General features: G+C 42.3%; 1 protein-coding gene across 4 annotated transcripts; it reads right to left on the reverse strand.

Moving 5' to 3' along the window:
* Positions 1 to 28021: 28021 nt before the first annotated feature.
* cadm1a (cell adhesion molecule 1a) lies at positions 28022 to 459744 on the reverse strand. Of its 4 annotated transcripts, XM_035782002.2 has the most exons (12): positions 459617 to 459744; positions 142932 to 142949; positions 120996 to 121142; positions 103987 to 104139; positions 99579 to 99716; positions 88065 to 88223; positions 81372 to 81468; positions 78215 to 78387; positions 68128 to 68214; positions 55329 to 55361; positions 33080 to 33208; positions 28022 to 32209 (listed from the first exon to the last, which is right to left on the reverse strand). In XM_035782002.2, the coding sequence occupies exons 1-12, from the start codon at positions 459687 to 459689 to the stop codon at positions 32091 to 32093; spliced, it is 1326 nt and encodes a 441-aa protein (XP_035637895.1). In that variant the 5' UTR covers positions 459690 to 459744; the 3' UTR covers positions 28022 to 32090. The 4 variants fall into 4 exon arrangements, with proteins under 4 accessions (XP_035637895.1, XP_035637897.1, XP_035637896.1 ...); XM_035782004.2 differs by lacking the exon at positions 55329 to 55361; XM_035782003.2 differs by lacking the exon at positions 142932 to 142949 and having other exon boundaries at positions 459617 to 459736.
* Between the last annotated feature and the right edge of the window lie 116972 nt (positions 459745 to 576716).

The following is a 576716-nucleotide window of genomic DNA, read 5'->3' on the forward strand; positions in this document are numbered from 1 at the left end:
TACTCTCTGGCTACCCAGAGAAAGCACTAAATAAACTTCAGTAAGTGCTAAACATGGCTGCTATAATTTTAACTAGAACCAAAAAATGTGATCATATAACACCATTGCTAGCCTCTCTTCACTGGCTTCCTGTTAAGGAAAGGGTTGATTTCAAGGTTTTACTGCCAACCTACAAAGAATTACATGGGCTTGCTCCTACCTATCTATCCGATTTGGTCCTGCCGTACATACCTACACGTACGCTACAGTCACAAAACGTAGGCCTCCTAATTGTCCCTAGAATTTCTACACAAACAGCTGGAGACAGGGCTTTAGAGTGACTTCCGGCGCCAACAGAGATGGCCACCTCGCTTCGCGTTCCTAGGAAACTATGCAGCTTTTTGTTTTTTTACGTGTTATCTCTTACATTAGTACCCCAGGTCATCTTAAGTTTCATTACATACAGTCGAGAAGAACTACTGAATATAAGATCAGCGTCAACTCACCATCAGTACGACCAAGAATATGTTTTTCGCGACGCGGATCCTGTGTTCTGCCTTACAAACAGGACAACGGAATGGATCGCATGCAGCGACCCAAAAAAACGTCTCCGAAAAAGAGGGAAACGAGGCGGTCTTCTGGTCAGACTCCGGAGACGGGCACACCGTGCACCACTCCCTAGCATTCTTCTTGCCAATGTCCAGTCTCTAGACAAGAAGGTTGATGAAATCCGAGCAAGGGTAGCATTCCAGAGGGACATCAGAGACTGTAACGTTCTGTGCTTCACGGAAACATGGCTCACTGGAGAGACGCTATCCGAAGCGGTGCAGCCAACGGGTTTCTCCACGCATCGGACCGACAGAAATAAACACCTTTCTGGTAAGAAGAGGGGCGGGGGCGTATGCCTTATGGCTAACGAGACATGGTGTGATGAAAGAAACATACAGGAACTCAAATCCTTCTGTTCACCTGATTTAGAATTCCTCAAAATCAAATGTAGACCGCATTATCTACTAAGAGAATTCTCTTCGATTATAATCACAGCCGTATATATCCCCCCCCAAGCAGACACATCGATGGCTCTGAACAAACTTTATTTAACTCTTTGCAAACTGGAAACCATTTATCCGGAGGCTGCATTCATTGTAGCTGGGGATTTTAACAAGGCTAATCTGAAAACAAGACTTCCTAAATTTTATCAGCATATCGATTGCGCAACCAGGGGTGGAAAAACCTTGGATCATTGTTACTCTAACTTCCGCGACGCATATAAGGCCCAGCCCCGCCCCCCTTTCGGACAAGCTGACCACGACTCCATTTTGCTGATCCCTGCCTACAGACAGAAACTAAAACTAGAGGCTCCCACGCTGAGGTCTGTCCAACGCTGGTCCGACCAAGCTGACTCCACACTCCAAGACTGCTTCCATCACGTGGACTGGGATATGTTTCGTATTGCGTCAGATAACAACATTGACGAATACGCTGATTCGGTGTGCGAGTTCATTAGAACGTGCGTTGAAGATGTCGTTCCCATAGCAACGATTAAAACATTCCCTAACCAGAAACCGTGGATTGATGGCAGCATTCGCGTGAAACTGAAAGCGCGAACCACTGCTTTTAATCAGGGCAAGGTGTCTGGTAACATGACCGAATACAAACAGTGCAGCTATTCCCTCCGCAAGGCTATCAAACAAGCTAAGCGTCAGTACAGAGACGAAGTAGAATCTCAATTCAACGGCTCAGACACAAGAGGCATGTGGCAGGGTCTACAGTCAATCACGGACTACAGGAAGAAATCCAGCCCAGTCACGGACCAGGATGTCTTGCTCCCAGGCAGACTAAATAACTTTTTTGCCCGCTTTGAGGACAATACAGTGCCACTGACACGTCCTGCAACAAAAACATGCGGTCTCTCCTTCACTGCAGCCGAGGTGAGTAAGACATTTAAATGTGTTAACCCTTGCAAGGCTGCAGGCCCAGACGGCATCCCCAGCCGCGCCCTCAGAGCATGCGCAGACCAGCTGGCCGGTGTGTTTACGGACATATTCAATCAATCCCTACACCAGTCTGCTGTTCCCACATGCTTCAAGAGGGCCACCATTGTTCCTGTTCCCAAGAAAGCTAAGGTAACTGAGCTAAACGACTACCGGCCCGTAGCACTCACTTCCGTCATCATGAAGTGCTTTGAGAGACTAGTCAAGGACCATATCACCTCCACCCTACCTGACACCCTAGACCCACTCCAATTTGCTTACCGCCCAAATAGGTCCACCGACGATGCAATCTCAACCACACTGCACACTGCCCTAACCCATCTGGACAAGAGGAATACCTATGTGAGAATGCTGTTCATCGACTACAGCTCGGCATTCAACACCATAGTACCCTCCAAGCTCGTCATCAAGCTCGAGACCCTGGGTCTCGACCCCGCCCTGTGCAACTGGGTACTGGACTTCCTGACGGGCTGCCCCCAGGTGGTGAGGGTAGGTAACAACATCTCCTCCCCTCTGATCCTCAACACTGGGGCCCCACAAGGGTGCGTTCTGAGCCCTCTCCTGTACTCCCTGTTCACCCACGACTGCGTGGCCACGCACGCCTCCAACTCAATCATCAAGTTTGCGGACGACACAACAGTGGTAGGCTTGATTACCAACAACGACGAGACGACCTACAGGGAGGAGGTGAGGGCCCTCGGAGTGTGGTGTCAGGAAAATAACCTCACACTCAACGTCAACAAAACTAAGGAGATGATTGTGGACTTCAGGAAACAGCAGAGGGAACACCCCCTATCCACATCGATGGAACAGTAGTGGAGAGGGTAGCAAGTTTTAAGTTCCTCGGCATACACATCACAGACAAACTGAATTGGTCCACTCACACAGACAGCATCGTGAAGAAGGCGCAGCAGCGCCTCTTCAACCTCAGGAGGCTGAAGAAATTTGGCTTGTCACCAAAAGCACTCACAAACTTCTACAGATGCACAATCGAGAGCATCCTGGCGGGCTGTATCACCGCCTGGTACGGCAACTGCTCCGCCCTCAACCGTAAGGCTCTCCAGAGGGTAGTGAGGTCTGCACAACGCATCACCGGGGGCAAACTACCTGCCCTCCAGGACACCTACACCACCCGATGTTACAGGAAGGCCATAAAGAGCATCAAGGACATCAACCACCCGAGCCACTGCCTGTTCACCCCGCTATCATCCAGAAGGCGAGGTCAGTACAGGTGCATCAAAGCTGGGACCGAGAGACTGAAAAACAGCTTCTATCTCAAGGCCATCAGACTGTTAAACAACCACCACTAACATTGAGTGGCCGCTGCCAACACCCTGACACTGACTCAACTCCAGCCACTTTAATAATGGGAATTGATGGGAATGATGTAAATATATCACTAGCCACTTTAAACAATGCTACCTTATATAATGTTACTTACCCTACATTATTCATCTCATATGCATACGTATATACTGTACTCTATATCATCGACTGCATCCGTATGTAATACATGTATCACTAGCCACTTTAACTATGCCACTTTGTTTACACTCATCTTATATGTATATACTGTACTCGATACCATCTACTGTATCTTGCCTATGCTGCTCTGTACTATCACTCATTCATATATCCTTATGTACATATTCTTTATCCCCTTACACTGTGTATAAGACAGTCGTTTAGGAATTGTTAGTTAGATTACTTGTTGGTTATTACTGCATTGTCGGAACTAGAAGCACAAGCATTTCGCTACACTCGCATTAACATCTGCTAACCATGTGTATGTGACAAATACAATTTGATTTGATTTGATTTGATTATCCTATAGATCTCCATTTTTTTCATGGAATGGTCCATGTAAGAGACCCAGACGCAGTTGTTGTAACTAATTACTTGTTCTCAACTGGCCTACCTGGTTAAATAAAGGTGAAATGAAACTTTAAAAAAAAATACTTGGTCTTGACCTTTAAGTCTTTATTGAAGACTCCTCTCCTCAGTAGGTCCTATGATTGAGTGTAGTCTGGCCCAGGGGTGTGAAGGTGAATGGAAAGGCAATGGAGCGACGAACTTCCCTTGCTGTCTCTGCCTGGCCGGTTTCCCTCTCTCCACTGGGAGGGGTGCATCACTTTGGTGGGTTGAGTCACTGACGTGATGTTTCTGTCCGGGTTGGCGCCCCCCTCGGGTTCGTGCCGTGGGGGAGATCTTCGTGGGCTATACTCGGCCTTGTCTCAGGGTAGTAAGTTGGTGGTTTGAAGATATCCCTCTAGTGGTGTGGGGGCTGTGCTTTGGCAAAGTGGGTGGGGTTATATCCTGCCTGGTTGGCCCTGGGTATCGTTGGACGGGGCCACAGTTTCTCTCAACCCCTCCTGTCTCAGCCTCCAGTATTTATGCTGCAATAGATTATATGTTGGGGGGCTCAGATCAGTCTGTTATAGCTGGAGTATGTCTCCTGTCTTATCTGGTGTCCTTTGTGAATTTAAGTATGCTCCCTCTTTCTCTCTCTCTCAGAGGACCTGAGCCATTGGAACATGTCTCAGGATTATCTGGCCTGATGACTCCTTGCTATCCCCAGTCCACCTGGTCGTGTTGCTGCTCCAGTTTCAACTGTTCTGCCTACGGCTATGGAACCCTGACCTGTTCACCGGACGTGGTACCTTGTCCCGGTCCTGCTGTTTTCAAATCTTTCTCTCTACCGTGCCTTTTGTCTCAAACTCTGAATGATCGGCTATGAAAATCCAACTGACATTTTCTCCTGAGGTGCTGACCTGTTGCACCCTCTACAACCACTTGTGATTATTATTATTTGACCCTGCTGGTCATCTACGTATGAACATTTGAAAATCTTGGCCATGTACTGTTATAAACTCCACCCGGCACAGCCAGAAGAGGACTGGCCACCCCCCAGACCCTCGTTGCTCTCTAGGTTTCTTCCCAGGTTCTGGCCTTTCTAGGGAGTTTTTCCTAGCCACTGTGCTTCTACATCTGCATTGCTTGCTGTTTGGGGTTTTAGGCTGGGTTTCTGTATAGCTCTTTGTGACATCGGCTGATGTAAAAAGGGAATTATAAATACATTTCATTGATTGATTATGAATATGGTGAAAATAATTATTGTAACCCTCTGTGTGTCTGGTGTAGTAGCAAAATACTGGTCATGGTGAAATTGCCATTCAAACTATCCCCACCTCAGCCACAAACGTTTTGGTCCATACTGAGGTAGGCTACCCCCACCTCTGCAAAGAGATATTTACACCTCTCTTGCCAGGAGAAACTCCCTTGCTGACCACATTTTGGTCAAAAGAAAGTTGCCCCTAGCAAAATAGGTGTGAATGTCCCTTTGCAGAGGTGGGAGTATCATACCTCAGTAAGGACCTAAAAGTACGTGTCTGTGAGGGCTTGAGTGACCAGATATATAAACATGTCCTGTGTCCCAGGTGCAGTAAGTAGCAGAACTGGTCATTAAAAAAAACTGGTCATTAGAAAAAATGCATTACGGTCAATGTTGTACAGTTCAGGGAATACTTGTAGGCTGACAGCTGTGTGACTTTGCAGCAGCTGCTGCATTGTCTGTTAGTGTGTCTGAGGTGTAAGGTGCAAACATCTGTTGATTATCAGTGGGAAAGGAGTTGTCTTAACCAAACTGACATTCCAATCAAATCAAAGTTTATTGTTCACATGTACAGGATGTAAAATTTGCAGTGAAAGCTTACCCATGTGCAGTAAACATATAAAAAAAGATTAAAGGAAGCAACAGGAATGGAAACAAGAAAATACGTAACTGGAATATACAGATCATACTATGAATATTAAATAACATACTGGGATGTGCACTAAAGTAAATTGTACCAACTATAACCATGTAAAGTTTGTGTGTATGTGCGCGTGGTGTTTGGGGCTGTATGTGAGAGCTGTGTGAGAGTGTGGTGTGTGTGTGGAAATAGTCTTTAAAGGTGATGGTGTGCAAAGAGTCACTCAAGGTGCAGGCGAGCAGTTGACGGACGGTAAAGGCCTATGCCCAAGAAAGCGAAGGTAACCTGCCTAAATGATTACCGCCCCATAGCACTCACGTCAGTAGCCATGAAGTGATTTGAAAGGCTGGTCATGGCTCACATCAACACAATCATCCTGGAAACCCTAGACCCACTCCAATTCGCATACCGCCCCAAGAGATCCACAGATGACGCAATCTAAATCGCACTCCACACTGCCCTTTTCCACCTGGACTAAGGGAACACCTATGTCAGAATGCTGTTCAACACCGTAGTGCCCACAAAGCTCATCACTAAGCTAAGGACCCTGGGCTTAAACACCTCCCTCTGCAAATGGATCCTGGACTTCCTGACTGGCCGCCTCCAGGTGGTAAGGGTAGGCAACAACACATCTGCCACGCTAATTCTCAACACTGGGGCCCCTCAGGAGTGCGTGCTTAGTCCCCTCCTGTACTCCCTGTTTACCCACGACTGCGTTTGCTGACAGTGATAGGCCTGATCACCGACAACGACGAGACAGCCTATAGGGAGAAGGTCAGAGACACACTGCCAGGACAACAACCTCTTCCTCAGTGTGAGCAAGACAAAGGAGCTGATCGGGGACTACAGGAAAAGGCGGGCCAAACAGGCCCCCATTAACATCGACAGGGCTGTAGTGGAGCGAGTCAAGAGTTTCAAGTTCCTTAGTGTCCACATCACCAACCTACTATCATGATCCAAAAACACCAAGACAGTAGTGAATAGGGCACGACAATACATTTTCTCCCTCGAGAGACTGAAAAGATTTGGCATGGGTCCCCAGATCCTCAAAAAGTTCTACAGCTGCACCATCGATAGCATACTGACCGGTTGCATCACCGCCTGGTATGGCAACTGCTCGGAATCTGACCGTAAGGCGCTACAGAGGGTAGTGGGTATGGCCTAATACATCACTGGGGCCAAGCTTCCTGCCATCCAGGACCTCTATACAAGGCAGTGTCAGAGGAAGGTTCAAAAAACTACCGCATGGCAAGTGGTACCAGAGCGCCAAGTCTAGGACCAAATGGCTCCTTAACAGATTCTACCCTCAAGCTATAAGACTGCTGAACAATTAATCAAATGGCCACCAGGACTATTTACATTGACCCTCTTTGTTTTTACACTGCTGCAACGTCCTGTTTATTATCTACGCATAGTCACTTTGCCCAAATTACCTACTAAACTGTACCCTGCACATTGACTTCATACCCCCTTTATATAACCTCATTATTGTTATTGTATTGTGTAACTTTAGTTAGTAAATATTTTCTTAACTCTATTTCTTGAACTGCATTGCTGGTTATTGGCTTGTAACTAAGCATTTCACAGTAAGAATACCTGTTTTATTCGGCTCAACTTTTTCCTCCAAACATAACAATGGTCATTATGGCCAAACAGTTCTATTGTTGTTTCATCAGACCAGAGGACATTTCTCCACAAAATACAATCTTTGTCCCCATGTGCAGTTGCAAACTGTAGTCTGTCTTTTTTATGGTGGTTTTGGAGCAGTGGCTTCTTCCTTGCTAAGCGGCCTTTCAGGTTATGTCCATATTGGACTTGTTTTACTGTGGATATAAATCATTTTGTACCGTTTTCCTGCAGCATCTTCACAAGCTTCTCTGCTGTTGTTCTGGTATTGATTTGCACTCTTCGCACCAAAGTACGTTCATCTCTAGGAGACAGAACGCGTCTCCTTCCTGAGCGGTGTGAGGGCTGCGTGGTCCCATGGTGTTTATACTTGTGTACTATTGTTTGTACAGATAAACGTGGTACCTTCAGGCATTTGGAAATTGCTCCCAAGGATGAACCAGGAGGTCTACAATATATTTTCTGATGTCTTGGCTGATTTCTTTTGATTTTCCCATGATGTCAAGCAAAGAGGCACTGAGTTTGAAGGTAGGCCTTGAAATACATCCACAGGTACACCTCCAATTGACTCAAATGATGTCAATTAGCCTATCAGAAGCTTCTAAAGCCATGACATCATTTTATGGAATTTTCCAAGCTGTTTAAAGGCACAGTCAACTTAGTGTGCGTAAACTTCTGACCCACTGGAATTGTGAAACAGTGAATTATAAGTGAAATAATCTGTCTGAAACAATTGTTGGAAAATTACTTGTGTTTTGCACACAGTAGATGTCCTAACCCACTTGCCAAAACTATAGTTTTTTAACAAGACATTTGTGAAGTGGTTGAAAAACAAGTTTTAATGACTTCAACCTAAGTTTATGTAAACTTCCGACTTCAACTGTATAATGAATTCTAATAATAGTGGATAGGTTATTGCGATAGATGATCATAATTGATATCTAAACATGGGTATTACTTATCGCAGGATACAACTGCAATGAACTGAAGTTGTGGGCAGGAAACGTCTCTGTTATTCCGAAATGTGTATTTTCCTTATGGATTGACTGATGTGTTTTATAAATTTGGTGCATTACATGTTACTTTTAAAGTCTAGGACATTTCTTTAGTGGGAAGCCGAAATAGATGAGACAGTTGTCAAGTTTGTTTTCAACTTTACAATAGAGGTAAGCGCAGAATGTTGTTGGGAATAGGTTATATATATTTTTCCTACTGGTAAGAATAGAAGAGTTTCCATGTTTTAGTCTGCTGGTGAAAGCGAGTAGTGCTCACTAGGCTATATCGGGCTGTAAGGGATGTAGTGGAACATTTGCAGTAGAGGTCTGAAAAGATTAATCGGAAACGTTCTTTGATAATTTCTGATGACTGTTTCTGGGTTTTATAGTTTAGGTAACACCAGTGAATTTGACCAGGAAGTTAAGGTATTCTAATGATATAATCCGTTTCCATTACGTGGAACAGTGTCCGATCATTGAAGTGGATTGCAGTTTGAGTTTATTTTTATGTTTACAGGGACAATGCACATTAATCAACGTTTCAGTAAAGTGCCGGTTTTAGCCAGCCGGTTAATTTTCAAACGCAATCCCTGGGCAGGTTATTAAAAACAATTACAATAACAATTCAGACAATCACAGAGAAGTAGCACAAAAAGCAACAAGACAAAATACATAAAAGCAACAAAGTGCTTCAACACCTCACAAGCTACAAACAACATGGAAAGTGACAATACACAGCTAGGGATTATGTTCACAAGTCTGTTTGGCCTTTAGCCATGTCTTCATGTTTTTTGTGGAGATGTGATAGGTGGTACAGTTGTGTGTATCTGATGGCAGGGTATTCCAGACATGGGAAGCTCTCACAGAGAAAGTAGATTGACCGAAGTTGCTTTTCCTTAAGGGAACTATACAGTCCCCTCTCATGGCATACCTTGTGGATCTGCTGCCATAGGTTTGGGTTTTCTGTTTAACAAAAGTACTGAGTGGAGGGGGAGCCAGGCCATTTAGGACCTTGATTACAAGACATGCGGTGGTGTATTGCACAATCTTTTTTTCAAATCAGGAGCTCATGCTTTCTGAGGATGTAACAGTGGATATGTCTATTGGGCTTCCTATCAAGCACATCGAGAGCCTGTTTGTAGACATTCTGAATGAGCTTTAATATTGTACATCAAGCTCGGGCCCAACTAGTCAAGCAGTATGTTAAGTGGGGAAGTATCATAGATTTGAAGTACAGTTTTTCTACCTCTGTAGTCAAACAATTTCGTAATAAATCAATAATTAGCTAGGTTGAATTTGGTTTATTTGAGTTACCCTTTTCACCTGTTTTTTAAATGAATGTTTGGAATCAAGTATGATGCCAAAGTACTCAAAATCGGTTACCACCTGGAGCTTCTCCCCTGACACATAGACACCTGGCTCAGTGGCATCAATTGTCCTCTTGTGAAGAACATTTAGACTGCTTTTTTCACATTGAGATGCAAACATGAGTCACTGAGCCACTTTGCAACCTGAACCATTACAGTAGTGAGTTCTTGTGCAGCTTGTTGTTTGCTCTTTGCATGCACATATATCACTGTATCATCTGCATACATTTGAACTTCAGACCCAGTACAGACAGAAGGCAGATCGTTAATGTACAGGCTGAACAGTATAGACCCTTGGGGCACGCCCACATCATAGCTAAGACTGGGCAACAGTTAGTTTGACTATTACGCTGATGAGACAGCACTAACTTTTTGAAGGTTCTAGGTTTGTTAAATAACAGGTTTATATTTTTACTAAATTAATGCAACAGGTTGAATTGATTAGATCACTGGAAATAGGTTACGGGTTTGTTTATTGTTTATTTCAGGTGTCGAAACACTATTATCTGATGTGTTTTGAGTAGGATTCTTCCTTCCATGACTATTGAAAGTCCCCTACAGTATGTATGTTAATGGAGATGTAGGAGACCACGTCTCAAGCAACTTTTACATAGATGCCTGGGATCAAATATCACTGATTCCTTACGCTGAGAAATTGACTACATTTGCGACAGAAAATAAAAGTATTATATTTAGAAACAATATCAGGATAATGGTATATGGTTATGGAGAAGCGAGACCAGTCATATAATATAAAATGGGAGTGACTCAGTTGCGAGATACATTTAGCTGAGTCTAAGGGTAGCACATGCTATATTAAGCGCACATAAACGTTAGGGTACATTAAAACAAATGATTCATGATTTGAGGGAGTACAATGGGACCTTTAGGTTATTGATTATGATACTAGTATAGTGAATCCTAATGAAATTGTTTGCAAATACCCACACACACACAACACACTTGTTTTGACGATTTGTTGGTGTTTTTAAAACACTGTTTGATTTATTGTGAGTGTTCTATTTCATTTGGGTTTCGTGAGTTTTCCATTTGTCTTCATGCCAAGATATCTTAAAGGGGCACACATTTTCTATGTTTTAATTGAACACGTGAATTGTTTTGATAAGACATGTACTGGAAACATATATATATATATATATATATATATATATATATATATATATATATATATATATATATATATATATATATATATATATATATATATATATATATGAGAAACACTTATTTGAAGGGTTTGTATGACCTCTGACCTCTCCTGACTTTCCAGTGTGGTTTGATCACTCTCACTGGAAATCCATTTGGATAATGAATTTAAGGTCATTTGTAATACTGATTTGAAGGTAATTTGTAATATTGATAATTATGATGAAGTTTATAGTTCTTAGCCATATTTGTAATTTGGACCAATGGGAAGAAGGAGAGGGCATTACCTTTGACTAAGGGTAGGCTGTCTTAAGTTTATTGGAATACGCACTGGAGGCTTAGTGCGTGGAGCCGGCACAGGTGGAACGAGTGCGATGTGCGATGAGGAGACACAGGATTGCGATGAGGAGACACAGGATGCACTGGACTGGGCAGGCGTACTGGAGGCCCAGTGCGTGGAGCTGGCACAGGATGTACTGGGCTGTGGAGGCGCACTGGAGACCTGGTACGTATAGCCGGCATCAATTGTACCGGAACGATGACACACTTCGCACAGTGAGTGCGGGGAGCTGGCACAGGACGTACTGGGCTGTGGAGGCGCACTGGAGACCTGATGCGTAGAGCCGGCACAAATGATACCGGACCAATGACACGCTCCTCAAGGCGAGTTTGGAGAGCTGGCACAGGACGTACAGGGCTGAGAAGGCGTACTGGAGACCTAGTGCGTGGAGCCGGTGCAGATTTTACCAGACTGATAGCACGCTCCTCAGGACGAATACAGAGAGCTGACTCAGGTGGCATTAAATTGATAACACGCTCAACAACTCTGTTCTGATCTGTCCTCTCTTGAGGTTTTCGTGAAAAGTGACGTAAGTTGGTATCTTAATGCATGGAAGAGATAATTGGACCGAACAGTGTGTGTACATCAAAACCCCCTCTAACTGGCTGAAGAATAGCAACAAACGCGTTCAATATGGCCCTTTCTGCACCACTTCTACCGAGGGACCTGAGTCCGAGCCGGCAACCAGTGTACAGCATCCCATCTAAGCTATCAACTGCTTTTCTCTCATGTATTTTCTCACAGGAGTGTTAGAAGAGTCCACGTGGAGTGAGCATGGGGAGAGATCTGTTCCAAACATCTCTTATTTTGCTGATATACTGGCTGACGATTGGACAAGACATAATGGGTGGGAAAGGTGGTGGCGGCTCAGGTGAGACATTGAAATTGGGACATTATCATGGGACATCCACTTTGAACTGTAAAGCTATCTGAAGACATTGAAGAAGATCTGTAAATATAATCGTGATAAGAAAGTTAATATTAGAATTATAGGATAACTATACTGTATGTTAATATAAATGTACAGTGACAAGAAAAAGTATGTGATCTGAACTTCATCTAGGTCACAACAATAGATAAACACAATCTGCATAAACTAATAGCACACAAACAATTATATGTTTTCATGTCTTTATTTAATTAACTCACCATGTAAACATTCACAGTGCCGGGTGAAAAAAGTATGTGTACCCTTGGATTTGGTCGACCCTCCTTTGGCAGCAATAACCTCAACCAAATGTTTTCTGTAGTTCTGGATTAGACCTGCACAACAATCAGGAGGAACTGTTTCAGTTCAGCAATATTCTTGCGATGTCTGGTGTGAACGTATCTCTTGAGGTCATGCCACAGCATCTCAATCGGGTTGAGGTCAGGACTCTGACCGGGACACTCCAGAAGGCGTATTTTCTTCTGTTGAAGCCATTCTGTTGTTGATTTACTTCTGTGCTTTGGGTCGTTGTCCTGGTGCACCACCCAACTTCTGTTAAGCTTCAATTTTTCTCCATACGTAGTGTTGTGTTCCTTCCAAACAACTCAACTGTAGTTTCATCTGTCCACAGAATATTTTTCCAGTAGCGCTGTGGAACATCCAGGTGCATTTTTGCAAACTTCAGACATGCAGCAATGATTGTTTTGGACAGCAGTGGCTTCTGCCGTGGTGTCCTCCAATGAACACCATTCTTGTTTAGTGTTTTACATATTGTAGACTTGTCAACAGAGATGTTAGCATGTTCCAGAGATTTCTGTAAGTCTTTAGCTGACACTCTAGGATTCTTCTTAACCTCATTGAGCATTCTGCGCTGTGCTCTTGCAGTCATCTTTGCAGGACGGCCACTCCTAGGGAGAGTAGCAACAATGCTGAACTTTCTCCATTAATAGACCATTTGTCTTGCCGTGGACTGATGAGCATCAAGGCTTTTAGAGATACTTTTGTAACCATTTCAACCTTTATGCAAGTCATCAATTCTTAATATTAGGTCTTCTGGGATCTCTTTTGTTCAATGGTTCACATCAGGAAATGCCTCTTGTGAATAGCAAACTCAAATTTTGTGAGTGTTTTCTATAGGGCAAGGCTGCTCTAACAAACATCTCCAATCTTGTCTCATTGATTGGACTCAAGGTAAGCTGACTCCTGACTCCAATTAGGTTTTGGAGAAGTCATTAGCCTAGGGGTTCACATACTTTTCCCAACCTTCACTGTGAATGTTTACATGATGCATTCAATAAAGTCAAGAAAAATTATATAATTTGTGTGTTATTAGTTTAAGCACACTATGTTTGTCTATTGTTGTGACTTAGGTGAAGATCAGATCACATTTGATGACCAATTTACGCAGAAATCCAGGTAATTCCACAGGGTTCACACTTTTTCTTGCCACTGTACAACCTGCCAATGTCGGTGTGTGTTAAATTTATGGGTTTTGCCTTTGAGTGATAGGACCAATGCGAATCACTGAGCAATATCACTCTACATTTGGGTTTGATAATTAATTGGGGTTTGATTATGATGTGGAAACTGAATGATTTTTAAAACTGAAGGATTGATTTGAGTTTAGTATGTTGATAACTATATGAGTGAAGCAATTCATGTATTATGGATTGATTGTTTTGATTGCTGTTTTGAACTGAAGATGTTGACACTATTCTCAGCATGCCCTGGTGAATGGAGAAGGTGAACTCTGATCCGGAAAGTGAAACTGATCCCAATCTATTTGATCTATAAGCTTTGCCTTATACATAGTGGAATCATGATTGTCCTGGGTCATGTTCATTAGGTACCAAAACAATACATTTTACTTAAACCAGGAGTCACTCCCTGGATTTGACCAACAAGGTATGCCAATTTTAGTTTCTGGGATGGAAATAGTTATTTCCACCATGCTGATCCATTGGAGTGTGCTAAATGACTAAATGTTATTTTATTAAACTCCATTGTGACATGAACAGCATTGAGCATGAAATATTTCCTTTTCACTGGCTATGAAGATATAGCCTTGAATCATGTAAACTCTATGCTTCTTTTCATTTTCTTCGTGGGTTTGTGCAGGTGACTGTGTATCATGACCTCCCCAGACAAATTGGTAGAATGCTTAGAATATGTGTTAGAGGTTGAAATGGGAGACAGTGCTATATTTCCTGGGAGGAGGCTGAGACCATGCTATAGCAGCCGGTCACATGCAGGAAACCATGCAATGAATTATTGCTTTTATGCTTCTTGTTTTATGAAGAATGTATGCATTTCCTACATGTGAATTAATGTTCATAAATCTTGTAATTTTATTTTAAGTTGAGTGGACTCTCAAAATGCGGGAATGTTTTAGAAATTACACGATTATGTTATAATACTGTTATTGCATCAAATGGTTATTTTGAGCAACAGAATAGAGGGTTCTTATAACTCTACTGTGTTTGTGTGAACTGAAAGTGGGCCTGGGGGGGGCTTAAGATGTATGATGCTTTGGGGGATAAACCTAACAAGACCGTGTTCCATAGCATGCGTTGGTGTTTCTGTTCTATAGGGTACCAGGGGGAGATGACTCCAGGGTCTCTACACAATGACAACAGTTTTTACAGCAGATACTGTCTGCTGTGAATTAAAAGTATCTTTCATACAAATCTTAACCGTGAGACCCATTCCATACATCTGTTGTTTGTCATGTAGACTGAAGGGAGTGTATCATGGCTATAAAATACCTGTGTACCTTTGTCTCGGAGCTCTCAACGAATCACCTAAGAGTGAATTGTTGACCAGCCATCATTATCGTAGAGCACTCAATCAATTCACTTTATGTGTGTGTGTTGTATTGACCTGCTCCCTTATTATTAAGTGAATAAAGATTTAGTTTAAGTATGACTCTGACTTGTGTGATAAGTTTGTCTCTCCTCGTTTGAAAAGAAATTAACCACCACGCTCTATCGCACAAAAACAACCATATCTGCACGCACAAAAATGTAGAGTGCGATCAGTATAACATAGAGCCTTCGTAAGATGCCACAAGTCAAGACTACATTTATTTTCAGATCTCGTCCCTCATCAATATACCAGAAGCCATCATAGGGTGTATCATTCAGCGGGTGAAGCACAGACCTGCCTTCCTCTTCGGCAATTATGTGTGAAACACATCTCACTGACCTAGAAATGCCTAGGACATGATGAAAACAAGCCCAGATTCTCCCAGGGTGAAATTCCTCTTTAATAAAGGACGTGGGCAGAGAAGAGAAGAGGCTGAGTGGAGACAAATCTTGCACACAAACACAACAGCATAGAACAAAGAAGTGAGACATAATGAAAGGAAAGAGAGAAGGGAACTAGATGCCATAGTCTGGTAAAGCCCATAGATTATAATGAACATAAAGTTTTCCGTCCTCTGGACACAGTGCGTCTGTTAGAGATACATTTTAAAGAGAAAAAATATGGTGGAAAGAAAAAGTTAAGGGATATAAGATTCCTCTTGTAGAACAGTGATTTATGTCAGCAGAATAACAAACGGCCAGTGACAGGTTGCCGGTGACTGAAAGCAAGGAGACACGGTGTGAGCAGTAGTCGAGAGAAGCTGTAGCCAGTTATACTCCTGAATAATACACTCCAATAGAACATGCAAGGAACCATAGGGAGGGTAAAGAGCTGGAGACTGTTCAAGTGTTTGAGCTTGATTGTTGAAGAGAGCTTGGAAGTGTTGGAAGCCTAGCAGATATAGAAGGTGTTTGCTTATGTGATTGCAAAAACTCAGGTAGACCCCTTGGTTTGTGGGAGACCCACAGAGTAGGAGAGCGTGAGGTTGAGCCCAGAGAAAGGGGTTGAAGTGGGGCTATAGGTGGGTGTGCCTTCTGAGGGGCCTGCAGCAAGTTTAGGTTGGACAGGTTGCTTGTGCTGTCTGTGATGCCAGCGTTGACTGTGCTGTTGCCAATGTCTCTATGGCTCACAGCACACTGGCTCTCTGTCACTGGCCACCACATGCATGCTGCCTAGAGACCTGGCTAGTCTGGAGTGGCACAGGGAGCTGGCAGAGAGGAGGGAAGGGGTTAATTGAGTCAACATGGAACCATGAATGGCAGCATCCTGACATCCTGAGCATCTGAGGCTACTATTGAATATGATCAGCCTGGCAGGAATAGCGCACACCAAATGGATCATATGCATCAGCCTATAAGGTACTTTGACTGCTGATATGCCTGCAAGGAGCATTGCTCATGAAACAGCCTACACGGGAGCATCCTGACTTATCAGACTCTGAGGCTGCTATTGAATCTGATCAAGCTCTGAGGCTGAAAGCTAATCTGATCAGCCTGTCGGGAATGGAGCTCTAAATGTAAATATTACCCACAAAACATGAAGTGTCCCTTATAATTCTACACATATCAGGTATGAAAGCTAACAACCAACACAGATAACTAGCTAGCTAACAAGACAACCTAGCTTACTAGCTAGCTAGCGCACAAGACTAGCTAGCCAAATTAGCTTGCTGCCATCCCGGATAGCAAGCTAGCTAACGAACATAAAAATATTGCTTATCTACAACAATCAGTCTGATATAATATCAGTGATATGTCAGTATAAAGTTGCCTTATTTATGGATGCTAACTTTATTACCTTTTTTTCCTCTAGGCTGCAGCTTTCTGCCTCTGTTTGAATGTGTCTCAATGGCTCGATGTTCCTGTGATTGGCTCTGGTCTTGGGGGCGTCACGTAGCCTGGGAGACAGTGCTGCCTCTCAGGGTTGCCTGTCAGATGGTGTTCAGGGCTTAAATGCCCCACGAGTGAGCAGCTCAAAGCAAGATTCCATCAGGAAACTCTAGTCAGTCTTTATCTCAGCTGATCAGTGTGCAGCATGCTACCAAATATTAACAAATTCTCCTACCTAATGTACGTTGACCAGTCCAGCAAACATAAATAATAATATATGCCATTTAGCAGACGCTTTTATCCAAAGCGACTTACAGTCATGTGTGCATACATTCTATGTATGGGTGGTCCCGGGAATCGAACCCACTACCCTGGCGTTACATAATTGCAGTGCAATATTGCTAGTGTTTTTGCCCACCACCTGCTTTTGGTTCTGCTTTTCTGTGTGTCAGGAGGGAATGGCAGATACTCGGCTCCCTGCTCGTAGCTTGACTTTAATACACATACTAAACAAAAATATAAACCGAACATGCAACAATTACAAAGATTTTCGCAACATATCATACGGAGTGGATGATGGACATCCACAAATTAATACATACCACATGAAACGTCATGTATCATACTAAATGGAGTGTCTCGGATTTACATACAGAATAATATGAAATGCTCTGAGACCAGGTTGGATGGCACTCTAATAAATGCAGAAAATCGGCAATCAAAATAAACGTGCCACAGCGACCATGTTATTTTTGGGAAGCATAGTTCAGACATATAAAGTTTGTATGTGAAAACTACTTCTAAGATGCAAATATTCCGTTTTTCCAAACTTACGAAAAAGAGTCAGAGTGCCGTATAATTGCAGTACACTGCAGTATAACAGTAGTTAGAGTGCAGTATAACTGCAGGAAGCTGCAAATACTGTGTCTAAATACTACGTTTTTTTACTGCAGTAATTATGCAGTGTAACTGCAACCAACCATGCCGTGTTTTTTTTTTGCGTTGTTCGTAACTTGTTTTGAACATAATTTTGCTGCTACAGTCTCTTATGACCGAAAAGAGCTTCTGAACATCAGAACTGCGATTACTCACCTCAGATTAGACAAAGAGTTTTTCTTCAATAAGTCAGAGAGGAGGTATATAAATACAGACACCCGACTAGGCCCAGATCCCCGTCATTCGCTGGAGAAGGAAACTGAGATTCCGTGGAAAAAGAACAGGATGCCTTGTGAGGATCAGGCGATGAGTGGCTAATCTGCCTTTGCCTTCCATCCTGCTAGCTAACGTTCAATCGCTGGAAAATAAATGGGACGAACTGAAAGCGTGTAATATCTTATGTTTCACCGAGTCGTGGCTGAATGACGACATTAAGAACATACAGCTGGCGAGTTATACACTCGATCAGCAGGATAGAACAGCAGCCTCTGGTAAGACAAGGGCGGGGACTTTGCATATATGAAAACAACAGCTGGTGCACAATATCTAAAGAAGTCTCAAGGTTTTGCTCGCCTGAGGTAGAGTATCTCATGATAAGCTGTAGACCACACTAACTACCTAGAGAGTTTTCATCTGTATTTTTTTGTAGCTGTCTACATACCACCACAGACTGATGCTGGTACTAAAACTGCACTCAATGAGCTGTATACCTCCATAATCAAACAGGAAACTGCTCATCCAGCGGCGGCGCTCCTAGTGGCCGAGGACATTAATCCAGGGAAACTTAAATCAGTTTTACCTCATTTCCATCAGCATGTTAAATGTGCAACCAGAGGGAAAACAATTCTAGACCACCTTTACTACACACAGAGAGATGCATACAAAGCTCTCCATCGCCCACCATTTGGCAAATCTGACCGTAATTCTATCCTCCTGATTCCTGCGTACAAGCAAAAATTAAAGCAGGAAGCACCAGTGACTCGGTCTCTAAAAAAGTTGTTAGATGAAGCAGATGCTAAACTACAGGACTGTTTTGATAGCACAGACTGGAATATGTTCTGGGATTCTACCGATGGCATTGAGGAGTACACCACATCCCCACAGTGACTGTACGTACATACCCCAACCAGAAGCCATGGATTACAGGCAACATTCGCACTGAGCTAAAGGGTAGAGCTGCCGCTTTCAAGGAGCGGGACTCTAACCCAGAAGCTTATAAGAAATCCCGCTATGCCCACCGATGAACCATCAAACAGGCAAAGCGTCAATACAGGACTAAGATCGAATCGTACTACACCGGCTCCGACGCAAGTCGGATGTGGCAGAGCTTATAAACTATTACAGACTACAAAGGGAAGCACAGACGAGAGCTGCCCAGTGACACGAGCCTACCAGACAAGCTAAAGAACTTCTATGCTTACTTCGAGGCAAGGAACACTGAAACATGCATGAGAGCATCAGCTGTTCTGGATGACCGCGTGTTCATGCTCTCCGCTGCCGATGTGAGTTAGACCTTTAAATAGGTCTTACTCACATCTTTGAGAGCTTCAAGTTCTTTAGCGTCCACATCACCAACAAACTAACATGGGCCAAGCACAGCAAGACAGTCGTGAAGAGGGCATGACAAAACCTATTCCCCCTCAGGAGACTGAAAAGATTTGGCATGGGTCCTCAGATCCTCAAAAGGTTTGACAGCTGCACTGTCGAGAGCATCCTGACTGGTTGCATCACTGCCTGGTATGGCAACTGCTTGGCTTCTGAACACAAGGCACTACAGAGGGTAGTGCATACAGCTCAGTACATCACAGGGGCCAAGCTTCCTGCCATCCAGGTCCTATATACCAGGCGGTGTCAGTGGAAGGACACCAGCCACCCTAGTCATAGACTGTTCTCTCTGCTACCACATGACAAGGTGTACCGGAGCGCCAAGTCTTGGTCCAAGAGGCTTCTAAACAGCTTCTTCCCCAAGCCATAAGACTCCTGAACATCTAATCAAATGGTTACCCAGACTATTTGCATTTCCCCCCCTTCTACGCTGCTGCGACTATCTGTTATTTTCTATGCATAGTCACTTTAATAACTCTACCTACATTTACATATTACCTCATTTACCTTGACACCAGTGCCCCCGCACATTGACTCTGTACCGGTACCCCCCTGTATATAGCCCCGCTATTGTTATTTACAGCTGCTCTTTATTATTTCATACTTTTTACTTTTTTATTTTCTTAAAACTGCATTGTTGGTAAAGGGCTTGTAAGTAAGCATTGTATGGTCTACACCTGTTGTATTCGGAGCATGTGACAAATACAATTTGATTTGATTTGACATGTCCTAAAAATGTGAAAGATTGCTCAGAAAACCAGGTGTTTTAATCGGCGTATGCTTACTTTGATTTTGACCTTATGGCAATTCCAATAAGCAGAGTAAAGTGTTAACATGACTATTCCATAATCTGCCTACTGCCATAATCAGTTAAATATCGTATAATTACTGTGGATATAAACATACTCACGACCACCCCTCATCACTGTCAAACTGTCAAACGCTCCCTAAAACACTTCTGCGAGCAGGCCTTTCTAATCGACCTGGCCGGGGTATCCTGGAACGACATTGACCTCATCCCGTCAGTAGAGGATGCCTGGTTATTCTTTAAAAGTGCCTTCCTCACCATCTTAAATAAGCATGCCCCATTCAATAAAATAAAAACTAGGAATAGATATACTCCCTGGTTCACTCCAGACCTGTCTGCCCTTGACCAGCACAAAAACATCCTGTGGCGTTCTGCATTAGCATCAAATAGCCCCCATGATATGCAACTTTTCAGGGAAGTTAAGAACAAATATCCGCAGGCAGTTAGGAAAGCTAAGGCCAGCTTTCAGAAATTTGAATCCTGTAGTACAAACTCAGTTCTGAGACACTGTAAAGTCCATGGAGAATAAGAGCACCTCCTCCCAGCTGCCCACTGCTCTGAGGCTAGGAAACACTGTTACCACCGATAAATACTATAATTGAGAATTTCAATAAGCATTTCTCTACGGCTGGCCATGCTGTCCACCTGGTTACCCCTACCCCGGTCAACTGCCCAGCACCCTCCAAAGCCCCCACCATTTCTTCTTCACCAAAATCCAGATAGCTGATGTTCTGAAAGAGCTGCAAAATCTGGACCCCTACAAATCAGCCGGGCTAGACAATCTGGACCCTCTCTTTCTAAAATTATCTGCCCAAATTGTTGCAACCCCTATTACTAGCCTGTTCAACCTCTCTTTCGTATAGTCTGAGATTCCCAAATATTGGAAAGCTGCCTCGGTCATGCCGCTCTTCAAAGGGGGTGACACTCTAGACCCAAACTGCTACAGACCTAAATCTATCCTACCCTGTCTTTCTAAGGTCTTTGAAAGCCAAGTTAACAAACAGATTACCGATAATTTCGAATCCCACTTTACCTTCTCCGCTATGCAATCTGGTTTCAGAGCTGGTCATGGGTGCACCTCAGCCACGCTCAAGGTCCTAAACAACATCATAACCGCCATCGATAAGAGACATTACTGTGCAGCCGTATTCATCGACCTGGCCAATGCTTTCGACTCTGTCAATCACCACATTCTTATTGGCAGATTCGACAGCCTTGGTTTCTCAAATGATTGCCTTGCCTGGTTTACCAACCAACTACTTCTCTGATAGAGTTCAGTGTGTCAAATCGGAGGGCCTGTTGTCCGAACCTCTCGCTGTCTCTATGGGGGTGGCACAGGATTAAATTCTCGGGCCGACTCTCTTCTCTATATACATCAATGATGTCGCTCTTGCTGCTGGTGAGTCTCTGATCCACCTCTATGCAGACGACACCGTTCTGTATACTTCTGGCCCCTCTTTGGACACTGTGTTAACTAACCTCCAGACAAGCTTCAATGCCATGCAACTCTCCTTCCGTGGCCTCCAACTGCTCTCAAATGCAAGTAAAACTAAATGCATCCTATTCAATCGATCACTGCCCACACCTGACTTAGAATACATGGACAACTACAAATACCTAAGTGCCTGGTTAGACTGTAAACTCTCCATCCAGACTCACATTAAGCATCTCCAATCCAAAATTAAATTTAGAATTGGCTTCCTATATCGCAACAAAGCATCCTTCACTCATGCTGCCAAACATACCCTTGTAAAACTGACCATCCTACCGATCCTCGACTTCGGCGATGTCATCTATAAAATAGCCTCCAACACTCTACTCAACAAATTGGATGCAGTCTATCACAGTGCCATCTGTTTTGTCACCAAAGTCCCATACACTACCCACCACTGCGACCTGTACGCTCTCGTTGGTTGGCCCTCGCTTCATACTCTTCGCCAAACCCACTGGCTCCAGGTTATCTACAGTCGCTGTTAGGTAAAACCCCGCCTTCTCTCAGCTCACTGGTCACCATAGCAGCACCCACTCGTAGTACACACTCCAGCAGGTATATCTCACTGGTCACCCCCAAAGCCAATTCCTACTTTAGTTGACTTTCCTTCCAGTTTTCTTCTGCCAATGACTGGAACGAACTGCAAAAATCACTGAAGCTGGAGACTCATACAGTGGGGCAAAAAAGTATTTAGTCAGCCACCAATTATGAAAGTTCTCCTACTTAAAAAGATGAGAGAGGCCTGTAATTTTCATCATAGGTACACTGCAACAATGACAGACATAATGAGAAAGACAAATCCAGAAAATCACACTGTAGGATTTTTTATGAATTTATTTGCAAATTATGGTGGAAAATAAGTATTTGGTCAATAACAAATGTTTATCTCAATACTTATGTTATATATGTTATATACCCTTTGTTGGCAATGACAGAGGTCAAACGTTTTCTGTAAGTCTTCACAAGGTTTTCACACACTGTTGCTGGTATTTTGGCCCATTCCTCCATGCAGATCTCCTCTAGAGCAGTGATGTTTTGGGGCTGTTGCTGGGCAACACGGACTTTCAACTCCCTCCAAAGATTTTCTATGGGGTTGAGCTCTGGAGACTGGCTAGGCCACTCAAGGACCTTGAAATGCTTCTTACGAAGCCACTCCTTCGTTGCCCGGGCGGTGTGTTTAGGATCATTGTCATGCTGAAAGACCCAGCCATGTTTCATCTTCAATGCCCTTGCTGATGGAAGGAGGTTTTCACGCAAAATCTCACGATACATCACCTCATTCATTCTTTCCTTTACACGGATCAGTCGTCCTGGTCCCTTTGCGGAAAAACAGCCCCAAAGCATGATGTTTCCACCCCCATGCTTCACAGTAGGTATGGTGTTCATTGGATGCAACTCAGCATTCTTTGTCTTCCAAACACGACAAGTTGAGTTTTTACCAAAAAGTTATATTTTGGTTTCATCTGACCATATGACATTCTCCCAATCTTCTTCTGGAACATCCAAATGCTCTCTAGCAAACTTCAGACGGGCCTGGACATGTACTGGCTTAAGCAGGGGGACACGTCTGGCACTGCAGGATTTGAGTCCCTGGCGGCATAGTGTGTTACTGATGGTAGGCTTTGTTACTTTGGTCCCAGCTCTCTGCAGGTCATTCACGAGGTCCCCCCATGTGGTTCTGGGATTGTGATCAATCAATCAAATTTTATTTATATAGCCCTTCGTACATCAGCTGATATCTCAAAGTGCTGTACAGAAACCCAGCCTAAAACCCCAAGCAGCAAGCAATGCAGGTGTAGAAGCACGGTGGCTAGGAAAAACTCCATAGAAAGGCCAAAACCTAGGAAGAAACCTAGAGAGGAACCAGGCTATGTGGGGTGGCCAGTCCTCTTCTGGCTGTGCCGGGTGGAGATTATAACAGAACATGGCCAAGATGTTCAAATGTTCATAAATGACCAGCATGGTCGAATAATAACAAGGCAGAACAGTTGAAACTGGAGCAGCAGCACAGTCAGGTGGACTGGGGACAACAAGGAGTCATCATGTCAGGTCGTCCTGGGGCACGGTCCTTGGGCTCAGGTCCTCCGAGAGAGAGAGAGAAAGAAAGAGAGAATTAGAGAGAGCATATGTGGGGTGGCCAGTCCTCTTCTGGCTGTGCCGGGTGGAGATTATAACAGAACATGGCCAAGATGTTCAAATGTTCATAAATTACCAGCATGGTCAAATAATAGTAAGGCAGAACAGTTGAAACTGGAGCAGCAGCATGGCCAGGTGGACTGGGGACAGCAAGGAGTCATCATGTCAGGTAGTCCTGGGACATGGTCCTAGGGCTCAGGTCAGTTGAAACTGGAGCAGCAGCATGGCCAGGTGGACTGGGGACAGCAAGGAGTCATCATGTCAGGTAGTCCTGGGGCATGGTCCTAGGGCTCAGGTCCTTCGAGAGAGAGAAAGAAAGAAGGAGAGAATTAGAGAACGCACACTTAGATTCACACAGGACACCGAATAGGACAGGAGAAGTACTCCAGATATAACAAACTGACCCTAGCCCCCCGACACAAACTACTGCAGCCTAAATACTGGAGGCTGAGACAGGAGGGGTCAGGAGACACTGTGGCCCCATCCGAGGACACCCCGGACAGGGCCAAACAGGAAGGATATAACCCCACCCACTTTGCCAAAGCACAGCCCCCACACCACTAGAGGGATATCTTCAACCACCAACTTACCATCCTGAGACAAGGCTGAGTATAGCCCACAAAGATCTCCGCCACGGCACAACCCAAGGGGGGCGCCAACCCAGACAGGATGACCACAACAGTGAATCAACCCACTCAGGTGACGCACCCCCTGCAGGGACGGCATGAGAGAGCCCCAGTAAGCCAGTGACTCAGCCCCTGTAATAGGGTTAGAGGCAGAGAATCCCAGTGGAAAGAGGGGAACTGGCCAGGCAGAGACAGCAAGGGCGGTTCGTTGCTCCAGAGCCTTTCCGTTCACCTTCCCACTCCTGGGCCAGACTACACTCAATCATATGACCCACTGAAGAGATAAGTCTTCAGTAAAGACTTAAAGGTTGAGACCGAGTTTGCATCTCTGACATGGGTAGGCAGACCGTTCCATAAAAATGGAGCTCTATAGGAGAAAGCCCTGCCTCCAGCTGTTTGCTTAGAAATTCTAGGGACAATTAGGAGGCCTGCGTCTTGTGACCGTAGCGTACGTGTAGGTATGTACGGCAGGACCAAATCAGAGAGATAGGTAGGAGCAAGCCCATGTAATGCTTTGTAGGTTAGCAGTAAAACCTTGAAATCAACCCTTGCTTTGACAGGAAGCCAGTGTAGAAAGGCTAGCACTGGAGTAATATGATCCAATTTTTTGGTTCTAGTCAGGATTCTAGCAGCCGTATTTAGCACTAACTGAAGTTTATTTAGTGCTTTATCCGGGTAGCCGGAAAGTAGAGCATTGCAGTAGTCTAACCTAGAAGTGACAAAAGCATGGATTAATTTTTCTGCATCATTTTTGGACAGAAAGTTTCTGATTTTTGCAATATTACGTAGATGGAAAAAAGCTGTCCTCAAAATGGTCTTGATATGTTCTTCAAAAGAGAGATCAGGGTCCAGAGTAACGCCAAGGTCCTTCACGGTTTTATTTGAGACGACTGTACAACCATTAAGATTAATTGTCAGATTCAACAGAACATCTCTTTGTTTCTTGGGACCTAGAACAAGCATCTCTGTTTTATCCGAGTTTAATAGTAGAACCATCCACTTCCTTATGTCTGAAACACATGCTTCTAGCGAGGGCAATTTTGGGGCTTCACCATGTTTCATTGAAATGTACAGCTGTGTGTCATCCGCATAGCAGTGAAAGTTAACATTATGTTTTCGAATAACATCCCCAAGAGGTAAAATGTATAGTGAAAACAATAGTGGCCCTAAAACGGAACCTTGAGGAACACCGAAATGTACAGTTGATTTGTCAGAGGACAAACCATTCACAGAGACAAACTGATATCTTTCCGACAGATAAGATCTAAACCAGGCCAGAACATTTTGACCCCACGGGGTGAGATCTTGCGTGGAGCCCCAGATCGAGAGAGATTATCAGTGTTCTTGTATGTCTTCCATTTCCTAATAATTGCTCCCACAGTTGATTGCAGATTCAGTCTTCCCAGCCTGGTGCAGGTCTACAATTTTGTTTCTGGTGTCCTTTGACAGCTCTTTGGTCTTGGCCATAGTGGAGTTTGGAGTGTGACTTTTTGAGGTTATGGACAGGTGTCTTTTATACTGATAACAAGTTCAAACAGGTGCCATTAATACAGGTAACGAGTGGAGGACAGAGGAGCCTCTTAAAGAAGAAGTTACAGGTCTGTGAGAGCCAGAAATCTTGCTTGTTTGTAGGTGTCCAAATACTTATTTTCCACCATAATTTGCAAATAAATTCATTAAAAATCCTACAATGTGATTTTCTGGATTGTTTTTCTCATTTTGTCTGTCCTAGTTGAAGTGTACCTATGATGAAAAGTACAGGCCTCTCTCATCAACAATCCCCTGTTTCAGGTCAGTTAGGATCACCACTTTATTTTAAGAATGTGAAATGTCAGAATAATTGTAGAGAGACTGATTTATTTCAGCTTTTATTTCTTCCTGGCCCACATTCCCAGTGGGCCAGAAGTTTAGATACACTCAATTATTTGGTAGCATTGCCTTAAAATTGTTAAACTTGGGTCAAACATTTCGGGTAGCCTTCCACAAGCTTCCCACAATAAGTTGGGTGAAATTTGGCCCATTCCTCCTGACAGAGCTGGTGTAACTGAGTCAGGTTTGAAGGCCTCCTTGTTCGCAGACTTTTTCAGTCTGCCCATACATTTTCTATGGGATTGAGGTCATGGCTTTGTGGCCAATCCAATACCTTGACTTTGTTGTTCTTAAGCCATTTTGCCACAATTTTGGAAGTATGCTTGGGGTCATTGTCCATTTGGAAGACCCATTTGCTACCAAGCTTTAAGATGTCTTGAGATGTTGCTTCAATATATCCACATGATTTTCCTACGTCATGATGCCATCTATTTTGTGAAGTGCACCAGTCCCTCCTGCAGCAAAGCACCCGCACAACATGATGCTGTCACCCTCGTCCTTCACAGTTGGGATGGTGTTCTTCGGTTTGCAAGCGTCCCCCTTTTTCCTCCAAACATAACGATGGTCATTATGGCCAAACAGTTCTATTTTTGTTTCATCAGACCACAGGACATTTCTCCAAAAAGTACGATCTTTGTCCCCATGTGCAGTTGCAAACTGTAGTCTGGCTTTTTTATGGCGGTTTTGGAGCAGTGGCTTCTTCCTTGCTGAGCGGCCTTTCAGGTTATGTCAATATAGGACTCGTTTTACTGTGGATATAGATACTTTTGTACCTGTTTCCTCCAGCATCTTCACAAAGTCCTTTGCTGTTGTTCTGAGATTGATTTGCACTTTTTGCACCAAAGTACGTTCATCTCTAGGAGACAGAACGCGTCTCCTTCCTGAGCGGTAGGATAGTGCTTATACTTGCGTACTATTTTTTGTACAGATGAACATGGTACCTTCAGATATGTGGAAATCGCTCCCAAGGATGAACCAGATTTGTGGAGGCTGACAATTTTTTCCAGATGTCTTGGCTGATTTCTTTTGATTTTCCCATGATGTCCAGCAAATAGGCACTGGGTTTGAAGGTAGGCCTTGAAATACATCCACAGGTACACCTCCAATTGACTCAAATTATGTCAATTAGCCTATCAGAAGCTTCTAAAGCCATGACATAATTTTCTGGAATTTTTCAAGCTGTTTAAAGGCACAGTCAACTTAGTGTATGTAAACTTCTGACCCACTGGAATTGTGATACAGTGATTTATAAGGGAAATAATCTGTCTGTAAACAATTGTTGGAAAAATTACTTGTGTCATGCACAAAGTAGATGCCCTAACCGACTTGCCAAAACTATAGTTTGTTAACAAGAAATTTGTGGAGTGTTTGAAAAACGAGTTTTAATGACTCCAACCTAAGTTTATGTAAACTTCCGACTTCAACTGTATGTGCCTGCATAAGGTACTTCTGAATACCAACTACTGAGAAGTGCATAGAAAAGGCATACATTTCCTAAATCTGAATCGGCCCCGTAGTTTGGAGACAGAGCTTGCTCTTGATATGCTCCTCAAACCACAAAATGTGCTTAATGGACTGTGTAATGGCTCGAAAAACCTGAGGCCTTTCAATGTTAAGGATCACAATTTATGTCTCTTTATACATGTCTCTTCATGCATGAAAAATACAAATAAAATAAGGAAGAATGAAAAACAACACATACACCAGTTACTTTGAACATTAATATATTTTCTTTTTTATTAAGACAAGAACTTGTTTTTTTTTTGTAAAAATGTCTATTAATGAACCAATACAAAATGTGTATGGGAATGTGAATATCTTTTTTCTTCATTAATACACATTAACATTGCCCAAGTAGACCTACAGCAGAAAGACAAAAAATAATCAATGAAGACAATGAATTGATAAACAACCAAATGTCCTGGGAGGAAAACCAAACATGAGAGACGTGTTTAAATTGATAGTTGCACAGCCACAGCTGAGTGTGTTCTGTTCCTGTGTCATTTTAACAAACTGATACATTATGAACTATGTCTATACAAAGTCATACTTAAACACATATTATACAGTTCACTGGATATTTAAGAAAATACATAAAACATGTACAGCTTAAATGCAAAAAAAAACAAAAAACACCAGTTGTCTCTTGATCTAAAATCATTAGCGTTTTTTTTCATTAATTTGTGGTGGGGCCTAGACTTTGCATTCTACCTGAGATGCAATCACACCATTCAATGCACATGAACCTGAGACCAGTGGTGTAAAGTACTTTATTAAAATTACTTTAAAGTACTACCAAGTCGTTTTTTGGGTAACTATCATTTACTTTGTTATTTATATTTTACTTTTTACTCCATACATTTTCTCTGACACCCAAAAGTACTAGTTACATTTTGAATGCTTAGCAGGACAGGAAGATGGTCCAATTCACGCACTTATCAAGAGAACATCCCTGGTATCTCTACTGCCTCTGATCTGACGGACTCACTAAACACAAATGCTTCGTTTGTAAATTATGTGTTGGAGTATGCCCCTGGCTATCAGCAAACAAAAAAAAAAATAGAAAATGGTTCCGCCTGGTTTACTTAATTTAAGGAATTTGAAATTATTTATACTTTTACTTTTGATACTTAAGTATAGGTAAAACCAAATACTTTTAGACTTTTACTCAAGTTGTATTTTACTGGATGACTTTCACTTTTACTTGAGTCATTTTCTAATAAGGTATCTTAGATTTTTACTAAAGTATGACAATTGGGTACTTTTTCCACCACCGCCTGAGACAGGAATTAACAAAAGAATGTAAAAAGTAATTTGATAAAATAACACGGTCAGACTACCAAGTTAACAGTACCTTGAGTCACAACGAGGCATTTCATGAGAAAAATAAAACAGATAACACCTAGGAAAAAGAAATGACAAAAAAACATTTTATACCTTTCTGGACTTTTCAAATCCATCCAAATAGTTGTCCATCATCTAATTATATTTCAGTCTTCATATCACCGGTGTTAAGTAGGTGCTCATACAAATTAACATTTATTTCATGTCAACTATGCTCGAGATGCATACTTTCCACAATATACTCCTGTTTCCTATTGGTTCTGAAAGTGGTCCCCATTCCAAACCACAACACACATAAGTAAAAGGTTAAAAAGCATAAACAAACATATATATCGACCCAGTCCACACAGCGGTGAGTACATTTAATAAAATCTCCACCTACAGAGAGAGTGAATAGATGTGTTCACTTGGTAAGAACATACGTTTTTTAGGTCCAGGTTTGAATGGAAGCCACCACACTTTTTACCGAAGCGAAATAATGCTCAATGTTAAATACAAGCCACACAACCTCAATCTAAACGACGGTAACATTCTCTCTGTTGTTTGTTCCGTTTAAACAACAGAGGGAATCCAAAATGTTTCATATGATGTCACAGTCTAAAATGAAGCATTTAAACGAGTCAGGAAGCCACCGCTGTCCTGATAAACAAACAGCATTGTCGTCGTGGTACAGTGTTAAATCAGTGATAGCTCCTTTTCCAAGATATCATATTTGGAATATATGTCAAATCAAACATGAAAGCAACTTCACCTCTTCAACCTCATTGTCATATCAACCACCTCAGCAGGACAGTAACTACATTGAACAGCAATGCTGACTGTGGTGATGTAGAAATTAAATTAAAAGTAATAGATAACAAAAAATGACTTTTGGCATTCCCCAATTCTCCCCCACTGGCCCTTTCAACATGGTCTCATCTTAAAGCTTAGGCAGGTCATTCACAAAGAAAGAAAAGAGAAATGGTGCACACTCACATACATGCAATGTGGTGTTGACTGACTGTTTTGGCAAATGAAAATTGTTGCATCATGACAAGACCATGTACAGTCCAGAGGCTGAGGTGTGATGGTAGTGGCATAAGGCCGTCTCCAGTGGTAATTCCTAGTGACCCACACGCTCCTCAACTGTCATCACCCATTCAGGAGTGTTGTACAGTATGAAGTGACAAAACTCACAACAAACAGCTTGTGATAATCATAAAAACCACAAAATGATTCTGTCATGAAATTCCACTTGGATGTAAAAAATATTTCCTGGCACGTGTTTATGTATAATACATTGGTGTAAATTTATTGGCTGGACATAGTTTGTATATTGTTGGAACTACTGAACTTGTCTTGAAATCATATCCCTTGTAAAAATGTCTTAGATACAATGATTGTATGTTCTTTGCTCAGAAGCTATGTATCCCCTATTTTTCACCATCTCCTTCAAAATCCTATACCCCTTTTACAGCTCTAGTTCTAATTTTACACACAAAGCTGGAAAAATACAACTAAATGTGTGATTTACCTGTTCAGTATATACCAAGATGAAGGTAGTATCACTTTATTAATGCAGTAAGTACCTCACAACCTAGATTGATATCTCTCTTATAATGAGAATATTCATCTTTGATAATCAACATTATAGTTTGGAGATGTCTTCCGGTCATTTCGCATTGAAATGAATCCTATCTGTGTTACATAGTTTGTTTTCCCCCCTTACTATATTACAGCTTGGCTAAACTGAGGCATCTTGATTTAGAGACAAAGGGTGAGTACAACACCAAAGAAATCATTAAAAACAAATTATTTTTGTCAGATTCAAAAATCTGAATGAGAGAGGATGTAAAACCCAAAAATGTCATCACAAAAAAAGAAACAAATGCCTGCCGGGGGATTGCGGTTCCATTCAGTGGAACAGAACAAAAACATCATTGTACAGAGAATAAAAGGTGAAAATAATGAATTGAAAATGCCTCTAAATTCAGCATAGCGAGGGTGAAATAATGTGCCTTCTACTTTCCTTATTCCAAATTGTGGCAATCTTTTAAATGCGCTGGCATATCTAATTTGAAAAACAAATTGAAGAGACAGAGGAAGGAATACAAGTGATCCACGGTGATGAGGAATTGGCCCCGATACAAAGAAAACAAGGACAGTTTTCGAGACCAATTGTCCTCTACTGTCTTCCTTTAGATTATATTTCTGTGTGTTTGTGTTTTGAAGAGGGGGGAGGGGGCACAATGTTATTTATGGGTAATAATATTTTCCTTATATTCATTTTTCGAATATGATACGTAAAGCGTTGGATGTGTTTTGGAGCTTTCAAAAGGTTTGGAAAAAAAGAAAGGTGGTGGTTGAGACCTGGCCTGCTCACAGTATAGTGGAAATAGGGTTCTTATGAGCTTTTGGTATGCAGGAGAGGACGTGTGTGCGAACACAGTGGGAGAGATGAACAGAGCCGCTGTGTAATTTTACCCTCATAGGAAAGCCAACAGCACAATGATAATGAAGAGAGTGGAAGAGGGAGGGTGGGGAGCAACAGGGCATGTTGATGGGGGGGGGGGAAATAAAGAATGAATAGAAAATAAATTCAGAACAAGGCACAGAATTTTCTGCAAATGGTTGAACTAAACAAAATTCGTACCAGCAGTTTTGGGAGGTGTCGCATGGTGACGCTCTCTTCTACAGTGATTTCTGGCAACCCCCGAACCCCCCACCCTTACCAAAAACCTCCCCTCCCCATATTTTCACCTTATACACACAAAACCTTTCCTCCTCAGCTGCAGAGACTGGACAATACATTGTTCAATCCCGGGCAATCACCCCTAAAATCAACCTACCCAACCTAATCCAACCAATTCTCAAACCCCAAGCAACCCCCCCTCCCCCCAACCCAAAGACAGCGTGGTGTTCCACAGAAGACAGTATTGGGGCCCTGTGATTTCTATATGTAGTACTCCTTCTTCTCGTCCGAGTTGTTGTGGCCCCCCTCTGCGTTGATAATGGCTGTGTCTGCATCTGCTGCATCGTCGGCTCCTTTAGCTTCATGCGTGAAGTAGGTACCTGAAGGGGGGGGTGATAAAAATGGACACTTCATTGCTAAGCTCCTGAATTCCTACTCAAGTTTCCTTGACATTAAGAAGCAAATCATTGAACCAAAACAAACCATGAGGTTAATTGTCGAATATTTGATCTCATAAAATACATTATTAAAATATAATCATATTAAACTCATAATCATGTCCGTTGGCACACCAACACAAACTCTAATGGAAACTGTAACTTAAAAGTTATATATCAGCTGCTAAGTTTTTAATTCTTGTAGGTCAATTATTTATTTGCCACTGTAAACCATTAAACAAGTATTATTTTAGTCATTTTTTGTTAATCCTTGCCTAGTTAAATAAAGGTTAAAAACCTCTCTGTTGGCATTCTTTGATTGGCATTCAAGATTCGCACATGGATATACAGATTCTGCTTCAGCTCGACTCACAACTTCAAATTAACCTTGCCAAGTTCACCGAACGAGTAGGAATGAGCAATCCACTTCAAACTTCATTTCTGACAGGGATTATTCACATCCCAACAGTGTTGGGCCTGATAATGAAGGCGATAGCCCAGATCAAATGGAGAAGGGCAGGGAGTAATTTAGAATCAAAACCAAAAGCATGGGCTGCACTCCAAAGACCACCCCTTCAAAAGTACAGTTGCCATAAAATAGAAAAAATCTGATTGGGCTCAGGCGGTATGGTAGAATTCCTAAAACAGTGTTCAGTGGGGAGAGGGAAGTGGATTTTTTGATAGCCCAGGACAATATTAGTATGATACTGAGTAAACAAAAACATGAAATTATAGTGTGTCTGTGTACTTTTTATCCTTGTGATTCCACAGAGGTGCTTCTATAGATAGAAAACAAAAGGGTTTGTCACACACCTTTGTGTCTTGCAAAGTACCGTCCCAAAATGATGAGTAGACAGAGCATGGCAAAGACAACCACAGCCACCACTCCTCCAATGACTGCATGGTCGACCGCTCTCGGTGCTCCCTCTCCAGCTCTGGAATCTGTAAGTACAGTAACAGAAACAGCTTTTAGAGAATCCACAAACAGTGCATGGTAATGGAGGACATCACACCCACTTTGGTGGATTAAAGATCTCCAAAGAAATAATGATAACATGAATCCTTAAAAGTATATTGTCAACTACTCCAGCCTAAAATACACAAATGCTGTTTGCAGTTGGAAAAAAGGGCAAAATGAGAATTGTGAAAAATTTATGAAATCACAGCAATAAAGGCCATGAAGATTCTTTCTAAAACACACAATATTATTCAAGTAAAATGTATATTTTATATTCCAGCTTCCACCATAATGAAACTAAATATATAATGAACTGAATTATATAAAATGTCCGGAATGTGGTAAGAGTTTGGTTTATTAGGCAAAATTACTGCTTTTGGAGAACTGCTATACAAAAAATAATTTACATAACACATAGTGTCACACTCTGACCATTATTTGCGTTGTTTGTTTCTATGTTTTGTTTGGTCAGGGTGTGATATGAGTGGGCATTCTATGTTGCATGTCTAGTTAGTCTGTTTCTATGTGTTTTGGCCTGATATGGTTCTCAATCAGTGGCAGGTGTTTGTCGTTGTCTCTGATTGGGAACCATATTTAGGTAGCCTGTTTTGTATTGTGGTTCGTGGGTTATTGTCTATGTGATGTTGTATGTTAGCACTCACTTTCTATAGCAGTCACGGTCGTCTGGTTAGTTTGTTTTGTTTGTTTAGTGTACTTCGTGTGTTTTCGTCTATAATTAAAAGTGTATTCACACCACGCTGCGCTTTGGTCTCCTCAATACGACGATCGTGACACATAGCATGTTATCCAATTTACAGTAAGAGCATGCATAACTCTACTGTGGTTGGCCATTTAACTGAATGGCAGAAGAAGATAGTGGAACATTTAAACATGATTTATGAAGTGATACGGGTGGTTCTCAACTTCAATCTATCAGAGCAAGCACCGCTGTTCAAATAAATCTGGACCCTGCCCTGTCTCCAGTCAGAGCTATTGAAATACTAAAAGTGCAGTTTCTAGGCAATTTTTTTGAAAGATTTATACCAGTTTGGCCTGAAGAACAAGGCAGGCCTCAGAGGCTCCAAACCGTAATGATATGTGAAGGTTATTGATCATGTGTAGGGATCCATGACAACCAAAAGTTAATGGCGGTTTGTGGACTTGATTGGTTCTTCACGGCGCAAAGGAGGAAAATCTTTCATCAATAGCTCACACTCTGCTAGGAAATGATTTTGGGTGAGAGAATAGATAGGAGACCGGGGGCTTTCGACAAGACCTTACGTCATTGAGAGAGGGAAAAGTTTCAGATTCAATGAGGGATTATATATTTGTGAAAGTGAGGCTTTGGTAATAGCCTATGCCATATCGCAGCTACATTCCTGTATACTGTATATCAAAGACTAACCGATTCGATTTTGTCATTTCGGGTGTTTAATTCCAGAGCTATGTATGTTTACAGGTGCATCATCTTCAAAGAGCTATCCCGAAAAGATAGGAAGGCTAGAGGGAATGGAGAACGAAGGAAAACTGAACACCCATCCTCTTTCCAATCGACTCACATCCACCGCACTCATCGCTAGCCTGAATCCCAGCTTAAGGAATTACTTGTTGGACTTGCCACAATTTATTAAAGGTTAACGAAGAGAGAGAGAGAAGCCCATGCTGTTGGGCAACATGGCCACCCTCTTCCTTACCCAACTCACCTCATAAACAACTCACTGGTAATACTGGGGGGAGAGAACGCCACATTCACAGTGCTACCTGCCAAACTCAGCCAAACATTACTTGATAACCCTAATAGGTTATTTTGACTTCAGATTTCCCTTTTCCGCGCTGGGCAGATTCAATTAAAGTCTGCAGAAATCCTTCTGACACTTAATTCGCTCTTGTCAGGGAGGGAGGTAAAGACGTGCGCTAACACTCTTTCCTATTAAGATGTTAATGTGGACTTGGGCTACGCCAGTCCGTCAGGCTGGGGGATAAACAGAGGCCTATGGAAATGTCAGGGAATTTTGCTCTCTCCTCTCCCCCTGAATAAAATTACTTCCTTTTTCTGTACTGGATGAGGGAATGGTGGATGAGGGAGGAGAGGAGGTACTGGGTCCATGGTGGGTTTGACATCCCACTCAGTACTTGACTCTAATTAACATAAACTGACAAATGAACGGGGCTCGGGGAACCGACTGTCGTATCCCATCCTACATCGGGAGTGATCTGACCCCCAGTTGACCCCCACCCCTTCTTCGCCATCTCTGTCGGCCCACCCTGCCTTGTCAGCCTCAGTGCAGCGACTGTAGACAAATGACGGGGCGCTAGGGAACACAGGCAACAAAAATCTGACTGTAGATTGGAGTTTATGATGGATTGCAGCGAGGGGCGTCACTCAGGTCATAACGCAATCAGAAGAGGGGGAAATTGTAATTTGATAAAAAAGTCCACTGTGAACCAACATTGTTGCATTGTGTAATTTTAGAGAGGGCCAGATGGTTTGGAAATGAGTTGCTTCACTCTCATAACACAAACCAATGAACGCCTAATCTCATCCAGCCCATTCTGCCCCAGGAATATTCAATAATTCACAGAGAATTGGCATGGTAATGGAAACCCCTGAAATGTCCCTCCATCCAAATTGACTGCAATGAGTCACTTAATTATACATATTGCATGGTGCTTATAGATGAGTCATTACCACCAACAACAATCCTTGTTAAACACTTAGGATTTAATGGTATAAAACTGGAGCAACGGAGCATCCGTACTTTTCTATACTTCAAACAGATATTGGCGTCAACAAAAATATAACAAGGTGTATATTTTCAGTTGATTGACCCCAAAATCTTTAGGCAGATTAACCCTCCATCATGTGGATTAAGACCAAGACTTTATTCAATCAAAAACGGGTATAAGATAGTTTTCAGGGTGAGGCAACACAACAATTCTTCATGTGTTGCATGCTGGAAATTATATCCCGTTAACTTTTTTTGTCTCACACAGTGTACCTGGTTTAAAATGAATCCGACTGTGCATTCTCGCAGCACAACAAAGTGTTGTTATGTCTAACCTAGAAACACCTGGTTCATGTTTTGTCTGAATAGGGCCCGAGTGTAAATGTCAGTAAAACAAAATGCTTTTGAGGCCGAAGTGCCAGCACCCAGTGAGAACAGCTAGGTACTCAGATCTCTTTATCCTCCATCACCCATCTTCTCCACAGGTGGCCCCCCCGTGGAGAAGGGAGATTGTTACAGACATGGCGAGATGGCACATTGGTCCTTCTGTAGCACAGTTGGTAGAGCATGGCGCTTGTAACGCCAGGGTAGTGGGTTTGATTCCCGGGACCACCCATACGTAGAATGTATGCACACATGACTGTAAGTCGCTTTGGATAAAAGCGTCTGCTAAATGGCATATATTATTATTATTATACATTGGTGCTACCAGACGGCAGGTAATCAGGGGCGGACGTATTTCTCCATCCCCGGGCCTGGGGTGTTCACCAGAGTACTACCCAGATGCTGGAGCCCCCCAAGGCAACACACTAGGCCTTTTCACTCTGCATTGTTCTTATCCTCAGGCTATCTTAACCCTGGGCTAAGCTTTAGACCTGGGCTAAGGATTCACACTTCTATTCCAAAGCACTGGGCTTACGGACAAACACACATTCTATCTCTGCCACGTGACCAATGTTAAGCAATTTATTTACACATTATTTCCTCTTGCTTCTAGCCTTTTATTTTCAACAGTGATGGTTTGAATAAACCTTGCTGTCTGCCTGTCTGACCACGGAAACAACGTTTCACTTTTGACATATGATATTGCCCCTGTACAGCGAATGCTGTGCATGGACGAGACAAACTTCTCTGATCCAGCCGAAATCATGCAACAATAATATTATCATGGATTGCTATATCCAATTAAATGTCAATAGAAAAGCTATGAAAACAGATGAAAATGAAGCATTTGCTGCCCTTCTAGCTGGAGAGTTTGTGGCTTTCAGTTGGCTAGGCTAAGTGAGATGGTAGCCAGCCTGCAGAGCTATCATTTTTGTTAGCCATAGGTTTTTGCATGGATAAAAGTATTTGGTTTCCTTGTCAATGATTTGTCCTCAGATGGGACTACTATAAATGTACTTATTAAAATACCATGCAGAACGCATCACATGCATCACAAGCATATGCAAATTAGGTTAAAGTATAGCTTTTGTGATTGGGCATTGAAAATGATATGCGTTGTTCTTGACCCCATTTCACACGGGCTATTTTGGCACCATGTTTCTGCGGCTGCAGTACACTGCAGTATAACTGTATAACGGCAGTATGTGGCAAATACTAAAGCCAAAACAACACTGTTTTTTTTACAGTGGTAATTTTGCAGTGTAACTGCAGTTAGAGTGCAGTATAAATCAAACTTTATTTGTCACATGCGCCGAATACAACAAGTGTAGACTTTACTGTGAAATGCTTACTTACAAGCCCTTAATACAGTTCAAGAAGAGTTAAGAAAATATTTACCAAATAAAAAGTAATCATAAAAAGTAACACAATAAGAATAACTAGGCTATATACAGGGGGCACCGATACTCAGTAAGTGTGCGGGGGTACAGGTTAGTTGATGTAATCTGAACATGTAGGTGGGGGTGAAGTGACTATGCATAGATAATAAACAGCGAGGAGCAGCCCGGTGGCGATTTGATTAATTGTTCAGGAGTCTTATGGCTTGAGGGTAGAAGCTGTTGAGGAGCCTTTTGGTCCTAGACTTGGCGCTACGGTACCGCTTGCCGTGCGGTAACAGAGAAAACAGTCTATAACTTGGGTGACTGGTGTCTCTGACAATTTTATGGGCTTTTCTCTGAAACCGCCTATTTTATAGGTCCTGGATGGCAGGAAGCTTGACCCCAGTAATGTACTGGGCCGTTCGCACTACCCTCTATATCGCCTTACGGTCAGATGCCGAGCAGTTGCCATACCAGGCGGTGATGCAACCGGTCAGGATGCCCTCGATGGAGCAGCTGGAGAAATCTTTGAGGATCTGAGGACTCATGCCAAATCTTTTACTTCTCCTGAAGGGGAAAAGGTTTTGTCGTGTCCTCTACACAACTGTCTTGGTATGTTTGGACCATGATAGTTCTTTGGTGACATGGACACCAAGGAACTTGAAACTCTCGACCCGCTCCACTACAGCCTCGTTGATGTTAAATGGGGGCTTGTTCGGCCTGCCTTTTCCTGTAGTCCACGATCAGCTCCTTCATCTTGCTCACATTGAGGGAGAGGTTGTTGTCCTGGTACCAGACTGCCAGTTGGCCGTCTCATCGTTGTCGGTGATCAGTTTGTCGTCAGCAAACTTAATGATGGTGTTGGAATCGTGTTTGGCACGCAGTCGTGGGTGAACAGGGAATACAGGAGGGGACTAAGTCCACACCCCTGAGGGGCCCCAGTGTTAACGATCAGTGTTGCCTACTCTTACCACTCGGGGGCTGCCCGTCAGGAAGTCCAGGATCCAGTTGCAGAGGGAGGTGTTAATTCCCAGAGCCCTTAGCTTAGGGATGAGATTCGTGGGCACTATGGTGTTGAACACTGAGCTGTAGTCAATGAACAGCATAGGTGATCCTTTTGTCCAGGTGAGAAAGGGCAGTGTGGAGTTATTCTGCAATTACTGTGTCCAAAATACCAGTTACTCCACTTTTACTACAGTTTCAAAACTGTATTATTTTTTTTGTAAGGGTGGGCTAAGGTGCAGTGTAAACGTGCCTACTATGGGCCAACCTGGTGGGCCAGCCTGGTTACGCCACTTCGATACAGCTACGACTGGAAGTGACTTTTTGGAGCAGGTTAGGAGAGCATTTTGGCTAACCATAAGACTTTTCCTAACCTTAATCTAATTATTTTAACCTGCTACATTAATTATCCTAACCTACTGCCTAAGTTCTCCTAAGCTGCTACCAAAGACACGTCCAGTTGTAGCTGAATCGAAGTGTGTGAGTGAGCGTTGTGAGTGTTTTTAGGGAATCTCGGAAGGCCTGTCTCAAGCTCAACTATGCATGTGTAACCGATGTGAAATGGCTGGCTAGTTTGTGGGGTGTGCGCTAATAGCGTTTCAATTGGTGACATCACTCGCGCTGAGACCTTGAAGTAGTTGTTCCCCTTGCTCTGTAAGGGCTGCGGCTTTTGTGGAGCGATGGGTAACGATGCTTCATGGGAGGCAGTTGTAGATATGTGCAGAGGGTCCCTGGTTCAAGCCCAGGTAGGGGCGAGGAGAGGGACCGAAGCTATACTGTTACACATGACGAGGGAAAGTGTCTGAGGTGGAAAGTTAGAATTGCATGCACATATACAGGAAAGGTTAAAAACAGGCCTCAAAAGCAGAATGATTTCATTTAATACTGTTTACCATTATGTCCAGAAAGGTGATATCTTATTGTGAACTGTACAAAGAAAGTGTTGAATAGATGGGAGCAAAATGAGTGAAAGTGAAGAATGAAAATTTACAACCACCAACTTTTGTTTTTAGAAACATCTATGTAAATATAAAGACAAGGATTATTTTCAGCTGCCAGAATACAACACTCAACCCAAGGAAAGGTGATGTATTGAATTCAGAGAACCGTTCTCTCCTTTGTATGGAGAAAATGGTAGACAGAATGCCAATAGGGTAGTCTCCAGATCTCCATCAGACAACAACTGAAACTATAAACTTGAGTACAAACACCCAAGTGACATTTCATTCTGGGTTTTCAAAGTCCAAGACAAAGACCTAAAGAGAAAGAAGAATAGGTCCCTACAAAGCACTGTGTGGATACAGGACCTTGGGGTTGAAGTGAAATACCAGTGTGAACACAGTCTTGATGAGGGGAAGGAAAGGATGACTCTCAGGGGGTGTCCATCTACAGACCACAGTGGGAGTGCTGTCATGCGGGGTTACTCTCAAACACGCTTTCCTGATAGAGTTGGTGACCGGCCCCTATAGGAAGTCACCCGCGGACAATGGAGTCACGTTTACACTCGCTGAGGGCTGGTTAGCTTGAGAGGGTCGAGGCACTCTGCCGTCCACACCTTTTGTAACCCGAGACACATCCCCCAACACTCAGAGAGGAAAACACAGACGTGATGGAGTCTCAAGCGTTTTGCTGCTGTGATGTGGCGACGTGTCGTGTGTGAGTAGCAGCACCTTCCTGAGGTGTTCAACAACTTGGGATTATTTTGGACCAAAAACACCGCCAAAGAAGGAGCGTTCTTTTGAGATTGGTCCCCTCACGCTTTTTCCAGCGGGACACCGTGGGGTAATTTCCCTCCCTCTCTCTCTCTTGATCTATCCATCTATCTTGTCAGTGGGAAAGAAGAGAAAACAGAAGAGTCTATGTCTATAATGTTTGCTGAGAATGTATTGTACCCAGTCACCCACACATCCCTGTGGTTTCTTTACAGTCTAGGTTCTGATCTAGCCCAACACACTCCAATTTACCACCAAACAACTTGAATGACAAACGCCCAAGCTATATACTAGAGTCCCACAGGGATCTGACTCTGTCCTCCCTGCTCTCCTTTCCCCCCGCATTCTCTTTCTCTCCATGACTATTTTGCTAAGCGTCGCCAGAGGATAGAGAGGGTGAGTGTTTCCAGCCCTCTCCCAGTTGTTTGCTGTTTATGTGGAGAGATAGTGTTGGTTTTCTCTCCACCACCCCCATCCATCCCCGCTCTTGTGAGTGGAGCCTGTAGCCACACTTGATCTTGCTCTCAGAGTCAATTACTTCGCTTCCTTGGGATAAGGCTGCTGTTGTTTTTCAGCATCCGGGATTGGGGCGCTCATTGTCAAGTTCTAATAACTTTCTCAAATGAAGCACACGATAGCAATAGGCCTCGATGCTATCCTCTGGTGGACAATTAAAATGGTATTCAGTCTGGCTTATCGCCATCTCTCCTTGTTTTGTTGCCTTTTGACATTTAGGACGCACACACAAACACACTGATATGAACTCTTTCAGTATCTCCACCAGGTATTTCAAACACATTAGCCGAGCCAATTTAATGAGCATCGCTCACTGAAACCAAGGATACTTTAAGTGTTTCCTTGAAAATATCCTCTGTTTCAATATGCAAAACTTGTGAATTACCGAGCCAATATCTAGAAAGGCCCTCCAATAGTTTTTCAGCCTGCTTTATTTTTCAATGCTTATAGTAAACTGTTGCAACATAAATAAATCCCAATCTGAGGTCACTAACTCTCTTGGTCCATAGACTACTCTAAAGTCTATAGTGATCCATACAATGAGGTAGCCTATATTTGCCATTTGTGTGAACTATTCTAGAAAGGCTAGAGGCTAGCTTAAAGAGACATAGGCCTAGATTAAATCTGGGCTGTGGAAGATTCACGTTATAGCGTGATTGACATTTAAAGGTAATTTCCCGATTGAGGAGCTGACATATGCAGCGTTTGCTGTGCGTGAGAGTGAATTTCTGTGAATTTGTCTCTCTTATGAATGGTAAGTGTATGTGAATGTACCCAAGCTTGTGTTTTCCTAAGTCTCTGACTGAGTCTGTAAATATATGATTACATGTGTTGCTTTCTGTGGTATGGAAACTGTGTGCCCAATCATGGTGGTGTGTCGCTCTGGACTGTCATCCTCTGAGGTCTGTATGTGTGAATAATGAGAAGAAATAAGGAGGACATGCCATTTTCAGCTTTAATATCTCATGATTAAGCCCTAATTAGACGTCTCCACAAGGAGGCAAAGCACGGCAACAGGCCATCTTGGGCTCTGCTGGAGTGTGTGGCTGTGGTAGTGTCCACAGGGCAAAACACGTGTACAAGTGAGTGTATGTTGTACTACTAGATCATAACTCTGAAGTATGTTGTGTCAATCTTGTATATCACATAGGCGCAATGGTAATACTACATGGCAGCATGTTGATATATGTGTGCTATCCTTCTCAACGTCACACTTAAGGAGGTCCTATACGTTGAAGGTATAAGGTATGAAGGTCAGTGTTTTTACCAAACATCAATGTGCCGATAGAGGTTGAGGACTTGTGAAAAAACTAACTCACCGAGAAAATGTTTTGTTTCAATTTTAACATTACTTCCACTCGCATGGTGGTTGTCTTGGCATTAAAAAGAGTGCATCACAAGTCCAGTGTAATTTTATTAATTGTTTTCTCTCAGGTGCCACTTTTAAGATGGATGTGAATTTCCATCCTTCCCATACATATTAAATGAAAAAATGTGATTACTTTTATCCTTAAACACATAACGTTTGTGCATTGTAATTTCAGAAAATGTCCATAACGCAGTGCCTTCAGAAAGTATTCATACTCCTTGACTTATTCCACATTTTGTTGTGTTACAGCATAAATTCAAAATGCATTATACATTTTTTTTTTTTAATCGCCCATCTACATGTTTTTAGAAATGTTTGCAAATTAAACTCTTCAAGCTAATTGGTTGTCTTGTCATAGATTTTCAAGCCGATTTAAGGAAAAACCGTAAATAGGTCACTCAGGAACATTCAAGTTGTCTTGGTGAGCAACTCTAGTGTATATTTGGCCTTATGTTTATTGTTATTGTCCTGCTGAAAGGTGAATATGTCTCCTAGTGTCTGTTGGAAACCAGACTGAACCAGGTTTTCCTCTAGGATTTTAGTATTGTGGAGTAACTACAATGTTGTTGAGCCATCCTCAGTTTTCTCCTATCACAGCCATTAAACTTGGTAACTGTTTTAAAGTCATCATTGGCCTCATGGTGAAATCCCTTTACGGTTTTATTCCACTCGGGCAACAGAGTGAACTCTACTTTGACATTGTGGGGTATTGTGTGTAGGCCAGTAACTCAATCTCAATTTGATCATTTTCAGGCTGTAACAAAATGTGGAAAAAGTCAGGGGATGTGAATACTTTCTGAAGGCCCTGTATGTCTGCAGTAATTGTAGAATAATAGTGTTTCACAATATTTTTTCCAATCCAAATTATTTTTGGCCCGACACAAAATTGCATCTGATGGTGCAGTCTTCCTATTTGTCAATAATAGTATTTTCTTGTCGAATAGGAAGGCTGGATCCTCTCTGTCTTCATTCAGCGTAATTTAGAGGCATGGCCATCTCTTCACGAGCACAACCTATAATGGTTTTATCGTGAAGGTGTAGGCTACATTACATGGATTCATTCAACTTTTAAAGTGTATATGTTTCAAAGGTTTGCATCAGCGGCTTGTATAGAAGCCAGGAGATGCAAATGTGTTTATGTTAATTACCAGTCAAATTACTGTGAGACCGGCAGTTATTTGCTTGACAGCCACAGCCCTAGTTGAGACCTCACGCTGTTAAGATTTGAAAATCCAACAGTTGTATTGGAAGGGGTTGGCGCTGGGGGGTTGTGTGTGGTGTTCTTCTAGGTTCCTGGAGGGGCTTAATTTTATATGTAGCTCCTTTAAGTACCACCATTTGAGTAAGTGTACGGTAAAGTCAGAGGCAGTTCAACAAAGAACAGTGAATTAAATGACAGAGAGGAAATGGCTTAAAAAAAAACAAATTAACAAGAGGATTTGTCTCCGTGCGCAACTTGCCAGCGACACATTTACCCAAAGCACCAGCCGGGAAGATGTGTCTCTTTCCGCATTCTCTGAAATATAAATCATAACCTCCGAGAGCATGCGGAAACAAGGTGTCCACGTGCCAAACAAAGCACGTCGCCGTTTCGCGAGTGCGATCCATTTTTAGGGGAGGAATGCCAACCCCTGGGGGGGAGGGGGGGACACACACGAAAGTATCTCATTCAGATCAGGCAGTGGGCTGATCTGAATGACAGGAGATCTGCTAATTGGATCTTCTAATCTGGTAATTAAGCATTAGTGATTGCAGTGGTGCAGCTGTGCTGCCTGCGGATAGGAAGACAACCAAAAGACAGCAGCATCAAGCAGGTGGGTGCCATACAAAGCTTCATACATATAGTACATGTGTTACTGCATAGCCTCAGTAGATATAACTGCATCACAACTGCACCGTCTCTGCTGTTAAAAAGCCCATTGAGACAATTTAATGATGCCAGTTTAATATTTTGCCTCCTAGATAATGCACTTGTAAATAAAGGAGCCCAGCTTAATACAAGTCGGGAAGCCTTTTGAGATAGAATGTGTGTGACTCAGACATTGGTTACTGCTTGTTTAACTTGTAAGAAAGAACTTGTATACAAGTTGACAGACAGTCAGATGAGTGTGTGCCAAAAACTTAATTAGTTGGATGGTTTGATTCTTTGGAGTGAATTTATTTCAATTCTCATTTCCCAACAAAATGTAAAAAGAGGTCAAACTGTTCTGTTTCTACCTCCTTTACAGAAGAGAAAGCAATAACAGTGTATTCTCCTTTTATTATAAATATAGTGTCAATAACAATTAGCTATTTGAGATGTGTGTTCCAGATAGAGGAATCCCACTGGGCAAAAAGTGGTTGAATCAACGTTGTTTCCATTTCATTTCAACCCAAACATCTAAATGATGATGCATCAATGTGGAAAACTGAATGGACTTCCAAAAAAATCAACATACGGGCATTTTGTAATTTTGTCACCCAACATTTAACCTAAATCCAATGACATGGTGACATTTTTTGTTGAATTCACGTTAATCGACAAATCAACAAAATGTAATTCAAAACTAGATGTTGAACTGACTTCTGTTCACAGTGGGGTGTCTCCTTTTATAAAATGGCAAACCGTGATTCTAATTAGCGATTACACTGAAGGATGGCCTATTGAAGGCAACAACCCGGATCTATTCACTAAATGTCCTTGGCAGACAACCTCTGGGGTTGCTTTGAAAGGGTTTACAGTTAAACCTATTAACAATCTAATTACTTCAAAAACACAAAACTCAGGTGAGGCTGAATAGATTTCATTTCCAAAATCATGATCTGGGATAGCTTTGCCATTTTGATCTAAATTGTTTAGTAATACATTTAATCTGGGTGCCATGGTAACAGTAGACGGATAGGTGGAAGGCATGACGTCTCTCAAAAAGCTGTTTCAAACCATGGAAGAGTATTATTAGTGCGTGACTAAGGCTTCTCTATTATGAGATATGGGGATAGTGGGGAAAGGTGAAAGTAATGTCAATTAATACCAAGTCTTTTATGGTTTTCCCTACACTTGTACAGCCATTATGTACATAATGAATGAGAAATTGGGTTCTGTGCTTTTCTATGAAGTCCCCTCTCCATTCACGGAGTTTGGGGTCGGGATTTTACTGAAAGAAAAAAGTATTTCACTCATTGTGAAAATGAACCAAGTTTTATGAGTTGCATGCATCTTCTGTCTCTTAGGAAAGACCTACATTAATTTGGACGTTTTCAATAGAGCTCTCGGTATCTTGGCAACCATTTGAAATCCTCATTGAGACTGATATAATCATGGACAATGAAAAATATAGACCCAACAAACATAACTGACAAATAAAACCTATGATTTTTATTTAATGTCACCTTTATTTAACCATGTAGGCTAGTTGAGAACAAGTTCTCATTTGCATGACCTCTAAACTAAGAAAGTTTGAATAAGAACTAGTTCATGGTTCCCTCCATAACCACGTCCTAATGTATTCCAGCGGCCTACTATGTTTGTCAGGATGTTCAGAGGACTCGACAGGCCCAGAGACTCTGCAGCTCATCTCATAGATACACCGCCAGCCCTGTTAATGGGAGGCAGAGAAAAAAAACCTGAACAGCGGAGCAATAACTGCTTTTGCTTCACCGTTTGCCCTTTTCTTCTCCTCTACCGTCTGTTTATCGTCCCCTCTCCAATTCCCCACCCCTCTCTGTCACCAAGCTGCCTGGAGCCTTGTCATTACCGTATTGGCCGACAAACTCCCCAAGATTTATATTTACAGTAGCGAGGGTCGGACAGGAGTGGGCCGCCGGTGTGGCGCGGAGGCAGGGGAAGGAGAGGAGGGCAACCTTTACAAGCTGGTTAAACCAAATGGATTTTTAGCTTGACAGAGAGTGCCTGAGGAGTCTTTGTATCAGACAAACAAACCACCCCATTAAATTCCAGCTGCTTTAATGTAGTTGTGGGCAAAGAAAAAAAGGAAAAGTAGAATATCCTGTGGCAAGTAAAGAATTAGGGACAGATGTTGTGGCAGGGCTCGGTTAAAATTGGACTCTGATGTTGCTTATTTTCTTAGTGAGTCAACATCTAGATCCCCCCCACTGTGTGTGTTGGGGTGCCACGTGTATATAACATGACAAAAAAATTATTATGTAAATATGTGTAAACAACACAAGACAACACTGGGGACCATTTGTCCTTTGTGCGAGAGCCAGGGGAAGTGAGTTTTGTCAGGGCTAATCCAGGATAAGATGTCCCTTCCAGGGAACGGTGCAAAGCCTGGGGCGAGCAGGTCCTGTTTCTCAAAAGCTTCCCTCATTTCCTGAGAAAAGACGGATAAAGGCTAAGTCTTGTCCTTGGCTGCCATGGAGCAGTCGACCCACACCAGCGAGCATACACAGATTCGCATTGACAGCCATCACCTTTGGCTCACTGCGGTGGTGGCCATGTAGAAGAAATCTCCTGTGAAAGGGTTCTACATGGAACCCAATAGGGTTCTGCCTGGAACCAAAAGGGGTTGGTTCTTCAAAGGGTTCTTCTATGGGGACAGCCAAAGAACCCTTTTAGGTTCTAGATAGCATATTTTCCCCCAAGAGTTTACAGCTGGTTGGTGGCTTTGAGTTGGACAATGAAAACACCACAAAAAACAGGCAAAAAAGTGGAAGGAATAAAATGTGTCAATGCATGAATGTCAGCCTAGCAGGGTGTTTTGATTTCCTAGCTGTAGACCACTGTGAGCTGTCATTATCAGGTTTTCGGGTGATTTTTGGTCCCTTTCTGAGGACATACAGCACAATCCTGTAGTGCTTTCTCGGTGAGGCCATTGTTCACAAAGCACGCAGTGATAATGGAGTCCAGAGTGTCGAGAAGAGGTGATCTGTAATCCAAAACCTCACCTCAAAGGGGTCTCTGCTCTCATGAATATGAATTATGGGAACATTTTTACATCAAAGAGCGTCTATTATCCCTCTATTCCACAGATCGGCTAATTTTTCAGCCAGTCATTGTACCGGTGCTTTAAAAGGCTTGTGACATTCAGAATGTACATTTTTTCTTTGCGGTGTAGAGCTTAAGAGCAAACCAAACCAACAAATTAAGGCAGATTTGGAAACACATTTCCTTCAAAAGGCCAAAACAAATCTTTACACCATGTAGAGAACAGAAACCCCCAAAACAACTGGCTAAGAAGCCTTGCCAGAGAATTACAAACTGTACCTCTGTTTACCCAACATTTCAAACAGGGCCATAGAAGGGAAAAGGGGAGAATAATTGAAGAAAATGGCTTAAATGAAGGGCCAGAGCCTTGGAAGATAGCATTTGGCGTGGGCTGCGAGCGATGGAGAGGAACGGCAGGTGACTGAGGAACTGTTGATTCAGTAGACGAAGCTAATTTCCACACTCGTCTGCCCCGCTGCTAGAAACCACCCCCACAGATTCTCGCTTCCCGCCAACCACCAGGGCGTCTAGGCCCCAGACGGCCCCTCGGTGGTCCATTTAATGTCAGCCGAGGATGAGTTAGAGAGGGAGAAGAAGGAGGGGAAGAGGGTCCCTTTTTGGTTGTCTGCCTTAATAGTTTGCGAGTCTCCTGGCTAATTACGGCAGCATATGCGCCTCACCTGAGAGAGCCCCACAAGTGGCAGGCTCACAGACACAACACGTGCTACAAACACACACAGAGCGTGCTCAAAATTACAAACGCATTTCACATGAAACCCACACATACATACCATCAACATGCTACACTTATGCCATACATATTCAGCTCACGTACACACAGACACAAACACAGATACAGCTCTCACGAGATACTTGCCATTTAAATGCATGGTGTGTCCACACAGTCTCTCCCACCTAATTTCCCACCCGTTTAGCATGACTTCGAAAGCCAGTGGACTAAAGCAGTAATGAAGGAGTCAATGAAAACCCTGACAACTCCAAGAGACCTGAGAAATAAACATACCGGGGGAAACAATAGGATGCGGCATGTCTTGTGACGAATCCTCTCGGTAACTCAAAGTCGTGTTCCTGTAATTTACTGACCAGGTCTGAATATTAATGGCATACAAAGCCTCGTTGATAACTGATTGTGGCCACATTTTCAGATATGCATCTGCAGATGGTATTAAAATGTGTCTCTTATCTGTCCACTGTGTCCGCATTGTGACCAGATTCTCTGGTCCTTCCTTTATCTTTATTTATTTAAGACACATATTGATGCCATAAGTCAATGGTGCCACCTGTCAATGATTTTAGAAGGCGGGATAATGATGATTTAAATCAGGGTTGGGCAACTCCAGTCCTTGGGGGCCGGAGTGGTGTCACACTTTCCCCCCATCCCTAGCAAACACAGCTGATTAAACTAATTGCATTCCAAACTGCAGATCATGATTCGTTGAGTCAGGTGTGTTAGCTGGGGCTGGTGCAAATGCGTAACACCAATCAGGCCCCCCGTGGACTGAAGTTGCACATCCCTGATTTTATCGGTTTCACTGTCCAGATCACTTGTAAGATATACAGACACAATGCATACTTCAATACCTCCTGAGATGGTCAGGAAGATCTGATCACAATCAGATCACAATGCATCTTTTAATCATCTACACCTGCCTGAAAATGTGAGCACAATCAGTATGTGGAAAAGATCAGGAACAAGGATGCATGTTAGAACCAGGTATAAACGGGGCTCAAATGTGGCAAACTCTGTTCCCTATTAAATGGAAGAGATAAGTCTTCCGCTTCACCTGCTGCAGTTCCAGCTGGGAGCAAAGTGGCCCTTATTCCGCCGTCTTCCCGCTCCACCATCGCTTTCCCAGTGGCTTCCTGTTCCTAGCTCAATTATCCCCTCCTTCTCTCGCACACCGCCCTGACAGGCACGTTGGCAGGAGTGTCTTTTCCAGCGTGCTCACCTCTCCAGATAGAAGATTAGCAGGCAGAGCTCGTTATCAACTAATGGAATAGACTTTAGACCTGTTCCATCCTCTGACCATGCCCTTTTTCAAAAAGAAAGTGTGGATAAGAGCAGAAGATTCTGTTGAAGATATAGAGATGTCGTCCCCATGCCAACCCAAACAGGGGCTCTCAAGTGTAGCATTATGCAGAGCAAAATGTCTGTTTCTTGAAACAAGAAGTTCAATAATGCTGGCTTCTCTCTGCCACAACAAGCAGGGGCATCACCATGGTGACAGCTTCCAGGGGAGAGGTAGTTAGTTAGTGCTGGCACTCTTCGGCATGTAAAACAGGCGCGCATCAGCAGAGGCTCAGCTCATGTCAAACAGAGGCTTAAGTTACTTTGCGCTGAGACAGAGAGAGAGAGATACATAAATAAGCTGTTGCTCAATGTTCCCAAGCAGCAAATGTCACTATTCCTGAGGATTGCAGGGAGTTTACTTCAGATGTTTTGTTCTATTGGGGGTGACTTTGTGATTGCTTCAGGAATATGAATGAAATATTCTGAGTAACATTCAGAAAAGGAGAGGGCCCTCAGCTACACATTGGGCAATGGTGAGATGGTATTTCCTGGCCTCGAGGTAATTCAAGCATGAAGAACAAGGTAGGACAACAGCCAAAATCATGTACTCTAAAATGTCATGCATGAAATGGACACACACAATCACCCCCAAAAAAACAAAACAAACAAGCGCACCAGTCCTTGAAATTCAATTGCATTACTTCGACCAAGAGGTGAAATAGTATTACCTTGCCACCACCACACCTTCTGCCTTAATCTGTGTGGGGATCTGAAATAATACCGACGCTGGCTTTACGGCGGGCTTCTTGCAGATATATTTTTTGCAATCAAGTTACTTAAGGGACATCATCAAACAACTGGCCTGGACATGTTAGCCTCATGCTTGTAAAGGCCAGAGTGAAACATGTTGGCTTTGGAAATTAACAGAGAGAACGAGGGACCAATCCTGAATACATTCACACAGCACGAGAGAGGACAGCCTCTGAAGAATGCATTCTTTGAGGAAAAACACCAACATCATTTATCGTAAAATAAAACACACAAGATGACACATTATTGATAAATCAGATTGAAAAAGTCAGCACCCCAGGCAGTTTGAAACTAAACACACTGTGGGTCAGGTAAAGGAAAGGCTATGAATACCGCCGGTGCCAGTGTGTGGCGATAGAAGTGCTGTCTGACAGCGAGGCTGACGTGCTGATAAGGGTTTGATCTATATGACCAGGACAGCAATGCGTCTCCCGGCCCTGCACTGTAATTCATATTCCTGAGGCAACCCCACTTCAGCTCTACGCCGCAAAGGAGTAACAACAACTTGGCCTTGTAGTATCCATCTCCAAAGCAACTGAATAGACCTTCAGCTTCAGAGTGAAGCACTTCTGACAAAGGGGACAATGCAAAAAATGTAGCATAAATACACAAATGGGACTGCTTTACTTTGGTGGTAGTGTACTGGTTACACTTCACTGTAGTATCTTTCTACCCCCTTCAGTCAAACCCCACCCCCCTCTTATTTATGTAACATCTTGTTTCTAGGCTATACCGAGGGTAAAATAGATTTATCAGAGAGCGGAAACATTGAAAAACAGTGAAAGGGCACCAAAACAACAAGAACACATTTTGTAACGATAGAATGCAAATGTGTAATCCTTCTGCGACAGCTTAATATTTCACAGAGACCTGTGTGAAACTTGTTTTGTTGGCATCTTTGTATTCCATGCACCTTGAATGACTCAAATATTTTTTAAGGCCACTGAATAGCTTTCTGAACAGAATGCAAAGGTACAGTTGAATCAATATGTCTATCTTGCCGATAAAGAAAAACTATAACGCGATACTCAGAAGCTAGCTTAACCTTAAGAGAGAGTTGCATGCATCTTACTGATCACAAACATTGATTTAGCAGTTGGTGTGAGATAAAGCTGCTTGAAATTTTTGCATAAAACACATTTCACACCAGAGTTGGCATTATGTTAAAGGTTACTTCAGGATTTTGACAATGAGGCCATTTATCTACTTCGCCAGAGTCAGGTGAACTCATGGATACCATTTTTATGTATCTGCATCCAGTATGGAGGAAGTTAGAGGTAAACTCAGCCAAAAAGAAACGTTCCCTCACTGTCAACTGCGTTTATATTTAGCAAACTTAACATTTGTAAATATTTGTAAGAACATAAGATTCAACACCTGAGGCATAAACTGAACAAGTTCCACCGACATGTGACTAACAGAAATTGAATAATGTGTACCTGAACAAAGGGGGGTCAAAATCAAAAGTAACAATCAGTATCTGGTGTGGCCACCAGCTGCCTTAAGTACTGCAGTGCATCTCCTCCTCATGGACTGCACCAGATTTGCCAGTTCTTGCTGTGAGATGTTACCCCACTTCCACCAAGACACCTTGGTGTTCCCGGACATTTCTAGGGGGAATGGCCCTAGCCCTCACCCTCCAATCCAACAGGTCCCAGACATGGTCATTGGGATTGAGATCCGGGCTCTTCGCTGGCCATGGCAGAACACTGTCTTGCAGGAAATCACACACAGAACGAGCAGTATCGGTGGTGGCATTGTCATGCTGGAGGGTCATGTCAGGATGGCCCTGCAGGAAGGGTACCACGTGAGGGAGGAGGATGTCTTCCCTGTAACGCACAGCATTGAGCTTGTACAATGACAACAAGCTCAGTCTGATGATTCTGTGACACACCACCTTCAAATGATCCCACTCCAGAGTACAGGCCTCGGTGTAACGCTCATTCCTGCGACAATAAACACGAATCCGACCATCACCCCTGGTGAGACAAACCGTGACTCGTCAGTGAAGAGCACTTTTTGCCAGCCCTGTCTGGTCCAGCGACGTGCCCATAGGCGATGTTGTTGCCGTTGATGTCTGGTGAGCACCTGCCTTACAACAGGCCTACAAGCCCTCAGTCCAGCCTCTCTCAGCCTATTGCGGACAGTCTGAGCACTGATGGAGGGATTGTGCGTTCCTGGTGTAACTCGGGCATTTGTTGTTGCCATCCTGTACCTGTCCCGCTTCTATCTCTGACAGGTTAGTGTGAGGAGGTAGGGAGGGGGCCCTCTAGTAGGACCCCTCCGGTCCCTTCTTGTATGACACGTGGCAGGGGTGGGTCAATCTGTCTTTGGCAGGCTAGTGCGAGGAGGTAAGGGAGGAGCCCTCTAATAGGGCCTCTTCAGCCTATCCAGGTAGGACGCTGCCTGTGTGATGTTAGGATGTACCGATCCTGTGCAGGTGTTGTTACACGTGGTCTGCCACTGTGAGGATGATCAGCAGTCCGTCCGGTCTTCCTGTAGCGCTGTCTTAGGCGTCTCACAGTATGGACATTGCAATTTATTGCCCTGGCGACATCTGCAGTCCTCATGCCTCCTTGCAGCATGCCTATGGTATGTTCACGCAGATAACCAGGGACCCTGGGCATCTTTCTTTGTGTTTTTCAGAATCAGTAGAAAGACCTCTTTAGTGTCCTAAGTTTTCCTAACTGTGACCTTAATTGCCTACTGTCTGTAAGCTGTTAATGTCTTAATTAACCTGTTCCACAGGTGCATGTTCATTAATTGTTTATAGTTCATTGAACAAGCATGGGAAACAGTGTTTTTAAAGCCTTTACAATGAAGATCTGTGAAGTTATTTGGATTTTTACGATTTATCTTTGAAAGACAGCGTCCTGAAAAAGGGCTGTTTCTTTTTTTGCTGAGTTCAGTTTCGCGAGCCAATACTAACTAGCGATAGCACAATGACTGGAAGTCTATGGTATCTTCTAGCACTTACCACAGACTTTCAGTCATTTCACTAATGCTAGTTAGCAATTAAAATAACGCTAGTTAGCAACTTCCTTCATTCTGCACACAGAGACATAAAAATGGTATCCATGAGTTCATCTGACTCTGGGGAAGTAGATAAAGGGCTTCATTGCCAAAATCTTGATGTATCCCTTTCAAGGTAAGGAGTTAGATAAATTGTGTGTATACAATACCATACCTCCCTCCCCATCTCCATGCCCCAAATACCTTTACATGTCTGCATATGTAAAATCATATCTGCAAATCTGTTCATCGGGTTTCACCAATGTCCTATTTGAATAGTGGAAATTACAATAACTTATTCTGGGGCTTATAGCAATTATAAGTGATACATCATAGGCCATGAAGACATTACTCCACAAGGTTAACATTACCCTTGTGACATGGTATTTAGAATGGCAGTTAACTGCGAGAAGGCAAAATTTTAACCTGGCTACATGTATCACGTAGCATATGTAGACAAACCTCAGTGCCTTTCCCCCTCAGAAAACACCACTTACCACACTGCACACCCAGGCTGGTGCTGCTACTCATAGAACAAGTAATAGGGCACTTCCTATGCCCGAAAAGCCAAGTAGAAGGGCACTTCCTATGCCTGAAAAGCCAAGTAGAAGGGCACTTCCTATGCCTGAAAAGCCAAGTAGAAGGGCACTTCCTATGCCTGAAAAGCCAAGTAGAAGGGCACTTCCTATGCCTGAAAAGCCAAGTAGAAGGGCACTTCCTATGCCTGAAAAGCCAAGTAGAAGGGCACTTCCTATGCCTGAAAAGCCAAGTAGAAGGGCACTTCCTATGCCTGAAAAGCCAAGTAGAAGGGCACTTCCTATGCCTGAAAAGCCAAGTAGAAGGGCACTTCCTATGCCTGAAAAGCCAAGTAGAAGGGCACTTCCTATGCCTGAAAAGCCAAGTAGAAGGGCACTTCCTATGCCTGAAAAGCCAAGTAGAAGGGCACTTCCTATGCCTGAAAAGCCAAGTAGAAGGGCACTTCCTATGCCTGAAAAGCCAAGTAGAAGGGCACTTCCTATGCCTGAAAAGCCAAGTAGAAGGGCACTTCCTATGCCTGAAAAGCCAAGTAGAAGGGCACTTCCTATGCCTGAAAAGCCAAGTAGAAGGGCACTTCCTATGCCTGAAAAGCCAAGTAGAAGGGCACTTCCTATGCCTGAAAAGCCAAGTAGAAGGGCACTCCATGTCTCAAAACACTAGCTGCATACAAAAATGTCTTGTCCTCTGAGCTCTATGAATAGTCTGCTGTTTGTGGCCCATGTGGACAGAAACCAAGCGGTAATTATCTGGCAAATTGAACTACGATGTCTGAGTACCAGGTAATCCATCACCTTACAAAACCAGCCATTTAGACATCATTTAAATCCATTAAAAAATTATTTGAGGCAGGTCAATATTTATTACTTTTGGGCGCAAAATGAGAACACTGGAGGCAAATGTCAACAAGTACTTATGCACACTCATGCGATGTTATGGAGATATTATCTGGTGTTCAATTAAGAGTGGCCATTTTGATTAAACCCAAAAGGGGTGGGGGTTTTTAAAATGAAAATGTACTGGCAAGGATTTCTAACGCAAAAACACTAACAGACAGAAAGACAGGTGGACAGACAGACAGACATAGACACATGAAGGATGAATAGTTATACAATAGACTGGACCCATTCTGTATGTGCTGTAGCCAACTCCTCTCCTGTTGTCATGGTATACATGTATATCATGAAAAGGAAAAAACACAGAGAGGAGTTAGTTAAAAGGACAAACTGGCTAAAAGGACCAGCAGGTTAGTCATACAAATGCCAATTCCAAATCGACCCTTAATTCCTTTCTTATAGGGGAATTGAGCCTACACAGTAAGGTGTAAGCAATGCTGGCAAAATTCCACCTAGCCTATCAGAAGGCAAAGTGGAGCTATTAGCATATTGGCTATACCCTTCTGATTCTTTCGGATCTACACAAGTGTGTAGAGGCTAGGAGGAAGTATTGGGGTTAAGCAATAGATGTACAAACAGACAGAAATATGCAGATGCAGACACAAACAAGCAGAGACAGACGGACACAGTAACAAATTAAACCACAGCAAATCATTGTTTCATGTACAGGAGGCATTCATCCACAGTGTGGCAGACAGTACAGTAGGGTAATCAAAGGAGAGCGAGAACCTTAAAACAGAGCTGGTTATCAGGTGTCATGCTGTGGCGGGCAGACGAAAAAGAAGAGGAGGGAAGAGATACCAACCGTGTGCTGTGGGTTCAGTGCTGGGCGTAGTGTCTGAGCACACAAGGACGGAGGGACAGTAGTGGTGGAGGGAGGGAACAGGAGGAACGTGGCATGCAAAAAAAAGGAGAAATGGGGACGGGAGGGAGAAAACAAATGGAACCCATAAGCAAGCATTCAGAGACCATTACATGACAAAGACTAAGACACAAGGCTTAAGGGAAATCAAAGGGAACCAAAGCAGTGCAAAGATAAAACACAACACACACACGTTGGACATCAAACTGTGAGGGGAGCGCCATTGCCGCTTATGGGAGGACAGCAGCAATCGTGGCGGCGTAGACAGCGTTCACATGGTACACAGACAGCTCATCAATAAAATACAACTGCACACACTCCTGCATTATGTTGAAGGCCAATGTGTGACTGTGGGGAGCTGGGGAAAACATTTTACATTTCATTTACAAAGGGCAGATTTTGGTATGGCTGTGCATATTTTGATCAATATGACATGACTTTGGGAATCTCAATAAAAACCACTGAAATAACCTTTGTCAAATGCAATCATACTAACCTTGATGTGACAAACCGCAATGGTACAGGGCACGCATATTACCCATAGGACCTTTGAGTTGTGAAATATATATATTTTTTGGTGGCTTGGAAGAGGAAGCAGTATAAAAGCACTGCATATGAAAACCTTTATTCGTTGTTTATACTTCAGTATTTGTTTTTATGATAAAATGACATCAAGAGTATTTCAATAAAATAAATGTGGTTTGCAGAGGACATTGGAGGATAAAACAGGCACTTTGAATTTGCTGTTTATTTAACTTATTCTTTCTGCCTTAACTATAAGTATCCATGATGGATCAATGTAAAAAAAAAAGCCCATTTGTTTTTCTGTTGTAAATCCAAAATGTACTATCGCAGATTAGTCCAATTAACAAAGCATCATTGTCATTGTCCCCATGCAGTGCCATTGTGGGGACACAAGCAAAGGTTGTTTTCCCTTTACCACACTTCAGCTTTATCAGACGTCGAGATCCAGGAACCTGTAGGGCTTGTTATGCGGTAACCCCATTTGCAATGTCAATTTCTGCAAGAGTGGGGCGTAACTCCACATCCCGCTCCCTCTCCAGGGAGATTAAATCGAAATCTTGATATAAGCCGATTGTGGTCTTTTGATGATTTTGGGCACAGTTTACCAGTTTCCTTTGCGTTTATCCGAAATCTTAGGAAACGAAGGAGATATGTGTTGACTGTGCTCCACTGTGTCGGAGTAGAGGGAGATGGGAGCAGGGGGACGAATCTGAGTCCAAAATGGCATTATATACTGCAGTAGTGCACTATATAGTGAATAGGGTGCCATTCGGGATGTAGCCTGTGTCTTCTTGAGATGAAACACCTGCCTCGGAGGACTCGGCTGGTTTTAGAAATGCAGGGAGATGTCTGCTTGCCAATCAAAGCAGCCTGTCAGGTAACATGGTTTCTCACTGTTTTATCAAAGTAGGCCTGTACCCAACCAAAGCTAGATTGTTGTTGAGAAACCTGTCAACGAACACAAATACTAGCTAGCGCATCGGAAATCACGTGAACACCTTGCATAATGCAATGTTTCAATTCCAGACAACACAACGACAACATAGGTATCAGACATATTTTATTCTGAAAGTGGTTAGACACCTCCATCTCAGTCACGGTTAAGTTGGGGCTAGATGCATTTCCAGAGCTGTATGTAAACAGACTTCCCATGTTTCCCCTTCTTATCTACTGTAGACATGAGAGGATGAGTGGAGGGAGGTGTTCCCTCGCTTTCCACACCTCTCTTCTCACTACCTCTCATGTAGACCTTCTATAAGTCCATCAATTCACCTTATTAATGTAAAATACATATGCTACAGGCCAAGGGTCTCCAACACTGTTCCTGGAGTGCTAACATCCTGTAGGTTTTCACTCAAATCCCAGTTGTAACTAACCTGATTCAGGTTATCAACAGCTAATTATTAGAATCAGGTGCGCTAGATTGGGGTTGGATCAAAAACCTACAGGAAGGTAGCTCCCCAGGAACAGGGTGGGAGAGCCCTGCTATAGGCTATGTAGAGTCGTAGTCGGGTCCATTCGTGTCCACTCGGGTCTATCAGCTGTAGTTACGTAAGTCCGAGACCCAATGACAATCAAACAGAACCCGACCCGGACCCAAGGCAAAAGTTTGGGTTAGGGAAGACCCGTGAAAACCTCTACCAGGGTGTGCAGGCCTCTCAACACTTCTACACATCAAACCACCAGAGACATGAGAGTTAACGCTTCACCTCATATTGCCAAAGGACCAGGGAACGGGGAGAGATCTCAAACAGCGAGCCTAGATCATGTCCCTTTCAGCAGGGAGAGCCAGGCCTCGGAGGGCCTGCTTTTCCTATGGAGCTCCAGAAGAAACGCACTGTAGTCCTGTTAAGTAATGCCACAGGGCTCCAGCTAGGATGACAGTTCTTTAGCATAATCGCTTGAGCACCTCGGCTTGCTCTTTAAAATAGATTCCAACCTTGTAAAAGGGAAAAGGGGCCACTTCACTGTTCACTTTTTAACTACCGCTTCTTTGCAGCTGCTACTTCTACACGGACGGCTCCTAGAGCTTCCTCTATCGGGCTGCTTGTAGGCCAGATCACCACTGGTACAACTGAAAGCAGGAGTTATCAAAGAGGAGTACACTGCATGTCCTCAGGAAGGAGGGAAGAGAAAGACGCAGTGGTTCAAGGGTTTTTACCTTCTTTCTCAATCTACATTTGAAGACATAATACAACATCACAGCCTCTATTTGAGGCCTAGTAAAATGTCTTCGGGAGGGACGGGCCATAAGCGGTCCTCCTAAGACAGCTGGAGGGGCTGCTCAAGGGGCTCCGCTAGGGATGTGTCACTATACAGCAGTAATATACCGCTGCTCATTCAAATCAAGCAGTACAATAAAGCACCCGTCTCTGCAACCCTCAATCATCGGTGGCCCCTGGATGTCTGCTAACCCCATTACTTGGCTGTGGCAGCTGCGCCGGCTGGTCAATATGTTTACTGATGAGCTATTGCCAGATCCCGGTGCGGCCCTCCTTCCTTTTCTCCTTCTCTCTCGCCTCGTGTCGCAGGTCACCTGAGACACTCGCGTCCTTATTGACATCAGCAGACGTGACAATGGGCACGGAGCTTCCCAGCTAATTGCTTTGGTTCACCACAAGCCCCTAGTGGCAAAATGTGACATACTGTAGCTTCAGTAGTCATCTTGTCATGAAGAACACCTGTTAAAGTTTTACTGATAATGCCACAGCACCATCTCTGCAAAGTCTGTTCTGGTTGACAGAACATAGAAGATAATCCCCACTGGAACCACAGTGGTTGTACTGTAGAAGTACAATGTCACAGTTAGATCATGCAACAGCGCGCTTGAAATGTAAAGGTCATTTCCGATTGAGCCGACATATGCAGCGTTTACCATGAATGCAGTCCCTGTGAACGCGGGAACATTGCCTTTAAATTTAAATTGCGCTATAGCGCTGGACTTTGGCGATACAGATTGAATCGAGCCCTAGATCTGCATGGGAAACCGGACCCAAGAGTCAGAATCAGTGGTGTAGTTGAGGGTAAATGCCGTTTATGCACCTATTTTATTTTGCTCCACTGTTTACCTACCCTTTGCGGTAATCTGTTTATAAAAGTATAGGGAGTATTATTTTACTCACTGTGAACAGCAATCAGCGTTCTCCCATCTAGCTATTTTTTTTACATAATCTAAATGAGGATACTATGATATATTCTGTCAGTGGGTGGCAGGTACAGTAATCACTACAGAATTACATTGCTTAGGCCACAGATTATATTTATCATCAACGTACCAATAGTTTGTATTTAAATAAACTTGAAAATCAAGGCGTAAACACAACAGAAATATACCAATGCTTTTGCACACACACACACACACACACACACACACACACACACACACACACACACACACACACACACACACACACACACACACACACACACACACACACACACACACACACACACACACACACACACACACACACACACACACACACACACTAGATTCGCTGTCGTAGGTGATTCAGGGCTAGCTAGCTGATTACCTTTCCCAGCCTACTTTATGAGTCCCATCTTCTTGGAGCCATCATGGAGCGCAATCATGGCCTCCAATAACAATATACCTCTACATAAAGAAGACGTATTTGCCGCATTTCTGTGTTTGCATGATGCTAAGCCTAATAAATTCCACGGGATGCTCTCTCTGAGCGGTGTATCACACGACTGCAGTTGTTGTTTTCCCCCGTGGGAATACAATTGACCTTTAGTGAATTAGCCTATCCTCTCCCGGTGAGCCATCCCTCTCTGTCCCTGCTTTATGCCGCTGGAAGGAATCAAGACAGGCAGAGAAATTGACTACTCTATCTCGCAAGAGCTTGTGCAGGCGAGGGCCTCATTTGTTCAATTCCAAAATCAGTTTACCAGATGGTGTTTTGCAATTTAAGCCTTGACGAACAAAAGTATATTTGGGGGGAGGGGTAAAATGAATTGGTTGCCATCTCTGTTTATGTATTTTCATCAATTAACAGGCGGTGGCGGCTAGGGCTCCTGACACACAATTGTTTTTATTAGCGCGGGTACATTTTATTAATGGCCTTTTCTGTTGTACGTCTCCCAAACGTTGCTTTACGAGCGTCTATTTCCATTTCTGGGTTGGGGTATAATTCTGTGACGTCTCATTCTGGTACATCATTAGTCATATACTGTATTCAATCTGAGAGAGAGAAAGGGAGGGAGTAAGGGTGAGAGGTAGAGAAATGGAGGGAAGAAGGGAGAGAAAGAGAGAGGGATCCAGAGAGAGAGAGAGCGAGAGAGGTACATGGAGAGAAAGAGGGGAAGATAGACATAGTGAGTGTGCTAGAGATGACTCTGTGTCTTGGTATCTGTGGACCAAACAGATAGATTCAACCTTCTTCCGCTCTGCAGGAGTGGGTCCGCATTAGAGATGACAATAACTACTGTTGCCCCTGACTACCAAAAGGACAACAGCCTGCCCTGAGGACAGGGCCAGCACAAACACTGCATGTCAAGAGGAAAATCTATTTCTTTGCCTCTCTGACAGAGAGATAGAGAAAGAGATAGCGGGAAAGAATAAGGGATCTGGAGAAATGGAGGGAAACAGTACAAAGAGGGAGGAAAAGAATAAGGGAAGCAGAAATACACATTTGGTAGAAAGAATGACAGGGGAGGGATGCGGGTATAAATGGAGACATACAGAGAAAATGGGAGCAAGATTTAGCCTTGGATAAAATTTGCACAAAAAAAAGCACAAAAAAATAGATATCGATAAACATACATTTCAGAGCTGTTTTTATAGGGCAAAAAAAAGGCACAAGAAATAGAAATGAATGACATCTGTCCCCACTATGGATGGTACACTCTTAGAAAAAGGGTTCCAAAAGGGTTCTTCGGCTGTCCCCATAGGAGAACCCTATTTGGTTTCAGGTATAACCCTTTTGGGTTCCATGTAGAACCCTCTGTGGAAATAAGGGTTATACCTGGAACCAAAAAGGGTTATTCAAGGGTTCTCTTATGGGGACAGCCAAATAACAATTTTAGGTTCTAGATAGCACCTTTTTTTTCTAAGAGTGTAATGAGCAAGGTCATTCCATTTAGCCATTTATTTTGCAGTGTAAATGGCAATTTAGTAATCTCTAAATGCCACCTCCTGAAGCCAGCGAGTACTTTATTCTGGCATTGGGGCTTTAATAGTTCAATAAAATTGCAGTATACCACCATTCCAGTCCCCCTATAGACAGAAATAGAATATACTTTTGATAAACTAAGTGGCCTCTACCCCGCGTACCCTCTGCTAGATTGTTTCCCGCTACTGCCTATGATATACAGTTTAAGTCGGAAGTTTACATACACCTTAGCAAAATACATTTAAACTCAGTTTTCACAATTCCTGACATTTAATCCTAGTAAAAATTCCCTGTCTTAGGTCAGTTAGGATCACCATTTTTTAAGAATGTGAAATGTCAGAATAATAGTAGAAAGAATGATTTATTTCAGGTTGTATTTCTTTCATCACATTCCCAGTGGGTCAGAAGTTTGCATACACTAAATTAGTATTTGGTAGCATTGCCTTTACATTGTTTAACTTGGGTCAAACGTTTCCGGTAGCCTTCCACAAGCTTCCCACAATAAGTTGGGTGAATTTTGGCCCATTCCTCCTGACAGAGCTGGTGTAACTGAGTCAGGTTTGTAGGCCTCCTTGCTCGCACACACTTTTTCAGTTCTGCCCACATATTTTCTATAGGATTGAGGTCTTTGTGATGGCCACTGAAGTGCACCAGTCCCTTCTGCAGCAAAGCATGATGCTGCCACCCCCGTGCTTCATGGTTGGGATGGTGTTCTTCGTCTTGCAAGCATCCCCCTTTTTCCTCCAAACATAACGATGGTCATTATGGCCAAACAGTTCTATTTTTGTTTCATCAGACCAGAGGATATTTCTCCAAAACAAGTACGATCTTTGTCCACATGTGCAGTAGTCTGCATATTTTATGGCGCTTTTGGAGCAGTGGCTTCTTCCTTGCTGAGCGGCCTTTCAGGTTATGTCGATATAGGACTCGTTTTACTGTGGATGTAGATACTTTTGTACCTGTTTCCTCCATTATCTTCACAAAGTCCTTTGCTGTTGTTCTGGGATGGATTTGCACTTTTCGCACCAAAGTACATCCATCTCTAGGAGACAGAACGCGCCTGAACGTGGTACCTTCAGGCATGTGGAAATTGGTCCCAAGGATGAACCAGACTTGAGGTCTACAATCTTGGTTGAATTATTTTGATTTGCCCATGATGTTAAGCAAAGAGGCACTGATTTTGAAGGTAGGCCTTGAAATACATCCACAGGTACACCTCCAATTGACTCATATTATGTCAATTAGCCTATCAGAAGCTTCTAAAGCCATGATGTCATTTTCTGGAATTTTCCAAACTGTTTAAAGGCACAGTTAACTTAGTGAATGTAAACTTCTGACCCAATAGAATTGTGATACAGTAAATTACAAGTGAAATAATCTGTCTGTAAACAATTCCTGGAAAAATGACTTGTGTCATGCACAAAGTAGATGTCCTAACCGACTTGCCAAAACTATAGTTTGTTAACAAGAAATTTGTGGAGTGGTTGAGAAACAAGTTTTAATTACACCAACCTAAGTATATGTAAACTTCCGACTTCAACTGTATATGCACCTGCGCCAGTGGAGAAATGAAATCAGCCGGCACAGCGGATTATGACCATAACAGACCCTCACATCTAAATACACAGTAATAATGGAACGCCCCAGAGAGTTAAAGGAAAAATCCTCTCAAAATTATATTTTGCTATTTTTAGTAGTCCACTGTTGATACAGTCCCAAAATGTTAGCAGTCAAGTTTTCAAGATATTGGACATTCAAGAAGCAAAGTATCACACTCTTCTTCTTGAAATGTGTGTGATGTCACTGTACTCCTGCGTAAATAAACTTGATTCTCATTATGTGTTTAGTGCATTAACCTCTATAATTGCTCCAGGGGTGCTGCACTGCACCTGACCCAATGCATCAAGCCCTTCGTTGTGTGTCCGTGTCTTGGGGGGTTGGGTTGTGAGCAGAAATACACATTTCTCTTCTATGTAAGTTAATGGAAAATATAGTACATCTTATCTTATCTAATTGCGATACTAGATTACATGAGTCTGTCAAAGCAGGTAACAGCTTACTAAGACACACTCACTTGTTTGATGTGAGTAGAAGGTGTATCCAATCAGCAATGTCATTAGGTCTTTGGTTTTTCATTTAATCCAATCAGATAGCATAATCGAGCACAATGCCTAAGATTTCCCGGCCTCAGTAGATTTGTTCCAATTGTGCTGAGAATGGTCTGTCAGATACTTTCATAGCATTTCTAGCTCAGGGCTGCTCAGTTCAAACGCCATCCTTAAGTGTTGTTTTGTTTATGCACATTTAAAAGATTTGGAATTGCAATGCTGAAAATGGCCTTCAGCAAATAGTTTCTGACAATGAGAGTTGTTATGAACAAAGAGAGAGAATTGCAATTGCAAGTTAATTTACTAGCCGTCGCAAATGGCTTTATGTGGCACTAAGTTGAAAACCTAATACAATCGAATGGTTATAGTTAGGGCTCTATTCAATCTGTATTGCTGAAGTGTTACAGAATGAGTGATAGAAATGTAAATATCATTTCCTATTGAGCCGTCATCTGCAGCATTTACCGTGAATGCAGTCTCCACTAACGCAAAAACATTACTGTAACACTGAATTTCCACAATACAGATTGAATAGAGCTCTTAGTCCACAGTAGTATGGCAACCAAGATGTCGTATTGACCTGATAATTGACTTTAAATGTAATTGAATAATGATGATTTGTGGTATCATCGTGTTGTGTTGTCATGCTCATTTGACCCTTTTCAGGAAGCTACGGGTATGTCGCACATCACTACTTCACAGAGAGGTATTTGAACTTAAAAGTTCGATCAAAATCAGTTTTTTTTTTGTCAGGCAGAAATGCCCTCCGGAACATGTGAACTTTCATGTACCTTAATAACAAACTTGTATTCCATCTGTAAATACGAATACAATTATGAGCCCAGTTGGTTTAGCTATGGATAAAGGGGGGTACCTTCCCGATGGCCAGGATTGGCTAAGATAATAGATGGGCTGGACATGCTGGGAGATGAGTTTGGATTGGTCTGCCATGTAGCGTGCTTCTGTCTATAAAGTGACCTGATCAGTATGTGTTGATTATCCTTTCTACCGTGGCTTTTTTGAAGGGTTTAACGTTAGCTATCAAGAACTAGAAAAGTTGTGCTACTTTTCTCAACAACATTGATACCCTGAATTTAGCAGGTGCTATCGACAGATCATTTTGAGAAAAAAATCTGCACACGCCACCGTCAGTGTGAACCGGAGTGACTTGACACAATGTTGGCAAAACAAAATGGAGTTAAATGGTTCCAGTCTGCCGTCGTTTTCATTGCAAGTTAAAGCATACTGTTCGCCAGCTAGCGAACGTTAGTTTGCTGTCTCCCTATCTAACGTTACGTGTATGATCTGTGTAGTAATGTTATTCGAAGTCAGAAAATAATTTGCATTGCTAGTTATAGCCTAATGTTAGTTGGCTAGTTAACATTGAACCTAGTTTGTTAGCTTTAGCTACCTGCATAGTCATACTACAGTTATGACAATCAGTTTGTATTCGTAGTAGTACGAGTTGAGATTATGCTGGTTCATTGTTTAGCTAGCTAGCTAGCTACATGTCCAAACAAAATACTCTACTTTGCCAGATGATTACACAACCTATCAAGTCAGTTAGGTTTGTCTGGGGGTGATTACGGACATTTATTGTATTTCATGTGTACATGTCTAAACAATAGTGACCCATCCACATAGCTAGATGGTGGTTATAGCATGTATTTCACATGAACCATCAATTTAGACAAGTGTGTCTGGGTAAGCATCATCTAATAATTATCTGGAAACTTTCTGTTTTTGATATTGCACTGTACCGCTCACACCTTCTGTATCCTGTGCATGTGACAAATAAACTTAGATATTATTTGATAGTGTGTGTTTACCAGAGACAGTAATGTGAAGAACAACATGACCTGCACCTAAATCAGATTAGGATATAGGCCAAGGACTAGATAAAGAGTATTTTTTACCTGGAGTCTTTCCTTATTGTAGACTACTTCTTGAAGTCTTAAGTTGTTTACTATGGCCTCATGGCCTCACATGTATCCTCGAAGAGATGGGTGGGGCTAAGGCTTAAAAGGGTGTGAACGATGCGTAACAAAGAAGAGCTCTCCAGTAGGTGTATCAAAACATTCAAGGGCCATTTTCTCAAAAGTGGGGTTTGTCAACTTTCAAAGCAGTATTTAATTCCAATTGTTTCTTAACTGAAGTGTATGATATACAATTTTCTAGCTCTGAGTCTCTACTTTTATCCAATGTAAAAAAACACAATTGTTTCAACATCAATTATAGATCAACTGGTTGACTCACAGCCTACAAATACCAGGGCCCATTGTCCATGTAGTCGTATTCATTCATTCTGATCTAGAAGGCAAAACTGATCCTAGAATAGCACTCTTGCTCTGAGATGCTCGGTACTTAGGGCCTCAGATCTAGAGGACTCATTGGTACCTTGTCAGTGTTTCTCCTAGACAGAAACCAATTCAAGTTTGGGGGGAATTAAAGTAAGACAAAGCAATAGTAAGGACAGACATTGAATCTGCAGCAACTGGTTTTGAGGAGGTGAGCCAAGATTACAGGAGTTGTAACAAAAAAAGGAAATATATTGCCTGTTCATTGCAACAGGTACACGATAAAACAAGAAAGGCAGGGGAGAGATCAGAGCTAAATGTATCACCGTACCTGCATTCTGTACAACAGGAAATAGGATCAAACAAGGGATTCCATGAACGATCCGAACATCAGTGCCGACATTCACATCATGAATGTATTCTGATGACGACGCCAGGGACGGTTAACTTTTCGCATATATCGCTTTTGCGACTAAGTTGATTGCGAATGTATTTTGAGGAGTGGCAAGGGACATGAACTTTTCCAGTCACTAAGGCTGCGATTACACAGGCAGTCCAATTCAGATTTTTTCCTTCTCACTAATTGGTCTTTTGACCAAATAGATTAGCTCTGAAAAAGTGCTGATGTGAAAGATCTGATGTGATTGATCAAAACATCAATTCATGGAAAAAAGATAAGAATTGGGCTGCCTGTGTGAATGCTGCCTAAAAGTGATATGCACCTCATTTGGGGAAAGACGAGTCTATTTGTCTACAGGACATGAATGTGAATAGCTGGATGGGAAGAGAAGGGAGTCGTCTGCCTGTCCCCGTCTCCGCTCTTTTGTTTGAGCGTATGAAAATATGCCGGTATAGTCAACCCGCAGGAAACACAAAGGAGATATGTAATCCCTGGCTCAGACAGGGCAGGATACAGCCCAGATCGTGATAAGCTTGTGAGAGCAACAGGAGAGGGAGAGAGAGAGAGAAAGAGAGGGGCGATTCAAGGCCAGGACAGGCCAAAAATATTTTTGGTATCTCAGATTGTTCTGTCAATGTTCACATATAAACTTCACTGGGAGGAATGATATTTGTCATGCTTTTTACATCTGTATCACATTTTTTGAACATAATGATGAGCTTGGCAATGTTAGGTACTTTAGGTCCTATATATGCTTCCTGTAAGATCTTACGATCCGTGAATTGTACATGATACATCTTGGTGTCATGATACTCCTAATCTCAAAAGCACACTTTTCATTTTAAGACATATTGTTTGGAACAATATACTGTTCAAGTACATACAATTTCCAGAGTGGGCTCTCTGCTAATTCTAAATTATAATCTATTTTATGAGCAACACCAACACAGTAAATGGGAAAACAGATTCAAATGGAACTCCCTCTGCTGCTGATTTTCTGAAAGTGCAATCCTAAAGGAGGGCTGTGATTGGTTAATGGCCTATTATGTCAATTTCTATGTATAATATGGGTCATATCATTAAAAGTACCAGAGAGTCCACTCTGGAAATTTGACATGTTTGAAGAGTATATTATTCCAAACAAGTAGCTTAGTGGTTAGAGCATTGGGCCAGTAACTAGAAAGGTTGCTGGATCGAATTCCGCAGTTGACAACGTATAAATCTGTCGTTCTGCCCCTGAACAAGGCAGTTAACCCACTGTTCCCTAGTAGGCTGTCATTGTAAATAATAATTTGTTCTTAACTGACTTGCCTAGTTAAATAAAGGTTGCATTTGAAAATAAAAATAATAAAAATAAAAAGGGTACTTTTTAGGTATTCATATTTTTATGTTGAATAAATTAATGCGAACGTTTGTTTTTCTGAATCTAGATATACCTCCATATTTGAGCGCACACATAAGATGTTGTCTGTATCATGTATGGTTCACAGATCACAGGGTCTTACAGGAGTCACATATAGGTCTAAATAGGGCCTAAAATGTCCACTTTCATCTTTTAAAAAATATAAATAATTGTTATACAAATGTAAAAAGCATGTCAAACATCCTTCCCTCTAATTAACTTTCTATGTGAGAATTGCCAGAACAATCTGAGACACCTAGAATATTTTTTTTGGGGCGTAGATGGGGGGAGGGAATAGATGGAGGAGGGGGGGAATACAGAGGGAGGGCGAGAGGGAGGGAGAGAAAGGGGAGAGAGAGGGGGAGAAGAAGAAAGGGATAGAGAGAGAGAGAGAGAGAGAGAGAGAGAGAGAGAGAGAGAGAGAGAGAGAGCGGCTGAACATTTTAGTGAGAGAAATGTGATGGGTGCGAGCGGGCGGATGATGAGTGCCATTGACAGCCCGCGCTGCAGTGGGAGGAGGGAGCCGAGGCCTGGCCCCTCCAGTGCGACTCTGTTATTATTATCGTTTCTCAGAATCTTATCAGGACTGGCTGACGGCAAATATTTATCTCTTTTCCTCACACTCTCTTTCTTGTTTGCTCACAAACACACACACAGGCATGCACAAGGGGGTGTCAGGTCACACATTACAGTGGGTAATGGTAACAATAGAATGAGAACACATAAATACGCATGCACTCACACAGTGTGGGTGGTGGAAGTGGTGGTGTTTGTGGTGAGGGTCGGGTTTGGTGGGTATGAGGGTATCGCATATGCACACAAACAACGCACACACAACCACAAAACACACAGGGAGGTGGTGGGAGGTGATACTGTACCTGCAGTGGCTTCAGGGAGGGAGATGGTTGTGGTGGTGGGAGTGGTGGTAGTAGCTGTAGTGGGTATAGGGGTAGTGGTGGGGGCATCTGGATGAAGAAAACAAATACATGACAGACAAGGAAACTAATGAGTAAACCATGAAAACAAAAGACACAATGAAACAGACCTTGGTCCAAGTACTATTTGAAACCTTTTAAATACTTGTAGTGTTCGCTTTACCCCTCTAGATTTCTAGTTGGGCAGGATTTGCATTTCTGAGACTATTGTATTGGTCCATGAAGCCAGCCAGCTTAATCGAGCACAGATAAAATATCTGAAATTATTTCGAATAGTATTTGAACCCAGGTCTGCAATAATATGAAACAATTCTGATGGGGAAATTATTAATTCATACCAGTGGCAGTGCATTTGTTTGCCTTTAAGCCAGTCATAAACAAAGCTATATCATTTTTTAAAGACTAAATTAAGGGATTAATTCCGGGTGGTTAAGGTTCAGGTTAGGGTGTCCAAATGTGTCAATGAATCTCTCCTACGCATGCTGTTGGCATGATAATAATAACAACAAGCCCATCACAGAAAAAAACTGCAGTTCATTCGTAAAGTATTCAGACCCCTTCCCTCTTCCACATTTTGTTCTGTTACAGCCTCATTACAAAATTGATTAAATATATATATTTTTATCAATCTACACACAATATTCCAAAATGACAAAGAGGAAACAGGTGAGTGTAACGGATGTGAAACGGCTAGCTAGTTAGCAGTGGTGCGAGCTAAATAGCGTTTCAATCGGTAACGTCACTTGCTCTGAGACCTTGAAGTAGTGGTTCACCTTGCTCCGCAAAGGCTGTGGCTCTTGTGTAGCGATGGGTAACGATGCTTCGAGGGTGACTTTTGATGTGTGCAGAGGGTCCCTGGTTCGCGCCCGGGTTGGGGCGAGGGGACGGACTAAAGTTATACTGTTACACTCAGGTGTATCCTGTTTCCATTGATCATCCTTGAGATGTTTCTATAACTTGATTAAAGTCCACCTGTGGTAAATTCAATTGATTGAACATGATTTGGAAAGTCACACACCCATCTATATAAGGTCCCACAGTTGACAGTGCGTTCCAGAGAAAAAACCAAGCTATGAGGTCGAAGGAATTGTCTGTAGAACTCTGAGACAGGATTATGTCGAGGCACTGATTGGCGGAAGGGTACCAAAATGTTTCTGCAGCATTGAATGTCCCCAAGAACACAGTGGCCTCCATCATTTTTAAATGGAAGAAGTTTGGAACCACCAAGTCTCTTCCTAGAGCTGGCCGCCCGGCCAAACTGAGCAATTGGGAGAAAAGGGCCTTTGTCAGGGAAGTGACCATGAGCCCGATGGTTACTCTGACAGAGCTCCAGAGTTCGTCTATGGAGATGGGAGAACCTTCCAGAAGGACAACCATCTCCGCAGCACTCCACCAATCAGGCCTTTATGGTAGAGTGGCCAGACGAAAGCCACTCCTCAGTAAAAGGCACATGACAGCCCACTTGGAGTTTGCGAAAAGGCACCTAAAGGGCTCTCAGACCATGAAAAACAAGATTCTCTGGTCTGATGAAACCAAGATTGAACTATTTGGCCTGAATGCCATTCCTACGGTGCAGCATGGTGGCAGCAACCTCATCCTGTGGGGATGTTTGTCAGCGGCAGGGACCTGGAGACTTGTCAGGATCGATGGAAAGATGAACGGAGCAAAGTATAGAGAGATCCTTGATAAAAACCTGCTCCAGAGTGCTCAGGACTGGGGTGAAGGTTCAACTTCCAACAGGAAAACAACCCTAAGCACACAGCGAAGACAGCACAGACGTGGTTTCAGGACAAGTCTCTGAATGTCCTTGAGTAGTCCAGCCAAAACCCGGACCGATCGAACATCTCTGGAGAGACCTGAAAATAGCTGTGCAGCGACCATCCCCATCCAACCTGACAGAGCTTGAGAGGATCTGCAGAGAAGAATGGGTGAAACTCCCCAAATACAGGTGTGCTAAGCTTGTAGCGTCATACTCAAGAAGACTTGAGGTTGTAATCTCTACCAAAGGATCTTCGTCACAGTACTGAGTAAAGGGTCTGAATACTTATGTAAATGTGATATTTCATATTATAAAAAAAAATATATTTTTTACACAAACATCTATAAAACAATTTTTGCTTTGTCATTATGGGGTATTGTTTATAGATTGATGAGGGGAAAAACGACTTAATCAATTTTAGAATAAGGCTGTAACGTAACAAAATGTGGAATAAGTGAAGGGGTGTGAATACTTTCCAAATGCACTGTATAAAACCAAAACTCAATAATTAAAAAAAACATGATGGACATGATAAGTGATGAAAATGCACTGTCCAAGTCTCAAAACATCAACACACATACAAATTGGCGCAATGTGAGGTCCGATGGAGGAAGGGACGTTCAGCACACATACTTTCAACTCGAGGACTACCCCCCAGTTGCATTTTCCATTTACTTCATTAGTCGACTCGACCCCCCACCAATAACTGTAGGGGGAAATCAAAAGTGACATTCTCTCAGTTGGACTGGTGGTGCTGCATTGATAAGAACTTGGGGCTGAGGCTTGTGGTGAGGAGAGAGCCTCGTCACTTGTCATGCTGCTCAGTTGCCTGAGAGTGTAGCGAAAAACAGGGGGAAGTGTTAAAGGAGTGCAGAGAGCGAGTGATTGCAGCATTTTTCCCCCGAGGATGAGAGAGACACAACCAAACAGGTAAATGAAACGAGGGGAAATAAAGAGAGAGAAAGAGAGAGAGAGGGAGATGGAGAGAAGGAGAGAGAGGGAGAGGGGGATGGAGAGAAGGAGAGAGAGAGGGGGATGGAGAGAAGGAGAGAGAGAGGGGGATGGAGAGAAGGAGAGAGAGGGGATGGAGAGAAAGAGAGAGAGAGCGGGATGGAGAGAAGGAGAGAGAGGGAGAGGGGGACGGAGAGAAGGAGAGAGGGAGAGGGGGATGGAGAGAAGGAGAGAGAGGGGGGTGGAGAGAAGGAGAGAGAGGGGATGGAGAGAAAGAGAGAGAGAGCGGGATGGAGAGAAGGAGAGAGAGGGAGAGGGGGACGGAGAGAAGGAGAGAGAGGGAGAGGGGGACGGAGAGAAGGAGAGAGGGAGAGGGGGATGGAGAGAAGGAGAGAGAGGGGGGGGTGGAGAGAAGGAAAGAGAGAGGGGGATGGAGAGAAAGAGAGGGGGATGGAGAGAAAGAGGGGGATGGAGAGAAAGAGAGAAAGAGGGGGATGGAGAGAAGGAGAGAGAGAGGGGGATGGAGAGAAGGAGAGAGAGGGAGTGAAATAGAGTTAGAGAGTATTTTCTGTTGTGCTAACAGGCGTGAATGGTGACGTGCGCCCACGGCCGCACAACTGTTTTGCCTGTCTGTCCTCGTCCAGCCAGACAGATACCACTGTGTTAACATCTGTGGAGGTGGGTGGAAATTGGCCGACAGCTTCCCTTCCTCACTCCCTCTCTGCTTTCCTTGTTGTCTGAGTTCTATCAGAACATCACGGCAGGAGGGCCCAGAGACACTTTCCAACTGACGAGGAGGACTTGGAGGACTGGGAGGCTGGCAGGGACACATCAGAGAGACGGTGACGGCAAAAACGTGGTCTTCAAACATGCTGTGTTTACCAAGCCTTTCAAATATCACTGACAGGATACACACAAATATTTCAAATACCTCATTCCAAATGCATGTCAATTAAATTGAATGAATACTACCCATCCCTGCAGGAAAATGCAACTTGAAAGTAAAGAAATTGAGAAATAGTGTTTGTATCTGCTGAAATAGAGGGTTTTTTATTGCTTTCGGTTGTTCTGACTGACAGTTTGTAATACCAGCTGCAACTTGTGTGTCTGAAATTAGCATATGCTGGTGGACTGTTTTCATAGGTTTGGTTTGGCAATGACTTCATGTCAACTTTCAGAATTTTCCCATAGGGTTCTGGTCAAAAGTAGTGCACTATATGGAAATATGGTGCCATTTGGGACGCATCCCAAGGCTATTGAACTACAGCTGTAGGATCTTAATTATATCACCCTGTTGCAGGAGAAATTCCCTGCAATGCAGGAAATGTAAAACGTTTAGTGTATTTGAGGTCTGTAATTTCCAGACTTGATTTTCCCAAACTAAAAATATGTCAATCCCTACAAAAATGTCCATTCATTAAAATCCACATAATACTTCACATTTCCTGTTGCTGAAAATGGTCTCAAATTAAGATCATATATCTTGCAACACTTTCATTTACTCTCGTGCAAACACATAACTCTAATCCTGACCCTAACCTAATCATAACCAATAGATTTGCTGGTGCCATTTCCCTTCTAGTTTTCCTGATTGAAACACATTCTTTCATTTGACTAAGATCCATCAAATCACAGTGGGCATCAATCGATCTTTCCAAACGTTCCTTCACGTCAACAACACTCAAAGGTGGTGGCCATCTTGTGATCCAAGGGTCACCTTCCCTCTACTACAGCCCACCTAGGCTACCGTTGGTATATCTGTAGCACATTCCCTCTTACCTACTTGGTGTGTAACAACAAGTGGCGCAGCGTTCTAAGCCACTGTATCTCAGTGCAAGAGGCGTCACTACAGACCCTGGTTGAATTCCAGACTGTATCGCAACTGGCAGTGATTGGGAGTCCCATAGGGAGGCGCATAATTGGCCCAGCGCTGTCCGGGTTAGGGTTTGGCCGGGGTAGGCTGTCATTGTAAATAAGAATTTGTTCTTAACTGACTTGCCTAGTTAAATAAATAAATGTCCTGACATGTATGTGATAGATGCAAATACACACACTAGATATTAATGTATGTAAAGTATTTAGTCTGTAATGTCTTTTTCATTATGTGTCAGACCCCAGTAAGACTAGCTGTAGCCATTGGCGTCAGCTAATGTGGATACTAATAAAAATTGAATAAAGGGTGGTCGAGTTCGGTGGCATATTTCTCCAAGGGAGAGGTACTTGAAGAGATTTGTTTGTTTGGCATGTCAATAAAGTACTTTTATGGATCATGGGTTGTCAGAACTAAGTTGTTACCTGTCCCAAACTCCCTGTGATTAACAAGGCATGCCTCGACAGGGCAGTTGCTTTCACGCTGTTTCTCGGAACAGTGCACCCATGTTGATTACCTTTGCCAAAGGGGAGACAGAAGGTGGCTTGGGGAGTAGTGGCGTGATACGTTTCTACACTAACGGAGGAATTCAGCTTGGCATTAAGAAATGGAAAATATATTGGTGAAGTGCTTGATTATGGTTGATCACCTTGTCAGTGAAAAGGAGTATATTTAAACTGCAGTATATTTAGGTACATTCGACAAAGAGGAACAGTTGTAATATATTTTATTGAAATATATTATGTTTGGCTCCCAGAGTCCTTTATGGTTGTTCAGCCTATATTTTGTTAATGACCAGTTAATCGTTTGGACATTCCCCCCCAAAAGTACATTCATCTTCACCCAACACATTATAAAATAGATACATGTGTAAAGAAGTGAGTAATTCAATGTGAGAGAAAGCTAGGGAGATGTGCAACGTCCCCATGAATCCAGCCAGGAGCGGTTTCAGAAGCAAACCAAGCCGGCCTTGAGGTGATCTGAATTTGTATTCGAACACACTCTCTAATATTCATTTTTAATTACTAACAAAGAACATATTCCATTCCTGTAAACAGAGGTTTGAAAAAATAATGGCTGAACGGACAAATAGGGAAGCCTATCTTGCGGCGGGAGCCGGCTAACTGGGCTTGCGCCACTTGATGAGTTTCACACGTGTCAGGAGCTGACAAACTTGAGCTCAGAAGTGACGCTACTTAATTGCTTTTTTATCCCGTAATAAACTGTGAGGCCCAGCAGATGTTTGGGATCATCGGTGTCAATAGCTCATTAAAAACTTGGCAGCGATAATAAGATCTATACTTTCCCTGCTTCCAACCCTCCAAACAAGCTCAACGAGAGTGAATGTTCACCAAGGTGTCCCTTAAAAAAGCAGCACTCCATGCTACCCGCTTTTCCAATGATGTTGTATCAAATGCAGTGGAAGCGTTTTAAATATGGGGAGCTGCGTGTGAGTTTTCCTGTTAAATCACTGTGGATTGTTTACCAGGGCAGATTATGAATCAGCATCCCGGGCCCAGAGAGCTTGGAGCGGAGGCTGCATTAAAATACTGGGACTGCCTGACAGAGAATATCCCTCCACAGTCACGCTAAATGCTAAGAAACTCAAGAAATTGAGAGTTTCTCACTTCCTGTGTCTCTTGGTTTTATGCCCTTAGACAGCTGAGTACAAACAGACCTCTGGAAATTAGCTGAGGTGATACAGCCGAGACACACAGATGTAGGGAGAGAGGCAAGCAGGCAACGTCTCAATTAATACATTTTAAAAATGTATCCTTTATTTAACGAGGCAAGTCACTTAAGAACAAATTCTTATTTACAATGACGGCCTCGGAACAGTGGAACAATCTGCCTTGGCCAGGACGACAGATTTTTACCTTGTCAGCTCGGGGATTCAATCTAGCAACCTTTCGGTTATCGGCCCAACGCTCTAACCACTAGGCTACCTGCCACCCCTTTAACCAAGGGATTGATGTGGGAGTGGCAAACTGGCACATGTGGGGGTAGTATAAGAATCTCACTCAATAAGGGGCAGAGTAAAAGTCAATGAAGAAAACACAGAACAATCTGGCTAATAGAGCACTTAAAGTAAAGTGTACTTTGGGCTGTTGATTTCCCTACCAGACACCTGCTGGAGTCACACAACTTTATATATTGGAGAGAAGCAGGAAGAGTGGAAAGAAATCTGGTCAAATCTCCTAAATGTCTACCAAACATTCTCTTCCTGAGCTCATTAAAAGTGTATCGCCTTTGGTTTCCAATGTCCAAAGGTGAAAGCAGATTGAAGTGGTAAACGAAAGAGCCACACGATATGTGAAGGACAAAACCCAGGTACAGCTTTCGTTCAGACAGAAATCACTCCTTTTCTTACTCAATCATTCCAGAGAGTTATGAAGAAGTGTGGAGATGCCCAGAGAGCTTGGAGCGGAGGCTGCATTAAAATACTGGGACTGCCTGAAAGAGAATATCATTCCAGAGAGTTATGAAGTGTGGAGATGGGTGAATAACGTTACACTCCAGCAGAATAACACTAACTAAAACACTAACTAACTAATAACACTCTCCCACTCCCAAAAGAGCGCCATAGGGGTAGTTGACTCCAATTTAAAAGCTTATGAACAGCACGTGGGACTGACCCCCCCCCCCCCATTCGCCCTGGCAGATAGCAGGCGACTCTTACCGAGGCCCTTCTGTCGCCTGCACAGCAATGGGACGGTGCCTGGCATTCGCCACGCAAAGGACCTCTCCCAAATCTGCCAGCTGCACGATATGACAAACAAGAGTGATGGGGCCTCTCTTCTCCTAACTAGGAAGAGTGGAGGAGAAAAGAATAGGGGAGGAAAATAACTAGAGTCTCCGGCAACGGCACCACGCTAACAATGGTCATTGGAAGCCAACGGCACACCTGCAGCGAATGCTTGTCTCACGCAATCAACGGGTGGACAATTACGCGTTAATAAAGACGGTGTGGAGGTTTACAAGGGGGAAAGTCCCTCGTCGAGACAACTCATCTGTTTTGAATGGCATCCTTTTGTATGTTTACTTAATTGTGTTCATTTTCGTTGCAGGGAGAGACTGACACTGGGATCCCTCTGCAAATTAGCCACCTTTGCTGGACTAAATCAATGCCATCTTGCATCGTGAGAAGCAGTACACTGCACTAATTATGCAATTGATAGTTATTCAACCAGAAAGATGAAGAGGAGCTCTATCTTACATATGGAAGGCTGATATTTCTATACATTTGCGTGTCTGCAGATGGGCTTGATTATGGGTGTCACAGTAGCCAATAGCCACCTCTGACATGATCTAATAGTCTACAATTGATCTCAGGTTATCTGCCTTGTAAAGTGAAGCTCCAGCCGACCCCTAACCAGGAGGAAATATTGGCCCCCAGAATCTAATGAAAGAGCACAAGACCCTGGTTAAGAATGGGGGTTGGAGGAGGGTGTCAAGATGAGATAATTTATGGCTTCATTATAATGGCTGGCTGATGATATTGGTTCTGGCTGTGGCAGGACTGCACATGTTGTTTCCCTACAGCTGCTGTGCTGTAGATTGTCTCCAGTTAGGCTTCCTGATCGTGAGTTACATCTGATGCTGCTTTACCTTGCTTGGCTGCCTCTAGAGAGTAAACAACTGTAAAACACGTGTTGTTGCCTGGTCGGGAATAAAGATATGTTTCCTTATACTAGGTTAGGGTGTGCGGCGAAAGGTTGCTGGTTTGAATCCCAGTGCCGGCAAGGTGGACAAATCTGCCATTCTGCACTTGTGCAGGGCAGTTAACCCCGAACAACTGCTCCCTATGAGCCGTGGACATCGATTTAGGCAGCCCCTCGCAACTCTCTGATTAAATGCGGAAGACACATTTCGGTTGAATGCAATCAGTTGTGCAACTGACTAGTAATCCCCCTTTCCCTTAATAGGAAACGGTGTCTCTTTATTTGCGACAATATTTTCCGTTATGTTGTTCATTTGTCAAGCCAGTGTGTAGATAGGTTGTAAAGGGTCCGATACAGTTCAGCTCTGGCTGTGTGTCTCCTTACAAGGGGAATTCATGTATTGGCCACACAACAATATGACTTCCAACTTGACTCAGGTCGGGTGTTGGCGGTTGAAATAAACACAGAAAAGCACATACTCCAGACCAGTTTAGGGGAGTGTCTCGTCCATAGTAGTAATCAATCTTCAGCGCCGATGTTGACGCCAGGGGCAGGAAGAGGAAACCCCCGGAAGCATCGCAGGAGGAAGGGGAGGAAGTGTAGAGAGCTGAGAGAAGAACTAGAGCGACATGCCGCCGGGCACGGCGCAATAAAAGCCAGAGCTAGTAAAGGAAGGAGGTCCTCTTTATTGGGTTAGGGGCGCCTCTGTAAACTGGTTGCTAAATCTCATTCGACTGCAGGGCCCCACCAATTTTCCTTTACCGACGGGCCGCTTGAAGAAATGGGTACCGGGGAATGCATTCTTTCTCCCGGTAACCAAGTTAGTGTCAACTGCCCTGCCGTTGCTCTCCATCACTTAGCTTCACAATAGTCGGGGAAACAAACGTATTGAAGGGATGGGGGCCGGGGTTATATCAGTTCTGCCTGTCAACTAAGGGGAGACAGGGTGGGATGGGGCGGGATGCTGAGGCTTCTTGACTTACTGTACGTGAGCTTGATGATGGAAGGGGGGAAAAGTGTATTACACATTTCCAGACCACTCCAACCTAGAGGATTTTGAGGCCCCCACTGAGCATACTGGGACGGTAATAACCTAAATGGATTTCCTATTGTAATTTCCCCTGACAGGAAAGTGTGATTATAGTGAAAATGTGTAGTATCAGTGTGGTTAATACTGGAAATAAAAACTGTTTACTACAAAGGCCCTGAATGTCACACATGCATTTTTCAATGCTGGCCACTGTTGAGATGAAACGCAGGTATTGTCGTACACCAAATTTTTCAAAATACAATACATGTTTAACAAGTGCGATAAAAAGGTGGAGACAAGTCGACGCATAATCTTTCACAAGCCCTGTTGTTTTACCGTGTTCGTCATTAACACCACCTCCTGCTCTTCCATTGTAAATAACGTCCATTCAGCGATTTGTTCCTATGTCAGTCAACAAATCCTTTTTTCAGTCCATTAATGCCCTCAAAATAGCAGCCAAATAATTTATCCTGCAAGCTTAGTAAGATTTGGTAAGCGATATCTGCCGAGTCAATTTGCCGGATGGAAAATGACCAGATTAGATGGGAATGTCCTGCAAGAGAGGAATGTCATTGGAATCAATGGTATTGAACCGTGTTCAGATAATGCTGTCAGGAGAGAGGGGGATAGAGAGAGAGAGAGATGAATAGAGAGAGAGAGGGTGCTGGGAGGTAGGTACCATACACACGTAGAGTATGTAGTCATAAGAGAGGGGGAGAGATAAAGACAGAGAGAGCACTGAATCGAGAGGTATGTACCATAGACATAGAGGATGTAGTCGTCATACGACTCGCCCACTGAGTTGGCAGCGAAGCAGCGGTAGGTGCCGTTGTAGGTCTTGTTGAGGTTCTCGATGTACAGGTCCGGGCCGGTGATGAGGGCGTGTGAGGGAAGGTCGTCGTCCACCTTCACCCAGTTGATCTGCTGGGGACTAGAGAGAGAGACACAGAGCGAGAGAGCGAGAGCGAGAGCAAAAGAGACAGAGAGAGAGACAGAGAGAGAGACAGAGAGAGAGAGACAGAGAGAGAGACAGAGAGAGAGACAGAGAGAGAGACAGAGAGAGAGACAGAGAGAGAGAGACAGAGAGAGACACAGAGCGAGAGAGCGAGAGCGAGAGCAAAAGAGACAGAGAGAGAGACAGAGAGAGAGACAGAGAGAGAGACAGAGAGAGACACAGACAGACAGACAGACAGACAGACAGACAGACAGACAGACAGACAGACAGACAGACAGACAGACAGACAGACAGACAGACAGACAGACAGACAGACAGACAGACAGGCAGAGAGAGACAGAGAGAGAGAGACAGACAGAGAGAGGACAGCAATATCACTCAGTGATTAAATAATATGCATTTGGACTTTTGGGACTGGTCTATTGGCTACACGGGAAAAAGAGGAGACAGTAGTGTCACTAGTCACGTGCATTGTTTTCCCCTAGACCTGGATGTCGAATACATATTATGTCCAATTTTCTTTTTTAAATAATGGGATTATTTAATTGGTTCCTTTGTACTTCTTTTTTTTATGGCACATCTGATAGGGTGTATCCTTTAGGATAAACATAAACACACCCAATGAGATTCTTTCACCGTGCCAAACGATACTGAACAAAAATATAAACGCAACATGTAAAGTATTTGTCCCATGTTAGATTGGGTTGAAAAAAAAAGATCCCAGAAATGTTCCATATGCACAAAAAGCTTATTTCTCTCAAATTATGTGCACAAATGTGTTTACATCCCTGTTAGTGAGCATTTTCCTTTGCCAAGATAATCCATCCACATGACAAGTGTGGCATATCAAGAAGCTGGTTAAACAGCACGATCATTACACAGGTGCTGGGGACAATAAACTGCCACAAAAATGTGCAGTTTTGTCACACAACACAATGCTATCGATGTCTCATGTTTTAAGGGAGTGAGCAATTGACATGCTGACTGCAGGAATGTCCACCAGAGCTGTTGCCAGATATTGTAATATTAATGTCTCTCCCATAAGCTGCCTCCAATTTCATTTTAGATAATATGGCAGTTTGTCCAACCGGCCTCACAACCGCAGACCACGTGTAACCATGCCAGCCTAGGACATCCACATCTGACTTCTTCACCTGAGGGATCGTCTGAGACCAGCCAACTGGACATCTGATGAAACTGAGAAGTATTTCTGTCTGTAATAGAGCCCTTTTGTGGGAAAAAAAAAAATTCTGATTGGTTGGGCCTAGCTCCCCAGTGGGTGGACCTGGCTCCCAAGTGGGAGGGCCTATGCCCTCCCAGGTCCACCCATTGCTGTGCCCCTGTCCAGTCATGTGAAATCCATAGATCAGGGCTTAATGACTTTATTTAAATTAACAGATTTCCTTATACAAACTTGAAATTGTTGCATTTATATTTTTGTTCAGTATATTTGTGTGTGTGTGTGTTCATAGCTGTGTGTGTGTGTGTGTTGAACTGTGTGAGCTATTAGTTGGGTAGCCTTTTATCTTCCTGGCCTCTCGACGTGGTTAACTACATTACCCAGCCATATTTGTTCCCTAGCTACCTTGGCAGGAAGCTTACATGAAGTGCTGGATCTGGATCCCATTTCTTTGACGATGAGTTATGTGAGAAGAACCAGACGGCACAGAGGGGAAAAAAAACAAAGCACCTCTTAGCTCTGTTCTGCTCTCACAACCTTCAATTGCTGGTTTGCTAGCTAGCTAGCGCACCGTTATTTCCCTTGAGTGGGCACTGAGGCCTCTCCCTTGTTGTTCTGTTTTTGTGTTGCCGTTTAAACTTGTTCCCTTCTTTTGAAAAAACTTTTTAGGGGGAGAATGAGGGAGGGAGGGAGAGAGAGAAAAGGGAGGAAGAGAGAGAGTAAGGGAGAGAAATATAAAAAAAAAGCACTAAGGCACGAAACAAAAGAGCAGTTTGAGCTCAATAACAGTTGATCTCCCGCCTTTGTGGCTTGGTGAAAAAACAACATTTGATGGCGAAGGCGGCGGGCGGCTCGAGAAAGCAAATCAGAATCCCTCGTCAGGGCGAGAATCTTAGGTAGCCGGAATCAGAGGTTAAATATACACACACAGCGTCGGCCGCTTCTGCTGCACTCCCGATACGGAGTAAGGAGAAATGACCTAGAAGAAGTGGTTTACTGAGGAAGTGGGGATGACACAAGAGAGATAGAGACTGTGGGGGAATGGAGAGAGGGAGGATGGGCGGCTAGAATACAAATGGACACACACGGCCAGAGCACGCCACTATCTGGCCGCAGTAATGAGTGCAGAGAACTCTCACGGGCTCTAATGAAAATGACTTCCAATTCTCTGGCCCACTGTATTGATTGTATTTTCATCTTTATTAAATGAATACGGGTGAGAGTCGCCTTGTCTCTCCCTGCTGAGTGCAAAACTTGAAGGGGGAAAGGGAGGGAGGTGTGCATGTGTGTGTGTGAGTAGTCTGTATCTGTCGAAATGTGGAAATGTTAGAGGTCTCCTCCTTCACAATTATTGTGCCTCAGGACTAGAGGATGGGTAATGATGTAATGTCTTCGCAGGGATCATACGTCTGACAGCATCATGTAATGACCGTTTGTGTTCCACAGCGAACCGCTGCTGCCGGCATCACGTTTCCACTACGACCGGCCACCGCTTGCTCCCTGAGCTACCGGCGGGCGTTTCAGTCTCTGCATGTGTCCGTCTTCAACGCATTTACAAGCCCACAACCACACTGTGCTACACCTGGAACATGTGTAGTATGCTAATAACAGAGGTTGTGAGCTAACAGGAAGAGGGGAGGGGGAGCAGTTTCCCCTTTGGAGGCATATGAAAAGTACATTCAACCTACTCCGTACCAGCCATAAATATTCATACACGTACATTAGTAAGCCCGTGGGGGTGTGTGAAGGTGTCGATGTGTAAAACGTGTGTGCGTCTTACTGGGGTTTGCCTTTGGCCTGGCACGACAGCTCCATGTTCTGTCCTTCCCTTGGCAGCCCATCAGGAAACTCCACCACGATCTTCACCTCTGGTTTATCTGTGGAAGGAGAGGAAGGGGAAGAGAGAGAGAGAGGTAGGGAGAGACAGTGAGTCAAATATGCAAGTCATTAGTGCCATTACAAGTTTATCAAGTAGGTAGGCTCTAGTCTACTTAATGTTTCTTCATTCCAAGTTGATGCAGACTACGCAATGTGAAATGTAAGGACGTGTGGTTGGGAGGTTCACGAAACAAATGTTTAAAAATTTGGAGCAAAATATATGAATATTGTATAAAAAAGACCGTTCTAAAGCTTCAGGTACAAACTCAGCGTTTGTATTGTAGTTTGGTAAATCTTTGTTTGAAACCATATTTTTATCTATCAACACGTTGCTATTATTTGGGCTCCCGAGTGGCACAGTGGTCTAAGGCGCTGTATCTCAGTGCAAGAGGTGTCACTACAGCCATCCTGTTTCGAATCCAGGCTGAATCGCAACCGGCTGTGATTGGGAGTCCCATAGGGCGGCACATAATTGTCCCAGCGTCGTCCGGGTTAGGGTTTGGCCGGTGTAGGCCGTCATTGTAATTAAGAATTTGTTCCGAACTGACTTTCCTAGTTAAATAAAGTGAAATAAAAATGATCTATGCAATGCTAAGTTTGGGCCTCACTAAGTACCAGTGGAGGCTGGTGGATGGGAAAATCGGAGGATCGGCTCCTTTCTATCCATTACAATGACCTCATCCAATGATTTCTCCCTCCAGTAGTCTACACTGGTAAGTAGCCTACACACAACCCCCTCAAAAACGGCCACATTCTCCTACTGTATCCTCCTATCTTCACAGCAGCACACTGTCCACTTCCAACCGATGCTCCAAGCCTTTCCTCTCTCCTCTGCGGTGTGCAGTTTGTCAACAGTCCATGGGACCGACAGCAGGCTACAGCTACACCATTGACCTTTCTGGTCTATCAGTAACAACCTTTAGCTCGTCCATTAACATGACTGGCCGTCATACGCAGACTGCAGAATGGACAGGTTTGGCCAGGTTCTACTCCCCACCACCCGGTGATAGACAACGGGTAAAGGGATGGCTTTGATGCAGATGTGTCGTCCATAGCTGTTTTTACAACATTTGCTGTGAAATTAAACAGGCTTGTGGCATGTTGCCTACGGGGGAGTTGGAGGGATTGTGAAGGGACTGTTTGAGAAGAGGTTGTCATTATTGTACGCAACCTAGACGATTTGACAGATTCTGGCCTTCAGGTTGCGGTAGTGTGTGAAGGAGTGTCCCACAGCGAACCTATACTGTTTATTTTTAACTGTTGGTTAGTCGTCCAGTCGATATCGATTGGTTTATTTAGAGATGTTCTTTTGCAGGGTGAAATTGGTTGAAATTAAATAAGTCCCTCCGGGACTTTAGCCACAGTTGCCGTAATGTTTATGAACTTCCAACACTATCTGCTGTCCTTGCAGTATCCGGGGAAGGCAACGAGATGAAAGAGAAAATAAAGCTGCCTCGCTAACAAGACGTCTGGACCTCAAAGACGCTTTGGACGCTTTATGTAAGAAAGCCATAAATGTCCTCTCAACAACATTTAAGACAGAAACAGGGTTATAAAAGTGGGTAAATCAGTCGGGGCTGCCTTTTAATGTTGCCTTACAGTAAGTTAACACTAATAAGGCCCCCCTTTGCTCCCTTTGGCAGAACTCCAACACGCCTGCCGTGTTCAGAAGAAAGAGCAGCCTCTGTATTATGTACAGAGCTAATGAGAGCAAGGGGAAGAACAGAGCGATAGAGGGAGAGAAGAGGAAGGGAGAGAAGGAAAAGAAAGAGAGACAGACAGGGAGAGAGCGAGTGAGAGAGAGACAGAGAGCGACACTGAGAGGGGGAAGAAAGAGAGAGAGGTGGAAGTGAAAGAGAAAAAGGGAAGAGAGAGAGAGAGACGAAAGGGAATAGAAAGAGGCAAGCGAGAGCGGTGGGTGGCGGGGTGATAGAGAAAGAGAGAAAAGAGAGGCATTTTGAATTTGAGGCATTTTGAATGGAAAAGATGGGAGAGAAGGAAGAGAGAAAGAAAGAGAAGGAAGAGAGAGAAAGTCAAAGAAAGCACACCATTACCTCCCTTTCATTAACAGTGCCCTGGCAACAACGGCTGGCGTGGACCACGAGAATAAAACACACACTGTATGGCTAATGCACTCCTGTTGGGTGTTGTGTTAATACGACCATCATTATCATCACATTCATCATCATCATCATCATCAGGTTGTAATGCAACAAAATAGGAAAAAACGCCAAGGGGGATGAATACTTTTGCAAGGCACTGTACCCATAAGAGCGGCAGTTTGGGGCATGTTATTAGGGCTAAACGAAGCATAGTTTGCAAATGTATCCAAAACACCAGTCTCAACAATGACCTGTCCTGACTCTCTGAGGTCATTAAAGATCCCATGGCACTTATCGTAAGAGTAGGGGTGTCCTGACTAAATTCCCAATCTGGCCCTCAAACCATCACGATCACCTAATAATCCCCAGTTTACAATTGGCTCATTCATCCCCCTCCTCTCTCCTGTAACTATTACCCAGGTCATTGCTGTAAATAAGAATGTGTTCTCAGTCAACTTACCCCAATAAAATAACGGATAAAAAAATTAAATAAATTAAAAATAAATGAAGAGGCGACTCTGGGATGCTGGCCTCTGTCCAGTGTTCTTTTGCCTATTTGAATATTTTCTTTTTATTGGCCAGTCTGAGATATAGCTTTTTCGTTGCAACTGCCTAGAAGGCCAGCATCCCGGAATCGACTCTTCACTGTTGACGTTGAGACTGGTGTTTTGTGACTATTTAATGAAGCTGCCAGTTGAGGTCTTGAGAGGCGTCTGTTTCTCAAACTAGACACTCTAATGTACCTCGACTAACTGGTGCCCCCGCACATTGACTCTGTACCGGAACCCCCTGTATATAGCCTTGCTACTGTTATTTTATTGTTGTGCCTAAATTATTTGTTATATTTCTCTTTTTTTTTCTTCTTAAAACTGCATTGTTGGTTAAGGGCTTGTAAGTAAGCATTTCACTGTTGTATTCGACGCATGTGACAAATAAAGTTTGATTTGTGTCCAAACATTTGACTGGAATTATATGTAAATGAGATATTTCTGTATTTCATTATCAATATATTTGCAATAATTTGATTTGATTTGCACAAAGCGAGGTCCATACAGAAATGGTTTGTCAAGGTCGCTGTGGAAGAACCTGACTGGCCTGCACAGAGTCTGACCTCAACCACCTTTGGGATGAATTGGAACGCCGACTGCGAGCCAGGCCTAATCGCCCAACATCAGTGTCTGACCTTACTAATGCTCATGGCTGAATGAAAGGGGGGACCAACTCCATATTAATGCCCATTATTTTGGAATTAGATATTCGACAAGCAGGTGTCAACATACTTTTGGTCATGTAGTGGATACTTGCCTATTCTGCTCAGTGTTTGACCTGTTGATGGGTTCATTTCCCGAGGAGTATTCAGGTACTTTCACTAAGACTGATGTTGTTGTCCCCAGGGCTCCTGTAGTTGAAGTTGCTGTACTTGCAGATCTCTAAATATGTTAACAGTGGAGATCCACTGTCCGGTCAACACACAGCAATCTGCAGGCCATCCATCTGTCCAAATTACAGCCCTGGCAGAGGCTGTGCCACTGTCTGGCACCATTTACATTTTACTCATTTAGCAGACGCTCTTCTTCAGAGCGACTTACAGGCTCAATTAGGATTAAGTACCTTGTTCAAGGGCACATCAACAGATTGTTCATCTAGTCGGCTAGGGGATTTGAACCAACAGCCCTTTCGGGTTACTGGCCCAACATTCTTAACCACTAGGATACCTGCCGGCTACCTGCCACTATGTTGGTTGGACAGGCATGTACTGTTTTTAATAGAAATAACTTTTTTTAGGCTTGTTTGCTTCTACACTGCAGTCTCCCAAAGGTTCTTGAAACCACGTTGCTCTCTTGTGCTGTGTGGATTAAAATGAAACCATTACATGCAATGCAGAGGGTTGGTACTGATAAAAGACACTACAGTACATCCCTCAATTGTCCTCTCACTGCAGTGTCTCCTGTCCTTGTCATCTTCAAAATGTCATCATGAAACTAGAGGTTTAGTGTTTTGATGGCTACAGTACCAGTGTCTGTCTCAGAGTTGTACCATCTTAAACTCACTAGACACACACACGCTCCGGTGACTTCCTGGTATTACCACATGGGGAAAATGAGAGCGTCTGTATCGTCCAGGGAGACGACCATTATCATTATGCTAATATAATTATTTGCTTTATTATCTGCGTCCCCCAGCAGCACTCAGGCCTCGGACATCCATCTGCCATGGAAAGCTGAACTAGTGACCCCGTGGGGGGGGGCAACAGAGCAGTAGGTTAACCCTGCTTACCTTGCCCAGCAAGACATCAATATTATTACTGGACTTATTTAATATCCCTGGCCATGTTTTTTATATTTTCTATGTGCACTCAATGATTTTAACATTGATTGCTTTTGCCTGCCCCGACAGCCAGGCAAGGCGAAGTGTCTGGTGAGAGCGCACAAGTCGGACCGTGAAATGAGAACGTGTAGAATTTGGGCTGCTGGCTGGCTCACCTTGGAGGAGAATTTCAAGAATTTGGAATGATAGTTCATTATCACATTATTTTGTAGTAGTCACTAAAATGTAAAATCCAATTGCCGCCATATTGGTGGGACCATGTGAAATCGTGTAACATCGAACCGTATCCGCTCTTCCCTTTCCATATTTATCCAGCGCAATATGAATAAGTACTTGTGCGAGCGTGACAGTAGGGGCAGCCCAACCAGGCTCTGCAGAAGCAGTTGGAGTAGGGCTCACGCAGTGGAATTTGCTGTACTTGCAGACCACTAAATATTACAACAGCGGAGCTCAACCAGGCTGCTCCACTGCCCAGCCTTTTCGGTCAACACACAGCAATCTGCAGGCCGTCCAGGAGTCCAAATTACAGCCCTGGCAGAGGCTGTGCCACTCTGACTGGGTGATGGGTGTGGCGCAACATTGGTCGGACAGGCATGTACCCGTTTTACGAGAGAGAACTTTGTTTCAGGCTTGGGATGTGTTAGTTTCTACACTGCACTCTCACAAAAGTTATTGAAACTACTTTGCTCGAATCTTATGGTGTGGATTAAAATGAAACCATTACATGCAATGCAGAGGGTTGGTACTGATAAAATACACTACAGTACATCCCTCAATTGTCCTCTCACTGCAGTGTAATATCTCCTGTCCTTATCATCTTCAAAATGTCATCATGAAACTAGAGGTTTAGTGTTTTGATGGCTACAGTACCAGTGTCTGTCTCAGAGTTGTACCATCTTAAACTCACTAGACACACACACGCTCCGGTGACTTCCTGGTATTACCACATGGGGAAAATGAGAGCGTCTGTATCGTCCAGGGAGACGACCATTATCATTATGCTAATATAATTATTTGCTTTATTATCTGCGTCCCCCAGCAGCACTCAGGCCTCGGACATCCATCTGCCATGGAAAGCTGAACTAGTGAGCCCGTGGGGGGGGGCAACAGAGCAGTAGGGTAACCCTGCTTACCTTGCCCAGCAAGCCATCAATATTATTACTGGACTTATTTAATATCCCTGGCCATGTTTTTTCTATTTTTTATGGCAGAAAGAAGTCTATTAGGCCAGCCTGTGCACTCAATGACTTCAACATTGATTGCTTTTGCCTGCCCCAACAGCATGGCGAGGCGATGTTTCTGATGAGAGCGCGCAAGGCGGACTGTGGAATGAGAACGGGTAGAATTTGGGCTGCTGGCTGGCTCACCTTGGAGGAGAATCTTAAGAATTTGGAATGATAGTTCATTATCACACAATTCTTTTTGTATTTGCTAAAATTTCAAATCCAATTGCCACCATATTGGTAGTTCAATGTGAAACATTGAACCGTATCCTCTCTTCCCCTTCCATATCTATCCAGCGCAATGTGAAAGAAGTACTTGTGCGAACGTGACAGCAGGGGCAGCCCAACCAAGCTCTGCAGAAGCAGTTGAGAGGGGCAGCCTAGAGAACCAGTCTGCTACTGTAATGGGAGAGCGGCCAAATGTCACGACGAGGCACATGAGCCCGTCTCTTCCCAGGAAGAGTCAGATGGAGCATCCTTGTTTATTTTGTATGTCAAGTTTTGGAAGGAAAGGCAAGAGAAAATACCGTTACCCTTTTATGTAGATAATGGTATCTGAAGCCTAGGTCTTCAGCCCAAAGGTCAAGTCAAGCACTTCAGGGCCTTACCCATTGTATCATAATGCCACTACTGCATATTAAACATAGGCCAAACATTAAGTTGGTTGATTTTAGTTCGTGAAATGCAGTCTGAAGGCCTTTGTCTGTCATCTCAGGTTGGACAAAGGCCTCTGAGAAAAAGGGGCAAACTTGTGTTGGGTGCAAAAAATGATGGATAGACAAAGTTCAGTCAACATATGTGGAACAACAAAATCTAAAACAATTTCCCTCAATCAGTAGAAAACATGTATCTCACCCTTGCTCTCCATACGTTTCTGTATCATATGTGCAAGGAATATTTCTGTAAAAATAGACAGGGTTTGAGTGTCGGGCCCATACTCACAATGAACCACAAGGTACGTCTGGGCCTGGACGTCTTTGACGGCTGGGTGATCCACAATGCACACCACGGGCACACCGTCATCCTCTTTGGTGACGGTGAACGTCAGCTGGCTGGTCACGGTGAACATGGTGTCGTACATCTCCTCTACCTTCGACTTACCTGGGAGGGAAAATGAAGACAGACATATTTAAAAGGTCCATTGTGTGTTATTTACAACCATTTTCTAAAATAATTTTGTTGTTTTTGGAATTAAGTAGTGGGTTGTTTAACACAGACCACAGTATTTTATGGCACCTGGTGAAGACCTGAGTGGTTGAAACGTTGTCACCAATAAACCACATGTGAGCATAGATTGCAGTGTCCAGAGTTTCTTTACATTGTTTTATCGTATGACGATATACGGCACCTGGCTTTAGAAGCTTCTGATAGGCTAATTGACATCATTTGAGTCAATTGGAGGTGTACCTGTGGATGTACATCAAGGCCTACCTTCAAACTCAGTGCCTATTTGCTTGACATCATGGGAAAATCAAAAGAAATCAGCCAAGACATCAGCAAAAAAATGATAGACCACAAGTCTGGTTCATCCTTGGGAGCAATTTACAAATGCCTGAAGGTACCACATTCATCTGTACAAACAATAGTACACAAGTATAAACACCATGGGACCACGCAGCCATCATACCACTCAGGAAGGAGATGCATTCTGTCTCTAGAGATGAAGGTACTTTGGTACGAAAAGTACAAATAAATCCCAGAACAGCAGCAAAGGACCCTGTGAAGATGCTGGAGGAAACAGGTACAAAGTATCTATATCCACAGTAAAATGAATCCTATATCGACATAACCGGAAAGGCCGCTCAGCAAGGAAGAAGCCACTGCTCCAAAACCGCCATAGAAAAGCCAGACTATGGTTTGCAAACTCCACATGGGGACAAAGATCGTACTTTTTGGAGAAATGTCCTCTGGTCTGATGAAACAAAAATAGAACTGTTTGGACATAATGACCATCGTTATGTTTGGAGGAAAAAGGCGGGAGGCCATCCCAACCGTGAAGCACGGGGGTGGCAGCGTCATGTTGTGGGGTTGATTTGTTGCAGGGGGACTGGTGTACTTCACAAAATAGATGTGGATATATTGAAGCAACATCTCAAGACATCAGTCAGGAAGTTAAAGCTTGGTCACAAATGGGTCTTCCAAATGGACAATGACCCCAAGCATACTTCCAAAGTTGTATTTGGCTAAGGTGTATGTAAACTTCTGACTTCAACTGTACCTGCGACATATTTTCCTATAGGGAAGAAAAATGCCATACAAGACTGTAAGGACCTACTATAACGCAATCTTCTTAATCTTTAGACCATTAATGTAACTGGCCTAGCTATATACGTTTTCTCTTCATAAGGACACCACATGGTATTTGGTACTTTTTGTGGAAGTACACATCTCTGAACGTACCTGAAAACAAAACATATTTTTTTCCCCCTATGAAAAGCTTGTATTATGTAACCAACCACATGAAATTGGGAGTGGAATATGTTTCATTTGTAACGAAATGGTAACAAAGGGATACTGTTGTACTCAAGGCTACGTGGGAAGATGAGTAATAACTTAGCGTAAGGGAGAGGCGTCCATTGTGGGTCTCTGAATGGAGTGGCTCTGTGAAAGTGACCTTGTACAGTACAAGTAGTGGAGAGAGGGATACGTCCTTGAGAATGGTCAATGGAAGGAGAATCAGCTGGAAATGTCTTGCTGTTGAGGGCTTTTGTGAGTCACTCAATGGCTGCTGTGTTGGATGGGACAGTTTATTTGTGTTGTATTTATGGATTTTGACCCAAAGTAACCCCTGCCAACAGTACACAGCGAGGTGTGAAGCAGGCCTACACACATACCTTGTTCTGATGAGTAACTGTGGTGCTACACAATACAGACAAACACACTATCCACACACTGAATAGGCTAACTGCGCCCCACAACTGCACAAAGAGCGGAGAGGTAGGGAGAGTGGGCAGGGATGTGTACCTTTCCCCATTGTCCCATTTTGTAACAATATTTGGAAGCATGAGTGTATTTTGGTCTTGTCAATAAATGAAATAGATTTAAATTGGATTGAGAGATGGGGAGGTTGACGAGGGAGAGAGAGAGGGATAGAGAATGAGTGTGAATGAACAAGGGACAGGAGAGAAAGGGGGGTTGAGAGAGAGATGGGCCCATGAGGGGTGTGTGCTTCGTCTTGTCCTGTACTCAATGTTCTCCCATGACTGCGTGGCCACCTACAACAGCCTACAAGGAGGAGGTCAGAAACTGGCAGTGTGGTACTAGGACAACAACTTCAACATCAGTAAGACCAAGGAGCTGATTGTGGACTGCACGAAAGGGGGGGTGGTGAGCACGCCCCCACCCACATCGACTGGGCTGTAGTGGAGCGGGTAGAGAGCTTTATGTTTCTCAGTGTCCAAATCACTAAGGACTTCAAATGGTCCATACACAAGCACACAGTTGTGAAGAAGAATCTTGTAAAGATTTGGAATGGGCCTTCAAATCCACAAAAAGTTATACAGATGCACTATTGAGAGCATCTTGACAGGCTGCATCACTGCTTGGTATGGCAACAGCACCGCCTACAGAGGGTGGTGTGGACAGCCCAGTATATCACTGGGGCCGAGCTCCCTGCCATCCAGGACCTCTACACTCAGTGGCAAGTTTATTAGGTACCGCGTCGGACCTTTGCCTCCAGAACAGCCTGAATTCTTTGGGCATGGATTCTACAAAGTAAACCATTGACACCAGGCACGATGGGACCATGGACTCATGCTGCTTAATCTATCAGCATGACGCAACAGGAACCGTGATTTGTCAGACCAGGTGATGTTTTTCCACTCCTCAACTGTCCAGTGTTAGTGATCGCGTGCCCTCTGGAGTTGCATAGTTCTTTTAGCTGATAGGAGTGTAACAGGCTGTGGTCGTCTGCTACAATAGCCCATCTGTCACAAGGCCCGACGAGTTGTGCATTCCGAGATACCGTTCTTCACAGCACTGTTGAACTGCATCGTTATTTGCCTGTTTGTGGCTGGCCTGTTAGCTTGCACAATTCTTGCAATTCTCCTTCGACTTCTCTCATTAACGAGCTGTTTTCAGCCACAGGACTGTTGCTGACTGAACATTTTTTATTTGTGCACCATTCTCTGTAAACCCTGGACACTGTTGTTCATGAAAAGCACAGAAGGCCAGACATTTCTGATACTGGAACAAGCACCCCTGGCACCAATGATGACCATGCTCAAAGTTGCTTAGGTCACTCGTTTTGCCCATTCAAACGATCAACTGAACAGTAACTGAATGCCTCGATGCCTGTCTGCCTGCTTTATATAGCAAGCGATGGCTAAGTGAATTACTGTCTGTAGGAGCTAACCATTTTCGTGAATGGAGTGGTGTACCTAATAAACTGGCTTACTGAATGTATACTGAACAAAAATATAAACGCAACATGCAAAGTGTTTCATGAGCTGAAATTAAAGATCCCTTAAATGTTCCATACGCACAAAAATATTATTTCTCTAAAACGTTGTGCACAAATGTGTTTACATCCCTGTTAGTGAGCATTTCTCCTTTGCCAAGATAATCCATCCACCTGACTGGTGTGGCATATTAAACCTCTTGAAGCTATGGGGCACTATTTGTATTTTTGGAAAAATAACGTTTCCAAAGTAAACTGCCTATTTCTCAGGACCAGATGCTAGAATATGCATATAATTGACAGCTTATGATTGAAAACACTCTAAAGTTTCCAAAACTGTAAAAATATTCTCTGTGAGTATAACAGAACTGATATTGCAGGTGAAATCCTGAGAAAAATCCAATCAGGAAGTGACTCTTATTTTGAAACCCCTGTCTTTCTATGCATCCCTATTGCCCATTGAAAGGGATATCAACCAGATTCCTTTTTCTGTCTGTGGCTTCCCTAAGGTGTCTACAGCCTTTAGACGTAGTTTCAGGCCTTTATTTTGAAGAATGAGCGTAAACGTCCACATTGCGTAAGTGGTCTGTTGTTGGCTCTCAGTGTGATTTTTGCGCAAAACAGAGAGGTAGCCATTTTTCCTCCCGGTCCTAGTGAAAAGCCAACTGTCCCGGTTGATATATTATCAAATAGATATTTGAAAAACACCTTGAGGATTGATTATAAAAAACATTTGCCATGTTTCTGTCGATATTATGGATATAATTTGGAATTTTCGTCTGCGTTGTCGTGACCACTATTTCCGGTGGATTCGTAAGCATAATGCATCAAACTAACGTATTTGGATATAAAAAATATCAAAAGGAACATTTGCTGGCTAACTGGGAGTCTTGTGAGTGAAAACATCCGAAGCTCAAGGGTAAACGATTAATTTGATTGCTTTTCTGATTTTCGTAACCAAGTTACCTGCCACTAGGTCTACATAATGTTTTGCTAGTATATAGATAAACTTACAAAAACGCTTGTATTGTTTTCGCTGTAAAGCATCATTTCAAAATCTGAGACGACAGGGTAATTAACAAAAGGCTAAGCTGTGTTTTGCTATATTTCACTTGTGATTTCATGAATATTTTCTAGTAAGATTATTTGACCGTTGCGCTATGCTATTTAGCGTAGTTGATGACAATTATCCCGGATCCGGGATGGGTGGTTCCAAGTTAAGAATCTGATTAAACAGCATGATGATTACAAAGATGCACCTTGTGCTGAGGATAATAAAAGGCCCCAAACATGTGCAGTTTTGTCACACAATATAATGCCAGTGATGTCTCAGGTTTTGAGGGAACTTGCAATTGGCATGCTTACTGCAGGATTATCCACCAGAGCTGTTGCCAGAGAATTTAATGTTGACATAAGTCGCCTCCAACATCGTTTTAGAGAATTTGGTAGTACGTGCAACCGGCCTCACAACCGCAGACCATTATTAACCACTCCAGCAAAGGACCTCCACATCCTGCTTCCTCAGCTGCGGGATCATCTGAGACCAGCCACCTGAACAACTGATGAAACTGTGGATTTGCACAACCGAAGAATTTCTCCACAAACTGTCAGAAAGTGTCTCAGCAAAGCTCATCTGCGTGCTCGTCATCCTCAATAGGGTCTTGACCTGACAGCAGTTTGGCGTTGTAACCGACTTCAGTGGCCAAATTCTCACCTTCAATGGCCACTGGCACGCTGGAGATGTGTGCTCTTCACGGATGGATCCTGGTTTCAACTGTTCCGGGCAGATGGCAGACAGGGTCATATTGGCGAGTGGTTTGCTGTTGTCAACGTTGTGAACAGCGTGCCCCATGGTGACAGTGGGATTATGGTATGGGCAGGAATAAGCTACAGACAATGAACACAATTGCATTTTATCGATGGCAATTTGCACAGAGATACCGTGATGAGATCCTGAGGCCCATTGTTGTGTCATTCATCCGCCATTGAGCATGTTTGGAATGCTCTGGAAGATCATGTATGACAGTGTGTTCCAGTTCCTGACAATATCCAGCAACTTCACACAGACATGGAAGATGAGCAGGACAACAGTCCAAAGGCCACAATCAACAGCCTGATCAACTCAATGCCAAGGAGATGTGTCGCGCTGCATGAGGCAAATGGTTGTCACACCATTAGGACCTAATAAATTAATTGAAATTTACTGATTTCCTTATATCAACTGTAACTCAGTAAAATCTTAAGGATTGTTGCATGTTAAGTTTATATTTTTGTTCAGTGTATATCAGGCAGTGTGAAAGGAAAACCTAGAACATTGGTAAAGAGTTCTGCCACCCAATCCATAGACTGTTCTATCTGCTTCCGCATGGCTGCAGCAACAAGTCTGAGACCAGCAGGCTCCTGACTAGCTTCTACCCCCAAGCCATAAGCCTGCTAAATAGCTAACACTTCTTACCGAACCACATTACCATTGTTTTGGAGGTGTTCAGAACAAGGTTAAGGGCAGAGAAAGCTTGTTGACACTAAGAAAGCTTTGTTGTAGAGCGTTTAACACAAAATCCGGGGAGGGGCCAGATGAGTATAAGATTGTATCCTCTGCATATAAATGGATGAGAGAGCTTCCTACTGTCTGAGCTATGTTGTTGATGTAAATAGAAAAGAGCGTTGGGCCTCGGATCGAGCCTTGGGGAACTCCTTGGGGACAGGCAGTGGTTGAGACAGCAGATGTTCTGACTTTACACATTGCACTCTTTGAGAAAGGTAGTTAACAAACCAGGCCAAAGACCCATCAGAGCAACCAATATTCCTTAGCCGACCCACAAGAATGGAATGGTCTACCGTATAAAAAGTTCTGGCCAAGTCAATTTTACCATGTAAGTTGACTGAGAACACATTCTCATTTACAGAAACAACCTGGGGGATAGTTACAGAGGAGCCTATTGTCAGCTGGAAATGATTAGGTGACCGTGATGGTATGAGGGACAGCTTGGGAATTTAGCCAGGACACCTACTCTTAAAATAAGTGCCAATGGCTCTTTAGTGAAGAAAGAGAATCAGGAAACTTGTTTAATGTCCCATCTGAAAGACAGCACCCTACACAGGGAACCATCCCCAATCACTGCCCTGGGAAAGAGTGCCTCCTACTGGCCCTCCAACACCACTTCCAGCAGCATCTGGTCTCCTATCTAGGGACGGACCAGGACCAACCCTGCTTACCTTCAGAAGCAAGCCAGCAGTGGGATGCAGTGTGGTATGCTGCTGGCATCAATAAAGATAGCAGCACATGCCGAGCACTGTAAAAAACGAATTTGGCGCTAATAAAGCATCGTGGAGATGGAGCACCGAGGTGTGTCTTATATCAAACACAGTCAGTTATTTTTCTGAACTGAGAAACCAGCTGAGGTAACTGCCTGACCAATGAGATCAAGTGAACAATTTACTACCAGGGGAAAAGACAGTCAGCAGACACTGGCTCTATCACATCGAGAATGTGCAATGTATATCTTGACCTAAGGAGTTAATTTGATTCTCCCTACATTTTATGTTATTATTACACAGTAGATAATTGCTGGTATGTTGCATATCACTGCACTGCGCTGTCAACATTATACTATAGTAAACCTGTGCTGGGCACTTCCTCAAAAGATGGAGATGCAAATACCTTTTGAATTGGATGATGCAAACTGAATCTTATTTACTTAGATAAGATATCATCTTCCCACGGTGATAGCATCTCCGTTTGATAGCCACAATCTCAGATGTGGCGCTTGAGATTATTCCAACACTATTTTTGAGTGCTAGCATACAAATTAACGTTAATGAAAAGCAAATTGCTTTGGTAGTTAAAGAGTGAAGCTCGGGGTTCAACATCAATGCAGACAGAGTCAAGCTACTTTTAATTGCTTAGCTATTCCTTCACATGCAGCGCCATTAACAGTCCCCGTTACTTTACATTCGAAAATCGATCATTGTAATTTAAGCGCCATTTAGGAGCACGGGGAGGTGGGGTACGCTGGTGGCCTGCATTTGGGGAGAATGAACTCAGATCCGTCGAAACGCCTCAGACATTTCTTGACTACTTGCCGACTGCAAGTTCAATTATGCTTTTATCAATTTGCCAGTCATTCTGGCACAGTGTGGCAGGATAATTGAAATCACCCTGGTGGTTCTCTTTGAAGACTTAAGGCTAATGGCCATGTTCGCCCTTGTCCGTCACTTCTCCGTCCACCCACCGCCTCTCTCTCACTCATCTAGTCTTGTCCAGACAAAAACCTGCTGGAACTCCCATTGTTCCTTGACTTTCATTTCACTCGTACGCTTAAGTGCTGGAGATATCCGTGGAAGTCAGGAAATAAAAGAGGGGGAAATATTAACCACAGAACAAAACAAGCAGGATAAGAAAGAGGACAAAGAGGGAGAGGGGTGAAATGAGAAGGGAGACCAAGAGAGGGCAAGGGTGAGGGGAGAAAGAGAGCGGGAGAGACCGAGAGAGGGCAAGAGAAGAGCTATAATGGTAGTTGGATAACTGAGGCTTTGCTTCAGAGGCCGACATCTTGGTTTACATTCAGGACAGGTATGTAACCTTTAAATGATATTTAAAACACGCCCGATTATCCCTTAAGGTAATTAGGTTAAATCATGAGGATGTTTAATTAGAAATAAATCTGCAAGGTGCCGAAAGCAATTTGGAGCAGGCGGCGAGTGGCATGGACCGTGGTGACACGTTCTTCCCTCTTGTGTCCTACATCCTGGCTCTATCTCAATTAGTCATTCCATGATTCCTCAATTCCTATCTCCTTGCGTCCTTCTCAACCATATTAGAGGTCTAAGGTCCTTCCCCTCAGACCATCTATAAATGATTTTGCAAGGAACCCAGGAAAGATGACTTTATAAAGAGCCCTGGTCTCATCTGACCTCAAGCCTCCTCCTTCTCAACCTCCACATTCCGTCCATGAAGTTATTACAACTCCCACATATCTACCTCAATTACCTCGTACCCCTGCACATTGACTCGGTACTTGTACCCCTTGTATATAGTGGAGTTATCGTTACTCATTGTGTATCTACAGTGCTTTCAGAAAGAATTCACATACACACCATATCCCACAATGTCAAAGTGGAACTATGTCTTGAGCCAATAAGTATTCAACCCCTTTGTTATGGCAAGCCTTAATAAGTTCAGGAGTAAAAATATACTTAACAAATCACATAATACGTTGCAATAGGGTCTAACATGATTTTTGAATGAGTACTTCATGTCTGTATCCCACACATACAATTATCTGTCAGGTCCCTCAGCCGAGACGTGAATTTCAAACACAGATTCAACCACAAAGACCAGGGAGGTTTTCCAATGCCTCGCAAAGAAGGGCACCTATTGGTAGATGTGTAAAACAACAAAACCGACATTGAATATCCCTTTGAGCAATGTGAAGTTATATTACACTTTGGATGGCGTATCAATACACTGAGTTACTACAAAGATACCCTCCTAACTTTACTAAAGAAAAACCCTGGAATGAGTAGGTGCATCACTGCCTGGTATGGCAACTGCTCGGCATCTGACCATAAGGCTACAGAGGGTAGTGCGTATGGCCCAGTACATCACTGGAGCCAAGCTTCCTGCCATCCAGGACCTATATACTAGGTGGTGTCAGAGGAAGGCCCCCAAAATTGTCAAAGACTCCAGTCACCCAAGTCATAGACAGTTCTCTGTGTTACCGTACGGCAAGCAGTACTGGAGCGCCAAGTCTAGAACCAGAAGGCTCCTTAACTGCTTCTACCCCAAGCCATAAGACTGCTGAACAAATAATCAAATGGCCACCCGGACTATTGACATTGACCCCCCTTGTTTTTACACTGCTGCAACTCGCTGTATATTATCTACACATAGTCACTTTACCCCTACCTACATTAACAAATTATCTCAACTAACCTGTACCCCTACACATTGACATGGTACCGGTAACCCCTGTATATAGCCTCGTTATTGTTATTTTATTGTGTTACTTTTTATTATTTTTTAAACTTTAGTTTATTTGGTAAATATTTTCTTAACTCTTTCTTGAACTGCATTGTTGGTTAAGGGCTTGTAACTAAGCATTTCACGGTAAGGTGACACCTGTTGCATTCGGCGCATGTGACAAATAAAGTTTGATTTGATTTGTGTCCAAACATTTGACTGGTACTGTATGTAAATTAAATATATTATATAATTATCAATACATTTGCAAACATTTTTAAAAACATGTTGTCATTATGGGGTATTCTGTGTAGATGGGTGAGACAAAATAATATATTTAATCCATTTTGAATTTGGGCTGAATACCTAAATGGGTATGAATACATTCTGAAGGGACTGTATTATTAATATAACTTTTAGATTATTTCTCTATTTTCTTTCTTTCGGCTGGGAAGAGGCCCGTAAGTAAGCATTTCACTGTTAGTCCACACCTGTTGTTTACGTGTGACAAATAACATGTGATTTGAAATCTGATTTGAACAATGAGGCATGCCATATTCATCATGTTGATGTGGCAATTAAAAGCAAAAACATGGCCTCCACTCCACATCGTTCAAGACGAAGCAAGTCTACATTCAGTGGTGGTTGGCAATAGAAAGCACTGGAACTGTTGTCTAGCAACATCGCAAAACATTTTACACGGCTTGCAGTAAAGTTCAGATGTTGGAACTCTCCGTCATCCTCTGTTTGTTGTCAGGTAACTTCTCTTGTCAACCCAGAGAGTGAAGAAAGATATCGTCCACACAGCTAGGCCTTGCCAGCGCTATTCAACAAGACTGGAGTAGTTACGCTAATGGTTAACGCATGGAACTGTCCAACTGTCCTGGAGTGCCACAGACTTAGGCACTAAAACACCGGATTCCTCTAAACCTGGTCTATATTGAAGACCATGATTAGTTGATTACGTGAATCAGGTGTTAGCGCTTGGCAGAAAGTTCAAGGAAAAATCCATTCAAAAATTTTAAAAAAAAAATTACAATATTAGTCCACGCATCATCATGATGTGGCAAGTGGCAAGTGACACTTTGCTTCTTGAAAGTCAAATATCTTGAAAACTTGACCGCTGACATGCAAAACATTTTGGGTCTGTATTAACAGTGGAACAAAATATAGTTTTTGAGTGGAGTTTTCCTTTAAGCCTACATACACTGCACACAGTCCTGCAGGACCAGAGTCAGCTGACCGTCTCATGAGTTAAAGTGGTCATTGAGTAGATGAAACCAAGTTGAAAGGCTTTGACTCCTCATTAGGGCTTTGCACCATTAGTGATTGGTATGAGGTTGTGGTTATGACATGAGTGAAGAGCTTTGGACTATGCTGAGTAGGAACTGGAACAGCAGGGGGTCATTCCATTGGCCCAATCCTGGGCCCCCCTAATCCCAGCTCCCTTTGAAGAGAGGCTTGAAAGCTGCCACTGTGCCAAGAGGCTCGTCGACCACTGAGCCAGCCCATCACTCTAATGGAACTCATTCAGAGCCACGGGAGTGACCCAATTAGGCGGAAGTGTCATTGACGTGGGGCTAATTATAAAGGAATGAGGGAAGGAAGGAAGTAGAAAATAAATCAAGAGAGAGGAAAGTTAGAAAGAGACCGTAGAGGTGCCAAGAGATGGGCTAAAGGAAACATCTATGGAGATGATGAGGGGAGAGGTTTTGGTGTTGACTTTGTGATGAGTCATCACCCACTGAGTCTCTGTCTGGTTTTATTGACACACTATGTGAAGGTCTTTGAATAAAGATATGGTCATGAATGTGTCACTATATCACTGAGGCAATTAATTTGAACCTAATCAATGTAGGGAATGGAAAATGATGCATTTACAACAATAGACAACTTTACAATTCATACTGAGTAATTCACTACAATGACTTTAACCGTCGCCTTCTTATCTGTCTTCGAAAGAAACAACTAGTTTAAGACTTTGGTCTTTCAGTCGGAGACTCCGCTGAGTTGTAGAAGACCACTCAAGTATTTTGTGAGTGACAGGGTTGACAAAGTGTTTTGGGCGTGACAGTGTTAACGGGCAGTAACCTACCTTGGAGCTCTTTGTCTCCCTTCATCCATCTGATGGTGGCGGCGGGCTTGCTGCCCATGGCGGTGCAAGTCATCTCTGTCTCATTGCCCTCGATTACCTGCCCCTCCCGGGACTCGATGATTGGGTTGCCTGGAGGGACTGGCAGGGGGGACAAATAGACACAGTGTTTAAGGAACTTGGGGCATCAATCACCCTAAAAACCAGGGGGTTTAAACCACCATCTTAGATGTCTTAACCATTTTTGGAAATACTTTGAGATAAATCAGATTGACTACAGTCGTTTTGTTGTAAACAAAACAAAGTCAGAATGCGTGCAGAAAAGAAAGTGTGAAAAAGGACTAAGTTATATAACTAAGTTATATTTAAGTGCGCGTATCCAAGTCAGAATCGGCACCTATCAGCTTTTGGCGAAAGGCTCTACACAAAATAAAATAATAATCACCCACTTCATAATAAAGCCCATACGCTGACAATACGCAGGACACTTTAGATGTTATAGGATATTTTGTCCCACTTCTCTAAACTAGACTGTTCCCATAAACATGTGAGTTGAGACCACTCACCGATTTTGGGTTACTTAATTCCAGCTCTTGCTGGCTACCTACTGCCACTTGAAACAGCTTGATACCATTTGCACTGTTCTACCCCTGCCTTGGCCCAGACACACAGATCCAAGCCAGAGCCAGCCTCCCCATTTTCTCCTTGTGAACACTTTCAGATCACAATCATTCCCCGCATCCCGCTGTCAAACTTCATTGCCAAAATGCCATCATTATGTCTAAGTGCGTGCTCTTGTTTCAAGCACATTTTGAATGTCGCATTGTACAGTATAATACGCACACAATGTAATTTCCCCTCAAAAACCCTGTGAAGATGCACAGTGGAGAACTGGATGGGTGCTGGGTTTTGATTGGCGTGGCTCTTGAAGTGTTTCTGCTTTGACGGCAAATTTCGGCTGTGAGCTGAAGACAATGTTCGTCAACTAGCTTGACAAGGTTTAGATTGAAGCCATTCTGTTGGCTTTGGATTGTTTTGTATGTATGCTTACAAAACATGACATCATGAAAGTGACATATAAAACATATTTTTCAATGAAATGGCCTCATCCCTAAAAGTGAGACTTTTACTCCTGTTAATTGTTTTTCAAGGAAATTATTATTCAATTCATGCTTTGCACATTGGCTTGACACCTTGATGACTGTATTTATTTGTCCTTTATTATCATTATTGAAACCCTGCACTTATCTTCTGTCACAAAAACGGTGTGAAGAGAAAGGGTTAAAGTTTGTCTCAGTGCAAAAGTGAGTGAGAGAAGGCTACTTTAAGATACAGCTGTGGGATCAACCACTCCATCGGTCTTTGACGTGCCAGTGATAGCTGTGTGTGTGTGTGTGTGTGTGTGTGTGTGTGTGTGTGTGTGTGTGTGTGTGTGTGTGTGTGTGTACATATTTTACTATACTTGCGAGTATCAGAGGTCTTCACAAGAATAGAAAAACAACTACAATTCTGAATAGTGAAGACATTTTGCCAGTTCTCACTTGTAAAAAGGCTATTTTAGGCTTAGGGATTAGATTTAAGGTTAGGTTTAGAATTAGGGGTTAGTGGTTAGGTTTAGGAGTTAGGTTTAGGGTTAAGGTTAGGCTTAAGTTTAGGGTAAGGGTTAGATTTAGGGAAAATAGTATTTGGAATGGGAATCAATTGTTGGTCTCCAAAAAGTCCTCACAAGTATAGTAAGACATAGCTTTGTGTGTGTGTGTGTGTGTATGTGTTTTCAATCATACTCTCATAACTAATGAAGAACAGGGCTCCGGGCAGCCGAGCGGAAATGGAGGAAAACTCGCCTCCCTGCGGACCTGGCATCCTTTCACTCCCTCCTCTCTACATTTTCCTCCTCTGTCTCTGCTGCTAAAGCCACTTTCTACCATTCTAAATTCCAAGCATCTGCCTCTAACCCTAGGAAGCTCTTTGCCACCTTCTCCTCCCTCCTGAATCCCCCCTCCCTCCTCCTCTCTGCAGATGACTTGTCAACCATTTTGAAAAGAAGGTCGATGACATCCGATCCTCGTTTGCTAAGTCAAACGACACCGCTGGTTCTGCTCACACTGCCCTACCCTATGCTCTGACCTCTTTCTCCCTCTCTCTCCAGATGAAATCTCGCGTCTTGTGACGGCCGGCCGCCCAACAACCTGCCCGCTTGACCCTATCCCCTCCTCTCTTCTCCAGACCATTTCCGGAGACCTTCTCCCTTACCTTACCTCGCTCATACTCATCCCTGACCGCTGGCTACGTCCCTCCCGTCTTCAAGAGAGCGAGAGTTGCACCCCTTCTGAAAAAACCTACACTCGATCCCTCCGATGTCAACAACTACAGACCAGTATCCCTTCTCTCTTTTCTCTCCAAAACTCTTGAGCGTGCCGTCCTTGGCCAGCTCTACCGCTATCTCTCTCAGAATGACCTTCTTGATCCAAATCAGTCAGGTTTCAAGACTAGTCATTCAACTTGCTCTTCTCTGTATCACGGAGGCGCTTGCTAAAGCTAACTCTCTCTCCTCTTCATCCTTCTAGACCTATCGGGTTCGATACTGTGAACCATCAGATCCTCCTCTCCACCCTCTCCGAGTTATTGCGTCCTACCTGACAGGTCGGTTACCAGGTGGCGTGGCGAGAATCTGTCTCCTCACCACGCGCTCTCACCACTGGTGTCCCCCAGGGCTCTGTTCTAGGCCCTCTCTTATTCTCGCTATACACCAAGTCACTTGGCTCTGTCATAACCTCACATGGTCTCTCCTATCATTGCTTGCAGAGACACACAATTAATCTTCCTTTCCCCCTTCTGATGACCAGGTGGCGAATCGCATCTCTGCATGTCTGGCAGACATATCAGTGTGGATGACGGATCACCACCTCAAGCTGAACCTCAGCAAGACGGAGCTCCTCTTCCTCCCGGGAAGGACTGCCCGTTCCATGATCTCGCCATCACGGTTGACAACTCCATTGTGTCCTCCTCCCAGAGCGCTAAGAACCTTGGCGTGATCCTGGACAACACCCTGGACGTTCTCAACTAACATCAAGGCGGTGTCCCGTAGGTTCATGCTCTACAACATCCGCAGAGTACGACCCTGCCTCACACAGGAAGCGGCGCAGGTCCTAATCCAGGCACTTGTCATCTCCCGTCTTGATTACTGCAACTCGCTGTTGGCTGGGCTCCCTGCCTGTGCCATTAAACCCCTACAACTCATGCCGCAGCCCGTCTGGTGTTCAACCTTCCCAAGTTCTCTCACGTCACCCCGCTCCTCCGCTCTCTCCACTGGCTTCCAGTTGAAGCTCGCATCCGCTACAAGACCATGGTGCTCGCCACGGAGCTGTGAGGGGAACGGCACCTCAGTACCTCCAGGCTCTGATCAGGCCCTACACCCAAACAAGGGCACTGCGTTCATCCACCTCTGGCCTGCTCGCCTCCCTACCACTGAGGAAGTACAGTTCTCAGCCCAGTCAAAACTGTTCGCTGCTCTGGCCCCCAATGGTGGAACAAACTCCCTCACGACGCCAGGACAGCGGAGTCAATCACCACCTTCCGGAGACACCTGAAACCCCACCTCTTCAAGGAATACCTAGGATAGGGTAAGTAAGGGTAAGTAATCCTTCTCACCCCCCTTCTCCCCCAACAAGAGTTAGATGCAAGTGGCTGTTCCACTGGTTGTCATAAGGTGTATGCACCAATTTGTAAGTCGCTCTGGATAAGAGCGTCTGCTAAATGACTTAAATGTAAATGTAATGTCAACGTAGATGGTCTGAGACATATTTCCCTTCTATAAACATTGTGTGTTGGCTTTGGTCATCCCCAAAGCCAACACTTCCTTTGGCCGCCTTTCCTTCCAGTTCTCTGCTGCCAATGACTGGAAGAAATTGCAAAAATCACTGAAGCTGGAGACTTAGATCTCCCTCTCTAACTTTAAGCATCAGTTGTCAGAGCAACTTACCGATCACTGTACCTGTACACAGCCCATTTGTCAATAGCACATTCAACTACCTCATCCCCATAATGTTTTTTGTTGTTGTCGTTGCTCTTTTGCACACCAGTATCTCTACTTGAACATCATCATCTGCACATCTATCACTCCAGTGTTAATGCTAAATTGTAAATGTTTTGCCTCTATGGCCTATTTATTGCCTCACCTCCCTAATCTTACTACATTTGCACTCACTGTACATATATTTTTCTATTGTGTTATTGACTGTACGTTTGTTTATCCCATGTGTAACTCTGTGTTGTTGTTTTTGTCTCACTGCTTTGCTTTACCTTGGCCAGATCGCAGTTGTTAATGAGAACTTGTTCTCAACTGGCCTACCTGGTTAAATAAATGTGAAATATAAAAAATAAATACAAATAAAAGTGTGTGTAGTCATACTCAGCACAGTGATGTCAGCGTAGGCCTCCTGTGGAGGGTCTGTGTACAACTGGCACACGTATCTCCCCTCGTCAGACAGGGTCACGTTGGACAGAGACACCCGCAGCTCATTGTCCGAGAAGTTCACCAGCTGGAAGCGGGCATCTTTCAGGGCTGAACGGTCAAAGAAAGAGAGACAGGGAGAGAGAGAAAAGGAGCTTTAGAAGGGGGGGGTCAAAAGAGTGTCATTGTTATGCACCGACTATGAAAATGACTGTCGACCTACTAGGTGAGAGTATATTTGAGTGGAGTTCCAGGTGGAGTTTCAAGAGTTAAAGTATGAGGTAAAGTCTACAGGCACGTGGTCGTCATATGCTCACTCCCACACTTCCGACTCTAGTCCATCACATCCAGCAAACCTTGCTTGCCCCCTATGGAGAGAGCCCACATAGAGGGATGGTAACCAAACCAAACAACAAACGCCAGTCTTAACTTTGAGGTCTTCGTATCCAGCTCAGGGTCCCTCACCTAATTAGAACAGCAGTGTGTGCTGAATGACACACACACACACACACACACACACACACACACACACACACACACACACACACACACACACACACACACACACACACACACACACACACACACACACACACACACACACACACACACACAAGCTCGCAGACTAATGAGCAGTCCATTAGTGGTTTGTTTTGCCTTGGATCACGCGATGGAGAATTCCAACGGAGAATGCCAACGTCTGGTTAAGATGAAACCTTCCCCCCACCAACCCCAACAGATTGACAGTGGCCATTTATTGCTCTCTGTGTCTTCTTCCCCTCCCCAAGCCACGTTTATTCTCACCCACAGCAGACCAGTTCAAAAGAGCGAAACCAACAACATAAAAAGAGGTAGCGTGAATAAATACATAAATAAATGGAAACAAATAGCAAAATGATCTGGCATCATTACAGTTTGCAGCGGCGGGCACATGAAAGCCAGGGTTGTGATGGCGATGGGGGATGGGGTGAAGCTGAATGTTCTTGGTTCCAGCTGGTTAGCCGTGCTCTTTTGCTTTTATTCCAAAAGCATGGGAAAAAGAGGAAAAGAGGAGGAGGAGAGCAAGAGAGGCTGTCAGTCCAACGTGAGGACTTATACTGAACAAACGCAACATGCAAGAATTTCAACGATTTTACTGAGTTACAGCTCTTATAAGGACATCAGTCAAATTAAATAAATTCATTAATTCATAATTGATGGCTTTCACATGACTGGGGATACAGATATGTATCTGTTGGTCACAGATACCTTAAAAAAAAGGTAGGGGCGTAGTTCAGAAAACCAGTCACTATCTGGTGTGAACACCATTTGCCTCATGCAGCGCAACATCTCTTTTGCATAGAGTTTATCAGGCTGTTGATTGTGGCCTGTGGAATGTTGTACCACTCCTCTTCAATGGCTGTGCGAAGTTGGTGAATATTGGCGGGAACTGGAACACACTGCCGTACACATCGATCCAGAGCATTCCAAACATGCTCAATGGGTGACGTGTCTGGTGGGTATGCAGGCCATGGAAGAACTGGGACATTGTCAGCTTCCATGAATTGTGTACAGATTCTTGTGACATGGGGCCTTGCAATATCATGCTGAAACATGAGGTGGTGGTGGTGGATGAATGGCACGACAATGGGCCTCAGGATCTCGTCACGGTATCTCTGTGCATTCAAATTGCCAACGATAAAATGCAATTGTGTTCGTTGTCCATAGCTTATGCCTGCCCATAACATAACCCCACCGCCACCACGGGGCACTCTGTTCACAACGTCAACATCAGCAAACCGCTAGCCCACACAACACCATACACGCTGTCTGCCATCTGCCCAGTATAGATAAACCGTGATTTATCTGTGAAGAACACACTTCTCCAGCAAGCAAGAGGCCATCGAAGGTGAGCATTTGCCCACTGAAGTCTGTTATGACACCTAACTGCAGTCAGGTTAAGACCCTGGTGAGAATGACGAGCACAAATATGAGGTTTCTGACATTTTGTGCAGAAATTCTTTGGTTGTGCAAACCCACAGTTTCATCAGCTGTCTGGGTGGCTGGTCTCAGAGGATCCTGTAGGTGAAAAATCCGGATGTGGAGGTCCTGGGCTGGCGTGGTTACACGTGGTCTGCAGTTGTGTATGGTTGGATGTACTGCCAAATTATCTACAACGACTTTGGAGGAGGCTTATGGTAGAGAACATTTAGCTCTGTGGCAACAGCTCTGGTGGACAGCAAGCATGCCCATTGCATGCTAAATTGTAGTCTCAACATCAACGGTGAAGAGGCGACTCCGGGATGCTGGCCTTATTTATTTCTGGATATTTTGAGCCTGTAATCGAACCCACACATGCTGATGATCCAGAGACTCAAGTAGTCTAAAGGCCAGTTGTATTGCTTCTTTCATCAGGACAACAGTTTTCAGCTGTGCTAACATAATTGCAAAATGGTTTTCTAATTATCAATTAGCCTTTTAAAATCATAAACTTGGATTAGCTAAAACAACGTGCCACTGGAACACATGAGTGATGGTTGCTGATAATGGGCCTCTGTACGCCTATGTAGATTTTCCATTTCCAGCTACAATAGTCATTTACAATATTAACAATGTCTACACTGTATTTCTGATCAATTTGATGTTATTTTAATGGACAAAAAAATGTGCTTTTCTTTCAAAAACAAGAACACTTCAAAGTGACCCCAAACTTTTGAAAGGTAGTGCATATCAACAACACAGATGTGGCTTTGGCCAAAAAAACGGAGAGAATTGGAGGTGGTGAGAAACTGAACACTGATACATTTTTTGGATGGTACAACAGTGTTAGGGCTTGACAACACAAAAGCTCTGTGTTCAACAGGGAACATAGCCTTTCACTAGTGCAGTGATGTTGTTCCTGGACACAAGCGTCGCCATGTTGTGAGGGTTCAGTGGCCCGCCATGTCCCCATTACGGCACAACAACGGCGCCCGCCCTCGAAATCCAGCTCACCACGGGGGAGCCCGGGAATGGACACGCAGCTTGTCCCCACTAGCTCCTGCCGAAGCAGTGCTGTCCAATGGGGTGAGTTCAAGGAAAACAAAGGTACTAGAAGTGGAAATCAATTCCACTAAAGAAAACTAACTGAAAAAGAAAGTATTTCGATGTTGATTCGTTCTTTCATTTCCTTTAGTTTGACAGAGGGTTTCTCAGATAATGTACTTCTTGGAAGGTACAAACACAGGGGCAGACAGAAGTGGGCAAAAAAAGGCAATGACAACACAGTAAAAACAAGTGTGGAGAGACACTGGTGAAGCAACAAACACTTGATCAAAACAATATGTGGGAATATGATTCATAGTGGCAAGGAACAGGGAGAAAACAGACGCAAAGAAGAACAAGGACAAGGAAACAATGGGAAATAGCCCAGTCACACAGCAGGGTTGGAAACTGCAGTACATTTCAGACGGAATAATAGATGTGGGCGGTAAAGAAAAGGCTTCGCAAACAAATGAATTCCAGGAATGTCAAAGCATGCCTGGCGAGGTATTTCTGAGGTATTTCTCCCGATCCCCTTCTTCTTTGGGTTCAGAGATGCTACAACATGGAGGATGACCCCTCTCCTTTTCTTCTCTTTTTCCACCCCTTTCTCCCTCATCATGAGTTTGGGCTGAGGAGAGACGGAGCAATTCGGACAATCCTAATTAGAATTGAAGCATGCCTTCCGGGAGGATTTTGGTAACAATAATGAAAACAAAGTATTTGGATTAAGTGTGGGGGGGAGGGGTGTGTTGTCGCTGTGGAAGTCTCAAAACACAGCAGTAGACTATTCCTGCTGATTCAAACTTGAATACAGCAGCTATAGGAGTTTCAAAACTAGCACATTTATTTTATGTAACACCCACCCACACAAGGCAGAGACATGGAGGAACGTTTGTACAGTATACATTTTATTTTAGGGAATGTATATGTTTAATTTCTATGGTGGTCTTGAATTAGATTGTGAAAACCAAAGTCAATGTTCTTCATGCAGCCTCTCTACAACCAAACAAACAGCCCTCTATGAAAATGAATAAACAGCTTTCTTCAAAATAAAACTGATTCACTGTTCACATTGCAAGAGTATTCAAAAAACATAATTGGTTTTGGAGGGTATTGCATCACTCAATTCGTCTCTTTTGTTATTTACCTCGTATCAGAAGACCCCAAGCCATCTCATGAATAAAGTGATCCTACTTAGGTATGAAATAGTATGAAATAATAAAACAGAGGACTTTCTGTCCAAGATTTCAAATTCATTTGCCTGGGTCAGATCAACGTGGACAATGCCATTTTTTTATATTTTTAAATGCCACTCATTTCCATTCGCGAGGGGTGGACAGTCGCCTAAAGTGGTGTTGAATATACATTGCTTATTTTCGTGTTATCACAAATAGCCAAAGGTCCGTTCGGCACCGTCGAGGAAACGGATGATGGGGCTCAAAAGGCTGCACAAACATACCCAGCCACATCCATTGAGTCCTGGCAATCTCTGCATTGAAATGAAGCTGACTGTAAACACAAAAGGGGGAAAATAAACTCCAATTCATAGCAGAGCAAAAAAATATATATAAAGATGAGATAGACTCAACTTTGATGGCTGCAATGGGTTATTCCTTTCTTCTTTCTTTCTCTCTTTTCTCCCTCACTCTCTCATTGTATATCATTTGCTTCGTTTCTCCCTGGTTTCATCGAGGAGGGCTGGCTCCAGCTTCTTGGAGACAAGCTTCTGGGTTCTTCCTAAGTGGCGGCAATCAATTCTGATTAGTGGACCCGGCTACTTTTTGAGAGGAGCCCATTAAAGTTTTATTAAGGAGCGAGAGAGGGCGAAGGTAGGTGGGGGAGGGTAATTTGGCTCCTCTGACAGACCCCCACCACACACATGCACGCACATATGCAGACACGATACACTCGCACACACACACTTCAAGTGTTGTAGAAAAGGGAATCGTGGCGCCCAACCCTCTTCTTCTCCCATGGCCCTTTAGCTGATTCTATGCGGTTTTCTCACCTTTTGAACGGTGCCGGAGAGAGACACCTTTAAATGATAAAGAGGGGCGGAAAGATCAGAGAGGGTGAACTTTTGGCTTGGCTGCTGCCGTCCTCTTAATGGCCGGGTCAGTGCCTTGAAAAACCAGAGGAGATGGAGGTGAGGTCTTCTTTAAGAGATTGGGAGCTGTAGTGGTCAAGGTAAGGTAAAGGTGTCCTTTGGTAATGCAGAGGCTGCTTTCAGACAGGTACCATCCGGGGCCCAGGGGACCCCGCACACACCCTGGCCTTCAAAAGTATTGCTGTCCATCCACTGTACAGGTATCAAGTGTCTGTCTCTTCACTGTGAATGCCAGTCCAAAAGAGTGTGTGTGTCTCTTAACTCGTTAAGTGTGCCTACAGTATACCATTGTGTGTATGTGTGTGTGCTCACTTTGTGTGCAGAGGGCTAAGCCTGGGAGGAGGTGAGGCCCCCTCACCACACAGGGCTATGACCGCTCCCTTGAAGTGGGGTCACAGGATGTCAATGTCAAAGCTCTCTCCTCTCTTTCTCCCCCAATATGGATTTTAGTTGGAGGGGCCCAATATGATATTCCAGGGGAGGCTGGTAGCAGAGCCAAGCTATAATTAAACAGTGCAGCTGCAGTGAAATGCCAGAGTGTTCTTGGGAAAAGATCACAAGAGATCAAGGCGCCCCGTCAAAAGATGAGATGCCCTTGACAGCCAGCTGTGGGCTTGGTATTTGGTGCCCCAGCGAAACAGAAAAACACGAGGCGCGATTTATGCATGCGATGGGGATCTTGAGGACATGGCTGAGTGGCTGTGTAGTTGTGTGAGGAAGAAGTTTGTGTTGGTGCAAAAGGAGGGAGGGACACAACGTTGGATGCGTCAGAGATAGATGGGAGACCTTCCGAGGACGTGGCTGCTTCTCCGTGTGTGTGTGTCCGTGTGTGTGTCCATGTGTGTGTGTGTGTGTGTGTGAGTGTGTGTGTGAGTGAGTGTGTGTACACTCATGCCTGAAGACTAGTAGACAGGACTTGGGAACTTGTTGCAAAAGTGTTATACTGTATGTATAACTATACTGTATGTTTGTGTGTATGTTTGTGTGTGTGGGTGTATATCCAACCTCTTCAAATTAATGTGTGGGCGAGTGGAGAGTACCACACTGAACAAAAAAATAAAACGCAACAAGCAAACATTTCAAATATTTGGATGATTTACAGTTAATATAAATCAAATCAAATTTGATTTGTCACATACACATGGTTAGCAGATGTTAATGCGAGTGTAGCGAAATGCTTGTGCTTCTAGTTCCGACAATGCAGTGATAACCAACAAGTAATCTAACTAACAATTCCAAAACTACTGTCTTATACACAGTGTAAGGGGATAAAGAATATGTACATAAGGATATATGAATGAGTGATGGTACAGGGCAGCATACAGTAGATGATATCGAGTACAGTATATACATATGAGATGAGTATGTAGACAAAGTAAACAAAGTGGCATAGTTAAAGTGGCTAGTGATACATGTATTACATAAGGATGCAGTCGATGATGTAGAGTACAGTATATACGTATGCATATGAGATGAATAATGTAGGGTAAGTAACATTATATAAGGTAGCATTGTTTAAAGTGGCTAGTGATATATTTACATCATTTCCCATCAATTCCCATTATTAAAGTGGCTGGAGTTGGGTCAGTGTCAATGACAGTGTGTTGGCAGCAGCCACTCAATGTTAGTGGTGGCTGTTTAACAGTCTGATGGCCTTGAGATAGAAGCTGTTTTTCAGTCTCTCGGTCCCAGCTTTGATGCACCTGTACTGACCTCGCCTTCTGGATGATAGCGGGGTGAACAGGCAGTGGTTCGGGTGGTTGATGTCCTTGATGATCTTTATGGCCTTCCTGTAACATCGGGTGGTGTAGGTGTCCTGGAGGGCAGGTAGTTTGCCCCCGGTGATGCGTTGTGCAGACCTCACTACCTTCTGGAGAGCCTTACGGTTGAGGGCGGAGCAGTTGCCGTACCAGGCGGTGATACAGCCCGCCAGGATGCTCTCGATTGTGCATCTGTAGAAGTTTGTGAGTGCTTTTGGTGACAAGCCGAATTTCTTCAGCCTCCTGAGGTTGAAGAGGCGCTGCTGCGCCTTCTTCACGACGCTGTCAGTGTGAGTGGACCAATTCAGTTTGTCTGTGATGTGTATGCCGAGGAACTTAAAACTTGCTACCCTCTCCACTACTGTTCCATCGATGTGGATAGGGGGTGTTCCCTCTGCTGTTTCCTGAAGTCCACAATCATCTCCTTAGTTTTGTTGACGTTGAGTGTGAGGTTATTTTCCTGACACCACACTCCGAGGGCCCTCACCTCCTCCCTGTAGGCCGTCTCGTCGTTGTTGGTAATCAAGCCTACCACTGTTGTGTCGTCCGCAAACTTGATGATTGAGTTGGAGGCGTGCGTGGCCACGCAGTCGTGGGTGAACAGGGAGTACAGGAGAGGGCTCAGAACGCACCCTTGTGGGGCCCCCGTGTTGAGGATCAGCGGGGAGGAGATGTTGTTGCCTACCCTCACCAGATGTTGTTGCCTACCCTATAAGGAAATCAGTCAATTGAAATCAATTAATTAGGAGTTTGTGTTAATTAGGCCCTTATCTATGGATTTCAAATGACTGGGGAAACAGATATGCAATTTGAGGAAAACGCTACTGATGTTCTAGTACACGCGCTTCAAAAACTCTCGACCACTGGTACACTCCATTCTGGGTTGAATACAAGGTCTTTTCCCCGCCCTCCGTTTGTCAAATCTGATCACAACTCTAATCTGCTCCTCCTTTCCTATAGGCAGAAACTCAAACAGGAAGTACCCATGCTAAGGTCAATTCAACACTAGTCTGACCAATCGGAATCCACGCTTCAAGATTGTTTTGATCACCCGGACCCACCCGGACCGAGATATGTTCCCGGTTGCCTCTGAGAATAACATTGACGTATACACTGACAAGGTGACTGAGTTCATCAGGAAGTGTTTAGGGGATGCTGTTCCCACTGACAATTAAAATCTACCCAAACAAAAAAACGTGGCTAGATCGTAGCAGTCGCGCAAAACTGAAAGCCCGAAACCACCGCATTTAACCATGACAAGGTGACTGGGAATATGGTCGAATACAAACAGTGCAGTTATGCCTTCCGTAAGGCAATCAAACAGCAAAACATTAGTAAAGAGACAAACCGGAGTCGCAATTCAATGGCTCAGACACGTACAGTTGAAATCGGAGATTTACATACACTTAGGTTGGAGGATGAACCAGAGTTGTGGAGATCTACAATTTTTTTCTGAGGTCTTGGCTGATTTCTTTTGATTTCCCCATGATGTCAAGCAAAGAGGCACTGAGTTTGAAGGTCGGCCTTGAGATACATCCACAGGTACACCTCCAATTGACTCAAATTAAGTCAATTAGCCTATCAGAAGCCTCTAAAGCCATGACATACTTTTCTGGAGTTCTCCAAGCTGTTTAAAGGCACAGTCAACTTAGTGTATGTACACTTCTGACCCACTGGAATGATGAGACAAATAAGTGAAATAATCTGTCTGTAAACAATTGTTGGAAAAATTACTTGTCATGCACAAAGTAGATGTCCTAACCAAAACTATAGTTTGTTCACAAGAAATGTGTGGAGTGGTTGAAAAATTGTAGATCTCCACAACTCTGGTTCATCCTTGGGAGCAATTTCCAAAGCCTGAAGGTACCACGTTCATCTGTACAAACAATCGTATGCAAGTAAAAACACCATGGGATCATGCAGAAGTCATACCGCTCAGGAAGGGTATGCGTTCTGTCTCCTAGAGATGAACGTACTTTGGTGCCGAAAAGTGCAACTCAATCCCAGAACAACAGCAAAGGACCTTGTAAAGATGCTGGAGGAAACAGGTACAAAAGTATCTATATACACAGTAAAATAATTCCTATATTGACAGAACCTGAAAGGGCGCTCAGCAAGGAAGAAGCCACTGCTCCAAAATCGCCATAAAAAAGACAGTCTATGGTTTGCAACTGCGCATGGGGACAAAGATCATACTTTTTAGAGAAATTTCCTCTGGTCTGATGAAACAAAAAGAGAACTGTTTGGCCATAATGACCATCGTTATGTTTGGAGGAAAAAGGGGATGCTTGCAAGCCGAAGAACACCATCCCAACCGTGAAGCACGGGGGTGACAGCATCATGTTGTGGGGGTGCTTTGCTGCAGGAGGGACTGGTGCACTTCGCAAAATAGATGGCATCATGACGGAGGAAAATTATGCAGACATATTAAAGCAACATCTCAAGACATCAGTCAGGAAGTTAAAGCTTGGTTGCAAATGGGTTTTCCAAATGGACAATGACCCCAAGGATACTTCCAAAGTTGTGGCAAAATGGCTGAAGGACAACAAAGTCAAGGTATTGGAGTGGCCATCACAAAGCCCTGACCTCAATCCTATAGAAAATGTGTGGGCAGAACTGAAAAAGCATGTGTGAGCAAGGAGGCCTACAAGCCTGACTCAGTTACACCAGCTCTGTCAGGAGGAATGAGCCAACATTCACCCAACTTATTGTGGGAAGCTTGTGGAAGGCAACCTGAAAAGTTTGACCCAAGTTAAACAATTTAAAGGCAATGCTACTAAATATTAATTGAGTGTATGTCAACTTCTGATGCACTGGAAATGTGATGAAAGAAATAAAAGCTGAAATAAATCATTCTCTCTACTATTATTCTGGCATTTCACATTCTTTTTTTTTCAATTTAAAGTTTTATTAAGTTTTCTTGTTTTTCAATCAACCAACAAAACACATTCCACATTCACAGATGTAATAATACATTTAAAAAAATAAAAATACAATTAAAATGAATGGTAAAGTCAAATAAAAGCATTATTTATATCTTGGCACATCGAATTCACTGCAGAGCTCTTGAAAGGATTTCAGTGTAGTGGTTTTCTGATGAAATAGGTCTGAAAAGGTCCTGATTCCTAGAGTATGCCAAATATTAAAGTTGGCATCCCTCAGGGCTTTTGGCAAGTCTGGGTTGCCTACTATAGGCGAATGAGAACATATTTGGGAGGAAATGCCCAGGTATTTCTTACAGTCCCTCCACGCTAGTAGGGTGCTGTAAATCGCAAAGGTTTTGGCTATGTTGCCCACTTCACTAAAGTTATTAATGAATATAATTGAGCTTAAGGGCAATGAACCACAGGATTGGGCTTCTATCTGAATCCACATTGACTCTTGTCTGTTTGTGATCCATGTTAGCATGTTGCGGATTTGGGCAGACCAGTAGTACAATTGAAGGGAGGGAAGGGCAAGACCACCTTTAGATTCAGGTTTGATAAAGTGGAAAACTTGATCCTAGGTTTTTTATTGCCCCATATAAATTTGGTGATGCTTTGGTTAGTTGTTTTGAAGAAGGAAACTGGGAGATAGCATGGGAGCATCTGAAATAAGTAGTTCAGTCTAGGGAGGATGTTCATACGGATTACATTAATTCTTCCTACTAAGCTAATTGGGAGGGATATCCAGGTTTGGAGATCGTTCTTGATTCGATCCAGGAGTGGAAGATAATTTTCCTTAAAAAGGCTATTCAGATCTGGTGTTATGAAGATCCCGAGGTATTGAAACCCCTGTGTTTTCCATTGGAAAGGACAAAGTGTCTTCATAGAGCTGGTGAGTGTAATATTGAGAGGGCAGACAGTGGAATTGTTAAAATTGATCTCATAACCTGAAAACTTGCCATACTGAGCAATTTAGTGTCTAAAATGAGAGGGAGGGATTTCTCAGGCTTGGATATGTAGAGCAAGACATCATCTGCGTAAAGCGAAATCTTGTGCTGCAGGCCACCTGCAGAAACACCCATAATACTTGGATTGCTCCTTATCAGCTCTGCCAGAGGCTCCGCCCCCAACAAGTAGAGCAGCGGGGACAGCGAGCACCCTTGTCTTGTGCCCCGTTCCAGAGGGAATCTGTCAGAGTTCAGTCCATTAGTAGTCACCATGGCATTTGGATGAGAGTATAGTGATTTGATCCATTTAATAAAATTTGGGCCCATATTGAACATTTCTAAGACTGAAAACAGAAAGCTCCACTCCATCCTGTCAAACGCCTTCTCAGCATCCAGTGAAGCCAGCAGGACTTTTGTGCGTTTACTTGATCAATAATATAAAAAAGACGGCGAATGTTATCAGAAGAGTATCTGTCTCTAATAAATCAAGTTTGGTCCGCTTTTATTATTTTGGGAAGAAGAGTGTTTAGTCTTTTGGCGAGCAATTTGGTAATTATTTTATAGTCGAAATCCAACAAGCTTATGGGCCGGGAGGACGAGCAGGATAGGGCGTCCTTGTCCTTTTTTAGCAACACTGTAATGCGAGCTGTGTGCATTGAGTCTGGGAGAACTCAGTTTTTGCAAAAATCCTCCAGCATTGGCATGAAGATAGGGCTGAGCTGAGGCCAAAAAGCTTTGTAGAACTCTCTGGGCCTGGGGACTTATTAGGTGGCATGGAGGTAATTGCCTCCAGGATCTCCTCAGGAGTGAAGGGGGAGTTGAGATCTTCCTGGTCGGTCTCTGATAGTTTAGGTAGTGAGATTCCCTCTAGGAAAGAGTGGAGTTCTGCCTCCGTGTGTTTTCTCTCAGAGGTATATAGTTTGCAGTAAAAATCATGAAAAGTTAAATTGATCTTTTTTGGGTCATATGTGATCTCGTCCTCTGCTGTTCGGATAGCCATGATTGTACGCTCTGACTGCTCCTTTTTTAATTGGTAAGCAAGCAATCTACTGGGCCTATTGCTATACTCATGGTATTTCTGTTTAGTAAAGAAAACTTTTTTTTTTATCTCCCGAGTGTAGTCCAAATTCAGTTTGGCTTTGGCTGCTTTAAGATGACTCCAGGAGGTGCTGTCTAGGGATTGTTTATGTATTTTTTCACAGCATTCCAGCTCCCTCTCAAGATCTAGCCTGTGTGCTTCCATTGCTTTTTTCTTAGAAATAGCATATGCAATTAGAAGACCTCTTAGTGTGGCTTTAGCAGCGTCCCACATTGTGGCCGGAGAAACAGGAGAATCTTTATTGTCTTGTGTGTAGTTGTCTATCCATGTAGTTACCAATGTATGGAACTCGTCATTTGATAGCATGGAGGTGTTGAATTTCCAGCTCTTTGACCTCGGGATGTTTTTGCAGAGGTCAAAGCGGAGGTGGACAAAGGCGTGATCTGAAAGTGCTATGGGTCCGATTGTACAAGTGGCTGAATTTATGAAACTCTTTGGGATAAAAATGTAATCTATACGGGAGTAGGTGTTATGGACATTAGAGTAGTATGTATAGTCCATAGATGAGCTATTATTCTCTCTCCAGATATCTATCAGTCCCATCTCTTCAACATCTTTGCAGATCTAGGATTTGTGGTGGGGACTTGAGATGATTTGTCTAGGGTTGGGTTAAGGGTACAATTAAAATCTCCGGCCACCACACCAAAGGAGACACAATGCTCATTGAACAGGGTTATAATTTTTGACATGAAGGCAGGAGTATCTGTGTTAGGGGCGTATATGTTTAATATAGTAATTGGTTAAACATATAGTGACCCAGTTATCAAAATAAATCTCCCCTCCGGATCAGATATGTTTTTGTCTATTATGAATGGAACATTTTTATGGATAAGTATGGCTGTGCCTCTACTGTTTGATTTGAAAGATGAGAAATACACCTGTCCCACCCAAGCTCTGCAGAGTTTGGCATGTTCAGCATCACAGAGGTGTGTCTCTTGTAATAGCGCGATGTCTGCTTTTTCCTTTTTTAGAGCACATAGTATCTTTTTTCGTTTTATTGCATGCCCTAGACCATGGCAGTTCCATGTCAATAGATTTAAGGTACTAGTCATCGTCATCGTCAGTAATCAAACTTTAGTGCAAGTCATCGCTGGGTAAAAGTGGATAGTAATTACAGCTGCGTTCACATAAAAGGAAAATAAATGGTGTACATAAAATAATAATCTCTGAACACCCCAGCCGAGTTCCCAAACAACTCGACACATCCCGTTGGATCTATTACCCCCCCGCTCAGTCTCAATTCTGTGTTCCGAATAAAACAAAAACCGGGAACAGTTAGCAACGCACAACGTCTCCCTCTCCCCACCAAAGAAATGCCTCATCCTCTCCACCCCGCATTGAGTAAATAACACCGTTGCCCTCGTCCAGACCACAGTAAAAGAGGGGAGAAAAATAAAATCAATAGCCCAGCCTACATATACCTCCCCCAAGGGACATAGGGAACCCCAGGTAATAATAGCAACAACAAAAAAAACAGGGAAATAAAAGTAGGCTGAAACATTAGTAGGCCTAGGTTAGGCTATACAGCCCATCCCTCTCAGTTAAAGGAAAATAAATATAAATTGGACGGCTATAATGACATTTAGGGGGTGGGTCTCTGGATATCGGTTATATGTCGTCTTATCTCCTTTAGTAATGGCATTAATCGCATTTAGTATTTGGTCTGTTTCTCATTGGCCAGGATTGTCTTTCAAAAAACGTTTTGCCTCTTCGGGAGTTTTGAAGTGTCGCAAGGCTCCTTGGTGAAGAATCCTGAGCTCGTTTGGGTATTTGAATCCCCTGAAGATGCCTCGGTCAATGGAGTATTTCTTTACTTCGTCAAATTCTCGGCGCTTTCGGCGTATTCCAGCTGACAGGTCCTGGTGTAAAGCGAGTTTGGCGTTTCCCACTTGTCCTTGTCGGTGAATCTCAGGAAACGTATGGTGATTGGGCACGGTGGTTTTCTGGCTGCTGGTGGGGGCCTCAGTGCTCGGTGAGCTCTCTCGAGTTCTATGGGCCTGTCGGTGGGCAGGTGGAGCCACTCGGGAAGTTTGTCTTGCAGGTAGCGGATCAGTGGCATGTTTCCCTCTTCTTTTTCGCCCAGATTGAATAGAACACAATTATTCCTTCGCCCCCTGTTTTCCAGGTCCTCTGTTTTCTCTTCCAGATGCTCGATTTTCTTTTTAGCATATGCTATTGTTTCCATGGCATCTGTCAATAAGTTTTCCATGGATAGGATTCGCCCCTCTGCCTCATCCAGGCGCCCCGCGTTTATGGTTATCTTGTTGTTGATGTCAGGCAAAGCGTTTTCCAGGATTGTCACCTTGCCCCCTATCGCACTGAGCTGAGAGTTAATGGCATCTAATTTGGTGTTTAGTTCTGTACGTTGGGATCTCAACTCAGAAAGGATGTCCTCGACAGAGTGCGAGGTTGGCATTCGTTGTGCCTCGTGGGGGAGCGGGTTCTCTTGCTCCTGGCTAATGGCGCTATTTTTTTCTGAAGCTAGCTTCTTCTTGGAGGCTTTTTCCGTCGCTAATACTCGAGTCCGGGTAAAAATGTCACCTGTAGTGTCGCCTTTTGTAGCCGCCATGACTTTTTCTTACTAAAGCTAAATGAGTGTGAACTTGGAGTGGAGGTAAGATTAGGAATTGAAAACTACTTGTGCGGAGCTCTTAGTTCATGCGGCCATCTCGTTCAAGGGTCACGTGATCCCCCCCCATTTCACATTCTTAAAATAAAGTGGTGATACTAACTGACCTAAGACAGGGAATTTTTACTAGGATTAAATGTCAGGAATGGTGAAAAACTGAGTTTAAATGTATTTGGATAAGGTGTATGTAAACTTCAACTGTATGTGGCAGGGACTCCAGACAATCAAAGGGAAAACCAGCCACGTCGCGGACACTGACGTCTTGCTCACGGACAAGCAAAACACCTTCTTCACCTGCTTTTGAGGATACCACAGTGCCATCTACGCGGCCTACTCCCGAGCACTGTGGGCTCTTGTTCTCCGTGGCGGACGTGAGTAAGACATTCAAGCGTGTTAACCCTCGCAAGGCTGCTGGCCCAGAAGGCATTCCTAGCTGTGTTCTCAGAGCATGTGCAGACCAGCTGGCTGGAGTGTTTACGGACATATTCAATCTCTCCCTATCCCAGTCTGCTGTCCCCACTTGATTCAAGATGTCCACCATTGTTCCTGTACCCAAGCAAAGGCAGCTGAACTAAATGACTATCGCCCTGTAGCACTCACTTCTGTCATCATGAAGTGCTTTGAGAGGCTGGTTCAGGATCATATCACCTGCACTTTACCTGACACCCTAGACCAACTCTAATGTGCATAACGCCCCAATATATCCACAGACAATGCAATCGCCATCGTACTGCACACTGCCCTATCCCATCTGGACAAGAGGAATATCTATGTAAGAATGCTGTTCATTGACTACAGCTCCGCCTTCAACGCCATAGTACCCTCCAAGCTCATTAAGTTCGCGCCCTGGGTCTGAACCCCGCCCTGTGCAACTGGATCCTGGACTTCCTGACGGGCCGCCACCAGGTGGTGAAGGCAGGAAACAACACCTCCACTATACTGATCCTCCTCCTGTTCACCCATGACTGCGTGGCCACGCACGAACTCCAATGCAATCATCAAGTTTGTAGTAGCAGCAGTAGTAGGCCTGATTACCAACAATGACGAGGCAGCCTACAGGGAGGAGGTGAGGGCCCTGGCGGAGTGGTGCCAGGAAAATAACCTCTCCCTCAACGTCAACAAGACAAAGGACCTAATCGAGGACTTCAGGAGACAGAAGAGGGAGCACACCCCCATCCACATCGATGGGACCGCAGTGGAGAAGGTCAAAAGCCTCAAGTTCCTTGGCGTACACATCACTGACAATCTGAAGTTGTCCACCCACACAGACAGTGTGGTGAAGATGGCGCAACAGTACCTTTTCAACCTCAGGAGGCTGAAGAAATTTGAGAGCATCTTGTCTGGCTGTATCACCGCCTGGTACAGAAACTTCACCGCCCGCAACTGCATGGCTCTAAAGAGAGTGGTGCGGTCTGCCCAACGCATCACCGGGGGCACACTGCCTGCCCTCCAGGACAGCTACAGCACCCGATGTCACAGGAAGGCCAAAAAGATCATCAAGGATATCCACCCAAGCCACGGCCTGTTCACCCTGCTATCATCCAGAAGGCGAGGTCAGTACAGGTGCATCAAAGCCTGGACCGAGAAACTGAAAAACAGCTTCTATCTCAAGGCCATCAGACTGCCATCACTAGCTGGCTACCACAACGGTTACTCAACCGTTCAACTTAGAGGCTGCTGCCCTATGTGCTGTACATAGACATGGAATCACTAGTCACTTTAATAATGGAACACTGGTCACCTTAGTAATGTTAACATACTGTTTTTTTTTCATTTCATATGTATACACTGTATTCTACTGTATTCTAGTCAATGTCACACCGACAATGCTCGTCTTAATATTTATATTTCTTCATTCCATTCGTTTACTTAGAGATCTGTGTGTATTGTTGTGAATTGCTCAATGCTACTGCACTGTTGGAGCTAGGAACACAAGCATTTTGCTCCACTCGCATTAACATCTGCTAAATATGTGACAAATAAAAATTTGATCTGATTTGATTTTGAAGTGGACCGAAAGATTATTGTAGACTTGATGACTGTATGTGTATGTGTGTCAATGTAGAACTACACTGAGTATACCAAACATTAGGAACTTTGATTTGCACTGCATGCTTTTGCCATCAGAACAGACTCAATTCGTCTGAGCATGGACTCTACAAGGTGTCCATGCCCAGATGGGCCAGCATTCCACAGAGAGATGCTGGCCCATGTTGACTCCAATGCTTCCCACAGTTGTGTTAAGTTGGATGGATGTCCTTTGTGTGGACCATGCTTGATACACACAGGAGTGTATTTAAGTGTATTTAACAAGGGACATCAACAAGGGATCATAGCTTTCACCTGGTCAGTCTATGCCATGGAAAGAGCAGGTGTTCTTAATGTTTTGTACACTCAGTGTAACAGGCCTATCTATTTCCAAGGTGTGTGTGTGTATGCTTGTCTCTGTGTGTGTGTGAGTGAATGTATGCTTGTCTGTGTGTATGTGTGGTACTCACGTCGGACGTCTCTGAAATAGATTGTCTGTCTGTTGGGGTTGAGGAGCTGGATGACCGAGTCGTCGTTGTTCTTCACCCGGCAGCTGATGACGGCCACCTCTCCCTCCACCACTGCCACATTGTCCGTCACCAGGTTCTGACTCTGGACTGCAGGGCACAGACAGAGACAAACACTCATCATTACAAATGGCAGGCTGTGTGCAGTCTAGTTTTTCAAACCAACGAGCCAAGCCATCCACCATAGTTGCTGGAACTGTGCTAAAAAGGTGTGAAAATATAATATCTGAGTGAGCACAATTTGGTTTGTATGGAATGAATTCAAGCATTACTACCTTTTGATATGATTCCCCTACGTGTTGGAGATCAACACCAACATGTTATGTATACCCACTTTAATCGTAATAAGCCCTGAAGTGCTCTCTAAAATGCCAAAGCAACTGCAAAGAAGACTGGGGAGAAACGGCAGCAGAGTTAGGTGACAAATGATGTACTTGCTTCTTCAAGTCAGCGTGTATTAGGGATTAAAACGGGTAACCAGTATTCCGGGACTGTCTAGGGACCACTCTTCACATTTCCCGAAAAAATCAAATGACAAGACCTGGGAAATTACAACATTTTACACCAAGGTCGCACTAATGCAATTCCACAACATGTGCAGCACATTATTCAAACAGGTTGAGCTTTGCGTATTTACTTCACACAAAGTTGCCATAAATTCAAAGAACACGCATAATTGACACTGACGTACTGCAGATAAGACCCGAATACAGTTTAGAGTTCTCATCATCTCCCAAGTGGCGCAACAGTCTAAGGCACTGGAAGCATCACTACAGACGCAGGTTTGGCACAGCTGGCCGCGACCGCGTGTGTGTGTGTGGGGGGGTGGCAGGACAGGACCGAGTTTGGGAAACCCTGAACTATATGATCATTTCAGGCACCATTTTGATTTGGACAGCATCATCGAGATGCTTTGAGACAAGCGTGGGGAATCTCCATTTGAATATTTGATAACAATTTGGCTGGGGAAATGTTAGATAAGTTGAGTGCTAATGATCAACTTTATTCTAATTTGCTCATGTACAGTGCCTTTGAAAGGATTCAGACCAATTCACTCTTTCCACATTTTGTTACGTTACAACCTTATTCTAAAATGGATTACATAAAAATAAGAAAGTTCATCAATCTACACACAATACCCCATAATGACAATACTTTTCCCCTCATCTATCTACACACAATACCCCATAATGACAAAGCAAAAACACATTTTTGCAAAAATACCGAATTCAAACCCTTTGCTATGAGACTCGAAATTGAGCTCAGGTGCATCCTGTTTCCATTGATCATCCTTGAGATGTTTCTACAACTTGGAGTCCATCTGTGGTAAATTCAATTGATTGGAAATTATTTGGAAAGGCACACACCTGTCTATATAAAGTTCCACAGTTGACAGTGAATGTCAGAGCAAAAACAAAGTCGTGAGGTCGAACCAAATTGTCCGCAGAGCGCAGAGACAGGATTGTGTTAACTTACAGATCTGTGGAAGGGCACCAACAAATGTGTGCAGCATTGAAAGTCCCAAACAAATGTCTGCAGTATTGAAGGTCCCCAAGAACACTGTGGCTTCCAGCTTTCATAAATGGAAGAAGTTTGGAACAATCAAGACTCTTCCTAATGCTGGCCACCGGGCTAAACTGTGCAATCGGGGGAGAAGGGCATTGGTCAGGGAGGTGAACAAGAACCCCATGGGCAGCCTGACAGAGCTCTAGAGTTCCTCTTTGGAGATGGGAGAACCTTCTAGAAGGACAACCATCTCTACAGCACCCCAACAATCAGGCCTTTATGGTAGAGTGGCCACTCCTCAGTAAAAAGCACATCACAGCCTGCTTGGTATTTGCCAAACTGCAACAAAAGACTTTCAGAAAAGAGATTCTCTGGTCTGATGAAACCAAGATTGAACTCTTTGGCCTGAATGCCAAGCGTCACTTCTAGAGGAAACCTGTCACCATCCCTATAGTGAAGCATGGTGGTGGCAGTATCATGCTAAGGGGATGTTTTTCAGTGGCAGGGGCTTGGAGACTAGTCAGGTTTGAGGGTAAATGAATCAAATCAAATCAAATTTTATTTGTCACATACACATGGTTAGCAGATGTTAATGCGAGAGTAGCGAAATGCTTGTGCTTCTAGTTCCGACAATGCAGTGATAACCAACAAGTAATCTAACTAACAATTCCAAAACTACTGTCTTATACACAGTGTAAGGGGATAAAGAATATGTACATAAGGATATATATTATTATATTATTATTATTATTATTATTATTTATTATTATTATTATATATGAATGAGTGATGGTACAGGGCAGCATACAGTAGATGATATCGAGTACAGTATATACATATGAGATGAGTATGTAGACAAAGTAAACAAAGTGGCATAGTTAAAGTGGCTAGTGATACATGTATTACATAAGGATGCAGTCGATGATGTAGAGTACAGTATATACGTATGCATATGAGATTAATAATGTAGGGTAAGTAACATTATATAAGGTAGCATTGTTTAAAGTGGCTAGTGATATATTTACATCATTTCCCATCAATTTCCATTATTAAAGTGGCTGGAGTTGGGTCAGTGTCAATGACAGTGTGTTGGCAGCAGCCACTCAATGTTAGTGGTGGCTGTTTAACAGTTTGATGGCCTTGAGATAGAAGCTGTTTTTCAGTCTCTCGGCCCAGCTTTGATGCACCTGTACTGACCTCGCCTTCTGGATGATAGCGGGGTGAACAGGCAGTGGTTCGGGTGGTTGATGTCCTTGATGATCTTTATGGCCTTCCTGTAACATCGGGTGGTGTAGGTGTCCTGGAGGGCAAGTAGTTTGCCCCCGGTGATGCGTTGTGCAGACCTCACTACCCTCTGGAGAGCCTTACGGTTGAGGGCGGAGCAGTTGCCGTACCAGGCGGATACAGCCCGCCAGGATGCTCTCGATTGTGCATCTGTAGAAGTTTGTGAGTGCTTTTGGTGACAAGCCGAATTTCTTCAGCCTCCTGAGGTTGAAGAGGCGCTGCTGCGCCTTCTTCACGACGCTGTCAGTGTGAGTGGACCAATTTAGTTTGTCTGTGATGTGTATGCCGAGAAACTTAAAACTTGCTACCCTCTCCACTACTGTTCCATCGATGTGGATAGGGGGGTGTTCCCTCTGCTGTTTCCTGAAGTCCACAATCATCTCCTTAGTTTTGTTGACGTTGAGTGTGAGGTTATTTTCCTGACACCACACTCCAAGGGCCCTCACCTCCTCTCTGTAGGCCGTCTCGTCGTTGTTGGTAATCAAGCCTACCACTGTTGTGTCGTCCGCAAACTTGATGATTGAGTTGGAGGCGTGCGTGGCCACGCAGTCGTGGGTGAACAGGGAGTACAGGAGAGGGCTCAAAACGCACCCTTGTGGGGCCCCCGTGTTGAGGATCAGCGGGGAGGAGATGTTGTTGCCTACCCTCACCACCTGGGGGCGGCCTGTCAGGAAGTCCAGTACCCAGTTGCACAGGGCGGGGTCGAGACCCAGGGTCTCGAGCTTGATGAGGGTACTATGGTGTTGAATGCCGAGCTGTAGTCGATGAACAGCATTCTCACATAGGTATTCCTCTTGTCCAGGTGGGTTAGGGCAGTGTGCAGTGTGGTTGAGATTGCGTCGTCTGTGGACCTATTTGGGCGGTAAGCAAATTGGAGTGGGTCTAGGGTGTCAGGTAGGGTGGAGGTGATATGGTCCTTGACTAGTCTCTCAAAGCACTTCATGATGACGGAAGTGAGTGCTACGGGGCGGTAGTCGTTTAGCTCAGTTACCTTAGCTTTCTTGGGAACAGGAACAATGGTGGCCCTCTTGAAGCATGTGGGAACAGCAGACTGGTATAGGGATTGATTGAATATGTCCGTAAACACACCGGCCAGCTGGTATGCGCATGCTCTGAGGGCGCGGCTGGGGATGCCGTCTGGGCCTGCAGCCCTGCGAGGGTTAACACGTTTAAATGTCTTACTCACCTCGGCTGCAGTGAAGGAGAGACCGCATGTTTTCGTTGCAGGCCGTGTCAGTGGCACTGTATTGTCCTCAAAGCGGGCAAAAAGTTATTTAGTCTGCCTGGGAGCAAGACATCCTGGTCCGTGACTGGGCTGGGTTTCTTCTTGTAGTCCGTGATTGACTGTAGACCCTGCCACATGCCTCTTGTGTCTGAGCCGTTGAATTGAGATTCTACTTTGTCTCTGTACTGACGCTTAGCTTGTTTAATAGCCTTGCGGAGGGAATAGCTGCATTGTTTATATTCGGTCATGTTACCAGACACCTTGCCCTGATTAAAAGCAGTGGTTCGCGCTTTCAGTTTCACGCGAATGCTGCCATCAATCCACGGTTTCTGGTCAGGGAATGTTTTTATCGTTGCTATGGGAACGACATCTTCAACGCACGTTCTAATGAACTCGCACACCGAATCAGCGTATTCGTCAATATTTTTATCTGACGCAATACGAAACATGTCCCAGTCCACGTGATGGAAGCAGTCTTGGAGTGTGGAATCAGCTTGGTCGAACCAGCGTTGGACAGACCTCAGCGTGGGAGCCTCTTTTTTAAGTTTCTGTCTGTAGGCAGGGATCAACAAAATGGAGTCGTGGTCAGCTTTTCAGAAAGGGGGGCGGGGCAGGGCCTTATATGCGTCGCGGAAGTTAGAGTAACAATGATCCAAGGTTTTACCACCCCTGGTTGCGCAATCGATATGCTGATAAAATTTAGGGAGTCTTGTTTTCAGATTAGCTTTGTTAAAATCCCCAGCTACAATGAATGCAGCCTAAGGATAAATGGTTTCCAGTTTGCAAAGAGTTAAATAAAGTTCGTTCAGAGCCATCGATGTGTCTGCTTGGGGGGGATATATACGGCTGTGATTATAATCGAAGAGAATTATCTTGGTAGATAATGCGGTCTACATTTGATTGTGAGGAATTCTAAATCAGGTGAACAGAAGGATTTGAGTTCCTGTATGTTTCTTTCATCACACCATGTCTCGTTAGTCATGAGGCATACGCCCCCGCCACTCTTCTTACCAGAAAGATGTTTGTTTCTGTCGGCGCGATGCGTGGAGAAACCCGTTGGCTGCACCGCCCCGGATAGCGTCTTCCCAGTGAGCCATGTTTCGGTGAAGCAGAGGACGTTACAGTCTCTGATGTCCCTCTGGAATGCTACCCTTGCTCGGATTTCATCAACCTTGTTGTCAAGAGACTGGACATTGGCAAGAAGAATGCTAGGTAGTGGTGCGCGATGTGCCCTTGTCCTGAGTCTGACCAGAAGAACGCTACGTTTCCCTCTTTTACGAAGTCGTTTTTTGGGGGTCGCTGCATGCGATCCATCCGTTGACCTGTTTGTAAGGCAGAACACAGGATCCGCGTCGCGGAAAACATATTCTTGGTCGTACTGATGGTGAGTTGACGCTGATCTTATATTCAGTAGTTCTTCTCGACTGTATGTAATGAAACCTAAGATGACCTGGGGTACTAATGTAAGAAATAACACGTAAAAAAACTAAAAACTGCATAGTTTCCTAGGAACGCGAAGCGAGGCGGCCATCTCTGTCGGCGCCGGATGTCCTCGATGCGATCCTTGATGAAACCTGCTCCAGAGCGCCCAGGACCTCAGACTGGGCGACGGGTTCACCTTCCAACAGGACAACAACCCTAAGCACACAGCCACAACAATGAAGGTGTGGCTTTGGGACAAGTCTCTGAATGTCCTTGAGTGGCCCAGCCAGAGCCCGGACGTGAACCCGATCGAACATCTCTGGAGAGACCTGAAAATAGCAATGCAGCAACTCTCCCCATCCAACCTGACAGAGCTTGAGAGGATCTGCAGAGAAGAATGGGAGAAACTCCCCAAATACAGGTGTGCCAAGCCTGTAGCGTTATACTCAAGAAGACTTGAGGCTGTAATCGCTGCCAAAGGTGCTTTAACAAAGTACTGAGTAAAGGGTCTGAATAGTTAAGTAAATGTGATATAGTTTTTTGTTTTGAATAAATTAGCAATAATTTCTAAAATCCTGTTTTTGCTTTGTCATTATGGGGTATTGTGTGTAGATTAATGAGGAAAAAAAATATTTAATACATTTCAGAATAAGGCTGTAATATAACAAAATGTGGAAAAAGTCAAGGGGTCAGAATGCTTTCCCTAGGGCACTTATTCTGATCAGAAACATTTAGCATACACTGGATTTAGGCTACAAATGTGCATTATTGATCTATTGACTCACATAGCAGCCTTAAATCAGTCCCACTGAAACCCAACATCCTGACTCACATGAAAATTCCTAATTTTATTCTGTGATCCATAGGTAGCATTATCAAAGCACGTCTCCGTATGCACGTCAAAATACCACTATAACATTTCCCCCGCTTTTCTGCATTGTTTCATATTGCTGCCCATTGAGAGCTTCGGTATTGGATTTGTGATCAACAAACGGTAAGAGAGTAGATATGGATTTAATTTAATTAATTTTTTTACAGAGTTGGTCCCTGTTAAGACACCTTGCTATTTAAACAATTTCCTCTCTTTATCGCCGTTATTCATGAGCTGATCTGCTATCTGCATAATCATCAACTACATTTTGCCAAATAGGAGATATTGGAAGTTGGAAGTTATTTGGAAGTCATCTAGCAAGCTTAGCAACTTTGGTTTACTTTTGTTTGACTGCCGTTACAAAGTGTTTATGATTCGACAACGCTATGGCCTGAACTCTGTGTGTCCTGAGCACGCTCTGTATCGACATGGCCTACTGCTGAAATGCACTGAATTAATTGAGGAACATGATAACGCTCTGAATTTATCAACGGCCTGTTTCAAAATTCACAACAATGTAATTGGCGATGAAAGTTACGCTATCACTCCTAAATATCAGTTTCACTTGCTGTGAAATCTTCACATACCGGTGCAGCCAAGACGGCAATGTGGCGCAGTGGCAATCTTCTTTTGGGAGAACCCTGAGTGACCATATCTTGGTTTTAAATGGGCACCTCCAATTTTTGCAGTATTTCCTGGATGTCTGGGGATAAATATGAATTATTCCTGTATTGAAAATTGGTAGTTTCAGGACTCCCTGGTGTGTGTGTATGTGTTTTATGAGCAAACTGGTAAAGGTTGCTCCTGTTGGCTGACCTCGTGTTTGTGTGCGTGCGTGCGTGCGTGTGTGTGTGTGTGTGTGTGTGTGTGTGTGTGTGTGTGTGTGTGTGTGTGATCCCAGACCGTATCACAAGCCAATAGAAAACTTCATAAATCAACCGTGGACATGCACCTGAAAATCTCCCCGTAAATCTACTTCGAAACCAAAAACACGCACATGTACACACTTTAAATGGATTTGAGCTACTTCATTAAAGTCAAGAGAGCGAGAGAGAGTGTCTTTGATTTTCATCATCTCCAAGATTCATCTCTTGCCTCCTGGATGCGTATCTCAAATATATAGAATAAAAAAAATAAAAAACCCCATTCAATATTTATTGTTCCCTCCCCTGGGAGATAATAAGGGGAACCTGAATGGACCTGCAACACATCAAATGCTAATTTGCATGTCTTGTTGTCAGGGGAAGAAAGCAATCGCCAGGATAGACAAACAGGATTTAAATCTGCCTGTCAAACAACATCCCAAACAGCCCTGAAAATGAACCTCGCCAGAAAAAGGCCCACTCCCCACTTGTACGAAGCGAATTCAGCCTACTTTTCAATAAGGACCACCATTATTGGATATATGCTAATATGCTATGGTAACATGCTAGGGTAATATGATATGCTAATATCCTACACTAACACTGTTTCTTCAGGATAAAGGTTATCCTGCAGAAGGTTAAGCATGGAAGGTAACTAGTGCAGCGGATGTCGCCGTGGCAATGCTGCTAAATTTAGTCTCCTACTACAGTGGGCTAGTGGGAGGTGTTCATTCGGTTATTTGTTCTTCCTCTGGTGAACAAACACTTGAACATGAGTCGTGAGGGGAATAATTACAAGGGAACATGCTCATTAATGACAACATCAAACGTACACAGACGTCACCCAGAAAATGTAAACGTTATCGAGTCACTACCAACAGCTATAGTAGCCTAATCTGGATTGCAAATTAACTTTTAAATCATATGCGTAAGTCTAATAAATCACTGCGTTTATTTCATGAAAATAACTCCAAATATACACAAGTATGTGGAAACCACTTCAAATTCGTGAATTCAGCTATTTCAGCCACATCCTTTATTTTTTATTTTATTTAACTAGGCAAGTCAGTTAAGAACAAATTCTTATTTACAATGACGGCCTACCTCGGCCAAATCCGGACGATGCTGGGCCAATTGTGCGCAGCCCTATGGGACCCCCAATCACAGCCGGATGTGATATAGCCTGGAAATGAAACAGGGCCTGCAGTGATGACACTTGCACCGAGATGCAGTTCTTTAGACCGCTGCGCCACTCGGGAGCCCATTGCTGACAGGTTCATAAAGTAGAGCACACAGCCATGTGACAAACATTAGCAGTAGAATGGCCTTGTGACGTGGCACCGTCAGAAGAAGGCTGCCACCTCTCCAACAAGTAACATTTCTGCCCCGCTGGAGCTGCACCTGCACCTGTAAGTGCTGCTATTGTGCCACCGAGTGCTGACGTGTGTAACGTGTAAACATTTTATTTCCTCGATTGCAACACTCACTAATGAGTTCCAAACTGCCTCTGGAAGCAACGTCAGCACAATAACTGTTCGTCGGGCGCTCCATGAAATGGGTTTCATTGGCCGAGCAGCCGCACACAAGCCTAAGATCACCATACGCATATGCAAGCGTTGGCTGGAGTGGTGTAAAGATGCAGCCATTGGACTTGGGATCAGTGGAAACACGTTCTCCGGAGTGATGAATCACGCTTCACCATCTGGCAGTCCGACAGACGAATCTGGGTTTGGCAGATACCAGGAGAACGCTACCTGCCACAATGCATAGTGTTGACTGTAAAGTTTAGTGGAGGAGGAATAAATAGTCTGGGGCTGTTTTTCATGGTTTGGGCTAGGCCCCTTAGTTCCAGTGAAGGGAAATATTAATGCTACAGCATACAATGATATTCTAGACGATTCTGTGCTACCAACTTTGTTGCGACAGTTTGGAGAAGACCCTTTCCTGTTTCAGCATGACAATGCCCCTGTGCACGAAGCGAAGTACAAACAGAAATGGTTTGTTGAGATTGGTGTGGAAGAACTTGACTGGCCTGCACAGAGCCCTGACCTCAAACCCATCAAACACCTATGTGATGAATTGGAATGCCGACTGCGAGCCAGGCCTAATGGCCCATCATCAGTGCCCGACCTCACTAATGGTCTTGTGGCTGAATGAAAGCAAGTCCCCGCAGCAATGTTCCCACATCTAGAGGAAAGCCTTCCTTTTCTAGCAACAAAGGGGGACCAACTCCATTTTAATGCCCAAGATTTTGGAATGAGATGTTCGAGTAGCAGGTGTCCACATACTTTTGGTCATGTAATGTATGTTTACTCATTTATTTCCCTGAGCCTCCTTTTGCCATTGAAAGGCTCAGTCTGCCGTGTTGATATACATTTTTATATACACAGTCTACATTCTAGAGCCCTCAAACTCAATTCTGGACCTCGAAGCCAGTTTCACTGCATTTCTTTATGGTTCCCCTCTAATCAGGGATCGTTTTAGACCTGTGACACAAGGTGTGAGCAATTACAAATTACATTGCCGTGTGAAAGTATTCGGCCCCCTTGAACTTTGCAACCTTTTGCCACATTTCAGGCTTCAAACATAAAGATATAAAACTGCATTGTTTTGTGAAGAATCAACAACAAGTGGGACACAATCATGAACGACATTTATTGGATATTTCAAACTTTTTTAACAAATCAAAAACTGAAAAATTGGGCGTGCAAAATTATTCAGCCCCTTCACTTTCAGTGCAGCAAACTCTCTTCAGAAGTTCAGTGAGGATCTCTGAATGATCCAATGTTGACCTAAATGACTAATGATGATAAATACAATCCACCTGTGTGTAATCAAGTCTCCGTATAAATGCACCTGCACTGTGATAGTCTCAGAGGTCCGTTAAAAGCGCAGAGAGCATCATGAAGAACAAGGAACACACCAGGCAGGTCCGAGATACTGTTGTGAAGAAGTTTAAAGCCGGATTTGGATACAAAAAGATTTCCCAAGCTTTAAACATCCCAATGAGCACTGTGCAAGCGATAATATTGAAATGGAAGGAGTATCAGACCACTGCAAATCTACCAAGACCTGGCCGTCCCTCTAAACTTTCAGCTCATACAAGGAGAAGACTGATCAGAGATGCAGCCAAGAGGCCCATGATCACTCTGGATGAACTGCAGAGATCTACAGCTGAGGTGGGAGATTCTGTCCATAGGACAACAATCAGTCGTATATTGCACAAATCTGGCCTTTATGGAAGAGTGGCAAGAAGAAAGCCATTTCTTAAAGATATCCATAAAAAGTGTTGTTTAAAGTTTGCCACAAGCCACCTGGGAGACACACCAAACATGTGGAAGAAGGTGCTCTGGTCAGATGAAACTAAAATTGAACTTTTTGGCAACAATGCAAAACGTTATGTTTGGCGTAAAAGCAACACAGTCCATCACCCTGAAGACACCATCCCCACTGTCAAACATGGTGGTGGCAGCATCATGGTTTGGGCCTGCTTTTCTTCAGCAGGGACAGGGAAGATGGATGGAGGCAAATACAGGACCATTCTGAAAGAAAACCTGATGGAGTCTGCAAAAGACCTGAGACTGGGATGGAGATTTGTCTTCCAACAAGACAATGATCCAAAACATAAAGCAAAATCTACAATGGAATGGTTCAAAAATAAACATATCCAGGTGTTAGAATGGCCAAGTCCAGACCTGAATCCAATCGAGAATCTGTGGAAAGAACTGAAAACTGCTGTTCACAAATGCTCTCCATCCAACCTCACTGAGCTCGAGCTGTTTTGCAAGGAGGAATGGGAAAGAATTTCAGTCTCTCGATGTGCAAAACTGATAGAGACATACCCCAAGCGACTTACAGCTGTAATCGCAGCAAAAGGTGGCGCTACAAAGTATTAACTTAAGGGGGCTGAATAATTTTGCACGCCCAATTTTTCAGTTTTTGATTTGTTAAAAAGGTTTGAAATATTCTAAAAATGTCGTTCCACTTCATGATTGTGTCCCACTTGTTGTTGATTCTTAACAAAAAAATACAGTTTTATATCTTTATGTTTGAAGCCTGAAATGTGGCAAAAGGTCACAAAGTTCAAGGGGGCCGAATACTTTCGCAAGGCACTGTAGTTAGAACAGAAAACCAGCAGGCTATGGACCTCGTAGGGTAAGAGTTGAGTAACCCTGCTCTAAAGCCTACCCATAGAATAAGTAATGTAATAGGATCTCTATGAGCCTACCCTGCTTACCCCCTTCAAATTTGGAGGATACATATGCAAATAAAAGATGACTGGTTATTAGTCAGAATAATAAGAACAGCTTGTGATGTCATGATCTGGGTTACAAACTCCCACCTGAACAGGCTAAAATTCCAGGCATTTAAAAACTTAAAAAAAAAACAGCTCTTACACAAAAAGGGCATTATCATAATTTAGTAATTAAACCAAATGAAATGAGTAGGTAAAATGATGAGAATATGTTTTAGCAGGTGTTTACCAAAAGAAGAGATGGCACTGCATGTGCAACACAAATAGTTCTGATAATACCGAATGTGTCACGTCAGAAACCGCATCCAAAAACTTGCCCACTTCAGAGCACGTCAGAGCACGTCAGAGCACGTCAGAGCACGTCAGAGCACGTCAGACCACTTCAGAGCACGTCAGAGCACGTCAGAGCACGTCAGACCACGTCAGAGCACGTCAGAGCACGTCAGACCACGTCAGAGCACGTCAGACCACGTCAGACCACGTCAGAGCACGTCAGAGCACGTCAGAGCACGTCAGACCACGTCAGACCACGTCAGAGCACGTCAGACCACGTCAGACCACGTCAGACCACGTCAGAGCACGTCAGACCACGTCAGACCACGTCAGACCACGTCAGAGCACGTCAGACCACGTCAGACCACGTCAGACCACGTCAGAGCACGTCAGACCACGTCAGAGCACGTCAGACCACGTCAGAGCACGTCAGAGCATGTCAGAGCACGTCAGAGCATGTCAGACCATGTCAGAGCACGTCAGAGCGGAACCATATCACATGGCTTCAGTGACCAGACTATCAGATCGATCATTCTCAATACAACTCTAGATCTGTACCTTGGCAAATCCTCTAACTATCCATGTGTGCATCTACCGCCATACATGTTTGGAATAACAACAAAGGAATGCATCAGAGAGAGATGGATAAATCACGGTAGACTCGCCTACAGATGGGACCGAGCTACAGCTCAACATACATACACGTATAGATGTGCATGTGTTTGAGCAAGGAGGAGGAGGAGCCACCTTGGCAAATTCAATGAGAGAGACGTGTGTGCGTATTGGATGAGTCTTCAGCAAAAATCTATCTCTACTCACCAAGAGTTGGGGGAAAAGTCTCTCAACTCACCCAGCATGCACCTGACCAGAAAGCAGAGGATAAACAAAAGCAAAGATATGGTCTAACAGCACCAGAATGGACACAGGGACATGTGCATATTAGAGGACGGCTATTGTATCTATGCTTCAATGAATTGACTGAGCAATAAAATAAATGAATTCCTTACTGACAGGAATCAAATTAATTATTTGCAAATGGAATCTTGTAAACACAGAACCAAACTAGCATGTGCAATGTAACATTAGTTTCTCCCTTTAAAGGCTCTCTAAGCTTTGCTGTGCATTTGCTTTCTGTGCATGTGTCAACAATCAACAAGGCTTGCCGTCATGCAAGAAAGGATTCATATCGGTTCCATTTGCATAACTTATTCAAACAGATCTGTGACATTATCGTTGTATGTAATTAGTGACGTTCAAAAGCGCTAGCACAGAGCATTGATCATTCTGGCCTAGATTAAACTTGTCAGATGAGGATGCTCTGTACGTTCAGCAGCACTAGCCTACACTGTGTGTGTGTGTGTGCTCGACTGAACTTGTGTGAGTGTATTTGTGCACACATTTGAGTGTGTATGTGAGAGAAAGAAGAGACCCGAGTGTGTCTTTGCTAGTGTGTGGTACATTTCCACGCTCGCTCACATGAGAGAGAGCACCACCGGTTGGGAGAAGCCCACATACGGTGCAAGTCAGAGACAGCTGGCTGATGGCTGCAGCACACCGCTGGATTGGAAAGGTCATTGGGCCCTCGTCATTGGTCCTGTTCTCTATGTAGAGGGGAACGTAGAGTGTCCGGCAACCAGGGCTGGTACTAGCCCCCCCCCAGTACACACACTGCCAGTTCGATCAGAGAAAATAGCACCGGTGTCAAATTAGCATTGACCATGGGAGTTGCGTACAGAAGTGGCTCTTCAGCTGGCTAGCACACAGCAGGCTATTGAACAGACGCAGTGAGGAGCTCTTACTGTGCCACGCCCTTTGTTGAACTGTACTCTGCTAATGCTAACTGCCAATAAGTAAGTAATGTTGCTGGAACGTTATTGGAATGTTAATGGGGTGCTTGTAGAGCTTTTTACCCTATTAATATGCACAAGGCTGGTGTCCTACCTTGAGATGAACACTGAACTAACAGAATTGATTGGGTGAAAAGCAAGGTTGCCACTGTAATGGTTACAGCTAACCAGTTCTGTCAGATTAGTGTTGAAGGGTCTATTTTCCAAGCATTTAACTAGGTCTGTAGCTTGTGTCATACCACAGCTAAGGGGACATTTTAGAACAAACAAGCAATGCTGTATTTTGACATGGTGAATTTGAGAGGTCATCTAGTCATTTCTCACTGAGAGTGTGTTTGACAGTCAATGTGTATCTAAGCACCCAAGATGATTTGATTCTCATCCGATGGCATTCTGTGTATGTGTCTGTCTCTCTCACTGTGTGTGTGTGTGTGTGTGTGTGTGTGTGTGTGTGTGTGTGTGTGTGTGTGTGTGTGTGTGTGTGTGTGTGTGTGTGTGTGTGTGTGTGTGTGTGTGCATGTGTCTGCATGTGTCTGTGTGAGTTTTGTTGGTGTTCCTGCAAAAACAAGAGGCTCTTTTTTTTCCTCTCCCTGCGATTTTTCACAATCCAATTCTGCTGTGGACCAGATGAGTGGCAGTGGCCATTGACCCCTCCATCTGTGAGTGGGAGACCCTGTTCAACAGAAATGCACAGTGATGCAGCCCTGCCAAAGTCCCTAACCAACCAGTCACAGTCTCATATTCACACATACTGCTTTGAAGCAAAGAACCCTAGCCTGGTCCCAATCTGTTTGTGCCGTCTTGCAAACTCCTATGTTCCATGTCACGCTAAATCGTAGTTGGCTGTACAGCACACACATATCTGGGACCAGGCTAAAATAACCCTGCGTCTACTCAATAAAAGCAAATGTATTAAGCCTGATTTACACCATTTAGAAATGTCCTGCTTTTAAGATGAAACATATCTCATTAAATGGAGGAAAGAGGACGTTATAGAGATATTTTATTGCACAGTAGTAAAATACAAAGGTTTGTTAGTGATGATGCTGAATCATTCAACGACGTCAAGTGGCTTAATTTTCCTCAGAAACGTTAATGGTTTCTTAAATACCGAGGATGTTTTAGTATTTGAGATAGCTCGCTCATTCAAAGGGAATGACTAAGAATGATTCCACATCATCGTTGACTTTTACTAAGTCCTTTCACTAAGTGGTAATTGTTTGAATAAAAATAATTGTCTCAAGAACAAACACTTATGAAACACACTGGCAAACAACTCTGTACTACTTATCATGTTAACAGTGAACTGATGTCACCCAGAATCATGAAGCATATTCCAAAAGGGCCTAGCGCTTACGTTGTGATTACTCGCCTCGAAGAAGAGTTTGAAGAAGCTTTTGTAGTGGCTAATTAGCAACGACGGCATGCCGTTTTTACATGCAGATTATGAGACAGTGTTTATAAACTGACCTCCTACGCCTCCATGCTTTGGAGGAGAAAACACCCGGAAAAATCCCTCAAAGGCTATTCTGTAATGGTCTTCCCTCTCTCTCTCATTCACTCATCACCATCCTCCTCTCCACTCAGAGAGGAGAGAGTGGGGAGACATTTGCAGTGCATTCAAATAAAAAGAGGGAGAAGAGAGGTAAACAAGGAGGGGGAAGCCTGGCCTGTGTGGTGCTAATGACCAGGAAAATAGAGTTCACGTGGGAGCTGTCCATGGATGGATGGATGGAGAGAAGTGGTGCAGAACAGCATCTGAATCAGGGGAGGGATGGGAGGATGTGTGTGTGTGTGTGTGGGGGGATGTGTGTGTGTGTGTGGGGGGATGTGTGTGTGTGGGGGGGATGTGTGTGTGTGGGGGGATGGGAGGATGTGTGTGTTTGTGGGGGGATGGGAGGATGTGTGTGTGTGCCTGTGGTGTGTGTGGGGGAGGGATGGGAGGATGTGGGTGTGTCTGTTGTTGTGTATGGGGGGAGGATGTGTGTGTGTGTCTGTGGGTGGGGGAGGGATGGGAGGATGTGTGTGTGTGTCTGTGGGTGTGTGGAAGGGGAGGGTGTGTTGGTGGGTATGTATGGGGGAGGGAGGGGAGTGTGTGTCTGGGTGTGTATGGGGGAGGGTGTGTGTGTGTCTGTGGGTGTGTATGGGGGAGGGATGTGAGGATGTGTGTGTGTCTGTGGGTGTGTGTGGGGGAGGGATGGGAGGATGTGTGTGTGTATGGGGGAGGGAGGGGAGGGTGTGTGTGTCTGTGGGTGTGTATGCGGGAGGGATGTGAGGATGTGTGTGTGTCTGTGCGTGTGTGTGGGGGAGGGATGGGAGGATGTGTGTGTGTCTGTGGGGGAGGGATGGGAGGATGTGTGTGTGTCTGTGGGTGTGTATGCGGGAGGGATGTGAGGATGTGTTGGTGTCTGTGGGTGTGTGTGGGGGAGGGATGGGAGGATGTGTGTGTGTCTGTGGGTGTGTGTGGGGGAGGGATGGGAGGATGTGTGTGTGTCTGTGGGTGTGTATGGGGGAGGGAGGGGAGGGTGTGTGTGTGTTTGTGGGTGTGTATGCGGGAGGGATGTGAGGATGTGTGTGTGTTTGTGGGTGTGTGTGGGGGAGGGATGGGAGGGTGTGTGTGTCTGTGGGTCTGTGTGGGGGAGGGATGGGAGGATGTGTGTGTGTCTGTGGGTGTGTGTGGGGGAGGGATGGGAGGATGTGTGTGTGTGTCTGTGGGTGTGTGTGGGGGAAGGATGGGAGGATGTGTGTGTGTCTGTGGGTGTGTGTGGGGGAGGGATGGGAGGATGTGTGTGTGTCTGTGGGTGTGTGTGGGGGAGGGATGGGAGGATGTGTGTGTGTCTGTGGGTGTGTGTGGGGGAGGGATGGGAGGATGTGTGTGTGTCTGTGGGTGTGTGTGGGGGAGGGATGGGAGGATGTGTGTGTGTCTGTGGGTGTGTGTGGGGGAGGGATGGGAGGATGTGTGTGTGTCTGTGGGTGTGTGTGGGGGAGGGATGAGAGGATGTGTGTGTGTCTGTGGGTGTGTGTGGGGGAGGGATGGGAGGATGTGTGTGTGTCTGTGGGTGTGTGTGGGGGAGGGATGGGAGGATGTGTGTGTGTCTGTGGGTGTGTGTGGGGGAGGGATGGGAGGATGTGTGTGTGTCTGTGGGTGTGTGTGGGGGAGGGATGGGAGGATGTGTAGGACAGGAGGGTGTCAGAGAGGCAGTGGTGGACTGAGCGCGCTACCAGACGGCCTGCCATTATGCTCTCTCATTTGGAAATCTCTTTCAGGAAGGAGAGAGAGGGAGGGAGGGAGGCAGGGAGAGAGAAGGACGGATGGAGGGGTCTCCTCTCCTCCACCCCCAGCCAGATAAACAAAAGCAAGCTGAGACCCTGCAGAAGGGCTGAAGGAGGAGAGAGAGAGAGGTGGTGAGAGAGAACAAGAGGGAGATACAGAGAGAGAAAGAGAGAGGTGGGGAGGTAGAGGGCACTGCAGCAGAACACAGGCTATCAGCATCCCTCTTTCCCCCCCTCCTCTCCACAGTCACTGTTTCTCCTCTTGGTTAGTGGTGTGTGTGTGTTAGTGTGTGTGAGAGGGAGTGCCTGTGTATGTGCTACATGGCTCTAGCACCTGGCTGTCTCTCCACAGCCATCTTGTACACGAACACAAAACAAAGCATTTACAAACCTGCTGCTCTCTACTATCTAGTCTGGTATGTCTGTCCTTTACTGGTGTCTCCATGCCCTCGCAAAGCTTACTTACAATCCACTTGTATTTGAATTGCTTCATGAAGATCATCATCATCAAACAGTCTGCTCTACAACACCTGCAAACCAATCAATTCAGAGGAAAATATAGTGGTTGCATTGGTGTTTTCAACAGGCTTTGGAGGAGATCTAGAGTAAAGGAATGCAAAGGGCACACAAGTAAACATTGACTAGAACCACTCAACGACAATGTTGCAGGCATAGCTCTGTGTCGTAGTGTGTGCGTTTGTAGTTGTATTAGTGGTATGTACAGGATACGCATGGTGTACGCCGTCTAACGAAATTGCTTACTCTCTGGTTCCTTATCTACAATGCCACAACAATAACACATAATAAAGATGAGAATGCGAACAAAGTAAATAGCTCAGTGGAATAGAATATCTTTTTTTGCATCAGTATAATACAGGAAGGCACAATTTATAGTCCAATATTTACACATCAGAGAAAGGTGGAATGTGAGGGCAAGTGTTTAAATTGTGCAGTATTTGCAGGCTTTTGTGTGTGTGTGTGCACGTGCAGAGCGAGAGCGAGAGCGAGAGCGAGAGAGAGAGCGAGAAAGAGTCTGTGATTTGTGAGAAAGAAGAGCGTGTATGTGATCTCAAGGACCCATCTGAACACAGATATGAATCCCTGTACTGTGGCCTGCAGATTAACTGCCATGCGGAAGCCCCTGTCCTCTGCTCCCCTCACATCTCCCTCTATTGATTGCCCCGAAATAACCCCCTCTCTCACACACACATAAACACACTTGCATGCACACACTCATAACCACTAATGTCATCAGTGCGTTGGGAGAGGGGGGGCACACGCTTGTCCTTAAGGTCAGAGCCAGGAGGCAGACACTGTTCAACAAGACATATTTAGGAGGTCCTGTTGTTGTAAAATCTCAGCGCAGCTAATTTCATGTATTTCATGTATTCCAGGACTTGGACATCTGATTCAACTGAGAGGTTCAGTAAACATGATTATAGTGCATTAAATAATTTGTTGGTCGTTTCTGTTAGATTGGGTAATTTTCATAGGACTTTATTGACCTTATCTCACCTAAATGAAATTCCAGTCAGTTATACTAAAACGGGATCAGTCTAGACAATTGATCTAGACTGAAACACAAAGGTCTCAGGCTGAAACATTAATGTATAATAGAGGTGGTGGATTTACCGGGCGCAGTGTTGCATTACTAAGTATTTCTTCTAATCAAGTGTCTGGAGAATGTATCTACTCCTCTACTCCTGCGAAACATCATTAGGACAGCCTCTGTTTATCGTCTGTTCAGGAAAGGAAATAGAATTCAAATCACAAATTGGGAAAATGCCCATATAATGTCAGCTGAATAATTTTATTTCAATTCCCGACATCAAAGGGACTGGAATTGATCCTGATCCTACGCTATGCTAGGTCTAGATTCCAGCACGAGTGCTGTCCTTCCTGTTGGCTCAGTGGGTAAAGCACAACGCCAGGGTTATGAAAATGTATGCACTCACTACTGTCAGTCACTCTGGATAAAAGTATATGCTAAATGACTAAAACGTCAACAGCTCTCCCCTCAACAGCTCTCCCCATCAACAGCTCTCCCCTCAACAGCTCTCCCCTCAACAGCTCTGCCCTCAACAGCTCTCCCCATCAACAGCTCTCCCCTCAACAGCTCTCCCCATCAACAGCTCTCCTCATCAACAGCTCTCCCCTCAACAGCACTCCCCATCAACAGCTCTCCTCATCAACAGCTCTCCCCATCAACAGCTCTCCCTCAACAGCTCTCCCCTCAACAGCTCTCCCCTCAACAGCTCTCCCCTCAACAGCTCTTCCCTCAACAGCTCTCCTCATCAACAGCTCTCCCCTCAACAGCTCTCCTCATCAACAGCTCTCCCCATCAACAGCTCTCCATATCAACAGCTCTCCCTTCAACAGCTCTCCTCATCAACAGCTCTCCCCATCAACAGCTCTCCCCTCAACAGCTCTCCCCATCAACAGCTCTCCCCTCAACAGCTCTCCTCATCATCAGCTCTCCCCTCAACAGCTCTGCCCTCAACAGCTCTCCCCATCAACAGCTCTCCCCTCAACAGCTCTCCTCATCATCAGCTCTCCCTCAACAGCTCTGCCCTCAACAGCTCTCCCCTCAACAGCTCTCCCCATCAACAGCTCTCCCATCAACAGCTCTCCTCATCATCAGCTCTCCCCTCAACAGCTCTGCCCTCAACAGCTCTCCCCTCAACAGCTCTCCTCATCATCAGCTCTCCCCTCAACAGTTCTCCCCTCAACAGTTCTCCCCTTAACAGCTCTCCCCTCAACAGCTCTCCCCTCATCAGCTCTCCCCTCAACAGCTCTCCCCTCAACAGTTCTCCCCTCAACAGCTCTCCCCATCAACAGCTCTCCCCTCAACAGCTCTCCTCATCATCAGCTCTCCCCATCAACAGCTCTCCCCTCAACAGCTCTCCTCATCATCAGCTCTCCCCTCAACAGCTCTGCCCTCAACAGCTCTCCCAATCAACAGCTCTCCCCTCAACAGCACTCCTCATCATCAGCTCTCCCCATCAACAGCTCTCCTCATCATCAGCTCTCCCCTCAACAGCTCTGCCCTCAACAGCTCTCCCCTCAACAGCTCTCCCCATCAACAGCTCTCCTCATCATCAGCTCTCCCCTCAACAGCTCTGCCCTCAACAGCTCTCCCCTCAACAGCTCTCCCCTCAACAGCTCTCCCCATCAACAGCTCTCCCCTCTACAGCTCTCCTCATCAACAGCTCTCCGCTCAACAGCTCTCGCCATCAACATCTGTCCCCATCAAGTCCTTTAGGGATTTACTGGAAGTTTACAGCCAGCAACTTTTACCAGTCCTCCAGCCATAAAGCACTTTATAGTTTTTGTATTTTACTTAATATATAGATGGTGACTGTACAGTACATTATGTTTTTGGCAAAGGGGAAGGAGAGCAGAGCAGTGATGCTCAGTTGGCAATCTGTTGTAGAAGACCACAGCATAACATCGGGTGGGGTAGGATAGGACAGGATATCACTGAGCATAGAGCCGTGAAGGACTGTCCTCCTCTTAGCAAGGGCTGGGCCCTATCCAATCCCCCTCGGGAAGAATCTTTCGCAGCTCAATTCTAATTTATATACGTATAAATAACGGAGGGTGACATTAATAATTGGATCGAAGGCAGGGGCTAAACACACACACACCAGGCCCTCTGCCAAGCGAGGCAGTGTTTTTGCGAACGCTAGTTCAATACTGGCTCAGCATCTTTGGTGTGATTGAATGTGGATGGGGGGGTGGGTGGGAGCATTAATCGCCCGTGCCGCAGTGAGGGGCGTTGTCGGGCCGTCTCGTTTCAACGTCTGACTGTCCTCAACCTCTTGTCTACAGTAGTCTACAGCTAATGTGCTAAAAGCCAACGGTCTGGTTCGGATATGAGGCTATGGTGTTGGACAATTCTGGTCCCAGAGACCCACAGAGTGTGCAGGCTTTGGTTCCACCCCTGCACCAACACACCTGATTCAGTGACTTAACTGATAGTGGTCTTCAATTTAGACCATGATTAGATGAGCTAGGATGGAAGAAAAGACATCCACACACTGTAGCTCTCCAGGACTGGAGATGTACTAGAGTTGTTGAGAGAGTAGTGACTGTATGCTAACTGCTAAAGTGCTATTTCATTGTGGCTGACTGTTTGAAAGACAGTCAAGTTGAAGACAACAAAATAGACCTTACTTTGTAGCTTGTGTCATTTCTTTTAGTTCCAACCACAAATTCAGACCAGTTTGCCATAGTACCATGGTGTAACACAAACAGACTGAAACAGGTGTTGTTAGCAGGCAAATGAGGAACGGTGTTGTTTTGAAGCAGGTACGTCCTGGTTTGCCATCCATTTAAAAATAACTAAGTATGAATGAAGTGGCATCCTTCAAATAACCTCTTAAGTTTTGCTAAGGAGTATCAAAATGAGTTCATTATGAATAACTTGTGATATATTCTAGTGAGGCATGTGAGATGATAAGCTTTGAAACGGGTTCATCGAAGTCCTTCCAATGTCATAATTCATTCACAGAAATACTTTGTTTTATGGACAATGCAAACAATGTCACATACCACAGACCATCAACATCTAAACACCTAACACAAAACAACACTGACAAGAAAAAGAGAGTCTAGTGACCTTCTGCTCATACAAACTGGTTTTAAGATCAGCTCTCCCTGCCTCCATGTCTAACATCATCCATTATGCAGTACTCAACAAAACTGACCCTAGACCAGCTATAGAGAGCAAAAGGTTTTGCAAGAACATGAGACGAAAAGACGTGAAGAAGAAACAAAAGCAGGTGCAGAAGCAAGAGATAGTCTATCAGCAGCTATGGAGCGGCGACGACGACGAGGGAAGATGTATGGAAACAGAGAAGGAAAGGCAGCGAGAGAAAAAGTGTGATAAAAGAAAATTGATATGGAAAGACCACTGCGATAGTTAGTATGCAGCACACAAACACTAGACGCTGAGAGGCGACCATTCTGTAAAAACTAAGAGAGAAGAGAAGGGCACGAGTGAGAGAGAGAGAGAGAAATCAATGAAAAGAGAGAAGAAGGCGGTAGGAGGGGTTTACCTGGGTACTGAGCAGCTCCTGTGTCAGGGGAAAGGGGGAAGGAAAAGAGAGAGAGAGTAGCGTTAGCATTAGCGATAAGCCCCTTTCACCACAGATTAACAGCCCCAAACATCACCAGTGCAGAGGAGAGGTAGCTCACTAGCATAGCGTGAGGCCAACATATGAAGGCAGAGAGAGAGGATTTCTAGGGTGCTTGATTTCTTGATTTCTCAGGGAAAGGGTGAATAGTTTCCTTCATTCAATAGCACACATGGCATTTCAATTCAGTCAATTCGCCAGTAGAAGATTTGACTTTTCAGTTCAGTCACATTCAATATAGCTTGACATAATCATAGTATAATAAACATAGCTTAATATTGAACACCTCAGAATTGGTCTGAATAGCAAGCACAAGCTTATCGGTGGTTCAATTCATATGACAGTAAATGCAAATTACACCATTTCAGAGATGTTAGGTACCAGATTTGTCCATCTGTGTTTTCTGCCATCGCTATCTGCTATCCCCCTGAAAATGAGCATCTTCACCGATAATGCAATTCATTTGTCACCCGTTACATCTTTAAAAACCGCTCTATGCCAACCGAGCATCAGGATTCTGCTCTGAGGCTGGTTCTGATTAGACAACCCATATCCTTTCAACATTTGCCAAATTTCAATCACGGTGACATACTAATTATCAATTCTCCAAGAGACAAGTGGGAGTCTGTTGATTCCTCCTAGTAGCCGAGAAATCAGTTGACATTTTCAGAGTGGAGACTGAAAAGAAAATATATCCTATTTGGTTTCCGTTTATATCCTGAGAGACATTTCAACTTGTATTTGTGGCACAGATGTATTTAATGGATGTCTCAAATGGTCTAAAATGTATCATCGGCTGACATTGTCTAGATTTTATTTCATTGAACTTTGCTGAGCAATCAGCCTGAATCTCTCCAACCATCTACTGATACAAAACAAACCAACATGTAAAAACACAAGTGGTACATCGTTAGAAAAAGGTGTTCCAAAAGGAGTGTCCGGCTGTCCCCATAAGAGAGAGGGTACAAGTAAAACCCTCTGTGGAAAGGGTTCTATATGGAACCTAAAATAGTTCTATCTGGAACCAAAAGGGTTCTACCTAGAACCAAAAAGGGTCCTTCAAAGGGTTCTCCTATGGGGACAGCTGAAGAACCATTTTAGGTTTGAGATAGCACCTTGTTTCTCAGAGTATAGCCTAGTACTAGTAGCCTAATTATGCATATAGAAATGAAGTGTTCAGATTGTCAGCAGGTTAACTACACCAAAGCCCTCCAGGCCTCCATGAACACAGTAATAGATTCATCAACACTGATACATAAAACCAGGTTTCCATCCAACCTTTTTATGCGAATAAAGTCGGATAAAACACTTCACGGCAGAACTGATGGAATGTAAACTTTCCTAATATGTAAATGTTCCAAAATACTCTAGACAAGGTGGGATCTTTTTGTGTCTGTAAAATGTATTATGTGACAAATGGGGGTGGAAACGCCTTTATGCGCAAATATTGATATAATAACCATACTATTAAAGTAAACTTGGAGTCACGCGATGATACATGTATGTTGTGTGGTCCTCCCACTATGACTCGGAGAAAGCATGCAGTTTATTAGGCTTACAGATGGAATAAGTTACGACAAACTTCACAGGGTGGTGAAAGTGCACGGCGATTGATACTCCTTCCCAATAAATATAGAGGGTCTTATTCTGGTGACATGATTAATCTCACTCTTTTGTCCATAATAATCTCATAATGTCGCTCATAATGTCGCTCTAGCTGCGCTCTAGCTAAACATTATTTTTTACTAAACCATCAGTAGAATTGAAAATGCGATGGAAACTAATTTGTAACTTACATGGGAATTTAACCGTAAAAGTCATTTTTATGTGCCCTACGTCATCACGCACATCCTTTTATCAGCAACAAGTTCACTTCTGGTGGGGAAATTTGCATATTGTTTATAATGCAGATATTAGAATATTCACATTACAATCTGTCGCCAATTGGATGGAAACCTGGCTACTGATATGAATTGCCTGACATTGAATATCTTTCTGTTTTTCTCTCTGCACTGTTTGGAAGGGCTCATAAGTAAAGCATTTCACTGTTAGTCTAAACCTGTTGTTTACGAAGCATGTGCTAAATAAAATGTGATTTGATTTTTATTTGAATCACTCATACATGTTTCTTACTCACTCTGCACACACACACACACACACACACACACACACACACACACACACACACACACACACACACACACACACACACACACACACACACACACACACACACACACACACACACACACACACACACACACACACACACACACACACACACCATCACCCATGCTCTCACCATCACCCATTCTGTCGTGATAACAGCCTGTAGGTCTGATATCTAGTTGGAAGTTCACTTTTACACTATTCTATTGGTCAACACATTTTAGCCTTTGATATTAAATTCTCAGACCTTTCTTGATAGTCTATTCCTGTAACTCAACAACAGTCCTGCTCAACAATAGTCCACATTGCTATTTATCTTATGGAGTCAAATGATATGATATGCATTTGATAGACTTTTTGAATATAAATGGCATAGTCTCATTACGGGTTGCAGGTAAGTTATACAGTATATCAAATTATTACCCATTACACACACACACACACACACACACACACACACACACACACACACACACACACACACACACACACACACACACACACACACACACACACACACACACACACACACACACACACACACACACACACAGAGCAAGTACAAAACAAACACAAACACACACGCATACCCAAAACCCCAGCACCACCGCAAGCCAGTCTCCTCTGCTTAAGGATTCCAGTCATGGCCCAGGCCATGGCAACTAAGTGGTTCAGAGAGCCACGGGGGGACCCAGGCCGCCCTGGAGATCAGGTTCCTGGAACACAGGCCAGGGGGAAGGGGCTTGCAATGTTAAGTAAATGCCAGACGGGTGTGAATAACTCTGCATGGCCATTTCAACCCCACTGGTCCTGAGGGGGGCTGCCTGGCTAACCCGCCAACCCCTCTTGCCCGGCATGGCCATGTCGCCGGTATGCAACCATCCAACCCTCCAGCAACCCTGGAGGTGAGGTTAAATGCTGGAACCAGAGAGATGCATTAAACATGAGTCATTTCAAATGAAAGGTAGCTACACCCTACTCTAAAAATGATAGGAACATTAACCAGGGGTCAGACAGGCTGGGCTGCATTAATGAAGGCTTGATGCCTCTCTTTAAAATCACCTCTACAGTCCGCAAGAACACTTCACTTCATAAAATGGCTACAGAACAGCTCAAAGACAGGCCGGCCTTCTCTCTCGCACACACACATCCCCATCCCTATGCATGGACACACACAAACATTTCTGGGTGTGAGAGACCTGCAAGAATCTCTATAGCAGCAGCAAAATATGACCAAGTTCATATTCAAAGCCCCAATAGAAATATGGGCCTTATTGCATATGTAATATGGTTTGTATTGCAGACCTACAGTAGGTTAATAATCCAGACATAGCAATCTGCTACTGTCAGCAAAATCCTATCATGTTAAGGAGCTTCTGACAGCATTAACCCTCTGCTGAACTCTCTACATTAACATTAGTTCAACCCTTTCCTCCACTGACCTAAGGTCTTACTGGAGGAACCATACCACTAACCTTGTCATCCTTGTCAACCTTTTATGTAGTAGTCCCAAAAGTGCAAAGCTCGCCCACCCTGTGCGCCAGCCCCAAATAAAGTGTACCGAAGGTATTTGAAAGAAAATAATAGGCAATCTATTTTTGACCCAGGTCTGAATGGCACAGATCCAGACATGGGGAAGTTGGCGGTAGTTGGGTCCTCCTCTTCCACCCCCACCCCATTCAAAAGGTGGAGTGTAACCGCATTACGTCGTGATTAAATCGGAAATCTGCAGCTGGAGGGCCATGAAATTGGACATGATGAGTGTGCCACATTAAAAAGTAATTATCGATACCGCTCTCCCATTGTCTCCCTTACAAGCCGCTGAAGTGAATCAAAGTCTGAATGAAAATGGATTCAACCTTGTTCCAGTCAACACTGTAACAATTTGTTTTGTTTTCAAAGCCCCAGTGACCCAATTGTGACTACATTACTGTGAGAGCATTCTTCTCGTGATTGAGATCATACTGTATTGTGTGTGTGCCACTGTGACTCTGTGTGTGTGTAAGTGACACAGACTGCAAGAAAGACATCTACATGTCTGAAATATCACTTACTCACACACACACGCAACCACACACACACACACCAGGGGATGAGACGAAGGCCACTGTTGAGCAGGGACACAGTGGAGCTCTATGAAACCAGCCTCTCTCGCTCGTTCTCTCTCTCTCCCCCCTACACTGGAAGCATCGGCTCGCTCATCCACGCTCGGCATCTGAGTCAGTATGGAGAGGGACTTAACAGCTGTCTGCGGCGCCGCGATTAAACGCCTGCGCTGTCATACTGATAAGCTGGCGGTGATGGGAAAATTCCCCCGCCATGTCCCAGCGTGACCTGGGAGAGGAAGGCGAGGTCACCACCACAATCATGGGTGGCGCCGAGAGATTGGGAAAATATCAAACCCGGAGATCTTGGATTAATGTAGGTTTCTTAGTGTTTCAAGAGGGGGGAAAACTATGTGCACTGCAGAGCAGACACAGTGTAGCACTCATTTGGAATATTAAGTTATTTTTGTGTGAGTTTTCCTGTTGCACCGCTGAGACAGGAGAAGTCACAGATGAGGTCTGTTGTTACTAAGCGCTGTGATGCACTGTGCTGATTGTGCACGACGCCTGTAAGGTTAAGATGCACTGAAGTACCATAAGTGGCAAAGAGTCATCATAAAAAAACATGACTCTCGTCATGGCTCTAATGTAAGTCAGGGGTAAACCGCAAACACAACGTGACTCACTCATCTGTAATGGGCCAACTCATTCAGCACTATCTAGGCTAAATAGGCTATACAAAGCATACAGACTGGTTACATAAATGATGAACCATACACGATGTTGGATCTTAATTGGAGCCAGTTCGCTACTTTTGTAAGGGTTGTAAAAATGGAAAGGAAAATCAAGTCTGACATTTCAAAGTGGGAATTACAAACTTCAGAAGCCCTTTTAAACATTAAATACACTTTTTAAAATTCCTACATTGCAGGAAAGTTCTCCTTCAACAGGGTGATCAAGATCCTACACCTGCATGTTAACTTTGCACTTTGCATGTGAATGTACAGTATGTAACCAATGCTGTGTAAGTGCAACTCAAAATAAACATTCCAGGGCCAAGGCAGTTCCAGAGCATTAGGAAAGTATTCAGACCCCTTACATTACAGCCTTATTCTAAAATTGATGACATTTTTCCCATCATCAATCTACCACAAAACCCCACAATGACAACGTGAAAACAGTTTTTTAACAAATGTATGAAACATTAACAAAATTAACAATAAATATTCAGACCCTTTGATATGAGACTCAACATTGAGCTCAAGTGCATCCTGTTTCCATTGATTATCCTTGAGATGTTTCTAAAACGTAATTGGTGTCTACCTGTCTATATAAGGTCTCACAGTTGACAGTGCATGTCAGAGCAAAAACCAATGCATGAGGTAGAAAGGATTGTCCATAGAGCTCCGAGACAGGATTGTGTTGAGGCACAGATCTGGGGAAGGGTAACAAAACATCTCTACAGCATTGAAGGTTCTCAAGAACACAGTGGCCTCCATCATTCTTAAATGGAAGAAGTTTGGAACCATCAAGACTCTTCCTAGAGCTGGCCGCCTGGCCAAACTGAGCAAACTGGGGAGAACCATCTTTGCGGCACACCACCAATCAGGCCTTTATGGTAGAGGCACATGACAGGACGCTTGGAGTTTGTCAAAAGGCACCTAAAGACTCTCAGACCATGAGAAACAAGATTCTCTGGTCTGATGGAACCAAGATTGAACTCTTTGGCCTGAATGACAAACATCACGTCTGGAGGAATCCTGGTATGGTGGAGACAGCATCATGCTTTGGAGATGTTTTTCAGCGTCAGGGACTGGAAGACTAGTCAGGATCGAAGGAAAAATGAAGGGAGCAAAGTACAGAGAGATCCTTGATTAAAACCTGCTCCAGAGCATTAAGGACATTAAGGACCTCAGACTGAGGCAAAAGTTTACCTTCCAACAAGACAACGACCCTAAGCACACAGCCAAGACAACACAGGAGTGAATTCACTGAATGTCCTTGAGTGGCCCAGCCAGAGCCTAGACTTGAACCCGATCTAACATCTCTGAAGAGACTTGAAAATAGCTGTGCAGTGACGCTCCCCATCTAACCTGACAGAGCTTGAGAGGATCTGCAGAAAAGAATGGGAGAAACTCCACAAACAGAGGTGTGCCAAGCTTGTAGCGACTCAAGGTTGTAAACGCAAAGGTTCTTCAACAAAGTACTGAGTAAAGGGTCTGAATACTCATGTACATTTTATATTTAAATATATATATACACACACATTTGCAAAAATGTCTGAAAAACTGTTTTTGGTTTGTCATTATGGGGTATTGTGTGTATACTGATAGAGATAAAAAAAAAAACAATTTAATACATTTTAGAATAAGGCTGTAATGTCACAAAATGTGGAAAAAGTCAAGGGGTCTGAATATTTTCTGAATGCACTGTACATATGGTTGACTACTACTTAGTATTGCAGCAAATAATGTTGTCCATGTAGACAAAAACATGTGCGCAAAAGTGGTAGCCACCATTGTACATAGCTACAAAGCAACTAATCTGTTTTGAGGTTGTATAATTATTCCACTAGTAGTTGCTGTGGTATATAAGGCCATTGGTAATTGTGACATATGGCCCTGATAGTATCACTTGTACAGTACATACAGCCCTACACCAATATTGCGTCTTTTATTGTAGCACTGATGTCCCTATCTGTACCTCCCTCCAACCAAATGTTGCGTTGTGCTTTGGCCAGGAATGTTATCTTATTACAGGTCCCAGTGTTTCCATTTTGGGGAATTAGGCTATCGCGTGCAGGGCTCCGTATTGCTAGCGGGATGGTTGGGGTACAGGGAAAGCACAGATGGACACCACTGACTGGACTGGGGGGGGCTGGAGCGTGACCCGCCACGCTGTCGTGTAATTAAGAGGTTAGGAGGGCCGACCGTGTTCTCATATCAGAGGGGGATTGGTTGGATAGGCCATGGCGTGCGACATAGACACCACGGCAACAAGATTCGCTCGCTCAGTTATTATCTTACAAAACAACCAGGCACCAATACCTGTTTAGATGGCGTGACAAAATAATGGTTCAGATGTGCGCCTGTATTCTTTTTCTCAGTAGGACTAAAGCTGTTTTCGGAATAGCAGTTTACAGAGTGATAGAGGTATGATTTAGGACAAATCCACAGAACAGAATGATGTACCAGCCAAAAGTTTGGACACACCCACTCATTCAAGGGTTTTTCCTTATTAAAAAAAAAGTATTTTACACATTGTAGAATAATAGTGAAGACATCAAAACAATTAAATATTATGTAGTAACCAAAAAAAGAAACTTCAAGACTGTTGTAAAAATTATTCCAGGTGAAGCTGGTTGAGAGAATGCCAAGAGTGTGCAAAGCTGTCATCAAGGCAACGGGTGGCTGCTTTGAAGAATCTCAAATATAAAATATATGTTGATTTGTTTAACACTTTATTGGTTACTACATGATTCCATATGAATTATTTCATAGCTTTGATGTCTTCAGTATTGTTCTACAATGTAGAAAATAGTAAAAATAAAGAAAAACCCTGGAATGAGAAGGTGTGTCCAAACTTTTGACTGGTACTGTATGTCAAACAAAAACCAATGATTGCAAAGTTAAACAAACCATACAACTCTATGCAAAAGGACTACAACTTCCACAAAACAAGTTTTCTTGAAAAACTGTGCAGGTGCAAAGTTTTGTAACAGAATGACAGTTTGTGCCGTTCATGCTGTCATTCTGAATAGAGTTGTTTGGTTTGTTTAACTTCGCAATCATTGTTGTTGTTTGGAATACATTTTAAAATAAACATATTTTGGGATGTAATTTTTATTTGTCGCGAAAGATGTGTCAGTGTTTCTATGTTACAGAAGTGTTCCAAAACATGATTCAAATGACAACTTACCCTACATTTACCATAATGTTGTCATCTAGGCTTTAGAAGAGCAAATCTCAATTCTGGACTTTGAGGTTTATCAACTGAAAGCCTGGATGAAACCATAAGTCAGTGAATATAGGAGCCAGGTTGAACCAAACCAAAGGCACGTCTAGTCTGGGTTGAACCAAACCAAAGGCACGTCTAGTCTGGGTTGAACCAAACCAAAAGGCACGTCTAGTCTGGGTTGAACCAAACCAAAGGCACGTCTAGTCTGGGTTGAACCAAACCAAAAGGCACGTCTAGTCTGGGTTGAACCAAACCAAAGGCACGTCTAGTCTGGGTTGAACCAAACCAAAGGCACGTCTAGTCTGGGTTGAACCAAACCAAAGGCACGTCTAGTCTGGGTTGAACCAAACCAAAGGCACGTCTAGTCTGGGTTGAACCAAACCAAAGGCACGTCTAGTCTGGGCTGAACCAAACCAAAGGCACGTCTAGTCTGGGTTGAACCAAACCAAAGGCACGTCTAGTCTGGGTTGAACCAAACCAAAGGCACGTCTAGTCTGGGTTGAACCAAACTAAAGGCACGTCTAGTCTGGGTTGAACCAAACCAAAGGCACGTCTAGTCTGGGTTGAACCAAACCAAAGGCACGTCTAGTCTGGGTTGAACCAAACCAAAGGCACGTCTAGTCTGGGTTGAACCAAACCAAAGACACGTCTAGTCTGGGTTGAACCAAACCAAAGGCACGTCTAGTCTGGGTTGAACCAAACCAAAGGCACGTCTAGTCTGGGTTGAACCAAACCAAAGGCACGTCTAGTCTGGGTTGAACCAAACCAAAGGCACGTCTAGTCTGGGTTGAACCAAACCAAAGGCACGTCTAGTCTGGGTTGAACCAAACCAAAGGCACGTCTAGTCTGAGTTGAACCAAACCAAAGGCACGTCTAGTCTGGGTTGAACCAAACCAAAGGCACGTCTAGTCTGGGTTGAACCAAACCAAAGGCACGTCTAGTCTGGGTTGAACCAAACCAAAGGCACGTCTAGTCTGGGTTGAACCAAACCAAAAGGCACATCTAGTGTCTTCTCGGACGAGACTTAGCCCAGTTTGAGTCTGGGGTCGTGGCAGGGCCTCAGTCATTATTATTAAATGAGCAGAATGGATTTGTGGTAATGGAAACCCAATGGCTCCAGACAGACATGGAACCGGGGTTACGAGCCCAGCGAATGACACTGATAACCGGACCGCTCAACTGTACCTAGAATGATGGGCCATTCAACGAGCTCCATTCAGGTTGATGCATCGTGCCTGCCGCCACCACACCACTTCCGGGGACAACAAACAAACAGATCTATTTGATGAGTTCGGATTTGAGTTTTCAGGGTCACTTTTTAGAAAACACTTTATACTTTATGGTTGCACTAATGCACTTACACTTTTATGAGCGGATTAGGATCAATTCTAGCCTACTTGTGCATAGGCATACTGATGAATGTATTTAGGCTACAGTCGTTTGTAAGGCTCATACAAGGGGCTATGACTCAAAGGATAATCAAATCAAATTGTCTTGGTCACATACACATATTTTAGCAGATGTTATTGCGGGTGTAGCGAAATTCTTGAGGGTGTGTTCGACAACACAATGCCCAATGTTGGGGCAAAAACGCTTTTCTGAATCTGAAATGTAATACCTAGGACATTAGCCTCTACATTGGTAGATCATAGATAGTGTTATTCAAGGCTTTTCTGCCATTGAAATCCTTGGGTGGGCCGCCTAAGTGTTTTATCAGGTCGCTTTAGTCCGGAAAGTGTCCATTGGAATGGAAAAACACTTTATACAGAACAATATAAAGTATCTGGAAAAGATAATGGAAACTATATGTTTTTTAAAATTGTAGAATCTTTGAGATCTAACAATCACCAAAATAAAAGATACAGTCAGCGAGAATAAAACATTATTATTTATTTATTTTTGCAGTATATTTTGTTATTATGTTTAAGCTAAAGAACACAGTATTAGCCATGGCAAAATGCATAGAATTTCAGGAAATCTGTTTTAAAACTGCCCCCCCAAAAAAGGATAAATATTACTGTAGAACCCTGGACTGAAAAGATACAGAAACCCTGTATTACCGTATACAATACAAGGAATGTAACGAAAGTAATTGAATTACTACTCAATAACAAATATTACATCATGCCAAGAGCAAGACATAGGACAATAAAACACAATGTAGCCTATTTCAGACCAGAATCTGGTCTGGTTTCTTTTTCACATACTGGCAATATATTGCTAATCAAATTGCAATGCTAGGCTATGTGGAGAGATATCAATATCAGAGAGCAATTTATTGAAGAGCGTACTATCACTTTTGTATTCAGAATTTACCAATAGTATTGGGGCCTACAAGATGTATGTTGACGTGCAGAAAAACATTTGGCTATCTACTTTCCATCTGAGATAAACACATATATTTTTCAGAAACCTTCACAATTTAGCCTACATGCCACATATTCAACACATATCCCATCCTGCAGTGAAAATGGGCTTTAGAGGTAGGATAAAAAGTGCTCCAATACAAAGATTTGCTCCAAACCCTTTAGAAACCATGAGTCGGAATGCTGCTGAGACGACAATGCCCTGCCTTTCCATTTCCTCTCTCTCTTAGCCCTGTTTTTGTCTCTTTACTAAATTGAATCATCTTGGTCGGGTCTACATATCATATATTCCTTCGCTGAAATACTAAAACATATCCCATTCTACAAGCTAATACCAGGAGAAGCAGAAATACGGATGCTTTAATCAGCCTGATCAGAGCACACAAAAGAGAGCGTTGCCCGCAGTCAACCATTAGCCACATATTCACTCCTAAGCCCTGTGTTCAAACCTGGAGGCTGCCCTGATGCTGCCTGACAGAAATGGCAACAAGCCCCCACCACCCGCTCATTCTCCTTCACAGGCACTCTCATCTGTGGTGCCGTGGTGAGGGCGATATTCACCGCGGCACAACTCTTCACATACACTAGGCTACATTTTTAGATGGTTGTACTATTTCCGGTCATGGAGGTTCACTCCAATTGTGTTAGTAATTGTCAGCACATCGGTAAAATGACCACCGACCAGGGTAATATGTGTCCATTTGTCATTGAACCTCCAGGTCATTCCCCAACCGGTCCCTATCAAAAGACTGAGAAGGTCAGCATTTGTGAGCATCTGTTTGCTTATACCTAGCAAACGCACCTCATATCGTCTGGTTGTCTGACTTGGGTCGGTGTCTGTGCAATGGAGCTGTGACAATGGACCACTGATGTGCTGGTGATAAAAATTGTGATGCACATGACCCATAGATCTCTGCTGTCTGTCTGGTCACTGATGTAACAGGAGAGCAGGGGGCCTCTCATGATATATGACAACAACATGCTACCGTGACAGTGAGTGCATGTTGGTGGCAGTGGTGGGATACAACAGCATCTCCCCCATTAGTTTTTTTTGTTGCTATGTCAAGCAAAGGCTAGACCCCCACTGAGCCCGGGGCCCATTATTTCTGCACAGCTCAGGCCTCTTGGACTAATCCTCTCATTTAGGAGGTCACTGCTGATCATTATACAGTAGGGTACCATTACATCATCCACTCCAGCATAACATCATCCCACAGCATAAATACATGCCTCCAGGGAATGCTCTGCATTAGCCTCCCTCTTTCCCTCACTCCCTTTCTCTCTCTTTCCCTTTCCCTCTAGCATGCTTCTCTCTCCCTTACTCTATTTCTCTCCCACCTTTTATCCATAGCTCCCTCTCTTTCTCATCCTCTCATATTTCTCAGTGTGTCCAGAGCAGCGTATAATTGAATCTGCAGAGATTGTATGAGCAGGAACAAGTGATGCAGCCGGCTAGTATTCCTGTAGAGGATAACCAGTCAAATAATGTAGGGGGGGGATCACTATGCACGGTCTCTGACAAGGCAAAAGAGAAACACAGGGGATGCAGAATACACAGCCGTTGCTTTTCCCACTGCACTTTGACAAAGACAGGGTCCACTCTTTTCCCACTGCACGTTGACAAAGACAGGGTCCACTATTTTCCCACTGCACTTTGACAAAGACAGGGTCCACTCTTTTCCCACTGCACTTTGACAAAGACAGGGTCCACTCCTTTCCCACTGCACTTTGACAAAGACAGGGTCCACTCTTTTCCCACTGCACTTTGACAAAGACAGGGTCCACTCTTTTCCCACTGCACTTTGACAAAGACAGGGTCCACTCTTTTCCCACTGCAATTTGACAAAGACAGGGTCCACTCTTTTCCCACTGCACTTTGACAAAGACAGGGTCCACTCTTTTCCACTGCACTTTGACAAAGACAGGGTCCACTGCACTTTGACAAAGACAGGGTCCACTCTTTTCCCACTGCACTTTGACAAAGACAGGGTCCACTCTTTTCCCACTGCACTTTGACAAAGACAGGGTCCACTCTTTTTCCACTGCACTTTGACAAAGACAGGGTCCACTCTTTTCCCACTGCACTTTGACAAAGACAGGGTCCACTCTTTTCCCACTGCTCTTTGACAAAGACAGGGTCCACTCTTTTCCGCTGCACTTTGACAAAGACAGGGTCCACTCTTTTCCCACTGCACTTTGACAAAGACAGGGTCCACTCTTTTCCCACTGCACTTTGACAAAGACAGGGTCCACTCTTTTCCCACTGCACTTTGACAAAGACAGGGTCCACTCTTTTCCCACTGCACTTTGACAAAGACAGGGTCCACTCTTTTTCCACTGCACTTTTTCCACTGCACTTTGACAAAGACAGGGTCCACTCTTTTCCACTGCACTTTGACAAAGACAGGGTCCACTCTTTTCCCACTGCACTTTGACAAAGACAGGGTCCACTCTTTTCCCACTGCACTTTGACAAAGACAGGGTCCACTCTTTTCCCACTGCACTTTGACAAAGACAGGGTCCCACTGCACTTTCAGGGTCCACTTTTCCACTGCACTTTGACAAAGACAGGGTCCACTCTTTTCCCACTGCACTTTGACAAAGACAGGGTCCCACTGCACTTTGACAAAGACTCTCTTTTCCCACTGCACTTTGACAAAGACAGGGTCCACTCTTTTCCCACTGCACTTTGACAAAGACAGGGTCCACTCTTTTCCCACTGCACTTTGACAAAGACAGGGTCCACTCTTTTCCCACTGCACTTTGACAAAGACAGGGTCCACTCTTTTTCCACTGCACTTTGACAAAGACAGGGTCCACTCTTTTTCCACTGCACTTTGACAAAGACAGGGTCCACTCTTTTCCCACTGCACTTTGGCAAAGACAGGGTCCACTCTTTTCCCACTGCACTTTGACAAAGACAGGGTCCACTCTTTTTCCACTGCACTTTGACAAAGACAGGGTCCACTCTTTTCCCACTGCACTTTGACAAAGACAGGGTTCACTCTTTTTCCACTGCACTTTGACAAAGACAGGGTCCACTCTTTTCCCACTGCACTTTGGCAAAGACAGGGTCCACTCTTTTCCCACTGCACTTTGACAAAGACAGGGTCCACTCTTTTTCCACTGCACTGATTGTTGTTTTCCCCCCTAAAGCTCCCATTCTGCCTACATTGAGTTGTGGTAAAAAAATAAATCCTTGAATGTCTGGTGTCAAGCCCATGTTGACGGCCCCATCACGTATTTCCCATTGCCTTGGGAAGTACCCATTCCCCTTTTAATCGCACTTATCTGGCGACGGAGGAAAAGCTTGGTTCACAGGCGAACCGCGGGATCCTCGCTTGATTGATCTGTAAACAATTGTGACTATATTTTCACAGACTGTGGTTTAATTTCCAGATAAAACCTGCTCATTAGAAGGGAGTGGCAAGGGGCATCCCTTCCATTCCTCAAATCACTGTCGCAGATGGGACGGCAGACAGCAGACTAATTCAATCGCATCAAAATAACCGCCTCTTGTTGCTTCTAACGCTTATAGTACAACAATTCATCACTCTGCTGAATTCATGAATGTGTAAACCAGAGTCCACTAAAAAAGGCTATATTATTATATCTTACTCCATTGAGTTGACATATATTGGCCATAATACTTAATAAACACCAATTACCTCCAGAAATGGAAAGGGGAAAGAGCAGATGTTTCAACCAATGACAGAGCCCCTTACTCAAAGGGTGGCGGGGAATGATATTTCCTTTTTATGCCACTCTCTAAAAGAGAAGGAATTGTGATGTCACAGGCCCAACAACGTCCCTTCTATCTTCATGTCAGGGAAGAAAGCCCCACCGTCCTTTGAGTAAATCCCAGAAGACATAACATGTATCAGTAACATGTCTATCCTTGAGGACGTCTGAGGGGACTACACAAAATACTCCCGTAGGCTTTGAGTCTCTCTCTTTCTGTGTATCTCTTTTCCCTTCTCAAAGGTCCTTCCTTGCCAGTTAGATAACACAGAGAGAGAGAGAGAGAGAGAGAGAGAGAGAGAGAGAGAGAGAGAGAGAGAGAGAGAGAGAGAGGAAAGTGAGGGAGAGGGTCGCCGCAGTGCGCGTCATTGTCGATGGGCTGAAAATGGGGCAGCTGCTGTTGAATGAGTTGTCATTCATCACACGCCCAGGCTGTCTTCACCTCCCCCCTCCGCGCGGCACACAGGGCTAAACACATTTACCTCAGAGGATTGGCTGCACTTGGTGGTGGCAGTAATTGTCCCGACCCAGGGAATGAGGGAGGGGTAAAAACAACAACCATTCAGGTTCTGCAGAAGATAGCCGCAAACTCTTCCCTTTTACTTGGTGCAAACCTCAGGACCAAAACTTCTACTGTAGTTGTTTGCGGTTGCAGCAGCCATAGAACTCAAATTAGATTGATTCTAATTCGATGGCGGCAGCTACTACGCTGTCATAACACATACTTTGAGAGGAACAAAGAGCGGAGAACAGCGAACAAATGAATTGTCAGCTGTTATTCTAGGTTTAAATGAAGCTATTGACATTCAGGTACAAACCGTCGGTTACGGGGAAAAGGTTACCCGGCGTATTGCAGATATTCCATCACAGAGGCCATCAAATGACATTCTAAATCTCTCCTCACCCAATGAGCAGTGAATCGGTGGTACTATGCGGATATAGCCTGGCCTACCATCATATTAGAAGTGTAGGACAGTAAAATAAGTGGGACATTGCACACTCTCCTGACTCTTAGAAGTTCTAGTAATTTTGCAGAGGTGTTAACCAACAGTCCTTAGCCCTTTGCGCTACACTGTGATGAAGCGTTTGTGTGTGGGTGCGTGTGTGTGTGTGTGTGGGTGCGTGTGCCATTACTGGCAAAATAGCTTATTTTCTGCATACTGATCAGTGCTTCCCCGCATGCCATTACACAGTGCAGATTCTCCCCCCCCAAAAAAAACACAACAATCCCCAGGACATTTTGGCCTGAAATGAAACTAAGGGAGCACTCCATTTTCAAATGGGCATGGGGAAGAAGAACGGCATGACTTCGCTTCAAAATGGTCAACCGGCAACTGGGAGAGAACTCAGAGGAGAGGCAACAAGTGCAATTCTTTGGACCTCTCTTGAGACAAAATAAGACACGAGACAGTAGTGGCTCCTTGACGATGGGCCAAAGCTTTGTCCCCTCTTTGGCTTAATTATTCATCCTTAATGTTGACATTTTGCTGCCCAAAACCCCAAAGCGAGTAAAAATAGCAGTTTGTTTTGAACCACTGAACTTGATGTATAATGTAACTAGATCAGAAAACATCAAATCAGAGAGTATGAAGGAAGTACCTAGGAAATATCCATGCTGAATATGACCAATGGCATAGCTACAAATTACTTGGTCATGCATTATTACCACAACACAGAGTCCACAAAACTAGCCGAACCAACAGAATAAGGTTAGCTTTGGAGCTTGAGGAGAACAACTAGAGTGTAATGGACAACATTCTATTATATTTTGAAGTGGAGCTGCCAACTATAGGCTAGTGGAAACAAGAGAAGATGTGTTCATCACGACAGCTCTGGAACACGATGCGGAACCCTCGATGCCGAGCAATATTGTGAGGCAAACTACCGTGAGAGGATTCGTCTCCTGCCACCCATTTCGTGGCCAAATGTGGTTCTTGTTCCCCAACACAATGACACGGACTGTCGCTACTCCATTTAGACGTCATCCAAAAGACAAGACTAGCTTTCACAGCTGCCACCAATCAAGGCTGTCCACACTGCCACCACTGTACACCTGCCATTCTGGCATATTATGCTCTGGCATAATTCAATTTATCACTCAATCCCATTTTCAGCATCTGTCAGACTTCCACCAGTGGAAGGCAGTGACTTCAAAAAGATTAGGGAATTGTGGTAGATGCGAGGTAGGGAGGGGTGGGAGTAAATAAAATAACGAAGGAAAGACCGAATACGGGAGAAAAAAGGAAGAAAATACATACCATTATGATGTGATGTCTCAATTGAAAGGAGTCATCGGTATCATTTGAAAATGGATTAGAGGGTAAAGTCAGTATCAAACAAATAGCTTTAGATTCAATGCCCTATTTACAAAGGTATTAAGATTTGAGGGAGTGATAAAACTGCATGGGGATGGGGGAGGCTCTTAGAAATGGGTTCTAGCGCTGGAGTTGAGCGCCAAAATCAGAAGAGGGACTTTGAGGATTTCTGTGGCCATTGCAATGAGCCGTATGGATTTTTCTTTCTTTCCCTCTCTCCTCCAGTTAAGAAGAAAAGAGAGTTATTTGGATTTCTGAAGGAAGCTTTGAGAGTAGTACAATGTAGCCCACTGAAGGACGAGAGCGAGGAGTGTTTGGTGTTTGACAAGGCTAGCCTAAGTCTAGATTGTTTAGCCTAAGATCATATGAACCACTCTGAAGAGTGGTTTCCTCTGTTCTTTGTCTGGTCTGTATGCTTCCAATATGAAGTGAAACTCCACCACCACACACCTGCTTTTTCCCTAGTATCATAGTTACACAGGTCAATTAAACTCCTGGACACTTGTCCTGGAAAGGTCATCTCAATATGATGGACATATATGTTCTGCTCAGACACAGAGCCAGATGACTGTACATGATAGTAGGTAAAATGAAATCTACAGGGAATTCCATCATTCTCCAAGCTTCAGTCACACTACAAATCAGGAATACACATTGCCATGAGGCAGTTGACATATTACAACTAAATACACTACACTACAAAAGTATGTGGACACCTGTTCATCAAACATCTTATTCCAAAATCATAGGCAGTAATATGGAGTTGGTCCCCCCTTTGCTGCTATAACAGCCTCTGCACTTCTGGGTAGGCTTTCCACTAGATCTTGTAATATTGCTGCAGCTCCCATTCAGCCACAAGAGCATTAATGAGGTTGGGCACTGATGTTGGGTGAATAGGCCTGGCTCACAGTCGGCGTTCCAATTCAGCCCAAAGGTGTTCGATGGGTTTGAAGTCAGGGCTTTGTGCAGGTCAGTCAAGTTTTTCCACACCGTTTTTGCATGGACCTCGCTTTGTGCACAGGGGCATTGTCATGCTGAAACAGGAAAGGGCCTTCCCCAAACTGCTGCCACAATGTTGGAAGCACAAAATCATCTAGAATGTCATCTTATGCTGTAGTGTTAAGATTTCTCTTCACTGGAACTAAGTGGTTTAGCCCCAGACCATTATTCCTTCTCCACCAAACTTTACAGTTGGCACTATGCATTGGGGCAGGTAGCGTTCTACTGGCATCTGCCAAACCCAGATTCGTCCGACGAACTACCAGATGGTGAAGCGTGATTCATCACTCCAGAGAACGCGTTTCCACTCCACCAGAGTCCAATGGAGGCGGGCTTTACACCACACTTGACATTGCGTAGAGTGATCTTAGGCTTTACGCATTTCATGCTTCAGCACCTGATGTTCCCGTTCTGTGAGAATGTGTGGCCTACCACTTCGCAGCTGAGCAGTTGTTGCTCATAGATGTTTCCACTTCACAATAACAGCACTTACAGTTGACAGGGGCAGCTCTAGCAGGGCGGAAATTTGATGTTACAGGAAGGCCATAAAGATCATCAAGGACATCAACCACCCGAACCACTGCCTGTTCACCCCGCTATCATCCAGAAGGCGAGGTCAGTACAGGTGCATCAAAGCTGGGACCGAGAGACTGAAAAACAGCTTCTATCTCAAGGCCATCAGACTGTTAAACAGCCACCACTAACATTGAGTGGCTGCTGCCAACACACTGTCATTGACACTGACCCAACTCCAGACACTTTAATAATGGGAATTGATGGGAAATGATGTAAATATATCACTAGCCACTTTAAACAATGCTACCTTATATAATGTTACTTACCCTACATTATTCATCTCATATGCATACGTATATACTGTACTCTACATCATCGACTGCATCCTTATGTAATACATGTATCACTAGCCACTTTAACTATGCCACTTTGTTTACTTTGTCTACACACTCATCTCATATGTATATACTGTACTCGATACCATCTACTGTATGCTGCTCTGTACCATCACTCATTCATATATCCTTATGTACATATTCCTTATCCCCTTACACTGTGTATAAGACAGTAGTTTTGGAATTGTTAGTTAGATTACTTGTTGGTTATCACTGCATTGTCGGAACTAGAAGCACAAGCATTTCGCTACACTCGCATTAACATCTGCTAACCATGTGTATGTGACAAATAAAATTTGATTTGATTTGATGAACTGACTTATTGGCAAGGTGGCATCCTATGTCACAGAGCTCTTCAGTACGACCATTCTCCTGCCAATGTGTGTCTATGGAGATTGCATGGCGGTGTGCTCGATTTTATATTTATTATTTACATTTTATGTAACTGGGAGAGATTCCTGAGTTAGCTAATGTTCATTTAACTAAAACTACCCACCTGACAAAACTGGTTGAAACTGGTTGAAATGGTTGAAATGATTATTATTATTCCTTGCATTGGGTAGGAAAGAAAATGATCAATATCTTGTATTTTTACTCTAAAATCACACCATATAAGCTACCTTTTAATCGAGTAATCAACACTGCGGTGAAGTATGTGTATGTGTGCACGTGTAAGTGTATGTGTGTAAGTGTATGTGTGTATATGCCATTTCTCACAAAATGGCAGATTTACTGCATACTGCTAGGTCGGCCTAAGTGTTTCCCCGCATGCCATTACACAGTGCAGATTCCTCCCGAAAAACTACAAGCCCCGGGATATTTTGGCCTGAAATTAAACTCTAAGGGAGCAGTCCATTTTTTAACGGGCATGGAGAAGCAGCACGGCAGTGATGTGCTAATCCACACCGATACAGTGGGATTAGGATAGGTTTAGCAGTGGAAATCAGTGCTCAGACAAGCCAATCAATGACTTTGATTACTATCAAACTGGTGGCACTAGGGCACTTGGTCATTGACAGCAAATCGACTCCTAAATTATTTAATCGTACATTGTGATTCATCACAAAGATGTAGTATGGAGTCCTTCACAAAACAGGTCACTCAATGTGAATGGGTCAAGAAATAATTCCACATCCAATAGAAAACTAATTGTGTCAACATCAGACACACTTACTGTCTTTTGAGTATTCCCCTTATCGCCTAGCGATTTTCCACCTATGAAATTGGCATTATCAAAGCACCATTCTGGTATTGAGACAGGCTGTGACCCCGGTCTGTCATTCACAAAGAGCTCTGAGGGGTTTATTTTTCTGGTTCTTTCCGTGTACTTCCAATTTTTGATCCTCTGCTGACACCTTTGTTTCCCCAGCCAGCCAATCGGATGACAGCCTCCCTGGGTAGTACCATCCATCAGCCTTGACACCAATCACAGAAAAGCACAGCAAACACCGCTTCCTCCAATTTGGATATTATTTCAATGTATTTTTGTGGGGCTCAATCAGACCTGTCACAAACACCTGCTTCCTACTGTCCCGAGCGTGTAAAAAGGAACAGGGGTATATAAACGGTGCTCAAATTTCTAATCTTCACCCACTTTTTTCATCTTTATCCTCCCCACCCTTCCACCTCTTCTTGAAATAGACATGATGCACGCACGAGCACACACACAACCCTCTAACCCCCCACATACACACACACAGCAATCCCTTTCCACGGATATCACAGCTATCAATCAGCCATGGCTTGAGGCTAGAGAAAGAGAGGCTCTTGTGAAGGATACATCTGCTCCATCCCCAGCTCAATTTGTTTGGCATCCCAGGAAATATATGTGGTGCATGGAGCACAAACACGATGTTACCAATCACTCTGTTAAACTGGTGAAGGATGAGAGATCACGGTCCAGGGGAGCAGGATCCTTCTATTTGACACACATGACAAGTCCGTAAGGGCTGGCAGCATGCTGGATGCAAACAAAGTCTTATTTGGTTTCAATATGAATGAACCTATATGCCCTGATGCCCACACAGTTATCCATTACTAACATTACAGTGCATTCGGAAAGAATTCAGACCCCTTAACTTTTCCCACATTTTGTTACGTTACATCCTTATTCTAAAATGGATTAAATTGTGTTTTTTCCCTCATCAATCTACACAAAGCAAAAACAGGCTTAAAAACTGTAATATCACATTTACATAAGTATTCAGACCCTTTACTAGGTACTTTGTTATATATATATATATATATATATATACAGGACAAAACACACATCACGACAAGAGAGACAACAGAACACTATATGAAGAAAGACCTAAGACAACAACATAGCAAGGCAGTTACACATGACAAAGCAGCATGGTAGCAACACAACATGACAATAACAACTGTGGGACTTTATATAGACAGGTGTGTGCCTTACCAAATCATGTTCAATCAATTGAATTTACCACAGGTGGACTCCAATCAAGTTGTAGAAACATCTCAAGGGCGATCAATGGAAACAGGATGCACCTGAGCTCAATTTCGAGTCTCATAGCAAAGGGTCTGAATACTTACGTAAATAAAGCATTTCTGTTTTTGTTTTTTTAGAATACATTTGCAAACGTGTTTTCGCTTTGTCATTATGGGGTATTGTGTGTAGATTGATGAGGAAAAAATACAATTTTAGAATAAGGCTGTAACGTAATAAAAGGTGTAAAAAGTGAATGGGTCTGAATACTTTCCGAATGCATTGTACAATGACCTCAAAAAACTATTGATCTGCCCTCATCCATTGACATGATAAAATAAACGAATCACTGCCAAAAAGGTGCAGGGTGTCATAAAACATCCTAACATAGCCTAGTCTAAAGAATCAGGGGAATCGCCTAATTGACTCCATGTTTAGATCTCATGGCGTTAACACTCAACTCTGATGTTGATAAAACACCTCGCTCCAGCTAATATGTCAGCCTACATCCCTCACGACAGCTGACTTGGAATCCACCGCCTGAGGCTACTAGAACAAAATAATGATGACAAAATACCTTTCTAGGAATCATGTGCAACAGCCTACCTCTCTCTGTTCAACCCCTATTTGCTAACGGCAACCCTTGGTCTGGACAGCTAATAAACCCACAAGGCCAGGGAGGGTGATGACATTTCAGAAGTGGTGTTGTCAAATATGATAATTAGCGCTCCCCTCCCTCTCTATGAAGGTGCCTATTTGGCTGAGTCTCACATACATGTCCACTGAAAGCTGCAAGAAGCCTGACACTCTACTGTAGCGCTCTCCCCTGCTAGCTATCCACTATCGCCCGGGCTCTGTCCATGAAACTGAGTCAAAACAAAAGCAGAACACCACACACACACACACACACACACACACACACACACACACACACACACACACACACACACACACACACACACACACACACACACACACACACACACACACACACACACACACACACACACACACACACACCCCTCCTATCCCGTCGTCTGAGAATGCTGTCTGTGACAAGACGGGAGAGCGGCGGCTACATGGTGGAAACAGACAGACACGGAGAAGGTTTTTCTGAAACCCCGTGTGTATTACACCAAGAGGTGTCTGAGAGCCGGGCCTGCGAATAGGGGAAAATAACAAGTCTTCCCTCTAATAATATCAGACACTCAGTCTGACAGGCCCTGGCGGGGCCGTGTTGTTGGCTCTCTGTCGGGCAAGGCGGTGTAGTGAAGACTGTAAGCTTCCTGAGCCTGGAGAAAGGAAGAATTGATCAGCGAGGATGTTGTGCCTATGGGGCGAGCCAGGTAAACTTCATTTTTTGTTTATACTTCGTTGGTCGAGGGGTCTTTGCTGAGACATGGTGAGATAGTGAGAGAACACAATAGACAACAGCACAATGTAGCAGCAGCAACCCTACGGGCAGTGTCAATACTAAACTCTGCAAACACAAATGGACTCGGATCTGTTACATCCTATGATGCCTATTGATCACATTCAACCAAAGGCAACTGGCTAGCATAAACAACCCGCTCTAATAAAACCGTAATGCTGCACTTTTAATCCCTTACTGGACCCAAGAGAAAATCAACTGTAGCTAAGGATAAACAACTAATTGTGGTTTAGGGCAAGGCTTTAACACTAGGAGAGCTGAGAACGCCATGTGGACTCCTCCCTCCCTTATCAAATTCTCCGACTGAGTCACAAGCAAGTAAGACGTTTTGATGTCTTTATAGTATCGCTTCACGATAATAATAATGAATGATCTTTGTGATGGCTTTAATTCATTGGATTTTAACACTTAAATTGTGGCGTTTTAGTGCTTTTTCATTTGTACATATAGCCTACAGTTACATAAACTAATGAAAATGCTACTGTATTCTTTGAAATAAATGTTCTTTCATATTCTAACCCTCTACTGCACATCGTTGCCTTCAGGCAACAGAAAACCTTTTTGCCCCTCACACCTCCCAAAGTATTATTCTTTCATTCCGACACATGACAATATCATAACATCATCATAATAGAAATATTTTGAATTCCAGTTGTTCTTATGGTGAATGTCTCCATCAAGAGAGAAATGAAGGACCGGTGCATGTCCAAGCATGAAACCAAGCCCACAGGTGACAAAAACCAAGGAACTCCTAAATCCTCGGATCCTTTGCCATTCCATCCGATGACACAAAACAAAAGGGAAAAGTGACAACACAAAGGGACCTCATCCGATATCCACAAAGTACCTTCACTAAAGAAGGAAAAGGGGAAAATTCCATCGCTTTCTCTCCAACTGCACCTTCACCGAACCATAGGTGCAGCAGTGTCGACGTGAGATGCTCCCACGCCCATCAGGTTCTAGCCAGCCTAATTAGGGGAATAAACCCTGCAGTGTCCTCTTCCACTTCCACTGTGCATGACCACTAAGGGGAGGAGCAGCTGCAGCCGCCGCAAACAAACGTATTAAACCAAACAGACCCATGTTGCTGCTGCTGGAGAGGTAAAAAGAGAGAGGGAAAAAGCATTTTGATGCAGACAGGGATGGGGTGGAGGAGAAAGATAGATGTGTGCACATTCTCCATCAGCAAAACACTGTGGATTGGTGTAATTGGCTTATTAGTGATTCAAATTGTGAGGCCTATATCTCCATTCAGAAACATCCCCAGATGGAGGGGGATGTTTGCACTCTGGGGGTAGACTTACCTGAAGAGGATGTATTTATCCAAGTTGAAGTGAGTTGGCGCCGAGCCAATATAGCAATTTGTGACTAAAGAGAGCATGTGCCATCCATCTAGCTTCCGTTTCTTTTCATCTCAGCTTTTCCAAAATAATCACATTCTCAATATGAAATAAATTGGTAAGCTGCCATGTACGTGTCTGTAAGTATGTTTGGAAAAGGATTATGCCCCCCCGACAATACCCTTTAACTGTATTCCAAATGTCTCCAGGACAAGTATCCAAGTATCCAGGTAAATCATTTAAATGACACCATCATGACAAGCCGAAGAAAACAACATGGCAACACATCAATGGTAAACATCTACCCTATATTTTACACAAGCAGCCAGTAAGATATATTGTCAAAACCTTATACAAAAAAGGTGGGGAAGTGTTTACATGGTGACGGAGACTTATCAATCAAAGAGGACAGAAAAATGGCAGCGTCACACTATGTGTCACTATTTGTAGAGGGGAAGATGGAGCGCTTCTCCTGCCACGACGGTTTGACAGTCAGGTCTCGGCGGTGACGGAGAAACCTCACGTCGAGCGCCAACTCAATCTCAACTTCCGAGCATCTCCAGTGCTCCTCCCTTTCTTCCGCATTCTTCCTGGGAACTGGGATCACAGGCTCACTCCTTCTCCGTGATCCCTACCTGCGTGGGAATATTACATGCGCCATTATTGTACATGACATATTGCACGGAGGAAGGAAAATAATGAAACTTCATTTATATCACAAGCGCTTCCCCCACATACCTGCCACCACCACCTCCTCTCCCTGTTTACAACTCGGGAAGCCTGCGCCTCTTATCTTCAAAGCATTACTTTGAAGACAAATGCAAAGGGTGCTTAAATATCACAGGGTTGAGAGGATGTGAATGTCAGTGAGCCGCCAATAATAAATAGCAGAGAGGAGAGCACCTAGAGTCTTGGTGAATATGAGCTGCTAGGTCCCAGAGGTAGAGACCCTGGGCCCATGCATTCTCATTCTAAACCCAAGCTGAGCATCGCTCACCGGGTGTCACACTACTCAGCTAATAGTGCCTTCACTTATTACTCAATACTGTGACTGATTAGGCACTACCGCTGGGTGAGAAGGAAAACTACTATGGATAGTAAGAGATGGGTGAAAATGACAAGTAATGAATGTAAGTCTAGATAAACAAGTAATACAATTTGCGTCTATTATTTTGTTGCAGGCTAAACATTGCCTTTTTTCAAAATTAGTAATCTTAGCGTAGCTAAGAAATATTAAACTCCTTTCAACAAGCCAGAAGTTACTCAGTGATTTGGAAGTTAATGCCCGCGACTGTGATCTGAAAGTTTCAAGTGTTGCCAGTAATGCCAAGTACTGTCTGAAATTTGACCTGCCTAATTCTGATCAAGAGGCGATGGGAAGTACATTAAGCACTGCTCCTAAGGGTCACATTGAAGGCCGATTGTAGACCCTGTGGTTGTGTGCCACATCATCGACTTCCCTGCCGGCCATCACATTGCTATATATTGCAGTTAGCTGATATGTCAAACATCTATACAGGCGTTGTGAGATCTGGCAGGCGACTGCAGGGTAGTCACCCTGGAATCCGATCAGTATATTTATCATTGGGTCGACGAAACAATGTCAAAACATGAATAGTTATTAAGTAACGGTAATACAATGCTTTTTCCCTCGATAAGTAAGTGCAATTCTATTGCACCATATACAGTTAACTGCCAAAATAAAGGAAACACTCGAGTAAATTAGGGATACAAAGTATATTGAAGGCAGGTGCTTCCATACAGGTGTGGTTCCTGAGTTAATTAAGCAATTAATATCCCATCATGCTTAGGGTCATGTATAAAAATGCCCAATTGCCCATTGTTTAGCCATGGATACCATGTCTAGAAGAGATCTCAGTGACTTTCAAAGAGGTTTCTCAAAGAAGCATAGGGGGTTTAAATTGTGTGTGTCAGTCGTCAGACCTCAACCCAATCAAACATTTCAATTCTGGAGCGGTGCTGAGACAGCGTTTTCCACCACCATCAACAAAACACCAAATGATGGAATTTCTTGTTGAAGAATGGTGTTGCATCCCTCCAATAGAGTTCCAGACACTTGTAGAATCTATGTCAAGGCACATTGAAGCTGTTCTAATGGCCCAACACCCTATTTTGACACTATGTTGGTGTTTGCTTTATTTAGTCAGTTTCGTAGCTACCCTTTGAGAGAAACATTCATCTACATACATTTCTACAGATTGTACAAGCGTCAAGACAAACCACATTGCTCATTTTCTGGGGTTACTTTTCGGTCAAAAACATGAAGAATCTAATTTGGTGAAGAACTAGGCCATGTTCTCCCATCTCTTCCTCTCGTTGTTTGACTGGGAAATGTCAAATTAAACAGAGTGCACATGCATAAAGAATTAAGCTGGTGAGATCATGAATATAAATAAACCTCTGGGATAAAAAAAACCTCCATCATTATGCGCGGGAAACATCCTAAAGTAAACACAGCAATTACATTGCGAACAATGACGGTAGTTGTTTTTTCTGCTGTGGCAGTAATGTAATATACGTCCATCCCAGGGGAAGAGTCAAATTAATGAGGAACAGATGGGCAGTACTTTAGGGTTACCGGTTTTGCTTCAAAACGCAGAATCATTAAGCGGCATTGCAAAGCTGTGTTATGTAACACACAGACAACACATGACTAGGAGAACCAGGCTTAAGAGCCTAGTACGATAAAGCCTTGCTACATAATCAGAACAAGCCAATTTTTTTGCTTGTTGCTGAAGTGGTATTTTTATTGGACGTTGCAGAGACACAGTAAAGTACCTCCATATACAAACCCATGTCCTTAAAGAGTCAGTGGACGGTTGGCCAGTTACAGGCTTCATTATATAGTTGAGCGGGGGTGAAACAACGACAATGCAGAGTGGTAAAAGAGGGAGAAGCTTCCATAGTGGAATGGCTGGATGAACTGTTTGAACGTCTCGCTACGGTGTTAATGACTATGTGAAAAGAAGAGGGGAACGCTATGTAGTGGGGAGCCCTCCAGGATGAGCCGCTCTGGGCAACGTGGCACTACCGTGTCCAGTGGCCAGAGAGAGAGAAAAGGAAAGGAGAAGGATAGAGGGAGTGAGCGTGGGAGGGAAATAAAGAAGAGGAAAGGGGAGTGTGGAACTGTGGCAAGTCTGAGGTCAGTTCAGGAGAAGAGGAGATAAAGACAGAAGCGAACGGGGAAAACAGGGGAGGAAGGAGAGGTGAAGGAAATGGATGGAAGAAAATAAAGGAAATCAGGTTGAAAAGGAGGGATAATGGGAAAGCAGGCGACAGAGAGAGCTAGCCAAGATATCGCAGAGTGAAGAAAGTGTCTGACCATCTAACCGCTACAGTGACACAGTGCTCACCACAGTTCGCAGACCAGGCTGTGGTCGGTGAGGAGTGTCTGCCATGCAGATGCCTCTCTCAGGCCAGGGTTAGTGGAGCGTGCAGAACAACCACACCCACAGCACAGGGACGGAGACGGGCCCTCCCACAGGGGACACACAGGAAGGATTTCAGCTGGCTGTGCAGGTTTAGATGTGGGGATGTGTGCTTGTATGCATGTATGTGTGTGTGTGTCTGGCTATTTGCACAAAATGCATGTGTGCGTGCACAGAAGTAAATGTACAGTCAAGCGTTTTTCTTTATTTTTACTATTTTCTAAATTGTAGAATAATAGTGAAGACATCAGATCTATGCAATAACAAATATGGAATCATGTATTAACCTTTTCATATGTGAGTTCCAAACATCTCTAACGGTAGCTGCAGCGTGACTTGTTTAATGCACATGATGTCAGAATGCACAGTTAACAAGAGCTGCCTCCTAATTATCTATAGGTTATGTTTAAACTTGCCAATTTCTAATTATTTTCTAAGAAGTTGTATTTTCGAACAACGGTTTGAATTGAGGTGTGTTCCGCCTCCCCATTTCAGTGTTGAGGACAATTTATGTTTGAGGCTTTACTGAGCCGGACAAACTTCCCTCTTCGAGGAGAACCCTTTTTTGTACATCAAGTATGCAGACATTTGCGCAGTCTTGCACGAACTGGAACATTTTCTGGCTGGCGGTCGCATTGCCACCATTCATGTTTTCCTTACAAATAATAACTTTGGACATGTGTGCGTTCCTATCAAAGTAAGTTCCTTATTTTCTGTATATCATGTTGTCGTTTCTACTACTGTGGCATGAAGTATGTATGTCAAATCAAATCAAATCTTATTGGTCACATACACATGGTTAGCAGATGTTATTGCAAGAGTATCGAAATGCTTGTGCTTCTAGTACCGACAGTGCAGCGATATCTAACAAGTAATCAAACAATTCCACAACAACTACCTAATACACACAAATCTAAGTAAAGGAATGGAATAAGAATATATACACTACAGTTCAAAAGTTTGGGGTCACTTAGAAATGTCCTTGTTTTTGAAAGAAAGGCACATTGAAGGGAGTAGTACACAGCGTCATTTCTCAGAACAGAAATAGACTGACGAGTTTCAGAAGAAAGTTCTTTGTTTCTGGACATTTTGAGCCTATAATCGAACCCACAAATGCTGATGCTCCAGATACTCAACTAGTCTAAAGAAGCCCAGTTATATTACTTATTTAATTAGAACAACAGTTTTCAGCTGTCCTAACATAATTGCAAAAGGGTTTTCTAATTATCAATTAGCCATTTTAAAATGATAAACTTGGATTAGCGAACACAACATGCCATTGGAACACAGGAGTGATGGTTGCTGATAATGGGCCTCTGTATGCCTGTGTAGATATGCCATAAAAATCAGCCATTTCCAGCTACAATAGTCATTTATAACATAAACAATGTCTACACTGTATTTCCGATCAATTTGACGTTATTTTAATAGACAAAATATGAGCTTTTCTTTCAAAAACAAGGACATTTCTAAGTGACCCCAAACATTTCTAACGGTAGTGTACATATGGATGAGCAATGACCAAGCGGCAAAGGCAAGATGCAATAGATGGTATAAAATACAGTGTATACATATGAGATGAGTAATGCAAGATATGTAAACATTATTAAAGTGGCATTATTAAAGTGACTATCCATGTTTTAAAGTGGCCAAGGATTTCAAGTCTGTATGTAGGCAGCAGCCTCTCTGTGCTAGTGATGCCTGTCTAAGACGTCATGTTGGAGATGTTGTTTGTACGTGTGAAAAGGTTAAAAAAATCAAAATATATTTTATATTCTTCTACGTAGTCACCCTTTGCCTTGATGACAGATTTACACACTCTTGGCATTCTCTCAACCAACTTCACCTGGAATGGTTTTCCAACAGTCTTGCCGGAGTTTCCACATATTCTGAGCACTTGCTGGCTACTTCGCCACTCTGCGGTCCAACTCATCCAAAACCATTTCAATTGGGTTGAGGTCGGGTGATTGTTGTAACGTCTGCTTCCAACTCACACCCTCAAACACTTAGATCCTCTGAACGCAGTTCGCTTTCCAGTCCACTTTCCAGCTCACACTCTCATAACACCTAGATCCCCTGAATGCAGCTCACCCTCCAGATCCCAATCACCTGTTCACACACCTGTATGTCATTATCATACTATTTAGTTCAGTTCTTTGCACCCCATCACTGTGAGGTATTGTTTGTTTTGTGACACGTCTTTCGGAGCTCTGTTTCTCCCGTGATTGACTCCTTCCGTCTTATGATAGTTTTTGCCTGCCTGACTAACGATACCTTTTGCCTATTCCCTGCCTGTACATTAGTACTTTAGCCAATCAAATTTTCTGTTATCTACCTATTGCCTGATCTCCCAGACTACATTACTAGCCTTTTCCCTGCCTGTACTGTTGCCCTTTTGGACCGCCTGTATATGACCTTCTGCCTGCCCCTGGACCCAGCTACCTGCCTCCTCCTGTGGTCCTTTGTAATAAACCCCAGCTGCGCCCTGCACTTGAAACCAGCTCTCTGTCTCCCCTCATGTTCATTACAATTGTGGAGGCCAGGTAATCTGATGCAGCACTCCAGCCTTCCTTTCCTGTGGCTGTCCTCATGAGAGACAGTTTCATCATAGCGCTTGATTGTTTTTGCGAATGCACTTGAAGAAACTTTCAAAGTTCTTGAAATTTTCCGGATTGACTGATCATGTCTTAAAAGTAATGATGGACTGTCGTTTTTCTTTGCTTATTTGAGCTGTTCTTGCCACAATATGGACTTTGTCTTTTACCAAATAGGGCTATTTTCTGTCTACCCTGTCACAACACAACGCAGTAAGAAGGAAAGACATGCCACAATTGAACTTTTAACAAGGCACACGTTAATTGAACTTTTAACAAGGCACACGTTAATTGAACTTTTAACAAGGCACACGTTAATTGAAATGCATTCAAAGTGACGACCTCATGAAGCTGGTTGAGATGCAAAGAGTGTGCAAAGCTGTCATCAAGGCAAAGGGTTGCTACTTTGAAGAATCTCAAATATTTGTTTAACACTTTTTTGATTACTAAATGATTCCATAGTTGTTATTTCATAGTTCTGATGTCTTCACTATTATTCTACAATGCAGAAAATAGTACAAATAAATAAAAACACTAGAATGAGTAGGTGTGTCCAAACTTTTGACTGGTCCTGTATATGACAGGTTCTCTATTCCATTACTCTTCATGGATGCGAGCGCAGTCTACTCTAGTAAAATGGCACTTGTCAAAACATAAAAGTAAGATAAGGCTGAGATGATTATAGTCAAGGTGGCACTCACGACTACCTCCTAGAGGGGGAGGTTGTTTGCCTTGGTCTCTTCTTTATTCATCCACTATATTCTTGCAAGACGAGTTGATTAAAATACACATATATTACAACTGTCTATATTTACTGACAGCTATACTTGCAACGCCGGAGAAATATACAACCGCCCCTCTCATTTATTGACTAGCTGGAGTAGGCTATTTCTAACAGAATGGAAATGAATATTTAATATTAGCGTGGTAGGACTCCTAGGGTTCGGAGATAATTAATGATTTTGTGTATGCTTTAGCCGAGACAGGCCAGATCTGCTTTAATAGTTTTGATGAATAGCTGAATAGTTTTATATTAAAAGGGCAGTGATTTTTGGGCCCTGCCGCAACACAGACTAATGGATAAGAGCTCTGTTGGCTGCCAAGATGGATTATATCAAGGCCCATTGTAGCTTTGCCTCCATTGCGTCTACTGTATTTGACCAGGAGATAGGACTGTGTTCATGTTCTGTTATAATCTCCACCCGGCACAGCCAGAAGAGGACTGACCACCCCTCATAGCCTGGTTCCTCTCTAGGTTTCTTCCTAGGTTTTGGCCTTTCTAGGGAGTTTTTCCTAGCCACTGTGCTTCTACACCTGCATTGCTTGCTGTTTGGGGTTTTAGGCTGGGTTTCTGTACAGCACTTTGATATATCAGCTGATGTAAGAAGGGCTATATAAATTCATTTGATTTGATTTGACTCATGTTGCTATTACAGTCAATGATGTTCCCTCAATATTTTTGTCACTGAGCAAATTTCAGTTCTTGTGATAGGAAACTTGTAACATTTTTAAATTACCGTATTAGACTGTAGCCAATAGGCTATTGTGGCTATTTGAGCATAATGTAGGCCTATCAGAGTGGCCTACCAACAAAACCAATGGCGCAAATCCCTTAACATTTTCACATGGAAATAGCTTTGGATTTCTGTGATATAGGCTATTGTAGCCTATGTGTTGTTCAATACAGGCCTATATTCCATCATGAGACTTTTAAAAACATTTTTTTTGATTATGCAGGGATTGACATTATTTTTACTTGGTCTATAACACCATGGGCCAAATAAGTGACTGTAAATTGCATTGTATTGTGTTGTATGATAAAAGAAACCAATTTACAAAATACAATGAATTATTACCATACAGAACTAGATAATGTAGGCTACCCTCTGTCTATTGGTTTATTTGGATATTTAAATGTGTCTTAAAATACAACAATGCCCCTTAAACATAAACAAGGTTTTTACCTGACTCGCTTTTTGAAGACAGCTTGAAATGTACATGCTTACTAATACTTACCTATAACTGGGCAGATAACTCACTAACTAGCAAAGAATGTCATCAAATGTGCACACGCGTGGCTCTGATCAACAAAAATAAAAAGTGCATTCACAGGTAGGTGATTGAAAGACTGCCCAAGGGCAACAGACACAATCTTGGCAAAGTTTAGATTTGTTTTGCTTTGTTGCATTGAAAAGGGGATGATATAATTTTGATTCGATCAAGTTAAGAGAATTTTTTTGGGATTATTGTGCAAACTAATGGAGCAAACTGTGAAATTCAATCTCGTGTGTCTCTGCGGGGACTGGCATTTCTTCTGGGTGGCAGTCCTGGAGGACTTAGAAGGAACATTGATTACAGGTACATATTGATAGAGCATTATCATCACTTTCTGCATGATCCACAGACTTGATGTCTGAGAGAAAATAATGGATAACATATGAACACTGTAATAGCATGAGCCAAGCATCCAGGCCAATGTTACATATTTAAGGGCAAAGGTGGCTAGATAAGAGTAGATGCAGTAGTAGTTGCAGGCCAGATGTGACTATAGCAACAAAGCATAGGCCTACCTATCCTCAGCGTGTCATTCAAATTGCATTTGTCATGCTTTGTAATCAACAGGTGTAGACTAACAGTGTACTAACTAACAGTGTACGGAGACTAGCTGGCCTCACACACCTAAATACACACGATCATGGTGAAGTTGCAAAGAATTCTGCCAGTCCACCTACACACCCCTACCGACACACATCTCTAGCTCTACATTCATCTATCTGCAAGGCCAACTCTCTTTTGTCTACTTACTTTCAGGGTTTGTGGATGTACGTCCTTCTCCAAGAAATGGCCTTGTTAAACTTTTTTTGTGAACAGTCTTTCTGATGATGACAGTCAGTCCGACACAGTCCTTGTAATACACAGTGTATTTTTAATAGACATGTACAGCAATGGTACAACGCCAAAGCCCCAACTGTGATGAAAGCGAGTTTCAAGGCACCCCTGCGTTCCTTTCAACGGAGGATAATGAAGGACGGTGGGTCTCTAGGCTACGACTGAATGCTTTGTGAGCGCTTCGTGCCGTTTCTGCTGTGGTCAACACAGAGGGAGAGGTCCAGCCATGATAATTACGCCGCTTGACTAGGGCTGAGGGCGATATGTGGGCGCAGTGGGCGCTGACAATAGGATGCGCTAACTAATGGAACTCCATTCAACTGCAAAAGGCACTGTTGTTGTCAGGCTCAGGTAAAACAGTGGGGGTTGATTCGATTTTTTTATTAGGGATTTGGCGCTTAAAGAGCCACTGAATACACCGGTTGGCACGTGTGTTTGTCTGTTGCTCATCAGAAAAATTAGATTTTAGTCTTGGAGCTGACCGATTCTGCTTTGGTTAAAGATTTTTGACCCTCATGAGACACTATAGGCGAGGAAGCCTACCTCACTTCAAGATAACTCAAGAAATATGTAATAAATGTTGACGTTTTTGCCGCGCATATTTACATTAAGGTGTTTGGTGCAGAATTTCTCAAGTTAAAAAATGCCTATTGGATAGAGAGCAATCACTGTAGCTGTTTACCCATGTTAGTGGGCAAATGTACATCATAAAATCAAAACCCAACCTTCATTTACACGTTGTGGCACACAGACGTTCCAAACTCTGTTTTATACGAGACTGACTTTATGACAAAAAGTATCCTATTTACTACACTTTGTAGGAAATTTTGACACTAGAATAATGGTTTCTCACTCATATAAGGTGCATTCGGAGAGTATTCAGACCCTTTGACATTTTGTTATGTTACAGCCTTATTCTAAAATTCATTCAATAAATGTTTGTCCTTATCAATCTACACACAATACCCCATAATGACGAAGTGAAAACAGGTTTAAACACATTTCTGCAAAACAGAAATGCCTTATTTACATAACTATTCAGACCCTTTGCTATGAGACTCGAAATTGAGCTCAGATGCATCCTGTTTCCATTGATCCCCCTTGAGATGTTTCTACAAGTTGATTGGAGTTCAATTGTGGTGAATTCAATTGATTGAACATGATTTGGTAAGGCACACATATGTCTATATAAAGTCCCACAGTTGACACTGCATGTCAGAACAAAAACCAAGCCAAGAGGTCGAAGGAATTGTCCATAGAGCCCCGAAACAGGATGGTATCAAGGAACAGATCTGGGGAAGGCTACCAAAAAATGTCTGCAGAATTGAATGTTCCCAAGAACACAGTCACCTCCATAATTCTTAAATGGAAGAAGTTTGGAACCACCAAGACTCTTCCTAGAGCTGGCCATCTGGCTAAACTGAGCAATCAGGGGAGAAGGGCCTTGGTCAGGGAAGTGACCAAGAACCCGATGGTCACTCTGACAGAGCTCCAGAGTTCCTCTGTGGAGATGGGAGAAACTTCCAGAAGGACAACCATCTCTTCAGCACTCCACCAATCAGGCCATTATGGTAGAGTAGCCAGACAGAAGCCACTCTTCAGTAATATTATCATGACAGTTTGCCAAATGGCAACTAAAGGACTCTCAGACCATGAGAAACAAGATTCTCTGGTCTGATGAAAGCAATATTAAACTCTTTGGCCTGAATGCCAAGCGTCACATCTGAGGAAACCTGGCACCATCCCTACGGTGAAGCATGGTGGTGGCAGCATCATGCTGTGTGGATGTTTTCAGTGGCAGGGACTGGGAGACAGGATCGAGGGAAAAATGAACAGAGCAAACCACAGAGAGATCTTTGATGAAAACCTGCTCCAGAGCGCTAAGGAACTCAGACTGGGGCAAAGGTTCACCTTTCAACAGGACAACGACACAAAACAGAAAGACAAGACAACGCAGGAGTGGCTTCGGACAAGTCTCTGAATATCCTTGAGTGGCCCAGCCAGAGCCCGGACTTGAACCCGATCGAACATCTCTAGAGAGACCTGAAAATAGCTGTGCAGCGACGCTCCCCATCCAACCTGACAGAGCTTGAGAGTAGAGGTCGACCGATTAATCGGAATGGCTGATTAATTAATTAATTAATTAATTGGGGCGGCAGGGTAGCCTAGTGGTTAGAGCGTTGGACTCGTAACCGAAAGGTAGCAAGTTCTAATCCCCTGACAAGGTACAAATCTGTCGTTCTGCCCCTGAACAGGCAGTTAACCCACAGTTCCTAGGCAGTCATTGAAAATAAGAATTTGTTCTTAACTGACTTGCCTAGTAAAATAAAGGTACATTTTTTTTTTAATGTAAAAAAATTTGGTATTTTTGGACGCCGATTTTTATTTATTTGAAATGTTACATTTTTTACACCTTTATTTAATCATAATCACTAGTTATAACTACACATGGTTGATGATATTACTAGTTTATCTAGCGTGTCCTGCGTTGCATATAATCAATGCTGTATGCATTCGTGAAAAAGGACAGTCATTGCTCCAACGTGTACCTAACCATAAACATGAATGCCTATCTTAAAATCAATACACAGAAGTATATATTTTTTAATCTGCATATTTAGCTAAAATGAATCCAGGTTAGCAGGCAATATTAACCAGGTGAAATTGTGTCACTTGTGAAATTGTTCATTGCATGCAGAGTCAGGGTATATGCAACAGTTTGGGCCACCTGGCTCATTGCAAACTAATTTGCCAGAATTGTATGTAATTATGACATAACATTTAAGGTTATGCAATGTAACAGGAATATTTAGACTTATGGATGCCACCCGTTAGATAAAATACGGATCGGTTCCGTATTTCACTGAAAGAATAAACGTTTTGTTTTCGAGATTATAGTTTCTGGATTCGACCATATTAACGACCTAAGGCTCGTATTTCTGTGTGTTATTATGTTATAATTAAGTCTATGATTTGATAGAGCAGTCTGACTGAGCGATGGTAGGCAACAGCCGGCTCGTAAGCATTCATTCAAACAGCACTTTCGTGCGTTTTGCCAGCAGCTCTTCGCAATGCTTGCTGTTTATAACTTCAAGCCTATCAACTCCTGAGATGAGGCTGGTGTAACCGATGTGAAATGGCTAGCTAGTTAGCGGGGTGCGCGCTAATAGCGTTTGAAACGTCACTCGCTCTGAGACTTGGAGTAGTTGTTCCCCTTGCTCTGCATGGTTAACGTTGCTTCGAGGGTGGCTGTTGTCGATGTGTTCCTGGTTCGAGCCCAGGGAGGAGGAGGAGAGGATGGAAGCTATACTATTACACTGGCAATACTAAAGTGCCTATAAGAACATCCAATAGTCAAAGGTTAATGAAATACAAATCGTATAGAGAGAAATAGTCATATAATTCCTATAATAACTACAAACTAAAACTTCTTACCTGGGAATATTGAAGACTCATGTTTAAAGGAACCACCAGCTTTCATATTTTCTCATGTTCTAATCAAGGAACTTAAACGTTAGCTTTCTTACATGGCACATATTACACCTTTACTTTCTTCTCCAACACTTTGTTTTCGCATTATTTAAAGCAAATTGAACATGTTTCATTATTTATTTGAGGTTAAATTGATTTTATTGATGTATTATATTAAGTTAAAATAAGTGTTCATTCAGTATTGTTGTAATTGTCATTATTACAAATAAATAAATACAAATCGACCGATTAATCGGTATCGGCTATTTTTGGTCCTCCAATAATCGGTATTGGCGTTGAAAAATCATAATCGATCGACCTCTACTTGACAGGATCCCCAAATACAGGTGTGCCATACCTGTAGCATCATACCCAAGAAGACTCGAGGCTGTAATCGCTGCCAAAGGTGCTTCAACAAAGTAAAGGAATACTGAATACCTATGTAAATGTGATTGTTTTTGTATTTGTAATACATTTGCAATTAAAAAAAAATCCATTTTAGAATAAGGCTGTAACGTACATTTTTGGGGTAAAAAGTCAAGGGGTCTGAATACTTTCCGAATGCACTGTATATGCCACAAAGGCCATTTTTAAAGGGATTTGTTGCTTTTTAAAGGCAGTCGCTCTTTAAGGTCACAAACTCTACGACTACAGCAAGTAGGTGATGCACTTTCATCATTGGTAAGTTTTTTTTTTTTTTTTAAATGTGGATGATGAAACGGACATTTCAAAGGGAAAGTCACTGTAAGGCCAGGGCGATAGTCACTGATTCTGCTGCTACAAAGGAATGTCAGATCAGTGGTTGGCTCCTGATCCTTTGTTGTTTGTGGAATCGGACTGTGCAGCTGAACAGGGGCTCAAAATGGCTTTGTATTTACCATACATGGCTTTCTCAGCGGAAGTGTTTGTGTGTGTTGACGACAACACGTAGGGAAAATCCATAGGAGCCAGAACGTCGAAGGAAGTGGCCACTCGTTGATCACATTTCATTTCAAATGGAAAACAACGCTACTTGTCTGGTCTACCTCCCAAGCCTGAAAGAGGCCTAGTGTTTTACTATGGTCTGAATTGCCTGTGACACCTTGGAATGTTGCGACAAATTGAAATAATTTTTCTATTTGTTTTGTGTATTGGGCTCGCCGAGGAGCTGTTATGGAGGATTTTCAATTTTCTCTCCCTCCAAAACCTCAAGAGGAGATAGTCAATGAGACTGAATGAATTTACACAATAAGGTTCTCTATTTGTCGGTAGAAAATGTTTCTTTCATTGACTAAATGTATAGCATTTACTCTCAGGGTGCATGCAATCTGTTACAAATAAAATCCGATGCAATGATATTTTCAAACTACTGTACCCCTAAACTTTGTATAAGTCCAACAAAAAAGCCTCTCCACGCACACTCAACTATGTTCTATTATTTTCCCGAATCAGTTCAACTACACCCTTTTACAAGATAGACAACACACAGCAATATGCGTGTACACACAATCAAAATGTCTGACTTTTTTCAGTTTCTCCCCTCATGTTTGATCCACCTCAGCTGTGAGACTCGGGCTGGATTCTCTATACAATAGCTGTGGGTGCTCTATAAAATAAATGGGTTGTTCCACGAAATGAGTGTCTTTTGTGTCCCTTTAATATTTTTAGTGGAAATTGTGAAATTTTTTTAAGTCAATATTGCATTTTTCACGAGGTGCTCTTTAATATAGACCACATGGAAAATTCAATAAATCAGATTTTTTGTATATGTATAAAGGATTGCTTAAGTGCCACAATTCATCATTTTGATATGTCTCTCTGTCAACCGTGTGTAGTTTCTGGTTTTAGATTTTAACCAACCTGATTCCAACATTTCTCCCATTTTCACCATCATTGTAAAGCCCTATTTATTTTGTTGCTTTGACAAAGTAATTTCTGAAGATTATTAGTTATTTCATGTGATTAGTGATTCATTTATGTCTGTCCCTCATTTTAAGGTCAACCCTGTTACATATACTTAATTATTGTTTTAATATGGTGAAACTATTCCTTTTAAAAAAAAAATCCAAAAGAAACATTGAACATCTAATAATCAAATCATAGAGTAAAAGCAGTTGAGCTGGTTATACTCCTTTTGGGCCATAGACAGGGTAGAAATTATTTAACAATTTCATTTGTTTTGATTAATGGCTGATTTACCATGTTTACGGTCAACCCTGTTACCTTATTTGGCACTTCATAGGCACTTACTATAGTGATTTTTTATTAGATGGGAAAAGTTGATTTCAGCACTTTCTCTCTCCCTCTCTGCCACAGCTTATGTAATTATGCTTCTCAAACTTCCCTTTTCTGCTTTCGTTCCTCGTTGCTATTGTGAGACAGTGGCAATGAAAGAAAATCAGTCCCTGGGTCAAGTGAAGGTTATTCACCCACGCTGCACTGGGGTAGAGCGTTGACACTCCCCACAGCCGGTTTGCATGGTTTGATATATATTTATATATATTTTTGTTTTAAGCTGCACAAGCGACTGGTCTTTCAGCTCTCAGACTAATTGGTAGAGAACTTCAGTTGAGTATTTTCTCAAATGCAGCCTGTGGGAAGAAAGGGTAACGAACACAGACATGCCATGTCCTCACTGATGGACACACATACACAAGTGTGTGTATGCACACAGTCTCACACAACATGCACAAAGAGAGACCCACACCAAAATTCAACAAATGAACCTAGTGAACCCACCACCTTCCATCCTATCCAACTATCATACAAAACCTCTGTCAATGTTTACTGTAACTAAGCCAGAGAGAGAGAGAGAGATAAAGAAAAAAAGGAAGAACAGGAAAAGTGTCCTGACAAGTGGATCAGCTTAACCCTTGCACCGGAACCATCCATCAGGCTGTGGGATCAGCTCTCCGGGATCGCTCATCCCAAACGGGAGGTGAAATTCCCAACTTCGACAGCTGTGACCAGAAAGATAGCTCACTGGACACCCAGCGCCTCAGCAAGCAATCTTTAAACAACATTCCAGATGGGGATTTTGATACATGACAAATAGGAGAGAGGATAGGAGAGTGGTGGGATGGAGGGAAAGAGGGGGGTAGCTGAGATGGAAACAAAGTGAGCTACATGTATAGGGATAATTGTTTGATTTGGAAACAGGGTGTCTGTGTTGAGGTGGGAGAGAGGGATGGACAGATCGAAGGATGGAGAAAAGTGGGGAGGAGAAGAGGTGGTTAAGTAGGAAACAGGGTGTCTGAGTAGAAGGGGGCATTATACTTCATACTGGCATCGATCTATGTGAGGAGGACTGAGCAAAGACAGAATGACATTCATGACACTTCCAAACAGTGACATGCTCTACTGTGCTGAGAAATAATGCTCGTATTCCAAATACACTGTGGTATCAAGTTGTTCGGCATCCAATTGAATCTCATGCTGAATTCTGAATGATTGGTCTTGTAGGTTGCACTGCACCCACTGTATTACATTCACTATTTCAACATGTGCTCCAGTGAATGCACCATTCTCTGGCTAGCTACCTGCGCAAACACACAAGTGTGTGTGGTGCTATGTCATTACCAATCATGGAATGAAGGTGAGGAGAGAGCAGGGTGCTACATGTGTAGATGTCAGGCATTCTTAAGCATGCTCGCCTGTCAAGGGCAATAACACACACACACACAATGTATGCAATCCTATACCACTCATAACCTACACAGTTGTGGAGCCTTACAGCAGAAAGCCAATCCTGTTTAAGAGGCCAGGTATAACAAAAGCCTAGGGCAGTGTTCTTCAACCCTAGTCCTGGGGACCCACAGGGTATGCAGGCTTTTGTTATAGACTAGCACTAACACACATCATTCGGTGGTTAGTTAAGTCAGGTGTGTTAGTGCAGGGCTAAAACAAACGTGCACAACCTGGGTTGCTGCCAGCAATGGATTGCGAAAAAAAAACCTTGGAACAGAGGTAGCCTACTAGTGGACCCTTGTTAATGATTTAGCCAAGTTGTTCATTTGCAGTAATGACATAATGTGCATTAACGTTTCCTGAGACTTTAGGATGACACCACAGGTCATCAAATTACAGGTACAGCTGTCCTAAAACGAGGACAGGAAATACATAATTTCGGCAAAAAACGAAATCCTCCTACAGCTCCTCATTTCTGATAGAATATCAAATCCACTGACGTGGTCCATTGGATGTTTAATTAGACGGCACTGCTAGCTGTCACACAGAAACAGAAAAACAAATACACCTGTCACGCCCTGGTCGAAATATATTGTGTTTATCTTCATGTATTTGATCAGGCTAGGGTGTGACATGGGTTTATTGTGGTGTGTTTTATGTATGTATGTATGTATGTATGTATGTATGTATGTATGTATGTATGTATGTATGTATGTATGTATGTATGTATGTATGTATGTATGTATGTATGTATGTATGTATATGTGTGTGTGTGTCTGTCTTTGAAGGCAAATATGGACATGTTTCAGAATGCTGACTGGTGGGTCTTAACACTTCTAGAACTGTAATAATACTCATCCGGGGTTTTGGATATATATATAGAAATATAAGCAAAAATTGTATAGAGCAGTTGATATCACAGTAAAAAAGAAACATAAAATATTGAGTTCCTCTCCCAGAATCCACAAAGCGATGACCTGGTTTGGAAACGGCCTTTAGAACTTGTTCTAAACTAGAAGAGGCTAAGTAGGACACTAACAGGTCAACGTGTCTCGCCCAGGGCCCTAACCCCAGCTTGACACATGAGCAGTGTCGCACACTAAACCTTCCCCCTATACCACAGGATGCAGACAGTGGAGAATTCATCATGTCTCCAATCCACAGGAGGTGCCAAATGAACAGACCTGCGCCACACTTCATGTGTTGACCCCGGAGGGTAGGTTTAAAAAAAACAAGACACCGCATGCATTTTAAAAACAAATCACAAGTTTAACTTGACACACTTCGCAAACTAATTATCACATGGTAATTATGTGACAAATTATGGCGCCAGCGCCTGAACTGAATATATCTTATAAGTTGAAAATATGACACTTTGATCAACTTCAAATGATAGTTTGTAAACTTGATACACAGACAATGAATGCAATATCTACCATATTGAAACTGAATAGATAGAGTACAAAACATTATTCTCTTTCCATGACAGACTGACCAGGTGAATCCAGGTGAAAGCTATGATCCCTTATTGATGTCACATGTTAAATCCACATCAATCAATGTAGATGAAGGGGAGGAGACAGGTTAAGGGAGGATTTTTAACCAGAGACAATTGAGAAATTCAGAGGGTGAATGGGCAAGACAAAATATTCCAGTGCCTTTGAATGGGGTATGGTACAGTAATAGGTGCCAGGCGCACCAGTTGGTGTCAAGAACAGCAGCACTGCTGGGTTTTACACACTCAATAGTTTCCAGTGGGTATCAATAATGGTCAAACACCCAAAGGACATCCAGCCAACTTGACACAACTGTGGGAAGCATTGGAGTCAACGTGGGCTAGCATCGTGGTGGGTGCAACTCAATATTAGGAAGGTGTTGTTAATGTTTTGTACACTGTGTAAATATTGAACTTGAATATTCAATGAAATTGAATTTTAAAACTGAATGCAATTTCATTCAATTCAGTTTCAAATCATGAAATCCAAGTAACATTCTTTAATTCAATGATTCAATTGGTACATTTCAAATTCCAAAATATTACATTCAAATTCAATATCCTAATACAAATTCAAAATGATGTAATTAAAATTCTGAAATCGCTCCATAGCCAGCCTTCCTACCTAAAAAGTCTCCCTCCTGAAGTTTTCAAAGTGTTCTGAAGGAAATATCTGAACTTCATTGGACACTGAAGGGCACATGGAGGCAGATATTAACCAGAGTGTTGGTCAAATTCATTTGAATCCAGGTCCACTGAAATGTAATGACATTATAAAGTCCCCCCAAAAACTTCAGACAGAATTCCATGTCCAATTCCATTCAATGCCTGAATTTACCTGAATTTGGATACATTCGACCTAAATTCATGTTGAGGAAAGAGTTGAATCTAGCAAGGTAAACAGGAATCAGAAAACACCTATCATAATGTACATTGACTTGACATTTTGCCTCCTGCTTTTAGAAGCAAATACACTTGAATGATATATCCACTTATAACTTGACCTTTGCCTTTAACACAATATCCTGATCATGTCTGTGAAGAAGACAGTAGTGGTGAGCATACATTTCCCTGCCATTTTTCCTCCCTTCTGTCCCTGAAGTAGCTGAACTCTTCTCCTGGAGAAATATTTGATTAACTCTGGAATTTATGGTGTGCTGCTACTACACAGGGCTCTCACAATTATCCCAGGGAGAAAGGGCCATGCTAGGGCTGTTTGAGCTGGGAGGTTGTGGCAGTGTGTCTGTCTATGTGTGTGCGTGTCTGTTTGTATGTGTCTGTTTGTTTATGCATCAGTGCTCCTGTGTGTGTCTACGCACAGATGTGTGCGTGTGTACTTGTGACTGAAGGTTTGTCTGTGTCCCAGCTCTCTTCAAAGGGATCCTCTTGGATAGGTCGCAGCTTTGGCACACATCCAACCCATCAATAGCCTGGCAGGTAGTGGAGCCGTCAAGGATTAATCTATGGAGATTAAACCAAATAATGGTTTCTTTGCAATGGTTATGATGGGGGAGATGGTTGGTTTAGAGAAACGGACCTGAGTGGAGGATGGAGGGATGGTGGGGGGCACCAACTGAGACACTGGAGTCAACCCAACCTTAACAAGAGGGGGGGTAGAACTGGACACAGGAGGGAGAAGGAAAATGGGATGAGAAGGGAAAGAGTTGGAGAGAGGGAGATAAAGGGAGAGAGGATGTAGAGAGAGAGGAAAGAGGACAGGGAAGGAGACTAAGGGAAAGGAGGGAAGGTGAGTGGGATATGGAGGGAAAGTGGGTTGGATGCAGGGAGGCAGAGTGTGAGAGCGAGATGACAAAAGTGGGAAGGATCGTAAGGAATAGAGAGGGAAAGAGGGAGAGGGAAAGAGGGAGAGGGAAAGAGAGGCAGTCTAAAGGGGAGCAAGGGATGGAGAGAAACAAGGAAAGAGGAAGAAAAGCGAGGGGAAATAGGGGAGAGGAGTAGCACTGATAGAAATAGAGTGTAATGAGATGAAACGAGACCGCTACCGCCTGACTTAGCGATGAGCACTCAGGGGATCCAACGTGTGTGTGTTCCCGTTCATGTGTGTGTGTGTTCCCGTTCATGTGTGTGTGTTCCCGTTCATGTGTGTGTGTGTGTGTGTGGGAAGAAGGGCGATCAGACACGAACCAAATTGGAGCTGCGATGATGATAGATAAGAGGCAGGACACTCCCGGGGGAAGAAACAGGAGTGGTGGTGGGGGTACCTTTGATCATCAGCCTGTTTGCCAGTCTCTCTCTGGGCCACTCTGGGAACCTCTGACATTACACCCTCTTAAACCCCCCCACCCCTCCACTATGACTGGTGGGAGAGACCCAAGAGGGGTGGGGAGGGAACCACCAGCCATGAGCCCTAGGTTGTTTCCCAAATGGCACTCTATGGGCCCTGGTCAAAGGTAGTGCTCTACAGAGGGAATAGGGTGCCATTTGAGGTACAGCCTAGTTGTGATCTAAATCCAAAGGGGGAAGAGGGGGAATAGTGTCGTAACCATGGGCTGCTGGGTGGGGGGGGTGAGGTAGGGCTACAGACTGCCACTATTTATTTACCCTTTGACTTGGCTGTGCGAGTTACATTATTAATTGGACACACTGGTGCGAGCTGCACATTCTACCCAGTCACTTCAATCAAAACATCCTATTTTTTGGGAGGAGAAAACCATGAATTTGTAGTAAAGTGCATTATACTTGAATTATCCTTTGTTTCACTGGGGTTGGCTACTTGAATTACCCCTTGTGTGCCCCTCGTGTGTGTATACATTTCAAAATGCAAATGTGGGGAAAAAACTACTTTGGAAGCAACTAGTTAACCTATAAAAATACCACAAATCTGGATACCTATTTTGACAGTAAAATATAACAAAAATACCCAAATTGTTAACCCAAAATTCATGACAATCACTGGATCAGGTTGCATATAAAAATATTTAGAATCATGCATTCCTGCTTGGACATCCCCCACCGGGGGAACATGCTAGTCTGGAGCCCTGTGTGGTCCACTTGGGGAAGTAGGGAAGCTCCTCTGACAGTAGGGGGAGGGGAGGGTTAATGCCAGTTGATTAGCAATGAAAGGGTGCTTCATTCTACAGCTATAATATTTTGTCTTTATCTGTTGTGGTCTAGTACGTACTGTCTTTTTGCTAGCCAGGGCCATCTACTTTAAGTGCTGCCTGTCTTCCCAGGAGCCTACTTGGTGTGTGAACTGCTGACTGCTCATAACTTGCAGATGATTGTTGACACATCAACCAGCATCAAGGGGCAGGGCAATTTGTGACTTGTTTTGGTAATCAATGGCTGTATTGAAGGGGGAGGGGTTTCTCTTGTCCTAGGCAATCAGCAATTAGACCGTCTGCTAGGAAATTAGCAATTAGTGTTAGTACTTCAGTCTCCTCTGGCTTCTTAGTGGTGGTTGTGTCAGTCAAGTCGGCAAAAGCGTAGACCGTCGCCGAAACAAAGACTGTTCTACCGCTCAGTCGAGTATCTTACCCTGTCATTTTCTGATTATCTAATTTTGCTCTTTTGTAGCTTTGGCACCTGTGTTTTCTATACCTATTCACTCTATGCCTGTAGGCTTTACAGATGCTCCCCACCCCTCTGCTGCAACCCTTCTGATTTAGTGTACTCTGCACGCACAACCCATGTGGATTTCCGGGTCTCTGGCAGTTCCAAACACTGCCAATCTGCAGTCAAGAATGCCGAGTTCATTTCAGCCGCTAATAACCTTTAGTCCCTTGACTTTTTGGCCCTGACGGAGACATGGATCACCCCAGAGAACACTGCTACTCCAGCTGCTTGCTCTTTATCTGACTGTTTCTTTCATAGTCCGAGAGCATCTGGTCATCGCGGTGGTGGCACAGAGCTACTCATTTGTCCTAACTGGAGATTCTCTTTTCTCCCTCTCACCTGTCCATCTGCTCATTTCAAATTCTATGCTGTCACTGTCACTTGTCCACTCAAGCTTAACATTGTTGTCATCTATCGCCCACCAGGTGCCCTTGGAGAGTTCCTCAAATGAGCTTGACACCTTGATAAGCTAATATCCTGACAATGGCTCACCGCTCTTCGTACTTGACTTCAACCTCCCGACGTCTGCCTTCGATTAATTACCTCTTTTGACCTCCCCTTTCCCCTCCAACTCACAAGGCAGGAAATACACTTGACTTCATCTTTACTAAAGGCAATATGCCTACTTATCTCACTGCAACCCCCCTCCAGGTCACTACTTTTTTCATTTTCTGTCTTCCTTTCCTCCAACCCTATAGCCACCCCTACCCAGATGATAGGGCTGAGTGGTCTAGCGTATTTTACTATATACTAGTATTGATGCACGGACCGGTTTAATTTTTACATTACCTTCTATAACGGTATTTCAATGTTTGATTTGTTAAATGTGATGCGCTACTCCGGCGAGTATAATGTCCATTTTTATAGTTTACTACGTTTGCTACTTGAGTCATATCTCCCCCTCCTGCTGCTGCATGCCACTAACCACACCAAGAGGAGTAGGTGAAGCATGAATATGTTGGCTGGCTAGCTAGATTAGCTACATGAAGTATGAAAAGATCAAACTACGGTCAACTGGAAACAATAACACAAACTTTGGTTCATACCCTGTCAATAATTCCTCACTGGCTTATACTTTTCTGTGATGTCAAACAACAATCTATTCAAGGTGCTGCCCACTATATTGACTCCAACAGTTAATTTAACTAGGCCTGTTTATTTTTGCCCATATCATGCTGCGTGTGGAGATGATAAATATGCAGAAATTGTATGGAAATGCTGAAATTAACTTGTTTTGAGTTGGATTAAACAGTATAAATGGAGAAAGACTTCATTTGAAATCACTTAATTATTGTTGCCACCCAAAGCATATTTAAAACTTGTATTATTTAAAAAAACAATACCGTCAAAAATGTTGTGATATGATCACTTCTCCATATCACCCAGCCCCACCAGATCGTTATGCACCGTCGCAATCTTGGCTCTCTCTCCCACTCTTCTATCATATCTCTATCTTCTGCTAAATCCTTCTCCCTCCTGTCTCCTGATTCTGCCTCTTTGACCCTACTCCTCCCTTCCGCATCCTATGACTCGCACTGTCCCCTGTCCCCCTGGCCGGCGCGACCCTCCCCTCCTGCTCCGTGTATGTTTGACTCATTGTGACCTTACAGAACAGGGCTGCGGGCAGCTGAGTGAAAATATAGGAAAACTGAACTTCTGGAGGATCTATCATCCTTTCACTCCCTCCTCTCTACCTTCTCTTCCTCTGTTTCCTCTGCTAAAGCCACTTTCTACCACTCTAAATCTCAAGCTTCTGCCTCTAACCATAGGAAACTATTTTCCATGTTCTCCCTCTGTAATCCTCCACCCCTCCCTCTCTGCAGACGGCTTTGTCAACCACTTTGAAAAGAAGGTTAACGACATCCTCTCTTCATTCACTCAGCCTATTGAGTCCACTGGTCCCACTCACACAGAACTACCCTACGCCTTGCCCTCTTTCTCCCCTCTTCAGATGAAATCCTGCGACTAGTGAGGTCTGGCCGCCCGACAACCTGCCCGCTCGACCTTCTCCCAATCCTCACTTCCCTCATCAATTCATCCCTTACCACTGGCTGCGTCCCCTCTGACTTCAAAATGGCCCGAGTCGCTCCCCTCTTCAAGAAACCAACAGTCGACTCATCTGATGTCAAACTTTAGACCGGTATCTGTTTCTTTTCTTTCCAAAACACTTGAGCACGCTGTCTCTGATCAACTCTCTTATCTCTCTCAGAATGATCTTCTTGACCCTAACCAGTCAGGCTTCAAGATGGGTCACTCAACCGAGACTGCGCTTTCCTGTCACGGAGGCTGTACACACTGCCAAAGCATGACTCTCTCTCCTCCGTTCTCATCCTCCTAGATCTATCTGCTGCCTTCGACACTTAACAACCTCCTCTCCACTCTCTCAGGGCTGAGCATCTCAGGCTCTACACACTCATGGATTGCATCCTACCTGGCAGGCCGCTCCTACCAGGTGAAGTGGAGAGGATCTGCACCACATACTCTCACTACTGGTGTCCCCCAAGGCTCGGTTCTAGGCCCTCTTCTCTATACACCAAGTCACCCGGCTCTGTCATATTATCACAATGTCTCTCCTATCATAGCTGTGTGGATGCCACTCAACTACTCCCCCCCCCCCCATCTCTGCGTGTCTGGCAGATATCTCACCTTGGATGTCGGCTTACCACCTCAAACTCAACTTCTACAAGACAGAGCTGCTCTTCCTCCCGGGGAAGGCCTGCCCGCTCAATGACCTCTCCATCACGTTTGACAACTCCACAGTCTTGGCCTCCCAGAGTGCAAGGAACCTTGGCTTGACCCTAGACAACACCCCGTGGTTCTCTGCAAAACATCAAAGCAGTGACTCGCTCCTGCAGGTTCATGCTCTACAACAGCTGTAGAGTACGATCCTACCTCATATAGGAAGCGGTGCAGGTCTTAATCCAGGCACTTGTCATCTCCCAGGCACTTGTCATCTCCCATCTGGACTACTGCAACTCACTGGTGGCTGGGCTCCCTGCTTGTGTCATCAAACTCCTGCAACTTATCCAGAGCACTGGAGCCCACCTGGTTTTAAACCTTCACAAGTTCTCCCATGTCACCCCGCTCCTCAACACACTCCACTGGCTTCCAGTCGAAGCTCGCATCCACTACAAGACAATGTTGTTTGCCAACGGAACAGCAAGATAACCTGCCCCTCCCTACCTTCAGGCTATGTTCAAACCCTACACCCCAACCTGAGCACTCTGTTCTGCCACCTCTGGTATCTTGGCCCTCCCATCCCTACTGAAGAGCAGCTCCAGCTTTGCCATCCAAGCTCTTCTGTCCTGGCACCCCAATGGTGCAACCAGCTTCCCCCTGAAGCTAAGACTGCACAGTCCCTGCCCATCTTCCTAAAGAACCTGAAACCCTGCCCCTTCAAAGAGTATCTTAAAAAATCCCCCTCCCATTTTCTAACTGACTGATGATTACTACTTTATTGGGGAAAATTGTAATTACTATGCCTGTGATATGTGGTTGTCCCACCTAGCTTTCTTAAGATGAATTCACTAACTAAGTTGCTCTAGATAAGAGCATCTACTAAATGACTCAAATGTTTAAAGGGGTACTTCAATATGTTAAAAGGTGTTAACACTGGTATGGTGCTGGAGATAATGAAAATGATAGGAGTAGCAGATTTTAACAATGAAATAAATGACAACGTGATTAAGACTAAAAGTAAGGTCTGTCAGACTAGAACAGACATGCATATTTTATTTTGATGCTTAAACTCCATCCAAAAACTATATTTTGTTTATTTGTTTTATTAGTCCTCGTTGATATCGTGCCAAAATGTTTTGTATGTCAGCAACCAAGTTTGAGATATAAGTTTAAAAATACAGAAATACAGCCGTTATTATGCACTTTGCATGATATGATGCAAAATGCATCACACCGGCTTTATTTTGAAAGTTATATATTTAGAAAACCTGATTGCTGTCATGCAAACATTTTGGGCTGATATCAACAATGGACTAATGAAACAAATACCAAAATATAGTTATTGGGTGCAATTTTCCTTTAATGCAATAGCACAACAATGATCCTAGTTGCATAATCAGAACAGGGGCAGTTGAAAAAAGAGTTTCTTGTGAATGGAAGACTTGTCTTTGATTTTCTATACTGCAGGGTTAGGGCTTTTATGTATTGTTGCACCGAGTACTTTCTGTGGGCGTCCAGCGATTTCTTGCTTTATTCCAGCATAGGCTAGGATATACAGCATCACCGTCTTACCAACAGGGATGAGGAACCACACTGATGTAAAGCTTGGAGTGCTTGACCTGATGTCAAGTATAAAGCTTGTATCGGCCCGGCCCACACAGACACCACCTCAGTAAATACTGCTGCTGTCCCGATGGAAACACAGAGCAGAGCTACTGAGGTAAAACACTACATGCTTAGTCACAGTAGGGGTGTGTGTGTGTGTGTGCGTGGTGGTGGGGGGGTGCTTGTGCATGTTAACACCTGGGTACAGAAGACATTTAGAGGTGAAAACTATGCTGTTTCAAGAGATAATAATGTCAGAAAAAAACAACTGTTCACACATCTTATAATAGCAGCCTAGGTGCCAATGGAAAACCTCACACTGGTCATCTTGTCCACATTTACAAGACACTACAACCCCAAATGAAAAGGCTGAGGTTCACACACCTCAGGTGCATGAACCTCAGAGTACCCACCCTGGAGAGCTACTGGGTGTGCATGCTTTTGTTCCTGCCCTGCTATAACACACTACATTGTGGCCTAAACATCAGCTGCTCAACAGGACCTTGATAATGCAGACTCGGGTGTGTTTCAGGGCTGGATCAAAAGCCTGCACACCCAGTAGCTCTCCAGATGAGGTTGACCATATGTGTTTTATACAGTAGCCTAACAGTGCAGTTATTCTACTTTATGGGGGGTTAAGTGCTTTGATCAAGGGCACAACGGCAGGAGATAGTAGACCTTCATGGGATCCGAGACCAGCAGCCTTCCAGTGTCAATACCATATATATGCAGAATTAATCATGTGGGCTACATAAACACCACCAATTATTGGTCATGGAAATTTGGTTAAAAGTCATGGAGCTTCTCCATGACTTTTAACCAAATTTCCATGACCAATAATTGTTTCTCCATGACTTTTAACCAAATTTCTATGACCAATAATTGGTGGTGTTTGTGTAGCCCACATGATTAATTCTGCATAAATGTGGTAATGACACTAGAAGGCTGCTGGTCTCTGATGGAAAAGTCATGATATTCCATCTGTCAAAAATGTGTATGAACCCTTATTAATAACAGTGAATAGGTCTCCTGCACCTCTAGCATCCCAACTCAAGCACTGCAAGTAGCGGAAAACACCAGACGGCATAGAAAATAAACAAACCAAATGGACAACATTTGAATTATCACATTTGTTTTTTGTAGGCGACTTGCCACAGTAGGTGACGTGAAGACATACTACCGCAAATACGCTGACATGATTTGCCTTTATGATTTGAGGAATTTAAAACATTGCACATAAACCTAAGATAAACCAACCCCCAAAAAACAAACAATAGGATGGTCTAAATGTCACACCCTGACCTTTGATATCCCTGTTTTTCTATATATTTTGGTTAGGTCAGGGTGTGACTAGGGTGGGTACTCTAGTTTTTGTACATTCTATGTTTTGTATTTCTATGTTGGCCTGATATGGTTCCTAATCAGAGACAGCTGTTTATCGACCTTTTTCCCACTTTCTGGTGTGGGATCTTGTCTATGTTTAGTTGCCTGTCAGCACTATTTTATATAGCTTCACGTTTCGTTTGTTTTATTTAGTTGGTTTGTTCGGTATTCATTTCTTAAAAGAATATGTACGAATACCACGCTGCGCCTTGGTCCGATCCTTTCAACGGACGTGACACTAAATGACTGAATCACATTGAGTTAATAGCATTGACTTTAGAATTGTTCTGCGTCACACTTTAACTTGGATTCAGTCTGAATCGAGACGTGATCTCTGCTTGCTTGTCTTCTTCCTCAGACATGTTGATCTTGATGATGCCACATTCTGCATGCGTTTGTTATGACTCATGCTTTCTGGTAGTGACACTGAGTAGGCGTGCAGTGTCTGTGTTTCTGTGTGTGTTAGTGTGCTACACACCTATGTATATTTTGCTAAAATGAGAAATATAGGCAAACCATATGGTTATGTGATACTAAAAGACGTACGTCATACACACACAGTAAGGCATAGTATAGGCTTAGTACACACACACAGTGTCTTCGGCCTAGTTCATCTCACTGATACTTTTACCTCACAGAGTCAGAAAAATAACAATATATTTGATCTGTCTTTTGACATCTGCCTCTCCTTCTGCCCTTGCTCCCTCTTTTTCGGTCTCCTCATGATTACAAACCATTCATTACAGCCACCTAATTGCAGACTGTGAGTAGTGGCTCACTGGCCCAACAATATTATTGTTGTCGGGCAGGATCAAATTAGAATCAAACGTTCTTTCCCTCAGACACCCCAAACTGTATGGCTGAAAACGGTAATCAATAGCAAAGGCAAAAAAAAGGAGTCGTCATGGGGTTAGCGGGCCTGCAGCTAAGTCGCACGCTAATGTAGCTAAATGACAGGTAGCTAGCTAGGTGGTACTGGGGGATTTGAAGGGTGCAAGTGAAACTGTGGGAACCATTACTTAGGTAAAAAGCATTAGCCTATCCCCGGTCCTTCCATTTGCATACCCGGTGCAATTATGGCCCCTGTGGGGTGCCGTCCAGAAAGCAGCCGAGGAGTGGAGATATTGCCATCGCGACAACAGCGCCCACCTTAGTGACAGGAAATAATAATCATCTGCGCTCTTTTTTTCTCTCTTTCTCATATTTTCTCTCTGGTCTCATTTTCTCTATCTTTCTCCATTTCTCACGTTGTCTCCCTCACTGCTCCCCCTGACTCCCTCTCTCCGGTATCTCTGTCTTGGCCACCAGATTGCAGGGAATTAACAGAGTCTGGGGGAGAGGAGCTGAAGGAGGTTGAGACTAGCTAAGCCCCGCAGACTGAGGCCGTCCACGCAGCCCCGGAAATTGATATACTTTGATGCCTGAGACCGCTCCCCTGACTACAACAACTCACCCAGCCAGGCAACAGGTGAAAGGGAGTTAGTCAGCACATGTTGATCAAGTGCCTGGATCTCAAGTAGGGTTATTAGATGCTGGCTATTTACAACCACAGTTAGGAAGGATGTTGTGCTTGGGAGCAGTATGGCTGACTCCATTTGTAAGACTGCGGGGAGGGCTTATGATGTGACTGTAAAGGTGCAGTATCTGGCAGATTCTCTCTCTCTCTCTATATATATATATATATATGAGAAGGATGAGTTGGGACAGGACTGATGCACTCACATGCTGGACTGTGAGGTCCTTTGGGCATAACTGGAGGCTTAAGGATATGTCACATTAACCACTGAACACAGCTGGGGGATTGTTGCATGCACACAAGTGCGTGGCATTTTTTTTACCCTGTGTGTTTTGAAGAAATTGGAATGGAGGAGGGTCATGCAAGGTTCAAGCGACATGCTGACTAGACCGGGCACCAGATGTGATCAGGTCATGCAGGTTGAAATATCAAAACAACTCTGAATCAACTATATTCATTTTGGGACAGGTTGAAATATTAAACATTCATGGAAATGTTGCTAGTTAGCTTGCTGTTGCTAGCAAATGCACAAGGTCCTTTTTTCTGGATCTTTGTAGAATTTTGACCCATTTTGAGTCACACAAAATTGTGTGTTCTCTACTCCAACAATGAATCCACAGATAAAAGTTGAAACCTAGTTAGTTTCTAGTAATCTCTCCTTCTTTAGTATTCTTCTTATGTGGACTTTATATGGCGGTTGGCAAACAACTTTGACTGGAATGTGGACCTCAATTCATCTTTCAATCACCCACGCACAAGCAGTTTGGAGGAAATGATTGAACAACGTGCAAATGTATTTTGCAACGCTCGCGCAAGCAACGTGGGCGGTGTGGTCAGTATGTGAGGCTACAGCAATCTACATAAAACAACTGCAAACACATAAGCTCATTAAGGTTATCTTATATACACACACACACACACATCACAATAATATAGCCCTCAACAGCCATTAAGCGAGGTGAAAATGAAGTCACACGTAAGCATAATATAATAAGGCCCATACAACATATCATGTGTATACATTGTGTCATCTTCGGGGAACTCTCGGTTGCCAAGAAGAAAAACAAAAGGTTTCTATAGCCTTTCATTTAATTCCACCTGTCGTGTCACAGCTAGTCCACAGCACAGCTCCTAAGTGGCAGTAGAAAGCCTGTGTATTGTACATTGGGATCTATGTAAACAATGTCGGCTGCATCCTGTACCAGATAAAATATGGTGTCGTTATCACCCCGCCAATGCCCCCCCCCATCTTTAATTCCTGCTAAAACAAGAGCTGTCTGTAGGATGTGATGTATGCGTGCAATCTAAGCTGTTTCTCTGTGGTGTATAGTGTGTGTGTGTGTGCAGGTGTGCACTTAGTATGCATTCAGGGTGTTTATGATACGATATGCTTTTGTGTTCATGTGTTAGAATGAGACGTGTGTGTGTCTGTCTCTGTGTGTTCTCACAAATGTATGTGCACATGCGTGTGTGTGCACCTTCCTCCCCCACTAGATACTGAATTAACCATGACACAAAAGCCTAATCACCTTCACAGCTCTAGCCCCGGCCTCATCTCATCACTGGCTTGTGACCCCAGGAGTTGCTATGGCAACAAACAAAGTCTAATTTATCTCCTCACATTTGCATAATTTTTTCAGAGGCGGTGAATATTCCCTGCATTTTCGTAGCCTCACCTTTGATAATACAGTATGAGGCTCATTTGATGATGCAAACCAACTGAACATATTTGGAGATAGTGACCAAAGGCTTTACAACAGTAGTTTTCGAGACAAATCCATTATCATCTTGGATTTGCAGTGGTGGAAGTGAGGGGTCCAATGTGGTGTTTATAGTTCATTATCAGTAAGTACGTCACAATACAGAGCAGAGCATTAATTTTGCCTGCTGGGGGGAAAAGGAGACCCCAAGTTGAACTAAACCATTGACAACTACGTGCCGTTTTCAAGGGATTGTTAAATAAATGTTTTAATTATTTGATTTTAATATCATCACCTCTTGAGGAGCATAGTCAGAACTACACATTTCCGTTTATTCCACATTTAGTTATACAGCAAGGAACTGCATGCTTTTCATGACCAGTAAACATCAATTGAAGATGAATTGCAGATGCGTGAGGGTAGCCTATCCATTTGGCATGTAGCTAACTAGCTAGCTAAGCAAACAACATGTGTCATGTAGCTTGCTTCATCAGAAATTAGGCTTTTGGAAAGAGCTTGACATCGGACAGTCCTCTTCCTGGTTAATGTTTCAGTCAGACTACTGTCATCACCACTATAGATGGCAAGCATATCAAACAATATTTGGACATAGCCATCTGGGATGGCTATCTGAAAGGTATCTGAAATTACATTATCAATTGATGTTTACTGATCATGAAAAGTATGCAGTTACCTGCTGTATAACTCTGATAGAGCTAAATGTGCGCATTAAATAAATCAGAACTTTTATGCAGTTCTGACTATACTCTACAAGAGGTGATGATATTATAACCAAATAGTTCACATTTATTTAACAATACCTTGAAAACGCAATGGTTTAGCAAAGATGGGGCCTCCTTGCCCCCTAGCAGACAAATTGAAAAAAGTATGAACTCAGAACTAAGTCACTTTGGATAAGAATGTGTGCTAAATGACTCAAATGGAAAAAGAATGTGTGCTAAATGACTCAAATGGAAAAAGAATGTGTGCTAAATGACTCAAATGGAAAAAGAATGTGTGCTAAATGACTCAAATGGAAAAAGAATGTGTGCTAAATGACTCAAATGGAAAAAGAATGTGTGCTAAATGACTCAAATTGAAAAAGAATGTGTGCTAAATGACTCAAATGGAAAAATAATGTGTGCTAAATGACTCAAATGGAAAAAGAATGTGTGCTAAATGACTCAAATGGAAAAAGAATGTGTGCTAAATGACTCAAATGGAAAAAGAATGTGTGCTAAATGACTCAAATGGAAAAAGAATGTGTGCTAAATGACTCAAATGGAAAAAGAATGTGTGCTAAATGACTCAAATGGAAAAAGAATGTGTGCTAAATGACTCAAATGGAAAAAGAATGTGTGCTAAATGACTCAAATGGAAAAAGAATGTGTGCTAAATGACTCAAATGGAAAAAGAATGTGTGCTAAATGACTCAAATGGAAAAAGAATGTGTGCTAAATGACTCAAATGGAAAAAGAATGTGTGCTAAATGACTCAAATGGAAAAAGAATGTGTGCTAAATGACTCAAATGGAAAAAGAATGTGTGCTAAATGACTCAAATGGAAAAAGAATGTGTGCTAAATGACTCAAATGGAAAAAGAATGTGTGCTAAATGACTCAAATGGAAAAAGAATGTGTGCTAAATGACTCAAATGGAAAAAGAATGTGTGCTAAATGACTCAAATGGAAAAAGAATGTGTGCTAAATGACTCAAATGGAAAAAGAATGTGTGCTAAATGACTCAAATGGAAAAAGAATGTGTGCTAAATGACTCAAATGGAAAAAGAATGTGTGCTAAATGACTCAAATGGAAAAAGAATGTGTGCTAAATGACTCAAATGGAAAAAGAATGTGTGCTAAATGACTCAAATGGAAAAAGAATGTGTGCTAAATGACTCAAATGGAAAAAGAATGTGTGCTAAATGACTCAAATGGAAAAAGAATGTGTGCTAAATGACTCAAATGGAATAATGTGTGCTAAATGACTCAAATGGAATAATGTGTGCTAAATGACTCAAATGGAAAATGTGTGCTAAATGACTCAAATGGAATAATGTGTGCTAAATGACTCAAATGGAAAAAGAATGTGTGCTAAATGACTCAAATGGAAAAAGAATGTGTGCTAAATGACTCAAATGGAAAAAGAATGTGTGCTAAATGACTCAAATGGAAAAAGAACGTGTGCTAAATGACTCAAATGGAAAAAGAATGTGTGCTAAATGACTCAAATGGAAAAAGAATGTGTGCTAAATGACTCAAATGGAAAAAGAATGTGTGCTAAATGACTCAAATGGAAAAAGAATGTGTGCTAAATGACTCAAATGGAAAAAGAATGTGTGCTAAATGACTCAAATGGAAAAAGAATGTGTGCTAAATGACTCAAATGGAAAAAGAATGTGTGCTAAATGACTCAAATGGAAAAAGAATGTGTGCTAAATGACTCAAATGGAAAAAGAATGTGTGCTAAATGACTCAAATGGAAAAAGAATGTGTGCTAAATGACTCAAATGGAAAAAGAATGTGTGCTAAATGACTCAAATGGAATAAGAATGTGTGCTAAATGACTCAAATGGAAAAAGAATGTGTGCTAAATGACTCAAATGGAAAAAGAATGTGTGCTAAATGACTCAAATGGAAAAAGAATGTGTGCTAAATGACTCAAATGGAAAAAGAATGTGTGCTAAATGACTCAAATGGAAAAAGAATGTGTGCTAAATGACTCAAATGGAAAAAGAATGTGTGCTAAATGACTCAAATGGAAAAAGAATGTGTGCTAAATGACTCAAATGGAAAAAGGAAATGGTCCTTCTGTAGCTCAGTTGGTAGAGCATGGCGCTTGTAATGCCAGGGTAGTGGGTTCGATTCCCGGGACCACCCATACGTAGAATGTATGCACACATGACTGTAAGTCGCTTTGTATAAAAGCGTCTGCTAAATGGCATATATTATTATTATATTATGAACGCCCTGCACCTTATTGTGACGTTTTATTGATAACGACCTACTCAAACTAACATAGCCACCCTAAAGCTCATTATTGAGTTCCATTTCAATTCAATTATTTTTTACACTAGATCCAATCTAATCCGGGCTAATCCCAACCAAAGCCATGTGAGCAAAATGTATAATGTAGCTGAACTGAGGGGGTGGGTGCCTGTGCGTGTGTGTGTCAGAGTGTGAAGGAGAGCCAGCGCAGTCACACTAGTAGGCGTTTGAGTTAGGGATGGGCGCTATCTTGCTTTAAAATTATTCTTTTTTTTTAAACTATGGGCGATTCACAATATATCTCCTAAAAAGATGTTTCTCTAAATTAGCGTTATTGTACACTTAAAGGTCAAATACACTGCATTTCAAACATTCAGCAATAATTGAATGACTTGTGAAGTTATACCTAGGCTAAATATAAGCCTTCCACAACCATACATTTCTATATTTATCACTAGTTTAACCTGCTTTTTGTTCTTCAATAATCACTGATCTGGCTATGAAAATGCCCTTTTTTGCCCCCCGGGTGGTGCAGTAAGGGCGCTGTACTGCAGCGCTAGCTGTGCCATCAGACTCTGGGTTCGCGCCCAGGCTCTGTCGTAACCGCCCGCGACCGGGAGGTCCGTGGGGCGACGCACAATTGGCCTAGCGTCGTCCGAGTTAGGGAGGGCTTGGCTGGTAGGGATGTCCTTGTCTCATCAAGCACCAGCGACTCCTGTGGCGGGCCGGGCACAGTGCCGCTAACCAAGGTTGCCAGGTGCACAGTGTTTCCCTCGACACATTGGTGCGGCTGGCTTCCGGGTTGGATGCGCGCTGTGTTAAGAAGCAGTGCGGCTTGGTTGGGTTGTGTGACTTTCAACCTTCGTCTCTCCCGAGCCCGTACGGGAGTTGTAGCGATGAGACAAGATAGTAGCTACTAAAACAATTGGATACCACGAAATTGGGGAGAAAAAGGGGTACAATTCGAAGAAAAAAACGAAAATGCCCTTTTTTGTTGCAAATTTAAGTAGAACCATGCATAATGCACATTCACTAATAATAACTAACTTCTTGTAGCAGGCATTAGGCTACAGAAAATGAACACAGGTCTCATCAACAATCTCTCATACCCATGTGCTAGTGATGAGCCAGCTAATCTTTATATTTTAAGTTTAGCGAAACATGAATCTATTTGCTAGCTAACAAAGTTGAACAGTTGAATTGTTATGAACACACCCTTCTGTCTGTCTCCAACTATTTGAAAAGCATATTAGCCTGTCCACCTTGTTCAGATGTTGAAATCAAGTGGCCTAACTTATTTCTCAGAATGAGAACGTGTTGCCAATTCCCTATATAATTTTATGCTTATTGCAATTTATAAAACAGACTAGACAGCCAGTATAACAGTCTTTGTCTACAATGCTGCTAGCAGTACCCCAATGTCTCACATGACAAACTGAGCATTCATTTTACAGAATCAATGTTCATTGATACTCTCATTTTAGTAGTGTCTGCTCTGCGTGCAAATTGAGTAGTTGAGATATAAAAAAGAGTATGGTTCAAAAAGGTTAACCTCTCCTCTATTACAGTAAAATAACGTCTCAATGTGTTTTGGTGTCCATATGACCCATTCTGTTGGACCAAACCTCAAATGCAAATAGTGAGTTCAAACCGCTGGTCAGAGATGTGATCTCTCAACTTTGTTGGCGTGAATGGCAGGGGGAGGTGCTTGGTGTGTGTGTGTAAACCATATAGGAAGAGGTGATGCACCTCTCGCTAAAATCTGTCCAAAATAAGCCGAAAGCGTTTCTATGGGCTTATTTTACCTAAGCTTGTCGCCTGCCTTCCCACCTTTGGGACAATGACTTCCATTGTTAGGGTGGAGACGTGCATCTTGTCATTATATACAGATCTCTGCTGTAACTGGGGAGGTGCACAGCACAGAAGGAGCAAAAGAGACGAGACCAAAAATACAACAAGAGAACAAGCAAACATAAACGCTCATAAAAAAGAATAAAAAAACTGAATTCTTGCAATAAAAGTATTTGGAATATTAAAAAACATACATTTGAATTAATCCAATTAATTTGATATATCGCCCAGCCTTATTTTGAATATATGTGTGTGTGTGTGTGTGTGTGTGTGTGTGTGTGTATGGATCTCCATGTGGGCGGCTTGTGCACACCTCCACAACACTGCAATAAATCTCGGTGCTGCGGCCACCGTGTTTCCTGGCCCTGACAGCTTCAGATGGATGGATTGAAAGACTGGGCTTATTAATATACCATGAGCCCAGATCACGGGACAGGTAATTGCTGCACGCTAATGTTGCTACATAATGACTTTCACCTAGCCCAGCAGCGCTAGAACTGAAAGGAAATATTATTTTACCTTTATTTAACTAGGCAAGTCCGTTAAGAACAAATTCTTAATTTCAATGACAGCCTTGGAACAGTGAGTTAACTGCCTTGTTCAGGGGCAGAATGACTGACTTTTATCTTGTCAGCTTGGGGATTTGATCTTGCAACTTTTCAGTTACTAGTCTAACGCCCTAACCACTAGGCTACATTGATTTAGTGAGGGTAACTAATGGCCTGAATGGCTGAAGCATGTGAGTGAGAGGTGCATGTCTTGTAGATGGGACACTTGTGGCAGATAGGGACAACTTACTCTGCTTAGCCTGTGACAAATGGAGTCGGTTTTTGATTGTTTGGAATTAGCCATTTCCTCAGTTTCGTGTAACTAAATGGTAAACTGAGGCCATCCTTTTAAACTACATCCAGTGTAGATAAATGTATCCAAATTAAACTGGGCTGTCAGTAGAACTCACCGATAAATTGGTTTGACCGTTATTATCTGCTGATATTAGCCTTTCACAGAAATATTCTTATCATCTGCTACAAATATGTCTGCTACTTTACGGTCATTATTTAAAATGTTCAATGGTTGCCTGAAGAGGGAGCTCTACGAGCTGTTCTTTGAACATCATTCAGCCCTAGGTCACAATGTGAGAGAGAGTAGGCGAGTAGCTTGCAAGAGTCAGCGTATTTAAATAAGTAAGAAGTAACAAGAACTCTCCTTCTCTCTTTCTTTCTCTCTCTCGGAGGACCTGAGCCCTAGGACCATGCCCCAGGACTACCTGACATGATGACTCCTTGCTGTCCCCAGTCCACCTGGCCATGCTGCTGCTCCAGTTTCAACTGGCCTGGGCCCTAGGACCATGTCCCAGGACTACCTGACATGAGGACTCCTTGCTGTCCCCAGTCCACCTGGCCATGCTCCTGCTCCAGTTTCAACTGTTCTGCCTTACTATTATTCAACCATGCTGGTCATTTATGAACATTTGAACATCTTGGCCACGTTCTGTTATAATCTCCACCCGGCACAGCCAGAAGAGGACTGGCCACCCCACATATGCTCTCTCTAATTCTCTCTTTCTTTCTCTCTCTCGGAGGACCTGAGCCCTAGGACCGTGCCCCAGGACTACCTGACATGATGGCTCCTTGCTGTCCCCAGTCCACCTGACTGTGCTGCTGCTCCAGTTTCAACTGTTCTGCCTTATTATTATTCGACCATGCTGGTCATTTATGAACATTTGAACATCTTGGTCATGTTCTGTTATAATCTCTTCCCGGCACAGCCAGAAGAGGACTGGCCACCCCACATAGCCCGGTTCCTCTCTAGGTTTCTTCCTAGGTTTTGGCCTTTCTAGGGAGTTTTTCCTAGCCACCGTGCTTTTACACCTGCATTGTTTGCTGTTTGGGGTTTTAGGCTGGGTTTCTGTACAGCACTTTGAGATATCAGCTGATGTACGAAGGGCTATATAAATAAATTTGATTTGAAGTACATACAAGAATGTAGCCCTGTCCTCATCACATTCTCACTTAGTTAATGTTAGCTGGCTAGCTTGCCAGCAAGGTAGTAAGATTATCTTGCTAGCCATCTGTGCTACTTACAGTGCCTTGCGAAAGTATTCGGCCCCCTTGAACTTTGCAAACTTTTGCCACATTTCAGGCTTCAAACATAAAGATATAAAACTGTATTTTTTTGTGAAGAATCAACAACAAGTGGGACACAATCATGAAGTGGAATGACATTTATTGGATATTTCAAACTTTTTTAACAAATCAAAAACTGAAAAATTGGGCGTGCAAAATTATTCAGCCCCTTTACTTTCAGTGCAGCAAACTCTCTCCAGAAGTTCAGTGAGGATCTCTGAATGATACAATGTTGACCTAAATGACTAATGATGATAAATACAATCCACCTGTGTGTAATCAAGTCTCCGTATAAATGCACCTGCACTGTGATAGTCTCAGAGGTCCGTTAAAAGCGCAGAGAGCATCATGAAGAACAAGGAACACACCAGGCAGGTCCGAGATGCTGTTTAAAGCTTTAAAGCCAGATTTGGATACAAAAAGATTTCCCAAGCTTTAAAACATCCCAAGGAGCACTGTGCAAGCGATAATATTGAAATGGAAGGAGTATCAGACCACTGCAAATCTACCAAGACCTGGCCATCCCTCTAAACTTTCAGCTCATACAAGGAGAAGACTGATCAGAGATGCAGCCAAGAGGCCCATGATCACTCTGGATGAACTGCAGAGATCTACAGCTGAGGGGGGAGACTCTGTCCATAGGACAACAATCAGTCGTATATTGCACAAATTTGGCCTTTATGGAAGAGTGGCAAGAAGAAAGCCATTTCTTAAAGATATCCATAAAAAGTGTCGTTTAAAGTTTGCCACAAGCCACCTGGGAGACACTCCAAACATGTGGAAGAAGGTGCTCTGGTCAGATGAAACCAAAATTGAACTTATTGGCAACAATGCAAAACGTTATGTTTGGCGTAAAAGCAACACAGCTCATCACCCTGAACACATCATCCCCACTGTCAAACATTGTGGTGGCAGCATCATGGTTTGGGCCTGCTTTTCTTCAGCAGGGACAGGGAAGATGGTTAAAATTGATGGGAAGATGGATGGAGCCAAATACAGGACCATTCTGGAAGAAAACCTGATGGAGTCTGCAAAAGACCTGAGACTGGGACGGAGATTTGTCTATGTCAACAAGACAATGATCCAAAACATAAAGCAAAATCTACAATGGAATGGTTCAAAAATAAACATATCCAGGTGTTAGAATGGCCAAGTCAAAGTCCAGACCTGAATCCAATCGAGAATCTGTGGAAGGAACTGAAAACTGCTGTTCAAATGCTCTCCATCCAATCTCACTGAGCTCGAGCTGTTTTGCAAGGAGGAATGGGAAAGAATTTCAGTCTCTCGATGTGCAAAACTGATATACATACCCCAAGCGACTTACAGCTATAATCACAGCAAAAGGTGGCGCTACAAAGTATTAACTTAAGGGGGCTGAATAATTTTGCACGCCCAATTTTTCAGTTTTTAATTTGTTAAAAAAGTTTGAAATATCCAATAAATGTCGTTCCACTTTATGATTGTGTCCCACTTGTTGATTCTTCACAAAAAAAATACAGTTTTATATCTTTATGTTTGAAGCCTGAAATGTGGCAAAAGGTCGCAAAGTTCAAGGGGCCGAATACTTTCGCAAGGCACTGTATGTGCTAAGTGATTTCTTGTGACGGGCCGGGCGCCTGCACGCTGACTTTGGTCGCCTGAATTACAGTGTTTCCTCCGACACATTGGTGCGGCTGGCTTCCGGGTTAAGCGAGCATTACGTCAAGCAGTGCGGCTTGGCGGGGTCGTGTTTCGGGGGGTGCATGGCTCTTGACCTTCGCCTCTCCCGAGTCTGTATGGGAGTTGCAGTGATGGGACCCCAAAAATGTTTTTGAACATGTGCTCATTATGACAGATTGTTAAAACTAGGTGAAATAAATAGTTATTTTGACAAAATCACACTACCCAAAAGGCACTATCTGTGTAATGAAATACACTGCTCAAAAAAATAAAGGGAACACTAAAATAACACATCCTAGATCTGAATGAATGAAATATTCTTATTAAATACTTTTTTCTTTACATAGTTGAATGTGCTGACAACAAAATCACACAAAAATGATCAATGGAAATCAAATTTATCAACCCATGGAGGTCTGGATTTGGAATCACACTCAAAATTAAAGTGGAAAACCACACTACAGGCTGATCCAACTTTGATGTAATGTCCTTAAAACAAGTAAAAATGAGGCTCAGTAGTGTGTGTGGCCTCCACGTGCCTGTATGACCTCCCTACAATGCCTGGGCATGCTCCTGATGAGGTGGCGGATGGTCTCCTGAGGGATCTCCTCCCAGACCTGGACTAAAGCATCCGCCAACTCCTGGACAGTCACATGCACATTTGTGGCCTGCTGGAGGTCATTTTGCAGGGCTCTGGCAGTGCTCCTCCTTGCACAAAGGCGGAGGTAGCGGTCCGGCTGCTGGGTTGTTGCCCTCCTACGGCCTCCTCCACATCTCCTGATGTACTGGCCTGTCTCCTGGTAGCGTCTCCATTCTCTGGACACTACGCTGACAGACACAGCAAACCTTGCCACAGCTCACATTGATGTGCCATCCTGGATGAGCTGCACTACCTGAGCCACTTGTGTAGGTTGTAGACTCTGTTTCATGCTACCACTAGAGTGAAAGAACCACCAGCATTCAAAAGTGACCAAAACGTCAGCCAGGAAGCATAGGAACTGAGAAGTGGCCTGTGGTCCCCACCTGCAGAACCACTTCTACACCTGCATTGCTTGCTGTTTGGGGTTTTAGGCTGGGTTTCTGTACAGCACTTTGAGATATCAGCTGATGTACGAAGGGCTATATAAATACATTTGATTTGATATTGGGGGTGTCTTGCTAATTGCCTATAATTTCCACCTGTTGTCTATTCCATTTGCACAACAGCATGTGACATTTATTGTCAATCAGTGTTGCTTCCTAAGTGGACAGTTTGATTTCACAGAAGTATGATTGACTTGGAGTTACATTGTGTTGTTTAAGTGTTCCCTTTTTTTATTTTTTATTTTTTTTGAGTAGTGTAATATGTTCACCTTCTCTTAGTAAAAATAAAAGTGATATCCCTGCATACTTCCAATGAAGTAACACAGGTATGCCTATGCTTTACTACAAACAAATCAGCAGTTCAGTGACTTAAGAGAAAGAAAAATGCAATTGTTTGCCAGATTTGCCAGATGACAGCTCCTTAGAATGGAGAGTTTGTGTGCTGTTGTTTTCGCATTTCCTACCAAAGGTTATTTTTCCCTCTTCATCTTAGCCATTGTCATTCCCTGTCACTTTGAGTGGAGTAATTGTAAGAGCTGAGTACCTTTCAGCATAGCGCGGCAAAGTTGTGGTGTCTTGTCAGTAAGCAGAGCTATACTTTGAATACCTAATGTGCCACGCCAAAAGGCCATGAGCTCTGATAGCAGACGGCACCTGCGACTAAAACAAAGGCAGGTAAAAAGGAGCGAGAAAAATGGTTAGTTTGTAATCCATCGCCGGTGGATGTTGTCGGGAAATACAATTATATGCAATGCCCTTGAGGTGGAAATAGCAGCTTGGACCACTTCAGGGAGAAAAGCACAAATTAGGCTTAAGAATGATACTTTTGAAACTACCTTCAGTGAAAGTAATTCATCTATACAGGCAGAACCTAATTGAACCTGACTGATGTTCTTCTCAGTTTGAGCCTGTTAACATTTTCAGTATGAAAGTCGATATCACTGCCATAGTATAGTTAAGTACAGCAGTACACATGTTCAAAGCTATAATCAAATGATATTATTCATAGTCAGCCAGGTGTTACAATTGTGTGATTTACGTTTGTAATACCACAATACAGATACGGATGCGTAATACTGTCTGCTGTTGGCTTTTGGAGAGGTACAGTAGGCCTATAATCAACTACAGCATGGATATGGACCATACAGCATGTAGTGCAGAAAGGCTGCATAGCACCATGCACACTCATTGGCTGGCACACTGCAACACTGCAGAACTGAGTGCTCAACAGCATGTCCAGACTCCAGTTCATTCTCAACACGGCCCATGCAGACGAGAGACGACGAGGCGATTCTCTTTGGAACGAGGGCCATTCATTCTGCATGAGGTCTTGCTTCCCTATACGTTTATTAGGTACACTACCCCATTAACTAAAATGGTTAGCTCCTACAGACAGTGAGTCACGTGGCTATGGCAGACAGGCATTCAGTTACTGTTCGGTTGAATATTAGAATGGGCAAAACGAGTTCTAGTATCTTAGTAACAGCCAGCCTCCTGGGCTTTTCACACACGACAGCGTCTAGGGTTCACCGAAAATAGAGAGACAAACAGAAAACATCCAGTCAGCGGCAGACCTGTGGGCGAAAACAGATCGTTGATGAGAATGACAAGAACGGTGCAAGCTAACAGGCGAGCCACAAACAGGCAAATAATGGACCAGTACAACAGTGGTGTGCAGAACAGCCACTCGGAATGCACAACTCGTCAGTCCTTGTCACGGATGGGCTACTGCAGCAGACGACGACACCGGGTTCAACTCTTATTAGATAAAAACAAGAAATAGCGTCTCCAGTGGGCACACGATCACCAACACTGGACAATTGAGGAGTGGAAAAACATTAGCTGGTCCGACGAATCCCGGTTCCTGTTGCGTCGTGCTGATGGCAGTCAGGATTTGGCATAATCAGCATGAGTCCATGGCCCTATTCTGCACGGTGTCAATAGTACAGGCTGGCGGCGGTGGTTTGGGGATGTTTTCCTGGCACACGTTTGGTCCCTTGATACCAATTGAGCAACGTCTGAACGCAACGTTTGAATGCCAGGCTGTTCTGGAGGCAAAGGGGGCTCCAACCCGGTACTAGACGGGTGTACTTAAAAAAAGTACCAAAATTGTATGCTGTATTTGTGAACGTATAAATTAAAGTGACAAACACTATCAACAGGCAAAAAACGGGTCTGCATGAATTATGGGCGGAATTCAGTAAGGAACAAAGGATTTTAAAAATAAATAGCTGACACATACAGTATAAATAAAAGATAGAGGACAAGCTACACATTCCAGCTTTAGCTCCGGTGGTGTATCTCATGTTTTCATGTATACACTGATCAGGAATTCCACAGCTTAAAGTCTCCCGTCCACACATCCAGGCTGACAATTAATGGGTGGAGGTATCGAACATGGCATGTGTTGCCCAATATGGGCGAGAAAAGATGATAAAGCATTTGACCTTTTGACTACAGGCTCCCAAGCAAGTAACTGAGTAGCAGTGGGAAGAATACTGCAGAGTCACTGCCAATTTATCGCCACACCAATAGGAGCTTGGCAGCCGACTACACAAGGAAGTCAGGAGGGAGGAAAACGCTAGGGGAAGCTGGTGAGGTCAACAGCAATCCATAAATTACCCCTGAGACAAAGTCTCTGCCGCGGTGCATTATTCAGAGAGGGATCGATACGACTCTTGCGATTCAAACACTACAACCTATTCTTCTTGCTTATCAGCAAACTTCGGCTGAGGTACAGTACTTTCCTATGATCAATTATTAAAATCAACTTGGCTTTGGCTGGCTTCATAGACATCTACTCGGTGGCTCTGTTTATTTATGCTTGCATAGTGGCCCTCCACAAGGTAATTTTTCACTTAAATTACTTTTAAAGTTTTGACTTTAAAGTTATTTTGATTTATTCAAACTCACTAGTAATAGATAATTCATCAAAATCAATAAAACAAACTTTTATTGGATTATCAAATGAGCCTCTGGCAAAAGGAATGGGGAAATACAAACAGTCATAGAAGACCATTTTCATTTCTCTCTAATGGTTATTCAGAGTTTACAGATGACACATTACAGCATCTGTGTGCCCAACTCAAGTGTAGACTCTTTAGCTGATAAATGGAAATTGTCTAACTTCTACAAACAATTCACCAATATGAAATGGACTTTGATCTACTTATCAAAGGCACGGATTCTATAACTTTAGAGAAAAACAAATGAAGAGCAGCAAAGAAAAGTGGCTATGATACCAAACGTAGTGAAATAGATCCAAAATGTAAATCTGCCACTAATAATAATAGTATTCTTTGCTATGCCTCTAGGCTACTTGGTTATACAAAGCAACTAGACATGTCTTCTTATTCTTCTCTTTCCCTCCTACTTTCCAAACACTTGACTGTGACATGATATACCCTTCTAGATTACTATTTCTCTATCCCTCCCCCTCTCCAACACCCCCCTCTCTCCCCTTTTGCCTTCCAACCACTTCTTGCGGAAAAAGGAGAGGACTATCCTCTTACCCACTAGGGGGAATTAATCAAGTTGGAGAGAGGGAGAGAGCGAGGGAGAGACAGAGAGGAGGAGTGGAGTGTAGAGAGTGAGAGAGGTGGAGAGAGAAAGAGAGATGTCTGAGCCTGCCTACCAATGAGGTCTTATCCATTAGGGCTAAACCAACTCACCCCACTGTTTAGGGTTTTGGTTTCTCTATCCATTTTTCAGATAATTAGCATGTTATCATGTTAGCAGAGGCACACTGATTGGAGTCACCTCGTCAGTGAGGATGTGTTTCACCTGTGCTGGCCCAGCTGGTATTTAGGACCTGCTGACCCAGTGCATCAGTGGGAGAGGAGACGTTGGGAGAGCTACACCTCACATTAGCGCTTCGACTTTATTTAGCCAAAAAGAATATTCATTTTACTAAATTGGTGTGGATTGTTTTCCTTTAGTTTATCCCCTGAGGAAAATTTGCCAACTTTCAGTGGATAGGTGTCTTTCAGAACCCCTTTTGAACCCCTTTCTGTTGTCGAAGTGACTTTTTGTTAGTTCCCTTTTCTGTGAGCGACGACATTTTGAATTTGTCCTTTGGGAACATAACCGCGCCACTCCTAGCGCCTGGCCTGACTCACACCTCCAAACCTCTCGGGAGACTTCTCTACCCTCACTTGCATCGCCTCCGATGACAGCTCCGCCATTTTCACCTTCTCTCCCAGATATCTGTCACGGCATGTAGCTATTGCTTTAAAAGTGATCTGTGATAGCTGACCTTTGGTGTGTTCGCAGTAGCTAAGGTCTGCTATGATATCGCTGCTCTCTGGTGGTCTCTTTTCTTTATCCTAACTTCACAAGACCTTTTCTAACCTTCAGCTTTCAAAGGAAGTGGAAGCTGTATGGTGTGTATAAAGGAGTGTGTGTGTATAGGCTGGGGAGGGGGAGAAGAGGTGGGAAAAGAGAGGGAGAAAACGGTTAGATCAAGGCCCAGACGGGTCAATGAATCATGCAAATATCCCTAATAAAGCCAGTCAATAGTACCACGGTAATATCACAGTACCAAAACGTCATGTATGATACCAACATTTTAGAATACTGTAGTAATGTTTCACATGATACTACTGACTTTATCATCCACAGCAATCTAAAGAACCTGCTGGCGCCTGTTATAAAATGTTTATAAAGTCAGTTGAATTTAGGCAGCAGCCACTAGCAGGTCCAATAACATCCACTTCATGTGTGGCAGCTGTAAACAGCTCCCCTACCAGCCCTCACTCACCTCCTTCTCTCCGTCTGGTCTTCACGCGCGTCTATTCCTCCATCAGTTTAAACAAATATATAACTTAGCCATGATGGAGAGTGGGGGTGCAGACCCAGACCCTGATGAGTCTTCTGTTGTTTGATGTTGTTAAAACATTGTATCATTTCATCGCCTGTTATAACCAAGAGCACAGAGCAGTCTGAGTATACTTTACAAGCTCACTGTCATGCAGCCTTTGAGTGTCCGAGAGGGAAAATGGAGCACTGCTTCGTGACAGGAATGCTTACAGCTTTACAGCAAAGGAAACAGCTTGTCTTTAGTCTAAACAGTTCATAAAATAGGACCCATATTACCTTTCTATCAGGATTCACGCGCATTTGATATTATTTCACAAACCATGTCGCAGGCAGTTTTAAACTAATCCTGGGTCGCTAATTATTGGTTTGATAACCTGGTAACTTGACAGTAGGTTTAGGCTAATACGATTGGCACAGGAAGAAAGGAAAATGGTCTGCTACTCATGAGATGTGCTTCAAAAGGTAGGATTCAAATACGCCTGATGGAAGCCTAAACTACAGCAAAAATCTATTCATTTGGTGCTCCTTAAATTCTGTTTGGTGCCTAACATTTTAAAAGTTGGGAGCAGTGTGTGTGTTTGTGGGAGAGAGAGAGTGTGTGAGGAAGGTTTCGTGGCAGTGTTTTCCCCTTACTGACACAATGGCATGCAAGTAAATATGCATGTATATCACAGGAGGTTGGTGGCACCTTAATTGGGGAGGGCGGGCTCCTGGTAATGGCTGGATCAAAATGGGTGGAATGGTATCAAACAAATGGTTTCAATGTGGTTTCCATTCCATGTGCACCGTTCCAGACATTATTATGAGCCTGCCTCCCTTCGGCAGCCTCCACTGATGTGTACTCCTTCCTCCCATCTCTCCAGCCAAATCACAGGTAGGCTTTTGCAAATATGAGCAAATCCGCCATTCTATGCAGTAAAATATTATACAGTGAACAGTGTGGAGTTAAATTCAATGTGTTGTGTTGAAGTGTGAATTTCAGTGACAGGTTATTGGAGAACGTTTAGAAAACGTCAACAAACGTCCGGGGGACGGGGCGAACGGGATGCTAGGCCACTGATTTTTTCTGATTTTTTCCCCACAGTGGTATCACGATACTACTTGGTATTGTGATACTTGGCCTGGTATTGTATCGTTTGTAAAATGTTGGTATTGTTACACGACTAGTCAATAGTACTCACTTATTTATCTCCTCCGTATCGCAGCACGGCTGCCTGGCTTGTGCACACATGCTTAAAGGAACACACACACACACACACATTTGCACAATCAATAGCTCTGTCTTGCCCATTCACACCTGCCTCTAAAAGTGCAAAAAAAAAGAGTGCAATAAGGAGTGCAACAATTCCCTGTGTAGTAAGTCTCCATTAACCCATTCAATGCAATTGCTCAGTTCTACAAATAGACAAGAAGGCAGACATCCTCCAACTACAAATACAGCCACTGCCAACAACTCCCTCCCTGAACCAGCCACCTCTAGCCACTGAGCTTCAATCAGCTGTCAGACACTTTTCAAAAGTATTCCATTTAGACACCACTCCCTTACACACACACGCAAGCAGGCCTGCACACTCACACAGTGTCAAGGTCCTCAGTAGCACCCCGAAACAAAACCATTCACAAGCACCTCATTTGCCTCACCCTATTCCTTTACATCGCCCATTGTCTCTCTTTCTACCACCTGCCCCCTCCTCCTCTCTCATGTTTCCATGCAGTAAATGAGGCCCACTCCTCCAGACATAGACAGTAGAGGAGAGCAGAGACGACTGAACATTGGAGGTAATTAGTGATCTTGATAATGGGGTGAGGGCAAGGAAGGTTGCCACTGATCCGGCCTAATTGCTCTGATCCGTGCCAAAGCGCCCGGGTAGGACAATGAGGTGGATAATGGCCTTGGCGCCCATTGCCACAGATATGCCCGTGATGCGGCTTTTAACGATGTACAGGGGTGGTGGGGGGGGGCAGAACAGTGGGGACTGACGTTGATGCCACATCCTATCCATTGTCCCCATGCATCCTTCAAGGGGGACAATCTGAAAACACAGCTCAGAAAAGGGATTGAGAGAGAAAAGGAAAGAAAAAAACAAAGCTCTTGAGAAGACACCATTATGTAAGCAATTAGGCCTACTGTATGCATTCATCAGTTCAACGCACGGCCAAATCTCTGAGATGCATTATCAGACAGTTGAGTATAAGTTGACGATGTGAACATGCAAAAAGGATCAAAACGTGGCAGTTACAGATTTTCCTATACAAAAATAGAGCTGCACTCAAGATTCAAGATGTACGCCTTCGATCGTATATGGAATTTTGCGTAGGCTATGGAACAAAACCCTGAAATGAGTCAATCCCATGAGATGCACTCGAGATAATACAAGGCAGAGATGTGGAACATGGAACTTTAAGGTTTTGATCGCATGTTAGTGCTACTACTCAGTATTAAGACAAGTAGAAGGCATACTATTGTCATGAGGGATGCATTATTGCTCTAGTATCCTATATATACACACCATACTCAGTAGAGGTCCATTCAAGAATGGAACATCTTTACAAATGTCTCCACCATCAGACCATTGCAGTCACCAAAGTGTGCTTCACCAAAAAAGAAGACGCATACAAATTGGACAGTCTCTTCAAACCTAGTGGTAGAGTTGGACACTTGACCAAAGTGCAGAGAAGCTAGGACCCTGCAGGAGTTGGGAGGCAGTCGGAATAATCCACACACTGTCACAACGGAACTTACCTAGAGAGAAAGAGGGAGAGAAACATGTTAAACATTTGCAAAACATAATATTTTTATTTATTTGACCTTTATTTAACTAGGCAAGTCAGACGGCTAGGAACAGTGGGTTAACTGCCTTGTTCAGGGGCAGAATGACAGATTTGTACCTTGTCAGTCTCATTAATAGAAACGGCAAGATAAACGATTCAAGGTTTATTTACACAAAGGTGAAGCATAAGAAAGAGAGGATCTAATGGACTGGAGGAGGACATTGTCTCAACCCTATTAAATTGCTTCCATCTTTTCCTCATCTATTTTGCTTCATTACCCTTGATGGTAGAAAGGAAGCCCTGGATAAATCTGAGCAATATCGACATTGGTGGTGGAGGAAAGGAGACAAGAAGAGTAAAACTACTGAGACCCAGCCCCGTTCCCTGACTCTCTACACTCGTCTGTTTTAGAGGGAATTAGTCACAGCTAATAATCTTGACTGCAAGGCGCAATAAAGTAGGAAATTCAGAACCACGTGCATCATTTAATTGTAATAAGACACCAAACATTTTATTTTCTACATAAAATTAGACGGTGCCTGATTAATAATTTATCACAAAAATTACAGGTGGAAATGAAAGGCTTTCTTGAAGCCGCCTCGCGGGGCAGCAACGGCAGGTTTTGAGGGATGGGGGGAAGACAAGAGGTCGACACTTAATAACTCGAGCACCCTGAGATGGCAATTAGGAGTTCCCATAATAATCTGGCAATCGCCTTTTATTAGGTGGATATAATGGTAATGACTGGGCACCACGCCTTACGTGGGTGACGCATTAACCCCGTGACTGTTTTAGCCCAATGAAGTTGCACGAAGGAAACTTTCGTTGTTATCAAAAATGAAGGGGGAGGGTTGGTAGCCGGAAGAGTAGCGGGGAGAGATTTTTAATCAAGGTGGCAATCATTTATGTTCGTCGAAATCCTAAAACAGGTTGGTTCTTTTACATCCCTGTCTGCTAGCACTTTCATCCAGTTTTTTCTGCATAATGTGTCACACTGAAAGTGCTCTTGACAGGCAGTAGTACACAGAGGAGAAGAAGGAACCTCAAAGAATTCAGAAACTGGAGAACTTCGTAAAGAAAAAAATATTTTCCGACAGACATTTAAATTCCTCTCACCAGGAACTCAGTCTGGTTGATCGCCCCCATGTGTCAGTCTTTAAAAAGGTGCCACTCAAAAAATGATATAGATATGATGTGAGGTTTATTTGTGTGTGTGGGACGAACCCAGTGCTACTTTGTAGTAGAGTGACATTTCAGCCATAAGACTTTATTTTTCAAACGCAGCCAGGCAGTCTATCTGACATCTGGGTTTGTCGATTGAAAAAAAGGGCAGCTCATTCAAGTCAAAGGTTCTCCCGTCGAGTGTGAAATCTTTGGAATAATGGCTTTGAAATGCAGCATGTGACAGCTGAAACAAACAGTTGAATATGGTAAAACTGAGGAATTGGTGTCAAATAATAAAAGAGCTCACGTAGTTCCTCATTTGACACATTATAAACATATCACATTACTAAACATGATTTGCATAAGAGTATCCCTGGGTTCTGAATGTATCCAAGACCAATCCAACACTGTTTCAAATGCCAGTGAGTTAATTCCTCCTGATGGTTAATGAGACCTCAATAAACAATCCCCGACTACATTGTCGTGCCCCTGAAATAGATTTGATCGGTGCCATACAGCTGTCGCACAGATCCCATCACACACTATCAAAGACAACAGCCCATAGACGATCCAGCCGAGAGAAACGCACACTGGGGACTTCAAGCAGTGTGCAACACAAAACCTCTCCAACCTGTTACTCTCCACTTCAATAGCCATCCTTTCCAGTTCCCTTAATTCAATCAGGGTGGGGAATCTCAGAGCCACTGCCTATGTTGTTTGCTGACAGCTCAAGGCTCTTTGGAAATCCTCTCATGAATACACCACCAGCACTTTGCCAGGCCACTGGTTAGCCATCTCTGGCCCTTTCCCACTCCAGCAGTGTCTCACTTATACACAGAAGGAAGAGAAAGAGAGGAAGAGGGGCTAGGAGCTTCTCTCCGTGGTGTGATGGCAGGGTGGGATCCCTAGTGAACACACTCACGCTGATAAACTGATGGCACTTATTTTGTATGCAGGGTTTAGATTGAAGCGCCACCCAACTAATTCTCTTTTGCTGCTAAATAACATACTTAATCACCATGCCGAGCTATGATACATGGACTAATCACTGACTAATGCCGTGCAGCTCCGAGTTCCAATTCCAAACCCTCAGGAAGCGTGACAGAACTTCAAAAGCCCCAAATGGAATGTGTCATAGATTTTCCATTCGTATGTGCAAAGTCAGTTTGCATACTAATGAAGATATTAATGAGCCATCATGAGTTTAAACCTTTAAATATTAATTTGCTGTCAATTAGCAACATACTCGGACCACATGTCGCATTCGTGTGGTATAAGAGAAAAGGGGGAGGGGGGATCATTGTCTTTCAGTGTGGCTTATGAAATACGAGCTAAATATGCTGAAGCTCAGGCGAAGATGTGCTGATGAATTTTTAAGTCTAATTAACCTCTAAAAGTCTAAGCTAACATATGGAATTGTTTTAAGATGGTCATACCATGGATCATTTAGCTACTTGATTTTGAATTTTAAAAACCCTACAATAGCCCATAGAAACACATCATCATCACGCTGCAACATTGAGAGCATCCTGACTGGTTGCATCACTGCCTGGTATGGCAACTGCTCGGCCTCCGACAGCAAGGCACTACAGAGGGTAGTGCGTACGGCCCAGTACATCAGTGGGGTTTTTACCCCCAAGCCATAAGCCAAGACTTCTGAACAGGTAATCAAATGGCTACCTGGACTATTTGCATTGTGTGCACCCCCCCACCCCCCCTACCCTTCTTTTACGCTGCTGCTACTCTCTGTTTATCATATATGCATAGTCACTTTAACCATACCTACATGCAGCCAGACTAACAGGTGCCTGTATATAGCCTCGCTACTGTTATAGCCTCGCTACTGTTATAGCCTCGCTACTATTATAGCCTCGCTACTGTTATAGCCTCGCTACTGTTATAGCCTCGCTACTGTTATAGCCTCGCTACTGTTATAGCCTCGTCTCGCTACTGTTATAGCCTCACTACTGTTATAGCCTCGTCTCGCTACTGGTATAGCCTCACTACTGTTATAGCCTCACTACTGTTATAGCCTCGCTACTGTTATAGCCTCGCTACTGTTATAGCCTCGCTACTGTTATAGCCTCGCTACTGTTATAGCCTCGCTACTGTTATAGCCTCGCCTCGCTACTGTTATAGCATCACGACTGTTATAGCCTCGCCTCGCTACTGTTATAGCCTCACTACTGTTATAGCCTCGCTACTGTTATAGCCTCACTACTGTTATAGCCTCACTACTGTTATAGCCTCACTACTGTTATAGCCTCACTACTGTTATAGCCTCACTACTGTTATAGCCTCACTACTGTTATAGCCTCACTACTGTTATAGCCTCTCTACTGTTATTTTTCACTGTCTTATTACCTAATACCTTTTTTTTAAACTTAGAAATTGCACTGTTGGTTAGAGCCTGTAACTATGAATTTCACTGTAAGGTGAAATACCTGTTGTATTCGGCGCACGTGACAAATAAACTTTGATTTGATCATATGGAATAAGGTTTTGAAGTGTCTGTCCGACATCTCGGAGATACAGCACCTTCAGAAAGTATTCATACCCCTTGATTTATTTCACATTTTGTTGTGTTACAACCTGAATTCAAACTGGATTAAATCAATACCCCATAATGACAAAGTGAAAACATGTTTTTATAAATTGTTGTAAATGTATTAAAATGAAATACAGAAATATCTAATTTACATAAATATTCACACCCCTGTTAGAAACATCTTTGGCAGCGATTACAGCTGTGAGTTTTTTCCTGCTAAGTGTCTTAGAGCTTTGCACACCTGGATTGTACAATACTTGCACATTATTATTATTATTTTAATTCTTCAAACTCTGTCCAGTTGGTTGTTGCTCCACAGCCATTTCTAGTATTGCAATAGATTTTCAAGACAATTTAAGACAAAACTGTAACTAGGAACATTCAAAGTCATTTTGGTAAGCAACTCCAGTGTAGGTTTGGCCTTGTGTTTTAGGTTATTGTCCTGCTGAAAGGTGACTTAGTCTCCCAGTGTCTGTTGGAAAGCAGACTGAACAAGCTATAAACTAAATGGAAGGTCATACCAATGATCATTTAGCTATTTGATTTATAATTTTAAGACCCCTTGAAGTATAAAAAAAACATGATGAAAACATTTTTGGGCCTTAAAGCTATTAGCCCATTCAAATGCATCAAATAACACATTCACTACATGGAACAACAGATTGACCCCCTCAAAAAATTACTGTCTGTCCTATATCTGAGATAAAAGAAAGATCAGGAAACATTTGTTATTATATTTTTTTACATGCGTTGAAGCCTTATTTTTGACACTAAACTGTCTCCATATATACACTATATATACAATGTGGACACCCCTTAAAATTAGTGGATTCGACTATTTCAGCAACACCCGTTGCTGATAGGTGTATAACATCGAACACACAGCCATGCAATCTCTATACACAAACATTGGCAGTAGAATGGCCTTATTGAAGAGCTCAGTGACTTTCAACGTGGCACCGTCATAGGATGACACCTTTCCAACAAGTCAGTTCATCAGCTGGAGTTGTGTAAAGTTTGCCGCCATTGGACTCTGGCTCAGTGGAAACGCATTCTCTGGAGTGATGATTCACGCTTCACCATCTGGCAGTCTGATGGATGGATCTGGGTTTGGCGGATGCCAGGAGAACGCTACCTGACCGAATGCATAGTGCCAACTGTAAAGTTTGGTGGAGGAGGAATGATGGTCTTGGGCTGTTTTCCATGGTTCGGGCTAAATCCGTAGTTCCAGTGAAGGGAAGTCTTAATACTACAGCATATAGTGACATTCTAGATGATTCTGTGCTTTCAACTTTGTGGCAACAGTTTGGGGAATGCCCTCTCCTGTTTCAGCCATGCACAAAGCGAGGTCCATACAGAAATGGTTTGTCGAGATCGTTGTGGAAGAACTTGACCCGCCTAAACAGAGCCCAAACCTCAACCCCATCGAACACCTTTGGGATGAATTGGACCTCACTAATGTTATTGTGGCTGAATGCAAGCAAATCCCCACAGCAATGTTCAAACATCTAGTGGAAAGCATTCCCAGAAGAATGGAGGCTGTTATAGCAGCAAAGGGTGGACCAACTCCATATGAATGCCTATGATGTTCGACGAGCAGGTGTCCACATACTTTTGGTCATGTAGTGTACTTCCATACAATTTTATCATCTGGTACAGGGGATCTTTAGACGAGTCTTGTGAGGCCTGTGGGCGTGCTACTGTTATAGAGAGAGAGAGAGAGAGAGAGAGAGAGAGAGACGGAATCTAAAACAAAAATCCAGAAATAAATGCAATAAAATGCAAATTAATTACTTAAAAATCATACAATGTGATTTTCTGGATTTTTTTTCAGATTCCGTCTCTCACAGTTGAATTGTACCTATGATAAAAATTACAGACCTCTACATGCTTTGTAAGTAGGGAAAACCTGCAAAATCGGCAGTGTATCAAATACCTGTTCTCCCCACTGTACATGTACGTGAGATTCTCACTACAGACAGAAGTTGGCAGATCGGTTGTATCTACTTCATACAAGTCCCAAGACCCTTGTGGGGGCCGTAAAGCAAAACGGAGAACGACATTGTGTTCGTGAGAGTCATCTTTCCATAAAGAACTTATAGTTTGTAGGCCAGTCCGTTCGGACGCTACAGACGATTTTGTGAGAACACCGGATGTCTCATGGACTGACAAACACCACTCTAGCTCTGCTACCTTTCACAGCAGATGTGTAAGTGCAACATTGGCGGACACTGTGGAATGAGACTTATCCAATGCAAAAACAGCAGATATCTTCATCTTAAACTGACAGATTTTTATGGGGATGTTTTTATTATGCAAATTACATTTCCACAGGGGCGTGGACATCGACTCTAGGGGGTTAAACGTTTTAACTGTTTTAAAGTTACTATTGGCCTCATGGTAAAATCCGTGAGCGGTTAGGAAAGACACCTGTATCTTTGTAGTGACTGGGTGTAATTAATAACTTAATAACCATGCTCAAAGGGATTTTCAATGTCCTTTAAAAAAAAAAAAACATCTACCAATAGGTGCCATTCTTTGCAAAGTATTGGAAAACCTCCCTGGTCTTTATGGTTGCATCTGTGCTTGAAATTCACTGCTCGACAGAGGGACCACACAGATAATTGTATGTGTGGGGTACAGTTTCAGGTAGTTATTTGAGAATCATTGCAGCCCATGCAAAACATATCTCTAGTTTAAACTGGCTGATTTTGATGGGGATTCTTTTGCATTATGTTAATTAGATTGACGCACGGGTGCATCAATAGACTCTAATGGATTAAAGGACATGGGACCATATTTTATCAACACCAGTAACCCAAGAGTTACTTGTGTAAGAAAAAATACAGGTGCTGTCTGACTCGTAAACCGGAAACTCCTGCATAGTAGTTTTGATTGAATAGGGCCAGTAGGGCTGACAAAGGTTTGCAAATATCTAAAACACACAGTAGGTACGGAAGACTGCATGGCAACTTGACTTTCCTTCAGTCGAACCTCTCTGGCTGCACAGTGTCAAAGACTAAAGTCACACATTGTGACCCAGATTTCACACTCCTCCAACGTTGTCAGGGGCAAGCGATGGATTATACATGTCATCAATAATGAAATGTGTCTGGTGACTAACAAAAGGGGAGGCAGTTAAAGAATTTAAACGAGGGTAGGCACTTACATGCACTCAAAGTGTAATACTTGTTCAAGGTTCCTTGTACAGTTATGTCACTGTCATCGCTGTACTCTGCCTACTGCTGTGTTGTAGCATCTTAGACTGACAGATTTTTTTCTTTCTCTCTTTGAACAAAGTGGGGCGATGATGGCATTGTTGTATTTACTGTAGCAACTCTGCTTGTTCTCCTCACAAGTCCTTTCATGATCTCTTTCCCTCACAATGAACTTTAGCCTTCCTCCATGCTTGAAGCTGGGTTCAAATTTACATTATGATGAAAATAACCGCTTTAGGGAGGGGTAGTGCACAGGTATGTATGATGCCAAAGACTCTGCTGTCTCTTTAGCTCTTAGATCTTTGACTTCCATAGAAGCCCCTCCCTCCCTCCACCATGTTATCCCTCCATCCAGACGTCCCTTAGGCAGTATATCTTTGACTAACCTGTAGGTGGATTGCTGCAGCTAGTTCACATCAACTATCTGGAGGCATGGATCCCCAAACAGAGGCTAGTATCAGTTAAGAGAAAGAGGCCAGGCGTGGGAGGATAGGGAATGGAAAAGGGAGGAATAGTAGTGTGGGGTCCAGAGAGGGAGGGATGGTGGAGGGATGGAGAGACCCCTTCAGCCAGCTAGAGCCCCTGCATTGTGCCCAAGGCTACGCGTTGCCTGCAAGGGGCTACAAGCATTGACGCTAGTAAAAGTGGGTGTAGTCACCGTAGAGCTTCTCATCCCTTCCCCATGGGGAGTCTCACTTACAGTTCATGACACAGTTGCCCCTGCTTGAGCTTTTGGTGAACCCCAGGTTCTGCTCCCTGCTACGCTAACTCGCATTCATTCACAGTGATAGTTTACAAATGTGTTAGCCTTATAGCAGGTCGAGTCCTTGACTTGGCTGACACGTTTGTCTTGAGGGTTAAGTATGACAAAACACAGGGCTGTCAACGACGATCACCAAGAGCGTTCTCTGACACTGGCTGTGAGGGTAATCGTGTCACAACCGGTTGGGCATAGAATTCAAATAAGACGGATGTCTCTTATTCAAATGTTAATTACTGCTTAGCGCAATTTAGCCCGCGATACACTAGGTTACTCTAACATGGGGACTAGACGACACAAGGGCAGGCAAGGTTGGGCTATGACAATGTTTAACTGCTGCCATGATATCTCTGAGGAGAGACGTACGCAGACACAATGGCCTGGATCTTCATTACGTGGCAAGATGACGTTGGGCAACTCAGTGGTGTGTCCTGGGCCTGGCACTCTACTGTCTGACATAGACATTGATGGCGATGGATGTAGGACGGCCTCAGATTGACAGTGGTGGCTGTACTTCACCGCAGAAGAAATTTATCTCAGCCAGCCAGGTTCGACTGCCTGAGAAGAGGTGGCAGTGGATAGCGAGCTGAGGCGACAAGAAGCCGTCTCTGAGTCCAGATTCTGCCCGCGTCTATTTCCCCTTCTGTCGAAAATTACGTTAAACTGGTCACTCGGGAGACTACTTGTCAGTAGCAAGAGCTGTCAGAGAAGATAGCCAGAGGGCACGGTTCAATCAAACTTTGATTTATCAAGCTGCAGGATTTAGACTCCACACTTTCATATTTCCACAATTTACGAAATAAAATTTCACTTACAGTTCCCATGCCCGAAACATTCTCATTGTGTGGCCCACCCTCCATTCATTGTAAGATGAATGTTAAAATGAAAATGAGGGAAAAATTGTGCCATCAGAGATCTATTCATCTAGAGTCAATTAATTTGAGCAACACAGACACAGTTGGGGAAAAATGAGGGCCTTCACAATAAAAACTGATGCTGAACTCCAATGCATCATATTGAGTGGCTAATCCACACCGGTCAATGACGCCACGCAGAATTGCCAGCCTTGTTTGATGCATGGGCTCCTCGCTTTTCTCACTCGTGGTGACAAATTCACTATTTCACTGCATTAGAAAGCCCCTCGTCTCCCCACAATATAAAACACCCTGGACTGCAGTGATATTCTCTGATTTATTTATTAATATCATTTAAGCTGGTGGCGGAGATAAAAAGGAAAATAGGAGCCTGTAAATATTGTTGAATTAAGGCCTGTCTGAGAAAAGACTCCCTCTTACATATACTTTCACAATGTGGTAAGGGTTCTCTTTTTTGTTGATAATCATATCTGCAGGGTGTTGCATGATACACACTCAGGGGTTGTACTCTCAGCTGAATTCACGATCAATCTCTCTGTATTCAACTACACCCCCCCCTTCCCATTGCTCTCTCCACTGCTCTCTCCCCTCAGACAGCCAATCCCCCTATCAGTCTGGGTGGAGGGGATAGGGGAGAGGAAAGGGGGAGGGAGGAGATGGAAGGCGAGGAGATTTAATCGTCTGAGACAGCGCTACTTGTGCTGAACAACAACTCCGATCAGCTTCAAGATTTACAGAGTGATCAACGTGGGGCTGCCCTCTGTGGCTATCGATTAAACTTCCCAGGCTGCCTAGCTCTGCTGCCCATTGTTGACTCAAAGGATACCCTCCACAAAGTTAGTTTTAGATTTTTGGGTGGAACAATGAAGATGTGAGTAAGGGATAAGCTAAGGTGAAGGGAAGGCCTCTAGATTTCCTTGTGTCAATGATTTGGGAAATGTTTAGAAACCTACCCCAGGGAAAGTTATCTTCATCCTGACGAAGAAGTAGGGATGCACGATATATTGGTGAACATGTTGGAATCGGGCCGATACTAGCTAAAATTGCAAACATCGGTATCGGCCCAATGTCTAGTTTAACGCCGATGTTAAAAACCGATGTCAAAGTAAAATGGTGCACTACATGTTTAACACAGCATTCCTAACCTAGCCCACAATGTCTGCTGTGTGGATCGAGCAGTCGACAAGTCGAGTAGTCATTTGAAAGAGTAAGAAAATTTCAGCGAGACAACGCAAAGGCAAAATCCATTAAAGCCAAGAAAATGGAATTCATTGCCTTTGACAATCAACCGTTCTCTGTCGTGGGTGATGTTGGCTTTCGCCGACTGGTTGAGGCACCAGTACACACTACCAAGTGTGCTATTTTTCAGATGTTGCCCAAAGCTAACATTAAAAGCAGCTAGCTTCATCTGGCTAGTGAGGCTCCACCGGACCGGGTTATGTGTTGTGAAGCTAGCCACAATAAGGATTAGGAAAAAGAGTGGAATTTGTGGTTTGCCTTCAAAATAAAGTATGTCATTGACAGTGATGCAAATGAATAAAATAGTAGAATTATGCCATACTTTTATTTGGAAGGCTAACCGCAAAGTCCACTATTGTGGCTAGCTTCACATAGATGGGTCCGACCAACATTAATCAAATAAGAACTGTCTTATAAATGAAGGTTGTTTTAGATGATGACACCTAGCTATATAGTTAGGTAGCTAACTATAGCTACTGAAACAGATTGTCATTTTGCTATGTTTTTGGGGAGGAACATTGTTTGCATCGATGAGCTAGCTAGTGTTTTTTTATGACCAGCACTGTAGGTGCACGAGACAACTTTACCAGAATCATAGCATACATATCAATGAATCGTTGTGACATATGAAATACGAGTGATAGTGAAATCATTGTGTAATAACTACGTAAAAAATGAATGAACATGTTAAATTATAATGTGACGTACAGTCCTATTCAGATCCTGATTGTTCAACAAGCTTATTTGACATCTCAAATATTTGACACGTCAAACAAATCCTGGTTGAGAATGAAATGACCTAACAATGAAACAGCTCAGCAAGTAAGCAAAATAAATAGGTTTTGATGATGCTTTACTGGTAATGGGGACATATGTAAATTCCAACAAAATAACGTTTTGATCACTGTGATGTGTGTGTAACCTTTATTTAACTAGGCAAGTCAGTTAAGAACAAATTCTTATTTACAATGACGGCCCGGACAATGCTGGGCCAATTGTGCTTCGCCCTATGGGACTCCCAATCACGGCCGGATGTCATACAGCCTGAATTCGAACCAGGGATTGTAGAGATGCCTCTTGCACTGAGATGCAGTGCCTTAGAACACTGCATCCATGCGTGTGTGTTAACTATTTAACTGTGCTAGAATGCTTAAAAGGCAGCTAAAATGTTTAATAACAGTTAGCGGTATCGTTTTTTTGGAGGACAAGGAAAATATTGGATATCGGTATCGGCCAAAAATGTCATATCGGTGCATCACTACTAAGACGTTTACTATCCAAACTAACAAAGCAAAGGCACTTTTACGTTTTGCCGGAGGGAGGCAGGTAGGTGAGCTAAAGGGACTGAGCTGAACTGTCTTCCCAACCCCATTGTCACTGCATAAGATTTACATCCGATCAAACAAACCAGGTTGTCATCTCTGTAGCGGCTACACCGCACTGTCTGGAAATAGTCAATGTGAGTCACATAAGCAATAACCACAGAGATGACACGACACTAATCGAGCACTACACTCCAAACGATCCACATGCCATTGTGTGTGAAAGCGCAACAGTCGAGACAGAGAGAGGGAAGTGGAAAGGGATTGGCTTCCATATTAATTGTCTCTTCAAAGCGGATGGCAAAGTTTGAGTCTCGTGTCAAACAGTTTTTGGACCTAATCAGGCCTTGATGTCTACGCTCTGTCAGATCAAATGACAACACCACTTTGTGCCAAGAACACAGCCACAACTCCCCTCCCACTTGTTATGAAATATGAGTAAAAAACGTACTACTTTCATCTCGTAAAAAAACTTGTTGAGCATGACAGTTATTGGAAAATATACTCTACGGCGTACAAAGAGTTACCCCTTCCCCACTAGAGTTGAATGGCGGGAACCCGGTTACCGGAAAAAAACACCCCCTTTTCCCGGGATATATAACTGCGAGAAACCAGTAAATTACAATAAATTATGCATATGAACAACGTGGTGTGAAATAGAACTGTTAAATTATCTGTGATGTATAAAACTGGCTTATCTATGGCCTCTGCATGATGAAACATCAACACTCATGGTGGGAACAGCCAGCCCATCTCAGTATGTAAACCTATCATCTCATTATCATAATTGTTTTTCTTGTGACAGTTAGGCCTGCATTTGCTGCAGCATAGTGTATGCTACAGTAATATACTGTAACGACTGAATGCATGTTTAAGTTACCCATCTGTCTTTCAGTGGTCACCATACCTTTTATTGTAAAGATGTAGATTTTTTAAAACAGCTACAGAGTTCTAAAACAGCCTATCACTTGAATACCCTTACCTTAAATCAGTGAACACACAAGCACAATCTTACAGTCTTTCTCTCTCTCTATTATATCCATTCATATCCACTCTCTCTATCATATCCATTCCTGTTCTAGATCGCATTCGGAAAGTATTCAGAACCCTTGTGTTATGTTACATACAGCCTTATTCTAAAATTGATTTAACCCCCCCCCCAATCAATCTATACACAATACTCCACAGTGAAAAAGCAAAAACAGTATTTTAGAAACTAAAATGTCACATTTAAATAAGTATTCAGACCTTTTACTCAGCACTTTGTTGAAGCACCTTTGGCAGTGATTACAGCATAGATTCTTATTGGGTATGACGCTATAAGCTTGTCACAACAGTATTTGGGGAGTTTCTCCCATTCTTCTCTGCGGATCCGGTTGGATGGGGAGCGTCGCTGCACAGCTATTTTCAGGTCTCTCGAGAGATGTTTGATCAGTTTCAAGTCAGGGCTCTGGCTGGGCCACTCAAGGACATTTAGAGACTTGTCCCAAAGCCACTACTGTGTTGTCTTGGCTGTGTGCTTAGGGTCATTGTCCTGTTTGATGGTGAACCTTCGCCCCAGTCTGAGGTCCTGAGCGCTCTGGAGCAGGTTTTCATCAAGGATCTCTCTGTACTTTGCTACGTTCATCTTTCCCTCGATCCTTACTAGTCTCCCCGTCCCTGCCGCTGAAAAACATTCCCACAGCATGATGCTGCCACCACCATGCTTCACCGTAGGGATGGTGCAAGGTTTCCTCCAGATATGACCCTAGGCATTCAGACCAAAGAGTTCCATCTTGGTTTCAACAGACCAGAGAGTCGTGTTTCTCATGGTCTGAGACTCTTTAGTTGCCTTTTGGCAAACTCCAAGCTGGCTGTCATGTGCTTTCTACTGAAGAGTGGCTTCCGTCTGGCAACTCTAACATAAAGGCCTGATTGGTGGAGTGCTGCAGTGATGGTTGTCCTTCTGGAAGGTTCTCCCATCTCTACAGATGAACTCTGGAACTCTGTCAGTGTGATCACCACCCTGACTAAGGCCCTTCTCCCCTGATTTCTCAGTTTGGCCAGTGGCCAGCTCTGGGAAGAGCCTTGGTGGTTCCAAACATTTTCCATCTAAGAATGTTGGAGGCCACTGTGTTCTTGGGGACCTTCCCAGATCTGTGCCTCGACATAATCTTGTTTAGGAGCTCTACGGACAATTTCCTCGACCTCATAACTTGGTTTTTGCTCTGAGATGTGGGACCTTACATAGACAGCCTTTCCAAATCATGTCCAATAAATTTAATGTAGCACAGGTGGACTCCAATCAAGTTGTAGAAACTTCTCAAGGATGATCAATGTAAACAGTTTTTGCTTTGTCATTATGGGGTAGTGTTTGTAGATTGATGAGGGAAAAAAACAAATTTGATCAATTTTAGAATAAGGCTGTAACGTAACAAAATTTGGAAAAAGTCAATGAGCCTGAATACTTTCCCGAATGCATTGTAGCCAGGACATCCCACATACAGTGGGGAGAACATGTATTTGACACACTGCCGATTTTGCAGGTTTTCCTACTTACAAAGCATGTAGAGGTCTGTAATTTTTTTTCATCATAGGTACACTTCAACTGTGAGAGACATAATCTAAAACAAAAATCCAGAAAATCACATTGTATGATTTTTAAGTAATTAATTTGCTGGAAACGTATGATCTCTGTAATGGCAAACAAAGGTTTCTATACCAAATATTAAGTTCTGCTTTTCTGATGTATCAAATACTTATTGCATGCAATAAAATGCACATGAATTACTTAAAAATCATACAATGTGATTTTCTGGGTTTTTGTTTCAGATTCCGTCTCTCACAGTCGAAGTGTACCTATGATAAAAATGACAGACCTCTACATGCTTTGTAAGTAGGAAAGCCTACACAATCGGCAGTGTATCAAATACTTGTTCTCCCCACTGTACTTCAACTAGTCTAGAGGAATCTCTTCAGGCTGAAGAACATTTCAATTCAGAGCAATAAAGAAATGTTATAATGTATGTGAGCAAACTAGAAACCTTTCAATATATAAATTCAAACAATACTTTAGAACCATTTGAATATAATATATTGGAAGGTTGTGCAGGACTATGGTAGATGAAGGAATCAGTCTATCATTTCAGACTGTTAGAGTATTTATGTGGTCAATATGTCAGTGTATTATATCTGTTTGTAACAGTACGTTATGTGGAAATGTGATCGTATTGTAAATTGTATTTATTGTTTTAGGACTCTTGGAAGATTAGTCCAGATGAAGACTAAAATAGATCCTAATAAAATAAAATAGAATCAAAGTTCATGCTTTCCTGTATGGCACCAGGAAAATGATTAGGTGGCCTTGGCACTCACAAACTCTCCCCTATACCTCCAGACATTCAAGTGAGAATATAGTATGGGGGGGAGTATTCTATTGGCTTTGAACTTGGCACAACTGAAATGACGCCCAGAGTGGTTTGTGTTTTTCCATTGTGACATAACCATAACCATAACCAGTGGAAAACATACGCTGTTGTCTGCCACAAAACTAACGCCCTGCCCAAGTTCATATTACACAGCCAACAGCAAAATATAGCCTGATTTTACATTTGTTTCACACTGAATATATTTTCCCCAGCTTAAGGCACTATTATAACAACATTGCAAATTGCTTGAGAAGGCCAACGTATAAAATCTCATTAAGCCCCTGTGTGCATACACTGCCGTGTGCATGTATTAATTAATGTACTGCTAAACTACCTTTTCATTGCGTGCAACCTGTCCCAACTTCCCACAACAACGACAACAAGAAATGTAATACCATCTGTATCCCTTGCAGCCCACGTCTCTCAAAAAACACCATCGGATTAGCAACTCGGCTTGTCAGCTGATGTCAGCTCTTTTTAACCAAAGCAGAATGGTAACACTGAGTAAGTAAGTAAATAAATAAATCATTCATATTACTGAGACCGGGCAACGCCAAAGTCTGGCAACTCTACCAGTTCCTTAATTAATTGGGAGAGCAATTCATTCTGACACAGCTTTTTTTGCCTACTTGGTGTCGAGAAGTGGCATACACTAATATTGGGCCAATATATGATTAAATAGAATATCTTGATATTTGACATTGATATCTTGAATTGCAAGATTATATATTGTGATGTGCAAGACTATATACTCTATTTGAACTTTGAACAAATCTATACTGTGCAGTTTTATGTTGTATTAATATGTTGAAAATTAAGTGCAAATGAATGAACTAAGCCTTATTCTTTAGCCATACAATGATTATTTAATGAGAATGCACCTATAATATCGTAAATAAGCATCAAAGTCATTAACGACGCAAATCAATTATATTGGATATCGCAATATTTGGAGTAGAATATCATAGAGGTTTCCCCAATACACACACACACACACACACACACACACACACACACACACACACACACACACACACACACACACACACGGTGGGGGATGGGATGTACCCAAAGCCATGGGCGAGAGACTCCTATATGAACAACTTGAGTGAACTGTGGAAATCACTTAGGGAAGGGAAAAGTTGGTTTGCAAACGGCCTTTTCTGTCAATTACATTCAATAATGCATTTAGTCCGGTTAGCGTGTGCTAATTAAAACATTTAAACCCTCAGGGAAGAGACGGCATCAGAGAGAGACAGAAATAGTTGTGGATAGACTAAGTGTGAGACAGTGAGAGGGAGAGAGGGGAGAGAGAAAGCGACCGAGTCAACTAATGTGAAACAGCTGGTACCGTCTTCTCTTTGAAACAGAGCTCGCATTGGGCTGCTATTCTGAGCTGGAGCCAAAACACAGCAATATGCTGGTTGTCACCGTGCTGCTACAGTAGCTCCAAAAAGCGGATGGGAACCACTGCTGCCGCCGCCGACTCTCAGCTGAAAGATATTACTCTGGGTGCTTTGTCTTTATTCACTCAGAGAAAAAAGGAAAAGAACACGCACAGTCAACGTCGCAGTAAAAAAATAAATAAAATAAAAAAGTTTCCTGGCCCGGAGCGGTTGCCAGCACTGCTAAATTAGAACAGCTGCGCTCTTTGTGGCGTCTGCTGAAGTTAAGCTCAGGTAAAGCCGGCATTTCCTATCCCAGGATATTCATCGGTGAAGGAGTTGATCTGCAGTCTCACTTGAACACAGTACAATACGTCTCCATCGTGGTGCACTAGCTTATGCTCCCTTGATCGCTCATTAGCATTTGGGGCCGATGTTTGTTATTGCATGGCATCAAAGCTTTCCGCCCCCTCACACCTGACGGGGGTTTTCTCAAGATGCACTCCTACTGTGTGGTTCATGGGAGTACACACAGGCACTCACGCACGTGCACACACACACATGAGCTAGCTCGCAGGCTCCAATGATGAGGCAAATTAATTGTGACATGAGGTTTACAGACTCACGAAACCTTCCTCGATTCCTTGCTGAGCTTGTGCAGCTCGGCGACATGGTTGGTTGGTGTGCGTATATGGGGCACTTTGGGAGTGGAGACGTTGTGCCTTCCCCCATGTCGGATGACGTGGGACAGGGATGCTCAGATAGGTAGTGGAGCACAGGAGGATGCTGAAGGGAGGATGACTAATAATAATGGCTTGAAAGGTATCAAACACATGGAAACACAGCATCCTCCTGTGCTCCACTATCTACCATTCCATTAATTCCGTTCCAGACATTACTATGAGCCCGTTCTCCCCAATTAAGGTGCTACCAGCCACCAGTGTAGTGGCGGGTATATGGAGATGGAGGGTGATGGGAGGGGGTAGTCTGTTGGACCAGCTGGAAATTGGAAAAATATGGGGAAGGGAAGTCAGGCGCGAATGGAGGGAGCTCCAGCCTGTCTCAGGCTTTAATGCACTTGACTACACTTAGCAGATTCACCCAGGCGTGGAGAGATGTGCATGGGGGATACGGCCCACTGCCTCTCAGCCTCCCTCTCTCCTCTTTCTCTCTCTCTTCTACAGACATGTCTCTCTTCTGAAACACTCTCAAAGTGTGTGTGTGGTAGTGTTGCAATTATCTCATAGGAACATCCATCAGATGGTACCTATCTGAAAGGGGAAAAACACCCATCGGGGGGGGGGGGGGGGTTATGAGTATGTGAGAGAGAGGAAAAAGATTTGTCTAGAAATATTGGCATAAACATAGAATACAATATAATGGTGCAGCACCTCCAGGAAAACCTCCGCTGTGGGTTGGTGTGGGTTTGTGTGTAGGTGGAACTCTGAGGAAGTTATCATTAAATCAGGAAAATAAATAACAAAGAGAAAACAACAAAGACTCTTATTCTTCTATATATTCTTCTGAGGTTAAGTTGGGTGGCACAGAGAGCAGTGCCTCTCTTCAAGAAAAATGCCCTGCGGTCATTCTAACTGCACTGTTAACAATAAAGCTGCATATTGAAACAGGCACCACAAAGGCCAACCTCTCCCAGGAAAGGACCCCTTTGTATATCCAGAATGGGCAGTCCAGTGCCCCCAGTGGCACAACTAACCAACCAACCATCCATCCTCATATCCCACACTTTGGCTCTAACCTCTACGCTTGATCTCTGTTTCTTCACTTTTACTAAATTCCCACTTTTGAAAAAATACAGTTGATGAATGCTTGATTAAAGTAATTCATTACAGCAATCACAGCCTGGATCCTTTGGGTTCCTAATTCATATGTCAGTTTCGCTATCTCTCATTTGTTTCAATTGGGGAAAAGTGACTTGCAGTGGCCGGAGAACAGCGGCTATTTGTTGGGCCAAGAGAGGAGGGGGGAGTTGGGGGGTTGCTTTGGCAGAGGGGATAGAGTCAGGAAGTGCAGAATAAGCATACATTCATCCATCACACACACACACACACACACACACACACACACACACACACACACACACACACACACACACACACACACACACACACACACACACACACACACACACACACACACACACGTCGGATGAGGTGGGAGGCCAGGTCATCTGATGCAGCACTCCATCACTCTCCTTCGTGGTCAAATAGCCCTTAAACAGCCTGGTGTGTTGGTTATTGTCCTGTTGAAAAACAATTGATAGTCCCCTAAGTGCAAACCAGATGGGATGGGGTATCGCTGCAGAATGCTGTGGTAGCCATGCTGGTTAAGTGTGCCTTGAATTATAAATAAATCACTGGCGGTATCACCAGCAAAGCACACCCACACCATCCCACCACCTCCTCCATGCTTCACGGTGGGAACCCCACATGCGGAGATCATATTTGCACCTACTCTGCGTCTCACAAAGACACAGCAGTTGGAACCAAAAATCACTAATCTTGACTCATCCCACTAAAAGACATGGCGCGAACATCGACCCATCGACCTTATGTTCAAATGTAATGACATTGAACTCAAAAGATGCCAAACGATTGAACAGAGCAGTAGTTGAGTTTATCTGTCTTGATCAATTACCATTTATTATTGGCTGTGCATTTTGAAAATAACTTGATAATCGAGTGGGCGCTTTGAAGAGCGTCTTGGTATTCACATGCTTTGCTGCACTCTCCAAACTGCAAAATGGGACAATCAATAGTAGCTTGGTACTTTGAATACAGCAGTGGTAAAATGCCCACACAAAATTATTTATTTAAAACAGTAGCCTACTACATCATAACAATTCTGTTGAGCACCAATTGCATTTGACCTACAATGAAGATGAACCATAATGCCCATCACTTGAAACCAAATATCTTGATGCATATTCCACTTTACAGAATAACTTTCATTTTCTCCAGACAATAATTTTTTCAATTCCAATCCCCACATACTTGGAGGGGCTAACAAAATGATAATGCAGTTGACGTCTTCTTCATCTACTCACTTTTTAATCTACTCACGCTTCATGCTTATTTGATTATTATTCATAAGAAGGTAAGCAGAGTGGCCCGCTCATCCTTCACTCCCGAAGAGTATCATTTCAAATTGCAAACTTTTATCTTGTTTACAAATAGAGCTCCGATTCAGACTTATTAGCCTGAATAAAATATATTGTTTTGTCTGCATTCCTGATAATATTCTAAGACAAGGCCAGGCAGTTCTGTGACATTGTATTCCAAGAGAATACCTAAATACAACAAACACTTGGCAATCTGAAATAACATCTGTACCAGGATCAGCTTTAATCAGAGTAGGAAATGTAGGTTTACTAGCTAGGCTACCCCAGACCAACTCTAACCACAAACCTAGTCTCACCGACATGCATCATCTAAGATCTGCTAAGCAGCCTGGTCCCTGCAGTGCTCTTCATCCTCCAATTGCTATAGAGCTTCTGGTCTTGCTCCCTCTCGCTCCTTGTTTACTTAACCTTTAGGAAGTCCTCATTAGCCTACTCACTCCAGAGTGCCTATTGGATTGTCGAGAGAGAGCTAAATTAACAGTGGGAGCATTGATGTGACTAATGCCTTGAGCTGGGATCATGTTGGTCAGTATGCTCAATGTAATTACTTCATCACCAAGAAGGGAGTTTTCTTAAGTGATTAATCAGGCAAGCTGGGGCTTTCCTCCCCCACCCCCAGTTCACCCATCCCCGCCCAACCCCCACAACACGCTGCCAAAGTGCGCTGAAAGTTTGCCATCAGCCCGTTAGCGGCTAAAGCAGCGAGAGCATACACTGCGGCACGGCTGAAGGTGCAGCAGCTCTCTGATGACTAGGCTCCGTCTCCGACATACAATTTATTCGTGAGTGTAATCCTCAGGGTGCCTTTCCTATTAGGGAGACAGAAAAGCTGGAGGAAATCAAAACGTAATATCCCTGTCCTGTGCTCTAAGAATGTTTTGGACATGGTCTGAAACTGTGTGGGTTTAATTTGAATGGTAATTAATGAACTCTTCCTGCAGTCTACACTGAATTTGTAATTTTCCCATGATGTGCAGATGGTTGCTTCCTTTGATTTACTGGATCATTTCATTTCCTGTCCATCCAGTTTGGAGACTATAATGACAGGGAAAAGGGAGTGGCCAGAGGATGGAACCTTGTGGGGCACCCTGCACTGTTGGTGTATAATAAGAGGACTCGGTAGTAATGCAGCACACACAGGGATTGTACTGTGTGGATGCAGTGCCAGAGTGTATGGACAGCAGAGAGAGAGAGAGAGAGGGAGAGGAGAGAGAAATAGAGAATGAGAGGGAGCGAAAAGAGAGGGGGAAAGAGGGACGCACACTGATGTTACCAGTGTGATCTCTCAGTTTTGGGCCAGTAATGAAATCTCATAGCAAAGCGAAAGACGCCCAGGCGGATGTAATGAAGCCCAGCGCAGTGAGTTAGCCGCTCCACGCTGAGACAGGGGAGGGGAGGAGAGCAAGGGAGAGCGGGAAGGAAGGATAGAGTGGGGAGGGGGAGAGTGGGCGGGACGACAGGGGAGGTGCAGGTATAATGACAGGGGGAGGAAGGGATGTAGAGCAGGAGTGGCACCAGATCCATAAGTAGGAGGAGACTTGTCAGAACCCCATACAAGGAAAAGGGGGGGGTCAGAAAGAGGGAGGCAGCAAGAGAGCAAGGGAGTACGGGGTGGAGGAGAAAGAGACCAGACTCTGCGGTGGCGGAGGACAGCATGTCAAATCCCCATGAGACACCGAAAGCTGAAAAAAGGAGGACAGAAATAGAGAGTGACCAGGGTTAAAGGTTGGAGACAGAACATCCCGACCATTACAAGAGGGAATGGAATGTCTGCCCCACACTCTTGTCTATGTCGGCTTTTACAGTACCACTAATTGACAGGCGACTCTTCCAGGTTGCAGTCCTCCTCTGATGCCAACATGTACTGTTTTTTTCTTCCCCTTCTCGCCGGTCGATTGGCGTGTGATAATTGGGTGGCCACAACAGGCACACTACTGTCCCCAGACCCGGGACCTGTTGTTCCCTCCCTCCACACACAGCTGGTTCTCCTCTGTGGTGGGTTGTGTGTGTGACAGCTGCCTAGGGGAATATAACACACTGGCCGAGCTCTCAGTCAACAGCACTAAAAATACCCCTGACCTGCCAAAGCATGGGCTTCACAGCTGAGCCCGCGACCATTCCTTCATGGCCTCGATACGGCCGAGGGAAAAGAGCACCACCATCAGGACAGCATTAGTTTGAGCTAATACTTCACTTGTAATGAGAATGAACACAAGGGTGATGTAGTCTTTAGGGACAAAATGTTGCCTGTTTCATTTGCCATTATGTTGTATGGGGGTGGGTCTACATGGGTGGGTCAATAAGAAGTTTCCAGTCCAGCATGGGTTGACCAGTCGTCTGGTCTATCATACAATCCGATAGCCATTATATTCTAAGCAAGTAAATAAGACAACCAAGAATAATTTAATCTGCTAGGCTTAAGATTTAAAAGACATTAGAGAGTTGGGATGCTTTTCCATAGTCTGGGGAGCGATGCTGTTCCCAACCCTCAACACAAAGTCGGTTATAAACCATGAGGGACCAAGAGCACAGATTCTGAAAATAACAACATTATTCTCTGTTGTTGACACTTGATAAATTAAAATCCACGAAGAATGATTGTCATTAGGCCATATTCAGATTTTTTTCTGCATACTGCCAAGTTAGTTCCACATCTTTCTGCCAAATCATGCACCTGTACCAGTGTGTGTGTGTGTGTGTGTGTGTGTGTGTGTGTGTGTGTGTGTGTGTGTGTGTGTGTGTGTGTGTGTGTGTATGTCTGCGATTGCATGCTGAACTCAAACCTATCAGTGGGGAGATGTGATTTTCACCTGAAATCACAACCAAAGCAAGCCTGATTGAGAGAGTAATCTGCATTTTGGCCACCGTAAATGTTCCACTATGGTAAATGTTCCACTATGGTAAATTGCCGGCGGGGGGTTGCTTCCTTTGATTTACTGGATAATTTAATTTCCTGTCCAGCCATTTTAATCATGGCCCTATTTACTTCATTATGCAGACAGACCGACCAGACGGACCGACCACTACATGTTGTTTTCGCCAGGCCTTCCAAACTATACGTTGCCACTTTTCTCTTTTTTTTAACGAGTCTTGACTCTGTAATTTCTGCTCTAAATGTAAATTATGGAACAGCGGATGAATATTGCAGCTCACTTCTTAAGTGTATCGCCCACACTCTGTGCCGGCGTGCTCTTAATGCCGCCGAGCAGACAGACGCACAAACATCCTCTCACACCCTCTGAGCACATATTTGTCGAGTTGCTAAAACCCCCTGAGTGATTCTGCATTTTGCACCCTCTCTCGCTCTTTCACTCATTCACTCTCTCTCTTTCTTCCTCCTTTCTCTCTTTCTCTGTGCTCGTCTTTGCCTAGGTTTAGCTAATGGATTTAGGAGGATTCTCTCTCTTTCTCTCCCTCTCAGTGTTGTTAGATGGCTCAGAGCCAAATGACAGTGAATAGGCTTGGCTTCCTGTCTTCCTCTCTCCTGGTCTTTAATTCACAGAGAGAAATCATTTCCCGATTGTCTCTCCATCCTGCACCGTCTCCTGAGGGAATGCGGCGTGGATACCGGGGTAGCCACAATAAGCATCAAACAACATCACAATAGAAAGGAGAAAGTCTGAAATTACTTATCAAAACAATTGTTTACTTTTTGTTCGTTCCACCAATTCGGTGTAAGTGTAACTTGATAACAAAAATATGTTTTGACAGAATGTTGAAACTAGGTGAAATCAAAGAGCACATATTCAACTTAATGAAAAAAGTTCTCCCATCTCAAGAAGTGAAATAATAAAAACGGCTATAGTGCCTATTAAGTGCCAAATAAAGTAACAGGGTTGACCGTAACAGAGATTACGATTTCTTCTAAAATCAGCCATAAATCCCCTTGTGAGATGGGGAATCGAAGCTTGTGTGCAACAGGGAGTGGCAATATACCCTTTGCTAAGCCCCTGCCCCCTTGGTTACTGTTGCAACCTCGGACAACATTTTTCCTGGAAGCCCAATTCCCCATTCAACCACTGGGGAAATCCCCTCACAATGATTGTTTGTAGTGTAGCTAGCCACTGAATTCAATGGCTCTGAATTCCCGGTCAGCGTGTAGTCAAAGTTATAACCACTTTTGAAGCTAACTAATGCTCTCAAATTGTATCCTGACCTCAAAAGGCAGACGGGAGTTGTATTCATAACATTGCAAACTTAACTAGCTAACATACATTTTGAGAAAACAAGTTATATTAAGTGGCTTGCTAGCAAGCATAAGCAATGAGATTGAGAGCTTGCTAACCTGCTGAGCTAACATCGAAAAATAATCCAATAGGCTCTGCATTTCAGGAATCATAGTAGCAAGTACTCCTGCTGCACTGTTCAATTATTTAGCCATTAAAACATATTTTTTGAAGAAAACTCCTGTTTTTGCCATAGCCCTCACTGGTTTTCATGTGATTTAAACGTGAGCTTGTCTGAGGTCTCAGACTTGATGACAAAATTCTGGGGCGGGGCTTAGTGAAGGGGCAATTGAATGCAGGTTACACAAAAAAATGTAAAAATACACTGCTCAAAAAAATAAGGGAACACTTAAACAACACAATGTAACTCCAAGGCAATCACACTTCTGTGAAATCAAACTGTCCACTTAGGAAGCAACACTGATTGACAATACATTTCACAAGCTCTTGTGCAAATGGAATAGACAACAGGTGGAAATTATAGGCAATTCAAATCAAATCAAATCACATTTTATTTGTCACATACACATGGTTAGCAGATGTTAATGCGAGTGTAGCGAAATGCTTGTGCTTCCAGTTCCGACAATGCAGTAATAACCAACAAGTAATCTAACGAACAATTCCAAAACTACTGTCTTATACACAGTGTAAGGGGATAAAGAATATGTACATAAGGATATATGAATGAGTGATGGTACAGGGCAGCATAGGCAAGATACAGTAGATGATATCGAGTACAGTATATACATATGAGATGAGTATGTAGACAAAGTAAACAAAGTGGCATAGTTAAAGTGGCTAGTGATACATGTATTACATTAGGATGCAGTCGATGATATAGAGTACAGTATATACGTATGCATATGAGATGAATAATGTAGGGTAAGTAACATTATATAAGGTAGCATTGTTTAAAGTGGCTAGTGATATATTTACATAATTTCCCATCAATTCCCAATTAGCAAGAGACCCCCAATAAAGGAGCGGTTCTGCAGGTGGGGACCACAGACCATTTCTCAGTTCCTATGCTTCCTGGCTGATGTTTTTCTCTAGTGGTAGCATGAGATGGAGTCTACAACCCACACAAGTGGCTCAGGTAGTGCAGCTCATCCAGGATGCCACATCAATGCGAGCTTTGGCAAGAAGGTTTGCTGTGTCTGTCAGCGTAGTGTCCAGAGCATGGAGGCGCTACCAGGAGACAGGCCAGCACATCAGGAGACGTGGAGGAGGCCGTAGGAGGGCAACAACCCAGCAGCCGGACCGCTACCTCCGCCTTTGTGCAAGGAGGAGCAGGAGGAGCATTGCCAGAGCCCTGCAAAATGACATCCAGCAGGCCACAAGTGTGCATGTGTCTGCTCAAATGGCCAGAAACAGACTCCATGAGGGTGGTATGAGGGCCTGATGTCCACAGGTGGGGGTTGTGCTTACAGCCCAACACCGTGCAGGACGTTTGGCATTTGCCAGAGAACACCAAGATTGGCAAATTCGCACTGGCACCCTGTGCTCTTCACAGATGAAAGCAGGTTCACACTGAGCACATGTGACAGACGTGACAGAGTCTGGAGACGCCGTGGAGAACGTTCTTCTGCCTGCAACATCGTCCAGCATGACCGGTTAGGCGGTGGGTCAGTCATGGTGTGGGGTGGCATTTCTTTGGGGAGCCGCACAGCCCTCCATGTTCTCGCCAGAGGTAGCCTGACTGCCATTAGGTACCGAGATGTGACCCCTTGTGTGACTCCTAATGCAAGACAAAGCTAGACCTCATGTGGCTGGAGTGTGTCAGCAGTTCCTGCAAGAGGAAGGCATATATGCTATGGACTGGCCCGCCCGTTCCCCAGACCTGAATCCAATTTAGCACATCTGGGACATCACGTCTCGCTCCATCCACCAACGCCACGTTGCACCACAGACTGTCCAGGAGCATGCCCAGGCGTTGTAGGGAGGCCATACAGGCACGTGGAGGCCACACACACTACTGAGCCTCATTTCTACTTGTTTTAAGGACATTACATCAAAGTTGTATCAGCCTGTAGTGTGGTTTCCCACTTTAATTTTGAGTGTGACTCCAAATCCAGACCTCCATGGGTTGATACATTTGATTTCCATTGATAATTTTTGTGTGATTTTATTGTCAGCACATTCAACTATGTAAAGAAAAATGATTTAATAAGAATATTTCATTCATTCAGATCTAGGATGTGTTATTTTAGTGTTCCCTTTATTTTTTTGAGCAGTGTATTTCTAGTGTTATGCTCGCTTTGTATCAATATCAATGGCCTGTCTCACTCCGTGTCACCTGAATCTAGTAACGTGCATGTGTGTGTACACTCTTTGAAAAGGGAAATCAGTGCTGAGACGTGTCCTTTCTGCAGCGTGCTCAGAAAAAAGACATCCTCTCTCCGAGACTACATGTACTATTTCAATCTGCCTTGTTTCTTAACCACTACTATCGCAAATCTACTTGACATTGCCTACCTTTATGCAATGCACAGATTCCTCCACTTGCTGCTTTGGTCACCTTGGAGAATGTCACAGTAGCTGAGACTAAATGTACTATTTTGGTTTTCCTGCCTCTATGCAATGAACAGATACTAGGAAGTCTATTGCAGTGTAATCTCTCCATCGGCTCTAATGAAGCCATAGTAATCTATTTGCACCCCATTGATATGAGATGGGTGTCTAGGATTGCAATGAGGGGGGGAAACAGTGACGCATATCATCATCTATGGTGGGGTAAGAAATATGGCCAACCAACACCAGGCGGCCAGGAGTCAAGGCCCTCTAGCTCGCTAAGAAAGCACACTCCCGCCATAATCAATGAGATTCATGTTCTTAAGTGCACTTGTGTTATTATCTTAAGATAAATAGTCTTCAGGCCATACTGGAAAAATGTTCTTCATTGGCATTCCGTCCATTCATTGTTTCAGGATGCTAGCTGCTAGCCGTGGCCCGCTAGCTGTCTAGAGCATATTGGACTGTTAGCTGTATAGACCCATCGGCCAATTTCTTGGGCCACTCTACCTATTTTGCCAATTGGATCCCTCTGCTCCTCGAAACCCTACTAATCCATCACGACTGGTCGATTGACGTCCTCACACGAGGAGGCTAAAACAGACTTTCCTCCGTCGAGACGTCCCTCTTAAGGCCCTCTGCTAGCATGCTAGCCTCGGCCTGCAAGCTGTCTGAATCGCCGTGTCTCCAGCCAGCCCAACCACTCACTGGACCCCTAAAATCACCTGGCTACGCATGCCTCTCCCTAATATCAATATGCCTTGTCCATTACTGTCCTGGTTAGTGATTACTGTCTTATTTCACTGTAGCGCCTCTAGCCCTGCTCAATATGCCTTTAACCCACCATTTAGTTCCGCCTCCCACATATGCAGCGATATCACCTGGTTTCAACATCTCTAGAGACAATATTGCTCTCATCATTACTCAATGCCTAGGTTCACCTCCAATGTCCTCACATCCTACCATACCTTTGTTTGTACCTTATTCCTTGAATCTATTATATCGCACCCAGAAACCTGCTCCTTTTACTATCTGTTCTGAACGTAATAGACACGCAGTTCAGATAGCCTTTAGCCATACCCTTATCCTAATTCTCCTCGGTTCCTCTGGTGATGTAGAGGTTAATCCAGGCCCTGCAGTGCCTAGCTCCACTCCTACTCCCCAGGTGCTCTCATTTGTTGACTTCTGTAATCGAAAAAGTCTTGGTTTCATGCATGTTAACATTAGAAGCTTCCTCCCTAAATTTGTTTTATTCACTGCTTTAGCACACTCTGCCAACCCGGATGTCCTAGCCGTGTCTGAATCCTGGCTTAGGAAGACCACCAAAACCCCTGAAATTTCCATACCTAAATTGTACATTTTCCGACAAAATAGAACTGCCAAAGGGGGCGGTGTTGAAATCTACTGCAGAGATAGCCTGTAGAGTTCTGTCTTACTATCCAGGTCTGTTCCAAAATAATTTGAGCTTCTACGTTTAAAAATCCACCTTTCCAGAAACAAGTCTCTCACCGTTGCCGCTAGCTATAGACCACCCTCTGCCCCCAGCTGTGCCCTGGACACCATATGTGAATTGATTGCCCCCCATCTATCTTCAGAGCTCGTGCTGCTAGGTGACCTAAACTCTAAACTTGATGCCCTCAATCTCACACAAATTATCAATGAACCCACCAGGTACAACCCCAAATCCTTAAACACAGGCACCCTCATAGATATCATACTAACCAACTTGGCCTCCAAATATACCTCTGCTCATTGCCTCATTGCCTGCATCTGTAATGGGTCTGCGGTCAAACGACCACCCTCATCACTGTCAAACGCTCCCTAAAACACTTCAGCAAGCAGGCCTTTCGAATCGACCTGGCCAGGGTATCCTGGAAGGATATTGACCTCATCCCATCAGTAGAGGATGCCTGGTTATTCTTTAAAAGTGCCTTCCCCACCATCTTAAATAAGCATGCTCCATTAAAGAAAATGTAGAACCAGGAACAGATATAACCCTTGGGTCTCTCCAGAACAAAAACATCCTGTGGCGTTCTGCATTAGCATCGAATAGCCCCTGTGATATGCACATTTTCAGGGAAGTTAGGAACAAATATACACAGGCAGTTAGGAACGCTAAGGCCAGCATTTTCAAGCAGAAATTTGCATTCTGTAGCACAAACTCAAAAAAGTACTGGGACACTGTAAAGTCCATGGAGAATAAGAGCACCTCCTCCCAGCTGCCCACTGCACTGAGGCTAGGAAACACTGTCACCACCGATAAATACACTATAATTGAACATTTTACATTTCTACGGCTGGCCATGCTTTCCACCTGGCTACCCCTACCCCGATCAACAGCCCTCCAGCCCCCACAGCAACTTGCCCAAGCTTCCCCATTTCTCCTTCACCCAAATGCAGATAGCTGATGTTCTGAAAGAGCTGCAAATCTGGACCCCGACAAATCAGCCCGGCCAGACAATCTGGACACTCTCGTTCTAAAATTATCTGCTGACATTGTTGCAACCCCTATTACTAGCATGTTCAACCTCTCTTTCATATCGTCTGAGATTCCCATAGATCGGAGAGCTGCCGCGGTCATCCCCCTCTTCAAAGGGGGAGACACTCTAGACCCAAACTGCTACAGACCTATATCTATCCTACCCTGCCTTTCTAAGTTCTTCGAAAGCCAAGTTAACAAACATATGACTGACCATCTCGAATCCCACCGTACCTTCTCCACTATGCAATCTGGTTTCAGAGCTGGTCATGGGTGCACCTCAGGCACGCTCAAGGTCCTAAACAATATCATAACCACCATCGATAAGAGACATTACTGTGCAGCCGTACTCATCGACCTGGCCAAGGCTTTCGACTCTGTCAATCACACCATTGTTTTTGGCACGCTCAACAGCCTTGGTTTCTCAAATGATTGCCTTGCCTGGTTCACCAACTACTTCCCTGAGAGTTCAATGTGTCAAATCGGAGGGCCTGTTGTCTGGACCTCTGGCAGTCTCTATGGGGGTGCCACAGGGTTCAATTCTCGGATCGACTCTCTTCTCTGTATACATCAATGATGTCGCTCTTGCTGCTGGTGATTCTTTGATCCACCTCTACGCAGACGACACCATTCTGTATACCTCTGGCCCTTCTTTGGACACTGTGTTAACTAACATCCAGACGAGTGTCAATGCCATGCAACTCTCCTTCCGTGGCCTCCAACTGCTCTTAAATGCAAGTAAAACTAAATGCATGCTCTTCAACCGATCGCTGCCTGCAACCGCCCGCCCGTCCAGCATCACTACTCTGGACGGTTCTGACCTGGAATATGTGGACAACTACAAATAACTAGGTGTCTGGTTGGACTGTAAACTCTCCTTCCAAACTCACATTAAACATCTCCAATCTAAAATTAAATCTAGAATTGGCTTCCTATTTCGCAAGAAAGCATCCTTCACTCATGCTGCCAAACATACCCTCGAAAAACTGACCATCCTACAAATCCTCGGCGATGTCATTTACAAAATATCCTCCAACACTCTACTCAACAAATTGGATGCAGTCTATCACAGTGCCATCCGTTTTGTCACCAAAGCCCCATATACTACTCACCACTGCAACCTGTACGCTCTCGTTGGCTGGCCCTCGCTTCATACTCGTCGTCAAACCCACTGGCTCCAGGTCATCTACAAGTCTTTGCTAGGTAAAGCCCCGCCTTACCTCAGCTCACTGGTCACCATAGCAGCACCCACCCGTAGCACACGCTCCAGCAGGTATATATCCCTGGTCACCCCCAAAGCCAATTCTTTCTTTGGCAGCCTCTCCTTCCAGTTCTCTGCTGCCACTGACTGGAATAAACTGCAAAAATCACTAAAGCTGGAGACTCTTATCTCCTTCACAAGCGTTAAGCACCAGCTGTCAGAGCAGCTCACAGATCATAGCCCATCTGTAAATAGCCCAACTACCTCATCCCCATACTGTATTTATTTATTTATCTTGCTCCTTTGCATCCTTTGCATGGGCCGATGTTTTAGTAAGTGGTGTCAGGTGTGGTCAAGTATCTCTACTTGCACATTCATCTTCTGCACATTCTACCTTTCCAGTGTTTAATTGCTATATTGTAATTACTTCGCCACCATGGCCTATTTATTGCCTTACCTCCCTTATCCTACCTCATTTGCACACACTGTATATAGACTTGTTCTACTGTATTATTGATTGTATGTTTGTTTATTCCATGTGTAACTCTGTGTTGTTGTATGTGTCAAACTGCTTTGCTTTATCTTGGCCAGCTTGCAGTTGCAAATGAGAACTTGTTCTCAACTAGCCTACCTCGTTAAAACATTTTATTTTTAAATGCTCACTAATAGGAGCCAAACAAAGCCTGTGTGTGGAGGAATATTTGTTTAATGTTACCTTGGATTTATATATTTTTTATGTAGGCCTAGACTTAATCAGATAAAGCGTTTACCAGCGATAGCCGACACCCGCATAGCTGATGTTTTGGCGGTGTAGGTGTAACTGTATTAGAGCTGTCAAATCAGTGAGCAATATAAAAATAATGATGCTCAAATTGAAAATCATTAAACAAAATAATGAGGATTTCTATCAGCCTGATCAAGGTGTTGATTACATCTCACATTCCAGTGTTCAAACTTGTAAAGAAGGCCGCATGGGATTTCTGTTCATGCATCTCCGTGCAGCCAATGGCAATGTCTACTTTTGGTATAATGCCAGGAACCGCTTGTGGAATCGACAGCTCTAACACAGTTCCACCTCTGACACCATTATGCGGATGTCGGCTACAGCGGATCTGATTGAATAGAGCCCCTAGTTTAGTGTTCCTTGCATGTGATGCATAACCAATCGATACAAGTCAAACAACAGTAACAGACCAATAACCCTCTAGGGCAGGGTTCCCCAACTGGCGGCCTGCGGGTGGTTTTATTTATCCCCCAAGTTGATTTTAATTTAAGAAATGTGTTCCCATGTATTCCCACTCATAATAGAGAGACAGATTATTGTATTCAAATGTAAACTAGGTTTGAAATGATTATGTTTTAGTCAAACATTATATCTGGTCAATTTGCAGTCTACAAATTATTTGTAATTATGTTCCGGCCCCCCGACCATCCTCTGAAGAAGATGTTTTCCCGCGGCTGAATCTGGTTCATGATCCTCGCTATAGAGGTCTAATGAATGAACTTGAGCAATCAACACAATCAAGGTCCATGACCCATGCATGTAAGCTCCTATGAAAAGTAAATAGAAAAACCAAAGGGAAAGACCAGTGTGCCATCAAGGGGGGAAAAAAGTATAAAACTAAGAATACAGAATAGGGGGGTGAAGGTAGCTGTGGAGAGGCCACTCAACTCTCATGGCCATTGTTTATTTATGGTTTTCACCTCTGCCTTTGTCTCCAAAGTGTTACTGTTTCCATTGTGTGTGTGTGCTTCACACCTTCTATGTGAGTCACTGTACAGATACAGTTTAAGATTGGTGCTTTTACTTTACAGTAATGTTGTTTTGTCAATTTAGTCAACTGTAATTCTGTGTGTATACAATATATCCCTTTATTTTATTCACCACAGAGTGGAGGATGCAGAAGATTTGGATGATGAGATTTGGGAGCCACCCTTCTCCAGTAAACGCCCCCCGCCAGTCAAGGTCTTCACCCCCCACTGCTATGTCATCACCCCATCTGATGGTTCTACATCCACTTTTCATAGACCTCTTGAAAAAATGTAATCGGGGCATGAGGCACCATTCGTCCTAACACAAATCGGTTTCCCCGAGACCAAGGTAAACAACATGACAAAGACAGCGGAGAGGGGGACCCTACATTGGATCAGAACTAACAAGCTGCATTTTGTGAAATGGAAGGACACTAGGGAAGTAACCATGCTCAACACATATGCCAAAAGAGAAAAGGAATAACTGCAAGCATTGCACATAACATAGGGGGGAGGGAGTGAAATGCCAGATCTTCTGTCTGAAATGCCAGTTCGCTTTTTGTTTCCTGGCAGAGGGGGACTGCTTCAAAGAATATCATGACATGCACAAGCTGCGGTGAAAGTGAAATCTAATCATCTACACCTATGATGTCAAATGAATGCCACTTGTAAATAGTTCTATTTTGGAAGAAAATGTGTGTGACCAAGTTTGTGTTTGATAAGACATTTTATATATATTTTGTATGTACATCTGTTGCTTTTATATTGTTTTCAGTAGCGTGCCTGGGGCCTGGGCCTTCAGTGAAGTCCTACACAGTCCCACCCGAATTAATCCACCTCTTATTACCATCATTATGGTGCCATGGCTCTAGACACTATACATTTAGACAGAAACGCAGTTTAACCAGGCGTTGCGTCACCTTGAAATTAACATTTTTATTCAGAGAATTGCAGGGGAAGAGTACAATACTTTTTCATTGTGCAGCTTCGTTGCCCTGCGCGCTTGTTGGTTGAGCTGTAGATCCACTTGGGTGTCCCCAAAAGTTTTCAAAAGCACCATTGCTTGTAAGTGCCCAGCCGTACTTTGGTGTCTCGTTGCTGCCTGGGTTAGACAACTCAAGTTTGCAAAGCCAGTGTGGCTCCAAACACCAAATCGATCACTTGCAAATAATAGGCATTCCCAGCAGTACAGTTTGCAGTGCTTCTCGGAGCCTGTGAGCCATTGATAGCGCTCGTAGTTGGAACTTTGAAAGTGGCGAACGAACCCCTTTCCCGCCTGTGACAGGCTTTGTAGCGTCGGCGTCGACCTCTCCTGACAATGTCTTGAGAATGGCGTTATAATTATACCCTCGACCAAATCGAAATCTTCTCCTTCCACCGTTGTGGGTTGAAAAAACAGCTTAGCAGTACGCAAATTAATTTGTTTATCAAATTCAGTTTCCTAGTTCTGAGATTCTGCATAGACCTGCCCATATAGGACCTGCCTTTCAATATTGGTAATCCAATCAAAAGATGTGCACGCACTACGCCTGCTAGCTGGCTCCTGTGTAACACTGGAGCCAGCCAGCAGGCATACAATAGCCAACTGTAAAGATGATTGGTTGACACTAAATTAGAATTTCCATTCACTTTAAACTACAAGCGCCCGCACTGTTGATTCTGAAGGCCTGAGGGCAAATTTTAGACCCCTGGCAACACATGATGGCTGAATATGATTGGATAAAAGATCTAACATAAAGACCAGCCCTCCAAATCTCAACCTGGGGCTGGAAGCAGTGCAACCAAGAGGAAAGCTATGAAATGAAGAGTATAACTCTTACTCTGGGGAATAATTTAATACATATTTGTGGGAAAATATATTTAAAAAATATATATATATTCTGATGATGTTTAGGCCAGCAGAGAAGGCCTTGCTGGCCCTGACGGCCCACCACTGGTATATATATATTCTGATGATGTTTAGGCCAGCAGAGAAGGCCTTGCTGGCCCTGACGGCCCACCACTGGTATATACATATTCTGATGATGTTTAGGCCAGCAGAGAAGGCCTTGCTGGCCCTGACGGCCCACCACTGGTATATATATATTCTGATGATGTTTAGGCCAGCAGAGAAGACCTTGCTGGCCCTGACGGCCCACCACTGGTATATATATATTCTGATGATGTTTAGGCCAGCAGAGAAGGCCTTGCTGGCCCTGACGGCCCACCACTGGTATATATATATTCTGATGATGTTTAGGCCAGCAGAGAAGGCCTTGCTGGCCCTGACGGCCCACCACTGGTATATATATATATTCTGATGATGTTTAGGCCAGCAGAGAAGGCCTTGCTGGCCCTGACGGCCCACCACTGGTATATATATATTCTGATGATGTTTAGGCCAGCAGAGAAGGCCTTGCTGGCCCTGACGGCCCACCACTGGTATATATATATATTCTGATGATGTTTAGGCCAGCAGAGAAGGCCTTGCTGGCCCTGACGGCCCACCACTGGTATATATATATATTCTGATGATGTTTAGGCCAGCAGAGAAGGCCTTGCTGGCCCTGACGGCCCACCACTGGTATATATATATTCTGATGATGTTTAGGCCAGCAGAGAAGGCCTTGCTGGCCCTGACGGCCCACCACTGGTATATATATATTCTGATGATGTTTAGGCCAGCAGAGAAGGCCTTGCTGGCCCTGACGGCCCACCACTGGTATATATATATTCTGATGATGTTTAGGCCAGCAGAGAAGGCCTTGCTGGCCCTGACGGCCCACCACTGGTATATATATATTCTGATGATGTTTAGGCCAGCAGAGAAGGCCTTGCTGGCCCTGACGGCCCACCACTGATTGTTTTTGTAAACAGTTCATTTGTATGTGGGACCAATACATTGGATATGCCTAGGCTAAATGTTCAGGCACTTTGGAGACGTTGAAAAAACACTTGGATGTCCTCCTACACCACCACAATGTTTGAGAGAGTTTGGTGTTGTAGAAATTTAGTTTTCATAGTGAACAATAACTTTTAGGCACATCCAGTGTGCAAAAACAGTGAAATCACCACATTCTGACACTTTGGAGAGGATGAAAGGACACTTGAATGTACCCTGGATACCCCATAACACCACCACAATGTTTGAGTGAAGTTAATATGGTAGAAATTGTGTTTTTACACTGAACAAATAGCATTTAGAGGTAGCAAATATATAATAGCATTGGAATTATCTAATTTTCCACACCCGACACCACTAACTAAAACATCTGCCCATTTCTAGTTGTTAGGTCTATCAATCCTATTTTCTTTCTGATATTGTTCACATGTTATGGAAGTATAGTGTTTCCAGCTCTAGGAATCACTAATTCACTTATAGCTCTTCAATGAAAGATGACTTTCAAAGTATTTTATTTTTATTTTGGGTGTGCTTGATCTTGTGTATTCTGAACTATGTAACTCCTATCTTCTGATAATTCCCTCATTAACTCTCAGATGTCTTCTTTCCAAATATACCAAGTTTTGGCATGTCAGAATCATGTAATTACACATGAATAGCAGTTACTTTTGGGTATGTCTATTTAGGCGGAAATAAACATTTTGCCATTACATTAAAGAGGTTAAACATTAAAATCCCCAAAATATGTTTGGCATATGCCTACATTTAAAGGCGAAAAATCTGAGTCTCAGCGAAATTATGTTACCATGGAATTGCCGAGCCTGTATTTCTTCCCCATTTATTCTCACACTCCTGACAAGATTGTACTTTACCTGAAGCCTATTCTATTTCTCCCTATCTCGTTTTCTCTTTTACAATTTAGTACACTAGATTGCTGATATTAAGGGGCATGAGAAAACTATTTAATTTGGAGTGAGGATGAGACTGTTGATGCACAACAATGGGGAGAGAAGACTGTTGGAGGGAAATTTCATTTTTAGATTAAAGTCACGCTGTGCAGAGACTTTCTGTAAAAAAAAAAGCTGTCTCGGCAGATGCCTTGATTAGATTAGACTTTAAATGGGTTTGGGAAAAACTCCCCCACCCACCCCAAGATACAATTACATTTTTTTAATGGTGAACTAGTGACCCACTCTGCAGATTGATATCCATTGGCTTATCTCCCCCGCTTGTTGCTGTTTAATGGTTAAATGCTACTGTAATTATACGGTAAATTGAAACCATAATTGGAAACGAGTGCCCCGTATGAGGGATCTGAATCAATCTTGGGATTACAAGGACCGTTGAGAAAGGTGGGGACCTGAGCCTGACACTGGACATGAAACTCCCACAGGGAGCGCTAACGGGGCCCAGTTCCCAGAAGAATAGCCACTGACAGCACTCTAGTCGACACTCAAGAGTTAGCCACGAGCCACCTGCCCTGTTCAGTAAGACGCTAAAGATACATTTTAACATAGACCAGTCAACTATTCAAGCGACTTCAGTGTAGAAAATGAGCTTGAAGAATTTTGCAGCAACATAGTCTGCCTTCAAAAATGTTAACAAAATAAACCATAAGAGGTGCTGGAAACAGAGGACATCCTCACTATAAACTTAGCTTTTCACATAAAGGAATGTTCTTCCAAAGCAGTTATTCCAACTATACTTAGATTGCCTCTACCAGGATGATATTGTACACTACAGACTGTAGTAGCATACTTCTTCTAAATAAGGTCTGCATGCAATTCGTTTTTCCTTGGGAGCCAATTTCTCATTATCCTTCTCGTCCCATGATGTTATTATTTTCTTGAAAACATGTAAGAGAGGTATTGATTTCCCCTCAAAAATAAGACAAGAGATGGAGGTTATGTGGATAAATGAAGCAAAAAATGTGGGTGGAAAATGCATTGCATTTTGGCTTGGCTGACCACCCAAATATCAAGATTAGATGTTGATATGATAAATATTTTATCTTAAGGGGAAATTCATTGTGATGGATTATACGGTTGTGAGATTACACAGGAATCTATAAATAGACAGACAACAGGATTAAATTAAAGTTGATGTTCCTTAACAATGTTATTCAAATTACATTAGTCTTGGGCAAAATTGAATCAATAGTTTGCAGCTTGTTTAACCAGCTCACCATGACAAATAGCTGTCCTGGCTGTTAAAAAAGGCAATGCAAAGGGAATGGATCATTGCCTCGCTTTCCAACCAAGGTGCATGAAATGAGGAGCGAATTGACGCAGAGGAAAATCGGCAACACTTGGAGGAGAAAGATATTAAATAAGAGTTGCTTTAATGCAAAAAAAAATAGAAAGAGGCAAGACATTGAAGAAACCTCTATAAAGATTTGTATTCAGGTGGGAAAACTCACTAATGTATTTATCAACAGGCGTGTGAACGCAAACTAACACTGGCATGCTCAATAGCTTTCCATAGTATTGACTACGGTTGAATGGCGGAAACCCGGTTACTGAGATTTACGGCCCAAAACCGCTACCATTCTCCCAGGATAAATAACGGCGAGACACCGGTAAATTATAATAAATGTATTCTAATTTATTTATTTATATAAACAACATGGCGTTAAATTATATGCGATGTATAAATCTGCCTTCTCTACGGCCTCTGCAAGATGAATCATCAACGCTCAAAGTAGGGACAGACAGCCCATCTAAGATTTGAGCGCAGTTCACAATTCATGTAGATCTATCATATCATCATGGTCACATTTTCTTTCTTGTGACAGAAAGGCCTACATTTCCTGCAGCATAGCCTATGCTACAGCAATATAAAGACTGAATGTGCGTCTAATTTACTCATCTCCATGACTTTCGGGGGTCACCTTAATAATTGTAAATACGTTTTAAAACAGCCTATCACTCGAAAATCATTGTTTTAAATCAGAGCATGTGTGAGCACTCTCTCACAGTCTCTCTTTCTCCATCAATTCCATTCAAATTGCATCCAAAATAGGTAATCCTGTTCTAGATTGATATATAGCCCTATATATAGATGTCCTAGCCAACCACTTTCAGGTAAAAAATTGAATACAGTTTTTAACTTATAGCCTCTGTCTCTTGCGCAATATGCATGCACCTATGCTCCGCTGGCCTCTCTCCTTAAAAACACGGTCTAAGGCACTGCAGTGCTTTAACTTCTTTGGGGGGCAGTATTGAGTAGCTTGGATGAAAAGGTGCCCAGAGTAAACTGCCTACTACTCAGGCCTAAAAGCTAGAATATGCATATAAATGTTTTTAAAAACACTGAAGTTTCTAAAACTGTTTGAATGATGTCTGTGAGTATAACAGAACTCATATGGCAGGCGCAAACCTGAGAACAAATCCAACCAGGAAGTGGGAAGGTTTATAGTTTTTCAAGTCATTGCCTATCGAATATACAGTGTATGGGGTCATATTGCACTTCCTAAGGCTTCCACTAGATGTCAACCATCTTTAGAACCTTGTTTAGGCTTCTACTATGAAGGGGGAGAGAAAGAGAGCTGTTTCAACCAAGTGTCTGGCATGAGCTGATCACGCGTGCGACCGTGAGAGCGACCTGCGTTCCATTGCATTTCTAAAGACAAAGGAATTCTCCCGTTGGAACATTATTGAAGATTGATGTTAAAAACATCCTAAAGATTGATTCTATACATCGTTTGACATGTTTCTACGAACTGTAACGGAACCTTTTGACTTACCGTCTGGACCTAGTGCTCGCGCCTCATGAATCTGGATTACTGGGCTAAACGCGTGAACAAAATGGAGGTATTTGGACATAAATGATGGACTTTATCGAACAAAACAAACATTTATTGTGGAACTGGGATTCCTGGGAGTGCATTCTGATGAAGATCATCAAAGTGAATATGTATAATGCTATTTCTGATTTCTGTTGACTCCACAACATGATGGGTATCTGTATGGCTTGTTTTTGTGTCTGAGCACTGTACTCAGATTATTGCTTTTAGTGCTAAGGTTTTTTTCCAAATCTGACACAGTGGATCTAAAATTCCATGCACAACACTTGTATCTTTGAGTATTCCTGTAAATTGATGTGGCTCTCTCCAAAATCACCGGATGTTTTGGAACTACTGAATATAACGCGCCAATGTAAACTGAGAGTTTTGTAAATAAATAACTTTATCGAACAAAACATACATGTATGTTGTATTCCTATTAGTGTCATCTGATGAAGATCATCAAAGCTTAGTGATTAACTTTATCTCTATGTCTGTTTTTTTGTGACTCCTCCCTTTGGCTGGAAAAATGGCTGTGTTTTTCTATGACTAGGTGCTGACCTAACATAATCGTTTGGTGTGCTTTCGTCTTAAAGCATTTTTGAAATCGGACACTGTGGATGGATTTACAACAAGTTTATCTTTTAAATGGTGTAAAATACTTGTATGTTTGAGGAATTTTAATCATGGGATTTCTGTTGTTTTGAATTTGGTGCCCTGCAATTTCACTGGCTGTGGGCGAGGTGGGACGCTACCATTCAACATATCCCAGAGAGGTTAAGCGTCACTACAGACCCGGGTTCGATCCCAGGCTGTGTCACAGCCGGCCGGGACCGGGAGACCCATGAGGCAGAGCACAATTGGCCCAGCTTCGTCCAGGTTAGGGGAAGGTTTGGCCGGCAGGGATTTCCTTGCCCCATCGCACTCAAGAGACTCCTTGCGGTGGGCCAGGCAGCTGCAAGCTGACTTCGGTTGCCAGCTATACGGTGTTTCCTCCAACACATTAGAGTGGCTGTCTTATTGGTTAAGCGAGCACTTGTGTTAAGAAGCAGTGCTTGGCAGTGTCATGTTTCGGAGGACGAATTGCTCTCTTCTTTACCTCTCCCGAGTCCATTCACGAGTTGCAGCGATGGGACAAGACTGTAACTACAAATTGGATATCACAAAATTGGGGAGAAAAAGGGGTAAAAAAAAAAAATAGCTTGGTGGAGAATATTTTTGTTCCCATTTCTCATACCAATAACCTATTTTGAAAGAAGAGTGAACACACGATAGCAGTTATTTATTCAGACCCATAACCATTCAATCTTCGTGAAGAGAAGTGAAATCCTTCTGCATAGCATTCTAGTCCTATAATATTCAAGGATGGTCCGAGAGTGATAAAGATGTCTCAGCCTCCAGTATTTATGCTGCAGTAGTTTATGTGTCGGGGGGCTAGGGTCAGTTTGTTATATCTGGAGTACTTCTCCTGTCCTATTCGGTGTCCTGTGTGAATCTAAGTGTGCGTTCTCTAATTCTCTCCTTCTCTCTTTCTCTCTCTCGGAGGACCTGAGCCCTAGGACCATGCCCCAGGACTACCTGACATGATGACTCCTTGCTGTCCCCAGTCCACCTGGCCATGCTGCTGCTCCAGTTTCAACTGACCTGAGCCCTAGGACCATGCCCCTGGACTACCTGACATGATGACTCCTTGCTGTCCCCAGTCCACCTGGCCATGCTGCTGCTCCAGTTTCAACTGTTCTGCCTTACTATTATTCGACCATGCTGGTCATTTATGAACATTTGAACATCTTGGCCAATGATCTGTTATAATGTCCACCCGGCACAGCCAGAAGAGGACTGGCCACCCCACATATGCTCTCTCTAATTCTCTCTTTCTTTCTCTCTCTCGGAGGACCTAAGCCCTAGGACCGTGCCCCAGGACTACCTGACATGATGACTCCTTGCTGTCCCCAGTCCACCTGACTGTTCTGCCTTATTATTATTCGACCATGCTGGTCATTTATGAACATTTGAACATCTTGGCCATGTTCTGTTATAATCTCCACCCGGCACAGCCAGAAGAGGACTGGCCACCCCACATAGCCTGGTTCCTCTCTAGGTTTCTTCCTAGGTTTTGGCCTTTCTAGGGAGTTTTTCCTAGCCACCGTGCTTCTACACCTACATTGCTTGCTGTTTGGGGTTTTAGGCTGGGTTTCTGTACAGCAATTTGAGATATCAGCTGATGTACGAAGGGCTATATAAATAAATGTGATTTGATTTGACAATAACTTGTTTAATTTAACTGTTAAAAGGAAGAAATGAAGCAACAATAAAGACCACACTAGGATAATAACATTAGGGGTAATATTTTGAAAGGTGTATATATGTGTCAGCCTACTAATTATACAAATAGGCCATATTATATTTCAAAATTGTAATCAAATTCACTAGCCAATACTTGTAACTTTGTAGGCCATCAGAATCCCATGTTCTCTCCCTGCTTTATCATGGTTTGAACGATGTGTGTAATTCCAGTCCATATAATACAGCATAATACAATAAGTTACAGTAATACAGTTCACACTCAAAAAGATTAGCCCACTGCAGCTAGTTTCATTTATTTACCCAAGAGACCATATACAGTGAATTCGGAAAGTCTTCAGACCCCTTGACTTTTTTCAAATTTTGTTACGTTACAGCCGTTTTCTCTTTTTTCCCCTCATCAACCTACACACTATACCCCATAATGACAAAGCAAAAACAGGTTTAAAAATTAGTATTCAGACCCTTTACTCAGTAATTTGTTGATGAGTGGCTTCCGTCTGGCTACTCTACCATAAATGCCTGATTGGTGGAGTGCTGCAGAGATGGTTATCCTTTGGGAAGTTTATCCCATCCCCACAGAGGAACTATGGCGCTCTGTCAGGAGGACCATCGGGTTCTTGGTCATCTCCCTGACCAAAGCCCTTCTCCCTCTATTGCTCAGTATGGCCGGGCAGCCAGCTCTAGGAAGTCTTGGTTGTTCCAAACTTTTTCCATTTAAAAATTATGGAGGCCACTGCCTTCTTGGGGACCGTCAATGCTGCAGAGATTTTTTGGAACCCTTTCCAAGATCTGTGCCTCGACACAATCCTGTCTCAGAGTTCTACGGACAATTCCTGTCATCTTTGGGACCTTATATAGACAGGTGTGTGCCTTTCCAAATCATATCCAATCAATTGGATTTACCACAGGTGGACTCCAATCAACTTATAGAAACATCCCAAGGAAGATCAATGAAAACAGGATGTACCTGAGCTCAATTTAGAGGCTCATAGCAAAGGGGCTGAATACTTATGTAAATAAGGTATTTCTGTGTTTATGTTTTATACATTTGCAAAAATAGCAAAACTGTTTTTGCATTATCATTATGGGATATTGTGTGTAGATTTATAATAACAAATATTTGATCCATTTAAAAATAAGGCTGTAACTTAACAAAACTTGTCAAATGTGACGGGGTCTGAATACTTTCCGAATCAATGGGCTGTTATTTTAATTATGTTGTGTGTAATGTGCAGTAACCTATATCATAAACAGTTGAAGTCAAAAGTTTACATACACTTAGGTTGGAGTCATTAAAACATTCAACCACTCCACAAATTTCTTGCTAACAAACTATTGTTTTGGCAAGTCGGTTAGGACATCTACTTTGTGCATGACACAAGTCATTTTTCCAACTATTGTTTACAGACAGATTACTTCACTTATAACTCACTGTATCACAATTCCAGTTGGTCAGCAGTTTACATACAGTAAGTTGACTGTGCCTTTAAACAGCTTGGAAAATTCCAGAAAATTATGTCATGGCTTTAGAAGCTTCTGATAGGCTAATTAACACCATTTGAGTCAATTGGAGGTGTACCTATGGATGTATTTCAAGGCCGACCTTCAAACTCAGTGCCTCTTTGCTTGACATCATGGGAAACTCAAATGAAATCAGCCATGATCTCTGAATAATAATTGTAGACCTGGTTCATCCTTGGGAGCAATTTCCAAATGCCGGAAGGTACCACGTTCATCTGTACAAACAATAGTACTCAACAATAATCACCATGGGACCACGCAGCCGTCATACTGCTCAGGAAGGAGACGCGTTCTGTCTCCTAGAGATGAACGTACTTTGGTGCAAAAGTGCAAATAAATCCCAGAACAACAGCAAAGGACCTTGTGAAGATGCTGGAGGAAACAGGTACAGAAGTATATATATTCACAGTAAAACAATTCCTATATCGACATAACCTGAAAGGCTGCTCAGCAAGGAAGAAGCCACTGCTCCAAAACCGCCATAAAAAAAAGCCAGACTATGGTTTGCAACTGCACATGGGGACAAAGATCATACTTTTTGTAGAAATATCCTCTGGTCTGATGACACAAACATAGAACTGTTTGGCCATAATGACCATTGGAGGAAAAAAGGGGAGGCTTGCAAGCCGAAGAAAACCATCCCAACCGTGAAGCACGTGGGTGGCAGCATCATGTTGTGGGGGTGCTTTTCTGCCATCAGTCAGGAAGTTAAAGCTTGGTGTGTGACCAAGGAGGCCTACAAACCTGACTCAGTTACACCAGCTATGTCAGGAGGAATGGGCCAAAATTCACCCAACTTATTGTGGGAAGCTTGTGGAAGGCTACCTGAAACGTTTGACCCAAGTTAAACAATTTAAAGGCAATGCTAACAAATACTAATTGTGTGTGTGTAAACTTCTGACCTACTGGGAATGTGATGAAATAAATAAAAGCTGAAATAAATCATTCTCTCTACTATTATTCTGACATTTCACATTCTTAAAATAAAGTGGTGATCCTAACTGACCTAACACAGGGAATTTTTACTAGAATTAGATGTCAGGAATTGTGACAAACTGAGTTTAAATGTATTTGGCTAAGGTGTATGTAAACTTCCGACTTCAACTGTATGTATTGGATAATGGCACTTGGGCTGTTTTGGGCTTGGGCTCATTAAATGTTTTTTAAGTTTGGCTCATCAGGCTTGAATTTTCGATCGAAGTTCTAATCAAATCCAGACATAGGTCTATTAATATGCTTTATAACGCTTTTGAATGACACTTCTGGTTGTGGCGGGTAATACCGGGAGAAAAGTGATTTATTCTCGGGATGGAACATTTGTAAAATACAGGGAAAAAAATCAACCATAGTCTTGTTGAATGTTGAATTTTAAATAATTATTTCACTTAACAAAATGTCAATATGATCTACAGTGTTGTGGTCTGAGGCTTAATTCACTCAAGCACTAGAACTCACAAGCACAAGCTTGTCTTTTTTTTACGGGAAATGTAAAACCTGGATGTGGAGACTTTTGATGGTGCATTTCCAGAGAAGTGTAGCAAATTGGAGAGAATAAAAGGACAGTTCTGCCTGATGCAAGGGATGCAACACAGCATCACTTATTATCCAATACTCCCCACAGCTACTATTGACTTACTTCCCAGAAGATTATGACAGTTGTGCTAAAAAAGTAAGATTGAACCATTACATCTAGTATTACCTTAATAATTATGCTCTTGAGTGTATTTTGATGTTTGGATGAAAAACGTACCCAAATGAAACTGCCTATTTCTCAGGCCCAGAATCTAGAATATGCATATAATTGTCAGATTAGGATAGAAAACTCTAAAGTTTCCAAAACTGTCAAAATATTGTCTGTGAGTATAACAGAACTGATATTGCAGGCGAAAACCTGAGGAAAATCCAACCAGGAAGTGCTGTTTTTCCTGAAACCTCTCTTTTCCATTGCATGCCTTCCCTCCATTTAAAGGGATATCAACCATATTCCTTTCTCTATGGAAACCGAATGGTGTGAACAGTCTTTAGACATAGTTGCGGGCTTTTATTTGAGCGAGAAGGATCACATCGCGTCAGTGGATGGCTGGGTTTCAGCAGAGTTTTGCATGCGCAACAGCTTGGAGCAGACATTTTCTCTCTCTCTCCTATTGAAAAAGCTACGGACCGGTTGAAATATTATCGATTATTTATTGTAAAAACAACCTGAGGATTGATTATAAAAAATGTTTGACATGTTTCTACAAACTTTACGGATACTATTTGGAATTTTCGCCTGCCCCGTCGTGACCGCTCGAGCCTGTGGATTTCTGAACAAAACGCGCCAACCAAATGTAGGTATTTTGGATATAAAAATGATCTTTATGGAACAAAAGGAACATTTGTGTAACTGGGAATCTCGTGAGTGCAAACATCCGAAGATCATCAAAGGTAAACGATTCATTTTATTGCTTTTCTGACTTTTGTGACCAATCTACTTTGCTGCTAGCTGTTTGTAATGTTTTGTCTGCTGAGAGAGAGGTCCTAACATAAATGCTTGGATAGCTTTTGCTGTAAAGCTTTTTTGAAATCTGACACGCCAGGTGGATTAACAACAAGCTAAGCTGTGTTTTGCTATATTGCACTTGTGATTTCATGAAAATTAAATATTTGTAGTAATTTGTAGTAATTTAATTTGAATTTGGCGCTCTGCAATTCAGCGGATGTTGACGAAAATGATCCTGCTAACGGGATGGGTGCGCCAAGAAGTTAACCTTATTACCTACCTAGTGGGAATTGTCAAATTGGTGCTACTTCGAGAACATAACATTTTGGTTGAACCAGAGGGCCCTCATTACAACGCCTCGATGGAGAAGATGTTTCCAGAAACAGAGTGAGTGATTAGGCGCTTCTCTTCTGTCGTGTCAGCTTTCCCTGCGGTACCTTTACTTCCATCACCCTCTTCTCTCCATCTCACGTTAGCAAACCACACACGCAAATGCATTGTGCGGCAGGCGAATCTCCCTATTAGTGCTCTGCTGAGTGATTTGTTTGTGTCAACTCAAAGGTTATTGCTCGGAACAAGTTGTTCATTAAACCGGGCCCCCAGTTAAGACCACCTTAATCTGCCAAGTCCTCTGGGAATTTAAATTAGTCAGTGGAGGAATACTATCATTGCCTAGCCGGGGGTCCATGACTGGCCGTGGCTCAGAGAGCCCTAGTCATTATCCAGGGTGGGAGAAACGGTGGCAACTCTAGGACAGAGGTGAGGGCCTGGCTAATGAGATACTCCACCAGTCAAAATGGTGAAGGGAAGATGTAGCTGAGTAGATGTAGCCTACCCGTAAGATCTGTCTCTCAATTATAAGAAGCACTAGCCATTTATCAACATGTGAAACACTCTGCCTGTCACGCCCTGACCATAGAGAGCCCTCTGGGTTCTCTATGGTTTAATAGGTCAGAGCGTGACTAGGTTTTTTTTCTAGTTATTATAGTTCTATGTTGGTGTGTGAGTATGGTTCAAAATTGGAGGCAGCTGAATATGGTTGCCTCTAATTGGGGATCATAATTAGTGTGTCCCTTTTCCTACCTGCGTTGTAGGATACTGTTTTGTTTAGTGCCTATGTGCGCGACGTTTGGCATGTTCATTAATTCTTTGTTGTTTTGAAGATTCACTGTAATAAATATGTGGAACTCTACTCACGTTGCGCCTTGGTCCACTTATTTAAACGTCGGACGTGACACTGCCTTATAATAAAGATCTACAAAGTTGGGAGATAATATTTTGGTCTGGTTCCTTAATCACAGCCAATATTTCCAGTTATTATGTAATTCCTAACATCTTGAAGGTAACATTGACTTCAGAAGCACCACTGTAGAATAGGATGACCCTATATCCTAGCGTGAGCTAGCTTGATTAGAGTTCCTATATTCATAGAGCTGTAGCTCTGTTGGTGTTTGTTTATGAAGCAAAGATCTTGCGGTGGCTGCTAATTATAGTGGGATTTTATTATCATCCCTGGGTTTTTAAATAGACACAGTGTCTTGTCTTGTTCCTGTCTTGCCCACATGATCAGTAGTATGTGTCTGGGGAGAATTGTGTGTCAATGTGATTAGGAGAATAACCAACTGTGATGACAACCACGGAACCAATACCCCACACACAGTGGGTAGACAGGTGGCTTCTCTCCAGACCAAATGGAACCACTTGACAAGAGGGCAAAGAATGGCCCTGCAGTCCAATGACTATTGAGTCCATATGTGACGTGAGTAAGCATGGAATATTGCTGTTTTTGTTCTCTGAAATGGATAGGGCTTTGGTGAATTGTCACCATGCAATAAACATGACACCTCTTTTCCTTTGACTTGCTCCAAAGGAATCCGAGCACATTCAGAGTGACTGTTCTGAAGTCTGTCTACTTTTTCCCCCCAGGTCTACGGATGGGAGAATTCCAAAGTCTGTACGTAGCTCCGGCCTGGGAGCGTCCCTGTGGAGGGCTGCGAGCAGAAACTCCAGTAGTTTCACTGGTAATAAGGCTGTTGAGCATCGAGGTTTTATATTCCCATTTGCACTTTGTACGGTGGAGGTGCAGAATTTGGCTTGACAGTGGAGAGCCACTTGGGGCCTTGCTGCATGGAGCGATTCTGACAGATCAGCAGCCAGACCTGTTGAAGTGAGGTGTCCCGTGTGTGCAAGAGCAAGGCTCTCCATGTCAAAAGAACCTGAGATTTGGACTGGCTTATTAGTGAGGTCTGCCAATTTCCATTTCCACCCTCAAAGAAGAGCCTTTTTCATAGGGAAACTGTACTTCTTTCTGTGGGTGCTGTTATATTATTTTGCTCAAATATTTTCAGTTAATATAAGGGTGTGTTTACAACAACTAGCCTATCTAGACAGGCCTGGCAAACTTTGCATACCAAAGACGTCAAGTAACAGAATCAAAGACTACATATCTTTGACTGACCAATACATAATAAAGCAAATTATTTCAGAGCTGCTTCTTGTCTCTCTCTTAGGGTGCTGTCTCCCTTATTGTCTTTTGTTCTCCAGCCAGGGTGGCAGAGATGAGTGGCAAGACCGTCCACTTCACAAAGACGCCCACAATGCCCACTGGCCCCTCATTAGCATATTGGTGACACTGCCTCCACCTGCCCCGGCCGTCTAAGCCAATCATTCTTTCCCGTTGGGGATTTAAATCGGACAACCCCCTTACTTCAAAAGGGAAGAATGCGACAGCAGGCGAGAGGGATCTGTGTGTGTATGTCTGTGTGTGTGCTACATGAACCTGATAAATAAATCAGAGCTGCCCTACTCCTCAACCCCTCAATGGTGAGAATGCAACAAAAAACAAGGATGAGGGTGTCTCAGTGCAGTGTGTTCACAGTTGCCATAGTAGCACATCCAAGTCTGTGCTAATAAAATACTGTGTTTAGCACAGGAGGCTGGTGAGGGGAGGATGGCATATAATAATATATGGAATGGATTCCAATAGAACGGTATCAAACACGTGGAAACCATGTGTTTGATACCATTCCATTTATTATGTTCCAGCCATTACTATGAGCCCGTCCCAAATAAGGTTCCAAAGCTGCTTATGGTGTTTAAGCAGAAATAAGTTAAATGGAGCAAAAAGATGACATGACTGTACCAAGAGAGATTGTCAGCGAAGTCAGTGTTTCCAAAACTGTCGTAGGTAGGTTGATGTGGCCCTATAATAGATGGACTAAAAGCCCGGAAAGTTCATTTATGATCTGTTGAGTAGGCCTACAGTGTACTTTTGGCAACGGTGTCAACCGACACATTTTTGTCCTGGGGATAACCGAGGGAGCTGGTATATACACTGAACAAAAAATACAAACCAACATGCAACAATTTCAAAGATTTTACTGAGTTACAGTTCATATAAGGAAATTACTCAATTTCAATAAATTCATTAAGGCCTAATCTATGGATTTCATATGACTGGGAATACAGATATGCATCTATTGGTCACAGAAACGCTACATGATCAAAAGTATTTGGACACCTGCTCGTCGAACATCTCATTCCAAAATCATCCTTTGACGGTGTCACATTGAAAGTCACTGAGCTCTTCAGTAAGACCTTTCTAATAACAATGTTGGGCTATGGAGATCGCATGGCTGTGTACTCGATTTTATACGTAGACCTGTCAGCAACAGGTGTGGCTGAAATAGCCGATTCCACTCATTTGAAGGGGTATCCACTAGAGGTCGACCGATTATGACTTTTCAACGCCGATACCGATACTGATTATTGGAGGACCAAAAAATGCCGATACCGATTAAAAGAAATAATGTAATAATGACAATTACAACAATACTGAATTAACACTTATTTTAACTTAATATAAAACATCAATAAAATCAATTTAGCTTCAAATAAATAATGAAACATGTTCAATTTGGTTTAAATAATGCAAAAACAAAGTGTTGGAGAAGAAAGTAATATGTGCCATGTAAAAATGTGTGCCATGTAAAATATGTGCCATGTAAAAAAGCTAAGGTTTAAGTTCCTTGCTCAGAACATGAGAACATATGAAAGTTAGTGGTTCCTTTTAACATGAGACTTCAATATTCCAAGGTAAGAGGTTTTAGGTTGTAGTTAATATATTATTTATAGGACTATTTCTCTCTATACCATTTGTATTTCATATACCTTTGACTATTGGATGTTCTTATAGGCACTATAGTATTGCCAGTGTAACAGTATAGCTTCCGTCCCCCTCCTTGCCCCGAACCAGGAACACATAGACAACAGCCACACTCGAAGCAGCGTTACCCATCGCTCCACAAAAGCTGCAGCGCAAGGGGAATAACTACTCCAAATCTAAAAGCGAGTGAAGTTTGAAACAGTATTAGCGCATACCCAGCTAACTAGTTAGCCATTTCACATTGGTTACACCAGCCATTAGGCTGATAGGCTTGAAGTCATAAACAGCGCTGTGCTTGCGAAGAGCTGCTGGCAAAACGCATGAAAGTGCTGTTTGAATGAATGATTACGGGCCTGCTGCTGCTCAGTCAGACTGCTCTATCAAATCAGACTTAATTATAACATAACACACAGAAATACGAGCCTTTGGTCATTGATATGATCGAATCCGGAAACTATCATTTCGAAAACAAAACTTTTATAATTTCGGTATTTTATCTAACGGGTGGCATCCCTAAGTCTAAATATTCTTGTTACATTGCACAACCTTCAATGTATGTCATAATTACGTAAAATTCTAGCAAATAAGTTCGCAATGAGCCAGGCAGCGCAAACTGTTGCATATACCCTGACTCTTGGCTTCGACTGCATTCGCGTAACAGGCAGGTTACTCGTGGAGTGCAATGGTTAGAGCGTTGGACTAGTTAACTGTATGGTTGCAAGATTGGATCCCCTGAGCTGAAACTGTTGCGTATACCCTGACTCTGCGTGCAATGAACGCAAGAGAAATGACACAATTTCACCTGGTTAATATTGCCTGCTAAACTGGATTAGTAGTTATAACTAGTGATTATGATTGATTGTTTTTTATAAGATAAGTTTAATGCTAGCTAGGTATTTACCTTGGCTTCTACTACATTCACGTAACAGGCAGGCTACTCGTGGAGTGCAATGGTTAGAGCTTTGGACTAGTTAACTGTGCGGTTGCAAGATTGGAACCCCTGAGCTGACAAGGTGAAAATCTGTCGTTCTGCCCCTGAACAAGGCAGTTAACCCACAGTCTTTTTAAACTAGGGGCGTGGATCAGAAAACCAGTCAGTATCTGGTGCGAGCACAATTTGCCTCATGCAGCATAGAGTTGATCAGGATGTTGATTGTGGCCTGCGGAATGTTGTCCCACTCCTCCACAATAGCTGTGTGAAGATGCTGGATATTGGCGGGAACTGGAACACGCTGTCGTGTATGTCAATCCAGAGCCTCCCAAACATAATCAATGGGTGACATGTCTGGTGAGTATGCAGACCCTGGAAGAACTGGGACATACAGTGCTGTGAAAAAGTATTTGTCCCCTTCCTGATTTCTTATTTCTTTTGCACATTTGTCACACTTAAATGTTTCAGATCATCAAACAAATGTAAATTTTACACAAAGATAACCCAAGTAAACACATAATGCAGTTAAGTGATAATCTTATTTATTAAAGCTATCCGAACCTTCATGGCCCTATGTGACAAAGTAATTGCACCCCCTTGTTAAATCATGAATTTACTGTGGTTAATCACATTTTTTGAGTTCAATTTCACTAGCCACACCCAGGCCTGATTACTGCCAGACCTGTTGAATCAAGAAATCCCTTAAATAGAACCTGTCTGACAAAGTCAGGTAGGCCAAAATATCTCAAAAAGCAAGACTACTTGCCACGATCCAAAGAAATTCAGGAACAGATGAGAAACAAAGTCTGGAAATGGTTACAAAGCCATTTCTAAAGCTTTGGGACTAAAGCGAACCACAGTGAGAGCCATTATCCACAAATGGAAAACATTTGGAACAGTTGAACCTTCCCAGGAGTGACTGGCCTACCAAAATTACCCAAGAGCGCAGCGGCGACTCATCCAAGAGGTCACAAAAGAACCCACAACAACATCTAAAGAACTGCAGGCCTCACCTTCCTCAGTTACGGTCAGTGTTCCTGACTTAACCACAAGAAAGAGACAAAAATGGCAAAAATGGCATCCATGGCAGAGTTCCAAGGTGAAAACTACTGCTGACCAAAAATAACATAAAGGCTCGTCTCACTTCTGGCAAAAAAACATCTTGATGATTCCCAAGACATTTGGGAATATATTCTGTGGACTGACGAGATAAAAGTTGAACTTCTTGGAAGGTGTGCATCCAGTTACATCTGGCGTAAAAGTAACAGCATTTCAGACAAAGAACATCATACCAACAGTCAAATATGGTGGTGGAAGTGTGATGGTCTGGGGCTGCTTTGCTGCTTCAGGACCTGGACGACTTGTTGTGATTGGTGAAACCATGAATTCTGCTCTCTACCAAAACAAATCCTGAAGGAGAATGTCCTGCCATCAGTTTGTGACCTCAAGCTGAAGCACATATGGGTTCTGCAGCAGGACAATGATCCAAAACACACCTTGCAAGTCCACCTCTGAATGGCTTTTTTAAAAAATGAAGGTTTTGGAGTGGCCTAGTCAAAGTCCAGACTTAAACCCGATTGAGATGCTGTGGCGTGACGGCAGTTCCTGCTTGTAAACCCTCCAATGTGGCTGAATTAAAACAATTCTGCAAAGAAGAGTGGGCCAAAATTCCTCCACAGCGATGTGAAAGACTCATTGCCAGTTATCGCAAATGCTTGATTGCAGTTGTTGCTGCTGAGGGTGACACAACCAGTTATTAGGTTTAGGGGACAATTACTTTTTCACATAGGGCCATGAAGGTTCGGATAGCTTTTTTCCTTTAATAAATAAAAGTATCACTTAAACTGCATTTTGTGTTTACTTGGGATATCTATGTGTAATATTAAAACTTGTTTGATCTGAAACATTTAAGTGTGACAAATGTGCAAAAAAATAAGAAATCAGGTCGGGGGCAAATACGTTTCACAGCACAGTATTTTGCTTCCAGGAATTGTGTATAGATCCTTGCAACATGGGGCCATGCATTATCATGCTGAAACACAAGGTGATAGCAGTGGATAAATGGCACAACAATGGGCCTCTGAATCTCTTCACGCTATCTCTGTGCATTCGTATTTCCATCAATAAAATGTAATTGTGTTCGTTGTCCGTAGCTTTGCCTACCCATACCATAACCCCACCGCCCCCATGGAGCACTCTGTTCACAACGTTGACATCAACAAAGCACTCGCCCACACGGTGCCATACAGTTGAAGCCGGGATTCATCCTTGAAGAGCACACTTCTCCAACGTGCGAGTGGCCATCAAAGGTGAGCATTTGCCCACTGAAGTCGGTTACGACGCCGAACTGGAGTCAGGTGAGAATAACGAGCAGGAAGATGAGCTTCTCTGAGAAGGTTTCTGACAGTTTGTGCAGAAATTATACAGTTGTGCAAACCCACACCCTAAAAGCTGTTAGGGTGGCTGGTCTCAGACGATCCCACAGGTAAAGAACCCGGATGTGGAGGTTCTGGGCTGGCGTGGTTACACCTGGTCTGCAGTTGTGAGGCCTGTTGGACGAACTGCTAAACATTATCTAAAACTACATTGGAGGAGGCATTAACATTACATTCTCTGGCAACAGCTCTGGTGGACATTCCTGCATTCAGCATGCCAAATGCAAGTTCCCTCAAAACTTGAGACATCTGTGGCATGGTGTTGAATGACAAAACTGCACAGCCTTTTTACTGTCCCTAGCACAAGGAGCACCTGTGTAATGATTAGGGCTGACCCAAATTAGTCAACTGGTCGATTGTGTGGCCGATAGGCTGTGCAAAGCTGTCATCAGCTGTTACAACATGATTCCATGTGTTATTTCATAGTTTGATGTCTTCAGTATTATTCATCAATGTAAAAATAAAGAAAAACCTTTCGAATGAGTAGGTGTGTCCAAACTTTTGGGTATGTGTGTGTGTGTGTGTGTGTGTGTGTGTGTGTGTGTGTGTGTGTGTGTGTGTGTGTGTGTGTGTGTGTGTGTGTGTGTGTGTGTGTGTGTGTGTGTGTGTGTGTGTGTGTGTGTGTGTGTGTGTTTATTTTATTTTTTTTATTTCACCTTTATTTAACCAGGTAGGCTAGTTGAGAACAAGTTCTCATTTGCAACTGCGACCTGGCCAAGATAAAGCATAGCAGTGTGAACAGACAACACAGAGTTACACATGGAGTAAACAATTAGCAAGTCAATAACACAGTAGAAAAAAATGGGCAGTCTATATACAATGTGTGCAAAAGGCATGAGGAGGTAGGCGAATAATACAATTTTGCAGATTAACACTGGAGTGATAAATGATCAGATGGGCATGTACAGGTAGAGATATTGGTGTGCAAAAGAGCAGAAAAGTAAATAAATAAAAACAGTATAAAAACAGTATGGGAATGAGGTAGGTGAAAAAGGGTGAGCTATTTACCTATAGACTATGTACAGCTGCAGCGATCGGTTAGCTGCTCGGATAGCTGATGTTTGAAGTTGGAGAGGGAGATAAAAGTCTCCAACTTCAGCGATTTTTGCAATTCGTTCCAGTCACAGGCAGCAGAGTACTGGAACGAAAGGCGGCCAAATGAGGTGTTGGCTTTAGGGATGATCAGTGAGATACACCTGCTGGAGCGCGTGCTACGGATGGGTGTTGCCATCGTGACCAGTGAACTGAGATAAGGCGGAGCTTTACCTAGCATGGACTTGTAGATGACCTGGAGCCAGTGGGTCTGGCGACGAATATGTAGTGAGGGCCAGCCGACTAGAGCATACAAGTCGCAGTGGTGGGTGGTATAAGGTGCTTTAGTGACAAAACGGATGGCACTGTGGTAGACTGCATCCAGTTTGCTGAGTAGAGTGTTGGAAGCCATTTTGTAGATGACATCGCCGAAGTCGAGGATCGGTAGGATAGTCAGTTTTACTAGGGTAAGCTTGGCAGCGTGAGTGAAGGAGGCTTTGTTGCGGAATAGAAAGCCGACTCTGGATTTGATTTTTGATTGGAGATGTTTGATGTGAGTCTGGAAGGAGAGTTTGCAGTCTAGCCAGACACCTAGGTACTTATAGATGTTCACATATTCAAGGTTGGAACCATCCAGGGTGGTGATGCTAGTCGGGCATGCGGGTGCAGGCAGCGATCGGTTGAAAAGCATGCATTTGGTTTTACTCGCGTTTAAGAGCAGTTGGAGGCCACGGAAGGAGTGCTGTATGGCATTGAAGCTCGTTTGGAGGTTGGATAGCACAGTGTCCAATGACGGGCCGAAAGTATATAGAATGGTGTCGTCTGCGTAGAGGTGGATCAGGGAATCGCCCGCAGCAAGAGCAACATCATTGATATATACAGAGAAAAGAGTCGGCCCGAGAATTGAACCCTGTGGCACCCCCATAGAGACTGCCAGAGGACCGGACAGCATGCCCTCTGATTTGACACACTGAACTCTGTCTGCAAAGTAATTGGTGAACCAGGCAAGGCAGTCATCCGAAAAACCGAGGCTGTTGAGTCTGCCGATAAGAATTTGGTGATTGACAGAGTCGAAAGCCTTGGCGAGGTCGATGAAGACGGCTGCACAGTACTGTCTTTTATCGATGGCGGTTATGATATCATTTAGTACCTTGAGTGTGGCTGAGGTGCACCCGTGACCGGCTCGGAAACCAGATTGCACAGCGGAGAAGGTACGGTGGGATTCGAGATGGTCAGTGACCTGTTTGTTGACTTGGCTTTCAAGACCTTAGATAGGCAGGGCAGGATGGATATAGGTCTATAGCAGTTTGGGTCCAGGGTATCTCCCCTTTGAAGAGGGGGATGACTGCGGCAGCTTTCCAATCCTTGGGGATCTCAGACGATATGAAAGAGAGGTTGAACAGGCTGGTAATAGGGGTTGCGACAATGGCGGCAGATAGTTTCAGAAATAGCGGGTCCAGATTGTCAAGCCCAGCTGATTTGTACGGGTCCAGGTTTTGCAGCTCTTTCAGAACATCTGCTATCTGGATCTGGGTAAAGGAGAACCTGGAGAGGCTTGGGTGAGGAACTACGGGGGGCGGAGCTGTTGGCCGAGGTTGGAGTAGCCAGGCGGAAGGCATGGCCAGCCGTTGAGAAGTGCTTATTGAAGTTTTCGATAATCATGGATTTATCGGTGGAGACCGTGTTTCCTAGCCTCAGTGCAGTGGGCAGCTGGGAGGAGGTGCTCTTGTTCTCCATGGACTTCACAGTGTCCCAGAACTTTTTGGAGTTGGAGCTACAGGATGCAAACTTCTGCCTGAAGAAGCTGGCCTTAGCTTTCCTGACTGACTGCGTGTATTGGTTCCTGACTTCCCTGAACAGTTGCATATCACGGGGCTATTCGATGCTATTGCAGTCCGCCACAGGATGTTTTTGTGCTGGTCGAGGGCAGTCAGGTCTGGAGTGAACCAAGGGCTGTATCTGTTCTTGGTTCTGCATTTTTTGAACGGAGCATGCTTATCTAAAATGGTGAGGAAGTTACTTTTAAAGAATGACCAGGCATCCTCAACTGACGGGATGAGGTCAATGTCCTTCCAGGATACACGGGCCAGGTCGATTAGAAAGGCGGTGTGTGTGTGTACAGTTGAAGTCGGAAGTTCACATACACTTAGGTTGGAGTCATCAAAACTTGTTTTTCAACCACTCCACAAATGTCTTGTTAACAAACTATAGTTTTGACAAGTCGGTTAGGACATCTACTTTGTGCATGACAAGTCATTTTTCCAACATTTGTTCACAGGCAGATTATTTCACTGTATCACAATTCCAGGGGTCAGAAGTTTACAAACACTGTGCCTTTAAACAAATTGGTAAATTCCAGAAAATTATGTCATGGCTTTAGAAGCTTCTGACATAATTTGAGTCAATTAGAGGTGTACCTGTGGATGTATTACAAGGCCGACCTTCAAACTCAGTGCCTCTTTGCTTGACATCATGGGAAAATCTAAAGAAATCAGCCATGACCTCAGAAACAAAATTGTAGACCTCCACAAGTCTGGTTCATCCTTGGGAGCAATTTCCAAAAGCCTGAAGCTACCATATTCATCTGTACAAACAATAGTACGCAAGTATAAACACCTTGGCGCAACGCAGCCGTCATACTGCTCAGGAAGGAGACACGTTCTGTCTCCTAGATATGAACGTACATTGATGCGAAAAGTGCTAATCAATCCCAGAACAACAGCAAAGGACCTTGTGAAGACGCTGGAGGAAACCGGTACAAAAGTATCCACAGTATTTTATTTTTTTTAACCTTTATTTAACTAGGCAAGTCAGTTAAGAACAAATTTACATGTTCAATGATGGCCTAGTGGGTTAACTGCCTTGTTCAGGAGCAAAACGACAGATACCTTGTCAGCTCTGGGATTCGATCTTGCAACCTTTCAGTTACAAGTCCAACGCTCTAACCACTAGGCTATATCGACATAACCTGAAAGGCAGCTCAGCAAGGAAGAAGCCACTGCTCCAAAACCGCCATAAAAAAGCCAGACTACGGTTTGCAACTGCACATGTGGACAAAGATTGTACTTTTTGGAGAAATGTCCTCTGGTCTGATGAAACAAAAATAGAACTGGTTGGCAATAATGACCATCGTTATTTTTGGAGGAAAAAGGAGGAGGCTTGCAAGCCGAAGAAAACCATCCCAACCATGAAGCACGGGGGTGGCAGCAGCATGTTGTGGGGTGCTTTGCTGCAGGAGGGACTGGTGCACTTCTCAAAATAGATGGCATGATGATGGAGGAAAATCATGTGGATATATTGAAGCAACATCCAGACATCAGTCAGGAAATTAAAGCTTGGTCGCAAATGGGTCTTCCAAATGGACAATGACCCCAAGCCTACTTCCAATGTTGTGGCAAAATGGCTTAAGGACAACAAATTGGAGTGGCCATCACAAAGCCCTGACCTCAATCCTATAGAAATATTGTTGTCAGAACTGAAAAGGTGTGTGCGAGCAAGGAGGCCTACAAACCTGACTCAGTTACACCAGCTCTGTCAGGAGGAATGGGCCAGAATTCACACAACTTATTGTAGGAAGGTTGTGGAAGGCTACCCAAGACGTTTGACTCAAGTTAAACAATTTTAAGGCAATGATACGAAATACTAATTGAGTGTATGTAAACTTCTGACCCACTGGGAATGTGATGAAATAAATAAAAGCTGAAATAAATAATTATCTGTACTACTATTCAGACATTTCATATTCTTAAAATAAAGTGGTGATCCTAACTGACCTAAAACAGGGAATTTTTACTGGGATTAAATGTCAGGGATTGTGAAAAACTGAGTTTGAATGTATTTGGCTAAAGTGTATGTAAACTTTGACTTCAACTATGTATATACGTATACATATAATTACTATTAAAATAAAATGCTGGGGGGGTTAATCGATTGGTCAAAAGAACAGAATACTTTCGGTTAGCAAATATTTATTTTAGTCGGGGACAACACTAGCAATGATCATGCTGTTTAATTATCTTATTGATATGTCACAGTCAAGTGGATGGATTATTTTGGCAAGGGAGAAATGCTCACTAACAGGGATGTAAACAAATTTGTGCACAACATCTGAGACAAAAAAGCTTTTTGTGCATACGGAACATTTCTGGAATATTTTTTTTTCAGCTCATAAAACATGAACGCAACACTATACATATTGCATTTATATTTTCGTTCAGTATATTTAGACACTATTAGGTATGTTACATTGTGGTTTGACTACCATTGACTTGGTGATTTCCTGGTGAAACGGAAGAATATCCAAAACAATTAGTGGCGAGTAGAAAATAACCTCTCACATTCAGAACATCTCTTTAGTATTTACTTGTTTGATAATGCAACGTGTCACCCAAAGCATGTGACTTGAGTGACAATCTCACCTCGAGCATGTGTTAACCTATTGCACTCATAAATGATGCAAGCCACAACAGAGTGCCGCTTGGATGGAGGATGAGATACAACTAAATCTAGGTCAGGGACTTCACTCAAGTCCGTTTTTCTCTATTGAAAGGAGTTTCAAGTCTTCTGGAATGCATATCTGCAAAGCAGTGGTATGATGGTGTGTTGGAGGGATGAATGGCTTTTTAATTACATGATCTTGCCACCAGGAGACATCCAATGAGAGATCTCGAGGTGGTTTATCCTAGGGTTGTTTAGGTGACTGTATTACTGTCACACCGGCAGTCATGAACGCAGTCAAATTCCACGTGACGGTTTAGTCACGGTAACTAGGCTTCTCCAAGCTCTGATGCTGTTGGTGGTCATTAGTAGCCTACCAAACGTGATAACCGAAAATGAAAATGTAACTGAAAATCAAATCATACATTTCATGAGAGCCCATGAGCTCACGTTGCGCAACATTTCTATAGGCTACGCAATTACATGAGAAAACAGAGTTTTGATGGCCTCTATTAAAAAGAGGAGGATCCCATCAGCTTTCTATAGGCTAGGCCTACTATATTTATTTCTCCACCTTCCTAATATCAAGCACATTGCTTCTCTTTACAACAGGAGTATAGCTTACCTGGCTGACATGAAAATTAACCACAGGAAAAGCGTCCTCCATTCACTATTTAAGTGCCTAGATGACATGTATTTTCTTCCACTGCCCCAGTTTCGAGACAGGTGCATGATAATTGTCCATTCTATAGTAATTTCACACATACATTATTAAGTATATGTAAAGACGAGATTAAATCTCTTTTTCAAGAGCGTCCTGGCCAAGAAAGACAGCACCTAGTCATTACACAATTACAAACAGACAACATGAAAAACTACAAGTAATCTAGTAAAAACCATAGAAATCACAGAAGTATAACAAAATCATAAAACAGCAAATTAAAAACATTGACCAAACTAATTTTGTAAGGCGTTCCAAGCCGATGGCACAGAGTAAATAAAAGCCCGTTTACCAAATTAAATTCGGACATTTGGAACAGTTGGCAGGATAAAGTCCTGGGAACGAAGAGAGTGAATGATGTGAATGATACCCAGCTTGGGTACAGTAAGGCAAGAAACAGCGCATGACTTTTTCAAATCATAGTCCCTCACCTAGCCTATCCCATAGGCCTATATGTTTTGATAAGGTTGGTATCACAACTAAAGTGGCCAAATGCACATTCATCCGCATTACAACCGGTGTCGAGCTTCACTTGCATACATAGAGAGTTTCAAATTTGGGGAAGATCATTTTCACCAAAAAAATGCACCTTTTATAATAAAGAATTACATGCATAATCACATTTGTGGTCACCTTTGAGAATGGTGTTTTCCTGCTAATGGAACATTCACACTTATAGTCCACTACCATAATGTAATGTGAAGAAATAGTCTAAAAGTTGATCAACATTTTGAGCTAAATGTTCTCATCTGTTGCGTCAGCCTCATTACGTTAAATGTTTTTTTGATGCAAATGGTTGTATTCATTTGGGATAAATTGCATCCCACAACTTTCCCAGAGTGTTTGGAATATTTTTTTCTCGCACAGTAGGACAAGTTAACCAATAGGATAGGTCAACTTTGGTACTATGGGGAAGAGTAGATTGACATAGGCTATTGCTTTTGCCGTTCGTTCGACCTAGTCCTCTTGTTGGCTGACAACAAGTAAATGTGGACTGTTCTTGGAATTCGATAAGAAGGACAGGCGCAGTGGCGTCCCCGATGTGTCGGTCTTCACTTGAAGCCTACTTTGGAGCTGAGATAGATGTCTGTGAGAAAAACCTGATCACGTGAGGGCCATTGGCTAATAAAAACTGAGATATCTGAGAGAACCATGTCAGTGAGCGGTGTTTCGGAACACTCAGCCAGGAGAATTATTATTATATTCAGCCCAAGGGTACAATGGCCACTGCCCGAAAAAAGGCATGGATTGTTTTAGGGAGCATTATGACCACACTAGGGTAGTTGCTGCCGGAAAATTTGAGGCATTATCAAGTGCTTGTCAAATTGTGAATGAGAGACTGATGTCGTGTGTGCAGCCTGTGCAAGAAACAAAGCAGAGCTCATGCCTTTCATGCAACATCATTAGAGTCGCATCATGCAGCCTTAGGATGTATTAAAAATCAGAACATGTAGCTCAACATTTGTATAACAACTAAAGTTGCATAAATAACTCTAAATGAAGCATATAGGAGGACCTGTTTCTTTGTTATCTGCTCAACACAGAATAGCCGCATGTGCGCACTCACTCTGAAAGTGTGAGGATAAATCGTATGGATAAAACATACTTTCTATTTTATTCAACTATGTTCCATTGTATTCTTCATACTATATATAATATAAAACAATGGCATAGAATTCTAAGCAAATATTGTCTGCTAAATGAACTAGTGTAACAAACAGCAATAAGGCATAGCCAGATCAAGGCCCAACATAAGGAAAACGTTATGCTATTCTGTTCTTCTGAAATAGACCATATCATGTTTCTTTAGACCTGTCTAAAATAAATAATATATTTATTGTGATAGTATAGGCTATATTACATGTATTTATTGTGAAGGTGTATGCTATATTACATGTATCTATTGTGAAGCTGTAGGCTATATTACATGTATTTATTGTGAAGCTGTAGGCTATATTACATGTATTTATTGTGAAGCTGTAGGCTATATTACATGTATTTATTGTGAAGCTGTAGGCTATATTACATGTATTTATTGTGAAGCTGTAGGCTATATTACATGTATTTATTGTGAAGCTGTAGGCTATATTACATGTATTTATTGTGATAGTGTAGGCTATATTACATGTATTTATTGTGATAGTGTAGGCTATATTACATGTATTTATTGTGAAGCTGTAGGCTATATTACATGTATTTATTGTGAAGCTGTAGGCTATATTACATGTATTTATTGTGAAGCTGTAGGCTATATTACATGTATTTATTGTGAAGCTGTAGGCTATATTACATGTATTTATTGTGATAGTGTAGGCTATATTACATGTATTTATTGTGAAGCTGTAGGCTATATTACATGTATTTATTGTGAAGCTGTAGGCTATATTACATGTATTTATTGTGAAGCTGTAGGCTATATTACATGTATCTATTGTGAAGCTGTAGGCTATATTACATGTATTTATTGTGAAGCTGTAGGCTATATTACATGTATTTATTGTGAAGCTGTAGGCTATATTACATGTATTTATTGTGAAGCTGTAGGCTATATTACATGTATTTATTGTGATAGTGTAGGCTATATTACATGTATTTATTGTGAAGCTGTATGCTATATTACATGTATTTATTGTGAAGCTGTAGGCTATATTACATGTATTTATTGTGAAGCTGTAGGCTATATTACATGTATTTATTGTGAAGGTGTAGGCTATATTACATGGATTTATTGTGAAGCTGTAGGCTATATTACATGTATTTATTGTGATAGTGTATGCTATATTACATGTATTTATTGTGATAGTGTATGCTATATTACATGTATTTATTGTGAAGCTGTAGGCTATATTACATGTATTTATTGTGAAGCTGTAGGCTATATTACATTTATTTATTGTGAAGGTGTAGGCTATATTACATGTATTTATTGTGATAGTGTATGCTATATTACATGTATTTATTGTGAAGCTGTAGGCTATATTACATGTATTTATTGTGAAGCTGTAGGCTATATTACATGTATTTATTGTGAAGCTGTAGGCTATATTACATGTATTTATTGTGAAGCTGTAGGCTATATTACATGTATTTATTGTGAAGCTGTAGGCTATATTACATGTATTTATTGTGATAGTGTATGCTATATTACATGTATTTATTGTGAAGCTGTATGCTATATTACATGTATTTATTGTGATAGTGTATGCTATATTACATGTATTTATTGTGATGGTGTAGGCTATATTACATGTATTTATTGTGATAGTGTATGCTATATTACATGTATTTATTGTGATAGTGTATGCTATATTACATGTATTTATTGTGAAGCTGTATGCTATATTACATGTATTTATTGTGATAGTGTATGCTATATTACATGTATTTATTGTGAAGCTGTAGGCTATATTACATGGATTTATTGTGATAGTGTATGCTATATTACATGTATTTATTGTGAAGCTGTATGCTATATTACATGTATTTATTGTGATAGTGTATGCTATATTACATGTATTTATTGTGAAGCTGTAGGCTATATTACATGTATTTATTGTGATAGTGTATGCTATATTACATGTATTTATTGTGAAGCTGTATGCTATATTACATGTATTTATTGTGAAGCTGTATGCTATATTACATTTATTTTTTGTGATAGTGTATGCTATATTACATGTATTTATTGTGAAGCTGTATGCTATATTACATGTATTTATTGTGAAGCTGTATGCTATATTACATGTATTTATTGTGATAGTGTATGCTATATTACATGTATTTATTGTGAAGCTGTAGGCTATATTACATGTATTTATTGTGAAGCTGTAGGCTATATTACATGTATTTATTGTGAAGCTGTAGGCTATATTACATGTATTTATTGTGATAGTGTAGGCTATATTACATGTATTTATTGTGAAGCTGTAGGCTATATTACATGTATTTATTGTGAAGCTGTAGGCTATATTACATGTATTTATTGTGAAGCTGTAGGCTATATTACATGTATTTATTGTGATAGTGTAGGCTATATTACATGTATTTATTGTGAAGCTGTAGGCTATATTACATGTATTTATTGTGAAGCTGTAGGCTATATTACATGTATTTATTGTGAAGCTGTAGGCTATATTACATGTATTTATTGTGAAGCTGTAGGCTATATTACATGTATTTATTGTGATAGTGTAGGCTATATTACATGTATTTATTGTGAAGCTGTAGGCTATATTACATGTATTTATTGTGAAGCTGTAGGCTATATTACATGTATTTATTGTGAAGCTGTAGGCTATATTACATGTATCTATTGTGAAGCTGTAGGCTATATTACATGTATTTATTGTGAAGCTGTAGGCTATATTACATGTATTTATTGTGAAGCTGTAGGCTATATTACATGTATTTATTGTGAAGCTGTAGGCTATATTACATGTATTTATTGTGATAGTGTATGCTATATTACATGTATTTATTGTGATAGTGTATGCTATATTACATGTATTTATTGTGAAGCTGTAGGCTATATTACATGTATTTATTGTGAAGCTGTAGGCTATATTACATTTATTTATTGTGAAGGTGTAGGCTATATTACATGTATTTATTGTGATAGTGTATGCTATATTACATGTATTTATTGTGAAGCTGTAGGCTATATTACATGTATTTATTGTGAAGCTGTAGGCTATATTACATGTATTTATTGTGAAGCTGTAGGCTATATTACATGTATTTATTGTGAAGCTGTAGGCTATATTACATGTATTTATTGTGAAGCTGTAGGCTATATTACATGTATTTATTGTGATAGTGTATGCTATATTACATGTATTTATTGTGAAGCTGTATGCTATATTACATGTATTTATTGTGATAGTGTAGGCTATATTACATGTATTTATTGTGATGGTGTATGCTATATTACATGTATTTATTGTGATAGTGTATGCTATATTACATGTATTTATTGTGATAGTGTATGCTATATTACATGTATTTATTGTGAAGCTGTATGCTATATTACATGTATTTATTGTGATAGTGTATGCTATATTACATGTATTTATTGTGAAGCTGTAGGCTATATTACATGGATTTATTGTGATAGTGTATGCTATATTACATGTATTTATTGTGAAGCTGTATGCTATATTACATGTATTTATTGTGATAGTGTATGCTATATTACATGTATTTATTGTGAAGCTGTAGGCTATATTACATGTATTTATTGTGATAGTGTATGCTATATTACATGTATTTATTGTGAAGCTGTATGCTATATTACATGTATTTATTGTGAAGCTGTATGCTATATTACATTTGTTTATTGTGATAGTGTATGCTATATTACATGTATTTATTGTGAAGCTGTATGCTATATTACATGTATTTATTGTGAAGCTGTATGCTATATTACATGTATTTATTGTGATAGTGTATGCTATATTACATGTATTTATTGTGAAGCTGTAGGCTATATTACATGTATTTATTGTGATAGTGTATGCTATATTACATGTATTTATTGTGAAGCTGTAGGCTATATTACATGTATTTATTGTGATAGTGTATGCTATATTACATGTATTTATTGTGATAGTGTATGCTATATTACATGTATTTATTGTGAAGCTGTATGCTATATTACATGTATTTATTGTGAAGGTGTAGGCTATATTACATGTATTTATTGTGAAGCTGTAGGCTATATTACATGTATTTATTGTGAAGCTGCAGGCTATATTACATGTATTTATTGTGAAGGTGTAGGCTATATTACATGTATTTATTGTGATAGTGTATGCTATATTACATGTATTTATTGTGAAGCTGTAGGCTATATTACATGTATTTATTGTGAAGGTGTAGGCTATATTACATGTATTTATTGTGAAGGTGTAGGCTATATTACATGGATTTATTGTGATAGTGTAGGCTATATTACATGGATTTATTGTGAAGGTGTAGGCTATATTACATGGATTTATTGTGAAGCTGTAGGCTATATTACATGTATTTATTGTGAAGCTGTAGGCTATATTACATGTATTTATTGTGAAGCTGTAGGCTATATTACATGCATTTATTGTGAAGCTGTAGGCTATATTACATGTATTTATTGTGAAGGTGTAGACTATATTACATGTATTTATTGTGATAGTGTATGCTATATTACATGTATTTATTGTGAAGCTGAAGGCTATATTACATGTATTTATTGTGATAGTGTATGCTATATTACATGTATTTATTGTGATAGTGTATGCTATATTACATGTATTTATTGTGAAGCTGTATGCTATATTACATGTATTTATTGTGAAGGTGTAGGCTATATTACATGTATTTATTGTGAAGGTGTAGGCTATATTACATGTATTTATTGTGAAGCTGTAGGCTATATTACATGTATTTATTGTGAAGGTGTAGGCTATATTACATGTATTTATTGTGAAGCTGTATGCTATATTACATGTATTTATTGTGAAGGTGTAGGCTATATTACATGTATTTATTGTGATAGTGTATGCTATATTACATGTATTTATTGTGAAGCTGTATGCTATATTACATGTATTTATTGTGAAGGTGTAGGCTATATTACATGTATTTATTGTGAAGGTGTAGGCTATATTACATGTATTTATTGTGAAGCTGTAGGCTATATTACATGTATTTATTGTGAAGGTGTAGGCTATATTACATGTATTTATTGTGAAGGTGTAGGCTATATTACATGTATTTATTGTGAAGGTGTAGGCTATATTACATGGATTTATTAGACATTTTAAAATGTAGATGTTCCAAAGGTCTGCATCAGTGGCTTGTAGGATATATGTGGAAACCAGAAGATGCTTTTGTGTTTGTTAATTAACGTTCAATTACTGTGAGTGGCAGTTATTTGCTTTACAATCACCGGCTGACAAACTTTCATGACCATCACAGCCTTAGTTCATCACAAAAAATAATTTTGCTATACACCCTTTGATGGAAATGTGTTGGATGGTTTTGTTTCTAAATGTCCACCCACAAGGCTGTTGGTTCTTGCGTAATAAACTGCTACAAAGGAAAGCTTGTAATAAATAGAAAAGCTCAGAAATCATGTTTTCACCTTGTTTGTTATATAAGCTTGATGTAACATGGATGAACTGTATCAGAGAGGAGAAATATCCTTAGGAGGAATGTTAACCACTCAGAAATTGTGGAGGATTGTCGCTTTGTGTAATATTTGTCTTCTGACGTTTTCAACATCGCTTCTGACATTGTCAAACTTTGTCCTATTGTTGTGGAGAATGTAAAATAATTATTGAATCTATTGTGACTCACTGATAGGAAGGCAAAGGATACTGTGCAAAAACTGGTTGAATCAATGTTCCCATTTCATTCCCCAAAATCAATGTGAGACGTTGAATCAAAATGGAAAACTAATTGGATTTGCAAAAAGTCATAAAAATAAGGACATTTAGTCTTTTTTTCACACAACTTTTAAACTAAATCCAATGACATGTTGAAAAAAATATTCCACCTTTAATTCACGTGACAACGGGACAACTCAACCAAATGTAAATCAAAACTAGACATTGAACTGACGTCTGTGTCCAGTGGGAGGGGATAGTGTGTCGGAGTCTGTTCTGTGGTGGAAAAACAAGTTGTGGCAGCATGGTTTTACAGAGATATTACCTCTGCGTGGCAAAGTTTATTCAGCTGATGGTTGAATTGTGAGATTTAACATAAGGCCAGGATAGGGTTGCAAATTTTTGACAATGCTAAAAGTCAGCCAGGGGTTGCCACAGTATCCAACAGGTGAACACTAATGGCCTACTCTTTCTGCTCTCTGTAATGGGGACCGTGTACTTCTGTTAAACTGTGACAAGTGCACTTTTGTTTTGTTTCTTAACAATTAATGGTTCTCATTCATGGGAGGCTAGTCTTGGCTTTTTTTTTTTACACTCAACATCCGTTGCGCCACACTTTCCCACTGAACATCACATCCATTGCATCACAACAAGAAACCAGAAGTACTGTATATGGGGCCAACATTGCTCTACATACTCTGAGTGTACAAAACATTAGAAACAACTGCCCCTTCCATTACAGACTGTCCAGGTGACTCCAGGTGAAAGCTATGATCCCTTATTGATGTTACCGCTTAAAGAAGGATGTTTAAGCCATGAGACAATTGAGACAGATGATTTTGTCTGTGTGCCATTCAATGGGTGAATGGGTAAGACAAAATATTTAAGTGCCTTTGAACAAGTTAGTAGGTGCCAGGCGCACCGGTTTGACTGCAATACTGCTACAGTTTTCACGCTCAAAAGTTGCCTGTGTGTATCAAGAATGGTCAACCACTCAAAGGACATCCAGCCATTTTGACACAACTGCGGAAAGCATTGGAGTCAAAATGGACCAGTATCCCTGCTGACCACTTTCGACACCTTGTAGAGTCCATGCCCCGACAAATTGAGGTTGTTCTGAGGGCAAAATGGGTTGCAACTCAATATTAGGAAGGTTTTCAGTACGTGCCTGGGATAGGGCTAGTTCCATATATATATAGCTTAGGTGATTGTCCTTACCACAAGGAAATTAAATTAACAAACCATGCCAAGTATAATAGCAATGTTTATTTTTACATTGATAAGCAGCCATAAGTCCACATTGTCCTGAAGAACAAATGACCTTTAGGTACTTTCTTTGATTTGCATGAGGGAAATAGAAGCAGTATCCCAAACAAGGATTTCAACCGTATTACCAATCTATTTTCCCTGTCCACATGCAACCTTCTCTAAAACAAATGCAGTTATTGTACATATTCATGTAGGAGAGTTTGTCCAAAGAGGAATGTATGAGAAACGAATAACTAATGTCTATATTGAATACAATTATTTAAACATTCACGGTGTAGCTTGGAAAAAGTATGTGAACCCCTAGGCTAATGACTTCTCCAAAAGCTAATTGGAGTCAGGAGTCAACTAACCTGGAGTCCAATCAATGAGACGAGATTGGAGATGTTGGTTAGAGCTGCCTTGCCCTATAAAAAACACTCACAAATTTTTTCCAATTAACAAGACGAATTGCCTGATGTGAAGCTTGCCTCGTACAAAAGAGATCCCAGAAGACCTTACATTAAGAATTGTTGACTTACATGAAGCTGAAGAAGGTTACAAAAGTATCTCTAAAAGCCTTGATTTTCATCAGTCCACGGTAAGACAAATTGTCTATAAATGGAGAAAGTTCAGCAGTGTTGCTACTCTCCCTAGGAGTGGCTGCCGTGCAGATGACTGCAAGAGCACGGCACAGAATGCTCAATGAGGTTAAGAAGAATCCTAGAGTGTCAGCTAAAGACTTACAGAAATCTCTGGAACATGCTAACATCTCTGTTGACGAGTCTACGATACATAAAACACTAAACAATATTGGTGTTCATGGGAGAACACCACGGAAGAAGCAACTGCTCTCTAAAAGAAAAACATTGTTGCACGTCTGAAGTTTGCAAAGGTACACCTGGATATTTAGCCAGCGCTACTGGCTAAATATTGTGTGGACAGATAAAACTACAGTTGAGTTGTTTGGAAGGAACACACAATACTACGTGTGAAGAAAAAAATGGCACAGCACACCAACCTTAAAACCTCATCCCAACTGTTAAGTATGGTGGAGGGAGCATCATGGTTTGGGGCTGCTTTGCTGCCTCGGAGCCTGGACAGCTTGCTATCATTGATGGAAAAATGTATTCCCAAGTTTATCAATACATTTGCAGGAGAATGTTAGGCTATCTGTCCACCAATTGAAGCTCAACAAAAGTGGGGTAATGCAACAGGACAACGACCCAAAACACAGAAGTAAATCAACAACAGAATGGTTTCAACAGAAGAAAATACACCTTCTGGAGTGTCCCGGTCAGAGTCCTGACCTCAACCCCTTTGAGATGCAGTGGCATGACCTTAAGAGAGCAGTTCACACCAGACACCCCAAGAATATTGTGGAACTGAAACAGTTTTGTAAAGAGGAATGGTCCAAAATTCCTCCTGACCGTTGTGCAGGTCTGATCCGCAACCACAGAAGGTTATTGAGGTTGAGGTTATTGCTGCCAATGGAGGGTCAACCTGTTATTAAATCCAAGGGATCACATACTTTTTCCAGCCTGCACTGTGAATGTTTACACAGTGTGTTCAATAACGAAAATGTATAATTGTTTGTGTGTTATTAGTTTAAACAGACTGTGTTTGTATTGTTGTGACCTAGATGAAGATAACAACATTTTTGACCAATTTATGCAGAAATCCAGGTATTTCCAAAGGGTTCACATATACTTTTTCTTGTCACTGTAAATTGGTCAGGCTCAATTGAGAGCACAGATAAGCCTAAGTCAAATGGAAAGGCATTGAGTGCTCACACACTCTCTGTGTTGGGTTTACTGTGATCCATTGTTTCTACTCTACCTGGATGTGAAATGCAACAGCGATATCCTGATTAATTTATCTGTTGGTCAAGGAAGTCTGTATGAAATGGCAGTAAAATGACTCAGCTTTAATATTACAAATTGTAGCCTCCATCAATGTAATTGTCTACATCACTTCCAATCCCCCATAAATGTTTTTGCAAATATAGATAGATACACACTGGTCAAAAGTTTTAGAACAACTACTCAATCAAGGGTTTTTCTGTATTTTTGCTATTTTCTACATTGTAGAATAATAGTGAAGACATCAAATCTAAGAAATAAAACATATGGAATCATGTAGCAACCAAAAAAGTGTTAAACAAATCCAAATATATTTTATGAACAAAGTCTATTTTACAATAGTTATATTTTGTTTTGTATTTACTCTTGTCCTTCCTCTCCCACCTATTTCTGATGTCCATCCGGTTTGATTTCTAATTGCCATATCTTTCAAACTGTGCTCTTTAAAAAAAGTTCTTAACCTATGTACGTTTTACAGGCACAGTATGTTTTACATTAGTTATCTTGTTATTAGTCCCAATCTTCAGGTCCATTGAACCCCTCCTATCTATCTCTTAACACCATCCATATTGGATTTCTATTTGCCATATAATTTTCAACTGTGCTGTGATGTTTCACAAAAGCTCTGAGCCTTTCTATTCTCATTGTATCTACAGATTGTGAATTAAATATTTAAAGAAATGCTTAAATTATTATTCAATTAGTGATCGATTGACTGACTTTTCAGATCGCCCAGTAGTGTGTAGGGGACAGGTTCCAAAGACCCTCCCCATTATTGATTAAGGGGACCTTAAGATTCATGTTTTGCTGCAGGCCTTATAATAAGATTATGTTGCTATGTGTCTAAAAACTCTGCCACTATATGTTGCACAAGCGATCTATATGAATCTTTGTGGTTAAGCGCTGGCTGTTATGAGAGTGTGCTTGCAGGCTGGGTCTGAGTCAGAGCAAAACTAGAAAAAGGGAAGTAACACCTGTCCGGTTTTGACATTTTGATCTTGTGTGACGTGACAATGGACATTTCTAAGAAATTCAGAGAGGATACTGTACTAGGCTGCCTTATAAGGTAACCTCAGTGTATTGATACACACATACATTGACGTAGGTGATCATACCACTAGGGAGTGATCACATATATATATATACATATATATATATAAAATCAGCTGTGCCCTTAGGTGGGGTGCAGAACTTACTCGGAAACATGAGTGCTATGTTCCCGTTGTCAACTTCTGTCTGCAATTGCATTAATAAATGAATGATTGATTTACTTAAAGATATTGTCTGATTGCTGATTTCACCAACAAGCAAATGATTGACAAGGAACCAACCCCGACAAGTGCTAACTGCAGGGTTAGCTCCAGGTAAATATTATAATTCTTTAGCCATTCCTGGACCTGTGACCAAAAACAAGCGACATATGGGCAGTACCAAAACAAATTATCTACAGTGGCAAGAAAATATATGTGAACCCTTCGGAATAACCTGGATTTCTGGATACATTTGACATAAAATATGATATGATTTTCATCTAAGACAACAATAGACAAACACAGTGTGCTTAAACTAATAACACACAAATTATTGTATTTTCTTGTCTTTATTGAATACATAATTTAAACATTCACAGTGTAGGTTGGAAAAAGTATGTGTACCCCGAGGCTAATGACTTCTCCAAAAGATAATTGGAGTCAGGAGTCAGCTAACCTAGAGTCCAATCAATGAGACGAGATTGGACACTGGTTAGAGCTGCCCTGCCCCATAAATACTCACAAAATTTGAGTTTGCTATTCCCAAGAAGCATCGCCTGATGTGAAGCATGCCTCAAACAAAAGAGATCTCAGAAGACCTAAGATCAATAATTGTTGCCTTGCATAATGCTGGAAAGGGTTACAAAAGTATCTCTAAAACTACGGTAAAGTCTATGGTAAGACAAATTGGAGAAATTTCAGCACTGTTGCTACTCTCCCTAGGAGTGGCGGTCCTGCAAAGATGACTGCAAGAGCACAGTGCAAAATTTTCAATGAAGTTAAGAAGAATCCTAGTGCGTCAACTAAAGACTTACAGAAATCTCTGGAACATGCTAACATCTCTGTTGACGAGTCTACGATACATAAAACACTAAACAATAATGGTGTTCATGGGAGGACACCACGGAAGAAGCTACTGCTGTCTAAAAAAAACATTGCTGCACGTCTGAAGTTCGCAAAACAGCACCTGGATGTTCCACAGCGCTACTGGCTAAATATTCTGTGGACAGATGAAACTAAAGTTGTGTTATTTGGAAGGAACACACAACTGTGGAGTGAAAATGGCACAGCACACCAACATCAAAACCTCATCCCAACTGTAAAGTATGGTGGAGGGAGCATCATGGTTGGAGCTGATTTGCTGCCTCAGGGCCTGGACAGCTTGCTGTCACCGACAAAAAAATGAATTCCCAAGTTTATCAAGACATTTTGCAGGAGAATGTAAGGCTTGAAGCTCAACAGAAGTTGGGTGATGCAACAACCCAAAAGACAGAAGTAAATCAACAACAGAATGGCTTCAACAGAAGAAAATACGCCTTCTGGAGTGGCCCAGCCAGTCTTGATCTCAACCAATTGAGATGCTGTGGCATGATCTCAAGATAGACATCCCAAGAATATTGTAGAACTGAAACAGTTTTGTAAAGAGGAATGGTCCAAAATTCATCCTGACAGTTAGTTGTGCAATTCTGATCTGCAACTACAGAAAACATTTGGTTGAGGTTATTGCTGCCAAAGGAGGGTCAACCTGTTATTAAATCCAAGAGTTCACATACTTTTTCCAACCAGCACTTTGAATGCTTACACAGTGTACTCAATAAAGACATGAACAATTATAATTGTTTGTGTGTTATTAGTTTAAGCAGACTGTTTGTCTATTGTTGTGACTTAGATGAAGATCAGATAACATCTTTGACCAATTTATGCAGAAATCCAGGTAATTCTAAAGGGTTAACATACTTTTTCTTCCACACTTGCAAGAATTGTGTATATTTTGTACAGCATAGTTTTGCGTATCAGTTCATAAACCATGTGACATGGAATTGGTATGTCAAAAATCTCTTCCCAACTATTTTGCAATATATATTGCACGGCTGTACATGTTTGGGACCTTAAATTAAACTGGTATACTTTTTAATTTATCACAATTTTCTTGAACCAATGATGGTCTTTATTGCAGGGCCGACAGACAAGTTCCTTACTTTTCCCCCTTCCACTTTACTCTTCCATTTTTGCAGTAATGCTGCAATTAGTTGGTTGTAATTTTGGGTAGAGCAGACATTTCTATATGTTTTTGTTAGCTGCATGTATGATATAACTCCACCAGTCATATTTCTGATATTATTTGCAATGATTAAACCTTTAAAAAAAACAAATGTTAGTATATTTGAGTTTAACCACATTATTCGTTGTCTTATTTGTTCTGTCTTTTCTGGTGGATTAAATTGAAATTGCAACCAACTTTCTACGGGTTGTCTTAAAAATAGCAATATTTGGGAGATGATTTCATTTTCAAATAACTGAAAGTGACAGGTTGTAATATGAATAAAGGGGAAAGGCCTTTCTTGGACAAAGGGTTAGACATTCTTACTAATTTGCTAGAGAACCAGTTTGTATTCAAGTATAACTTTTGTATAACTGAAGCCTTTAGGTATAATGCTTTAATAATATTATACATGATATAAATTGACCCGTTTAATTTTGTGCGTCTTGCCATTCCAAATAAAATGTGGTTTTTTAAATCTCATAATTTAAACTGTTCCCTAGATGTAGGTAAGACCATAAGCATATAGGTAAACTGGGAAATTACTAGAGTTAATCAGGGTGATTATTCCACCAATAGACGAGTATTTACCTTTCCATGGTAGCAAGATCTTATCAAATTTTCTAACTTTCTATAAAAATGTATTGGAGTGAGATAATTTCTTTCTTTCAGGATATGTATACCGAGTATATCAACATCACCATCAGACCATTTTATTGGTAAACTACACGGTAATGTAAAAGTTGTATTGTTTTGTGATCCAATTTGTAATATACTGTAGTACACTTATCACCATTTGGTTGTAATCCAGAGAGGTTAAAAACATTTTTTCAGATCCTTTGAGGCTTTGGAGGGATCCAAGTTGTGGATTTAAAAGCAAACATGAATCATCAGCATACAATGACACTTTTGTTTTTAAGTCCTGTATTTCTAATCCATTGATAGTATTGTTTATTATATATCTTTTCAAAGAAGCGTGGATCATCATTATTTGGTCCGTAAAGGTTAATGAGCCATATCTGTTTATGGTCCAATAACATTTAAAATCATCCATCTACCTTGCGCATCTGTTTGGACAATTTGCACATTCTGATAAAAATTACTGTTAATTAATATTATCACCCCTTTTGAGTTTCTTTGCCCATGGGAGAAGTATATTCCCCCCCCCCAGTCCATTTTCCACACAACGTCATCTAAACTTGAATGAGTGTCCTGTAAACAATATATATTAAATTACTTTTCTTTGAGCCAGGTAAATATTGTTCTTCTTTTCTTATTATCTGCTAAGCCATTACAATTATAACTGGCTATACTTATTTCACCATTTACCATAATGAGATATAAGTTTCAAATATATTTATCATAATATGTTTGTAAATGTACCATTAAAAAGTACCATAGTGATTGAGTGTCCATATACCATGTACCATGATATTTGCATTTCTACTAAGTAACCCTCCACTATTCCACTCCCTAAAGCCCCTCCCAAGTTAAGTTCTCATCCCAGTGACCGGCAGACCACCCTCATCCCACCGGATCCCCAGGCCCCCGAAAGGCCAGGACTCATCCTTTAAAGAAAAGAGCACACAGTGCCACCCACAGAACAGAAGCAGGTCCCTTTTGGCAAACACCAAGTGGGCTGTGCTGTGTCTTTTACTGAGGAGTGGCCAATAACATAAAGGCCTGATTGGTGGAGTGCTGCACATATTGTTTTCTTTCTGGAAGGTTCTCCCATCTCCACAGAGAAACTCTGGAGCTCTGTCTGTGACCATCGGGTTCTTGGTCACCTCCCTGACCAAGGCCCTTCTCCCCCGATTGCTCAGTTTGGCTGGGCAGCCAGCTCTAGGAAGAGTCTTGGTGGTTTCAAACTTATTTTATTTAAGAATGATGGAGGCCACTGTGTTCCTTGGGACCTTCCATGCTACAGACATTTTTTGGAACCCTTCCCTAGATCTGTGCCTCGACACAATCCTGTCTTGGAGTGCTTCGGACAATTCCTTTGACCTCATGGCTTGGTTTTCGCTCTGACATGCACTGTCAACTGTGGGACCTTATATAGACAGGTGTGTGCCTTTCCAAATCCTGTCCAAACAATTGAATTTACCACAGGTGGACTCCAATTAAGTGGAGAAACATCTCAAGGATAATCAATGGAAACAGGATGCACCTGAGCTCAATTTCGGGTTTCATAGCAAAGGGTCTGAATACTTATGTAAATAACGTAATTAAAATAAAATAAAAATGCATTTGCAAACATTTCTAAAAACCTGTTTTCACTTTGTCATTATGGGGTATTGTGTGTAGATGAGGAAAAACATGTATTTAATCCATTTTAGAATAAGGCTGTGTGAAGGGTTTTTGTCCCTCCCCAGCTTTAACACCTTACTTATATAATCAACATATTGAATCACAGCAATAGGCTATGATTTATAATCCGGTATGGGCTGGAACAAAAGCTTATTTATACACACTCTTGCAATACAGATCTGGAGCTGTCCACCCATTTCATTCATTATTCTGTACTAGGGGGTACAATTTGGAGGGGGGAGGTGGTATTCATACAATGCCTGCTCCACTCTCAAATTGAAGTTGAACTTGTTGACTGATGCCATGGCGGTGGGTGCTAAGAAGGGAGAAGCTGTGAACCACAAAACTGCAGCCAAGGCAGCACTGATCCACACCTGCCTTGTCTGTCAGGTGAACAGTATTAATTGAAACTGTTTGTGCCTTCAGGTTCCTCTCCATATGTAGGCTATTCTACTGGCCTCTGTGGTGCAGTCTTTGGTGCAGTCTTTCATATGTGTATGTGTTTGTTGCATTGTATTGCTTAGTTTCACATTTGTGTCAACTTTTAATTCAATCTAAGCCACAGATTGTTAACTTCCTCCATGTTGTACTTGACCTTTATAGATGCAAAACTGAAAACAATCAAGCAACACTTTGAGAGCAAGCATTCCAAGTATCCTATGGTCCCAGTACTGGTTGATGTGCTGCAACAGACGGAATGACTTCGAGGGATACATGCGGAGACCCTGAGTATGACGACATGAACCGGATATTTGTGACATGGACCTAAAAGGGGTGCAGAAGCACATCAGTATCCCATTTTATGTTTAGTCTATGGCCAGCCATCTCTCTAACTACCCCTTATTCCACGCTATGCCTTTTATGCCCCATGGTCCCTGAACTTCGGGCACTTTGGAACTCTCCATCTTATCTCTATAAACCTCCCCTTCCTTTACCCATTTTCCCTATGCTGCTTCCTAGACTCGTAACACGTTTAAGTGTTGTGGTGTACTGTTTTTGCTACATTTTTTCACCTGTGTAATGCTGTTGTCCTCCATATTCTCGGGTTCATACTGAAAGCAGTGGTAAATGTGCCGTTCACTTTTGAAAGCTGCAGCATAGATCTATTAAATTGACAAGAAGGGTGTTGATGTGGCTGCGTGTTAGGCATGGCTTACTTGTTTTACGTCTGTTAAGAGTGTTTCTCATTATGCTCATGTCGCTATCATGTGAATTGCACCTGGCTCAATCAGCTCCCATTCAGCCCCACAACACAGTAGAAGCCTCATTCAAGTTTCTAAAGATGGTTGACATCTAGTGGAAGCCCTAGGAAGTGCAACTTCATCCATATCCTACTGTGAATTCAATAGGGGCTGGGTTGAAAATCGACCTCAGATTTCTCACTTCCTGTTTGGATTTCTTCTCAGGTGTTTGCCTGCCATATGAGTTCTGTTATACTCACAGACATCATTCAAACAGTTTTAGAAACTTCAGAGTGTGTTCTATCCAATACTAATAATAATACGACTCTGCGCACCTTTCATCCAAGCTACTCAATACTGCCCCTGCAGCCATAAGAAGTTAATGACCTAAGGCTAGTATTTCTGTGTGTTAAGTTATAATTAAGTCTATGATTTGATAGAGCAGTCTGACTGAGCGATGGTAGGCACCAGAAGGCTCGTAAGCATTCATTCAAACAGCAATTTTGTGCGTTTTGCAAAGCAGCTCTTCGCAATGCTTCAAGCATTGCTCTGTTTATGACTTCAAGCCTATCAACACCCGAGATTAGGCTGGTGTAACCGATGTGAAATGGCTAGCTAGATAGCGGGGTGAGCGCTAATAGCGTTTCAAACGTCACTCGCTCTGAGACTTGGGAGTAGTTGTTCACCTTGCTCTGCATGGGTAATGCTGTTTCGAGGGTGGCTGTTGTTGATGTGTTCCTGGTTCGAGCCCAGGTAGGAGCGAGGAGAGGGACGGAAGCTATACTGTTACACTGGCAATACTAAAGTGCCTATAAGAACACCCAATAGTCAAAGGTATATGAAATACAAACAGTATAGAGAGAAATAGTCCTATAATTCCTATAAGAACTACAACCTAAAACTTCTTACCTGAGAATATTGAAGACTCATGTTAAAAGGAACCACCAGCTTTCATATGTTCTCATGTTCTGAGCAAGGAACTTAAACGTTAGCTTTCTTACATGGCACATATTGCACTTTTAATTTCTTCTCCAACACTTTGTTTTTGCATTATTTAAACCAAATGAAACATGTTTCATACATTTTTTGAGGCTACATTTATTTTATTGATGTATTATGTTAAAATAAGTGTTAATTCAGTATTGTTGTAATTGTCATGATTACAAATAAATAAAATACAAATTTAAAAATTGGCCAATTAATCGGTATCGGCTTTTTTTGGTCCTCCAATAATCTGTCTCGGCATTGAAAAATCATTGTTGGTCGACCTCTACACACATACCAAGACCGTTCCCCTGCCACTCACAACAGAAAGATGAGATCACTTGTTCCTCTCTGACAAGCAGTTTCAACTTGCTATTTGCATTTGAGTTTTGGTCCAACAGAATGGGTCATATGGACACCAAAACACATTGAGACATTATTTGACTGTAATAGAGGAGAGGTTAACCTTTATAAACATACCATTTTTATGTTTCAATTAGTCAAATTGTGTGCAGAGTAGACACTTTTAAAACAGGAGTATCAATGAACATTGATTCTGGAAAACTAATGCTCAGTTTGTGGTACTACATTGCGGAAACACGTACGGCTAGCAGCATTTTAGAAACGGACTGTTATACTAGCTGTCTGGTCTGTGCTTTAAAAATGTGCAATAAGTATAAAACACAGTTATATAAGGAAATGGGAAACTCACTCTCACTCTGAGAAATAAGGTGGCCACTTGATTTCAACATCTGAACAAAGTGGACAGGCTAGCATGCTGTTTAAAGTTGGAGATGGACAGAAGGGTGTGTTCATAACAACTAAACTGTTCTGCCTTGTTAGCTAGCAAATGGATCCAAGTTGGCTAAACTTAAAATGTAAAGATGCTTATAAAGATGATCTGGTTATTCACTAGCACGTGGGCTTGTGCTTGAGAGACTGTTTATGAGACCTGTGTTAATGTTCTATTATGCCTGCTACAAGAAGGGAATGTGCATTATGCAAGTTCTGGTAAATTTTCTAGATAATCACTGAACTGGCAATCAAAACTTATTAAAAAGTAGGTTAATCTAACACTGTGGGGGGCATAAATTTAGCCTATAGTTATTGTCAGAAGTTTAGCCTTAGCCAAATATATTTAAACTCAGTTTTTCACAATTAGGATCACCACTTTATTTTAAGAATAATAGCAGCGAGAATGTAAATATTTCAGCTTTTATTTCTTTCACCACATTCCCAGTAGGTCAGATGTTTACATGCACTCAATTAGTATTTGGTAGCATTTACTTTAAATTGTTTAATGTGGGTCAAACGTTTCGGGCAGCCTTCCACAAGCTTCCTACAATAAGTTGGGTGAATTTTGGCCCATTCCTCCTGGCAGAGCTGGTGTAACTGAGTCAGGTTTGTAGGCCTCCTTGCTCGCACACACTTGTTCAGTTCTGCCCACAATATTTCAATAGGATTGAGGTCAGGGCTTTGTGGCCACTCCAATACATTGACTTTGTTGTTCTTAAGCCATTTTTCCACAACTTTGGAAGTATGCATGGGGTCATTGTCCATTTGGAAGAGCCATTTGAGACCAAGCTTTAACTTCCTGACGGATGTCTTGAGATGTTGATTCAATAAATCCACATAATTTTTCCATCCTCATGGTGTCATCTAAGCCTCCCCCTTTCTCCTCCAAATATAACGATGGTCATTATGGCCAAACAGTTATATTTTTGTTTCATCAGACCAGAGGACATTTCTCCAAAAAGTACGATCTTTGTCCCCATGTGCAGTTGCAAACCGTAGTCTGGCTTTTTATGGCGGATTTGGAGCAGTGGCTTCTTCCTTGCTGAGCGGCCTTTCCGGTTATGTCGATATAGGATTCATTTTACTGTGGATATAGATACTTTGTACCTGTTTCCTCCAGCATCTTCACAAGGTCCGTTGATGTTATTCTGGGATTGATTTGCACTTTTTACACAAAAGTACCTTCATCTCTAGGAGACAGAACGCGTCTCCTTCCTGAGTGGTATGACGGTTGCGTGGTCCCATGGTGTTTATACTTGCATATTATTGTTTGTACAGGTGAACGTGGTACCTTCAGGCCTTTGGAAATTGCTCCCAAGGATGAACCAGACTTGTGGAGGTCCACCATTTTTTCTGAGGTCTTGGCGGATTTCTTTTGATTTTCCCATTATGTCAAGCAAAGAGGCACTGAGTTTGAAGGTCGGCCTTGAAATACATCCACAGGTACACCTCCAATTGACTGAAATTATGTCAATTTGCCTATCAGAAGCTTCTAAAGCCATGACATAATTTTCGAGAATTTTCCAATCTGTTAAAAGGCACAGTCAACTTAGTGTATGTTAACTTCTGACTCACTGGAATTGTGAAAGAGTGAATTGTAAGTGAAATAATCAGTCTGTAAACAATTGTTGGAAAAATTACTTGTGTCATGCACAAAGTAGATGTCCTAACTGACTAGCCAAAACTATAGTTTGTTCACAAGAAATTTGTTGAGTGGTTGAAAAATGAGTTTTAATGACTCCAACCTAAGTGTATGTAAACTTCCGACTTCAACTGTAGGTAGTTTCACACGACCTGAATTCATTAGATTATTGCTGACTGTTTGAAATGCAATCTCTTAGACCTTTTAATTGTACAATAAAGCTTATTTGGATAACTTTTTTAAATCTAGATATATATTGTGAATCACCAAGGTAGTTCTGAATTGCTTTAATACCGCAGTGCATTCTGACACCATTCATTGAAATACACTGAACAAAAATATAAATGCAACAATTTCAACGATTTTACTAAGTTACCGTTCATAAAAGGAGATCAGTCAATTTAAATAAATTCATTAGGCCCTAATCTATGGATTTCATAGGATTGGAAATACAGATATTGGTCACCTATACCTTAAACAAAAGGTAGGGGAGTGGATCAGAAATCCAATCCGTGTCTAGTGGGACCAACATTTGCCTCATGCAGCGTCACACATCTCCTTCGCGTAGATTTGATCAGGCTGTTGATTGTAGCCTGTGGAATGTTGTTCCACTCCTCTTCAATGGCTGTATGAAGTTGCTGGATATAACTTGAGACACTTGTGTGACAAAACTGCACATTTTAGAGTGGCCTTGTATTGTCCCCAGCACAATGTGCACTGGTGTAATGATCATGCTGTTTAATCAGCTTCTTGATGTGCCACACCTGTCAGGTGGATGAATTATATTGGCTAAGGAGAAAAGCTCACTAACACAGATGTAAACAACTGTGTGCATATAATTGTGAGTGAAATACACTTTTTGTGCGTACGGACAATTTCTGGGTTATTTTATTTCAGGTCTTGAAACTTGGGACCAACACTTTGCATGTTGAGTTAATATTTTTGTTCAGTACAGATTTATCCTTATTCCTATAATTGTAATAAATTATAATGGATTAAATTGACACCTGCATTGTTTGCTGTTTGGGGTTTTAGGCTGGGTTTCTGTACAGCACTTTGAGATATCAGCTGATGTACGAAGGGCTATATAAATAAATTTGATTTGATTTGATTAAATAAAGACCTCCACAGGCTGAAGGAGAAGAGGATCTGGTAAAATAAGGGTATGTTGCTAAGATGATCTAGGTAGGTAGCTAGGAAGCTATATAGCTTCCTTGCAAAAAAACAAGCCTAGTATTCATGGTAAATTATACATATCTGCCTGCTACTAGGATAGTATTCTGTTTAAGACCAAATGCATAAATAAGAAAAATATGAGTTAAATAAAATATAGAACAGTAAATAAAATTGTTCAATATATATTTTGTTTTGGATCAAGGTAGCTAGCTGACAAAAAAGGTGTCAGATAAAGATTATGTGCAAGAGCTTGCAGGGATTTGTAGTCTTGCAGGATGTTTACTTTGATGCTAATTAGCATTTTCTGAGAGAATCTGAGAGTACATAGAGATGAATATATTGATACGTCACCTCATCTTAGAGACTTACACGGTTATCAAAACGTCACGCCAGGGTAAGCCTACACGAAACACAGCCCTTATTTGACATTTTTCTCAAATCCACAATGGATCAAATTAATGGCTCAATTGACCCCTTGTACATATGGCAGAATATGAACCACGGCTTTCAATATCAAGGCTACACTAAGACGTGAGTGCCTTATAAATACAGTCTGTATGCAATTTATGTGTTGACCGAGAACTGCTTAGGATGGTATGTCTAAATGGTTCTTATTAAGTGGGCGACATTAGCAATGAATTTAGCAAAATTGACAATAAATTGATGACAACAAACCATTCCTGGCATGAGAATAGGGATTTCGTTTTTATAAAGCTGTTTTGTCAGTTGCAGTGTAAAATAAAACCGCTATTTAGCCAGCTAAGACCTGAAATACCTAGGGAGGGTGTGAATGAATTAATGAAGAGTTAAAACTAATTTAGTCAAATGCTAATTATAATTCTGAGATAGGATGCTACAACAAGAAAGAAAGTCAAGCCTACCAATGCAGCGACTGTCAAATGGTTAGCAGAATACAGAAATAATGACAAATTGACAGAATTATTACTAAAGGTTTTTGACGCAATATACTTCATAAGCCTAATTCACATCATTTTGTGGTAAATGATTGAATTTAAAGTGAAATCGGGTGTTAATTTGGCCCTTGGAAGACATAATATGTCTAAAGTAGCGTGCCCTACAGTACATTCCAGAGCAAGCAGCCCCCACTAGATTGACATACGAGGGCATAACACTGCCAAGATCCAACCCACTGGTTGAATCAATGTTGGCTCTACGTAATTTCATGAAAATGAGGTGGAAACAACGCAGATTCAACAAGTGTGTTCCCAGTGGGTTGAAACTTGGCAGCGTTATGCCCTCGTATGTCAATCCAGTCAGGGTGCCTGCTCTGGAATGTAGGCAACGCTTCTTTAGACATACTGTATGTCTTAAGAAGATGAATAGACGTTGAATTGACGTCTGTATCTCCCCAGTTTACATCCACACATTACTATCAGGTCAAAGGCAAATGATGAGTGATTGCATGGATATATGTTTGGCTAGCAGGTCACAAAGAGAGACAGCCCATTCATGTTGAATAATCCAACACCGGGGTGAAAAGTTGACTCCATGCTCTATAACCAAATCAAAGCTGGGAATAGAAATCAAGCCACAGGAGACTGGGACGCTTAAAAAAAAAGTAAAAGCGCTGTGCTAAACAGGTAGCCTAACGTCAGAGATATGGGGTCTTCTGGGACAGACCTTCCCCCCCCTCACCTCCACTCCCTCATCCACACTTCTTACTTCACAAACACCAAGCTTTTACAGTGTGTCAAGTCTCAGTGAGTTTAATTATCTGGAGCATGATCTGTTTATTTATGTTTGCGCGCCACGTCCCCTGATCCATCAATGGCATCCCAGTGAGCCAGGATGTGGGATGCAATAGGAAATCCTGATCAGCATGATGGCAATGTGATGCCTTCACACACACGCAAATGTGTGCGGCTCAGACTGAGACATCAACGGCGCTGGAGCACAAAAGTGTTTCACATCAGCAGATTCAGCTTTCATTGTGCCGATGCAAATCAGAAGATGATTTATTCAACATGCCTTATATTGAAAATTGAATTTGTGAACTGATAAATATATTCATTATATTCTGTCAGAGTATTCAATGTTGTTATAATCTGGATAACATCTATCTTTGAAAAACAGCTAAATCATAGAGGTGCTACCAATTAGAAGTGGCGACGACAGACACCAATACTTTGACCATTGATATTAGCGAGGTAAAGCTAAGAGCTAAAATTCAGAGATACCTGAGACAAACATCACACCCTCCTCACCTCCACCACTAATCCCTCATTCTCCCACAATCCCTGTGGGTTGATAGGTATCTGGGCCTTTCCCCCCAATCATCAGCCCTCAGACAATGGCGACGCGCCTTCTTCACGCCGACACCACTCCTCTCATCACCTGATTGTCTCTGGGCGTCCCCTGAGCGAAGAGGTAAGAGGAAGGAGAAGTGAGAAAAACCATTATTTTAATATCGTTGATAGAAGTGGGAGGTTAGGGTTAGGCCAGTCTTCTCTATGGGCTACTCAAACTCCGCTTCTGGATTTGGAACCCCTTGGGGGTAAATGGAATACCCCCATCGACTCTTAACTTCTGAGTTTCGAGATCCTCTGTAGCCGTCCAAACAATCACCACTAGAGTGCTGTGCTCCTCACTGCCCCAGCTAAAACATTATACATCAAATATCTTCTGCTAAGGGTTGAACTTTTCTAATCTTAGTGTTTTTTTGTATCATTCAGTTAAATATAATATACAGGGAACCCAACCCAGCCCATTCACACCGGCTCTCACGGATTTCAGATATCTCACCCAGCATTGCATAGGTCAGGCTATCAGGTGGCGTAGGCGAGGTCACGAATGTAACGGTCTTGGATGGTTTTGATCCAGAACACAAAGTGGAAAGTGGAAAAAAAGGTATTGCTGAAATAGTTGTATCGAAGGAACTGGCACATGTAGCATAGTTTACATAGAAGGTGAAACCAAACCAAGCTTTTGTCCATTACTAGGGCTTCTGAGTGGAGCAGCGGTCTAAGGCACTGCATCTCAGTGCTAGTGGCATCACCACAGACACCATGGTTCGATTCCAGGCTGTATCACAACCGGCTATGATTAGGAGTCCCATAGGGTGGTGCACAATTGGCTGGTGTAGGCCGTCATTGTAAATAAGAATTTGTTCCGAACTGGCTTGCCTAGTTAAATAAATAAAAAATATTTACTACTGTATGTCTCTGCTGGGAGTTTGTACTAAAATAAAAGGCATGGTGAGTTTGACACCTTGCCTACTGAGGTGCAAAAGAAAGGGATGTGTTACATTTAATCCTGGAAGTGCTAAGTGTTAAGGGAGTTTTTGTTCTTAACACAATCATTTGCATAGGCAACCATCGGGGAGCCATTAAGGATGCCTCTGAGCGCTTCTCCGTTTGTCTTTCAATGGCTCTCCTGACAATATCCTTCTCTCTTTTCGTTTATTCCTTCCCCTCTCTTTTCTCTTACACACACACATACACATACACACCACACACACACACACACACACACACACACACACACACACACACACACACACACACACACACACACACACACACACACACACACACACACACACACACACACACACACACACACACACACACACACACACAGCAAAAAAAGAAACATCCATTCTTCAGGACCCTGTCTTTCAAAGACAATTCGTAAAAATCCAAATAACTTCACAGATCTTCATTGAAAAGGGTTTAAACTCTGTTTCCCATGCTTGTTCAATAAACAATTAATGGACATGCACTTGTGGAACGGTCGTTAAGACACTAACAGCTTACAGACGTTAGGCAATTAAGGTCAGAGTTATGAAAACTTAGGACACTAAAGAGGCCTTTCTACTGACTCTGAAAAACAGCAAAAGAAAGATGACCAGGATCCCTGCTCATCTGTTTGATCGTGCATGAGGCATGCTGCAAGGAGGCATGAGGAATGCAGATGTGGCCAGGCAATAAATTGCAATGTCCGTACTGTGAGACACCTAAGATAGCACTACAGGGAGACAGGACAGACAGCTGTTGCAGTGGCAGATCACGTGTAACAACACCTGCACAGTATGAGTACATCCGAACATCACACCTATGGGACAGGTACAGGATGGCAACAACAACTGCCCAAGTTACACCAGGAATGCACAATCCCTCCATCAGTGCTCAGACTGTGCGCAATAGGCTGAGAGAGGCTGGACTGAGGGCTTGTAGGCCTGTTGTAAGACAGGTCCTCACCAAACATCAACGGCAACAACGTCGCCCATGGGCACAAACCTACCGTCGCTGGACAAGACAAGACTGGCAAAAAGTGCTGTTCACTGACGAGTCATGGTTTGTTTCACCAGGGGTGATGGTCAGATTCACGTTTATCGTCGAAGGAATGAGCGTCACACCGAGGCCTGTACTCTGGAGAGGGATTGATTTGGAGGTGGAGGGTCCGTCATGGTCTGGGGCGGCGTGTCACAGCATCAACGGACTCAGCTTGTTGTCATTGTAGGCAATCTCAACGCTGTGCGTTACAGGGAAGACATCCTCCTCCATCATGTGATACCCTTCCTGCAGGCTCATCCTGACATGACCCTCCAGCATGACAATGCCACCAGCCATACTGCTCGTTCTGTGCATGATTTCCTGCAAGACAGGAATGTCAGTGTACTGCCATGGCCAGCGACGAGCCCGGATCTCAATCCCAATGAGCACGTCTAGGACCTGTTGGATCGGAGGGTGAGGGCTAGGCCATTCCCCCAGAAATGTCTGGGAACTTGCAGGTGCCTTGGTGGAAGAGTGGGGTAACATCTCACAGCAAGTTTTGGCAAATCTGGTGCAGTCCATGAGGAGGAGATGCACTGCAGTACTTAATGCAGCTGGTGGCCACACCAGATACTGACTGTTACTTTTGATTTTGACCTCCCCTTTGTTCAGGGACACATTATTACACTTCTGTTAGTTACATGTCTGTGGAACTTGATCAGTTTATGTCCCAGTTGTTGAATCTGTTATGTTTATACAAATATTTACACATGTTAAGTTTGCTAAAAAATGAAAGCAGTTGACAATGAGAGGACGTTTATTTTTTTGCTGAGTTTGGTGGCATGATAAGAAAATCAAAGTGACAAAGACAGTTTTAGGAAAGAACTCGCGTCTAGGGATCTGGAAAAATCCAGTCTACTATGACATAAAGCACGTAATAAACCCTATCAGCTCTAAAATAAACTGTCTCTTTCCTTCATCTCCCAAATCTCTCAAATAAAACAGAGGTACAGAAAATAATGAATACCAAACCACATTCTCTTACTATACTTTAACTTAAATTCAAACTAGGCCTACATCTAAAAAAGTGTTCAAGTTTATTTTCCATTTCAGTAATTAGGCCTACACCACAACCGAAAGCATTTCAGTTAAAAATAAAACAATGGTCTTCATTTTGTTCTGATTTCATCATCAGGGATAGCAGTAAATTGACCCCCCTCGAGTGATACTCATCTTCAGTTCATGGCCCAAATCTCCCAGCAGATTACAGAGTGGAGCCTTGGGGTAAAACAAACCCAGATTACGTTTTGATCAGGTCTAATCTGCACGGCCTGATAAGGGAGGTAAAACCCTGGTTGTCTTCACCTATCTGCTCTGCTAAGGGTGCCAATGAATGATCTCTGATGGAATTGACCGAGGTTGATTTAAATGAGAGCGAACAAACTGCTCTCTTCAGGTGGAGATGAGAGTATTGACTGACCGCTGTCCGTATGAGGTAAAGAAGTCTACCTACACTATCACTGGATGAGATACCGTATGTGCTTCAGCATGTGAATGTTTACTCCTAGAAAAGATTGTGATTGTGGCTGTTCAGACGTATTGGAAAAACACTCCCAAGTCTCAAGAGATTCTTCTGAGAATCCTTGGGGTCTTTTAATAATCATAGACGTCAGAGCCAGCTAAATTAGTACTATGAGATTCCACACTCAAATGACTACAAACAATACCATTCAATTCCATACTTTCTCTATCCGTAAAGCCATCTATTGACTTGCCGTGAGACTCTCGAGACCCGTTTAATAAAAAAATCAGTCGATACCGAAATCACCTGTATTACACTAGCGTCATTTGAATGGCGTTATTATCTGCCTCTCGAAGCCTTCACTCTGGTTAAACATACCCAATCAGCAGCCGCACAACTAACACAAGCCCCTGTCTAAATGGAGGGACTCTTATTGATGGGCTTTTTTGATTTATAGACCATTTGCCCATGGAGAGAAAATAAATAATCTATCTGGGAGGAGTGGAGAGGAGTGCAGATACGGGGCAAAACAAGACAGGAGATTATTTTTTAATTTACTATTGATGAGCGAGGTCACCAGCAATTATTAAAGTGTAGTGGTGCCATCACGGCCATGTTCCTCTGTTTGCACCTTGATGAGATGAAGACACACGTGAGGGAATGGAGTGTCACACCGCACCTTAATCCCTGATTTATTGCCTAACTCCGCAGGGCTTTCATTGAAAAGAACAGAGTATCACTGCTGATCGGGTTGACAGAGGGATAAAATTGTGTGTGTGTTTGAGAGAGAGAGAGTTCGGGTGCAAAGAGCGCCACAGAATGGACTCCACTGAGTGTGAAGTTGCATGCAGATCTAAGACGTCATTGAAGTAGGGAGAGCAGAGACCCGTACAGATAGATAGATACTGGTCTGCAATGAGCACTCAGAGACACACACACACAGGTACATTTGCTGACAGACAATGCTTACAGCCATGCACGTTCACTCATGCCCTCATACATTCCCATTTACACCACAGACAGACACACAGACTCATGAAAAACTCACACACAGACAAAAACACACACGTGCACGGACCGCACACACTCACACACAGTCAATGATGCAGACGAGGCAGAGGGGCATGCACTACAGCGCATATTTACGGACCACACACACTAAATTAAGACTCCCAAACATTTCTCTCTGGCATTCTGCTTCCCCAACCGAACCCATCAAAACCATGTCTTTAAGAACCCCTCCAGCTGAAATTGGCTTTTCAACTCTGCAGAGTAGATCTGACAACACAGACACATCCGCAGTCTTCCACAGAGCCACCATAGCCCACTCTCTGCTATATGACAATTTCTGCGAAAGATGTATCTTTCTGTGTGTGCTTGTGTGTGTTCTCCTACAAACAAAAGCTATAAAGGCCCCATAAGGGTACTTTATAATTGCTTGTTCAGACTTTTAAATGAATGTTCTGCGGTGGTCTTGTTTTTCCACAGCAAAAAGAACCTGAGCTCGGGAAAGGGCCCGTAGGCTGTGGAACTGCGATTCTAATTGCTGTACCCCCCCGGTTCAGATGTTATTAGAAAACGAGGAGGGGTCCGTCACATTCCTCAGTGCTTTCCTTTCCTCTATCTCTTTCTTTCCCTCCCCCTTTCCAGAGAGAAAGTAAGATAGAAAGCAGCCAATTGTTTTAACTCTATAATTTGCTCGGAGGCAGTGTCCTTGAGTCATAAATTAAAATGTATCCAGAGCTCAGACAGACACTTTGCTCCTATGGCAACCTTGGCTTAGTCTGTCAAAACTACCCTGGACGGCGGGATAACAGGACACTGTGGAGACTTGAAAGGCTGCTTGTTTGGCGCCGAAGGGGAGGGCTGATGTTTTTCGGGCTCCTAACCAACTTTGCTGTTTTGTTTGTTTTTATGCATTGTTTGTAACTCATTTCGTACATAATGTTGCTGCTACCGTCTCTTAACCCCGAAAAGAGCTTCTGTACTACTGAACAGCGATTACTCACCTCAAACTGGACAAAGATTTTTTCTTTAACGAGTCCAACGCTAAGGATTTACTGCTTTGTCGAGAAAAGGCCCAAATCCCCGTCATCAGCGTGAAGAAGAGACAGAGAAAAGTAGGTAAATCCCTACTACCCTCTGTATTGACCAACGTGCAATCATTGGAAACAAACTGGATGATCTACGATCAAGAATATCCGACCAACTGGACATTAATAACTGTAATATCTTATGTTTCACCGAGACTTGGCTGATGACACAGAGAATAAATTGTTGGGTGGCTTCTCGGGTGGCTTCTCTGTGTTCCGGCAGGACTGAGCAGTCTGGTAAGACGAGGGGCGAGGGGGTGTGCGCAATGTCTAATGTTAAAAAAGTCTCAAGGCATTGCTCACCTGAGGTAGAATACCTCATGATAAGCTGTAGACCACACTATCTACCAAGAGAGTTCTCATCTATATTATTCATAGCCATCTATTTACCACCACATACCGATGCTGGCACTAAGTCCGCACTCAACGAGCTGTATAAGGCCATAAGCAAACAAGAAAATGCTCATCCAGAAGCAGCGCTCCTAGTGGTCGGGGACTTTAAGGCAGGCAAACGTAAATTTGTTTTGCCTAATTTCTATCAGCATGTCACATGTGCAAACAGAGGGGAAAAAACTCTAGACCACCTTTACTCCACACACAAAGATGCATACAAAGCTCTCACTGGGCCTCCATTTGGTAAATCTGACCATAATTCTATCCTCCTTATACCTGCTTACAAGCAAAAACTAAAGCAGGTAGTACAAGTAACTCACCCAATATGGAAGTGGTCAGATGATGTGGATGCTACGCTACAGGACTGTTTTGCTAGCATAGACTTTGGAATATGTTCCGGGATTCATCCAACCGCATTGAGGATTATACTACCTCAGTCACCGGCTTTATCAATAAGTGCATCGACAACGTCATCCCCACAGTTACCGTTCATACATTTCCCAACCAGAAGACATGGATTACAGGCAACATGCGCACCGAGCTAAAGGCTAGGGCTACCACTTTCAAGGAGCGGGACACTAATCCGGAAGCTTATAAGAAATCATCAAACAAGCAAAGCATCAATACAGGACTAAGATTGAATCCTACTACACCGGCTCTGACTCTCGTCGGATGTGGCTTGAAGACCATTACGAAATACAAAGGGAAACTCAGGCCCGAGCTCCCCAGTGACGCAAGCCTACCAGATGAGCATGTATGCCTTTTATGCTTGCTTCGAGGCAAGTGACACTAAAGCATGCATGAGAGCACCAGCTGTTCCAGACGACTGTGTGATCACGCTCTCCGTAACCGATGTGAGCAAGACCTTTAAACAGGTCGACATTCACAAAGCCGCAGGGCCAGACGGATTACCAAGTGTCTTCACTGATATTCTCAACCTCTCCCTGGCCGAGTCTGCAATACCTACATGTTTCAAACAGACCACCATTGTCCCTGTACCTAAAAAAGCGAAGTTAACCTGTCTAAATTATTACAGCCCCATAGCACTCACGTCGGTAGCCATGAAGTGCTTTGAAAGGCTGTTCATGGCTCATATCAACACCATCATGCCAGAAACCCTAGACCCACTCCAATTCGCATACCTCCCCAACAGATCCACAGATGACGCAATCTCAATCGCACTCCACACTGCCCTTTCCCACCTGGACAAAAGGAACACCTATGTGAGAATGCTGTTCATTGACTACAGCTCAGCGTTCAACACAAAGCTCATCACTAAACTAAGGACCATGGGACAAAACACCGCCCTCTGCAACTGGATCCTGGACTTCCTGACGGGCCGCCCCCAGGTGGTAGGCAACAACACATCTACTATGCTGACTCTCAACACTGGGGCACCTCAGGGGTGCATACTTAGGCTCCTAATGTACTCCAAGACCATCATTAAGTTTGTGGAAGGCCTGTGGAAGGCCTGATCAACCAACAAATAATTAGACAGCCTATAGGGACAAGGGTCAGAGACCTGGCAGTGTTGTGCCAGGATAACAACCTCTCCCTCAATGTGAGCAAGACAAAGGAGCTGATCGTGGACTATAGGAAAAGGAGGGACGAACAGGCCCCCTTTAACATTGACAGGACTGAAGTGGAGTTTGAAGTTCCTTGGTCCACATCACCAACAAACTATCATGGTCCAAACACACCAAGACAGTTGTGAAGGGGGCATGACAACACCTTTGCCCCTTCAGGAGACTTAAAAGATTGAGCATGAGTCCCCAGATCCTCAAAAGGTTATACAGCTGCACCATTGACAGCATCCTGACCGTTTGCATCACCACCTGGTATGGCAACTGCTCGGCATCTGACCGTAAGGCGCTACAGAGGGTAATGTGTATGGCCCAGTACATCACTGGGGCCAAGCTTCTTGACATCCAGGACCTATATACTAGACGGTGTCAGAGGAAGGCACAGAAAATTGTCAAAGACTCCAGTCACCCAAGTCACAGACTGTTCTCTCTGCTACCGCACGGCAAGCAGTACTGGAGCACAAAGTCAAGGTCCAAAAGGCTCCTTGACAGCTTCTACCCTCAAGCCATAAGACTGCTGAACAACTAATCAAATGGCCACCAAGACTGTTTACATTGACCCCCCTACCTTTGTTTTTACACTGCTGATACTCACTGTTTGTTATCTATGCATAGTCACATTAAAAATGACCTTGACTAACCTGTACCCTCACATATCGACTCGGTACCAGTACCCCCTGTATGAAGCCTCGTTATTGTTATGAACATTTATTGTGTTACCTTTTGACTGATTACATTTTTTAAACATTAGTTTAATTAGTAAATATTTTATTAACTCTATTTCTTGAACTGCATTGTTGGTTAAGGACTTGCAAGTAAGCATTTCACGGTAAGATCTACTACACCTATTGTATTCGGCACATGTGACAAATAACATTTGATTTGATTTTGTCCTTTGCCTTATCGGCTTCCATAGTCTAAGAACAATACCATGTTATGGATGCACTCAAGACTTTAAAAAAAGAGTGGGGGAAAAAAGTATTTAGTCAGCCACCAATTGTGCAAGTTCTCCCACTTAAAAAGATGAGGCCTGTAATTTTCATCATAGGTACACTTCAACTATGATAGACAAAATGAGAAAAACAAATCCAGAAAATCACATTGTAGGATTTTTTATGAATTTATTTGCAAATTATGGTAGAAAATAAGTATTTGGTCACCTACAAACAAGCAAGATTTGTAACCTGTAACTTCTTCTTTAAACCTCTTAGGGATAGTGAGACGCTAGCGTCTCAAGTGGCCAATAGCCTCGGGAAATGCATAGCGCCCAAATTCAAATAAAACGCTATAAAACTCCAACTTTCATTAAATCACACATGCAGGGTACTCAATTAAAGCTACACTCGTTGTGAATCCTGCCAACATGTCAGATTTTAAAAATGCTTTTCGGCGAAAGCATGAGAAGATATTATCTGATATTATCTCCCCCCTGAACCACCTGAACGAGTTGTAAACAAAAGAATTAGCGTAGCCGGCGCTACACAAAACGCTGAAATAAAATATAAAACATGCATTACCTTTGACGAGCTTCTTTGTTGGCACTCCAATAAGTCGTAGGAGCTGTAAAATGGGAGCTATCTAATTTACCTTGGCAAAGACAACTGAGGGAACTGTCAGAGGAAAAAAATAAAATATTCTGAACAGTTTTTCCTTGGGGTTTTGCCTGCTACATAAGTTCTGTTATAGTCACAGACATGATTGAACCAGTTTTAGAAACTTCAGAGTGTTTTCTATCCACACCTACTAATCATATGCATATAATATATTCCTGGCATGAGTAGCAGGAAGTTGAAATTGTTCACGCTATTTATCCAAAAGTGGAAATGCTGCCCCCTATCTCTAAGAAGTGAGGCTCCTCTGTCCTCCACTCGTTACCTGTATTAATGGCACCTGTTTGAACTTGTTATCAGTATAAAAGACTCCTGTCCACAACCTCAAACAGTCACACTCCAAACTCCACTATGGCCAAGACCAAAGAGCTGTCAAAGGACACCAGAAACAAAATTGTAGACCTGCACCAGGCTGGGAAGACTGAATCTGCAATAGGTAAGCAGCTTGGTTTGAAGAAATCAACTGTGGGAGCAATTATTAGGAAATGGAAGACATACAAGACCACTGATAATCTCCCTCGATCTGGGGCTCCACGCAAGATCTCACCCCGTGGGGTCAAAATGATCACAAGAACGGTGAGCAAAAATCCCAGAACCACACGGGGGCACCTAGTGAATGACCTGCAGAGAGCTGGGACCAAAGTACCAAAGCCTACCATCAATAACACACTACGCCGCCAGGGATTCAAATCCTGCAGTGCCAGACGTGTCCCCCTGCTTAAGCCAGTACATGTCCAGGCCCGTCTGAAGTTTGCTAGAGAGCATTTGGATGATGAAACATACCATATACACTCTTAGAAAAAAGGGTTCCAAAAGGGTTCTTTGGCTGTCCCATAGGATAACTCTTTTTAGTTCCAGGTAGAACCCTTTTGGGTTCCTTGTAGAACCCTCTGTGAAAAGGGTTCTACCTGGAACCAAAAAGGGTCCTTCAAAGGGTTCTCCTATTTGCAAGGTTCAAGGGATGCCCACCTGAGAATACAGCTCTCTAAGCCCTCATGTGGCTGTGTTTAAGAAGTAGATAATCTCTTTGTCAAATAAATTGCCACTTCACCGATTGCTTTCAAAATAGTAAGTGACAATATTCATACTATTTCCTGGACTTCACTATCAGGGAAAAGTGTGAAACAAGGTCTCAAAAGGAAGGGGGTATGATCAGAAATCGTAGACATGGGACGAAAAAGTTTCAGAAATCCACGGCTGAAAAACAAAGGTGTCCATATGTATGCCGATGACTCAAGATTTATATTAAGTCCGCAAGTTAGATCCCTGCAATGTCTCATTGAAGATCACTTTTATGGACTCTCTGGACAAAAACCTAATTATGTACAATATTACATTTTTAGATCTTTAAAAAATATTACTTTTACATGACCCTGCAGTTTACCTTTAAAATGGGCAGACGGTGAAGTAGACATACTTGGTATTCATATCACAAAATATATAAATGAGCTCTCCACAATGAATTTCAATAGAAATAGCTTAAAAATAGACAAGATCCTGCAACCATGGAGAGGTAAATATCTGTCTATTTCTGAAAAAAATGCATTGATTAACTCCTTAGTCATATCTCAGTTTACTCACTTACGTATGGTGCTGCCTACTCCTGATGATTCGTTTTTCAAATCATGTGAGCAAAAAAATATTTAGCTTTATCTGGGATGCTAAACCAGACAAGATAAAGCGTGCCTATCTGTATAATGAATATGAGCTGGGTACGTTTATTTTCTTAAATATAAAAGCACTAAACCTTTCTCTAAACGCCTCACTTATGCAAAAGTTTTAATTGCACCCTAAATGGTTCTCAAGTAGATTACTAAGAAAAGCTAATCTATTGTTTAAAATTGGCCTTTGTGCGTTTGTACAGATCGCCATGTCTCATTCTCAATATGTCAATGTGGTTACAATTACAATTTCACTCTCCTGAAAAGACAGATCAAATATTACAACAAATATTATGGCTGAAAAATGTGCTCGTTGATAAAATACCTCTAATCATGGAAAAGGGTATTTTGTTGTTAAATAATATTGTAAATTGGAATGGTAAAGTTATAAATTCTATGGGAAGATCTGCTCAATCCAAGATTACAAAAAATGTATTACAGAATTACCCCAAAAATGGAGGAGGCAGGTGTCAGCGGAAGGAGATAGGGAACTGGTCTGTCTACCCAATATAAAAGGATCAAACCTGTCGGAGGAATAAAAATAGCAGAAATTGGAAAGTATACCAGTTTCATTTGAGGACCAGGATGTTGACAGCTGTGCCATACAGATTGTAAAATAGATCTGTGATGTACCATTTCCATGGTACAGGGTATATGAGTTGATATATAAAAAACAACACAAGACATCTTGCTATTCAGCTAAAATTACTGTACAGAATTCTTACCAACAACACAATTTGGAATATTTGGGGCATATAGCACTGCATATTTTGTTGTGAGGATACATAATCAATAGACCATTTGTTTTGGTATTGCCTCAGGTAGTCTGTTTCTGGTCTCATGTTCAGGAATGGCTGAAAAAGCACAACATTAATCTAAAATTGACCCTAGACATAGCATTGTTGCGAGATCTGAAGAGACCTGGTCAGTCAATTACTAATATACTAATACTCTTAGTAAAATTATTTATCTTCAACTCACAATCTGTGGATTCTACTCGATTAGATAGATTCAAACTGTATGTTAAACATCACAGCATAGTTGAAAGATATTTGGTGTGTAGAAATCCGAAGAGGGTGGCCAGCATAAATAGGTGGGATGGGCTGAGAGAAGCTGAGGGTTGGGATGTGGAATTGGAGACAAGTTAGAGTGGAGTTGCTGGGTGGGGGACAGAATGACGGTCAAAGATAAATGTAAAAAACTAAAGTAAAAATAAAACAAACAAAAAATATATTTTTAAATTACACTGATGGGCAACGTTGTTACATCTAATGCGTTTGCCTGAGGCTGATGTCGCGCAGGTGTTTGTATGCGTGTACACATGCATATACACACACTCTCATTCAAACGCACACACATGCATATACACAGACCCACACACACATGTAAATGGTCCCATACATGCGCTCAAACATATTCAGTTGGTGTTGCTGTTATGAATTTTGTTGTCCATGATCTCTTTTGTATTTCGCATTGCTGTTTTCTGTTTTCCTTTTCCTCTTTTATTCATTTTGTTAGTTGTTGATGTATTGGGGAACAGAGGCTGGGGGCGTCTCAGATGGTTTTTTTTGTGCGGGTCTCGGATGGTTGAGTGGCAGCTCTCTGGGAACTGTGGGGGGGAACTTGGGAGGGCTGGTGACCTGGAGGTTGGGAGTTTGGAGGTTGCTTGTTCGGGTCCCTGTTTTTGACATTGTGTCAGATCTGTTGCATACCCTTGAGGAGGGAGTTGACCCTGGTTGCTTCTGTGGGTCTATTTTCTACATTTTAGAATAATAGTGAAGACATCAAAACTATGGCATCCTCATGATGCAATCTATTTTGTGAGGTCCCTCCTGCAGCAAAGCACCCCCACAACATGATGCTACCACCCCCGTGCTTCACGGTTGGGATGGTATTCTTCAGCTTGCAAGCCCCCCCACCTTTCTCCTCCAAACATAACGATGGTCATTAGGACCAAACAGTTCTATTTTTGTTTCATCAGACCAGAGGACATTTCTCCAGGAAGTACAATATTTGTCCCCATGTGCAGTTGCAAACCGTAGTCTGGCTTTTTTATGGTGGTTTTGGAGCAGTGGCTTCTTCCTTGCTGAGCGGCCATTCTGGTTACGTTGATATAGGACTCGTTTTACTGTGTATATAGATACTTTTGTACATGTTTCCTCCAGCATCTTCACAAGGTCGTTTGCTGTTGTTCTGGTTCTAATTTGCACTCTTCGCACCAAAGTACGTTCATCTCTAGGAGACAGAACGTGTCTCCTTTCTGAGCGGTATGAAGGCTACGTGGTCCATTGGTGTTTATACTTGCGTACTATTGGTTGTACAGATGAATGTGGTACCTTCAGGCATTTGGAAATTGCTCCCAAGGATGAACCAGAATTGTGGAGGTCTACAATTTATTTTCTGAGGTCTTGGCTGATTTATTTTTATTTTCCCATGATGTCAAGCAGAGAGGCACTGAGGTAGGCCTTGAAATACATCCACAGGTACACCTCCAATTGACTCAAATTATGTCAATTAGCCTATCAGAAGCTTCTTAGATGTCATTTTCTGTAATTTTTCTAGCTGTTTAAAGGCACAGTCAACTTAGCGTATGTAAACTTCTGACCCACCGGAATTGTGATACAGTGAATTAGAATGAAATAACCTGACTGTCTGTAAACAATTGGTGGAAAATTACTTGTGTCATGCACAAAGTAGATGTCCTAACTGACTTGCCACAACTATAGTTTGTTAACAAGAAATTTGCAGAGTGGTTGAAAAACAAGTTTTAATTAATCTAACCTAAGTGTATGTAAACTTCTGATTTCAACTGTATAAAAAAATATTGTGATTTGTTTAATACTTTCTTGGTTACTACATGTGTTATTTCATAGTTTTGATTTCTTCACTGTTATTCTACAATGTAGAAAATAGTAAAAATAAAGAAAAACCCTTGAATGAGTAGGTGTGTCCAAACTCTTTTGACAGGTACTGTGTATATCTTCATTTACATTTTGGAAATATATATTCCAATGCATAATAGAGAGGCACATGATCGCATACAAATGCAAGCAAGGTTCGAAATGATTCTGTTTTAGTCAAATATGATACGTTTGTTCTTCTTGCGGGCAATTTGCAGTCTGTTCCGGACCCTCAACCTTAAGCCCAAGAGAAAATTGGCCCGCAACCTACTCTAGTTGATGATCCCTGCTGTAGAGCATCTACAGCTGGACTATCCTAGTAAAGTTTCACCTGACATTCAGTTGATACCTGATGTCCTACCCAAATGTCTGGATTCCATTGATTTTCTGTCTCTTATTATCCAATTGTTTGTGCTATAATACAGTCTATATTTCATGGATTTTTTGGTTTATTCTAAAAGAGTTGATTATCTTTCTTGATTATGCAGCTGTTACATTTATCCACACTGTATATTGGACCTCTCATACATTTTTACGACAGTTGCTACTCCTATGAGAACCTTTTCGGGTTCTAGATAGCAACTTTTTTCTAAAAGTGCAGAATTGTCATATACGTTTTCTTTGTATTAGTAAATGCAGTAGTCCCCTGTATTGTTCTGATCATCTTATGATTTATAGAACTGCAGATACAGGCATATTTGTTTCTTGTATACACAATCCATTTGGAAACTACTTTTCTTTGATGGCTCAAGGATTTGTCGTGGTAAACAACTTAAATAATACATGCAGATTTGTTTTCTTTGCAGCCATATCCTCAGAGACAATGCAAGTACAGTACTCCAAATGTATTAGATTTCAAAAATAAAAATACACCTCTCACTTAACAACAAAGCACTGCATGACATCTGCATTGATATCATTTTAATTTTTATATTCAGGAAAACCACATCCCAAATGGAAAGCAGCACTTACATTAAAGCTCGGCAGCATGTAAATAATACACCCATAAAAACTTGTCTAATCCCGTAATACAGCCATGCTTTTCAATAACATGTTTTAGGTTCAAGAATGTCATTAAATGTAGTAACTGTTCTCTCTAGACCCCTAATGAAGCACCATAGAGAGATACACACTCTGTAACAGTACACAACATAATAGAAAGATGTGCTATTGTACAGACAACAATCATTCGTGGAAAATTGACAAGGACAAAATAAATGGTGGTCTTTTGGAATATATTGGGAGAATTTGTTTGTGATAAATCTAAAGGTTGTGCCTTGCAGAGTGGTTAAGCTTCAGGCATTAGCACGAGGAGCCACAAATCCAATTAGCTGTTCAACCGAGATATAAATGAATAGGGCTTCAATTTAAACAAGCTAAATATAACAGGATTTTATTTTATCAAGGACATAGGCACATTCAGTCATTGCTGAATTCATTATCTTAAGAAGAGACGTAAATGTCATAGGTAAGGTATTTACTGCCTCAGGCTTGTGTGTTATTGTCACACCTATTTGAGACAGGTCTTCTTGTGAAAATCTTACTGTGTGAAGTCTAAGCACTGCTGAGACACATCTTCTTATCCCTAATCCTATTATTCCTGTAGATTGTACCGAAAACAAACTATGGATGTACATTAGACCTGTAATTTAACTCCACTTTCCTCAACTATAGAACAGCTACTGAGGTGCACTCTAGTCACATCCTAAAAGAAGACTGTCTGCCTGAATTGTGTTTGTCAAACAATAGTTAGGGCCTCTTTTAAAACATTGGCCTTCACTGGACCCAGAGAGTCCTCTGGATGAACCTGCAACTGTCTTGATTTTATTTTGAACATCCCGTTGGGACATGAACTGTGAGAGCAGAGTGAGTGAGTGAGTGTGAGAAGAGAAAGAGAAACAGACTTGCATAGGCCCTATTTCCCTATTGACCTGAAGTCTTGGACAAGAGAAGCTGATTGGTCCTCACTTGGATCAGGGGTTCAAACTTGGCTAGGCCCTCAGCTTTGACATGATCTCCTTCTCTACTGTTTTCCACATCTTTCCTCCCATCAAAATGGGAATAGGATAGAGAGAGAAAACGGCCACAGTTGGAAACATGATTGGGAGGCCTGTGCTATTTATGCCTTTGCATCCAAATGGGGCTATTTCTGACCGGTGCTTGTCAATATCTGTGCATATGGCCATGTAGGAGAGAACAGAAAGATATACTCTACTTAAGTGATAATGTCCTTGAAGCCGGTGTTTGGAGGATATATCGGCACGGGTGTTTTTAGGCCTAAGCACCGGCTAATGATTGATACATTTTACTAAAAGCATTTATTTTGATGAATGTATTCATACTATTTCATCCTTCCACAAGATATTGTCCCGACACAAATCTAAGAGGTTGCTATCCAAGCCAGCTGGTCGTTCATTCTATCAGTTCGGTTGCCCCAGAGACGCGACCCAGATGTTAAGTATTTTTGTTCTAAATATTCCATTGTCATTCTGGCTGGCAATGTTCTTACTCCTTGCTTCCTAGCTTGCCAACTATGCCTAACTTACAGTCACGTCAAACAGTGCAGCCAGAATAACAGCAAAGTAGCTGCATTTGCATTTGTTTAAGCTGTTTTCTAGTTACATTTATTTGGATACATCCATAACAATGAGCTAATGATGCGAGTTTTCAACTAGCATAGAAAATGTACTCTCTCGTCAGGACACTGTTGTTCAGAGAAGCTAGCCAACAACACAGCTAACACAATGACTTCAAACTAAAGCTGGAAAGACTGCAAACTAGCTGCATTGTTTTTTTACCTGTTTTCTATTGATGATTTTTATGGAAACATACAAAGAACTATGTCAGCTGATTCATGATTTCGACTGGCTGAGAAAAGCTGCCTGCCTGTCTGTCTCCTCCCGACTACCGACACGTTCATTACTATGCAACACCTGGAGATCAACTTTTAATATTGAAACAATGTTGCAAATGTTGGGGAGATAGAGAGCAAGATTTATACATATATCCACTGTTAACCCACTGTTCCTAGGCTGTCATTGAAAATAAGAATTTGTTCTTAACTGACTTGCCTAGTAAAATAAAGATAAAAAAATAAGTAACAATACACAACATAATATAAAGATGGGCTATTGTATAGATAACAATAATATGAAATAAAAGCCATTTTGCCACTCAAAGCGGATTGAAAGTACAGATGGAGATTCTGTCAGCATTCCACTCAAAATTGTTTTGGTTGTATGTATGGCGAGTGGGCATTAACAGACAGATGTCGTTAGGAGACCTAGGTAGGAGATCATTTGTACCTCCCTCGTCCACTACCACCTGTTTTACAGGACCAAAGTATACTGAACAAAAATATTATCACATGTAAAGTGTTGGTCCCATGTTTCATGAGCTGAAATAAAATATTGCAGAAATGTTCCATACACACAAAAGGTTTATCTTCTCAAATGATGTGCACAAATGTGTTTACATCCCTGTTAGTGAGCATTTCTCCTTTGCCAAGATAATCCCATACATATGACAGTGGAGTGGCATATCAAGAAGCTGATTAAACAGCATGATCATTACACCAGTGCACCTTGTGCTGGGGGCAATAAAAGGCCACTCTAAAATGTACAGTTTTGTCACACAATACAATGCCACAGATGCCTCAAGTTTTGAGGGTGCGTGCAACTGGCATGCTGACTGCAGGAATGTTCACCAGAGCTCTTGCCTGAGAGTTTCTCTACTATAAGCCACCTCAATTCTATTGCCAGAGAATGTAATGTTCATTTCTCTATCTAGCCACTTCTAACGTAAAAATGTTAGAGAATTTGGCAGTATGTCCAATCGGCAATGCAACCGCAGACCCCGTGTAACCACTCCAGCCAAGCACCTCCACATCCGGCTTCTTCACCTGCGGGATCGTCTGAGACCAGCCACACTGATGAAACTGAGGAGTATTTCTGTCTGTAATTAAGCCCTTTTGTGTGGAAAAAAATTATCCTGATTGGCTGTGCCTGGCTCCCAAGTGGGTTGGCCTATGCCCTCCCAGGCCCACCCATTGCTGCCCATTGCTGCACCCCTAATCCATAGATTAGGGCATAATGAATTTATTTCAATTGACTGATTTCCTTATGAACTGTAACTCAGTAAAATCATTAAAATTGTTTCATGTTGCGTTTATATTTTTGTTCAGTGTCGATCATGTTCTTTCCGATCTAAAGAGCCAGTGGGTATAGGCCTGGCACGGTCAATTTGGGCCAAGAATAGAGCGCTTGATGACAAAAATCAGGTCAGTTAGGGTTGGAGTTCAAATTCTGGCAACATTAGTGAACAAATCCCACATGGTAGCCCTAAAATTAAGGAGGGACAGATCAAAAGCTAGTTCATTCCTTTCTTCAACCTCTCTCCTCTGTCTAGTGATGGGGTCTGAGATTCAATGGTCAGAGATGGGATGGGGACATAACATCAGTCCAGTGTGTGCTAATCCTGCCTGGTCGGCAAGAGCCAGGGCCACAGACATCTCTCTGAGCCCTGAACTCAATGGTGCGGTTTGTCACCTTAATCGGTCCCCCTCCGGTACAGCTCCTCACAGGGCTGGAACCATCAGGACCTGCTGGCAATGTGAGGTGCTCTCACTCAAACCATCCCCCATCATCATCATCATTACCACCAGGGGCCAAAGAAAGTGCTTACCTAGACGGAAAGAGAGAGAGAGAAGAGAGAAAGAGGATTATTCAAGCTGCCATGTTACGATACACTCAGCAGGTCTATGAGCTCGCTTTTCGAGATGATCCGATCACTCTCCTAAATTCACCAGAGGGCCGGAGCTGATGTCTTACATGGCAATGACTTGGCATGCAGGAGAATCCTTAACATTAGGCCTAGGTGCACCTCCAGTCCCATTGCTACCCTACCACCCATAGCCCTCTCCACGAGGATGTTGCTGATGATCCCTGGGAGAAGTGAATGAGAGGGTTTCCCATTAGGACTGTGAATGATCAACATACATTTCCTGGTTTTCCCCCACCGGCGCGATAATTACAGCACTATTAGGACTGCCATTATCAGTGAAGCAAAGAAAAACAAAACCCCCACACAGACAGAACACCCGCTCCTGCCACAGCTGGTGGGTGGGTGAGTGATTTGGTGGGTTTTTCATTAGGAGTCTGATTGTGAGCCTGTGGTTAGTTATGATCAACACTCCCTCCACAACCGTTATGTATCCTAGTCTTGCAGACAGCCTTTATTAGACTACACAGGTTAACTCTTCACTGAAGAGGGGTTAACATGGAAAAAGAAAGATGGCACTGGAAAGCACTGAAATCAATTTTAATGCAAGTGGCCTTGGATGAATTTTTTTCCTTTTTGTATCGTTTTTCGCCTACACGCTAACTAGCCTAAGATTACAATTCCACATCAAAAACATTGCACATCAAAAACGTTTCCAAGCAGGCCAGCTAAAATTGCCCAAGAGGAAGAGGTACCAATGCACAGAGCAAAGGGGCAGGATGTTGGAGGTGGTGGATGGATGGAGAGATTGCATTATTTGGCTTAATTTGTTCCAGAGGCTCTAGCCTCGGCCCGAATCAAGACTGATGGTGGCTTCGCTGAGCCAAGCCTACAGAGCAGCCAAGGCAGAGAGAGACAAAATCACAGACGTCGAACACAGGGAAAAAAACAGCAGTGGCAACAGTAAAACGCAACGACCTTGTTTGTCTGGAAACAAAGTGCGCCTCTTGTACTCAATGGTCCTTGCCATTTGCAGCTAGCAGATTTTATGTATCGCGTCTAACAAACCCTTGACTTGTGGGAAGAAAAGCAGCTCTTCCTTTCTCCTTTAATTCCAAATCTTCAAGTAAGAGGAGAAAAAAGATGCAGTGCACTCTGAATGAATTAGCCTAGAAGTAACAGAGCAGGGCTTGGTTTGTCAAGTAAATGTATTAAGGGCAACACTGACAGTGTGTTTTTGTGTTTGAATTTCCCCACTATTTGGCTTTGTTACTTGGCCTGCTTCGCGATTTTAACTTTCTTCTAGAAATTCACTCTATTATTTCTCAATGGACTTTAGATAGCCATTATTAATTTGAAACTCAATGCCTTTTTACAGTGTGATGGACAACTGGAGTGTCAATTGAAAACTATTGAGGGCCAGTTAGAGCCTATAGAGATGATATAAGGAGAGAGGAGAGGAAGATTAGAGGGGAGGGATGGGAAGGGGGAGGAAAAATAAAAGAGGGGAAGAGGGTAGACAGGAGAATTGAAGACAGACGATGTAAAAGTTGAGGGGGTGAGGGAAGTGAAGAGGGAGAGGGGAGGGGAGGGATAGGGGGGAAGGGAGAATACTTATTTTAATTTTATTTAACCTTTATTTAACTAGGCAAGTCACTTAAGAACCAATTCTACCCCGGCCAAACCCGGACAACGCTGGGCCGATTGTGCGCCGGGACTCCCAATCACGGCCGGATGTAATACAGCCTGGATAGCACACAGATAAGGTAGCGTAGATGCACTGCACTAAAATTAATTAAAAACCTATTGACTGTCGAGGAAAATCAGTCCGATGTCAACTCAAGTGCATTCAATCAGTAGCAAGGGCATTTTTCAGCTTTGTTGTTTTCCAGCCAATCCTAGACAGGTTTTGATGACCATCCACTGGTCCAAGCTGAACCCAACTGGGTTCTATCCAATCGATGATCACCCCCATATGCCATGTCCACACCTTACAGCATGTTCCCTCAAAGCTGACCAATCAGGAAAAGGAACAGTGTGAAACAGACGCTGAAAAGGCACCCCTTGCTCCTTCTATTTCCATATTATAAGCCATAAAATAGAGCTAAAACCCCTGACAAAGGCTGACACCTTTCCAAATGCTAATTTGCTGAACAGGCTGCAGATGATGCGGAACAAGGCTTTCACCTACTCCTGCCATACATAATTCATACTATTGACTGGTGAAGCAATGCCACTTTCATGCACTGGGTTCGCAAAGTGGTGCCACTTTCACACATCGAGGCGAGCCAATGAATCCAAACTAACTGTGCAGTTACACCAAGCATACAATGGGGCTTGGCGTGAAATGTCCACACAGACACACTGGAACACTCAATCTCAAAGAACACACACACTCTCTCACTTTCAAGCATGCAGGCCTACAAGCACACACACAGGCCTTAACACTAGAACCTCTGGGCCTCGATGGACCCCCCTTCAAGCTAAAGAGCAGTCATTCTGACTGCAACATTCTAACAGTGTAATTCATATATTTTATATATGCTCTCGCAAAAATGTTTATGAAGGCCTTGGGTAACATTAGAATACAATATGTATTTTATTTCAAATAACACATGAGTATTTTCATTAGGTTATGTAATTGTAGGCTATATATAAAAAATGTAAGTGTTCAATCAATTTTATTTGTGGAGTGCCTTTGTTACAACTTATTTTTATAAGCTGTTACCATTTTTATACCTGAACCATCAAGACACACGTTCAAAAGAAGTGGTCAAATAATGAAAACATCAGTAGACAAAACATCTGCTGCTGGCCGGGCGTTTCCAGGGACCTCAAACATCACTTCACCACAGTTCCCATCCTGGGTCATCTGGACCCATCTCGTCAGTTCGTGGTAGAGGCTGATGCTTCAGACGTCGGAGTGGAGCCTGTCCTATCCCAGCGTTCTGCCCTTGACCTCAAGCTACATCCCTGCGCCTTCTTCTCCCATTGCCTCAACGCCACGGAAAGGAACTACGATGTGGGGAATTGGGAGCTTCTCGCGGGGAAGATGGTGTGGGAGGAATGGAGGCACTGACTGGAGGCGGTGGCACATCCCCGTTCATCGTGTGGACTGGCCAAAAGAACCAGGAGCATCTCCACACCGCCAAGCACCTCAACTCCAGGCAAGCCAGATGGGCCCTGCTGTTCACACGGTTCACCTTTCCCTCTCGTACCTCTCGTGCACTGTCCTGTCGCTATAGCCCCACGACTACTACCCCGGAACCTGAGACCATCCTTCCCACCTCATGCCTGGCGATAGCACTCAGCTGGGGAATAGGGAAGTAGGTCCGTGAGGCGCAGTATTCCCAGTCAAACCCCGGGGGGCCATGATAACTGGATGTTCGTTCCTGACACCGTCCGCGCCACGTTCCTGGAGTGGGCCCACTCCTCCAGGCTGGCCTGCCACATGGGCGCCTGTCGGACCCTGGCCTTTATGCGACAGTGCTATTGCGCTTCCTACCATGGTCCTTCCAGCGCTTCCTACCATGGTCCAGGACGTGTCCACATTCGTCGCCGCTTGCACAGTTTGTGCACAGAACAGGACTCCTTCGCAAGCTCCAGCTGGTCTCCTCCAACCACTGCCTGTCCTCCACCGTCCCTGGTCTCACATGTCATGGGTCTTCCACCGTCTGATGGACACACCACCATCCTGACCGTGGTTGATCGGTTCTCCAAAGCCGCCACTTCATTCCTCTCCCCAAACTACCCTCGGCCAAAGAGATAGCCCAGCCCATGGTGCAGAATGTCTTCCGGACTGCCCGTGGACATGGTCTCCGACCGGGGTCCTCAGTTCTTGTCCCAGATCTGGAAGGCGTCCTGCACCCTCATTGGGTCGTCAACCAGCCTGTCCTCCGGGTTTCACCCCCAGGCCAACGGCCAGTTAGAGAGTGCCAACCAGGACCTCGAGACCACCCTGCGCTGCCTCGTCTCTGCCAACCCAACCACCTGGAGCCAGCAGCTTGTGTGGGTCAAATATGCCCGCAACACCCTTCCCTACTCTGCCACAGGCCTATCTGCCTTCGAGTGTTAACTGGGGTATCAGCCCCCACTCTTGAGGAGGGCCTGATCGGCCTTTAAGACCACCTCCAGGTTTCGATGACAAGCGGATCGCAATCAGACCCCGGCTCCCCGGTATCATCTCGGGCAGAAGGTAGGCTATCCACCCGGGATCTGCCGGTCCGGGTGGAGTCTCGCAAACTGTCCCCCGGTTTAGCCCCTCTGCTGTTCGTCTTCTGTTGCCCCGTACCCTTTGTATACACCTCACCTTTCATGTCTCCCGTATCAAGCCTGTGTCTCACAGTCCTTTGTCTTCCAGGGCCCACCCTTCCTCCCTGTGTCGTCGAAGGCCATCCAGCGTACACGGCGAGACTCCTCCTGAGGGTTCGACCAGGATTATGCACAGGGAAGCAAATGCATGACAGCCATTGTCTCTGAAGAATTATTCATAGCCCAATAGTGTTGTCACGATACCAGAACACAATTCTGGATACATTCACGATACTCAATACCAAAATGATACCATGGTAAATAAAGAAGGCATATTAACCAAAGTCAAAGGATGACACTTGATCCAGACAGATAAACTCAGCTACTGCTCCATCTTTTGAGTTAACATTTTTTTACATCAACATTTTTCAGAGACAGCCGTGTATGCATTAATTAATCAATTATACAATCATTTGATCAATTTGACTTTGTTTTTAATAATCTAACAACATAAAGGTAATTTAATGAAATGGAAAAATCTCTTGATTACATGGGTAAAACAAGATGTAGCCTAGGCCTACTATTTACAATACAGGTGTATGCATATTCAACAGGAGTGTGTGCATACAATGAATTATTGAGCTTGTTTTGGCAGATTTCATGGCGTTACAGATGACAAAACAATCTGTTTCCCTTCCATTGGGACTTATTTTATTGTACTGATCAACAACCTTTGCATGAAAGTATCTTACTGTATAAAAGTGTGCACTGTCTATTTAACCAGCAATGAGGTCAGTCAAGAGGCAAGAGAGGGGCGAAACCTGAGAGAAAGCGATTTCAGTGAATTAATAAAGTTCTGGTGGTACAGCTTTGAAAACAGGATCATTACCATTATGGTTTAAATTCATCACAAAGTACTAGAGCCCTACCGATATATATGCCAATATTATTGGTCGGTATTGGACTTTTAACGCTATATTAACGGTTTCGGGTGATAATTCCATCAATAACCGATATTCAATAAATAGGATGAAAAGGGGGAATATCATGCTTATCTAAAAACATTCTCATGTGTCATTATTGTCACAATACATTACATCACATGTTTAGCTATTGGATCATTTCTCTTTTGGATGACAATGTATGACAATTCAGTGTGGGGGGAAAAAAAAACTTTAGAATTTCCCCACTGTAAAATAAGTATATTGGCAGATACACTACATGACCAAAAGTATGTGGACACCAACTCGTTCAAAAATTATGGGCATTAAAATGGAGTTGGTCCACCCAGATGTTGAACATTGCTGTGGGGACTTGCTTTCATTCAGACACAAGAGGTACTGATGTTGGATAATTAGACCTGGCTTGCAGTCGGCGTTCCAATTCACCCCAAAGGTGATCAGTGGGGTTGAGGTCAGGGCTCTGTGCAGGCCAGTCAAGTTCTTCCAGACCGACATCAAAAAAACACTTCTGTATGGACCTTGCTTTGTGCACAGGGGATTGTCATGCTGAAACCGGAAAGAGCCTTTCCCAAACTGCTGCCAAAGCCGGAAGCACAAAATCATCTAGAATATCAATGTTTGCTGTAGATTTCCCTTCACAGGAACTAAGGGACCAAGACCGAACCATGAAAAACAGCCCCAGACCATAATTCCTCCTCCACCAAACTTTACAGTTTCACTACGCATTCAGGCAGGTAGCGTTCTCCTGGCATCCGCCAAACCCAGATTTGTCTGTCGGACTGCCAGATGGTGAAGTGTGATTCATCACTCCAGAGAACAAGTTTTCACTGCTCCAATGTCAGCGAGCGTTACACCACTCCAGCCAACGCTTGGAATTGTGCACGGTGATCTTAGACTTGTGTGCGGCTGCTCGGCCATGTAAACCCATTTCATGAACTTCCCGACAAACAGTTATTGTGCTGACGTTGCTTCCAGAGGCAGTTTGGAACTCGGTAGTGAGTGCTGCAACCGAGGACAGACTAGTTTTACACACTACTCGCTTCAGCACTCGGTGGTCCCGTTCTGTGAGCTTGTGTGGCCTACCACTCGCTGCTGAGTCGCTGTTGCTCCTAGACATTTCCACTTCACAATAACAACTCCCAGTTGACCAGAACAGGTCTAGCAGTGCAGAAATTTGACGAACTGACTATGATGTTGCCACGTTGAAAGTCATTGAGCTCTTCATTGAGGACACTCTTCTACTATGGAGATTGCATGGCTGTGTTCTCGATTGTATACACCTGTCAGTAACAGGGGTGGCTGAAATAGCCAAATCCACAATTTGAATGGGTGTCCATATACTTTTGTATATATAGTGTATATTAGTATAAGTAAATTTTGCCCCCCCAAAAAATCAGAATCAGTATAAACATATCGGTCGGGCACTAAAAAGTACTAGGATAGAGAATTGATGTTAGCTTTAGCTGTAAGGTAGCAAGTTAGCCTAAAAAGCTGGACGCTACTGGTATCTTCTTGCACTGTAAATATTAGCCAGCAAGGCTCTTGATCCAAGAGGGGATTCTCTGCTGTTACCAAGTGAACACTTAATTTTGGAACAAGCTAACCACTTACAGTGAGGGGGAAAAGTATTTGACACCCTGCTGATTTTGTATGTTTGCCCACTGACAAAGAAATGATCAGTCTATAATGTTAATGGTAGGTTTATTTGAACAGTGAGAGACTTTACAACAACAAAAAATCCAGAAAAACGCATGTCAAGAATGTTATAAAATTATTTGCATTTCAATTAGGGAAATAAGTATTTGACCCCCTCTCAATCAGAAAGATTTCTGGCTCCCAGGTGTCTTTTATACAGGTAACGAACTGAGATTAGGTGCACACTCTTAAAGGGAGTACTCCTAATCTCAGTTTGTTACCTGCATAAAAGACACTTATCCATAGAAGGAATCAATCAGATTCCAAACTCTCCACCATGGCCAAGACCAAAAAGCTCTCCAAGGATGTCAGGGACAAGATTGTAGACCTACACAAGGCTGGAATGGGCTACAAGACCATAGCCAAGCAGCTTGGTGAGATGGTGACAACAGTTGGTGCGATTATTCAAACTGTCAATCTCCCTTGGCCTGGGGTCCCATGCAAGATCTCACCTCGTGGAGTTGCAATGATCATTAGAATGATGAGGAATCAGCCCAGAACTACACGGGAGGATCTTGCCAATGATCTCAAGGCAGCTGAGACCATAGTCACCAAGAAAACAATTGGTAACACACTACGCCCTGAAGGACTGAAATCCTGCAGCGCCCACAATCCCCCTGCTCAAGAAAGCACATATACATGCCTGTCTGAAGTTTGCCAATGAACATCTGAATGATTCATAGAACGACTGGGTGAAAGTGTTGTGGTCAGATGAGACCAAAATGGAGCTCTTTGGCATCAACTCAACTCGCCGTGTTTGGAGGAGGAGGAATGCTGCCTATGACCCCAAGAACACCATCCCCACCGTCAAACATGGAGGTGGAAACATTATGGGGGTGTTTTTCTGCTAAGGGGCCAGGACAACTTCACTGCATCAAAGGGACGATGGAGGGGGCCATGTACCGTCAAATCTTGGGTGAGAACCTCCTTCCCTCAGCCAGGGCATTGAAAATGGGTCGTGGATGGGTATTTAGGCATGACAATGACCCAAAACACACGGCCAAGGGAACAAAGGAGTGTCCTAGCCAGTCTCCAGACCTTAATCCTGTAGAAAATCTGTGGAGGGAGCTGAAGGTTTGAGTTGCCAAACGTCAGCCTCGAAACCTTAATGACTTGGAGAAGATCTGCAAAGAGGAGTGGGACAAAATCCCTCCTAAAATGTGTGCAAACCTGGTGGCCAACTACAAGAAACGTCTGACCTCTGTGATTGCCAAGAAGGGTTTTGCCACCAAGCATTAAGTCATGTTTTGCAGAGGGGTCAAATACTTATTTCCCTCATTAAAATACAAATAAATGTATAACATTTTTGACATGCGTTTTTCTGGATGTTTTTGTTGTTATTCTGTCTCTCACTGTTCAGATAAACCTACCATTAAAATTATAGACGGATCATTTCTTTGTCAGTGGGCAAACGTACAAAATCAGCAGGGGATCAAATACTTTTTTCCCCTCACTGTAGTTAGATAGCTAACTAGCTACTAAATTAGCAAACCAAATGCACAACTGCAGAGCATTTAGCACAGTTAACTTAATAGTTTTTAGATAGCTGACAAACATGTTTATTCCATACTGTAAACAAATCACCTGTAACATGCTGCACAACAGTGAGTGACTCACAAGGCTCAGCTCTTAGCGTGGTTGTGTCCTTCTAAACAAACACCACATTACACATGACTGGGGACTACCGTAAGCTTCATAATGTGACAGCTAAAATAAACAATGCAATGTTCTTTATCTCCTAACGTATTGCACAAGTTGACTGCAGGTATTTAATGTATAAAAAATAAATCTAAGAAATAGTTTCAGCGGTATGGCTTTTTTCAAATAACCTGGTATACGGTATATACGGTACATCGCCCAAAGAGAACGTAGAGAAATATGCTTATGTAACGAACCAACGGAAAGTGACGTTTGTGGTGAGTTGACACTCGAACGGGAGTGTGCTTTTAGACATATTCTGATCTGCTCTGAGCAGATGGCTGTCATCATAGGACTGAATTTGGCTTGGGGGTGTGAGAAGTGTTAAGATTTGTAACCAATGGGCATTGTAAACATTTGTAGTTCACTGTTGGAAAGCCAAAGCGCTAATAAAATATGAATATATCACGTTAGCGGCGTGATAACGACACATTAACATTCGTTTGCATGCGGGGCCTTATGTCAAGTGAAAACTGGTTCTTTATGATTTCATGCAGATTGCAGAAATTGCCTCATGGTTATTGGTTTTTATAGTTGTGTCAACAAGAAATTTGCAGAATTTTCCCAAAACAATGTTTCAGAAAAAGAAAGAGCCTGGTTGATGAGGTTTGACTGAGCATTTCTCAAGTTGGTTGATCATAAAGACCCTCGACCTGACTTTAAAATGTAACAAAGTCTTCCCAATTCTTTGCAAAACTTGACAGTCACAACACTGTCAGTGTCAGGTTACCAGGCATCCCACAATGCTCGACGCTGTCCTATCAATTTTCTAAACAAAGCACATAAATAGTGGCTCCCTGCGTTTGCCTGAGACTGATTACCAATTCATGAGAAGACAAAAGTGGCCACGATGACAGATGTCAATAACAGGAGGGGTGCTGTAATATCTGATTGCCATGATCGCTTCATCAAATGGAAGTTATTATGGGTTGAAACCATCAAACAACACATTCATGTCAGTGCTTTGATAAGGAAGTGTAGCGTCTTTCAAGAATGCTCGAGAGCTTGTGGACTTACAGCATGGGGTCTTTGTATGAAGATCCGCAAAAGAGGAAGCGTCTGTCAAAACAAGTCGTTGTAAAGGGCATATACCGTCACTTTGTTCCATCTGTATTTGATGGTGAATAGCACTGCTGATAGAGTAGGAGGAAAGTTGGTATAAGTTTTAATTTGCATAGCACTTAAAAAGGTCATCACGCTCCTTTTGATATGAAGAGCGTACACTTGAAAAGGGACACTTGGTATTGAATTCCATGACTTGATTAATGGTCGAGGCCTCTGAACTTTGCGGGGCGTTTGCCCACCACCGCGTTCTAAACAACTGTAAAGCCACAATCATCATCCTGTTGACTCTGGAAGTGGTCTTTAAGGGACAAGGTTTAGGGCGATTTATCCAGCTCATTCATGATGTAGCCCCCTCAAAATGATGGCACAGGGCAGTCATGGAGAGAGCATGACAATGCCGCAACACCATAAAGCCAGCTGCATACCACCCTGCATACCACTGCTGGCTTGCTTCTGAAGCTAAGCAGGGTTGGTCCTGGTCAGTTCCTGGATGGGAGACCAGATGCTGCTGGAAGTGGTGTTGGAGGGCCAGTAGTAGGCACTCTTTCCTCTGGTCTAAAAACATATCCCAATTCCCCAGGGCAGTGATTGGGGACACTGCCCTATGTAGGGTGCTGTCTTCTGGATGGGATGTTACAGGTGTCCTGACTCTCTGAGGTCATTAAAGACCCTGTGGCACTTATTGGCCCTTAAAGCATCACGTTCACCTAATAATCCCTAGTTTACAATTGGCTCATTCCTACTATTCCCCAGGTTGTTGCTGTAAATGAGAATGTGTTCTCAGTCAACTTACCTGGTAAAATAACAGATACAAAAATTAAATTATATAAACCATCTTCTCAAGGGACAACTCTGTAATAGAACAGCTCATTAAAGCCAAAACTACTTTAATTATTAAATTGGCCATGTCAGAGTTGTCCTTTTCAAGTCAAATGTAATTTCCCTCTCGGGGCAGCCGTGGCATTTTAAGATTGGCCTTATCCGCTGCTTCTGCTCCTCTGATTCCGCCCTCAGGAGAAGTTTAAGATCACACACCTGACACGTTGCTGGGTGCTCTCACTGTCAGACACTCTCTCTCTGCTTTTCAATTCTCACTCCAAGAGCAAATCTTAAGACAGCTGGTTTGATGTTTAAAGCGAAAGGGCTTGAAAGCTTTCCACAAACCACCAAGAATCAAGAAGGCTCTCTTCAAAGGCAAACATCAATTGGCTTAAGAAAATGACTGTACACAAACATGTGCCTGACTCTCCCCACAGACATACAAAAAAAACTTAGTGAAACACAACCTGTTTGGCCAGGCCTTGTGTTTGTAAAAGGGTGGTGTACAGTAGAGCCTCAGGTTATGGAAATGAAGGTACCTTCCTCTGGGAGAAGATGAATGAATAATCATCCTTGTATAACTACAATTTTATCCTGTGACAGCTCAGTGTAAAAAATATAATAAAAATGTCAGCTCTTTCCCTTTGAAACTATGTAAAACACCAGCTGAAGAATAATTGAATGTTAATGAGAAAAAATGCAATCAGAGTATGCAAAAAAACAATAGGCATTTCTCGGTCAGTGCTCAGGTCATAATATTGAGTCCTACAATGTGTAAACACTAATATTCCCTCACGTGAACGAGTCTTGAAGTTGTCTTTGCTATGTTTCATATGTATTGTTTTCCCTCAGGTAATTTTCCATTTGTCACAATCCAGCACACAAAGACACCCTTAACACAGCAGCCATTTACTATGTGGTATACTGTGCTTAAAACGTGTGTTGAGGTAAGCCTCCATAAAAGCAGTGGAGACAAAAATTGCCAGCACAAAAAAAAAATCATTTATCACCATAAATGGGAGAACGAAAAATGTCATGCTAAGTTCAGGGAAGCAAATACATACCGCTCAAACAAACTCTGTATGGCATGTATAAACAACAGTGTCGGATAGAAAAGTACATGTCCCAGGCAGACTGGATGGAGATGGCTTGGGCTCAGAATTAAGACCAGTCTGGTCTGCTGGAAGCAGCTGAAATGAACATTCTTACATACAAGCATTTCTATGTGTTGGGTGACAAAATGTCACTATTGATGTCTGTGTTAAACAGATATATCAACAGGTGGAAGAGACTAGATTTGCAGGCCTAAATCTTCAGTATGACCAACCATAAACTTGAAAATACAATCATACAATTGCCTGAAAAAGGGATCCATAGGGACATATTAGTAAGCCTGCGTGACCATAAATGACAGTGGGTCACTGTAGAGTCATGAGAGTTTTGTTAAAAGGTTAGAAATTCAATTCCAGTCTATCCTGTCTGGTTCATTTTAGGACACCGCAGGAGTCTCCTCTGAGAAACCCTATTTGCCTCAGTCTGGTGTCCTAAGCTTTTCAGGAAAACGCCATGAGAAGGCCTCAGATTCAAAGTCCCTTTGAGAGGATTTCACAAAACCCTTTATTGCTTTTCCGACTATTTCTTGAATTTCGATATATACCTACTCAGTTTATAATGAATATGGGTGTACATAAACCCGACGAGCCTATTCCCTTCAAAATGTATTGTCCGTCTTCTATTGGGAGCCAAACAATGGCATTAAATGGTACCGGCGATGGATAGAAGAAAAGCCACAAGTGCCAAAGCCGACATGGAGGAGACAGAATCGACGGTAAATAACTACAGAATTTCTGGCCTTGTCAGGATTCACAGCCTGGACATGGTCCATTTGACTGACATTTACATTAGAATTAGCTCCACGGAGACGCCAGCGGAGAATATCCCAAAAACCTCAGTTCACCGCCTTCAGAAAGTGATCAATTCCCCTCCTGAGTCAATACGCTTCTCTCCAAGCCAGTCATATACCGGCGGGCGGGCAGTAAACCGATAACATCAACATGCATGCGGTGTTATCTGATCCGTGCTCCGGCGGTGGCATATGCAATTTCCATTATTCTGAATCTCAAGTGCAGCAAACATGCCATTTCTGTCAAGGTGGTCTCAAAAACGTCTCGACGAGAGTGGATGCAGCAACCACCCTATCAGACCCTGGTCATTGCCGAGCTCAATTATTCATTTGCTCATTCAGATAGCTTTTTCTGGGGGCACACAGGTATGCTTATACCTCATTTTGTGTGTGTATGTGCGCATCAGGGGCATATCAATTTGCCGTATGAAATCAAATCAAATTGTATTTGTCACATGCGCCGAATACAACGGTGTAATGATCATGCTGTTTAATCAGCTTCTTGATGTGCCACACCTGTCAGGTGGATGAATTATATTGGCTAAGGAGAAAAGCTCACTAACACAGATGTAAACAACTGTGTGCATATAATGTGAGCGAAATACACTTTTTGTGCGTACGGACAATTTCTGGGTTATTTTATTTCAGGTCTTAATAATAATAATAATAATATATGCCATTTAGCAGACGCTTTTATCCAAAGTGACTTACAGTCATGTGTGCATAAATTCTACGTATGGGTGGTCCCGGGAATCGAACCCACTACCCTGGCGTTACAAGCACCATGCTCTACCAACTGAGCTACAGAAGGACCACAGTCTTGAAACTTGGGAGCAACACTTTGCATGTTGAGTTAATTTTTTTGTTCAGTACAGATTTATCCTTATTCCTATAATTGTAATAAACTATGATGGATTAAATAAAGACCTCCACAGGCTGAAGGAGAAGAGGATCTGGTAAAATAAGGGTATGTTGCTAAGATGATTATTTATATTATTATGATCTAGGTAGGTAGCTAGGTAGCTATATAGCTTCCTTGCAAAAAAACAAGCCTAGTATTCATGGTAAATTATACATATCTGCCTGCTACTAGGATAGTATTCTGTTTAAGACCAAATGCATAAATAAGAAAAATATGAGTTAAATAAAATATAGAACAGTAAATAAAATTGTTCAATATATATTTTGTTTTGGATCAAGGTAGCTAGCTAGCTGACAAAAAAAAGGTGTCAGATAAAGATTATGTGCAAGAGCTTACAGTGAAATGCTTGCTTAACTGCATTGTTGGTTAATAGCTTGTAAGAAAATACCCCCCAAAAAAGAAGTAAAAAATTAGAATAACAAATAATTAAAGAGAAGCAGTAAATAACAATAGCAGGGCTAAATACAGGGGGTACCGGTACAGACTCAATGTGTGGGGGCACTGTTGTAGAGGTAATTGAGGTAATATGTACATGTAGGTAGAGTTATTAAAGTGACTATGCATAGATAATAACAGAGAGTAGCAGCAGCGTAGAAGAGGGTGGGGGCAATGCAAATAGTCTGGGTAGCCATTTGATTAGATGTTCAGGAGTGTTATGGCTTGGGGGTAGAAGCTGTTTAGAAGCTTCTTGGACCTAGACTTGGCGCTCCGGTACTGCTTGCCGTGCAGTAGCAGAGAGAACAGTCTATGATTAGGGTGGCTACCATCTTCAACTATTTTTAGGGCCTTCCTCTGACACCACCTGGTATAGAGGTCCTGGATGGCAAGAAGCTTGACCCCGGTGATGTACTGGGCTGTACGCACTACCCTCTGTAATGCCTTGCGGTCGGAGGCCAAGCAGTTGCCATACCAGGCAGTGATGCAACCCGTCAGGATGCTCTCGATGGTGCAGCTGTAAAACCTTTGGAGGATCTGAGGACCATGCTCAATCTTTTCATCTCCCGAGGGGGAATATGTTTTGTTGTGCCTTCACGACGGTTTTGGTGTGCTTGGACCATGTTAGCTGGTTGGTGATGTGGACGCCAAGGAACTTGAAGCTCTCAACTTGCTCCACTACAGCCCCGTCGATGAGAATGGGGGTATGCTCGGTCCTCCTTTTACTGTAGTCCATGATCATCTCCTTTGTCTTACACAGCTGCCATTTCGTCCTCTCCTCAGATTGTTCCTCATCAAGCCTCACTGACAGGCTGCTTCATTTCCTCAGTCCTCCACATAGGCTACATATTCCTCCATCTCCCAGGAAGTGCTAAATCCTCAGCACAGATTAGATTTTTCCCTCAGTTCTCTCTCTCTAGGTGGGGCATCTACGTGTGGAGTAGCCTGATGGCAGGAGGTCGAGGAAGAAAGGAAGCAGTAAGAGAGGGTGGGCGTGCTAATCTTCCCACTGTTCTGTGGCTGGGCTGCATTAGTTCACTGCCATACTTCAGATGGAAGTAGAGAGGGAATGAGAAAGAAAGAAAAGTTACATCAGCACTAGGCCTGAGCTTTAAGACTGGCACAGGGAGGAAGGATAGCGCCAAAAGGGATGGAGGTTGGAGAGAGGTGGGCTTCATCAAGGTAGTGTGTGCGTTGTGGAATAATCCAGGTTTACTGCCAGGAGGCGGCTCACAGACCCCCATACCATCCATCCTGTACCCTATCCCACCTTCTGCATTGAATCTTCCAAAGCGGCTTCGGGTAATTTCATTGAAAACAACTGTGGCAGCCAAGAGAGGCAGGCGAGGCCCGGTGCCGTGGTCACAGTAGAGTGCCTCTACCTGGGATGCGTCGTCACACTGGGCCAGGGGTGCTCTAGTGGTCCACTTAGCTCTCTTAGCTTAGGCACAAGGCCTTTAGCTCATAGCGGTTTAATTACCATCCCATTAAAAGACGTCTTTATCTTTGAAATGGGCTTTAAAGTCGATGGAAGGGCCTGCTAAAGGGCGTGGGTCGCTTGTAACCAACATGTTTCTGTTTATTCCATCTATTAGAAGTCCCCTGGCTGGCTTTCTCCTCCGGTTTGGGTGTTTTATAGAAGAAAAGAGAGGGAGACCTTCATGTTGCCAATTGTGACCGCCCCTCTGAAGTCTCCAGATATTCAGTGTCTGACCCCGGAGCGGGAAAACAATGATATCTAATGATTGGGCCTCTTTTCCTACAAAGGAGGCTTAACAGCCAAAGTGACAGCCTTGTTGTTCACACATGAACTGTTGTATGACATTCTTTGCAATTCAATAATATGCGAACCAATATGTAAACCAATTTTGAATCACAATCTGTACAAGCCTCTGCAAATAGGCAACATTGTTTAAAAGGATGCCAACCTATAAATACAAATCAAATTGTTATTTTATTTAACCCTTATTTTACGAGGTGAGTTGACTGAGAACACTTTGTCATTCACAGCAACGACCTGGGGAATAGTTCAAGGGAAGAGGAAGGGGATGAATGAGCTAATTGGAAGCTGGAGATGATTAGGTGGCCATGTTGGTATGAGGACCAGATTGGGAATTTAGCCTGGACACTGGGGCCACACCCCTACTCAGGGGGCTCCTGAGTAGCGCAGCAGTATAAGGCACTGCATCTCAGTGCCTCACTACAGACACCCTGTTTCAAATCCAGGGCGGCACACAATTGGCCCAGCGTAGGCCATCATTGTAAATAAGAATGTGTTCTTAACCGACTTACCTAGATAAATAAAGGTCTATAAAAAATGAAAAATACTCTTGCAATAAGTGCCATGGGATCTTTAGTGAGCACAGAAAGTCATGACACCCATTTAAGGTGGCAACCTACACAGGGTAATGTCTCAATCACTGTCCTGGATATACATATTATTTTTTTTAGACCAGAGGAAAGAGTGACTCCTACTGGCCCTCCAACATCAACAAAGGGGAAAGAGGGAGGAGATGTTGGGAAAGGGGGGTTGAAAGAGAGCATAGGAGAGAAGGAAAGTGAGAGAGAAAAAGAGGGTCAGAGGATAGGAGAACAAGAGTAGGATGTGTGAGAGAGAGAAAGAAAAGAGGGGAAAAGGAGGAGATGAGGGAGTATTAGAGAGAGAATTACAGAAAGAGAGCGAGAGAGAGAGAGCGAGTGAGCGAGCTGTCAGGAGAAACATGCAGTGTATTAATGTCAACCTCTTATTCTGATAACGATGTTATGCAACTCAGGTTTTTTTTCCATAAATGTCATGAACATTCATTTTCAATTCAACCCAGATATTATAATGCCACCCCCTAGGATGTCTACTCACTCTGCCTAGAATGGGTAAAAACACACTTTGGTGATTAATTTTCACTTCCTTATGTTATAAAATACATTTAATCAAGACAAATATGATTACTCATGTTCTAAATCGTTCAGTGGGGTCTTTCCCTAACATATCATTAACATTATATCCAAATATTCGGATTTTGTAACCTAATGCATCCGATAATAAGCACCGAGCTCTATTGACAGCGGTGCAGGTTTCTTGTAACAACTTTTGAGGATTTTACATTTTGTGGTTGTTGTCTTCAAAGTTGTTTCCACGGGTCACAAAAAGCTAAATTAGCATGAAACGAGCTGAATTAAATGCAAAAGACTTTGAAAATAAAAAGCAAGGTATATGCTCAGTGATTCGTTGACATTTCACAGATAAACACTCGTATTTGTGAGAAATCTTCAAAAAAATAGTAGGATTTTCAAATTAATCTTACCTCTATACTGTTTTATGTCTTGCGGATTTGAGAAAAAACATGACAAGTTCAAGGGGAAAATGAGCCTTTCAGGTAGCCAGTAGCATTCATTCTTGCACAGAATCCAGCCTACCTGATGCAATTTTCCAGATTTTGAACAACTTTTTATCTGGCCCCCATTGATTTGGTCACCCTAATTCTGGCCACCCTACAATCTAGAGTGTTGTGTTGAGAGAGAGCGAGCGACCTCTGTATTCCCCAAAATCCCAATAATCCAGTATCTTTTAAAATTGTTTGTGTGATAGTGTATGAGTGAAATGTATGGCTGTTTTTCCAAAAGGCATACCACCCTGCATACCACTGCTGGCTTGCTTCTGAAGCTAAGCAGATTTGGTCCTGGTCAGTCCCTGGATGGGAGACCAGATGCTGCTGGAAGAGGTGTTGAAGGGCCAGTAGGAGGTAATCATCCCTCTGGTCTAAAAAATAAAAACAATGCCCCAGGGCAGTGATTGGTGACACTGCCTTGTGTAGGGTGCCGTCTTTTGGATGGGACGTTAAACGGGTGTCCTGACTCTCTGAGGTCATTAAAGATCCCATGGCACTTATCATAAGAGTAGGGGTGTTAACCCCGGTGTCCTGGCTAAATTACCAAGCTGGCCCTCAAACCATCACGGTCACCTAATAATCCCCAGTTTACAATTGGATCATTCATCCCCCCTCTCCACTGTAACTATTCCCCATGTCGTTGCTGTAACTGAGAACGTGTTCTTAGTCAATTTACCTTGTAAAATAACGGATACATTTTTGTTTAAGTGTAAAAACTCCAATAACTTTTGAACAGATTGTGATAGAGACATAAGATTTGGACCATTGGTTTTCTTAGAGGAGTACCCATTGTTCAAAATATGCATATTTTTATTGGACAATGCACACCCCTTTAAAAATACTATGGACAAACCTCCCAGGCAAGGAAAAGATTAGGGTCTCCTGTTCACCATTGGGGTAAATATACAACTATAGACCTACCCTATCATGTTTACAACAATACAACAAGAAAAACATCTCTGAACCATTACAATGGCAACAAAATGCCAAACTACAGTAGGTCTTGTTCGTTAAAGAATTCTGCAGGTGATAACAGAAACCAAAAAGCAGTCTTGTCGTTAACTATGAGCCATGGAGTTTTGGGATACTGTGCTGCAAGCATTTTGAGTGCAGTCTAGTAAAATACGGGCTCCTACAGGCGTTTATTCATCCAGAACTGAACAATGTCCCATCAAAAGTGATATTCAACAGGTGCTGGAGGTGTCAATGCAATCCCCCATGTTATGAGAGCTCCAAGGCTATAACCATCACTCAGCCTCATATATTAAACCTCTCATCATTTCCCAGAATGAAAATGAAAAGCACACAATAAAACCCATCATTACAATCAAAACATTCCCCTTCGAAAGACAGAGGAGCAGGTGGCACACTACGAATCTCTAAAGCAAAGCAAAAACAAAGAAAGCAGATGACGAACCCCGGCATCGCGAAGCATTAATCAAGGCCCGAGCCCGGGGCAGGAAATTAAATAAGGAGACAAAGACATGGGGAGGCCCTATTGACCCCAGGATATTGAGAGACGGTGCACTTGGGCTGCGGCATTTCATCAATTCACCATTGGCATAAAGGTAATAGAGCTTCGGAGGGGCTGGCTAACACTAACGATAGCCGACAGACAGCCCTCCCCCCGAACGAGATGAAAAAGTAGAGCCTTTTTTAAGGGCGAGATTATAAAAGGTGCTGCTAATGAGTAATTAGGCTGTTCTGTTGGAGGGACAGGCTCAGGGCCAAAAGGCCAGCAGTCATTTGAGGAGCTCGAAACGGAGATGACACTAATTGCAGCCGTCAGAACAGCCATTGATTCTCATTTTGAAATAAAACCCTGCTCAGTGGCGCCGGGCATCTCTTGACGGGCGTGTGTTGACAGGTACTGTCGGCTACGGCGAGAAGGAATATAGCCGGTCCAGCTTTTCGCCCGAGAACCTTCCAAATTGGCTGTGTGGTCATGCTCGGAGCGTTCGTCCAGTGGGTTGGCATTTGAGCCAAGTTACCGGCGAGCTATATTCCCTCCAGCGAAAAAACCTGCCCTTTATGATTCCTGTCCAGCTGATCGGTTTGTTTGGAGCAAGTAATGACCTAATGATGAAGTGATAGAACAACATTAAATAACCTCTGTTGATGTAGGCTTACATGACCTGAATTGATTAAGTTTCCTACCAACTACTCAATAGATGACCAGGAGATATGTATGTATGACAGTATGCCATTGGCAGGACTAGGCTTTTGAATACCTCATAGTACTCTAGGCTATTTCATCTAAGATTTTTTTCTGAGGCAGAGCTCACTCAATGCTCTTATAAGTTTGAAGTGTTGAAATGCAAGAGTTAAGACCGACGTTGTCAACATTTGTAATTTGGGCCACATATGGTTAACATGGGAGTTGACATACACACTGCTAGAGTCCCTTGAGGCTTCACAAATCGTCAGGTTTGCCTCATTGGATCCTCCTGCGAAAGCATGCAGGAAAAAGGAATTAAAAGCAGCTATTGACCAAATTGATTTGGCTTGCTGAAGGAAGGCTGGCTGAAGGAAGGTTTGCTGAATGTGTTGTGTACTTTTGCCAATTTCTGCACTTTAGAACGCTCAGGCTAGTTCCAGAGACACAGCGAGGGTCCTCCAGAAGCATCATTTATTCTCAGCAGGGAACTAAGGCAGAAATGAGTTCCGCCGGGGTCATAAATAGACTGTCAATATGAGCCGACAACAAGTGCTTCACCAAGGGGTCAGAATCAAAGCCCTTCTTTCCTCTCAGGCTAGATTTCCATGTCTTTATAGTAGAGAGAGAAGGGTAGAGAACAAATTGGAAATGGAGAAATAACTTTTTCTTGACGTTATCTTATACACAGAAATATAAGTGCCCTGTGGTGGCTTTATTTGCAGAATTAATGAAGTGGATATAGTCCTAGCCGTCTGATCCAAGCTCAAGTTTCCATACAACCGTATCACCAACGAAGTGATTAGATTGATGCAGCTATCTGGACAACTTCAGCCTTTGATTACCTGTCTATAATATTGACCTATTATTACATCATCAGACCATGGTTTTCCTCAGAAACATTGTCATGACCAGAAGTGCCCAAAGATTATTAATGATCTTTGAGTAACTTTATGAATATACGTGATCCCCCATAGAAAAGCACCAGGAGAAATGTATCCAACTGGGCAGGGGGATGTAGGCCTAAGCAGCATAGCCTAACTTGGGTGGCACCAATGTGTCATTGCAAATCAAATCTGGTGGAAAAGGCTGCTACTAAGGCTGCTGCTCATTCCCGACTGGTGAAATTAACCAGGGAAAACTTTGGAAATGGACATGGATGCCAATGCCAATGGACTTGAAGCCCTGAGACCTGAACTCAGGGCTTCAGAACTGTGTGGTCCAGAACTGTGTGGTCCTTCTGTAGCTCAGTTGGTAGAGCATGGCGCTTGTAACGCCAGGGTAGTGGGTTCGATTCCCGGGACCACCCATACGTAGAATGTATGCACACATGACTGTAAGTCGCTTTGGATAAAAGCGTCTGCTAAATGGCATATATTATTATTATATTATATTATAAACTGTAATTTAGGAAAGAATACAGTCACATTCCCTCTCTACTATCCATGGTATTCTCCTCAAATCCCACCACCATCACTATCACACACTCTCTCTCTCTCTCTCTCTTTCTCCTTGTTCTCTATTCCCCTGGCAGACCCTGAACTGAAGAGGTTAGGGTGGGCTAATGTTTACAATTTGTAATAATAACGCCAGAAACTGCCACTATAATCACCCTTGAACTGGGTTTAGCCCGGGCCTTATTGCAGTTATTACAAAGGTAATTCAAGCCACTGCTGAGATTCTTTAGATTTCATTTAGGCTAAGCCTTTTGGGATGATGCTGGGCGCTGACAATGGCCATCCATCTTTCTAAACAGTCCTAATCTGAACGGAGGATCCAAGCCTTCGATTGTGCCGTTGATGGATAGCTCTCTGTTTTTCTCTTCTCTCTCCCACCCTCCTTTTTTCTCGCTTCGCATCCTGTCTGAAGACTTTCCATTATCGCATAGTGAGAATCCTTTATAGCAAAGTTGAGGCCATGGCGGGTATAGTGGCTGTCCAGAAAAAAAAACTGCCAGGGGTCTATGAGAAGGCAAGCAAGACACTAGACAAGACACCCACAAGGGTGTGCTCCCCAATCTAAAGTGGCTTCCTCCCTTTTGTCTCCTTTCCATAATTTGCACTGACATGAAAACACATGGTAGGTGAAAACAACCCGTAGTACTACTGAGTAACCTGGTTTCATCTGTCCAATTATTTTAAGATCAGTGTGAGGAGAATAGGACAGGAAGCGTGGGTTTACTGTATGAGACGGCAGCCACTCAGAGATGACACCTGGACATCATGTGATAGTTCCTCTTATGTTGTCAATGAGGCAGCCTTTGTTGCAATATCTGAGAAAAAACTACCAAACATCTTTATTTTTAATGCAACATTCAAAAAGGACAAGGTTCCATTGCCTAACCGCTTTGTGGAATCATGGATCTCTTTCAGGTCATAACTCATCTGAAGATATCTGCATTCTCAGCCAAGCAAGGGTTAAGAGAAGACCAAAATGAATGGGAGAGGAAGAGAACAGAGAGAAATATAAAGATAGAGAGAGATATAGCAGAGACAGGTAGAGAGAAGTCTGTCAGAACATAGAGCTGCTAGCCAGCCAACCAGAAGGCAGACTCTCAGCTTATGACTCAAACTCCACTCAACCTAGTGTCTCCTTGGCTCCTCACCCTCCCTTCAACACAATGACAAGTATGGGGCTGAACAAGAAAAACGGGAAAGAGGCTTAACTGCTAAGAAATTCAAGGTCATTTGAGCAAAAGACACCGTTTTTCTGCATCCGGTCGCAGAACCAGAGAATGATAAATTAGTCCCAAATAAATGATCACCATGAAAGGTAAACAAGACTCGCTCTAGACAAATTTGGCCCTTGTTGAAAATGGCATGGTTCACCAGGCAACATTCATAGCACATTCCCTCAATGACAGAGCCTATCAAAGCCTGGTATTATCCCCTCAAAGCCTGATAGAAGATACCTGGAAGGAAGATTTCTTTAATCTAATAGACTCAGAGACTTGAGATAATCACGATGTAAAGCTAGAGTGAATGAGCTGGTGATGAAACATCTCGCCTACCGCACAAAACCCCAGTCAACGATAAGACCAGATAAGACCCTGTCTTTTTGACCAAGACATAAATAACAAACTCATTGTTATATTTTTATCAAGGGCTAACTATAAACCTTCGGTCTCCAATGAACATAAGTCAAAGATGGCTTCGTAGCTTCCTGTTTTGTTGCTCAAAGAGATTGAGGGCATTGGCAATTAAGCATCTCATTAGCCATAGCCATAGCATGCTCTTTGCTCCTGTGTCATGGCCTTCAAACAGCTTCTACCGTCATTAGCAGCCAATGCTAATCAGCAGGAAGAGGAGAGGAGCAATGGGCGGTGTGAAGTCCAGGTAACAAACACCATTTTTTACCCAAATCCTCAAAAGCTTAAAAAGGGAAGGGGGGTTGTTTACTGACACGGCACAGTCATTAAAGAATTACGGCAAGCATCAATGATTAAGGAATGAATAAATAAACACTTTGGGCACAAAAATAAACAGCCATGCTAATCCATCAGGCATCATCTGAGACCTCCTGTCATCTCGGGCAGGGTTGTAATTAACTCATTTTGGTATGACATGACGGAAAACAAAAAAGTACAGGATGTTGCTATGGAGACGTGAAGTGTATCAGTGTTCCAATTTGAAGTGTGCCCAGCTTAATCATTATTTACCAGAGTTAACTAGCAAATCGGAGTTCTAGCTGTCAATGGTGCATAATGAATCATGCTATCAGATGCTTTATGGGTGATTAAATGTATGATAAACTATATTAAATCAAATCTCAAATCTCAAATACACCTGCTCGTCGAACATCTTATTCCAAAATCATGGGTATTATTATGGGGTTGGTCCCCCACCTTTGCTGCTAAAACAGCCTCCACTCTTCTGGGAAGGCTTTCCACTAGATGTTGGAACATTGCTGCGGAGACTTGCTTCCATTCAGCCACAAGAGCATTAGTGAGGTTGGGCATTGATGTTAACCAATTAGGCCTGGGTCACAGTCAGTGTTCCAATTCATCTTAAAGGTGTTCGGTGGGGTTGAGGTCAGGGTTCCGTGCAGGCCAGTCAAGTCCTTCCACACCGATCTCGACAACCCATTTCTGTATGGACCCCGCTGTGTGCCCGAGGCACTTGTCCTGCTGAAACAGGAAAGAGCTTTCCCCAAACTTTTGCCATAAAATTGGAAGAACAGAATAGTCAAGAATGTCATTGTATGCTGTAACGTTAAGATTTCCCTTCACTGGAACTAAGAGGCATAGCATGAAAAACATCCCCAGACCATTATTCCTCCTCCACCAAACTTTACAGTTGGCACTACGCATTCGGGCAGGTAGCATTCTCCTGTCATCTGCCAAATCCAGATTTGTTAGTCGGGCTACCAGATGGTGAAGTGTGATTCATCACTCCAGAGAAAGCGTATCCACTGCTCCAGAGTCCAATGGTGGAAAGCTTTACACCACTCCATCCAACTCTTTGCATTGCGCATGGTGATAGGCTTGTGTGCAGTTGCTCGGCCCTGGAAACCCATTTCTTGAAGCTCCGGACGAACAGTAATTGTGCTGACGTTACTTCCAGAGGCAGTTTGGAACTCGGTAGTACGTGTTGCAACCGAGAACAGACAATTTTGAAGTGCTTCAGCTCTTAGCAGTCGCGTTCTGTGAGTTTGTGTGGCCTACCACTTCGTGGTTTGCTTGTCACGCCTTGGTCTTAGTATTTTGTGTTTTCTTTATCTATTTGGTCAGGCCAGGGTGTGACATGGGTCTATTTTGTTGTGTTTCGTATTGGGGTTTTATAGGCATTGGGATTGCGGCTGAGTAGGGGTGTCTAGCTTAGGCTTGGCTGCCTGAGGCGGTTCTCAATCAGAGTCAGGTGATTCTCGTTGTCTCTGATTGGGAACCATATTTAGGTAGCCTAGGTTTCACTGTGTGTTTCGTGGGTGATTGTTCCTGTCTCTGTGTTTGTTTTCACTAGATAGGCTGTATAGGTTTTCGCGTTCCGTTGGTTGTTTTGTTACTTAGATATTTCATGTATCGTTCTATTTTATTAAAGAACATGCTAACCACCACGCTGCATTTTGGTCCGACTCTCTTTCAACAGACAAACGCCGTTACATTGCTGTTGTTTCTCCTAGACGTTTCCACTTCACAATAACAGCCCTTACAGTTGACTGGGGCAGCTCTATTTCGGCAAAAATTTGTTGGAAAGGTGACAGCCTATAAGTGTGTCACGTTGAAATTCACAGAGCTCTTCAGTACGGGCCAATCTACTGTCAATGTTTTTCTATGGAGATTGCATGGCTGTGTGCAATTTTTGTGATCAAGTATCAAAGTGAGATGAGACTGAGACTGATACCTAAGTTAAGCATACTAAAAAGTTAATTGAGTGGCCTCCAGAACCCCTTATGGACCCATTTCTAGATTAACTATGTTGGAGACAGGCAGCCTAAACATATCACCAATATTACCTGATATCTGACAAAAATGTAGGCTTGAGCCTATGCATCTCATCCTTGCTAAGAGGTGCCCAAATGTGCAATTAAGACCAAAGCACATACTGTCTGATATGCCTGCCTCTCCGACGTGCAGATGTGCTACAGTCAGTAATGAGTCTGGTGCAATCCTCCCATTATCTCTGCTCATCTGTTTTCTCCTCTCCCTCTTTATCCCAGCATCATGGCATGCCTAAGTGCCTCTCCCATCAATCATCTTTATGCTCCACTGGGAAGATTCATTATACCTAGAAGACAGTTGGGGAGGAGATTCGCCATCTCCAAATGAACGATCGGGGGGAAAAACACTAGCGTCAGATTCCAATTTTTGGGGGGACAAAACTTACCGATACCGATATATCTGCTGAGAGTGAGCAGCTGAATACTGTATGCCTCAAACACTTGGTTTGTTATTTTAAATAGAACATAACCAAACTTGTTTTTGCATGGATTCCGCCATGTGGTTAGCTTTTAACAGCTAGGACTGCTATTTCTTCTCCTGGAATCCGACTTAACTGATTAAAGTAGGTTAAAGTCTGCTTGAAAGAGCCGCTAACCTAGCTAAGCTGCTAACGTTAGCCATCAAGTTAAGGAAGTTAGTCCAAGATGAGGAGTTTTCCAATGCAGCCTCTTTGTTGGGAGAAGTAAATGAATGGTTCCAGCGCTGTAGGAGCTCTATCTACTACGCTTTGTTTCGGAACAAACTGGATCACTCAGAGTTCCAATGTGGCAATTGTTTGCTTACCGAGGATGAAAGGCATGAGGTGGATTCCTTGATCACACAGGTCGCCAGCCTACGTAAGAAACCGGGGAAAATGCAGAGTGGAATGTTTACCTTTTCTATTCCGGTGGATGGACGGCTTTTGCGCATGTTGGTTGCATCTCCGTATAGTCGTTTGTCTTTATCTGACTGGCCGGTGTTGCCTGCAGTTCATTCCCCAGGGGAGCCATCTCCTGCCTCTCCTCCCCATCTGATAACGGAATCGAAGGAGCACAGCAAGAGCACAGCAAGAGGAGCATGGCAATCAATGATGGTCGCATGTCACGAGCCGTGGAAGCCGAAGACAGCGGCCTCCCGCAAAGTACTCTACACTACCAACGAGAGGCCCGGAGCAGATACAAAGAACCAATAGTTTCGCTCCCCTAGAGCCTGATCTTCCTGCACCTTCGTTGCTGGGGGTACCTGTGTCTGCGGCCGCTGTACCTACTCTTACTCCTTCCCCTAGGATTTCGAAGTCGACAACCTTCCACCCCAGCTCTGGATCGAGTGGGGTTTCTCCATCTGACCGAGGCCTGCACCCTCCTCTGAAGCATTGGAGTGGGCGGATTTCCTCGTCCTTCTCTTCTTTGGAAGCTCCATGGTAAGAAATGTGACCATTCCTGGTGCAAAAACTATGTCCTATCCCAGAGCTTGAGTAAATTACATTATGTACTATGGCAGGACATGGATATCGATTCTATCGTAGTCCATGTGGGTTTTAATAACATTATGAAGGGCAGCTCTGAACAATTGAACTGGATTTCAAAGATCTGATTGACTCTCTGCTAGACACTAATAAAATAGCCATCATATCTGGCCCTGTGCCCTCTGAATTGTCGCATGGAATCTTGCTAAAGCGCTCATTCTCTTAAAAACTGTGATTATTGCAGCTCAATGGGTGTAACTTTTGTTGACAATTTCACTAACTTTTGGAAACAAAATCCTTCCAAATCATTTGGGTTCCTGGATCCTTTTACAGCCTTATAAGGCTGCATTGAGACAATGACTTATCAGTGACACGAGCCAAACTCAGTGAATCCCTACCATTGTGTCGACGAGTCATCATAATGCTTTAGCAATTGTACATTATACCGGGTAGACACACCATAAGTAACCTAATTTATGTCCCTCTATCTGTCCTGAATGCCTCTGCTGATCCTACAGCTATTGCATGCAGCAAGCATGTGCCTATGAACAGATTTATGCTGTTAGCACTAAGGCAGTGTGCCCTACTAGGAAGTACCCTGTGTGCGGCTCGCAAACATGTCACCAGCGTTAGGTGCATAATGACACTCACCTGGACTCATTTACATTACATTACATTTAAGTCATTTAGCAGACGCTCTTATCCAGAGCGACTTACAAATTGGTGCATTCACCTTATGACATCCAGTGGAACAGCCACTTTACAATAGTGCATCTAAATCTTTTAAGGGGGGGGGTTGAGAAGGATTACTTTATCCTATCCTAGGTATTCCTTAAAGAGGTGGGGTTTCAGGTGTCTCCGGAAGGTGGTGATTGACTCCGCTGTCCTGGCGTCGTGAGGGAGTTTGTTCCACCATTGGGGAGCCAGAGCAGCGAACAGTTTTGACTGGGCTGAGCGGGAACTGTACTTCCTCAGTGGTAGGGAGGCGAGCAGGCCAGAGGTGGATGAACGCAGTGCCCTTGTTTGGGAGTAGGGCCTGATCAGAGCCTGGAGGTACTGAGGTGCCGTTCCCCTCACAGCTCCGTAGGCAAGCACCATGGTCTTGTAGCGGATGCGAGCTTCAACTGGAAGCCAGTGGAGAGAGCGGAGGAGCGGGGTGACGTGAGAGAACTTGGGAAGGTTGAACACCAGACGGGCTGCGGCGTTCTGGATGAGTTGTAGGGGTTTAATGGCACAGGCAGGGAGCCCAGCCAACAGCGAGTTGCAGTAATCCAGACGGGAGATGACAAGTGCCTGGATTAGGACCTGCGCCGCTTCCTGTGTGAGGCAGGGTCGTACTCTGCAGATGTTGTAGAGCATGAACCTACAGGAACGGGCCACCGCCTTGATGTTAGTTGAGAACGACAGGGTGTTGTCCAGGATCACGCCAAGGTTCTTAGCGCTCTGGGAGGAGGACACAATGGAGTTGTCAACCGTGATGGCGAGATCATGGAACGGGCAGTCCTTCCCCGGGAGGAAGAGCAGCTCCGTCTTGCCGAGGTTCAGCTTGAGGTGGTGATCCGTCATCCACACTGATATGTCTGCCAGACATGCAGAGATGCGATTCACCACCTGGTCATCAGAAGGAGGAAAGGAGAAGATTAATTGTGTGTCGTCTGCATAGCAATGATAGGAGAGACCATGTGAGGTTATGACAGAGCCAAGTGACTTGGTGTATAGCGAGAATAGGAGAGGGCCTAGAACAGAGCCCTGGGGGACACCAGTGGTGAGAGCGCGTGGTGAGGAGACAGATTCTCGCCACGCCACCTGGTAAGAGCGACCTGTCAGGTAGGACGCAATCAAGCGTGGGCCGCGCCGGAGATGCCCAACTCGGAGAGGGTGGAGAGGAGGATCTGATGGTTCACAGTATCGAAGGCAGCCGATAGGTCTAGAAGGATGAGAGCAGAGGAGAGAGAGTTAGCTTTAGCGGTACGGAGCGCCTCCGTGATACAGAGAAGAGCAGTCTCAGTTGAATGACTAGTCTTGAAACCTGACTGATTTGGATCAAGAAGGTCATTCTGAGAGAGATAGCGGGAGAGCTGGCCAAGGACGGCACGTTCAAGAGTTTTGGAGAGAAAAGAAAGAAGGGATACTGGTCTGTAGTTGTTGACATCGGAGGGATCGAGTGTAGGTTTTTTCAGAAGGGGTGCAACTCTCGCTCTCTTGAAGACGGAAGGGACGTAGCCAGCGGTCAGGGATGAGTTGATGAGCGAGGTGAGGTAAGGGAGAAGGTCTCCGGAAATGGTCTGGAGAAGAGAGGAGGGGATAGGGTCGAGCGGGCAGGTTGTTGGGCGGCCGGCCGTCACAAGACGCAAGATTTCATCTGGAGAGAGAGGGGAGAAAGAGGTCAGAGCACAGGGTAGGGCAGTGTGAGCAGAACCAGCGGTGTCGTTTGACTTAGCAAACGAGGATCGGATGTCGTCGACCTTCTTAGGTGACTCCATCACCTCCTTGATTACCTGCCCTATATACATATATATAGATATATATGTCACTCCCTTTGGTTTCTTCCCCAGACGTTATTGCTCCTGTTTCATGTTGGTGCGCTGTTCGTGTTTCTTGTTTAGCTCATTTATTTATTAAATTAACTTCCCTACCGACTCTCAGCGCACATTGTTACAGAATGACGACTCAACACAGGGAAGCATCAGGGAGTTTTTGGTTCTTTTTTTGTGTTGGGGTGATATCGGGTCTGGGTGTTGGAACCGGAGCGACCTGGAGGCCTCAGCCAGTTTGCAGGCTCCCAATACCTCAGGGTGTTAGTTAGGCTCCAATGCCGAAGTTGGGTGAACTGCCGGCTCATTGTTTCACTCCTCAGCCAGTTCATCAGGTTTCTGTACCTCAGTGGAGGCGACCGTTCCGCAGCAGATCCCCGGGATAGTCCCTGTGGTTGGCGTCCTGCGGCTGGAGGTGGGGAGAGGATACTGTCACAGATGCCCTCTCTCCGGCGCTCTAGGTCGTCAAGCTCCCGCGCCTCACCCGGATCGACAGGTTCCAGGTCACCTTAGCAGAGGTGACAGGTCCACTCCTGATCCCTAGTATCGTCATCTTGGTTGGCTTGTCACGTGCTCCCTCTCCGGCCTCTAGGTCACCAAGCTGCTCGTTAGGGCGCACACTTGTCACCAGTGTTAAGTGCATAATGACACTCACCTGGACTCCATCACCTCTTTGATTACCTGCCCTATATATCTCACTCTCTTTGGTTTCTTCCCCACTCATCACTGTTCCTGTTTCATGTTGGTGCTCTGTTCGTGTTTCTTGTATTCTTAATTTATTAATTAAATGTATATTCATTCCCTAAACTTGCTTACCGGCGCACATCGTTACACCTGTTGCTGTTTATATTGAGAATCACATCACATGTTAAATACTGTTGAAGTAATATGGCTACAGGTTCATCTGCCTCACCTAAAGCCAATTATTGTGGGAAGCTGCTATAGACCACCAAGTGCTAACAGTCAGTATCCGGATAAGGTGTGATACGCTTGAAAAGGTATGAGATATCAACAGAGGTATATTTGTGGGTGATTTAAATATCGATTGGCTTTCATCAAGCTGCCCACTCAAGAAAAAGCTTCAAACTGTAACCAGTGCCTGCAACCTGGTTCAGGCTATCAGTCAACATACCATGGTAGTTGCATGAACTCATCAACATGTATTGACCACATCTTTACTAATGCTGCAAAAATATGCTTGAAATCAGTATCCAGATCCATCGGATGTAGAGATCACAATAGAGTAGCCATATCTAGGAAGAACAAAGATACAAAGGCTGGGCATAATGTAGTGTATAAGAGGTCATAAAATAAGTTTTGTAGTGATGTTGTTGATGTAAAGAATATTTGTTGGTTCATGGTGTGTAATGAGAAGCAAACAGGCGTTGCACTTTACACATTTATGAAATTGCTTATCCCAGTTACTAATAAGCATGCATCCATTAAGAAAACGACTGAAAACACAAATTACATCCCCGTGGATTGATGAGGGATTGAAAAAAAATTGTATTGTTGAGAGGGATGAGTCAAAAGGAATGCCAAATAAGTCTGGCTGCACAAACGATTGGCAAATGTACTGCAAACTGAGAAATCATGTGACTAAACTGAATAAAAAGAAGGAAGTATACTATTAAACAAAGTTAAATAACATAAAGGCTAACAGTACATACAGTGGGGAGAACAAGTATTTGATACACTGCCGATTTTGCAGGTTTTCCTACTTACAAAGTATGTAAGCAAAGCCGTGCTTCTACAACTGCATTGCTTTCTGTTTGGGGTTTTAAGCTGGATTTCTGTACAGCACTTTGAGATATCAGCTGCTGTACGAATGGCTTTATAAATAAATTTGATTTGATTTTTGATTTGATGTAGAGGTCTGTGATTTTTATCATAGGTACACTTCAACTGTGAGAGATGGAATCTAAAACAAAAATCCAGAAAATCACATTGTATGATTTTTAAGTAATTCATTTGCATTTTATTGCATGACATAAGTATTTGATCACCTACCAACCAGTAAGAATTCCGGCTGAGTACAACCCCAAGAACACCATCCCAACCGTGAAGCATGGAGGTGGAAACATCCTTCTTTGGGGATGCTTTTCTGCAAAGGGAACAGGACGACTGCACCGTATTGAGGGGGGGATGGATGGGGCCATGTATCGCGAGATCTTGGCCAACAACCTCCTTCTCTCAGTAAGAGCATTGAAGATGGGTCGTGACTGGGTCTTCCAGCATGACAACGACCTGAAACACACAGCCAGGGCAACTAAGGAGTGGCTCCGTAAGAAGCATCTCAAGGTCCTGGAGTGGCCTAGCCAGTCTCTAGACCTGAACCCAATAGAAAATCTTCGGAGGGAGCTGAAAGTCTGTATTGCCCAGTGACAGCCCCAAAACCTGAAGGATTGGAGTGGGCCAAAATCCCCGCTGCAGTGTGTGCAAACCTGGTCAAGAACTACAGGAAACGTATGATCTCTGTAATTCCAAACAAAGGTTTCTGTACAAAATATTAAGTTCTGCTTTTCTGATGTATCAAATACTTGTCATGCAAATACTTGTCATGCAATAAAATGCAAATTAATTACTTAAAATCATACAATGTGATTTTCTGGATTTTTGTTTTAGATTCCGTCTCTCACAGTTGAAGTGTACCTATGATAAAAATGACAGACCTCTACATGCTTTCTAAGTAGGAAAACCTACAAAATCGGCAGTGTATCAAATACTTGTTCCCCCCCCACTGTAGATTAGGAGCACCTTTAATGACATTTTGGGATTTTCATTATTTTCATTGGCAAGATTAGTAAAATAAGGCATGACATGCCAGCAACAACTGCTGACACTACACATCCAAGTATATCTGACCAAATTATGAAAGACAAGAATTGTAATTTTGAATTCTGTAAAGTGAGTGTGGAAGAGGTGAAAAAATGATTGTTGTCTATCAACAATGACAAGCCACCGGGGTCTAACAACTTGGACGGACAATTACTGAGGATAATATATAATAATTGATAATAATCCATTTAAGCCTACGAGAAAGTGTGTGCCCTCAAGCCTGGAGGGAAGCAAAAGTCATTCCGCTACCTAAGAATAGTAAAGCCCCCTTTACTGGCTCAAATAGCCAACCAATTGTTACCAACCCTTTGTAAAGTTTTTGAAAAAACAATGCTATTTTACAGTAAACAAATTGACAACATACTTTCAGCACGCTTATAGGGAAGAAAATTCAACAAGCACAGCACTTACACAAATGACTGATTGGCTGAGAAAAATTGATGATAAAAAGATTGTCGGGGCTGTTTTGTTCAGTGTGCAACTTGACATAATCGATCATAGTCTGCTGCTGGAAAAACTGGATTTACACTCCCTGCTATATTGTAGATAAAGAGTTACCTGTCTAACAGAACACAGCGGTGTTCTTTTATGGAAGCCTCCAATGTAATCCAGGTAGATTTTTTAATTTTTTTAAATGTATTTTACCTTTATTTAACTAGGCAAGTCAGTTAAGAACAAATTCTTATTTTCAATGACGGCCTAGGAACAGTGGGTTAACTGCCTGTTCAGGGGCAGAACGACAGATTGGTACCTTGTCAGCTTGGGGGTTTGAACTTGCAACCTTCCAGTTACTAGTCCAACGCTCTAACCCAGGGCAGCTGTCTAGGCCCGTTACTTTTTTCAATCTTTATTAACGACATGCAAAGTTAAGCTAGTTGAGGTGACTAAACTGCTGAGAGTAACCCTGGATTGTAAACTATCATGGTCAAAACATATTGATACAGCTGTAGCTAAGATGGGGAGAAGTCTGTGTCCATAATAAAACACTGCTCTACCTTCTTAACAGCACCATCAACAAGGAAGGTATGTATATAATAACCTCTCCTATCCAATAGGATAGCCATTAACAAGGAAGGTATATATATAATAACCTCTCATATCCAATAGGATAGCCATTAACAAGGAAGGTATGTATATAATAACCTCTCCTATCCAATAGGATAGCCATTAACAAGGAAGGTATATATATAATAACCTCTCCTATCCAATAGGATAGCCATTAACAAGGAAGGTATATATATAATAACCTCTCCTATCCAATAGGATAGCCATTAACAAGGAAGGTATATATATAATAACCTCTCCTATCCAATAGGATAGCCATTAACAAGGAAGGTATATATATAATAACCTCTCCTATCCAATAGGATAGCCATTAACAAGGAAGGTATATATATAATAACCTCTCCTATCCAATAGGATAGCCATTAACAAGAGAGGGACATATTTCAACTCCACGCTTTCCAGTGGCTCAAAAGGTTGCTGAGAAATTGTCTCAAGCACAATAGCCAGGTCCCAGGACAGGGCTAAAGGCTTGGAGACTGGGCGTAAGCAACACACTCCCTTCATGAAAGGACACACCAGAAGGCGTCTCCCTACCGTGTTATTGTCGAAGCCTATACGACAGGCCGAGATAGTGGCTGAAAATACCTTAACAATGAACTGTTTCTGGTCACACCACTTCTCACAAACGCACCATATGTTTCCATACAGTGAGCGCGTAGATGGGGCTCTTGCACTCTGGATAGTATCAATGACCCTGAAAGGCAAGCCTATCACATTCAGATTTACTATCTCATGGGCCAGGCCCAGAGGGTCATCGTTTCCAAGTGGTGGAAAAGCTTCATTTGAAATGGTTGCTGTCAAAAATATTTTGGAGCATATTTCTGCTGTTTACAGTGAAGTGTTATTGAGCACGCACAAAATATATTTGCGGCTTGGAGAAGGTGGTGGCAGGGAAGTTGCCTGTTGAGCCGACACATTGATACAGAGCTAAACGTGGAAACTCAACCATCTAACGGACTCACTGGAACAATTTAAAACAAGTTGCTGAGAGCAAGGAAATAAAAGAAAAAGAGTACTTATTCACAACCTTCAGAAGCAGTAACTTAACGACTAAACTCTAGCCAAGCTTGTGTGCAAATGATAACATAATATTGTTATAAAATGTCTTAATTAGTTGGTCCGACAAAAACAACAACACCCACACGCTGCTTGACATGTCCACTCCTGTCGGAGACACCTGAAACCCCACCTCTTTAAGGAATACCTAGGATAGGATAAAGTAATCCTTCTCACCCCCCTTAAAAGATTTAGATGCACTATTGTAAAGTGGCTGTTCCACTGGATGTCATAAGGTGAATGCACCAATTTGTAAGTCGCTCTGGATAAGAGCGTCTGCTAAATGACTTAAATGTAATGTAAATGTAATGTCAGAGCATGTTCTCTTTGTTGACACATTTATGTTACTGAAAAATCTCATACACTAAAAGTAAAGTAACTAAACCACAGGTTCACTTGTGCTTTTTTTTCTTTTGATCCTGCTACCTCATCGTAATATGACAACTGCAACCGTCAGCCGAAATTCAGCCATGCTAATTAATAAAGGTAGACATTAACTGGCCTTAGCTGCAGCTAGGAGTCGATTGTATTTCCAAGTCAATCAGTCTGCCCGCTGTGCAGTGTACAGCTGTCTCCAGAGGCAAGGCGCTGGCGCTAATGGGCATAGCCCCTAGTTATTGACTCATAATCCTATCAATAATAAAACAGGCCAGGCGTCTGAGGAAACACACCCCTCCCTCTCTCACTCTTCCCTTTTGGTTGAGAGCTTTTTGCTGTCGTTGTCGGTGCAACTCTGGCCTCCTCTTTTGAATTTGCTCTCTCAGAACTCTTCAAATAGGTGTTTCTTCTGATTCGAAACTGATTCACTAGCATTCTAATACTGTTGCACTCGCTAAATCTAGGGGTCTTAGGCCTAGCTAACTGGTCTATAACCTGATTTGATGTGTGCATTTATGTAAGAAATCAGTGTTTGAGGACCATGTTGGATGCACATGTGCCCAGGGAGACAGCAACCTTACATTAGGTCCAGGGAGACAGCAACCTTACATTAGGTCCAGGGAGACAGCAACCTTACATTAGGTCCAGGGAGACATCAACCTTACATTAGGTCCAGGGAGACAGCAACCTTACATTAGGTCCAGGGAGACAGCAACCTTACATTAGGTCCAGGGAGACAGCAACCTTACATTAGGTCCAGGGAGACAGCAACCTTACATTAGGTCCAGGGAGACAGCAACCTTACATTAGGTCCAGGGAGACAGCAACCTTACATTAGGTCAAGGGAGACAGCAACCTTACATTAGGTCCAGGGAGACAGCAACCTTACATTAGGTCCAGGGAGACAGCAACCTTACATTAGGTCCAGGGAGACAGCAACCTTACATTAGGTCCAGGGAGACAGCAACCTTACATTAGGTCCAGGGAGACAGCAACCTTACATTAGGTCCAGGGCGACATCAACCTTACATTAGGTCCAGGGAGACATCAACCTTACATTAGGTCCAGGGCGACATCAACCTTACATTAGGTCCAGGGAGACATCAACCTTACATTAGGTCCAGGGAGACATCAAACTTACATTAGGTCCAGGGAGACATCAACCTTACATTAGGTCCAGGGCGACATCAACCTTACATTAGGTCCAGGGAGACATCAACCTTACATTAGGTCCAGGGCGAGTTCTGTCTTAACCCCTTTCGGTCGGCGAGCCCAAGCAGATTATTATGTTCAGATGACCATCCTACCCATGTTAGATTACGGAGACATCACTTTACCATTCGGCCATCAGATTTGCCACCAATGCTCCTTATTGGACACATCACTGCCCTCTATACTCCTCTGTAAACTAGTCATCTCTGTATAACCGTTGCAAGACCCACTGGTTGATGCTTATTTATGAAACCCTCTTAGGTCTCACTCCCGCCTATCTGAGATATCTACTGCAGCCCTCATCCTACAAATACAACACCTGTTCTGCCAGTCACATTCTGTTAAAGGTCCCGAAAGCACACACATCCTTGGGTCGCTCGTCTTTTCAGTTCGCTGCAGCTAGTGACTGGAACGAGCTGCAACAAACACTCAAACTGGACAGTTTTATCTCAATCTCTTCATTCAAAGACTCAATCATGGACATTCTTACTGACAGTTGTGGCTGCTTTGTGTGATGTATTGTTGTCTCTACCTTAATGCCCTTTGTGCTGTTGTCTGTGGCCAATAATGTTTGTACCCTGTTTTGTGCTGCTACCATGTTGTGTTGCTACAATGTTGTGTTGTCATGTGTTGCTGCCTTGCTATGTTGTTGTCTTAGGTCTCTCTATATGTAGTGTTGTGTTGTCTCTCGTCGATGTGTGTTTTGTCCTATATTTATACTTGTTTTTTTAATCCCGGCCCCGCAGGACTTTTGCCTTTCGATAGGCCGTCATTGTAAATAAGAATTTGTTCTTAACTGACTTGCCTAGTTAAATAAAGGTTCAATAAAAAATGTAATTAAATACATTTTCAGATGGTGACCGAAAACCAATATACAAAAAGGCATACCTAAACTAAAGATTTGAAATCAAGCAAAAGGTTTTAATTGCCACCTTGCCACCTGACTCTCCCATCTCCGTTTTCAATGCTAATGGGTCTTCCAACAGAAGGGCCGGCACCTTGTCGACGCAAGGCAGCCTGTCATCCAGGGGCTGAAATGTACAGCCCCGGTATCCATTTGTAATGGCCATAGTGTTTGACAGCACTCTATTAAGTGCTCGACAGAGTGAGGCCTTAGTTGCTACCACAGGCTCGATTTTACCTCAGCCATATTCCACCTGGCGTAGACAGGCTAATGCTAAAGGCACTGCCAATACGACCAGACGTTTGGTTGCCAACAGCGACAAGAAAAGCCACAGGTCAGTCCTCATCTTACGTCCAGCAGGTCCCCCTACCTCTGAAAAGGAGTCTATGCTACCAGTTCGCCCTCAAGAAACAAATGAACGTATTGTGGAACTCTTGTTTTTTTCAAATGCACTGTCAGGACCACTGAATCAGACATGATTGACACCTCTTGTTATGTTTCAGAAGGGATGTAAAACGATTCCGAAGGAGGGAGTGTAATGTCAAGAAAGAAAAAAAAAGAAAAAATTATGGCAATCAAAGTTGTCAGTGACTACAGTGAGAAATGAAAAATTAATTGGAAGATGTGTCAGTGGGAGTAGGAGACTGTCATTAAAAAGTCAAATACCACAGCACTGAGTCTGAAATGACAGTGTGAAGAAAACATGTCACACAAACCAGCTTCAACTTATCCTTTTTTTATAGCACAAACTGTGATGTAGTCAGTGTTAATATCAAAACTGTGGTGGCACTGTTTTTTCTCGAGCAATCTCATTCAGCATCTGATACCCTCTCCTCTTTCACTTGGGTAAACTATGAGAGCGTGGCGGTGAGAGAGCCTCTGGGGGACAGTTCAATGCCATTATTTCAGTAATTTAGCAGACTTACACGAGCAATTAGGGTTAAGTGCCTTGCTCAAGGGCACAACGGCAGATTTTTTTCATCTACTTGGCTCGGGGATTTAAACCAGCCGCCCATTATGAAAACTGTAGTTAGTCCCACCAGAAAGGGGCTCAGGCTGCCAACAAAGAAACTTGGCAAGAGTCCTCCTATCAAATGTATTAGTCAATAGACTGACTAATAACAAACATTGGCCAATGTAGAAACCCAGGGTTTTAAAGAACCGAGCGAATGAAATGCTATGCCCCATCTTAGCTGTCCCACAGGAGAGACTAAGGGGAGCCCTGGGCTTTTGGAGATTTCTGTGGACATTTTTTTATAGAATTCACCAACATAGAAAACAAACAAGTGAAAGGAGGAAAACATTACGTTTGCCAACATCATAAATGCCACCAAAGGTGATAAATTATATTTCCATTCATGACCTTAAGTCTGTACATAGCCTGTCAGTAGGAACTTAACTATAGATTGAAATCCCATTCATGGTCAAAACCAATATGCAATAAGAAAATAAATAATGAGTTCTGAGTTTGCCTAAATATGCCTCAGCAATACAATGTGGAATTAAAACTAAGACTGTGGGGAATGGTCGTTTGTCAGTAAATAAGGAACAAAGATAAACTGTTAGGCCCTATATGAGTTGAGAATGAGAATGAGATTGAGTCTGTTTTGACAGTTAGGTCTACTGTGACATTTATCCTAGACCCCTCATTTCAGACCCCGTCAATATTGCCACCAAGGGTGTACGAAATGTATTGAGTAGTTTACCACCTTTGCCAACTGTGTCCTATAAATGTGAATGCTGCGAGACAAATGCTCTTCTGGGGATGGTAAAGTGTCCGGCCTATCTATTAGAGGGGAGTAACTCCCACACTGGGTGACAAAGACAGAAGAGGGTTTCTAGTAAATAAATGGAGACCGGGAGAAGAAAACAGTTCAGAAACTGTGAGGTCAGAAATTTCCATGACACCGTGCCAAAGGCTGAAGGGCGTTATTGAGAAAGGAACCATTCTGTGCATTATGGGATTAGTTACACATGACACTGTGGTGGAAAAATAAGAAAGATAGGTTATTTATACAACCATTTAAGAATGAGCCGGAGGTTAGAGGACGTGAGCGAAAGTGGCTGAGCGTAGCATGATGGATGATGTAATCACGCATTTCATCTCATTAGGTAAGTAGTCTCCAGTTGCAGCCTTGTTCTGTGACTGTGGCTAATTAGTCAAAAGTATGTCTGCCACAGCCGCCACAGTGGAGACTACTAACCAGTACAAAATGTTGCAGACTCCTAAAACCTCTACTGCACAACACTGGAGGAATTGACAAGGACTGTCAGTTAACAGTATGAACAGTGTGTTGTACATTGCAGCCTAATTAGAAAATCATGGCATTCTCTATGTAAGCATTATGAGACCTCCTTTTAAGCAGTCCATTTTGATGAGGCTCATAAAGCAGATATTATTTATGAACAATCCAGATCATTACAGAACGTTGAAACATGTCTAGATATGACAGACATGACATTGAAGTATTCTTCCAGGGATGTGGCATATGTTAATGATGAGAGCCCCTTAAGTGCACCAGGCAAGTTGCTATAAAATCACTCATGACACCCATATGGTTGCGCCGTCTACCCTGTCTCTGATAGCCACATGAAGAACACTAGGTGATGGCCTATTTGAGGTTCCAATGTAGTCCTACATGAGGCAATGTCGGAAATGTTTAACAAAGGTAAGCTTTGACATGCTGCCACTTTAACGTCAGTAAATATTTTACAGCGGTCACCTTATGACGTAACAAAGTAAAACACAGCACTTGGGATTTTGGAAGCCAATAGGTCCCAGGAACGGTCACCTCACACACCTGCACATTTTCTAGCGTAAGAGAAGAAACTGATTCTAGCCTCAAGCTGGGAGAATACGAAATGCAGAATGGCTTAGTGAATCATTTTTGATTTCCTGTCAAAAATGGTGCAATAATTGCCGTAGTCCCTTTTGCAATAGGTAGCCACATTTCTATAAATGATTAGGGCCAGCTTTTGATGTTTTTAAACACACCGCAGGGCCGTAAGTAGAAAAGTAGAACCAGATTGCCAGGACGTTTAGTACTTTCCCAGACGCATTCTAACTATTTTAACCACAGCACAGACCAAAGTAGTGAACATGGGGGAGAGGATAAACCATAATGAAAAACAAACCCTCCATCGGATCTGAGGTCGACTAGCAAAGGAACTACAGGCAACCTTCAAAGGTAGCCTTTGATATCCTACACCTGAGCCGCGTCCTGGGGTCTGTGTTTTCAGGTTTGACGCCTTATGCCAAACCTCCTCCAATTGCCTCATAGCCTTGGATCCTTTAAGCTGTGAAAATAAGTGTAATTTATCTTTGCAGAGAGCCACTGAGGGAAAGATGCCACGGCACACCTTAACTGAGGAGCCGGGGGATAATGTCACAGGTGGCATGAGCAGCGGGGCTGCCCCAAATCTCCATTACCGGCCCTGAAGACCTGAGGAGAAAGGCAGCAGAGGGAGGAGGCAGGGGCGAGTGCAATATGGTGAGTTTATTTTCACCTGGCCTCACAGTTTGACCTCTGTGCCATGTGTCGACCCCTCTAGAAGAGCTTGAAAATAATTAAGGGGCAAAAACAAAAAATGCCTTTTTGAGAAAGAGAGATAAAAAAGTGTGTTCATAAGAGGACATGTTATGCATGTTAAGATGTACAGCAATGCAGCTCTCCAGAGAGGCTTGCTCGCTGTTGAAATGTGTGTTAATGACGGGATGCCTCCACATCACACACACACAAAGCTCCAGTCAATGCCGAAAAGTCAGTGTGTGTGTGTGTGTGTGTGTGTGTGTGTGTGTGTGTGTGTGTGTGTGTGTGTGTGTGTGTGTGTGTGTGTGTGTGTGTGTGTGTGTGTGTGTGTGTGTGTGTGTGTGTGTGTGTGTAGACCAATATTGGCTGGCTGGCGCTCCCCTGGCCTGGTCTGAAGCGCATTATTGTCTTTCTCAGATGTTCACCCAGTTGAACTGTGGTTAATGCCCACTGCCAGGAGCACTGGGCTCCGCATTGGCATGGCTATACCCAGGTCTCTGAGGATGGGAGGGGGGAGAGAGAAAGACCGATATGAAAAGCGAGTACAATAAAGAGAGTAAGACAGAGTGAAAGACAGGGGAAGAGGGAGAGAGATGCAGAGACAAAAGGAGTAGGACAGTGTGTGAGATAAAGAGAGGGAGAGTTGAGCCAAGAGGGCGGGAGAGAACACAGGACAAAGAGATGGAGGAGAGTAGGAGAGACTCTTTTCCTGCTGACCCGCTTCCTCTGCACACGCCCTCCGTGCCCCCTCCCCCGCGAGCGGCCAGGTGGCTGAGCCTTCCACAGGGAGGAGTGCAGACGGCCCTCCCGCCCCTCGCCATTCTGTCCCCACTGTCACACAAGGCTCAGGGCCGTGAGGCCAGGCAGGCAGGAAGACACAAAGGGACGCTACACCGTGTTCACAGGCCTGACACATCTACACAAAATAAAACCTGTGAAATGCTACAGTACCTGTCAAGAGGAGGCTGAGAAATAGATGCTATTTTCAAAGCAATTATTCCCATAAAATTACCTTAACGTTGTCACCCATCTGCGGGACAAAATAAACGTTTACTCCGAGTAATGATAATGAATGTTCTGGGTAATGCCGTATTTAAATACTTTATAAATAGCTCAAACGGTTTCTCTTCGAGCAGTGAAAGGCAAAAAGTTTCTCGGTCAGTGGGTGCCAAAGTGAAGTTCACCAACTCTTCATACATTGTACTGTATAGCCTATATGGCAAACCTACAGTTCCTACAACTGCTATTACTTTCCACTTTTCCAATTTGCACAGCAATTTATGTGGATCATGACCTCGCCAATTGACGCCTGAGTCAATTATTTATGAAAGGAAAAATGTTTTATCACAAACCAACGATGCTTTAGCGCACAAATTTGGCATGCAGGGTAATGCAGACCATGGCATGATTATATTGGAGTCGGAATGAGCAATTTCTCTAAGAAAAACTAGTTTGATAAAAGGACAAAAAGTAGTAGTGGGGATTTTTGCATTCTTTGATCACTATATTGTGATAATTTGTCAATGCTCTTTCAAGAGTGTATCGAGACAAGATATGTTATATTTGTGGTAACACCATATTGTATTTAGAACATAAACAAAGCAGAAAATAATCTGAAGAGGTATCACTAACTTTATTGTTGTATTCTCTGAAGCCACTTTAGAGTGTGTGCAGCAGCCATTGTCTTTGAGGGCTCCAGAGTGCGACCATTTGTTCGCATTTTGCAACCCTTTGACTTGGCTGTGGGATTTCAGTTTAATTGGTGATTGATACGAGCTGCAAATTCTAGCTGTTTGCTTTTTGGGTGTTTTTGGGGAAGCTAAAACAGTAAAGTAAGTTAGACCTATCCTGATTCCTGCAATCAAAGTGTCTGTGGCTGTTTCAATGCTGGGAAGGATATGGGTAGAGTATCTGTGATGAGCAAGCCACGCTGCCTCGGCCCCCCCTGTGCACTCCCGAGTAGAGAGGAAAAAAATGCATTCGGATTACGCAATATTTCAAAATGCAATTGCGGGAAAAAATAAGAAAGAAAACAGTGTTGAAAGCAACTCCATTTGTGATAGTTGAAGAAAGGAGGACCGGAGCTTTCTGTCGGTATTAATATTAAGTGTTTTAGCACCATTTGACAACCAGAGTCAGTGGCAACCCGACCAGTGGCAACCTGAATCTCACCCTAATAATTTGGTGTATTTACCCCTTATAACTTAGCCTACTGTTCTGATTTGGTGGTGCACATATAGCCTATAGTCTGTTTTAGAGAAATGACATCATCTAATACTTTAAAAGCTGTCATTGTCTGCTAATATGCCCCCTTTATCTATCATATGGTTCTGACTTGGTGTACAGGGAGAATACTGTAAGAACAGCCCATGTTCAGCTGATGCTAAAATTGCCACTGACCAAAGTAGACAAACTGGTGGCTTTGAGATACAGAGTGAGTGAAGCGAGCATAGCCCATTTGCAGTGATTGCATAGGCCTATATAGGCATCATTGGGGTAGGCCTAGTTTTTTTTAGGACATTACATTTACTGTTAGATTAATCCATTACACGGCTAACTAGCAGCATATTATATTTAGTATCATATTTATCAATCTAGCTAATTAGTTTTGAGTTTCCACTTCCTCAAAATGCTGATTAAACCCCAAATGTAATATTAGTCAAAACATAATATGTTTGGCAAAAAGAAATCTGTAGGTCATTTGGCGTGTCGCCTGGCTGTGAGCTTCACTGTTGTGAGCTTCACTGTTGTGAGCTTCACTGTTGTGCGCTGCGCGACTCTGGTGGTGCCAGTCATGTTCAAATAGGTTAAACTATCATCTGTAAATTTTGAAATATATCAAAACTGTTGTCTGTCACATCACGATGTGGTTTCCATCAACGATGTATCTCAAAGACCGTTGATTTACGATTATATAGTAATATCGCCCAACCCTGGCAACAACAGCCTAATTGTCAACACAAAATCATTACAATCACTGGTTTAGGTTTCACATCTAAATACACTATATGAACAAAAGTATGTGGACAACTGCTCATCGAACATCTCATTCCAAAATCATGTGCATTACTATGGAATTGGTCCCCCTTTGCTGCTATAACAGCCTCCAATCTTCTGGGAAGGGTTTCCACGAGATGTTGGAACATTGCTGCGGGAACTTGCTTCCATTCAGCCACGAACATTAGTGAGGTCGGGCACTGATGTTGGGCGATTAGGCCTGGCTCGCATTCGGCGTTCCAATTCATCACAAAGGTGTTTGATGGGGTTAAGGTCAGAGCTCTGTGCAGGCCAGTTAAGTTATTCCACACTGATCTCGGCAAACCATTTCTGTATGGACCTCGCTTTGTGCACGGGGGCATTGGGGCGACAGGTGGCCTAGTGGTTAAGGTAAAAATATGTCGTTCTGCCCAGCTACAAAGCAGTTAACCCACTGTTCCTAGGCCGTCATTGAAAATAAGAATTTGCTCTTAACTGACTTGCATAGTTAAATAAAGGTAGAATAAAAAAATAAAAAAATTGTCATGCTGAAACAGGAAAGGACCTTCCCCAAACTGTTACCACAAAGTTGGAAGAACAGAATTGTCTAGAATGTCATTGTATGCTAAGATTTGTTAAGATTTCCCGTCACTGGAACTAAGGGGCTTAGTACGAACCATGGAAAAACTGCCCCAGACCATAATTCCTCTCCCAACCAACTTTACAGTTGGCACTATGCACCCAGGCGGGTAGCGTTCTCCTGGAATCCGCCAAACCCAGATTCTTTAGTTCAACCGCCAGATGGTGAAGTGCGATTTATCACTCCAAAGAACGCATTTCCACTGCTCCAGAGTCCAATGGCTTTACACCACTCTAGCCAACGCTTGGCATTGTGCATAGTGATCTTAGGCTTGTGTGTGGCTGCTCGGCCATGGAAACCAATTTCACGAAGCTCCCGACAAAGAGTTCTTGTGCTGACGTTGCTTCCAGAGGCGGTTTGGAACTCAGTAGTGAGTGTTGTAACCGAGGATAGACGAATTTACATGCTGTGCGCTTCAGCAATCCCGTTCTGTGAGCTTGTGTGGCCTACCACTTCGCAGCTGAGCCATTGTTGCTCCTAGACGTTTCCACTTCACAATAACAGCACTTACAGTTGAACGGGTGCAGCTCTAGCAGGGCAGACTTGTTGGAAATGTGCCATTTTATGATGGTGCCCGGTTGAAAGTCACTGAACTCTTCAGTAAGGCTATTCTATTGCCAATGTATGTCTATGGAGATTGCATGACTGTAATTTCATACACCTGCCAGCAACAGGTGTGGCTGAAATAGCCAAACCCATTCATTTGAAGTGGTGTGCACATAATTTTGTGTATATATAGTATATCTTGAATTATGCATTACAGCTCCTTGGACATGTAAGATGAAAACTTATTTATTTCATCATACTATCTCAGTAGCACTCTGAATTAGTTTATAAGATTAATATTTTTCATGGGCTGGTGCCACCAACGAAACATTTTAGTGGCACCAATGCTACCAGGGGAAAAAGTTAGTATGGAGCCCTGTCTTTGCGAACCTATTCCACAGTAGAACCAGCGGAAGGTCACCAGTCCCTTAAGGACTTGTTAATTCCATTCCTCTTAAGAAATATACAGAGCTTCCACAGTCATTCTATTGTAATTGTGTATTTTGTCAATCACTCGCTTATCTGAACGATTTCCAGGCCTCGGATTCATATGCTATCCGACTGAGCAACGTTGGTTATATCTTTATTTAATATCTAACTAATAAGCAGAGACTTATCCATCAATACTACAGAGTGTAGGCTTATAACTCAAATTTAAAATGAAATTCAACATGCTCGATAGGGAATACACACCCAAGACTACCATCTGTACTTCCATGGCAGATGTCAAAGCCACTCCATCATGTGTGAATGGTCGGGGCCCGTAGGGGCTGCAGTGGCTCCCTATTAGAGGGAACACAACACCCCATTGAGCCACTACACTGTTTCACCCAACAAATGAGAAGATGTGAGTAAGAGAGGTCATCTGTACAGCAGCACACTACTCACAAAGCACCATTCACTTTCCCGCCCAGTAACACACAAAAACTGTACAGAATGATGTACTTTCTATGGCTGGCGCCCCTTAATGACATTCTCCCAAAATGCTATACCGATGTAGGATCTTAATTTGACCAGTTTCTCACAGCAGGAAAATAATCCTGCAGCAACAGGAAACGTGAATTATACTTACTTAACATACCTTTTTGTAGAGGTTGATACATTTTTTTGTTAAGTGGAAATGCCTTTTTAAACCTAGGCATTTTCTGCAACAACACAGTGATCAAACTAAGATCCTTACAATAAAATCCCACGCTTCGGCGGCTGTTGTAGACAAGAGGAGTGGCCGAGGGAATGGGATGGGCGCTGGTGAGGTGGCTGCAGTACAATTGATCTGCACTTCCCGGTTCATTCATATGTCCTTCCATCACGAAGAGCCGGAGCCTCCTGGCATCGTTTACCATCACAGACCTCGGCTAATTTGCCGTCCCTCCCAAAGGCCGCCACCAGAAAACCAGTCCTGCTTCCACCCCCATTTGAGAGAAACGGCTGACAACAGATGCGGTGAACAAAGACAAAACGCGCCGGCTTTACAACCGTTCAGAGAAACAAAGTTCAGGAGCGAGAAAACAATTGCCATTGCACCCCCGTTGCATCAGATGGGAGCCAGGGCTGGAAGAGCGTTACTCAGGAATTTATCATCCACAAAACCAACAAGCACTTCAAAAGTCAAGGCAAAAACGTTCTGCCAAGTGATTGATCTTGGTGACATAAACATGTTTCTCCCTATTTTGAAAAGAAGAGTGACTTTGTAATGTAGGGGCCCCCAAAAATAGAACCCCCTCCACCCCCTCACCCCTTGATTTAGTAACACCGACTTAGCTAAAAAACTGTTCAATGGATTAATCTGTTCCTCCTGGAGGTGTGTGATAAAAGTACTTTATGGCTGCATCAGCGGGAAGGACGTGAGGCGATGCTCCTCGCGTGGTGGAGCCAAACTGTGCATCAGACACATTCTGATGATAATTAATTGTTTTTCGCCCTCTTTCAAGGTCAGGATTCTTCATGCTCGCTGAAAACTTGGTACCTTAAAGGCAATTGTTACACAGGCCTACCAAATAGCCATGTGTTGATATTCTAGACGTGATGCAGTTTGTAAATGTTTTTTTATTTTCTCAGATATCTAAGGTGTCGAAGGCTCATCCATGACCTCTAAGGCCAAATCAGTGAGCATCAGGCATGAATAAAGCAGTGAGCTATGCGCATGAACAGCTGCAGCCACGTGTCTCCACACTCCCACTCAACACAGATATCCCTCATCCTTCTCCAGCTCCACGTCCTAAAAGGGGTACATTGTTCTCTTTCATTACCTTCATTACCCTCCATCCCCCCTCAATCTCCTAAACCTATCCGTCACTCACAGGCCATTCTTCGGTTTTAGACTCCCCAATAAATATTTCATGCGTTTCTGGAGTTAAAGGTAACATTACAATGATTCATACGAGCTCATTGCCCCTCTAGGCTTCCTGTTTGGGTGCGAGGCAAGCAGGGTTCATTTCCTCTGGCGGCAGCTTGGTGAGGTGAGAGAAGGAGTATTTTTAACCACTCCGCTCCCTTCTCGCCGATGAATCACCTAGGCACCCTTATCTCCAGTGTATGTTCTTCAAGTGGTGGGGTAGAGGTGCACATTTATGGTGAAGGAGATGAAAAGCCAAACATCACTTACCTAGAGGAAACGGAGAGAGAAAAAGAGAGAGAGAAAAGTAAATCATAGGGATGTAATAATTCATCTACACGCAAAGGTTCCCGGTTCAAGATACAAATGCATTGGTCAGCAGGAGCACAAACGATCCAAATTAAGCATGCATCGGTAAGAAGACCAATTCAAACATTACGAATCGCGGTTCACTAATAACTCTTATCTGCTGTGACTGAATCAAACTTTTATGCATGTAACTTCGTTTGACTGTCAGATAACAACTGTGCGCACAGTACAGACTCAGCTGCTCGCGCCAACGGCCTATCCTTGTTCTAATAGGCTATTCGTACATCTGGCACCTTCAACATTCAGATGTTTGTAAAAATGGCTTTCACAATGTAAAATCATAGGTTTAACTAGTTAAGTGACAAGCAATGAAATTAGCTTGTAAGTGAACTACTTGTAACACAAGTAATTGTTACCAAATGCGCAGTAGAAAATTGTTTTTTACTGGAGTTGTGTAGCCTACCGGAGTAGACTCAACTCATGTCCAACTGCTGATTGGGGTTTTCAATCGTTCAGATTTTATTTAAATTGTTCAGGTTCACCATAAGAAATAGTTTTGGTAGTTCTGCTTTAAACATTCAGTGTATTTGGTCATTTTTACATGAACAGGGTAATTTCATGAAGGACAGCAATCATTTTTTGGAGCTGTGAATGGTCACATTCATTGGTCGGAGCGGGAGAAACTCTGTAAAATTCCCTGCTTTTGAGTCAGGGTAAAATCCAAAGCTGCATTATATTAATTGGCTAAATTCCATGCAAATTTGTAAAGATAAATATTATTATAGTACTATCTCACAAAATGTGTAATCTGCAAAAATGACAAGTTTATCAGGGTGATTTCAGATAAAAGTGGGTGGACTTGGTACTGCAACTGCAAGACACCCGAGCGCAAGGCGCTACAGAGAGTGGTGAGTACGGCCCAGTACAAGACCTTCACATCAGGCGATGTCAGAGGAAGGCCCAAACAAAAAATTGTCCAAGACTCAAGCCACCCATACAAGGCTGTTCTCTCTGCTACCGCACAGCAAGCAGTACCAATCTGAAACCAACTGGAATCTGAACAGCTTCTACCCCCCCCAAGCTATAAGGCAACTAAACAAGACTTGAAAATAGCTAATCAAATGGCTATCCGTACTACATGCATTGACCCTTTTTTGCACCAACTCTGTTGCACAGACTCTGCACACACACCGGACTCTACCTACACACTCACACATACTTACACTGACATCCCAACACACACATACAGTTGAAGTCGGAAGTTTATATACACTTAGGTTGGAGTCATTAACACTCATATTTCAACCACTCCACAAATTTCTTGTTAACAAACTATAGTTTTGGCAAGTCAGTTAGGACATCTACTTTGTGCATAACACAAGTAATTTTTCCAACAATTGTTTACAGACAGATTATTTCACTTATAATTCACTCTATCACAATTCCAGTGGGTCAGACGTTTACATACACTAAGTTGACTGTGACTTTAAACAGCTTGGAAAATTCCAGAAAATTATGTTGTGGCCTTAGAAGCTTCTGATAGGCTAATTGACATCATTTGAGTCAATTGGAGGTGTACTTGTGGATGTATGTCAAGGCCGACCTTCAAACTCAGTGCCTCTTTGCTTGACATCATAGGAAAATGAAAAAACTTCTGACTTCAACTGTACACACACACACACTAAATATGCCCCCCCCACACACACACATAAGTCAGTATGCTTATGCATACTGACCTAACACACACCCACTCACACACATACATTCACACTCACCACATACACTGCTGTTACTGTCTATTATCCATCTTGTTGCCTTGTCATTTTACCCCTACATATATGTACACAGCTACTTTAATTATCTCATACCCCCGGACATTGACTCGGTACTGGTACTCTCTGTATATAGCCATGTTACTTTTACTCGTTATTGTTATTCATTATTTACTGTGTATTTATTCCTCGTGTCACTCTTTATTTTTGTATTGTTTAGCTCTGCATTGTTTGAAAAGGACCCGTAAGTAAGCATTTCACTGTTAGTCTACACCTGTTGTTTACGAATCATGTGACAAATAAAATTATAAATTGCCCCCACTTCTAATCTGATAGTGTGGAAGTTGATGCAACGTCTGCCCTATGGCTCAGTTCACACACACACTAACAGAGGGCCAGTCATTTTAGAGATGTCATCTCAGACAGATCCAGCTCAGAGGCTCCTGAGATCCCATCAGCAGCAGATATGACTTTAAAATGGAAAAGGATTGTGTTCATGCAACAACAACAAAAATGTGTCCATCGAATCGTATCGGCATCAATTTGTTCCGAATCATTTCTAGCTAAAACATATCATTCCTGTATCGTGTCAAAGCCCATGTATCTAGATACACATCGAATAGTTCATGAAAGGAGAGATGCACATCCCTAGTAAACCAGGATTCTCGCCAATGTGTTTCGCATGGCCGTAAACCACTATTGGATTACCCTTTGCTACCTGAAAAACCTGCCGTTTGTATGCCTTCCAGCGAGCTACATATGGCCACCATATGCTCCCTGGTACACAGGGACAGCTTGGTTACACATCTCAGGTAATTCCAGAGTCGTTCACGCTTAAGAGGCGAACACATATTTGAGAGTCTCTTAAATTAAAAATAAATCCTTTTGTCCCTCGCCAAAGTGGTCAGGGGCCGTTAGCAACCTGGAGCGACATCTGGGCTGGAGTGGCCGGGTAAACAGACATACGGTATTGTCACATCCCAGAGTGAGACGGAATGTTTGTTGGCATTGTTGCCAGACTAAGCAAACAATCAGAACTGTGTCATCAGTCTATCTGTGTGTGTGTCTGTGAGTAGCATGGGTAATTGGCCAGAAATTGGCCAGTGCGACTGCACAGAATATGATCCCCTTATAACAGAAACGCCCATGTCTGCTTAAACCCAAAGCCAAGATAAGATCTCAATATCGGCTTTCCCGATTTTAATTGTCTACCACAGAAGCTTTGAGGTGTGAGCAAAGAGTGAGAGTGAGAGGGAGCATGGGAGAGATACAATTGAGTGCACAGAACAAAATCGGTGTATCTTGAGATTTCTTCAGCAAGGTGCTGTAATGTCTCATTATCTACCATTAAAATATAGGCTACTGGACATTATTTTCCGAGCAGACACATTCCTATTTGGCTAACCTTACTATTCTCCGCAAAACCTTGTAAAGTAGTATTGTTAAAAAAAAATTCAATTTTTTGCTCATAGTGCTGGGAGGAGCTGGAGCTATTGGCTGATAACAGCTTTCCCAGAGAATGGTGGAGTATTCATCGCTTGAACAGAGATACACTACATGGGCAAAAATGTGTGGATTCAGCTTTTTCAGCCACACCCGTTGCTGACAGGTGTATAAAAATCAAGCACACGGCCATGCAATCTCCATAGACAGACATTAGCAGTAGAATGGCCTTACTGAAGAGTTCAGTGACTTTCAACCGGGCACCATCACAGCATGCCACCTTTCCAACAAGTCAGTTCGTCATATTCCTGCCCTGCTAGAGCTGCCCCAGTCAACTGAAAGTACTGTTATTGTTAAGTGGAACATCTAGAAGCAACAACGGCTCAGCCCTGAAGTGGTAGGCCACACAAACTCATAGAACGGGATCGCTAAGTGCTGAAATGCAAAGCGTGTAAAAATCATCTGTCCCTGGTGGCAACACTCACTACCGAGTAGTTTAATCTTACTAATTTTACAAATGTTCCATCCGGAGAATATATCACTGGTCTCCCGGGTAACCCGGGATTTCCTGCCAAAACCAGAAGTGTCATTCAAAACCATTCTAAAGCGTATAAATACAGTTGAAGTCGGAAGTTTACATACACTTATGTTGGAGTCATGAAAACTTGTTTTTCAACCACTCCACAAATTTCTTGTTAACAAACTATAGTTTTGGCAAGTCGGTTAGGACATCTACTTTGTGCATGTAAAAAAAAAAAAAAAACTTTTGTAACAAGTAATTTTTCCAGCAATTGTTTACAAACAGATTATTTCACTTATAATTGTATCACAATTAAAGTGGGTCAGAAGTTTACATACACTAAATTGACTGATTTTAAACAGTGTCACAAACCTCGCTGAAGAGGGTGCCTCTTCCTGTTCGGGCGGGGCTCGGCGGTCGTCGTCACCGGCCTATCAGCTGCCATCGATTCCTTTTCCATTTGTGTTGGTTAGTGGTTAATTGGGTACACCTGTTTTGTATTAGGGTTTGTTTGTGGGGTATTTAAGGGCACTAGGCCCGCTGGGTATTTTGTGCGGGCTTGTTTTTTGTTACTCTGTGTTTGATGGTGTGATTTGTTTTCGTATCTTTATTCTCTGGTCTATTTTGTCCTGTTGTTTTGGACTGGCAACCTATATACGCCCTGTGTGTTGGCGTGATCATTTTTCGGTTGCACCGGTGTAATAAATTTGATAAACGACAGAACCCTGCTCTCTGCGCCTGATTCCATCCACCACTCTTAGTTTTCCGTAACAAACAGCTTGGAAAATTCCAGAAAATTATGTCATGACTTTAGAAGCTTCTGATAGGCTAATTGACATCATTTGAGTCAATTGGAGGTGTACTTGTGGATGTATTTCAAGGCCTACCTTCAAACTCATTGCCTCTTTGCTTGACATCAGAGGAAAATCTAAAGAAATCAGCCGAGACCTCAGAAAAAAAGATTGTAGACCTCCATTTGCTCCCAAGGATGAAGTCTGGTTCATCCTTGGGAGCAATTCCCAAATGCCTGAAGGTACCACGTTCATCTGTACAAACAATAGTACGCAAGTATAAACACCATGGGATCATGCAGACGTCATACCGCTCAGCGAGGAGACGCATTCTGTCTCCTAGAGATGAACGTACTTTGGTGCGAACAGTACAAATCAATCCCAGAACAACAGCAAAAGACCTTGTGAAGATGCTGGAGGAAACAGGTACAAAAGTATCTATATCCACAGGAAAACGAGTCCTATATCGACATAACCTGAAGGCCCGTCAGCAAGGAGGTCCTCTGGTCTGATGAAACAAAAATAGAACTGTTTGGCCATAATGGCCATCATTATGTTTGGAGGAAAAAGGGGGAAGCTTGCAAGCCAAAGAACACCATCCCAACTGTGAAGCACGGAGGTGGCAGCATCATGTTATCTTATTTTCATCATTTTAATGACATCCTTAAATAATATAGGACTAGAATTAGATGCAGAAGGCTTTCACTACTCTTCACGAAGATTGAATGGTTATGGTTCTGAACAAATAACCCCTATAGCCCACTCATCTTTCAAACTACCCGTGAGTTGTAATGTCTGCTGTATTTAAGATTCAACAAAAAAGAGCTTGCGTCCCTCTTCGAATAGTCTATTGGTATAAGAAATGCTAACAAAAAGAATGTCCAGCAAGCTACTCTTGTCTAGCTTTTCCTGCATGGGACTGCAACTGCTAAGGAGAGCTTTAAAGAAGAAAGGCCAGCAGAGCACAGGTGCTTGCGTATGTTTAACCCTTCAGTAATTTGCTAAATATAAGGCAAATACTGCATTGAATTTATTACCTGAAAGTGGTAGAGAGAGAGACTGCGAGAGAGTGCTCATCTGCTCATGCGTGCACTGATTTAAAACAACGCTATTTGAGTGATACGCTGCTTTAAAACTTTGCAACTGCAATTACAAAATGCATGGTGTCCCCTGCAAGCCAGATGGAGATAGGTAAATTAGATGCGCATTTGGTCTTTATATTACCATAGCATAGGCTAGACTGCAGAAAATGTAGGCCTACCTGTCACAAGACAAATAGTTACCATGATGTGATGATACGTTGGTCTACATGTACTGTAATCTGCGCTCCCATAATGAGATGGGCTGTGTGTCCCCACCCTGAGCATTGATTCATCATGCAGAGGCCGTAGAGAAGCCATATAAATAATTTATTCTAATTTACCGGTATCGCACAGTTATTTATCACGGGAAAGGGGAGTGGTTTGGGGTGGTAAATCCAGCTAAATCTCGTTAACCGGGTTCCTGCTATTCAACCCTACTACCGAGATCCAAACTGCAATGTCAACAAAATAACTGTTTGTCGGGAGCTCCATAAAATGGGTTTCCATGGCCGAGCAGCCACACACAAGCATAAGATCACCATACTCAATGCCAAGCATCGGCTGGAGTGGTTTAAAGCTCACCGCCATTGGACTCTGGAGCAGTGGAAACGCGTTCTTTGGAGTGATGAAACACGGCGGATGCCAGAAGAACGTTACCTGCCCGAATGCATAGTGCCAACTGTAAAGTTTGGTGGAGGAATAATGGTCTGGGGCATGTTTTTTGTGGTTCGGGTTAGGCCCGTAAGTTCCAGTGAAGAGAAATCTTAACGCTATAGCATACAACGACATTCCAGATGATTGTGCTTACAACTTTGTGGTAACAGCTTGGGGGATGTCCTTTCCTGTTTCATCATGACAATACACCTGTGCACAACGCAAGATCCATACAGAAATGGTTATCAAGATTGGTCACTTTAATAACTCTACCTACATGTACATACTACCTCAACTAAGCAGTGTATATAGTCTCGCTATTGTTATTTTACTGCTACTCTTTAATTACTTGTTACTTTTCTCCTATTCTTATAAAAAAATGTTTTACTGCATTGTTGGTTAGGGGATTGTAAGTAGTTTGTCCTGATGGGTGACCTGAATTAGGACTGGTTAACATCTAGCTCTGATCAACTCACACTTTTATGCAATACCTATAAACTCACTCAGATTGTCAACAGTGTAACTAGGTTGAAAATCAAATATCCTCTGAAATCCTCTTTGATTGATTTGATCTTAACCAATATCGTTTTAATGCTTCTGGTATTTTTGCAAATTACTGTGATCACTGTGCTATTGCCTGTGTGAGAGATGGTAAAATTCCTAAGAAATCTCCACGTGTTATTACGAAAAGAAACTGGAAGCGGTTTGATGTTCAAGGTTTTTTACATGATGTACAGCATTGAATGGAATAGAATGGAATTAATCTCTGATGTTTAACTAGCCTTTTCTTACTTCCACAACGCATTCCAGGAAGTATGCAATAGGCATGACCCTTTAAAAAAATGCAGGATTAAGGGCAATGAGAACCCTTGGTTTACTAAGGAACTTACAAAAACCATAAGGGAACGAAATGCTATGTGGCCTAAAGCAAGAGGGACTGGTTTGGCAGATTGGATGGCTTTAAAACGTCTTCGAAATATGGGTGTGGCTATGATCCGTAAATTGAAAGCAGTCCACTACCTGAAATCTACTTCACATAATTTAAATAATCCATCCAAATTTTGGCAAGTAGTGAAAGGTTTGGAGTGCAAAAAAGATACACAGCTTCCCAAACAATTGTTGGTAGACACACAGATTGTAACTAAGAGAACCTCCATTCTGAAAGCTCCATTCTGAAAGCATTTTTTAGATGCAGGCAGTTTATTTGAAAAGGTCAAAGGTATAATTGAGCCCCCTGTGAATTTACCTGACACATCCTACACCTAGCTCCAGACATCACCCCCCCCAACATGTATTTTTAAACTCACGCTTGATGTTAAGGAAATCCTCAAGTTATGGAAATCTGCTGTTGTACTGCCTCTCCTGAAAGGTGGAGATTCTTCGCTACTTGACAACTATCGATCCATATCAAAATTTTCTGTACTGTCAAAGGTACTGGAGTCCTTAGTTAGTAGGCAGCCAAAGGCCTACTTCCAAGAAAACACTGACATCCACTGTGCTCTTGATAGAAGTTACATTGTGTGTCTGTCTTTATTGATTTTTTGAAGGCTTTTGACACCGTGGACCATGCTGTGTTAGTGCAAAGGTTAAAATGCTGTGGAATTACTGGTCATGCTCTAGATTAGTTTATAAATTACCTATCAAATAGTACACAATGTGTAATGGTGGATGGTTGTAAATCATAGTGGTGTGAGTCCATAGAGGTGTACTCAGATGTTCAGCAAGGTTCTGTTTTGGGCCCACTGTTGTTCATTTTGTATATCAACAACATTAGGGATCTTAATGAAACAGTGGATGTTCATTTTTATGCAGATGATACTGTTCTTTATTCAAGTGGTAGTAGTTTATCTTTAGCTTTTGAAAATACCCAAAAAGCATTTAACATCATACAACAGAATCTGTATGATTTAAAGCTGGTTCAAAATGCATGGTATTTTCAAATGCCACGCATGTTACTAATCACTTGAGAAGAAAGCTCAAGCTGAGAATAGGTTTTTTATTACCGGCATAAGGCTTGTTTTAATTTGGAGGCCAGGAAGGAGCTGGTACGATGTACATTACTGGCAGTTTTCGATTTTAGTGATGTTATATATATATGCAGGTCTCAACCACTACCCTGAGAGCACTTGATTCAGTGTATCAGGCAGCCCTCAGGTTCATTACAAATCAAAAACACAGCATTGTGATCTCTACAGTGCTGTTGGCTGGTCATCATTGACTTTGCGTAGGCTTAAACACTGGTATACACTGATTTATAAGGCCATATTGGGTAAAATTCCATTTTATCTCTGTTCTTTTTTAGTCAGGTCGGTAAATAAATATAAATTACGGTCCCATTCTCATTTGCTTCTAACAGTGCCAAACATTAGAACAGGTCATGGTAGAAATAGTTTTAGTTACTTAGCTCTGTGGCCTGGAATTCTCTCTTGAACATTTAAAAATGTGATGATCTAGTCTCGTTGGTGGAGTTTAAACACATGATAGATGTAAATATCATAGAAGAGTGTAATTGTCTTTAGGACAGCTGTTTTTAGTCAAGACTTTCGTGTTTTTAACTGTTTTTGTTGTACAGTATGTGTGTTAATAGTTTTGTTTTAATGTCGTGTGTTTGTAGTTTTGTTTTAATGTTGTGTTACTGTATGTAAGATGTTTTGTCTGAAACTGTGTTCCCTCTGCTGCTATTGGACCAGGTATCTCTTTGAAAAGAGATGTTCTCAATGAGAAAAACCTGTATAAATAAAGGTAAAATAAAATACAATTTTAAAAAGTAAGCATTTCACTGTACCTGTTGTATTCGGGCACATGTGACTAATACAATTTGATATGGAAGAACTTGACTGGCCTGCACAAAGCCCTGACCTCAACCCCATCGAACACCTTTGGGATGAATTGGAATGCCGACTGTGAGACAGGCCTAATCGCCCAACATTAGTGCCCGACCTCACTGATGCTCTTTTGGCTGAATGGAAGCAAGTCCCCACAGCAATGTTCCAACATCTAGTGGAAAGTCTACCCAGAAGTGCGGAGGCTGTTATAGCAGCAAAGAGGGGACCAACACCATATTAATTCCCATGATTTTGGAATGAAATGTTTGATGAGCAAGGGTGGCCACATACTTTTGGCAATGTTGTGTGTGGTAAAGGGAGGAGTGAGCTAAATTCCACAGTCTGAATACAGTAAAGGAACCTAGTAGAGCAGTGTACTACAGTACCAGCATACTCTCTTAACATCCCAAATCTCCCTTTTCTTATTACCATGTTCTAAGAAAAACATTAAACCTGTCAGAACTTTTAGCTCCTCGAGAAAATGGCACATTGTTTTATATTTTATTTATAGTAATTCCCTGATATAGACTGTTACCAAAGGCAACAGTAGCTTGCATGTAGACTAATATGGCTTGCACATTGTAAGAATGTGGTTTAGCTTTGAAAAGCGTAATGCCCTACAAAACCATTTCAAGGCTCATGTCTGAGTCTAAAGAAATTGACAGTTTTTACACCTCACTGATAGTGTAACATGATAATATACGGTACATGTTGTCTCTGGAAAAAGTCCCCAAAAAACAGCTGCTTCTCTCTTTTGTAGCTGGAGGTCAAAATTCTTGCCCATAAATCACTGTGACCAAGGCAACACAGCAATCTTTGAAGATTCCATTCTGACTCTAAAGGGCATTTCAATTACATACTCTGAAGCCAATGTTGAATTTTCATGTCCAAACCCAAATGCGTTTTGGAGAGGAAGTATGATATTCAAAATAATATGCCAGCCTGTTTTCATAGGGCCCAACCCAATTAATTTGCTCAGTTATTTTCAGATCCTCCCAACTTGCTTACAGCAACATAAAAATCAACTGCTAAAACTGATTTTTGAATAGTAATAACAAAATCATATTCCATGGCATGTGGCCAACTGACGAGGGGTGACAGACAGAGTGCTTGAAGCTACTTACCAGTATCCCCTGAAAGTTCGGGGGAGTTATGGGAGTGTACAGTTTTCTAAACAGCTAATTCAGTCAAAGTCTGTATTGGGCTGTGAATGTCTTGCGCTAGACCTACATTTCTCTTGCATACAGTCCTTGTGGCATACACACCCCTTGGGCCATGTCCCAAATACTATTCAGAGTTCAGCTGACTCTCACCTGCCAACTGATGATCCTCTCCAGAGCCCAACTCAGGAAACGGGCAAGTCGACGAGGCAGCAGTGGGCCAATGAAAACTTTTAGTATGCCACTGTTACAGTAAACAGTCGCTGCAAGCACAAGAATGTTGCTCGCTCGCTCGCTCGTTGCTGCGTACAGAAGTCTGGACTCCCACTGAATATTTGCAATTTAAATACACGCGCCTGCTCTTCGGCTTGGTTTCCGCAACATTTTCTGTTACAGAGGGCGAAGGTCTTTCAAAGAAAGACAGAAGATAGTTAAAACTTTTGGGAAAGGGGAGTGCCCCATTACTTTTTGCTGGCTTGTGTCTTGTGACAACCTGCTGCAGCCTCCCCTTGTGTGGTCTTCAGTCCCCCCCAATCAGTACTGCCTCGTCAGCCATTATGCTGCGTACAAAGTGTTTCATTTTGGAGCCCGGGTGAGATCTCCCACTTATTGTGTTCAATCTGTACACATTAGGCTATACCATGAGCTGTCAAAGGAGAGACGCTCTGCGTATGCAAATGTGCCATAAATAAGTGACATTGGGCAGAGGGATAGCATAAATAATCCATCTGATGGAGGGGTGGGAGGGGGAGTGGATGCTTTCTCAGAGAGGAGCTAGGGATACAACCACGCCTGTCTCTGCCCGCCCGACGCCACCACCCTGCTGCCCAGTCAGTTGGACTGTTCCATCCCTGGACAGTGGCTGTGTTACTGAACAGATGGAAAGTGGGCCCTTGTAAAGGTGGCTGTGTACGTTTGGAGTGTTGCCCCCTTGACCTCTTCCGGTTCCCTGAGGTAAAGCCCTTCTGGCGACCCCTTGTGTGGCTCTCGCAGGGTCACAAAAGGTTAGTCTCTAATGGACACAGGACAAATCACTGGCTCGGCTAGAAATGCTGTGACAGATTGGCACTGGCCACTTTCAGCTGCCAGCCTCTGTAGTAATAAGGGTTCTATTGAGGTAACCTCCTCGCCTTTAAGCTCTGTATCTCTTTTCCCCTAGGCTGCTGTCACAGTCACAAGCCTGTCGACAATTGTACAATATGGTGACAGAACAACAAGGCAGCAGCCTGGGGGGGATTCACTTCAGGTAATATTTCAGCTTTCCAGATGTCGACCTCTCCTCATGACAAATAGGAGGTCTGAGCAGCTCAAGTTGGGTGAAACAATGGATTCTCTCATTATTGGCTACTGCAAGGTGTGTAAGACAAGTTTGAATTTTAAACGCTGGTGGTGCAAAACAAATCATACAGACGGTGCTGTAACCGTTGTTTAAATCGGATGTGTCATAGGCCTGTGAATTCACTCGTGGGTGTTGAAGCTGTCAAATCTGCTCCAGATCCACTCTTTGCTGCAGTGTTACGTCAATGACAGGAAGCAAAACTTACTTGGGGCTGCCTACAGTCCTATTACACTGTATCCCATAAACCCCTTGGCCTGGGATAAAACTGCTGATTAATAGCAAGTGCATATTAAAATCCAGAGCAGGCTCAAGAGCACCAGCTGCGTATCTAACCCCTGCTCACTCTAATACAGTAGCCCGAAACTAGGATAAGCAGAGGGCAGGGAGTTAGGGTCAAACATACAACATCTGGGGAACAACTCCCTGGTAAATAGAGAAAATAACACATAGACTAAGTCATAAACACCTCCTCTTGCTATTTAACATCTGAAATGGGACAAACCTAACCGAATGGCGCAGGATATGAGGAGAGGCTTCTGCCTATCCATTGTAATTCCAACTGGTAGGGGTTTTACGGTTGGAAATGATTTAGGCATTAATGGTAATATCCTCGTAAAATTACATGGACTCAATTATCTCAAAGGAACATTCCTTGTACTTACACAGCTTTAACCTGTGTAGATATACATTAAATGTCATTATCCTGGAATGTGTAAGTGTGTAGTTAGCGAGGCTGTCATCCGCTCTATCAGCACCGGAGACTGCAGTGATTTTCGGTAAGTAAGGAACTCGTCAAATTGAAAGTGTACATGATTAATTTAGTCAAATGCAAGCAAATCATGCTAATGATTATGTGCTCAATAAAATATTATTCCCAGTTTTAGATTAAGTTTTTTCAGGAATCACTTATTTTCCATAAAGGGTGAATGTGCATATTATGATTCGTATGAGTTTTGCCTCAAATAATGATTTTGTACCAGAAATGAAATAAATCTCTCTGATGACTTCTACATTCCTCTAAGGGGTGAATTATGAAGTCTCTGAAATGATTTGGTTTGGTTTAGGGCTAAACTTCACAGTGAATGAATCCTTCAATTATTTCACCTTTTTATATACTCGACAAAAACAGATGTAAGCAAAGCCAAGAAGTGAGCACTCCCACTAGGTCTATTGGATACAGTCCCCAAGCCAGTGAAAACAAACTCTTTTTAGCGTCTATTAGTTGGCACGTGCCTTGACTGAAGCCATTTATTATTCAAATGCATCAAACCTCACATTGGCAGGTGATGATGGGGAACGGGGGGCTTCAAGCTGTGAACAGGAGTGCCCTGAGGCATGAAGAAGGGTGTGAATTTCTCTGCAAACAAAGGCCAAAGTCAACTCAAGAGGATACTCCCCTAGGATTTGTGCTGCAAGGTCACAAAAAGGTCGCCAGACTTTGCGGAAAGTGCCAGGGAAGACATAGTGTTGCGACAAAAGCGGGAAGAAGGAAGCTCCTGCTCTGTTAGCTCTGTGTGCTGTGTCGATTGGGAGTAAATGAAAACAAGGTTAATGCATTCAGCTCTCATTACACCCTGCTGAAAGAGAGGGTACCACCCATATCGAGAGGCATGGCACAAGAAATCAAAACAGCGAGTTACGAGTGGAGCTCAAAGCCAACACGTTACCGGCGGACGAGATCTATTCGCCTCACTCTTTTGGAGTGAGCCATCCAGCACGCCGGAACTGATTCAATGTCACTCGATGTGTGCCCAAGCATCCTTGCTGTCCTGGTAACTTCTTAACAGAATTTGCCAGGTGAATTAACGTCTAGCTATTCAGTGTCTGGCAACTAAATACTATAGGGGGATGCTCTCCAGAACTGTGTGAACCTTTACGGAAAATACACCTGTGATCACATGATCTTATGTGAAGTTAATGTGGTAACATGACACTACACGTGAAAACAATTTAGCCCATGTGAAACCTGATCTTGTGAAATAAAAATTCAACATGTGATACCATGAAACTACACGTGACAACATTTGAACGTTTTTTACATGTAAAACAGCAAATTTCAGGTGAAAACATGTTTTTCTCCTCACATGTGAAAAGGTGGTCTTAACATGTGAACTCTAAATTGAATACATGTAAACATACAGAGTATACAAAAAAATAAAAACACCTGAACAGCTTTCCATGACATTGACTGACCAGGTGAATCCAGGTGAAAACTATGATCCCTTATTAATGTCACTTCTTAAATCCAAAAGGAGGGGAGGAGACGGGTTAAAGAATAACTTTTAGGCCTTGAGACAACAGAAACATGGATTGTGTGTGTGTGCCATTCAGAGGGTGAATGGGCAAGACAAAAGATTTAAGTGCCTTTGAATGGGGTTTTGGTAGTAGGTACCAGGCGCGTCAGTTCCTGTCAAGAACTGCAACGCTGCTGGGTTTTTCACCCTCAACAGTTTCCTGTGTGTATCAAGAATGGTCCACCACCCAAAGGACATCCAGCCACCTTAACAACTGTACACCACAAAATGTTTACCAAAATAGTTTTCATCTACACTGAACAAAAATATAAACGCAACATGTAAAGTGTTGGTCATACAGCCAACTTGACAACTGTGGGAAGCATTGGAGTGAACATAGACCAGCATCCCTGTGTAATGATTTCGACACCTTGTAGAGTCCATGCCCCCAACGAATTGAGGCTGTTCTGAAGGCAAAAAGGGAGGAGGGGGTTGGGGGGGACTGACTTTTGTACTGACTTTTCAATAAAAATCCATGTGTGATGACCTAGTGCACACAAAATGTACTTTTTCTCTGAAGCTTTCATGTACTGAATAAAAATCTAAAGTTCAATGTGATTCCATCGCATTTTCAACTCTACTGTTTTCTCACAAAAACTGTTGGGTTAAATAGCAAATGTGACTACTCTGGCCTTGGCACGTGCGCTCTAGCAAACAGCTCTCAGATACAAGTAGATTATTATGGATAAAAGCGAGACATTTTTTATTTGTCAAACGGGAGTCAAGCATCGATATTTATGTCACCAGAATCAGACCATCGATATTTATTGGAAAGGAGTATCAAGATCACCGTGCTGTGAAGTTCATCATAAGTTATTTAATCTGTAGTCTAAAAAAAACTGCATGGTTTCCATAGTCGTAGTGGGAGGACCACACAACATATCATCGTGTGACTCCAAGTTACCTTCGATATTATGGTTACCACCATTACCTGCATAATTAACATTAACGACACCAAAATAACCCTCCTGTCACGTTCTGACCTTAGTTATTTTGTTATGTCTTTGTTTTAGTATGGTCGGGGCGTGAGTTGGGTGGGTTGTCTATGTTTGTTTTTCTATGAGTTGGTATTTCTGTGTTTGGCCTGGTATGGTTCTCAATCAGAGGCAGCTATCAATCGTTGTCCCTGATTGAGAACCATACATAGGCAGCCTGTTTTCACCCTTGATTTGTGGGTGATTATTTTTCCATTTCAGTGTTTGCACCATTCGGGACGATTTCGGTTTTCATTTTGATTCTCGTTCTTTTGTATTTTGTATTCATTCTCCATTAAATTACATTATGGATACATACCACGCTGCATTTTGGTCCTCTGATCCTTCCTACTACTCCTCCTCAGAGGAGGAAGAAGAAACCCGTTACACCACCATGTCAAACAAAGGAATTATCTGGCTGTATTTATAATATTCTTGTTTCCATCACAGCTGCCGCAATTTGTTTTTACACAGTATTACTCTACTCTTATAAAAACTTTGGATGGAAACATCGTTACTAATTTCATTGACTTATTTCAGTAATTTTAGGGTTTTCTGTATAGTTGTATAATGTTGGTGGGGCATATAGTTCTGTTTTAAATGTTACTCCTGAATCACGATGAAAAATATCATAGTTTTTCTTTAGTGTATTATACAAAGCTGAGATTTACTTTGAAGTCCAAAGTGTAGGAATACAGGTGAAATCCGTCATTAACACAGACATGATGGAATTAACACAGACATGATGGAGTAGCAGGAAGATTGAAATGTCGTGAACCAAGAGGTTGTGAGTTTGAATCCCAGGTGAGGACATGTTGAATAATAATTACTGTATAAATAAAAACACTGACTATTTCTTGATGTTCTGGGGACATCCTAATGACACATGTTTGTTTGAAGGGCATCACCTGTGAAATCTCATGTGAAAAATATTCAAGTGAACATTTTTACCCACATTTGAAATATCATCATATGAAGTGTTTCAAGACCACATGGTTTCACGCGAAAAATTGGCCCAGCGTCATCCAAGTTAGAGGAGGGATTGGCAGGGGGGCATTCTTGTGACTCCTTGTGGTAGGCCGGTTGCCTGCAGGCTGGCTTCGGTCGTCAGTTAAACAGTGTATCCTCTGACACATTGGTGCAGCTGGCTTCCTGGTTAAAACGAGAAGGGTGGTAAGAAGTGCGGCTTAGTGGGTCATGTTTCGGAGGACGCATGACTCAACCTTCGCCTCTCCCGAGTTTCAGCGATGAAACAAGATCGTAATCACGACAAAGGGGGTAAAAATTGCACACAAGAAAGAAACGGATGAATTGGCACAGTGACCAAAATATTAGTTTAGTTTAATTCACTAATAATAAGGCTTGTGTCGACATGCCCGGACATGCATACAATAAGCAAGCTAGCTAGCTAAGCAGATAGCTCTGTGACCTGTTCGCAAAGATTATGATAGCTAACCCTTTCATCTCTGCTTTAAGCTAGCTTGCTATATTAGCTACTATGCGAACTAGTTGGCTAGATAAACATGGTGCTAAACATATCAGATAGGAGCTAATTGCCAACATAGCTAGCTAACAATAGCTGTTTATCATTTTGAACATGCATCATTTTCGCCAACGAGCCATCTGACTTGCGGTGTAACGTTAGTTATTTACTTGTGTGCTGATCTGACCATCCACAATCATATCTATGAATTGACAGTTGTTAGTCGGATGAGATGATTGTTGTAATAGGGAAAGTAGAAAGTGTTTTAAAATAGCTAAAAAGGTTGCCAATAGGTTTAGGTACCGAAGAATCTGTCTGCATGATTATTGACCAAGAAAGCTGCAGTTTCATAAGCATCCGTGATTACAAATTCTGACGTTACGTTGGACCCATTTGCATTGATGTTATTTTATATTCTCAAACTAACAGCAGTGCCTAAATTATTTCCTTCCATACAGGCGTGACATGCTGGAGTGATGCTTCTATGCAAATGGTGTTAATCAGTAGGCAAAAAAAATACAAAAAACTCCAAAATGGAAGGCAAACAGATTGTTTGTCATCTGTAGCACCATAGACTCCACTGATCAGCCAAAACAAGCTCAATAACTCAATGCATGCACACACACACTCATATTGAATATGCATTCACCTGTATTGTGAGTAGGCCTATGCCATCTTAACATATCCAGTTTAATTAAGAGATTTACCATTCTAATACAATGATCATCATTAGGTTGTTATGTAGCTAGATTGGTAAAAAATAAAGTCAAATGTATTGTTTGATTAAAACATGTATTCCTTAACACATGCAATGCTGTCTTGGAAATGTTGTCAACAAAATGTTCAAATTGAATGATATCGAATATAGGTCTACAACATCAGCCATCAGCCTCCTTAACCACTAGAAATTGTTATCGGCCCTAAAAAAATCCATATGGGTTGTTCTCTAATACAAAGGTCATTCCCATTTCGTCCCCTTGATTGTGTTGTCCTATTAAATAGCTGTGTATGTCTTTGGCTGTAATACCCTCTCTAACAAAACTAACTAGGAGAGATAGGGGGAGAGAAAGAGAGAGAGGGAGTGGGCTCTAGTGTCTACAGCAGTGTGAGTCTAGGCTGTCTCTGACTCCCAGCGCATAAGGCCCTAGAAGCGCCACTATGACCAATTGCCTTGGTGTTAGTGGCTCTGGCGCACTGACCCACCCACACCGGGCTAGGAGAGAAGAGGCAGAGACACTCGGGCATAACAATCCCGAGCACAGTGGGACGCAGCTAGCAGCTCCGGCAAGTGAGCAACCCTGCTTCAGCATGACCCGTAATAGCTGAACAAGTGTCTGTCTGGTGCCCAAAACATTCCATCAATCACACTAATGGGGCCTATGAACTTAAATCCATACTGCCACTGTAACCTCTGTGACTATAACACAACACAGAGCCGGATGACAACTGTTAGCATTAGCAAGCGCAAACCAAAATGGAACGGGACAAAGAGCTACAGGGCCGATGCTACAGTAAAGTGAGCCTGGCTGAGCAGTCAAGGAAGCTTTACGTCCAAAGGAAACAGAGAGGGGATCTATTTGCCTTCACCGGGAATTACCACAAGTCCATTTAGCACAATATGCGCCAATCAGCGAAAGTGCAAACACCCCTACCCCATCACTGTTAACCACCTAGCACCCCCTCGATGATCATCCCAATCCAGCTGCACCTATGTGCTCAGGAATAATGCCCATTACTGTGCCTCCGAATGGGGCCTTTCTGACAGGTGAATGTGTCTCCAAAGAAATGTTCCATGATGAAAACAGTCAGCCCTGGATGAGTATTATTCATTCATCATTCTTACAAGTTGTGGTGGCTTGCTCATTTCTCCCTAACGGCTTATCGCCAGCCTCTCTCCATCTCTACCTCTCCCTTTGAGCAATGCCTCAGCAAATCCCCATTGCTAAATGCTTTTTTCCCTGAAATCTAATGGAAGTGATTTGACTGCAGATTAATAGGCTGGCAGAGGCAAAATGCAGGGTGTGCAGCACTGTGGATATTATGCTATATACATGGCTGCATGGAAAATGATACTGGGGTGTGCTTTGAGATATGTGGTAACACCAGCTGGTAAGGTGAATGGATGCATAAACACATTTTGAACAAAGGGATATTTATTTTAAATGCCAAGTGGCTAGTGCGATTTAAGAGATGTGTTTACCGAGGCAAGTCCTGCCTCCAAGTTATCCCCCTCATTGTCTGTTTGGGTAATAATGCCTTTGTGTTGAATGAATCTACACCCAGGGGTGAGGATAATATAACACTTTTATCTGAGGTTCATAATGGCCCTTTCTGATTTATAGACAAACTGTCAAGATGTGCCCTGATATTAAGCCAAACCCTCCGTTATTCTCTACTCACAATATAAATATTATATTGTGCTTTCACAGAACCAAGACATGGCAGCCTGGGGGACATTCTATAAATACTATATGACAGGCAACATAGGTTTTAGAGTTATCAGTGCATTCACTCGCCTTGCTCACACTAAAATCCTGCATCTCTGTACTCCGAGGGACTCTGAGGGATGGCCAAGTGTTTTCTGGCTTCACTGTGATTTGATCTCATTCAATAGAGGCTTTTCCCCTTTCAAAGGGTCCAGGTTTGTGCATGGCCAAGGGATATGGAAGGTCGGGGAGTTTAGGTGGAGAAGGAGATTGGATTGATGGGTTGACTGCATTAGAGTATGCATCCTGACAACTACAGTGAGCTCCAAAAGTATTGGGACAGTGCATTTTTTGTTGTTGTTTTGGCTCTGTACTCAAGCACTTTGGATTTGAAATGATACAATTATTATGAGGTTAAAGTGCAGACTGTCAGCTTTAATTTCAGAGTATTTTAATCCATTACAGCACTTTTTGTACATAGTCCCCCAATTTTAGGGGACCAAAAGTATTCCGGCAAATTCACTTATATGTGTATGAAAGTAGTGAAAAGTGAAGTATTGGGTCCCATATTCATAGCACGCAATGACTACATCAAGCTTGTGACTACAAATATGTTGGATACATTTGCTATTTGTATCTGATTACTTTATGCCCAATAGAAATTAATGGTTAATAATGTGTTGTGTCATTTTGGAGTCACTTTTATTGTAAATAAGAATAGAATATGTTTCTAACCACGTCTACATTAATGTGGATGCTACCATAATTACAGATAATCCTGAAAGACTCATGAATAATGATGAGTGAGAAAGTTAGACGCGCAAATACTGTATCATTCTCCACCAAAATGCTAACCTCAGCTGTTATTGTAATGGTGAGAGGTTAGCATGTCTTTGGGGAATATTTTACTACTTTAATACACATAACTGAATTTGTTCCAATACTTTTGTTCCCATAAAATTGGGGACTATGTACAAAAAGCGTTGTAATTTCTAAACTGTTCAACCAACACGGATGAAAAAACCCTCAATGCAAAGCTGACAGTGCGTACTTTCACCTCATAGTCATTGTATCGTTGATTCATACTCTGGTCGTATAATGGTTATTATTTTTGTGTTCATAAAGTCTACAGCCTATTCAAGAGACCCTAGAGAGATTCCCCAATAGACACACACGGTTGAATCAACATCACTTTAATAAAATAACTTTGAATCAACGTTGTTTCCACATCATTTTATTAAAATTACCTTGAACCAACATTAAGTTGACGTCTGTGCCTGAGCCGGTCCGGACTGTACCAAAATAAGACCAAAAAATGATGGCCAGTCAGGACTGCACCAAAATTAAGATGTCCAAAAGACATTGCCTTCAGTATATGCTTAGTGGGATCTCACTGCTTGCTTATGCTACATGCGAGCAGTTTAGGGCTGTCCCTGACAAAACAAAATCTTGGTCGACCGAGAGTCGTGCCTTTTCTTTTTTATACTTTAAATGTTTAAACACATTTTTCCATATATAGACAGACACACCCTGTGTGTTTGAGTAAAATCAACTACATATGTGACTCGTTTCAGGAAACTAGGCGTATGTCGCACGTCACTACTTCACAGGAGAGCCATTTGAACATACTTTTTTTAATGAAAATGCGTTTTTGGGCAGAAATGCTTTCTGGAACATGTTAACTTTAATGTGCCTTAATAAGAAAAGCATATGCCATCTGTACGTACAAATTAAATTAAATTACAAGCCTGGTTGGTTTAGCCATGGAAAAAGTTAGGAACCTTCCCGCTAGCCATGATTGGCTGAGATAATGGATGTGCTGGAAATGCTGAGAGTTTGGATTGGTCTGCCATGTATCACACTTCTGTCTATAACATGAGCTGGTCAGTATTTGTAGGTAATCCTTTCTAATGCAGCTTTATTTTAAGATATCAAAGTGTTGCTCTCCACTTTCTGGAGGACCGAGTTTTGAAATAAGTGGAAGGCCCAGTGGAATTAGAGTATGATAGTTAAGGAGAAAAATTCTGGCCTTTGATTGCAAATGTGCAGAGGGAGTCAAAATGAGAACACACAGAAGGCTGCATAAATCACCTGTCTCCAGATTATATCTTCAAACTAAGGGCAACCATGGCATCTGTGACAGAGAAGGAGAAGAGTCCAGCCATGTATACGGGTAAGAATGTCAGATATTACACGATTCTAATTTTGTAAGAAAGTCATTTTCATTTCAAGTTAAAGCATACTGTTAGGAAGCTAGCTAACATTAGCTGGCTGGCTTGCTAGCTAACGTTACGTGTATGATCTGTGTAGTAATATTATTTGTCTCTCAGAGCCATTTGCATTGCTATTTATAGCCTAATGTTAGCTAGCTAACATTGAACCTGGTTGGTTAGCTACCTGCAGATTCATGCAGGGTAGTAACATTATGAGTTGGGATTATGGTTTATTGTTTAGCTAACTAGCTACATGTCTAAACAAAAGACTCCACTATGCAAGTAACCATTTCAATATAATGTTCATGATGTCACTGTGACAACTGTCGATAGACGTCGTTAGTTGGTAAAGTCGCTCTGGCTATCTACTCAGATTTCAGAACACTCTCATCTGAGTGTGATAGAGCGCAGAATAACTGACAAATTTACGGATGCTCAACACCCGTGAAACTCTTGTAACAAGGGGGCAGTATTTTCATTTTTGGAAAAATAACGTTCCCAAAGTAAACGGGAAATTTTGTCAGGACAAGATGCTAGAATATGCATATATTTGACAGCTTAGGATATAAAACACTCTAAAGTTTCCAAAACTGTAAAAATATTGTCTGTGAGTATAACAGAACTGATATTGCAGGCAAAAGCCAGAGAAAAATCCAATCCGGAAGTGACTCATGTTTTGAAAGCTCTGCGTTCCAATACGTCCCTATTGAGCAGTGAATGGGCTATCAACCAGATTACTTTTTCTATGTATTCCCCAAGGTGTCTACAGCACTGTGACGTAGTTTTCGGCCTTTATGTTGAAGAATACCCGTAAGCGGCTACATTGTGTAAGTGGTCACCTGATGGCTCTCAGAGTGATTATTGCGTAAAATACAGAGGTAGCCATTTTTCCTTTCGCTCCTACTGAAAAACCAATTGTCCCGGTGGATATATTATCGAATAGATATTTGAAAAACACCTTGAGGTTTGATTAGAAACAAAGTTTACCATGTTTCTGTCGATATTATGGAGCTAATTTGGAATATTTTTCGGCGTTGTCGTGACCGCAATTTCCGGTCGATTTCTCAGCCAAACGTGAAGAACAAACGGAGCTATTTCGCTACAAAAATAATATTTTGGGAAAAAAGGAACATTTGCTATCTAACTGGGAGTCTCATGAGTGAAAACATCCGAAGCTCATCAAAGGTAAACGATTTAATTTGATTTGCGTTTCTGATTTTCGTGACCAAGTTACATGCTGCTAGCTGGACATAATGTTATGCTAGGCTATCGATAAACTTGTCATCTGATGACAGGGTGATTAACAAAACACTAAGCTGTGTTTCAATGTATTTCACTTGTGATTTTCATGAATATGAATATTTTCTAGTAATATTTATGTGCGTTGCGTTATGCTAATTAGGGCCAGTTGATGATTACGCTCCCGGACACGGGATGGGGTGTTACAACAGGATAAATGGCCAGTATCAGTAAACATAGGCAAAACGCGTAATTAAATTACTGCCAGCAGCACAGTAAGTCACCAACACTCTGGCTAACATAAAAACAGCCTAACTAGCTCTGCTAGGGCGAGTAAAATGGTCAGAGTGAGCTGTTCTCTCATGTGTCTGGAAGTAGCTAGCAAGCTAATTAGCTTGACTACTGCTGTTAGGCCAGAACGCTCGGATCAACCCTACTCTTCGGCAAGAGTGTCAAGTGTATGCTCCGAATGCTCTGATAGCGAAACGCTCTGAGTTTACGAATGCCCAGGGCGCACTCTGGCACTCCAGATTGAATTTACGAATACACCCGTGGTATAAACTAGTCTTTAGACTTAAAATTTTGGTTGTTTAGTACATGCCCTCACATGTGAATCCTTAAAGAGATGGGTGGGACTAAGGTTTAAGAGGGTGTGAACGATGCGGAATGGGTGTAGACAAAGAAGAGCTCTCCAGTAGGTTTACAAAAACATTCACGGGCCATTTCCTCAAAAGTTTATTAACTTTCAAAGCATAATTACTTTCCCATTGTTCCTCAACTGTAGAGTATGATATGCCTTTTTTTTAGCTCTGAGTCTCTACTTTTATCCAATGTAAAAAACACAATTTCAAATTTTGCTACATAAGACTGAATTGAACTGGTCGGTCACATATACACTGAGCTTGTCTGATGCTTTAACCACACTGTTTGATTAAATAATGTGGTCCTTCTGTAGCTCAGTTGGTAGAGCATGGCGCTTGTAACGCCAGGGTAGTGGGTTCAATTCCCGGGACCACCCATACGTAGAATGTATGCACACATGACTGTAAGTCGCTTTGGATAAAAGCGTCCGCTAAATGGCATATATTATTAATATTATTATTATTATTATTTTAAGACACACAAATGACTCAAGAAAGAACCCGATGGTCACACTGTGTTAAAACAAATGACAGCAAGTGCCTGTGTGACTGTCGCACATTGTCTCCCACTCCTCCCTACTGCAGCAAAGGCACCACAGCTGTCCGTGCTGAAGCTGCAACATCATGTCAGCCATTTAGTTTCTTATACTTGTTTCTGACTGAAAAGTTATGTTACCAAAATCCCTAATTTGTTTAGGAAAAACATTCCCTATTCCCTCAACTCTTGCTCTCTTTACGTGAAACATGCATACATGTGACCAATAGGGCCTGACCTATAGCCTATCATAATCACATCAATAAATTGTTCATAATAAACTTCGAACACAGTAACACGTGACAGCAAAATGGATGCGGAGGACGTGAAAAAGGAACTCGAAATGGGCGAATGTTTACTGGTTGCTCAGGAGGGAAAGGGGAAGTCAGATCTGTGGAAGACATTTTACTTTGGTGGAAACTACTGGAGATCAAGAAAAATAAGGGTATAGGAGCAAGCTTTGCATGAATATTATGTGTGCCAAACAGTTGTTGTTAGATTACAATATTACACATTTTTCTGACCATTTGGAACAGTGTTAATTAACACTAAATAAATAATTGTACCAGAGAGCCTGTTCTAACAAAATTATATATATATATAAAGCATTTATTACAGCAGACTAAAAACAGTTGCATGCATTCGTGCATTGCGGTTTATTTATTGTTTAGGCTAATTATTCAAAGCTTATTTCATTTAAAAACTAAAATGCTTGATTGCATTTCAAAGCTTGGTTAGCTATAAATGAGGCTGTTTTCAACACATCCACTGTTTTAGAATGACTCGTGCAAGAGAAATAAACATTTAATCAGTACTAAGTGAATGAACAACAAAAACATTGTGTCATCATCAGCTTGTCGGTTTAAATAGTGTCAAGTTGATGGTTAACAACAGGGTTAGAAGCGTTACCGCCCGTATACCGGAAGATTGTGGGTTAGTGCCCCAGAGGAGACATGTTGACCATTCTCTTTCGTGTATAGTTTTGACACTCCCTCCCAGTCCCGACACACACACACACACACACACACACACACACACACACACACACACACACACACACACACACACACACACACACACACACACACACACACACACACACACACACACACACACACACACGCACACGCACGGTGTGTGTGTATTTTCATTTATTAGCCTTTGGGTTTGTTGGGTATTGTTGAGTGGCAAGAGAAAGGGAGTGTGATGTGTATTAGCACTGCACGTGTCTTGCTACTACGGAGGAGAGAACTACGAAGAGACCTGCCCTCAAACTTTCAAGGAAGAAGTCGTTGCCCTCATCTGTCAGATGCCATCTCTACGGTACATCCCAGGGACACACGGCTTAAAGGTAGGGTTACGCAGGCTTTTATGTTCAAGCCCACTTCTACCACACCTGCAAATAGAGATGGCCGAGCGCTCAGTCATTCAGCTGGGGTGTAGCATGCCAATTGCATGCCCCCTCAAAACTTGAGACATCCGTGGCATTGTGTTGTGTGACACAACTGCACATTTTAGAGTGGCCTTTCATTGTCCCCAGCACAAGCTGCACCTATGTAATGATCGTCCTGTTTAATCAGCTTTTTGTATGCCACACCTGTCAGGTGAAAGGATTACCTTGGCAAAGGAGAAATGTTCCCTAACAGGGATGTAAACAATTGTGTGGACAAAATGTGAGAGAAATAAGCTTTTTGTGTGAATGGAACATTTCTGGGATCTTTTATTTCAGATCATGAAAAATGGGACAAACATTTCACATGTTGCGTTTATATTTTCGTTCAGTATAGACCGCTATGGACTCACCAGCCCCAGCGTTCTCCCTTTGTGATATTTACAAACAAACACGTGACTGGCTCAACTGTTCTGGGGAACATTTCGCTACACTCGCATTAACATCTGCTAACCATGTGTGACAAATCAAATTTGATTTGATTTAATGTCAAATAATGTGACAGGTGAAATGAAGAAAGCAATCTGCTTTATCTCCTAATGTATTACACAAGTTGAAAAGTAGCTACAAATATTCTAATGTATTGAAGGTATTGAAAAACCATCCTGTGGCTTTTTCTAAATACCCCAGTAACTGGTACCGTGATAATATCGTATCGTGAGGTCCCTGGCAATTCCCAGCCCTAATTATTATTGTGGCGTCACCATTTATTTAAAAAATAAATATATACAAAAACAAATACAAATAAGCTACATATTCATTTGACAGAGGTAATAAACTGTCCATTGATCAGCAGAGCGATTGATAAAACAGGACCATGTTTGTAAAACAAATAGTTTAGAGCTTATGTCAACATCACACAGATAAGCTAACAGTTTCAGGAATGCAGACAGGCTCTATCTGAGTAACTGTGTCCAACACACCACCACCTGTTATGTTGGGCACCTACTGGCCAAAAAAGGACGTTATTATGAAATAAATAAAATATCTAATCTACTACAAAACAAAACAGCTCACTCAATCAAGCCTGGTGGTCTTGTAATAAAAGTAAAGCTTGCTTTCATGTAATAAAAACAAGCTTGAAAAGGTAGTGGAATGGGATAATATTAGTGTGGTGTGTGAAGAATGCAATAGTTATTAATTAGGCTGTTTGAGAAGGTTTGAATCCTAAGCAACCTGCCTACACATTGTTTGAAGAACAATAGACCAACATAGTTACTGTAGTTGGTCAAAGCTGTGTGCTGGAAAACCTTGGTAGAGCCAGGGTGGAGTAGGCATTGTGGTGCTTGTGAATTTACTTTATTTTTCAACTTCAAACCCATGCCTATCTCCCACTTGAAATTTAGTTTTAAATTTTAAGAGCGTGGCAGTGCACTGTCACAAGTGCAGCAATCTTAACCAACCCTCCCCTACTCCAGTCCACTTTTGCTAAACAACCAGTCAAAAAGCAAACTAATCAAACTCCTCCAAAAGTTCAACTATCCAAGCCAAATTCTAAATGCCATGCTTCTGTGAAGCCGTTTTTCGAGCACAGACTCTCCTCTTCCAATTTGAGTGGGCGGAATTCTGATTGTCTACCCCATATGCCAGCAGAATAGAGGGAAAATTCTTGCGTCCTCTGTACGCCCAATATTAGCATCATTCGAAACAAAACAGCATCTGGCACACCATCACAGCTCGCTGCTTACCCTCTCAAATGATTTAATTACAAGGCTCCAGATGAGTATGTATTTTAAGCCGTCATTATCTGTCGGAGCGCGCACGTGCTTGGAGAATTGCAAATGTGGCAGGTTTGCATCATATCAAACGCCTAATGGTGCCAGCCAGTAGAACGTGGCAAAACCAGCCACAGGCTTTTTTTTATTGACTGATGATAATTTGGGGGGGGGGGAATCGTACAAAAACATGGATTAAAATCGAATCAAGGGCTAATCAGCTCGCATAAATGGTTAAAAAAATGTGTTTACCATTTATGCTGTTTACAGCAAAGTCCAATGATCACCACAGGTGGTTGAGCCAACGAGTCTCTAAAGACTGAGTTAGTGGATTTTACATTTAAATAGCCTACTCCACCCACTACAGCTCCAAAACAGATATAAACACCCTTAAAATACCTTTACTTCTCAATTTCTCTCAGCTTCCATACACTCAAACAGTGCGAATAGAGCCAACGAGGCAGTGAAAAAACGAATCTTCAATGTATCCTTCTGAACTCGATGATGTTGTTCAGTACATTCACACTACAGGTTTAACTCAGCATGAGGCAGTAGTCTGCATTGAGTCACTGAATGGTTAAATAGGAGTTGAGCATAACAGCAAAAATCCTGTTTGATATATGCTGATATGATTTTTCTGACCGTCAGATAAATCACTAGGAATCGGTCTGGCAGTGCCTGTTCTCCCCCTTCCTCTACACTCTCAGAAAAAAAGTATTCCAAAAGGGTTCTTCGGCTGTCCCCATAGGAGAACCATTTTTGGTTCCAGGTAGAACCCTTTTTTATTCCAGATATAACTCTTTTGGGTTCCATGTACAACCCTCTGGGGAAAGGATTCTTTCTACATGAAACCCAATAGGGTTCTAGCAGGAACCAAAAGGGTTCCTCAAAGGGTTTTCATAAGGGGACAGCCGAATAACCCTTTTAAGTTCTAGATACACTCTTATTAAAAAAAAGGTGCTAACACATGGCCTACAGTATCCTTGAAACATCCGAAAATAGTGTGAGGAAGTGGGTATCTTTGGGGAGTTATTGTACCATAAATCAAATATTTCCCTGTGTCGCCAAAGAGCAGCAGTGAATCGCTGACCCAAATACTCTCTCAGGGCTAGCCAGTATGGAAAAAGGTGGCTTGGTGTACCTGTCGATAAATTAATAAAATCCTGCAATCTAAAATGTAACACTTGTTTTGATGTTGTATGTAAGTGCTAAGCCTACATCAAACGTTTTTTTTATTTTTCTATTATTATTTTGCTACAGTCATTGAGTGTGATGTCTCCTTTCATGATAAGCACATCTTATGTGAAATAATTTCCTGTTCACATTTCAGCTACATTTTATGAATTATTATTTGACATACAAGATGTCTTAATAGACGTTCCTGATTCACTCCTGTTGACTTTGCATTGTATATAATTCACTTGTGGCTTTGGGTTCACTGAATATTTTCCAGACACCTAGGAACACTCATGCTGAGAGTGGAGGCGAATTCCTGGCCCAAAAACGCAGGACACCTGACGGGCCGGTGGAATTTCTTAATTAATCACTAAGACCGTGTTCCACAACATGAGGATAACTGTCAAGACCGCTCTCATAACCGTCTGGCCCAGTTCTGTAATCTGTAGTAGGCCAAATGCATAACTGACTGGGTTTAGGCCTTGAGAATACACTTAGGCTTTAGGCGGATGTAGAAATGTTGGTCAAATGTTAAACAGATGGACTGCATACTGGATGTGCCTAACTCAATTTCAAGTGGAGATTTGTGATGCGGAGGCGTTTTGCATAACAACTTGTTAACCCGACCTGGTTAACCCCCCTAAGCATGGAAAAGTGTTTGCATTTGGTTGCACACAAACTTGTTCTCAGCTGGATGACTGCTTCTAACTGACATCCAACACTCCAAACCGGGGGGAAAAGATAAATGAAATACTGGAACGACTTCCCCCAAATGTGCACCATCACAGATTCTCTCCACTTAGTCCTGAACAACATCTGCTTGAGTATGTTGCTTTGCGAGTGTATTGGAGTGTGTGCCTAATGTTGAAATGTGGTGGAGCTAGGCCTCTTATCGCACACATACTTACCCACTGTAAAACTGATTTCCATCCTTCAGAATGCCTATGTACTGGTCTGCAGTAAATAAATAGCAAGGCTCCACGTTTAGCATATTTGTGACTCACCACCTGGATTTGGTCTTATGTGGCAAAATTTGAAATGTAGTTTTTTTGCATTGGTACAAAGTAGAGACTCGGCTACAAAATGGTATATCATACACTGCATTTTTGAGGAACAATGGGAAAGTAATTCTGCTTTGAATGTTGAAACACTCACTTTTGAGAAAAGGGCATTTTAGTGTTTCGGTGAGAGAGCCCCTCTTTGACTACACCCATTCAGCATCATTCACACCCTCTTAAGCTTTAGCCCCACCCATCTCCTTGTGTTCAGAGCACACACTTGACGCTCTGGCCGATGATTTCTTAACCTCTGGATAGCATAAAAACAGCCTAAGCAGCTTTGCTGGCAACAATTCCATTATGCTTCTTTGCTGACGTTTACCCATATTCCCATATTCAACGGGTGTTGTACACTTTAGCTTGAGACACGTCGCTAGCTGCCTAGGTTAACAATTAACCTAGCTAGGTAAACAACATGTAAGATCACACACATCACAGACTGACCAGCTCAAATAAACAAAAGCCTTCTATTTGGCAGACCAATCCGAACTCATCTCTCAGCATGTCCAGCCCAATCATTATCTCAGCCAATCATGGCTAGTGAGAAGTTTGCTGTCTTTTTATGTGGCTTAACCAACAAGGCTCGCAATTTAACAATTATATTCGTATTTACAGATGCATAAAAATGTGTTATTAAGGCACATGAAAGTTCACATGTTCAAGAAGGCATTTCTGCCAAAAAACGCATTTTGATTTATAAAAAATATTTTTTTACTCTCAAACTACTCTCCTGTCGTGACTTGCGACATACGTCTAGTTTCCTGAATTTAGCACTTTAAGTCCTGCAATTGTGGCCTATAATTTCTAGAACTCAATGATACTTTCTGAGTCAGACTTTTATCTTTTCCCTTCAAATACCCTTGGGGACCCAATTAAAAAATTATATTAATAGTTCCTCATTTCAGTTCTCGGTTTGCCAAAAGAACGACATCCTTTGCTTGTCCCCAATGCACACATTCCCTCCTCATGGGCCATCAGGTTTTATGGATTAATTTAAGAATGTGGAGAAATAAGAGGCTTAATAAGCTTTCCTTATTCAAACAGGAGGTTTCTCTCAGACAGCCTCTGCCCCTGACTGTAGGAACTGTAAGGGATGTCATGTCTAAACGAGCCAGGATGTAAAATGCTTCCCACCAGCATGACAACCCACTAATTACAGTGAAAATCAGCCAGCTATGCTGATGATATGGCCGCCATAAAAAAAAAAGCAGGTGGCCATGTTCAATGGAATAGAAAGACTAAATGAAATAAGAGCCTGGTTTCCACAAGAGCCCCTTGTCATTTTTTTTCATTCTTCTTCCTCCACCCCAATTCCTTGAAATGAAATACAATTAATCCATTAGCAATTGTGAAATTTAATTTGGAAATCTAGCAAATGAAATAAATCAAAAGGAAGTGTCTTACAGCTGCGAGGGTTAGGGAGTCAGGATGATGGATTGGGGTCCCATTATTCACGATTTGTTATTCAATAAATCATTGATGTGTTCTATGAATAACTGTGTTGAGGGACAGAGAGTGAAGGACCGGGTGGGCAGTGTTGCTGACGCGGCAAATTGTGTGCTGGTATATTCGTGATACTCAACGCACATTCAACGTGGCTCATTGTGTTGCACACGGCCTTGCATACAATAGCCCCAAGTATGATTTATTGGCCTGCGTTGTGGCTCACTCTAAGGTGACTGGCTTTTGCCTCTCGTACAGTATGCCACAACTCCACCCCTTTCTAACTTAAGAGACTTCTACAAACCAATACAGCTGGGAACTTTACCAATAAAGGCTCCACTGGGGGATCTTTTTCTTTGTACAAAATATCAAGCCCGGAGATTCATTCTGAAGGAGACCTTGTGGTTAACAAAATTGCTAAACCCAATAATGTTGGCAACTTCGATTGACAGGCCAGACAATATTCAATAGGAAGATGAGGTACCAAATCCATGGTCTGTTGTTGGAAATCACGTTGAAATATATTTTTAAGCCCTGGCATACAAGAGAAAATTACTAGCTTATATCTCAACACATAAACAACTCTGTATATCTGACATCTAGCCAGATCAAATGGTACTGGTCTGAGAAATTGCAATATGTTGGCCTGAGATAAGCCTAGGCATCATTTGTCTCCATATATCCAAGCCCCCATTAAAAACTCAAAGTGAGTTATTAACAATAACAGGAGAGTTCAAGAGGCTTGAATGAAACAGGCTAGGAAGCAGCTGGTGTGTGTGCTGCAGAGCCGCTGCAAAAACATTTACTAGCAGTTGATCAAGGCATCTCTCCTATTTCCCTCTCTCTCTTTCTGTCTCCTCCTCCCCCTCCTCCTCCACCTCTACATGACTCTCTGCCTTTAGGCTAAGTGATGCATCACTGTGCGAGGCTGGGCATCGCTCTAGCAATGTCACTGACACAACCAGAGACAACAACTCGTGTCAGGATGGATTCTGATCACTTTACCCCTCGCACCAGCACCTCGCCACCTAAATTTTGCCAGGGGTTGGACACAGGGCCTCCACTATCATCCATCCGTGTATGACCCTCATAACCCCCTATGGCTGGGTCGGGCCCCTGTTTACAACCTAGGCCCCCTGAAATAAATAAATGACAAAGAGGAAAAAAGGGAAGAGAGAAGAGAGATGGAGGCAGAGTGAAGAGATTTGAGGGAGAGAGAGGAAGAGAGAGGCAGAAAGAGACAAGGAGAGGCAGGAGTATGAGAGAGACCTTAGAAAAGGAAGGGTCAGTTGAACACGTCTGATCACCTGGAAAAGTGATCAGTCAAGAGGAGCCTGGAGAAAGGGAGCAGGGAGCCTGCACATTTTCCTGATTAAATTAGGTTAGGGAGGGGAAACCTTGAGAGGTGGGGCCCACAAGAAATCTGAACTCATAATGGGTCTGTGTTAGAGGTCGACCAATTAATCGTAATGTCCCAATAATTACGGCCGATTTCAAGTCATAACAATCGGTAAATCTGCATTTTTGGACACCGATCACGGCCAAATACATTGCACGAGGAGACTGCGTGGCAGGCTGACTACCTGTTATGTGAGTGCAGCAAGGAGCCAAAGTAAGGTGCTTGCTAGCATTAAACGTATCTTATAAAAACAATAAATCTTAACATAATCACTCGTTAACTACACATGGTTGATGATATTACTAGTTTATCTAGCTTGTCCTGCATTGCATATAATCGATGTGGTGCCTGTTAATTTATCATTGAATCATAGCCTACTTCAACAAACGGTTATTTAACAAGCGCATTCGTGAAAAAAGCACTGTCGTTGCACCAATGTGTACCTAACCATAAACATCAACACCTTTCTTAAAATCAATACACACGTATATATTTTTTAAACTGCCTGCAAACACGAATTTATTTTAACTAGGGAAATTGTGTCACTTCTCTTGCATTCTGTGCAACAGAGTCAGGGTATATGCAGCAGTTTGGGCCGCCTGGCTCGTTGCGAACTGTGTGAAGACCAACTTTGCCAAATGGGGCATGACTTAACAAAAGCGCATTTGCGAAAAAAGCACAATCGTTGCACGAATGTACCTAACCATAAACATCAATGCCTTTCTTAAAATCAATACAGTGAGGTATATATATATTTTTTAAACCTGCATATTTAGTTAAAAGAAATCCAGGTTAGCAGGCAATATTAAACTGGGGAAATTGTGTCAATTCTCTTGCGTTAATTGCACGCAGAGTCCGGGTATATGCAACAGTTTGGGCCGCCTGGCTCGTTGCGAACTAATTTGCCAGAATGTTACATATTATGACATAACATTAAAGGTTGTGCAATCTAACAGGAATATTTAGACTTATGGATGCCACCCGTTAGATAAAATACGGAACGGTTCGGTATTTCACTGAAAGAATAAACGTTTAGTTTTCGAAATGATAGTTTCCGGATTTGACCATATTAATGACATACGGCTCGTATTTCTGTGTGTTATCATGTTATAATTAAGTCTATGATTTGATATTTGATAGAGCAGTGGTAGGCAGTAGCAGGCTCGTAAGCATTCATTCAAACAGCACTTTTGTGTGTTTGCCAGCAGCTATTCCCTGTGCTTCAAGCTGTTTATGACTTCAAGCCTATCAACTCCCGAGATTAGGCTGGTGTAACCGATGTGAAATGGCTGGCTAGTTAGCGGGGTGCGTGCTAATAGCGTTTCAATCGGTGACGTAACTCGCTCTGAGACCTTGAAATAGTTGTTCCCCTTGCTCTGCAAGGGCCGCGGCTTTTGTGGACCGATGGGTAATGATGCTTCGAGGGTGGCTGTCGATGTGTTCCTGGTTCGAGCCCAGGTAGGGGCGAGGAGAGGGACGGAAGCTATACTGTTACACTGGCAATACTAAAGTGCCTATTAGAACATTCAATAGTCAAAAGGTATATGAAATACAAATGGTATAGAGAGAATGGTATAGAGGGAAATAGTCCTATAATAACTACAACCTAAAACTTTTACCTGGGAATATTGAAGACTGTTAAAAGAAAGAAACCACCCGTTTTCATATGTTCTCATGTTCTGAGCAAGGAACTTAAACGTTAGGTTTTTTACATGGCACATATTGCACTTTTAGTTTCTTCTCCAACACTTTGTTTTTGCATTATTTAAACCAAATTGAACATGTTTGATTATTTATTTGAGGCTAAATTGATTTTATTGATGTATTATATTAAGTTCAAATAAAAGTGTTCATTCAGTATTGTTCTAATTGGAATTATTACAAATAAATCAATAAAATAAAAAAATTAAAAATAAATAAAATAAATATTGGTTAATTATTGGTTAATTAATCGGTATCGGCTTTTTTTGGTCCTCCAATAATGGGTATCGTAGTTGAAAAATCATAATCGTTTGACCTCTAGTCTGTGTACCCACATCTATAACCACACATGCAGTCAGAGCCGGCCTTAGCCTTTTGGGGGCCCTACGTGAAATTTTGTTGGGGGACCGCCCCACCTTGAGAACTAAACATTTTAGCGCCCCCCCCATTGACAGCAAATATACAATTTTGTTGCAATTCTATTAGGGCTGTCCCCGAATAAAACAAATCTTGGTCGACCAAAAGTAGTCTGTCCTTTTGACCAATTGATCGGTCAAACTTTTCAAATGTGTATATTTCCATATATCCTTTCACGCTGAGTGACCATTGGGGTGCAATGACAGAGAAAAGCTTGGACTTGGCTGAGCGGGAGCTGTCCTCCCGTAGGGTGGGAGGGCCAAGAGACCTGAGGTGGCAGAATGGAGTGCTCGGGTTGGGGTGTAGGGTTTGAGCATAGCCTGCCTGAAGGTAGGGAGGACGGGTTCCTCTTGCTGTTCCATAGGTAAGCACCATGGTCTTGTAGTGGACGCAAACTTCGACTGGAAGCCAATGGAGTGTGCAGAGTGGGGTGACATGAGAGAACCTGGGAAGGTTGAAAACCTCATCGTCTGTTAACAAAGCCCCGTAATGATAAGCTGTAAATATATATTATTGCCCTACGCAAGAACCCTTCCATTTCGTTTGAAACATGACCCAGACAGCTGATAGTAGGTGGCAATAGGGACACCATTTCCACCCTCATTAATATAAACCGAAAATTATAAATGATTTGATGATACTACTACCACCCCACAACCACACCTCTGTGCCTCTGCACTGTTAACTATCTGTGTCTACCCCATATTCATACACACAGATTCTATCTGCATCATCATTCGTAAAAGAGATCACTTTATCTTATAGGGGTTCAGGAGAGGTGCTTGCATGGGTTAAAAAGCCTCTCTCATGCCTCAGATTTCCAAAGGGATCCTTCATTCTGGCTGCAATCAGATTGTGCCCTCAGACGCACTCGTTCACCTTAGCCTTTTTATGGAAATGCCTCTCATTTCCTTCTTTGTAGCAACACCTTTTTCCTTCCCTCTTCTTCCTCTCCCCCCAACCCCCTGCTCTTCCAGACATTTAAATGTGACTGAGTTGGGACTGAATGAGGTTTTACAAATGATCCAACTTCCACGCCGGCAAACCAATTACCATGACTAAGATAACCTTCTTCTCTTTCCAGGCAGGAAGAAGCAGCCATTGTTGTGGCGCTGCCTTTCTCCAAGGCCTCTGGGAAGTCAAAAGTCAGCCTTAGTCACTTTCTGACTCGAAAATGCCCTGTTCAATCACCCCCCCTCCCCATACGAGATAAATGCCTTCTCTCTATGCACCCAGACATTGCACACACATTCCAAAGACACATACCACAGACCATGTTTTTAAAAGTAAGTGACATTTGAAATCCAGCACTAAATTTGCATTTTTCTCTATATATCTTAAACTGATAAATGCCATTGCTGTGCCTCGGGGCTATAAGTCACACTGCTGTGACAAAGACTACTGATGTAGGATCTTAATTTGATCACTATTTTGTTATTTAGAACAGTTTTCCAAAGAAGGAAAAGCAAATGTGCATTCAAGGTTGAAAAAGGCTTCGAACGTTTGTAATTTCCACTTTAAAATGTCAGACTTGATTTACCCTAATGAAAAATTGTTCAACCCCTACAAAAAATGTCAGCTAATTATAATCGCAGTTGCTGTTGCTGCAGGATTATTTTCCTGCTATAGCAAACTGCCTCAAATTAATATCCTACATCTGTTGATCTTGTTGCCAAATTTAGTGCTGTGAGTGAACAGCTTTGATTTATTCCTCCTGCCTCCTGCCTAACTTTGTGATTTATGCTTTATTTGGGGGATATTTTCACTCTCTACCAGAACATGGCTGGAGGCAATAACCGCAAAACGGTGAGGATACATTTAATGACATTCACTCAGGATTAGTACATCACACTGAAGAGAGTCAAATCCAGCAAGAATGTTGACAATTTTATCTTAATCGAGACGTGATTTGCTAAGACATTTCCCTCATCCTGGCGAGAAAGCTTTAGACAAAACTTTACTTCTCCTTGGTGGCAAACTGGAAGTTCACTGGAGTAATTTCAATTGATTTTAACTTGAATAGTCTTCACATCCTTTCCGATAAACGGCATCTCAAGCATGTAAGCAAATGTTTCTATTTCAATAAACTCACTGTCACATATAGCTAACCAACCAAATAAGTGAGCACATAAAGCAACCAACCTTTTTTAGCATGAGAACTACTTCAAAGAAAATTGTAACATCGTAACATTGTAACAACGTCGTGAGCTACTCTTTTTTTTCTAGCTTTCAAATAGGTACATTCTTCTCTTCTCCTCTCCCCTGCAACTCTTCCCCAGTGTACAAGATAAATTAGTTTGTCAATATATATATATACACCTGGTAAATTAATGATTAATAAAACAACTCTATGGCGGAGCTATAAGATTTGTGATTCCCTCCCAAATTGTGTTTCATATTTTCTGATGTTCTCAGAAAAATCAATTTTTTTCAGATTTTCACTCTCAAAATTACAATTGTTAATAGAGAAACAACGAAATGTGATGTTCAAATCCGTGTCCAAGCTTAAATCACATCAGAAGACAATTTTTAGGTTTGTGTAATTCCCCTTTAATTGTGCATCTGGCACTTTAACTACGCATCTAGTGAGTGAGGAATGTGCTGTCTAATGTGCTGGTCCAGTCATGGTTCCGTACTGCTGCTGCTCATTTCATGGCAATGTGAGCAAATAACAAATAATAGATACAAATTATATACATACTCATTATAAACACTACCAGTCAAAAGTTTGGACACACCTACTCTTTCAAGAGTTTCTTTATTTTTACTATTTTCAACATTGTAGAATAAAAGTGAAGACATCAAAATTATGAAAAACACATATGGAATCATGTAATAACCAAAAAAGTATTAATCATATATATTTTACATTCTTCAAAGTAGCCACCCTTTGCCTTGATGACAGCTTTGAACACTCTTGACATTCTCTCAACCAGCTTCATGAGGTACTCACCTGGAATGCATTTCAATTAACAGGTGTACCTTGTGAAAAGTAAAATTGTATTTCCTTCTTAATGCATTTGAGCCAATTTGTTGTGTTGTGATAAAGTAGGGGTGTTATACAGAAGATAGCCCTATTTGGTAAAATACCAAGTCCATATTATGGCAAGTACAGCTAAAATAGGCAAAGAAAAATGGCGGTCCATCATTACTTTAAGACATGAAGTTCAGTCAATATGGAACAGTCACAAAAACCATTAAGAGCAATGGGGAAACTCTCATGAGGACCGCCACAGGAAAGGAAGACCCAGAGTTACCTCTGCTGCAGAGGATCAGTTAATCAGAGTTACCTGCATCAGAAATCGCAGCCCAAATAAATGCTTCACAGAGTTGAAGTAACAGACACATCAACATCAACTGTTTAGAGGAGACTGAGTGAATCAGGCCTTCATGGTCGAATTGCTGCAAAAAAAACACTACTAAAACACCAATAATAATAAGAGACTTGCTTAAGCCAAGAAACATGAGCAATGGATATTAGACCAGTGGAAATCTGTCCTTTGGTCTGATGAGTCCAAAATTGAGATTTTTGGTTCCAAACGCCGTGTCTTTGTGAGAAGCAGAGAAGGTGAACGAATGATCTCCGCATTTGTGGTTCCCACCGTGAAGCATGGAGGAGGAGGTGTGATGGTGTGGGGGTGCTTTGCTGCTAACACTGTCAGTGATTTAACACTTCTCTAGGGTAGGAGGAAGCATTTGGAATTTTGGGTGAAGAACATGCCCAATTTAGGCCTTGTATTCAGGCTTGTATTCTGAAAAATGAGGGAGTAAGAGCAGTCTGAATGAGTGGACCCTGGTGTGTCATAGAGCTTTTTCATGCGCACTACCGAGAGAGTGCATTTATTGTTTACCTTTTATATTGACGACGTTATTGTCCAGTTGCAATATTATAGATTATTTAGGATTACTGAAGAATCCTGAAGAAAAATTACTGAACAAAACTCGAACAAAACGGAGGATTTTCTGATATAAAGCGAGACTTTATCGAACAAAATGAACATTTATTGAATAAATGAATGTCTTCTGAGTGCAAACATATGAAGATCATCAAAGGTAAGTGATTAATTTTATCTCTATTTCTGACTTGTATAACTCTTCTACTTGGCTGGTTACTGTTTGTAATGATTTGTCTGCTGGGCCATGTTCTCAAATAATTGTAAGGTATGCTTTCGCCGTAAAGCATTTTTTAAATCTGACACCGTGGTTGGATTCACAAGAAGTTCATCTTTAAACCTATGTAAAATAGTTGTACTTTTTCTGAATTTTTATAATGAGTATTTCTGTATTTGAATTTGGCGCTCTGCAATCTCACTGGATGTTGGCCAGGTGGGACGCTAGCATCCTAAAGAGGTTAAGCAGCATGGCTACCACAGCATTCAGCAGCAATACGCCATCCCATGTGGTTTGCGCTTAGTGGGACTATAATTTGTTTTTCAACAGGACAATGACAACACACCTCCAGGCTGTGTAAGGGCTATTTGACCAAGTAGGAGAGTGATGGAGTGCTGCATCAGATGACCTGGCCTCCACAATCACCCAACCTCCACCTAATTGAGATGGTTTGGGATGAGTTGTCCCACAGAGTGAAGGAAAAGCAGCCAACAAGTGCTCAGCATATGTGGAAACTCCTTCAAGACTGTTGGAAAAGCATTCCAGGTGACGCTGGTTGAAAGAATGCCAAGAGTGTGCAAAGCTGTCATCAAGGCAATGGGTGGCTACTTTGAAGAATCTAAAACATATATGTTTAACACTTTTTTGGTTACTACATGATTAAATATGTGTTATTTCATTGTTTTGATGTGTTCACTATTATTCTACAATGTAGAAAATAGTTTTAAAAAATCAAGAAAATCCCTTGAATGATTAGGTGTGTCCAAACATTTGACTGGTACTGTATATATCTACAAAAGTGAAAAATAACAAATGTTTACAAATTAAATATAAAATAAAAAATCTTTCTCATGCTCTCTCGCCTCTCTGCAGCAGACATACAGTGAGCAATATGTTTGGAACATTGAATCGCAATACCTATTGTATGGGCACCTATCGTGAGGCCCCTGGCAATTGACAGCCCCTTGTGTGCTCTTAGCCAAACAGATTTAGATAAATATACCAAGCCAGAAATGTAAACTCATCCATCTTGTTCCACCACTGTCCGTATGTCTAGCGCTGTTGTGCTGTACTGCCGTAAATGGATGGCCTCGAAAGAGCCACGGTGAAATTAATAAGCATGGAAAAGAAGCTGCTGCTTAGTGTGTTTGTGTGTGTGCTTTCTTCCTCTTTCTAGATAACCACGTAAACTGCTTGGCTCACTGATCAAGATGGCGACATACTGTATTGTAAGGCTGCCGTCTTGCGTGCCCAACTTTGTTATTTTGTGATTCATTTGGCGTTTATCATAACTCTTTTGCACTAAATGTATACACTATCATTTTCTAAGATCAACAAAAACTTTTGAACCCCAAATCAGCAGTTACAAACTTCAATTCCAGCTTCAACGTCACTCATCTGCCCTGGGCTATTTCATTTCTTCAAGAGGAAAAACAGGCGAAAAAGAGCGGGCATCCTGGTGAGACTAAGGTGAAGAGAAAGCCGGCCACCACTCCCTTCCATTCTATTGGCCACTTGATAATAGGATGGATGACCGATGACTGCAATATTCTCTATATCTCTGAATCAAGGCATTCGTAAAACTCGATGTATCCTCAATTCACCGAGCGGACAGAACATTGGATTCAGGGAAATCCAGATGTGATGTGGTAAGGTTGGACCCAGGTGCAGAGAAGAGACCGAACGAGGAATCAGTGGTTTAGGATAAACATAATAATTTACTGAGAAACGGTAGCCGCAGGATCACAGTACACTTGAAAAAACAACAAACACACGGTAAACAATTCAAGCTTCTGCAAAGGACAACAGAAACACACCTCTTTTAATAGGGAAATTGTAATGAGTAAATTGGACACACCTGAATGTCGTTAATATCTCTAGGATGGTCTTTGCCACTCTCTGGTGACAGGTGGAACCATGACACCAGAGGGTTGGGGTATGTCTCTTCATCAACAACAAATGGTGTAAAGACTCTAGCGCAGTGATGTGATGTGCCAAAAGATGCCTCTCTACCAGATGAACTCAAGGCTTTTCATGCACGCTTCGACAAAAACAACACAGTGCCCTACATGAGGGCTCCTGCGGATACGGAAGACTGGGTGATCTCTTTCTCTGAGGCTAACATGACTAAGGTTTTTAGTCAACACTTATAAGGCTGCAGGGCCAGATGGTATTCCAGGGCGTGTCTTAAGGGCATGTGCAGACCAGCTGGCAGGTGTCTTCACTGACATTTTCAACCTCTTCTTGTCCCAGTCTGTGTTCCCCACATTTCAAGCTGACTACCATCATTCCTGTTCGCGGGGCTGGAATATAGTTATAAATAATTTGTACACTCCAAATTGATCGCAAGAATCCCAAACACTTTTACTATTTGACAAAAACAGAATAATTTCATACCTTGGTTACATTCAGATACAATCACATATGCCTGCCTCTCTATTTATGCGTGGGAATACATTGGGGACAACATGTGTAAAGTAAAATCACTTTGAGCAACAACAAAAAATGTGATTTTACGGTCTTCTATGTCCAACAACGAAAAGTATATCAAAAATATTTGCTTTTTGCTCAGAAAATGTGGGGGGCCAAAAACAATCACCCACCGGTCGAGTTTTGCCCCCACCTATTGGGGAACCCTGTTCTAAGGCAACTTGCCACAATGACTACCGCCCTGTAGCACTCACATCTGTAATAATGAAGTGCTTTGAAAGGCTGGTCACGGCACACATCAACTCCATCATCCCAGACACCCTAGGCCCACTCCAATTTGCATATCGACCCAACAGATCCACAGACGACGCAATCTCAATTGCACCCTACACTGCCCTCTCCCACCTATAAAAGAGGAATACCCATGAGAGGATGCTTCAAAGATTACAGCTCAACGTTCAACACCATAGTGCTCTCAAAGCTCGTCACTCTGGGACTGGACACCTTCCTCTGCAATTGGATCCTGGACTTCTTGAAGGGGTGACCCCAGGTGGTAAGACTAGTCAACAACATGGGGCTGCACGATTAATCAAATTCAGATGGAAATTGCGATATTGACATGTGCAATATCCATATCGCAAGAGGCAGCAATTTTGTTCTTTCTTTGACACACCGTTAATACAACAAAAACTAGACTACGGTACCTCCTCCAAGGAGATGAGCTAGACTACGTTCATTCACTCTTTACATGCACAGAGGATGCTATCACAAGCAAGCTTTTTTACTCTGCATGGCATGCAGAGCACATGCTGTCCAATCCCAAGCATTAGATGCTGGTGAGGAGAAAAAGGGCTTTACCTCAGTAAACCTCTGAAACATGAGTGATGCGAGTTACTAACGAGATGGATTTGGTGCCAAAGAAAGGCGGACCTGCAGTGGTATGGCAGTATTTAGGCTACAAAGTGTTGTGCAGAAAGTGTCTCGGAGTTGTGTTGACAACAAATGTATTCAATCATTTGAAGAAGAACCATCCACTACTTTACGTGGTGAAAAGAGACTTTGCATGGTGAAAAAAGCACCCGACAGCAGCAAAGTCCCTCATTGATTGCCAATGCTTTTTCAAAACGCACTCCGATAAAACATTTACATAGGCTATTCCCTATCACATAGCCAAAGACATGGTTCCTATTTACACAGTCAGCAAAGACAGCTTCAAGAAGATGATACAAAAAAGCTGTACAGGACATGAAACACAAGATTCCATCTTGCCATCCCAACACTATAAGAAAAATTAGGCCCTACAGTACATTCGTTTGACAGTAGACTTTATTGATGAGGAGTTTCAACTGAAAGGTCGGTGCTTGGAAACATCATAGGCTTCTTTCCTGGATATCACACGGGAGAAAACATTGCTCTGGTGTTGTGAGAAGCTTTAGCTGCCTGGGGCCTGAATAAGGAGCAGCAAGTGTGTATAATGAAAACAGTGCAAACGTGGTAAAGGCCATCGCATTGAATGACTGGACCAAACTCCAATATTTTGGACACATGCTGCACCTTGCAATCGGTAGTCTACGTGTTACATGTTTTTAAGTCACTTAGACGCATAACTTTAATTATAGTAATGATTGAGCCTACACATAATTACACATTCATAAGCTTCCTATTCCATCTGAAGCCTTTGGCTGCCTGAATAAATAATTAACTAAGGTTATTTGAGAACTTATAATGTTAAAATAGGAAATAGGAACTCATGTTATACATTAATGAATGAATAGGTGCTGCACTTACAGCACACTATATTTTGATGATGTCAAAAATGTATCTTTGTTACAAAACCTTTGTTACACAACTCTTTCCATGACAGACTGACCAGGTGAATCCAGGTGAAAGCGATGATACCTTATTGATGTCACTTGTTAAATCCACTTCAATCAGTGTATACAAACGAGACGAGACAGTTTAAATATTTTTCATCCTTGAGACAATTGAGACATGGATTGTGTATGTGTGCCATGCAGAGGGTGAATGGATAAGACAAAATATTTAAGTGTCTTTGAACGGGGTATGGTTGTAGGTGCCAGGTTCACCGATTTGTGTCAAGAACTAGTACTGAATGGTCCACCACCCAAAGGGCATCCAGCCAACTTGACACAACTGTACACCACACTACTTACCAAGAGAAAGTACATTGATGACGTAGTCCCCTCAGTGACCATAAGTACATATCCTAACCAGAAGCCATGGATTAAATGCAACATCCGCACTGAGCTAAAGGCGAGAGCTGTCGCTTAAAGGAGCGGTACACAAAATCAGACGCTTATAAAAGAAATCTAGCTACACCCTCCAACAAACCATCAAACAGGACTAAGCACGAATCCTACTACACTGGCTCAAACGCTCATCGGATGTGGCAGGGATTGCAAACTATCACAGATTATAAATGGGAAACCAAGCTATGAGTTGCCCAGTAACACGAGCCTACCAGATGAGTTAAATGCCTTCTATGCTCGCTTCGAGGCAAGCAACACTGAACCATGCTGGTGCCAGATGGACTACCAGGAAGCATACTCAGAACATGTGCTGACCGGCTAGCAAGTGTTTTCACAGAAATGTTCAACCTCTCCCTGGCCTGTCTGTAATATGCATATGTTTCAAGCAGACCACCATATTCCGGTACCCACAGAACGTCAAGGTAACCGGTCTAAATGACTATCGCCACGTAGCACTCACATCTACAGCCATGAAACGCTCAACAGCATCATCCCAGACACTAAGGACCCACTCCAATTCACATACCACCCTAACAGATCCATGGATGACTTCATCTCTATTGCACTCCACACTGCCCTTTCCCACCTGCAGAAAAGGAACACGTGAGAATGTGAGAATGCTGTTCATTAACTACAGCTCAGCGTTTAACACCATGGTGCCCTCCAAGCTCATCACTAAGCTAAGGACCCTGTGATTAAACACCTCCCTCTGCAATTGGATACTGGGCTTTCTGATGGGCCGCCCCCAGACCCTCAACACGGGGACTCCTCAGGGGTGCATGCTTAGCCCCCTCCTGTACTCCCTGTTCACCCACGACTGTGACAGAACTGCCGATATCACTTGTTTGTGCACTATGACATCACACAACCGATACAGAGCCACAAGAATAAAACAAGTTAGCTTATGATGCCCGATCTGCCGGGGAGGGGTGGAACCAACCATGACTAAGTCATTATTGGGTTTCTATATAAGCACCTTGCGTTTCTGTATTATTTGTGTTCTCAACGATCACCTACGTGTAGTCGTTGATATTGAAGATTGATTGTTTGAAGAAAATGTAAAGGTAAAAGGTAAAAGGTAAAAGGTGTACCTATGGGTGTATTTCAAGGCCTGCCTTCAAACTCAGTGCCTCTTTGCTTGACATCATGGGGGGAAAAAAGAAATCAGCCAAGACCTTAGAAAAAATATTGTAGACCTCCACAAGTCTGGTTCATCCTTGGGAGCAATTTCCAAACGCCTGAAGGTACCATGTTCAACAGTACAAACAATAGTACACAAGTATAAACACCAATGGACCACGCAGCCGTCATACCGCTCAGGAAGGAGACGCGTTTGGTCTCCTAGATATTAACATACTTTGGTGAAAAAAGGGCAGATAAAATCCCAGAACAACAGCAAAGGACCTTGTGAAGATGCTGGAGGAAACAGGTACAAAAGTATCTATATCTACAGTGAAACAAGTCCTATATTGACATAACCTGAAAGGCCGCACAGCAAGGAAGAAGCCACTGCTCAAAAACAGACATACAAAAGCCTATGGTTTGCAAAAAATCATACTTTTTGGAGAAATGTCCTCTGGTCTGATGAAACAAAAATAGAACTGTTTGGCCATAATGATCATCTTTATGTTTGGAGGAAAAAGGGGGAGGCATGCAACCCAAAGAACACAATCCCAACCGTGAAGCACGGGGGTGGCAGCATCATGTTGTGGGGGTGCTTTGCTGCAGGAGGGACTGGTGCACTTCACAATATAGATGGCATCATGAGGTAGGAAAATGATGTGGATATATTGAAGCAACATCTCAAGACATCAGTCAGGTTAAAACTTGGACGCAAATTGGTCTTCCAAATGGACAATGACCCCAAGCATACTTCCAAAGTTGTGGCAAAATGGTTTAAGGACAACAAAGGCAAGGTATTGGAGTGGCCATCACAAAGCCCTGACCTCAATCCTATAGAAAATGTGTGGGCAGAACTGAAAAAGTGGGTGTGAGCAAGGAGGCCTACAACCCTGACTCAGTTACAGCAGCTCTGCCAGGAGGAATGGGCCAAAATTCACCCAACTTATTGTGGGAAGCGTGTGGAAGGCTACCCGAAATGTTTGACCCAAGTTAAACAATTTAAAAGCAATGCTACTAAATACTAATTGAGTGTATGTAAACTTCTGACCCACTTGGGATGTGATGAAAGAAATAAAAGCTGAAATAAATCAATCATTCTCTCTACTATTGTTCTGACATTTCACATTCTTCAAATAAAGTAGTGATCCTAACTTAGCTAAGACAGGGAATTTTAACTAGGATTAAACATCAGGAATTGTGAAAAAGTTGTTGAAATGTATTTGGCTAAGGTGTATGTAAACTTCCGACTTAAACTGTACCTAGCAGAATGATATGATTATTGCATCTATCCAGTTTCATTTGTTTTGCAAACTCTGCAATCACATGAGCGCTATAGAAACATCGCTAACCAAACAACAGTCTCTTGTTGGTGATTACTTGCATTAAAGTGTAAGTGCAGCCAAAAATCCAAATTACTTCTACTTTTCCCAGACCTCAACAGTGGTCTCCTGATGTGGTTTAAGGGTTGTTGTGGACTTAGAAAAACAACTAAATTGGATGTTCTAATAAAAAGTGTGATTTTGAGAGAAACCTAAAAAGACTGGGGAAAAACAGAAACCTGGAAAAATAAAAACTTTTAAAAAAATAATAATAATTTGGGATTAAAAACTAGTCTGCTGCACTAAGAGTCAGCATGCAAGTGACAAGAGCTGTGTTATCCTTTAATTGAGAAGACTGAATATGCATAATGGTAAGAATAATGACGCGCATTGTCAAGCAGCGAGACATACTCATTTGGTGACACAGAGCGGCGACAATGGGAGAACAAGATATGAATTCAGACATCAGCACTGGCAAACAAAAGGGGCTGTTGAAAAAAGGTAATGGAACCAGGCAAATGACATCAAAGTGTGAGATAAAGTCGTTATGCAGTTCAAATGCAAAAAGGCCTGCTGGAGCTACAAGCCACAGAGACTAAATGCATCTGCCAATGAGCGAGCTAGAATTGAATGAGTATGTATTGCGATTCGATACTGTGATTTTATTCCAATTCCCATTACATATTGCTCACCATATGTATGTTTTGGTGCAGGTGCAGAAAAGTAGCACAAAAACAATATTGCTATACTGTCAAAACGGATATATTGTCAAAAATAATATCCCAATATGTAACTGTACTGATTTTTCCCCCATCACTGCCTAAGTCTAAAGAATGTAGGCTATTCCATTGAGCACAACCACCGCCTTTGTACAGAAACCATTTCAACCTAGGCCTATTTCTTGGGGCTCACGCTGCGGCTGTTGGCCATGCATGTCTGCATTAATACATCATCGCAGGTCCAAGCATCATTGGCTATGTAAAGTGGAAAAGGCTAATTGAATGACCACATCAAATATAAAATGTATTACCGTGCACTTGCTCTAGACAGGTGAATTGATGGCGTACATTACACAAGCGAATGAGAGGTTTCGGCTGTGTAGCCTAGTTGTCCTCACAAAGCCTTTCGACTGTAGGCTTTAATTGCTACGCTAGTCTAAAGAGGATACAGATGGTGCAGACATTAGCCAGACGATTTGACTTGTGTACCTCCGTCGCCTCCTCTAATGTCAACACCACTGAAATCCTCCCTTAACATTATTTTGGAGAGCATGAAAGAGTAACAGATGACTGATTACAGGGGGCAGGGTAATGAGGGCCAAGTATTTTACCTAAACAATCTTAACAGTTCAGCTTTACCACAATAGATTGTTTCTTGAGAATCTTATCAATTTCATCCACTACCCACCATTTGGGAGATTCTGCTTTAGGCCTAGGAGCTGTAGAGTGGCAAGTTGGTCGTCTACATGTACAGCAAACATTTTCTTTTGAATAAGTATCATACGAGTAAAACGTTTGTAGTAGGAGTTTATAGAAACCTTTTGGATCAGGAAAACATCTGTATTCCTATCCAAACCAAGGTATCAAATATCTGAAATTCCAGAGTGTAAGAACTTTGAACACTTTACATACACTGCAAACTTAGCTCGGTGATCCTGCCAACTCTGCAAGTTGGCCATTAAATTACGTCTCTGTAGCATTAAGTGCTTTAGCTTCATTTGTAGTTTGTCTGGTTTTCTAACAAGGTATGTTGACAGAATGGAAGAAAAGGAGAGCTCGAAATTGGCTTGATAATTGATGATGACGTTTCCTGGCCCCAGGAGAGCACTGCTATGAAAACTAATGCTGTTAAAACTCTGAACGGAACCTTATCCCTTTTACGCTAACGTTTTATTTCAGGGAAAACTGTTGCATTCAACATCATGCAGACAGGCTCTTGTTTAAGAACTTTGGTACAGAAGGAGAGGGAACACCCACTAGGTTCAAGGGTTTTTTACTGATGATGCCATCTTTTTCCAGATTGGTCAGCAGCTTATGCACTTTGCAGGGGGCTGCCAGGAGTAACAGAGAAGATGGACTCCCACATGATCAATTATACCGCTTTCCAGACACACCAGCATACCACTGTCTCTCCCAGGATGGCAACTGACCTTCTTCACAAATATTAACGTGATTGTGTTTTCTTCATTATGCCAGCCACTCTTCAGCAAGTGGTGGGGGGGATGAATAGAGTTGCAGGGAGATGCAAGCAAGGTAATGGTATTCCACAACTCAACCATATTGAGTCTGAATGGAAAACCAAATGAAGTTGTGTGGTTTCAATGAGCAGTCTCATTTCATATTACTATATTCCATTGTTCTTCTCATAAAATCAACGGCCTGCATCTTAGACAATCATAGAAGGACATAGGCTAACTGACTTTTAATGATGCCTGAAAACACAATCATGGCTTGAGCTTAGACTGGTGAAAGTCATGACCTGTACATGTGTTTGGTAGTGCTGAATGATGGAAGGTGCAGAAATATATAATAATAATAATAAAAATTATGACCTTTTACTTGGTGAAATAATTTAAACCAATGTTATTATGTCCTCTTTTGTTGACATGAAAGCACATTCACATTTCTCGCATAACTGCACAATTAGGATTGGCACATTCATTTCACACTCAATACAGTCCTTGATAAACACAAGTTGGCCTTCAGTGCCTTCAGAAAGTATTCATACCCCTTGACTTTTTACACAATTTGTTGTGTTACAAAGTGGGATTAAAATGTATTTAATTCTCATATTTCGTCAATGGTCTACACAAAATATTCGAATGTCAAAGAGGAAGAAAAACTCAAACATCTGTAAAAAATAAAAAAATAAAAAAAAAAAATGTAAAAGTGGGGCAAAAAAAGTATTTAGTCAGCCACCAATTGTGCAAGTTCTCCCACTTAAAAAGATGAGAGGCCTGTAATTTTCATCATAGGTACACTTCAACTATGACAGACAAAATGAGAAAAAAAAACAGAAAATCACATTGTAGGATTTTGAATTTATTTATTTGCAAATCATCTTTTTAAGTGGGAGGACTTGCACAATTGGTGGCTGACTAAATATTTTTTTTCCCCACTCTATATATATATATTTGTATATATATATATATTATAATACTTTTTTCAAGATATACCAGATATAAAGTATGTAGAAAAGATAATGGACCTATATATTTGTTTAAATACAACCTCTTTGAGAACTAACAATCACCTAAATAACCCAACCCAGACCATCAGAATACCACCCTGCATCCCACTGCTTACTTGCTTCTGAAGCTAAGCAGGGTTGGTCCTGGTCAGTTCCTGGATGGGAGACCAGATGCTGCTTGAAGTGGTGTTGGAGGGCCAGTAGGAGACACCCTTTCCTCTGGTCTAAAAAAAAAACATGTCCTAATGCCCCAGGGCAGTGATTGGGGACATTGCTCTGTGTAGGGTGTTGTCTTTTGGATGAGATGATAAATGGGGGGCCTTACTTTCTGTGGTCACTAAAAGATCCCATGGAACTTAGGGGTGTTAACCCAGGTGTCCTAGCTAAATTCCCAATCTGGCTCTCATACCATCATGGTCACCTAATCATTCCCAGCTTACAATTTGCAGATTCCTCTCCCCTGTCACTATTCCCCAGGTTGTTGCTGGAAATGAGAATGTGTTCTTGGTCAACTTACCTGGTAAAATAAGGAATAAATAAAAGCTATAGACATTCAGTGAGAATCTATAATTACCAAAATGATGCATTCAGAAGATATCTTGGGCATTGATTTTGATATAAATGTTTGAGTCACTCAGATAGCAATGGCACATTTTTCTCATGGCAAAATGTGTAGAATTGCAGGAAATTACCACATTGAACTCACATTAGAAGGCCTCTAAAAATGTTGATCGGTGACTGCACCATTAGCCACGCCCACGGCCATGTCCGTGCCATACCCACCACCTAAGCCCCGTTTTGATCCAGAAAAAACCCCTGGCAACATATTGAAACAAATTTCCATTTGGAACTCAAGGACGCATATTTTCCCGTGTAATGTTAGGTAGAATAAATGGCATCACATTTTGGGCTACGAACATCACTGACACTCAACATCTGGCCAACAACCAAACGGGTATTAATCTGTCACGGTGGCATGTTAACAAGAGAGCGGGCCTCTATCTCAACTAGCGCCTCAATGTATGGAAGTTGCTCTATCGATAAAGAACAAGTGAACATAACCAATCGTTCTCTTTAGCTTAGATTTTGTTAGTTTTTCATCTACACAGAAATACAAACTGGCAGTCCCACATGTCAGCTCGTAGTCGCATTGGCCATTTTCTTCCTGATGCTGATTTGTCCAATAAATTGTGGCTCTTGGTCAATTCAAGTCCCGACATGAGGTCAATAAAAAGGTCTGCAGCGGGAACATTTGCCTCTCATTAACATTAGCTGGGGAATATAAAAGAGCAATGGATGAGAAAAGGATTAGGTGCCTTCGCTTAACGACGCAGCTTTACTGTCCCACCCCATTACATTCACTGAGATGTCCCTTACCATGGGCGCCGATCGATAGGATACTGGTTTAGGTGAAGTGGCATTATTGCCTAGGTTGCACTCTACAGACTCTGCTGAAGATGATACATTTAGGGGTGGGGGCCTTCAGTGGCAGGGTAATTAAGATGGTTAAAGTAAGCCAAAGTGATGACTCACATGTTAAACAGCCCAAGCAAACAACCTGGAATAACCTTGCCATAGCTGCTTTGTCCTGTAGGCTTACACAGTGCTCCTGTGAAGGCAAGTCTACTCTCTCCGTCATTGTAGTAATGACTTGGTACAAGCCCCAGCAAAAACGCTGTGTGTTGGTTGGCTTAAAGGCACAGGGAACATTTATGCTGGCAAAGAGTAGGTGATTGAAGCACGTACACACTAATCCCTCAATTGGATGAAAAGGCTGTCCCTTCATGTAAATATGCATGTGCAATACAGTGCTGCAAATTCCCACTAATCCCAAAATCTAATTCTGACTAATCATAGTATTTCAAGATACAATGCTACACAGCATTACATACACTCCCCTATGTATTAACTTGGACAGTGAAGCTAAAACTTTTTAATTTGTCTCTATACTCCAGCATATTGGATTTGAGATCAAATGTTTTATATGAGGCGACAGTACAGAATGTCACCTTTTATTTGAGGTTATTTTCATATCTGTGTTTACCGTTTAGAAATGAATACACTTTATGTATCAAATCCCCCCATTTGAAGGTATCCTATTATTAAAAGCAAACGTTTCAAGTCGCCTTCCACAAGCTTCCCACAATAAGTTGGGTCAATTTTGGCCCATTCCTCCTGACAGAGCTGGTGTAAGTCACTCAGGTTTGTAGGCCTCTTTGCTCGCACACGCTTTTTCAGTTCTGCCCACAAATTTTCTATAGAATCGAGGTCCGGGCTTTGTGATGGCCACTCAAATACCTCAACTTTGTTGTCCTTGAGCCATTTTGCTAGAACTTTGTGAGTATGTTTGGGGTCATTGTCCATTAGGAAGACCCATTGGCAACCAAGATTTAACTTCCTGACTGATGTCTTGAGATGTTGCTTCAATATGTTCACAATTGTCCTGCCTCGTGATGCCATCTATTTTGTGAAGTGCACCAGTCCCTCCTGCAGCCCCACAACATGATGCTGCCACCCCAGTGCTTCACAGTTGGGATGGTGTTCTTTGGCTTGCAAGCCTCCCCCTTTTCTCTCCAAACATAACAATGGTAATTTTGGCCAAGCAGTTCTATTTTTGTTTCATCAGACCAGAGGCCATTTATCCAAAAAGTACGATCTTTGTCCCCATGTGCAGTTGCAAACAGTAGTCTGGCTTTTTTATGGTGGTTTTGGAGCAGTGGCTTCTTCCTTGCTGAGCGGCCTTTCAGGTTAGGTCGATATAGGACTCGTTTTACTGTGTATACAGATACTTTTGCACCCGTTTCCTCCAGCATCTCCAAAAGGTCCTTCGTTGTTGTTCTGGGATTGATTTGCACTTATCACACCAAAGTACGTTCATCATGGGCTGCGCGGTCCCATGGTGTTTATACTTGCGTACTATTGTTTGTACAGATGAACGTGGTACCTTCAGGCGTTTGGAAATTGCTCCCAAGGATGAACCAGACTTGTGGAGGTCTACAATTTTTATTCCTGAGGTCTTTGCATGATTTCTTTAGATTTTCCCATGATGTCAAGCAACGAGGCACTGAGTTTAAATGTAGGCCTTGAAAAACATCCCCAGGTACACCTCCAATTGATGCAAATGATGTCAATTAGCAGAAGCTTCTAAAGCCATGATGTCATTTTCTGGAATTTTCCAAGCTGTTTAAATGCATAGTCAACTTGGTGTATGTAAACTTCTGACCCACTGGAATTGTGATACAGTGAATTATAAGTGAAATAATCTGTCTGTAAACTATTGTTGGAAAAATGACTTGTGTCATACACAAAGTAGATGTCCTAACTGACTTGCCAAAACTATAGTTTGTTAACAAGAAATTTGTGGAGTGGTTGAAAAATGAGTTTTAATTATTCCAACCCAAGTGTATATAAACTTCCGACTTCAACTGTACATAAAGTGCATTCATTTCGAAACGGTAAAAACAGACCTATGTATGAAAATACCCTCACCTTCACTGTCCAAATAAATACGTAGGGGAGCAGTGGGATCGCTTTGTATGATGGAACTGTCACCATCTCAGAACCAAGAGCCTACTTGTTGCATGACACAAGGCCTCTGTCGGTGACACTAGAATAACAAGGGAGCTGCACTTGCACTTAGAGGTAAATTGTCAATATGGTGTTCCTAAGGCCACAGTGAGTCTGTGTGAGTATCCAGTAGATTTCTGACTCACACATAACAAGTGAGCTAAATAAAGCTTCCTATTTGCCTGGAACTTCCCACATTCCCAAAAGTAGACTTACATTTTAAAAGGGTCAGATTAGGAGCTTTAAAATTCTCCAGAGACCTGAATTTTCCCTTGTATTTATTTTAGGGATTCGCTATTCCCAATACGCCAGTGATGGCTCCACATGAAATATTAATTCTGTGGGTAAGAGCTCCGAGTGCATTGTATCAAGACCTTAATTTAACATATCCTTGCAAGTCAGTTATTTTTTGATATGCTTCTTAAAAAACATTAAGGTAGAACACAAAATCCTGAGCAATATTTAATTGACTGATAAGGAGAGACTCCTGTTTTCTCAATAAAAGGAAAGTGGCGAGCTAGTGTCAAGTCGGTATCAAAGCAGTGAGGAAGTTAAAAACATTTTCTGGTTCCTAGCCCTATGACGCAACTATACTGGAAGTATAATACCACAACTATCATAACATTCCAATGCTGCTTAGCATGGTTGAAAAATCATGTAACTCCAATCTTCTATACCCTGATGAGTTGCTATTATAACACCAGAGAAACTGTCACTTTATTTATTTACTTTCCTTAGATGCTACTATGTGCATTATAGTAGACTCAAAGCAACGCTTCATAGCAGATGAACTCATCTTGTTGGAGAGTTGTTGGCTGATGTGGGAGGACAGTAAGAGGAAAAAGACATGCACACACATCTTCAGTAGACTTACAGATGGTGGCTCATAGGGGGGAGGTGCTACTCCCAGGATTGCACATCAACATCTGTCAGTCTGCGCTGGCTTCACAGGATCCCCTATCAGCGTCAACTCCTCTCTTCTGGTTAACTGACGTGCTTAAAAAGGTCGTGCTGGCTAGAGCGTGATAAAACACCCACCGCCAGACCTCAGTCTGTTCTAATGGCTTGTCAATCATTTAATCAACTATATCTAAGGTTTTCCAGGTATAGAATCTAAGACACAGACCAATTCTGATATTTCTGCACAAATTTTAATTTTTTTACCAATCAGATCAGCTCTTTTGCCCATAATTGGGCAAAAGAACAGAATTGGGCTGCCTGTGTAAACGCAGCCAGAGAGACCCAAAATGTTTGGACAGTCTCTCTTCTAGCCACCCACCCACACAAAGTCATGCAGGAAAGGCAACCCTGGCTGCATGTTAATGCACAGATCCTGGCAAGCAAGTCTCCTAAAGACATCCATCTCGCTAGAACTGCCGAAATCACAGTAAGGACCAGGCGTGGAAATACAGCTGACTCAGAGCTTTGAACAATTAATGTAACCTGCAGGCACATGTGCCTTTTCTTTTGACTGAAGCAAGGTTCCCTGCAGATCTACCCTGGAGCTAAAGACTTAATGAAATCTAAGCATACCGGAATTATAATGATCCGACTAGGCTGTCTACTTACTGACAGGACGTCTAGTGGAAAACCAGACAGTACACAACATAGACCGCATATACAAATCCACTGTTCCATCACTAATTTAATTCCTTTTTCCCACTCCTCTCGCTACGTTTGTACAGAAATACATTATTACAAGTAAGGGTAGTTTTATCTGATATTAGACTACACACGCCCATGGTCTGTAGCCCAGTAATATACCCCAAACTCATAAATGTCTGAATTATAACTGAACCAAATGTACCAGAAAATACTCAATTCTGAGTAAACCCCATTTTGAGTAAACCCTAAGCTCCAATGCAGCCGTTTCTATTTCAATATCAAATCATTTCTGAGTAACAATTAAGTGCCTTAATGCGATTGTTTTCAATTAAAATTGTTTTAGCACAGAGCAATTTCTCAAACGAGAATTTTGCTAGGACTGTCTGGGAGTGGTCTGGGTGGGGAGGGAAAAACTGACAACTAGCTGTTATTGGCAGAGAGGTTAGGAACTCTTTCTTTTGGTCAATTAAACTACTTTACTGCCAAACTCAAAACCAAAACTCCATCCCACCAAAACAGGCAGAAATTTCAACTGATCATCATTTTCACAATTTCACAGTATTTTTCCAACCTCATAGTGTGGAAATATATATAAAACACAAGTAAATCACATTTTTGACTGCACTGGGCCTTTAATGAAAATAGTGTGGGAAAGTATGTGAAAGCTCCAACAAAATGTGCTACAAACTGTTACTACAATATTTCATTTTTGCAAATGAACAAGACCTTTGGTATATTATGTTATTTTACAAAATCATTAGTAGGGATGAAAGATGCTAACTAAGTCACTATAAACAGAAAAGTCACTGTTGTGTTCATGAGCCCATTTTAGAGCTAAGACAATTTGTCAAGAAAACAGAACAGGGAGGAAAATAGGAGTAGTAGGTTGCTGTTCTGTGCTTCAGCAAATGCTTCAATAGCATTTGAATCTGTAGTAGGCCCACGGCTTGAAGAATGTGAGTTTGGGGAATGAGGAGGTCGACATGGCTGCAAGGAGGAGATCCACACGTCAGCAAACCACACAAAAAAAACTTATTATTACATTATTACATTTTTTTTTAAACCGACTTTTTGTAACCACAACCATCTGGCAAAGAATAATGAAGTGGGCCATATAGGAAGATGAATATAGCTGTTAAAAAAGGTTTAGAGATAGATTGTGGTATCATGCTGCTTCTTAACTGCATAGACTGGCATAGTATCTTCCTCTATTATTCAAAGTATACAGTAAGTGCAATTCAGCAAAGACACAACTTGGTGTTTAGCTTTCAAAACAAGTTTGAAATTTACAAATTGCCTGCTGCTTGGCAATCCACTTCCCTGCTCCCTTGGCAGGTTAATTCATCATCCGTAAAGGAAAGAGAAGCACCAAGAAGTGATGGAAATGAGCACAGAATCTCTTTGACAGCTACAAATCAGGTTAAAGACGTGGAAAGCGTGGTCTCCACAGGAATGTCGGAAAGTTTTCATCGTAGTCGCAGAAAAAGACAACAAACATTATCTATATTGGCTATCAAAACATCTCGCAATGCCTGTTATGCACAGATATCGCTAGATCTTTTCTACTGTATAAAATATAAAAATATGATCATGTTGTATGGTTGCTATTTGAAAAGGAGAGAGAGAGAGACCTTCAGCATTCATCCATTGAGTGGCAGTGATGTTGTCAAGGCAAAGTCTAGCTTGCAGTTATTAGAAGACGTGGATGTCGATTAAGGCAGCCCCCCGCACCTCTCTGATTCAGAGGGATTGGGTTAAACGCGGAAGACACATTTCAGTTGAAGGCATTCAGTTGTACAACTGACTAGGTATCCCCCTTTCCTTTCCTTTTAAATGAGGCCAAAGGCACCAATTCGGCTTGACGCCCATTGAATGGGTACATTATACTTTTTTTCTGAATGGGGTACAGTACTGGGTGCTTCTGGCTGAGAGAATATGCTGACCCTTGTGTTCCCACCCTCTGGCTGCTGCACCCAAAGCCTGAGCTCACCCTACCATGCTGGGGCTCAGACAATGAGCTGGATGGCGGAAACAAACTGGGGCACGGTGGGAAACAATGTCATAGTCATGACCCCGGCCCTTCCAGCTTTTCTTCCTCCTTCCTCATCCCGCTCTCTCTCCCTCTCTCCCTCCTTCCATCTTTCTCATTAGCACTGCTCTGGCATGAATGGGGAGCATTATTTGTCAGTGTGGGAGGGAGGCCGTCCCACCATCTCCCATCTGTTAATAATTGCTCACTTACCACAACATCCTGTGACAACTTTCTACCAGGCCTTGTCTGTTTTTTTTTACAGAGTGCTCCCCTTCGTCATTTTTATTACTGTCATACAGTCAGACACTCTGGGGGCACGTCTTAGGACCCCATCGCTCTCCTTTGCTTTGAAGAGATGGGTCCTTAGAAAAGAGGTTCCTGTTGCCAACGGCGATGAGCCACCGGGTCCCTTCATGGGTGTATTTGCGACCATTACCCGCTCTACTGTTGTTTCGAACTGAACACCCAACTAAATTGTGTGCAGACTATTGAAGTTGCACTTTTGCAAAAGAAAGAGTGGGCTTGAATGATGCCAAGGTTAAGTCTTTCATAACACAGTGAAAGAGCAAAGTCCCTGCAACAGGAGCTGTTGAAGGGGTGCAGAGGTCTCGGAACGAAAGTGCCTCCAATACAACAGGCTGCCTTCCCCTTGTTTGCCAGCCAAAGCTGTGTATTGCAGCAAATTCCCCCCTATTTGGTTCTTTGACCCTTGGTACATCACGGCCGTTCTTTCCTTCATTGTAATGGCGCAAGCTGGAGGATGTTGATTCATCTCAGCAAACGAAGCGGTAGTACAGAGGTGTCAAATCCAGCCCCCAACTCAAGGTCTGAACGACAAATCAGAAAGGTCTAAAAGACAGAGGACTATAGGGAGGACAGTGAACACCCACACACTGCCAGACCCCTGTAGACAGAGGACTATAGGGAGGACAGTGAACACCCACACACTGCCAGACCCCTGTAGACAGAGGACTATAGGGAGGACAGTGAACACCCACACACTGCCAGACCCCTGTAGACAGAGGACTATAGGGAGGACAGTGAACACCCACACACTGCCAGACCCCTGTAGACAGAGGACTATAGGGAGGACAGTGAACACCCACACACTGCCAGACCCCTGTAGACAGAGGCAAAGCAAAGAACACCTAAACATTTCATTTCCAGATAATAATTGATCAATACATTGTGGATATGAACTCCAGACTAAAGCTTGAAATGATTCCATGTGCGGTTCTTCTTTCTAATGTCTGGCCCTGCAAAATGTAAAGTGGGCAAAGAAGTCAACAAACCAAATCTCTCGAGGCACTCAAGCTGTTTCATGTAGGACAGAAAGCAGCCCAGACATGTTCTGTCATTGCCAATGTCGCTAATTAGCTTAGCCGCAGCATCTCTGTGGGCCCATTGTTCATTACCTACGCCATTAGTGTCTCCTGCTCAGTCAATGACCTTCAAGTGAAACTCTTAAAAAGAAGTAGCAGAGCTCTCTGTGGTCGGTGTGGTGCAGAAAGTGAGCGTAAGCCTCAACCCGTATACCTGGAGACGCCCTGTGCCCGGGCTTGTTTTTCTAAGCCTGACCGCATCCCGCTTGCAGTGGCAGCCAAGCAAGAAGAGGATGGATGGGGGGAAAGAGGGAGCTTACGCTTGAATTAGCGAAGGTCTCAATTCACCCGAGAGCGCCGGAGCCACGGATGCGCTGCAGAGATAGGATTACGGCCAAGCAAGTTTAAGCTGGTCCTTTTAACGCACACAAACACACACACACACACACACACACACACACACACATAAACAGGCACCCACACACACACACATACTGAGACATGTCCACAGTACCATAGAGAGCCAAACACATATACCCACTCACAGGCACACACTGTTCTGTAGATAGACAAACTAAAGCAGCAGACACACACACAGGCCTAAACACACACACACTCTCCCTTTACCCTGAGCTTTCCCCCCTCGGCTAAATGGAGAGAAAATGTTATGCAACTCCAGTTGATTCTCCCATTCAGTTAATACTGCATCAGAGAGAAAGAGAGTGAAGCGTTTTACTCTGCATAGACAGACTACCCTAATCTCCCCAAACATAACAGAGGACCCTTTCAACAAAAAGCCATGTCTCCTTCATGCATATTGTTGGATGGTATGGATTTCTGTTCACTCTACTTGTAGACAGCAGTTTCTTAAAAGAGATGTCCTGTATGGGCAAAAGGCATAAGGGATTCACTGTGACAGCATAGACTAGTTAGGGAGTTCACAAATCATAGCCGCCACGTTCCTGGTGTTGTGTCTTTTCTGCCACTAAAAGAAAAGTCAGATAACAAAGTAAGGGTAGAGTGCCTTCTCATTTGCTTTTAAAACAGTGCCATGAATCTTCCAAATGAGTGGAGTCATTTTATTGACCTTCTAAAACAAAATAAAGTGGATGATCATCTAGAATCGATCAGAGTGGCCCGGCGGTCTCAAGTGGCATTTCCTCTGCCCATTGTTTCTTCTTTCATTGCCTTTCTTTGCTTTGTTTCCCAGTTTTTTTCCTCAGGTCTACAGCTGAGTAAGAGCATGGAGGAGACTAACATGGCCATGCTAATGCAACCCTTCATCTTCTAACCAGAGCCTAGTTTTTGTGTCAGCAATACGCACCGCAAATTATGTATTTTCCTTGCAAATGGAAAAAGGGAAAAGGCATAGAATGCAAACTGGAGCCCGTCGACAAAACCCAGGCCCTGGAAGCCAAGCGCTTGGTACTTTCCAGATTAGGAGATCAGTCATCCTCGGCGTTCCCCCTCTGGACTGAGCAAAAAGGAGCCATGGAGAGGACCTTTTATTCCTGCAGTGTTTTCCATCCCAGAGCTGCGGATTTCTCCCCCGTTCTCTGAAACGGCTCCCAAAACCAGGCTTTGCTGCTGTAATGCAAACTAAAACTCTAATTACATTTTTGGGCTCGATTAGCAGAAGTCATAATTATGGTACCTTTATTATGCAAATTAATTGGCTGATTTCAAATAATTAATTACCCTTGTCCCAAGTTTGATCAGTAAATTAGTGTTTTTGGCATCTGACTATTTTGTTTTGGGGGGGGTTTCATGGAAGGAAAATTGACAGAAGTAGATGCGACAGATTTCATGGTTGGTTGTTTGACAGAATCAGGCTTTTTCCATTCCCTGTGTTCCATACATGATGCAGCGTTTTGAGATGAGGCTGTGATTCAGGATGTGTTGCAAAAAGGGACTTGAGACAGACAATAATAGCTTACTGTAAGTAAATGTATCATAACATAGGCTACATTACAGCAATGATTGCTCTAGCACTTTCCAATTTTGATGGAGACATTTCACTCAAACCTACTTGACATTTTCAAATTCCGCCTGCCTCAACTCAATGCCCTAGCTTCAACTCCCCCTGATCATATTGATGAGGAGTCAAGACAAAGCCCACAAAATGAAATGCATGAGCAGAGAGAGCACAATGGGGCCATCTGAATGGCCTGAAATGAACTAGTTTGACAAAAGGGTGGGAATGAAAAAGGGCCCCCTCAAAGCCTTTGCGGCCTCAAAGTCGCTGGACGAGGTTCGATTTGCCAGGCTGAATGAAAACCCTCAAACCAATCTAACTCAAATCAAACCTGACCCTTGACCTGCACCCGTGTTCCACCTCAAAAAACAAAATGTTCTCCATTCTTCTCCATTCATTATCACGAGATCAGAAAAAGACTACGAATCACAAACTCAGAGGGCCCTGTTAGAGTTGCTTTTCATGCAATGAAATTAACTGAGAACATAAAGGGTAGTGCCAATGGACAAGGTCAATATTCAAATTCAAAGACAGGTTTCAAAGCCAGGGCTAGCTGAAAACAATCAGGCCATCTCATCCATACGCCCCAGATTACATCAAGCCTTTGGGTTAATTTCGCAGTATGCTTGCTACCGTTGTTATGTGTGTGTAATTAATAGGACAGCAGCTATACTATTGGACAAATTCCCAAATGACAGAACACTAATTTCCACTGCCGCAATTTTAAACACTTCCTTCCTATGGAAGATAAAGGAAGAACGGGATGGCAATTAAATGTTGCTCAACCTTTGTAAGATTACCCTCCAGAAAAAGGAGTCCAATAAGAAGGGGGTTATTAGTAGAGAGTAGTGAGAGGAAAGGCAATATGCTACAAATACTAAGGTAGCAAGAGCTGAAATAGTACAATATATGGGACAGCTTTGATATTCTCTGACAATAGGTTAGCATGTGTGGAACACACCAACTTAAACAATCACATATCGACATAAACAATCACATATTTCAGTCACTACTCCCTCTGCATCATGCCGTCTGCCTTACCTCAGTGTGTGCTTGAGGTTGCCAGAGATTTCATTTGATTTGAGAAATAATACCATATTAATACCTCAATTAGATCCTCAGGAACAGGCACATGTTATGAAACATATTATACATGTGACTGTAACGAGAGCAAAAAGAAAGAAAAAAATTATGTTTCTTTCGTAGGCTGAGGAGAGGTTGAAAATCTAAGCATGGTGAAGACAGTCCTAGTGAGAGACATTGCTGTTCTAGGCTCCATTTAGACTGCCTACTTGTATTGAGGTAATATTAGACCAATGTGCAGTGGCCCATTCATTTTACAATTCAATTCAAAATGGCCACCAGTGGCACATTGATTATAATAACCACAAACAGTGTTTGATCCAACCGGGCAGAACCCCATCATAGTTCAGTCCCATAGGGAAAGGAGGGGGTGAAATAGGCGGGGCAGGAGAACTAGGGCTGCATTTCAAGTCTAAACAAGCTTAATTCTCTTGTCTCTTTTCCGTCTCTGCACTGCATCTGAAAACACAGGCAAGGTGAAAACAATATGAATACTGATTGTAGCATTAGGATCTGCAAAAGTCTCTCTCTCTCTCACTGCAACACAACAATTACGCCCATACAGCCCGAGATCTTGCTTTCAGTCGGTGCCGACTGCATAAATGTCACAACGGATGCCCACTGTGGTTTAGAAATTAAGGTCCTTGGTACGGCTGTGGCAGTCATGAAACTTTGTCAGCTGGTGATTGTCAAGCACATAACTGCTGGTCTCACGGTAATTGAACGTTAATTAACATAAACACATGTAGCATCTCCTGTCTTCCACATACAGCCTACAAGCCACTGATGCAGACCTTTGGAACATCTACATTTTAAAAAGTCTAATTAATCCATGTAATATAGCCTACAGCTTCACAATAAATACATGTAATATAGCCTACAGCTTCACAATAAATCCATGTAATATAGCCTACAGCTTCACAATAAATACATTATTTATTTTAGACAGGTCTAAAGAAACATGATATGAAGAAAATGTAGTTTATTTCAGAAGAACAGAATAGCATACTGAGTTGTCCTTATGTTAGGCCCTGATCTGGCTATGCCATATAGCTGTGGGCTACACTAGTTAATTTAGCATTCCATGGCATTATTTTATAGTATGAAGAACAAAGCTGAATAAAATATAAAAGATAAAGGATATTTTCTCCAAATGATTTGCGGGAGTGCGCACCATGTGTTGTGGTTAACAAAGAAACAGGTACTCCTATATTCTTAATTTAGAGTTTTTAACTTTAGTTACAAATGTTGGGCTATATGATTAGATTTGTAATACAATCTAAGGCTGCATGATGCAACTTTAATGATGATTTGAAAAAAGTTGCATGAAAGACATGATCTCTGCTTTGTTTTTTTGCACAGGCTGTACACACTTTATCAGTCACATTCACAACTTGACAAGCACTTGATAATGCCTCGATATTTCCCAGCTGCATCCCCTTTGTCTGGCCGTAATGCCCCCTAAAGAAATCAATGCCCTTTGAGGCCAGTGGCTGTTGTGCCCTTCGGCTGAATATAATAAATATAATTCCCTTCTCTCAGCTGTGTGCCGAAGCACCTCTCACTCACATGGCTCTTAGTCACCGTGATCGAGTTTCTCATAGGCTACAAGTGAAGACAGACACATCGGGGTAGCACCTGCCTGCGTCCTTATCCAATTCCGAGGTGCATATTGAAGACATTGGAAGAACTGTCTACATGTACATTTCGTCAGCCAACAAGATGAGCAGGCCTAATGAACAGCAAAAGCACTACTATCCCCCATTGTACAAAATGTTGACCTGTTCTATTCTGTGCGAGAAATAATTATTCCAAACATAGATACCAAATTAATACAACCACTAGCATCAAAAACATGTTTTAAGCAATGAGCCGGACTCAACAAATGAGAACATTTAGCTTAAAATGTTGATAAACTATTTGGCTATTTCTTCACATTATAAGCGCAGCAATGCACACACGTCAGTAGGCTATAAGCGCGAATGTTCCATTAACAGGAAAACACCATTCTCAAAAGTGATCACAAATGCGATTATGTATTTAATTATTTTATTATAAAGGTGCATTTTTATGGTGAAAACTATCTTAAACTTATTATCCCCAAACTTGATATTCACGCATTGCGTATGTATTCCAGTTAGGCTCTACACCCGTTGTAAAGCAGATTAATGCGCTTCATATTAAGAAGTTATTTGGCCACTTTAGTTGTGAAAAACTCGCCAAAAAAAGCATGTGCTGTTTGCCTTAAACTGGTCATCATTCACAAATGATACTATATCAGTTACAAGTGAAAGGCTAATATTGTGAACCATCACCCTATTCTTGATTTAATCTTGTCTTTACATATACTAAATCATGTGTGAAATTTGTTTTGATTTAGAATGGTCCATTATCATGCACCTATCTCAAAACATGGGTAGCAGAAAATATGTAATCTATGCACTTAAATAGCGAATGGAGGATGCTTTTCCAGTGGTTAATTTTCATGCCAGCCAGGTAGGCTATAGTCCTGTTTTAAAGAAAAGCAATATGCTTATATTAGGAATGTTGAGAAATAAGTATAGAGGGCCTATCTTATAGAAAGCTGATGGGATCCTCCTCTTTTTAATAGAAGCCATCCTTCTGTTTTCTCATGCAATTGCATAGCCTATCAAAATCTTGGGAAACATGAGCTCATGGGCTCTCGTGAAGTTTTTAATTAGACTTTCCATTACAGTTGCATTGATGTCAGAGTGATTAGAGGAACAATAGAGTACCAAGTAGTTAGCAAGTTTGGTAGGCTACTAATGACTCGCATCAGAGCTTGGAGAAGCCTAATTACCGTGACTAAACAGTCATGTGGAATTTGACTAATCATGTCTCATGACCACCGGTGTGGCGGTAATACGGTCACTGTAACAGCCCTAGTCTGGGGAGGATTGGTGTTTTCCTCAAGTTTTAGTGGTTCGTAGGATTGCTAGTTCCTGTTTAGACTGGATCGATACATGGTCAACCCTTTCTCTGAGAGGATGCATCGATTTGGTTCTTCAGGCCATCCAACCTTTAATCTCTTGAAATGTTGCGGTGCCGCTCCTGTGCTTTGAAGGCACTCTACCCTGCCGGAACTGAGCCAAAGAGCAGAACCCAAAGATAAAACGTGCAAGAAAATCTATTCACCACTGTTACACATTCATGGAACTTGTTTGATAGCAAAGCCATGGCCCTTAGCGCTACAGTGATCAGTGAGTGTCACTGAAGGTTGCTGAGGGAGTGTACATGATGGCATGCGTATTTAGAGAGAGCAGTTCACTTTCAACTGCATTGTCATGTAGACCTTATGGGCAGAAGAAATCCTCTGTTCTAGGAAAGTTTTAAGCTTTCTCAAAAAAAACGTATCTCAAAGGCCCTTTCTAGGTTTGACATGCGCTATGCCTAAGTATTAAGTTCTCAAGGTGAAGAACCTTACAAAGCCAATGAAAATCATTGGTAGGCCACATCTGGTTAACATGTCAAGTGATATGCTTGCATTAATTAGCATTCTGGTTGTGTGTATCAAATTCAAAGTCTGTTTTGCCACAAAATACTGGCCATGTAGGAGGCAACATGTGGGTTACATTTATTTGAACCCGTTCTTTGATTGCAAAGAGGCAGGCTATTATTATTTCCATGAAATATCAGGATGAAGATGAGGTCTTCTCATATGCTTGTAAATGGCATTTTGAAGGCAGACACTAGCAGGGAGAGAACGAGCAAGACCATGCTAATGAATATGTACACCGCATTTCATTTGCGGTGAATAGAAAAATAAATTTGTAACTACTTAACAGCTGAGCTTAGGCCATATTTCTGTCAGCCCAAATGATATTGCACATTTAGATTGCCCGTGGTGTGAACAAAGACAATGTTTGGAAAAGAGCCTTGATCAAATATGAATTAAGTACAGATGAACTTAGAATATAGTGTTTATTTTGCTGCTTGTGATATGAGGAAAGACCGTTTTGTATTTTGAAGGAAGTAATTTCATCTCTTTTGGCACAAGTGGTCAGTGTGTGAATGGGCAACATGAATATAATTTCTTGCACATTTGTACTCCAGACTAGCATTTAGCATTTAGCTGACAACAACAAAAATCTGTCAATGTGCCTTTGGACAAGACACTTAACCCTAATTGCTCCTGTTAGGTGCTCTGGATAAGAGCATCTGCTAAATTACAAAAATGTAAATGTAATTACATTCACTGACATACACAACATATTTTACATTCACCTCCTTCAGATAATAGTTGTCCAAGCATTAGCCAAATTTCCTCCCTCTCTTCACCCAATGCAACTAACCATTAGCCTACTTTTTTTCTGGCCTGCAATCATTTGCTAAGATATGATAGGCTGTGCATTAACGTTGGGCGATATTACGATAACATTGTCTATCGACCATGATTGACAACATCATGATGTGACAGACAATGGTTTAGCCTATTTGAACTTGACTTTCGCCGAGCAGTAAAAAACTGCTAAGTCTAGCAGCTCACAGCACTGCGGCACACAAGTGACATTCCAAGCAATTTGCCGAATCCTATTTGCTGTAGCCTATTTCAATATATATGTTATATAGCCTACAAAACGCAAGAGAGGAATGTAGGCCAGACAGAGCAGAGGATCTCACCAAAGTAGAAAAAATAATATATTTCTCTCTCTGTCATGCATGGTCATATAGCCTAAACGTGTCTTTTTAATTTTTTATAATGGACACTCCTTAACTTGTGTCTAGCTGTTTTAAAAAACGTGGCCTATATTCCCTTCTCTCTCCATTCGATAGGCTATGAATATAACTGAAGGCTACGTTTCATTGTTTTGTAAGCCGCTCTGGATAAGAGCGTCTGCTAAATTACTTAAATGTAAATGTAAATGTTTTATGCATGGGTTTCTCTCGATTGGGGATGGCCAATAAGGACGAATCCATCATATATCAATGTTTTATGGGTACATAATCCCAATAGGACAAAGGTTGACATCGCCCAAAACTACTGTGCATTATTTAGTAATTACATGTGGGTGTGTATTTAATGACCTATACATTAATTTTTACTAGGGAAGTATATCCCTGTTGCAATGATGTAGTGAACAAACCAAGAGGCTCTAAAATAGTTTATTAGTTGGCAACAGTAGGGAACCTATTAGTTAGAGATGAATTAAAAACTAGAGAATGGAAAGGTCTGCCCATTAACCAATACTGCAGAGACCTTTAAGTGTTATGTTATGCAACTTAAAGGCAGCTAAACATGTATACAGGCTATACATACACAAAATGTTTGCAATGTAGGCTAAGCACATAAACTGAGTGTATAAAACATTAGGAACACCTTCCTAATATAGAGTTGCACCCCCTTTGGTCCTCAGAACAGCCTGAATTCGTCGGGGCATGGACTCTTCCAGGTGTCGAAAGTTTTCCACATGGATGCTGGCCCATGTTGACTCAAATGCTTCCCACAGTTGTGTCATGTTGGCTGGGTGTCCTTAGAGTGGGGGACCATTCTTGATAAACGTGGGAAACTGTTGAGTGTGAAAAACCCAGCAGCGTTGCAGTTCTTGACACACTCAAACCAGTGTGCCTGGCAACTACTACCATACCCCATTCAAAGGCACAATCTTTTGTCTTGCCCATTCACCCTCTGAATGGCACATACGCAATCCATGTTTAAATTGTCTCACGGCTTATAAATCATTATTTAACCCGTCTCCTCCCCTTCATCTACACTGACTGAAGTGGATTTAACAAGTGGCATCAATAAGGGATCATAGCTTTTATCTGGACAGTTTATGTCATGGAAAGAGCAGGTGTTCCTAATACTTTGTACACTTAGTTCTGTCGTTCTGTTTGCATATAGGTTATACAGTATGGTATACATTAATTAATCTCACAGCAGTGATTTACTGTCTGTGAGATCCCTGATAGAAAAACATTTACAGAAAAACATTTTCTTCTATGATGGCTTGTCCTGACATTAACTTTTGATATCAGCGCATGACAAGTAATGAATTTTAATTGTAGCTGTTAAGCTTTTTGGTTCTGTAGAAATCATGCCATAAGGAATTATCATAATTTATTAGACACCCACCCCCAACACAGTACAACCAAAATAAACTGTAAACAGCTTAAGAGAAAGATATGCAAGGCTGAGGCAAACCTAGTATGTCCTACATTAATTCCATATTTTATTACCTTCCATTTTCATCTATTTTTGGCGACGACACTCTAAATAGCTTGCCTTCGTTTTCTGCTTATATAACGCTGTGAAATTATAGAGCAAGTCAGAATTTGACAAATTAAATAAACAATCTAATTTGAGGCTATGATGCAGGCCCAAGCCACCTAAATATGGAATATGATACTTACCTCATTACCATATGAGTATGATAAACAATGATGGGCACTCAAATAACATGGCTGCTTTAGAAAAGGGCGGGAAATTGCCAATTTTCTCAAAGAATATTATTGCTTTGCGCAAGATGCTTCCCTTATCGTCACTGATGGCTGTGAGCTATGCAAAGACATATAAACGGGGTAAAGGCCCACTGAAAACAGTGGGGGTCTGTGAGCTGGGTGGACCAATACCGTACTTGTGATTGGTTGAGCTAGGAGACTATGCTGATTCCATACTGTTGTCTGTGCTTAGAGGGAAGATCACAGGCCTACCTCTCCACAGGCTCAACTGATTATTCTCAAAGAGTAGCCTGGGTGCACTGTAATCCCCATGTTTCCAAAGGGTCCTGATTTTACCGCCATCCAGGAATTTTTAAAACAACAACTTCAAAGAAACTGGCGTAGTTAGGTGCCCAGGCTCTAGGGACTGTGGGTTAGGGGACATGAAGCATGCATTATCTATGGGTCTGCTTGATATTAGATCACAGGTCCTCTTTTCACATCGAAAACCGACATGAGCCATGGAAACATTATCAAATAATGCTGCTGGAAAATGTATGTATATTGGGACTAGGATTCTGTGCCTAGCCCCAATGCTCAACATTTTGTCACTAACCAGGTTTCCAACCTTTTTATGTGAGTAAAGTGCATGTTGAATAAAAAATGTCATGACAGGCCTGAGTCACACGATGACATGTTGTGTGGTCCTTCCAATACAACTCGAAGGGAAAGCAATACATTTATTCGGCTAAAGATGGAATAAGTTATGATGAACTTCACAAGGTTGTGAAAGCGTAAGGCGATGAGCTTGATGCTCTTTCCCAAAAAATATCAAGAGTCTTATTCTGGTGACATGATCATCGATGCTTGGCTGGCATTTGACAAAACAAAATAATCTCGCTCTTTTGTCCATAATAATCTCATCATGTAGGCTATACATACGCTCTCGCAGACAATATCTGCGCTCTGCTGGCTAGAGCACACATGCCATACCAGAGTGGGCACACTCGCTATATACAGTGCCTTGCGAAAGTATTCGGCCCCCTTGAACTTTGCGACCTTTTGCCACATTTCAGGCTTCAAACATAAAGATATAAAACTGTATTTTTTTGTGAAGAATCAACAATAAGTGGGACACAATCATGAAGTGGAACGACATTTATTGGATATTTCAAACTTTTTTAACAAATCAAAAACTGAAAAATTGGGCGTGCAAAATTATTTTCATGTACACTACGTAATCACACACAGCCTTTATGTGCAACAACTCAATATGATGGAAACATCTCTGCTAGGAAAATGTGCATATTGCTTTTTATTTATTTTTGAATATTTGCATGAAAATCTGTAGCCAATTGGATGGAAACCTAGCTACCTATCCATAATTCATGAGCTGGTTGAGAAGGCATAAAATTACACACCTCGCATCAAGTTCATGCTGGCCGGCACTAAAGACATTCATACACTGGTAACCTGCACTGATATAGGCCCATAAAGACAGAATAACAGATCCAGTGTGTGTGTGTGTGTGTGTGTGTGTGTGTGTGTGTGTGTGTGTGTGTGTGTGTGTGTGTGTGTGTGTGTGTGTGTGTGTGTGTGTGTGTGTATACAAACATACAGTGGGGCAAAAAAGTATTTAGCCAGCCACCAATTGTGCAAGTTCTCCCACTTAAAAAGATGAGAGAGGCCTGTAATTTTCATCATAGGTACACGTCAACTATGACAGACAAAATGAGAATTTAAAAAATCCAGAAAATCACATTGTAGGATTTTTAATGAAATTATTTTCAAATTATGGTGGAAAATAAGTATTTGGTCAATAACTAAAGTTTATCTCAATACTTTGTTATATACCCTTTGTTGGCAATGACAGAGGTCAAACGTTTTCTGTAAGTCTTCACAAGGTTTTCACACACTGTTGCTGGTATTTTGTCCCATTCCTCCATGAGGAGCAGTGATGTTGCCCAGCAACAGCCCCAAAACACGGGCTTTCAACTCCCTCCAAAGATTTTCTACGGGGGTGAGATCTGGAGACTGGCTAGGCCACTCCAGGACCTTGAAATGCTTTTTACGAAGGCACTCCTTCTGTGTTCAGACCCTTTGCTATGAGAATCGAAAATGAACAGGTTCATCCTGTTTCCATTGATCATCCTTGAGATGTTTCTACAACTTGATTAGAGTCCACCTGTGGTAAATTCAATTGATTGGACAGGATTTGGAAAAGGACAAACCTGTCTATATAAAGTTCCACAGGTGACAATGCATGTCAGAGCATAAACCAAGCCATGAGGTCGAAGGAATTGTCTGTAGAGCTCCAATACAGGATTGTGTCGAGGCACAGATCTGGGGAAGGGTACCAAAAGATTTCTGCAGCATTGAAGGTCCCCAAGAACACAGTGGCCTCCATCATTCTTAAATGGAAGAAGTTTGGAACCACCAAGACTCTTCCTAGAGTTGGCCACTTGGCCAAACTGAGCAAACGGGGGAGGTGACCAAGGACCCGATGGTCACTCTGACAGTGCTCCAGGGTTCCTCTGTGAAGATGGGAGAACCTTCCAGAAGGACAACCATCTCTGCAGCACTGCACCAATCAGGCCTTTATGGTAGAGTGGCCAGACGGAAGCCACACCTCATCAAAAGGCACATGAGAGCCTGCTTGAAATTTGCCAAAAGGCACCTAAAGGACTCAGACTAGAGGTCGACCAATTATTCGGAATGGCTGATTAATTAGGTGTCACGCCTTGGTCATTGTATTTTGTGTTTTCGTTATATATTTGGTTAGGCCAGGGTGTGACATGGGTTTATGTTGTTGTATTTCGTATTGGGGTTTTTGTATTATTGGGATTGCGGCTGAGTAGGGGTGTTGTATGGGCTTGGCTGCCTGAGGCGGTTCTCAATCAGAGTCAGGTGATTCTCGTTGTCTCTGATTGGGAACCGTATTTAGGTAGCCTGGTTTCGCTGTGTATTTCATGGGTGATTGTTCCTGTCTCTGTGTAGTTTCACCAGATAGGCTGTAATTCGGTTTCACGTTCCGTTTGTTGTTTTGTATTTTGTATCGTTATTTTCATGTATCACTTTTTCTATTTAAGTCATGAGTAACCACTACGCTGCATTCCGGTCCGACTCTCTTTCCACAAACGAAGAACGCCGTTACATTAGGGCCGATTTCAAGTTTCATGAATGTTTCAGGTTTCATGCATGTTAACATTAGAACCCTCCTCCTCATAAAGTTTTATTCACTGCTTTAGCACACTCCACCAACCCGGATGTCCTAGCCGTGTCTGAATCCTGGCTTAGGAAGGCCACCAAAAATTCTGAAATATCCATCCCTAACTATAACATTCGACAAGATAGAACTGCCAAAGGGGGCGGTGTTGCAATCTACTGCAGAGATAGCCTGCAGAGTTATGTCCTACTATCCAGGTCTGTACCCAAACAATTCGAGTTTCTACTTTTTTTTTTTATCCACCTTTCCGGAAACAAGTCATTCACCGTTGCCCCTTGCTATAGAACCCCATCAGCCTCGCCCTGGACACCACATGTGAATTGATTGCCCCCCATCTATCTTCAGAGTCTGTACTGTTAGGTTACCTGAACTGGACATGCTTAATACCCCAGCTGTCCCACAATCTAAGCTTGATGCCCTAAATCTCATACAAATTATCAAGGAACCTACCAGGTACAACCCTAAATCCATAATCATGGGCACCCTCTTAGATATCATCCTGACCAACCTGCCCTCTAAATACACCTCTGCTGCCTTCAACCAGGATCTCAACGTGGCACCGTTACAGGATTCCACCTTTCCAACAAGTCAGTTTGTCAAATTTATGCCCTGCTAGAGCTGCCCCGGTAGACTGTAAGTACTTTTATTGTGAAGTAGAAGCGTCTTGGAGCAACAACGGCGCAGCCGCGAAGTGGTAGGCCACACAAGCTCACAGAACGGGACCGCCGAGTTCTGAAGCACGTAGCATGTAAAAAATGGTCTGTCCTCGGTTACAAAACTCATTACAGAGTTCAAAACTGCCTCTGTAAAAATGGTCTGTCCTCGGTTACAAAACTCATTACAGAGTTCAAAACTGCCTCATGAAATGGGTTTCCATAGCCGAGCAGTCGCACACAAGCCTAACATCACAATGTGAAATGCCAAGCACTGTAAGTGGTGTAAAGCTAACCGCCATTGGACTCTGGAGCAGTGGAAACGTGTTCTCTGGAGTGATGAATCACGCTTCACCATCTGGCAGTCCGACGGACGAATCTGGGTTTGGCGGACGCCAGGAGAACGCTACCTGCTCCAATGCATAGCGCTAATTAAAGTTTGGTGGAGGAAGAATAATGGTATGGGGCTGTTTTTCATGGTTCGGGCTCGGCCCCTTAGTTCCTGAAAAGGGAAATCTTAACACAACAGCATACACTGACATTCTAGACGATTCCGGCTTCCAACTTGTGTCAACAGTTTGGGGAAGGCCCTTTCCTGTTTCAGTATGACAATACTCTGTGCACAATGGGAGGTCTACACAGAAATGGTTTGTCAAGATCAGTGTGGAAATACTTGACGGGCCTGCACAGAACCCTGACCTCAACCCCATTGAACACCTTTTGGATGAATTGGAACACAAACTGCGAGCCAGGCCTAACCGCCCAACAATAGTGCCCGACCTTAACAACGCTCGTGGCTGAATGAAAGTCCCTGCAGCAATGTTCCCATATCTAGTTGAAAGCCGTCCCAGAGTGCATGCTGTTAAAGCGGCAAAGGGGGGACAAACTCAATATTAATGCTCATGATTTTGGAATGAGATGTTCGATCCATTTATGTCCAAATACATTTTGGTCATGTAGTATACATACACATGACCAAAATGTGTCATGTGGGGGTGTGTGGGGGTGTATGGGGTGTATATTCTAGTTCTTTATTTTCCTACAAGAAGGAAAATACAAAAAAAACACCCTGCACGGGTAGTAAAAATCCCGATTTACAACGGATTAGTTATACTGGGGAAGAAAGAGTTGTGAAATTACGTGAACAAATCACCACATCTGTAATTTACGCCCGGTCCGAATCTGGCACGTCACCCATTTTTACATAGCAGGAGTAATAATTCCAGCCGAAAAAAGCTACATGTTCCAACTAACTACAAGGTCCTCTGATAATACTAGTCTCGTGAGAATCTACATTTCTGTGTTTTGAGAGAAATGCCTGAGTTTGACAGGTTTTGTTTGCGGTTTGAGCAAGAAAACAATAACTGATTTGATAAATTGATGCTTAAAACTACAGTTGAAGTCGGAAGTTTAAAACTCATTTTTCAACCACTCCACAAATTTCTTGTTAACAAACTATAGTTTTGGCAAGTCGGTTAGGAAATCTACTATGTGCATGACACAAGTAATCTTTCCAACAATTGTTTACACACAGATTATTTCACTTATAATTCACTGCATTATATTTCCAGTGGGTCAGAAATGTACATACACTAAATTCACTGTGCCTTTAACCTTTCTAGGGCAGGCCTTCGGCTAGCATAACCCCTCGACAACATTCCGCTGAAAAGGCAGTGAGCGAAATATTTGAAATATGTACTGTAACTTTCACACAACAAGTCCAATACAGCAAATGAAAGATAAACATCTTGTTAATCTACCCATCATGTCCGATTTAAAAAATGCTTTACAGCGGAAGCACAACATATGATTATGTTAGGTCAGAGCCAAGTCAAAAAAACACACAGCCATTTTTCCAGCCAAAGATAGGAGTCCCATAAAGCAGAAATATAGATCAAATGAATCACTAACCTTTGATGTTCTTCATCAGATGACACTCATAGGACATCATGTTACACAATACATGTATGTGTAACGCTCGTATTCCTCCTCTTCTTAGGAGGAGTAGCAAGGATCGGAGGACCAATGCGCGGCGTGGTATATGTTCATGATGAATTTATTAAACACAGAACACTAAAACAAAAATAACAAAGAGAATGACACAAAACGAAACAGTCCTGTCTGGTGACATACACAAAGACATAAAACAATCACCCACACCACACAGGTGGGAAAAGGCTACCTAAGTATGATTCTCAATCAGAGAAAACTAACGACACCTGCCTCTGATTGAGAACCATACCAGGCAAACGCAAAACACAACATAGAAAAACGAACATAGACACCCCACCCCAACTCACGCCCTGACCAACCTAAAACAAAGACATAACAAAAGAACTAAGGTCAGAACGTGGCCGTATGTTTTGTTCGATAATGTGCATATTTATATCCAAAAATCTCAGTTTACACTGGCGCGTTACGTGCAGTAATGTATTGATTCCAAAACATCTGGTGATTTTGCAGAAATACTCATAATAAACATTGATAAAAGATACAGCTGTTTTTCACAGAATTAAAGACTTCTGCTTAATGCAACCGCTGTGTCAGATTTCAAAAAAACTTTACGGAAAAAGCATAATCTGAGAACGGCGCTCAGAGCCCAATTCAGCCAGATTCAACAGAAGTTAGAAATATCACTATAAATATTCACTTACCTTTGATGATCTTCATCAGAAGGCACTCCCAGGAATCTCAGTTTGACAATAAATGACTGATTTGTTCCATAAAGTCCATCATTTATGTCCAAATAGCCACTTGTTGTTAGCGTGTTCAGCCCAGTAATCCATCTTCATGAAGCGTGAGCACCACGTCCAGACAAAAACTGGAAAAGTTCCGTTACAGGTCGTAGAAACAAGTCAAACGATGTATGGAATCAATCTTTAGATTGTTTTTAACATAAAACATCAATAATGTTCCAACCGGAGAATTCCTATGTCTAAAGAAAAGCAATGGAACGAGAGCTAACTCTGTCGGGAGCGCGCGTCACGAGCCTGAGACACTCTGCCAGACCATTGACTCAAACAGGTCTCATGAGCCCCTCCTTTATAGCAGAAGCCTGAAACAAGTTTCTAAAGACGGTTGACATCTAGTGGAAGCCGTAGGATGTGTGCGACTTGACTCCATAGACACGGTGTATTCGGTAGGCCAAGCTTTGAAAAACTACAAACCTCAGATTTCCCACATCCTGCTTGGATTTTTCTCAGGTTTTCGCCTGCCATATGAGTTCTGTTATACTCACAGACCTAATTCAAACAGTTGTAGAAACTTCAGAGTGTGTTTTATCCAATACTACTAATAATATGCATATATTAGAGGCAGTTCACTCTGGGCACGCTATTCATCCAAAAGTAAAAATGCTGCCCCTTATCCCAAAACTTAAATAGATTGGAAAATTCCAGAAAATGATGTCATGGCTTTAGAAGCTTCTGATAGGCTAACTGACATCATTTGAGTCAATTGGAGGTGTACCTGTGGATGTATTACAAGGCCTACCTTCAAACTCAGTGCCTCTTTGCTTGGCATCATGGTAAAATCCAAAGATATCAGCCAAGACATCAGCAAAGAAATTGTAGACCTCCACAAGTCTGGTTCATCCTGGAGTGCAATTTCCAAACACCTGTAGGTACCACGTTCATCTGTACAAACAATAGTATGCAAGTATAAACACCATGGGACCATGCAGCCGTCATATCGCTCAAAAAGGAGATGCATTCTGTCTCCTAGAGATGAACGTACTTTGGTGCGAAAAGTGCAAATCGTGTATGTAAACTTCTGACCAACTGGGAATGTTATGAAATAAAATAAATCACTCTCTACACTATTATTCTGACATTTCACATTCTTAAAATAAAGTGGTGATACTGACTGACCTAAGACAGGGAATTTTTATTGGGATTACATGTCAGGAATTGTGAAAAACTGAGTTTAAATGTATTTGGCTAAGGTATATGTAAACTTCCGACTTCAACTGAATATATGAAGGACCTACATGTATCAACTTCCATTGTCAAAGTTTATGTTTATACGTTTTGTGACAATGAATTGAACATCGCCAAATGCATCTGGGAAAAATATATTGCACCTATTTAATGCAACCCTTGCTGTTAATAGATTGCAAAGTAGCATTCAAACTGAGCTAAACTTTTGGAAATGACAATTTCACTTATCAATGAATCCTCATATCTCCTGGACATGTTGAAATATCGTATTGTCTAGAATATAAACCTCCAGGATTCCATTATACTGGTTAATTCATTGAAAAAAAAAGAAGAATTACAGGGGGCAGTTTGGGAAAAATGAATCCGGTCAGAATAGTAATAGTGGTATAGAGTAGGGGTAATAGTTACATAACCAACGTTTTCTAGTAATATTAGTCCCATGCGGATAGGACGTGTTTTGGCCAGAGGGACAATAGTCTCTTCTGGACAAAAGGATGAGCAGCCAATCAAAGCTGACTCAAAGATCTCAAAGATGAACTAAGAGGAATGCCTTTAATCACTCCGAGTGAGAGTTAGAGAGCAGAGGGCCTAACTGAAAACTACTGCAGCCCCAACCAAGGTAAAGCCTTCGACATGAGGTATCAGAAATGACATCGCGGTGAAAAACCCAATATAAGGAGACAGGCAGAGGAAAGAGAAAAAGCACTTAGGGATGACTCTGACAACGGAGGGGTGGAATTTGACTTGGCATTACTCACACTCCAAAATGAAACAACCACGCTGAGTGTATTCCTGAGTATGTAGTAGGAACCATTGATGTGTCTGGTCAGATAAGTATCTGAGGTGCAAAACATGAACACAACTGTCTGCTTGGCTGCGCTTGTCAGACTTTTGAGCTTAGTGCTTCTGTGTACTTTCCTTACCATTTAGCAGGCATTATTCCAAGAAACATTGATCCTCCCAAATGTCATCGGTGCTGGACTGGAGCTTAAATATGTTAGCGCCAACTGGGCTGACCCAGTAGTGTGTCCCGTTTACCATTCTCTGTGTGATAGGTAGATAAACTTGTCTTGTATACAAATAACTCTTGTATACAAATAAAATATGTAGCCTAGGACTACAAGTTTTGGGACAGAATGTACTGTTAGTGACCTTTCTCTTGACCTCGAATGATAAGTTATCTTTCATTTAGACACTTTATAGGTCTGTATCATTGTAAAATTTCCATTATGGGACAGCAGACATTTAATGTTTGGGAGTAGGGAATAGGACAGCCTTGGCAAGGCATCAGAACACATTGCATTCAACCTCCCCCGACTTCTATCTCTTTATATTCATTCTGCATGGCTCTCTCATACTATGTCCTGAACTGTAATTCTCCAAAGCTACAGCAATTTCCTATTCTCTTGACCCAGAAAGGGGGAGCCATCCTATCTGTGCCTTCTGTCTTGTTACCCGTGCAAGCGTAACTCCTTATGACCTGAAAAAAAGCACATCCAGATGGCCCCTGCATCCGTGCACGTGTCTGAAGCCCAAACATGTCTGGACTGAGCACAGTAGGGGGTGAAGCGCAGGCAGAGACCCCCATGATAAAGGGATTAGGAAATCCAGATTGAGAATATTTGGTTCAGAATGCACAAATCTGGCCACAGCAGGAACTCCTTATTGAGAACTTCTGCTCCCGCTTAAAAATCTTAGAAGTTCCTAATGGTCTTAAAATTGGACGCACTTAGCAATTGCTCTTATCAAGGAACTTGGGGGGTTCTGTAAGATCGGCCACTGACAAACAGGGCATTAATTGCTAAAGCAGTCTCGGGAGACAAAAGGTTTTCCTGGAGTTGTCTGATAGTCTCGTTAAGGTGGTCGGATTTGAGCACAACAGAGATCTCTTGACAAACATTTATTGGTAAATTTTCAAGCAATACTCCATTGTACAATATTTGCTAGCAATGTCGAACTGCTGCATCTCATTTTGTTTCGGCAGTTGTTCTTCGTCTTCTACAACTCCCCCTTCTTATTAATCTCAGCTCTGAACAACTGCGGCAAAGCATAAACATAGACCACTGAAGTCCTCTCGAAAACAGCAATCATAGCATATATTCATAGGCCATAAAGGGTTATGACCAATCCATAATATATTACCACATTCCATTATGGCTGGTGTTCATAATTGATTGGTTAGTTGCTCAAGTATCTGAGCATGGCTAGGAACTGAAAGGCTTGCAAAACCAGTGTTACTATAATATGTTCACCTACATTATGTATACAGGGCTACTGCTGCTTTCTGGTCAGGATGTCCAGTGACATTTGTTGATTCCAATCATAATAGGGGACTGGAACGTTTGCCAGATGATAACATGCATTCAGCTGGCGTCGCATGATGATGTGGGTATTAGGTCTTTTAACTAAATCAAGAGCTCATGATAGTGTATTCGAATTGTCTAAATGCCTTACAATTAGGCTATCCCTAAGCATGTCTGTCTGATCCTGTACAATTCACTAATGACCAAACCACGCGTAACATATGCCTCAAGTAGGTTTACATCTTTCAGGTGACTGTATCTTGCCAAAGGACAAAATGTTATTTGGTATATGTCTATGAATGTCTTACTGTGCCAGTGAAAAAAACGAACATTTCATAATTATTTATCTAAGTACTACCTACATGACTGGCTACAGGGCAATGTTCTTGTAGCTTACTTAGTCTGATATGAAATCTAATATGACTCACTGTAGGTCACTGAGCAATGAGAGCAAGCAGGGGTCATTTCATGATTCATGGTTTGACAGAGCACATGGGAATGATGCTGGGTGACTTGTCTAGGCCTAGCCTCTGTGGGTGCTGTAAACACCAACTGATAGAATAGAGTGAGGGGTTTGTTGCAATGACAATAAGTCCCTTACAGAGATAAATTTGACATTACTCCAGTGTCAGCTGATGACAGAAATGTTTTAAAGCCGCTTACTCTCTTCAACTGCTGCTTTTCCAGCAATGTGCACTGAATGATCAGATTAAAAATGTTGGTTAAATGGAACATAGTCATCCATGCTTGCCTTAACGTGGTCCATGGTTTCTATCTGTACCAAATCACAGCTCTCCATAAAAATAGGCTAGTCAACTATAACCTAGAGTCTATAGGTTATGATGTCGTAGATGACAGTGATTCGATCAACTCAAACTAAATCACAACATGAATACAACTACTGTAAGGCTAAGGCTCCTGAAATACTTTTTGTAAGTGACTGTGACCTAATTTTATATCAGGAAAACTAAATAATTTGACAAGAACATAGTGAGCCTCCAACTATTATGCCCTTCAAGAGGCATAATAAATTAAACAAATTCTCTGAGGGCACCAAAACCTACAAGTGTCATTTTCTGGCACACAAAACCCACAAAGGAAATGCAACAGGGGAATGGATAACAAATTATAATGCACTCAATGATTTAATCCCGGAACGCGACTAAATGACAAGAGCAAAAATAGGCTCACAAAGCACTTGTGCATTCTTAAATTAATTGACGCAAACTACCGAAGACAGCATGCACATTTATCTTTTTGTCTGCAAAGAAACTCTATTGTTTTGAGCCACAAATGAAACTGTGAACAATCAAAGCCATGAAAAATGGAAGCCATCAAGAAAGGATTGGCATCCAAAGAGAGCCTACAACTTGCACGTCATTGAACGTCCTAAATGCCTCCAGCATGAGGAGTTCCCTCCAAAGCAGCCAAGGTCCAGTCGATACGAACTGCACTATGAATGATGAGGAGCAATAACCTGTATCCTACCACAGAGTTGGGCCTCTTGATCAAAGTCGCCAGAGGTTGATCCAGAAAATTATAACAAAACTAATTTATTTTGAAAATGCTTTCGTGCTGATTAAGCTAAAATTATTGCTTTGCTAATCCCAATTACTACAAGGTGTGTGGTTACAGTGTTAGTCAACTTTACTACCCACTGCTGAAGTTTAAAGTTTACCATAATCCTTGCAACCAACCAAGACAGATCCTGCACAGCGACTGTGGATGATCTTGTTGAACGACCACTCTTACAGATAATCGATGGAAAATAATTGCACAAAAAAAGTCCTGGTGATAAGAGCATCTACCCACACATTGAATAGATGAAGTGGTTATGGTTTCAGTGGATAGCACCTTTAGAGCAGAATTAGCACAAGAGTGCATTTTTGTCTCAATAAAGAAAAGCTTTACTCTGAAAAATGGCGTAATTGACCTCGAACATGAGACATGAGGATGTTGTATGGGTTTTAAAGTAGTGCTAATAGATCCTCGTAAGCTACAATTAATGGGAGATCATTCTTGTGTAGGAGGCAATATGATGTATGGGGTAGCACAGTTTAATCTGCTGCAATGGCTTTACACAAGTCAGGGGTTGGGGAGGGCTGAGGTGGGAAGGCGGGGTGATGAGATTGAAGGAGGGGGACAAGTGTGTGTGTGTGTGTGTGTGTGTGTGTGGGGGGGGGTCTGTATCTCAGAATTCAATTCCACCGCTCATTAACTACCTGCTGAATAGATTCAAACCATCCGTTAATAAGGTCAAATTTCCTGCCAGCATCAAGGTACATTCTGGTAATGACTGATCATGTTTACTTGTAAATAGGTTATGTGTAAACGACTTTCATTTTCAGTGCCGGCTAATTAGAATTGATGCTAAATGTTCAACATAGCCATATATGCAAAGTTATGGCACGATGGCAGATGTGATGCCATCCTTAATGATATTAAAGATTGATTGATATCATTAAGATTGATTGATATCAATGAGGTTTAATGTACCCCTAATGTTTATAACAAAAAAATCCCATGAAAGTAATGTTTTGTGATATCAACCACTCCCGTGGATGTTTGGTAATAACATGGCCTATCAAATAAACTATTTCTCTTTCTTGATGTTATCTTTTTATTTAGGGGGCTTTCACACCAAATTGGTTTGGAGCACTTTTTACAAACTCTGGCACATGTCCCCATGAGTTCAGTTTGTTTAGACTGGATTGAACTCTCTATACGCACTCGGGAGCGCAATAAACAATGCACCGTGGTTTGCTCAAAAAGGGTGGTCTCGGTCAGATCCCATTTGATCCATGGTGCAGTTCGCTGCACGTCAGAATGCAGTCCAGACCAAACACAGGAAAAGAATCAGAGGCGCACAGTATTATTGGTTGTTTGACAGCGAGAATTTGATGAAATGCACGCAGTCGGCCTACCATAACTTGATATCTCTGAAACATTGTGAGTAGCAGCGCATTTATGAGAGCATCTGATGCAGATTAGGGGAAAAAGGGGCTATACCAGGGATATACTGTAGGTTATTGAATATAGTATTTTCATGTCACAGTAAAAGCGGCTATTGCGCCATTTCCTCCCACATGTTAAATATGAAGTTTGGGACGAAAATTTTTGCTTCTTGATAATCATAGATGCATTTAATGTGAGCATTGTTCTCCAATAAATAAATGACTTGCATGAACAAAAGTTTAGGCATTTTAGTGAAACCAACCGGACTCAAACTATTTTTTTTTTATTAAAACAAACTCAGAATCAAACTATAGCTCAGAACTATGTGTGAAAACGCCCTTAGAAACAATGTGTTATAATATCACAAGAGCTTAATGAATGTTTTAAGGTTTTACAACAAGATGTTGGCAAACTTTGGACAGACAACTTTTCATAAATTCAGCACACATAGCAGATCAGTTCATCTTGAATCCCTGTGTTGAATTAAGAAGCTCTGATTTATGATAAACAATTCTGATGCTAGTCAGCATGAATTTTGGTATAAAGACATTTTGATGCTACAAATGTAAGCGTAGAAGCCTGTTTTGAATCAAACCCAAGAAAAGGGAAACATTTTATTTTAACTTGGAAATAATGTAGGCCTACAAGATAGGCTGAATAAGAGCTTTTGTCAAAATACGGCATTGAGCTTTAAATTGTTTACAGTTGAACGAGACACTGTGTTGTATAGCACATGGTGCCAATAAAATTGTTTATTTATTTATTTTTTAATTTTCACCTTTATTTTACTAGGCAAGATCAGTTAAGAACTAATTCTTATTTTTAAGAACAAATTCTTATTTTCAATGACGGCCTAGGAACAGTGGGTTAACTGCCTGTTCAGTGTGGGTAGCACACTTTTTTGGTTACAACACGATTCCATATTTGTTATTTCAGAGTTTTGATGTCTTCACTATCATTCCACAATGTAGAAAATAGTGAAAAATAAACCATTGAATGAGTAGGTGTGTCCAAAGTAGAGGTCGGCCGATTATGATATTTCAATGCCGATGCCGATTAGTCCAAAAAAAACCCGATACCGATTAATCGGCCATTTTTATATTTATTTTTGTATTAATGACAATTACAACAATACTGAATGAACACTTATTTTAACTTAATATAATACATTCAAATAAATAATGAAACATGTTCAATTTGGTTTAAATAAGGCAAAACAAAGTGTTGGAGAAGTAAAAGTGCAATATGTGCCATGTAAAAAGGTAACATTTGAGTTCCTTGCTCAGAACATGAGAACATAGGAAAGTTAGTAGTTCCTTTTAACATGAGACTTCAATATTCCAAGGTTTCAGGTTGTAGTTAATATATTATTTATAGGACTATTTCTCTCTATACCATTTGTATTTCATATACCTTTGACTATTGGACGTTCTTATAGGCACTATAGTATTGCCAGTGTAACAGTATAGCTTCCGTCCCTCTCCTCGCCCCTACCTGGGATTGAACCAGGAACACATCGACAACAACCACACTCGAAGCAGCGTTACCCATCGCTCCACAAAAGCCGTGGCCCTTGCAGAGCAAGGGGAATAACTACTCCAAGTCTCAGAGCGAGTGACGTTTGAAATGCTATTAGCGCACACCCAGCTAACTAGCTAGCGATTTCACATCGGTTACACCAGACATTAGGCTTGAAGTCATAAACAGCGCTGTGCTTGCGAAGAGCTGCTGGCAAAATGCACTAAAGTGCTGTTTGAATGAATGCTTACGAGCCTGCTGCTGCCTACCATCAGTCAGTCAGACTGCTCTATCAAATCATAAACTTAATTATAGCATAATAACACACAGAAATACGAGCCTTTGGTCATTAATATGGTAAAATCCGGAAACTATCATTTTGAAAACAAAACGTTTATTATTTCAGTGAAATACGGTACCGTATGATATTTTATCTAACGGGTGGCATCCATAAGTCTAAATATTCTTGTTACATTGCACAACCTTAAATGTTATGTCATAATTACGTAAAATTCTAGCAAATTAGTTCGCAATGAGCCAGGCTGCCCAAACTGTTGCATATACCCTGACTCTGCGTGCAATGAACACAAGAGAAATTACACAATTTCACCTGGTTAATATTGCCTGCAAACCTGGATTTATTTTAGCAAAATATGCAGGTTTAAAAATATATACAGTGAGGGAAAAAATGATTTGATCCCCTGCTGATTTTGTACGTTTGCCCACTGACAAATAAATTATCAGCCTATCATTTTAATGGTAGGTTTATTTGAACAGTGAGAGACAGAATAACAACATAAAAATCCAGAAAAACGCATGTCAAAAATGTTATACATTGATTTGCATTTTAATGAGGGAAATAAATATTTGACCCCTCTGCAAAACATGACTTAACCCTTGTTGGCAATCACAGAGGTCAGACGTTTCTTGTAGTTGGCCACCAGGATTGCACACATCTCAGGAGGGATTTGGTCCCACTCCTCTTTGCAGATCTTTTCCAAGTCATTAAGGTTTCGAGGCTGACGTTTGGCAACTCGAACCTTCAGCTCCCTCCACAGATTTTCTATGGGATGAAGGTCTGAGACTGGCTAGGACACTCCAGGACTTTAATGTGCTTCTTCTTGAGCCACTCCTTTGTTGCCTTGGCCGTGTGTTTTGGGTCATTGTCATGCTGGAATACCCATCCACGACCCATTTTAAATGACCTGGCTGAGGGAAGGAGGTTCTCACCCAAGATTTGACGCTACATGGCCTCGTCCATCGTCCCTTTGATGTGGTGAAGTTGTCCTGTCCCCTTACCAGAAAAACACACCCAAAGCATAATGTTTCCACCTCCATGTTTGACGGTGGGGATGGTGTTCTTGGGGTCATAGGCAGCATTCCTCCTCCTCCAAACACGGCGAGTTGAGTTGATGCCAAAGAGCTCCATTTTTGTCTGATCTGACCACAACACTTTCACCCAGTTGTCCTCGGGCATGTATATGTGCTTTCTTGAGCAGGGGGGCCCTTGCGGGCGCTGCAGGATTTCAGTTCTTCACGGCGTAGTGTGTTACCAATTGTTTTCTTGGTGACTATGGTCCCAGCTTCTTTGAGATCATTGACAAGATCCTCCTGTGTAGTTCTGGGCTGATTCCTCACCGTTCTCATGATCATTGAGATATTGCATGTAGCCCCAGGCTGAGGGAGATTGACAATTATTTTGTGTTTCTTCCATTTGCTAATATTCGCACCAACTTTTTCACCTTCTCACCAAGCTGCTTGGCGATGCTCCTTGGTCTTAGCCATGGTGGAGAGTTTGGAATCTGATTGATTGATTGCTTCTGTGGACAGGTGTCTTTTATACAGTCTTTTATACACTTAAAGGGAGTGCTCCTAAATCTGAGCTTGTTACCTGTATAAAAGACACCTGTCCACAGAAGCAATCAGTCTTTTATACAGGTAACAAACTGAGATTTAGGAGCACTCTGTATAAAAGACATCTGGGAGCCAGAAATCTTTCTGATTGAGAGGGGTCAAATACTTATTTCCCCCATTAAAATGCAAATCAATTTATAAAATTTTTGACATGCGTTTCTCTGGATTGTTTGTTGTTATTCTGTCTCTCACTGTTCAAATAAACCTGCCATTTAAATTATAGATGGATCATTTCTTTGTCAGTGGGCAAACGTACAATATCAGCAGGGGATCAAATCCTTTTTCCCCTCACTGTACTTCTGTGTATTGATTTTAAGAAAGGCATTGGTGTTTATGGTTAGGTACAGTCGTCCAACGATTGTGCTTTTTCCACAAATGCGCTTTTGTTAAATCATTCCCCCAGCGTTGCATTGATTATATGATTGTTTTTTATAAGATACATTTAATGCTAGCTAGCAACTTACCTTGGCTTCTACTGCATTCGCGTAACAGGCAGTCAGTCTCCTTGTAGAGTGCAACAAACAAGAGGCAGGTTGTTATTGCGTTGGACTAGTTAACTATGAGGTTGCAAGATTGGATCCCCCGAGCTGACAAGGTGAAAATCTGTTGTTCTGCCCCTGAACAAGGCAATTAACCCACCGTTCCTAGGTCGTCATTGAAAATAAGAATGTGTTCTTAACTGACTTGCCTAGTTAAATAAAGATGAAATAAAGGTGTAGTAAAAAATACAAATACATTTAAAAAATCGGTGTATAAAAATACCGATTTCCGATTTGTTATGAAAACTTGAAATTCCGATTAATCGGTCTACCTCTAATAAGAACATCCAATAGTCAAAGGTATATGAAATACCAGCTTTCATACGTTCTCATGTTCTGAGCAAGGAACTTAAACGTTAGGTTTTTTACATGGCACATATTGCACTTCTTTTCCAACACTTTGTTTTTGCATTATTTAAACCAAATTGAACATGTTTCATTTTATTTGAGGCTAAATTGATTTTATTGATGTATTATATTAAGTTAAAATAAGTGTTCATTCAGTATTGTTGTAATTGTCATTATTACAACAACAAAAAACATTTAATTGGCCGATTAATCGGTATCAGCTTTTTTTTTGGTCCTCCAATAATTGGTATCGGCGTTGAAAAATCATAATCGGTCGACATCTAATATATATACATTAGGAATGTTATATATTATTGCTCAGGGCTGCCAATTGGGGAACCCTGCACTAGTCTATTGATAAATTAAACTTCTATCTGTATCCAGATGCTGAATCAACATCTGTATTAAATAGCGTATTACTTACGGCCTATGTTCTGTTAGTCATTATAAACCAAACACCCATCATCCAAGGCTTTCATTTTAAAGACCTGAGCAAAATTGCAAACAAAAATAAATTACCTCAGAACCTAGGCCTAAATGGTGAACTGAAGTTTCATACATCCTGCATTGCCTTAATGCAGTACAATTTAATTCTCAATTAATTATGTATGAATATTATCAACACTGCTTTGTGAAAACAACTTCAAAAGTTACCAACAACCGCGAGCATTTAGTTCAGTATGCCCAGAGCCAAAACTCTAACCACTTCACTGTTATAACACTTCTGTTGCTATTGTGTCTGCTGCTGATGTTGATGCTATCATTATCATCAATATTGCAGGACAGAATAGGGCTGGGCGATATGGCCAAAATATCCTATCTCAGTATTTACACAAATATTGACAGTATGACGTTATTTGATGTTATTTTATGTTTCTGAATAACAAAAGTTCAACATTTGCTTTGAGTAGTGTGTGACCCTAAGTGATTTCAATGGGTGTTTCTCCATTCTAATTATTTTATACTGTTAAATTCAACTGCAACCAACAACAACAACAAAAGTCTGCATTGTCAACAATTTCTGCACTCATTTGAGATCATTTCCACACTGTCATGTAGGGCTGCACGATATCAGCAAACAATCTAGGCCTCATTTTAAACCAAATGTTGCAATTACGATTTAGAGCAAAACACTTGGGTGAACTGTTGGAATCATGGAAATAGAATGATTTTCTACTTCTAGAGTTCCAGTATAATAGTGGGCACTTGAATACAGTGTTGTTTGACATGACATGACATGAATGAAAATGCCATTGTAACAGGGTGGGAACCAAATTGTTGTTAAGTGTTTCCTAGGGGACCCTATAATCTTTGTCTACATTGAATTTTTTTTCTTAGCTACTTCATTTAGCCAACATATTCATGCTTCACTTATTCCTTTTTGATTTAGAAGATACTGTTGCACAAGTAACATGCTGATTTAGGTCTACCCCATCACTGAAATTATCAGGCTGTATAGTTAATTAAGTTTGCTCTGACTCAGTACATTTATTAGCTAGCTAGCCAGCTAACTAGTGATTAAGATTTAGGCCCAACTTGCTAAGAAAATACAAATAAGCTGTTTGCAGATGTTAGAAACACAAACTAATAGTGGATTTAAATTAAGTAAAAACAGCGTAGTAGTCATCAACATTTTTGCATGTGCTGCATTGATGATGCAGACAGAACGCAAGTGTCTTGTGGTCGAGGAACAACAATTGCGCTCCTTGAGTGAAAGGGGGCACGGCAGGGCTAGGTCTGTATGGAAAGTGGCATGGAGAGAGAGAGAGCGGAGAGAGACCTTACACACGGCGTATTATATTTAAGAAACCAAACATTCAAATACCTTTATATAAGGCAAAGTAAAGACCCAAACTGTTCCATGCATCAATACCGGTATATCATAAAATACATAATACCACCCAGCCATAGGACAGAAAGCATCAAGAATAAGGCAGGAAATCTATCTGTGTTCAAACTAAGTAAGAATTAAGAGGGATCTGGCTGGTCTCACTCTCATTTCTGTTGGGCCAAGCGACCAATCAATAGGAAGGCAGCTTGCTAGACTCCAGCCATAATCCTTAAAAATATTCTTATGCAGATTAGTGTCTCCCTCACACATTTTCAGTCTGGAAGGTATTAGTCTGACAGCCAAGTGAAGCCCAACAAATACTGCACACTTTAATGCAGCAGCAAACCGTCTAAGAAAACTAACGTGGTTCAAACATTTAGTTGGATTAAGAAATAGGCTGGGCCTAGGCTCTGCCTACTGCAGTGACTGTTAATATGTTGCTCATAAAAAGTCATCACTCTGACAATACACAGTGTTATGTTATTACATAATAATGCTATTTAGGGACATTGTTTCTGACCTGTACTTCAATAGCTTTACCACAAGGGAGGGTCTAGTGTGCATTTTCACACAAGACCCTCCTTGCATCACCCAGCTCAGGCATAAAGAGCATTAGACAGCATAATCCTCTAGCATCTGGCATTTGTGCAGACAAAACAGCAGAGAACCTATCATCAGACAAGACACTGCAGCAATAGGTAGGAACAATAGGCAGGAACTGAATACAATGAGCACAAGGGATCCAATTCCGTGGGAGACAGTGAGGCTGCTTGAAGGGTCTTGTAAGGGGCACTGAAATGTAATACCGGCTCGAGTGTTATGCTAATGTCAGACATGAGAACGCAGATCACTCAAGCCCATCAAGCCCAGTTGATAATTACCTGTATTGTATTCAAAAGGACACGTTCATTTTCCTTACCCGCTTACAATGATGAACCAGCATTTTGTTATTCAGGGGTATGGAACCATAAATAATATCCATAGATTGTTTATTCATTGTTTAACCCAGCATTATATGGATGAATTCATGCAAAATGTGCCCACTTATATCATACAACATCCCTTCCTGTCTGATTTAATGACATCCTGCTATAACAAGCTTATTGGGGCCTAACAACTCCAGGGGGAAAAGAACTAGGCCTAATCAAAATATTTGTTTTGAAACAAATATTTTCAGAGAAGTGTGCTAGACTTAGTACTGTTGTTATGATTGACATCTTCAAAAGCTATGAATGTGTTTTTTTCTACATTTCAATTTTTACTGTAAAAAAAAGTAGACCTATAAAGTGGCACATTTTGTACAGTAGTTTCAAAATATGTGATTTTAATCCAGCATCCCTCATCAGGGATCAGTTAGCACCTCAGTAATTACTTAGTATAATCAAAGAGAGAGAAGGCTGAGTGCATAGTGGCCAGATGTGACCAAACCCAATCATCTGTTGGATGGCACAACATCTTCAGCCCCTCCCCTCAAAATAAACCCATTGTTCTTCATTACTGCTCAGGGCACCAGAGAAACAGAGAGCAGCAGGAAATATACAAGTCCATTTCCACACCTGTTTTCAATCACTGGGCTACTGACTTTACAGTGAGCCAATCTCAATACAGGATACGGGAGGATATTCAAATGATGTGGAGAAATTAGAGATTTTATTACCCAGTCTGACTCTGACTTAATATTACAGTGAGGTTAACAGATTCAGTCTCACTAAAAAGGTCATCCAAAGGCCTACGCCAAACAAACTGTACTGGTTCTTCTGTTTAGCTGTGAAACAATGGCAATAGGCAAAATCAATAGAACAACTATCGTTAAAATGCCCAACTACATGGGAAATTACTGCACATTAGGCCAATTGTTCATGGTGATTTTTGAAAATATGCTCTAGTTAGGCTATGTTGAACGCTTTGAAAGTAAATAGATGGCCACAAGCAATTAAATTAAATCTACATTAAGAACTTCACATGCCTCACCAGCTGAACAATTTTGTTTGGAGCACTTGAGTGATTTGATGACTGCTCGTATGATGAACTTAAAACCATCGCGTGCGCCAACATGTAGTGGTGATCAAATGAATGCACCTGAAGCACTCTCTTGTCTTGAATACACTGCAATATTTACCATTGTTTCAGTGACTCCGTGTATCTTAAATCCTGCAATTCCTTATCAAATTGTAAAGTGTGGTCAAGTTAAATTATTGATTTTCTCTGTCTGACTGTAGGCCTACCCCATGCTTTGTTTGAAAATCAACAAGGCAGCAAATGTGATCATTTGATCAGTGATTTATCCAGCACCTACCACTGTTCCAACAATGGATTAGGGTTTAATATTTTCCCAGCATTTTACAAAAGTTCCATACAGAGAATAAAATCACTTTTCTCCCAGGTAACCCGGTATTTCCTGCCAAAACCAGTGTCATTCTAAAGCATATAAAGCATATCAATGTCTGGACTTGATTAGATCTTTGACCTGCATGAAAATGCAAGCCTGATGCTACCTGAGCCATTTTATGAACCCAAGTCTAAAAAAGCCCAAATGATTGTACCGTTATCCAACACATAGCCTTTGACATATAGGCTATCGCATATTACACACAACAGAAGAAATACAAGTCCATAGATGTAGCTATGCTCTCTAAGGTAAATCAATTAAACAAGCTAATATTTTAGTGTGGACTGTATTACTGTACTGCAGTGGTTCTCAATCCTGGTCCTGGGGACCCAAAGGGGTGGACATTTTGGTTTTAGTTTATGTCCTAGCAATACACAACTAATTGAAATCATCCGCTCATCATCATCAGGATTGTGATGATTTGAAGCAAGTGTCTAGTGGTAGGACAAAAAAAAGTGCACCCATTTGGGTCCCCAGGACCAGGATTGTGAACCACTACTGTACTGTATTACAGTGCATTCCAAAAGTATTCAGACCCCTTGACTATTTCCAGATTTTGTTACGTTGCAGCTTTATTCTAAAATAGATTACATAAAAATACACACAATACCCCACAAAGACAAAAAAAAAACCTTACTTACAAAGATTTCAGACCCGTTGCTATGAGACTCGAAATTGAACTCAGGTGCATCAGGTTTCCATTGATCATCCTTGAGATGTTTCTACAACATAATCCAGTCCAACAGTGGAAAAATCAATTATAAGGGCACGATTTGGAAAGGCACACGTCTGCCTATAAGGCCCCACAGTTGACAGCACATGTCAGAGCAAAACCCAAGCCATGAGGTCAAAGCAATCGTCTGCAGAGCTCCGAGACAGGATTGTGTTGGGGCACAGATCTGGGGAAGGATAACAAAACATTTCTGCAGCATTGAAGGTCCCAAAAACACAGTGGCCTCCATCATTCTTAAACGGAAGAAGTTTGGAACCACCAAGACTCTTCCTAGAGCTGGCCGCCCAGCCAACCTAAGGAATCAGGGGAGAAGGGTCTTGGTCAGGGACGTGACCAAGAACCCGATGGTCACTTTAACAGAGCTCCAGAGTTCCTCTGTGGAGATGGGAAAACCTTGCAGAAGGAACACAATTTCTGCAGCACTCCACCAATCAGGCCTTTATGGTAGAGTTGGCAGACGGAAGCCACTCCTCAGGAAAAGGCACATGAAAGCCCACTTGGAGTTTGCAAAAAGGCACCTGAAGGACTCTCAGACCATGAGAAACAAGATTCTCTGGTCTGATGAAGCCAAGATTGAACTCTTTGGCATGAAAGCCAAGCATCACGTCTGGAGGAAACCTGGCACCATCCCTACGGTGAAGCATGGTGGTGATGTTTTTCAGCGGCAGGGACTGGGAGATTACTCAGGATCGAGGGAAAGATGAATGGAGCAAAGTACAGAGAGATCCTTGACGAAAACCTGCACCAGAGCACCCCAGGACCTCAGACTGGGGCGAAGGTTCACCTTCCAACAGGACAATAACCCTAAGCACACAGCCAAGAGAAAGCAGGAGTGGCTTCGGGACAAGTCTCTGAATGTCCTTGAGTGGCCCAGCCAGAGCCCGGACTTGAATCCAATCAAACAGCTCTGGAGATACCTGAAAATATCTGTGCAGCGACGCTCCCCATCCAACCTGACAGAGCTTGAGATGATCTGCAGAGAAAAATGGGAGAAACTCCCAAAATACAGGTGTGCCAAGCCTGTAGAGCCATACCCAAGAAGACTTGAAACTGTAATCGCTGCCAAAGGTGCTTGAACAGAGTACTGAGTAAAGTGTCTGAATACATATGTAAATGTGATATTTCCATTTTTCTAAAAACGTTTTTGCTTTGTCATTATGGGGTATTGTGTGTGGATTGATTAAGTTAAAAAAAAAACATTTAATCAATTTTAGAATATGGCTGTAATGTAACAAAATGTGGGGGGAAAATGGGCTCCGAATACTTTCCATATGTACTGTATATTATACTGTATTATATGGACAGGATATACACACCTCATTCAAACCATGAAGCTGGGAGAGGACATGCAATGCTGGTGAAAGACATGTAGCCTCCAAAAAGTGACAATTATAGGTTAGCAAATCTGATTTTGAAATATAATAGGGCCTATTTTACATTTTTATCATTAGTAGGCTGGACTTGAGCATATAGACACCTTTCATAATATGTCCCCTAGTGTTGTGCGACATGAGTATTAGCATTAGTATTACCTCTTAATTCTTCCATAACTTTCAACAGTTAAATAAAATAAGTATTAAATAAGTACAGTTGTCCTTATCTTCATCATTGTAATGACATGCTTGAATAATATAGGAGTAGAATAAGATGCAGATGTCTTTCACTTCTCTTTGCGAAGATTGAATGGGTATGGGTCTGAACAAATAATTGGTATAGCCTAGCGCCATAGCGTATTTTCTTGGCTGCTGTACTTAACATTCAACAAAAATGAGCTTGCGTCCCTCTTCGAAGTCTATTAGAATAAGAAATGCAAAAAAATGTCCAGCACGCCATTCAAGTCTAGCTTCTCCTGAGACTCCAACAGCTAAGGGGCGTTGTTTAAGGAAAGAGGCAAGCGGAGTGCAGTTGCGTATCGCGCAAGATACAGAAGCTCTAAGTTAGAACCTTCTGCATAGTATAACCCATCATTCATTAGCTAAATATCAGGCTAATACTGCATTGAATTTATAACCTGAAAGAGATAGGCTAGGACATCTCTATATATATGAAAGTTTAGATGCCAATCACCATATAAGTTCAAAGACAAAAAAGCCTGGAAGGAGGAGAAATTACTAGAAATTCGGTTGACAGTTTTTTGTGTGGATTAATTGTCAGAGTAGAATGTTAGAGAGAATAATTTCTTTCAGCTTTTATTTCTTTCATCACATTCCCAGTGGGTCAGAAGTTTACATACACTCAATTAGTATTTGGTAGCATTGCCTTTAGATTGTTTAACTTGGGTCAAACGTTTCGGGTAGCCTTCCACATTCTTCCCACAATAAGTTGGGCGAATTTTGTCCCATTCCTCCTGACAGAGCTGGTGTAACTGAGTCAGGTTTGTAGGCCTCCTTGCTCGCACACGCTTTTTCAGTTCTGCCCACAAATGTTATATAGGATTGAGGTCAGGGCTTTGTGATGGCCACTCCAATACCTTGACTTTGTTGTCCTTAAGCCATTTTGCCACAACTTTGGAAGTATGCTTGGGGTCATTGTCCATTTGGAAGACCCATTTGCGACCAAGCTTTAACTTCCGGACTGAAATCTTAAGATGTTGCGTCAATATATCCACATAATTTTCCTACATCATGACGCCATCTATTTTGTGAAGTGCACCAGTCCCTCCTGCAGCAAAGCACCCACACAACATGAAGCTGCCACCCGTGTGCTTCAAGAATGGGATGGGGTTCTTCGGCTTGCAAGCCTCCCCCTTTTTCCTCCAAACATAACGATGGTCATTGTGGCCAAACAGTTATATTTTTGTTGCGTCAGACCAGAGGACATTTCTCCAAAAAGTACGAGCTTTGTCCCCATGTGCAGTTGTAAACCATAGACTGGCTTTTTTATGGCGGTTTTGCAGCAGTGGCTTCTTCCTTGCTGAACCGCCTTTCAGGTTATGTCGATATAGGACTAATTTTACTGTGGATATAGATACTTTTGTACCTGTTTCCTCCAGCATCTTCACAAGGTCCTTTGCTGTTGTTCTGGGAATGATTTGCACTTTTCGCAGAAAATTCCAGAAAATTATGTCATGGCTTTAGAAGTTTCTATTTAGACACAGTAGGACCCGAAAGCATAATCAGCGCTCTAACTCCACCTTGCGCTGGTCTGGTGTCATGAAGTGGTGAAGTAGGGTACCATTCTAAACCACAAATTACCTCTAAGTACCGCAGCATAATCGCATAAACCATAAACATCAATGCCTTCCTTAAAATCAATACACAGAAGTATATATTTTTTGGACTGCATGTTTAGTTAAAAGAAATGCATGTTAGCAGGCAATATTAACTAGGGAAATTGTGTCACTTCTCTTGCGTTCAGTGCAAGCAGAGTCAGGGTATATGCAGCAGTTTTGGCCTCACCATTTCTTCCTAACAAAGACCGTAATTAATTTGCCCAAATTTTACATAATTATGACATAACATTGAAGGTTGTGCAATGTAACAGCAATATTTAGACTTCGGGTTGCCACCCGGTCGATAAAATATGGAACAGTTCCGTATTTCACTGAAAGAACAAAATAATAGTTTCCGGATTTGACCATATTACTGACCAAAGGCTCGTATTTCTGTGTGTTTTTTATAATTAAGTCTATGATTTGATATTTGATAGAGCAGTCTGACTGAGCGTTTGCCAGCAGCTCTTAGCATTGCTTGAGGCACAGCGCTGTTTATGACTTCAAGCCTATGAACTCCAGAGGCTGGCAATCCTAAAGTGCCTATAAGAACATCCAATATTAAATACAAATGATATAGAGAGAAAAAGTTGACGGATCATAATTCCTATAATAACTGAAACTTCTTAACTGGGAATAACGAAGACTCATGTTAAAAGAAACCACCAGCTTCCATACAGTGGGGCAAAAAAGTATTTAGTCACTTTTCTCACTTGTTTGTAGGTGACCAAATACTTATTTTCCACCATAATTTGCAAATTAATTAATTAAAAATCCTACAATGTGATTTTCTGGATTTTTTTTCTCATTTTGTCTGTCATAGTTGAAGTGTACCTATGATGAAAATTACAGGCCTCTCTCATCTTTTTAAGTGGGAGAACTTGCACAACTGGTGGCTGACTAAATACATTTTTGCCCCACTGTATGTTCTCATGTTCTGCGCAAGGAAATTAAACGTTAGCTTTTTACATGGCACATATTGCACTTTTACTTTCTTCTCCAACACTGTGTTTTTGCATTATTTAAACCAAATTGAAACTATTTCATAATTTAATTGAGACTAAATTAATTTTATTTATGTATTATATTAAGTTAATATAAAAGTGTTCATTGTTCATTCAGTATTGTTGTAATTGTTATTATTACAAATATATATACAAAAAATCGGCATCTGCTTTTTTTTGGTCCTCCAATAATCGGTATCGATGTTGAAAAATGATAATCGGTCTACCTCTAGAGACAACTCAAAGGCGAAATCCATTAAAGCCAAGAAAATGGAATTCATTGCCTCTGACAATCAACCGTTCTCTGTCGTGGGTGATGTTGGCTTTCGCCGACTGGTTGAGGCACCAGTACACACTACCAAGTGTGCTATTTTTCAGATGTTGCCCTACCGGAGTTACACAGTAATAGCGTCACTGCTATTAGCTTCACGACATTCATACTATGGAACGCCGTGTGGGTCTTTGCAGTAGCACTGTCAAAGCTGTACAAAAAGGTCTACAAACAAGCAAACACCTGCCACGAACAATGTGTTTACAATACCGCGTTGGTAATAAAGCAATATTTGTTCGACTGCAACTTCTGGGGTAGTTAGCTTTAGCTTGGTACCTAGCTAGCACCAATACAACCAACCAGAAAACAATGACTAGTAGAAACTGCAGTCATGTTCATTATTCTTAGCAGTGATTTAGGAGTCCTTGTAAGTATTAGCTAGGTTGCCACTTGTTGTTTGTCTATTGAAATTGACCTTCAATTCATGAAAATAAATAGCTAGCCAGCTACTTAACCCTGTTGCCCAAAGCTAACGTTATAAGCAGCCAGCTAGCTTCATTTAGCTAGTGACGCTCGACCGCACCGGGATATGTGTTGTGAAGCTAACCACAATAAGGATTAGGCACAATAGCGGAATTTGCGGTTAGCCTTCAAAATAAAAGTATGTAATTGACAGTAATGTAAATTAATACAAATAGAATTATGCCATACTTTTATTTTGAAGGCTAACCGCAAAGTCCACTATTGTGGCTAATCCATATTGTGGCTAGCTTCACATAGATGGGTCCGACCACCATTAATCAAATAAGAACTGTCTTATAAATTAGGCTTATTTTAGATGATGACACCTAGCTATATAATTAGCTACCTTGAAACAGACTGTCGTTTTGCTATGTTTTTGGGGAAGAACATTGTTTGCATCCATGAGCTAGCTAACTTTTTTTATGACCAGCACTGTAGGTGCGCGAGACAACTTTACCAGCATCATAGCATACATATCAATGAATCGTTGTGACATATGAAATACGAGTGATAGTGTAATCGGTGTGCAATAACTACATAAAAAATGAATGAACCTGTTCAATTATTATGTGACATGTGACATATTCAGGTCCTGATTGGTCAAATAGTGTTATTTGACACGTCAAATAGTGTTAAATAGTATCTTTGACACGCAAAGACCGAAACAGAGTTCCATAGCAAAGACCCAAACAGCGTTCCATAGCAAAGACCCAAACAGCGTTCCATAGCAAAGACCCAAACAGCGTTCCATGGCAAAGACCCAAACAGAGTTCCATGGCAAAGACCCAAACAGCGTTCCATAGCAAAGACCCAAACAGCGTTCCATAGCAAAGACTCAAACAGAGTTCCATAGCAAAGACCCAAACAGAGTTCCATAGCAAAGACCCAAACAGCGTTCCATAGCAAAGACCCAAACAGCGTTCCATAGCAAAGACCCAAACAGCGTTCCATAGCAAAGACCCAAACAGCGTTCCATAGCAAAGACCCAAACAGAGTTCCATAGCAAAGACCCAAACAGCGTTCCATAGCAAAGACCCAAACAGCATTCCATAGCAAAGACCCAAACAGCGTTCCATAGCAAAGACCCAAACAGAGTTCCATAGCAAAGACCCAAACAGCGTTCCATAGCAAAGACACAAACGGCGTTCCATGGCAAAGACCCAAACAGCATTCCATAGCAAAGACCCAAACAGCATTCCATGGCAAAGACCCAAACAGCGTTCCATAGCAAAGACCCAAACAGCGTTCCATGGCAAAGACCCAAACAGAGTTCCATGGCAAAGACCCAAACAGCGTTCCATGGCAAAGACCCAAACAGCGTTCCATAGCAAAGACACAAACAGCGTTCCATGGCAAAGACCCAAACAGAGTTCCATGGCAAAGACCCAAACAGCGTTCCATGGCAAAGACACAAACAGCGTTCCATGGCAAAGACCCAAACAGAGTTCCATGGCAAAGACCCAAACAGCGTTCCATGGCAAAGACCCAAACAGCGTTCCATAGCAAAGACCCAAACAGCGTTCCATAGCAAAGACCCAAACAGCGTTCCATGCCTAAGACCCAAACAGCGTTCCATAGCAAAGACCCAAACAGCGTTCCATAGCAAAGACCCAAACAGCGTTCCATAGAAATCCTTGTTGAGAATGAAACGACTGAACAAATGAACAATGAAACAGCACAGCAAGTAAGTGAAATATATAGTTTTTGATTATGTTTTACTGGTAATGGGGACATACGTAAACGCCAACAAAATAACTTTTTGGTCAGTGTGGTGTGTAACCTTTCTTTAACTTGGCAAGCCAGTTAAGAACAAATTCTTATTTACAATGACGGCCTACCCAAGCCAAACCCGGACGACACTGGGCCAATTATGTGACACAGCCTGGATTCGAACCATAGACTGTAGTGACGCCTCTTGCACCGAGATGCAGTGCCTTCGACCGCTTTGTCCATGTGTGTGTTAACTATTTAACTGTACTAGAATGCTTAAAAAGGGCGCTAAAATTTTAAATATCGGTATCTGTTTTTTTGGCAAGGAAAATATCAGATATCGGCCAAAAATGTAATACTGGTGCATCACTAGTTAGTCTGTACCCATCCTGAGTGTTGATCATTGATCATGCAGATAGCAGAGAAAAGGCTGTGGAGAAGCCAGATTTAGACATTGCATATCATTTAACAGTTCCATTTCATGTTATTGTGTTCATAGAAATCAATTATTATAATTTACCTGTTTCCCACAGTTATTTATCCCAGGAAAAGGTGGGTTTAGGGAGAAATCACGGTTAGTCGGTTTCCATTATTCTATCATCCCTAATGTGAATGTGGTGCATTGAAGTTTGTGCTTCATTTGAGTGAAAAGCAGCAATAGCCTCCTATTTAACCCAATGAGTCCCAATGTAACGCTGGCACATTTAGGTCTTCTAAATATTGTATGTTTTATCTTCAGACTTATGGGTTGTAACATTGGATTCGTCAATTTCTTCTGCATCCGCAGATAACCGTTAGTCTGTGTGATTAACGGGGGCTGAGCTAGAGCAGTGTTTGTAAGACAAGGGTTGATGCCCCGGGACCGGGTATTTTTACAAAACGTCTTTAGAGTCTGAATGGTTTGAGCTACAAACTATATATATATATATATATATATATATATATATAAACAAAACAGACTCTCACAAGCACGCACATGTAATGTTTTGCTCTATGACGCTCACAAGCTACACCAGAGCTGTTAGAAGGTAAGGGGTATTTTTGCATAGAAGATCATAGGAAACCCCAGAACATAGTGGATATAGCCTAGTGGTTAGAGCGTTGGGCCAGTAACCAGAAGGTTGCTGGATCGAATCCCAGAACTAACAAGGTAAAAATCTGTAGTTCTGCCCCTGAGCACGGAAAATAACCAACCCACTGTTCCCCGGGCGCCAAATATGTGGATGTTGATTAAGGCAGCCCCCTGCACCTCTCTGATTCAGAGGGGTTGGGTTACATGTGGAAGACACATTTCAGTTGGACAACTGACTAGGTATCCCCTTTCCTTTATAATATGGTAATAATCGCACATAGTTGCTGTCACAAACTCTAAACTCCACACAGTTGTCACTGACGAGATGGATATTAATTTCCCAGTGAGCAAACTATTTCATTTGTCAATTAAACTCATGAATGCAACTGTTTAGTGTTCTACTTGTAGTCATGGTTGTCCTTAAAATAAAACACTTAATTGTGAGGCAAAATGTATGAGCTGGACATGCAGATAAATTAAAGTCAGATAAATTAAAAGCAGATTTTCGCTGGTGGTTTGGGACTGATAGGGTTAAATCACGTGTTGAACGCATAAACATGTTTTCTATGAATTCCACGTATTGACTGACTTGGTCCGATTAGGATACATTAACTTATATTATTAACAAAAACGTAATAGTACAGGCTACCTAATATAAATATACGGCACCTAGTATAAAAACCTTGGCAATGAAATGCTAAAGAGCATCCAGAAGAAGTACTCTGAAAGAAGATAACACACTGAAGAAGTGCCAAATATTCAGCCTAACGTTATATGTGTCAGCGTGTATGTAAATATATATTCTTTGTTCTTAATTTACTTGCCTGGTTAAATACATTTTTTTTTTAAATAGGTCCGTGCACATCTTATGGACTGCAATATCATAGGTTATACAGCAAGTGTTGGTACTTGGTAGCTTTAATTAAGAGTAGCCTGTTGATGTTCAGCCTACAGTAAACTAAACTTATAATTTCGAAAATAGATGTGTACTAACAAAACAAGTGTTCTTGGCAAATGGCAGAGCTGCCTAATGCGCCCGCCGGATTTTTCGGAGAATCGTTTATTCCTTTCCACAAGACTAAATAGACTATGATAATTCAAGAAATAACTACCGGTAGCCTATGCTTCAAATTGAGGTAACTAACATGAAAGACATATTCAAAAAAAACTTCAGAGATTCAGGAGTTTAGCTACATCTGAATTGAAATGTATGCTCAACGCGGGGACTGAATTCCTTTTGCACGATATTTGCGATCATTGAATCAGTTTAATTCGTAATAGCCTATCACGTAGTCTATAACAGCACACGCTCATGTCGTTTTATGTAAGCCACTGATTTGATTTTAAACAGGTGTTTAGGAAGCAAGCCAAATCAAAAAAGCAGCACTAACAACTTTTGTCTACATCCGTATAGCATCTGCACACCACTAATGCCGTTCCCTGGGCATTCAACTGTTAAGCTACAGAGTATCCTTTCTACCTACACTGCATCAACAGCCCGCTAAATTACGCATGTAACACGCACTGTGGCCAATCAATCACCCCAGTAAGGTTCATAGTTTGAGCAGACTAAATACTATTTGTAAAGATCTAACTGCCAACATCATCATAATAAAACTGATCCTCTCCCCAGAAAAAAAAATGATGCAATTGCAATGGTAGCCTGCCTAAATCAAGCATCGCACTGAATAGCTCGCGCTAGAATATTCAGCATTCATTGTAGGCTTCGGCGTTCTACAGAATCTGGATAATCACAACCCAAAAGTATTGAGAACAGCTGACTGGTTAACTTAAACAAACCACGTTCAACTTTTACACTGAAGTTGAACGTACAACTTGAATACTTGAAAAACAACCGTTTTCATATCTAATTTCGCTCATTTAAACTGCCAACAAGCTATGTGCGTGTATGTGGCAGTGGAACAGGGCTCGAGACGAGAAGGGAAAACTAGCCAAAGTGATTTGTGTGAAGGGTTAGTTGACTATATGGAAGACAAAAACATCTGTAAATGCTGTATTTGAGATAGATGGAAATACTCAAAGAATGTAACAACTATTTTAGTATTTTTTTCATCCTTTAGGCACATTAAATACCATATTACAACTTGAAGAACAGTTACATTCAGCTTCTTCGTTTATTATTATCGATCCACAATCATGCGGACACATCCAGAAAAAGCTTGCGCTTAATGCAGACACATTTTTGCCCCCCATGTCCATAGAAATCTATTCAAAGACGTAGGTTTGTTTCACTTAAGTTTATCGTCCGAAATCCTACCTTTATGAAGAGCTGCTGGAATCATGAACAAAAAGAGAAGAGTAGCGAGAGATCCGTTGCCTGTGATCGCCATGTTGGACACCTGCTTCTTTCTATCTGGCGGCGCGAGTAGTACTTCACCTAGCGACAACAGCGTTCTCTTTAATGATATGCATGGAAGGGAGGGGACAATTCAAATTGCTCGTTTAAAAAAGATCGCTAGGTAACTGAAAAGCTAACAAAGGTGTTACTGTGGATACTTATGAATATGAGCAAGGGAAAATTCTTAAGCTTTTTATTTCAATTGTTCATCCATTCCAGAACATGAAATTATTTTTGTGTAAAGGGTTAAAATGGGTTCGAGGCAAACATGCAGTGAACTTTCCTAACTATTTTTGTGTAACATACAGCTAGCTAGTGCTTACATGACTCAATGATAGATGACTCATGATGGAACTGGGTAGTATCATGTGGTTGGCAGCTTTGAAATGCATGCATTCTTTATATGGTAACTATCAAAGTTGCTGGACTTGAATGCAGTGAAGCTGGACATTCTTTCCTGCATCAATTCAATTGCATGTACATTTGCATAAAACATTTCCTGCGCTCACATTCAAGTAAACAGGCTACATCCACTTTGGGCATCATGCAACTAAAATAAAAATAAACAAGCATACAGTCAGTACTGTATGGATAGAACATATAGTTTTCACTGTTATATTTTATTTCTTAAACACAGTTCAGCAAGATATAGACTTCTGCTCTATGTCCACATTACATCCACCCAAACCCCGAATAACCGAACGGATCCGGGTCCTAACTTTTCCCTCAGGTCCAGGTCGGTTTGTTTGATTGTCATCAGGTCACAGGTCTATGTAACTACAGCTGATAGACCCTTGCGGACCCGACCATTGCTCTTCATAGACTATAGCAGCTTTATTTTAGGCTAATAAGGTGAGTTTATTGACATAGAAGGCCTAGACAGCATATAAAGAATTATTTGTATTTTTTTTTGTAAAAAGAAAAAGGACTTTTTACCCCATTTTCTCCCCAATTCCATGGTATCGCCCTAAGATTTGTCAAAGACCCCAGCCACCCCAGTCATAGACTGTTCTCTCTACTACCGCATGACAAGCAGTACCGGAGTGCCAAGTTTAGGACTAAAAGGCTTCTCAACAGTTTTTACCCCCAAGCCCCCCCCCCCCAACCGCTCTTTTTACGCTGCTTCTACTCTCTGTTTATCATATATGCATAGTCACATTAACTATACATTCATGTACATACTACCTCAATTGGGCCAACCAACCAGTGCTCCTGCACATTGGCTAACTGGGCTATCTGCATTGTGTCCCACCCACCACCCGCCAACCCCTCTTTTACGCTACTGCTACTCTCTGTTCATCATATATGCATAGTCACTTTAACCATATCTACATGTACATACTCCCTCAACCAGCCTGACTATCCGGTGTCTGTATATAGCCTTGCTACTTTTATAGCCTCACTACTGTATATAGCCTGTCTTTTTACTGTTGTTTTATTTCTTTACCTACCTATTGTTCATCTAATATATTTTTGCACTATTAGTTAGAGCCTGTAAGTAAGCATTTCACTGTAAGCGCACGTGACAAATAAACTTTGATTTGATTTGATCAAATTGGTAGTTACAGTCTTGTCCCATCTCCGAAACTCCCGTACTGACTCGGGATAGGCGAAGGTCGAGAGCCATGCGTCCTCCGAAACATGACCGCGCCAAGCCGCACTGCTTCTTGACACACTGCTCACTTAACCCGGAAGACAGACTCACCAATGTATCAGAGGAAACACCATACGTCTGGCGACCGATGTCAGCGTGCAGGCGCCCGAACGCCACAAGGAGTCGCTAGAGCACGATGGGACAAGGACATCCCGGCTGGCCAAACCCTCCCCTAACCCGGATGACACTGGGCCAATTGTGCACCTCATTATGGGTCTCCCGGTCACAGCCGGCTGCAACACAGCCCGGGATCGAACCTGGATCTATAGTGACGCCTCTAGCACTGATGTGCAGTGCCTTAGACTGCTGCACCACTTGAGAGGCCCATAAATAACTATTCTTTAACCAGAAGAGCAACTTGGCTGAAAGAGATGATTTGTTTGTCACTCGGATCCAGTCAGGTCTGGTCTAGATCTGGTTGTCGTCAGGTCCATTCGTGTTCGAATCTGATTGTTCTCGGATTCGTTTGGGTCCGTTACCCCCTTTTTTAATATATATATATATTGTGTCCACTCGGGTCCGGGTCTGATTATCCTCAGGTTTGTTTGGAGTTGGACACGAAAAGACCTCTAATCAGAGGATCATTGGAATGAATGTTCTGACAGAAGTAGCCTACAAAGTGGTGCCTCTAGTGGTGGTACTAAGTTATGTAAGAATGTTATGTAAGAATCTCTTGCAGGAAGAAAGGTGATGAGGATGTACCTTTAGCATACATTAGGCTACATGTACTGATTAGAATAGTCCTTCTAGTGGGAAGGCCAAAGTGAGATATTAACTGTCTTGAAAGGAGGATACAAATTCATAGTAAAACACAAGCAATCCCAAATGCAATCTGAAATCGAAGGGTTTCTTCTATCTCATATCAAAAAAATATGCTTAATTAACAGCTCTCTGTTCTCCTTCAATATTAGATTGTAATTTGCCTGCTCAGTCTTAAAATCCCTTGTGATTTACAAATGTTCTGACCAAATCATTTTTTGGACCAAGGACTGTAAATCGGTATTGGATTGTAAGGTTGAGTCGAACAGATCTCAGGACTCTGAGATCCAGAGGGAATCATGACCAGATGAAAGGTCTAATACCTTTCTGATTCGAGTTGTACCCTGCAGAGATTGACACACACACCAAGAGTGAAACTGCAGTATTGCTGCTGTGTTCGATGTGTTCACGTCTGTGTTTCACAGGCCTGTTGTTGCTCAGTATCCTCCTGTGAAGTTATCTAATTAAAGTTATAATGACACAAACATGCAGAAGTTAAGCTGAGGGACTTGTGCTCATCCGCTTGAAGTTTGCATGTTTAAAGTGTAGTGACGTTGTATTGGTGTGTTACTGCATAACACTTATTATTATTATTATTATTAAACTGGCTATAAGTCCCTCCCTGCAAAAAAAATCATAATCAACAACAACATATTAATGATATTTCTGAACTTAAATGTTAAGCATGAAATTTTAGTTTAAATACAAGTATTGGTGGGTGGCAATGGGAGGGTTAAATAATTAGTTATGCATATGCTGCTTAATCGATTAGTGCAGATGAAGTAACCTAATTGAAAAAGTGCTGCGATAAATAACCAAATGGTTAATTAACTGGTATAACAGTAAATATGCAGATACATAGAACATTTAGTGTCTGTTCTTATGTGTAAAAGTGAACACATTTTAGTCTCGCCATAAGTTAAGAGGAAATGACTGTTTCTAGAGGACAGTAGTTGGGATATTCCAGATATTTTTGAAAGATTGAAAGGGAATACTGATAAGCTATGTTTACGGTTTTAATCAATGTATGCAATTAGTGCCTCATTGAGAAACACCCTTCTTATGTAGGTTAATGAATGCCCAAAAGCTACATAACCTCCTATAATTTCGTGGTGGACATTTATTTTATTGCATAACCTCCCATTATTACAGGCGCAAGAGCCTAGACGGAATGGAACAAAACGAGTCTGTCTGGCCATGACATGTGACAGATTGCTTTGAGAGGAATGTGAATGAGAACTTTTCAGTTTGATTTATATTTCTAATTATACTCATTCAGAAATCCAATCAGAGATTAGGCCAATCAACCATTGTTTTTTGGAAGTGTGTGATTTAGATTATTATTTTTTTATTTTTTACTTCTCTCCCACATTTGAAGGTTACAGAAAAAGTCCTCATCCTTGAAGACATGAGGATGTCTTACCATATTTCCAGTGTCATTGGGATAGGTTTGCAGCTGTTATTTCAAACTCATAGGGGAATAAAAGATCCGAAAGAAAGCTACAAACATGAAATAGTCCATATTTACACTGTTCCTAAATGTATTAATCATGTTCTTGTCTTTATTGTCCCTTCTGTTTGACATTTAGGTTATAGTCCCTCTGGATAGTAACAACTGCACTTTTTGCACTGATGCAAAGTCAATCTCATAATGAGTTGCTTTCTTCATTCTTCATAATTCTGTCATAAATAAAGTAGTTCAACTATGCAAGGTTTGTGGCAGATAAGCTAATACTTTACTTGTATAATGTAACTAGACAAGTATTGGCTTTGTACAACTGAATTGAAATAAAGCAGAATCTCATTTTCTTTGACCAAATCTATAACATCTTGATTTAGTACTCTAGCCTTCTATACATTATCAATTCAAGTTTCTTGCTCTACTTGATCCTGGCAAGCGTTAAAAATTCTGTTTGTGAACGGTCCATACCTTTGGTCTGTCGAAAGCCTGCCAATGTTGGAATATGACAACCCTGATCCATCTACTGTTTTTATTTTTTTCAACAGAAATAGCAGGGGAAATGAATGGTTTTCTGTTGTGCAAAGAAACACAATTTATATTTTCACATTTTGCACTGGTAACAAAACTGCTTAAGCCAACCAAAGCCACGGTGTACTGCACAGATAGAACATTATTGCAGAGACAGTTGTTTTTGTAAGATTTTAATTTGACAAAAAAATATTTTAAAATCTACCCCTCGAGTTAAAATGTATTTGAATATAGAAAGATTTTAGAAAACACCACATTTAGGGAGATTACATGCCCAGTCCAAACCTTACCTCACCCTCCAAGAATAAGAACTGGGGACCTCTCATTAACAGAATTATGTTGACTTTATAATGTAAATTAATTTGGTGCTTCTTCAAATTCACTTTCATTTGGAGCCAGGGTTGTAAATTGATAAGGTAATCCAGGTAGCTCCTACATGTGGTGGCTCATTATACAAATGTATCTCAAATCAAAGTTTATTTGTCACGTGCGCCAAATACAACAGCAGTAGCAACCTTACAATGAAATGCTTACTTACAGGCCTTTTTTAACCAACAGTGCAATTTTTTAAGTAAAAATAGGTATTAGGTGAACAATAGATTAGTAAAGAAATAAAAACAACCATAAAAAGGCTATATACAGGCTATATACAGTCAGGCTAATTGAGGTAGTATGTATATGTAGGTATGGTTAAAGTGACTGCATATATGATAAACAAAGTGTAGCTGTCGCGTAAAAGAGGGGTTGGGGGGCAGAATGCAAATAGTCCGGGTAGCCATTTGATTACCTGTTCAGGAGTCTTATGGCTTGGGGGTAAAAACTGTTAAGAAGCATTTTGTTCCTAGACTTTGCGCTAAGGGTACCGCTTGTCATGCGGTAGTAGAGAGAACAGTCTATGACTGGGGTGGCTGGGGTCTTTGAAATTTTTAGGGTGTTCCTCTGATACCGCCTGGTGTAGAGGTCCTGGATGGAAGGCAGCTTAGCCCCAGTGATGTACTGGGCCGTACGCACTACCATCTGTAGTCCCTTGCAGTTGCCGTACCAGGCAGTGATGCAACCAGTCAGGATGTTGCAGCTGGAGAAACATTTGAGGACCCATGCCAAGTCTTTTCAGTTTCCCGAGGGGGAATAGGCTTCGTCATGCCCTCTTCACGACTGTCTTGGTGTGTTTGGACTATTCTAGTTTGTTGTTGATGTGGACACCATGGAACTTGAACCTCTCAACCTGCTCCACAACAGCCCCGTCGATGAGAATGAGGGTGTGCTCGGTCCTCTTTTTCCTGTAGTCCACAATCATCTCGTTTGTCTTGGTTACGTTAAGGGATAGGTTGTTATTCTGGCACCAGCCGGCCAGGTCTCTGACCACCTCAATATAGGCTGTCTCATCGCTGTTGTGTCGTCTGCAAACTTAATGATGGTGTTGGAGTCGTGCCTGGCCATGCAGTCATGGGTGAACAGGGAGTACAGGAGGGGACTGAGCACACATCCCTGAGGTGCTCCAGTGTTGAGGATGGCATGGCAAATGTGTTGCTACCTACCCTCACCACTTGGGGGCGGCCCTTCAGGATGTCGGGGATCCAGCTTTAGAGGGAGGTGTTTGGTCCCAGGATACTTAGCTTAGTGATGAGCTTTGAGGGTACTATGGTGTTGAACGCTGAGCTGCAGTCAATGAATAGCAATCTCACGTAGGTGTTCCTTTTGTCCAGATGGGAAAGGGCAGTGTGGAGTGCAAAAGAGATTGCATCATCTGTAGATCTGTTTGGGCAGTATGCAAATTGGAGTGGGTCTAGGGTTTCTGAGATAATGGCTCACATCAACACCATTACCAGCCTTTCAAAGCACTGGCTACGGACGTGAGTGCTACGGGTCTGTAGTCATGTAGGCAGGTTGCCTTTGTGTTCCTGGGCACAGGAACTATGGTGGTATGATTGAAAGATGCTGGTATTACAGACTCAGTCAAGGACATGTTGAAAATGTCAGTGAAGACACCTGCCAGTTGGTCTGCACATGCCCGGAGCACACGGCCTGGTAATCCATCTGGCCCCGCTGCCTTGTGAATGTTGACCTGTTTAAATGTCTTACTCACTTTGACTACGGAGAGCGTAATCACACAGGAGCGTAATCGTCCGGAACAGCTGATGCTCCCATGCATGCCTCAGTGTTGCTTGCCTGGAAGAGAGCATAGAAGTGATGTAGCTCGTCTGGTACGCTCGTGTGACTGGGCAGCTCGCGGTTGTGCTTCCCGTTGTAGTCTATAATAATTTGCAAGCCCTGCCACATAAGACGAGCATTGGAGCCAGTATAGTACAATTCAATCTTAGCCCTGTATTGGTGTTTTGCCTGTTTGATGGTTCGTCGAAGGGCATAGCAGGATTTCTTATAAGCTTCTGGGTTAGAGTCCCGCACCTTGAAAGCGGCAGCTCTACCCTTTAGCTCAGTGCAAATGTTGCCAGTAATCCAAGGCTTCTGGTTGGGGTATGTACGTACAGTCACTGTGGGGACAACTTCCTCGATGCACTTATTGATAAAGCTGACTGATGTGGTGTACTCCTCAATGCCATCGGAAGAATCCTGGAACATGTTCCAGTCTGTGATAGCAAAACAGTCCTGTAGTTTAACATCTGCTTCATCTGGCCACTTTTTTATAGACCAAGTCACTGGTGCTTCCTACTTTAATTTTCGCTTGTAAGCAGGAATCAGGTGGATAGAATTGTGGTTAGATTTACCAAATGGAGAGTGAGGGAGAGCTTTGTATGTGTCTCTGTGGGTGGAGTACAGATGATCTAGAATTTTTTTCCCTGTGGTTGCGCATTTAACATGTTGAAAGAAATGATGTAAAACTGATATGCTTTCCTGCATTAAAGTCCCCAGCCAATAGGAGCGCCACCTCTGGGTGATCGGTTTCCTGTTTGCTTGTTTCCTTATACAGCTGACTGAGTGCGGTCTTAGTGCCAGCGTCCATCTGTGGTGGTAAATAAACAGCTACGAAAAGCATACATGAAAACTCTTGGCAAATAGTGTGCTCTACAGTTTATCATAAGATACTCTACTTCAGGCAAGAAAAATCTCAAGACTTCCTTAGATTTCGTGCACCAGCTGTTGTTTACAAATATGCACAGACCGCCCCCCCCTCGTCTTACCAGAGTGTGCTGTTCTATCTAGCCGGTGCAGTTTATATCCCACTAGCTGAATATCCATGTCATCATTCAGCCACGATTCCGTGAAACCTAAAATGTTACAGTTTTTGATGTCCCTTTGGTAGGATATTCGTGATCGTACCTCGTCTAATTTATGTTTCAATGACTGTACGTTGGCAAGTAATATTGACGGTAACGGCAGCTTTCCCACTCGCCGTAATAGACTACCATCTGCAATGGTTCATAGTGTAAGTGCTTTGATTTTCTGGAGATGAAGAGTAATTCATGATGTTTATACACGCCTCACATTCCAATGATATACCTCCATGCCTATACAGTGTTGGAGATACAACTCTCAGCCAAATCCATTCTGCACTTATCGCCAATTTTGTTTCATTGTACTCTTTTTTGAGGGGGAAGCAACTACAGTATCTCCCATTGAGTGTGTTCTTTCTGAAATAGCTACAGATAAATTCTGTTTTCCCCCTCTCCAATAAAGTGGGTGCAGGCTGTGCTTTACCTACTTTGTGTGACTCTGGTAACTTTGTGACACGCTGATACTTTCTTTGGTTGACAAATCTGCTGTCATGGCACACAACTAATGCACTTGGTCTGCATTTATTTTGAATCTATTCTCGCCCTCTCTCATGTACAAACAGGATTTTATACAAATCATTCTGTTCCCAATGTACATTATAGGAATATTTCAGAGACTTACAGTAATTTATCAACCACATACAGTCAAATCCGTACCCACATAAGACAAACTGACCCCGAAAATATGATAAACAACTCTACCCAAGGCATAAAGAAGAGATGTAGTCGTGTGTATCTTTCAACTTTCCTGACCCAAAGCGTGATGAAAATAAATAGAAACGAAATGCAATCAGTTAAAAACAAACCCAAAGCTGCTCCCAGATTAAAGCAACTCCCAACAGGAGGCCACAGCAAGAATACAATGTAACCTTTGAGCATGATGGTAATGTTTTTAGATCCTGCTGTAATAGACTACACGCTCCTGATAGCTTGTTGGATCAACGCTTTTTTTCTGGAATGTCACCATAAGGGCTCTTCAGTTAATGAAATCTCCCTGTTATTTATTGATTTGCTTGAAGGTCTTTGTTCTTGTCTGCAAATAGGGGTTATTTGATTTGGAGTAAACACTACAGTGCACATTTTGTCCCAAGGTACAGACTGTGGTTGTCCTCCTCTGTAATGATTTGTTTAAAGTGCAGGTCTCCAACTGCCGGAGAATCTGATTAATAAGAACTCAAAAGTGGAAATCGTACTGGTTCGCATCTGAAGTGATTTATCGATAAGCCCAGGCTTTTATCTGTAAAGTGGGCACAATGCAGGCTAATGTTCAGCACTAATGCACAGAATTGGATTGTGCCCGGTTCAGTGGACAAATGCGTGGTGCTATAAAATTGCTGGAATAAGATGGAGTCTTCCATTTGTTGCATTATTTGTATTGATCATGTCACGTGAGCGGGACTGGCTCAAGACCTCTGTGTTTGCATGTTGGAGCTCACCCAAGCACACTATCTCTTGGCTGTCCATTATATCATCTGATTGATTGCAGATGGAATCTCCCCATTCAACACTACATGCTGTGTAGACTGTTGAGTGTCATGTGTGCAAGTGATTACTTAATCAACAGGATATGATAGAGGCTATGCCCTTCTGTTGAGATTGAGTACCAGAAAGACAACAGGGTTTAACCCATTGCAAAGATAAACCCTATATGTGCTGTTATGGTATTATGTTCTATAAACTGGTATCTCCTTTTTGTCACATCCTAAACATGGATACATTCTCAAAGAAACAAATGTGGAAATAACCAACAGCAAATGAAGAAATAACCAACCCACAAAGTTGACATGTTATTAAACAAAAAAATACCTTTGGAGTCCTGAAGTACTAAAGTGTGTGTCACGGTTTTCATATGGTGAAGGAGAGTTGGACCAAACTGCAGCGTGTCGATTGCGATTCATGTTTATTTAAACAAACGTAAACACGAATAAACACAAAACACTACAAAACAATAAACGTAATGAAAACCGAAACAGCCTATACTTGTCAACTAAATACAGCGACAGGAACAAAGACACGAAGGACAATCACCCACAATACAACCAAAGAATATGACTGCCTAAATATGGTTCCCAATCAGAGACAACGATAAACACCTGCCTCTGATTGAGAACCACTTCAGATAGCCAGGGTCCGGGTGGGCGTCTGTCCATGGTGGCGTCTCCGGCGCGGGACGTGGACCCCACTCAGTAAATGTCTTAATCCCCTCTCCTTGCGTGCCTAGATAGTCCACACTCGCCGCCAACCATGGCCTAGTATTCCTCACCCAGAACCCCACTAGACTGAGGAGCAGATCGGGACTGAGGTGAAGCTCGGGACTGAGGGGAAGCTCAGGAGTGAAAGGAAGCTCTGGGCTGAGGGGCTCTGGTGCCTCTGGGCTGAGGGGCTCTGACGCCTCTGGGCTGAGGGGCTCTGGCGCCTCTGGGCTGAGGGGCTCCGGCAGCAGCGCCGGGCACGCGGGACACTCCTGCAGCAGCGCCGGGCAGGCGGGAGACTCCTGCAGCAGCGCCGGGCAGGCGGGAGACTCCTGCAGCAGCGCCGGGCAGGCGGGAGACTCCTGCAGCAGCGCCGGGCAGGCGGGAGACTCCTGCAGCAGCGCCGGGCAGGCGGGAGACTCCGGCAGCAGCGCCGGACAGGCGGGAGACTCCGGCAGCAGCGCCGGACAGGCGGGAGACTCCGGCAGCAGCGCCGGACAGGCGGGAGACTCCGGCAGCAGAGCCGGACAGGCGGGAGACTCCGGCAGCAGCGCCGGACAGGCGGGAGACTCCGGCAGCAGCGCCGGACAGGCGGGAGACTCCGGCAGCAGCGCCGGACAGGCGGGAGACTCCGGCAGCAGCGCCGGACAGGCGGGAGACTCCGGCAGCAGCGCCGGACAGGCGGGAGACTCCGGCAGCAGCGCCGGACAGGCGGGAGACTCCGGCAGCAGGGCCGGACAGTCGGGAGACTCCGGCAGCAGGGCCGGACAGGCGGGAGACTCCGGCAGCAGGGCCGGACAGGCGGGAGACTCCGGCAGCAGGGCCGGACAGTCGGGAGACTCCGGCAGCAGGGCCGGACAGGCGGGAGACTCCGGCAGCAGCGCAGGACAGGCGGGAGACTCTGGCAGCAGCGCCGGACAGTCGGGAGACTCCGGCAGCAGGGCCGGACAGTCGGGAGACTCCGGCAGCAGGGCCGGACAGTCGGGAGACTCCGGCAGCAGGGCCGGACAGTCGGGAGACTCCGACAGCGCAGGAGAGGCGAGGCGCACTGTAGGCCTGATGCGTGGTGCTGGCACTGGTGGTACTGGGCCGAGGACACGCACAGGAAGCCTGGTGCGGGGAGCTGCTACCGGAGGGCTGGGGTGTGGAGGTGGTACTGGATAGACCGGACCGTGCAGGCGCACTGGAGCTCTTGAGCACCAAGCCTGCTCAACCTTACCTGGTTGAATACTCTCGGTCGCCCTGCCAGTGCGGCGAGGTGGAATAGCCCGCACTGGGCTATGTAGGCGAACCGGAGACACTGAGCGCAAGGCTGGTGCCATGTAAGCCGGCCCAAGGAGACGCACTGGGGACCAGATGCGTAGAGCCGGCTTCATGGCATTTGGCTCGACGCTCAATCTAGCCCGGCCGATACGCGGAACTGGAATATACCGCACCGGGCTATGCACCCGCACTGGGGACACCGTGCGCACCACTGCATAACACAGTGCCTGCCCGGTCTCTCTAGCCCCCCGGTAAGCACAGGGAGTTTGCTCAGGTCTCCTACCTGGCGTAGCCATACTCCCTGTAAGCCATAGACTCTCCTAGAACACCCCACTAAGCTACAATCCCACTAAGCTACACACCACATACAAAAACCCATGTCACACCCTGGCCTGACCAAATACATGAAGAAAAACACAAAATACTTTGACCAGGGCGTGACAGTGTGTGTGTGTGTGTGTGTGTGTGTGTGTGTGTGTGTGTGTGTGTGTGTGTGTGTGTGTGTGTGTGTGTGTGTGTGTGTGTGTGTGTGTGTGTGTGTGTGTGTGTGTACGCGCACGTGCCACAAATATTTTGAGCAGTTTATTTTCCACGAGTCTATCCACATCATACAAGTTAAATCCCGGAGAATTGAAATTCAAACAGGAAACTCAAGTTTGATGTCATTATCCATGTGAGCACATTAACTTCCTTTCTTCCCCTCTCAATGCCATTGGAATAAATATAACATGGAGATGTATACAAGCTTGTAAACTGGCAGCTGTCTTTAATAACAGCCCTTTGCTTTTTGGTACTCGTTATCTGACTGAACGTTCCCCATTCACAGTTTGTCACCCATGTCACCCAAACTGCATGTATTCCAAACTGGCTGTGTGACGGAAATAGTAACGAGATGGGTGTGGGAGGGAGTGAAGTTAGAAAGAGGTAAACAGATTAGTTTGAGCCTCTCTCATGTTGAGCATGGACTGTCTTGAACTGTAGGACGTGATTTAAGGTTGTGTGGTTCCACTTTCCCATTGATTTCAGCTCTTTCCACAGAAGAGTGTGATATGAAAAGCTCAATTTGCAGAGACAATGTCCAAAGACCACACACAGATAGCAGACCCATCACACATACCACAACGTTTCAACTGGATAAGATAGCATTGTTTCTGTTAAAAATACTCTATCACTCATCAATGCAGAATGCAATGAAAGACGTTTGTTGGTAAAGAGAATGGTAATCATTCGTGTCAGTAGATAATTAAAAGGTGACATTCTTTAGCTAGTCATTATTTAGTTAGTAGTGGTCAGTCTATGGCTCTCTGTCGACAAGGGTTTGACAGATCGCTCGTTAGCCCACAGGAGGTGCTTGCTCTAGTCTAGTCAGCCCTTCAGGACTCAGTTGGACCCTTTGTTTTTAGTGATTGCAAAGTTTGTGCTTCTTTGCGGCTTTGTTTTGTGGTCTGTATGTGTCTTAGTATGGAAGCAAAGGGTGCATGAATTGTATTACATTTAAGTGTGTGTATGTGAATAGTGTACTGCATGTGTTTGTGTGTGTGAATAGGATTTGTACATTGCTACACATGACCGCCTTGTTGGCCTGATAGCCAGCGAGGTGAGACAAGTAGTCTCACCAACAGCACACATGCATAAACATTGTTGTGTAAGGGGAAGCTGGTTTGATGTTGATGATGATGTGTTTTTCTGTGTGCCAAATACGCCAGATATTGTTGTTGTGGGGGGAGGTACTCATTTTGGAAGTGTGCTGCTCATTTGACTGCTATATGGAGCAGGCCTTTGCCGGGAAGCTGCTTAAGTACCAGCCCCTTGTGGCACGCTTGGACAGCCTCGGGTGTAGGTGCAAGCTGGTGGCGCTGATATTCGGCAGTCTCAGCCACGTACACAGGCTTGCAGTGCGTGGCCTCCAGATTGCCGGCCTGATAAAAACTAGGGCAAAGCAATTGGCTAGGTACTGCTCCGTTTCAGCTGTCGTGGGTTGCCTAGCTGTTTGGAGAAGGAGGTGCTTTCTGTCCCCTTGAGTGCCAGGCATACAGAGACCTTTGAAATATGTGGATCCTTTTTGTGTAAGTTTGATTGGTGGATTTAAGTATTTAACACGTGTGAGTGGATAGTGTACTGCAGGTGTGTGTGTGGAGATGTTAGAGGGTTGTTTGTCTTGCCTTTCAACCCCGCTATTCCCTCCTCCTCCAGCCCCTAGAGTTGCAGCAGGCACTCCCTCCCTCAGGGCTGGGCAGATTGTGTCTGGGGCTGGTCATCTGGGAGCCTTGTGGCTCTATCATAACTGCCCTCTCATAAGCTCACCAGTCCTGTTATTTTGCACGCTCAACCCTATCAGCAAATGTATACGTTTCCATGCCGCCTTGTTTTAGTCCGGGCTTAGAATGCTAGCTTTAATTAGCTGAGTTTCTCTTTGGAATCAAGCCTCATTAGTTTATTTGTTTGCCCATGCATGCTTTTTTATGTATTAAATCGGTGGGGTCACATGATTCCAACATGCCTCATTTTGTTTGTTAATTTTCTGATTAGTTCAACAGGATGTTGCTCAACCCCCACAACCAGAGTGTGGCATAGACACTGCACTTTGCCTCATCAAATCAGAAACGTGACTTCTTGGTTCAAGACCTGTGCTACTGCAGGGCCACCTCATACTGCTCAGAAGACCACAGAGAGACATCAGCGGTCACATGATTAGAGCACCCCCAACTGGAAGGATCCCACAGTAACACCCACAATCAAGTCCCTGAGGAGGTTACTTGAATGCAGAGAATAGGGGACCATAGCAGCATATATTTGACTAACAGGGTAAAAGTTGACTGCTTATTCTAATCTGCACCTGTAAACAATGTGCAGAGTCACTGAGAGCCGTGCAAGATCTCCTGGGAAGGTGTGTGCTCCTTTTGTGTGCTGTGCAGTCTGTCGCGGACACGTTGATGTACCAGGCCCATTGATCATAAGCACGAGGGAGAGCATTACTCCACAATGCTCCGGTTGCGTCATGGTTGCCACTCAGACCCTGCTCAGCTGTGTGAGCCTATCCCAGTCCGGCTTTGACACATCATATGATGTCATTAGATGGACTGGGTGTATGGCCCCAGATTTTTTTGGTCCAGCCCTGAACCTTTTGATGGTAATAATAGAAATAAAATAAATAATAATAATAATAAACAGCACATAAACAAAAGCATGCTCGTCAGACATCTCATTCCAAAATCATGGGCATTAATATCAAGTTGGTCCCCCCATAACAGCCTCCACTCTTCTGGGAAGGCGTTCCACTAGATGTTGGAACATTGCTGCGGGGACTTGCTTCAAACTGTTGACACAAAGTTGGAAGCACAGAATCGTCTAGAATGTCATTGTATGCTGTAGCATTCAGATTTCCCTTCACTGGAAGCAAGGGGCGTAGCCTGAACCATGAAAAATGTCCCCAGACCATATTTCTCCTCCACCAAACTTTACCATTGGAACTATGCATTTGGGCAGGTAGTGTTCAGTTGGCATCCGCCAAACCCAGATTTGTCCGCCAGACTGCCAGATGGCGAAGCTTGATTCATCACTCCAGAGAATGCATTTCTACTGCTCCAGAGTCCAATGGCGGCAAGCTTTACACCACTCCAGCTGACGCTTGGGATTGCGCATGGTGATCTTAAGCTTGTGTGCGGCTGCTCGGCCATGGAAACCCATTTCTTTCTTCCGAAAGAGAGGCAAGAAAAGCGAGCAGGTTGAGCACGAGCAGGCAGCAGTAAATTAAGTAGAGAGGGCAGAACAGCCAGAAAGTCAAAGTGTAGCAGCAGCAGAGTTAGCCACAGGTTTGTGCAGGGTTGGTGGTAGTCTACTAGCTAGTCTCCCTCAGCATAAGGTTTGGCTAATGCTAATAAGCTAGCATTAGCGCTCAGCATCCTTAAACTATTGGGTGTCAGTTATTTAACAGTATATTTAGTGAATAGGCAAGCTAAGAATGTTGATATGTCATAATATTAGGAAAGGTGTTTCTTTCCAGCGAGTGTATTTGATGGTTTCGTTTCTGTAGCTAGCTTGGCTGGCTAGCCACTTTAGAAGATACTAGCTGAGAAAAGAGATGAGAGAAAAAAATTGTCTGAAGCGCATATCTTGTGACAGTGACACAGTGCCACTCTGTGGACTGAAGCTGAACTTTACTTCAACTAGATATTGAACCCTGTTTAAATGGGCAATGTTGAGATGGTAGAACTGACTAAATTCAATTAATCATATAGGTCTTATAGGCTATGTAACTTTGTAAAAAACTGCCCATTATTACATTGGTGAAATTATTTCATTGAGCTATTATTTGTAGTACTCCTTTTATTCACTGAGCTACTTAGTTATGTGTCCTCAAATGTTAGTAATTTAAAGATCTCACATTAGCTGGTAGAACTGATTGAATTACGCATAACTTATTCAATTTTACAGTTTGTTTTTGTGGCTCATGTGTCTTCATATTCTTACAGCCAAGCAGATATGTAACTTCTTAACTGTCACATTTGGACCTGTGTTGCTCTGTTATGCGGACACAAGCATTTTTCTTTACGCTTGAGTTGTCCTGGTCTCGTTAGTATACAGTAACTTTAAAACTAACTAATGACATGTTGCACCTCTAACTTGCAGATGAGCCAAGGAAGAGGATAGATGAGAACAGCAGGCCAGTGGAGCACTTAGAACAGCAACAGCCAGGGGCAACTGGTAGAGAAAAGGAGGATATAGATGACCAGGACACAGGCCCAAAACAAGTTAAGCTACCCCAGTATCCCCTTGACCGTGTATAATTGCAAAACTAAAGAGACACACCGCAAAAGACAGACAGAAACAGAAGAATAGGATATGATGGAGAGAGACACACCAGACAAGACACAGAGACCGCAACAGAAGAATAGGATATGATGGAGAGAGACACACCAGACAAGACACAGAGACCGCAACAGAAGAATAGGATATGATGGAGAGAGACACACCAGACAAGACACAGAGACCGCAACAGAAGAATAGGATATGATGGAGAGAGACACACCAGACAAGACACAGAGACCGCAACAGAAGAATAGGATATGATGGAGAGAGACACACCAGACAAGACACAGAGACCGCAACAGAAGAATAGGATATGATGGAGAGAGACACACCAGACAAGACACAGAGACAGCAACAGAAGAATAGGATATGATGGAGAGAGACACACCAGACAAGACACAGAGACCGCAACAGAAGAATAGGATATGATGGAGAGAGACACCAAGAACAGCACAGGTTATAACAGAAGAGGACAGCCAGCAACAGACAAGACACAGAGAAAGTGACTGAAGAGGGCAGATGAGAGAGAGAGAACAGAGGTGGGTTGAGCACACAGTAGACTATCACTTCAAGCTGCTCTATAGATTCTAATGAGTTGTATTTATTTGTACAGATAACAGGTGAAATACAGACAGTTAAAAAGTGAAAAATGGTTTACAAAGAATTTTCAGCAGAGGCGAAAAAGTCTGAAATTAAAACAATTGTTTACTTTTGGGTCGTTTCACTAATTCAGTGCCTTTTGAGAAGTGTAACTTTTGATTTCACCTAATTGTAACATTCTGTCATACAGAGCACATGTTCAACTTCATAAAAAACACGTTTTCCCATCTCAAGAGGAAAATAAAACTTGTTAAACTCTGAGTTGGTTTTTGTGCCCTATACAGGGCCTGGTGAGTTTGGGGCGACAGGTAGCCTAGCGATTAAGCATAACCAAAAGGTTGCTAGTTTGAATCCCAGAGCAGACCAGGTGAAAACAATCTGTCAATGTGCCCTTGAGCAAGGAACTTCACCCTAATTGCTCCTGTATGTTGTTCTGGATAAGAGCATCTTTTTTAATTTTTATTTTACCTTTATTTAACCAGGCAAGTCAGTTAAGAACAAATTCTTATTTTCAATGACAGCCTAGGAACAGTGCCTGTTCAGGGGCAGAATGACAGATTTGTACCTTGTCAGCTCGGGGGATTGAACTCGCAACCTTCTGGTTACTAGTCCAACGCTCTAACCACTAGGCTACCCTGCCGCCCCAAATTTCTGCAAAATTAGGGGTTTCCAAAACTTTTTCACTCCAGCATTGGGGGTACATCCCACACCCCAAACCAGACATAACTCGTTCCAAGTGTCCAAGAGATGTCATGTGGTCTGCTGCCATCTAGTGGACAAACTGGGAATCAGACGGGGATATATTTACATCAATGGATAGGTAGAGACTTCAGCTTTCTCCTCATATGTCTAGTAAAACTATCCAGACCCTTTGGATTTCTTCAAATTTTATTGTGTTAAAAAGTGGGATTAAAATGTATTTAATTGTAATTTCTTGCCAACAATCTACACAAAATACTCTGCCAAAATGGATGAAAAATGTATAAAAAAAGAAAAAAAGATTAAGTATGTAGTAACTCAAATACAGTCATTGCATAAGTATTCAGCTCCCTGGGTCAATACATTGTTAGAAACACCTTAACCCACAGCATCGATTACAGTCTTTTTGGGTAAGTCTCTAAGAGCTTTGCACATCTGGATTGTGCAATATTTGCCCATTAGTCTTTTCAAAATTCTTCAAACTCTGTCAAGATGGGGATCATGGATAGACAGCAATTTTCTAAATATTACTTAAGTAAAACTGTAACCAATCAGGAACATTCACTTCCTTATTGGTAAGCAATTCCAGTGTAGACGTGGCCTTTTGTAGTAGGTTATTGTCCTGCTGAAAGGTGCACTCCTCTCCCAGTCTCTGGTGTGAAGCAGACTGAAGGTTTTCCTCGAGGATTTTACCTGTGCTTAGTTCATTCCTGTTTATTTTTATCCTGAAAACCTCCCCAGTACTTGCCGATGTCAAGCATACCCATACGATCATGCAGCCACCACCATGCTTGAAAATAAAGAGGCAGTTAATCAGTGATGTGTTGGATTTGCCCCCAAACAAAACCATTTAGGCCAAGAAGTGTATTCCTTTGCTGTGTTTTTTTTGCAGTATTACTTTAGTGTTTTGTTTCATACAAGATGAATGTTTTTGATTCTGTATATGTGTATTCTTCTTTTCACTCTGTCATTTAGGTCGTTATTGTGAATCGCAACAATGTTGTTGCTCCATCCTCAGTTTTCTCCCATCACATCCATTGAACTCTGTAGCTGTTTTAAAATCTCCAATGGCCTTATGGTAACATCACTGAGCAGTTTCATTTTAATATATAGATTATTTTAACCTTTATTTAACTAGGCAAGTCAGTTAAGAACAAATTCTTATTTACAATGACGGCCTTGGAACAGTGGGTTAACTGCCTTGTTCAGGGGCAGAATGACAGATTTTTACCTTGTCAGCTTGTCAGCTTAGATCTTGCAACCTTTCGATTACTGGCCCAACGCTCTAACCACTAGGACACCTGCCGCCCCATTCATGTCCTGTAGCTCAGTTCAGAAGGACAACTGTATCTTTGATGTGTCTGGGTGGTTTAACACATAATCCACAGCATAATTATTAACTTGATCATGTTTAAAGAGATATTCCACATCTGATTTGTTATTGTTACCCATCTAACAATCACTACACTTCTTTACAAAGCTTTCTAAAAGCTCCCTGGTCTTTATAGCTTAAAAATCAATACTTGACCGAGGGACCTTACAGATGTCGTATGTACTGTATTGGGGACAGAGGAAGGGTTAGTCATTCAAAAATCATGTCAACCCCTATTATTTCACACAGAGTGAGTCCATGTAACTTATACAGGATTTGTTAAGCCAAATTGTACTCCTGAACTAATTTAAGCCTAAACAAAGGGGCTGAATACATATGCAACGGCTATGTTTAAGTGTTTCTTTTTATTTATCTAAAAAAAATATATATATATATGTATTTTGTCTAGATTGTAAAAAATACCCCTTTTTTCTCTCCAATTGGTAGTTATAGTCTTGTCTCATCTTTGCTACCCCCGTACAGACTCAGGAGAGGCAAAGTTCAAGAGCCATGCTTCCTCCGAAACACAACCCAACCAAGCCGCATTGCTTCTTGACACAATGCCCACTTAACCCGGAAGCCAACTGCACCAATGTGTTGGAGGAAACACTGTACACCTGGCGACCTGCACCCGGCCCACCACATGAGTCGCTAGTGCGCGATGAGACAAGGAAATCCCTGCCGGCCAAACCCTCTCCTAACCCGGACAACGCTGGGCCAATTGTACCCTGCTCCATGGGTCTCCCGGTTTCAGAATCTCTAGTGGCACAGCTAGCACTGCCTTAGACCACAGCGCCACTCAGGAGGCTTGTGTAGAATGTTGATCAAAAAAATACAATTAAATTCATTTTAATGTGAATTTGCACAGAGTGCCACCATCAGGTAAAAGATTTTGGAACAGTAATTGGTGACATATCTCTTATTCCCCAACATGGAAACAATTAGGGAACATGCTGTATCTCGGGCTCTGTAAGCGTCAGTGTTTCTGACACCAAGCATGTGTTTGTAGGAATTACAGTTTTGAAATTGGCAGGTAGCCTAGTGGTTAAGAGCATTGGGCCAGTAACTGGAAGGCTGCTGGATCAAATCTCTGAGCCGACTTGGTGAAAAATATGTCGATGTCTACTTGAGCAAAACCCTAATTGTTTCTGTGTTCTTCTAGATAAGAGCTTCTGCTAAATGAAAAAAAAAACTGAAATGTACTTTATTAGGGTAGCATACAATATTATACGTTGTTTAGAAAATGCCACCAGAGAGAGTAAAAGTTTAACAGATTTTATGTGCCAAATAAAGTAACAGGGTTGACGATTTTATCTTAAATCAGCCATAAATCCCATTGTGACAAGGGGAATGGAAGCTTGTTGTGTGCAATAGGGGCTGGCAATAAAATGCAAGCTTCACAAAAAAATAATAATAATAAGTCTAGCCTGTCTATCTATGGGCAACATTGTTGAAGTGTTATGCTCCCTATGTTTTCCAACACAAACCAGAAAATGGCAACAAAAAAATAGAACCAGCTCACCTGCTTTTACACAATGATTTGTTCATGTTTTATTTGAAATAAATATACAAAATGAATAGTTTCACCATATTAAAAGCAAGAATTCAGTTCACGTAACAGGGTTGACTTTAAAAAGAGTGACAGGCAAGTGAATCACTAATCAGATTAAATAAATAATAATCTTCAGAAATGACTTTGTCAAAGCAACGTAACTAGGCCTTTACAGTAATGGTGAAACCTGGAGAAATGTTGGGGTTAAAATGTTCCTAGAGGTGACAAAGTGTTGATGGAGGGACATGTCAAAATGTCAAATTTTGGCACTTTAGCTATTTATTCTCCATGTGGTCTATATTGAAGGACGCTTCAATTTCAATAGGTCACAAAAGGAACCCATTCTGTGGACATGACCCTTTTACACTTTACAATCAGTATTTGTATAGGACGAGAGAGGAGGGTAGACAAAAGAGACAGCAACATACGAAACAAAGACAGTGGTGGAGAGAAGCAGAGTAGGGGTGGAACACACGGTAGATGTATCACTTAAAGCTGCACAGTGTGTGTGTGTGTGATTCTTTAAATCAGCTTGGCTCATTGGACAGGTCAAAGTCTACTGTATGTCCAACGTTTGAGTGGTATGGAGGTTTTTGGCAATAAACTTTAGATGTATGTGTTCCAGAGTAGAGTGTTCCAGAGTAGAGATCCTCAGTAGCTACTGCAATTGAATACCGGCAGTGTCTGTTGTGGCAGGTGGGAAGGTGCAAGTTTACAGTGGGGAGAACAAGTATTTGATACACTGCCGATTTTGCAGGTTTTCCTACTTACAAAGCATGTAGAGGTCTGTAATTTCTTTCAATCATAGGTACACTTCAACTGTGAGAGACGGAATCTAAAACGAAAATCCAGAAAATCACATTGTATGATTTTTAAGTAAATAATTTGCATTTTATTGTATGACATAAGTATTTGATCACCTACCAACCAGCAAGAATTCTGGCTCTCACAGACCTGTTAGTTTTTCTTTAAGAACCCTCCTGTTCTCCACTCATTACCTGTATTAACTGCACCTGTTTGAACTCGTTACCTGTAAAAAAGACACCTGTCCATGCACTCAATCAAACAGACTCCAACCTCTCCACAATGGCCAAGACCAGAGAGCTGTGTAAGGATATCAGGGATAAAATTGTAGACCTGGACAAGGCTGGGATGGGCTACAGGACAATAGGCAAGCAGCTTGGTGAGAAGGCAACAACTGTTGGCACAATTATTAGAAAATGGAAGAAGTTCAAGATGACAGTCAATCACCCTCGGTCTGGGGCTCCATGCAAGATCTCACCTCGTGGGGCATCAATGATGATGAGGAAGGTGAGGGATCAGCCCAGAACTACACGGCAGGACCTGGTCAATGACCTGAAGAGAGCTGGGACCACAGTCTCAAAGAAAACCATAAGTAATACACTACGCCGTGATGGATAGAAATCCTCCAGCGAAGTCCAGGCCGGTCTTAAGTTTGCCAACGACCATCTGGATGATCCAGAGGAGGAATGAGAGAAGGTCATGTGGTCTGACGAGACAAAAATATAGCTTTTTGGTCTAAACTCCACTCACCGTATTTGGAGGAAGAAGAAGGATGAGTACAACCCAAGAACACCATCCCAACCGTGAAGCATGGAGGTGGAAACATAATTCTTCGGGGATGCTTTTCTGCAACGGGGACAGGATGACTGCACCGTATTGAGGGGAGGATGGATGGGGCCGTGTATCACGAGATCTTGGCCAACAACCTCCTTCCCTCAGTAAGAGCATTGAAGATGGGCCGTGGTTGGGTCTTCCAGCATGACAACGACCCAAAACACACTGCCAGGGCAACTAAGGAGTGGCTCCGTAAGAAGCATCACAAGGTCCTGGAGTGGCCTAGCCAGTCTCCAGACTTGAACCCAATAGAAAAGCTTTGGAGGGAGATGAAAGTCCGTATTGCCCAGCAACAGCCCCGAAACCTGAAGGATCTGGAGAAGGTCAGTATGGAGGAGTGGGCCAAAATCCTTGCTGCAGTGTGTGCAAACCTGGTCAAGAACTACAGGAAACGTATGATCTCTGTAATTCCAAACAAAGGTTTCTGTACCAAATATTAAGTTCTGCTTTTCTGATGTATCAAATACTTATGTCATGCAATAAAATGCAAATTAATTACTTAAAAATCATACAATGTGATTTTCTGGATTTTTGTTTTAGATTCCGTCTCTCACAGTTGAAGTGTACCCATGATAAAATTACAGACCTCTACATACTTTGTAATTAGGAAAACCTACAAAATCGGCAGTGTATCAAATACTTGTTCTCCCCACTGTACCTGAAAAATATAAAATCTCTCAAAGTGCACCAAATTCATACATGTAGCTGTTGAAATTTCTTTTGCCTTTGGAGGATGCCCTCAGACCACGCTACTGGCTTTGGGGTAAGCCCCGAATGTCTTCAAATCCTAGATACACCCCTGGCGGCAGCTGTAACTCAGGGGAAATCGCTCTCCATATTCAGTCTGTTCCCAGACCAGCTGTCTGCCTCAGGGACGTAAGCATCCCAGGACACTTCCTAGGGGTTATCCCCCAGAGCCAACCAACAAGATGGCAACCACTTGTTTCTTCCCCCTCACCAAGGGAGAGGTCAACTGTGTGTGGCATGCTCAGTGGGACTATTGCACTGCATCTACAAACAGCATTTTTTGGCAAGGTAATTGCCACCAAACTGGATTAAAATGATTTGATTATACCTGGGTGTATTGGGTACAACAGTGCGATTCCACACATATCAGACATGTTCTATTTCTCTACTGAAGGATCTGACAATCCCTGAAGTTATTTAGGATGACAACGTCACCTTGAGGACTTTTGAATTTTGTCGATCTCAGTGCCATAGCAGACTCATTGAAGTTGTCGTGTTTGTGTCATAAATAGAATTTGTGTGAGGAATTGAGACATGTTGACAGATGGTGGCCCAGTGTGTGGGAGAGAGTGCGAATGTAAAGTGAGAATACAGAATAGGGTGAGAACTGTTCAAGCCTTGCTATATTCATCTGCTTTATGTATTGAAAGAACATAATTTTCCCAGATTCCAAAAACTTAAAACCAAAGTAATCAAATAAACTATTTTAATTTATCTTTAACCTACCGTAAATACAGAATGAAAGCTATATGTTTTTTTCAGTCATCTTTGTCCCCATGCAGTAGACTAACTTTGAGAACCTATAGGAGCGAGTAAATATTTTGACACTTGTGTTGTTGATTTAAATAGTCTCCTGTTTCTTTTTCTAGGTGAAAATCCATGAGGTTCCAAGTACCAGAGTGTCCGCTAGCTACTCAGAAATTTGCTCTTAATAACCTGATCAACAGTTGCTAAGAGCATTTGACAAACTACTGGGGGATAAAGGAAATTAACTTACACTTGATCCTTGGAATTAGGTTATGTTGTGGTAAATGTGGTTATGGTGGGATAAAGATGGAGTCCTCACAAGGTTTAAACAAGAGGACACTGAGTGATGGTACTTGTCATGGAATTAAGGGGTAATTCCATTTATTATAGTGGCCAATGATTTCAAATCTGTATGTAGGCAACAGCCTCTCTGTGCTAGTGATGGCTGTTTAACAGTCTGATGGCATTGAGATAGCTGTTTTTCAGCCTCTGGGGTCCCAGCTTTGATTCACCTCGCCTTCTGGATAATAGCGGGGTGAACAGGCAGTGGCTCGGGTGGTTGTTGTCCTTGATATTTCTGGCCTGCCTGTGACATCGGGTGCTGTAGGTGTCCTGGAGGGCAGGTAGTTTGCCCCCAGTGATGCGTTATGCATACTGCACAACCCTCTGGAGAGCCCTGCGGTTGTGGGCACTGCAGTTGCCATACCAGGTCGTGATACAGCCCAACAGGATGCTCTCAATTGTGCAACTGTAAAGGTTTGTGAGGGTTTTAGGTGACAAGTCACATTTCTTCAGCCTCCTGAGGGTGAAGAGGCGCTGTTGCGCCTTCTTCATCACACGGTCTGAGGGCGGACCATTTCAGTTTGTCAGTGATCTGTACCCCGAGGAACTTAAAACCTTCCACCTTCTCCACTGCTGTCCCGTTAATGTGGATTAGGGGGTGCTCCCTCTGCTGTTTCCTGAAGTCCACGATCATCTCCTTTGTTTTGGTAAGAAATTATACATTTAAAAAACACTGCAAAATTCCCTAAGAACAAGATGCGAGGCAGCCCTCTCTGTCGGTGCCATCTTTACTTAGCAACGGTTGTGGCTGAAATAGCCAAATCCACTAATTTGAAGGGGTGTCCACATACACTATATTTACAAAAGTAAGTTCCACAGAGTTCAATGCTTAGAACAAGGCTTGATGACCCTTGGACAATAGAAGCAGAAGCCCAATGCCTCCCATGTGATCTAGTGTCAGAGGTCACTCTCTCCCCTTGTATCGGTTGTGTGAAGGCCCAGGGTCATTGTCATGATGACAGTATAGGTCCCTACAAGTCTGTTATGGTTGCTCGGAGTACAGGGTCTTTATTGCTAAGAGCATAGTGTGACAGAGGGGGGAGAAAAACCTTTGTGTAAGGATGTGGGGGCTAGGGCAAGCTTTTGGTGTTGCAGTCCCAAAGGAGAAGCTAAAAGCCATGACAAGTACCATCACTCAGTGTCCTCTTGTTTAAACCTTGTGAGGACTCCATCTTTATACCACCATAACGACATTTACCACCACATAACCTAACAAACGATTTACATTTGGGTGAAAGCCCAATATACTCCCCTAGTTTACAAGTTCTACTTTTAGATTCTCATAAAGTGCACAATGTAGAGAATTTCCAGGCCTGGCATCTACAGTGATCGTGGAGGGAGTAAAAAATGGACTGAATGGTGTGAGAAACTCAGTGTCAGAATGAATAGAAGGAGAGGCCATCGCTGTCGTGAGCAAACACTGAATGTCATAAATCTATTCAGTACAGTATCACCTCAAGCAATACTGAAGAGCCGGATCTCTAACAATGATCCACAGCCTGTACTTTTTGAAATACTTTACTAACAGAATCACAGAGAAGTCTTTCTGTATTCTCTATAAAAACTCAAGTCTGTGAATGCCAATGGACAGAGGGTATAAAATGTTACATATACATCCCCATTTTGGTAATGCTGTACTGAACAAAATGTGCATCTAATTTTTACTTTGATAATGCAACTGTAAGTGAGGTGTTTCATTGAAACACGCAGACCTGAAGACCGGTGTTAATGCTTTAGCTCTGCAGGCTAACACTTTATTGGAGTAAGCACACAGACAACCTAGGTTGTTGCACATGATTTGTATAGTATGCCATAAATGTCTCATGTTAATTTAGCACCTAGAAGTTGCTGTTCTATGTAAATATAGGCAATAACCATAACATTGTCTGAAAAGTCTTCTACTCCCCATGAGCCAAACGAAATGAAATCTTGATAGAAATAGATCAGGCTAGCAGGATGGAGGAGAGCTCATATTTAACTTATTTAAACTTCTAGTATACATGTCATTTGACGACTGAGACCCTACTGTAAACCACTACATGAGCATATTTCAGGGTTGTAACAAATTACAATAATTGTCGACAATACAATTTTATACCCAATTGTTACTCTTCAGTATGTTGGGGTGTTGAAATTTCAGTACACTAAAAGTCTCCGCCATTTCATAATGAATGCATCTAATAGTACTGAAAGCAGATAGATGGAGTTTCAGACAATTGTATAAAAATTCTGAAAGATTTAAAACTCAAATCGAGTTTCTGAAGGTCCCAGTTAAGAAACGTCAGGACCCATAGGAGCCTGAAATCTAAATATACCTCACAGTATGATGTATAAAACAGCCTTTGCCAGAAGTTTTCGATAATAGTTCTGCTATCACAACCATTACACTACGATAGCCTACAATACACATGTGGATGTGTAGAGGTGAACTGCACACTAAACTGTTTGCCCATCAAAGGTAGAGTTGCCCTGAACATAGTTCCCATTGACAGATGCCACTTGCCAAAAGAAGCTCTCTTCAAAGGGCAGTCAGACTGTGATCCCCAATATTTAAAAGCAAACATTCTAGGAACTCACTGCTCCAACCAACAGCAACAGGACATTGGGGCAGTCAGGGTTAATCTAAAAAGTTTTGATTGACGATACATGTACTACAATGCACAACCACCTTTACTGTACAGTGAATGGAATCCCAGTTTCTCAATGATTCAAAGGATAGGACCAAGGTTTATCAATCCAACTTGACAGATTTTTTGGTTTGTGTACACTGACTCTTCAATTGCAGATACGTCAGCCAGAACCATTACATTCTCTTCAGACCAGTGGCACATTGATATGTCAATGCAGCAGTGAAAATACATTGTTGCATTTATTTCTTCACCACTGTTGCAGCAGAGAGACAGGCTCAACACAACTTCAGAAGAGAACTCCTCTGTCACCATTCATTCATCAGGTTTGATACTTTGGAAACTATTTCCTCAAAGGGCCCATGCTTTCTAATAAGAGAGATAATGGATGCAAGGAAAGCGCCAGAAACATTTCATTCCTGTCACAGATAGCTGTGGCATTCCACACAGAAACTAGCCCTCCCTGTTGTAGCTAGCGACTGAACTGGCCGGAAACATTTCCTCCTAGCTGATTGCCACATCAGCCCGATGAAGCACTAAGCTTAATCCCTTCCTGGAGGCTAGGGTGGCGGGGTCTCTCTGCTTTGACTCCAGCCATCAGGGAGAATTAATACTGAAAAGAACCATAAATCGTTTCCACTGGAGGCCCGGACATTTTCAATTTGTCTCTTCACCTTAGGGTGGACAGTAAAATGCGGAGAGTGGCTGTCTCGTCGTCACTGTAATTATCCTTGGGAGACTGACAACTTGAGACGTGAGACAATGGATCAGTGTCCAGTTATTGTTTTCCTCTACTCCGTAACAGCATCAGGTCTCCATTAAAGTGTAGGTAATTGTTTAAAGTCGGCGAAACTATGAATGTGCTGTGGCACATAAAACAGTGGTTTAGCGAGTGGATATTTTGAAGTTCATGCTCGGAAATAAGGAGTGAGCTGGAGAATGTTCCAGTAGGTGGGTTCAAGCTTGAGTTTAAGGACTGTTTACGGTTGTGTGTTCAAGTCAGTTCATATTGGTCCTGATATTTAAGTATCAGGTAGGTGTACAGCAACAACCTCTTATCCCATTGTAAAAAAACTGGTAGTATCGCAAACTAACAATGTACACACAGTACATACAATCAGGATTTGGTAGGTTACTTTCAAAATGTAATCCGTTACCTTTTCTAGTTACCTGTCCAAAATTGTAATCAGTAATGTACATTTTGGACTACCCAAACTCAGTAATGTAATCTGATTACATTTAGATTACTTTCCACTTAAAAGGCATTAGAAGACAAAAACGTATGTTACCAATTGAATGACATCTATTGCAGGATAAATCAATGTTAAAGTTTACGTAGCTGGCCATACATTTTACTTCATGGTTTGGTTATGTAGGCTTCTTCTAACCCATCACTTTCTACTAAATAATACGATTCAATTATATATTTACAATAATATATATCATTTATAAGTCCAAAAACGGATGTAGCAAAAACAGATTGCCCCTTTACACCTATCAAAAGAGTACGAGTTTGAGCATGTGTCCATTAGGCCTATGGATTTTGTTTTATCATCATGAATTAGATTTTAAAAAACATTTTTATTCCATGGGCTGGGATTCACACTATGCAGCTGTTGCAACAGCACCTTTTTCACTGGCTGTCCACTGGTTTTAAAAACAATGATAAAAAGGCATTTTAAACTTCTTGAATTTAACCATATGGTTCAAATACACATTTAGATTTGTGAACAGCCATCCACAACAACCCCAATCCGAAAGGTGCAAATACCTAAATGAGAGAGCAGCAGTGTGATTCACATCAATGCGCTATTTGTAGATATCAATAATAAGTGATATTCGTATCGCCGTAGACTACACAACTGCTGTCATCCTTACGTTCAAGCATTTCCGGTCACAACTTGCAGGCTTGTTTTCGAATTGCTGTGCGTTTTGTTGCCAACCTATTTTGCTACCTGACAACTTTACGGGTTTCACTTTTTAATTACCGTTCATATATTTATTTATTTTTTCCTCAACTTTTTCACTCCGGACGCTTTATCTGGACACGATTCGTCAGGACCTCCAACAGCCGAAGCTAAGTAGTAACATTAACATGATGCCTTCTAATTGCAGCCGCTGTGCTCGCCTTACGGCGAGGATAGCTGTACTGCAAGCCCAGCTTCAGACGCAATCGTTAGGCAAGGGTAATTTCAGTGTAGGAAAGGATGAAACAGCGTCTGTGCCACCAGTAAGTACAGATAGTAGTATAAATCCCCTGGCACAGTCCCCGCAGCCGGACAACTTTCTCACGGTTTCTGGAAGGAAATGCTGTAGGAACGCTCAACCGGTGTCGCTCATTCAGCAGACAGAAACTTTCAACCGGTTTTCCCCATTAAGCAGCGGGTCGGAGTCAGAGACCGAGTCTTCTCTGGTCTCTACTCCTCCCGTTACGGGGTCTGAGACGCCGAAGCTTCCCACCATTAGCTCTGACAAATTGAAAACTCTAGTCATTGGCGACTCCATTACCCGCAGTATTAGACTTAAAGCGAATCATCCAGCGATCATACACTGTTTACCCGGGGCAGGGCTACCGACGTTAAGGCTAATCTGAAGATGGTGCTGGCTAAAGCTAAAACTGGCGAGTGTAGAGAGTATAGAGATATTGTTATCCACGTCGGCACCAACGATGTTAGGATGAAACAGTCAGAGATCACCAAGCGCAACATAGCTTCTGCGTGCATATCAGCTAGAAAGATGTGTCGGCATCGAGTAATTGTCTCTGGCCCCCTCCCAGTTAGGGGAGTGATGAGCTCTACAGCAGAGTCTCACAACTCAATCGCTGGTTGAAAACTGTTTTCTGCCCCTCCCAAAAGATAGAATTTGTAGATAATTGGCCCTCTTTCTGGGACTCACCCACAAACAGGACCAAGCCTGACCTGCTGAGGAGTGACGGACTCCATCCTAGCTGGAGGGGTGCTCTCATCTTATCTGCCAACATAGACAGGGCTCTAACTCCTCTAGCTCCACAATGAAATAGGGTGCAGGCCAGGCAGCAGGCTATTAGCCAGCCTGCCAGCATAGTGGAGTCTGTCACTAGCATAGTCAGTGTAGTCAGCTCAGCTATCACCATTGAGACCGTGTCTGTGCCTCGACCTAGGTTGGGCAAAACTAAACATGGCGGTGTTCGCCTTAGCAATCTCACTAGGATAAAGACCACCTCCATTCCTGTCATTACTGAAAGAGATCATGATACCTCACATCTCAAAATAGGGCTACTTAATGTTAGATCCCTTACTTCAAAGGCAATTATAGTCAATGAACTAATCACTGATCATAATCTTGATGTGATTGGCCTGACTGAAACATGGCTTAAGCCTGATGAATTTACTGTGTTAAATGAGGCCTCACCTCCTGGCTACACTAGTGACCATATCCCCGTGCATCCCGCAAAGGCGGAGGTGTTGCTAACATTTACGATAGCAAATTTCAATTTACAAAAAAAAAAAATGACGTTTTCGTCTTTTGAGCTTCTAGTCATGAAATCTATGCAGCCTACTCAATCACTTTTTATAGCTACTGTTTACAGGCCTCCTGGGCCATATACAGCGTTTCTCACTGAGTTCCCTGAATTCCTATCAGACCTTGTAGTCATTGCAGATAATATTCTAATCTTTGGTGACTTTAATATTCACATGGAAAAGTCCACAGACCCACTCCAAAAGGCGTTTGGAGCCATCATCGACTCAGTGGGTTTTGTCCAACATGTCTCTGGACCCACTCACTGTCACAGTCATACGCTGGACCTAGTTTTGTCCCATGGAATAAATGTTGTGGATCTTAATGTTTTTCCTCATAATCCTGGACTATCGGACCACCATTTTATTACGTTTGCAATTGCAACAAATAATCTGCTCAGACCCCAACCAAGGAACATCAAAAGTCGTGCTATAAATTCACAGACAACACAAAGATTCCTTGATGCCCTTCCAGACTCCCTCTGCCTACCCAAGGATGCCAGAGGACAAAAATCCGTTAACCACCTAACTGAGGATCTCAATTTAACCTTGCGCAATACCCTAGATGCAGTTGCACCCCTAAAAACTAAAAAAATGTCTCATAAGAAACTAGCTCCCTGGTACACAGAAAATACCCGAGCTCTGAAGCAAGCTTCAGAAAATTGGAACGGAAATGGCGCCACACCAAACTGGAAGTCTTCCGACTAGCTTGGAAGGACGGTACCGTGCAGTACCGAAGAGCCCTTACTGCTGCTCGATCGTCCTATTTTTCTAACTTAATTGAGGAAAATAAGAACAATCCGAAATTCCTTTTTGATACTGTGGCAAAGCTAACTAAAAAGCAGCATTCCCCAAGAGAGGATGACTTTCACTTTAGCAGTGATAAATTCATGAACTTCTTTGAGGAAAAGATTATGATTATTAGAAAGCAAATTACGGACTCCTCTTTAAACCTGCGTATTCCTCCAAACCTCAGTTGTCCTGAGTCTGCACAACTCTGCCAGGACCTAGGATCAAGAGAGACGCTCAAGTGTTTTAGTACTATATCTCTTGACACAATGATGAAAATAATCATGGCCTCTAAACCTTCAAGCTGTATACTGGACCCTATTCCAACTAAACTACTGAAAGAGCTGCTTCCTGTGCTTGGCCCTCCTATGTTGAACATAATAAACGGCTCTCTATCCACTGGATGTGTACCAAACTCACTAAAAGTGGCAGTAATAAAGCCTCTCTTGAAAAAGCCAAACCTTGACCCAGAAAATATAAAAACTATCGGCCTATATCGAATCTTCCATTCCTCTCAAAGATTTTAGAGAAGGCTGTTGCACAGCAACTCACTGCCTTCCTGAAGACAAACAATGTATACGAAATGCTTCAGTCTGGTTTTAGACCCCATCATAGCACTGAGACGGCACTTGTGAAGGTGGTAAATGACATTTTAATGGCATCGGACCGAGGCTCTGCATCTGTCCTCGTGCTCCTAGACCTTAGTGCTGCTTTTGATACCATCGATCACCACATTCTTTTGGAGAGATTGGAAACCCAAATTGGTCTACACGGACAAGTTCTGGCCTGGTTTAGATCTTATCTGTCGGAAAGATATCAGTTTGTCTCTGTGAATGGTTTGTCCTCTGACAAATCAACTGTACATTTCGGTGTTCCTCAAGGTTCTGTTTTAGGACCACTATTGTTTTCACTATATATTTTACCTCTTGGGGATGTTATTCGAAAACATAATGTAAACTTTCACTGCTATGCGGATGACACACAGCTGTACATTTCAATGAAACATGGTGAAGCCCCAAAATTGCCCTCGCTAGAAGCATGTGTTTCAGACATAAGGAAGTGGATGGCTGCAAACTTTCTACTATTAAACTCGGACAAAACAGAGATGCTTGTTCTAGGTCCCAAGAAACAAAGAGATCTTCTGTTGAATCTGACAATTAATCTTAATGGTTGTACAGTCGTCTCAAATAAAACTGTGAAGGACCTCGGCGTTACTCTGGACCCTGATCTCTCTTTTGAAGAACATATCAAGACCATTTCGAGGACAGCTTTTTTCCATCTACGTAACATTGCAAAAATCAGAAACTTTCTGTCCAAAAATGATGCAGAAAAATTAATCCATGCTTTTGTCACTTCTAGGTTAGACTACTGCAATGCTCTATTTTCCGGCTACCCGGATAAAGCACTAAATAAACTTCAGTTAGTGCTAAATACGGCTGCTAGAATCCTGACTAGAACCAAAAAATTTGATCATATTACTCCAGTGCTAGCCTCTCTACACTGGCTTCCTGTCAAAGCAAGGGCTGATTTCAAGGTTTTACTGCTAACCTACAAAGCATTACATGGGCTTGCTCCTACCTACCTCTCTGATTTGGTCCTGCCGTACATACCTACACGTACGCTACGGTCACAAGACGCAGGCCTCCTAATTGTCCCTAGAATTTCTAAGCAAACAGCTGGAGGCAGGGCTTTCCTCTATAGAGCTCCATTTTTATGGAACGGTCTGCCTACCCATGTCAGAGACGCAAACTCGGTCTCAACCTTTAAGTCTTTACTGAAGACTCATCTCTTCAGTGGGTCATATGATTGAGTGTAGTCTGGCCCAGGAGTGGGAAGGTGAACGGAAAGGCTCTGGAGCAACGAACCGCCCTTGCTGTCTCTGCCTGGCCGGTTCCCCTCTTTCCACTGGGATTCTCTGCCTCTAACCCTGTTACGGGGGCTGAGTCACTGGCTTGCTGGGGCTCTCTCGTGCCGTCCCTGGGGGGGTGCGTCACCTGGGTGGGTTGATTCACTGTTTTGGTCGGCCTGTCTGGGTTGCCCCCCCCTTGGGTTGTACCGTGGCGGAGATCTTTGTGGGCTATACTCGGCCTTGTCTCAGGATGGTAAGTTGGTGGTTGAAGATATCCCTCTAGTGGTGTGGGGGATGTGCTTTGGCAAAGTGGGTGGGGTTATATCCTTCCTGTTTGGCCCTGTCCGGGGGTGTCCTCGGATGGGGCCACAGTGTCTCCTGACCCCTCCTGTCTCAGCCTCCAGTATTTATGCTGCAGTAGTTTGTGTCGGGGGCTAGGGTCAGTTTGTTATATCTGGAGTACTTCTCCTGTCCTATTCGGTGTCCTGTGTGAATCTAAGTGTGCGTTCTCTAATTCTCTCCTTCTCTCTTTCTTTCTCTCTCTCGGAGGACCTGAGCCCTAGGACCATGTCCCAGGACTACCTGACATGAGGACTCCTTGCTGTCCCCAGTCCACCTGGCCATGCTCCTGCTCCAGTTTCAACTGACCTGAGCCCTAGGACCGTGCCCCAGGACTACCTGACATGAAGGCTCCTTGCTGTCCCCAGTCCACCTGACTGTGCTGCTGCTCCAGTTTCAACTGTTCTGCCTTATTATTATTCGACCATGCTGGTCATTTATGAACATTTGAACATCTTGGTCATGTTCTGTTATAATCTCTACCCGGCACAGCCAGAAGAGGACTGGCCACCCCACATAGCCCGGTTCCTCTCTAGGTTTCTTCCTAGGTTTTGGCCTTTCTAGGGAGTTTTTCCTAGCCACCGTGCTTTTACACCTGCATTGTTTGCTGTTTGGGGTTTTAGGCTGGGTTTCTGTACAGCACTTTGAGATATCAGCTGATGTACGAAGGGCTATATAAATAAATTTGATTTGATTTGATTTGATTTATTCAAGTTTAAATCATATTTGGATGCCGACAGCAGTCGCACCATTGTAAGAATAGGCTTTTGTAGGCTACAGTACAAGCTCTTTTCCCACGATCCTTCAAACACATTTGGGTGCATCATCATAGTGGTCTCTGACTTGTGATCAGACTCGCTCAGGTGGAACAAATTTAAACTTGCACCTTTTTTTCAATGCTGATTTGAATGTCATTGAGAAAACAGAGAAGTGTCAAAGATTTCTCGCAAACATCCTTTCTGAATTTAAAAGTAATCATCTAGTTTTTCAAAAGTATCTAATCTAATTACAATGTTTTTACTGGTAACGTAACGGATTACAGTTACCAGTTTTTTGTAATTCCTTGCATGTAACAGATTACACCATGCAAACAGTATACATAATCTTTGCATTTTGTCAAACACAGTGGCGATTTTAGCATATAAATCTTTGTGGGGCAAACAAAACAATATTTTGGGGGGGATGCATGCCAGTAAAGCCACTACACAACACTAAACAATACATGAATTGCACTATAACGGTGCCAAACGTCGTGACCAAAAACTGTTAAGGCCCTACAGCAGTCCCAACACCTTACCACTGAGAGACAACTGGCAATCAGTGCAGCCGTGTCTGGCAGCGAAACAGTTAATTCAACCTTGTTTACTGCCTTTTAAATAAACATAGCTGATGTGGCTGACTTGCTTAAACAAATGTGGTTTCTACTGACAATTGAGATGTACAAACTATGGCATAATGAGAAGACAAGCTGATAAGAGGCCATCCGTAATTTCGATTAAGACGTGACTGATCGAGCTAGGACGGACGTAGTTAATTTAACTATTTGTTCAACACTTTTGAAATGTATAACGACATAATTCAGAACATTTGCCGTTCTTACAGTGTTCTCCCTGTACACCAAGTCAGAACTGTAAATAAATACGGTATATAAGGGGGGCATATAAGCAGATAATGAAAGCTCTTACAACTAAAATTGAGTGGTTGCTGCCAACACACTGACTCAACTCCAGCCACTTTAATAATGGGAATTGATGGAAATTGATGCAAAATATATTACTAGCCACTTTAAACAATGCTACTTAATATAATGTTTGCATACCCTACATTAATTTCATATGTATGTGTATATACTGTACTCTATCATCTACTACATGTATCACTAGCCACTTTAAACTATGCCACTTTGTTTACATACCCTACATTACTCATGGCATGAGAAGGTGAAGGAGATTCCCTGATGGAGCGTGTCGGGAACACAGAGCAGAAGTTGATGTAGTGAGTAACATCCTGTGCCATGGTGGGCCACCAATACCTCTTGGAGAGGGATTGAATAGTATGGTTGATCCCAGCGATGACAGCTGTGTGTGCCCAGGTTAACGGGTGCTCCCTTATTACTGTGGGAATGTAGATGCGCTCAGGAGGACCGGAAGTGGGAATGGGTTCCCTCTACAGAACCTGGTGAATATCCACATCTACGTCCCAGACCACAGGGGCTACAACATGAGTTGGAACAGGAAAACAGGTCCTCCGGCATTCAGTTGACCAGTCTGTGATTCTCATTATGTCATGTTCTCATGATTGCAGACTATTTTTCAGTTTTTGCCAGAAAAAAAGAGTAATAGTTGTAATTTTCAGACACATTATGCAATAAATAAATAAAACATGTCAACAAACCAGTCAGCTTTCTAACCAGCAGCAGCATGCTTTAAGTTGAACACATGTTGATGATACCCTATAAGCCAAAGAGTGAGCCTTGTGTCACCTCCACCTCTTCATTATAAGCTCTGGTGGATGCTACATCGTTACTAAAGCCTTGTTTGCACCTGCAGATTGACTTAAATCCTACTTTTTTGCATATCCGATTCAAATATGTTCGCTTTCCTGCAGTCTGAACAGCCAAAAAGCACATGGAATCAGATATTTCATGGCACATTTCAAACCTCCTTCATACGCTGTTTGAAATCAGACACAAATCTGATTCCTGGCATGCAACTTGTGTCTGAATTGACAAGTCTGATTTACTTGCCTTACTTGTGTTTTTTAAGACTGTTATTTGGCATACAGTGCCTTGCGAAAGTATTCGGCCCCCTTGAACTTTGCGACCCTTTGCCACATTTCAGGCTTCAAACATAAAGATATAAAACTGTATTTTTTTGTGAAGAATCAACAACAAGTGGGACACAATCATGAAGTGGAACGACATTTATTGGATATTTCAAACTTTTAAAAAATTGGGCGTGCAAAATTATTCAGCTCCTTTACTTTCAGTGCAGCAAACTCTCTCCAGAAGTTCAGTGAGGATCTCTGAATGATCCAATGTTGACCTAAATGACTAATGATGATAAATACAATCCACCTGTGTGTAATCAAGTCTCCATATAAATGCACCTGCACTGTGATAGTCTCAGAGGTCTGTTAAAAGTGCAGAGAGCATCATGAAGAACAAGGAACACACCACCGAGATACTGTTGTGAAGAAGTTGGCAGGCATTGCTGTCACCTTAGCTTGCTAAAAAAAACTACTTCTGAGTGATAGGAAGCACCACTCCAATCAGCCTACACCACTGTGCACACACCAACTGTTACTATGACCACTAGTGTAGCCATGTCAGCAAATGACTGTTGTCTGAACACACACAAATCCGATTTGGTCACTTGTAACTTGCTGTTTGGACAGTCAGTATTCCAAAATGGATTTTAAAAACAAAACTGATCTGAGCATTAAGGCCTGCAGTGTGAACAAGACTTTAGAGAGATAATTTGACAGCACAGTATAAACAGGCGGATATACAAAGGATTAGTTTCAAACATACAATTCTTTCCTGAGGAAACCGGAGAGAGAGAGAGAGAGAGAGAGAGAGAGAGAGAGAGAGAGAGAGAGAGAGAGAGAGAGAGAGAGAGAGAGAGAGGGAGTGTGAGACAGAGAGCTCAGTATTGGCAATTTATCTGCCAAATTTCATCTACCAAGGTTCTTCTAGATCAATGGCCATGAATCAGAGAGCGATAATAATGTTTCCCATGACAGCAGCATCAATAGCCAAAACAAAAATCATCCAATAAATTGGTTAAGTATGTTAATTATGAGTAATGCTTTAATAAACAAGCAAAGAAAACAATAGGCAACTTTATCAAGGCAAAGCCCCAGTTAATGTTTTGCATCTCGAAAATCATAACCCTAACACTACATGAAGACAGATAATTGTAAAACTATGATAATTGGTCTGCTGATTAAGCTAATTGAGGCAGTCTTATCTGTTCGGTTAGCTGGTACCGTTATGACTGTGGAGTTAATCATTGTTATTGACTGTTTCTGTTCTTTTCTCAGAGTCAAAGGCATGTTCAGTTTAAGGGAAGGTTTTCCTTTAATTGAATGTCCTTGCATTTAATCTGTGACTGGCAATGCTTCTGTGCCTGCTGCCAAGGAGGTTTTAGGATAATTCATGAGAACATATCCTCAAGGCATAGCCGCGTGAAGTAGGGGTGGTGGAGTTGCTGCAGCACCATCTGATAAATTGAAACACATTTGCCAATATTATAATATTACTCCTGTCTGTAGAGACATCAATAAAATACCAGAGCAAAAAATTTGGGACTCAAGCATGAACAGCTTGTTGTATTGCGGCCATATAAATATAATCCGTAGAAGGGCCCATGGCACCTCTAACCCTAGCAATTTGACTTGTAAAGTCATTGGTACACTCGCAGTGGCTGCCAGTCCTGACTGGAATGGGCACGTCCGTTCAATAGATTATATTCCATGATTGCGGCTGTCAGTAAACAGCAGTTATAATCGGCCTATCGCAAATTTCTAAATACAATTGCGAAAAAACGCTTGGAAAGCAAATGTCTACTGCTGAAAAGAGAAGACTGATCAAATCAAATCACATTTTATTGGTCACCTTCACGTGTTTAGCAGATGTTATTGTGGGTATAGCGAAAATCTGTCTGTAGAAGTTACCATTTTTTTTCTCAACAACTATGCTACTCAGCGGTAATAGCACTGTTTTTCAAAGTTGCCTGCTTCTTAAATTGTTTTATAACCTCAATATTTTTGTTTTAAGTGTTTTAATTTAGGTGCTTCATGGGTCCAGACCGGGAAAATTAGTCTGCAGATTTGCACTCTGTCACAGGCGCAGTGCGAGACCTGTGGACATATTTATTCATTGGATGGTTCACCCATCAATCAGGTTCCCGTTTTAAATATCTGGGCATTTCAATTGACAAAGATTTTACGTTTAAAATACATGCGGATGAGCTAGTTAAAAATCTAAGATTTTTTTTAAATAGATTATTTTTTAAAACATTTTAGTCATTTAGCAGACACTTATCCAGAGCAATTTACAGTTAGTGCATTCATCTTAGATAGCTAGGTGGGACAACCACATATCACAGGCATAGAAATAACATTTTTCCTCAATAACGTAACTATCAGTAGAGTCAGAGCTAGAAGGAGGTGGGGTGGGGTCAAGTGCAAGTGCTGGTTATTTAAAAAAAATATTTGAGGGCAATTCGAGGTGAGGAGGATTATTTTAGATACTGTTTGAAGAGGAAGGGTTTATGAAGAAGGGGAGCTGGTACACTCAGAATAGATGTAAATGTAATAGATGTCTCAGAAATAAGAAATATTTATTTTTAACACAATTCAATTATAATTCTCGGATAGGCTAATTCACCTTTTTACAGAATGGCATTACAGAATTTGCAATTTCATATGTGGAGACATTGTTACTGCAACATGTTAACATGTTAACATGTTAAATATAGTTATTCTCCTCACATGTGAATGGTGTTCACATGTGAACTTGCAAATCTACACGTGAAAGTAAGATTTTCACATATTGAGTTCTTACATGTGAAACTGCAAATGTTCACATAGTTTCACACGGTCCTCTGTAGCTCAGTTAGTTGAGCAAGACTCTTGCAATGTCAGGATAGTGGGTTTGGACCACGCATATGTAAAAATGTATGCATGCATGACTAAGTTGCTTTGGATAAAAGCCCCTGCTACTACAGTGCCTTGCAAAAGTATTCATCCCCCTTGGCGTTTTTCCTATTTCGTAGCATTCAAACCTGTAATTTAAATATATTTTTATTTGGATTCCATGTAATGGACATACACAAAATAGTCAAAATTGGTGAAATATAATGAAATAAAATAACTTGTTTCAAAAAATGTGTAAACAAAAGGAAAAGTGGTGCGTGCATATGTATTCACCCCCTTTGCTATGAAGCCCCTAAATAAGATCTGGTGCAAGCAATTACCTTCAGAAGTCACATAATTAGTTAAATAAAGTCCACCTGTGTGCAATCCAAGTGTCACCTGATCTGTCGCGTATATATATACACCTGTTCTGAAATGCTCCAGAATCTGCAACACCATTATGCATGTGGCACCACCAAGCAAGTGACACCATGAAAACCAAGGATGTCACGGTCGTCCTCCTCTTCATCTGAAGAGGAGAGGCGAGAAGGATCGGAGGACCAAAATGCGGCATGGTATGTGTTCATCATGAATTTTAATAAAGAAAACACTGAACACTGAAACACTACACAAAAACAATAAACAAAATAACGACCGTGAAGATAATGAGAACTGTGCTGACACAAGCAATCAACATAGACAATCACCCACAAACAAACAGTGAAACCCAGGCTACCTAAGTATGATTCTCAATCAGAGACAACTAATGACACCTGCCTCTGATTGAGAACCATACTAGGCCAAAACATAGAAATCCCAAAATCATAGAAAAACAAACATAGACTGCCCACCCCAACTCATACTAAATAATGACAAAAACAACAGAAATAAAGGTCAGAACGTGACAAAGGAGATCTCCAAACAGGTCAGGGACAAAGTTGTGGAGAAGTACAGATCAGGGTTGGTTTATAAAAAAAATATCAGAAACTTTGAACATCCCACAGAGCACCATTAAATCCATTATTACAAAAATGTAAAGAATATGGCATCACAACAAAACTGCCAAGAGAGGGCTGCCCACCAAAACTCACGGACCAGGCAAGGAGGGCATTACTCATAGAGGCAACAAAGAGACCAAAGATAACCCTGAAGGAGCTGCAAAGCTTGATTGGATTATATGTCCATAGGACCATTTTAAGACGTACACTCCACAGAGCTGGGCTTTACGGAAGAGTGGCCAGAAAAAAGCCATTGCTTACAGAAAAGAATAAGCAAACATGTTCGGTGTTCGCCAAAAGGCATGTGAGAGACTCCCCAAACATATGGAAGAAGGTACTCTGGTCAGATGAGACTACATTTGAGATTTCTGGCCATCAAGGAAAATGCTAAGTCTGGAGCAAACCCAACACCTCTCAACACCATCCCCACAGTGATGCATGGTGGTGGCAGCATCATGCGGTGGGGATGTTTTTCATCGGCAGGGACTGGGAAACTGGTCAGAATTGAAGAAATTATGGATGGCGCTAAATACAGGGAAATTCTTGAGGGAAACATGTTTCAGTCTTCCAGAGATTTCAGACTGGGACGGAGGTTCACCTTCCAGCAGGGCAATGACCCTAAGCATACTGCTAAAGCAACACTTGGTTTAAGGGGAAACTTAAATGTCTTGGATTGGCCTAGTCAAAGCCCAGACATCATTCCAATTGAGAATCTGTGGTATGACCTAAAGATTGATGTACACTAGCGGAACCCATCCAACTTGAAGGAGCTGGAGCAGTTCTGCCTTGAAGAATGGACAAAAATCCCAGTGGCTAGATGTGCCAAGCTTATAGAGACATATCCAAAGAGACTTGTATCTATAAAATCAAAGTGAGATTTCTGCACGGAGTTCTTACATGTGAAACTGCAAATGTGATTTTTACATGTGAAAATACCATTCCATATGTGAAAGTCAGATTTTCACATGTGGAGTTTTCTCACGTAAAACTGCATATCCGATTTGATACATGTGAAAGTTAACATGTTTAAACTGCAAATTTCAAGTGTGCAACAGTAATTCACATGAGGTTAAAATATGTTTTATGTGAAATGGTGATGTTAACATGTAAACCCTAAATGTTATAGATATAGAAATATGGTTTAATGTGAAATATGGTTTCAACATGTGATTTTTGTTTTGTTTTTGTAAGGGCGGTCATTTAGGCCTAATGATGTTGAGTTACATCAAATGCGTTTATGAATGGCCACAGACACAGCTAAAAATAAATAATGTGTCCACAGCAACCCCAACTCAAAACATCTTCCCGCGGCTATGCCTCAAGGGAATGAGCGGGCGGCATGGCGCGGTGAGGAAATATGACATATAAGTAACACTGGTCATGAAATCCCTCGAATGTAAATGTGTCTTTTTTCTCCTCAAAATCATTGTTATTCACGGCAAAGGCTTTTCATATATCCAGTTGTACAAGCGTCCATTTGATTTATGACTCCAGTTTATCTGCTGGATGCAAATAGTAACCACTCCGGAGTTGCACGCATATGATTCATTGTATTGAAGCGCTCGGCCGGGTCGACAGAATAGCTGGGAAAATAAGAGTTGTCTTAGACAAATGTGATTTGGGTTCCAAATGTTTTTCAACACGTTTTACTGATGGCTTCCAACAGCATTAAGAGAAGACTTTGGCTCCACGCTGCTAGTTTATTATGAAAACATCCAATCAGCACTATCTTGGCATACTATGAAGAATCACTGGCCAGGCCTGCAACTGTTTGCTTACTGTAATCCTGAACTATGTTGAGTGAGGCTGAGTAGAAAATGCCTGTCTCTTGTTGTCCTAAATGGGTTATTACAGTGGGAAAGGAAAAAGTAATAAACATACGTTTCAATGCAAAAAAAGACTGATTTTCATGAATAGGCCAGAAACACTCAATAGCCTCTAGTTACGCCCACTTTGGCAACACTTCCGCATTCTGATGAGCCAGCTGGTCAACTTCCGTTGCAACTTCAACAAAAATGTTGACATCTACCTAGCTACTGGTATGGCATTTTACACCTGCTGTCTGCAGGATCTTCCACAAATGACTGTGACCGATGTTAATCGGATTGTTAAGGCTTCTTTTGTTACCCCTGTGAGCAAGATGTTTTTTTTATGTATGTGTCAAGCTACATTGACACATTTGAAGGTAAGAAGCTACTTTAGCTCTTTAGCTAATGTAGCTAACTACCTTTCATTGCAAACATAATTTCATATTGACTGTTTAACCCTTTTCTGCCTGACCATTCAAATATCCAATGCATGTTCTGTCTGTTTGTCTTTTTTTCTCAGTATTAAACAAAGATCATAAAAGTCAGTGTCAGGGTGACTGTTATAGGTCAATTAATTTTTTTAAAAGTGGTGCAACGGTCTAAGGCACAGTATTTCAGTGCAAAAGGCGTCACTACAGTCCCTGGTTTGAATCCAGGCTGTATCACATCTGGCCGTGATTGGGAGTCCAATAGGACGGCGCACAATTGTCCTCGCGTCGTTCGTGTCTGGCCTGGGTAGGCCGTCATTGTAAATAAGAATTTGTTCTAAGTTAGTTAAATAAAGGTTGAAAAATATGTATGTTATATCATATTGTATCATAGTTAACATTTGCATAATGGCATACAATCGAATTTAGCATAGGCACTGTTTTGAGGATTTCTGTTCCATATATTTGTTACACTCTGTTCCACCTCTTTATTTCCATCTGAATTAACGATACTAACCACTTTTATTTTTTACATCCTTTAAATGAGTCAGTTGAGACAGTGTTTCAAGAACCTAAAGTTTGCTACAAATTATAATCCATGTCGAAGATTTACTGAACCAAAAAATGTACGCAACACGCAACAATTTAAAATATTTTACTGAGTTCCAGTTCATATAAGGAAATCAGTCAATTGAAATTCATTCATTAAGCTCTAATCTATGGATTTCACATGACAGGGAATACAGATATGCATCTGTTGGTCACAGATACCTTAAAAAAGTTAGGGGTGTGGATCAGAAAACCAGTCAGTATCTGGTGTGACCACCATTGCCTCATGCAGTTGATCAGGCTGTTGATTGTGGCCTGTGGAATGTTGTCCCACTCCTCTTCAATGGCTGTGCGAAGTTGCTGGATATTGCTGGGATTTGAAACGCTCTCGTACACGTCGATCCAGAGCATCCCAAACATGCTCAATGGGTGACATGTTTGGTGAATATGCAGGCCATGGAAGAACTGGTACATTTTCAGTTTCCAGGACCTTACAACATGGGCCGTGTATTATCATACTGAAACATGAGGTGAAGGCGGCAGTTTCAGGATCTCGTCACGATATCTCTGTGCATTCAAATTGCCATCAATAAAATTCAATTGTGTTTATTGTCTGTAGCTTATGCCTGCCCATACCATAACCCCAACGCCACCATGGGGCACTCTGTTCACAACGTTGACATCAGCAAACCATTCGCCCACATGATGCCATACATGCGGTCTGCGGTTGAGGCCAGTTGGACGTAGTGCCAAATTCTCTAAAATGACATTAGAGGTGGCTTATGGTAGAAATATTGACATTAAATCATCTGGCAACATCTCTGGGGGACATTTCTGCAGTCAGCATGCCAATTGCACGCTCCCTCAAATCTTGAGTCATCTGTGGCATTGTGATGTGTGACAAAGCACATTTTAGAGTGGCTTTTTATTTTCCCCAGCACAAGGTGCACCTGTGTAATGATCATGCTGTTTTATCCGCTTCTTGATATGTCACACCTATCAGGTGGATGGATTATTGGCAAAGGAGAAATGCTCACGAACAGGGATGTAATCAAATGTGTGCACAAAATTTGATCGCAAATATCTGAGATCTTTTTTCAGCTCATGAAACATGTGACTTTACATGTTGCGTTTATAATTTTGTTCAGTGAACATAATATATAAAATTGCTCCATACTTTGTGATAATAATAATGTTACATATACATACACTACATGACCATAAGTATTTGGACACCTGCTCATTGAACATGTCATTCCAAATTCATGGGCAGTAATATGGAGTTGGAAACCCCCTTTGCTGCTATAACAGCCTGCAGTCTTCTGGGAAGGCTTTCCACTAGATGTTGGAACATTGCTGCAGTTACTTGCTTCCATTCAGCCACAAGAGCATTAGTGAGGTCGGGCACTGATGTTGGGCAATTTGGTCTGGCTCGCATGGCGATCCAAATCATCCCAAATGTTTTCGATGGGGTTCAGGTCAGGGCTCTGTGCAGTCCAGTCAAGTTCTTCCACACCGATCTTGACAAATCATTCTGTATGGACCTCGTTTGGTGCACGGGGGCATTGTCATGCTGAAACAGCAAATGGCCTTCCCCAAACTGTTGCCACAAAGTTGGAAGCACAGCATTGTCTAGAATGTCATTGTATGCTGTAGCATTAATATTTCCCTTCACTGGAACTAAGGGGCCTAGCCCAAACCATGAAAAACAGCCCCAGACCATTATTCCTCTTCCACCAAACTTTACAGTTTCCACTATGCATTCGTGCAGGTAGCGTTCTCCTGGTATCGACCAAACCCAGATTAGTCCGTTGGACTGCCAGATGGTGAAGCGCAATTCATCACTCCAGAGAACGCGTTTGCACTGCTCCAGAGTCCAGCCGACGCTTGGCATTGCGCATGGGGATCTTCAGCCGACTGCTCGACCATGGAAAACCATTTCATGAAGCTCCCGACAAACAGTACCTGTGCTGACGTTGCTTCCAGAGGCAGTTTGGAACTTGGGAATGAGTGTTGCAACCAAGGACAGATGATTATGTCCCGCTACGTGCTTCAGCACATATGGTGTTCCCGTTCTGCGAGCTTGTGTGCCCTACCACTTCACGGCTTAGCCGTTGTTGCTCCTAGATGTTTCCACTTCACAATAACAGCACTTACAGTTGACCGAGGCAGCTCTAGCATGGCAGAAATTTGACAAACTGAGTTGTTGGAAAGGTGACATCTTATGATGGTGCCACGTTGAAAGTCACTGAGCTCTTCAGTATGTGCCATTCTACTGCCAATGTTTGTCTATGGAGATTGCATGGTTATGTGTTCGATTTTAAAAACGGGTGTGGCTGAAATAACTGAATCCACTGATTTGAAGGCCTGTCCATATACTTTTGTGTATATATAGTTTGTATACAGTATGAGCCCATTGACTTTCATTGTCTCAACGTGCTCCCTTTCCTTAATTCATCATATCTTAACTTACTTAACTTTCTGCCTACATCATTTCTAGAACATTTGAATGAAATGTGACATATTTTTGGCATAAATTATCTTCTACACCTTTACTTACAGATCGTGTTGAAGGACTCGCGCCCTGTGCTGTTCATGTGTAGCTGCTACAGCTTTATGAAACCAAAAACAGTGCATTCGGAAAGTATTCAGACCCCTTGACTTGTAAAAATGTTTGTTATGTTACGCAAATGCAGTAAGCCAAGGTAAGTTGCTAGCTAGCATTAAACTTATCTTAGAAAAAACAATCAATCAACGACTGTCGTTGCTCCAATGTGTACTTAACCATAAAATCAATACACAAGTATATATTTTTAAAAATGCATATTTAGCTAAAAGAAATCAAGGTTAGCAGGCAATATTAACCAGGGGAAATTGTGTCACCTCTTGCGTTCATTGCACGCAGAGTCAGGGTATATGCAACAGTTTGGGCCGCCTGGCTCTTTGCGAACTAATTTCTAGAATTTTACGTTATTATGACATAACATTGAAGGTTGTGGAATGTAACAGGAATATTTAGACTCATGGATGCCACCCTTTAGATAAAATACGGAACGGAATAAACATTTTATTTTTGAGGTGATAGTTTCCGGATTTGACCTATGGCTCGTATTTCTGTGTGTTTATTATAGTTAAGTCTATGATTTGATATTTGATAGAGCAGTCTGACTGAGGGGTGGTAGGCAGCAGCAGGCTCATAATAGTCAAAGGTATATGGTTTAGAGCGAAATAGCCGACGCGTTATAATTCCTGTAATAACTTGCGGCTGAACTTGAAAGGGGTTCCCTCGTTATTTTACGGTTCATGTCTTCCATAGAGAATGTCTTGATCTACTTCAAATAAGGTCTGTGTTTCGTGCAGGCTTAAACTGCCTCGGCATTTTGATATCCGTGTAAATCTCACTAGGATAAGGTAACGTTTGTCAACATATTTTCATAAATCCACTCTACAAATTTTAATCTTCGCTTATATTTAGTCAATATTGATCAGAGTTACCTTGTCTTATGGGTATCTACACAGTTATGAAATTAGCAAGGTGGTATAAGCCTACACAGAGCTTATTTTAAGTTAATCTAAAAATATCCTAAATATCCTATGGAATAAATGAATGAAGGAACCGCTTTTCAGATTTTGCTAGAAGGTGTCATGGGAATTATGACTCGCACTTTGGTAGTCAATTCTTACCATGCTGTAACGGCGTTCTTCGTTTGTAGAAAGAGAGTCGGACCGAAATGCAGCGTGGTGGTTACTCATGTCTTTAATGAAACAATCGCGATACATGAAATAACTTCTACAAATGCAAAACAACAAACGGAACGTGAAAACTAATTACAGCCTATCTGGTGAACACTACACAGAGACAGGAACAATCACCCACAAAATACAAAGTGAAACCCAGGCTACCTAAATACGGTTCCCCATCAGAGACAACAAGAATCACCTGACTCTGATTGAGAACCGCCTCAGGCAGCCAAGCCTATACTAGACACACCCCTAATCAACCACAATCCCAATGCCTACAAAAAACCCAATACGACAATACAATAAACTCATGTCACACCCTGGCCTGAACAAATAATTAAAGAAAACACAAAATACTAAGACCAAGGCGTGACACATGCCCATTATTAAAATAGGATTTCCTGCATATAGAAATTACAGTTTTTGTTTTCAACATTCATCATTCATGTTATTTGAGACTAAATTGATTTTATTTATGTATTATATTAAGTTAAAATAAAAAAGTGTTCATTGTTCATTCAGTATTGTTGCAATTGTCATTATTACACATTTTTTATTACAAAAATGTGTGTGTGTGTGTATAAAAACGGCCGATTAATCGGCATCGGGTATTTTTTGTCGGTATCGGTATCGGTGTTAAAAAAATCATAATCGGTCGACGTCTACTTGGCACACCTGTATTTGGGGAGTTTCTCCCATTCTTCTCTGCAGATTCTCTCAAGCTCTGTGAGGTTGGACGGGGAGTGTAGCTGCATAGCTATTTTCAGGGCTCTCCAGAGATGTTAGATCGAGTTCAAGTCCGGGCTTTGGCTGGGCCCACTCAAGGACATTTAGAGCCTTATCCCGAAGCCACTCCTGCTTTGTCTTGGCTGTGTGCTTAGGGTCGTTGTCCTGTTGGAAGGTGAACCTTTGCCGCAGTCTGAGGTTCTGAGCGCTCTGGAGCAGGTTTTCATCAAGGATCTCTCTGTACTTTGCTCCATTCATCTTTCCCTCGATCCTGACTAGTCTCCCAGTCCCTGTCACTGAAAAACATTCCCACAGCATGATGCTGCCACCACCATGCTTCACTGTAGGGATGGTGTCAGGTTTCCTCCAGATGTGACACTTGGCATTCAGGCCAAAGAGTTCAATCTTGGTTTCATCAGACCAGAAAGTCTTGTTTCTCATGGTCTGAGTGTAAGAAGTGCGTATCTGGTGGCAGGGAAGTCAGACGCAGGAGAACAGAACTTGATAATAGCCGGAGCTGTTTAATAGTTAAACCAACGGCATAAGAAATATAAAGTATGGGCACAATAACCCGATGCACACCAGTCAAACAAAATGTGCACAAGCACTTACAATAAACAATACCACACAAAGACACGGCGGGGAACAGAGGGTTAAATACACAACACATAATGAGGGAAATGAGAACCAGGTGTGAAAACGAATTGGAAAATGAAAAATGGATCGGCGATGGCTAGAAGACCGGCGACGTTGACCGCTGAACACCGCCCGAACAAGGAGAGGCATCGACTTCAACAGAGTCCTGTGGGTGCCTTTTGGTAAATTCCAAGCTGGCTGTCATGTGCCTTTTACTGAGGAGTGGTTTCTGTCTGACCATTCTACCATAAATGCCTGATTGGTGGAGTGCTGTAGAGATGGTTGTCCTTCTGGAAGATTATCCCATCTCCACAGAGGAATTCTGGAGCCCTTAGTTACCATCAGGTTCTTGGTCACCTCCCTGACCAAGGCCCTTCTCCCCCGATTGCTCAGTTTGGCCCGGGCGGCTAGCTTTACTTAAGAATGATGGAGGCCACTGTGTTCTTTGGGACCTTCAATGATGCAGAAATATTGTGGTACCCTTTCCCAGATCTGTGCCTCGAAACAATGCTGTTTCGATTCTCTACGGACTGTTCCTTTGACCTCATGGCTTGGTTTTTGCTCTGACATGCACTGTCAACCTTGGGACCTTATATAGACAGGTGTGTGCCTTTCCAAATCCTGTCCAATCAATTGAATTTACCACAGGTGGACTCCAATCAAGTTGTAGAATCATATCAAGAGTGATCAATGGAAAGAGGATGCACTTGAGCTCAATTTCGAGTGTCATAGCAAAGGGTCTGTTTTTTTGTTTTCAAATGTGCAAAAATCTCTGAAAACCTGTTTTTACTTTTATCATTATGGGGTATTGTGTGTAGATTCATGAGGATTTGTTTCATTTAATCCATTTTAGAATATTGGCTGTAACGTAACAAAATGTGGAAAAAAGTCAAGGTGTCTGAATACTTTCCGAATGCACTGTAGTTGCTCTGCTGTACCAGCAAGCACATTATTCACAACTCAAAACCCCAGTGGTCCCCCAGTCCTTAGCTGCACAGACAGTGAGTAGTGTTGGCACAAGCACTACTCGCTGTTGGTAAATCTGTGTGTGGATTAGTGATGCGCGGGTTGACTCATAACCTGCAGATCCTGGGGCATGCAGGTTTAGGGTTATGAAATGGTGTATGGATGAAGGGCAGCTGGGTGGCAAGCGGGTTGAATAAAAATAAAACAATGCATAAAAAAAATCAATAAATGTATAATTATTGTGCAATTCATATTTTATCTGGCATTTAGTGCATAGCCTAAGCCTAAGCTTTAGGGCCTAACTGTAGCGTGCCAAGTACAGGCCAATTGCCAAATGCTTTGGGAACTTGGGCAGAAAAATGAATTGTCATTCCACTGAGTCAAAAAGGATAATGTCGGAGTTTAATTCAATAAGAGAAAAGCCACGGAATGGAGAGTTGGAAATAAATAGAAGGGAGAGCCAGAACAGTAAACTAATGTTTGGGAAATATTTGGTAAAGTGTTAAAAGAGGATGATAGCATCATGTTATGTGTGATGATTGTGAGGTGCTATACAAATTTGACAGTCACAAGATGGGGACTTCAACATGGCAGGTCAAGGGAACTGTACTGTTCATATGGGTTAAATGGAAAAGTAGCCAAACTGATATCTGGACACAGATTGTAGGTCTGTAACCTCTCACATAGCCTAATATAATATTAACTCCTGCAGAATTAAGCATTTATTGCAATAAAACTTTACACCAAATGTACATTTCGAGAACAGGATTGGAGAAATATGATTGAATTCTTTCAGCATCTTGAAAGAATGAACACACGGTTAGGGACCGTCTATAAAGGTGCTACCTTTAACAGCATCATAATAGCTGATAGTATTTCAACTACATAAAATATGTATCCAAGCCCAACTGATATCTTACCAACATGTTTGGTCGTTTTAACAGGTTTTAGTTTTTTTAAACCTGCGAAACTGTCATTTGCACATTTTTCACAGAAAATCAAAAAAAAAATTGGGGGGAGTTATTGTATTTTCTCTCCGGTCCCTAAACGTCGTTGCTGCTTGAGAGAAACGGAGATGAAAGTGGAAAGAGAAAACAAACTTTACCAATGTCAACTAGATTGAAGCATTCATTCTATCGATTCATGACATTATTCTGGTGAGCAAGGATTTATATAGTTTTCTAGGGCAACAAGTAATGACAGAAGATGCACGTATCTAATTATAGACAAGTTGACTAACAAATAGCCTACCAAAATGTTGGACATTGTAAGCAGAATCAAAAGCCTATTTAAAAAAGGCATGTCAAAAAAAATGTTACGCCATTTCTGACTGTACAAAGGTTCGGGGGCGGGCTTCAGATTTTCATTTTATCACATACAGTACAGTCGGGTGGTTGCAAATGGGTTATTAGCAATTGCAGGCGGGTGCAGGTGAACAAACAGCTCAGATTGTTGGAGACCACCTGGGATATGGTTCACAACATTGAAGAACAGAGCACCTCACTGGACTGGCAGAAACTAAGGCCATGTCCTGGGGCGTGTATGCCCTGGCACACCAGCCAACACACACACACACCCCATCCCCACACGTACACCCTGACCCTTCACACCCTACTTACACACAGGCAGTAGTGGTCAGCGATGGAAGAAGTATTACTTGAGTAAATGTAAAGATGCCTTAATAGAAAATGACTAAAGTAAACGTGAAAGTCACCCAGTAAAATACTACTTGAGTAAAAGTCTAAAAGTATTTGGTTTTAAATATACTTATGTATCAAAAGTAAAAGTATAAATCATTTAAAATTCCTTACATTAAGAAAACCTGACAGTAACATTTTTTTTAACGCATAGCCAGGGACACACTCCACATCATTTACCAATTAAACATTTGTGTTTAGTGAGTCAGACTGTCACGCTGGTATAAATGGATTCGGGAGGCAGACGCAGGAATGCGTAGTATTTTTTTTTTATTCTACCCAATTACGGCGTGCCAAGTAAAGGCACGGGGACAAAGACCAAACAACCACTATACAAAAACACAGGGTTGAAAACAAAAAACAAAAGAGCGAGGAGTACTTCCAATGATTAACACACGGGACAAGACCCATAATCATCTGCACAATCCACAATGGCACAAAAGCCAAAACACACAGTACATGTACTCAGACGCACCAACGGACATTGGAACAATAATCGACAGCCCAATGGAAACCAAAGGGCACACTTATACAAGTACTAATCAGTGGGAATTGGGGACAGGTGTGCATAATGAAAGTTCCGGAGGGATCCGTGACTGTACACCCCCCACCCCCCCAGCGCAATGAAACCAGCCTCAAAGATGATCACAGGAATGCAGCGTCATCGGACGGGCCAGTTGTCGCTGCTGAAGTTGCTTCGTTGGACGAACTCGTCGTGGTCGCTGCGTCAAAGTTAGCGGTGGTGCTGGGTGGACCAGCCGCAGCGTCCCTCAATGTTTGATTATTCTGTCATGCTGTTATAAATGGATTCGGGAGTCAGACGCAGGAATGCGTAATAGTTTTTTTCTGTACCCAAAATATGGCGTGCTGTGTAAAGGCACAGGGACGAAGACCAAATAATACTATACAAAACACAGGGTTAAATCCCCAAAACAAAAGAGCAAGGAGTACCTCGAACAAATAACACATGTGCACAATGATTAACGCACTGGACAAGACCCATAATCATCTGCCCAAAATCAGTGGCAATAGGGGACAGGTGTGCGTAATGAAAGTTCCAGAGGGATCCGTGACACCGCCAGATCAGAGGCAGTAGGGATGACCAGGGATGTTCTCTTGATAAGTGTGTGAATTGGACGATTTTCCTGTCCTGCTAAGCATTCAAAATGTAACAAGTACTTTTGGGTGTCAGGGAAAAATAACATTATTTTCTTGAGGAATGTAGTGAAGTAAAAGTAAAAGTTCCCAAAAATATAAATAGTAAAGTGCAGATACCCCTAACTTTACACCACTGGTTGTGATGACACATAACACTGGATGTACAGTACAGCGTTTCTCGTCCATTTCTGTACCAGTGATTGGTGACACAGACATGGTCTTCCTACTATTTTATAACCAGCTCATGTTTAAAACAAATACAATATGAAAATACACCACTGGAGATACAACTCACCACTATAACTATGCCTCTGCTCTTTACATTTTGTTTGCTTCTCTTGTGCTCTCTATCTGCCTTGGCATCTTCTCTGCTGTCACTCTTAGCTTCTTCTTGTTCTCTCTCTGTCTGTCTGTCTGTCTGTCTACCTGTCTGCTTAAGCCATATACGTAAAAGCCAAGCTAACACTTTTTTCCACTGGTGTCACTGTTGCCACTGACTTTTACAGCTGGTCGGACCCAAATCCTGAGTATTCATTTCAAGATGTCATTCATAGTGCTTTATTAAGAAGTATATTAAATAGACTACTGAGGCATTCAATAAATACGTTGTCTCCTCTAATATGTCTAAGCAGGAATTCATCATTCAAGATATTTGGATGTGCAACCTAATCCAGTGATTGTCATGAATTATGGGTTGACTATAGTTGATATTTTTACTGTCAAAATAGGACTCCAGAATTTCAGTTTTTTTTTTCTCAATAGAGATGAATTACATACATCTTTATGTGCACTAACTAATATCATGGGCTAATTTATTTGGGGTTCAACACCTGAGGAAGTGGAAACTCAAAACACATTTACTAGACTGATAACTGTAAATGTGATACCCACTGCTAGTAGCCATGTATTCATCCAACAGTAAATGTAATATCCTAACAAAACTTTGCAGTTATAGGCTACTACCCATGAGACCTATAGGCATATGTCCCCGCAATGGCCTGTGCGCATTTTGTGTGTGCGCCACTCCCTATCTCCAAGCCATATCAAATATCTCGATTGTAAAATAGCTGTTATTGAGCTGAATATTCAGAGGTAATACAAATCATACCTAGATAAAGCTAGGACCCTCCTCTCTTCGACAGGGTCAAGGGGACAAAGCTTCCAAAGCTCTGCTTCTCCCTCAATTGCATTTTGAAATGTTATATGATCAGAATGCATTTTTCTCTCGAGCGCATGGGGGAGATGAGAGTGGCTTGCTTATCACAACAGCAGACCCCAGCGAGGGCACAGGCACAGGGCGGACACTTTCATTACAGGAATCATGAGGATAATGCATTTTCCTGTTTGAACAAATCATGGTTTTAACGTTTCAAATCGAATAAAAAGTTTATTGGTCGCGTACACATTTTTGCAGATGTTATCGCAGGTGAAGTGAAATGCGTAAGTTTCTAGCTCCAACAATACAGGAATATCTATCAATACACAATAATAATAACCATACACACATCATTTAGATGTAAATATAAAAATGAATTAGAACAAGCAATATCAGAATGTGCAAAACTCAGAGTCCGGAATATAAATAAATATATGTATGTGAATGTTGTGTATGGTGTGAATCGTCATTTGACTTTGAATGTCAGTTTGCGTGACCGGAGCTCAGCCTATCAGAGAAAATGTGGGGCTGGTGGTTGCCAACTGTTCAGCCAAATGCTGATTATAGATTAGTTTAACAGAGAAATTGCGAAAAAAATAATTATAGAAAAATCTTTACAGGCCACCTTTTTCATTAAAAAAAAAAAAAATGTGTGCGTGTGCCAAATTCCACTAGCATACACAACAACAAAAAGGGTCCAGCCTATCCAAGTTTGTTGTTGACTGCTTTACCTGAAGCTCCAGCGTGGCAAACTGGAGCTGAAGCCACAGCATGCCCACTACTGACAGACACAAGGCCAGATGCTAATAACTTTTTATTTTTATTTTTTTACCTTTATTTAACCAGGCAAGTCAGTTAAGAACATATTCTTATTTTCAATGACGGTCTGGGAACAGTGGGTTAACTGCCTGTTCAGGGGCAGAACGACAACCTTGTCAGCTCGGGGGTTTGAACTCGCAACCTTACGGTTACTAGTCCAACGCTCTAACCACTAGGCTACGCTGGAGTGGTGCGACTTCGTGGTGTTCCCTGAAGGCAAACCATTTTGATTTTTACATGCCTAGATGTCTAAATGAAATGCTTGACTTCATACATGGCTATGCCTGAGAGATGTTTTGATACACAGTACAATTTTGAATTGCATCCTATTGGCATTCGTGTTCATTCATCATTGATGTTGACTGCTAAAGCATGTTACTCTGATGTGTTTAATCATTGAACACATTTTGGAGTATACAGGTTACTTGTGTATTCCAATTCTCCTAAACTGGTTGCTAGGTAAAGAGGTATGACCAGGGGGGAAGCTATTTAGTCATTGTTAGTTTTTTTTTTAACCTGGATAACACTCGCCAGTCCAGCCCCCCTGCCCCATCCACCGCTGCCCCTGGACTCTGATCACTTGGCTACATAGCTGATGCACGCTGGACTGTCCATTAATCACGGTACTCCATTCTGCTTGTTTGTTTTATCTGTCGGCCCCGTTGCCTTGTCAATGCCATTTTACCTGCTGTTGTTATGCTAGCTGAGTAGCTGTTGTCTCACCCACTGTTTTAGCTAGCTTTCCCAATTCAACACCTGTGATTACTGTATGCCTCGCTGTATGTCTCTCTCAAATGTCAATATGCCTTGTATACTGTTGCTCAGGTTAGTTATCATTGTTTTAGTTCACAATGGAGCCCCTAGTCCCACTCCTCATACCCCTGATACCTCCTTTGTCCCACCTCTCACATATGCGGTGACCTCACCCATTACAACCAGCATGTCCAGAGATAACCTCTCTCATCATCACCCAGTGCCTGGGCTTACCTCCGCCGTACCCGCACCCCACCATACCCCTGTCTACGCATTATGCCCTGAATATATTCTACCGTGCCCAGAAACCTGCTCCTCTTATTCTCTGTCCCCAACGCTCTAGGCGACCAGTTTTGATAGCCTTTAGCCGCACCCTCATACTACTCCTTCTCTGTTCTGCGGGTGATGTGGAGGTAAACCCAGGCCCTGCATGTCCCCAGGCACCCTCATTTGTTGACTTCCGTGATTGAAAAATCCTTGGTTTCATGCATGTCAACATCAGAAGCCTCCTCCCTAAGTTTGTTTTACTCACTGCTTTAGCACACTCTGCTAACCCTGATGTCCTTGCCGTGTCTGAATCCTGGCTCAGGAAGGCCACCAAAAATTCAGAGATTTCCATACCCAACTATAACATCTTCCGTCAATATAGAACTGCCAAAGGGGGAGGAGTTGCAGTCTACTGCAGAGATAGCCTGCAAAGTAATGTCATACTTTCCAGGTCCATACCCAAACAGTTCGAACTACTAATTCTGAAAATTACTCTCTCCAGAAATAAGTCTCTCACTGTTGCCGCCTGCTACCGACCCCCCTCAGCTCCCAGCTGTGCCCTGGACACCATTTGTGAATTGATTGCCCCCCATTTAGCTTCAGAGTTTGTTCTGTTAGGTGACCTAAACTGGGATATGCTTAACACCCCGGCAGTCCTACAATCTAAGCTCGACGCCCTCAATCTCACACAAATCATCAATGAACCCACCAGGTACAACCCTAACTCTGTAAGCAAGGGCACCCTCATAGACGTCATCCTGACCAACTGGCCCTCCAAATACACCTCCGCTGTCTTCAACCAGGATCTCAGCGACCACTGCCTCATTGCCTGTATCCGCTACGGTGCCGCAGTCAAACGACCACCCCTCATCACTGTCAAACGCTCCCTAAAACACTTCTGTGAGCAGGCCTTTCTAATCGACCTGGCCCGGGTATCCTGGAAGGACATTGACCTCATCCCGTCAGTTGAGGATGCCTGGTCATTCTTTAAGAGTAACTTCCTCACCATTTTAGATAAGCATGCTCCGTTCAAAAAATGGAGAACTAAGAACAGATACAGCCCTTGGTTCACTCCAGACCTGACTGCCCTCGACCAGCACAAAAACATCCTGTGGCGGACTGCAATAGCATCGAACAGTCCCCGCGATATGCAACTGTTCAGGGAAGTCAGGAACCAATACACGCAGTCAGTCAGGAAAGTTAAGGCCAGCTTCTTCAGGCAGAAGTTTGCATCCTGTAGCTCCAACTCCAAAAAGTTCTGGGACACTGTGAAGTCCATGGAGAACAAGAGCACCTCCTCCCAGCTGCCCACTGCACTGAGGCTAGGGAACACGGTCACCACCGACAAATCCATGATTATCGAAAACTTCAACAAGCATTTCTCAACGGCTGGCCATGCCTTCCGCCTGGCTACTCCTACCTCGGCCAACAGCTCCGGCCCCCCCGCAGCTACTCGCCCAAGCCTCTCCAGGTTCTCCTTTACCCAAATCCAGATAACAGATGTTCTGAAAGAGCTACAAAACCTGGACCCGTATAAATCAGCTGGGCTTGACAATCTGGACCCTCTATTTCTGAAACTATCCGCCGCCATTGTCGCAACCCCTATTACCAGCTTGTTCAACCTCTCTTTCATATCGTCTGAGATCCCCAAGGATTGGAAAGCTGCTGCAGTCATCCCCCTCTTCAAAGGGGGAGACACCCTGGACCCAAACTGTTACAGACCTATATCCATTCTGCCCTGCCTATCTAAGGTCTTCGAAAGCCAAGTCAAAACTCTTGAAAAACAAATCAAGAGTCGGCTTTCTATTCCGCAACAAAGCCTCCTTCACTCACTCTGCCAAGCTTACCCTAGTAAAACCGATCCTCGACTTCGGCGATGTCATCTACAAAATCGCTTCCAACACTCTACTCAGCAAACTGGATGCAGTTTATCACAGTGCCATCCGTTTTGTCACTAAAGCACCTTATACTACCCACCACTGCGACTTGTATGCTCTAGTCGGCTGGCCCTCGCTACATATTCGTCGCCAGACCCACTGGCTCCAGGTCATCTACAAGGCCATGCTAGGTAAAGCTCCGCCTTATCTCAGTTCACTGGTCACGATGGCTACACCCATCCGTAGCACGCGCTCCAGCAGGTGTATCTCACTGATCATCCCTAAAGCCAACACCTCATTCGGCCGCCTTTCGTTCCAGTACTCTGCTGCCTGTGACTGGAACGAATTGCAAAAATCGCTGAAGTTGGAGACTTTTATCTCCCTCACCAACTTCAAACATCAGCTATCTGAGCAGCTAACCGATCGCTGCAACTGTACATAACCTATTGGTAAATAGCCCACCCATTTTCACCTACCTCATCCCCACAGTTTTTATTTATTTACTTTTCTGCTCGTTTGCACACCAATATCTCTACCTGTACATGATCATTTATCACTCCAGTGTTAATCTGCAATATTGTAATTATTTGCCTACCTCCTCATGCCTTTTGCACACATTGTATATAGACTCCCCTTTTTTTCTACTGTGTTATTGACTTGTTAATTGTTTACTCCATGTGTAACTCTGTGTTGTCTGTTCACACTGCTATGCTTTATCTTGGACAGGTCGCAGTTGCAAATGAGAACTTGTTCTCAACTAGCTTACCTGGTTAAATAAAGGTGAAATAAAAAATACAAAATAAAAATAATGGTGGTACACCGTTCAGGTAAAATGTGAGCCTATCACAATTACTACTAAAACTAGGCTATTATGCCATTATTTAACATTCCTGTATGTCAGCCGCATACAAAATGTACGAATTGAATGTAAACTAGGTGGCATGCACTTCAAATTGTATTGTGGTTGGAAGAGAACACTTACATTTGGTTAAGGCAAAGATGAGTGGCCAAGACCAAGGCGCACACGGAAAACAGTGGATGCATTAACTCGGGCTACAATTGCAGAATGTCATTACAATACATGTAGGTGTTTTGCAACAGATGTCTCTTTCCATTCATCAAATTGTAGGTGCACAGTGCACTGTTGGGGTTTGGATGCTGAAATTATTGTGTGAGTGGGTGAATGTGCACTGGTAGCCTAGAGGAGTGCCTTTGTTATAAGATTGTTTGACAATCAGATAAAAACATCATGAGTGGTTGTGTTTAGGCCACACTAAAAGTCATTGCAGCGAATCTATAAGGCTAGGGAAAGCTAAGCTTTCCCTAAACGTAATTGAATTAAGTTGTCAGTTATATAGCCTAATTAGCTTACTACTGTCTATACAGAAATAAATACAATCATTCAAAATAGGCTACTACACCAGAAAGCATGATTTAGCAACAGAGGAAAACCTGTGGAAGGGCCCGTCATTTGTGCAGCGAGCAAATACCAAATAGGCCTAGATGATTGTTAAATTGGGACTATCAGTGAAAAGCAGAAACCCAGCCAGGAATATCACAATATTTAAAAATACAATTGAGGAAAAACAGTTTGGAAAGCAAATGGCTATTGCTGTAAAGAGATGACAATGAAAAGACTCCAATCTGTTTTTCACTTGTCAAAATTCTCAACTTAACCTTGAGCGAACAGTATTGGCACCAGCGGAGAACATCGGCCATATACCCGGTGAGTGTGCATATTCACTGTCTTTGTCGTTGGGTCAATGCCCCTTTTGTTTATTTTTGGACAATAATTTCCTCCTCCAGGTTAGATGGATGTTTTTAATTGATATGTTTGTCAGTGTCAGTGTCAGCAGATTGATTGATTGAGTTAGGCTATATTATTACCATAAATGATGACTATCCAATCTACTGATCACATTAGGAATAGTAGGCTATCTTACTGTACATAAGTCTGCAAATGTGAGGATGCATGGAATGCTTTATTATAAGGGTGCATGTTTATGGTAAAAAAAAGTATTTGCACCGCCAATGTTAAAAGATATTGCATGTTAAAAGTGATATGCCACCTTTCCAACAAGTCAGTATATAAAATGTCTGCCCTTCTAGAGCTTCCCGGTCAACTGTAAGTACTGTTATTGTGAAGTGAAGTGGTAGGACATGTGACAGGTTAAAGGACATATTCATAGCCTGTTATACATTGAAAAGTATTAGTAAGTTCATAGTATGTGAGGATCTTAAAACATCTAAGGTTAAAAAGATGCATTCAGTATTAGTTGATAGAGATTGATAACATTCATATAATTGTGTTAAAGTTAAAATCTGTCAAAGGGTACGAATTGTGAGAGTAATGTGTAAACGTTATATTGATTACTTTATTTTGTGGTGCCTAAAAGTGTTAATCTGTGATCTACGAAATGCTCTTAATCTATGAGCCGGAGATCGATTGCTCTGGTCTCCACGCATATTCCTGGGGAAATTTGCGGTCTTTTCTCATTGAACTAAATGTTGACTTGAGAATACAACACCGTATCACTCTCGTGATTATTTCTCCCCTGTTTTCAGGTACTTTATTGATGATAAAAATAGTAATTTAAATGTTATAACTAGCGAACATGTCAAGAGTGTTTAAGGTGTGTGTTTAGTAACGTCTTGAGGAAGTTAGAGTTAAGTTTGAAGAGAGCAATATTAGCCCTGCTCAGTTGAAGTGAAGGATAGCGTCGTACTGAGAGTAGCTGCCATTTTATGTAGATTGTGAATGAACATGCTTGTTGTTAATAAGATATTTTGCTGTGTTATTTGTATAATGGGTTTTCTGTTATGTAATGTGTTACTTTTGTGAAATGATTGAACTAAATGTTGACTTGAGAATACAACACCGTATCACTCTCGTGATTATTTCTCCCCTGTTTTCAGGGGCGTAACAGACACACAAGCTCAAAGAACGGGATCGTCGAGTGCTAAAGCGCGTAGCGTGTAAAAATCATCTGTCCTTGGTTGCAATGCTCCCTTCCGAGTTTCAAACTTCCATCTGAAAGCAACATCAGTACAATAACTGTTCATCGGGAGCTTCATGAAATGGGTGTCCATGGCCGAACAGCCGCACACACACAAGCCTAAAGATCACCATGCTCAGTGCCAAGCATTGGCCAAGCGTTCTCTGGAGTGATGAATCACCCGTCACCATCTGGCAGTCCGACGGACGAATCTGGGTTTGGCCTATGTCAGAAGAACGCTACCTGCCCGAATGCATAGTGCAAACTGTAAAGTTTGGTGGAAGAGGAATTAATAGTCTGGGGCTGTTTTTCATGGTTAGTTCCAGTGACGGGGAAATCTTAACGCTACAGCATACAATGACATTCTAGAAAATTCTGTGCTTCCAACTTTGTGGCAACAGTTTGGGGAAGGCCCTTTCCTGTTTCAGCCTGACAATGCCCCCGTGCACAAAACAAAGTCCATACATGACTGGCCTGCACAGAGCCCTGACCTCAACAACATTGACCACCTTTGGGATGAATTGGAAGGCTGACTCCAGTCCTAATCGCCCAACATCAGTGCCTGACCTCACTAATGCTCTTATGGCTGAATGGAAGCAAGTCCCCGCAGCAATGTTCCAACATCTAGTGGAACGAGATGAATACTCGACAAGCAGGTGTCCACATAATTTTAGTGTATGTACATTATGTCTCAAGACATATAATAACATGTATCAAGACAAAAGAAAGACAACGTGCATTGTATTGATTAATCTACTGGATGAAATGACTTGTCACTAACCACAACAAGAATAAAGATGATGATTATAATTATTTTATTATTACCTTTTTTTAGGATGTAAATCAGCTTAAATATTGCGGATAGATTGTAGCTTCCATCAATTTTATTGTCTGCATCATTTCCAGTCCTCCATATATATATATTTTTTGTAAATATATACAGTACCAGTCAAAAGTTTGGACACAGCTACTCATTCTACATTGATGAATAATAGTGAAGACATTACAACTATGGAATAACACATATGTAGTAACCAAAAAAGTGTTAAACAAATATTTATATTTTAGATTCTCCAAAGTAGCCACCCTTTGCTTTGATGACAGTTTTGCACACTCTTGGCATTCTCTCAACCGGCTTTATGAGGTAGTCACTTGGAATGCATTTCAATTAACAGGTGTGCCTTGTTAAAAGTTAATTTGTGGATTTTTGCCATATTTTCGGGGAGTTCACAAAAGTTCTGATCCTTTCTATTCTCATAATCTCTACAGATTGTAAATTAAATATGTTTTGTTGTTGCTATCAGTAGTATTATATTATTGAATGATTGACTATTACTTTCAAATCACCCAGTATTGCAATCTGCAGTGTTATGTCCATTCCTGGACCTGTGACCAAAAACAAGCTACATATGGATAGTACGAAAATAAATTAATCTAACGACTGTCTCTTCTCAGCAAAATCTGCAGAGCTGGGAAGTTTCTATCCCCCACATATATATAAAATTATTTTGGTTGCAAGAAATGTGTACAATAATTTAAATTGAAAAATTCTAACTTTGGATTTTGGCATCGTCGTTTTGCGTATCAGTTCATAAACCATGTGCCATGAAATCGGTACGTCAAAACTATTTTGCAATCTACATGGCACAGCTGTCATTTATGGATTCACCCCTTTTTTAAATTTTCACCTAAAAAGACATACCCAAATCTAACTGCCTGTAACACAGTACCTGAAGCAAGGATATGCATATTCTTGATAACGTTTGAAAAGAAACACTTTGAACTTTGTGTAAATTTGAAATTAATGTTATTTTTTTGTTCCATCATCTTCGAAGCGCAAGAGAAATGCCATAATGTACTATTCAAATTTAGATTTGAGCCACTAGATGGTAGCAGAGTATGTGCAACGTTTTTGACTGGTTCAATGAACCATTGCATTTCTGTTCAAAATGTTGTATCAAGACAGCCCAAATGCGCCTAATTGGTTAATTAATACATTTTCAAGTTCATAACTGTGCACTCTCCTCAAACAATAGCATGGTATTCTTTCACTGGAATCACTACTGTAAATTGGACAGTGCAGTTAGATTAACAAGAATTTAAGCTTTCTGCCCAAACAGATATGTCTATGTCCTGGGAAATATTCTTGTTACTTACAACCTCATGCTAATAACATTAGCCTACATTAGCCCAACCGTCCCGTGGAGGGACACCGATCCCATAGAGGTTTTAAATTAAACTGGTATAATATTATATTAATTACATTTTTTTTTAAACAATTCTGGCTTTAACCCTTTCATGCGTGAGTTCCAAATATCTCTAACGGTCGCCCCAGCGTGAGTTTTTTTATGCACGTGATGTTAGAATGTTCTCTCCATTCCAGAATGTGATTGATACGTAACAGTACATTTGATCCGCGCTGCCCTCAAACTAAAGCACGCAGCCTGTTTATATTAATAGGTTGTTTTAACTTCAATTTCAAATGATTTTCAAACAAGTTTTTATTTTCTAAAAACAGTTTGAATTTAGGTGTGTTCCGCCTCATTCATTCACATAAAAATAGTCATTTTTACTTTTGCGGATGATTACATTTTTGGGACATTTCTGAAACGGACAAAATTCCCCAAGCACTTCCCAATTGTTTGTGCAGTTCACGTCTGCAGACATTTGCTCATCTCCCGTCAGAACAGGATCTGCACACGTGTTAACATTTTCTATTCCACATTTCTATTGTAGCGTACTGTATGTATGGAGCATAATATATTTGTGTATATTCTTTATCACCGCGGACACGTGAGGTAACGTTACTCATTTTATAACCTTTATGGTGTTATAGTCAATCGTGCTTATGTAGCCACATTCTTCTATTAGCTCTGTAAAACAATGCTAAATGCGTCAGAGAAGTAGTATCTTGTGTTGCATTTTGAATGGCCTTATGACTCTCAAGTGGTGCAGCGGTCAAAGGCACAGCACATCAGTACTAGAGGCGTCACTACAGACTCCCTGGTTCAAATCCAGGCTGCGTTTCCATCAAAGTAAGTGCCTTATTACGTTATAATAGTTATAATAATAGTTTCCGTATGCCGTTTCTGCTGTAGCTGTAGATCATAATATATTCCTTATAACTGCGGACATGTGAGGTAACGTTACACATGTTATAACCTTTATGGTGTTATTGTCAATCATGCATACCTAGCTACATTATTCTATTAGCTCTGTAAAACGATGCGAGTTGCGTCAGAAAACTATTAGCTTGTGTTGTATTTTGAAGCTACCCTGGCCTTATGACTTCCAAGTGGCGCAGCGGTCTATGGCACTACAGACACCCTGGTTCAAATCCAGGCTGTGTCACAACTGGCTGTGATTGGGAGTCCCATAGTGCAGCGCACAATTGGCCCAGCGTTGTCTGAGTTTGGCCGGTGTAGGCCATCATTGTAAATAATAATTTGTTCTTAAATTACTTGCCTAGTTAAATAAATAAAAAATATGACCATGGTTTGTTTATTTGGTCTATTCAACATAGCTCTGTTCTGCCCTGCCTTGCCCCCTTGTGGAGCTCAAAAGTAAGTTTCTTACTGTTATAACTCAAATCTGTGATTTTGTCAATGCAATAAACTATTTTTTTTATAGCAGTGTTTATTATGTTACTTCTTTGTAGTATTGTTTTATTGCTATATCCTTATATTGTATTCTAATGAATAATTCCTCTTTATTCTGTACTTTCAGAAACATTATTTGCCAATATCATAACTGGAGCTGGACATCTTTGGAGCTGAAGAATGAGGATAGCTTTTGTATGCTAACGTACACTCCTTAACAGTTGTACTGGATGAAAACACAGCAAGAAAACACATATGCCAATATGTAATATTAATCTATTTTATTGCAGTACTGGTAGTTGGTTCAACAACTTGTTTTACTAGAGGACAAAAAACTGAATATACATAACCCATATTTAATATCCATGCAGTGACTGAACAACAACTGCATTTCCACCCCCATCTCTAAGGCATAGTATCATGGCTGCAACAACACTGAATGGCGCAGAGTGGGAGGTTACGTGGTTGACTTCCGGCACGCGCTACTTGTATCAATAAATCACTATCAGAAAATGTTTTGTGTGGTAATTATTTGTGTATTTACGATTTTATTCACATGTTTTCAATTCTAGGTGACAAATCATGCATTCCGCTTCTTGCACAGATTGTAATGGGCACATATTATGTGTGTAAAATACCTTTTTGAAGGTTGTACTGATTATGATGAGCTAAGCTAATTCCAGCTTGTGTAGCCATGTTTGTTGACATACAATGCATTCTGGGATTCACGACTGTTTGACCAAAGATGTTATAACAAAATGAGGTGAGTAAGAGTTCACAAATTTTTTGAGGACTTCCGGAAATTAATGGTGGGATGTGAACGACGGTAGATCACCCCTTCAACATGCATACTACAAACAGACCAAACTCATCTCATCTTCTCTTATTATCTTCGGTTTCTGCGAGGAAAAAATGCATGGCTGCGCGCTGAAACTAATCGTCGGATTACTTTCGATTTCTATAAAGTGTTTTACCTAGTTATTTCGATCAATGGTGAGCTCACTCACCCGTGATGTGATTAATTATATACAGTAATTGCTATTAGCTAATTCATATTGTAGTTTACGTCAGCCGAGAGTTAGAAAATATGACTGCTTGTGTTGGGTCAATCTTTCCTCAGCGCTAGGACAAATGTAGCCTACATTTTTCCAGTTAGGATGATTGTGTTATGCTATATTTACTTCTGTGAATATCTGAACAATGCATCCAAAAATAAACTGTTGACATTCTGGACATAACTTTGTAAGGACTGTGTTTGTGTAAATAGTTTCTGAAAAAAAGTGTGGCCAGCTCAAACGCTGATTGTTGCGTCATTCGAAACTGCCGTTCTAAACGAGCATTCTAAATGAGTGTTCTAAACACACGGGTGTGATCGTACGCTTCAGGGACCACTGTAGAACGATCACACCCGTGTGATGGTACGTGTGAAAGGGTTAATGCAGGGACGAGTGACACGTTCCTTACTTTTTCCCCCTTCCACTTGAAATTGAATATTTTTTTACTTATATAATTTTTAAAAACAGGGCGCTAGGTGTAGGCAAGACCATAAGCAAATATGTAAACTGGGATATGACTAAAGAGTTAATCAGGGTAATGTTTCCACAAATAGACAGATATATCCCTTCCATGGTAGCAAGATCGTGTCTATTTTTGCTAACTTTCCATTAAAATGTATTGCATTAGGGCCCTCCCGGGTGGCGCAGTAGTCTAGGGCTGTTCCACCAGAGACTCTGGGTTCGCACCCAGGCTCTGTCGCAGTCGGCCGCGACCATGTGGCGACGCACGGCCTAGTGTCGTCCAGGTTAGGTAGGGTTTGGTCGTTGGGGATATCCTTGTCTCATCACACACTAGCGACGCCTGTGGCGGGCCAGGCGCAGTACACGCTAACCAGGTCGCCAGGTGTACGGTGTTTCCTCTGACACATTGGTGCGGCTGGCTTCCGGGTTGGATGTGCGCTGTGTTAAGAAGCAGTGAGGCTTGGCTTGGTTGGGTTGTGTTTCGGAGAACGAATGATTTGACTTTGTTCGCTCTAGCACCTATTTCCCCAGATCTGGCATGTTCTATTATGTTCTATCATTTCCCTGTTCGCACTGTAGACATTCTAATCAAAGCGATCAGCATTAAATCAAGTTGCCTCCTTGTCATTTCTATCGCCCCCTCCAGAAAGACCATCATGTAAAAGCGTGGTGATCCTTCTATGTAATCATCCTATCCTGCCACACTGATTCCAGACCTGCTCTCTTATTTGAACATAGAGGTTATGGGGAGTGCCAGTGGGGTAAGTAAATGATTTTGACACAGGTCTTCGTAGTGGTGGTCAGTTAGTGAAGAGGTCCTTACTTAATCACGTCACGTAGACTAGTCTATTCATCTCCCTACTGAATTTGAATTGTGGGAAAGCCAAATAAAAATGGATAAGAAAAGGCAATCGAGTTTAACATTTTTCAAGACCAAAAATCCAGAGAAAGATGATGAATCAGACCCAGAACGAGCCAGTGAACTGTCAGTGCCGGAGGAAAGAACTGAGGGGCAAGCTGTTCCTGATGGCGATGTTAATCCCACCAGTTCTGCATCACCACCGGCACCTCCACTAGCTAGTAGGCCTACCAGCGAGTCAGACTCAGTGGGAGAGAAAGACGGGGAGCTGAGGGAGGGTGGCAGTGCATCTGACAAAGTGCTCGGAGCAGGTGCAATATGCAGTTCAAGAACAAGCAAACGTATAACCCCTGGCTTGTCATGAAGATTTCAAAGTTGGGCTGTACAACATGAAAAAAGGTAGGGCACTTCGGCTTAGAAACAACACTTTTTTTCTCAATGTGTTCCGGTACCTCAGAGCCCCCCGGATAAACCCCCCCCCACTCACGCTCACTATGTGTTAGGGACCTTCCGATTCACAAATGAAGCACTGTGCATAACCCTGTAGCTCTTCTAAAGCAATTGTGGCCATCCCTGAACTGTATATACAGATTGTTTCTATATCTCATGAATCTACACTACCGGTCAAAAGTTTTAGAATTTCTACTTTGTAGAATAATAGTGAAGACATCAACCCTATGAAATAACACATATGGAATCATGTTGTAACCAAAAAACAAACAAATATTTCTATTTTGGATTCTTCAAAGTAGTCAATATTTGAGATTTTTGGTTCCAACCACAGAGAGGAACAGAGTAGATGAATGGATGATCTCCGCATGTGTGGTTCCCACAGTGAAGAATGGAGGAGGAAATGTGATGGTGTGGGGATACAGTGCTGGTGACACTGTCAGTGATTTATTTAGAGTTCAAGGCATACTTAATGCATGGCTACCAGAGCATTCTGCAGCGATAAGCCATCCGGCGGGTTTGCGCTTAGTGGGACTATCATTTGTTTTTCAACAGGACAATGACCCAACACACCTCCAGGCTGTGAAAGGGCAATTTGTCCAAGAAGGAGAGTGATGGAGTGCTGCATCAGATGACCTGGCCTCCACAATCACCTGACCTCGACCCGATTGAGATTTGGGATGAGTTGGACCACAGAGTGAAGGAAAAGCAGCCAATAAGTGCTCAGCATATATTGGAACTACTTCAAGACTGTTGGAAAAGCATTCCAGGTAAAGCTGGTTGTGAGAATGCCAAGAGTGTGCAAAGCTGTCATCAAGGAAAATGGTGGCTACTTTGAAGAACTTATACTTTGATTTGTTTAACCTCTCTGGCATATGTGGCACGGTAGCGTCCCATCTCGCCAACAGCCGGTGAAAGTGCAGGGCGCCAAATTCAAAACAACACAAATCTCATAATTAGAATTCCTCAAGCATACAAGTATTTTACACCATTTTAAAGATAAAATTCTCGTTAATCCAGCCACTGTGTCTGATTTAAACAATTATTTACAGCGAAAGCTCCACAAACGATTATGTTAGGTCACCACCAACTCACAGAAAAACACAGCCATTTTTCCAGCCAAAGAGAGCAGTCACAAAAATCACAAATAGAGGTAAAATTAATCACTAACCTTTGATGATCTTCATCAGATGACACTCATAGGACTTCATTTTACACAATACAATTATGTTTTGTTCGTTAAAGTGAATATTTATATAAAAAAATCAAATTTTACATTGCCGTTCAGTAATTCTAAAACATGCGGTGATTGTGCAGAGAGCCACATCTATTTACAGAAATACTCATTATAAATGTTGCTGAAAATACAACTGGTATACATGGAATTATAGATATGCTGTGTCAGATTTTTTAAAAAACTTAACGGAAAAAGCAAATCATGCAATAATCTGAGTCTAGCATTCAGCCAAAAAGATATCCGCCATATTGGGTGGTCGTCATTAGTCAAAAATAGCATTATAAATATTCACTTACCTTTGATGATCTTCATCAGAATGCACTCCCAGGAATAGCAGTTTTACAATAAATGTTTGTTTGTTCGATAATGTCCATCATTTATGTCCAAATAGCTTCTTTTGTTAGTGCGTTTGGTAAACGAATCCAAAAGCGCGTTCAGGTCCAGCCGAACGTCGGACGAAAAGTTCAAAAAGTTCAGTTACATCCCGTAGAAACTTGTCAAACTAAGTATAGAATCAATCTTTAGGATGTTTTTATCATAAATCTTCAATACTGTTCCAACCGGAGAATTCCTATGTCTGTAGAAAAGCAATGGAACGAGAGCTAACTCTCTCATGACCGCGCCTCAGAGCCTGTGGCAATCTGCCAGACCTCTGACTCATTCCTCTCTCATTCGGTCCCACTTCACAGTAGAATCCTCAAACAAAGTTCTAAAGACTGTTGACATCTAGTGGAAGCCTTAGGAAGTGCAACATAACCAATATCCCACTGTATCTACAATAGGGGCTGAGTTAAACTGCAAGCCTCAGATTTCCCACTGCGGATTTCCCACTTTTCTCAGGTTTTCACCTGCCATATGAGTTTTGTAATACTCACAGACATCATTCAAACAGTTTTAGAAACTTCAGAGTGTTTTCTATCCAATACTACTAATAATATGCATATATCAGCATCTGGGACAGAGTAGCAGGCAATTTACTATGGGCACCTTATTCATTCAAGCTACTCAATACTGCCCCCCTGTCACCAAGAAGTGTCAAATTTCAAAAAAGCTTTACGGAAAAAGCAAACCATGCAATAATCAGAGTATGGCGCTCAGACACAAAAACAAGCCATATAGATACCCGCCATGTTGTGGAGTCAGTAAAAGTCAGAAATAACGTAAAAATATTCACTTACATTCGATGATCTTCATCAGAATGCACTCCCAGAAATCCCAGGTCCACAATAAATGTTTGTTTTGTCCGATAAAGTCCATAATTTATGTCCAAATACCTCCTTTTGTTAGCACGTGTTTTGATGCGTTTGGACCATGATAGTTTGTTGGTGATGTGGATACCAAGAAAACTGAAGCTCTCAACCTGCCCCACTACAGCCCCATCGATTAGAATGGGTTTGTGCTCGGGCCTCCTTTTCCTGTAGTCCACGATCATCTCCTTTGTCTTGATCATATTGAGGGAGAGGTTATTGTCCTGGCACCACACTTCCAGGCCTCTGACCTCCTCCTTATAGGCTGTCTCATCGTTGTTGGTGATCAGGCCTACCACTGTTGTGTGATTGGCAAACTTAATGATGGCGTTGGAGTCGAGCTTTTGCTTGTAAAGTGGATCTTGAGGATAGAATTATGGTCAGATTTGCCAAACTGAGGGCGAGGGGGAGCTTTGTAAGCGTCTCAGTGTGTGGAGTAAAGGTCGTCTAGAGTGTTTTTCCCTCTTGTTGCACATATAAGGCAAAACAGATTTAAGTTTCCCTACATTGAAGTCCCCAGCCATTAGGAGTGCTGCCTCTGGATGAGCATTTTCTTGTTTGCTTATGGCTTTATTCAGCTTGTTGAGTGTGGTCTTAGTGCCAGCATCAGTTTGTGGTGGGAAATAGACAGCTATGAAAAATATAGGTAAATAGTGTGGTCTACGGCTTGTCAAGAGCTACTCTACCTCAGGTGAGCAAAACCTCAAGATTTCCTTCATGTTGGATTTCACTCATCAGCTGTTATTGACAAATAGACAGACTGTCACCCCTTGTTTACCGGAGGCAGCGCGTAGTGCGTGAAAATCTTGTCCTATTTTGCAACACTGCCTCTGGAAGCAACGTCAGCACAAGAACTGTTCGTCGGAAGCTTCATGAAAAGGGATTCCATGGCCGATCAGCCACACACAAACCTAAGATCACCATGCTCCATGCCAAACGTCGGTTGGAGTGGTGTAAAGCTCGCCACCACTGGACTCTGGAGTAGTGTAAACGTGTTCTCTGGAGTGACACTTGGTGTATTCGGTGCATGTGACAAATAAAGTTTGATTTGATTTTATATTGGTGGGAACTGTAAAACGCTGTTGTACATGTTGATTTTCAATTTTCTTTTTCACCTTCATTTAAGGTAGGCTAGTTGAGAACAAGTTCTCATTTGCAACTGCGACCGGGCCAAGATAAAGCAAAGCAGTTCAACACATACAACAACACAGAGTTACACATGGAATAAACAAACATACAATCAATAATATAGTCGGCAAATCTAAACACAGCATGGCAAATGAGGTAGGATGAGAGAGGCAAAGGCAATAAATAGGCCATGGTGGCGAAGCAATTACAATATAGCAATTAAACACTAGAAAGGTAGAATGTGCAGAAGATGAATGTGCAAGTAGAGATACTGGGGTGCAAAGGAACAAGATAAATAAATACAGTATGGGGATTAGGTAGATTGGATGGGCTATTTACAGATGAGCTATGTACAGGTGCAGTGATCTGTGAGCTGCTCTGACAGCTGGTGCTTAAAGTGAGGGAGGTCAGAGTCTCCAGCTTTAGTGATTTTTGCAGTTTGTTCCAGTCATTGGCAGCAGAGAACTGGAAGGAGAGGCAGCCAAAGGAAGAATTGGCTTTGGGGGTGACCAATGAAATATACCTGCTGGAGTGCGTGCTATGGGTGGGTGCTGCTATGGTGACCAGTGAGCTGAGATAAGGTGGAGCATTATCTTGTAGAGACTTGTAGATGACCTGTAGCCAGTGGGTTTGGTGATGAGTATGAAGCGAGGGCCAACCAACGAGAGCGTACAGGTCACAGTGGTGGGTAGTGTATGGGGCTTTGGTGACAAAACAGATGGCACTGTGATAGACTGCATCCAATTTGTTGAGTACAGTGTTGGATGCTATTTTGTAAATGACATCGCCGAAGTCGAGGATCGGTAGGATGGTAAGTTTTACGAGGGTATGTTTGGCAGCATGAGTGAAGGATGCTTTGTTGCGAAATAGGAAGCCAATTCTAGATTCGAGATGTTTAATGTGAGTCTGGAAGGAGAGTTTACAGTCTAACCAGACACCTAGGTATTTGTAGTTGTCCACATATTCTAAGTCAGAACCGTCCAGAGTAGTGATGCTGGACGGGCGGGCAGGTGCGGGCAGCGATCGGTTGAAGAGCATGCATTTAGTTTTACTTGCATCGAAGAGCAGTTGTCAGCTATCTGGATTTGGGTGAAGGAGAAGTGCGGGAGGTTTGGGCAAGTTGCTGTGGGGGTTGGAGGGCTGTTGATCAGGGTAGGGGTAGCCAGGTGGAAAGCATGGCCAGCTGTAGAAAATGCTTATTGAAATTCTCTGTTATAGTGGATTTATCGGTGGTGACAGTGTTTCCTAGCCTCAGTGCATTGAGCAGCTGGGAGGAGGTCCTCTTATTCTCCAGAGCATCCCAATGGAGCAGCTCAATGGGTGACATGTCTGGTGAGTATGCAGGCCATGGAAGAACTGGGGCATTTTCAGATTCCAGAAATTGTGTAGAGATCCATACAACATTGGGCCATGCATTATCATGCTGAAACATGAGGTGATGGCTGCGGATGAATGGAACGACAATGCGTCTCAGGATCTCGTCACGGTTGCTTTGTGCATTAAAATTGGCATAGGTAAAAAATTGTGTTCGTTGTCCGTAGCTTATGTCTGTCCACACCATAACCCCACCAACATTGACATCAGCAAAATACTCGCCTACACAATGACATGCACGCTGTCTGCAATTTAATTTAATTTTAAAAATGTTACCTTTATTTAGCCAGGCAAGTCAATTAAGAACACATTCTTATTTTCAATGACGGCCTGGGAACAGTGGGTTAACTGCCTGTTCAGGGGCAGAACGACAGATTTGTACCTTGTCAGCTCGGGGGTTTGAACTTGCAACCTTCTGGTTACTAGTCCAACGCTCTAACCGCTAGGCTACGCTGCCGCAATCTGCCCGGTACAGTTGAAAACAGGATTTGTCAGTGAAATGCTCACTTCTCAGCATTCCAGTAGCCATCGGAGTTGAGTATTTGCCCACTGAAGTTGGTTATGACACCGAACTGCAGTCAGTTCAAGACCCTGGTGAGGACGACGAGCATGCAAATGAGCTTCCCTGAGATTGTTTCTGAAGAAGAAATTCTTTGGTTGTGCAAACCCACAGTTTAAATCAGCTGTCCGGGTGGCTATTCTGAGACGATCCCGCTGGTGAAGAAGCTGGATGAGGAGGTCCTGGGCTGGCGTGGTTTCACGTGGTCTGCGGTTGTGAGGCCTTTTGGATGTACTGAAAACATTTCTAAAATGACATTGGAGGTGACTTATGGTAGAGAAATTAGCATTAAATTCTCTGGCAACAGCTATGGTGGACATTCCTGCAGTCAGCATGCCAATTGCACACTCCCTCAAAACTGCACATTTTAAAGTAGCCTTTAATTGATTATCACAGTATGAGTCATAATAGCCATACAACCTAGTGGTCAAACTAGAAAATGATTCCAATCGTTTTAGAAACACTTAAAATAAGGGCTGTGTTTCATGTAGGCTTACCCCGGCATAACTTTTTGATAACCATGTTAAGACCCCCCACCAAAATGAAAAGATAATTAGATGGTAAAGTAAGAATCTCTGGATTAACTATTTAATGTTAGCTAAATATATATATATAATGAATACATTTAATTTACATTTACATTTCTTTAAACTGACAATTCTCTGAACTGTCTTGTGTAAGTTTTAAATTGACCCAATACCTGTTAGCAAAGGTGTCAGCTGGAGATGACATGCAGGAGTTTTTAGGGATTTGTAGTCTTGCATCATGTCTACTTTGATGCTAATTAGCATTTTCGATTATGAGCGTAAATAGAGCTAAATATATTGATAAAAGTCACCTTGTTCGAGAGACATTTACATGATTATCAAAACATCCCTGTTAGTGAGCATGAAGAACGGGAAATATGTATTGCAAGTCAAAATTGTGTCATTCCACTATCACTCCAAAATTCTGCTCTAGTACAGTTGAATGGTAAAGGCAATGGTCCAGTTAGTTTTGCATGGCCCAGTGCCCCGGGTGGATGGATATTTCAATGTAATACGCCACTTTTTGGAAGAATGAAATGCACATAGAAATGTGGGTTATAGATCTGTCGTTCTCATTGAAAACAAGTATAAGAAGTAGTAGATCTGTTCTATGTGCACTATTTCTATGCTTCCAATTCTTAAGTTTAGGTTTTATTATTTATTTTCGGTTTTGTAGACCAGCTTCAAAAAAAGCTATGGAAAAGATATTTCACAGCGGTTTAGATGGTACAGTGTTTCTCTACACTATACTTGCTTGTTTTTGTCGCATAAACTGAAATTAAGCAAACTATTAGAATTTTAGCAACCAGGAAATGAGGGAGAGATTTCTACATTTTGCACTTTTAAGGCCCAATGCAATGGTCTAAAATGTACAAACTCGGGGCACCTGCCCTTGTTACACAGTCCAAGGATCTGTGATTGAGTGTTATTTGATCCTCAAATGTCAGAAAAGCAGACTGACCTTTGTCAGTTTGTGTGCCATCAGAGAATGGATCCAAAGTGCTCCAGGTGACTGGTAATTTGAAATCACTTCTGCTGCATCCTATGTGACAAGCAGAACTGAATAGCACTGTACTAGGGGAGGGAGAGAGAGGGAGAGAGAGTAAAATAAAGAGAAAATCTGGAAGTATCTCTCTATAGCCGCAACATTAAGCCATTGATCTATTATTGATCAATCTCTCGAAAAATCCCGTTGAATCAGCATCAAGGACAATTGTTTTCTTGGTGATCAAACCTTTCAGCTTTTCCCACTGCAAATCTCCATAGGCAGTAGTGCGCCATCACATCAAATCAAAAAGTGCTTGAAGTCTGGGAATTCATATTTTTAATAGAGCTGTGCCATACTCAACAGTGGCTTTCATCGAGTTGTTTTGTTCTAACGAACACACAAATAAAAACTGATTCTACAAAAAGATCCAATCCTATTTTTTCCAAATGTCAACATTTTTACTTTTTACTTGCAAGCAACTAAAAACTCCATTCAACTTGAGTAAAAACTTACTCAGATCAAGAGGTATAAACATTACAATAATACCCTACCATTATTGGGCCCACGTACAGCAACAATATTTTTTGTTTACCTGCATAGTTCAATACAACCACCACCACCATCGTCTTCTTCTGTAAATAAATAATAATTCTGACATCAGATATGTTCGCATGTAGCTCATCGTAGCAACGTGCAAGGCCCAATCAATCACTCCTCCCGCCATGGTTGACTTTGGCTGTACCACCCGCTCCTGTTCGACCACAAACCTGCTGGCATCCCGTCTTGTAACTGACAAGACCTAAAACACCTTTGAACTGGCAACCTCCTGGACACACCATGTGATTACCAGATTATAATTATCTGGGGTTAACACTGCAAATGCAGAAGAGAAGGTAATGTGCTTTAGGACAATCTCTCTGCTCTCTCTCCTGGCACTACTTCACAAACTAAGCCAATTCCAAATCCAAAACGGACAAAAAGTTGACAGTTGAACATTGCCGGTCCCCAGTGACTGCATTTAGCCTCATGATATCATGTTGATAGTTACGCCTCAGGAATTTTCTACAATCTACATTGAGGATTTGGACATACAACTCACGTAGACCTCTGTGTTGACTACTAGCGCACAGCCACTTATAAATGTGTGTTGATATTGCATTCAGAGGAGGAAAATATTGCTATTCTGCAGGAGTAAATCCATTGTATAATTCAGTATTTTGCCAGGGCGAAAATAGTATAATTAGCTATGAGTGTTAAATAAACATCTGTTCGCTTAATAATGCAGTAGAATTGGAGCATTAACCCAGACAAAGGACTGCTATGGGTGCAGTAAACTGATTTTGATTGGACTGATGTAACTGCACAGTAATTAATAAACATCTGTATATTAAGGAGGCAGCCCCAGAACCTGCCAGAAGCAGGGATATCTTCATCATCATGCTTTTGATTCAAATTTCATTACCTTATTACATGCTTCTTGATCACACAAACCGTCCTCATGTAAATGTGGGCCCTGGATCCAGTGTTAACAGGGAAAACCTTTTTTTAAGGTCTTTAGTATAATGTTTGTGCCACCTGAGCATGAAATTAAGCACTTCTGTGGTTGTGTCAAGCATTGTAGTTGTTGTTATTCCAGTGGGGTGAGTTCTAGAGGTAGTGTAATATGTAACGTCTCATTTATTTTCCATTGAAGCCAACAGGTCTGCACAGTGGCCATTGTGCATTGACAAGGTAAAATTAGGTGAGATTGTTGATTCATACAGTAAGAATGGAAATGTACACTGAACAGATAAGCACATCTGTGTATTAAGTTGTGTTAGCCAGCTTTTAATTGCAAAATATGTCAATTAGAAAGTACACTTCCCCCTATCGGCAACTACAAAACAAAATCATTATTAAGCTTTCAAGGCTAACCGCTACAGCTACTAATGTATATTGTGTATTAACTTCTTGCGTCGAGCCATCCCGGATCCGGTATCGTGACTACAGCCTCAAGCTCATTACCATAACGCAACGTTAACTATTCATGAAAATCGCAAATTAAATTAAATTAATCTATTTGCTCTCAAGCTTAGCCTTTTGTTAACAACACTGTCATCTCAGATTTTCAAAATATGCTTCTCAACCATTGCAAAACAAGCATTTGTGTAACAGTATTGATGGCTAACGTACCATTTAGCGTTAGCATTCAGCATGCAACATTTTCCCCAAAAACCATAAAAGCATTCAAATAAAATAATTTACCTTTGAAGAACTTCAGATGTTTTCAATGAGGAGACTCTGTTAGAGCAAATGTTCAGTTTTTACAAAAAATATTATTTGTGTTGACAAATCGCTCCGTTTTGTTCATCACGTTTGGTTAAGGGAAAGAAAAAGTCATTAAAACGCAAACTTTTTTCCAAATGAACTCCATAATATCGACAGAAACATGGCAATCGATGTTTAGAATCAATCCTCAAGGTGTTTTTCACATATCTATCGACGATAAAATCCATCGTGGCAGTTTACTTTCAATTCTGAAGAAATGGAACGCGCATGGACATACAGATTACGCACACAGGACACCGGGCGGGACACCAGGTAAATGTAGTCTCTTATGGTCAATCTTCCAATGATATGCCTACAAACACGTCACAATGCTGCAGACACCTCGGGGAATAGACAGAGAGTGCAGGCTCATTCCTGGCGCATTCACAGCCATATAAGGAGACATTGGAACACAGCGCCTTCAGAATCCGGGGCATTTCCTGTATGAAACTATGGTTTCGCCTGTTGCATTAGTTCTGGGACACGCACAGATAATATCTTTGCAGTTTTGGAGACGTCAGAGTTGTGTCTTTCCAAGGCTGTCAATTCCATGCATAGTCGAGCATCTTTTCGTGACAAATTATTGCGCTTAAAACGGGCACGTCTTTTTATCCAATAATTACACAGCGCCCCCATAGGTTCAAGAGGTTAATAGAGTGGCAGTAACTCTACCAGCATTACGACCAGAAATACAACTTTTCCGAATTGGATCCTATGTTCGCACCTCCTCAGGGCAATTGAACTTATTTCAGAGGCTGCTCCAAGACACCGCCTGAGGAGAAAAGCTATTCGGAGTGGACTTCTAGTCCGACTCAGGAGGCGGGCACACCATCCACCACGTCCGAGTATATTACTCGCTAATGTTCAGTCTCTGGACAATAAAGTAGACAAGCTCAGGGCGAGGATCTCCTTCCAGAGAGACAGCAGGGACTGTAACATACACTGTTTCACGGAATCATGGCTCTCTCCGGATATATTGTCCTTGTCCATACAGCGATCTGGATTGTCAGTACATCGAGATGAATAAAGAACTCTCAGGGAAGAAGGGTGTGGAGTATGTTTCATGATTAACCATTCATAGTGTGATTGTGATGACGTACAGAAACACAAGTCCTTCTGTTCACCCGACCTAGAATACCTCACGATCAAATGCCAACCGCATTACCTCCCAAGATCATTTTCTTCGTCCTTCACAGTTTTATTTGAGACGACTGTATAACCATTAAGATTAATTGTCAGATTCAACAGAAGATCTCTTTGTTTCTTGGGACCTAGAACAAGCATCTCTGTTTTGTCCGAGTTTAAAAGTAGAAAGTTTGCAGCCATCCACTTCCTTATGTCTGAAACACATGCTTCTAGCGAGGGCAATTTTGGGGCTTCACCATGTTTCATTGAAATGTACAGCTGTGTGTCATCCGCATAGCAGTGAAAGTTAACATTATATTTTCGAATGACATCCCAAACAGTTCTATTTTTGTTTCATTAGACCAGAGTAAATTTCTCCAAAAAGTATGATCTTTGTCCCCATGTGCAGTTGCAAACCGTAGTCTGGCTTTTTTTATGGCGGTTTGGGAGCAGTGGCTTCTTCCTTGCTGAGCGACCATTCAGGTTATGTCGATATAGGACTCGTTTTTACTGTGGATATAGATACTTTTGTACCCATTTCCTCCAGCATCTTCACAAGGTCCTTTGCTGTTGTTCTGGGATTTATTTGCACTTTTCGCACCAAAGTATTTCCATCTCTAGGAGACAGAACGCGTCTCCTTCCTGAGCGGTATGATGGCTGCGTGGTCCCATGGTGTTTATACTTGTGTACTATTGCTTCTAGAGATGAACGTGGTACCTTCAGGCGTTTGGAAATTGCTCCCAAGGATGAACCAGAGTTGTGGAGGTCTACAATTCTTTTCTGAGGTCTTGGCAGATTTCTTTGATTTGTTCATGTTTTTCAAAGAGGCACTGAGTTTGAAGGTACATCCACAGGTACACCTCCAATTGACTCAAATGATGTCACATAGCCTATCAGAAGCTTCTAATGCCATGACATAATTTTCTGGAATTTTCCAAGCTGTTTAATGGCACAGTCAACTTAGTGTATATAAACTTCTGACCCACTGGAATTGTGGTACAGTGAATTAGAAGTGAAATAATCTGTCTGTAAACAATTGTTAGAAAAATTACTTGTGTCATGCACAAAGTACTGTAGATGTCCTAACCGACTTGCCAAAACCATAGTTTGTTAACAAGAAATTTGTGGAGTGGTTGAAAAATGATTCTGTTCCAAATGGACAATAATGTTTACGTACTCATTTCATATGCATATTCTGTATTCTATTCGACTGTATTTTAGTCAATGCCACTCTGACATTGCTCATCCTAATATCTATATATTTCTTAATTCCATTATTTTACTTTGTTAGATATTGCTGCACTGTTGGATTTCGCTACACCCTGCAATTACATCTGCTAAATAAAATGACATCGGACCAATAAGATTTGATTTTGATCTTTGACTGTCTTAACGGCCTCAATCTGTCATCACCGAGCACGTGATCAGCCATCTTGGGACAAAATTGATGAGGACAAAATCTGAGTATTTCCAATCAAGTTGGAATATGTGGTGAGATGGACACAGCCGGAGTGTTATTGTATGTTTCCTGCTCGCCAACTGTCATCTTTATCAAAGGCTTGGCTTGATGGGCGGATAATGATTTTGACACTGCTTTCAACAACTGTGGCGAAATAGCTGGAAACCATGTCCAAGTTTTCCTCTGACTGTGACAGTGATGTAAAATTAGAGATGGACTGCTGGATGGATAGGCTTTGAAAGTGGAAAAAAACTATTGTTTACTGCTCAACATCTTTATCATGAGTATTTTACACCATCTAAAGAAATCTAAATATCAATGTGAACAGTAAACATACAGTCATCAACATCCTGCTCTTTCACTTAATCTCCTGTTTTGCTTTTTTTATTTTACTTTTTTTATTTCTCAGATTTGTGGTCGAGCGAGTTTGTTGTGAGTGCAAATTATTCCTTTTTAGACCGATTCGGTCTCAAATTCCCTCATCTTTTCAGGGTATACACCTTTGCCCAGGACAACCCCTCTCCCTGATACATCAAGGTTGTTTTTTAGTAATCAGATCAGAAACCTGTTTCTGAGGAGAACGTGCCATTACTGATGAATGCGATCAAATCCTCTCCCCAGCTACCCGTGGTGGATTGTTCATGGCACCAACAATGAGGCCAATGTGATGAATTTTGCAGGTGACATTACTGACCAATGTCCCAATAGCTTGTATTATAGTTGTCTTGCCACACGCATGAATACTGGCAAACAAATAGAGGAATTCAATTTTCATTACCTCATTCTCTGTTGTTTTGTAGACGTGTTGACACTCATTGCAAATGCTGTTGTCTACTGTCATGAAGTGATAGTCGTAAGTGTTTGGTGAAATTATTGCTCACACTTAGTATACAGTAATTTGTATACAGCTAATTGGCCAATATATGTATCTTGTTCTTCTCTTTTCTTGTAAGACCAACATACTACTACACACACACACACACACACACACACACACACACACACACACACACACACACACACACACACACACACACACACACACACACACACACACACACACACACACACACACACACACACACACACACACACACACACACACACACACACACACACACTAATCCAGGATTCTTTGGCCTTTTAAACAATGTCACCGGATCATATCCACCCTAAAATTAACAAAACAAACAACATTCTGTTCATTCTGTCAACCTCCAAAGGTACTGTACTGCACTTTTCTAATGTGTTTTGTATTTTGCAGGACCAGACATTGGCATTCCATGCTATTAAACTTGAGTGCTGTTTGCATTTCGACCATATCCACATGAATCACACTGTCGCAGGGGAGCGAGGAACAATGAAATGGCAGAGAGCATCCAGAGCTCGCTTGTAGTCCTTTCCGATGAAACGGGCAGCAGGCCACATCAATACTTGCAGATGATATCTGTTCCCCATCTGCAGTTTTTCTGCAGCCAAGCTTGGCAGTGACAGACCAGTGAGGCATTGGATTACTGCACAGACTGGGGATGATTTATTCCTGGGCTTCACTGCCCATCTCATCTCTGCATCCACCCGCATTCCTGTAGTAGCTAGGTTATCCTCCACAGCATCAGGAAAATGCGCACACATTATTTTACCCCCTGGTGTGTGAACGGTTGAGTCGCATGCCACCGAGTCATGCTTTTTTCCCATGCAACAGATAAGAGGCACAGAATATTTTACATCCTGTGGTACCAGTGGTGTAAAGTATTTAAGTAAAAATACTTTAAAGTACTAGTTAAGTAGTTTTTTGGGTATCTGTACATCACTTTACTATTTATATTTTTTGACTACTTTTACTCCACTACATTTCTAAAGAAAATAATGTACTTTTAACATACATCTCCTGACAACCAAAAGTAAATGTTACATTTTGCAAGCTTAGCAGGACAGGAAAATGGTCCAATTCACACACTTATCAAGAGAACATCCCTGGTCATCCCTACTGCCTCTAATCTCATCTGGCGGACTCAGTAAACACAAATGATTCGTTTGGAAATGATATCTTAGTGTTGGTGTGCCCCTGGCTATCTGTAAATACAAGAAAATTGTGTTGTCTGGTTTACTTAATATAACAAATGTGACATGACTTTTACTTTAAGTTTTGATACTTAAATATATTTTAACAATTACGTTTACTTTTGATACTTAAATATATTTTAACAATTACGTTTACTTTTGATACTTAAGTATATTTAAAACCAAATACTTTTAGACTTTTACTCAAGTAGTATTTTACTGGGTGACTTTCACTTTTAGTTTAGTCATTTTCTATTAAGGTATATTTACTGTTACTCAAGTATGACAATTGGGTACTTTTTCCACCCCTGTGTGTCACTGTAAATTAGAACTAAACAACACAAACTGTTGAATTCTTATCACAAGTTGCCATGCAGAAATGAGCCTGAAAACGGTAGTCCTTTAAGCATTATTGAAAAGCATAAATATCATCATACCATTTCAAAACAGGTAGTCATGCACTTTGTGACATTATTGTGATGGAATGTTTTCTTAACACTTTTAGTCGTTTTGCTTCATTTTACTTAAAGCCTAAAGATAAGGCCTGGGTGTAAATATGAGGGCATACTAATAGGATTGTAAAACCTTATCACAAGTCTTACAATCGCAACTGCATTCAATCACTAATAGTTAAATGTTCGAATCCAGGCTGTATCACAACCGACCGTTATTGGGAGTCCCATAGGGCGGTGCACAATTGGCCCAGTGTCGTCCGGGTTAGGCCGGTGTAGGCCGTCATTGTAAATAAGAATTTGTTCTTAACTGACTTGCTTAGTTAAAAATAAAACTGTGCTCTGTGTGTAATACTATTAGTATTATGATTACCACGGCAACCACTGAAACGTTTTAATGGATCTTGACAACACTGTCTTTGTTCACAGTTATCAATCATCTCCTGTCTCTATTGATTACCAAGGACTGTCAAGGGCAATTTGCACCCATTATGGTGTCATGTACCTTTTGTTTGCTCAGCCTTTATAATGTTGAGATTCACTGTGATGTGCTGATGCAATTGAATTCATGGACCATTTCAAGGCTCAAAACTATTGCTGCCCGATTGGATAAAGGTACAAAAGACTGTAGCGTCATTATCTACTTGGTAAGCCAGATAACATTCACAATTCCCTGTTTGGGAAATTGCCAGTCATCTTGAAAACTGCTTTTAAATAGCATGTGGCGCTCTGGAACTTGCTTCAGTAAAAAGTTTTCACTTCTGAGGTGTCACGCATTCTCTTTTTCAGTTCAATTGATTGCTGAGTCTCTCAGCTTACTCCCGCTCCCACTTTCTTTGTGAACTGAATGTTAAGCCAGATAACGTTCGCAATTCCCTTTTTGGGAAATTGCCAGTCATCTTGAAAACTGCTTTTAAATAGCATGTGGCGCCCTGGAACTTGCTTCAGTAAAATGTTTCACTTCTGAGGTGTCACGCATTCTTTCAATGACTATTTATGACTATGTGAAATGCCTTATTCAACCTATTTTAATTCTGCTATTACACAGGTAGCTTGTACTTTCTCTGCTGCTATTGCTACCAACACTACAACTAGAACTGTTACTACTTCAACTATTGCTGCTATAGCAGTAATTACAACTACTACTACTACTACTTCTACTACTAATACTAATAATTCTGTAGCTGCTGCTATCACTGCTACTACTGCTACTACTACTACTAAAGTTGCTGCTGCTACCACTACTACTACTGCTACAACTACTACTAAAGTTGCTGCTGCTACCACTACTACTACTGCTATGATTACAACTAAATAGCTGTTTTGGTATTCACCCCCTACTACTGCTTTTATATGATGATACTATTGTTAACAGCCATGCTATACTGTAATTGCTACTACTGTCTCTTTCCTCCATTTTCTATTTTAATCGCAAATAGCACTGTTGTGGGTAATGTTTGAGAGATGGGCTTGCTAGGAGGAAATCATTGTGAGGCTGGAACAAAGGGTCTCCAGCACAGATGACACAGAATCCTGAATGTTTCACAGACTATGAAATGCAGTCGATAGGCATATTCCTCATCTTGAAGTGGCTGATCTCTTCAGTTGGCTGCCTCGTGCACTTCTTCAGCTGTGCCACAACTCTTTTTAGTGGCCAGTCTTTCATTGAAGATGCTCAAGTCAAGCGATCAAACACGCTTCATGTGTACTCACTGAATGTGATTGCTCTGAGACCAAAGGGGACTGACGACATTACGCTTCTTTAGTTCGGAATTGAAGGTGACGTTAATGAGAGGTTCGATTTTACGAGGCATTACGAGGGCAATTTTGGGAAATAATGGTGTGGAAATAAAATACATCTTTCCTTTGAGTCTAAAGCCTATTTGTCTTAAAACTGTGGGACAAATGAGATCAGAAGGAACAGGGCCTGATAATGCCCAGCTCACGATTGATCTCGATGTTAACCATAAAATGCATTTGAATACCATAAGACATCATTAACTAAAAAGCAGTAGCTTTTTTTTTTTCTTTCTTGGCTGGGTAAATTCTGTTAACTTTACCAAAATCACCAGGTTTTCCAAAAATCCCAATTGGAAGATTTCTCCAACATTTTCTGCTGTACAATTGTTTCATATTAAGGTACTTATATGAAGACAGTATACCTACAGTATATGGAACTCCATTTGGGTCTTTGGGAAAGGGGGATACATAGTCAGTTGTACAACTGAATGCATTCAACTGTCTTCTGCATTTAACCCAACCCCTCTGAATCAGAGAGGTGCAAAGGGCATAATCGACATCCACGGCACCCGGGGAACAGTGGGTTAACTGCCTTGCTCAGGGACAGAACAGCAGATTTTTTACTTTGGGGATTCGATCCAGCAACCTTCCAATTACTGGCCCAAAGCTCTAACCACTAGGCTACCTGCGTGTTATCCTGGATATGAGGGAGTTTGTCTCAACCTTTGGGTCTTGCAGGTTGTGTTCAGTAACTACAGGCAGATGTATTGGGAGATGCGGGGGAAGCTTTGAATAGATCAGTAGTCAGCAAAGTAATAGAGAACAGTGCAATTTCTGAACTTCTGTAGATATTCTAAACAAAGTGTTTAGATACCTTTCAAATGTAGTAACAGGTCCATGTAGAATAAACAACCCTTTACATAATACCATAGAAGCAGTGTTCTGCTAATATGACAATATGTAAATGTCACACTTGTCTTTCATCTTCCATTGTCATTCCCAGGCGATACAGATACCGTGCTTATTGGCATTTTGTCAGCTTGTGCTGAGGCTTCCTTGCCAAACATGTAAGTGGTCAAACATTCCTGTGTGCTGTTCCATATACAAATAAAAATCCAATTTTATTTGTCACGTGCTTCGTAAACAACAGGTGTGGACTGACAGTGAAATGCCTCCCAACAGTGCAGAGATTAAAAAAATTAATAATAATAGAAAAGGAGAACACATAATAAAAGTAATACATAATGAGTAATGACTATATACATGGGGTACCAGTACAGAGTGGATGTGCAGGGGTACGAGGTAATTGAGGTAGATATTTACATATAACTAGGAATAAAGTGACAGCTAGTAAAGAGTAGCAGCAGCGTAAAAAACATAACACAGGAGTTCCCTGGTCCTGGTGGAGAATACACAGGGCTTCTTCCTCCCCCTATTGACTAGTGCCATTCAATTCAATAACAATAAAAGTACCAGTTTTGTCCAGTAACATCCTATTGCTGACACAAAAACATATACTATGTTGAAGTTTGAACAGGTCAGTCTAAACCTACCTAATTCTGGTCTATGCATCGAAGACCGTTGGTGAGCAGGCAAGAGGTGAGGCTGGAGGTGAGGTCTTTGCCAGCATCCCAATGATGGGCATAGCAGCGCTGATCAGCTCCTGGCCCCTCATCAAAGACACTGGTTGGTCACACACAAACACACACACAGAGCACTGGTGACATTATCAATGGTGGTTATGATTAGCATGGTGTAACCAACTTGATCGCTGCATTCACCTCTCTATTTAATTTCAGATAGCATGATATGTGAAGTGAAATCATATAAAATGATAAACAAAGCAATCAGGCTGGTACCAGCAGACTAGGTTATGAAGGTGAATTCAGACAGAACTCAAAATTGTTTTGGCTCGCAGCCAAACATACATCTCTCGAACAACTGGCAATCCTCATAAACAATGTACTTCCTCATCTTATGTGGTGGTGTTGACTGGGAGGACCTGTGACAGGGTGATCCAATAGACAGCCAAATGCTAAATTGCATTTTGTTACATAGAAAGGCTCTACTACTTGTATCTTCTTGGCTGGGTAATTAACCTACTACTTTATCAAACCGGGTATTTTTCTATACAAATTTTCACATAACTTACATTACCGTTGTTGATGAAGCCGTCTGTCATCAGGGCAGTAACTGGGGTCACGCTAATTCTAGGTCACCACTAGTACCACATCCACAAAGTCATAAAACCCGCCTATTTCTACAATTTCTCTTCTTAAAATGAGATTTTAAACCTAACCTTAATCCTAACCACACTGATCACTTTATGCCTAATCTTAAATTAAGACCAAAAAGCAACAACAAAATCTTGAATTTTTACAATATAGCCCATACAATATAGCCCATCCAAGTCACAGTGGTAAATGAGAACTTGTTCTTAACTGGCCTACCTGGTTAAATAAAGCTGAAATAAATAAACAAATAGATTTTGTGGCTGTGGTAACTAGTAGAGTCCCTAATTCTATGCTTGGGGATAGGGCTGTCTACTGCCCCCGCTGGAGTAATTGCGTGCCCATAGTAAACAATTTTTTTTGTCAAAAGTTGCTAATATTAGCAAATAACAAAATATTATTGAATAGAAAACACTCTAAAGCTTCTAAAACTGTTTAAATTATGTCTGTATGTAAAGCAGAACTCTCAGGGCAGTCATTCTCCCAAACTCTCTCTTGTCATCATAAAAGTTGGCCCAACTTTGACGTCATCGCCCCCACCCTGCCCAAGCAGTTACAGGTCTGGGAACAGTCTCGGCAGGCCGAAACCTTTCGGTCACGCGAAAAAACAGGTCACTTTTATGCGCGCTCTGCTCAGGTCCTGTCTTTTTTCCAAGATCGATTATACAATGCATGCGTTTCTGTTCGTCCTCACGATTGCTGTACACCTTTATAACATGTTAAAGCTTGATTATGAAGTTAGTTTGACAAGTTTAATCGACATATAATATGTAAGTTCGACGTTTTGGTGCGCATCCACTTGACTTTTGGCTACATTTCAACCGAAATGTGTCGTGTTTGAGAACCGAAAGACACAGACTGCAAAACTAAAGGCTGTTTTTGGTAAGTATAATTCCTTCCAGGTCTTCTGATGGAAGAACAGCAAAGGTAAGGGAATATTTATGTGGTAAATTTGGGTTTATGTGGACTCCAAGATAGAGGAGCCATAATGCTACTTTTTGAGCGCTGACTCATAGTATAGCCATGTGAACGAAACCTGTAACGTTAAAAATAAATGTAACACAGCGATTGCATTCAGAAGAAGTGTATCTAACTATATATATGTAGAACATGCATATTTAGTCAAAGTTTATGATGTGTATTCCTTGTTAGCTGACGTTATCTGCCGGAGCTATCGTCATTTCTCAGGACATTTGAGTAGCATTTTTTGAACGATGCATCATTGTAAACAGAGATTTATGGATAGCATATTATTGAAAAAAACATAAATGTACTGTGTAACATGTTATATTACTGTCATCTGATGAAGATTTCAAAAGGTTAGTGCATTATTTTTCTTTTAATCCTGCGTTTGTTGATTGCATATTTTTTTCAACTTGGCTATGCAAATTAGCTGTGTCTTCGGTGGTGGTTTGACATAAATATGTGCTATGTTTTCGCCGTAAAACATGTTAGAAATCTGACTTGCTGGGTAGATAAACAAGGTGTTTATCTTTCATTTGAGCCATTGGACTTGTTAATGTGTGGAGGTTAAATATTTTTAGGAATATTTTTGCTTTCCATGCGCCACCTTCCAGCTGAACGTGGGGGGGACCCTAGTCCCCTTCTGGTTAACAGATGTAGACTGACTGTAGCTCCAGATTAAATTAGATTCAGGCAGGTGATGCCGTTATGGTTTGTTGCTCCTAATCCACTGTATTAGTCAGATTTAGTCCAGGACAATACAAAATACACTTGTATGAGCTACAAACTAACTTGCAAATACAACTTGTAGGCTAATGTTACATAGCTAGCCTACCTCGCTAGCATTATCAAATTATTATTAAGTGATAATGCCCTCAAAGCCGGTGTTTGGGGGATATATTGGCACAGTTTCTTCGAGGGCCAGCAGACAATGCCAATATATCCTCCAAACACTGGCTTTGAGGGCATTTTCACTTTTAAACAACAGCTTACCAACATATTCAAATAATGATTGACATATTTTTAGATATTTCTTTATTCATACTATTTTGTCTTTCCACAAGATGTAGTCTTGAGTGTAGCAGCGGTCAAAGGCACTGTATCTCAGTACTAAAGGCGTCACTACAGACCCTGGTTCGATTCCAGGCTGTATCACAACCGACAGTGATTTGGAGTCCCATAGGGCGGCACACAATTGGCCCAGTGTCGTCTGGGTTAGGATTTGGCCGGGGTAGGCTGTCATTGTAAATAAGAATTTGTTCTTAACCGACTTGCCTAGTTAAATAAAAAGTGTAATAAAAGACACAAATCTAGGGTTGATACCCAACCTGGCTGGTTGATAGAGACGCGACCCAGTTGTTCAGTCTTTTTGTTCTGGATCTATGGATGCGGTTTTAACCAGCATTCAGCATTCAGGATTAGAGCCACAAGTTGTATAACAAAAGATAGGTACCTACAAAAACAGCAGTAACATTATCTAACGTCGTTAGCTAAATTAAACCAGAGAGGTCATTATATTCCAGTATTTCTGGTTATACTCACTTATAATTATTGCACACCAAGCTAGCATTACTGGTGCAGACTTGGGGACCGATGAACTCCAACCACCTATTCTACATACTACACTCTTTGAAAAAAATGGTTCCAAAAGGATTCTTCGGCTGTCACCATAGGAGAATCCTTTTGGGTTCCATGTAGAACCCTGTGACTTTATGATCAAAATTATCCTGTTTCTAACTATAGATGCCACATAGTTTATTTATCAAAGGGATTTGTTTCTTTTTAGGGGCAGTCGCTCTTTAATAAAATACAATTCATTGCACATTACATTACATTGCTTTTGTAACACAGATCTGCCTTTTCATCATCCTACTGGCTCTGGGCATTTACATTTTATGTTGTATATCATGTGCTTTTGCCAAAGGTATTGTGCATTGTATGCTTCAAGACTGTTATTTTTCTTGTCAATTGATTTAAAAATAAATAAATCTAATCACGTTGGCATTTGTAACACTGTAACAGCAACAACCCCCAAATGATGAAACATATGACTTAGTTGTTTTATGACTTTGTTTATTTTTTTTATGGAATCATATATCTCAAGTTGATGTATTGTACAGTCAGATGAAATAAATCCCCTTTGTCTTCCTCTTGCCTGCCAGAAAATAGCAGTGCTTCAACTTATCATGTAGAGTCATTTGTAAATGACCATGGTAGGGTCAGTAAATTACTTTTATTCCAGTGAGAGGCCTTATCCCAGAACAGTATAAGAGCACTGTCAAGGCTCAGGAGAAGACCAGATGCAGACAGTTTCGAAGTAACAAATGTTTATATCAAAAATAGGAGGGCAAGCAAACGACAGGTCAAGAGTCAGCAGTCCAGAGCAGAGTCGAAAAGGTACAGAACGGCGGGCAGGCAGAGGAGAGTAATCCAAGGTGGTATGCCAAGGTACAGACTGACAGGCAGGCTCAGGACAGTGTCGTGGTAATTTCCTCTATTTACCAAATCATGAGAGCAAACCACACACACACGTCAGAGTTAGTTATAAAAGTCCATCTTTAATTATATGAGCTCTATCACAATCCTGTGACTCTCAGATGAATTCAGTGTCTCCCAGTGAATCCTCCGAGAGCCCCCTTACAATGCAACTGAGTTCCTTTTAATAGCAAAGACACCCATAGTCAGACAGCATAGACATAATTCATTATTCAGCTTTGTCTCCTTTTCCAAACCACAGAACCATAAACCAATTCCTCCATATCAACAGGCATATATCAAATTGTCTATTATATACAACCCACTCTAAATACAAACTCCTGGACAAACTCACGGAGAGGAGGGTGAGGCTATAGGTTAAGATAGAAACAACATAAGAGGGAGCATAGAATGATTCCAGACACTGCAAACCCTCCTTTCCCCACTGGGAAAGGTAGGGAGTATAAGATATGTTTACACATGATGACACTTTGACCTCTCCCCTCTCTGTGGCCCATGCAACTTAGTCCTGACATAGAACAGATAATGGCCAATGGCCACCACTATAGTACAACAAAATACATTCTTATGAGAAGTAACTTACACACATTTGATGAATATTGTAGCGACCCGCATAGACAGCTGTGTGTTATGCGTTAGGCTAGGAGGTGGTTGTGTTGTACTGACCAGTACCCGGTGTTCGCGGGGTCCGACATGTCAATCAACCTGCTATCTGCCAATCACGGGAATGCCTGGAATGTTCTGATGCCGGGCATCCTGGTGGTTGGCGGAGTGGCGTGGAGGGGGGTTGGGCAGGGGGGTGGAGCATTGGAAGTTAAGACCAGGCTCAGCCTTTGTTCTCTCTCTCTTACGTCTGGGCTTCACAAGAGAAGGTCACGATTGGCTTGTGGGTTATCTGTCATCTGTCATCTACTGTGTAAAGTTGGTTTAATAAACCGTCAATTCGCAAACTCAAGCCTCTGTCTGGACAATTGTTCATTTATGATCTAGTCAGGTCAGTACAATATTAAACATCTTACAAATGTTACCAACAAATTCTGATAATTCCACGGCAACAGGCAGAAAGGTTAAAACCGGGAAAGCTGGAAAACAGGAACTTAAGATAGACAGGCGCAAGGGAAAAAAACGCTGGTAGGCTTGACGAAACAAAACAAACTGGCAACAGACAAACAGAGAACACAGGTCTAAGTACACTGGGGATAATGGGGAAGATGGTCGACACCTGGAGGGGGTGGAGACAAGCACAAAGACAGCTGAAACAGATCAGGGTGTGACAAGCCCCTCTGAAAGATAATGGCATAAATTCAGGGTTAATGTAATGTGTTCATCCATCTTACTTTTATAGCTTCACGTAATTTATAAATTATGTATTTTTTTCTTCAGTTGATCAAATTGCTGCTATATCAACCCCTGCTTTGTTCCATTTCCATGAACACTCTATTTGGTTGATGGAGTAGCAATGGGAAATGGCAACCACATAAGAAAGAGAGAAAATTAAATGAATCAGGGAAATATCCAATTGTGTTCCCCTCAGTATCTAAATCAGACCCAATTCAGGGAATTGAACCTTGGTGGAATACTGAATATTCAATATGTTGAATTCCTTAAGGGTAACACATTATTTCACTTTTCAATCCAGATTTGAATTAGATTACCTTTCTGATGGTGTGGCTTTCATAGTGTGAGAGAAGCCATTCCTTTTGATTATTTGCAAACCATAACTTTAAAAGGCATCATTCTTCACTCAATTGCAAAAGCGTTAGTGAACTTTACCGCATACAATAGTGTAGAACCAGGTACTTCCGCCAAAAACATAAGCCAGGCCATCCAGTTCCGGTCTTCATGTCAACAAACCACAAGGTGAACAGTTGCTAGCTAGCGCTATAATCAGACACCATTAAATAAAAACTGTATTTTCTCCATACTTTTCTCCTAAATTTTCTAATGTTTTATTTGGTAGTTTTCTAAATAATCCACATGATTTTGTGGAAGTATAAAACATTTAGCTTTTGGAAGGTAGCAATTGGAAGGTAGCACCTCAGTGGACATTGCTGTATAGTTAATATTCAACATTTATTTATTTATTTTTATTTTACCTTTATTTAACCAGGCAAGTCAGTTAAGAACAAATTCTTATTTTCAATGACGGCCTAGGAACAGTGGGTTAACTGCCTGTTCAGGGGCAGAAAGACAGATTTGTACCTTGTCAGCTCGGGGGTTTGAACTTGCAACCTTGCAACATGACAAGTTCACATTGAAAAATCACACAATGGTCTACAGCCGTCATGTAATTTTGGCATCAATATGTGTCACATATCAGTTTGCAAACAATGTAAAAAAAAAACTGCATACAAGTGAGTGAGGTGGCTCCAAAATGCAGGTGTTTCAGCCTAGCTCAGTGCTTTCTGTAGTGGTGGGCCAGCCAGTGGAAAATACGGAGCTTAGGGGTTGGTAATGTTCTCCAGTTGCGCCGTGATTGGCTCAGGATTCTGTCACTCATGGGGACACTACGTCACCGCAAAATCTACGGGTCGAGCTCGAAAATTCAAGCCCCTTGGGTGCTGCCACAGACTTACATTAGAAGTGCCCACCCAAGAAGGCTCAAGGTCATTGGCCACAGATAAAATTAAGTCAAATCACGTTATAATTACCATAAATTTGATTGGACTGATCTTGTCAACATCATACTTTCAAAATCTTAGCTAGCAAGCTAGACAGGCAGTCATCATCATGTTTGAAACCGGCAATTGTCATATGAAGAGAAATGATAGATAAAACGTATTGGTGCTCATCGGCTATTGGACACCCATGAGGGGGTGCACAATTGGCCTAGTGTTGTCCAGGTTAGGGGAGGGTTTGGCCGGCCGGGATGTCCTAGTCTCATCATGCTCTCGCGACTCCATGTGGGGGACCGGGTGCCTACAAGCTGACTTCGGTCGTCAGTTCGACAGTGTTTCCTCTGACATATCGGTGCGGCTGGCTTCCGGCTTAAGTGAGCAGTGTGTCAGGAGGCAGTATGGCTTGGCTCTCAACCTTTGCCGTCCGTAGGGGAGTTGCAGCAATGAGGCAAGATCATAACTACCATTTGGATATCGCAAACAAGGGGGCAACGGCATGGGCCAGAAACATTTGACCATGTTGGCCATGCTATCAATCCAGCATGACTTCTGCCGCATTCAAAACAACTGGAAACTCTGAACTGGGAAATCTCAGACTTCAGTGAGTTCAAGACAACTTGGATAAAACTAGCTCCAACTTGGAATTCCAAGTCCTCTTTCTAGAGCCCACAAGAAGAACTGCTGTGCCACCTTCCTGTTCAAGTGAGCACAGCACAACAAGGTGAGTCCAAATATGTCTTGCATGCCACTGAAAAAATAATGTAATATGCCAGGGAGATATGTATACTGTAGCCAAGAAAGTAATACTAAGTGTATGTTGTGTAGTAAGCTGTTAGTAGCCCATGTGCCTCACCCTAATCATTTGGTCCCTTTCCTCCCTCATAACTTAGCCTACTTTTCTGACTTGATGGTGCACATGTAGCCTCTAGCCTGTTTTAGAGAAATGTAATCATTGAATATTGTAAGAGCTTTCAATGTCTGCTTATATGCCCCCTTTATTTATCCTATGGTTCTGAATTGGTGTACAGGGAGAATACTCTAAGAATGGCCCATGTTCTGAATTCTGTTTGTGCACATTTCAAAAGTGCTGAACAAAGAGGTAAATTGACTACGTCTGTCCAAGCTCGCTCATTAATGTCTTAATCGAAATTACGAATTGCCTCTTATCCGCTCGTCATTCCCTTATGCCATAGTCAGTAAATGAGGCTGAATGAACTGTTTTGCTGCCAGACTCCGCTGATAGGAGTGGCAGTCAGTGCTGTTCATGATTAGGGAGGACAATGTTTTTTGTTCATGAGCATGGACTTATTTCTAATACAGCATGTTGGATGACTGTCATTCATATTCCATTCACCCAACTCAATGTAACATTGATAGATTTAGGCTACTACATGATACAACATTTTTACCTATACCCATCATGAGGTTGCTACAATCTAGTCTATGAATTAAAGTTTTCAATGAAGGTGCAAACAGGTTTATATAAAAGTGTGAGATGTCAGTGACACGTCCAATCCCGCCTTGCACACTCTTGCCTGCATCTAGCATATCTAGGGTGTAATCATTAGTCCAACAGTTGCAAATTAGAGTTTCTATTGGACAAATTCAACATTTTTCAACAGAATCGTCGGAATGAATCCACCGCTGATCACACATAAACACAGTTCACTTTCATAGCAGCCACAGCATACTGAATTTTGGATGAAAAGCGTGCCCAAAGTAGACTGCCTGCTACTCGGGTCCAGAAGCTAGGACATGCATATAATTCTGTATTTCGATAGAAAACACTCTACAGTTTGCTAAACTGTTCAGATAATGTCTGTGAGTATAACAGAACTGATATGGCAGTCAAAAAACGGAGGAAAATCCATCCAGGAAGTGCTATTATTTTGATATGTCTCTTTTCCATTGAAAGCCTATCCACCATACAAAGACTTATGACGCAGTTCACGATCTCTGTGGCTTCCACAACTTGTGGCCAGTCTTTAGGCATTGTTTCAGGCTTTTACTCTGAAAAAGGAGGGAGAAACAGCACATTCAATGAGTGGACAGTGGAAATTCCCAGACATAAGTCCAGCGCTTGACCGGGAGCACACCTTTCTTGTTTCTCCTTTTCTATTGATGATGCTTTTCTCCGGTTGAAATATGATTGATTATTTATGACAAAAACAACCTGAGGATTGATTACAAACATTGTTTGACATGTTTCTACAAACTTTTATGGTACTTTTTTGACTTTTCGTCTGTCTGTTGTGAGCTATTTCATGTTCCAATGTATTACTAAACAAAACACTCCAACAAAACGGAGGTTTTTCAATACAAAGAGGGACTTTATCATGTAACATGGAGTCTTCGGAGTGCAACCATATGAAGATCATCAAAGGTAAGTGATTAATTTTATGGCTATTTCTGACTTTTGTTACTCGTCTACTTGGCTGGTTACGGTTTGTAATGATTTTTCTGCTGGGCGCTGTTCTCAGATAATCGCATGGTTTGCTCTGCCGTAAAGTATTTTTGAAATCTGACACAGTGGTTGGATTAACAAGAAGTTAATCTTTAAACCGATGTATAACACTTGTATGTTTCATTAATTTTTATAATTAGTATTTCTGTTTTTGAATTTGGCGTTCTGCAATTTCACTGGATCTTGGCCAGGTGGGACGGTAGCGTCCCACACCCCCTAGAGAGGTTAAACTCAGTATTTCACAAATCCTGACATTTATTCCTGGTAACAATTCCCTGTTTTATGTCAGTTAGGATCACCACTTTAATTTAAGAATGTAATATGTCAGAATAATAGTGGAGTGAATAATTGATTTCAGCTTTTATTTTATTTATTTTATTACATTCCCAGTGGGTCAGAAGTTAGTATTTGTTCAAACATTTTGGGGAGCCATCCACAAGCTTCCTACAATAGGTTGGGTGAATTTTGGCCCATTCCACCTGACAGAGCTGGTATAACTGAGTCAGGTTTGTAAGCCGCCTTGCTCGCACACACTTTTTCAGTTCTACCCACAAATGTTCTATATGATTGAGGTCAGGGCTTTGTGATGGCCACTCCAATACCTTGACTTTGTTGTCCTGAAGCCATTTTGCCAAAACTTTGGAAGTATGCTTGGGGTCATTGTCCATTTGGAAGACCCATTTGCGACCAAGCTTTAACTTCCTGACTGATTTCTTGATGTTGCTTCAATATATCCACATTTTCCTGCCTCATGATGCCAGCTATATTGTGAAGTGCACCAGTCCCTCCTGCTGCAAAGCACCTACACAACATGATGCTGCCACCCCCGTGCTTCACGGTTGGGATGGTGTTCAGCGGCTTGCAAGCTTCCCCCTTTTTCCTCAAAACATAACAATGCAAACCGTAGTCTGGCTTTTTTATGGCGATTTTGGAGCAGTGGCTTCTTCCTTGCTGAGCGGCCATTCAGGTTACGTCGATATAGGACTTGTTTTACTGTGGACATAGATACTTTTGTACCTGTTTCCTCCAGCATTTTCACAAGGTCCTTTGCTGGGATTGATTTGCACTTTTCGCACCAAAGTACGATCATCTCTAGGAGACAGAAAGGGTCTCCTTTCTGAGAGGTATGACGGCTGCGTGGTCCCATGGTGTTTATACAGATGAACGTGGTACCTTCAGGCATTTGGAAATTGCTCCCAAGGATGAACCAGTCTGGTGGAGGTCTACAATTTTGTCAAAGGTCTTGGCTGATTTCTTTTGATTTTCCCATGATGTCAAGCAAAGAAGCACTGAGTTTGAAGGTAGGCCTTGAAATATATCCACAGGTTCACCTCCAATTGACTCAAATTATGTCAATTAGCCTATCAGAAGCTTCTAAAGCCATGATGTCATTTCTTGGAATTTTCCAAGCTGTTTAAAGGCACAGTCAACTTAGCGTATGTAAACTTCTGACCCACTGGAAGTGTGATACAGTGAATTAGAAGTGAAATAATCTGTCTGTCAACAATTGTTGGAAAAATTACTTGTGTCATGCACAAAGTAGAAACTATAGTTTGTTAACATGAAAAACAAGTTTTAATGACTCAACCTATGACCGACCTAAGTGTATGTAAACTTCCGTTTTCAACTGTAGCTAATAGAACTAATGCATTAGTAAAACCGCTACAATCATGCAGTAATGTTATAGTGTATACTCAGTAAGTATTTACACCAGCGTATTAATTAGTGTATTAATGAAACTAAAAGCTAACCTTGACTTGGATGAGTTCCAGTGTTGTGTTGGAGAGTCAAGTTCAGCTAGCTAACATTGCATCTCTCTGTTTGAGCCAGGTGTTTGAGTAATGAAACCAGCCAGCTGCATTTGCTGGCTGAGTAAATGAAATTGAAAACATTACAATCTCTCTCTCTCTCTCTCTCTTGCTTCTCCATTTTTGAAGAAATGTATTTGAGGAAAACTGTTCAACTATTGTCTTCCCCTCTCTTTGAGACTACTACTCACTACATTTTATGCACTGCAAAGCTAGCGAGTGTAGCTTTGCTTTTAGTACTAGATTCATTCTTTGATCCTTTGATTGGATGGACAACATGTCAGCTAATGCTGCAAGAGCTCTGATAGGTTGGAGGATATTTGGAGGAGATTGCAGAGCAGCGCAAAGTTCTGTACCCAATCTTCAAGGAGAATAGATTAAAAGGGAAGCGTGTAGCTCTCTTAATCGATAAACTGTATATTGACAACCAATGTTCCGAGACACGAAGACTACTCCATGGCTATTCTAAAATTATGAATAATGGAACACACGATACCAGCCATGGTAGGGATTGTAATACTACTAATAATAGATAGAAAAGCAATACAATAAAACGATTGTAAAATAAATAAACTACACTGTACCCTTGAAGATGGGGAATGTGGTAAAATAATTTGTATTCAATTTTCCATTTATATTATTTTATAAATGAATAAGACGGCATTAGAAGGAAGGATAACTAGCAAAATAATACATCTGCAAATACAACTAATTGGAACACATAAATACTCAATCAACATGGTGGAGATAAAAACACAGTAAACAGAGAGCACACTATGTGGGTATGTGTGGATGTATTGTGATGGAAGGTGTGGTGTGTGTTTTTGTGTTTGGAAAAGTGTCGCGTTAAGTGAGTGAAAAGGAAATTTAGCATATCCCAGAACCAATGTGTGTCTGTGAACAGGGGTTGTGAAAGAGAGCTTCACATTTTGTGCAGGTGAGGGATATACATTTTGAAATAAATTATACATCTCATTTATTGATTGTCCTATCATAATGGAACGGTCCACAATTCTATACCCTAGACACCCACCTGAGTGACCCATACACTAAAGAGAAGTCCTTATCTGTTTTATGGGCCTGCTGTAAGTTGCCTATACGCAGCCAAACCAGAACGATACATGCAGTCAGAGATCTACTAGAGCAGCACCACCACCTCAAGATACTGAGCCTTCCGGGCAGGGTTGGTCCTACAAAGCCAGAGCCCCCTGATGGGAGAGCATAATATACAAGGACATTCTCAAAGCTGCTAATGAGAACCATGATGATATTTTACCTAGCTGGTGGGGATTCCGGTGGTGTACCCCCACCCTGGAAGTGGCAGTGCTGGCAACACTGGCTGCAGTAACTCATGGGGAGGGGGTCACACTCGGACAATCAGAGAGGGGGCATATTATTGTGGCCCTGGTGGCACAAAATAATCAAAGGTCAAATCAAATTGATTGGTTTATTGGTCACATACACATGGTTAGGTCTGACTGCAGAGAGATTCTTGAGAAAATGGTCACAACGGGGGACCAGCGTGTGTTTCAGGCGAAAGGGGTGGATCTGATCTCCATCACCTAGGAATTTCTGCTCAATCTTGCATGCTTTCTCAAACAGCTGTAACTGTATATGCATTCGTAAATCTGGTCCTTTCTTGAGTTGGCCTCTGGGATGTAACAACCATTAAGCATCTGAGCTTATGGTTGATCGTGTAGGAAAGGGATTGAGTGTGTAAGAGTATGTGTGTGTGTATCCCACATCTGTTGCAAGGGGGTAAGGATGTTAGAGACAATATAGAATGAATCACAATAACTGCTTGCTAAAACAATAATTGCTTGACAAAAATGTAATGTAATGCAATGGCAATCCTGGCTATAGGTAACAATCCTTGGCATGAACTGTCAACAGTATTACCCATATTAATTGTTCAATGTTTTTTAATATATATATTTTTAATTGCTATATATAAAGCAAATTGAGGTGAGAGCATTGGAAATTCTTTTAGCGGTTGATCTGCTTCTGTTCAATGGGTGGTACTGTGTGCTCTTTTCGAAGGATTGATCCTGGCACGGGGGTGGTCTGCTGGTCACTGGGATAACAACCCAACCAGGGATGGGGAGGGGCTTTAGCCAGTGGAATAGTGGAGAACAATTGGAGGGTTACTTAGTAGCAATGCAAATATCATGGTACCCATATGGACACCCAATCACTATGGTACTTTTTAATGGTACATTTACAAGCATATATTATGATACATATATTTGAAATTTGTATCTCATTATGGTAAATGGTGAAATAAGTATAGCCAGTTATAATTGTTATGTCTTAGCAGATTATAAGAAAAGAAGAACAATATTTACCTGGCTCAAAGAGAAATAATATAATATTGATTGTTTACAGGAAACTTACTCAACAATTGTAGGTTACATTTTGTGGATAAAGGACTGGGGGGGTAAAATATACCATCTCCCTTTGGCAAAGAAAATCAAAGGGGGTTGAAGATATTAATTAACAGTCATTTTTTATCAGAATGTGCAAACTGTTCAAACAGATGCGCAAGGTAGATGGATGATTTTAAATGTTATTGGACCATAAACAGATATGGCTCATTAACCTTTACGGACCAAATAATGATGATCCACGCTTCTTTGAAAATATATATAATAAATTATCAATCCTGCAAGCAATTTTTTGGTTATTATGGTGGGAGATTATAATACTGTTTTAAATACCTCAATGGACCGTAAAGGAAATCACATTACAAACGATCGGAAAAATGTTCCCCTTCTTCAACATAGAAATGCTACCAAAAATAATTTACTGAAACTTTTTACAAATCACGGAGTCACCCATGATTCACCAAATTATATTTTGAAAGAGGAAGCTTTAAGCATATGTTTTGTTTCAGTCTCCTGGAGCTAACCCTGCAGATAGCACTACTGGGTGATCTGAAAAGTCATAGTTAATTGATCAATAATATAATAATACTTTAAGCAAAAATATATATTTTCAATTTACAATCTGTAGAAACTATGAGAATAGAAAGGTTCAGAACTTTTTTGAAACATCACAGCACAGTTGAAAAATATATGTCACAACTTCCGCCGAAGTCGGTTCCTCTCCTTGTTCGGGCGGTTTTCGGAGGTCGACGTCACCGGTCTTCTAGCCATCGCTGATCCACCTTTCATTTTCCATTGGTTTTGTCTCGTTTTCCCACATACTTGGTTTACATTTCCCTCATTACTTGTCGTGTATTTAACCCTCTGTTCCCCCCCATGTCTGTGTGTGAAATTGTTTATTGTCAAGGTTGGCACGCTGCCGGCTGGTTTGCGCCGGGTTTTATTACCCGTGCTTTGTGGCAGCTGGTACTTTGTACTTGGGTTTTTGTACTTTGTGCTGCCTCACTTGTTCGTTGGGCATTTGTTTTGGGACACGGTTGCGTTCTGTGCAATTTATTGCCTTAGTAAAGGGCTTTGTCCACTCATCTCTGCTCTCCTGCGCCTGACTTCCAGCACCAGCTACATTCACCCCTTGACAATATATGGCAAATACAAATCCAATATGGAGGGTGTTAAAAAATAGATGGGAGGGGTTGAACGGAGCTGAAGGTTGGGACTAGTAACAACAAATAATAGCACAGTTTGAAAGTTATGGCAAATAGAAATCAAACCGGATGGGAGAGGTTGAGGGTAGAGGAAGGACAGTAGTAAAAACAAACAAATATAACTATTGTAAAAATAGACTGTGCCACTGAAATGTATATAATATGTATACGCTGGAAGTACAGGCATAAGCATTGTTGTTCACTAGTTTACTCCAATTAGGGGAGGGGTGGTAGGGATAGAAAGTAATAAAGGAACAAGTACATTATAGTGTACATTTATTGCATGGAAGAGCCTTCATTTCTCAGAACAAGAATAGACTGATGAGTTCGAGAAGAAAGTTATTTGTTTCTGGCCATTTTGAGCCTGTAATCGAACCCACAAATGCTGATGCTCCAGATACTTAACTAGTCTAAAGAAGGCCCGTTGTATTGCTTCTTTAATCAGATCAACAGTTATCAGCTCTGCTAACATAATTGGGAAAGGGTTTTCTAATGATCAATTAGCTTTTAAAAATTATAAACTTGGATTAGCTACACAACGTGCCATTGGAACACAGGAGTGATGGTTGCTGATGGGCCTCTGTATGCCTATGTAGATATTTCATTAAAAAACATCAGTTTCCAGCTACAATAGTCGTTTACAACATTAACAATGTCTACACTGTATTTCTGATCAATTTGATGTTATTTTAAGGGACAATTTTTTTTTGCTATTCTTTAAAAAACAAGGACATTTCTAAGTGACCCCAAACTTTTGAACGGTAGTGTATATATATATATATATGTATGTAATTGTGTGTGTATGCATATGTCTGTACAGTACCACTCAACATTTTAGACACACCTACTCGTTCAAGGGTTTTTCTTGATTTTTACTATTTTCTACATTGTAGAATAATAGTAAAGACATCACAACTATGAAATAGCACATATGGAATCATGTAGTATCCAAAAATGTGTTAAGGAGAAGTATATCTATAATTTTGTGCAAAATACTTGTATCTTTTATCAAAGCTTAAAAAAGTATTTCTGTAAATTGATGTGGCTCTCTGAAAATTCACCGGATGTTTTCGAGGCACTGACCATAAAGCGCCAATGTAAACTGAGATTTTTGGATATAAATATGAACTTTATCGAACAAAACATACATGTATTGTGTAACATGAAGTCCTAATAGTGCCATCTGATGAAGATCATCAAAGATTAGTGATTAATTTTATCTCTATTTGTGCTTTTTGTGACTCTCTTTTGCATGAAAATGGCTGTATGTGTTTTTGTGAATAGGCTCTGACCTATCATAATCATATGGTGTGCTTTCGCTGTAAAGCCTTTTTGAAATCGGACACGATGGGTAGATTAATATGAAGTTAAGCTTTAATTTGGTGTATTGCACTTGTGAATGTATGACAGTTAAATATTTATAACAAATATTTTTGAATTTCGCTCTCTGCCTTTTCCACTAGCGGAACCTCTAGCCCTAACAAGTTTTAAGCAAGTGAGGAGTTTTTGTATGGGAGGCAATGAGATTTAGTCAAGATAAAAATTAATAGCTATTTTGATTTATGTGGCTTATTTGAGCTAATAGTAGTTTCGTAATACATAGGTTGTTACAAGTGTACTGATAAGTGTGATGCACCTGACATCTCGGCAACCTTGAGAAAAAACACTTTATATCGTAGTTGTCCCTATATAATGTTGTTAAATTTGAACCTCTCTAGCATATTCATGAGGGTAGCATAGCATCTCAATCTCCATTGAATACAAGTGGTTGACCTCAACATCACTCGTTAAATATTCCAAAATGTAATCAAATAACAAGATGTATCCACCAATCCAAAGAGACGAATATGCGGGAGCTTGACAACCCGCCGTTCTGATCTGCGGACAACGAATTTCATTGTTAGGGAGAAGACACGAATATCTTGTCATTATATCCAGTATCTCTGCCTTAGGCCTTCCCGAAGGCCTAGACACGTCACTACTGAGAGCGCAAGAGTAAAGAATCAGCAAGCAGTAGTCTTCCCATGCTAGTAGCTAGCTACACACACATCACAACTGCTGCTACCAGACTCTTATTATACTGCTAAATGTATAAACATGCCGTCCATCTACCCTTACCCAATACACATGTAAATATTGTACTATAAATGGTGCCTTCCTGTATTATACTTAAGCTAAAATGTTTATTCTATTTTTTACTATTTCTTATTGTTGTTCCATTCCCGAGAAGGAACCTGCAGGTAAGCATTTCGTTGGATGATATGTACACCATGTATATCTGGTACATATGACCAATAAAAATAGAACATTTAAACTAGCTTGTGTTGTAGTAGTTTGACAATGGCGATGGTGGCTGCAACAGCAGCAGCATCAGCTTCAAGGTGGTTGCTGTTGCTAATTTGTTAGCATCACCCTTTAAATGTTAAACTTTGTTTTCAAATTATCATCATCATCATCTGGTGAGTGGCACTGTTTTTTATTGAAGCTCACTAGCTATCTCTGAAAATAATGTGTGAAACATTGTTGCATTTAAACTTAAGTTTATATCCGTCTAGTGGTGTGGGGGCTGTGCTTTGGCAAAGTGGGTGGGGTTATATCCTTCCTGTTTGGCCTGTCCGGGTGTGTCCTCGGATGGGGCCACAGTGTCTCCTGACCCCTCCTGTCTCAGCATCCAGTATTTATGCTGCCGGGGGGCTAGGGTCAGTTTGTACTTCTCCTGTCCTATTCGGTGTCCTGTGTGAATCTAAGTGTGCGTTCTCTAATTCTCTCCTTCTCTCTTTCTTTCTCTCTCTCGGAGGACCTGAGCCCTAGGACCATGCCCCAGGACTACCTGACATGATGACTCCTTGCTGTCCCCAGTCCACCTGGCCGTGCTGCTGCTCCAGTTTCAACTGTTCTGCCTTATTATTATTCGACCATGCTGGTCATTTATGAACATTTGAACATCTTGGCCATGTTCTGTTATAATCTCCACCCGGCACAGCCAGAAGAGGACTGGCCACCCCACATAGCCTGGTTCCTCTCTAGGTTTCTTCCTAGGTTTAGGCCTTTCTTGGGAGTTTTTCCTAGCCACCGTGCTTCTACACCTGCATTGCTTGCTGTTTGGGGTTTTAGGCTGGGTTTCTGTGCAGCACTTTGAGATATCAGCTGATGTACGACGGGCTATATAAATACATTTGATTTGATTTGATTTGATATCACCAGTTAGTGTGATGAGTGTGATGAGCGTGATAATGTATATTTGCAATGTGAAGTAACAGCTGGTTTGTTAATTTAATTTTGGAAATTGGTTGTGTTTTTGTATTGTTATGGTTAGGGCCTACTGGAGTGAATGGGCTGATTATTCTTTAACATTATTATATGCTGTGTGTGACTGTCTATCAGCCGTGTCTATGCGTTTGACCAAAACAGCACTCGCTTGTTTGATTCATTTATAATGTCATCAAAAAGCATTGCTCCTCCTTCACGAGAACAAGAATGATCTGAGTCGGGCACATTAAGTGATTCTATGTTCTGTTATTTTCTTGATTTTTGAGTTTGATATGTAGGCTATTTGGAATATGTTTTATCCCTCTGAGGGCCTAGGTCCTAGTCTCGGTTCGACACTGGTGTTAAGATATCGCCATACTGTGATGTTATATTGTTGTATTTTTTCCAACTAAAGAAGGTCCTTACTATAATGTTAACTTTATGGAGCTTTTTAAAAATCTTTACTGGACCTTGACCAATGACAAGTCATGCCCATTGTTTTCCGCTTTTCCAGATTGAAGAAGCCTTGAGAGGAGCACATTCTACTCTGTTCATGACTGAGTTCAACGTTTAGTCTAGAACATGCATCTTTCTTGTCCTATGCAAGCACACCAGGAGGGAAAAAAGTATAGAGAACAGAGCTTTGAAGAGTGTTGTTGTACGCTACACCAGTCTAATCCTGCACACAACACTGCAACTCTTCAATGGATTTCTTACTCTGAAGGCGAGGAATGATGCCTAAATGTTCTCATTTCCATATATTACTTCTGGAGAAAAACACTTAGGGGAGGTTTTCAACTAGGAATGTGTTTATTTCCTGGAATGGACTGTTTAACATTAAAAGAATCCAATCTCGTTTAGACAGCTGCAAATTAGGCGTAATTAATTATTTTTGATGACTAGGGTATTGGGATTAGTCCAAAACGTTCTTATCCATCTCTTTGCTGTTCCAGGGATGTAGTTCAAATGAGATACACAATGCTCATGCTGTTAGTTGCTTTATGTGTTTCACCGAACCTACATATGTAGACACATGGACAGTCAAATATAAAGGGTATTTGTGATGGTACCATACAGAGAGGTGATGTGTGGTTCTTACCAACTGCACACCTTCACAGTTCATTAAACCAGAGCAGTATTGTATTAATAAACTGCAGTATCTTCTCTAAGAACACTCCAGTATTTTCTCAATTTCATTATCTCACCTCTACCTGCAATGGGGGAGATTTGCATTGCCTTCAGGCCGGTGTTAACTTTCATTTTCACACATACAGATTTGACAATAATAATTTAGACCCAGGCTGCGGATAAACAGTTTAAAAAATAGTATTTCTAAAGGCAGCGGTTCCTAAAGACTAACTTATGATTTTCCTCCCCAGTCCCATGTGTAGTGTCATTGTCACGCCATGACCATAGAGAGCCTTTTATTCTCTATGCTGGTTAGGTCGGGGTGTGACTAGGGTGGGTTATCTAGGGTATTGTATGTCTATGTTGGCCTGGTATGGTTCCCAATCAGAGGCAGCTGTTTATCGTTGTCTCTGAATTGGGATCATATTTAGGCAGCCATTTCCCCCACTGTGTTTTGTGGGATCTTGTTACTGTGTAGTGGCCTGTGAACAATGCTTGAGCTTCACGTATCGTTTATTCTTCTTTATTGTTTTTGTGAGTTTCATTTAATAAACATGTGGAACTCTACGTACGCTGCGCCTTGGTCCGTTAATTCATTGGACAATTGTGACAGAAGATCCCACCACAACAGGACCAAGCAGCATGCCCGGGAAGAGAAGGTATCCTGGGCTTGGGAGGAGATAAAGGAGGAGAAGACATCCTGGAATTTGGAGGAAATTATGGCTGTAGACGAAAGCCTTCTGTGGAAGCCGACGCAAGCGGTGAGGGAAGGACAGCGACGACACCAGGGTTCGTGGCCACGACACAAGCCCAAAAGACAGGCCAAATTTGTTTGGGGGTGGGAACACAGAGTGGTCGGCGACGCTGAGGGGTGAGTGAGTCAGAGAGACCGAGGAAGAATATTGGGATAGATTGTGTGTTAATGTTTCGGTAACATTGATGCAGGCTATACGCACCAGGTCTACAGTACGCCTCCACAGCCCAGTACATCCTGTGTCTCCTCCTCACACTCTTCCTCAAGTGCGCCTTCCCAGTCAGGTGCGTCCTGTGCCTGCTCCCCGCACTCGCCCTGAGGTGCGTGTCACCAGTCTTGCACCACCTGTGCCGGTCCCACGCATCAGGCCTCCAGTGCGCCTCCCCAGTCCAGAGCTTCAGGCAATGTTCCCCGGTCCAGAGCTTCAGTCGACGTTCCCCGGTCCGGAGCTTCAGGCGACGTTCCCCGGTACGGAGCTTCCCGCGACAGTCCCCGGTCCGGAACCTCCCGCGACGGTCCCCTGTCCGGAACCTCCTGAGACGGTCCTCTGTTCAGAAACTCCTGTGTCCAGTCCCGCTCCATAGCAGGAGCCTTCCTCTGCGCCGATGCCCAGTCCGAGCACGGCGTCCAGTCCAGCTCCATGGCAGGAGCCCTTCTCTGCGCCGATGCCCAGTCCGAGCACGGCGTCCAGTTCCGCTCCATAGCAGGAGCCTACCTCTGCGCCGATGCCCAGTCCGAGCACGGCGTCCAGTCCAGCTCCATGGCAGGAGCCCTTCTCTGCGCCGATGCCCAGTCCAGGCACGGCGGTCAACCCAGCTCCATGGCCGGAGCCTTCTTTAGTGCCGGTGCCCAGTCCGGGTGCGGCTGACAACCCAGCTCCATGGCCGGGGCCCTCCTCTACGCCAAAGCCTAGTCCGAGCATGGCGTTCTACCCGCCTCCATATCCGCGAGCGAAGTGGGTACTTCGCCCCGCACCGGAGCCTCCCCCAACGTTAGGATGCCCACCCGGGCCCTCCCCTATTGAGTCAGGTTTTGCGGCCAGAGTCCGCACCTTTGGGGGGGGGTACTGTCACGCCCTGACCATAGAGAGCCTTTTATTCCCTATGTTAGTTAAGTAGGGGTGTGACTAGGGTGGGTTATCTAGGGTATTGTATGTCTCTGTTGGCCTGGTATGGTTCCCAATCAAAGGCAGCAGTTTATTGTTGTCTCTGATTGGGGATTAAGCAGCCATTTCCCCCACTGTGTTTTGTGGGACCTTGTTTCTGTGTAGTTGCCTGTGAACACTGCTCGAGTTTCACGTATCGTTTATTCTTCTTTATTGTTTTTGTCAGTTTAATTTAATAACCATGTGGAACTCATACGCGCCTTGGTCCGTTAATTTGTTAGACGCTCGTGACAGTCATTGGTGTTCTATTAGGGTGATGCTGTATTAGGCAGGGAATAGGGGTGAATAAGAACAAGCAGAGAAACACATGATCAACCCTCCATCTGGAGAACTACTGGATGTGCAGGCTTTTGATCCAGCCCTAGAATACACCAGAGTCTGCTTATGAAGTTACTGTTAAGCACCTGATTTGGTGTGTTACAAAATATTGCAACATCAACCAAATATCTTTATAAAATGATTCCCTCATTCAATGAATCAGGGATCAAATGGATAAGGTAAGCTACTTCAAAGCAAGATAGCTAACTTAGACATGTTTATTTATAACCTTATAAGGCTAAAATATGTATGTTTCAAATCAAATCAAATCCATTTTTATTTGTCACATACACATGGTTAGCAGATGTTAATGCGAGTGTAGCGAAATGCTTGTGCTTCTAGTTCCGACAATGCAGTAATAACCAACAAGTAATCTAACTAACAATTCCAAAACTACTGTCTTATACACAGTGTAAGGGGATATATACGTATGCATATGAGATGAATAATGTAGGGTAAGTAACATTATATAAGGTAGCATTGTTTAAAGTGGCTAGTGATATATTTACATCATTTCCCATCAATTCCCATTATTAAAGTGGCTGGAGTTGGGTCAGTGTCAATGTCAGTGTGTTGGCAGCAGCCACTCAATGTTAGTGGTGGCTGTTTAACAGTCTGATGGCCTTGAGATAGAAGCTGTTTTTCAGTCTCTCGGTCCCAGCTTTGATGCACCTGTACTGACCTCGCCTTCTGGATGATAGCGGGGTGAACAGGCAGTGGCTCGGGTGGTTGATGTCCTTGATGATCTTTATGGCCTTCCTGTAACATCGGGTGGTGTAGGTGTCCTGGAGGGCAGGTAGTTTGCCCCCGGTGATGTATGGGCAGACCTCACTACACTCTGGAGAGCCTTACGGTTGAGGGCGGAGCAGTTGCCGTACCAGGCGGTGATACAGCCCGCCAGGATGCTCGATTGTGCATCTGTAGAAGTTTGTGAGTGCTTTTGGTGACAAGCCAAATTTCTTCAGCCTCCTGAGGTTGAAGAGGCGCTGCTGCGCCTTCTTCACGACGCTGTCTGTGTGAGTGGACCAATTCAGTTTGTCTGTGATGTGTATGCCGAGGAACTTAAAACTTGCTACCCTCTCCACTACTGTTCCATCGATGTGGATAGGGGGGTGTTCCCTCTGCTGTTTCCTGAAGTCCACAATCATCTCCTTAGTTTTGTTGACGTTGAGTGTGAGGTTATTTTCCTGACACCACACTCCGAGGGCCCTCACCTCCTCCCTGTAGGCCGTCTCGTCGTTGTTGGTAATCGAGCCTACCACTGTTGTGTCGTCCGCAAACTTGATGATTGAGTTGGAGGCGTGCGTGGCCACGCAGTCGTGGGTGAACAGGGAGTACAGGAGAGGGCTCAGAACGCACCCTTGTGGGGCCCCCGTGTTGAGGATCAGCGGGGAGGAGACGTTGTTGCCTACCCTCACCACATGGGGGCGGCCCGTCAGGAAGTCCAGTACCCAGTTGCACAGGGCGGTGTCGAGACCCAGGGTCTCGAGCTTGATGACGAGCTTGGAGGGTACTATGGTGTTGAATGCCGAGCTGTAGTCGATGAACAGCATTCTCACATAGGTATTCCTCTTGTCCAGATGGGTTAGGGCAGTGTGCAGTGTGGTTGAGATTGCATCGTCTGTGGACCTATTTGGGCGGTAAGCAAATTGGAGTGGGTCTAGGGTGTCAGGTAGGGTGGAGGTGATATGGTCCTTGACTAGTCTCTCAAAGCACTTCATGATGGCGGAAGTGAGTGCTAGTCGTTTAGCTCAGTTACCTTAGCTTTCTTGGGAACAGGAACAATGGTGGCCCTCTTGAAGCATGTGGGAACAGCAGACTGGTATAGGGATTGATTGAATATGTCCATAAACACACCGGCCAGCTGGTCTGCGCATGCTCTGAGGGCGCGGCTGGGGATGCCGTCTGAGCCTGCAGCCTTGCGAGGGTTAACACGTTTAAATGTCTTACTCACCTCGACTGCAGTGAAGGAGAGACCGCATGTTTTCGTTGCAGGCCGTGTCAGTGGCACTGTATTGTCCTCAAAGCGGGCAAAAAAGTTATTTAGTCTGCTTGGGAGCAAGACATCCTGGTCTGTGACTGGGCTGGGTTTCTTCTTGTAGTCCGTGATTGACTGTAGACCCTGCCACATGCCTCTTGTGTCTGAGCCGTTGAATTGAGATTCTACTTTGTCTCTGTACTGACGCTGAGCTTGTTTGATAGCCTTGCGGAGGGAATAGCTGCACTGTTTGTATTCGGTCATGTTACCAGACACCTTGCCCTGATTAAAAGCAGTGGTTTGCGCTTTCAGTTTCACGCGAATGCTGCCATCAATCCACGGTTTCTGGTTAGGGAATGTTTTTATCGTTGCTATGGGAACGACATCTTCAACGCACGTTCTAATGAACTCGCACACCGAATCAGCGTATTCGTCAATATTGTTATCTGACGCAATACGAAACATGTCCCAGTCCACGTGATGGAAGCAGTCTTGGAGTGTGGAGTCAGCTTGGTCGGACCAGCGTTGGACAGACCTCAGCGTGGGAGCCTCTTGTTTAAGTTTCTGTCTGTAGGCAGGGATCAACAAAATGGATTCGTGGTCAGCTTTTCCGAAAGGGGGGCGGGGCAGGGCCTTATATGCGTCGCGGAAGTTAGAGTAACAATGATCCAAGGTTTTACCACCCCTGGTTGCGCAATCGATATGCTGATAAAATTTAGGGAGTCTTGTTTTCAGATTAGCTTTGTTAAAATCCCCAGCTACAATGAATGCAGCCTCCGGATAAATGGTTTCCAGTTTGCAAAGAGTTAAATAAAGTTTGTTCATAGCCATCGATGTGTCTGCTTGGGGGGGGATATATACGGCTGTGATTATAATCGAAGAGAATTCTCTTGGTAGATAATGCGGTCTGCATTTGATTGTGAGGAATTCTAAATCAGGTGAACAGAAGGATTTGAGTTCCTGTATGTTTCTTTCATCACACCATGTCTCGTTAGTCATGAGGCATACGGCCCCGCCACTCTTCTTACCAGAAAGATGTTTGTTTCTGTAGGCGCGATGCGTGGAGAAACCCGTTGGCTGCACCGCCCCGGATAGCGTCTCTCCAGTGAGCCATGTTTCCGTGAAGCAGAGAACGTTACAGTCTCTGATGTCCCTCTGGAATGCTACCCTTGCTCGGATTTCATCAACCTTGTTGTCAAGAGACTGGACATTGGCAAGAAGAATGCTAGGGAGTGGTGCACGATGTGCCCGTGTCTGGAGTCTGACCAGAAGACCGCTACGTTTCCCTCTTTTACGAAGTCGTTTTTTGGAGTCGCTGCATGGAATCAATTCCGTTGACCTGTTTGTAAGGCAGAACACAGGATCCGCGTCGCGGAAAACATATTCTTGGTCGTACTGATGGTGAGTTGACGCTGATCTTATATTCAGTAGTTCTTCTCGACTGTATGTAATGAAACCTAAGATGACCTGGGGTACTAATGTAAGAAATAACACGTAAAAAAAACAAAAAACTGCATAGTTTCCTAGGAACGCGAGGCGGCCATCTCTGTCGGCGCCGGAAGTGGGGAGATCTATGCACAGCATGGAAGTGATTTGTAAATAAGGCTATTCAAGTATTTTTAATGTTGTTGGAAGGAGATGGCTAGTTGAATGATAGGGCAACATTTAGATTTCCATCTAAATAGACACACTCAAACATAAGAAATGTTCATGAGATGGCAATAAACGACAACTGGTAATGTTGCATAGTTTTAGAAAGGTCTGGAACTCACCTTTCTGGTAGGAATTGTGATAAATTGCTGATATGTTCTCACTTTTGAGGACACAACCTCAAGTACTTATTACAAATATGATTTTTCCTATTCAACAAAAGTGGGGGCAATACTGCTGTAAATGACTGAAATGCTTTCTAAATATAGTAACAATCAAATTATAAACAACCCACTAAAATATTTCACATTTCATATAACTAAAATAAATATGATCATACTTAGTGACAGTACAATCTTGGCACTATTTCATATAACTGCAGACAGAGAATTGTCTCTTAAACGTCCATTGAGTGGCGCAGAGACACCATTCAAATGTGAGCAAACTCTACAATTTCAGTTTTAAGCACAAAGTGATTTTGCCCATCTGTGACCAAGAGAAAGTGGTCTTAGTTCAATTCTATGAAATTATTTAGTATTTTTTCATGATGAGAGCTCTAAATCCGGCTGAGAATATCATAGCAAGATGAAACTAATATTGTTGCATCCGCTAGATTCTCCTGTTTCACATACACAGGAAATCATTCCATTGTCTGGATAGGCCAGAAAATGTGACATGTCTCTCCCTACGCAAATATGGGGTCTGAAACCTGACACTTTAAATTCAGCTGAATTGGCTTTCTAGTTAGTCCGAATCATAATTTTAGAGGCTACATTCTGCTGAAATGTCTAATCTCTCTCTCTTCGTGCAACGGCCCACTCGCACTGGCACACACACACAGGTGATGCACACACACAGAGATGTGCTGAAGGGTCATTCTAATTATGGCTGATATGTAGATTTTTAAGTGATTGAAAATACACTCCATGACCAAAGTATGTGGACACCTGCTCGCCGAACATCTCCTTCTAAATTCATGGGCATTAATATGAAGTTGGTCATCCCTTTGCTGCTATAACAGCCTCCACTCTTCTGGGAAGGCTTTCCACTACATGTTGAAACATTACTGCGGGGACTTGCTTCCATTCAGCCACAAGAGCATTAGTGAGGTCAGGCACTGATTTTGGGCGATTAGGCCTGGCTCGCAGTTGGCGTTCCAATTCATCCAAAAGGTGTTTGATGGGGTTGAGGTCAGGGTTCTGTGCAGGCCACTCAAGTTCTTCCACGCTGATCTCGACAAACCATTTCTGTATTGACCTTGCTTTGTGCACTGGGATAATGTCATGCTGAAACAGGAAAGAGCCTTCCCCAAACTGTTGCCACAAAGCTGGAAGCACAGAATATTCTAGAATGTCATTGTATGCTGTAGTGTTAAAATGTACCTTCACTGGAACTAAGGGGCCTAGACCAAACCATGAAAAACAGCCCCAGACCATTATTCATCCTCCACCAAACTTTACAGTTTGCACTATGCATTCGGGTAGGTAGCATTCTTCTGGCATTTGCCAAACCTAGATTCGTCCATCGGACTGCCAGATGGTAAAGCGTGAGTCATCACTTTACACCACTCCAGCCGACGCTTGGCATTTCGCATTGTGATTTTAGGCTTGTGTGCGGCTGCTCGGTCATGGAAATCCATTTCATGAAGCTCCTGTTGAACAGTTGTTGTGCTGATGTGGCTTCCAGAGGCAGTTTGGAACTCGGGAGTGAGTTTTGCATCCGAGGACAGATTACTTTTACACGCTACACACTTCAGCACTCGGCGGTTCCCGTTCTGTGAGTTTGTGTGGCCTACCACTTTGCTGCTAAGCTGTTGTTGCGCCAAGACATTTCCACTAATTTGAAGTATCCACATACGTTTGTACCTATAGTGTATTTCCCTGTCAATCATAGTTGGTTCTCTGCACACAATAACAGATTGCAGTTTCCCATCTGCTTGCCAGAGCAAACAAACTCTACTGTGTGTTCTAGTACAGCTCCCTGAGGTGCACCATCAAAAGCATACCGCTATGTGTGTGTGTGTGTGTGTGTGTGTGTGTGTGTGTGTGTGTGTGTGTGTGTGTGTGTGTGTGTGTGTGTGTGTGTGTGTGTGTGTGTGTGTGTGTGTGTGTGTGTGTGTGTGTGTGTGTGTGTGTGTGTGTGTGTGTGTGCAGCTGTTGATCCAAGTATTATGTACAGGGAAGCAGGGGACAAATCCTACACAAACAAAGTGCATTTCAATGAGTGCCTAGGGAAGTGTGGCTTTGTACAAAAGGCAACTTCAATCTTATGTGGGAGGGTAGCTATTCCATGCTGAGTTATTGCAAGGGATTTTTGTTTCGCACTAACACCAGTGGCTTTTGTAGTTAGACATCGGCCATGAAATGTGCAGCTTGTATCCAAACTGCATCCATTGTTGCTAAGCTTTGTTATTCTTCCCCAACGTTTTTCTCTGGTTCTTTCTCTCCCTAGCTCCCACACTCACTGTCTGTCCCTTATTATCTCTTTAATCCTGCAGCCACTCCTGAGGACTTATGGAATCTGATATGAGATAGGACATTTAATTAAAATCATAATTAAAGATGATCTAATCATAAGCACACACCTGCTACACTTCTCCGGGACATTGGATTGAACAGTGGAGGTTTTAGGTTTACATGTGTTAAGTAGCTCTTCATTCTTAATTGATTCATGCACCATATGCTTCATGTGTCAGAAGGGAGTTGTAGGCCTATTCCTCTTCGTAGTCTCAGGTTGAAGTAGCGTACAGTTAACATGGGATTTATAGGTTATGACAGTTATGGCAGACATATTTCCACCATTACGATGATACAGCTGATACAGATTGCCATTATGATTTAACAATTATTTTCCCTAAAGGCTATCATCCCCTAGATCGATTCGCTTAGAAAGCTGCAATTGTTTTATTGAATCTATAGATTCCAAGCTGCTGGACAACCTGTGTTCTGGTGCAAAATGCTGCTGCCAACTGTGCGGAGGTCTTTATCTTATAATTCATATCATAGTTGTGCATTGTAACACAACTGAAATGGTTGCCTTGTCTATTGATGCACGGTATAATAAAGCAATAAGGCACGAGGGGGTGTTGTGTATGGCCAATATACCAAGGCTAAGGGCTGTTCTTAGTCAAGATGCAATGCGGAGTGCCTGGAGACAGCCCTTGGCCGTAATATATTGGCCGTATACCACAAACCCCAGAGATACCTTGGTTACAAACGTAATTAGAACAGTAAAAATAAACATCCCACGGCTTTCAACATATCAGCATTCAGGCCTCGAACCTCCCAGTTTATAATGGAGAATTGATCAGGGGCTGTAGATATAATGGGTAACCCTTTACTGTGGCCTCCCTTAGTATGCAGCTACATAATAATACGTACAGCTACATAAGACATTTTATCATCTGTCAAAGGTACTTATTAATATTATGAATAATGGCACAAGATGTTATGAAGTATTGTTGCTGCTTGAGATTGTCCAGATCTGAGAAAAAAATCCATCTGTATATTTGCCTATCTTGGTTGTTGATATAAGGACAGTTGCTTGAGTTCTCAAGGAGTCTCTTTTCATGTTGTCATTTTCACAAAGAAATATGTGAAAGAACTACGTCGGCCATCGCTCATTATATTTATATGTACATATTCTCATTCACCCCTTTAGATTTGTGTGTATTAGGTAGTTGTTGGGGAATTGTTAGATTACTTGTTAGGTATTACTGCACTGTCGGAAATGGAAGCACAAGCATTTTGCTACACTCGCATTAACATCTGCTAACTATGTGTATGTGACCAATACAATTTGATATGTGCAGTGCCTTCAGAAAGTCTTCATACCCCTTGACTTGGATTAAAATGGATTACATTTTTCTTCTCACACAACTACACACAATACCCAATAAAGACAAATGGAAAACATGCATTTGTATTATTTTGCAAATGTATATTTAAAACCTCATTCTTTGTGCAGACATCTTTGAAACTTAATTCGGGGGAGTAGATATTTAACACAGTTTTTGGAAAATGTGGTCACATAGAAAAACAGAGGGATATTTTACTGTCATTCTCTTACCAAACTTTGCATCTGCATTCTTCCTCAAGTAAATGTGTCAAATTCTCTGTGGCAATTGTTAAAAGTAGACATTTTCATACAGGTGTACGGTTTGTTAAACTTTGCAATCAATAGATTTAGCTTGGGATACATTTTAAAGGGAAAAAGTGAGTATGAGCATCACTCTGTTACAGTGGAATTGCCCTTAGCACCAAGCCCGTTCTTTGCTTGCCTTGTGGGGCAGCCAAAGGAACTGCTATCTTCTTTACCTGCAGGCTATGATCAAACCATTAACACCTGCCAGGTTATTCCGTTCTGTAGCCTCTAGACATCTGACATACTCTGTGGGAACATAGTTTACCCCAGTCATGCCTCTGCTCACCAGTTGTAGAACCAGGTTCCCAGAGTTGTCAGACCAGTAGAATGTGTAGATCTGGAATGGAGGAGGAGAGAATCCATTGCCTGACTTTCTCTGCATACGGAAACCCATGCATTTAAATCCTGGGCTGATTCTCTCAACCCTTCTACCCAAAGTGTCCTCGTTCACTCCCCCTCATGGATAAAAAAAGTAGAAACTCTCCATAAGGTTGAGTGAGCAAGTGTACTCTTCAGGGAGAATAGAAAATCATACCGCAGGCCTGGAATACCTCCACTCCTTGTGTATTTTCCTGTAAGAGAGGAACTTTGGAACTATTTTTGGTTATTGAATGGCACAATGTTTCGACTGCATATACGTCCTTTGTGGGTGCAAGCTGTACTTTATGTTTAACATTTGATTCTATTTCTTATCTACAAGCTGTATTCACCAGTATCCCCCTCCTTCCCCTACCCTCCCCACCATCATCTCATCATCACACCAGAAACCAATGAGGTCCCACTGTAGTAAAGGGACTACTAAGCAATGAGCAAACAAGCAGATGCAGAAAAAATATTTTGGCTACGGATGTCAATTATGTAGAAGACATAAAACGAAACAAAGCTAATGTTCACCATGGGACAACACATAAAGCACCTGATCCCATTCAGCAGACCCTTTCCTGGAAAAACACTGTCCTAATAGTTCCTTTGAATTTAAATGGCTAATTCACTGAGATTCGGGGGCCAAATGGATCTGTAATTAGCCTCAAATTAAAATTTGGCTGGACCGGTTTTGTGTTTATTGCCATTTCTCTGATTAAGTTCCTCTCTGCATCTCGGCTTCTATCAAGGATGCTGTAAAATCAAATAAGTTGACTTTACTCAAAAATAATTAGGAAACCGGTTGCCTTGGAATCCGTACAGCAAGGGTCCCCAATTACATTCAGCCATTGGCCAATTTTTTTTTTGGTACATAGTTTGTACACTGCAAATTGACCAAAAATATAATAATATGGAGGTGTTTCTATTTGTCCTCTAACACACTTGTACAAGTGTGTAATAATTTTTTTTGCATATACCAACTTCCTCAAGACACCCATAGGGAGTGTGATCATAGCCATGGTCTGCATTGCCCAGCAACCCTGGAGCAATTGGGGTTAAGTGCCTTGCTCAAGGGAACAGCAACATGTTTTCACTGTCAGCTCCGTGATTCAAACCAGCGACCTTTTGGTTACAGCCCCGACGCTCTAACCACGATGCCATACGTGCTGCCCCAGATATACTATCTGAAAGAAAAACAATATTTTCAAACTTTGATTACATTGGGATACGATCACATATACCCTTATTTATGTGTGGGAATACTTGGGAGTTCCTAAATTAAAATCACTTTGAGCTGATTTCCTGGTGATTTTACAGTCTTATGTGCAATTCATTTTTTTAAATATAATATATATACAGTACCAGTCAGAAGTTTGGTCACACGTACTCATTCAATTGTTTTTCTTTATTTTTACTATTTTCTACATCGTAGAATAATAGTGAAGACATCCAAACTATGAATTAACAACACCAAAAATGTGATAAACAAATACAAATATATTTTATATTTGAGAATCTTCAAAGTAGCCACCCTTTGCCTTGACAGCTTTATACACTCTAGGCATTCTATCAACCAGCTTCACCTGGAATGCTTTTTTATCATCTTGAAGGAGTTCCTAAATATGCTGAGCACTTGTTGGTAATTGTATTGGGTTGAGTTTGGGTGATGGTGGAGGCCAGGTCATCTGATGCAGTACTTCATCACTCTCCTTCTTAGTCAAATAGCCCTTACACTACCTGGAGGTGTGTTGGGTCATTGTCCTGTTGAAAAACAAATGATAGTGGGACTATGCGCTAAACCAGATGGGATAGCGTATCGCTGCAGAATGCTGTGGTAGCCATGCTGGTTAAGTGTGCCTTGAATTCTAAATAAATCACTTACAGTGTCATCAGCAAAGCATCCCCACACCTCTTCCTCCATGCTTCACGGTGGGAACCACACATGCAGAGATAATCCGTTCACCAACTCTGCGTCTCACAAAGACACGGCAGTTGGAACCAAAAATCTCAAATTTGGATTCATCAGACCAAAGGACAGATTTCCACCGGTCTAATGTCCACTGCTCGTGTTTCTTGACCCAAGCAAGTCTCTTCTTCTTACTGGTGACCTTTAGTAGTGGTTTCTTTGCAGCAATTCGACCATGAATGCCTGATTCACGCAGTCTCCTCTGAACCGTTGATGTTGAGATGTGTCTGTTACTTTAACTCTGTGAAGGATTTATTTGGGCTGCATCTGAGGTTAACTCTTGGGGAACCCTGCATTACAGGCTCAAGATAGGTGAACTTGTCGATCCAGAGTCTAATTAGATGAGTTGATGCAGGTTAATTCATGTTTTTCACACATTTACAATATTTGACAGTACTCAGATAAGAATGATGCATGTACAAGCTCAGTAGAAACAGCACTGTAACTGTTTTACAGCACTGGGGCACTGGAGTTTGAGAGAGTCCAGTAGTATACTGTACTATGAGAAACATATCTTAATAACTAACCCTGGGCCACAGCATCCTGACCTTGGAGCAGCCTCCTATGGGCCTGCTAATAAAGCTCCACATGCAATATATAGCTCTGCTTCTGGCTTTCAAATGATTGCTTAACCTTGATCCCTGATCCCCAATCACCTCTAAGGATATGTCCCAGATCTTACAGTATCCCCACCGTGTCACGTCCCGACCTGAGATATCTCTGTTTTCTTTATATTTTGGTTAGGTCAGGGTGTGACTAGGGTAGGAACGCTAGTTTTTGTGGTTGTCTAGGGGTTTTGTATGGTCTAGGGCACATATGTCAGAGTCAAGGCCCGCGGGCCACATCCGGCCCGCGAGAAGGTTTTTTACGGCCCCTGGGATGATCTTGATTTATTATTAGAACCGGCCCGCAGACCGCAGCAAGCCGGCAGCCCGCAGATCTTTTACACGCACCAATACTACATTTCCCACAATGCAACGGTGACGCACCGAGCAGTAGGCGACAAACACGCGGACAAAAACAAGAATATGGACATGGAACAAAGGCTACAAAAGGCAGAGGAATTAAAACGAGGCCTCAAATCTCGACAGGCTCTGTTCAAAAAAGCCAAATCACAAGGCCAGGCTGCTGTCAAGGCCAGTTTTATTTTGGCAGAAGAGATCGCTAAATCAGCCCGGCCATTTACGGAGGGGGATTTCATCAAAAACTGCATGATTAAAGTTTGTGACGAAGTTTGCCCAGAAAAAGGCAACTCTTTTTAAATGTGAGTCTGAGCAGAAACACCATTGCCGAGAGAGTAGACCAGTTGTCCATCAATCTAAAAGAGCAGCTTGTGAAAAAGGGAAAAGATTTCATTGCATATTCCTTGGCTGTGGATGAGAGCACCGACATTTCTGACATTGCCCAGTTGTCAATTTTCATCCGCGGAGTGGACTCCAGCCTAAGCGTGACAGAGGAGTTTTTGGCTTTACGTCCTATGCATGGCACAACTACGGGGCATGATTTGTATGAAGAGGTGTCAAGATGTGTAAATGAGATGGAGCTGCCTTGGGAAAAACTCGTGGGTTTGACAACCGACGGAGCACCTGCGATGTGTGGACACAGGAGCGGACTGGTGGCGAAGATACGGGAAAAGATGCAAGAGGAAAACGCGACAGGTGAGCTGACAGCTTATCATTGTATCATACACCAGGAAGCGTTGTGCGGTAAAGCCTTGAAAATGGAGCATGTAATGAGCATCATCACGCGCACAGTTAACTTTATCAGAGCCAAAGGTTTGAATCACCGCCAGTTCAAGGCATTTCTGACGGAGTTAGAAACGGAGCATGGTGATTTGCCTTATCACACAGAGGTGCGATGGCTAAGCCAGGGAAAGGTGCTTCAAAGATGTTTCGAGCTTCGTGAGGAGATTTGTCTGTTCTTGGACAGCAAAGGGAAAGACACAACACAACTCCGAGACGAAATGTTTCTGTGTGAAATGGCTTTTCTGTGTGACATTACGAGTCATCTGAATGCAATGAACTTGCAGCTGCAGGGTCGGGATCGTGTCATCTCTGATATGTACAGTACAGTGAAGGCATTTAAAACCAAACTGACTCTGTGGGAGACGCAGATGCGGAAAGAAAATTTGAGCCACTTTCCCAGCTGCCAGACCATGAAAGAGAAGCTCTCTACCAGTGCGTTCCCGAGCGCACAGTTGGCTGATAAAATAGGTATGCTTGCCGCTGACTTTCGACGCCGATTTGCTGACTTTGAAGCACAAAAAAGCAGGTTGGAACTGCTCGGTAACCCATTTGCTGTTGACGTGGAAAGCTCACCACCAAACCTCCAAATGGAGTTGATTGACCTCCAATGCAATGATGCACTGAGGGCAAAATATGCGGCAGTGGGTGCTGCGGAGTTCGCCCGTTTCCTCCCGACACAATGCCCCAGCTGCGCATCCAGGCTGCTCAAACGTTGTCTATGTTTGGCAGCACATACCTGTGTGAACAACTGTTTTCTTTGATGAACTTGAACAAAACATCACACAGAAGTCGACTTACTGCTGAACACCTCCACTCAATTCTGAGGATTTCCTCAGCTCAGAGCCTTA

The sequence above is a fragment of the Oncorhynchus keta genome, chromosome 12 (genome assembly GCF_023373465.1).
Source record: "Oncorhynchus keta strain PuntledgeMale-10-30-2019 chromosome 12, Oket_V2, whole genome shotgun sequence".
In the NCBI taxonomy this organism is placed as follows: domain Eukaryota; kingdom Metazoa; phylum Chordata; class Actinopteri; order Salmoniformes; family Salmonidae; genus Oncorhynchus; species Oncorhynchus keta.

Coding starts and splice junctions, on each gene's coding strand:
- cadm1a (XM_035782002.2), bottom strand. CDS start 459,689: ATGGCGATCACAGGCAACGGATCTCTCGCTACTCTTCTCTTTTTGTTC. Junction 68,215..78,214: donor CTACATCCTCTATGTCTATG/GTACATACCTCT, acceptor TTCTTCATCCAG/ATGCCCCCACCACTACCCCT. Junction 32,210..33,079: donor GTACTTTGCAAGACACAAAG/GTGTGTGACAAA, acceptor CCCCCCCTTCAG/GTACCTACTTCACGCATGAA.